The sequence below is a fragment of the Stegostoma tigrinum genome, chromosome 14, assembly GCF_030684315.1.
Source record: "Stegostoma tigrinum isolate sSteTig4 chromosome 14, sSteTig4.hap1, whole genome shotgun sequence".
In the NCBI taxonomy this organism is placed as follows: Eukaryota; Metazoa; Chordata; class Chondrichthyes; order Orectolobiformes; family Stegostomatidae; genus Stegostoma; species Stegostoma tigrinum.
This window is the reverse complement of record NC_081367.1, coordinates 31,612,862-32,070,109: the sequence shown is the minus strand read 5'-3', so window position 1 is coordinate 32,070,109 and position 457,248 is coordinate 31,612,862. Positions and strand designations below refer to the sequence as shown.

Sequence of the window (457,248 nt, the reverse complement as noted above, 5' to 3'; positions counted from 1 at the left end):
TACATGCATTGAGTTGATGAAGTCAACCACGTTATGTTATGATGCTCTCGACAAGATGTTAATATAGTCCATGTCTTCTATACCTGGGCACTGTTGGCAAAGTCTGCTGTTCAGGCTGCAGCACTGAATATGTTATAGAAACAAGATGAAACAATATAATCTGGCTTCTTCACCAGTAACAGTCTTAATACTTCTGAGGTTTGAGAGATCTCACACAGGTCTGAGTGGAAGGAGCCAGTTGCATAAAAGTTTAGAGCAGATGTCACCAGGCTAGTTTGGCTAGCTCACCTTCAGGTTACACATCCAGCTCCCGGAGTTCACACTGTTTTATGATGGCATCCTGGAATATCCTTAGTCTGTGACAGCAATGTGCCTTGCTTTTCGTGTGGAAGTAGCATCTTGTACCTCTGCATCCTGATAGAGCCTGCAACAGCCTACATGTGGAGCTGCTCAGCAGTCACCAGAGACTGCTGCTGGTCCTGGCCTTGCTGGCACATTTGTTCCAATTCAGTTTCTCTCTGACTTCACTGCACCAAGGCAAGAGTGACATTAACCTCTTCTGTGGTTTGATCTATTGGTGACAGATCCTATGAATCTGTATCAGGGTTATTAGGTACAGAACAGTTCCTTAGCAGCGTGAGCACTTTGCATTTGCACGACACATAAACAACCTTATAGTCGTCCGTACTGTGGGACATGAAGGACTCCAATGAAATGCCTCAACGCGGACCATTTCTATAGTGGATCATATTCTGATGTATGCAGCACAAGTCATGCTATGCAAATACAGTAGACTATAAATGAGGCATGATTATTGATATTTTCTTTCCCAACACTACCGTTCCCTACATCACCAGAAAGGCATCGTTATATCTAACAGTGTGTTGGCAAATACTTACAGTTCATAGTGAGAAGTGCACTTGTGCAGGCCATGAGACTTTGGATTGTATTAATGAACTGTAGTCAGGACTGAGACTTTTAAATTTGTTAATTAATTATCATAAATTAAAATTAAAATGTTAATTTTTAAAAATTCGTTTGTGGGATATGGACGTCACTGGCTGTCCAGCATTTATTGCCTATCCCTAGTTGCCCTTGAGAAGGTGGTGGTGAGCTGCCTTCATAAACTGCTGCAGCCCACCTGCTGTGGGCTGACCCACAACACTATTAGGGAGGGAATTCCAGGATTTTGACCTAGTGACAGTGACGGAATGGCGATATACTTCCAAGTCAGGGTAGTGTGTGGTTTGGAGGGAAACTTGAAGGTGATGTTGTTCCCATATACCTGCTGCCTTTGTTCTTCAAAGTGATTGTGGGTTTGGAAGATGCTGTCTGAAAATCTTTGGTGAATTTCTGTACTGCATCTTGTAGGTAGTGGCAGCAATGTGCACTAATTGGTGGTGGAGGGAGTGGGTGCTTGTGGATATAGTGCCAATCAAGCAGACTGCTTTGTCCTGGATGGTGTCAAACTTCTTGAGTGTTGTTGGAGCTGCACTCATCCAGGCAAGTGAGGAGTATTCCATCACACTCTTGACTTGTGCCTTGTAGATGGTGGGCAGGCTCTGGGGAGTCAGGAGGTGAGTTACTCACCACAGAATTCCTAGCTTCTAGCCTGCTCTTATAGCCAATGTTTTTATGTGGTGAGTCCAGGTGAGTTTCTAGTCAATGAATCCCCCAAGATGTTGATAGATAGGGGATTCAGTGATGGTAACATAATGAATGCCAAGGGGCGGTGATCAGGATGTCTTTTGTTCATAATGGTTATAGCCTGCATTTGTGTGGTGCAAATGTCACTTACCACTCATCAGCCCGAACCTGGACATTGTCCAGATCTTGATGCATTTAAGCGTGGACTGCTTCAGTGTCTGAGGAGTCATGAACGGTGCTGAACATTGTGCAATCATCAGCAAACATCCCCACTTCTGACCTCATGATGGAGGCAAGGTCATTGGTGAAGCAGCTGAAGCTGGTTGGGCTGGGGACACTACCCTGAAGAACTCCTTCAGAGATGTCCTGGAGCTGAGATGATTGACCTCCAACAACCACAACCATCTTTCTACGTGTCAGTTAAGACTCCAACCACTCGAGAGGTTGCCTCCCTACACCCATTGTTTCCAGTTTTGCTAGGGCTCCTTAACGCCACTCTCAGTAAAATGCAGCCTTGATGTCAAGTGCTGTCATTCTCACCTCACCTCTGGAATTCAGCTCTTTTGCCCATGTTTGAACCAAGGCTGTAATGAGGTCAGGAGCTGAGTAGTCCTGGTAGAACTGAAACTGGCCATCGTTGAGCAGGTTATTGCTGAGTACGTGCTGCTTGATAGCACTGTTGATGATACCTTCCATCACTTCACTGATGATCAAGACTGATGGGGTGAAAATTGTCTGGGTTGGATTTGGTCTGTTTTTTTTGTGTACAGAATGTACTTGGGAAATCTTCCACATTGTTGGGTAGATGCTATGTTATACCTATACTGGAATACCTTGGCTAGCAGAGTGGGAATTTCTGGACCACAAGTCAGAGCCAATAGCCTTTGCAGTATCCAGTGTCTCTGTCTGTTTCTTGATATCACATGGAGTGAATCGATTTGGCCGAAGACTGATATCTCTCACCTCACCTCTGGAAATGGTCCGCGTTGAGGCATTTCATTGGAGTCCTTCATGTCCCACAGTACGGACGACTATAAGGTTGTTTATGTGTCGTGCAAATGCAAAGTGCTCACGCTGCTAAGGAACTGTTCTGTACCTAATAACCCTGATACAGATTCATAGGATCTGTCACCAATAGATCAAACCACAGAAGAGGTTAATGAGTAATGACCAATGTTATGGTTAAAATTGTTTGAAGTAGAAGTGGGATTAGGCCATTTGGCCCCTCAAGCCTACACTACCATTCAACAAGACCATGACTGTTCTGCCCCAGGCCTTAAATCCTCTTTCCTGCCAGTTTTTCAGCATAGCCATTAACTCCCTGATATTTCAAAAGTTTATCTACTTCCTTTTCAAATATTTTCAGTGATCTAGCTCCACAACTCTCTGCAGTAGAGAATTCCAATCTTTTACTACCCTCTGAGAGAAGAAATTCATTCACATCTCAGTTTTAAATAAGTATTATCTTATTCTACCGTTGTGTCTCCCAGTTCAAGATCCACCTGCTGGTGGAAATATCTTCTCAACATTTACCTTGTCAAGCCCCCTCAGAATCTTCTATGTTTCAATAAGATCACCCCTCATTCTTAACCCATTTAACTTTTCTTGATAAGTCAACTCTTTCAGCCAGTAATAAATCTAGTGAATCTCTTCTGACCAGCCTTCAATGCCAACACATCCTTTTTTAAATATGGGGACCAAAACTCTACAGGTTACTCCATGTCAATGCCACCAACAGTCTGTGTAGTTGTAACAATACTTCCTTGTTTTAAACTCCAAATCCCTCGCAAGAAATAGCAACATATTATTTTCCTCTTAATTACTTGTCACACCTATATCCTAGCCTTTTAAGTTTCGTGCATGAAAACACTGTGCACTATATTTTTGGGTCTCCCCCATTCAAATAGTAGTTTGTCTTTTGATTCTTCCTGCCAAGTTGCATGACTTCACTCTGTGATAAGGATTTGGATCCCAGATATTTAGTCACTCTGTGCATTTCACATGCAGGACTTCGTGATTATAGATATCTTTGACCTGTACTGTTTAATTACCCTTAAAGAGCCTGACATCACTCTCAAGTAAAGCCAGAAAGACAGAACTATTATCTTCATTCACTCTGGATATGTCATTTTTAATTTATACTGCCTTTTTGCGATTTGGGTGAGGATGCAAGGCCACACAGCTGATATTTAACAAAATGAGTCACATGCCAGCTTGTCAATCTAGGTGAGCCCCTCCCCTGAAATAATTCCATAGAAGCCAGTATCCCATCACCAAGTCAACCTTTACACACAGACAGTGCTTGATTCTGATCCAGCACCATCAGAGCCAGTTTTCAGGGTGAGCAGAACCCTTGGCACTCCTGTTTATATCTGTCACCCAGGGTGCCCTGAATGGACCAGATTAACAGCCAGAATCAGGGAACTTATATATTCTATGAGGTCTACCTGGCTAACCTCATTACAATTACTATGCTCCCTGAGTCCCCAGTTCAGCCCTTCTCAGATCATAATCCTTTCCTTCTCAGAGATCCTGTTGACCTAATCTGTTCTGAGTTTCCATATGTTCCCACTCACCTCTTTCATATAAGTCTTTATCTCCCAACATTACCCTCTGAGCCCCAGGCTTTCAAGTTAGTTATGCCAACATTGATGTTAGAGTGGTGACAAAGCAATATTGTCTCTCAACCTTTGAGATGGTTCCGTCATAAGTATCATCCTCTCTATCCCAGCATATCGCCTCCAATCACCACAATTGACTTTCCAACTTCCTTACCACAGAGATGACCCCTTATAACCTCAACCCCCCACCACCACCTGCATTCAGTGAAGAGACACCAAGGGCAGACAATGGTGTACCCTGTGACTTGCTGAATGGTGAGTGACCAGAGCCCTGACTGACTTCTGTGCAGCTCCATACCTGAGTTTACTTTAATCCCCATGGTTGTACTGTACCTGCTGCACTCACCATGGCCCACTCCCTAAACCCCAACTGCTCCAAGAGGCTGCTTGTGTCCACACCCCTGGGACACTGCCCTTGACTGTTGTGAGCCCCTTGACTGATGACAGACTCCTTGAATTGACAAAGAGCTACTCCCCTTTTACTTTATGAGACACCCATTTGTCCAAAGCACATGTAGTGTCTTTGTCACCTAAGCTTTGGCACATGGTGTAGGTTTAACATTGATATCGCACAATGTCAAACAGCAACATGTCCAATCTCTTGACTAGTTGCTGCTGGCAACCATGGCATCTGTCAGGCTTTGTGCCTGTGCTAAAAGTCAAGGAAAGACAATAGTATCATGAACCAGTAGGTTCTGAATGAGGCAGCAAAGTACAAAAAGGTAGGCAACGCAGAGACGTTGCAAGCATCTAAGTTGGTATGAAGTCAGAAAGCAATACACAGGCAACTGAAGCCTGCTGAAGAGCACTCTGCTATGAGGCCTGAGATACAAATTGGCTTGGCAGCAGCATTACAGTGAAACGTGTTATGGACCCTAAAGTGAAGCATTAAAGTGAATGAAAAGTGAGTTAAAGTGAATTAAGTAAATACTAAAGTATTATAAGTATATGATGATGTGGGGAGGCCGGTGCGTGTTGAATGCTAATCGTGAATGGGAGTTCAGGCAGTTGCTGGAGCATGCCCTGAGATGTTGGCCAACATGGAGGCCTGGACAAGCAAGTGGAGACGTGCATCTGGCAAGTACATACTCAGACTTGCATGTTGGGGAATGTCACTGTCTAGTTTTTGTCTCTGTTGTGTGAGAAAACAGCAAATTGAGGTATAAATGAACGTATAAATGAAATGAGAATAGGTAATAATAAGACAAACGTGATCATTTAGGTATCTCAGCTCTAACTAGTGAGATTCCAAATTCACTGTTCAAACTTTGGGTTGAAAATTGGAATTCTTGATTCTTGACATTGAACTTCTTGTTTTATCAATCTCAGCATATTTTCCCAGTGGACTCACCATTACCTACATTGTTCACGGACTGGGAGAACTCTGCCCATTCTCTCAATAGACCCTAATAACTATCAGTGCCAGCTTTAGGGAGGCAACAGCAAAGTGTGGCCTTGCTTTTCGTGATTCTAATGTTGCAGCTTTTGCAAAGTCATCGACCTGAAACGATAACTCTGTTTCTCTCTGCACTGCTTCTGTCTAAAGTGCTGATTATTTCAAGGATTGTTTCTTGCTCCTGTTTCTCAATTTGCTTAAATGCCTGTACAGTATAACACATAAAGTTTTATCACGGAGGTGTCCCTTTAATTAGTTGAGCTGAAATACATGGATATGGGTTCTTATGCCCACTCCCACTAAATGGTTTGAAAGCCAGGAAATCAGGTGCAAATGCAAAGGCAGGTTTAAAAAAAAGCTGCTGACAAGTCAACAGCTGAAATTCCTAGTTCCTCATTCTGTATCAGCTCTCCAACACATTGGAAACTTGAAATCCAGCCCATTGGTTTCATTTGAAATTTTTCTGCCCAACTGCTCTATTTAACTTGACTCTATTTTTACTTTTATTTGTGTAACGCTAAGCAGTGGGTCAGTTGGTAGCACTTAAAATCAGAAGGTTGTGGACTCAAATCTGGCTCCAGAGACTGTGGTCCAAAAATCTCAGTTGAAACTCCAAGTCAGGACTGAGACAGTGCTGCACTGATATAAACAATATTCTCCTTAAAAACTCATCACCATGAGCAATGTTTGTTACACTTTGCAGACCCTTTATGATAACCACATGAATACACATGTGCGTACCTTAAAGGGACCACTTCTTGTGGGTAGTCAGTTTGTTACCTGGCTATATGTTTTAACTGCACCTTTACAGCTTAGAGGGAATGTTGTTTGTAGGCCCTGTCTTTATAGATCTGGTGTTAAACTGAGTCTCTCTCTGCCATCTCAGCTCAACCGGTCAATATCACATTGCTTCAAAAACTACCTCATTGCTTGTAACATGTTTTAGGAGTTCCTGAAGTCACAAAATGCAAGAGATAAAAACAAGTATTTGCTTTGAGCAAGTTTCACACCCAAACCGTTACCTTATTCCTTGGTTTCAGATACATGGTCTCCTGCACATTTTTTAGTGCACAATGATATTAATGCATGACCAGTTGATTTAACTTTGTGAAAATGTCTTGAAGTACATGGCTGTGTTGCAGTTGTTTGAAATGAGGTTAAAATTAAAACTACTTATTTTTGTAAACTGATAAGTGTCACCAGACAGAATCATAGGCCTGGATTTTACAATAGCCTAATGACTGTTCCTGCAATATTGCTGGAAGTTGCACATGGACCTATCAGCTTACCCACTCTCTACCCACTTAGAGCCCTAGCCACCTGGCATTCTTCTTTCCTGGTATCCTATTCCTATCCACCTGGAACTTTTTCCACCTGGCATTCAATATGCTACCGAACTGGCATGCTACCGACCTTCCCCAGCCACACTGATATCCTATCGATTTGGACCCTTTCCAGTAGGTACCCTACTTAGCTGGTGCTCTACTCCATACCCATTTGGCAACTTATCTACTTGGCACCCTTCCCTGCTTTACTTGGTATCCTTCTCTCCTAGCATCCTGATCTTACACTTTCCTCATGTACTTAGTTTTCCACAGGAGCTGTCAAAGTGGCTATAAATCACAGAAATAGGAAAACTAGCTGCTATGAAAAAGAAGTGGTTTACCATCCCCTGACTGCTCTGCGTTATGAAGTAACCATCAAAATGGAAACACACCACAATGTTTCTGGAGGAGTCCTGGTCAGAATCTCCTGTCAGAAATGCAGTGTTCTTATTTTATGTAGAAGAAAACGTGAATGGTATGGCAATCTGTTGGAGTTTGCCACTTCTTCGAAAGTCTGGCCCATAGAATGATTTCAGTGCCTACGGAGGCCATTCAGCCATTGTTTCCATACTTGCAGACTGGAAGAATAACTCATCTAGTTGCTGTTTAGGACTACTAGTTTAGCAATGACAGATTATTTGTTTAATTTGTTTTCATTCATGGGTTATGGGTATCAGTTGGTAAGCCAGCATTTATTTTCCATCCCAAACTGGCCTTGAGAAGATGATTTTGAGATACCTTCTTGAATTGCTGAAGCTCTTGGGGTGCAGGGACACCCACAAAGTTATTAGGGAGGGAGTCCCAGGGTTTTAATCTAGCAACAGTAAATTCATGGTGATATTGTAACAAGTCGGGTTGGTGGGCTGAAAGGCATTCTTGCATGTGGTGATACTACCATGCATCAGTTGCCCATGTCCAAGACTTAGGTGGTTGAGGTCGCAGGTTTAGAACATGCTATCAAAGGAGCCTGGGCGGATTGCTTCAAAGGTATCTAGTAGATTGTACTCACTACTGATACAGTGCATTGATGATGGAAAAGGTGAATATTGAAGATGATAAGTAAGATGTGAAACAAGCAGGTAGTTTTGGCTTGGATTGTATTGAGCTTCTTGAATGTTGTCGAGTTGTACTCATCTAGGCCAGGGAGAAGTATTCCATCACAATGACTTGTGTCTTGTAAATGGGGAGACAAGACGTGAGCTGAATTCCTAAACTGTGACCTACTCTTGTGGCCTCTATTTATTTGGCTGGTCCAATTCTGTTTCTCATCAATGATAACATATAGCAAGATGATAGTGGAGAATTCAGTGATGGTAATTTCATTGATTGTTAAGAGGTGATGGTTTTTTTTTGTATGGTATGAATGTTATTCACCAGTTATCAGCCCTAAAGCTGGATATTAGAATAGTTCTGTGTGAAATAAAAATCCCATGGAAAATGAAAACTATCACATTTACAAATAAATACTTCTATTTTAGAAGTTAAATTATGCTTTTACAAATTACACATTTTGTTCGCTCAAATTCTGTTTTATGGACAGAACCTGATTAAGAATAAATTAAAATGTAGACCCTATGGTTTAATCTCAACACCAGTATTTGGAAACCATAGTATTAAATTATTTATCGTTCCTTAAATCATTTTCCAATTTCCCAATTATTAATCATATGCTGTCCAAAATCCAGCAAGTAAGTAATTTTAGATTACCTCTTGCTACCACTGCTACTTATAAGATATCAGATAAATCATGTTTAGGCATTTATGACCTACATTTTGGAAAGTGAAATTGTTAAAATCAATAGGTTATATTAGATTCAAGAATAAAAACTGTATAGCCAATATTAAAATATTAATGATGTAAAAATAACAGACTTGCCATTTGATCTCTAAGCTGCTTTAAACTCCTAATGTAATTAATTGATCCAGTGAAGATATCACATGGAAGGAAATGCCTTGCTAAATTGTAGAACACGAGACTCAAATTTTCCAGTTTGAAACGTAATAAATGTTGTTAAGAACAATGATGAAATAAAAATTTTAACATGCATTTTTTAAATATAAACTGGTGTAAGTCGCTGATCATAGTACATGGAGTGTGATTTTTGGCCACAACAAAAGATTGTAGGCTGACTTTTACAGTACTGTGGAACTGAAGAAATTTTTAACAATTTAGGCTTTTCCACATTTCTTTGGGAAATGGTTCCTTACATAAATGATATGCTATCAATGATATGAAATTTGCTGAGAAGCAGATAAAATACATTTAATAGTGGCATCTGTTCTATTTTTGAGTTAAAACAACTTTCAAGTACTAAAAATAGAAGTCCTTTTGTTTCCTATAAATGACTAAAATTGCTAAATTTTGCTGCCTATGTAAGTTTAATTCTTTTGTATGACAGGTGTTGCTGGGATTCAGTTCTGTTTAATCCACAAAATTTTCAGAATATGCTTGACTCATATTGATTCATTTCCAGAAACTAAAATACTCTTGCACAAGTGTTTTTTTCAAACACTCCTGGTGAATGTTTTTTTTGCCTTTCAGCATTATCCTACTTTAAAGATGTGGTTTCATTAAGTCTGACATGATCTTTAAATTGAATTAATGATTACAGTACCATTGCAGGTGGTTAAAGCAACAGTCTTTCAGAATGGATTACAATGTAATTTGACACCAAAATATCTAGGCTGGTTTGTTACCGGTAAACAACAATGTGACCCTGTGACAACAGCCTGTACTTGTGGGTGATCATATCAACACAGCAATTTGCACTGAACAATTTGGTCCAAAATATCAATTTCACATTTCCAGTAACTGCACAAAAAAGACATACAATGTGAAGATATGGGATACTGACATCGCTGTAACATAATACAAACTATTTTTGTAATGTACATTCATTGTAAGCATTCCATGTGAAACAATTGTAATCTCAGCTGATAAAATGAGTGGTATACTTCCTTTGAAACAATCATGAAAGTTATTTAAACATGTTGCAGATGTGGGTATTGGTTAAATGGATTTACGATTTCCTGCAACTGCAAACATTTTAAACTTCTTTAGTTTAAGACATATCTTAATTATTCACCATTTAAAATGCTGCTCATGATTCAAGATTGATACATTATCAATATTTTTGAAAGCTGTCAAAAATGTGTTTTAATGTTAGAGAAGGGATTAAATTGAATATTTCAAACTGACCTGTAAGAAAGGTACAAAACAATTTAGCAGCTTTTAAAGTAACATGAAGAATTAAATCTGGTCACACCCCTTGCACAAATCAGTGTCAATATGCAGCATAACAAAGTGTGAAGCTGGATGAACACTGCAGGCCAAGCAGCATCTTAGGAGCACAAAAGCTGATGTTTCGGGCCTCGACCATTCATCAGAGAGGGAGATGGGGAGAAAATCTCCCCTCCCCCAACTGCATCCCAAAACCAGCCTAGCTCGTCCCCGCCTCCCTAACCTGTTCTTCCTCTCACCTACTCCCACCTCCCACCTCAAGCCGCACCTTCATTTCCTACCTACTAACCTCATCCCGCCCCCTTGACCTGTCCGTCCACCCTGGACTGGCCTAATCTCCACCCTACCTCCCCACCCACCCATACTGTCCTCTCCACCTATCTTCTCCTCTATCTATCTTCAGTCCACCTCCCCCTCTCTCCCTGATAACAAAGTGTGAAGCTGGATGAACACAGCAGGCCAAGCAGCATCTCAGGAGCACAAAAGCTGACATTTCGGGCCTAGACCCTTCATCAGAGAGGGGGATGGGGAGAGGGTTCTAAAATAAATAGGGAGAGGGGGGAAGCAGACCGAAGATGGAGAGAAAAGAAGATAGGTGGAGAGGAGAGTATAGGTGGGGAGGTAGGGAGGGGATAGGTCAGTCCAGGGAGGACAGACAGGTCAAGGAGGTGGGATGAGGTTAGTAGGTAGGAAATGGAGGTGCGGCTTGAGTTGGGAGGAGGGGATAGGTGAGAGGAAGAACAGTTTAGGGAGGTGGGACAAGCTGGGCTGGTTTTGGGATGCAGTGGGGGAAGGGGAGATTTTGAAGCTTGTGAAGTCCACATTGATACCATTGGGCTGCGGGGTTCCCAAGCGGAATATGAGTTGCTGCTCCTGCAACCTTCGGGTGGCATCATTGTGGCACTGCAGGAGGCCCATGATGGACATGTCGTCTAAGGAATGGGAGGGGGAGTTAAAATGGTTCGCGACTGGGAGGTGCAGTTGTTTATTGCGAACCGAGCGGAGCTGTTCTGCAAAGCGGTCCCCAAGCCTCCGCTTGGTTTCCCCAATGTGGAGGAAGCCACAACAAGTACAGTGAATACAGTATACCACATTGGCAGATGTGCAGGTGAACATCTGCTTAATATGGAAAATCATCTTGGGGCCTGGGGTGGTGGTGAGGAAGGAGGTATGGGGGCAAGTGTAGCGCTTCCTGCGGTTGCAGGGGAAGGTGCCGGGTGTGGTGGGGTTGGAGGGGAGTGTGGAGCAGACAAGGGAGTCATGGGGAGAGTCGTCCCTCTGGAAGGCAGACAAGGGTGGGGATGGAAAAATGTCTTGGGCGATGGGGTCTGATTGTAGATGGCGGAAGTTTCAGAGGATGATGCGTTGTATCCGGAGGTTGGTGGGGTGGTATGTGAGAACGAGGGGAATCCTCTTAGGGCGGTTGTGGCAGGGGCGGGGTGCGAGGGATGTGTTGCGGGAAATGCGGGAGACGGGGTCAAGGGCGTTCTCGACCACTGCGGGGGGAAAGTTGCGGTCCTTGAAGAACGTGGGCATCTGTTTCTAGCTGGTTATCTGAGATGGAGACTGAGAGGTCCAGGAAGGTGTGGGATGTGTTGAAGCTGGCCCAGGTGAACTTGAGGTTGGGGTGGAAGGTGTTGGTGAAGTGGACGAACTGTTCAAGCTCCTCTGGGGAGCAAGAGGCGGCGCCGATACAGTCATCAAAGTAACGGAGGAAGAGGTGGGGTTTGGGGCCTGTGTAGGTGCGGAAGAGGGACTGTTCCACGTAATCGACAAAGAGGCAGGCATAGCTTGGGCCCATGCGGGTGCCCATGGCCACCCCCTTTGTCTGTAGGAAGTGGGAGGAAGTGAAAGAGAAGTTGTTGAGGGTGAGGATGAGTTCAGCTAGGCGGATGAGGCTACCTAGAATACACCTCCTCCCACCCACCCTCCTGAGAACCTATACAGGGGAACCCTTAAAGATTAAGAGTACAGCTTCAGTTCCAATCTTGCACAAGCAGCAGCTAGTTCAGTTAGCATGGATTGCAGTAAAAGGGATAGCTCCAGCAGAGTTGCTAATAGGGTGAAGGCTCCACATCAGATTATATCTGATCTTCCTGGATCTGAGGTGGACGGTGAAATGGCATCAGAAACACCAATGCTGGGCACAAGACTTTGCTAAATGAGAGTGAGAGTTTACTTCAGAGGATGAAGTTTGATATAGGAACCACTGGAATGGCCCTGCATGAGTAAGAAGCATGGTTGATGCGAGGTCAAGTCCAATGATGTATGAAGTTTGGATAGGTACGATGGTCCCAAACAAGTGCATGGACCATATGAAAGCTGCAAACTCACAAACAGTGCAAGATTAACACATGCCCAGCTCCTTGACTGCCTTTCCAACCGTTTTGGAACCCTTGGTTCTCTCTCCCCATCAAGCATTGAAGATACCTCAGGATCTGTGATTGACACAGCGGATGTCACTGTCACAACACCTTTGCCACCTGAAGTGGAGAATGAATTTCTTTCAAGATGCTCCGGGGCAAGAGGTGAGCTGATGTGGGTTACACACTGCCCATACCAGAGGCAGAGTTGGAGAAACCTGTCCTGGTGCTAAAATGCCCCAGGAGGAGCCTCAAAAGTAGAACTGGCTAATATCCTCAGATTCAGCGGAGGACGGATGTTGTGATTGTAATTAGATCAGCCAGGTGGACTTGCATAGAATATAGTTTCCTGACTGGGATTGTTCATCAGGTCTAATCAGGGAGCCCTGGCTGACAGGCATAAACAGGAATGTCAGACATCTTGTTTACTCTGAGAGCTGGTTCTGAGGGAGCTGGATCAGTGTCAAGGACTTTCCACGTGTAAATAAACGGTGATTTGGTGATGGGAGGCCAACCTCTGCAGAGTTATTTCACTGAGATCTCACATCTGCTGAATACCAGTAGTTGCCTGTCACCAGTTTTTATCCAAATTATTTGATTCATGCATTGAGTTGAAACATTATCAGTTTTAATCTAACATAAACTCAATAATCAGGCTTTGATTTCCGCGATCCACAGAACAAACTGCATTTACTGCTATGTTGCAAGGTTCTGGTATTTATAAATATTTATCTTTACAAAGGCCCTGCACTGGGCAACGTGTACTGTTGATTTATTCCCTGATGTAGAGAGAGTTAGGGTCAGTAAATAAAAGGGTCATGACAGAGTGTTCGTGATTTCTGTATTATTGAATGGAGACAACCTGTATTAATTTAAATAACTTGATTATAATATCCCTACATATTAATTTGTTGTGAAATTGAACTACTTTTTTTAATGTTCTTGACTTGTTAGTTATTCTGCATGTTGAAAATTTTGAAGAGGTGGACATAGATGCACTTATGAAAGACACTGATATATAGTTGCATTTACAAAGGTTATCATTGTTTCACCTGGACAATGCTATTATGCATTTACATTTGGACCAATCTGGGAACATTCCCTACCATGAAGCTAAAACTACTAAAAGGAGTGACGAATTCTACCAAACCCGAAAGAACAGTTTAATTTGGACCCAATCGTGCAACAATAATCTAGCTCTTTAAGGCTTCTTTAACATCATGTGATCATTGGCTTCTTAAATTCTCCATGAGAAGAGAGATACTCTGTCCCTATCATATTACTAATGCACATTCTCTCATGGGATTCATACATTAATCTAGTTTTCAATTGTTCAATTACTGTATACTGCAAAACATCTGTTTTGATTGTAGACAAGAATTCTCATATTCTGTTTCTCTCAATTAACAATTCTCTTTTTCATTAATCCCAGCTCCTCTTACACCTGGCCGTTGTAAATCACCATATTAATTACCTTGTTGCTGATCTGTGCAAAATAATCTTAGTCTGGAATGTTGCAGTGACATTAAGCAACTAATTTCCTTGTTTTGGAAAAGTGCTTCATGATTCTAGCTAAATGTAAAACATACTGCCAAATCCCTTGTACTGTAAGACTGCATTCACCTAACTTTGGGATAATTCTCACTCGATCCTACTTGCCTTTTCTCCTGCTAAGCTGTTGGTGAGTTTGTTCTGTCATCTGAATCTTTCCCTGAAATGAACTTTAGGTTCACTGTATATAATCCATTCTTCATATTCTAGTCATAGAAATTTACAAGATTTACAGAAAGCTATTCAACCCAACACACTTGTGCCAGCTCTCTGATGTCTCAGCCACCTTCCATTTCATTTATCCTTTTGCCTAAAGTATTTATCAGACTTCTTTTTGGGATTCTGCTTTCACTTTGGTTTGGGTGGGGACCTGACAACATCATAACATTCTCTGTATTTAGGAAATCATAATGTTTGCTCTTTCAATGATGATTGTAAGTTTAAGTCATTGAAATTACCAACTTATCAACTTGGAAATAGTTTTTTTTCAGAAAAAATTATTTCTAACAATTCAAGAAGATTTTCTTTAGAAGGAAGAAATTAAAAAGAGATCCAGTTCTTCTAGCTTTTCTTAATTAAAGGCCCTCATGTCTGGTATCATTTAGTGAATCTCTTCTGCGTTCTTTCTCTAGACATAACATCTTTCCTGAATTACGCTACCAAAACTAAATGCAATATTTTAACTGATCTACCTAATGACTTTAAGATAACAAAGTGTGGGGCCGGATGAACACAGCAGGCCAAGCATCATCTTAGGAGGACAAAAGCTGACATTTCGGGACTAGACCCTTCATCAGAAAAGGGGGATAGGGAGAGGATTCTGAAATAAATAGGGAGAGAGGGGAGGCAGACTGAAGATGGATAGAGGAGAAGATAGGTGGAGAGTATGGGTCGGGAGGTAGGGAGGAGATAGGCCAGTATGGGGAGGATGGACATGTCAAGGGGGTGGGATGAGGTTAGTATAGGTAGGAAATGGAGGTGCAGCTTGAGGCGGGAAATGCGGGTGGCACGGTTGAGGGTATTCTTGACCACTGCGGGGTGTTGGTGGGGGGGGGGTGGAGTTGCAGTCCTTGAAGAATGAGGACATCTGGGATGTGTGGGAGTGGAATGCCTCATCCTGGGAGCAGATGCAGCAGAGGCGAAAGAATAGGGGATGGAATTTTTGCAGGAAGGTGGGTGGGAGGAGGTGTATTCCCAGTAACTGTGGGAGTCGGTGGGCTTGAAATGGATATCGGTTTGTAGGTGGTTGCCTGAGATGGAGACAGAAAAGTCCAGGAAGGTAAGGGATGTGTTGGTGATGGTTCAGGTGAACTGAAGGTTGGGGTGGAAGGTGTTGGTGAAATGGATGAACTGTTCGAGCTCTTCTTGGGAGCATGAGGCGGCGCCGATACAGTCATCAATGTAACGGAGGAAGAGGTGGTGTTTAGGGCCAGTGTAGGTGCGAAAGAGGAACTGTTCCACATAGCCTACAAAGAGGCAGGCATAGCTTGGGCCCATGTGGGTACCCATGCCACCCCCTTTGTCTTTAGGAAGTGGGAGGAATCGAAACAGAAGTTGTTGAGGGTGAGGACGAGTTCGGCTAGGCGGATGAGGGTGTCAGTGGAGAGGGACTGGTTGGGTCAGCGGGACAGGAAGAAGCGAGGGCCTTTAGGCCATCTGCATGGGGAATGCAGGTGTATAGGGACCGGACATCCATGGTGAAAATGAGGTGTTGGGGACCGGGGAATTGGAAGTTCTGAAGGAGGTGGAGGGCGTGGGTGGTGTCACGGACATAGTTAGGGAGTTCGTGGACCAAGCGGGAGAAAATGGAGTCCAGATAGGCGGAGATGAGTTCGGTGGGGCAGGAGCAGGCGCAAACAATGGGTCGACCAGGGCAGGCGGGTTTGTGGATTGGGAAGGAGGTAGAAGCAGGCGGTGCGGGGTTGGGATACAAGGAGGTTGGAAGCTGTGGGTGGGAGGTCACCTGAGATGATGAGGTTGTGGAGATGATGTTTTGGTGGTCGGGGGTGGGGTCATGATCAAGGGGGCGGTAGGAGGGGGTGTCAGAAAGTTGGTGTCTGGCCTCAGCAATGTAAAGGTCAGCGTGCCATACTACCACTGCGCCTCCCTTGTCTGCAGGTTTGATGGTGAGGTTGGGATTGGAGTGGAGGGCTGCCCGTTCTGCAGGGGAGAGGTTGGAGTGGGTGAGAGGGGTGGAGATATTGAAGCGGTTGATGTCTTGGCGGCAGGTGGAGATGAAGAGGTCGAGGGAGGGTAGGAGGCCTTTTGCTATGTACTTCATGTCCAATATATAAAACATAGGACAGTTTCATCAGCTTTTACCCTGTTTTTAAAGATTTGTGTTTCTGAATCTTTAAGTTTGCCTTCTGTTGTTCAACTCCTTTTATGTTGTACCATTATTTGCACTTTATTTGTTCTTCCCCACCTCCAAAATATATCACTTTACATTTATCTGCAGTAAATTTATTCTTAAGTGTCTTTCCAATCTCATCTTCCCTCCAAGAATTTTGTTTACAATGCTCTTGCCAATTAATCTTGTCTCAAATTTTGTGTTGTTTGTAAATTCTCAGATCTCCCATTTCAGACCTTTTATTCCTCCACAGTCTGAAGTTACTAGGAGCGTCCCGCCTTCTTGACTTTATCCCTTATCTGAGGCATGGTGACCATCAGGTTAAACCACCACCAGTTGACTTTCTCTTAGGAGAGAGAAAACCTATGGGGTCCTGGGACTATGGTGGCTTTACTTTATATGCCATGAGTTACTATGGCAGGTAACCTTTTTTCTGAGTGGTGATTTGCTTATTGTGAATGGAAGAGAAACTGGAATTGATGGCCATCCTGTTTTCAAAGATGCCATTGATCTTGCTTTCAGTGTGTGCCCACAGCAGTCATTCCTTCCCTCCATCATTGATACTTGGGATTAGATAAAAGATACCAATTGCTTAACTTCCTTTGAACCATCCAGAAAATGTAAAATATGGTCAAAAATACAGCTGAAATGTAAGGTAATATTGCAGCTGATAAAGTAGTTTCACTTGCATTTGTTGCTCGTGTTCAATATTTTATAATTAAAAAGCCCTGCAAAATAGATTAGTTTGTAATAGAGTACGGTGGACATATAGTGATTATTTGGGATGAAATTTACAGTAAAAGTCAGATTAAACTCATTCATTCGACTAGTTGGTAAATTTAAGTAGGTAAAGTTTAATGTGGCCGCAGGAATAGTGAGAAATTATTTCAGCAATTTCTAAGACCTGTGAAGATTGTGCATGATTAATCCAAGCAACCCTTGTGTGGAAGTATCAAAAGTTGGAAATACAGTGTTAAAACAAATAAGGTTCATCATCAAATCAACGTTTCCACGCATTGGTGATAAATCCTTCCATGTGCAAAAATGGCATTTTCTTTCTGAGCTTCAGTCAAATATTGAGTTTTCCATTCTGGATATTTACTTATTGCAGCATCACATCCTGGGCATTCAGAAATGTTGATACATGAAATTTCCAACAAGGTTGAAGGAACCACCACAAGAACTTGGCACCAGCGCTCTTTCAACTTCTCAACCTTGCAATGTGGCACATAATAGGGAGGAGAGTTTCCGAATTGAGCTTTGGCCTGTCCCTTTTTATCGGCCCTTTCTACGTTTACACATATATCTTTGCTGGCTTCCTTCCTGTTACTATCATTTACTCCGAAATACTGGAGCTTTCATCGTATTTCCGTTAACGCGAAATAAATTTTATCCTTTTCCAGGAAAGACACATCGAGCGAAATTTTAACACCACTTTCCCCATCAACAGTTTGACCTGGTTTGTTCGGGATAAAACAGCTCCTCAATTGCAAGATGTTGCAACACTATCCTCATGATAGGTCGCAGAATGCTTCACTCCATGCAGATAGTGCCAGACCTACTTAAAAGTATTTCCAAGCATCTTCCATTTTTGTTAGCATAGGATTGAGTCCCTTCGTTCTGCGTTGCTTAGAGTAGGAATGAAAATTCTGAAATCTACGACATTGCCGACACGAATTCTGTCCATCGAAACGATTGATGGAACAAGTGGGGTTCGTCACCTTCGCAATCTTTAGGAACTTTTAGAAAGTAGTCTCAATGAGTAATCCAGGAGGTGGGGGGGGGGTGGTTGCTTTCTTTTTGAGCACATGTGGGACCACTTTCAAGTCCGGTATGAAATATAACCTGTTTATGAAAACTTCTAACGTTTCTGGATTTGTTTTGGATCCAACTTTTATCACAACGCTTCAGTGTGAGATGGTCACTTGGTGTTAACCATTTACCCAGGAGAGGGTTCCGATCCGAGAATCCTCCAATAAATAACGGCGAGGGTGGGAATGCTACCAATCGGTATGGGAGTGGGTGGGATTTCCTGTCTGATGTGAGGCTGTAGCGGAGTGGAGGTGACACGTAAGACGGGAGATTGGGGAAAAGGCCTGGAAGTTTTAGTTGCTGTGAGGTTAAAACACAAACAGTACTTTATTGTTGTAAAGCTGTCTTTCAGCACACGGCTTGCTGCACCCTGGCAGACTACAAAGCGGCCCGCCGTCTCTGCCTGGTCCTAAAATTAGATCGGATACTTTTCTTTGAAAGATATTGAACTTTGCAACTTGTAACCTGGAAAGGATTGTGAGCGAGAAAAAAAGCAGTTGAAGTTGCAGACACGCCGCTGTTCCAGCGAATGCTGCAAGCCTGATGTGCTCCTGTTCCATTAAAATCAAACATTGAATCGGAAAGGGGGGGAGCCCCCGAATTTTTCGCTTTGGAGCCGTCAAGTAGGCGTCTAGCTGAAAAAGGGGGGAATATGGGAAACAGTATGTGTTCCAGGCGACAGAAAAAGATTTTTCAAACTTTGTTCTTTCTTACAATAGTTTTTGGGTTTCTTTACGGTTTGTTGTTATATTACGAGATGCATAATCAGTTAAAGAAGGCGGAAACTCTGGCGTCGAAGTACCAGCAACACCAGGAGGCTTTATCTGCACAGTTGCAAGGTACAGTGTTAAAAACTCCGGAATCTTTCTGTCTGTTAATGTCAGCGTCCGACCAGACCTTTCGAGATTTTCTTTGTTACTTAATCGTGGCCGCTTTAGCTCAGGTTAATGCATATTAAATTCCAAGCTATAGCGTCTATGAATCCTAAAAGAACTCCTGTATTTTCAAAAAGAATTTTAAAAAAATGCTGTGCAATCTGTGTTAACGCATTTGTTAGGGTTTGTGTGGAAGACCCCAGACTGGATCACTCAGATTCCGAAGACAGTTTGCTGTAATTTTAATGTACTGCACGGGGAAGCCACGGCGGAGTGACCCTGCACCTACTATTTTAATTAACGCTGCATATTGGAGCAGAAACTGTAAAGGAGGGGGCACACAGCTTGAGTTCCGAAAGAGTAAACATTTGGTAGCGGTGAAAGGCGTGCCTCAGCGGAGGGGTGGAGATTGTACATTTTATTTCCCAGCTGTGATCCTGATTGTAAATAGAGCCAGGTGTAAGGAGGTGACATGACCGGCAGTGGACTGAATCGTAGGAACTGTTCTCACTGTTTCTGTACTCTGTCACAAAGTTGGTTCAGTTTTCGGATCTTTGAGCTCACTGTTTTGAAAATGATGGGGGCTCATGGAGTTACAGTCCCTCTCCGATTGAGCCATTCCGATAAATGAAGCACCGATGTAGTTCACAGTCCTTTCCTGAGTTTCATTTTCGGCTGAGACCACTTCTTTGCTCAGCCGCCTCACTGTACCATTTCCCACTGTACCATCGCGAACCGTTTCTGGAGTGCTGCAGACTTTTCACGTCTAGGTAACATGAGTTCCCAGGAGTTCCGCCTTCAAAGGGGCTCTGTAACTCGCGATTACCTACCTACTCCCGCCGAACCGCGAGGCCCTCAATCGGGAGGCTGTTTCTCACTGGCTCCGATTGGTATTAAATATACCTTTAATTTTTTAAGCCACGTGATTTATAACATCAGTTCATGCTGGACATTTCCAAATTTAGTTTCTGGTAAGAAGCTTCATGCTTCTTGTTTGCTTCTACACCCATTTGGAGAAAAAGGTGTAGTCCTCTTGATAATGAACCGTAATATTCTGTTAGGACTATGTTGGTTCACCTTATTGTCTCGCTTTCACTTCTGGTTTTCCAAACTATGAAACACACAGTATTTTTCTAATCTGTGACCGGGTTTACCTCTTCAGCCAGTGTATTAAACCCATGAAAGCAGTTACATAAAGTGGAGAGCATCACTTAATTTGAAAATAGCTTAGATGAGCTAACAGCCCAGCAGTGTAGGACCTGTACTGATACTCGAAAGACATAAGTTTAAATTCCATCACACATATTTGGAATTAGATTTAGTTCTTAAGAAAATACAATTAAAATACTATCAGTTACAATGAAACTCTAGGATTGTCATAGAAGGCAACTGGTTCATTGTTAGGGAAAGGAGCATGATGTTCTCAGCTGGTCTGGCCTAATCGTGACTTCAGTTGCACACAAATGTGGTTGACTCTTAACTGTCCACTGAATTAGCTTTTTAGTTGCAGCAAACCAGAACACCAAAAGACTTAAGTTTGAGGTCATTACTTTTAGGTTTGTCTGTAGGGTCTTGACAATGTAGGTAATATAACTTTTTCGTTTTGATAATGAGCGTTGGAGCTATTGCGTTTCAAATCCCCGATATTTCTTTGAGGGTATGGTGACGTTTCATATTTTTGTAGGTCTCAATGATAACAGATTATTAGTGTTTTAAAAACAACAGATAAAAAGATTCTGGTTTTCACCAACAATTTACAAAACAATTTGCTTATTTTTTTATTCAGCTCATAAACATTTTACAAGCTTTGATATATTGTATCTTTTGATCTCAAAAATGGAACGCTTTCACCTATAAAAACGGCACCTCACAGTATGATGCCATTGTCTTTTGCTCGTTCAAAAAGTGAAAAACATCCGGTGACTGATTTTTACAATTTAATGAAAATTAGTGATCGGCCATTGGATATTCAGTGCAGCTCTATTACAGTGGCAAATTGAAACAGTATCAATTTATCTGAGAGAATATAACTGATAACAACTAAATAATATAACAAAAACTTTGATTTTTTTTATAAGTAGTTTGTAGATGATATTGTTGCCTTTAATGAACATAGATCACAGAATAGCACTTTGAACTGATCATAATGTTAAACAAACGCCTTCACTGATTTGATGTGTGTTTTGCAAATTTGGACTGTGCAGGCCCTGTGCGTGCTACTCATAACTGAACAAACACTCACCTGCATCTACAACAATGCTATTTAAAAGGCTGATCAAAAACTTAGAAACAAGATGATTTTGAATTCATCAAAATTTGCAGAAATAATATTGAATGACTTTGGAAATATTGTAGTGAGTTGCTCATTTCACAGTGAAGGTTGCTGCATCTGGCTATGGAGAGTAGAAGAGTAAGTGAAGCTTTGATGCTGGCCTTCATAAGCTACATCATCGCTGAGTAAGCACTACATGCAGTTGGTTTTCACTACTAGTGTTAAGGCTGGGCTGCATGCAATGTTAAATTGAAGTTTGACAGGAGGAACAAAGGCTAACTGGCAGGCTGTTAATGCAGCAGACATCTCGGTGTGAAATGCTCATCAGCGATTGCCTACATGTTGCCCCATCAAAATCCTCATCTGAGAACTTAGAATTCATCTGAAAACTTGTTCTTTGTGGATCTTTTAAAGGGACAATCCTTTCTCCTGATCGTGTAGCATTCCATTTCTTTTCAGTGTTTCAATATATGCAGATCCTTAACTATACCACTCTCCAAGCTTTGCACATTGACAGCATCTGCTCTGTTTCCTTCTAGTGTTTGAACACAGTGCTGCTGCTTCATTGGATGCTCTTGCTTCTCTTCAGGCTGGTATTCATTTCTAGGCTGTAGTACATGAGTAGCAGAAAGGCAGAAGGGAGGATTTGGGTGAGTGAGTGGAAGTGGAATGGAAAGCAAGAGACCCATGGACACACCATCTAGAGTTTGCACTTAATGTCAAATTGAATGATGTAGGAGAGCTCAAATTTGAGAAGGATCATAGCCAGATGCATCTCTCATCCTAAATGTTCTTGCTTGCTCTAGATATACCACTTTCTACCAATGAGATCCTATGGATGTAGAGCATCATATCCTCCGCTGAATTTAGCCAATCTGTACTTCCTTATGTTCACTTCTTCTCCTTGTGGCTATTGGCCATCTTGCTCTCCCAGAAAGCGGAAGAATATCAGTGATTGTGTTGCTCTATGCTTCTGTGAAGTGACTGTCCACCTGAACAGCTGCAGGTTTGTGGAAGCAGTTTGAAGCTGGCATCTTGGAAATTTCGTGAAGGTGAGGTGAAGTATCTGACTACTAGACCTGAGGCCTGAGTGGTAAAGAGTACTGATGAGTGATTACTGGAGAAGGGTTTGATGCTGCAGTGCAAAGGCAGTGCCGTGTGAAGAAACATTCACTGACCTTGATCACCTATGGACGATATTGAAAGTGTTGCAGTACTATTGGCAGACCCTTGGGGTAAGACGCCATGAATTGACTTCTTTGGCGACTGGCAGCTTTCCTGTGGAGAGTATTCCTTGTGGAAGTCAGAAATATAACCTGTCTCTTTGTTGGCCTTTAGGACTATTGCCTTCCTTAGCTTTTGGTCCATCTGGCATGCTTTACTTTCCACTCAGTTCCAGCTGAGTGGCATAGCAGCAGCTTTCTTCTAATGAGTGGAGCTCATTCTCAAGACAGGCACACTACCTTTGAGGGGTGCAGGCATGCTGGGATGTTTGTTAGTCTTAGTGCTGGGACAGCAGCACAGATCACATTTGCTTGAATGTCACAACAATACAAAAGACAAGGCAGCAACAGGTTTGTATATTATCTGCTTCTGTGGGGCCAGGCATGAGATTTGCTCCCCAAAATAGAAACAAATTAATTTCTAGTTGAAAATGCCTTGGACAGATAATCCCTGTGAATGAAGTCTGAGACAGCAAGCAAATTTAAATGCCTTCACTGACCATCCTTGTAATATATGGCAGATCCTCATTGTCACTTAATATAGCCTGTAAAATTGTTCCGAAAGAGTTCCTTTACCAGTGATTAATACAACATCCTCTCTGGTCTAAACAGTTGGAGAATTTTGATTTGTTAATTCCTTTTAAAAAAAATTGTTATAATTTAGATACTTTGCTGTACGATTAAATATTACTCTGTCAGAAAACTTTGCATGTCTCCTTACACCTACATCTGATTGATTTAACATATACTGTAGATTGTTTGCATTCTGCCAATTTTTAAAATAACTGTTAAATTGCAGTTGCTTTTACATACTCATCATGCTGCCACAGCAGACATATTGGCTTGACGAAAGGGCAAATATATTTCAACTAAAGGGCTAAGATATTGGAATGTGAAAACCTGTGTTTAGTTTGGACAAAGTTCGTTTACTAATTAGCCTCAAACAAGTAACTTGTGGTTTTTGGGAGATGGAAGCAAAGCATCTCATTATATTGCCAGTTAAAATATTGTGTTTATGTCTGTCCTTTTGTGGACAAATAACTGTGACAACAGAGTGCAAAATAAACAACATGTTAAACATCTGAGTTTGTACCAAATAAGTGATACTCTGTGAATTGTGAATCACTGTAAACTCTTGCCTGATTAATGCTGCTCCATCGGTTTCCTCCCACAGTCCAAAGATGTGCTGGTGAAGTGAATCAGCCATGCTAAATTGCCCGTAGTGTTCAGGGGTGTGTAGGTTATAGGGGGATGGGTTTGGGTGGGATGCTCCCAAGGGCGGTGTGGACTTGATGGGCCAAAGGGCCTGTTTCCACACTGTAGGGAATCTAATCTAATCTAATCTTCATGGTCTCTCAAACAACAGCTTGCTGCCAGTCTTCCAGGGAGTCTAAAGACAGTATTCAGTTTGACGTTACTTCCAAGATAAACTTACTGCAGAAAGATATAAATGAAATCTAAAACTGTCAGAAGCCTTTTAAAGATGAGATTTATGTTTCTGCAGTGCCACTGAACCTCTCCATCCCAGAATAGAGCAGTTGAAATAGTGAGGTTTCATTCGGGCAGCTAGTAAATTGTTTGTGAAGATCTTTAAAATATTAATTTTAATTTGGAACAAAAACAAAGTTGCTGGATAAGCTCAGCAGATTTGGCAGCATCTGTGGAAGAGAAAAAAAGAGTTAACGTTTTGGTCCAGTGACCCTTCCTCAGAACTGATGGTGGCTGGGAAAATGTTAGTTCATATAGGTTTATATCAGGTTTCTCCTCCACAGATGCTGCCAGACCTGCTGAGCTTTTCCAGCAACTTTGTTTTTGTTCCAAATTAAAATTTAATGTTTTAAAGACCTTCGGTTCTTATTAATTTTAATTTTCTTTTTTATGTTTCTGGGTTTTGTTGCCCTCTCTTAATCCAATCATTCATTCTTTCTTACTCTGTACCAATTTGCCTTTAATTCGTCTTACTTCTTTCTCAGTCATTTTCAGTGTTTCCTTCTCAATTCTTGTTGGTTCCATCCTTCACCAGGTGTCCATTGCTCTCAGCACACCATTGAGCACACCATTATCGGTTCTTACCTCCAGCTAATTATGGCTGTAAGACTTTGGAGCTTAAAAATGGGGAAAATAAAACAAATAGGCCACATGGTCAGGCTCCGCTATCAGCAAATTCTGGACAATGTTCCTCCAGCAGTTAGGCAATGATGTCACATTACTGTTTTGCCAAATCCCCCTCTCTGCAGTGTGTGGAAGTAAAGTTTTTGCAGGAGCTGAATTTGGGTAAATATTCATTCTAGAAATACTTTCACTTGCCACAAAGTGGTGCATATAATTTAATTTTAAATTATGGTATTGAGGGTCCTCTACTGTAGCAATGAGTGCACTTGGAGTTAGGTTAGTGCTTTGTTCTATTAATCTTTTTGTTGAGGTTTTTCACATTGAACTGTTAGTAAAACTGGCAGGGTTTGTGTAACAGTTCAAAGCCTACCTACTGTAGCCTGTAGCATCTACTGCTTAAACAATGCCTGTGTAAATACTTGCAATGACCAAAAATGAGAGAGGTTTCCTCCACCATAATTGCAGTCTGGGAAGCTCTGGACCACTGAGCATGAACTGACATTTAGCAATTCTAAAATGTAAATGACAGAAAGTTAAGGTTTCAAAGTTTGACTGGTGAAGTAATTTTGACCAGGAATTGCTAACGTATTCCAATGGTTCAGTTAACTGTTTACTACAGACGTACCACTGGTGTTAAGACACATTGCGCATGTTTAGACTGCACAAACCAGATTCAGATGATAAAATAATATTTTATAGTCGTGTCCCAGAGGCTTGGTACAGGCTAAGGTCTTCAAGTATGACAGTAATTGGAGCATTCTAAAATTTAAGGGATAATTCAATAAATGTATTTGCTTATGTTGATGAGCAAATGTGTAAAAGGTAATTTTGGTTAGGCAGGATGGTGGAGTAATCAGATCAGCCATGATCTTAATGAATGGCAAATGGCCATCATGTTTGTATCTTCCTATGTAATGCGGTTGGGAAATACATACTTGTTTTTTTGTTTAAAAAAATTGTGTTTAATTGTAGACATTTGAAATTTCAATTACTGAGGAAAATTTTGGATACAAAAAAAAACCAAGAAAGCATTTTGAATGACTTGTGAGGACTTGGTAGTCATATGAGTCAGTTACTTCCAGAAAATCTATACCATGTCTATGGTATAGACATCCTTCTGAGAAGAATAACATGTTTAACACAGAGAACAATACATGCTCAACTGCTGACTTCTGTTATAGCTCCTTAAAAGAGAGAAGCAACAAAGAAAATTTAAAAATAAACTTGTATTATACTCCCTCCTCACCTTTTTTAGAAAAAAACTGAACACTGAAATACAGGGTATTACGTGTAGGTATTTTCCCAGATAACATATGATTTTTGGTATTGAGCCTAGACTCAGCATTTGTCCACTTACCGTAGATGCCAACCAAGATGAGAGACTCTTCCTGTTTTACCTCATTTTTTGTGGCTGATCATAGAATGTAAGAAACTCCTTTATTCATTAATAGGATGAGGGCTGTGCAAGCTAGGCAGCATTTATTGCCCATCCCTAATTGCCCATAGGACAGTTGAGAGTCAACCACATTGCGGTGGGCCTGGAGTCACATGTAAGTCAGACCAGTTGGCAGTTTCCTTCCTCAAAGGACATTAGTGAACCAGATGGGTTTTTTCCTGACAATTGGCAATGGATTCATGGTCATCATCAGATTCTTAAATTCCAGATATGTTGTTGATTTCAAATCCTGCAGTGATGGGATTTGAACCCAGGTACCCAGAATGTTATCTGTGTCTCTCAGTTAACAATCTAGTGATAATACCACTGGGCCATTTACTCCACTGGATGGGATTATTTCCCTGGGTTGGATCATTTTCTTATTACGCCTATAAATTTTCACCAACGATTCAATATCTCAGCCTAACTTTGACTAACAAAAATAATGTCTTGTCACTGTTTTCGTGCAGATTATCACTGCTTTTCATGAAGCTCCTCTAACAAGCTGTCTTTATCCTTACTGGAATAATAACTCTTGAGTCCCTGAGAGACTGCCTTGATCAACACACATTTCATTTTCGTATGTGAAATAATTTTGCAGCTGCTCATCAGCACAATGTTTAATCCAGTCATTCATTACATAACTGAACCCTCACTAAGCATTGCATTCTTTTTCTTCACTAGTTTTACTGAGCAGACACTGGTGTGTCACTTTTGTATGTAAAGTAACTCACAGGCACTTATAGTGGGTGGAATAAGTTAGTCGTGCTGTGAATGTGTACATTGGTATAGTCTGCTGATTTATATTAAGTGTTGTGCTGATGGGCCATCGATATCAAAGCCCACCCCTGAAGCTTGCTGCCACATGGGATAGTATTTCCTTCTTTGAAACAAATATGATTGTAAATGCTTGGTTGTCAGCTAACAAAGTAAGAACCCTACTTTACAAATGCTTGTGGAACTTAGTAGTATAACTTGTGACCATTAATGACTTTATCTCAAAATGTGAACAGTTTTGCTGTGACCACTTTGAAGTACATGAAGCATATGATACAGACCTCTATACATCATCTTGCATTATATGACATAACATCACACCTAATCCCTGTCACGAGGTAGTGCTCACTAAAACCACTTGTTTCACAAAGATCACGATGGATCAAACAGCATCAATAGTCATTACATTAAACATTTCGTCAAATACTTTCTGACACTCCTCAGACCTATTCCATCTTTGAACAGTTGAAACTGTGGACAGATGTATTAGCTAAGTCAGGATGATCTAAAAACAGAACGTGACGGTCCCTGTGGATATTTCTAAGTTCTTCTTTGTTCACCGGTCTCTTTTGTTTTAAATTCCTCTCATTCTTCTCTTACACCCTTCTCCTACTTTCGCCATCTGTTTGGTGGATCAGGTATATTCTATTCAATACCACAAAAGAAAATTTTTTTAGCTTTGATGCCATGCTGTTGAAGTCAATCTATATCTTTGTCAAAACTTAATCTGTCTTCTCCATCTTATTGCTGAGTAGAATGTCACCAAACAAACCTTTCGTCCCATTTAGTGCCTGATTCATGATGGTTTGGAACATTGTGGGAACAGTGGACACCCCAAATAGTACCCTTTCTTACGAGTTAAATCCTTGGTATACAAGGAGTAAGCAAGTTCTTTAAGGGAGTCCCTTGTTCTGGGTAATTATTTCTAACTGCAAACGAGCATGTGAAAAATCTGTTTCACCATGCGTTTCACTATTGGCTAAATTAGAAAATGGATCATAGAGCTGTACAGCACGGAAACAGAGCCTTTGGTCCAACTTGTCCATGCTGACCAGATAGCCTAAATTAATTTAGTCCTATTTGCCAGCATTTGGCCCAGATCTCTCTCAACCCTTCCTATTCATATACTATCCAGATGCCTCTTAAATGTTGTGATTGTACCAGCCTCCACCAATTCCTGTGGCAGCTCGTTCCACACATTCACCAGTCTGTGTGAAAATGTTGCACCTTAGGTCCCTTTTAAGTCCTTCCGCTCACGCCTTAAATGTATGGCCTCCAGTTTTCAACTCCCCTGCGCTGGGGGAAAGATTTTGACGACTCACCCTGCCCATGCCCCTTATGATTTTATAAACTTCTAGAGGGTTACCCTTCTGAGGCTGCAGAGAAAACAACCGCAGCCTACTGAGTCTCTCCCTATACCTCAAACCCTTCAACCATGGCAACATCTTTGTAAGTCATTTCTGAACTCCTTCAAATTTAACAACATCTTTCCTATAGCAGGACGACCAGAAGTGATTGCAGTATTTCAAAAGTAGCCTAACCAATGTCTTGCACAGCCACAACATAACCTTCCAACTCCTATATGCAATACACTGACCAATAAAGGTAGGCGTACCAAATGCCTTCTTCACTATCCTGTCTACCTGCGACTCCACTTCCAAGGAACTATGAACCTGCACTCTAAGATCTCTTTGTCTGGCAGCACTCCCAGGTCCATACCAGTGAGGAAAAGGCCTGCCCAGATTCGCCTTTCCAAAATGTAGCACCTCATGTTTATCTAAATTTATCTCCATTCGCCCATCTGATTGAGGTCCCTGATTGTACTCTGAGGTAACCTACTTCGCTATCCACTGCACTGTCTGTTTAGGTATCATCTGCAAATTTATTAACCATTCCTCCTGGATTCGCATCCAGATCATTTATATAAATGACGAAAAGCAGTGGACCCAGCACCAATCCTTGCAGGACACCGCTGATTATTGTTTTCCAGTAAGCAATGGTTAAGTATCATCTTCAATCCCCTATTTGTTTATTATCTTGAAAGTCTAACACCATTTTGCTTTATGAATGGCAGTTGTTGGTGTGATCTGTTTGTTGTTCTGCACCTTCTGAATTGCTCTTTGTCTTCCTAATTCATCCAGTTCTTGGGATTATTGTTTCTAACTGTGCATAAGACAGTGACCCAGTTTTACGAGATGCTGGCCACACTTTGTCCTTTATCTTGACTTCAGTCTTGTGATTTTGTAATTTGGTTGTCTTTGCACAAAAGACCACTTTGTGCTCATGTTGGAAAATTGTTTTTGGAATTGAACCAAGTCATTTTCAATCTAGTTTTATGACAGCAAATGTCACTGACGGATTTCTTGGAGTCTCCTTCAAAGATAGTAGATGCTGCTGCAGCTAATTGATGATTAAATTAAGTTATAAATCTCTTAACTTTTAACAAGGGCATTGGAATTATATCTTTAGCCCATTACTCTCATTTCCAATGTGCTATCTTTCTTGCTGTTTGAACATAACTTTTGATCTTACAGCACGATAACATCAGCTTCTGTTTCCACATCTGCCATTTGTGCAATTGAGGATTTCCAGTCGTGATTGACCAGAGTGTGAACCAGGTATGTAGCTGTGACCTGGGACTTTAGCATGACAGTATCTTCTCCTCCTGTGTGCTATCTGGGTTTGACCGACTTTCTCATAGGCATGATACTTTGACTTACAAGGGGAACATTCCAGTTATTGGTTGCTACCATGGCAACGGTAATTTCTAATTTTTTTTAGGCTTAGACGGTAGCAGCTGCGGCTTGGATTTGCTGAAATCCTTGCAATTTTCACCCGTCCCTTTCTGACGTGTAAATGGTTTGGGTATAGTTATAAGACTCCTTCCATGTCAGCTTTTGCCTTTATTCAAAAGTTTTGTCTTACACCTTGACTGTTCTTTAGGCTTCTATGAAAGTGTCTTAAAGTTGCTTCTAAGTTTGCATCATACTCAGTTTGGTGAGAGTCCCTTCTAATTTAAGAATGTAATCTTCAACAGTTTCACTTAGTAAATATTCTATTTGGCAGAACGTAACACTGTGCAATTTCATTGTTAGTCATTCGGTAAAGAGTGCAGAATTTTATTAATTACAGCATATTCTGCGATACTGTGGTCTTGTGGACAGTGTTGTTTTAACATCACATCAAAAGCATCTTGCCTAATCGTGGTGAGGAAATGATTTACTTTGTCTTCGCCTACTTTATTCAATATGAACTAAATGTTTAACTTTCTTTCCTCATTACATCAGTCCTATTTGTCCTCAAATATGTCTTCAGTGCTATTTTTTAATAATTTATTTTATTATGCAACGAGTTAGCAATGTACACATTGAACTACCCAAAAGTCAACTTGGTATGGATCTGGAGGAACTCAGCAGGTCAGGCAGCATCAGAGGAGCAGGAAAATTGACATTTCGGATCGGACCCTTTTTTTTAAGCTGGGGAGGGGAAAGGGAGCTGGGAAATGAATAGAGGGAAGCGGGGTGGGGCTGGACAAAGGTAGGTGGGATGGTGATAGCTGGATGCAGGTAGTGGGTATTGAGCATTGGTCAGTGGGAAGGGTGGAGCACATAGGTGGGAGAGAAGATGGACAGGTTGTGTCAGGTCAAGGAGGAGGGAGGGCTAGCTGTCGCATGAGGCTAGGGGTGGCGAAATTTTAAAACTGGTGAATTCCATGTTTAGGCTCCTGAGGCGGAATATGAGGTGCTGCTCCTCCAGTTTGTGTGTGGTGTCATTGTGGCACTGGAGGAGCCCCAGGATGGATCGGTCATCAAGGGAGTGGGAGGGGGAGGTAATATGGCTGGCGACTGGAAGGTGTTGTCATTTATCGAGTGCAGAATGCAGATGCTTCACGAAACAATCCCAGAGTCTCTGCTTGGTCTCACTGATGTGGAGGAGACCACGTCAATGGATACAGTAGAAGAGGTTGGAAGTTGTATAGGTAAGACCCTATTGGATATGAAAAGTATGTTTTGGGCATTGGATGGAGGTGTAGGGGCAGGTGTAGCACTACTTGCGGTTGCAGGGAAAAATGCCGGGTGTGGTAGGGCTGGTGGGGAGTGTGGAGCAGACAAGGGAGTCACGGAGAGAGCGGTCCTGCAAAAGTTAGACAGGAAATATCTCTGTAGTGGTGGGTCGGATTGTAGGTGGCAGAGGCTGATACACTGGATGCAGTGCTTGGTAGGGTGGTTTGTGAGGACCAGAGGAACTAAGTCTTTATTTTTGTTGGGGGAGAAGGTTTGGGGGCAGGAAATGCAAGAGATGTCGTTAAGACCATTTTTTGATCACTGGAGGGGGAGTTGCAGTCATTGAAATACCGTCACCTCAACCTCCGCACCCAGCGTATCATCCTCCACCACTTCTGTCACCTACAATATATGAACATATGAATTAGGATCAAAGATAGGCTGCCCAACCCCTCAAACTTGCTCCACCATTCAAACGAATCATAGCCGATCTCAACACCATATCGTACCTACCCTTCTTCATCTCATCTAACATGGTACCACTAGCTGAAGTAGCAGCACTGGCAGATTAATCAAGTTAATTTTCTGTGGTAAATGCGCCTATGCACTGAATGTAAGAAATATTTAACACTGCAGTATGTAAGATATTTCCCTTCGAATTCCAGACCGTCCTTCCCCACCATCCTACAAAATCAAGTTTTATTGGCAACCGATCCGCCTTAGATATTCAAGATGAGTGACGTTAACAAAATGACGTTGTGAGGATTGTTCGTTGCTTATACATCATTAACAATCACACTCAAGACTGGGCTATTTTTAACTTAAACCTCTTGCAAATGTCAATGAATGCAGTTTTCTGACAAAGCACAGTCAAATCATTTTACAGACTTGTGATTTATAGAAGCTGCTTGTCTTTATGTACCATTGGCTGCGGATCACAGCTGTTACCATCTTCTGCCAACAACCTACAAGAAGGAACTTGTGCTTCTACAGCACCGTCCATATTCTCAGAACGTCTCAAATACTTTTAAGGCTAATGAAGCACTTTTGTAATGTTGTCATGGTAACATTTTAGGCAACTACAGCAGTCTGTTTACAAGGTCGCATAAACCACAATGAGATAAATGACCTGATAAATTTTTATTAGTTGTGTTATTTCAGGATTAATGTTACCCGGAAAGACTCATACATTCTTTGCATTCTGCTGTAGGCTAGTTTTTAGATCAATATGAGACTTTGAGATAACACATTTGAAGATATCAACTGAACGGTTACACTTTAGTAGTGCTGCACTTCCTTTGCACTGCCCTGAAGTTTTAGCCTGGTTTGTGCACTTGGATCTTCAAAGTGGGTTTTAAACCTAGACCTTTTTTGATTTTGAGGAAGAGTCTTCGCAGTGAGTCAGAGCTGATACGTTTTAACGCAAATTTATATCAATGTAATTACATACTTGGAAGAGCTCAAAAACTGAAGTAGTTTGTGTTCGTATGCTGCAAGACCAGGACCACATCCAGGCTTCTATTAACAAGTGGCAAGTTACATTCTCACCACACAAACTGATGACCATCTGCGACAAGAGACAATCTTACATATCAGTCAGTGATATTCAGTGGCATTTCCATCCACATCTTGGGGTTGCCATTGACCTAAACATAACTAGACCAGCTATATTGTATAATATATTGTACCATAAATATTGTACCTACAAAAGGCAGGCAGAACCTCAGAATACAGTGATGACTAGCTCACTTCCTGACTTCTCAAAGTCTGTCCACTATCAATAAAGAACAACTGAGATGTTTGATGGAAATGTGACCACCAGCCTAAATGAGTGAAACTTCAACAACTATGAAGAAGCTTGACACCATCCAGGACATAGCCTGCTTGATTAGAACCTTATTTAGCACCAGAGCAAAGTGGTAGCACTGTGGCAATTCATTGGAGGCCTTTCAGAAATGCCCTGTAAGCACCTGATTTCCACCATCATAAAGGGTGAGGGTTGTAGATGTGTGGGAACTCCACCACCCGCAAGTTCCCCTTCAATAAACTCACCATCTGACTCAAGTATATTATGTTACTTCAGGGTCGCTGGGTCAAAATCATGGAACTCCTTACCTCCCATCGTTGTGGGTGTACCACATTATGTAGACTGCAGCAACTCATGAAGGCAGTTCTCCAACATCAACTCAAGGGCAGCGAGTATGGGTAATCAGTGCTGGTCCAGACAGCCATGCGCATATGCCATGAGTGAATGAATAATAATAATAAAAAAAGGTTTGTTTAATCTCTCATTGCAGCTTAACTTTTGACATTAGGAATGAAGTGTGAGGAGGTGGTTTTGGTTGCAGTTGGTGGTGAGTTTTGAGAATGATGCATCACTTAAGAGAGGGGTGTTTCCCTTTGCATTGGGAGACTAATTAGAGCCAGTTAACTGGCAAGGTAGGGCACGGCTGTGGTGGATGAACAGTTTCTCCAAGTGAAAACTGATATGGTCCTGAAGGCAACCTCCTGGCAGTAGGCTGAGGGACTCTGTATTTGTATTCTCACAGACTCTTCTGCCGTTGGCTCCCAGCTATGTCCTATGGAATGGGTCTCCTCCAATATGATAGCCTGGCTATGGTGGCCACAAATAATTTTAAGTAATGTGCAGTTTCTCAGAGTGTACTTTCCTCTCATGATATCACTGCCTTCTCCTGCCTGCCACCCATCACTGCCAATGCCTCCCATTGGCCCAGCATGTGCTCCTCCCACCCACTATCCTTTTATTGGATGTTGCTCCCAAAGTCAACCTATTAGCTTTCCTCCTCTGTTAGGAAGTTGTATGTGGCCATGTTTCACCATCAGGGACAAATCACACATATGGTCCCAAATTCTGGAAATCTTCAGAAGCAGGAAACATCTGCCCCAGGTACCATTTGTGAAAATCTATGCAGCGATCCATTGGTGTCCTTCCTGAGTTTGCATCACACAGCTTTACTCAGCCTTTTGCTACATCAGTGTTTTGCTAAGGGATTTGGCATTAAACCATATAGAGGGTGTGAACTTGGTATGTTTACTTAGTAGACATCCACTGAACATGTCAAATAATATTACAGCTGCTTCATTCACATTAAGTAAATTTTTGATGCATGACAAATCTTAAACACAGTAAATAACCTCTCTGACAGTGAATTAATTTGCTGTCAATTTTCAAAATTGAAAATTTACTGAAAATTCACAAGTATGAATCCTGTTCTTCAGATTTTAAAAAAATTGTTGGAAATTTTAAAGAACGAGTACTTTGTTATTTTTGGCAAGAATGCTGTGATTTAAGAAGTATGCTGTAGTGTAACGTACTTATAAAGACTGAATGCAGTATAAATGTGATAGAATAAGACAGAAAAGTGCTGGGCATCCTGAAATATTGAGTTGGATGTTACTTTTCTGGCTCAGTGTCAGTTGCGTTAAGTTTGATGGAGGATTTTTTTTGCTGTGAGGCCTAGTGAGATGTCTCACTGTACTTAACAAATTCATCTTCCTAACTGCCTACCCTGTCAGTATGGGGCAGCTCCTAGCTTATGCTAGCCTCATTTTGTCTTGTGCAGCTCCTAGACAACTAGCCACTGCAGGGATGCCCCAGAAATGACTGGCATCCCCTGTGCAGATGCCATCTTTAACATGTTGCTGTATACCCAGTTGAGCACTGTTAGTTTGAAGCTGTGCTGCTAAGTTTCTGTCATTTGGGTTGCATACGGCAGCTATGGGGAAATTGATACCTTACTTTGTGTGTAGGGACCTGGAGGTCCTGCTGGATGGGATGGTGCAGAAGAGTCATGTCCTCTATTCCCAGGGCAGCGGAGGAGGCTACCGCACCAGACCATGCCAGCCTGGCCTAAGGTTCCCACCTAGATCAAAGCAGTCTCACCAATCTGGAGAAATGCACACCAGTGGAAGAACTTATGCTTCCAGCATAAGTGCCACCATCTTCTTTCTGATACTGCACACTCACTATATATTTACTGTACTAACCCCCCACCAGGACTGAAGCTCTAACACTCTCATTATTGCCTGTAGTATGTTCCTTCACTTGCATTCACCTCATCCCATGACACCAATAACTCTGCATTCCCGCTGTGCTGCCTACTCAGTTGTTCAGTAACATCTCTCCGTTTGCGCCAAAAGTAATTGTTGTGCCACCCTTAATTTTTGCCCTTCTTACTTTACAGAAGTAAGACAGCCCAAGGTAGAGCAGAAGGACTAAAGTTAGATGGTAGGCTGCTTCTCATTCAACTTCTCATCTTTAATGTGGAGAAGATGTTGACAATAAAACAACTGAGCACCAAAACAATGGAGTTTCTGAAATGTCTTCATGATGGTTTCTAGAGCATCATGTTGAAGCGCCTAGTATAGGATGTTTGATTTTGATTTTGATTTTATTGTCACGTGTACCAAAATTATCATTAAAATCAATAAAGGAGAGTTGATGGCTGTAGTATATTTGGATTTACAGAAGGCATTTGATAAGGTCCTCTGCAGGAAGCTGGTCAACAAAACGGTTAGCGTTTAGTATATAAGTTACTGTCATGGATTGACTAACAAACAGAGAGTAGGAATAAATAGGTCATTTTCACATTGGCTAACTTTGGGGTACCACAGGGTCAGTACTTACCCCCAACTGTTCACACTATATACTAATGATTTGGAGTTGGTGACCAATTATATTATATCCAAATTTGTGGATGATACAAACAATATACTGGAATTTGTGTTGTGAGGAAGATATAAAACATTTTCAGGAGGATTTGGACAGGTTTAGTGATTGGACAAGAACATGGCAAATAATGTTTAAAGTAGAAAAATGTGAGGCTATCCACTTTGGCAGGAAGAACAGATGTGCAGAGTAATTTTGAATAGTGAGAAGTTGGAAAGTGTCAGTATACAAAGGAACTTTTGTTCTGTCGGTAAGTTACTGAAGGTTCAAATGCAGGTGCAGCATGCTACCAGGAATACTCATGGAATGTTAGCCTTTTTCGAAAAAAGACTTTGAATACAGGTGTAGTGAAATCTTTTAATTGTGTAGGAGCTTGGTTAGGCCAAATCTTGAATACTGTGTGTAATTATGGTTTCCTTATCATGGCATTATTACAGTAGAGAGATTGCAATGAACGTTCACCAGACTCATTCCCAGGATAATGGGACTGTCCTATAAAGAGAGAGTAGGCTAACTGGGGCTGTATTCTCTACCACATCAAAGAATAAGAGCAGATCTTACAAAATACTTGTATTGATCGACAGGATAACTGAAGGGTTTTCCCCTGGCTGGGGAGTCTTGAACCAGGGAGCACAATTTAGAACTGAGATCAGGAGATCTTTGGAATTCTCTTCTTCAGAGGGCTGTGGAAGAGGGCGACAAATGTTTAATATCATTAACGCTATAGGTTTGGCGATAGTGTAGGAAAATGTCATTTAAGCGTTCAATCAGCCTTGCTTGTGTTAGAAGAGGTGCCTCGAGTGAGCATAAGTTCCTTTGTTCAGCTGTGGTTTTGCTGTTTGTATTGAGTATCGATGGCTATAAGTGGTGAAGTGCAGGCCTGTGCCCATATCCAGCAGATACTTATACTGCTTGACCTCGGAATCTGTGGCAGTCACCCAATTTGTGTTCCTGAGCGTACTGTATGTGAACTAGAAATTTACAATGATGGTTCTTAGAGGCTGGCTCATGTCAGAAGCCAAAATTTGAATGTGGAGTGTGTGTAGCCTGTACAATGGAACATACCCTGAGATGTTGGCCCCTGGTGTCCAATATAGAACAGAGACCATGGTACTGTAAAGCACAGGAATGGGCCCTTCAGCCCAGATTTTATGCTGAACCTGATGCCAGGTTGAACCCTTCTGCCTGCCATTAGTCCATATCTCTTCATTCATTGCATTTTCACATGATTATCTAAAACTGCCTTGAATGCGCCTATTATAAATGCCTCCGCTACTACCCCTGTCAGTGCACTCAAGATTCCTACCATTCTCTGTGTAAAAACCTTGTCCTTCACATCTCCTTGGAAGTCTTCCCCCAACCTTAAATGCACACGCCCCAGTTTCAAACATTTCAACTCTGGGAAAATGATTCTGTCAACCATATCTGTGCATCTCATGATTTTATAGACTTCTATCAAGTCTCCCCTCAGCCTCTGCTATTAAAGTGAAAAAAAACCTGAGTTCTTCTGACAGATAGTAGGAACTGCAGAGGCTGGAGAATCCAAGATAACAAAGTGTGGAGCCGGATGAACACAGCAGGCTAAGCAGCATCAGAGGAGTAGGAAAGCTGACGTTTCAGGCCTAGACCCTTCATTAGAATTGGGGGAGGGCAAGAGGATTCTGAAATAAATAAGGAGACAGAGGGAGGTGGATAGAAGATGGATAAAGGAGAAGATAGATGGAGAGGAGACAGACAAGTCAAAGAGGCGGGGATGGATCCAGTAAAGGTGACTGGCATGTTAATAATACATTCACAGTCGTTGTAGTGGAAAAGTAGTACAGCAATGGACATTCTTTCTCGGTTGCTGAGACATGATCTTCCTCTGCCTCCATAGGCCCAGTCTTGATTCCTTGCGAACAAGGGTCAAGATCCTGTCTTCTTAGTGGGCAAGAAACCAAATGTCATATCCACTTCCACCCATCCTGGTGCTTTTGTCTCTATTATTAGCCATTTTCTCCTGCAATGAGAGAAGGACATAGATTGTGTGAGATGAAAGTGGGTGGTACAGCTTTTTGTGTTGATGTAGGTCAGGGAAAGTTGGTGAAGTGTCCTGAGTGAGTGAGTAGGCAGCACAGAGGCATGCAAGTCTAGCAGGGTTCTGGGGAGAGAACATGCTGCATGCAATAATAAGAGTGTTAGATTATGGGTCTTGGTTGAACATGGGAGGTGGTTGTAGGACAGAGAGTGTGAGGTAATGAAAAGATAGTGGTGCTTACCTGACAGCACGGAGAAAGTCATTGACATTCTTGTGGCATTGCTGGGCATCATTGATATGGGTGGCAACCCCAGGCCAGGCCAGCAGGATCTGTTGTCATGACCTCCATTGCCTGTCCTGGGAGAATAGGCCAGCCCTCCTCTGGACTACCCTATCCACCAGGATGTCCAGATCCCGACCTGCAGAGTAGGGCACTAATTTCACTTGTCTGCCATGTTTTTAGGTTAATTTTTCAAACTGCATGGCAGTTTTGGTTTGCTCGCATTTGAGCAGTTGCATGACAGACATTTAAACATGTTGCCAGCACCAGGGCTGCTAGAACGTCCCACCACTAGTAGGTACATCGACAAATTGGATTAGTGTCGGACCGGCAGGGTCCCATAGGAGTGTGGAATCTCAGTATTGAAGTGGGTTTGGTATGATAGTGCGAGAAAACTCACTTGGCCTCACAGACAGAAACCCTCTATGTGGTTCAACAAAAATGAAACTTAAGACGATGTCCGTTAAGATTAAAATGATCACCATTAGAAAGACTAATATCAACATTGGATCAGACTCTGCAGCAAATACTTAGAAATCATGGGACACTTCATGTGAAATATTCATAGTTAGGTTTTAAATTATTTATTTCAACATTGAAATCTGATTGCTTAAGAACTTGTTCAAGATTTCTTTTATTACGTAGGATGGCCAAGTTTGATTGAAGAGACATTGTGCTGCTGGTGACTGGATTAGAGAATCAATCTTTTTACGGTTATAATCTTCACAGTAACAAATATCCTTCATATATTTACTTTATATTTTGGATGTTAGCCAGTCTTTTGCAGCTTTTTTTATATAACATGCTAGGTTAATACATCACCTGAGCAAACAATTAAATGAATATTGATGTATTTGGGTACATGTCAAGTAGAGGGGGATGATTAGTCAGCATCTTTTTGTTTGGTAGACAATCAGTTGATGTATGTACGGCTGCAAGGTGCTATTAGTGCGAAACCTGCACGTAAAACCCTTTTAAATATAAGCAATTAATGTATCATTGCAAAATTCGAGTGGAGGATGATCATTGAGATGGATGCATAGTTATGGGACATTGGCTTTGAGAATAATTTTTATAACCTGGTTATTTCGTTGCAGAGACTCTGAGAAGATGGTTTTATTATGACTGATGCCTTTGTACGTAATAGCACCCCAAAGATTGATGGTGAGGATTGATTAGTAATCCTGATTCAGCTTCTATGTGGTAAATTCACTTACATAAATCATGCAGTGAAGAGCAGTGGATGCAGGTGCGGGAAATATGCCATACTCAATGGGCTTGAACTTAATCATTATGGTGATCTTCTCCAAAGGTTATTTAATCCGGGCTGGGTGACCTGCTGCATTGATTACAGCAATTTAGAGAAACGATGCTATGCTAATGCATGTAAGTATGTTGTATAAATTTATTGTCATAGAAGATCTAAAGCAAGTGCAATTAATGCAGATTGCCTCTGAGGGAGATTACTTTGCTGATAGATATTACTGTGTACCCCTACAAATATTTTATAGACTAATGAGGTGGAAGGCCAGAAAAATTTCTGTCACAGTGAAAGTCAAAAGGAGATCCTGTTTGTCATTTGTAGCAAATTATGATAATGTCATTTTAATGCTGTAGATAATAGACCAAAATGACTGTAGAATACCAAGTATTGTAAGCTCTAGTCCATAAGTTGGACTTAACAAAAGTTTAAATTAAGAAGTAGCAAAATATAGTACATTAGGTGCTAATACATTATTATAGTAAACTAAATTGTTTGCAAAGTAGTAATATGTGACTTCACTAATTATACTGATAATTCTGAATGTGGATCAGATTCTGTGATGTAAGTATTCAATACTTCTTTTTCAACCTCAACGAGTCTTCGCATGTTCAGCCTCATATGGTCTTGTAAGAAACCACATTTTAATTTTGGAGCTATAAACTGAAGTGGAAGTTAGACTGCTATAAATGAAGTATCAGTTCTGATGAAGAATCACTGGACTTGTAACATTAACTCTGTTTTCTTCCCGCAAATGCTGCCAGTCGTGCTGAGTTTTGCAAATAATTTATGTTTTTGTTTCAGGACTCAGCTTGAGTTAGGATATGAGCAGCAGAGTTTTGAGTGAGCTGTAGTTCACAGAGGGTGGAAGGTGGGTGACCAGTCAAAAAAATTCAGAATCATCTACCCTGAGGTTATAAGTGCAGGGATGGATGGTTTCAGTGGCAGGTTGGCTGAGGCAGTGACTAAGAATAGTGATATTCAAGGTATGCAAATAGGTGGTCTTGCTGATGGAGAGATTATGTGATAGGTTAATAGTCAGACAAGATGCTAAGGCTGTGAGCAGTCTCGTTCAGCTTCAATCAGCAAAATTAATGAAGAAAATGTTTGCATTGAAATATCACCTCAGGTTTATTCCAAAACTCTCTGCAGATGATTGCTCAGCAACGTAAACACAATTTGAACTCAGTAATTTACCACATACAGCAGCCAAGATTGATGTTTGGATGTGTTGCTTTAGTTAGTTAAGCAGCAAGTATGGGTCTGACACTGTGAGAATGCAAGTGATTTTTGAACGCTGTCGTTTTTCTACATTTACCTGAGAGAGAAAGGGACTGCAGTTTAATGTCATGTCCCGAAGTTGGCACCCAACATTGAAGCATCCCTCATCCTGGACTGAAATGTCAGCTGTTTTGTTCGTACATTTTGTGGAGTGGATCTTGACCTACAATCTCCTGCCTCACAGACACGAGCACTGCTAAGTAACCAAGACTGGCGCATCTTGGGTACAGGTAGCAGCAGAGTAGGACACTCCAGCCAGAGCTCGTCTGCTGTGTCTGGTTTTCTTCTTTGATTCACAGTCTCTGGCGAACGAGAAATCCTGCCCTCCGCTGGCACAGTGCCCTTCCAGCATAGCTTGGCGAAATCCTGGTGTTGGTGTGGCGACCGCCCGTAGGGGCCTCCCTTTGTTGGTGTGGCGACCGCCCGTAGGGGCCTCCCTTTGTTGGTGTGGCGACCTCCCGTAGGGGCCTTCTGGTGTTGGTATGGCAACCTCCCGTAGGGGCCTCCTGGTGTTGGTGTGGCGACCTCCCGTAGGGGCCTCTTGGTGTTGGTGTGGCGACCTCCCGTAGGGGCCTCCTGGTGTTGGTGTGGCACCCTCCCGTAGGGGCCTCCCGGTGTTGGTGTGGTGACCTCTCATAGGGGCCTCCCAGTGTTGGTGTGGCAACCTCTCGTAGGGGCCTCCCGGTGTTGGTGTGGCGACCTCTCATAGGGGCCTCCTGGTGTTTGATGTGGCGACCTCCCGTAGGAGCCTCCCAGTGTGGGTGTGGCGACCTCCCGGTGTGGGTGTGGTGACCTCCCGGTGTCGGTGTGGTGACCTCCCGTAGGGGCCTACCGGTGTCGGTGTGGTGACCTCCCGTAGGGGCCTCCCGGTGTCGGTGTGGTGACCTCCTGGTGTTGGTGTGGCGACCTCCCATAGGGGCCTCCCGGTGATAGTGTGGTGACCTCCCGTAGGGGCCTCCCGGTGTTGGTGTGGCGACCTCCTGGTGTTGGTGTGGTGACCTCCCGGTATCGGTGTGGCGACCTCCCATAGGGGCCTCCTGGTGTCGTGTGGTGACCTCCTGAAGGGGCCTCCAACTGTTGGTGTGGCGACCTCCTGTAAGGGCCTCCTTGTGTAGGTGTGGCAACCTCCCGGTGTTGGTGTGGTGACCTCCCGTAGGGGCCTCCTTGTGTTGGTGTGGCGGCCTCCTGGTGTTGGTGTGGCGACCTCCCATAGGGGCCTCCTGGTGTCAGTGTGGCAACCTGTGATATTTATTTCAAGCCTACCGACTCTCTCAACTACCTAGACTACACCTCCTCACCCATTTTCCTGCAGGAATGCCATCCCCTATTCCTAATTCCTCCGCCTCTGCCGTGTCTGTTCCCAAGATGGGGTGTTTCACTCCCAAACATCTCAGATGCCCTCTTATCTCAAGGACCACAACTTCTCCCCTTCAGTGGTCAAAAATGCTTTCGATTGGATCTCTTGCATTTCCTGCACTTCTACCCTCACACCCCTTCCCCTAACAAAAACAAAGACAGAATCCCCCTTGTCTTCACATATCACCCCACTAACGTCTGGATTCAACATATCGTTCACTGTCACTTCCACCACCTACAATCCGACCCCACAACCAAAGAGATAGTTTCCTGTCCACCCAACTGCCTTTTTTAGGGACCACTGTCTCCATGACTCCCTCATCTGCTCCACACTTCCCACTAGCCCCGCCACCCTCAGCAACTTTCCCAGCAACTGCAGGAAGTGCTACACGTGTCCCTACACCTGCCCTCTCACCCCCATCCCAGGCATCAAATAAATCTTTCACATCAGATAGAGGCTCACCTGCACATCTGCCAATGTTGTCTGTTGTATCTGTTGCTCCCGATGTGGGCTCCAATACATCAGTGAGACCAAGCAGAAATTCAGAGACTGCTTTGGGGAGCACCTGCGCTCAGTTCGCGACAAACAACAAAACCTTCCAGTCGCGAATCATTTCATATCCTCCTCCCACTCCATCCTGGGTCCCCTCCAGTGTCACAGTGATGCCATCCGGAAACCGGAAGGAGCAGCATCTCCTATTCCGCCTCGGGAGCCTATAGGCCAATGGCCTAAATGTGGATTTTACCAGTTTCAAAATCTCCCGTCCTCATCCCATTCCCAACCGTCCCTCTCACTCCCGCCTCCATGACCTGTCACAACCTGTCCATCGTCTCTCCCACCTGTCTGCTCCTCCCACCTCACTGACAAATCCCCATCTCTCCCTACCTGCACTCACCCATCACCATCCCACCTACCTTCCCCAGCCACACCCCTCCTCTCTATCTATTCCTGAGCTCAGTTCCCCCTCTCCCATTTTTGAAGAAGGGCCCCAAACCAAAACATCAACTTTCCTGCTCCTCTGATGCTGTTTGGCTTGCATGCGTTCCTCCAGTTCCGCACTGTATTATCTATAGGTTACCGCATGATGTACAGTCTCCTTCCCAAGTTTTATATTCTCATCCTTTGCCTTTGTTTAAAGTATGATGCTGTGAAAGTGCAGCTGTAGTATAGTGAGCGATCCAATTTAGTACTTTCAGGATTTTCCCTGTTTTGGCAGTTTGCACGAGGAAGCAAAACAGTGGAGAGCCCATCAAGTTCCTTCCTCAGGGAGGATAATCTATTTATTTTTTCTCACTTTGTTTGAATATGTTTAACAAGCAAGCAATTGACGTGATATTTTGAAATTAGAGGGAGTCAATGTGGAAACATACTGAAATATGTATCAAGCATTTGCAGTGAATACAATACAGTTTCAACTGAGGATGAAATTTCCTTGATATTCAGCACCTCACCATTTCTAAGTTAACAGTTGGAATTCTGTGTCCACTTACTCTGCTAATGAGGCAAACATTCAATAGTCTTATGACCTGGATTTTGGAGGCACGAAATTTATAAAGTGCAAAATAACAAAAGTTCAGGCTTTTGTTACGGCAAGTAAACAGAATGCGTTCTATTTGTGGTGCTGGGCTCAGTGGAGGGGATTCAGTATAAATCATCAAGCGTGGCTTGTTAACACGACTACTGGCTGAGCTGGCCTGGTCCTGAAGGACATTTCTTCCAGACTGGGCATGCAGCAGGTGGGGCAACAAACAGCTACTTAATCTTGTCCTTACTAACTTGTCTATTGTAGATGTACCTGTTCTTGATGGCATTAGTAAAATAACTAATTTCACTAATGGTACTCCTGAGCCCTCACATCAGTCACTATGAAGTTATACCTCTGGCCCAGTTTGGTATGGAGACTTTGAAAAGTCAGTGTCATGCCTCAGTAAGGAACATTTATCAAAATGTTGCCTTATCAAAGTGCACATTTTACACGCAAAGGGTACGTGCTTGACTCCAGTAAGGAGTGCTACCCTAGGACTTACAGTCACGGCCATTTCGTTGAGGTGCTTACAGTGTGTTCACCATGTAAGCCATTGGCCACTTGCTGTAGGTATTACGTTGACATTGAACAGTGCCATTCAATGACATGTCCACATCCCTTTGACTGTTCAGTGGTCTGAACTGTGACGTGCTGCCTTCTGTGCTAGAAAGTGATGAAAGTCACAGAGGCTGGCAGCCTCCTAGTATGATCTGAATGAGTGAGTACTAAGAAATAAAGTGAAGACCAATAGGAAAAATCTAGAAGATGCAAAGTGACCTGACAGAAGCGTGTGAGTTGCTTGTGTCACTCCACTCCAAAGTCAAGTGTCGAACAACTGAATCAGTATGGAGTCGGACCTAGAGCAGAATTGATGACGAGGTGAGGCTGCTGGTTTGCCAGTGCTGACTTGTGTGGATGAAAGGTGGAGGAGAATGGTGGCCATGGGCCATGCAGGGATATTCAATGAAGATAGATTAGGGTAAAGGTTGGCAGCTAGCAGGTAACTGCTGTGAGTTCCATGTTTGGAATTTGCTCTGTCAATTTCTCAGGGACAGAGAGGAGAATTGGAAGTTGTTTGTAGGGAATTAAGTTAATAATGAGATTCAAATGTATGGAAATAAGGAAGTTGCTGTTTAATAGTGAGTTTCTGAAACTACACCTAAACTTTAAGGGAAAAATGGGTAATATTTTCGTCAACACTGAGATTCCGATTTTTGTTGTTGCTGTGATTTCCTAATTTTTCTCGCCATGTCCTGACCACTTAAGGGAGTAGAAAATTCTGCCCTTTGATTTATTCAAACACTCCCATGTATGGTTCAAAAGATTGCTTGATTTTATGAGTTGTAATTGCTTTTTGTTAACCCCTCCATGCGGTTGATTTAATATTGGTATTAAGCTGCTGTGGCAGTTCATTAGTTTTATTCAGAAATTGTTGCACCTGCTACAAATGCATTCTGGGAAGAAAAACAGATACTTGCTAAAATAACTGAGCATCAATTGAAATTTGTGTTGCTTTTGACTCTTTTAAAGTAGCCTTTGTTAATAAATCATTAGTCACTTCAACAGTAAATGCAGGGAGTAGATTTCCTGCAATTCTGTACACTTGTAATATATGTAGTTGCTAACAGTGAAATAAACAAACAGAGTTAAGTTAAATTAACTTCCCTTTAAAGTGAATAAATGGGCAGTTAAATTTGTCAGTTTTCTAATATTGCATTTGCAAAGGAAAGTAACATTAAAAATGTTTAATCATTGCTAAATCATAATTTATGCTTATTTTCACCTTTTGCCTATGCCATTATTTGTTCGAGAAGGAAATCTTATGGTCAACAGTAATGCCTGAAAATTAAATAAGAAATGAACTGACTTTCAACTGTGTTTTGTTGCAGTTGTTTATGAACATAGATCAAGACTAGAAAAATCACTACAGAAAGAAAGAAATGAACATAAAAAAGCAAAAGAAGGTAAGGAAATATTGACTGACCTATCTCCTCACTAACTACCCCCCCTGCACCCACCTTTACTGGCTCCAACCCTGCCTCTTTGACCTGTCTGTCTCCTCTCCACCTATGTTCTCCTTAATCATTTTCTATCCACCTCCCCCTCGCTCCCTATTTATTTCAGAATCCCCTTCCCCTCCCCCATTTCTGAAGAAAGGTCTAGGCCCAAAACATCAGCTTTCCTGCTCCTCTGATGCTGCTTGGCCTACTGTGTGCATCTAGCTCTACATCTTGTTATCTCAGATTCTCCAGCATCTCCAGTTCCTACTATCTCGAGGAAATATTCAATTTCACTGTAATAAGTGTGTTCATTCTTTTTCACTTATTTACTTACCCTGCACACACAAGTGCTCTTGTGAGCAAGTTCTTTTTTTATGGTGCAGTCTTGTAAGCTTGCAACATTCTTGCTCTGACCATGGCTTTTTGTGCATCCCTCCTCCTTTAAACTTATCGTTGGTGGCAAAGAAGTGTTTAGGTTTCTCTTTTTTAAGCTGTTTAATGTAGAAATTTCTTTTTATAGTAGTGAAAAGGAGGAAATCATTCCAGCTGCTGACTGTACAAAGAGCCTGATATTTAGATTCATTGCAGTGTATAAGGGGTAGTCATTCCTATAATATGTTTTTACCATCAACCAAGGCAATTTCTTACACAATTATAAAAGTCTTAAGTTCCGTCGTCACTGTCAGAGGGCAAGAAACAGGCACTGGATTTTAGAATTCTGTCTTAAAATACAATACGAAGTTAACATGTAACAGAAATTAATTCCAGATAGGTGTGATATTTATTTATTGTAGAGGACAGGAATTAGTATGGGAATCTTCTTATCAATGGATTGTTCATAATGACCACAACTAGCTATCTAATGATTTAGACCATGGTGATAGCAGAATAGGAGAAGCAAGCTTGAAAGTAAGAATGCATCAGATCTGCAAAGTTAGAACAGCATGGAAAAGATTAAGAAGATTTGAGGTTATCAGAGTGGTTCTAACTTTTTTTTGCATAGTATTGCTCCTGTAGGGACAACAAACTATCCTGAAAGGGATAATTGCAGCAAAGCCTGGAGATTGGCAAATAATCTGAGAGCGCTGTTGCAGATTGAACTGATTTGGCATATACTGCTCAGTTCTCCACTTAGTTCTGTAATTATCACAGTTTTCTTTTTGGACAGTTATTACTGAACTGTTATTTGTCAGTCATGCTTTGTTTTCATTGTTAACTGCGCATACAGTTTCGTACATTGGAATTGGATTCTTGATTTTTGTTTGGAATTAAAGAATAGTTGGATTATATATTTGATTGTGTGTTGTATATGTGTGTAGTGTATGTATTTACTGTGTTTTTAGGTTACCCCTGAACTGCAGTTATGGATGTGTCCATCAGACAAAGCTCAGTGGTTTCAGCCAATACAGGCAGCATTCTATAAACATTGGTGCCTAACAAAGTGTTCAATTTGTGAAGTGTTCAAACCAGTTTCTGGTGAAAATGCTCAAAATCCTGATGTAACAGATTTGTTTGAGATTCCAATACAGGAAAAAAGATGATTTTCAACCATTCAACCCCCAACAGGCTATTTTGTTTCTGTTTGGACTCCCTGAAGGTTACCGTTAAATACAGCACCCTCCACGTAATCAACAACCTGCTTTTGAGAGTCATTTAAAGTGCTGTCTTTTGGGAATGCAATAGTGGTGTTGATACTTTATTTTAATACATCAGTTTAATTGCAGAAACGTTTGAAATTCATTGCAATTGCAACCTCTCCAATGACTGTCAGCATGAATTCCAAGTGTATCACAATGCTAGATTTTTATTAATAATTTGACATAAAGTTTCAAACTAATAATTTCATGCCATTCTTATTGGTACTAAAATAAACCCTTGTTTGGCTAGGAAAGCGTGTTTAATGTCTAATTGTCTTTCTTTTGAACATTTCCTTGCAGTTGTCTCTTGTGGGGTGACTGTGATATTCAGGCCCACCGTGACTTTTGGACAAATCTTTCTTCAAATTATTCTTTAAGAAAAAAGCTGAAATATCCTGCAGCAGGAATTAAGTAATCGTAATGAAACAACATCCTAAGAAAATTAAATACTGTAATAAAGCAGCAAAACAACTATATTGCATGTATTGAAAACTTGAGCACTGTCTAACCTGTGTAATGTGAGGTAAGTAATTCGTTGAAATGCTTGAAGCATTATTGCTTGCTTCCTGCTGACAGTACATTAATTCACAACATTCTTGATGACATGCAAGGTAGAGTAACTACATCAGCAATCACACATAATTCGATGCCACGACAATAGTAGGGCTGGTTCCTCCACTGAATGTAGTCATTGTCTCTCCTCATTTTCATTGGCAGTAATATTTTCCCACAGGCCATCAGCAGTTCTTGTCTTCTGAATCTTATATTGTTTTGGCAAAGTGCCAGTTTTGTTGAGTTTCATGAAAGGCTTCTCACCATGATGCCTCCTGAGATCTTTTTCATATTTTATCAAACTCGACTCATTAACATCCAACTTTGTTTCTACTAAGCTTCTATCACGCAATTATATTCCCAATTCTACCACTCACCATTGCTGGGATATCCCAGGATGGATTGGCATCCCTCTCCATAAAAGCTACTCGTGCACCTAAATAGCAATATTAATCCATTGCTTCCTTGTTCAGTTCCTGATATTTGCCCACGACATGAGAGAAAAGGGAAAATTGGTGCCCTGCTTTTGAGCCAGGAACCTGAAGGTCCTGCTGGATGGGGTGGTGCAGTGGCAGTAGAGGCTCCAGTGCCAGGCCGTGCCAGCCTGATCCATGGTTGCTATCCTGGTCAGTGGAGTTGCAGCTATCTGGAGGAGTGCATGGCAATATAGGAAGAAGGTCAATGACCTTCTTCACTTTGGCAGCATAGGTTCCACCATCTTCCCACCAGTACCGTATCACATTGTCTGTATCTGCTGCTGGACACACCTTCCGTCAAGGCTTGTCCTCTACCATTATCAATATTCCTTGCAACAACTTAGGTCAATCGCTGTCACAAACACCAATGTAGAGATCCTTTGGACCAAGCAGCGAGCTGAATTCGACAAGTACCAGTTAGGTTTTCACGTTGGTAGGTCTTAGCATCATGTTTGGCCACGGCAGGTGGTACCATAAGGAGCTGCATATCAATGAGGTGAGATGTGCAGTTATTAATGTCGCGAACGCCTGTAATTCCCCTTAATAGGCGACTCATCGCTGCCTAATGAGTGTCTCACCTCAATGCCTGGAAGTTTGTTAAAAGGTGCAGTGATTGTGTTGATATTGTGATTGGACTAGCTAGACTTCTCAATATTCTGTCACATTCCTCAGTGTAGTTTCAAGACAAATGGTTATGGAAGCATGGAGTTCATGCCTTCAAACAGGTTTTCTGCTTCAGTGTTGTCTGTCAAGTGCTTCAGTGGACTGTTGACAGTTGGATTCAGCTGCTCCCTCTGCTGCAGTGATACATTTGTCCTGCAGAAAGCAGTCAGCAATAGATTAGACTTTCAGCACCATTCATACAGAATGGCTCATTTGGATTGTCATCAGATGAAAATGTCAGTGCCAGCTTCGTGGGCAGCAGTTGCTTTTTACACGAAGCATTTCCTGTTGTAAAGCTGTTTCCAAGTTAAAATGACATCAGCATCTTTTGGCTGATTCATAGATGTGATGGTTGCCAGGTATAAAAATGACCTTCATCACTTTTAGGCACAGATACTCTGAGGCCCACAGGGGAGGTGATGGCTAGTAGTATTATCAGTGGACGGTTAATCCAGAGACCCAGATAATGTTCTGGGGACCTGGGTTCGAATCCCACCATGGCAGATCTGAATTCAATAAATATCTGGAATTAACAATCTAACAATGACCATAAATCCATTGTCGATTGTCAGAAGAAATCCATCTGGTTCATTGACATCCTTTAGGGAAGGAAACTGCCATCCTTACCTGGTCCGACCTACATGTGACACCAGACCCACAGCAATGTGGTTGACTGTTAACTACCCTCTGGGCAATTAGGAATGGGCAATAAATGCTGCCTAACCAGCAATGCCCTCATTCCATGAATGAAAAAAGAAAACAAAATCCACTATGAAGATGAACTTAGATGGACACACTTCGTTCACTGTGAAGGCATTGCTCCTGAAAAGCCATTCTAGTAATTTTGCTACTTTGTTTTTTTTTCCCGTCCGAGCATTTCTTGTCGATGGAAGTTAACATATTGCTTGCAATGCCTGATGAAATGGGCAGTTTAATTAACATTACAGGCTTCTGGATTTGAGTTAAAATTTCAGGAATTTTGTTATGTTGCCAGTGGTCAACAGTATCTCTAAAGAAGTCATTTGCCTGTCATGTGTGGACCTGAACTTGATTGCGTGACTGTTTTTGAAATGGTGAATATATGATTTAAAACTGGTCTTTGCCAATGTGAGCTTGAATGACTCATAAAGAAGGGGGTGAAATTGCTTCGTGTTGTGCCATTTTTCAGGGCATCGACTGAGCACAGAGTATCAATTTACTAACAGGATGGCCTATGCTAGTCTGCAAAGGTGACATTCTGTTAAATTTTCTTTTTATGTCTGCCATTTGGAATTCTTTACGAGGCATATCATGCACCCACTCCAACCCACACCCAACAAGTGATGGGGAGATGAAACCCTAAGTAGGTATAAATGTCGTTGGGCCTTTCTGCCTTGGACTCGATCAGTTTGAGCTGGAAAGAGCCAAAATCCCGCCTGTCTGAGTAAATGGCCCCAGGCTACCTACCTTGCTGCACTGTCGGGCATTAAATTCCTTTGCGTTGGTGTGCGATTTTCAGTTGTTGGCTATCTGTCCAGAAATCAAGCAGCCTATATCTGAAATGAGAATGAGTGAGGCGCCCAACCTGACTGAAGCAACCTGTTTGAATTCTAAAAGTGAGAGCCTTATTCTAGTTACAGAGTCAGTACTACAATGTACACATAGAATATGTATTATGCAAGTGCCACATAAGTGCCAGTTGATGACCATCTCCAAAAATGAACAAACCACGTTCAAAGCAGAAGTCAGGAATGGACTATTTTCCATTTTATTGGATGAGTGCAGCTCCAAAAAGATTCAAGAAGCCTGACATTATTTAGGATAAAGCAACCCCTTAGATTGCTTCATCTTCTCAAGGGCAGTTTAGAATCAGCAATAAACACTGACTGTGCCAGCAATGCCCACATCAATGGAAGAATAAAGAAAAATGAATGAGTCCTAAGGCTGTAAGACATACAATCGTATGTATGCATATTTTTGAGGCAAGTTAGAAACATAGAATATAGAAGCAGGATTAGGCCATTCAACCCTTTGCGCCTAGTCTTTCTTTCAATATGGTCATGGCTGATCATCCAACTCAGTATCCTGCTCTCGCTTTCTTCACAACTCCTGTGGTCCTCTTATCCCTAAGAGTTACATCTGCATCTTTCTTGCAAGTCTTTCACATTTTGCTCTTAAGAGTATCCTTTGGCAGAGAATTCCACAGGCTCACCACTCTCTTAGTGAAATTTTTTTTCCCAACTCTGTCCTAAACTGCCTACTCCTTATCCTTACACTGTAATCCTGGTTCTGGACTCACTGGCCATCAAGAACATCATTCCTGGTGTTTACCATGTCTAATCCTTTTTAGAATTATAATGGGCGCCTGCCAGATTCTCCCCTTATTCTTCTTAACTCTCGTGAATATAGTTTTCATCAATCCAGTCCCCCCTCATATTTCAGCGCTGCCATCCCAGGGATTACTCTGGTAAACCTTTGCTGTACACCCTTGATGGCCAGAACACCCATCTTCCGATACGGAGACCAAATCTGCACATAATATTCCAGGTAGGGTCTTGTCAATGCTCTGTACAGTTACAGCAAGCCATCCCTGGTTTTGTAGTCAAATCCTTTGGCTGTGAAGGTCAACACACTATTTTTCTTAATTACCACCTATGGCATCTGTGTTCTTTGAATGACAGGTGCACAAAGACCCTGAGGACTTGTTGCAACTCTCCCTTTCCCAATCTATTCCCTTTCAGGTTATAATCTTCCCACCTGTATATGTCACACACAGCCTTACCTTTGTCCACAAATACTGCATCTTATCTATCATGTCCAAATTGTACTGAAGATTCTCTTCATCCTTCTTACAACTACCACACAGCTTTGTGTCAACTGCAAACCTGGAGATATGACACACAGTTTTCTTACTTAAATCCTCAACATATGTTTGAATAGCTGGGGTCCAAGAACAGATCTCTGTAGTACTCCACTAGTCGATAACTGCCAGTTAGAAAAGATCCATTTATTCCTACTCTTTGTTTTGTGTGTGCTAACTAGTTCTTGAGCAATTCCAGTATGTGACCTCCAGTTCCATCTGCTATAATTTTCCGTGTTCATCCCTTACATGGGACCAAATTGAAAGCTTTCTGGAAATTCAAGGAAACTATACCTACTGCCTCACCCCTCTTAATCCAAGCATCTAATTACATCCTCAAAAAATTCTTGCTGATCTGTCAAGCCTTTTGTAAATGTCTGCTCTGTCCTATCTTGTCACTATATTTCAAGTGCTCTGCTATTACTTCTCTCATATGTAATTTAGCATTTTTCTCACTACCAATGTCTATAATTCGCTGTTTTCTCTCTGTCTACCCTCTTACATGGTAGGGTTATGTCAGCTATGCTCCAATACATATGAACTGCTTCAGAATCTGTATGGTTTTGGAAGATGACCACTATGCATCTACTGTTTCTAGGGCCAGTTCCTGAACCACTCTGGGGTGAAGGTTACCAGGCCCTGGGGATTTATCTGCCTTTGATCCTGTTAATTTCTCCAGTACCATTTCTCCACTAATAATTTTTTTTAATTCCCCCTTCCCATTCCACGTATTTTGGGCATGTTATTTCTGTCCCCCTTTGTGAAGACAGAACTAAAGTATGTTTTGATTGGTTTGCCATCACTTTGTTCCCCATTATAAATTCCCCTGTTTCTGATTTTAGGGGACATATATTTGTACTGATTTTTATCTTCATGTTCCTGTGGCAGCTTTTACTATCGGTTTGTATGTTTCTGTAAGCTTACACTTAATCCCTATTCTTTCCATCTTAATCAGTCTCTTTGTCTTCCTTTCTAGGAATCTAAACTGTTCCCAATCCTCCAGTCTGTTGTTTATTTCCTTGGATTTAACACTGTCCCTAATTTCCCTTGTTGGCCATGGTCTGCCCTTGTTTCTTGTTTTCTGCTGGACTTTGCTTTTTGTCCATGCATTGTTTGAATGTTTACTATTGCCTACCTACCATCATCTCTTTAACTAATGATCTCCAATTTATCATTGCCAGCTTGTGCCTCATAACATCATAATTTCCTTCACTTAAATTCAGGACCCTCGTCTCAGAAGCAACTACGTCACTCTCCACCACATTCCCTACCACACTGAGGACTCTTACAGTTCTGAACCTTGCTTTTTATTACTTATTCTGGAATCTTTCATGAATGCCTCCATTTTGAACCATCCCTTGCTTTGCTGTTCTCCAGCAATGCTCATCTTTCCCAGGTTAGCACTGCTGTTGAGCCCTCTGATTAACCCTTCCATGTCTTTATGCTACTCACCATCTCTAAACTGGACATAAAGATGGAGGAGGCTTACTAAATGGCATCCTTTCTTCAGCTTGCACAGACAAGCCAACCATTGGTATTGGCTGGAAAAGGACCTGGGACTGATCCCCACTTTGATATACTTCATAAGATTTGGAAGGGAGGCAATGGCAGAGTATTAGGAGGCAGAGAGTGGTTGTAGATGGTAAGTATTCTGCCTGGAGGTCAGTGCTGAGTGGTGTCCCGCAGGGCTCTGTTCTTGGGCTTCTGCTCTTTGTAGATTTTATAAATGACTTGGATGAGGAGGTTGAGGGGTGGGTTAGTATGTTTGCTGATGACACAAAGGTTGGAGGTGCCGTTGATAGTATCGAGGGCTATTGCAGGCTTCAGCGAGACGTTGACAGAATGCAGAGCTGGGCTGAGAAATGGCAGATGGAGTTCAACCTGGATAAATGCGAAGTAATGCATTTTGGAAGGTTGAACTTACATGCTGAATATAGGATTAAAGGCAGGATTCTCAGCAGTGTGGAGGAACAGCGGGTCTTGGTGTTCAAGTGCTAGCTCCCTCAAAGTTGCCACCCAGTGGATAAGGTTGTGAAGAAAGCATATGGTGTTTTGGCTTTCATTAACAGGGGGATCGAGTTTAAGAGCCGTGAGGTTATGCTGCAGCTCTACAAAACCCTGGTGCGACCACACTTGGAATATTGTGTCCAGTTCTGGTCGCCCTATTATAAGAAAGATGTGGAGGCTTTGGAGAGTGTGCAAAGGAGGTTTACCAGGATGCTGCCTGGACTGGAGGGCTTGTCTTACGAGGAGAGGTTGACTGAGCTCGGACTTTTTTCTCTGGACAGAAGGAGGAAGAGAGGTGACCTGATTGAGGTGTACAAGGTAATGAGAGGCATGGATAGAGTCGATAGCCAGAGACTTTTCCCCAGGGCAGGATTGACTGCCATGAGGGGTCATAGTTTTAAGGTGTTAGGAGGAAGGTATAGAGGAGACGTCAGAGGGAGGTTCTTCACCCAGAGAGTTGTGAGCGCATGGAATAGTTTACCAGTGGTAGTCGTGGAAGCGGAGTCATTAGTGACATTTAAGCGACTGCTGGACATGCACATGGACAGCAGTGAATTGAGGGGAATGTAGGTTAGGTTAGGTTATTTTATTTTTGGATTAGGATTATTCCACGCTACAACATCGTGGGCCGAAGGGCCTGTATTGTGCTGTACTTTTCTATGTTCTATGTTCTATTAGTGTTACTGGATCTGTAATCCAGAGGCCTAGGCTAAAACATTTTGAACGCAGGTTAGCATTCCATCATGGCAGCTATGGAATTTAACTTCAGTTAGTAAATCTAGAATGTGGCTCACTAATAGTGAATATGAAAGTGATCATTGATTGTCATAAAAGCACATGTAGTTCACCAATGACCTTTAGATAAGGAAATCTGCCATTCCTTGATCTGAGCAACATTGGACCGCAAGTCCAGAGTAATGTGATTGACTGTTAACTGCTGTTTGAAACAGCATAGCAAACCACTCAGTTCAACGGCAGTTAAGGATGAGTAGCAAATGATGTCCTTGCCAATGACACCCACATACCGAGAAAGCATAAGACAAACTCTGGCCTTTGTCCTTTTTAAGCAGGAGTATCTCTTCCAGTTTACGTAAATTATTTGAATGACCAAAACTTCTGTAGCAAAAAATTATTCATATTGAATAACATTCATTACAGCATTGCAAATAATATAGCATTTCACTGTGTTTGCCGGTAGAATAAATTCATTCTCTGATTCACAGTTCTTTAAAAATTTGGCACTGAACCAGACAAATTCTTCTCCCAATTTGTAACTTTCATTCTGTTGGCTGATGTGGCTGATGATGCAGCGAATGGTTTGACTTACAATCTTCTGCCAGTTCTTCTTGTCCTCAAATTGGTCGATTTGAGTTGCCAGTAGTATCTATCATACTCCTTCTAGAAATGGACTGTTGGCAGCGAATGCACTGAGCTCACATAAATGAAGTTATTCTATCATATTGATGTGAACATTTTTGAAATATTTCAGTGAATTCCCATTGTTTCAAGTTGGTGTAGTACTCAGAAAGCATCATTTTGCATAGAAACTGATGAAACATTTTCAGCCAGATCTTTTCTGAGAAATACCTCTTTATAAGCCTCCTTATGTTCTCTTCACGACTTGCTTTTTGACCTACCTTTGTGACATTGGCAAATTTAGGGATTGAAGATATGTTTGCTAACTTTGCTGATGACAAAGTAGGAAAGTAAGTTATGAAGAGAACATGAGGTTGCAAAAAGATGTAAATAAGTTAAACTGAATCAGCAAAGATCTGCAAATGCAATAGAATGTGGGAAAATTTAAAAATGTCCCATTTGAAGAATGCAGATTTAAGCATAATATCTAAAAAGTGAACGATTGAAGAGCTGTGAGACGCAGAGGGATCTTGATATCCTAGTCTATGAATCACCAAAAGTTAGTAAATATAAAGAACAGTACAGCACAGGCACAGACCTTTTGGTCCACCAAGCTTATGCCAACACGTGACACCTTTCTAAGCCAAAAGCCTTTCACCTCTACGTGGTCTGTATCTCTCTATTCTCTGCCCATTCATGTATCTTTCAAGATGCCTCTTAAATACTGGTCTTGTAGCTGTTTCGACCATCTCCTCTGGCTGTACATTCAAGGCGCTTACACCCTCTGTGTAAAAAAACACTTGCCTGTCGCATCTCTTTTGAACTTACCTTCTTTTATCTTAAACCTATGTCCTCTATTAATTGTGCTCCTGAGATGCTGCTGGGCCTGCTGTGTTCATCCAGCCTCACATTTTATTATCCTCTATTAATTGACATTTCTACTCTGGGGAAAAAGACTCCGACTATCCATTCTACTCATTCTTCTCACTTGTAAATAATTATCAGGTCGCCCCTCCGCCTTGCTGCGTTCAAATGTGAACAAATCGAGTTGATCCAATCTCTCCTCATAGCTGATACCCTTCAACACAGGCAACATCCTGGTAAACCATTTCTGTACCCTCTCCATAGCCTCCATAACTTTCTGGTGGTGTGGTGACCAGAACTGTACTCAATATTTCAAATGTGGCCTAACTAAAGTTCTATACAGCTGCAACACGACTTGCCAATTCTTACATCTGTGCCTTGACCAATGAAGGAAAGCTTGCCATTTGCCTTCTTAACCATCTCACCCACCTATGATGCCACTTTCAGGGAACTGTGTTCTATACTTATTGGCAAAGCAATAGTCTAGTGGTATTATCGTTGGACTGTTAATCCAGCGACCTAGGTAATGTCCTGCGGACCTGGGTTCAAATCCTGCCACGGCAGATGGTGGAACTTGAATTCGATTAAAATATGGAATTAAATGTCTACTGATGACCATAAGTCCATTGTGATTCTTGGAAAAACCCATCTGTTTCACTCATGTCCTTTAGGGAAGGAAACTGCCACCCTTCCCTAGTCTGGCTTACATGTGACTCCAGATCCTCAGCAATGTGGTTGAATCTTAACTGTCCTCTGGGCAATTAGAGATGGGCAGTAAATGATGCTACTTGGCCTGCTGCATTCATCCAGCTCTACACCTTGTTATCTTAGACTCCAGCATTGGCAGTTCCTACTATCCCTTCTGCACTATGTGACTATATCATTGCAATCTAGGTATAGTACCTGTGTCTGAATCTGTGTTCACTGAACTCATGAACTTAGCAACTTGTGCAGTTCACGACACTGTTTATGTCCGAAAAGATGGTATTGCCGTGGGATCCCATTTAGAACATAGAACATAGTACATAGAACAGTACAGCACAGAACAGGCCCTTCGGCCCACAATGTTGTGCCGACCATTGATCCTCATGTATGCACCCTCAAATTTCTGTGACCATATGCATGCCCAGCAGTCTCTTAAATGACCCCAATGACCTTGCTTCCTCAACTGCTGCTGGCAATGCATTCCATGCTCTCTCAACTCTCTGTGTAAAGAACCCGCCTCTGACATCCCCTCTATACTTTCCACCAACCAGCTTAAAACTATGACCCCTCGTGCTAGCCATTTCTGCCCTGGGAAATAGTCTCTGGCTATCAACTCTATCTATGCCTCTCATTATCTTGTATACCTCAATTAGGTCCCCTCTCCTCCTCCTTTTCTCCAATGAAAAGAGACCAAGCTCAGTCAAGCTCTCTTCGTAAGGTAAGCCCTCCAGTCCAGGCAGCATCCTGGTAAACCTCCCCTGAACCCTCTCCAAAGCATCCACATCTTTCCTATAATACGGCGACCAGAACTGGATGCAGTATTCCAAGTGCGGTCTAACCAAAGCTTTATAGAGCTGCAACAAGATCTCACGACTCTTAAACTCAATCCCCCTGTTAATGAAAGCCAAAACACCATATGCTTTCTTAACAACCCTGTCCACTTGGGTGGCCATTTTAAGGGATCTATGTATCTGCACACCAAGATCCCTCTGTTCCTCCACACTGCCAAGAATCCTATCCTTAATCCTGTACTCGGCTTTCAAATTCGACCTTCCAAAATGCATCACCTCGCATTTATCCAGGTTGAACTCCATCTGCCACCTCTCAGCCCATCTCTGCATCCTGACAATGTCCCGCTGCAGCCTACAACAGCCCTCTATACTGTCAACGACACCTCCGACCTTTGTGTCGTCTGCAAACTTGCTGACCTATCCTTCAATCCCCTCATCCAAGTCATTAATAAAAATTACAAACAGTAGAGGCCCAAGGACAGATCCCTGTGGAACCCCACTCACCACTGACTTCCAGGCAGAATATTTTCCTTCTGCTACCACTCGCTGTCTTCTGTTGGCCAGCCAATTCTGTATTCAGACAGCTAAGTTCCCCTGTATCCCATTCCTCCTGACCTTCTGAATGAGCCTACCATGGGGAACCTTATCAAATGCCTTGCTGAAGTCCATATACACCACATCCACAGCTCGACCCTCATCAACTTTTCTAGTCACATCCTCAAAAAACTCGATAAGGTTTGTGAGGCATGACCTACCCCTCACAAAGCCGTGTTGACTGTATTTGATCAAGCCATGCTCCTCCAGATGGTCATAAATCTTATCCCTCAGAATCCTTTCTAACACCTTGCAGACGACAGACGTGAGACTTACTGGTCTGTAATTGCCGGGGATTTCCCTATTTCCTTTCTTGAAGAGAGGAATTACATTTGCCTCTCTCCAGTCCTCAGGTACGACTCCAGTAGAGAGCGAGGATGCAAAGATATTCACAAGCGGCGAAGCAATTTCATTTCTCGCTTCCCATAGCAGCCGAGGACAAATCTGGTCCGGGCCTGGCGACTTGTCAATCTTAATGTTTGACAAAATTTTCAGCACATCAGCTTCCTCTATCTCTATCCATTCCAGCATGCACACCTGCTCTTCAAAGGTTTCATTCACTACAAAGTTCATTTCTTTCGTAAAGACAGAAGCAAAAAACTCATTAAGGGCTTCCCCTACCTCCTCAGACTCCACACACAAGTTCCCTATGCTATCCCTGATCGGCCCTACTCTTTCTTTGACCATTCTCTTATTCCTCACATAAGTGTAAAATGCCTTTGTGTTTTCCCTGATTCCTTCTGCCAAGCCTTTCTCGTGCCCCCTCCTGGCTCTCCTCAGACCTTTTTTGAGCTCCTTCCTTGCCTGCGAGTAATCCTCTCTAGCTGAACTTGACCCTAGCTTCCTCCACCTTATGTAAGCTACCTTCTTCCTTTTCACAAGAAGCTCCACCGCTCTCGTCATCCAAGGTTCCTTTATCTTACCCCTTCTTGCCTGTCTCAGAGGGACATATTTAGGCCCAGCTCTTTATTGGTTATAATGAGAAGAGCATCTTTGACCACAAACTTCCTGTAGCTTGCATACTTTTGATATGTAGATGACATGTTTGCAATATTTCAGTCTGCAGCCACATCAAATAATATTTTTATACAGCTTAATAAACTTCGTCCTGCACTCAAATTTGTCATTAAAATTGAGCAACCTAACAAGCTCCCCTTCCTTGCCATGTTAATTGAGAAATGGGTAAATGGCTCTTTAGCTAGCACTGATAGAAAGCCTTCATTCTCTGGTCATTGCACACATTGGGATTCCTACGTCCCATGTGTTACATGATTGTAGGCAACCTCATGAATAGGGCCCTAACCGTTCACTCACCCTGTAAGTTTGATGCTGAGATAGGGCATATCAAAACTATCCTGTATGATTATATATATTCTGATTGAATCATCAACATTTTTTTGCCCTGTTGGTATGGAGGTTCCTTACCTTTACTGAATCAGGACTTCAATGAAGAAGCAAATCTTTCACCCATTATTCTGGTTAGTTTGTGATGATTTACTCATGCCAATGGTTGGAATGTTTCTGTTTCAATTCAATCTGAACATTCATTATCCTTTTCTTGCTTCCATTTAGATTACTTGGTTTATAAGTTAGAAGCACAGGAAGCCATAAACAAAGAAAAAGTGAGTAATTTGTTGTTAAGGACTGCCAACCTGTTGTTTTTAAGGGTTCTTTTTGTTGGACCAAAGGGCATGTGCTGTGAACGCTTGATGAACAGTTCAGTGGGTATCTTTAGCTATGGTTAATTGCATAACTTTTCTTGTTATCACTTAAACAATTTTACAGTCTTAATGATGTTTATTTTGTTGAACTAAGGAGAAGTGTATTAGATTGTATTTTGCCAAGGGTGAGGTATATTTGTTTTTACTAATTTTGACAATGAACATGAGAGAATGATAGATAGTAAAAGTATCTACAATCCAGCTAGCTTGTCCTCCACAACTGTGAAGCTTTGCACACACAATATATTCACTCTTGGACCCCACTAAAATCCATAAAATCTCTTGAAAGAGATTGAGAAAAATATTTAAAATCCAAGGCAATTGTGTTAGTGGTAGAGAATTTTAGTGAGGGCTACATTGTGGTGGTTTTAATGTGGCCCTTTATCAAATGCCATTTGAAAACCCTAGTACACCATATCTGCTGGGTCCCATTTATTTAGCTTTCTTGTACCTCAAAGAACTGCAATAAATTAGTGAAATTAGATTTCCCCTTACAAAATCATGTTGAGCCTGCCTGATCTTATTATGATTTTCTACATATCCTGCTATTTTCTTAACGATGGAATGTAGCAATTTCCCTCTAACATATGTTAGACTCATTAGCCTGTATTTCCTACTTGAAGCCTCCCTCCCTTCTTGAATAAAGTTTTTATAATTGCTACTTTTCAATCCACTAAAGCTCTTCTAGAACTTAAAGAATTTTGGAAGATTATAAACAATGCCTGTATGCATCCACTTTTTCTTGACCCTAGGGTGGACACTATCTTGTCTTGCTACTTGAAGCATTGCAGTTAATAGTAATGACGGTGCTTGCTTTAATTTCCTACCTTGTTCACTTTTTGGTTTTCACAAAACTTTTTAAAGAAGTTCCCTAGGCCTTCTACAGTGGAGACAGACACAAAATAATTGTTTAACACCTCCACCACGTCCTTGTTTCCACTCTCGATTCTTGCCATCAACATTTTCTAGATATTTATATTTTTTAAAGCTCTTTTTTCATACATCATAAACCATCTGTCATCCAAACCAGTTTGGCACTGACAAAGATTGTAATCCTCAGTCCTCCTTAACCTATTCAGTTCAGTAGGTTCATCTACATAAATACAGTCTACTACCCTCATTATTTTAAACTCATTCAAGCCAACCCTTATTTTGTGAATCCTAAAATTGTATAGAAGTGGATTTTGAACTTATCTGGGGAAGTAAAGTGTCTTAAACTCGGAATTAAACTTATGGCTTTCAGTCTTATGATGCCTATCGACTTTCCTGAAAAATGATTTCCTGAAAAAGAGTAATACCCAAAACGTTGACTGCTCCTTTCCTCCAGACACTGCCTGGCTTGCTGTGTTTTTTCCAATCTCCTGTTTATCTACCTCGGATTGCAGCATCTGCAGTTTTTTTGGTCTCTAACCCAGTTCAAAGATGTGCAGTTTAGGTTGATTGGCTGTGCTAAATTTCCCGTAGTGTCTTGGGATGTGCAGGCTAGGTGGATTAGCCAAGGGAGATGCGTAGTAACAGGGATAAGGTACAGGGAGGGGTGGAGGGGGTGTTCTGGGTGGGATGATCTTTGGAGACTTTGGTGTGGACTTGATGGACTGCATGACCTGCTTCCACACTAAAGATTTTCTGATTCTATGATTGTTCATTTACATAAATACATTCTACTTCCCTCATTATTTTAAAGTCATTCAAGCCATCCTTTAGCTTTTGAATCTCAAAGTTGTACAGAAGTAGGATTTTGAATTTATCTAGGTAAGTGTTTTAATCTGGGAATTAAATTTATGGCTTTCAGTCCTTTGATGCCTATTGATGTTCCCAAGTTGTTCTTCCCTCTCCCTTTCACTGTGTTGTGTTAGATCCATTGTCGTCACTGTTTGTGGCTAACAAATCAAAAATAACACCAATTGATCTCTTAACATGATGTACCTGAAGCATGTTGAGCAGTGAGTGAGAATGTTAAATTCTTTACTAGTGGAATTATCTGAATTAACTGGATTATGATATAAATGTGTTCAAAAAATCCCTGACATTCATAAGTGTTGTAAATTTACTGAATTAGGTGCTTCATGTTCCAATCTACATTTCATTTTCAACCTGCCTCTATAACTTGTTACAGATTGCCTCTTCACATCAGTGCAGCAAATCATTTTACTTAGATTTAGTTTCTTACTTGCACTGGATTCCAATGATCCAAAGTAATTTACACCACTCTTGTCATTGTTCAATGTGAGAATGTACCACTATATCAATAAATATGTGCATTTGACACTCACTAAAAATAAACCTAGTTTTGACTTTTACTTGCTATGTCTCTTTGATTTTATTATTTTGTTCAGTTTTGATAGTAATCTCATCAATAATATTTGTATTAAAATGCCAACAGCATGCCAATGTAGGTTTCTCAGTTTTAATTTCTGTTTTACAGCAAGATTCCAGTAACCGATACAGTGCACTTAGTATACAGCACAAAATGATGAAGGTAGGTGCATTGATACTTGATATCAAACATTGGTTACAATATCTTTGACCAAAGATTGCCAAATTATTTTACTTCTGCCAGTGAAAGGTTATGATATCACAGTATATTATGCCTATGTTCACCGTAAATTTGCTGCCCTAAATGTGCAGTGTTACATTTTATGCACAGATTTTAAGAGTGCCTTTTATATCCTTTTGTAGTTTCACTGCAGACTTAAATTAACTATTCAAAATTACAAGTTGGGACCTTCTGAATTATTATTCTAGATAAGCTTTAATTATAGCTATTATTGTGAATAACTACTTTATACGTTCAACATCATAAAAACAGTAGATGTCATGATTAAAGTTAATTATGGAAAAGTAGGATTTTTGTCATGAAAGGAAAGACCCTTTTGTAATAAAAAAAATCAAAATAATTCAGACGTTGGAGGTCCTAAATCAAATCAGAAAATATTGCCAATGCATGCTGTTTCTGAGCTGCACAGCAAACATGGACAGAGGTGTAGAGCCCAAGTCAGTTACCTTGAAGTAATTCACCACATATGGTCAACATTACACTGAAATATATCATCTTTCCAGATTTTGAGAATGATATTTAACATACTGCGTGCCCAGATTTATGTAAAACCAAAATATTGCACATGCTGTAAATCTGGGCATAAAAATAGAAAATGCTGGAGAAACTCAGCAGGTGCAGTAGCAACTCTAGAGAGGTAAGCAGAGTTAACATTTCAGGTTTTATGGTGTCTGAAGAAGAGGGCATTCACTCTGAGCTCACTGTTTGAATTCAGTTCTTCTGTCCATGTTGGGACCAAAGCTGTCATGAAATCAGGAGCTAAATAGACTTGGCAGAACCCAAACTGAGTATCAGTGAGAAGGTTATTCCTTTGAAAGTACTGCTTAATAGCTCTGTTGAAGACCCTTCCATCATTTTGCTGATTGTCAAGAGTAGCTGATAGGATAGTAATGGCTGGGTTAGATTGGTTCTGGGCAATTTTTTCTGCATTGTTAAGTAGGTGCCAGTATTTTAGCTGTACTGGAGCAGTTTGACTTGGGGCATAGCTTATTCTTGAGTGCAAAAGTGTAATGCTGTTGTCTTCATTATTACATCAGGTGCTATGTGGGTGAAATAGATACAATCAGGTTATAATCTTTCTCATTTAAATCTGAACATAATTTTTCCTGCTTTTATCAAAGTGATATGGCTTCACAATCAATAGAAAAAAATGGTTTGATATTCACAATGAATCAATTTAAAATGTGCTTTTCCGTTCAGTTACTGAAAATTACTTGTGCTTGAATTAACCTTTACAGTAAAGTAATCGTTGTCTCAGGTCTGAAGAAGTTGAAAGAGAAACGGTTCATCTGATCTTTTAAGAGTGGTACCTGTATTCAGCTCATTTAAAATTCACGTGATTTTACAGAAAAGTTGAGCCTTAAGCAGGTGCCATTTTCATAGTAATGTTAGATGAAAGATTTGCACTCTGCTTCTTAAATAGAAATAATTTCTGCATGTTATGCGCTTTTGTTATTTTGGTTTAATTAGATACATGTAACTGGGTTCATAGACCCTTAAGGAGATTTTGTTTCTACAACGGAATTACATTATGATTATATGCACTGCATTAATGTTTTGATGTCATGTCCACCAACCTCAGTTCAGAAAGCAAAATAATGATATCACTTATATTGATGCTGCTGTTTTCATTCCAGTTTCCTGCTGTAGGACAAGAGGTATTCCTTTCTTGCAGGAAGTTGGATGATGTGATTCTAACTTATCAATTTCTGGCAGAAATCTGAAAGACATATAATTGAAATTAACGAGGGTGCTTTTTTGCCAGCATCTCCCTTGTATCCTGCTGTGTTCACTATGAGCCTGTTCTTCTGAACAGGCCAGAAAGAAACCCCTGCTGAAGTTAGTAGGAAACTTAGTTAAATCGTGCAACTCAGTGCTTGAATAAACCATCAGACCCCCCACAGTGATTTTAACTATGACTCAATCAGACAAGCTGTTTTAAGTTTCCTGTGTCTGAGAAGTGGATCCAGAATTAGAACCTGCTGTTTAAGGTAAGTTTTATTCTTAATTGGGTAAGGAGGAAGAGAACTGCTGCTCAGGGCTCTGTAGTGAAAGTTGAGCTGAGCTTCATCAAGTTCACACCCGCAAAGCATATCTGAGAATGTTTTTGTTGGTATAGACATTCTGTGCCCTGAAATTCTGCTCCTGCTAGTGATAGTCTCTGCTTTCCAATAGCTTCAGGCAGATTGCTGACCACAGTGTAATTGACCTGGAGTCGTGCTGTGGAGATTGTAGTGGAGTGCCTCACTTTCTGTTTATGTTCACCTGAATCCCAGGCAAGTCACAAAGATCCCAGAGGAACTGACTGGGAATGGTAGATAGAATCAAGCATTTTTTTTTCTCCTCATGTTATTCTTAACAACTACAGGTGGAACTTACCTGGTCTGAATGATATGGAGAGTGGCAAGTCAGTTGGTAAAATGCAGTGAGATCAGAAATTGATAGTCTCAATGTCAAGAATAATAGTTTTGCACCTAAGGTTTCAATGACCAGATCAGAATCTTGCTTGTGAGCAGTGCAAGGCCTACTTGCATTGAGATCGCGTTGTTACAGTTACATTGTTACATACAGTTTGCTGTTTGCCCATTCACTGGAGTGAAACCACACAGTGACAAATTGTGACGCGAAGCTTAAATCAGGTACCTGGCAACAGCAGCTCACTACTTGGTTCTTCAAACGTCTACTCTGACCAGCGTTCTGACATCTCAGAGCACCTATATCCCGATCCACAGAGGTTGGCTTCAGACAGAGACCAACCTCACAACCACATCGTGTAACATCTCAGATGCACCTATGATATGTTTCGGTACGTCAGTACTGTTCTTCGGAGCTCAGTGACATTTTTCAACGCAATGCTGTTGCCAGGCCACTTTGTTCAGCAGGACAGGCACCCAGCTTGTGCATCAGCCCAGGAAACATTTCAGGCTCTTCACTCGCTCTCTGAGCAGTCACTCACTTTGTCTGATTGGATGCTTACAGCATCTCTGCCTCGCCTTTTTGTACATTGCCACCTGTTTCAGAATTTACAACCTGATGATACTTCTGTCTTGCCTTATCTTGTAAGGTAGACACAAAACTGGGCAGTCTGTCGAGTTAAGACAGCAGACTTGTTGCTGTATTGTACTATGTTACATCAATGTCCAGTGTACAGCATGTGCCATTAGCTTATGTGGCAAACTCACTGCATGTGCTTCAACCAAATAGCCATGTCTGAATGTATACAGAGAGTCATCCTCAGTTGAGCCTAGGGGGCCTGTTGTCAGCCTGGGATTCCCGGAATAGTGATTTAAGGGCAGCATCAATCTCATTTCAAGGGTTTGGAAAAAATCAGTTTGGTACTTAGGACGATCAGGGTCAAGCGTATCCTTACTGCCTGGGGATTGGGCCACTGTTTGTCCAGCAGGCCAGCTTCACCCAGTATAGGGATTGGTCAGTTGAGGAGTTGCACAGCGCTCAGTCAGTGTGTTGTAAGTCATCAGTTGGGGTTGTCTTTCTACATTGGTCAGGTGGTGGTCAGCCCAGCGCGTCTGTTCACAGAAACTCAAAGAGGGAAGTCAGGGTGGTGTGGTGGATGTTCTCAGGGACCATTGCTGTGGTGTGCAAGTTGGACAAGTCAGTTGTAGTGATTGGAGACAGCATGCTGGGATGCAGCCAAGACAATAATTTTGAAGAAGGCAACTCACTATATAAGAGTGGACAAAGTCAGAAAACACACAACACCAGGTTACAGCCCAACAGGTTTATTTGAAGACACAAACTTTGGGAGCCTCACTCCTCCTTCAGGTGTTGGTGAGAGAGATGGTATCAGACACAGAATTTATAAATAAAAGATCAAAGGGTCACACCACTGATGAGGATATATTAAACAAACCTAAGAAGCTGTTAAATCTTTAATCATTTAGAAGGTTTTAATTGACTAATACAAATACTTATATCACTAAATTCCTTTCAAGTTACTGCCCTGCGAGAACTAAAGGTTTTATCAGTGTAAAGAAGAGGTGATATTTTAGGTGAGAAAATGCATGCTAGGTGTGAGGCTTTGTTTAGGATCTGTTTGTGTTTCAGTTTGGCGTCAGACTGGTTGTATTTCTAAAGTAGGAATTTATAAAATGCCACATTGAATGACGGTCTATAAATTTTGTGCTTTTGAACAAAATAGAATGTATCTGCAAATACAAATTCACCCTGTAGATCTGTGTGACAGTGTGTGTTACTATATAGTGCAGTGGAATCACCTGTAGTGTGACAGGAACCCATGATTCTGGATGAATAGACTCTGCACAACAACCATTAAACAGGGATGTTCCCTCCCAGTGGGGAAAAACTTCAGTGGTCAAGGACATTCGACCTTGGAACTTAGGGTAAATATCCTCCAAGGCAGACTTTGGGATACACAACAGTGGAGAGTCGCTGAGCAGAGACTGATAGACAAGTTTGTTGCCCATGAGGGTGACCTGGACTGAGATCTTGAGGTTATATTGCAATACAGGTGACCCCCCCCCCCCCCCCCCCCGCCACACACACACACACACACACACACACACACACACACACACACACACACACACACACACACACCTCGTTCCACCCACCTCAAACACGTATCCACTCCCCCCACCCCGACCCGACTCTGTCTCTTTTACACGCTCTCATTTTATTTTGTTTCTGAGAGAGCAGGCTCTACTTGTGAGTGATGCCAGGCCCTTTAAGCGCCAATAGCATTATTAACAGATGCCCACACAGTACAGGTTAAAGCCATCGGTTATAACAGAATTCCAGAAAAGAATGTGATCAGAGATAATGGGAACTGCAAATGCTGGAGAATCCAAGATAACAAAGTGTGAAGCTGGATGAACACAGCAGGCCAAGCAGCATCTCAGGAGCACAAAGGCTGACGTTTCGGGCCTATACCCTTCATCAGAGAGTGGAGGACAGACAGGTCAAGGAGGCGGGATGAGGTTAGTAGGTAGAAAATGGAGGTGTGGCTTGAGGTGGGAGGAAGAACAGGTTACAGAGGCGGGACAACCTGGGCTGGTTTTGGGATGCAGTGGGGGAAGGGGAGCTTTTGAAGCTTGTGAAGTCCACATTGATACCATTGGGCTACAGGGTTCCCAAGCGGAATATGAGTTGCTGTTCCTGCAACCTTCGGGTGGCGTCATTGTGGCACTGCAGGAGGCCCATGATGGACACGTTATCTGAGGAATGGGAGGGGGAGTTAAAATGGTTTGCGACTGGGAGGTGCAGTTGTTTATTGCGAACTGAGCGGAGGTGTTCTGCAAAGCGGTCTCCAAGCCTCCGCTTGGTTTCCCCAATGTAGAGGAAGCCACACCAGGTACAGTGGATACAGTATATCACATTGGCAGATGTGCAGGTGAACATCTGCTTAATGTGGAACGTCATCTTGAGGCCTGGGATGGGGGTGAGGGAGGAGGTGTGGGGGCAAGTGAAGCATTTCCTGTGGTTGCAGGGGAAAGTGCTGAGTGCGGAGCGGACAAGGGAGTCACGGAGAGAGTGGTCTCTCCTGAAGGCAGACAGGGGTGGGGGTGGAAAAATGTCTTGGGTGGTGGGGTCGGATTGTAGATGGCGGAAGTGTCAGAGGATGATGCGTTGTATCCGGAGGTTGATGGGGTGGTATGTGAGAATGAGGGGCATCCTCTTAGGGCGGTTGTGGCGGGGGCGGGGTGTGAGGGATGTGTTGCAGGAAATGCGGGCGACGCGGCCAAGGGCGTTCTTGACCACTGTGGGGGGAAAGTTGCAGTCCTTGAAGAATGTGGACATCTGGGATATGCGGGAGTGGAATGCCTTATCCTGGGAGCAGATGCGGCGGAGGCGGAGGAATTGGGAATAGAGGATGGAATTTTTGCAGGAGGGTGGTGGGAGGAGGTGTATTCTAGGTAGCTGTGGGAGTCGGTGGGCTTGAAATGGACATCAGTTTCTAGCTGGTTACCTGAGTTGGATACTGAGAGGTCCAGGAAGGTGACAGATATGTTGGAGATGGCGCAGGTGAACTTGAGGTTGTGGTGGAATGTGTTGGTGAAGTGGATGAACTGTTCGAGCTCCTCTTGGGAGCAAGAGGCGGCGCCGATACAGTCATCAATGTAACGGAGGAAGAGGTGGGGTTTGGGGCCTGTGTAGGTGTGGAAGAGGGACTGTTCCACGTAACTGACAAAGAGGCAGGCATAGCTTGGGCCCATGCTGGTACCCATGGCCACCCCGTTTGTCTGTAGGAAGTGGGAGGAAGTGAAAGAGATGAAGGGTCTAGGCCTGAAACGACAGCCTTTGTGCTCCTGAGATGCTGCTTGGCCTGCTGTGTTCATCCAGCTTCACACTTTGTTATACAGAAAAGAATGTCATGCATTGACCAACTACATCAACTAATACTCCTGATCACAAGCAAGCTTTATCTGATTGATCATTAAAAACTAATGTAACTAAAAGTTGTGAAGAACAAATAGTGTCAGGTGAGCTGTAAGGATTCACTCAAGTTCCACAATTTGCAAACACATTCCACGGTCTTACAGTCTGCATTCTCCCAGGACCTGCTCAGCTCTCATCATTCTTAGAAAAGGCAAATATTACGGGTGAGGGGAGAAGGTCACGTATGCCCAATGACATTTACAATCTGCTGCAGTACGTGAGGCAAATGACTTGAGTAGCATACATTTGGATCAGGTCTGTGGCATAAATGATCCTTATGGAGGCATCCAGTTGCCCTTCATGTCAGGGTACTCCATGTTCCAGTGTTTTGAGGATGATATTTATATATAATTTGTGTGTGCTGTGACTGCTGAATGATCACATTACTTAGGAGCTGTGTTGTTTCTGATATAGCCCACATAGGCCCTTTGGAGTTGATCCCGTTGGATCCAGTTAGAGAAGCTGTGGTCTCTGTGACCGCTGCACTGAATGGATGAGGAACACATGTACCTGGAGGCCCAAGGCAAGTGTCAACCTCTCGCAGTTGTGGAGAAGACTCCGAGTGCAGAGTTTCCAGCAAAAGGTGCCCCCATGATGCAGCAAAGGTGCAGCAAGCCCTCAGACGTCAGTCTTCCATGCAATGCCATGCTGATGAAAGAGTGGCATTGATGCTATCCTTTGTTTAGAGATTGCTGTCAGCTCCCCGTGTGATGATGTTCAGATTATCGACCACACAACAATTTCTTCCACTGCAGATGGCCTTGAGATATCTCCTCAACGTGATGTTTCCATGTGGATGTTTTCTGGGGGTTCATTGTAGCGCAGAACAAATGGAGAATCCACGACAGCCTTGGTTGATCTGTTGCAGACAGCTGAAGGACGCAACAAGATGATGTGATGCATGATGAGCGTTAGTGAGAGCTTGAGCATTGCATCAAGGAGGAAACAAGCACATTTTTCAGAAGGAACAGTATCTTCAGCATCCAACAGCACAACACAGTCAGCCAAAGTAACCCAGGCAAGACAATCAAATGTGAGGCTGGATGAACACAGCAGGCCCAGCAGCATCTCAGGAGCACAAAAGCTGACGTTTCGGGCCTAGACCCTTCATCAGAGAGGGGAATGGGGGGAGGGAACTGGAATAAATAGGGAGAGAGGGGGAGGCGGACCGAAGATGGAGAGAAAAGAAGATAGGTGGAGAGAGTATAGGTGGGGAGGTAGAAGGGGATAGGTCAGTCCAGGGAAGACGGACAGGTCAAGGAGGTGGGATGAGGTTAGTAGGTAGGAGATGGAGGTGCGGCTTGGGGTGGGAGGAAGGGATGGGTGAGAGGAAGAACAGTTTAGGGAAGCAGAGATAGGTTGGACTGGTTTTGGGATGCAGCGGGTGGAGGGTAAGAGCTGGGTTGGTTGTGTGGTGCAGTGGGGGGAGGGGACGAACTGGGCTGGTTTTGGGATGCGGTGGGGAGAAGGGGAGATTTTGAAGCTGGTGAAGTCCACATTGATACCATTAGGCTGCAGGGTTCCCAAGCGGAATATGAGTTGCTGTTCCTGCAACCTTTGGGTGGCATCATTGTGGCACTGCAGGAGGCCCATGATTGACATGTCATCTAAAGAATGGGAGGGGGAGTGGAAATGGTTTGCGACTGGGAGGTGCAGTTGTTTATTGCGAACCGAGCGGAGGTCTTCTGCAAAGCGGTCCCCAAGCCTCCGCTTGGTTTCCCCAATGTAGAGGAAGCCACACCGTATACAGTGAATGCAGTATACCACATTGGCAGATGTGCAGGTGAACCTCTGCTTAATATGGAAAGTCATCTTGGGGCCTGCGATAGGGGTGAGGGAGGAGGTGTGGGGGCAAGTGTAGCATTTCCTGCGGTTGCACGGGAAGGTGCCGGGTGTGGTGGGGTTGGAGGGCAGTGTGGAGCGAACAAGGGAGTCATGGAGAGAGTGGTCTCTCCGGAAAGCAGACAAGGGTGGGGATGGAAAAATGTCTTGGGTGGTGGGGTCGGATTGTAGATGGCGGAAGTGTTGGAGGATGATGCATTGTATCCGGAATTTGGCGGGGTGGCGTGTGAGAACGAGGGGAATCCTCTTTTGGCGGTTGAGGCGGGGGCGGGGTGTGAGGGATGTGTTGCGGGAAATGCGGGAGACGCAGTCAAGTGCGTTCTCAACCACTGTGGGGGGAAAGTTGCGGTCCTTGAAAAACTTGGAGATCTGGGATGTCCCAAAACCAGCCCAGTTCGTCCCCTCCCCCCACTGCACCACACAACCAGCCCAGCTCTTACCCTCCACCCACTGCATCCCAAAACCAGTCCAACCTGTCTCTGCTTCCCTAACCTGTTCTTCCTCTCAACCATCCCTTCCTCCCACCCCGAGCTGCACCTCCATCTCCTACCTACTAACCTCATCCCACCTCCTTGACCTGTCCGTCTTCCCTGGACTGACCTATCCCCTTCTACCTCCCCACCTATACTCTCCTCTCCACCTATCTTCTTTTCTCTCCATCTTCGGTCCGCCTCCCCCTCTCTCCCTATTTATTCCAGAACCCTCACCCCATCCCCCTCTCTGATGAAGGGTCTAGGCCCGAAACGTCAGCTTTTGTGCTCCTGAGAAGCTGCTGGGCCTGCTGTGTTCATCCAGCCTCACATTTTATTGTCTTGGATTCTCCAGCATCTGCAGTTCCCATTATCACTAACCCAGGCAAGATTTCCTTGTAAATCTTGTTAAATGAAACTGAGTAGCTCGAGGTCATCTGTCATGGACTGTAAATGTTTTGGTGCTGAGCACCAGTGGCCACAGTGATGGATTGTAGATTGCTGTGACTGTCTGGCAGACAATAGTGCCAATCTGTCCTTGGGGGCAGGCCAAATCCAGCATTGTACAGATGGCTTGGTGGACTCTTCCACCCTTTGGTCCATTTTGTCAAGCAATCCTCTTCTGCCTGTGGATGAGTTTGTGTTTAGTTTCCAGCAGTGCTTAATGTGCTGGCAGCCTGAGGCTTGCTTCCTTGGACAGGATATGGGAGACAGCCTTGCCAGTTCTTCCTCTAATGGAGATGTGACCTCTTCCTCAAAGGTGGTGAAGGAAATGTTGGCCAGAGAGGCAGCTGTCTTTGGCACAGAGGCTATGTGGGTAGACTATGGGACAGAGAGTCTAATGAAATAATAAAATAAAAAATGATTTGAATTCTGGGCATGATGGAGCAGCATGGCACATGACAATAAATATTATTTGTTTGTCTGGACAGAGAGGTCTCAACATCACCACCTGAGCGGTCATAGTCCTCTAAGGCAAAGATTTTCTCTTTACAGAGGGTGAGCAGGCAAATGTCGGGCACTCCACCACCAAATTTGTCTCTTTTCAGGCTTAACGTTGGTCTTTTTCTCCTGCAATAAGACAAAGGGAGGGCTTGAGTGAGATTAAAGTGGCAGAGTACAAGCAGCGGTTGGTGAATCTTTGGAATTCTTTCCTGCAGAAGGATATGGAAACTAAGACATTGACTAAGTTCAAGGTAGAGATTGATATGTTTCTAGATCCAAAGTCATCAAGGTAACTTTGAAACTGAGAGTGACATTGAGGCAAATAATTAGCTACGATCTAGAAGGCTGGGGTTGAATAGTCTATTCCTATTCCTCTGTTTCTAACACCAGGGCTTGATTTATTATTTTAAGCTGTGTGTTCTACCTGCTAAAGCCTACAGTAGTTCAATTTTAAAGTTCTCACCCTTGATTTTAAATCCTTCTGTGCCTTTTCCCACACTAGTTGTGTAATACTCACCCAGCTCAACAGCCCTCCGAGTTAGTTGTGCACACCTAATTCTGGCCACTTGAGTAGCCCCAATTATAATTCTCCTTCCAAGGGCAGTTCTGGTTTTAGTTGTGAGCCCCTATGCTTAGGAAGTATCTCTCTACACCTCTCTGCCTTTTGCCCTCTCTTTCCTCCTTTCAGACACTCCTTGGAACCTACATCTTTGACCAAGCTTCTACTCATCTACCATATCTCTTGTGTGTACTGGATTTTGTTTTATAATGCTCCTGTGAAGTGCTTTGGGACATTTTACTTTGCTGAAGCTGCTTTTGATTGTTGTTGATTAACATTTTTGCTTGAACAAGCCAGTTTCAAATGTTTATTTCATAAGCAGTTTGTTTAAATAAGATCACTTATTTTTATAGATTCTGTGTGCACCTCTGTTAAATTAACACTCTGTTCATACTATCAATTGAAACAAAATAAAAATATAATTTTGTGGTATTTTATGTTTGGCTTTATAATCACATGTGGCCAGGATATCAAATTGTACACGTTTTCATAGCGGGGCTTGAACCCAACCTATTCTGATGTATTGGCAAGTTTACCACCCCTGGCCTGAGGCTAATACTAGAAATAGTTATAAAATTTTAGTTCTGTGTTTTTACATGTTATAATGGGAATAGCCTGCAGTCAGATTAAAATTTTGGCAGATTGATATGAAGTAATAGGACAGATTATTAAAAACAACTGATGTACAGTCTCCTGATACTTACTTAGAACAATTAACAGTCAAATTTTCATTGGGAGATTGTAGTTAAAAAAATTTATGTGGATATAAAACAACAAATTAAAAACCTTTACCATTGTAAAAATAAGAGTCAATGCAAGTATCATAGAATCATTCAAAACAGAAGAGGCCTTTCAGTCCATCAAATCTGCACTGACAATGACTACTGTCAATCTGCACTAGTCCTACTTTCCAGCAGTTCGCCCACAAAGCCTTGAATCTTATGAGATAACATATGGTAAAGAAAATCTTCTCATGTATTCATTACCAAACACTGACTTTTCCTCCTTGCAGTTTATTTACACAAAATATTTAAATTCCAGTGCCTGCTTTTCAGCCAATGCTGAACTATTTTTACAGATCCTGTCTTCAGGTTTTCTCCTATTTACTCAAAGCACTAATTTATCTGCATGACATACGCCTTGCCATATGCCAAAATATCTCATGCATGACTGCATTAGTGTAGAACTTGGCAAAAGGCATTGGTGAAATTGTTCGAGGAGTTATATTACAACAGTTGCAATAGCTACAAACCATACTGTATCAAAGAATACAGAGAGGAAGTTCCTGAGCTTTGTAGTGAAATGTAGGAAAGAAAAGAAACATGACATTTATATGAACTTTGTAAAACATACAGGAGTATCTTATTGTTAACAATAGAAGAGGGACCATATGTGATCTTCTTGAGAGTGGAAGTTGGCAGATAGTTGTTATAGCTCAATGCTAGTTACAGTGTCAGCTAGTACTTTGACTCCACCCGAAGTGGAAAAGCTAAAATCCCCCAAAAGAAGACACGCAGCCTTTCCTGAATCTCTGGCACATAATATGTACAAGATCCAGCCCCAAACTGCTGTTTATTAGTCAAAACACACACCAATATAAACACCCAGGTTACCAGTGAACAGATTAATAGATAACAGGAAAGGGGAAAGCAGTTTGTGCAATTAGTTTAGTTACCAACTGCAAAATCATTAACATGTCTGTCCCGTCTTCTTTTTACCCAGAAAACTTCAACAAATCATACACAATTAGAAAAGCAGTTTGAACACTTTGAACTTTCAATTTGAGTTGGGGCATTAATTGAATGAAATCAGATTGGCTGTCTGATCTATTATCCCATTGAAGTGTACCAGTAGAGGCTAATTTGCCAATTTTGGAAGGTCCCACATTGTTGTGGGCTAGGCAAATTCAAGTGCATCTCCATTTTAGCAGCCATGGGAATTACCTTGGGCATCCAAAACCATAGGCACCTCCCTCTTGGTCCCTGTATGAAAACGTTAGTATTTCCTAGACCATTGCTTGCCTGACTTATAACAAATTCTGGGAGTAATCATAGGAAAATTACTACATTTGGACAACTGGAATTGAGCAGAAAACATCATGGATTAAACTGTAAATTGGACGCAGCATGTGTCTAAAACATATCTTTGCAGAATAAGTAGCTTTAATGAGGTACATGCAGCTTTACAGATGTTATTTGTTGCATTTCTCTAGATGAGAAACTCTTAGATGAAAACCAGTTTACTAGCTTGTAAGTTTAAAATACCTGAACAGATTTAACACGATTACAAAAGTATAATTGAGGAAGAAAACAGAGTTAACATTTCAGGTCCAGAGCGTTCTGTGGAAAGGTCACCAGACCTGAAACGTTTACTCTGTTTTTTCCTTCACAGATGCTCCAGACCTTCTGAGCTTTTCCAGCAACTTTGATTTTGTTCTTGATTTACAGCATCTGCAGTTCTTTCATTTTTTATAATTGAGGAAGTGCTGAAGCAATACAGATCAGAGACATATTCTTGAATAATATCCGTTTGAAAAGGGATAAACTCATTTGAACAATAAGTAAAATAAGCACAATTGTGCAGCTGGCCCAGTTACAGTCATGGTTTCTCTTAGTAACTAAGAGGACTGCCTCGTTACATAGATTGTTCACTAATACAGTGAACAATCCATGTAACTGTTATGAGTAGTGAGAGTACACTGATGTAAGAGGACAGCAACTTGAACTAAAGATAACCAGAGGTTTTCCCAACAGATTGGTTATTGTATGTAGTGATTTAACAATGTCAGCCAGGTGGACTTCATAGAATATTAATTCCCTGATTGGGGATGATAAACTGGTCCAATCAGGGAGCCCTGCTGACAGGTATAAACAGGACGGTCAGAAACTCTGTTCACTCTTGAGCCTGGCTTTGAGGAACCTTGATTAGTGTCAGGGACTTTCCGCGTGTAAGTAAAGGGTGATTTGTTGACAGGATACCGGCCTGTCTGGAATTATTTTATTGTATGTTACTGTGAATGTGTCAGGTTTGAGTTTACTAGGATTTATGTGATAATAAAAGGCTGGGGAAAAGAAAAAGTCACCTACTTTTATGTTTCCTAATAAAGTATTAAGGCTGATGAGGATTGATTCTCAAGCCTATTAAATTAGTAAGACACAAGGCATTAGCTACATTCTTACAGATCACTCTTTTGGTATGTTATGGGTATCTCTCATTTCATCACAGACCTTCATGGTAATGCCAAACAGCAACTGAACCAATAAAATGGTAACCATTCATATAGTGACCTTGCTTTGTAAGCAAATTGCAGAGGTTTTGCTTTTTGCTAGGTGATCCCAGAAATGGCAGAGACTTAGCGCACCAGACTTCTGCCATTTTCCAGTGAATGTTATGACTGGAGACTGACAGAAACTTTATAGATTTTCCAGGATACTGTGCTTGTCTTTCTCAACTCAGCCTGTGATTTCTGTGTGCAGAGTCAACATGAAGATCTGCGAAAACAATATACTGACCTACATGAGGAACATCTAAGACTTGGAGAGGACCACAACAGAGCAATGAGTGAGCATAACCGGCGATACCTGAGCCTTCAACAAGCTAAGGAACAGGAGATTTCTAAACTGAAGGGTAATAAGAATTCAGTTACAGTGGAGAGCACTTTGCCTTCACAGCCTGAGCAACCAACTGGTGGAGAGGAATTGTTTGACTCATTTTAGAAGATGTCAATTTTCATTCCAATAGTGGCCAAATGCTGTGCTCCATTTGATTTCTGTCCATGCAGTGACAATGCTAATTTGCATTTAGAACTGTTTACAGAATTGTTTAATTCTCCTTTCTTAGTTTTTGAATACAGATTTCATTGAAAAGAAATCAGATTTGCAATGAAACTGTTGTTTACTTGTGCTTTCTTCCCTCCACTACTTCTAGCCCCTTTCTTTCTGGTTCCATCAAAATGTTCATTCATCATTTAATCTTCAATTCTAAAGAATGGTACTGTCTTCAACATTAATCTTGTCCCACTTTGCAGATGCTGACTCAACTAACAGACCTTTCTAAAGTATTCTGTTACTGTTTCAGACTTCTAGATTTCTCAGATTTTTCATTCAATTGTGTTCCTTTAACAGGTTTGCTGATAGCCTGTAAGGGTACCCAATTTTGTGCATGTTTTGCTGTACCGTGGCCTTGTAAACGCTCTACTCAGTTTTTTACACACTTTTAGTTGACTGATAAATTATTTACTAGAGGCTCAGATTTTAATGATTATAATGAAATGTTAGGTATGTTGTTACTGTGCATGGTTTTGGCTTAATCACAACTGCTGAAAATCCAATTTGAATCGCATTACGAGGTCCTTTGGAGCTCATATTATTGATTTGAAAATGTCAGTGCAATATTGAATCTCCAGGATTCAAATCTTTGTTCTTCTATATTTTATGTATATTACTGAATCTTGCACTTGAGTAGTTTTCAACTAGTGTCAATTGTTAAATGATCAGATTAAGACACAAATTATAGATGATACTACTAATTCCAAAGGTGTTACATATTTTGAACTGCATTACTCCTTACTTGGACCATTTGACAACCTTAATTATTTGATCTGGAGAATAAAATTTTGAAACATCATGAGAGCTGAATTGGACAGTTCTGAAAAAGGCTGTGATGCGTGATTAGTCAGTATTTAACATACTCACATGATTAGTCAGGATCTTTAAAAATCACATTCCACCAACTGAAATACTACTCAGGTCACTAGAAGACCATCACTCACCTTCCAACTATCTATTTTAATAGGGACAGTTGCCCAATATTCATGTACTTCACTGCACCCTCACACAGCGCTAGTGCAAGCTTCACGCCCTTATCTCAGATTGTACATAAACTGCCAGCTATTAATCAAGATGGCCACATAACCAAGAGGCTTACACAACATTCACTGCTGTACATTTCTGTCTTGGGATAATCATCTTACTCCTAGTCAAGGAGACAATATTGGCCATTATTAAGGCACCCAATGCTGAGGCAGTGATGAAGACCTTAATCTTCCTTCTCACGTGCACTTCCCTCAGATCTACAAGCTGTAGATGGCATATGCATCTCCTACTTTTCCTCATTCCCTGCACTACAGCCTTATCTTTGGAGATAATGGGAACTGCAGATGCTGGAGAATCCAGGATAATAAAATGTGAGGCTGGATGAACACAGCAGGCCAAGCAGCACCTCAGGAGCACAAAAGCTGACATTTCGGGCCTAGACCCTTCATCAGAGAGGGGGATGGGGTGAGGGTTCTGGAATAAATAGGGAGAGAGGGGGAGGCGGACTGAAGATGGAGAGAAAAGAAGATAGGTGGAGAGAGTATAGGTGGGGAGGTAGGGAGGGGATAGGTCAGTCCAGGGAAGACGGACAGGTCAAGGAGGTGGGATGAGGTTAGTAGGTAGAAGATGGGGGTGCAGGCCCACCGACTCCCACAGCTACCTAGAATACACCTCCTCCCACCCACCCTCCTGCAAAAATTCCATCCCCTATTCCCAATTCCTCCGCCTCCGCCGCATCTGCTCCCACGATAAGACATTCCACTCCTGCACATCCCAGATGCCCAAGTTCGTCAAGGACCGCAACTTTCCCCCCACAGTGATCGAGAACGCCCTTGACCGCGTCTCCCGCATTTCCCGCAACACATCCCTCACACCCCGCCCCCGCCACAACCACCCCAAGAGGATCCCCCTTGTTCTCACACACCACCCCACCAACCTCCGGATACAACGCATCATCCTCCAACACTTCCGCCATCTACAATTCGACCCCACCACCCAAGACATTTTTCCATCCCCACTCCTGTCTGCTTTCCGGGGAGACCACTCTCCCCGTGACTCCCTTGTTCGCTCCACACTGCCCTCCAACCCCACCACACCCGACACCTTCCCCTGCAACCGCAGGAAATGCTACACTTGCCCCCACACCTCCTCCCTCACCCCCATCTCAGGCCCCAAGATCACATTCCACATTAAGCAGAGGTTCACCTGCACATCTGCCAATGTGGTATACTGCATCCACTGTACCCGGTGCGGCTTCCTCTACAATGGGAAACCAAGCGGAGGCTTGGGGACCGCTTTGCAGAACACCTCCGCTCGGTTCGCAACAAACAACTGCACCTCCCAGTCGCAAACCATTTCCACTCCCCCTCCCATTCTTTAGATGACATGTCCATCATGGGCCTCCTGCACTGCCACAATGGTGCCACCCGAAGGTTGCAGGAACAGCAACTCATATTCCGCTTGGGAACCCTGCAGACTAATGGTATCGATGTGGACTTCTCGAGCTTCAAAATCTCCCCTTCCCCCACCGCAGGTATCTGTGTAAAACTTGGAGCCTGTCCTTTCCAGCATTTTAAATAATGTCAAAATCAATTAGCACATTCGTGGACCCAGTTGTCTACTGACTGATGTTATAGCACAATCAACAGCCAACCAGTATCTGACTACAGCAGTGAAAGCTCAGACTGCTGTTCTGAAAGCTTATGTAGATCACAGTGTATAAAGGGAGTTGCAGAATGTCACATGGTACAGTAATATTTCTGGAACAGATGGCAAGGATTGCAAAGACATCTAACCTTGACTGCATGGTGTATTAATCTGCTGCCCTCTTGTGTGGAGAAAGCACTTGCCCTTTTACCCCTGCAATCTCACCCATGCCCTTGCTGCTGCCTGACAGCCACTTTGCTCTGAGTAGTCCCCTCGATGAGATGTTGCAGCCTGCAGCCAGGGTTCCTGGATTCCCTCAGTGCTGCTCAAGATCTTCAAGGTTATCTGCAGTATCCTGTATTGAGAGTCAGCAGTCTTTTTGCCAGCTACTCTGTAGCTATTGAAATTCCACTCTAGGAACAGTAGGGCAGGCAAAGCACACATCGAAGAAGAGTGCAGAATTAATTTGTTGACTTCCTTAAAAACAATATGTCATGAATTAATGAATAAATTTGATTATTTAATTTCTGAAAAGATTTTTGTAGTTTTTGGTGTTCCAAGCAGGAATTCACCTTGTGTTTCCATTTAAGGGAGCTGCCAGTTTATACAAAAGCCTTGAAATCAACAAGAAGTATTTCATCACCTGACACACCACTCCCTCTGGATCTTTGCAACCTCAAGAAATTATGGAAAATGCAGGATAAAAGAAAAAACATAAAAAATTCTAACGCTGTAAAAACTGGCTGAAATTAACCAATAACTGATCTGAAAGTAGGGAAAATCTCTTCATATATTGCAAGTTTAGGGAAGCTAATTGAGGCAGTTGGCAGGAGCAGCTCAAACACCACTTGTCTGATGTCAGTTCAACATTGTATGGTGATTAATGTTATGACATTATGATTGTCCTGCTTTACATAATTCAAAGTTCATACCAGTTCCCTCATCTCTACAGCACTTAGTGCTGTTGGCTTAGGGGAGATCCATGCGTGTTTATATCCCACAGAAAAACAAAAATGCAACTAAAATTTCATCTCCAAAATGCTTAACAAAACAGATGTTAATCTCAACTTTATTATATCTTTAAAGTTCATTTAATAGCATGGAGCTACGACTTAACCTTACTCATCTGTGTTTGTAGACAATATTTACAATCTACTTGAAGAGAACAAAAAATTGAGGAAGGCTCATCAGGATGTCCATGTTCAACTCCAGGATGTGAGGGTAAAGACAAGTTTGTACTAATCAGCATCACTTTTATGATATTTGTTGTTTTTGAAATGATGTAGACAGGAACAGAAATGATTAGTACAGAGGATTGTCATAATCAATTTTTGAATTGTCTTGTGCAAAACTAAATTTGGTGAGTATGCAGTTGTTTACATTTGGTGTATAAATGCTAAGGAAGAGTTGCAAAGTGCTCTGTCCACAAAAACAGAATTTTTGGAGTTTGAGGGATCAGATTGTCCAGTGAATAAACACCATCATATCTGAAACTTGAGTGTGAATGCAGCTTTGACCAGGTCTCTCTGCATGAATTGAATTTGAGCAGTTTTAGCCAAGTCTGTTTCTCCACAAGCTCATAACACAAATGTACATTTACTTTGTGACTAAACAGCCAATTTCCCCTTTTATAAGTTTAATTTGGTGTGATTTTTCTTCATCTCCCCAGCAGATGGGAACAAGGTAAAATGGTTCAGTGAGAATGTTGGCGTAGCTTGCACTGCAATATTCCTACCAGTATCTGTTGTCAGTATTCAGGGGCAGCTGCCAAACAGGCTTTGGTGGGGGTGCGGTTGGTGAAGTTTATACCTGAACAGCTCATGCAAATCTGGTTGATATAATGAGAATAGCATCTGATGCTAGTTTGAAAAGCAATGGGCAGGGCATGCAGCCCCTTGCAACACATGCAATCTGTCCATTAGCACTTTTGTAAAAAATTTAACCCATGGGATGTGGGTGTTATTGGTTAGATGGCAGTTTATTTTCCATTCCTAGTTAGCCTTGAGAAGGTGCTGGTGAGCTGTTTTCTTGAACCGCTGCGGTCCATTTGCTGTAGATAGATGCTCTGGATATTGGGGGAGGGAGTGCCAGGATTTTGACACTGGAACAGTGAAGGAACAGAAATCCATATGGCAAGTCAGCATGGGGTGAGTAACTTAGAGGGGACATCAATTCTTGATAACTTGACAACTTATTAATGTTTTGTTTATTAGTCAATGTAACCAGAACTGTAGTATCTTTCTTTTTTTCTCAGCAATTGCACAAGAACTTACTGCTGCAACATGATCAGTTACAAGTGACTCTAGAAGACCACAAGAACTCACTATCAGCTGCACAGGTGAGAATGTGTAATGAAATATTATAGTTTTGGATGGAAGAAAAAGGAGGAGGCAGTGACGTAATAGTACTGTCACTAGACTATTAATCCAGAGTCACAGTTGATGTTCTGAGCACCTGCGTTCATGGTGGATGTTGAAATTTGAATTCAATAAAATTATAGAATAAAGAGCCTAATGATGATCCTGAAACAGTCGTTGATTTTTGGGGAAAAAACACATTTGTTTTGTCCATGTCCTTCAGGCAAGGAAACTGCCTTTCTTACCTGGTCTGGTCAGCATGTCAGTCCAGAGCAACAGCAATATGACTGACTCTTAATTGCCCTATGGACAAGTTAGGATAGGGCGATAAATGCTGGCCAAAGATGTCCACATTCTGTGAGTGAAAAAAATTGGACAAAAAAACCTCTAAACTTTGCAACTGAAAGCGTGATTTCTGTTTAATCTCAGTGCACATATTTTGCATTCTGGACAATGGTATTTTGCAAAAAGCAACCTTCACATTAACTTCCCTACAATACGAGCTATCGAAAATTACTTGCATTGAATGCCTTATGATCTAAAGACATTTTTAAACTGTTGGGTCTGTTGGATGTTCTTTTGTTTGCAGTTGCTTCTGCAAATTCATACATGCTGTTGAAGAATGAGTGTGACTTTGCCACGCCTTATTTGATATCGCGTATTCTCATATAGGGGTTACTACTAACGTGTAGCTTAATGTTTTATGCATTGATCAGGTTATTTCTGTTTTTTGTTTCAACGTTTCTTTCTCAGAGCAGATTGGACTATGTATAGTTAGATCATTACTCCAGGCCAGAGTGGAAATGATTAAATAAATCCCCCTGTTGAATAGACCAACAGCTTAATCTGTAACTGTTTGACTATTACATTAAACAAGTACAGGAATAGAAGTCTGGGAAATGGCTCAAATCATGGGGACAGCACTTTCAGATAGTACAGTTGTCCTTGAACTGGGACTATTTCACCAGAGATGAATCCTTTTGTTCAGATACCCATAGGTCATGTGGTTAACACAGTTGCTGCCTCATAACCCCAGCAAATGTCTCTTTTCTTTTTTTGCTGATCAATTTTTATTTCTGTAATTATGGTAAGTGCTGTAGCCAGCTGTCCGAATGAATGGGGAGTATTGAAGACAATTAAAGGAATGCCCATTGTGTGATTGATAGAAAATGGAAAGATATTTGTAGGAAGGAGAACCATAAAATCAGTAACACTGCTTTTCATGACCATTTCTTCAGCAGCATGGAAGAATTCTGTTTAGGACTGTTGGCTCAGCTGCTCCGCACTCAGTTCCACAGCATCCAGTGGAGGCAGTAAGAAAGTATATCCACTGACTTCAATAGCCATGGGCTGTGGCAGGCCATGGAAATCCAAGCTTGTGCTAATGATCTCTATCTGGTGCCTTTCTGAAGGACAGTGCAGCCTGTTCTTTACTGTACTCTTCCACTCAAAGCTCCCATGCTGTGGTCAGAGTTTGCAAACATTCACTGTCTGTGTTTCTAGGAGTGTTTGTTTTACAAAATGACTGATATGCATTGAGACTGCACAGACATTACGCGTTGAATAACTTCCTTTGGGACAGGACTGCATGAATGTACTTTGACATAATGTATATTCTGTAGATAACCCTTCAACTTCTCTTGAATTTGTTGCCCGTGACCTACGTTGAGATTTTTGGTTTAAATTACAGGCTCAGGTGGAAGAATATAAACAACTAAGAGAAACCTTAAACAAAATGCCGAGCCTAAGGCAAACTGAACAAAAGCCACCTTCTAATGTGGAGAAACGTCAGCAAGATGTCGCTGAGCCCTTGCAATATCACAACAAGCTGGGAGCACGAGACCAGATCTCATATAGAAGTGAAGGTAACCAGCATAATGAGGTATGTCAAAGTGTAGCTGAAATGGAGAGCAAATTGAGTTATGTTTTGTTGAATGAAGTAACAAGGTCTCGAATTGAGCCATTGATTTATAACCCTTGTAAATGGTACCTTCAGCAGCAGGTGGCAGTGGTGACGGAGGACACTGAGCAGGGGAGTTTGAGCAGTTGTGCTGGGACCGCCTGAGCCAGGTGTTAACGGTGAGGTGGGAAGCTGGAAGCAGTTGAATGGACCCTATCTGAAAAATGGGTGATTTCAGGCCAAGGAAGGTTCATGGGAGGATAGTACGGACAAAGAATTCTTCAACCCAATGTAAACCCAGGCACCGTTCCATGTAAATATTGTAAAAACAACCTTGTTTATCCTTAATTTCTCATAATGTTTATAATCACCTGATGCTTCATGGTCCTTGGGCCATCTGTGTTTTCAAATCTCCTGAAGCATCCTGATGAAAAGTTAGGACAAAAATAGTCAACATTAAAAGCACACAACGACCTTTCAGCATTAGAAAAAAAATTCCTATTTTAGGCATAATCCCTTCCTATGTAATTCAGAAAGGTTTAATCTCTGAAAATTAAACTATGTTTATCCAAATGATAGGTTCATTGTGTATTCCTAGCCTCTTCCTATCTTTGAGCCAGTGGTCAGATTATATAGCTGCATCTTTGATCAGTCATATAATATGAACAGTATTTCAAAAATGGCAGAAATAATTGAATGCTCACATTATGTGGTAAAATTTTCTGGGTCTTCTGCATTTTCTTTTAAAATTAGTTTTGTGTTGAGCAACGAATTCAAATCTGAGGCTTCTTTAGTATTTATGGGGATAATTTCCTGTCATAGATTTCTGGAAAGATGCTAAATAAATCCAAAAATATTATTCTGGTCAGTATTTCTAGTGAAATTGTAACCTACGAATAGCAAACATATAAAATCTTCCTGCATACATTAATACATATCCTACACCTAAAGCGTAGAAAACCATGCCCAATTGTTTCTAATCTAAACCGTAATTATGGAAGAAATTAGATTTATATTGCATCTTTCACAAGTTCAACACTTCTCAAACACTTCATGGTCAGCAAAGTATATTTGATGTGATTCATTATATCATTTTGGAAAACAATGGGAAGAGACACTGCCATTACTCCAGCTCTTACCAACCAAGACAAGGATCGCTCAACCAACCTGAAATATGTTCTTTGTGGCTCAGAATCACATTACAAAGATGCCTAATATTGGATAAAATGAATCTGATTGCCAAAAGAATGGCTTGATTAAAAAGCAAAATACAGTGGTGCAGCAGGATTGATTTTTCTTTATGTCATTAAGTTTGAGAGATATTTTTGGGCTGATAAACTGGTATGAACTCCGTGTGTCATGCCAGTGTGTTTGCAGCTGATGACAACTGCTTAAAGGATTATATTCCTTTTGGAATAACGTAATCAAGTACAAAGCAATCATTGGAACAACTGCATCCCAAATGTCTTTTTAAAAGCACAACCTTAATATTGAATAGTTGTTTTTTAGGTTTTAAAGAAGTGAATATCTGTGAATAGGCCAATGAGCAGATTCAAAGCTCTAAATAAAATTATACATTTCTGCTTATTTCAGAATAATGATGTACAGCTGCATGCTAAACTCTTGGTAGGGGAGAAGGATGCCACTAAAATAAGAGAAGATAATGAAGAAGTAGAAGAGAGGCAGTACGCTCAGCATGAAAACTGGCAAAGGAATAATCATCCGGCACACTCAGATTTGCATAAACAAGAGTATGAATCACGGGAGCACCATCATGAATGGGAACAGGAGGAAAAAGAAGATCCGACAGAGGACCACACAGAGCTCCATAGGCAACATCTTGAGGAAGAAGAAACTGAACATCATCTGATTCATGATCAGGACAATGAAAATTACCACGCAGAGGAACAGGATCCAGCTGAAGGCAACCCTACCGAGGTAATGCATTAAACCCTGTTAACTACTTGCTTATAAAACTGCAAAGATTGGCTTCAGTTCTATCCTTCACCAGCTAGCTTTCCGGAAGACAACAATACATATATAAGTGATATAATTCACGCAGTCTAGTCTTTGTCATTTGTTGATGTCTACTGTTATATTTTGTTAAATCATTTAATTTGCATAACCTGTAGAAAAGGATTTTTGCAGCAGGTAGGTGAGTGCAGTTGAAGCCCAAGATTAGCCAGGCTCATATTGAGGCTTCGTGGTCTCGTGCTGTCTTTTCTTGTGTCACTTGGAGGGAAATTTGCTGATGGTGGTATTCTTTGCATCTGCTGCCCTTATCCTTCTTGGTGCTAGAGGTCACAGAGTTGGAAGGTGTTGCTTTAGGAGATTTGATGAGTTTTTGTATGTTGCATATAGTATACAATGCTGTCAATATGAGCCAGTCGTGGAGAAATCAATTCTTAAAATGGCAGATGAAATGCCAGTCAAGGGAATTGCCCTGTTGTGATGGCATTGAGCTGTTTGATTATTATTTGCGGTGCCCACCTCCAGGTAAGTGGAGAGTATTCCATCACACTCCTGACTTCCACCTTTAGGTGATGGTCAGACACTAGGGAGGCAGATAGGTGAGTTCCTTGCTGCAAAATTTCCGTTCTCTGATCTGCTTTTGCAGCCACAGTATATAGCTGGTCCCATTTAGGTTTCTGGCCAATGGTAATCCCAGGATAGTAATACCACTGATTGCCAAGATAGGTGGTTAGCGTTGCTTTTGTTGATGATCATAACCTGGCGTTTGAGTGGCAGAAATGAGATGTTCTACCGATCAATCAAGCCTGAATGTTGTCCAGGTCTTGCTGGATATGGACATGGTGTGCTTCAGTATCTGAGGGAATGTGAATGATGCTTAATATTACACAAATATCAGTTAACATCCTCGCAGGTGTCCTTATAGTGGAATCAAGGCCATTGATGAAGCTACCAATGTTGGTTCGGTCTGGGACACTACCTTGAGAACTCCAGTTGTAATGTCTTGGCAATTTAGAATTAGAATCAGAATTATGTTTTATTTTCACATGTACTCAAGTACAGGGATAGAGGAGTACAGTGAAAAGTGTGCAAAGATACCTCGGTACAAAATGTTGGGTTTAAAATGGAAAATAAAGCAACCAGCTTCTATTTTGCTAGATATAACTCTAAACAGTGGAGGGCTCGTCTCGTTCACCCCCCCCACCCCCAAATCTCGTTGAATCCAGTTTCGCTAGGGCTGTTCGATTTCACGCACAAGTCAGCTTCTGTTCTGATGTCAAAGATGGCCCGTCTGACCTCAGTCATCCATCAGATTATAATAAGTCTCCTGTTTGTAGGCAGACTTTACCATGACAAAGCATAAATTAATGGATTTCACTGCGTAATCACAAAAAGTTTAAACACTCACAGTAAACATGACTCCATGTTTCTTTCTTCTGGATTGACCAAACCCATTTGCATTAAAGCCAATTTAACTGTATATAACATTGATTATATATTCACTTTAACATCTTTTTAATTTTTAGGTATCCAGGTATGTAAATGATGCATATATCTGTAATAAATAGATGCACCATCATTTTCTTGAAAGGTTGTATTATTTAAGATGTTTTACAGGGCAATTCAGTACTTTAGTATCACTGTGTATCACTGCATTGCACACAAGTGGCAGAGGAGGGCAGCAGAGTCGTAATAAATTGTCTTCTCAATGGTGTGAGACGCTGTTCTCATAAATGAGTGGAAGTACTATCCTTATTCCCTTTCCACTTCTATTTAATTTTGTGAAGCAGACGCCTCTAAATTAGTGCTCATTCTGCACCACGTACGACACATGATGTGTGGTTTGCAGGCTGTCTATTCAATAACATTGCCTTGTAAAGATTGACAATATGTCAAGTGAGATAGTTTAACTTTCCAGACTGCCCTGTTTAAAAATGACCATTGCAGAAGATTTACGTTATGCCATCACTTGGTTGACATTTTGCAGTAAAATCATTTTGAAGGGCTGCAATCATTATTATGGATGCTAGCACAGCAGGACTTTCTTTGCAATACTATACCTAACGATGGGGTGATTACTACATCAATCTACTACTGTTATTTGTTAAGGAAAAGGTAACAGCAGGGGACACTGCTTTTCAAATTGAACGATGACATACATTAAATTTCCTGATCAGAAGGGTCTTGTTTTGACGTGTTCACAAAGGTTTGCTGCCTCTTAGAATGCACAACTCTTAGCCTCGGCACACCAGTGCAGGACTACCTTCTTAACCCTTAGAATGGAATTTGAGCCCACAACACTCTGTTGGAGTTGAGATTGCTGTAAATTAATTGTCACAGATATGTACATTCTTAACTATGGCTCAGAATGAGCCATAATGTACAGAGTAGAGGAAAACTTCTAATTAAGTAATGCCAGTTTGTAATTAAAGATTTGTAGAGAGTACTCTATAGTTTACTGTCCTGAAATATGCTTTAAGATCTAAGTGTTAATTTTCATCACAACATAAGGATATGTCTTCCAGTACGTGCAGTGTGGAACACTGGTATATACTTTAAGTTATATATATATACAGACATAGGACACTGTTCTTTGCAGTCAGAACAAATGTACACGTGCATTTTGCCTGTTTCAGCTCAACAAAATAGATGGCAGGTAATCATTAATCCATTACTCAGAGAAAAGCCTTGCCCTATCAGCGCCATCTGCCTTGTTTAAATGTTTTTAAAAAGCTTGTCATTTAACTGTCAATCATCATTAATTGGTCCGTTCTCCAGGGCAACACCTCTATCAATCAGAGTCTATTGCCAACCAACCCGCACGCTTTTCCCATGCAGCATACATTTTGCTTTTCCTTAAATTGGTATTCTTGCAAATTGTCCAGATGAGTGCATGATGTTAAAAAACAACCAACTGTTTTCTTTTTCAGCAATACTCCTGTACTATCAAATAAGTATTTGGATAGATGTCAAATCACAATGTATGAATTAACAGCAAATCAAAGACAAATTCATTTTTCCTGTGTTTCACAATGACCACAAAAGTTTTTATATTTACCTGATGACATAACAGTATCACAAATAATATATTGACATCATTTACTAATCTTTTTAGGCTGTTGTTTTATTTTTACAATTTTTTAGGGATGTGGGTCTGAAATCCTTTTGAAGCTGCTTTACATCTTTCTTGAAACACACATTCTAACTTAGCTTTGCATTATCCTTAAACTTGAAAATATTGCATTTGGTCCCCTACTCCAAATCAATGATACATATTGTGAACAGCTGGGACTCAAGTACTGATCTTTGTACTGTCCCCACTAGTAACAGTTGGCTAACATGAGAATCTTTTTTATTCATTTCTGGGATGTAGGCACCACTGGCTGGCCAGCATTTACTGCCCGTCCCCAGTTTCCCTTGAGAAAGTTGTGGTGAGCTGCCTTCTTGAACCGCTGCAGTCCACCGGCTGTGAGCTGACCCACAATGCTATTAGGGAGGGAATTCCAGCATTTTGACCTGGCAACAGTTGATTTGCCTAATGCCAAATATATGTGCATAGATTTATTTAGAGCATACATTTTTAGAACCTCATGAATCTGATTTGGATTGCTTTACTATGTGTTTTTAATAATATGTTATTTTGGAATAGATCAAAATGAAGCACAAGTCTCCTTATGAGGAACAGTTGGAACAACAACGTCTAGCAGAGTTACGGGCAGAGGAATCACGCAAACTAAAAGAAAGACAAGATGCACTGCACGAACACAGACTGAGGGAATACATGGATCGACAGGAACGCCTCCAGCAAGAAGCAGAACGGAAAGAAGAATTGTTGCGAGAAGAACAATTAAGGTGAACTTTTTTCTTTTGGTAAGGTATTTCTGTTTCTTGTGTCTTTATTCTTATAGAGTGCAATATTTAGTTTTTTTTTACTCATTTATGGGATGTGGGGTATAGCTGGCTGGCCAGCATTTCTTGCCCATCCCTAGTTGCCCTTGACAAGGTGGTGGTGGTGAGCTGCCTTCTTGAACCTTTGCAGTCCACAGGCTGTGCATTGATCCACAATGCCCTTGTGAGAGAATTACAAGATTTTGACCCAGAGACAGTGAAGAGACTGCAATATGTATTTGCTGGTCAGGATAGTGAGTGGCTTGGAAGGGAGCTTGCAGTGGTGATGTTCCCAGGTATCTGCTGCCCTTGTCATTCTATGTGGAAGTGGTTATGGATTTGGAAGGTGCTGTCTGAGGATGTTTGGTGAATTTCTGCAGTGCATTCTACACATTGCTGCTACTGAGCCTCAGTGGTGGAGGGAGTGGATGCTTGTAGATGTGGTGCCAGTCAAAAGAACTTCTTTGCCCTGGATGGTGTCAAGCTTCTTGAGTGTTGTTGGAGGTGCACTCATCCAGGCAAGTGGGGAGTATTCCATTACACTCCAGACTTGTGCCTTGTAGATGATGGACAGGCTTTGGGGAGTCAGGAAGTGAGTTACTCATTGCAGTATTCCTAGCCTCTGACCTGCCCTTGGAGCCACCGTGTTGAGGACTCTGAGGGCAACTCCTTCCTGACTGTATATCACTGTGCTACCACCTCTCCTGCTTTTGGAACAGAACATATCCAGAGATGGTGATAGTGGTGTCTTGGACATTTAGTGCCTCTTTATTTCAGGCTCCATTTAAGTAGCTGATAGGGGTTCAGTGCCATTTTGGAATGAAAGTCAGTGATGGCTTTTCTAGCTGCTGAATGAGGCAAAGGGAGAGGCTTAATCAGGTCATTAAACTCCTGTATGAGACTGGTACCATTCAAACAGCATTGCATGCTACTGAGCTTTGGGATTTCCTTTCTCTGTGCACTTTGTTAACACTCTCACAAATAAACCATCCGGTGTGATTTTCTATGTTAGAATGTGGGCTCATTGTCCATAATATACTGGAGCTTTATGTTCACTAATAGTATCTGAAGAGCCAAGTTTCTTATCCAACATTTTCAAAAGCTGCTACTATTTTAAAAATTATGCAATTTAAACCATCCTGTAATTGATATAATATTGCTTTTCAATTATTATGCTCATTCCACCTGTCTTCTGGTCATACGTTTAGGTTTTTCCTTAGAATTAAAATGATTGGGTTGTTCACACTGCACTGTGAATGTGCACTTTACTTACTCCAGATTTTTTTACATCACAGGAAACAGTCAGTTTTTAATAACGAAGATGCTGTTGAAGGTGATGATGAACAAGATGTGCATGAAGAGGAGGAAGAGGGTAAGATTGGGTCCGGAGGTGGAGGCGTTCAAAAACTAGAGGGCATTGGGTTAAAGTGAGAGGGTAAAGATTTCAAAAGGACCTAAGGGGCAAATTTTTCATGCAGAGGATGGTGCATGTACGGAATGAGCCACCAGAGAAAGTGTTGAAGACTGGTACAATTACAACATTTAAAAGGCATCTGGATGGGTTTATGAATAGGAAGGGTTTAGAAGGATATGGGAAAAGTGCTGGCAAATGGGACTAGGTTAATTTAGGACATCGGCATGGACGAGTTGGACCGAAGGGTCTGTTTCTGTGCTGTACGTCTATATGACCTTATTACAACGTTTTGCAAATTTACATTATCAAATGCCTCATAAATAGACATACAGGGCATTCTGCTATAATGCGATAGTGTTGTAGAAAATTGTGCTGTGTAAGTAATTGGGCGTATGGGAAAAGCAGGGTTAGGGGTAGGCCACCAAAAAAGCATAGCACACTGGATAGCCCTACTGCCAACAGCAGTTCCTACAGGTTGGTCTGACTGTAACAGCAGCTTTGCAGCAGTTTGAAATCAATGATGGCGAGGCTGAGCTCGAACATCCACCACCCCCCCACAGCCCGCTGTGTCATGACCTGGTACTTCGGGTATGGCTTTCCTTACCGTGGGCCATTTGCTCCTTCAGAATATCCTTCACTAGGGTTTCAAATGAAGCAACCAGTTCCTCTGGAATATTAAACAAGTATCAACGCCCAGCCAGATGAGGATAGCTGATGGTCGAAGGCGAGAGAGGGTTACTAAGAAAATTACAAAACTTTAGAGTTTGGCAGCTGTGAATAGGGCAAGTATGTTGGAGCAATGAAAATCAGGTATGCCACAGGCTGGAATTGAAGGAACAGAGATCTATCAGAGCGAGTGTGGAATTGTTTGATCTTAAGAAATCAAGACGAGTAATACTGTACAGGATTTGCTAACAAGAATGAGAATTTTACATTTAAAGGTTATGGAGCAAAGATCGGTAAATGGAATTCAGGTGTGCCTCAATCATAACCTCCTTTAGCTTGGATGGAGGGCTAATCAAAAAGGGTGAAAGGCAGCACCGACAGGAGAGCCACGATGAGCCGCATGATGCTGGCCTGAGCGCCAGTAGACAACAGTAAACTGTAGGCAGTGTCACCCTTTGATCATTATCATTGCCTGTTCCGTGTCCTCCTTCTGGCTAGCTCCTGATCATAAATACACTGTAGGTATCATTAGCAAAGGCCTCGTCACTGCAAGATGTCTTCTCAGTAGAATCATGTTATAGCTAATGCGAGTTCACATTTTAGAAATAGTGTTTCCCTATTCGTCAATAGTGTTACAGCCAATTCGTGTTGCTGGAACATGCACAGTAGCAGAAGCCCCAGTAATGCCCAAGTAGTGATGAATAAAGATTGATATTCTAAATGTTTCTAAAAAAAAGCCAGCGAGTCATGTCACCTATAATTTTGCTGGAGCCACAACTGAAGTGTAATTACGATGCAAAATGAGAATTCCATTTTTTTTGGAAAGCATTGGGCATGGTTGTTGTGCATTATTCATATCTCAGTCATCTAGGGGAGTATCCGATGCATCGCATCGGTTTGGCTATCCAAAAATGAAATATTAATTATACTGCATACCAAAGCTAATCAACAACAGTCTTAAATAAACAGATATATATCTGTCTGCATGTATTGTCTGTTTTTCTCTGGAACTATCCTTTTCTAAGACTTTGCATGATATGCAAACAAAAATGCCCAAAGATTCCTCCTGATTTCACTTTGCCAAATAAAAATGTGATTAGATTCATCAACATTGTGTCTATACTTTATGAGATAACATGGTGTAGAGCTGGATGAACATAGCAGGCCACGCAGCATCAGAGGAGCAGGAAAACTGATGTTTCGGGTCTGGACCCTTTGTCAGAAAATCCTGCTCCTCTGATGCTGCTTGGCCTGCCGTGTTCATCCAGCTCTACACCTTTCCAGCATCGGCAGTTCCTGCTATCTCTGAATCTATATTTTTATTGTTGCTTTTTATGTGCCAGTCTAAAGTATTACTATTTCTGTTATTAAATTTATTTTTATTGTAATCTCAAATCTATGCAGGAATCACACAAAACAAAATGTGCAAAATAATATTTCTTATTTAGTAAAATGATCAAGCATTACAGAGAGAGGCAGGAGAATGGGGTTGAGAAACATGCCAGATATGATCAAATGATCTGAGCAGACTCGATAGTCTGAATAGCCTAATTCTGTTCCTGCACCTTATGGTCCTATGGTCTAAAAGTGTTACATTCCAGAGTGATGCATGTTCAACTTGCAACCAGATCTGCATGATCTACTGCAATAATTGGCCAAAGCTCCTTTGACAGTGCATTTTGTAATTTTGGTAACGTTTAAAGGAACAAAGGCAGTTGGAGCATCGAAACTTCACCATTTCTCAGTCGCGCACAATTTGGCTGGCGTACATTAGAAACTGAAACTGCTGATGCTGCAAATCAGGAACAAAAATAAAGGAAAGTTGAGGAAGGGTCAGTGGACCCAAAATGTTAACTCCGATTTCTTTTCACAGATGTTGAGCTTTTCCAGCAATTTCTTGTTTAGTTGCTGCACACAAATTACTCTTATCTTCATGAAAATGCAGTCAAAAACTTAGCTTTGTACCTAACAGCATCAAACAGACTTCTGCAGTTGTAGAAGGTGGCTCACTACTATCTTGTCAGCATAGTTATTAATGGGCATTAGAACCTGGCCTTATTGACAGAGCACACTTCCTGTGAATGGTAAGTGGAAGTGCACTGTGTTTCTCCAGTCATCCACTAGTTCTATATCTGGTAATATCATGAACAGTACACTCTAGATCTTTTTTGGAGGTATCGCTCGTCATTTATCAACAAGAGGATGGTTAAAAGTAAATTACAATGAAGTACAGCGTGTGGGCCAACTGGAGGACATTGTATAATTTATATAAATCCTCATAATACAAATGGAATATTAGTGAAAAGGCAAAGCCAAATTCTTTGTTACCATTCTTGGTGTTTTTTCAAACCTTTATTCAAACAAGCCATTATCAAAGACAAATGTATCACACATGTATGTTACTGTAGCTTAACGTGACAGTTATTAAATATTGACAGTAGTCCTTCCAAATGGGGTTTCAGCACGATCCATGTTTAGATTATTACTAGGTGAAACTGCATTGAGTAGCAAGATTTTTCATAATTTTACGTCTTATTTGAAGATGAGAACAATCCACAAGAGGAAGCTGAAGACGAGGACCCAGAAATAGAAAACGAGGAACAGCACACAGAACATGAGAATATCAATGAGCAGGTGAAGATTATTATGATTAACAGTGACTGATTTTAAGCAGTTTGCATGAGTAAACTCAATAACAAAATAATGCAGTTCAAATCTTACAGTTTAAATCTCTGCAGTTGAACTGACTGTAGCATTTATATGTCCTTTCAGTAAGGTCAGATCAATGACCTATAGCTAAGTTCAGAATCTTCACATATAAGGATGTTTGTTCAAAAAGAAGTGATATATTTCTATAATGTTAATCTACCATAATTTTACCTGTACTGTTTATTATAGGAATACAGAAATTTACTGTGATCGTTTAAATAAAAAATAGGACTCGGAATCAATTAGATTTTCTATTCTGACTTCCACATGGAGTTCATCCTGGCTGTATCATCTTGCATTTTTATGTTGACTTTAATATACACTCAGGTTACTCATAGCTGATTAAATGCTGTGCATGAGGAAATTGAGGGGAAATGACTGACTGCAAGAAAATAGAGAGAGGTAACTAACAGAAGAATTTGGAGAGAGAATTCAAATAATTTGACTAACACAGCTAAACTTTATTCATGAGTGGTGCAAGAAAGGAATGAGGCTGGCGGGCAAATTGAGTTTAGAGGCAGCAAAGCAGTGCTTTTCATTTTCATTAAGGTTAGGGCAGAAAGAAGTTAATGTTGTGAAGAAATAAGTAAGTGTTCTTTCTGATGGATCTGATACTGGTGTTGAAGCTGAGTTGAGGTTTGAACTGGATACTGAATTTGGGCATCACCTGGTGTAGTTTGAGGAAACAGCAATAAAGACTGAGAAAGTCAAAGACCATGAAGTGAACAATATAGCCTTATCTTTAGTGATAACGGGAACTGCAGATGCTGGAGAATCCAAGATAACTAAGTGTGGAGCTGGATGAACAGAGCAGGCCAAGCAGCATCTCAGGAGCACAAAAGCTGCCGTTTTGCGCCAAGACCCTTCATCAGAAAGGGGGATGGGGTGAGGGAACTGGAATAAATGGGGAGAGGGGGAGGCGGACCGAAGATGGAGAGAAAAGAAGATAGGTGGAGAGGAGAGTATACGTGAGGAGATAGGGAGGGGATAGGTCAGTCCAGGGAAGATGGACAGGTCAAGGAGGCGGGATGAGGTGGTAGATAGAAAATTGAGGTGCAGCTTGAGGTGGGAGGAAGGGATGGGTGAGAGAAACCTATGTCCATTTCAAGTACACCGACTCCCACAGCTACCTAGAATACACTTCCTCCCACCCACCCTCCTGCAAAAATTCCATCCCCTATTCCCAATTCCTCCGCCTCCGCCGCTTCTGCTCCCAGGATGAGGCATTCCACTCCCGCACATCCCAGATGTCCACGTTCTTCAAGGATCGCAACTTTCCCCCTGCAGTGGTCGAGAACACCCTTGACCACGTCTCCCGCATTTCCTGCAACACATCCCTCACACCCCGCCCCCACCACAACCGCCCCCAGAGGATCCCCCTCGTTTTCACATACCACCACACCAACCTCCGGATACAACGTATCATCCTGGGACACTTCCGCCATCTACAATCCGACTCCACCACCCAAGACATTTTTCCATCCCCACCCTTGTCTGCCTTCCAGAGAAACCACTCTCTCTGCGACTCCCTTATCCGTTCCACACTCCCCTCCAACCCCACCACACCTGGCACCTTCCCCTGAAACCGCAGGAAGTGCTACACTTGCCCCCACACCTCCTCCCTCACCCCTATCCCAGGCCCAAGATGACCTTCCGTATCAAGCAGATGTTCACCTGCACATCTGCCAATGTGGCATATTGTATCCATTGCACCCGGTGTGGCTACCTCTACATTGGGGAAACCAAGCGGAGGCTTGGGGACTGCTTTGTAGAACACCTCTGCCCGGTTCGCAACAAACAACTGCACCTCCCAGTCGCAAACCATTTCAACTCCCCCTCCCATTCCTCAGACCACATGTCCATCATGCTCCTCCTGCAGTGCCACAATGATGCCACCTGAAGGTTGCAGGAACAGCAACTCATATTCCGCTTGGGAACCCTGCAGCCCAATGGTATCAATGTGGACTTCACAAGCTTCAAAATCTCCCCTTCCCCCACCACATCCCAAAACCAACCCAGTTCTTCCCCTCCCCCCACTGCATCACAAAATCAGCCCAACTCGTCCCCTCCCCCCACTGCATCCCAAAACCAGCCCAGCCTTTCTCCGCTTCCCTAGCCTGTTCTTCTTCCCATCCATCCCTTCCTCCCACCTCAAGCCACACCTCCATTTCCTACCTACCACCTTATCCAGCCTCCTTGACCTGTCCGTCTTCCCTGAACTGACCTATCCCCTCCCTACCTCCTCACCTATACTCTCCTCTCTACCTATCTTGTTTTCTCTCCATCTTCGGTCCGCCTCCCCCTTTCTCCCTATTTATTCCAGTTCCCTCTCCCCATCCCCCTCTCTGATGAAGGGTCTCGGCCCGAAACGTCAGCTTTTGTGCTCCTGAGATGCTGCTTGGCCTGCTGTGTTCATCCAGCTCCACACTTTGTTTTCTTGTAGCCTTATCTTTAGCTTAGTTAAATCGTAGGTAGGCCTTTGATTATTAAAAGGAAAACATAAAACTTAACCAACTTAATTTATCAAGTCTCTAATATCTGTATGTTTATTTTATCAAAAATATTAATACTTTGGCACTGTTTTCTTTTTGTTTTAATTCTTAGCTGCAAAACAGCGGATGGCATCTTCTGCTCCCAGATATGGTGAACTTTGTCAGTGTGAAGGGCATGTTAGGTGATGGCATAGCCAGAGTTCACTGCCTTCTCGTCTTCAGCAAACATAAATCCATGTATGACCTTCCATAACCACTGGCATTTGAAGCCTTTAGCTAGCCCATTAAGGTCCTAAACCTGTTATGGCTGGGATTGACCTTGGCTAAAGTTTCCTGGGCGAACACTAGGTTCAGGTTTGCTGCTACTTTGTGGGCAGTTTTTTATCTCAGCAGTGTGGGACTGTTGATAAAAGACCATCAGCGCCTGTCAAGAGACTGGATATGAGTCAAAGAGTGCTGCCTTTGCCTCCAAAGCCCCTGCCCCCAACAAACCCAACCTACAAATTACGGCAGAGATAGTAGGAACTGCCGATGCTGGAGAATCTGAGATAACAAGGTGTAGAGCTGGACCAACACAGCAGGCCAAGCAGCACCAGAGCAGTAGGAAAGCTGACGTTTTGGGCCGAGACCCTTCTTCAGAAATGGGGGAGGGAAAGGGGATTCTGGAATAAATAGGGAAAGAGGGGGAGGTGGATAGAAGATGGATAAAGGAGAAGATAGGTGGTGGAGAGGAGACAGACAGGTTAAAGAGGCAGGAATGGATCCAGTAAAGATGAGTAGGTGGGGAGTTAGAGAGGGGAAGGTCAGTCCAGGGAGGACGGACAGGTCGAGGCAAGATGAGGCTGGTGGGTAGGAGATGGGGTTGGGGCCTGAGGTGGGGGGAGTGGATGGGTGGGCAGGAAGAACAGGCTAGGGAGGTGCGGCCGAGCTGGACTGGTTTTGGAATGGGGTAGGGGGAGGTGAGATTTTGAAGCTTGTTAAATCCGCATTGATACCATTGGGCTGCAGGGTTCCCAAGCGGAATATGAGGTGCTGTTCCTGCAACCTTTGGGTGGCATCGTTGTGGCACTGCAGTAGGCCCAGGATGGACATCTCGTCCAAGGAGTGGGAGGGCGAGTTGAAATGGTTTGCGACTGGTTGCAGTCGTTTGTCGCGAACCAAGCGTAGGTGTTCCACAAAGCGGTCTCCAAGCCTCCGCTTGGTTTCCCTGATGTAGAGGAGGCCACAATGGGAACAGCGGATGCAGTATACCACATTGGCAGATGTGCAGGTGTACATCTGTTTGATGTGGGAGGTTTTCTCGGGCCCTGGGATGGGCGTGAGGGAGGGAGGTGTTGGGGTAGGTGTAGCACTTTGTGTGGTTGCAGGGAGAAGTGCCGGTTGTGGTGCGGCTGGTGGGGAGTCTGGAGCGGACGAGGGAGTCCCGGACAGAGTGGTCCATCCGGAAAGCAAATAAAGGTGCAGAGGGAAAAATGTCTTTGGTCGTAGGGTCAGATTACGGTCTTCCCCAATCCTCAGACTCAATTGGGTGTACTACTTGTAGCTGCCACAGCCTGTTCCATGGCACTGCTAAGTACACCAGGTATGAGTGTCTGATAGTTTTAAAAATATGAACTTCCTATTGTGTGATAATGTCTTTACGAAAGAGCTAAGCTCCAAAAACATTTGATTTGAACGCGTCACGAAAAATGATGAATGCTGCCGCAGCAAATAATGCAATTTGGCAGAGGTTTGTTCATGTAGTGTCAGAGATAATGGGAACTGCAGATGCTGGAGAATCCAAGATAATAAAATGTGAGTCTGGATGAACACAGCAGGCCAAGCAGCATCTCAGGAGCACAAAAGCTGACATTTCGGGCCTGGACCCTTCATCAGAGAGGGTGAAGGGTCCAGGCCCGAAATGTCAGCTTTTGTGCTCCTGAGATGCTGCTTGGCCTGCTGTGTTCATCCAGCCTCACATTTTATTATCTTACGTTTGTTCATGTAGTGTTGCTATATAGTCAGTGCAGAATGTCTTGCCTGACCCCAGGAATCAAGGTAAATCTGTCTGTGTCAACAGAACTGATTCTGTGTGAACGATTTCTTCTCAAGTGTTTTGAATGTTGCTGAACTACTCGTACCCTACTTTTCCTTCAAATTCAGTTGGGATATTTCGGGCAAGATTTTCACCCTAATTTGAAAGGAGAAGCGAGGGAGGCAAGCTGTTAATTTTGCATGACCAACCAGCAGATGATCTCTTGGCACCACCCCATTGAGCCACACCACCTTGCAAACTGCAAGTCGCTGTTAGCAAATGGAGTCATAGTTCAGAAACCATCTGGAGAATAATATTTTCTCGCTAGTTGGGGAGGAGGCCACAGCATGTCGGAAACCGTTTGGAACGGTTTCCCTGCAAAACTGACTGCTGTGGAGATTCTTAGTTTAAATATTTAAAGCTGTTGAAAGGGCATTTCAAGATGCACATTCAAGGCCCACTCCTGGGGTGTGTAATAACATCTCTGAACTGGTTGATCAGAAAATGTCCAGAATTCTAATTAGTACATTTAAATGGTACTTTGTTGATTTCAAACCATTTTGGATGTCCTGAAAAAAATGCTAAACCAAGAGGTAAATGCAAAATTGTTCTTTTCTCAAAATATAATCATGAGCCAATAATTAGTTTATTGTCAAAATTTATATTATTTTCCATGTATTTGTAAGAGGGAAATGTTTGTGAAGATGAATAGTTTTGATGGCATTTAATAGAAACTATTGTTCCAAATTAGCTAAGTAATTGAAGAATTCTTAAGGGTGGGCTGAGGAGGGGACCATCTCTGCTGACTGTCTGTCTCTGTTCTCTGGTTATGTTTGTGCCAGGGTGTCCTTAGACAGGGAACATGAGATGTCCATCAATGCCCTCGATACCTTTAGAGAGATGTAGGCACCCTGGGCACTACAGTTCTTTATCTCCTCCTGCAACTCCATTTTGATTTAGACCCTTCTGTCTCTTCCTACATTCCCCTCATGTTTGATGGCTTGTGTTGCCCATAATGGGCTTTGCTTGTAGATATGACTGGCTCCGTGAATGGTTACTGGCAGTAGTTAGTAGTTTACAAAGAAAAACTTAAGGGATGAGCTTTTATTGAAGAGTGGTTGTGTTCCTACCTCTGAGTCAGGAGGCCTGGGCTCAAGACACACCTGTTCCGGTAGTACTTAAAAGTAACTCCGAACAGGTTGATTAGAAAATATCCCACCATCCTGAAGAGGTCAGAAGTGAGATGACACCAGGTATAGCCCAACAGTTTATTTGAAATCACAAGTTTTCAGAGGATTGCCCCTTTGCCAGGTGAAGTGAGAGAGAAGCACACCGGCACAGAATTTATAGGCAAAGTGATCAATGGGCAGAGAGATCAAAAGATCATCCAAGTGGGTCCACTCACCCCATTTGTGTGATCTTTTGATCTCTGTGCCCATAAATGCTGTGTCTTTGTTCCTCTTTATCACTTCAACTGACCAAGAGGCTATACCCTCCAAAAGTTTGTGATTTCAGAGAAACCTGTTGGACTATAACCTGCTGTCATCTGATATCTGACCTTGTCCACCCCAGTCCAATACTGACACCTTGACATCATCTTCAATAGGTGTGTAGAAACATCTCTGAGCAGCTTGTTTAAAAGAATACTTAAGTCCTCTTCTTCTGTGTGGATAACTCTCTCTCTTTGCCATGTCCCATGTCCCATTCCCAAGTTAAGAGGGTACTGTTTCAACTGTGTTAATGTAGATCTGCCAACCTTGCTGTGAAATCAACAAGTACGTTTGTGAAAGCAGCCTAAAAAGGCGTGTTTTCATCTCCATTTCTCACCCTCACTCTATTCCCTTTAAAGTGACACTTCTCCTATAGTACCGACCTTCAACAGCAAGCGAGGAATGCGGCTTTTGTGAAGCCACTTTTTATTTCTGTGGCACCATGAAATCTCCATAAAGACTGAGTCACTGGAATTTTATTGTTGTGTCATCCCAATGTTAGTTTATGCTTGTAAAGCTGAAGTTAGTTGCAGTCAACAAAATTCATGCTGATTTAGCTTGTAAAGGTAGCAGAGATTAAATTCAATCCATGAATGAATCAAAGTATATTTTCTGGGAGAAAATGTTTTCTATAGTTAATGGGATGTTACTTTGAAATAATGTATTCAGGTATCTTGCATGTTTTATGGATATTTGAACATATGATTTCATTCTATTCGATTGCAACATTTTAGTTTCAATATCAGTGTCAATCTTCCTGCTCGATTTGCTTCTTGTGTGGTACTTTCTTCCAAATTGTTTGTTTTGTGGAATGTATAGATATAATCTCTATATGTTGATATTTTCAGGTTGGTGGAAATCCTGATCAACAGGAGGATAACCTAGATGAGCAATACCAGGATGAGGGAGAGGAAGAGGTGAGGAGATACAAGATAGTAAGGTGTTGGAATGGTGCCATAGTTTTATCCATATATTGAAATATAATCAGCACCAATGTTGCCTTCAGTAATTGCTTTTTTTCTTGAAAAACTTTGAGGCATAATGAAGGTGTTCATTTCTAAAAGGTGCATTGAGAATGTCCGTAATGGACATAGGAACATGAAATTTACTTGTTTATATTTAAATGCAGGCATTCATTGATCTGAAATTATCAGGTCAGTCAGGAACTGTGAATCAAGGAAGGTGTGTGAAGTAATTGTTATGAGGCCCATTTCTAACACTTTGCAGCTCTGACTAAAGGCTTTTCAATCTGAAACATTGATCCCCCCCACCTTCTTTACAACACAAATTCTGCCTGAGTTGAATGTTTTCAGCATTTTCTACTTTCATTCTCAGATTTCCAACGCCAGCAGTGATTGCTTTCAAAGTAAACGGTTTCATCTTCTTGAATAATGGACACAGGCATTTCATGTAAAATTGTATAGCATGACTTAACTCTTCTTATAATTCTTGTAGAGCATGGGTTAACTCAGCTGAGTAGTATGTTTATAGTCTGGTGAAATAAACTGTTGGCATGATTACCATAAAAGGATTATGTTCTTGTGAGATATAAATGTTCGATTATATTATCTGAGTTCTTATTGATCTTGAGCTTGCTTCAGCCATCTGTCTGTTTAGGCAGCAAAAGCATTGTTGGAACATGATTGAATGCTAAAGATACAGGTAGAAACTAATATCATATTTATGGGAACATTATTGTTCCTGTATTTCTGCATGTAAGAAATGGGGGATCTTGTTTGCAGAAGTTAGAAATCTAACATAAATAATGAAATTTTTTCCAAAAACATTCAAATATTGGCCACTTGGGGGATAATAGTTTCATATATTTGGGGTGCAACTGAGCATTGTGCCCTCCATTGCACCCTGCCCAGTAGTAGCTGTGTAATCCTTTGTATTAAAATTGCATTAAAATACCAGAGCAACTGGGACTGCAGGAAGAGAGTGGGACTATTTGTGAAGGAATCGGGCCATGCATGGATGGAGTACTCTACCTATGTCTGTAATTTTGCATGAAAACCTGTGGAATAAGTTTGTTTCATTTGAGTAGAATTTCCCTCAAGATATCCATTAGAAAACCCAAGATCCATAGCTAAATGGAGGGAAAAGTTTTTGGTTTTCTCAAATTCACTGAGATTTTTACAATCCAAAAGCAGAATAACTTGCAACTAGTTACCGTCTTTAATATTATCAATCCTGCTTGAAGTTTACATTAAGCAGTGCCTGTGTTTTTGTTACAATATCAGATGGCAACTTAATAAAAGATCAGCGGTGACGTGGTATTGCTGGTATCCATATCCATAGTGTATCAACATCATATCAGAGCAGGTAAAAGGAATTAGAACAGCAGTTTAAAAAGTTCCATTCTTAATATAGGAAACCCTGCTATTAATAATAATTAGTACTGCTTGCCTTTACATGTGATTGCATTATATCATCAATCCTAACACACATTCATTATCTGATCACCATTTAAACATTTATTTCTGTAACCTGTATTATTGAGAAACAGTGCATAACATACTGCTGTGCAATGCACTATTCTTTTCCTTAATCAGTTCTTATATTACAGTAGCTTTTCTGACACTAAGTATCACTTCACAACTTTATTTCAGCTACCTTCTCTTCTTGTTTCTTTCTTTTTGAATATGAATATCCACAATTTTCCATTTCATTCCTTTATTGTCTTTAATTTGCCTGTTTTGAAATGCACAGGCCATGTTCCAAACAGGACCAGCTATCTCAGTTAATTAGTGGGTGGTGCTTCATAATGCTGAGGACTTAGTTCAATCCCTGTGTCAACTGAGATACTTGCTGTGGTCTCTTCTACTTGCTGCCATTGTCATACCATGACAATGTTAAGCCAAGATTAACAATCCTCAAAAAACAAAGGCACCATACAAAGAAAGAGAGAGATGAGTTGTAACAGTAATGACTGGGTTCTACTTAGCAGTGCTGATCCTAAGTTCACCATCGGTTGAAGCCCACTTAATTAGGATGGGATTAGTCAGCACCCACCACCAAAGACCCCATCCCATGCTGCTGAAGATTGCATTGCTTGATACTTCCAGGAAACAGAATTTCTTCATCCAAATCCTCATTAGTTCCTGTCTTAGGGGAGGAGCAATAGTTTGAAGGGGGGGCAGTGCTGATCTGAAACTTTTCTTAATGCTTCCGATTTATTGGAAGCAAAGTTCATTCCTAGTCCATTGATATTCTGTTGCAATCTGACACTCTGACAAACTGATGCATCTCATCTTGCTTCAGTGTAAGTGTACATGAGAAGGGATGACCAGAGTCTCTGACTCTTAACGGCAAGAGGTGTGTCAAAAACAATTGGCCGTCTCATTCTCATTCATCCACCGATTCAAGATGAAGTATCTGATATACTTCTTTCTCAAAGCAGTCTTACAGTTTCCTGGATTTATGAACTTCCATGGGCTCCTGTTTTAATTTTTCCCTTTGAAATCAGTAATTAGTCCTGGCAACCTGTATCATACTGGAATCGAGACAGTAATTGTGTGGAAGTGCTCATATTGCCTGCAGCTGGCCATCGTAAATCAACAGCACGTTGTAGATAATGCTGTCAGTTTTGTCAGTATTTCCTTGCTCTGTGAGCTACAACAGATGATGGAATGAGCAGCCAATGGTTGCATTGCCTTTGTATGAAAAGTCCTTTAAAGATACCTTTGTCATTGAGACTACAAGTTATTCTGATCCTCATGTTGGTTTTTCAAACCTTTTATGTCTTTCTTATTCAGCCACTACCATTTTAAATGTTTCTGTTCAAACCCTCGACTTCGTAGCATACATAAGTTACCTTCTCAATTTTCCATCTGTCCCTTCATTCTTAGTTTCTGCATGTAATTGAAAGTGAATATCCCACCCTTTCCCATTTCAAAAATCCCTTTGTGTTCTAAATTTTGCATTCTTCAAATTTATACATTGCCTAAATGTATTAGATTTTTGGTTTGCCTCTTTTTTGATGTTGTTTTCCTCAAAGTCATGTTTAATTCAGTTTTAAAGTTCCTTAACTTTTTATGTCAGTGTATTTAGCTGCATCATTTGTATTGATATTCATAAAAGGAGAAATGAAACACTAAAACGAGTTTTGATTTTGGTGACGTTAGTTAATTTCATCATCACCTTTCGCAAAATCAGTTGTTAACTAGAATTAGTTATAAAGTCTGCATTCATTCCATGTAAAGTATTTTTCACTTTTCCAAGTTTCATAAAACTTCTGTCTCAGTTATGATTTTCTCTAGTCATGCTTCATTGCCAAGCAAAAAATAGATTCTAAAATGTTCTCAGATACTGCTTCTGTGAATCCAAAGTTTACTGTCTTCCTACCTCATAATGGCACATTATTCTGTCAACTTGTCGAGTCACTGCTGCACATATTTAAATATAGGAGTCGTGTTGACTTTTTACGCAAAGTGAAAAGGATGATGATGATTCAACCACAGCTGTTCTGAATTCTAGTTCTGTTAATTTCCAAGGGGATGAAAATAGAAAGAGATACATTAAGGGGTCTATTCTTGTCGTGAACATGGAAAAAGCTTTTTTCAAATGAGTGTAGTACTGTTCTTGGTCCACATATAAAACTATAGCTGGCCCTGATTTTACAGGTTGTTAAGGAGTTCTGTTGTCCATAATTACGAGAACAATACTGAACTATATATTTTTAAATGCTTTGAATTCTGCAGATACATTACCACTTTGCAAAACACTACTCTATTCAGCTGTCATGTTTTATTTATGGATCTAATATTTTGCCGTTCAGTTATGTTTTGCTATTACTGCCATACTTTTGTCATTCCTTCACAGCTGTCGCAACTGTTTTGGCATAAGCATTCACAGTTGGGCAGCATCACTTGACAGGAGGAAAAGGTGAGATAAGATTTACTTTTCATGCATCTGAACCTGTGCATAATTAAAGCTGGTTGCAAATAGTGCACTTACTGTTTTACATCCATCTGCCTGTAATGGTAGCCAAGGTATTCTAAAATCACATAAAGCCAAAAATCAGCAAATTAATTTTACACTATATAATTACTAACTTCACCTATTTTTCTAAGTTCTGATGCCTTTTAAAAAATATCTTGTCCTACATTTAATATTTTATGTTGACACAAAACAGTCCAAGTCTCCTTGAAAGAAACTGAACTAACATTCATTCATGTCAGACTCAAAAATCTAAGGTCTTTTTGTGAGAAGCCCTTTATCAAGTAATAGTATCTCACTGGTGGCCAATTTTTCAATTTCAAAGCTTTTCATTTGTTGCTGTAATTTCTTTTAAGCCTGGATGTAACCTCATCTGACATTTAGTTTGTTGCAAAATGTTTTCATTTTGTCTATCCTCAAAACACTAATGTCCAAGATAATTTTAGAGCTATTTGCTGTTTTTGTGATTAAGCATTTGAACACTACCCAAAAGTTGATGAGAAGAAAGATTCCAGTGATTTCCTTTTCTTACAATTTGGTTCCAATCCTCCCTACATTTTAACATTTATTCAACACATCAGTCATTTTTCACTGCTTTCAAAAGACTAATAGCATTTGTCTCCTTGAAATTTGAAGATTTCTTAACAAGAGCTGCTTACTACCTCACTAGTCTACCTCAGTGACGATCAAAGATTGGTACAAGGCATGTTTGTCAAAGGTGTTTCTATATGTAATGATTGAGCGTTCAGTAATTTACAGTTAATGTGGTGAAACTTGCTGCATTTGCTTTTCAGTTAATCAGTTTGCACAAGGTAAAATATATAGGGAAAGAGTTCCCAATTGTACTCAATCAAATTTTCTGCTATCATTTGTTGCTGATTTTAAGGTATGATGGCCAAACCCAGCAGGCACGAAGGGGCGGTAGAGGCAGAAACTCTGACCAAATGTATAAAGTTCTTTGATGTCTATTTCAAGAACTATGACCTACAGAGCTGTAGACCAATGTGCTGGGTTAAGGATGAGTATCTAGGACATAATGGGCCAAGTCATGTCCCAAATTTTCTTTGGTTTTCTGCGTGTAAATTCTAGTGAGGGAGGTGGGAACCTTCCTTCAACTTTAACTTTGGATGGATGGGAAGTAGGGTGCGTTTCATGGCTGGACGTAACAGATCTAAGAGAATTTTAACTCCTAGACCTTATTACAATTGGATAAATATTTTCCCATCCAATTTTGTTTTTTACATATGACAAACTGACCAACTTCCAAAGTACTTCAGGTTAGTCTGGTTTATCGAAAGTAGTCATCCATGTTGGAAAGCAAGGTTGCATTGCCTTTCAAAAGAATTGGCTGTAGAGTCATGTGGGGAGAAAAGAACTTCAAGTTAGCTATTTAACACTTCTCTTGAGGTCCTGCTGAAAGAAGCCAGGGGGAGGGGTGAAAATTCCTTCTTACTAATGTCAGGAGAAGTGGAAACCAGGTTTACAGGCACAGAGAGACAGGGCAGAATTTTCACATCCGGAATTATCAACCCAGGTCCTGGATGCATTACAGGAAGCCCATTGGTGACCTTAACAGTAGGAAAGGTAAGTAGAACTCTTAATTTCTCCACCTTATACAGCAGAATAGCAGTCCTGTTTCCTGTTTCAATACTCTTAGCATGCATGCCCTTCAATCACATTGTTCACAACATAGCACAAAGGAACATTATACCAATTCTCATGCTCATTCCCAAAATCACTCAGTTCATCACTTTCATTTCGCAATGGCCACTAGCTGTATTCTTTAGTCTTTCCAGAAGCATTTCTTTTTCTCATGACTGATCCTCAAATACACTTACCATTCAACATTTCTCCACATCTTAATCCCCTCTTGTTTTCCTTGCCAGTCAGCATCTGCACAACAAGGAAAAGCTCCATATATCTACTGTCCCCTTGGTAGATAATATTCACCACCTCTCACCCCTCTGTCTCTCAGATCAAGGCAGTGCACAGATTAGAGAAGAGAAGACATGAGCTTTGGGGCACAGATAACATCATGAGCCTGATTGCAAGTAGAAAAATAACAGCCTCTCCGGTACAAGCAAGACATTTTGAGTACACAATTCTTCTCTGTAGAGGATCTATGACTTTTATTTGTACCTCTTATTGAACCTCCACTATTACATAGAGCATGAACTGTGCAACATGTACATGTCACAAAATCTACATTGATAGAGCACATATCTATAGAATATCTAATGTAGAAATTTAATTTGGAAATTCAGTGCCGTGAGGGAAATATTCTATTATTTTAAAAGGGAGGTGTCAGAGATGGAGCGAGAGACAGCAAGAATTGAGATCTAGAGGCATTAAAGAGGAGAGCAGGAAGGGTCGATTGGGTGTTAAATTTTCTTTTCTCTAAATTAGAGCTGTAGATTAATCCAGGACTGGGGAGATAAGAATATCACTCCCCAGTGTGGGCAAAAGCAGGGTCTGCAGGGAGGAGAGGCAAATTACCCACAGCACCGTGTAATGCAGTGGGCATTAAAATTGGAAAAGTGAAAAGGAATGTTGTAAGAAGAAATAGTGCAGTGCGGTAGATAGATATGGTTGTCTACAGTTGAAAGCTTTGGTCCCAAACATTGGTCTTTCCCTGGTTTTGGGTTTGAGAACATCACCTTTGGATCAGAAATGAACTTGGAGGGGTAGGGGATCAATCCAGATGCCATGCTCCATGTGGATATCAACAATATATGTAGGTCTAAGAGTTTCTGATAAGTAAGTATGAAGAAATAACGGTAGTTAGAGAAATAGAGGGTTCTCGCAGAATGAATGCAGCATTTGTAACAAGATAGTTGAACCATTGGCCAAAATAAGCCATTTCAGTGACTTAGGGTGGAATTGTTCCAGACACAAAACTGTGTTGGCATTGGTGTGAAAATTGGAAGAATTACATGAGGTGACATTGAGGAGCCTTTCCAACCAATTGTTACTTAGCAAAATGTGTCACTTGCTAGTGAACAGGGAGGGGCCTATTTGTATTTAGCTTGCTTTAATAGCTTCATTATTGTCCATTCTCATTTTTAAAAGGGTAGGAAGAAAGGCAAAGGAGGTTGGGTAACACTCATAATAAAATAGGAGATAAAAGATGACTACAGAAATGAAGCTGTGGGAAAGTTGTAGTTTTTTAAATTCCCTTTTCCTGAGATCAGTGAAGGCTGCATTATTAAATATAAGGTTGAATTTAATCAGAGGTTTGCTCTTCAAAGGCGTGAGAATATGGGCGCAGGCAGGAAAGTGGACTTGAGGCCGTGATGAGATCAGCTATGATCTTTTTAAATGGCAGAGCAGATCTGAGGAGCCAAATAGACTATTCCTGCTCCTTTTTCTTGCGCTACTATGGTCTTACTTCACAATCGTACAGCATAACTACATCATGCTGCATTTTGATGGCTGTCATATACTACTGCCCAGCCTTTAAGTGCTAAACTGAGTTGTATATCCTTTGTCTTTCCTTGAGGTTCCTTTCAAAGGTTTCACCCTGCAGAAGAAGACATTTCAGAAGAAGAGTAACCTGAGAAGCCACCCTCTTATGCTTCATTACGCCGAAGCAACAGCACAGAGTCACAGTACTGTTACAGTGCAGAAGGGGGCCATTCAGCTCATTTGTCTGCATTGGTCCTCTCAGCAATCTTTTTCCCCACATTGTTTCTATTTTAAAGGATACCAATATCCTCTTCAATGTCTCAGTTGAACCTGCCTTAACTTTTTATCCTGGAAGTGCACTCCAGATCGAAGCTACTTGCTGTGTGAGAATGTTCTTCTCACAACATATTTGCACCTGGATTGGCTGAGTAAGGAAAGGAGGTGTTGTATGTGGTGAATTACACACTCCTAGTGGACAGCAGCTGGTATTGACAGCAATGAAAGCCAAGAGACAGCTCACCAGAAGAAGAGGTCTCCTCGTCCTGCTGAGGAGAACAGAGATGCTTTATTGAGGAGACCAGCTCTGAGAAGTGTTTGCTTCAGCTCTGAGAAGTGTTTGCTTCACGAAAGCATTTATATCAACTGTCAGAAGATATGCTATAGAGATTCACCATTACAATTAAAATTTCAGTAAAGTCTTTTGTCAGAATATGTGGTGTCATCCCTCAAAGCATCACCATTCAGCAGTCTTCCTTGGAAAGTTTGACCACTTTCTGGGGTTCGACAGCCAAGCCCTCATTATGGAAATCTATGGTCACAGACGTTAGTAGAAACTTAATAGCTGCAATGCAGATTCTGACTTCTAATCTCAACAGTCTTGGAGAGATAAACATTTGCTTTCCAGAAGCAGACTTGCAGTTTTAAGAGGGTGGTGGATTAAATAAATTGGGGATTTCGAAGCACCAAATCATGTACTGCAGTCTAGTCTTGCACAAATTAATGGAAGTGATAAGTCCGAAACCATTTAAGGTAACAGCAATTTCCACTGTATGACTGAGTTAACATCAGGGCCGATAAGGAACCTGGCAGACAGTTGGTAAGCTTTGACCGTTTACCACAAGAACAACATAATCTGTCTGCTCTGTGGTATTTTCACTCTCCGTGACAGAACAGTTTATTGTTGCAGTCATATTTCTCCGTCCAATATAGGCATCGTCTGCATTGCAAACCAAATAACAAATGAGTGTTACGTTGCTCTTGTTACTCAGTTATTGCATTGTCTTTCCTATGGATTTATCAACAGAAATGTGTCACAGCAACCGCTTAACCTTAATAACTTAGTTTATGGGGAGGTGACTGTGTGGTGGTATTGCCACAGGATTTGTAATCCAAAGCCCCAGGCTAATGTTCTGGGAAATAATCACAGAATTTCAAATAAAAATCAAAAGTGCGAGCAAAACCCAGCAGGTCTGGCAGTATCTGTACGAAGAGAAATAGAATTAATGTTTCAAGTCTAATATAAGTCTACTTTGAAACCCCACATACCTGCTGAGCTTCTCCAACACTTTCGGTTTCTACTTGTTAGTGTTCTGGGGACATGTCCTTTGGATGGCAGATGGTAAAATTTGAATTCAGTATAAAAAAACCTGAATGTAAAACCTGAACTAAAGAACAATATAACCATTGTCGATTATCAGAAGATCTGCTTTGCTAATATCCTTTACAATATTAACCATTGTTATCTGGTCTCACCTATGTGTGACTCCAGACGCACAGCAATGTGGTAATGCTTAACTGCCCTCTGAACAGTTAGGGATAGGCAGTGGGTGCAGTCAAGCCCACCACCTGAGAATGAAAAACAAAATACTTGTGTCTCTTCCATCATCAGGCACAATCAATGTACTCTCAAAACCGCGCAGTAACTCTGAAGTTCCTGAGCAGGCTGTGCACAAGACTTCTCCTTTAAGTTGCCAAGCATTTATGGCCAAGCAAGAGGATTTACCAAACTATGTTAAAACAATTGACTATACGCACCAAAAAGAAATTATAGGCTGTGTTGGGTGTAATCTGGGGCCAAAGCTTGCTGAAGCATCTGAAACTAAACTGATTCTAAAGGTTTCAGCTTGATGAGGCCACTGCCAGTCGCTGAGTACAGCTGCCTTTGTCATCTGGAGTGCACTGTGTGGTGTCTCTCTGCAATTTCTGCCTATCGACATTGTACCATACAGACAGAGAAGCATAGAGCGTTGAAGCTGCAATCCGCAGAAAATAAAATAGTCTTGATTTTTTTTGGCCTGCTTATTATAAAATAGGTTGGAGCCAAACTGAAATATTTCATGCACACAACTGACTAAATTAGTAGGTGATATAAAGATTAATTCTGCAAACTAACACACCTATTGTGATACTGTGCTTGGTCATAGCATTGGTCATTGGGTCACGACTGCATTGTTGAAACCATGTCATTGTCCAAGATTGGCTGGTAATGTGGAATCATCTGAGTAATGCTATCTTTCAACTTAGCCTGTGAGTAAAGGAAGTACATAACCACTGTCGAAGTGTTTGAATGCGCATCTACTTGTTTTCCATCTGTAAAAAAAACAAATGATATAAAATTTACAGGGATTAAATATAATCGAGCAGTTTCGCTTTGAAATGACCAAAGCTGTCAATAGAGGTTCCTTTATAATATCATACCTGTAGGATACCTTTTAAAATCAACACATTCTTTTTAGTGAGCTTACTTTTATATGGGCAAACATGGCAGTAGGACATAATGATTTGATTTGCGATAGGAAACAAATGTGTTTACACTTTATGGAATTGTTAAGGCTAAGAAATTTATTTGGGTATATTTAAGGACTTGTTTCAAATTGATACAGCGTGGCTGCTAACCTAAACTGTGCATAATTTGGTGGTTTTTGGTCATCTGATCCTCAATCGTCATATTACATCAGTATTGATATGAAGTATCTTACCAAAGTCCATTTCAGTCAAGGAAGATCTCGGTTGGGATTAAATACTTAGAGATTAGAGTGGTTTAGCTTCATCAGACATAGAACATTTGTTAGTTGTAAATTTGTCGTAATAGCAGATTTTTTAAGACAACTGATCATGGTATGTGGGCATTAATGGTTCGACTAGTATTTATTGTCCATCCATGACCACTCTAGACAAGATGGTGATGAACTGTTTTCTTGACCTGAAGATTAGGGACACCCGAAATGCAGTTATAAAGGTAGTTCCAAGGTATTGACCCAGCAACAGTAAAAGGACAGTAGTACAGCTGCATGTCAAGATGATGTGTGACTTGGAGAGGAGATTGAAAGTGTTGGTGTCCCCATATATCTGTTGCTCTTGATCTTTCAGTTGGTGGAGGTCAGAGTTTGAAAGGTGCTAATGAAGGAGCCTTAGTGAGTTACTGCAGTGCAGTTTGTACGTGTTGTTGCTGCTACTTTGCATCATTTGTGAAGAGGATGACTGTTGTAGGTGGCAGCTGACTGTAATTCAAATGGGCTACTTTGTTCTGGATGGTGTAATGTGCTTTGAACATTGTTGGACTTGCATCCATTCAGGCAAGTGGCAAGTTTTCCATCACACTCCTGATTTATGCCTTGTAGATCATGAACTGGGGAAACACGAGGTGAATCACTTGCCACAGAATTTGTAGCCTCTGACCCCTTCTCTTGTAGCCATAGTATTTATATGGCTAGTTCAATTCAGATTCTGGTCAATGGTAATTCCTAGGATGTTAATAGTGAGGTTTTCAACTATAGCGATACTGTTGAAAGCAAGTGGTTAGATTCTCTCTTGTTGGAGATGCTCCTTGCCCGGTACTTGTGTAGCTCAAATGCTACATGCCACTCATCAGCCCAAGCCTGAATGTTCCTCAGCTCTTGCTGCTTTTGAACATGGACTTTTTCTGTATCTGAGGAGTCACAAATTGTGCAGGGCATTATGCAACCATGTGTGAACAACCCCAGTTCTGATCCTATCATGCAGGGAAGGTCATTGATGAAGCAGCTGAAAATAGTTGGCCCTATGAGGCTATCCCAAGGAGCTCCTGCTGAGATATTCTAGGATTAAAATGATTGACCTCTTACTACCATTGTCATCATCTTTCATGCTCTATTTGATGCCAATAAAATTTTGCCTTTTGATTTCCATTGATTCCAATTTTTCTAGAGCTTCTTGATGCCATCTTCATTCGAAGGCTACCTTGATGTTAAATGCAGCTACTCTCACCTCACCTCTGGAGCTCAGTTCTATTGTTGAAGTTTGGATCAAGCTATAATAAGGTGAAGAACGAGAGTACTAGTATAAAGAAGTCTTGCTGCAGTTGTGTAGTGCTTTGGTGAGTGCACATTGTGTACAGTTTCAGCGTTGTATTTAGGGAAGGATCTACTTGAAGGCTGTGTATTGAAGCTTCACTCAACTCACCCTAGGATGAAAGTATTGTCCAATGATGCAAAGTGCTGTATTGTCTGGATTTAGTAGAATGAGAGGTGATCTCATTGACAGGTGCAGGATCATGAAGTGGTTTGACAGGGTTGATTTAAAGTCAGTATTCCCCCTCGCTGGGGAATCTGGAATAAAACAGCAGCATATCACCATGGCACCAGATAAGGGAATGATCTTATGAAAGACTAAAATGAGAAGAAAGTTCTTCACTCAAATGGCTGTAGATTTTTGGAGTCGTCTGACCCAGAAGTTTGTAGATATGCCATCATTGAATATATTTAAGACTGAGATAGACACATTTTTGGTCTCAGCAAATTGAGAGGGATAAGGTGTGCGCAGGAAAGCAGAATTGAAGCCTGATATCAACCATAACCAAATTGAGTGGCAAAGCAGACTTGAATAAAAGCAAAATACTGGAAATCTGAATGTTTCGAGTCTGGTAGAATCTCTTCCAAACTGAAGAAGTCATACCAGACTTAAAATGTTAATTCTATTTCTGTCCCAACAGATGCCGAAAGACCTGTCGAATTTCTCCAGCATATTCTATGAGTGTTTGTGATAGAGCAGGCACAGAGGGCTCTGTGGTCTGCTCTGGCTCCTATTTCTTATATCTTAATTTTCTTTCTCAAGAATTAGAAGTCCCTTTCTCCAAATCAGTGTTAGCAGTATTGTTCATTAACCATTACATTGGTTAATCAGGGGAAAGATACATATTATCTTTATCTTGGAAATGGTAAGGTCGGTAACTTTCATTTTAGATCAGGGAATTGTTCTGACATGATAGGATAATACAACTCTTGTTCTAATTGTTTTAGAGGATGCTTCTGGTGCTTGTTGCGCCTCCAGAGGGAGCTTGCATATTGTGTGTGTTTCAGTTGTTTAGGTAGGAGCCAGGAGGAACATCCCTGCCCCTGTTAGCTCCACAGTCAAGTTCAGTTACCGTACTTCCCTGGTGATTCCTTTCGTGGGTGTTGTAGAATCCTGACTGGGGCAGGTCTGAAACCTCCGTTTAGAAATCAGACATAAAATGTAAGAAGAGACCTACTTAAGGAACGAATACCCATGCAAACATGACAGCAACTAAAACACTGCAAATATATCATATAGCAGCCATTTCTCCCCCAGATTGACACTATAGCTCAGACACAGTTCACACAGAGGCCCAATTTCAACCCACCCTTGGTTGTTCCCTTCCTTATTTTTAACAAGTTATCTTCAGGCCATTAGCAATTCTGAGTTTTGGGAAATTGCTCAAATTAAAAAAAAACCCTTAAGCTTAGCCATTGCATTTCAGATAAATATGGGTCCGTTAGTTCAATATTTGACAATGAACGTGTTACATGAAAACCCCAGTGGTTGTTTATATGCCTTACATGATCTGCTTTATTTTTTATTCCAAATTGATTGACATGTAATCTGTTTACGTCAAGTACAGGGAGATAACAGCACCTTGATTTATATACGATAGTTCACATCTGTTATGAGGTATCTTAGCGTTTTACAATACAGAGAAAATGGATTTGGTAGACCAAGGAAAGGGGATGAGTAATTAATTTAAAAATTCTGTAATCAACCTGTTCAAGAATGCTCTTACACACCACTCGAGCAGGTTGAGATTTCAATCATGCATCTTGACTCAGAGGTAGGGACATTACCACTGCACCAAGAGACTGCTTATTGTACAATAAATCCAGGGCACCTAAATCATTAGGAGTGTTTGCCAAAAATTAAAAATAGTTTTAAATGTTACCATATTTGGTAAACATGTAGAAGTTATGCACTTCAGACTGAAGGGAAAACATTCATGTTTCATTCTGAAGATATTTTATTAGGAAACCAGAGTTTTGAAAGATGACAATATTGTCATTTCTCATGGTTATGTTTAGTTTTATGTGTCAGCTGGGTATATGTGTTGAAAGGAGAGTTAAGATTTTCACTTGTGTGTCTGCATTAAACATCCTGTCAAATTGTATTGTGTATTTTTTAAAAAAAAGTTTTCTTATTGGCTTATGATCTTTTCTATTTTGTAGGTCGATGAGAAAGAAGGGGATGCTAACAAGCAAGAAGAAGAGACAGCTGACGAAGCTAATCAGGAGGGAGAGAAAGAAGATGAAAATTATGAAGAGGAGGAAGATGATGGAGATGACCCTGCTGCAAGGACAAATCGCCGGGCAGAGATGTGACTTTCTTGCAGTTAACTTTATAATGATTTTGTTTCATTATCTAAGTTGATTTATTTGATCCACAATATTCTAAAGGAACTTTCACATAAAGACATATAGTACATTTTTCAGGTTAATTTAAAATTGGACATATTTAAAATAATGTATTAAAACCCTTCAAAGACATCTGCTTCCTGATTGAACTTATTATAAATTACAAACAATGTGAAAGAGTCCACAGAAGTTCATAGAACATTTTTTTGAGTTGTAAAATGTTCTGTCATGTTTGTTAGAGGCAGTTTGTAACTCTTTTGAAAATAATTTTTTCGATGCAAAATCAATTATAACTTAAACAATTCTTGAACATGTCTGAACTTCATCAAAACCTATTTTCTAATGAGTGATATTTATCATTATGATTAGATGTTAATTTGTAAACATAACTAATCATGTAATAAGCACTGCTGTAATGCACTGCACACAGTGGGTAGCTTGTGACTTGGAGGAATATTGTAAAATGAGATGAGAGCAGTCACCTACATTTTACACCCCTCCTGATTTTGGTTTCCATTAACTCAAATCACCCATTTTATACTTTTGCTCAAAGTCAAAAATCTATCTGACCGTGCTTATTGAAGTTAAATCAGAGCATTTAGCTTTGTTCTCAGCTTCATAACAAAATGTACTTCATAAAGAACTATTCTTCATGCAGTAGTTAGTAATTTATCCAGTGTTACCAAACCCAACTTCATTATGTTATTAAGTAATATTCTGTTCAAAGGATATTGAGCATTTTTTTTCTGTGTAATAGGAGATTCAATACAGAAATAATCCATTTATGCTCAAGGATTTACTGTTTCTATTTTGGTCTTTTTGTTTTCTGGAAGAAAATTATATTTAAAACTGCTTTAAAACTTATTGCTTTGAAATGACAATCAAAGAAGTTTAAAAAAAAGTTTAAAAAAAACCCATGAAGAGAGAAACTGAAAAGAATTTTTAGTTTGGTTATTCTATATAGGTCCTTAACTTTCATCTTGTTTCTGAGCAAGTAAATTGGTGCAATTTAAATGTAATACTTCATTTGGGAGTTTGTAAGTTATGAGAATAAATGAGTATATGAAGAACCATATTGTACCTGATCCATGAAGCGCATCAACCTGCACATTTAGTATGGTGCTGATATTTTAATAGTTGAAATGCATAAAAATTTAAAGCTTGAAAATTAAATACATAAGTCTTTCAGGCTTCTTTAATATCAAGGTGGCAGAAAGTTCCATAAAAGCAAAAGGTTGGATTTTTCTATAGGATTGCTAATTATGTGGTGCATATGATCAACTAATACTTGTTCAAATAAGCAAACAAGCATTGACTTTTGATATCAAATTTACATGTACAATGGAATAGTTATGAGTACATTGTATTAATACATCTACAAGGCATTAGACCTAACATTCACATGTTTATTCTTTATATGAACCTCCTCTCATTTCCATCTATCCTAGTCAATAATAGTTCTATTCTTTTCTCTGACCTGTGGTTATCTAGTTTCTCATAGATACATCAATGCAATTCGCTTCAACTACAACCTATGGTTGTGACTAACCCCTGTTTTAGTCCCTGTCTATGTAATGAAGTTCCTCTGAATTCATGCTGGATTTATTATCTATCTTCAATCTATGTTTTCCATTTCTGGTTGACCCCACGGTGGAGACATCTATAAGTCTACTCGGTAAAATGAAAGGCCTCCAACAGGCCTCGGGTTTCCATTTTCTAAAGAAAGAATCTCCAACCTTTTCAACCTTTTCTTGCTGGAATAAGCTGTCTATTCTTGTGTCTCCCAGTAATTTGTCTTATTGCATTTGCTCCAGTGCCTTTTAGTTTCCATATAATAGTGAGACATGAACAGTTCAGACTACCTTGTGTAATCTAACCAAGATTCTATGGAAGCTGAACAAACTCATGTGCTTTTAGTTCTAGTCTGCCAGAAAAAAAATCCAGGTGCTTATTTACTAATTTATGGCCCTGTAGAACAATACCATTACATATAGTGATTGAAGTATCTGCACCCCAAAACTCTTTACTATTCTACCCCATTGGACATTTACTTGTGAAAGAGTATATAATCTCTTTATTCTTCCTGTAACAAAAAAACTCACCTTACATTTAGCTATATTGAAGTACAGTTGCCAATTGCAAACTCATTCTAGGAAATTATTAGTGCCTTCCTGTATTTTGTTGTTGTCCCCCTTTGAATTTATTACACACCCCAATTCAATATCTTCCATTTTTAAATTAGGTTTCTAATTTTTAAGCGTAGAGTAGTTCATTACAAATGTTGAATATTAGGGTCCCTTAACTGGTCCTCATGAAAATACCACTTTCCACTTTTTGCTAGTCTGAATAATCACGTTGAACCCCTTTACCTGCTTTGTTACCAGCATGTTATCCATTCTGATACTTTCAGCTTTATTTGTGAGTCAACAAAATGGTATGTTGTTGAAGGCCTTGTCTTCCTTTTCTGTTACTTTTTTCAAGTAATTCTATGAAGTTGGTACTGTATGTTCATACCGTAGGAATTCCAGGGTCTTGCATTTTAAGTTTCTAGATGCTTTTCTAGGCTTTCTTTGAGTAAGGACTCCATCATCTTTCCTACGAATGAGTTAAGCTAAAATAGTCCTTTGGACATGTTTTATTGCCTTTTCAAACAAACAAAATGGATTTAAATCAATTTTAAATTAAAATGATAATTACATATTATCAATTTTCTTGGAGTAACAAAAGAGAACTTTTTTTGAGATGTTAATTTACTTTAAGAACACAACAGAGCAGTTATTGTTCTGTTGTAATATGCAGGAAGATTAAAATTTCTGACTGGTATTCACAGTTGTTTGGTTGGCTACATTATTTTTATATTGCTTGAACACTTTTTAAATAATCGTAATACCAGCTTTTTAATATGTTACCAAAGTGTCTAATGATTTATAAAAGCAAAATTTTCTACTAAATGCAATCATATATTACATTCATGTGTTGCTTTTAATGCTTTTTATAATGGGGTCTCAGGTGACTATGCAATTACTTTGGAGAATAGGTTTTGCCAGTATTTGTTGTCAGCAATTTTCATGTAGACAAGTATATCATGAGAGCTTTTATTCACTATTAGTGTAAAGTGTATATTATGTAAATACTAATGCTGATCAACAAAAGACCATATCGTAAAATACTATGATTTCTAAAGGATGTTAAGTGATTATGTGAAAATATTGGCCATTAATAAAATGTGTGATTGTTCAATGCTTTGTATTATGTATATTTTGTTGTTGATGCATAATATCATGAATTTTCATTCTTTTGTGGGTTATGTTTTCTGAAATGATCTTAGACACAACCGTTGGAACAACAGGTATTTTTGGAAGGTGAATGTAAAAGAAATTTCTTTTTTCACATTATGGATATCCACACATTGAGTCACTTCCGTTGCTCAGACTGGGTCATGAAATCTCAGCTTATTGCTGTGCGAGTTCAGACTGTTGCCATTATATCCCAGAATGTCCGATCTCAGAGGGGCTTTCAAGGTGTCGCGCGTTCCTTAATTGGCTCTGTACTCTGTGCACAGATAGAAAAATTGACCAAGTGTCCTACATTCCCTGCTAAAGTAAACACCCAGTTAACATCTGTGAAAATTAATTAAGAACTATTGCTTTTAGTTAATGCAAAGGGGAGGCAATGGCCTGCTTGTATTATTGCTGGACTATTCATCCAGAGACCCAGATTGCATTCTGGGGACCTGGGTTTGAATCCTGATGCAACAGATGTTAGAATTTGAATTCAGTAAATATCTGGAATTAAGAATCTAATGATGACCATGAATCAATTGTCAGGAAAGAAACGCATCTGGTTCAATAATGTCCTTTAGGGAAAGAAACTGCCATCTTTACCTGGTCTGGCCTACGCGTGACTCTCAACTGTCGTCTGGGCATTTAGGGATGAACAATAAATGGTGCCTAGCCAGCGATACCCTTATCCTGTAAATGAATAAAAAAAACATTAGCAGTAACATTTTGTTTCAGTGTGTGATCAAATGTAAAGTTTGTGGGAGTGCAGCTATCTGATGTTCCGTTCTGTTTTTATGTGCAATTCACTTCTACCTCTAGTGAAATTAATTTAAATGCCAGGGAAATATCATGACACAGTGGTTAAACTGGTGTTTCCTGTTAGTGACTGAAACGTTTCCCTAACACACAGAAACCATGGCAAGAAATTAGCCTGTGTGTTGTCAAAACAATTTGTCGCAGTTAGTCTGTCCTCTAAGAACTGGTGTCAATGCCACATTGTGCTGTGAGACCTTTCGTCGAAATGAGCAATAAGAGAGTGTAAGGTAAGGAGGTAAACTTGTTTTTAGCCATAAACGGATAAAATTGTAGTTAGTACTATAACAGTAGCTGTTACTAGAAATGATCTTCCAGACTTTGCCATAGCTGGTGAATGATATTATGTGTAAATATTGGCATAAAGACTGCTTATATTCAGAAAATAAAAATTAAATGTAAATGTTAAGACATACAATTAACTTAAAAGAGTGAAAATATAATTTAAATGTATGCCTAAGTGTTGGGAGAAAAAATAAGGAGAAACAAATGGTACAATTTTAAATGTTATTCAGTAACAGTGAGACCTGGAGATTCTTGACTTTATAAGTGGAGGCAGAGAGTACAAAGACGAATAAGTTACACTAAAGAGATAATAGGAGCTGCAGATGCTGGAGAATCGGAGATAACAAGGTATAGAGCTAGATGATGAACACAGCAGTCTAAGGAGCATCATAGGAGCAAGAAGGTTGTGTTTCGGGTCGAAAAGTTCTCGACCCGAAACGCAGCCTTCCTGCTCCTCTCACGCTGCTTGGCATGCTGTGTTCATGCAGCTCTACACTGTGTTATCTAAATTATACTAAACCTCTATAAATCAATGTTTAGGTGTTACCTAGATTATTATACCTGATTTTTGGCATGACAGTTCAGAAATTTTTTATAAGAACTACTCTTTGGAAGGATGTTAAGGCAATGGTGGGAATTCAGAGGAGACCTACCAGCGTGATAGCACAAATAAAGGACTTTGATTACATGGAAAACATAAAGAAGCTTGTATTGTTCTTTTTAAAGCATAGAAGGTTAAGGAAGGGAAATTTGATTGAGGAGCTCAAAATTATGAGGGATATTGTTACAGTAAATAAGGAGAAACTGTTTCCACTACAGGACCGTTGGTAACCAGAGGACAGAGCCTTATGTTAATTGATAAATGAATTAGAAAAGAGACATTTTAGGCAGCAGGTTTAAATGATTAGGAGAAGTAGATGAATTAAACAGTCAGCAGTAATTCCCAAAAGAGAGTTGGGTTTTTGCTGGAAAAAGGCAGATTTAAAGGGCTAGATGAAAGTGCAAGGAGTGAGACTGATATTTGGGATCTGGAATATTCTATCTGAAAAGTGAAATCCTCAGTGTTGACTTCAGATCCCGTGAAGTCTCATAGCATCGTGTGGAACATGCACCACAAAAACGTCTGCTTATTGCTGCTCTCCCACTGTAATTGGTGACCTGTTCTTCCAGATTAAACACTAGCATAGACCTGATGGGCAGAATGACCTCCTGTGCTATGATAGCTATGACTATAATTTTTTTTAAAAAGTTGAATGTAGCAGTAGCTGCTTGGACTGTTGGTGGGATTTCAGTGTCCATCACAAGTAAGGGCTGAGTAGCTCCACTTTGACCAAACTGTTCAAATCTGAAGTAACCAACAAGAAGGAGAATCTTACTTGGCCTCGCCCTTGCCAAACCACTTGCCACAAATTAATCTGCTCAAGATAGTATTAGTAGGAATAATCACTACACAGTGGAGACAAAGTCCCATCTTCACACAGGTTACCATCCAATATATGGTGTGGCACTAGATGCATGGTACATTGGATAGATATTGGTAAGATCAAGCAGCTCAGAAGTAGGCATCCATGTGGTAGCCATCAGCAACTGCACAGTTGTATTCTGCGTATCCCTCATTGTACTGTTAACATCACATTTGGCGATCAACCCAAGTTCAATGAGGAGTGTAAGACAGCATGCCAGAAACGGTATAAGTATTGTGATGGGGCGTGGAAGGGTGAAACAGCTCCCCTGTTTTGTAAAACTTTTTGGCTGCATTGAAGATTTTAATTTTTTTTAGTGTTAATACCACACTTCAATTAAAACATAGTACTGGTTTATATTAAGGTGGCAATTACAAGATTTTTTTGAATGACGGATGGAGGAATTGTTTTACTAAACCCCAAGGTGAATAGTAAAATACAGCGTCAAACACACAGAAGCACAGTTTCAGAGTTTAAAAAGTCAAGTGCATGTTTAAAAAAGGGAGAATCAAGAATGTGTAATTTAAAGACTCAGTCCTCAGGTTCTTTAAGGATTAGTTCTAAACCAGATTAATTAAAGCCTTGTACCCTCAGCAGTCTTAAGATTTATAGATATCCATTACTACTCAATGTTTCTTCAACTTGCATTACAACCAGATGCTGTTTTCCCAGAGACTGAGAGAAATATGAGTGAGAAAATGAGATCTCCAGTTCTGTGTGACAGATTAACATCCCCACCTCTCTCTTTCCCTAAAAGCTGTTGCCTGAAGTACAGATAATTTGTGTATTCCTATTTTGAGCCTTTTTTTGTTCTTTTTCCAAACTGGCTAACCTGCAGTTGACTTACATCAGAATGTACAAAGCTTCCAGAAAGGTCGATATTAAACGGGAGGTACAGACCTGAATGACTGCTTTCAATCTTGGTCACATGTTAATTTCTGTTCAGGCCGAATCTTGTTTATTGATGGCTGAATGAATTGGCTGAACTTGTGCTTGTGATCTCTGGCCATTTAAAATCTGTGTTTTTCTTTTTTAAAACGACATTCCACAGTAATAAAGATGATGGGAATTGATTGTTCCTTTACCCTATTATCATAACACCACTCCATGCATGAAACAAATATGAATAATGTTTCTCCTTTTATTTGTGGGTGAGCATTCTGTCATAAGATTGATATGAAATTTGGGATGACAAGAACGCAGATTCTACATCCTTTCTTTCTCCTACCCTAGCTTCAAAACTTGTTTTAGGAAAGGCGGTCAGGCTTATTTCCTCAATTGGGCCTTTTTGAATCTTAAACTTTCACCATTCAGTTCTATAATCTATTTGCCAGATTCAGACATTTTTACAGATTTGATTTCCATGATGTCAGTGGGCCAAGGTCTGATGTCTGCTTCCTGTAAGGAATTTAGACTTGAATCCTGCATTTGGGGTGGCATGGTGGCTTAGTGGTTAGCACAGTGCCAGGGATCCGGGTTCGATTCCAGTCTTGGGCAACTGTGTGGCGTTTGCACATTCTCCCTGTGTCTGCATGGGATTGCTCCGGTTTCCTCCCACAGCCCAAAGATGTGCAGGCTAGGTGGATAGGCCATGCTAAATTGCCTGTAGTGTTCAGGGACGTGTGGGCTATAGGGGGATGGGTCTGGGTGGGATGCTCCAAGGGGGCAGTGTGGACTTGTGCGGAAGGGCCTGTTTCCACACTGTAGGGAATTAATTACATTCTCATTGAATTTCACATTATTCCAAATGAATCAGTTGAGGTTTGGAACTTTATTTTTTACCTTGCATGTCTAGTGGGTAACTGTTTTTAGCTCACTGGGATATCCCTGCTCATATTTACATGGGGTTTGGAACAGGAATAAGGCCTTTAGCTTGTCAAGCCTGCTTCACCATTTAAGCTGATCATGCTGACCAAAAACTTCAATATCCTTTACCCATGATCTCATAACCCTTTATGCCGTTGATATTCAGAAAAATATAAATCTTTACTTTAAATGTTTAAAGAGTAGCTTCCATAGCCCTCTGTAGGTGAGTATTCCAAATATTCACAACCCTCTAAGTAAACAAAAAATCCCATCTCAGTCTTAAATATCATTCCCCTTTCAACGTTGTCCCTGGTTCTAGTTTCCTCAGCTATGGGAAACATCTTTATTGCATCTATTCTTGTATGTCCCTCAAGGTACTTTGTTTGTTTCAATGTAATCGCCGCTCACTCTTCAATGCTAGAGAATAAAGGTGTAGCTGCCCTAACAGATCTTTGTAGGACAGTCCCACCATCCTGGGGCTATCTTTGATGCACTCCCTCTTATACAGTAATATCTTTTCTGAGGTAAGGGAACCAAATGTGCACATAATACTCGAGGTGTGGTCTAACAAAACTTCTGTACAATAGAGGTTAACATTCCGTTAAACTACCCAATAGTTTGCATCACCCGCATATTAGCCTTAAGTGATTTATTGACCAGGACACCGAAGCCCTTCAGACATCTATGTTTTCTCACCTCTTGTCATTTAAGAAATATGCTGCACATCTATTCATTCTACCAAAGTGAATAACTTCACATTTCCCTGCCCCCCTCCATATTACAGCAGTCTTGTTCTTGCCCGATCATTAAAATTGCTGAAATTCTCCTGAAGCTGCTTTACATCTTTCTTGCAACACACATTTTAACAGCTTTGCATTATAGATTTGAAAATATTGCATTTGGTCTCCACCTCCAAATCATTGATATATGTTATGGACAGCTAGGTCTCAAGTACTGATCTTTGTACTGTTCCCACTAATAACAGTTGGCTAACATGAGAATCTTTTTTATTCATTTCTGGGATGTGGGTGCCACTGGCTGGCCAACATTTACTGCCCGTCCCTAGGTGCTCTTGAGAAGGTGGTGGTGAGCTGCCTTCTTGAACCGCTGCAAACCACCTACCGTGGGTAGACCCATAATGCCCTTGGGGAGGGAATGCTAGGATTTTGATCAAACAACAGTGAAGGAATGGCGATGAATTTCTAAGTTAGGGTGGTGAGTGGCTTGGGGGAGGTGTTCCTGTATATCTGCTGCCGTTGTCCTGCTAGATGGAAGTATTTGTTGATTTGGAATGTGCTGTGTGAGGATCTTTGGTGAATTTCTGTGGTGCACCCAGTAGATAGTACACACTTCTGCTAATGACGGTCATTGGTGGAGGGATGCATACATGTGAGTGTAATGCCAATCGAGTGGACTGCTTTGACCTGGATATTCTCAAGCTTCTCTATGTTTTTGGGGCTGCACTTATCCAGGCCAGTGGTGACTTGTGCCTTGTAGATGGTAGACAGGCATTGAGGAGTCAGGAGGTGAGATACTTGCCGCAGTATTCCAAGCTTCTGACCTGCTCTTGTAGCCACTGTGTTTATGTGCTGAATCCAGTTGAGTTTCAGGTCAATGATAACTCCCAGGATGTTGATAGATGGGGGATTCAGTGATGGTAACACCATTGTATGCCAAGGGGCGGTGGTTAGAATGTCTCTTGTTCATGATGATCATAGTCTGACATTTATGTGGTGCAAATGTTACTTGCCACTTATCAGCCCAAGCCTGGATATTGTCCAGATGTTGTTGAATTTGAACATGGACTGCTTCAGTATCTGAGGAGTCATGAACGGTGCTGAACATTGTGCAATTATCACTGAACACCTGCACTTCTCATCTAATGATGGAGGGAAGACCATTGATGAAGCAGCTGAAGATGTTTGGACCGAGGATACTACCCTTAAGAACTCATGCAGAGATGTCCTGGAGCTGAGATGATGACCTCCAACAACCAGAACCATCTTCCTATGCATCAAGTATGACCCCAACCACCGGAGAGTATGCCCTCCAATACCCATTGATTCCAGTTTTGCTAGGGCTCCACGATGCCACACGCAGTCAAATGCAGCCTTGATGTCAAGGGTTTCACTCTCACCTCACCTCTAGAATTCAGCTGTTTTGCCCATGTTTAAACTGAGGCTGTGATGAGGTCAGGAGCTGAGTGGCCCTGGCAAAACCCAAACTGGGCATCAGTGAGCAGGTTATCACTGAGAAGGTGCTGCTTGATAGAACTGTTGATGACATCATCCATCAATTTAATGATGATCGAGAGTATACTGATGGGGCATTAAATGGCCCCTTTATTCCTACTCTCCTGTATCAGACAGTGGCTAATTTTTAATGTGCACCAACATATTACCTCCTAACCCATGTGTTGTAATTTCATCAATGTCCTGTGGGGGATCTTATCAAATGCCTTCTGAAAATTCCAATATATTACATGCATCCCACTTCCCTTTATTACTTTTGTTAGTAATGTCTAATTTCTGTATAACTGATGTAAGGCTATCTGGTCAGTAGTTCCTTGCATTCTCTCTCACTCCTTTCTTAGATTGTGCGGAGCATTTGCAAACTTGCAGTCTTCAGGAATCCGTCCAGAATCTATAGAAACTTTGAAGATAACTACCAAGCTACCTCTTTCAACGCAGGGATATAAATGATCACTAAGGCTTTGGAGTAGATCTGTAGCTCAGGTTGTGGGTGTTGAGTACACTGAAAAGCCACACACACAGACCAAGTATTGAACTTCAATAGTAACCATCCCAGCACACACAAACGAAGCTGTGTGCGAACACTATGTAAAAGGGTATCAACACACTGCAGCAACATGGAACTATGGCAAGAGGAAGAATACCTCTTCCAAGTTTTCAAGGATAATGGATATCCAAAGAACTGGGTCAGGAGATGCCTACAGGAACAGCATCAGAAAGATTCTACACGCCCCGACACACTCACACTACCCTACATCAGGAACACATCAGAACTCACCACAAGACTCCTACGACTGCTGGGCATCAGAGTGGCACACAAGCCCACATCAACCCTAGAACAAGTGCTCACCCGAACTAAAGACCCACTCCCCTCCATGGACAGGACCGATGTCATCTACAAGATCCCCTGCAGAGACTGTGAGAAACACTACATCGGACAAACAGGAAGGAAATTGACAGCACGAGTACATGAACAACAACTGGCTACAAAAAGACATGACCAATACTCACTCATCTCAATCCACATGGACAAGGAGAACCATGACTTTGACTGGGACAACACCAAAATCCTGGGATAAGCTAAGCAGAGACAGGCACGGGAATTCCTGGAAGCATGGCATTCCACAAAGCAGGCTATTAATAAACACATTGAACTCGACCCCATATATATTCCACTACAGAGGAAACCCAGAAGTGAGGCAATCCATCGCAACTGACCCCAGAGTTTAAAAACCAGACGGGAAAACACACCAATGCTTCATCATAGGCTGCACTGAGGATGTTACCAAGCACGGTAACGAAACGTCTGCCGAACAACATACCAGCTCTGTGAGCCAACCAACTTCAATATACATGATCAGGCACCAGGGACTCATCAACTTTAATTTCTCAAGTGCAACCTTTTTACTGATGCTAATTTCTTTCAACTCCTCATTCTCACTAGTCACTTGGACCTCTAACTCTGGGTGAGTTATTATACCTTCCACAGTGAAAACATATATAAATGTTTTTTTTTCTGCTATTTTTCTACTCACCATTAAAATTCTTCTGACTCTGCCTGATACACGCCCACATTCATTTTAGCCAAATATTTTCTTTTTTATATACTTCTAGAAGCTTTTACAATCTACTTTTATGTTTTTACTAAATTGTATTCACATTATATTCTGCACTTCATTGTCAGTTTCTTGGCCTTACTTTGTATTCTAAAAACCTCCCAATTCCCAGAATAACTACTATTTCTGGTAACATTATAAGCTTTTCTGTTTAATCTTGTATAATCCTTAACTTCCTTTCTCAGCCACAGTTAACTCATTTTTTTTGAATAAATGTAAGTTTGCTGAAAGCCATGGACAAGTTCTTCAAAGGCTAACCATTGACTCCAGTCTTGCCCTGTACTAAATTTCCCCTGTCCAACATAGCCAGTTTGTGCCTCATGCCTTTACAATTTCCCTTATTCAAATTTAGCAACATTGCTTCAGATTTAAGCATCTCACTATCAAACTTAATGTAAAATTCTATCATATTGTGGTCACTAATGCCTAAACGTTCTTCCACAACAATATTATTAATTACCCCTTTTTCATTAAAGCATCTAAAGACTAAGATCTAAATCAGCCAGCCCTCTATTTGGCTTCTCAACATACTGTTCTAGAAAATTATCCTTTCCCAGAAACTTGTTTTCCACAGCTTTATATTGCTCAATTGATTTATCCAAGTTATACACAATTTTACGTCACCTGTGGTAATTGTATTGTTCATGCTACATGCTTCTGCCATCTCTGGCTTAATACCTCGTCCCTTACTACCCCAACTGTTTGCTGTCCTATAAGTAACTCAAAACAAAATTTGCTACCTCTTGCTGTTCCTTAGCTCCTCACAAATTCCAGGCATTGTTCTTCTAATCTGTGATTCTCCCTTCTGATGTATTGATCCCATCCCTTATTATCAGTTCAACTGCACTTGCTTTTCCTTCTTGTCTGCCCTTCCTAAATGTTGAGTATCCTTGAATATTGTATATATTAGTGGATATACTGGTGGTCAGTCTTCAAGGTCCTCTAGACTCTGGAACAGTTTGTAAGTATTGCAAGTTATCTAATGTACACCTCACTATTAAAAAAGGAGGTAGACAGAAAACATGGAATTGTTGATAGAGTAGCCTGACGTAGGTAGTGGGGCATATGCTACAGACTGTTGTAAAAGATTTAATAACAGAGCATTTAGGAAACATTGACAAGTTCCAAGAGTCAGCATGAAACTTTTCAGGTTGTAACTAAAAGTATTGATTAGGAGGGACCAGTGGATGTGATTGTCTTGGATTCCAGAAGAGTTTAAGTAAGCTCCTACATAAGACATCAGCATGTAACATTAAAGCACACAGGATTAGAGGTCACGTACTGAAGTGGGTAGAGAACTGGTTGACAGACAGGAATCAAAGACCAGGAATAAATAGGTCATTTTTGGAGTGGTAGGCATTAAACACTAAAATATTGCAGCAATCAGTGCTTGGACCCCAGCTATTCACAATACAGGTAGTTTTCCTATAACATGATAGTTGCATTCTTGCGTGACTGCACGCTTTAGGAAATCACCATAGAAAATTGTGTTATAGGAAAATCGCTATAGAAAATAACTATAGCTGTACAGCAGAAAGTTCGTGTTATCCAACAGGATCTACTGTTCATCAATTGAGATACAGCCAATTCGTGTAAACAAAACATGCATTATAACAGAACATTCTGTACCTATTAACTATAGATGACAAAACTAAATATCTCTCGATTGGAAACAACACATGGAAAAGTGAGCTGTGAGGGGGATGCAGAAGCTTATGTATGATTTGGATAAACGGAGTGAGTGGGCAAACATAGACCTTGTCAGTAGGAAATGCTAATCTCCCTCTTTCGTGATGAAACAGTTAGTAATAAGGAACTCCTGACTACCCTGGTTAACAATTATACTTGAGCAGACACTGACCAGCTTATTTACAGATAGTTTCATAAACTAGCTAAACCTGTGGTAAAATGATTAGACTAGCCATCTTCAGTCAGTGATTTCCTTTTTGAAAAAACTATTTTAGTCCACTTAAGATCCAAGGTATTAAAAATCAGAAAATGGAAATCAAAAAATGATAACTCGATTTTTATCACTATCATAGCACAAGGTATATGTAAAAATTCAGTCTGCAGTTACAGTGCAGAACTACTCACTAAACAGTGGGTACAGCATACAATAGACAGTACAGAGCCTAAGTACTGATAGAAATGCTATTATCCAAAAAATTCCAGATGTTAAGAACAGGACTGATTAAAATGTCTTAAGGAACTTAAATTTGCTGTTTGGAAGATCTCAATTAAAGCTCTCAAAATTAAAGATGAACTTATTCCAAACCACTTGGATAATATCATGTTAGAATTAAGACTTTAGGAGTATGGACATTAACCATTCTTATTATAGGAGCTCTACCTTTTAAGGCAACATAATTAATTTTTCGTAAACTCTGAATTGTAATTTAAGGTATCCACTGACTTTCTTCATTTCTAATTCTATGCAACTTTCAAGATGAACTTTGAGCAGTTAATTTCTAAAGCTGCCGTCCTGTTGTAATCACTTTTCTTGAATAATCATACTTAAAAAACAAACATTCTCCATTCACAATTTCAATAAAATTTGAATAAAGATATAGAAGTTGTTAATTCTTCACTGCTTTTAACCTGAAAACTCTTAAGTTAGAATTAATAAATAGACAAAATACCATGCAAAATCAAATAGATTAATCTTCTGTACACAGAAGGAGGAGTTCAATTTAGAAACAAAATTGACTATTCTGGTGAAGATGATCATATTTTTCTGCACTGAAATGAAAACCTTAAGTTTAAGCATATTATAGAAAAATATTTATCATATGTTGAAAATTTGGGAGACCTCAGGTATACAGAATAAGGACAAGCAAACTTTTCTTTTTCTGTTGTCAAAGCAAATGCTTACATTTGTGTTTTCATTTTTTAAAGGATTTCGCTGTGGCCTTGATCTGTCCAAATTATCTGACAAAGTCCACATGCATGTCAAAATGGATATGAATGACACAACAAGGTAATTATGTAAATAATTATCACTTATCAAAAGTTAAGTTTCTTTTAAATAATATTGCAGTTCCCTGGTAAACACAAAAGAAGTACTGAGTAAGATATGGGATAGAGAAGATAATTTTGCGAGGTTAACTGTGAGCATGCAGTATTCTGTAAAAAAAAAGCATATTTTAATAATTTGTTATTGTAGAAATGTTGTGAAAATGGCTTCCCTAACCCCAGTACAAAAAGCCAAAAGTCCTAAATTGGCTTTGCCTGTGTGAGCAGTGCTGCAGGCTGAAAGCATTTGTGTGCTACTAATATAATGGGAAGTCATTGGTGGTGTTGGTCAGTATTTCCAGCTGATTTTGATGCATCTTTCTGAAAATGGACCACTCAGGTTCAGTGAATAGTCTGCTAATAACTCCAAAGTGAGCCTGTATTCAATTGTACAAAGGATCTCCATTGATGTGTTTTAAAGACTCACTAAAATACTTTGCTGCTGTGTCACTTGTAATTTACTTTACTTCCTTTGGCAGAAAAGTTGGTGTAAGGACTGTGTTTTCCACTTGAAAGTCTGTTGGTGAGTTTTCAATCCATTTGGGGAGGCCAGAGAATTTAGCCGCCCAAGTTGAAAAATCAGTGCAGGCGCTGTGCAAACAGCATCTGTCTGTAACAGGATCAACAAATTGGAAAACTGAAGTAAAGGAAACCTCTACATAGAGGGCGGAAGAGGAGAACATGCCACAGAAGGCCCTATTCATCATGAGTTTCTGTCCTTGGATCAATGCCAGTTCAACAGGAAGGTATCACAAAACTCTGCCATCTGCCTCCGGTCACAACTTACGGCAGAGTGAAATGGCACTGTCAGTGATCAACAAGATCATGTAGGCTTAAACATGCTACAACTGTTCTCCCTAGGCAGTAGCTGGAGACATAGCCAACTTTTCAAGTATCCCATCATTTGATACAATAAGGAGGTGATAGAGTTCCTATCTGCTAAAAAAAAATAGTTACTTTATGCTCTCTTTCAAGAGAGAGAAGATTGTATATATGTATATATATGTGGCATGTGGCTTTGTCAGGATTTGAGAGTTTTCTTGTGGTGTGTGATTCCATCAACATAGGGCATGTGGTGGCATGAGACCCCAAGGTCAACAGACAAGAGGTATACAAGCCACGAGGGCTCTAATTGCATCAACTTGCAGTTTTTGTGCAACCAAGCTTAGTGCATGCAGTTTGCTAATCCCACGATCTTCAGCCCATCCAAGAAGAACAAGAGGCTGCTGGGAATCACAGCTCCCCAATGAACATGTGGCTGCTTAATCATCCCAAACCTGTACCATCCCTTCCAAACACCACGACCCCACTGCTATCGTCAAGGACACACAAGCATCATGGGCATGTACTGAAGGTCCCAGAACTACAGGAAGGATTGTGGAACAGAGCATCACTGTGCCCAAGTGACATTTTCACTGACTGAGGTACTTGGGATCTTAGGAAAACGTATGTATTTATGGACTAGAACGAACTGGTATATGGGCCTGTTTCACTTTTACTGAGTTGAAAGGGATTTATCGTGTGACTTTTTGGAAACAAAACATTAAAATGTCAAAGAGAAGATGGTTTACTCAATGTTTACAAAATATCAAATCATTGCAGAATGAGTAACAAAAACAGACATTGCTGAAAAAGCTCAATAGGTCTGTCAGCATCTGTGAAGAAAAATCCTTTTGGGTCCAGTGACCCTTCCTCTGAGCTTTTCTAGGAACTTTGGTTTTAGTTTCTGATTTACAGCATCTGCAGTTCTTTCGTTTTTTTTTAGTTTAGATCAGATTCCCTACAGTGTGGAAACAGGCCCTTTGACCCAACAATTCCGCACGGCCACTTGAAACATCCCACCCAGACCCATTCCTTATACCCCATACACCCCTGAACATTACAGGCAATTTAGCATGGCTGATCCACCTAGCCTGCACATCTTTGGGCTGTGGGAGGAAACCGGAGCACCCGGAGGAAACCCACCCTGTCACGGGGAGAATGTGCAAACTGCACACAGCCAGTCACCCGAGGCTGGAATCGAACCCGGGTCCCTGGCGCTGTGAGGCTGCAGTGCGAACCACTGAGCAACCTTGCCGCCCTTTTTGTAGAATGAGTGTCCAGCAGAGTCTCCATAAAGAAGTTAGAGATGGTTTATGACTTAATTGTTGGATAAATTGACTTAGAAAAACTCTTAGAACTCTGCTGAAGCAGCAGGCTCCAAACTAAAGATGTTTTCTCAGTGCACACCTAGGTGTAGCAGTTCTGGGGGACCTTGCGAGGAAAGGCTGTGCTGTCTATCTCTCAGACCATAAGAGGAAAATCTTTAAAGCAAATCCAACTAAAATACTCTTTCTATCTCAGTGAAGTAGTTTGTAAAAGACTTGATAAAAGTTAAATTATCAGGACTCCTCACTATTTTCCATATGAATGTGAAATTGGGTTTGAAGATCTTCTATCATTCTGCAACTGTCAGCAACAGATCTGGTCAACAGGTAATCAAAGGAACTGTGAGAAATCAACCCATTATATCTCCTGCATTTGATCCCTGGCTTCGAGAATGTTAGTCCTTTCATTGCCTTTTCTTTTCAAAACAAGATGTCCACAGAGCTGTAACATCTTGTCCCCTCTGTATGAATGTGATTATGGGGTAATTAAGGGTATATAATTTAATTCTGCCTCGTAGCTTAGTTAGTGATCTGTTTTGCTAGTCACTTAAAGAATAAATTCATTTCTAATAATTGTATTTGAATTTATTGAAGAAATCTGGCGAAGGTCTCTTTTGTTCCAGTTAACAGTAATAAAGAGAAAAGATTTGATCCTATTAATGACTAAATAAAATGTTTAAACTTTTAATATGGCTCATGAAGTAGTTGGCCTTACCAGCACACTCCTCCCATCACAGTTGAAACAGAAAGAAACTGCCTATTCACTGTTTCTAATTTTGTATTGGCCTGCTCCACGTTGTATGAAATGCCTGCTGTCACATTGGAGCTGGTTTCCTTGCTGGTCCTTGTAAGTGACAAGGGGCTGTCTGGTAGGCCTTCCAAATCATTAAGTAGTATGGTGCATATCTTTAGTGGTGTTATCCTGTAAATTGTCCGATCAAAGTCCTTGGCTGGGTCTCATAGTGAAATCCATTTCTGACATCACCCTAGTTGGCCTGGCCAGTTACAGTCCACTCATATCCAGTAACTCATCATGTGCATGACGACGATGAAGAAGAAGTAGTGAAATACATAAGGCAATAACATTACCATCCTCTTGCGTGCTTTCAGCCATGCTGAATATTATAGTGTCTGTCACAGCCAGGCCCATCTTGCATACCACCAGATCTTCCATTAGGCTTGGGATGAGATGGTTTTGTTTTGCCCTCATTTATCGTGGTCAAAGGGAGATTGCAGAATATTGGTATTATGTTGCTGTATTTAGTTTGATATTCCTAACTTAGCTGAATGGCTGGAGGCTATGAGAGGTAGGTGCAAGGTTGTCATTAGTAGAATATGTGCATTGGTGAATGTTAGACATGATGGAAGTGGTCTCGCGTTGGAAGGTCCTATTTAGGGAGCCTTGGTGAGTTTCTGCAGTGCATCTTATAGATGGTACACACTGCTGCTACTGGGAACCAAAAAACAGAAGTTGCTGGAAAAGCTGAGCAGGTCTGGTAGCATCTGTGAAGAAAAAAATCAGAATTAACGTTTCAGGTCTAGTGACCCTTCCTCAGAACTGCTACTGGGGATCGGTGGTGGAGGAAGTGGATGTTTGTGGATGTGGTGCCAATCAAGTGGGCTGCTTTGCCCTGAATGCTGAGAAGCCTGTTGTGTGTTATCAGAACCATCTGGGCAAGCGGGGAGTATTCTGTCACACTCATGACTTACATGAAAGTCAGAATTGGTATCTGGTAACTATAGCTCACAACTTGCTTCTCTGCGCATTCATGTGATGGTAGTGTCTATAAAATCCTTGCACGCCCCATAGGCACATTCCTCTTCCACTCTTCATCCCTGCGACTGGGCATTGCCAAACCACCAGCTTTACCATATCATCATTCCTACTTTCTGACCAACTTACGCATCACATTTTGCAGATCCAAAATAAAGTGAAATATTAAATAGTGTCCAACAGGCATTAGTGGCAGTCGTATCAAACATAAACTTGAACCTGAGTTTAACCATTCTTGCTCAGAAAGATCCTGTGAATGGATCAGAACATTAGGTGAGTTGGAAATCAAGCACCCAATCTAAACCTGCCCCATTGTTGTTGGATTAGCTTAAAATTAGAAGCTACGACACATCAGTTGGAGGGATTTGAAGAAGGTGTCCACCTTCAAGGATGTGGAAGGTAAGCAAGGAGGATTGTCATCAATTATCACTTGTTATTTCCAATGATTTACACTTTACTCTGCCAAGGAATAACAAAGGCATGAGCCTTATTTTATGACTTTGGATTCATGGGCCATTGAGGATATTGAACTTCCTTACAAGTGTGGACTGGTGAGTTAATAAATTAAATCAATGCACAAGCTAGTGTAGATGAACTGGCAAATTCTGCCACCAGACCATGGTTTAAAAGTCACCACAGTCTTACCAAACTGTAGGGCTGCTCTCTCATTAGTGAGTGATGACAGGTAGTGGTTTAACCTGAGGGTCACCAGACGTTGGGTGAGTGTAGAGGTTGAGAAGGAGGGGAATTAAACCCATGCTGTTGGTATCACTTTGCATGAGCAAACCAACCATCCAGCCCACTGAGCTAAACCAACTCCCAACCAGGTTGTCTTGGTCTTCAAATATCTATTGACCTTTTTCAATAGAGATAAGAATCAGAAATATTTAAGGTCTTCACATCCACCATCTGCCATTTTATATCATCATTTAAAATCAAAGGCATAACCCCTGAATAATTTTAAGTCTCCAAGATGAATTCATTTTTATTAAGCAGAAAAACATCAAAATGTGGCCAGTATCCAGCTGTACTACAGCGATTACCATTTGACAGATGGTGGACAAACTTTGGTAGTTGCTCTGTTAGTGCAAATATAATGAATGTACCTTCAATTTGGCAACCAGTTCAAACATTCAGAGCAAACTAAGTCTGAACCTTAATATCTAAGAATTATCAATGAATTTTGATAAATGTATTAGCAGAGCGTTAGATATGTTGAGGTTTCTCCGGCTAAAGTAACTTTTAAATCCAGTGGAAAGCATGAATTTTTCTTGAGCTATTTGAGTCACCTCACTGGTAATGAGTTTTAGAGGTGTTTAAATGTTTGTTTCTCTTTGAATAAATGTAAACATGATTTTTATTTTCTTCACAGACATGGCAGTGAGTTTTTTAAGGCAGCTCATACAAACGACACCATCAGTATGAAAGCCTTATTGACCAGTGAAGATTTTGACCCTTATGTTCGAGGTATATCCTTAAGAATTAGAAGTTTAATTTATCTTGACTAAGTAGCTTTTATTTAGCCCTTCTTCTCCTCGGACTTACTAGACAAGAAGCTGATGAGGTATCCACGTGTAAACGTTTGCCAGTGACATTTTTTTGCTGCCACTGAATAGATACATCAGCCCAGTCCAGATTAACAGATCCATGCATGGTCATTCAGTTATGTCCTATATAAATTCATCTAGGTAATGTAGTTTGAAGTCTCAATTCAGATTGCAATCTCACTTTATGGAGCATCATAGGAAATCTTTTTCATCACTTTGTCCCTCGGGTTTGACGGGTCAGCTGCTGACTTCTCTTCCTTACGTTTCTTTGCAGCAATCACCAATTGTGGATTTAAGCTAGCCTAACAGGGGGGTGGGAATCAATGCCAAGGCGAATAGACTGAAAGGGAACGAGAGAATAGAGCCAGTAAGACTCAAAGGAAGAGCAGGCAGGGTGTGGTTGCTAATTAAAGCGAGTCTGGTGGACTGAAGTGCATCTGTTTCGATGTAAGAAGTGTAACAGGGAAAGCAGATGAATTTAGAGCTTGGATTAGTACTTGGAACCATGATATTGTTGCTATTACAGAGACTTGGTTGAGGGAGGAACAGGATCAGCAGCTTAATGTTCCAGGATTCAGATGTTTCAGATGGGATAGAAGGGAATATAAAAGGGGTGGGGGAGTTGCACTACTTGTTATGGAGGATATCACAGCTGTACTATGGGAGGACACCTTGGATGGCTCATACAGCGAGGCAGTATGGGTAGAGCTCAGGAACAGGAAGGGTGCAATCACAACATTTGAGGTTTACTACGGGCCTCAATAACCAGCGGGAGGTAAAAGAACAGATATGTAGGCAGATTTTGGCAAGATGCAGAAGTAACAGGGTTGTTGTTATGGGTGATTTTAACTTCCCATATATTGATTGGGATTCACTTCGTGCTTGGGGCTCGGATGGGGCAGAGTTTGTAAGGACCATCCAGGAGGGCTTCTTGAAACAATATTTAGATAGTCCAACTCAGAAAGGGGCCATACTGGACCGAGTATTGGGAAATCAGCCTGGCCAGGTGGTTGATGACTCAGGAGGAGAGCAACTCAGGAACAGTGATCACAATTCAGTAAGCTTTAAGGTACTGATGGATAAAGATAGGTGTAGATGTCAGGTGAAGGTGCTAAACTGGGGGAAGGCTAATTACAACAATATTAGGCAGGAACTGAGGACTGTAGATTGGAGGCAGATGTTTGAGAGCAAAACAACATATGGTATGTGGGAGGGTTTTAATTCTAAGTTGCTGGGAACTCAGGACTGGCATGTTCCTTTAAGGATGAAGGATAAGTATGGCAAGTTTGGGGAACCTTGGATAACAAGATATTGTGGGTCTAATCAAAAAGAAAAAGGAAGCATTTATCAAGGCTAGGAGGCTGGGAACACTCAAGGCAAGGGTGGAATATAACGAAAGTCGAAAGAAACTTAAGCAAGGAGTCAGGAGGATTAAAAGGGGTCATATAAAGCCATTGGTAAACAGGATTAAGGAAAGCCCCAAGGCTTTATTATTTTGGGCCATGTTGAGATCGAAAGGGAGGAGGTATTTGGGGTCTTGAAAAACATTAAGGTAGACAAGTCCCCAGGGCCTGTTGGGCTATACCCCAGAATACTGAGAGAGGCAAGAGAGGAAATTGTTGGAGCCTCGAGGGACATCTTTGTATCTTCACTGGCTACAGGGGACGTCCCAGAGGATTGGAGAATAAAAACATAATAAGAACTAGGAGCAGGAGTAGGCCATCTGGCCCCACCATTTAATAAGATCATGGCTGATCTTTTTGAGACTCAGCTCCACTTACCTGCTCACTCACCATAACCCTTAATTCCTTTACTGTTCAAAAAAATTATCTAGCCTTGCCTTAAAAACATTCAGTGAGGTAGCTTCACTGCTTCACTGCTTCACTGGGCAGGGAATTCCACAGATTCACAACCCTTTGGGCGTAGAAGTTCCTCCTGACCTCAGTCCTACATCTGCTTCCCTTTATTTTGAGGCGATGCCCTCTCGTCCTAGTTTTAGTTGCTGGTGGAAACAACCTCCCTGCCTCCACCTTGTCTATTCCCTTCATAATCATGTATGTTTCTATAAGATCTCCCTTCATTCTTCTGAATTCTAATGATATAATCCCAAACTACTCAGTCTCTCCTCATAATCCAACCCTCTCAACTCTGGAATCAACCGAGTGAATCTTCTCTGCACCCCATCCAGTGCTAGTATATCTCTTCTCAAGTAAGGAGACCAAAACTGCTCATAGTACTCCAGGTGTGGCCTCACCAGGACCCTATACAGCTGCAGCATAACCTCCCTGTCTTTAAACTCCATCCCTCTAGCAATGGCAGACAAAGTTCCATTTGCCTTTTTAATTACCTGCTGTACCTGCAATCCCACCTTCAGCGATTCATGCACAAGGACACCCAAGTTCCTCTGCACAGCAGCGTGCTGCAATTTTTTACCATTTTAAACATACTCCATTTTGCTGTTATTCCTACCAAAATGGATGACTTCACACTTATCAACATAGTACTCCATCTGCCAGACCTTTGCCCACTCACTCAGACTATCTATATCCCTCTGCAGACTTTCAGAGTCTTCTGCACACTTTGACCTACCACTCACCTTACTATCATCTGCAAATTTGACACACCTCAACTAGCCCCCAACTTTAAATCATCCATGTAAATTGTAAACAATTGAGGTCCCAACACTAAATCCTGAGGCACACCACTAGCCACTGACCGCCAACCAGAAAAACACCCATTTACCCCTACTTTTTGCTTTCTACTGGTCAACCAATTCTCAATACCTAACCTGTAATACAGTGCAACTTTATCTTATGTAGCAACCTGTGGTGTGGCACCTTGTCAAATGCTTTCTGGAAATCCAGATACACCACATGCACAGGTTCACCATTGTCCGCCATGCAAGTAATGTCCCCAAAGAATTCCATCAAATTAGTTAGACATGACCTACCCTTCGTGAACCCATTCTGGGTGTTCCCTATGGGACAATTTATAACCAATGTTGTTCCTTTGTTTAGGAAGGATTGCAGAGATAATCCAGCTAATTACAGGCCAGTGAGCCTTACGTCAGTGGTAAGGAAAATATTGGAGACGATTCTTTGTGCCAGGATTTATTCCCACCTGGAAATCAATGGGCATATTAACGAGAGGCAACATGATTTTGTGAAGAGAAGGTCATGTCTCACTAACTTGGTTGAGTTTTTTGAGGAAGTGATGAAGATGATCGATGAGAGTAGAGCATGGACTTCATTGTCTACATGGACTTCAGTAAGGCCTTTGAGAAGGTCCCTCACGGTAGGCTGATACAGAAGGTATAGTCGCACAGGATCAGAGCTTACAAGATGGATAAAATCTGGATCAGTCATAGAAGACACAGGGTAGCAATGGAAGGGCACATTTCTCAATGGAGGGCTATGACTAGTGGCGTTCCTCAGGAGTCATTGTTGGGACCTTTGTTGTTTGTAATATATATCAATGATTTGAAGAAGAATGTAACTGGTCCGCTTAGTTACTTTGCTGATGATGCAAAGGTTGGTGGGATTGTGGATTGTGTTGAGTTCCATCAAAGGATACAGCTGGATATGGATCAGTTGGTGACTTGGGCACAGAGATAGCAGGTGGAGTTTAATCCAGAAAAATGTGAGGCATTGCATTTTGGAAGGTCTAATTCAGATGGAATCTATACTGTAATTGTCAGAACCCTTAACAATGTTGACAGGCAGAGGGAGCTGGGTGTACATGTACACAGGTCACTGAAAGTGGCAACGCAGGTGGAGAAGGTAGTCAACAAGGCGTATGGCATGCTTGCCTTCATTGGCCTGCGCGTTGAGTTTAAAAATTGGCAGGTAATGTTGCAGCTTTATAGAACTCTAGTTAGGCCACATTTGGAATATTGTGTTCAATTTTGGTCACCATGCTACCAGAAGGATATTGTGGCTTTGGAGAGGGTACAGAAAAGATTTACCAGGATGTTGCCTGGTATGGTGGGCATTAGCTAAGAGGAGAGGTTGGAGAAACTTGGGTTATTCTCACGGGAACAACGGAGGCTGAGGGGTGACCTGATAGATGTCTACAACATTATGAAGGACATGGACAGAGTGGACATTCAGAAGCTTTTTCCCAGGGTTTAAGAGGCAGTTACCAGGGGCTGTGGGTTTAAGGTGCAAGGGGCAATGTTTAAAGGTGATGTATGAAGTAGGTTTTTTACACAGAGGCTGTTGGGTACCTGGAACTCGCTGCTGGGGGAGGTAGTGGAAGCAGATACTATAGTGACTTTTAAAGGGCGTCTTGACAAATATATGAATAGGGTGGGAATAGAGGGATATAGTCCCTGGAAGGGTAGGAGGTTTTAATTGTGATGGGCAGCATGTCAGTGCAGGCTCATAGGACCAAATGGCCTGCTCCTGTACTGGAAATTTCTTTGTTCTTTGTAATGAAAGTGTGACCTCTTTCAGAAGGATAATTGGATTTGTAACTTCACACTGCAATTACATAATATATTTCAGCAGGTCTAGCAGCACCTGTGAAGAAAAAATCTGAGTTCACGTTTTGGGTCCGGTGACCCTTCCTCAGAACAGGACCTGAAATGTTAACTGATTTTTCTTCACAGATGCTGCCAGACCTGCTGAGCTTATCCAGGAACTTCTGTTTTTGTTCCTGATTTACAGCATCTGCAGTTCTTTGTTATTTTACACAATATATTTCGTCTTCAGCATAGAAACTCCATTAATCTGAGATATGTACTTCAAGAATAAGAAAAAATGAAAGATAAACTTCTCATTAATCTAACTTAAACCATGAAGTGGCCAATATCTAAATCAGTGACATTATAAAAGGAAAAAAATCCATGAATGGTGTATATACATTGACAATACCATTTTTGGATGTGGAATCAATTCACCTTGACTAATGCATCATAATGAGTATAGAGAACCATACCCCAGTGCAATTTGTTCTGTTTAGATCAACACAGATCTCACCAACTAGAATACAGCAGTTGGGATATCTGTTGGCATTGACTGAGATTTTCAGGTTAGGCTCAGCAGAGCTCCATTGTAGTGCTCTACCTTCTCTAAGGATAATTACGAAGGGCAGCATTTAAAACTACTTCGGTTCTGCCTATATTTTCTCTGAGGCATAACATAGTCTACAAAACTGCTAGCCATTTTCTGTTGACTTATCAAGCAAGTGCAAACATTCAAACATTTGCTTATTTGTTCAGAAAGCTAATGTTTTCACCCCAACCCCCTTGATAAATAATTTGCTTCTCTACAGGAAAGACTCTAAAATTCGCCTGATATCCAATAGCATGACTGTCACTGATACAGCCACAACCCAATTCCTGGGGTTCAACACTGACTAGAAACCTACTCAGTCAGCCACATTAATGCCACAGTTACTGGAGAAATACAGACACCGGGTATTCTGCAGGAAGTCACTCACCTCGATGGAATATTCCTCACTGAAACGAGCGTAGCTCTTATAGCTTATATAATTATAAATAATTATTTATCAAGGGGGGGGGGTGAAAACATTAGCTTTCTGAACAAATAAGCAAACGTTTGAATGTTTGCACTTGTTTGATAAGTCAACAGAAAATGGCTGGTAGTTTTGTAGACTATGTTATACCTCAGAGAAAATATAGGCAGAACTGAAGTAGTTTTAAATGCTGCCCTTTGTAATTATCCTTAGAGCAGAAGATGGAGCACTACAATGTAGCTCTGCTGAACCTAATCTGAAAATCTCAGTCAATGCCAACAGATATCCCAACTGCTGTATTCTAGTTGGTGAGATCTGTGTTGATCTAAACAGAACAAATTGCACTGGGGTATGGCTCTCTATACTCATTATGATGCATTAGTATAATATACTCAGGCGGCTTGACACCATCTAGGACAAATCAACCTGCTTGCTTATCACCAATCTAAAATCTTAAATACCCATGGTGTCTACCTGTGGTACACTTTAGCTACACTGGTAACAAGACACTGTGCACTATAGTGAACTTGCTGGGTCTTCTTTAAAGCACCTTCCAAAACCACAAAGTTCATCAAGTAGAAGGACAAGACCAGCTGATGTAGGGAACACCTTCACCTCCAAGTTCCTCTCCAATTAACACACTACCCACTTGGATATGTATTGATATTACTTGATCATCACTTGGTCAGAATACAGGAACAAAATATTCATTGCCCCTTCACTGCATTGCCACAGTACCAGAAGAATGCTTGTCACCAGTTTCTTAAGGGAATAAGAGACAGGTCATAAGATATGCTGCGATAACAAAGGGCAGATCTGGATGAACACAGCAGGCCAAGCAGCATCAAAGGAGCAGGAAGGCTGACATTTTGGGCCTAGACCCTTCTTCACTGAAGACGTATCTAGGCCCGAAACATCAGCCTTCCTGCACCTCTCATGCTGCCTGGCCTGCTGTGCTCATCCAGCTGTGCACCTTTCGGGTCTAGACCCTTCATCAGAAAAGGGGGAGGGGGAGAGGGTTCTGAAATAAATAGGGAGAGAGGAGGAGGCGGATTGAAAATGGACAGAGGAGAAGATAGGTGGTTAGGAGACAGACAAGTTAAAGAGGCAGGGATGGAGCCAGTAAAGGTGAGTGTAGGTGGGGAGGTAGGGAGGGGATAGGTCAGCCCTTTTCTGATGAAGGGTCTAGGCCTGAAACGTCAGCTTTTGTTCTGCTAAGATGCTGCTTGGCCTGCTGTGTTCATCCAGCTCTACACTTTGTTATCTCGGATTTTCCAGCATCTGCAGTTCCCATTATCTCTGCACCTTGTTATCTCACATTCTCCAGCATCTGCAGTTCCTGTTATGTCTGAAATAATATGTGCTGACCCTGTTAGAAAAACACAGCCCACAAATTAATTTTATTAATAAAAAGCCTCCATTGCTGACCACAACGATGCAAATTTATTTCACTGCTGATTCCCCAAAGCCTAAGAGATCTTCAAGTGCTTCTGTATATTTCTTCAGAATTAATAAAGTTTTTAATTCAGAAAGCTTTCTGTTAAATGGATATAGACAGACTGTTTTCCATGGCTGATGTATCAGTAATAAGAGATAATCAATTTGAAACTGACACTAAGGAGGAAAGAGATTAGAAAAAAAATCTTTACACCAAAAAGAGAGTTGCTAGAACACAGATTTATTTATGACATGGAGGAGTAAAGGTGAAAACTATTGTATTTTTTAAATGAAAAGAATTTAAATGCTTGATGGAATGCAAGTTGTGTGGAGAATGTAGAACAGTGGAATAGTTATGGACTACACAAGCTAAAAGCTGGCACGGATAGTGTGGGCTGAATTATATTTTATGTGAACGTCTTTGGCTCTAATTTTTTATGATATTCTTCAGTGCATTTGTTTGGAAACTAATGTTTAAAACTACTGTTTAAAGGGAATTTAGAAGAAACAATACTGCATTCAGCTTTGTTTAATGGCAGTAAGGAAATTGTACAATTAATTCTGGATCGTATCCCATCGCTAATCAATGAACCCATGACATCTGACATGTACAAAGGTAAAAAATGTTGATTTTAATATTTATCAGCATTAAGTGTAAGGAGCACAGAAGTGTTAATTTCCTAATTCAAAAGTCTGAAACAAAGTTTGTTTATTGTTATGGGATTATTAAATATGCAAGTAAGCATTGACATTATGCAATCACCTTTATGCAGAAATTGTTATCTGCCAATAAGCACTTTAGGATTGTGTGGTTTGAGTGTTATTGTAATGCATTTAAGGTATTATTATATAGTTGCCCAAATTAGAATGCTTGAAAGACCAAACAAGAGTTAGTGGTAATGTGTAAATTTCTAACTCCAACTATTTTAGGCATAATAACAATTGGGATCAATGGGAAATACTAGCCTCGTCATTGCAATCTGAGGCCTAAATTCTGAACAAAAACATAATTTGAATAACAGGTTTGGTAATAATTACTTAGAATCAACTAGGAACTAAACCAAGGCTTGATGAGCTGAGGAAGAGAAGGGTGCACAGAGTGATGTTACAGATTTAGGGAATCCCATCCAACACTGTTCTGAAATAATTGATGGATAATCAAAAAGATAACATTAGCAGTAAGCAATTAGTGGTGCATGATGAGAATCTGAACCAGCTTGCTAAATGAGATCATCCTTGAAATACCACGCAAAATAGAGGTTAGAAAATTTTCATGCAACATAAGGCCCAGATGCTTTAATATTCTGTACAGAGCCTTTCTTATTATGTTTGTATGAATGAACTATTTCTGGCATAATTTTTCAATTTTCCTTCATCCTATAGGTGAGACCCCCATGCACATTGCTGTTCTGAAACAAGATGTGGAGATGGTTAAGGAGCTGTTGAACCGAGGTGCTGATGTAATAAATGCACGTGCAACCGGTTCCTGCTTTGTACCTGGAGAGGAATGTCAGTGTTACTACGGTAAATTCTCCTTTATTTTCTTAGAGCAAAGATGAGACAAATGATTGAAGTATTAGAGTAGATTTCTAGAGACAGTGGAATTTTTTGCAACTGTAACCTAACCATCGGCTTATTAGTGAGTATAATGTTTCAGTGTATCACCTATAATTTTTTATTGTTCATTCTTGTTCAAAGTTGTTTGAGAATGACATCTGCATAATTCATACTAGTAAATTCTCCTAACCAGTTTAGGATTGATAAATAAACGGACAGCCATCTTCAATAACATTAGCTTTATGTAAGAATATAATCAACAGTGAATGCTTTTATTCGTAATAATAACATATGGATGCCTTATGTTGTCAAGAATGATGTCTGTTGTACATCTTAAACCAATGTTATCACTTTTGGTTGGAAGCAATCTAAGGTACTTTAACAGAAGAGTGAACATGTAAGTCATAGAATCATTGAATAGTCACAACATAATAGGAGGCCATTGAGTCTGTTTTGTTCATACTGCCTCTTTGTAAGAGCAACACCTCACGCACTGTTCATTTGCTGTTTCCCAGCAATGTTTTCTTTTCCCATACAAGTGCTTACCCATTCCCAATTTGAAAGCCCCATCATATTTGCCCCAACATACATTCTATATCTTAACTGCACACTGCACAAACAGGTTTCCCATCATGTCACCATTTATTCTTTTCTCAGTCACCTTAAATTCATACCCAGAACATCAAGATATATCAAGAAAGCACTCATCATGTTAAAGACCCTGGTTTACTTACCTTCAGTCCAAAATTTGTGTGATCTATATTTTAGTCAATTAAATTAACAGTTGGTAATTTGGAAGTACAAAACAGAATTGCTGAAAGAAAAGAAAGAATACCAAAGTAAGAGGAAAACAACATTTATGAGAGGAAAGCTGACTATTTGGCAAGTGGACTCAAATTTGTAGAAACATTGCCATGTAGAAGTACCAATTAATGACAACTGACAGTTAACTGCCAAGTTTTTAAATTTTAAAGCAAACAAGTTATCACTGATTGGTCAAGACATTGCCCTGGGAAATGAAAAGGAGATTGGCTGTCACCTATTTTGAAACAAGCAGAGTATGTGTACATCTTTTTCTCTTCTAGGACACACAAGTGAACTGTACTGTGAGCTTGACTGACAAGCCTAAATTGATGGTCAGTGTAATTCTTTGCATACTCAGGATTATTTGGCAAATTTTTTCTAGTTGTGAACCACAGCTAATGTTGGATGCTGTGGTGTAGGTTTTGCAAGATCCTGGGTATGAACAGTACCTTGCTTTTGTGAACAGTCAAAGGGTTTTTCCCATTTGATATGATTCACTTGTCTTGGGATATTTAGGCTACATTCCTATCATTAGTTGAGTACTGAACTATCATACTACCTATTTATGTAAAAGGGAGTTGCATGATATACAGTGATTAGGATAATTGATCTGATCAGGGTAATTAGCATCCCTAGGATGGCTTTGATCCATTTTATTTCAACACTAAGTGAAAAAATAATTCAGGTAATATTTGCAAACTTGCTGATAAAGGCAATCTTATAACATGTGGAACTGTGGTGATAGCCACTAACAGGCCTATTTCTGACATTAAGAATCAAACGCCATGGGAGTGGACTCCAAACAAAATGCATTAATTAGGGCCTGCCACTTCTCCATGACATTGTTGATATACTGGTTTGAAGTCACTACATATCATTAATTGGCAACATTCCTATTAGATAATATACGGGTGTACTAACTTGTGTTAAATGAGTACTGCATAGAAATGTTGTTGATTTGGCATGCTTCAGTGACTTGTATCTAGGAACATCCACAAGAATAACAGAACAATAGTGGAAACAATTCTGCAGGCAATTTTGAATTGATGAAAAGAAATTTAACCACTTTTTTTTTGCCTGCAGGTGAATATTTGTTGTCATTTGCAGCGTGTATTGGCAATGAAGAAATTGTCAGAACTCTTATAAAGCATAGTGCACCCTTAGATGCACAGGATTCCTTAGGTAAATATTTCACCATTCGCAAACTGTTTGTGAACCACTTCTTAATGTGTAATTATCATTCACAACTTGTATTTTTCCTCACAACATATCTGTAACTCTGTGAGTTACCATTGCAAAAAAAACACACTTAATGTCTTCTTGCTTGCTTAAAACCATTTATGAGCACTTCATAAAAACAAAAACCTTGCATAAGTTGTTTCAAATAAAAGTTTATAAGTCTTTCACAATAGTGTTAGAAAAATTCCATTTGGTGAATATCAACCTCTTACTACCTCTGGAATCATTGAAGGTTCCTCCACAAAAATGTCATTTTGGAATAGTTATGTACCACAATGTAAAGCTCACTCACATGTTAAAAAACAACACTCTAAAAACAGAATGACTTTAGAAAAGATGACATTTTACCAGAAGCTAATCTCTATTCAGTCTTCATTGTCAGACTGGTAAAAGGATCAAGAACCAAAAGACACAGATTGAAAGGAATTTGCTAAAGAAGCAAATTTGAGTAGTTAGGATATAGAATGCACAGCTTGGAAGTGTGTTGGAGGTTGGTTCAACTGATGCATTCAAGAGGATATTGGATGCTAAGCTGGATAGTAATAATGTGCAGAGGTATAGCGATAAAGCAGGAAATTGAATGTAGATATTGATGTTGATTTGAAGAGACACAATGGGCTGAATGGTTTCCTTTTGCTCTGTAACACTTCTGTGATTCTGTGAAGTTAAACAGACCTTGACTATAACTAAGGCTTCCTGCTGTGCCATTGAAAACTTCAATGGGGAGCTCTCCGAACTGAAGTTTCTGTTCTCTGGTGGTAACCTTTGAGGAGTGGGGGACTTATTTGAGTGGATTCGTGGTGTATCTGAATCCCACTTCTTTCTGTTACATTATCTAGCACATTGTTTAATGGAGTCACACGCTCATAGCACTCCAAGTGGAATGATACCAGAAGATTGGGCAATTGATTAAAGACTGATCTTTTACATCTGCAATCTGCATTCAAATCCACTCCTAACTGACATGTGAGGCTTACCCAGCTGACCGTAAGGAAATGCACTGGAGTCATCCCAGTCCATTTCTTAGTAGATATGGGTATCTTTGCTGCTGAAAGCCAGCACTATTTGCCTGTATGTGTTAACACAATAGGCAACAGATTTATACAGGGAAAATTGCAAAAAGTGCTACTTGGCACTTGTATACTTTGAGTATACTTGTATGATTGTTAGAGCTTTATTTACTTTTTTTGTTCATTTGTAGATATTTTTGGGCCAGCATGTATTGCCCGTCCTTAGTTACCTGTGAGAAGGTATTGTGAACTGCATTCTTGAACTGTTGCAGTCTGTGTGGTGTGGATTGTCCCACAATGCCTTTGGCAGGGGGCGGGGGGGAGGGGGGGAATGCCAGGATTTTGACCAGTGACAGTGAAACAATGATGAAATATTTCCAAGTCAGGATGGCAGTGGCTTAGAGGGAACCATGCAGGTGGTGTGGTTCCCATATATCTGTTTCCCTTGGCTTTTTAAAAGGTAGTGATTTTGAAAGTTGCTGTCTGGGAAATGGTGAATTTTCTTAGTGCATCTGTAGATAGTATACACTGTTGCTACTGAGTGTAACTGGTGGAGGGAGAGAATATCAATGGACATGATGCCAATCAAACAGGCTGCTTTGCCCTGGATGGTGATAAGCTTCTTGAATGTTGTTGGAGCTGTACCCAGCCGGGCCAGTAGGGAGCATTACATCGCATTCCTGAATTGTGCCTTTTAAATGGTGGACAGGTTTTGGGGAGTCAGCATTCCTCGCTCTTGAACTGCTCTTGTAGGTAGAAGCTTGAAACAGAACTTAAAGTCATAGAGTCATGCAGCATGCACACAGACCCTTCGGTCCAACTAGACCATGCTGACTACATTCCCAAACTAAACCAGTCCCACTTGCCTGAATTTGGCCCATATCCCTTCAAACCTTTCCTCTTCCTGTACTTACTCAAATGTATTTTAAACATTGTAACTGTACCTGCATCCACCTCTTCCTCTGGCAGTTCAATCCAATCTCTATGTAAAAAAAAAGTTGCCCCCCAATCCTTATTAAAACTTTCTCTGTGACCATAAAAATATGCCTCCTAGTTTAAACCCTGCCCCTATTTTGAACTCTACCACCTTGGGAAAGACCCTTGCTTTTCACCTTATCCATGCCCCTCATGATTTTATAATCCTCTGTAAGGTCACCCCTCAACCTCCTACACTCCAGTGAAAAACATCTAGCCTCTCCAGCCTATTTTTATACCTCAATCCTCCATTTCTGACAACATTCCCTTGTGAGATTATTTTGTATCTCTCAAAAATGTACAGATTTAAAATGTTTGCCTTGTTAGTAATCCTATTCTTTCCTCAATCCTATTGAAATTATAATTATGACTTTGCTACGCTTTCCTCTCTCTTTCTATGGAGCTGCAAATATTCCACTACAACTCAATAAATTGGAATGAAGAGTGATCATAATGTCTTATAGTCTTATCCTCTTTTGATCTGTCAGAAATGGAAATTCGAAAATAGAAGCAGGATGAGGCTCCTCAAACCTGCCGCAATGGTGAATAAAATCATGGCCGTATTTCCAACTCATCCGTATTTTTCCTCACTACCTGACCTGTTTTCTTTAGGTTTTGTGATTTATCATTGTCTTCCACTTTTGGGGAAAAAATCCTCTGCCCAGACAGCAATTGAACACACATTACATGGCATTATTCCCAATCATACATTTGTCAACTTAGCTAACCGGCCCATTACAATTCTTTTAATGAGGAAATTTCTCCTCATTCGTAGCCCTCTTATGCTGAGGTAATGAACCCTAATTGTAGATTCCCTGGAAATGAGTAAATTCCTCTCAACAACCGCTCTGTCAAGCTGTCAAAAATTGTAATGAGATCACATTTCACTTCTCCAAACTATGGGGAATGTCAGCCTGTTATATTCATTCTTTCCTTACCAGACAACCATTTCATCCCAGGAGTTTCTTTGAAAAAACTTAATGCTTTTTAAAGTTAAGTTTGGCATCATTCATGACAATATATTTATTTGATCTTTGTTCTTAATGGTATTCTAAACTACAAGTTTTGCTCTGCACCTAAATTTCTCAGTTGGTAATTATTTGAAGTAATTAGGTAATGAAAGCAAAAGTGACATGAGATAAAACTCTTCCATTCAGTGAGTTGTTAAGGCCTGGAATGCACAGTGTAGAAATGTGCTGGAGGCAAGCTCAGTTGAAACATTGAAAAGTTACATAGGTTACTTTCTGATAATGAATGATGTGCAGGATCACAGGGATCAAGTAAAGGAATGACACTGTATGAATTGCTTATTTGGAGGCCCAGTGTAGACATGATGGGTTTTAACAGTTCTATGATTCTATAAAAGCAAAATCTCAACCATTAAATATCATGATTTAAATTTACATGTATGTAAAATGTCATTTGTAGCAATAACCATGAACCTTCTTTGTAAAACTGAAAGGGTCAGAATTCAAATATTTCTGCTTGTGCACACATCCATTTCTAAAGCGAAAATCTAGCTACAATCCTATGTAGGAATAATTACATCTGGTTAAACCATATTCAAGTTAACCTGTATTAACTATATTAGAGATAATGGGAACTGCAGATGCTGGAGACTCCAAGATAATAAAATGTGAGGCTGGATGAACACAGCAGGCCAAGCAGCATCTCAGGAGCACAAAAGCTGACGTCAGCTTTTGTGCTCCTGAGATGCTGCTTGGCCTGCTGTGTTCATCCAGCCTCACATTTTATTAACTATATTAGGATAGCTTTGGGTTTTCAGTTTGACTGAAGTGGTCACTAATCATAGATATGTTCATATACACTCACATACTTCAAATTATACCCAAGATGTTTTGAAAATGGAGGAGCCCACAAGGCGTAAATGTTTGCTTCTCAGTTTCCCTTTAGAAAACAAATTACCTATGTATAATTAGAAATTAGAATTCTCTTGCACAGGTAATACGGTACTTCATGTGTTGGTTACACACTCAGACAAAAAACAGAAATATTCCATGTATGATCTCATCACATCGCTTGTGTCTGAGAAACAACAGCCAAGTCTTGAGAACATTGTGAACAATGATGGCTACACTCCATTAAAGCTTGCAGCAGCTGAGGGAGATTTGGAGGTAAGCACATTGTGACTTTGAAATGAAATATGAAGCTGTTGTTTGTTAAAGTGTGCAAGTGGAAGGACATTATTTTTTAGGGAGTCAATTTATTCAAAGTACAAGTCATCTCAATGGATATTGGGGCTTCTTGTGAAGGTGGCTTAGTTCATAATGCATTTCTCTGTAAATTTTCTAATATCCACATTGCTTTTAAGATTTGCCTAATTTAAATGTGCTTTATCAGTAAATAGTCTATCTGTAGCTGCATTATTCAGGACATTTTGCCCAAAAATGTTTAGAATAATTGTCTGCATTACCAGATTTTTTTCAATTTTTTGATCAATAATATTAATTATGTTATTCTCCAATCAATCACTTGGGAGATTTTCAAGACCAGTTGTTCCGCACATTTAAAAGATGTTTAACGAACTTTGGTTGAAATCATACTAGTTCAAATCTTTACTTAAAAATTGTATCAAATTTAATTAACCACATCTTTTAATACATTCATTTAACTTTATTTTGTAGATGTTCAACTTTTTGGTGCAAAAACAAAAGAAAATATACTGGACAATGGGGACAATTTCTTACTGCGTCTATGATCTCACCAACATTGATACATGGGGTGACCAAAAATCAGTTCTCGATATCATAACAACAACCAGGAACAGAGAGGTAACCATAAGGAATGAGCCAGCCTTTTCCCATTGTAATTCCCTTCGGTGGCTTTGGAAGGTTGCTTGCTGCTCCACGCGGAGAGTGTTACAATCCCTCGCCAGGAGTGATTATCAAGGGGATCAAGGGTTATGGGTAGAAAGTGGGAGAATGGGGTTGAGAAACTTATCAGCCATGATTGAATGGCAGAGCAATTCGATGGGCTGAATGGCCTAATTTCTGCTCCTTTGTGTAATGGTCTAATTATACTACTCATTTTGCATGGGATTGCTTTATATTATCTTTGGCTATAACTTGTTCACTAAAACTCTAAACAAAAATCTTAATGTATATGGGCTTAGTGTAGATTGTGGCCTTATGTAATGTCCCTCCAATGCAAATCTCTATTCCCCACCTCAGCTAATTTAACTTTGGTTGATTTCCTAAAAATATTTTCATCATAGAGTTCATATGTAGAGTTTTATTGTGTGTTTATTTTTGATGCTCTGGCTGCCATGTCCAAAATGACATGAAAATCACCTGCACATAATGCTGGTAGGTCCACACCAAATGTCATCTTTGGTGAATGTTTCATGGGATGCTGGGTAGAAGCCAGCACAAGGCAAATCTTAATATCAGTCAGTGTCATGTCAATTAGGCTTTGAAGGTGACATTTTTAACCTTAATGTTGTAGCTGATTCCTTGTTTCAGTCCTGCATATCTGAACATGCATTATGTAGCAGGAAGAACAAACCCTTGCCATCTCCATCCAGCACCACCATCAGAGCTATTGACAGGATCAGCAACAATTTGCAGTCTGGTTCCAAGTAGATTCGGAGTTAAAATAAAGCGTAAGGATATTTGTGATGTTCCCTAAAGTTTGTGAAGTCCATAGGAAGTGGTTTGGCATGTTGCTGCAAACCTTGGTTCCCACTTCAAGGGTTCTGCTCATACCACTTGTGCCCAGTTATTGATGTGGTAATCTCTATTCCTGCAGCAGTATCCACCCAGGAACTTCAAGGAACATTTTTCCCATGTTAGCTTCAATGAGGAATAATTTGTGCATTGTCTCCATTTCACTTGAAGATGCCCATTGAAATCTGCCACCTATTGAAGGCAGACCAGCAACCTCTGAGCCCAGTGAGGACCATCCAGCTGAGTTTTGTAAAGATGACCATATCCGTGAACTTCTTTGTGTCAGGCTGTTTTTAGGCTAGAGCAGACAACATCTCCAAGATTTTGAAGTTTGATAAACACCGATATACATGGAGGTTGCTGATGTTCTTCAATTATAAAAGAAGGAATACATTGCATTCCAGAAAAGCAGTTGGAGAAAGAATGTAGCTTTTACCAGGATACCAGGTTTCCCCACATTTTAAGGTTCCATTGACTGTACAAATATTGTTTTACACATACCATAGTTAAGTGTACTACAATGAGGAAGATGACACAGTATCCAACTGGGATAACAAGGCATAGAGCTGGATGAACACAGCAGGCCAAGCAGCATCAGAGGAGCAGGAAAGAAAATCTTCTGCTGAAGTGTCCAGACCCGAAACGTCATTGGCCTGCTGTGTTCATTCAGCTCTACACCTTGTTATTTCAGATTCTCCAGCATTGGCAGTTCCTGCTATCTCACAATATCCAGCTGGTGTGTGTTCAGATTAACAATCATGCAAATTAATACACAGTACTATTATTCTGCAGTAGTTCACTATACCATCAACATTTGGGCCACTACAAAAATCTGTAGAGTGTCTAATATTCACCAAGTTTAAGACACTGGTATACATCCCACACACAGGTGGGTAAAACACACATGACCAGAGCCATGATGTCATGCAGAAAATCATTGAGCTGACTAGTGTGATGGTTAAGTCATGGAAGCTGAGACATCCACATCATTAGATGCTACATTATGGATGGATCTGTGTCTTGTGTTTATTGTTTTATTTCTGAAAAAGGGTCCAGACTGCCACATCAGCCTTCCTGCTCCTCTGATGCTGCTTGGCCTGCTCTGTTCAGCCAGCTTTACGCCTTGTTATCTCTATGTTTTGTGATGTTTATTGATGACTCGGCAACCCAGTTCATACTTGAAATGATAAGCTGCAAATTGCAAAAACCATGTGAAATATTCGTGCTGGACATCATGTTCCTTGACAATGAGGCCTGACAATGCACCAAATATTTCAGTGGCTTTGGTCATTACTATGAATTTATTAAGTATTTTACGATACTGCATTCAGATGCTTGAAGGTAAACATAGAACATAGAACAATACAGCGCAGAACTGGCCCTCCGTCCCTCGATGTTGCGCCGACCTGTGAGCTAATCCAAGCCCCTCCCCCTACACTATCCCATCATCATCTAACAAACTGCTGGTATTGACCACATTTGTTATTTTCTCCCACCAACTTCACAGTATCTTTTCAAAGGGCATGCTGACCCACAGTGGATTAGGAACATCTCTGTCTCTCCCAACCACTCCCGTGCCAATGTTTTTAGTGCTATGTCAGTTAAGTTAGGGTTTACTTTCTCCTATGTTGTCCCACTCATCTTTCCCAGATCAAGCACAGTTATGGAATGACTGCTTTTAATATCTGGCCCATTCAAATTTATCTTCATAAAATCCCTCAGTGTGGAAACAAGACCTTCAGCCCAACTAGTCCACACCAACCCTCAGAGCATCCCACCCAGGCCCATTCCCCCTATAAACCACCGCATCTATACATCCTTGAACATTGCAGGCAATTTAGCATTGCCAATCCACCTAGCCTGCACACATTTGGACTCTGGGAGGAAAAGAGAGGACCCAGAGGAAACCCACACAGACATGGGGAAAATATGTAAACTCCACACAGACAGTCGCCCAAAGGTGGTATTGAACCTGGGCCCCTGGCACTGTGAGGCAGCATTGCTAACCACTGAGCCACCCGGCCACCTTCCCTTTGGGAGGTGTAAACTGGCATTAAGTAATGCTGCTACCATGAATTTATGTCAGTCCCATGCAAATTTGGATCCCATGCTGAGGTTTGGAGTCAGTCAAAAGAATGTTTGGAATTGCCTGTATATTACACCCATGTTCATGGGCAGATAGTACTTGCTGCATTGGAAGTACTGGGCACACGTTAATCACATATGACCGTTCTCACAACACAACCACCCAAAGAGGATCCCCCTCGTTCTCACACGCCGCCCCACCAACCTCCGGATACAACGCATCATCCTCCGACACTTCCACCATCCAAGACATTTTTCCATCCCCACCCTTGTCTGCTTTCCAGAGAGACCACTCTCTCCGTGACTCCCTTGTTTGCTCCACACTGCCCCCCATCCCCACCACACCCGGCACCTTCCCCTGCAACCGCAGGAAATGCTACACTTGCCCCCACACCTCCTCCCTCACCCCCTATCCCAGGTTCACCTGAACATCTGCCAATGTGGTATACTGTATCCATTGTACCCGGTGTGGCTTCCTCTACATTGGGGAAACCAAGCGGAGGCTTGGGGACCACTTTGCAGAACACCTCCGCTCAGTTCGCAATAAAAAACTGCACCTCCTAGTCGCAAACTATTTCAACTCCCCCTCCCATTCTTTAGATGACATGTCCATCATGGGCCTCCTGCAGTGCCACAATGATGCCACCCAAAGGTTGCAGGAACAGCAACTCATATTCCGCTTGGGAACCCTGCAGCCCAATGGTATCAATGTGGACTTCACCAGCTTCAAAATCTCCCCTTCCCCCACTGCATCCCAAAACCAACCCAGTTTGTCCCCTCCCCCCACTGCACCACACAACCAGCCCAGCTCTTCCCCTCCACCCACTGCATCCCAAAATCAGTCCAGCCTGTCTCTGCGTCCCTAACCTGTTCTTCCTGTCACCCATCCCTTCCTCCCACCCCAAGCCGCACCTCCATCTCCTACCTACTAACCTCATCCCACCTCCTTGACCTGTCCATCTTCCCTGGACTGACCTATCCCCTCCCTACCTCCCCACCTATACTCTCCTCTCCACCTATCTTCTTTTCTCTCCATCTTCGGTCCGCCTCCCCCTCTCTCCCTATTTATTCCAGAACCCTCACCCCATCCCCCTCTCTGAAGAAGGGTCTAGGCCCGAAACGTCAGCTTTTGTGCTCCTGAGATGCTGCTTGGCCTGCTGTGTTCATCCAGCTTCACACTTTATTATCCTGGATTCTCCAGCATCTGCAGTTCCCATTATCACTGACAATTCCCTACCTGTTTTCCACCAATTATTGACTTCGGAAGTTATGTTCATTTCTTGATACATAATGACTTGTGACAGTTCAGAAGTGGTTTTGCTTCTCATTCTTTGTGCTCTGGGAACTTTTTTACGAGAATTAAAAGAAAAAGTCACCTCTGGAATGCGTTGGGAGGCATTCAACTCAATCCAATGCTGATAATGAAACATTTATTTGCTTTCTAATATTTATCCTGAAAGAAAAGTACATAATAACTACAAAATGAAGTCCAAAAACGTGCCACAGCAGATGAAAAATATGTTTAAATCTCCAATTATTTTGATTACACGCTTATCATATAATTGCTTTTGGCCACAAATCATGACTTTAAGTTATGTCACTGACAGGAAAACTCAAAATGCTTTCGCTACTGTAATCTTTGGAAACTAAATATTTGTGTGAAAAATACATAAACATTTTAGCAGCTATAATGAAGGCAGCAGAGACCTCAAGTTCCTTTCATCAGCATTAGTGAGAAGAAAATTGATGGAACATATATTCTACATGTTTTTTTTTCTGAAAGTTTCTGCACTGCCAGTTATGTTGTAGGATTTTGTCTGTTACGTGAACCTGACTGCATAATTGACAAGCAATGGCTGTCCAAATGGCTACCCTGGTCTGTTACACTATCTTTAATGTAAACTATCATTTATGAATAATCATGATAGGCTTTTGGTGCTTTCTGAAATTTTTTACTTTGGTATTCTCTGGAGAAATTATGAGATGGGAATTAAGTTGTTTTCTTTGTAGGTTCATAAACTCATTGATGCTAAACCAGTGAAGGAATTATTGCATCAGAAGTGGATTTCATTTGCATACAAATATTTTTTAATGTGGATGTTTTCCTATAGTATGTACATCACAATATTCACCATCTCAAGCCTGTACCGACCCTTGAAGCCAGTTCCACCTGGCCAATTTGGTGACTACATAGTTAAAACACAAAAGACTCTAGCAGTAAGTATAATATAGTACAAAAATTACAGTTCTATAATTGTGAAGAAAGTATTTCAACGTTTATGTATCAAATACTATAATGAATCACTTTTATTCTATGTAGAAGACTTGAATAGTTACTGTATTAACTACAAATTGTGGAAATGTCCATATCTAGTTTGAAAACGTCTGAATGAGACACTCCATTTTCAGCTGGACATATTCATGTTTTATACAATTCCTAATGGACTTTAAGATCAGATAAGGGGAATTATCACATAATGAATTTAACTCCAAGCAAATTATTTGAATTCGTTAATAGACACTAAGAGTTGTAGGTAGAAGTAGTCAACTGAAAAAGTAGATTGGTGGAATACGATGTTCAATTATCCTGTGATGCATTCACATAGTTTTATAAGATAGTGACAGTCAGAGTTATTAAAAGTGTTGCATTATGAATTAATGATAGGATGTTGGTGCTAATAAACAAATATGACCCAAATTCAAACCAATGGTCATCCAGGTAAGATAAAATAAAAACAAAATTGAATGTAAAAGCTTATGTGTGCATCAAAGTTATTTGTAAACAATGCGACAAATATTAAACTAATTTTCTTCTCTATTGGCTAAATGTCAATTCTTTCTCTTTGGTTAAAAAGACTCTTTTTATCTTGGCAGTTCGATCATTCTCTTTTCATTGTAAGGAACAGTACAACTACAAAATATTAAACAATATGTAGATGGTGCTAACCAAATGCAAAGAGATTAAGATTATTATCTACTGTTAATACTAAACTGAGAGTAATTAAAGCTGCTGGAATGAAGCAAAGAAGATACAGACATGAATAGATTGAGTTAACTGACAAGATGCAGACACAATTTAAAGCAGAACTGAAATATGCATGAAATTTTTCAATGCAGTTTTGGAAACAAATGTATCCAGCATGTAAATATATAAGTCTTTAAATTTGAATAAGCAGATTAAAACTCTGAAGAAAATTAGTTTTGAGTTGTACATTTTGCAATGAAACTCTGGATGTCCCAATTTCCAAATGGTAAATGCAATCCAATGTCTTTTAAGTAGGACATAATAACTCTGGGAAAAGGGAAATGCAGGTTTAACAGGATGAAAGCCCTGATACAAGCAAAGATTCAAACAAATAGGACTGTATTCTCGCAGGTAGTGATTGATGCCAAATCAATTTTTGCTTTAAATAGTTCAGTTATTTCTGAAAGAGTCATGAGACCGAAGTAAGAAAATGGGAGGGGATGTGCCTAATGTTGTGAGAGCAAGAAAAGTCTGATTACCTCCAGATTAGCTCAGTTTTCTCGAGAGAAGTCTTAACAGTGTCACATAAAGGTGCAAGAGCTAAGTAGTTAAATATTGAGTTCACTACCTTGATTGTATTTCTAAATAGCATTCTTATACAATACTTTTACATAAAGCCACAGCACTGTAGCTCCATTGCTGATTTACCAATGAACGATTGGTCAGTAAGTGGGAATTTGTATGCACAAGTATGTTGTTATTTGTAATGGATATGTTCACTCAGTGTTTTTATAGATCCTGTTTGTCATGTCCAGTAGTTGTTCATTGATTTTGTATATCATACTATTAAAAATAATTATTTACATAAACTGCAATAATTTATTTAACAAAATAAACATTTTTAGGAATCTTACCAAACAAAGGAAGACTACTTGAGACTCCTGGGTGAGCTAATAACTATCGTAGGAGCATTGGTAATACTCATCAGTGAGGTAAGTTGAGAAGCATTATGTAACTCAGTTACAAACCTAAAGTAAGAACTCGTCCATTTGTTGAAAAACGTACATACTGTATAATGTAACTTTTATTTTTGTTTCAGATCCTGTATTTATATAAGATAGGTCCAAAAAATTACTTTGGGAATACATCAATTGGAGGACCTTTTCCACTATTACTGTAAGCATGTAACCATTCATTTTCACCCTCTTCTTTGTAACAATCTATTACAATGTATGTCAAAAAATAATAATTGCTGACTGCACGGATGAACACAAGTGTGAGACATACTGAGCATACAAATTATGAGCTTTATGCTTATGTTTGGAGACCATTTAGGAAATTGGTAAAATCTAGACTTTTACATAGTGCATATGGAATTAAATCTCTCTGATGACTTACAATAAAAAAAATGTGTTCACATGTTCTTTATTTCTGACTGGAACCTAATAACTACTTAGTACAGCACGCTGATAAATGCTTTGAGGTATTGCAGAGAAAACGACAAAAATATTTCCAACTGTGGTAGCTTGAGCTATGAAGAAGGCATAAAAAATTACCACAACTTAAAATTGCTTAATGGATACTGACAGAGTTACGTGAACAACAACATAAATAATAGATGGCCTTTAGTAAATTCAATCCTACTTTGCAATAAGGTAGGATAATATCAGCGGACCTGAGGACAAACTAGCGAAAAGGAAATCATTCTAAGATATTAGAGCGAATGTCTTCATTTAAAAGATAGTAAATGTTCGGCATAGTGCATTAGGTAACATTAAGACCGTAAGACCATAACACATAGGAGAAAAAATTAGGCGGTTTGGCCCATCGAGTCTGCTCCACCATTCAATCATGGCTGATAAGTTCCTCAGCCCCATTCTCCTGCTGTGTCCCCGTAACCCTGGATCCCCTTGATAATCAAGAACTTATCTATCTCAATCTTAAATATACTCACTGACCTGGCCTCCACAGCCTTCTGTGTCAGTAAATTCAATAAATTCACTACTCTCTGGCTGTAGAAGTTTCTGCTTATCTCAGTTCTAAAAGGTCTTCCCTTTACTCTAAGGCTGTGTCCTCGGGTCGTAGACTCTCCTACCAATGGAGGCAAGTTCCAACATCCATTTTGTTCAGACCATTCATGATTCTAAAAGTTTCAATTAGATCTCTCCTCATCCTTCTAACCTCCAATGAGTATAGATCCAGAGTCCTCAAACGTGCCTCATATATTAAGCTTTCTATTCCTGGGACCATTCTTGTGAATCTCGTCCGAACCCACTCCATAGCTAGTACACCCTTCCTGAGATATGGGGCCCAAAACTGCATACAATACTCTAAATGTGGCCTGACCACAGCCTCATAAAGCCTCAGTAGTACCTCCCTGCTTTTATATTCAAGTCATTTTAAAATGAATGCCAACATTTCACTTGCCTTCCTGACTACTGACTCAACCTGTAAGTTTACCTTCAGAGAATCCTGGACTAGAACTCCTAAGCTTCTTTGCACTTCAGACTTCTGAATTTTCTCCCCATTTAGAAAATAGTCCACATTTTTATTCTTCTTACCAAAGTGAAGTCCTCACACTTTGCCATGTTGTACTCCATCTGCCACTTCTTTGCCCACTCTCCTAACCTGTCCAAATCCTTCTGCAGCCTCACCACCTCCTCAATACTACCTGACCCTCCACCTATCTTTGTATCATCTGCAAACTTAGCCAGAATGCCCACAGTTCCTTCATCTAGATCATTAATGTACAAAGTGAAAATTTGTGGTCCCAACATTGAACCTTGCAGAACACCACTTGTCACTGGCTGCCATCCTGAGAAAGACCCCTTTATCCTCATTCTCTGCTTTCTGCCAGACAGCCAATCATCTATCCATGCTAGCACCTTGCCTCTAACACCATGGGCCCTTATCTTACTCAGCAGCCTCATGTGCGGCACCTTATCAAAGGCCTTCTTGAAGTCCAGGTAGATAACATCCATTGGCTGTTCTTAGTCCACCCTGCTCATTACTTCCTCAAAGAATTCTAACAGATTTGTCAGGCATGACCTCCCCTCGATGAAACGATGCTGATTTTGCCCTATTTTACTATACATTTCCAAATATTCAGAAATCTCGTCTTTACAATGGACTCAGATCTTACCCATGACTGAAGTTAGGCTAATTGGCCTTTAATTTTCTACCTTTTGTCTTACTCCCTTTTTAAACAGGAGTGTCACATTAGCGATATTCCAGTTGTCTGTGACCCTCCGTGACTGTAGCTTATTCCTGAAAGATCACCACTAACGCTTCCATTATCTCTTCAGCTATCTCGTTTAGAACTCTGGGGTGTAGTCCATCTAGCCCAGGTGATTCCACCACCTTCAGGCCAATCAGTTTTACTGGCACTTTTTCTCTTGTGATAGCCTCTATACTCAGCTCTGCTCCCAGACTCTCTCAATTTTTCAGGATTCCACTCATGTCTTTCACCGTGAAGACTGACACAAAGTAATTATTCAGTTCCTCAGCCATTTCCTTGTTCCTCACTACCATCTCTCCACTGTCATTTTCCAGTGGTCTAATATCCACTTTTGCTTCTCTTGTGCCCTTTATATACCTAAAGAAGCTTAATATACCTAAAGAAATTGTGGGAAACTAACTTGGACTTTAGAATTCAAAGGCTGAAAATATCAAGTACAAGTGCATTTTTGGGCCAAATGACTTTTTCTCGTTCTTTACTTTCATTATCTTCATGCAATTTAAACATGTAGCGTGTATTTGTGTTTAGCTTTTTTTGTGTATATATTGCTTGAGCCCTCTGTAAAAGTGGTGGATGACAGCCCTGGAAATTTGGATATCTTTGGCGCCAAGATAGTGCACGGTGGCTCAGTGGTTTGCATTGCTGCCTCACAGCACCAGGGACCCTTGGGTGACTGCCTTTTTGGAGTTTGCACATTCTCCCTATGTCTGTATGGGTTTCCTCCAGGTGCTCTGGTTTCCTCCCACAGTCCAAAGATGTACAGGCTAGGTGGATTGGCCATGCTAAATCACCCATAGTGTTCAGGGTTGTGCAGATTAGGTGGGCTATGGGGGAATGGGTCTGGGTGAGAACCTCTGAGGGTTGGTGTGGACTTGTTGGGCCAAGAGGCCTGTTTCCACACTGTAGAGATTCTATTCTATTCGGTAAGTAAGCAGCCATGTTCCCATTACTCTGTCCTAACAAATCCTTTGATTCTAACTTTGCAAGTGCATCACAATTTGTCCCAGTAGTGTGTTTTTATACTTTAGACAGTAACTCCACTGATTTGACATATATTTCCAATATGATCGAGGAAAAAAAATGGTAAATTTTGATTGCTGGCTCACAAGCTTAGGCTTACTCAAAGCAATTCAAAACCAATGAAATACAGGCAGGTATCAATTATTTGTAATTTTATGGAATGTACACATTTCAAATTACAACTAATTTGAGATTTCCTGTAATTCAAATGTCATAAATGGCTTGAAACCCAGAAACAGCTAAACATCTTGTTAACCTAGTATACCGCTCAAGTCTGACCTTACATGTAGATTTAATCAATCATAAAATAGTGAAAGTTGAATTGTTAACAGAGTAAAATAATTTTGCAGACTACTGCATGACTGATCAAGTTTTATTTGAATCCCATGTAGGTAGTCGGCAATTGGACGTTATATAAATTTGAATAGCAAGAAGAACTTGCATTTATATAGCAGCTTTCATAGCTACAACAAATCTCAAAGAATGTCACAGTTGGTTAATTATTTTAGAGGTGTAGAGTTGAGTTTAAAGTGGCATGTCATTGGCAGTTGATCCACTTAATTGTGAAAGAGGCCACTCATCAGCCTCTCAGCATGATTAAGCGCATGGCGAGTTGACATTTTGGCTCATTATTAAGCCATTATCCCCGAGCGCACCAAAATGTGGTGGTGACTCATGATTTATATGACAGTGCCACAACTTTCCTCAATGTCCAGAAGAGGAGAGGTCCATCTTACATGACTCAGCTAGCGCCCGGTTGGGGTACCTGGGGGAGCATGTGGGTGCTGAAAGCCTTGCCCCGACCTTACCTCTGAGTTCCCTACATGCTCCCCTGGAACCCTGTCACCCTGTCCTTTTCCACCTTCTAGTCTGTGCCCCTCAGTGATTCTTGGTCTCTCACTGTGTGCAGTATCTGCAGTAGCCACTATTCACTCAGGATCCTGACTAGTTGGGGAAGACTTGGCTGGATAAACACTTATCCCATTATCTCTGGATAAACACTTAATCTGGTCAGAAGCAATGCAGGTTTCCCACTATTCACTAACCAGTGTGTTTAAACCATGTCAATTATGTTAACTTTGTCCCATAGTCTGTGTTACAATGCAGGAAAACAACAACCAATTTACATGGAAGCACCATAAAGAGTAGAGTGAAAAAAATGTTTGGTAATTAGTGAAGCAATTTTATTGTTGTTGATTGATGGGTAAGTGTTGGCCAGGACTTTAGAAAGCACCTCCTCCCCTTTGTCCAATTGAAAGAGCAGTAACAATATTATTTGAATGTCTCACTGAAAAGACAATATCTTTCACAGTGCAGGGCTTCCTTCTGCTGCATTACAGTGATGTTGAATCCACAACACATACTCAGTGAAGTAATGCTAATGAGCCAAGGCAGAATACCTATAATGATTCCATATTGAACAGATATATATGATGTTTCATGCTTTTCCATGATTTATATCTTTTATTGTTTCCATGCTCAAGCATTATAAATTTTGAAAAGATAGGTGGGAAGACTACTGCTAATTTTTGTAAAATTATATCTATATAAAATGATTAAATTACCCACCCAAGTTTGACTTTGTGATTGATCATGATGCATCTTCCCATTGCTCCAGGGTTTGTTACTCCCTGTTAATTGCTGTGGCTGTTATCATGAGAATCCATGCTGATGCTGGAGAAGCAGTTCCAATCTCCTTTGCTTTGATCATTGGGTGGTGCAACACCATCTATTTTGCCAGAGGTTTTAAAACGTTCGGGAAATTTTCTATTATTATACAAAAGGTAAGAAAACAGGCTGAAGCCATTTAATAAAGTCTGTTAGGAGCTATAACCTAATGGGTCAGAGTTTATGGTCAAAGTTATGGTAATGTTAACAGCCCTCACCAATAAGCATATTCAAAGTATACAACAACTTCAGACAAGAGAAGGGAAATTCTTAAAAAGCTTAAACTTTGTCTGAGATATATCATTTTGTTTTAGATTCTCAAAAACAGCCCCTCAAACAGTGTGACATTCCTGCAATTCAGTGATAGCTATGAATTAAATTTGCCTGAAAGTTAGGATTTGTCCATTTTAGTTTAAACAAGTCTTCTATTGTTGTAATAAGTCTTAATTATAGCTGAACAACCTGTCTAGTGTTGTAAATTAATTATTAAAAGTGACTCCCATTCACCATATTTTAATGACAGAAATTTATATTTGCATTTTTTCTCATGCTTGCTTAATCCATTCACTCTTTCTCTTTCATTGCTTTGATCCTTACTTCTTTTGATATTGAATTCACTGTTCTAAGTTATTCTTACTGGTTCAAACTCGACACTGTCTAATACTTAAAGATGCATACAGCTGTCTATAAACAACTTGTGTTTATGTAACAGTTTTCACAATTTCAGTGTATCTAAATATTTCTGAAGTGTGGCCACTATTGTAATATAAGAATCATGGCAGCCAGTTTGTACATGGTTCCTACAAGCAACAATGTGGTAGGAACCAGATAATCTGCTTTTTAATCATTGAGGGACTAATATTGGCTAGGACAGTGCAGAAAGCTGTTTTGCCCTACTTTGAAATAGGGTTACGGGAGTTTAAAGACAGTTTAATAAAAATATATCCAACTGTGGAGATCCTTGAGTTGATCCAAAGGTTAGCATATTAGAGAATGTCACATGCCCTTATTAGCAAATGCTGTAGTTTGGCTTGAGCCCCCAACTGTGTTGTTCTTGAAAGATAACTTGTACGAATGGAAGCAAGCCGACAGCAGTTATTTAGCACCCTATGTTATTCCTGGAAAATAATATTTTCCTTTAATTTATTGTGAAATCCCTTCTCTAAAAAAGAACCACAAGGTTGACTGAAGCAATCATTTTATTTATTTTGTTTTATTTTGTTTACCATTCTGGGAACTTTTCTCATCTGGCATGGGCCACATGTTAGAAACATGATGCTCAACCAAGCAGGAGGTAGGAATCAATTCTTGAAATTCATTGATTTGATTTTATCCAATGGCAATAAAAGCCAATAAAAATCAATAAAAACTCAACTGAAGTTTTTCTTCTGCTAAAAAGCTAAGGACAGAGGCACTTTGCATGATGTGATAGGAACCCTAAAGTGATCATGGTACTGAAATAAATATATGGCAGTCTCTAAAGAAGGAAACAGGGAAGTACCTTCAAAGGAAATTTTCATTTGATCAATTTTCTAAGCCCTCAAAATCATGCTTGACCACCGTTTCTTTGGGGCAAGAGGAGGAATGGTGTGAATCAGAAACACGGAGATAGAAACATGTCCGCCAATTTGAATCAATGCTCACTGGTGGTGAGCAATGTTCCCTTTATCACCAGTAGTAAAATTAATTCCATAAACGTTGTGAATTGTTGCAAATTCAAGCAAAGATCAAATTTTATTTTTATCTGCTAGAAAAGTATTGACAAACTGCACTTAACAAACTTATTGTTGAAACAATATATTTCTAAGAATATGTAGTGAGACCTAAGAGTTCCATTCAAGGCATTGTGTTGGTGCACTTCAATTTTTGTAAATTTGTTTACCTAATACTTTCATTACTGGTGAGAATAGGTAAGTATGCTCTTCTTTGGCGATGAAGAGAATGCATTTAGAGTATCAGTTTACATATGTATCATTTATTCTTGCATTCTTAATTATTTAAATGCACTCAGCCATCTTCGATGCTGAGAGAAACACAGCAATTTTACCCAAGTAACATATTTGTGTACCTTCATTTCCTTACAGCTAATATTTGGAGATTTTATGCATTGGTGCTGTCTGGTGTTTATCTGTATTATTGGATTTACCTTTGGTATGTGTTTCATCTGAATAAATATCCATTTGTAACTTTTTCTAATAAAAATAGTATATCAGCGAGAAAATGTTTTGGTCTAGCTTTATAAGTTAAAGTTTTGCTGCTGGTGAAGAAGTAGTTTAGAATAGGAGAATGAATGCTCCTCTGTACATCAACCTTCTGTATTTAAAAAGAATAGTCATTTTAGTTGCAGATTTAGATGCACATCTCCAATGCTTGCTCATTATAATGCTCTCATAGCCACATTGTGGAGATGGGAGGAGCACTTGCTCTCCTGAACCAATTTTGATAATAAACTATTTTCCATTGTGTATTTTTATGTTCCCACTAATTTTTTTCTTGAATCTTTGCTTGAAATGTTAAAATATACATGATGTGATGTTAGTTACTATCATCAGTACTTTGACTTTAGGTACGTACATGACAAAGTAATCTGAGTCTAGTTTTAATTAATGTTGATCCTCGGTATATCTTACTGCAATCAATACACAGTTCTAAAAGAATAAATAAAATAACTTTTAGGATACTGCAATGCTTGTGGAAGTTTTAATTGATACGCTCCATACTTTTTCAAATGACTTTGGGTTTCATTTCTTTCTTCTAGCATTTTACCTGATGTTTCAGACTCTGAATTTGGCAGATTATCCATATTTTAGGGATTTTTCAATGACATTGCGCACCATATTTGAGCTGATGATGGGATTGATGGATATTCCTCTTCCTTATAACAAGCCCACTCCCAACAACATCTATATTGCCTATGTCATGTTTATGCTGTTTGTATATCTCCTGCTGCTAAATCTGTTGATTGCAATGATGGATGATACATACTGGAGAATTGCACCAGAGACAGAGGAATTATGGAAAATACAGGTAAACTCTGCTTTCTTTTAACGTAGTTTGTTCGCCACAACAATTTAAATGAAGGACAAGCAGATAATGTGATGAGAATGGAGATAATACAATTCATACTGAGACATGGTTCTACCTGCTTCTGGAATATACTACCTTTGCAGTAAATGCTATCATTTTTTGGCTGTATAGGTGATATGATGAAACACATCTCTTCAAGACTGCAGTAACTTGGCACACAAAATCAGAATTATTTAAACAGTAGGAGAAACGCTAGCTCATATTTTCTGCATGGTTAATCAGGAGTATTTTGTCCCCAATCGCTGTGCTAGTATACCTCTAAAAATCTCTACAAAGCGTTTGGATTAACTTGCAGTGCGATGCTTTTTCTTAGTTATTACTTATCAGTTTTCCTTCCCAGATTGCAGCCACCATACTGCTTCTAGAGCAACGAATGCCAGCATTTCTGAAGATTCGCTCAGGAGTTCCAGGAAGATCTTTGGGTTTTGATGATGACAAGTGGTATATTGGGTAGTTAGAAAATTACATTTCAAGATTTTTCATATTCATACCTAAGTCATAAATGTGTTTCCTTTATCTAAACAGTGTGTTTTTATATAGGGTTGAAGAAATTCTTCCTGAGACAGAAGGAGGAGCTGGAATAAGCACACAGAGATATTCACAAAACATAAGATGGGACGTGGTTAGAAGAAATCTTGGAAAAATAATAAACATGAAAGATTCTTCTGAATCTACCATTTTATAGGAAACAACAATAGTGAATTAATGATCTGTTTCTCAAATGAACAATGTTTGATCATAATTGCTAAACCTTTGATGTAAGTTATTTCCCATACACAGGGTAAAAACATTAAAGCCAGTTATTTCCCCTAAAAATATTATATAGCTTCTCAACTATGAATGATCTTAGTGGAGTTATTTTTCACATTTTATAATCCAAATGGTAAGGCCCGTTTTCCTGAGAACATTAAACTTTTAGCAAACTATCTGTTGGAACCATTGGTCCAGAAGACGATGCAGTTGTACCTAAAAGCTATAAGTGACAATTTACTTTGTTTTGCCATTTTACATAGGAAGTGTTCTGAACATCTGAACAAAATAGACATTAGTATCTGGAATCTCCACAGAAATGATCAGATAGCTGTAGAGAAAGCTCTTATTATAATATTAAACAGTCTCTTGAGAAATCTAGGCCAAAATGAGCAAAGGAGATAATTTAAATGAGGAAACTGATTTCAAGCTGGATTTCTGTGGAATCTCTCTGCTCTTCAAAGACAGACAGGATCCAATTTCAGTATGTCAACCCCTATTCCCAATGCCCTCCATTTTTGTCCAAATTGTATAAAGTGGTGGGTTGTTGCAGATTGCAAATTGACACACTGAACTCCCATCCTGGTTGGCTCCACTTAGAGTCCTAGTCCTCCACAGTTTTTGTGGAGTCAGGCGTATTTTCAAGGAGTTCTGAATCATTGAACCTTCAAGATGTTGTGAACCACATTGTGGATATTGTAACTTTTTGCAAGGTAAGTTCAAATGGTCTCACTCATGACACCCCCAATCCCTCTACCAATGTATGTCCGTATGTAGATCCCTGTCTACCTATAAGCCCTTATTCACATGCTCATAACCCTGCATAACTTCTAGACCAAGCAGTGACCAAGACCCCAATCAACAGTGTACATTGTGTGTAAAACCAATTAAACCTGTAGTAACAAGGTCATGTGTGAAAAAAAACCCTAAAAATATCAGTTACTAATTCATTGCTTTCTGGAAATACTGTTTCTACCACTACCTGTAAAGATGCCAATCACTCAGAATTTCAAAGTATGCATTGTGGAAACTGCAAACACTTGACACATGTTGTCTCACATAAATAAACATTGAACAATTGAATAAAAAAAAACTATGAGAGAAATCTACCAATCAAGCAATGATTTTTTTCTATGTAGTGTTGTTTTGCAAAGTTAATAAAAGATGTCTGAACTCTCAGCTAAATCTTACCATGCAGTCCTGTATTTCTCCTGACGAATGCAAGATTCAAAAGCTTTAGCATGCCCATCTTTTCTGAAATATTCAAATATTTTATTCATTCATAGGATGCAGATATTGCTGACAAGGCCATTTATTGCCCTTGAGAAGCTGCTAGTGAACCAAACTTGCAAATCACTATGGTCCATCTGATGTAGGTACATCCATGGTGCTGTTAGGAAAGCAATTCTGGGATCTTCACCAGCTACTGTGGAGGACAGTGATTTGCTCACGTGTTGCAATGGTGTACAGGTTGGAGGGGAACATGCAAGTGATAATGTTCCGATATATCTGCTATGCTTATTCTTCCAGGCAGTAGAGGTCTCAGGTTTTGAAGGTGTTTTTGGGAGAGCCTTGGGTGAATTGCTGAAGGATACTTCATACATGGCACAGTCACTAGAGGCAGAGGACATGAATAGTTAAGATGAAGTATGGGGTGCCCATCAAATTGGCTGCTTTGGCCTAGATAGTGTCAAGCATTTTGAGTACATTTGGAGCTGCGTACATTCAGGACAATGGAGTCTATTTCGTCACACTCTTTATAGATAATAGGCTTTATGAGTATGTTATTGAAAAATTTCTAGACTTTAACCTGCTCTTGTCACCATACTATTTACAAGGCTGGTAAAGTTAAGCCCCAAAAGTTTCATAATAGGTATTCAGAGATAGCAATGCCATTGATTGTTATGTGAGATGGTTAAATTCATTGCTTAGCACTTGTATGGTGTTGATATTACTTGTCACTCATCATATGAAGCCTGAATGTTGCTTAGATCAATTGGCAAAAAAGCAGCTGTTATCCGTTCATACCTGTGTAGCAGAGCAATGTTATTATGAATACCAAGTATCATCCTTTTCTTTTCCAAAAAAAATTGTGCCCTTTTCATTACTATTACAATCAACAAACAAAATGTTAGATAAATATAATTTTAGGGTGGAAATGTTTTTAATATGAATGATTTTAATTATTATTGATCAAAATATGGACATAGTATAATGCGTGACACATCATTTATTCTCTTGTACTGTAGCAAATTTCAGAGCATCTGTTGTCAGCAAGATATGTTTAGGTTTGCTGTGTCAAGTCATGGACTATTTATAGAGCATTAAGGATCAAAATAAAAAACAGAAATGAAATAAATTTTCAGTTGATCTCTTTTTGCTTGCTTATAATCTGCTTTCTTCGACTATATGGATTCCTGATACTGTTTAATCTGACTAGGCATGTCTGATCAAATATATATGAAATTCAATGAAAGTTCCTGGTCCCCATCTCTCTGATTTACCATCAATTCTTTGTCTCTGAATTTGCACTGGGGTGTTGTGAATAGGTACTGACTTCTGACTCCTCTCACAAAGTGGTATTGACTTCAATTCTTTGCGAGTGGAATTTTTTGAATTGCAATCTTGGTTACAACCTTGGCCAGCATCTTCACATCAGTGTGATGCAACCAATTGTAGTTTGCGGTACCAGAAGTATATTTTTCACTTTTTAAACATCAGAATGAACACTCTCAAACTGTGTGTGTGTGTGTGTGTGTGTGTGTGAGTAAACTCAGTGTGTTACTTATATTTTTGCTTCAGGACACTGGTTGATAACTAACTTCAAGCTTCATATAGTATATATAGTCAATAGAATCACACTCAAATCTATAAATTAATACGGAGACTGTGAAGGCCAAGTAAATTAAAAAAAGTAAGAATGAAAATTTTAATCAACATAATACATTTATATTCCCATCTTGATTATAAATATAATTGCATTAACTAGTTCAGTACTTTTGTTCAATTTTTAAAAACAAATTACAGACAAACTGTCATTACATCTTTTTCACTGATGTTTTCATGTTTCCCCTCCTGTCCTTGCACCTTCAGCTCCTCAGTCCTATCCCATGACTAACCTTTCTGTCCTGGCCAAATTCCTTCAACGTCCGTCTCTGAGCTCACTTTATATTTGAATTCCTTCAATTGGATTTCCGTCCAATTGTATTGGAGTCTAAGATGATGAAATTAAATTTTGGTTGGTTGTAAGATATCGGTAATGTATAAACTGCCCATTTTACATGGATTTCAATAGAGAGGAAAGTCAGCAGGATGTATAATGCTGACTAACCCACCAGAATGATATTTCTGTACAATGATGAAAGTTAAATGTTACCTTTCTTAACTCTAGAAATGCCCATTATATTTACAGTTGTTCTGGGTTGCATAATTTTGGTCAACTTCAATTCAGTTTCCTTTGCATGCCATAGGCAGTTTCAGAATCCTCTCTGCATTCAACCACTGTCTTTTCCACAAAGAAACATGTTAGACATAATCCAATACAGGTCAAATTCTATACGGTTAGTGGAAAAATGACTTAAAGTCAACTTATGTTACTAAAAATATGGAGGAATGAAAGGTTAACAATTGGATCCATACTTGATGTTTAACACTTTTCATTGTGCAGTGATAAAAGCCATTTGTCATGGAATATTAATGAAAATTGGTTTCACCATGAATTTATTGGCATATTGTGATGAGGAGTCATAATACATTATTGTTATTGTGGATAAAGATGGATTTAGCCTCCCATTGTATGAAGTTGTTTGAAAGGTCATAAAGTCACTTTGGACAGTGAGTTCAAAAAGCATTATGAAGAAATGGTTTAATTTAAGATAAATAATTAGCGAGCCATCTGGAGAGTTAACTGCTAGATATTTGCTTGCATGTGTTTTATAACTAGAAAGAGCTTGTGGGGACAGAATTAATTTCACAGAAATAGAAAAGGTCAATAATAGTAGAGATGCTGTTAGTTGCACCCACTAATCAGTCAAAGCTAACAAGTCTTGAGTTGATTAGGAGTCTGTGAAAGGAAGGGTCCAGAACCATTAGGTTGTGGAGGTGTGAGATAGAAAATTTAAAAAAAATCCTTTATAGCTGATGAAGATGTGTTTAAGGAACCCACAATAATCAGTAATAAACAAAGTCAGCAGCTAGTTTTAAGGCTGTTTGGGTGAGACATTAACTGAAGAAAATAGTGTCGAGTGAAAACATAGAATTTGCTGAAAGGAGGCCAATTACAACTGTGCCAACAAAACAGTCTTTAATGTGGAGATTGGAATGGCTCTTCATTGACATTTAAGTACACACAAGGATATTTATGTCTTCTCTGATATTTGTTGTGAGATTATTCCAATAGTTCTTGTATCATGTAACATTGTTTTTATTGGTAACAAACTTATATTCTTTCATTGAAAGTGCATTACCATATTCTTGTGACTTATATTCAGTATCAGATCTCCATAGTAAACAAAGAAGAAAAATTCAACTTATAATCTATCAAGGCAAATTTCAATCTAGGACCTTAAAAGACAATTTAGAAGAACCCGAGGTAATCAGGAAGAATGGTTCTGTGAAGGGCAATTTGTGTTTAACCAATTTATTAGACTTTTTTGAATGAGTAACAAATGCTGTGGCTAAAGGAAATCAAGTAGACTAACTGGAATTTGATTTCCAAAAGGCATTTGATAAGATAGTTCATCAGAAGTTATTGAAGAAAATAATAGTTCATGGTGTAGCAGGTAATATATTAACATGGATAGAAGATTGGCTGGCTGACAGGAAACAGAGAAAAGGCATTAGAGATAATGGGAACTGCAGATGCTGGAGATTCCAAGATAATAAAATGTGAGGCTGGATGAACACAGCAGGCCAAGCAGCATCTCAGGAGCACAAAAGCTGACGTTTCGGGCCTAGACCCTTCATCAGAGAGGGGGATGGGGGGAGGGAACTGGAATAAATAGGGAGAGAGGGGGAGGCGGACCGAAGATGGAGAGTAAAGAAGATAGGTGGAGAGGGTGTAGGTGGGGAGGTAGGGAGGGGATAGGTCAGTCCAGGGAAGACGGACAGGTCAAGGAGGTGGGATGAGGTTAGTAGGTAGCTGGGGGTGCGGCTTGGGGTGGGAGGAAGGGATGGGTGAGAGGAAGAACCGGTTAGGGAGGCAGAGACAGGTTGGACTGGTTTTGGGATGCAGTGGGTGGGGGGGAAGAGCTGGGCTGGTTGTGTGGTGCAGTGGGGGGAGGGGATGAACTGGGCTGGTTGAGGGATGCAGTGGGGGAAGGGGAGATTTTGAAACTGGTGAAGTCCACATTGATACCATATGGCTGCAGGGTTCCCAGGCGGAATATGAGTTGCTGTTCCTGCAACCTTCGGGTGGCATCATTGTGGCAGTGCAGGAGGCCCATGATGGACATGTCATCAAGAGAATGGGAGGGGGAGTGGAAATGGTTTGCGACTGGGAGGTGCAGTTGTTTGTTGCGAACTGAGCGGAGGTGTTCTGCAAAGCGGTCCCCAAGCCTCCGCTTGGTTTCCCCAGTGTAGAGAAAGCCGCACCGGGTACAGTGGATGCAGTATACCACATTGGCAGATGTGCAGGTGAACCTCTGCTTAATGTGGAATGTCATCTTGGGGCCTGGGATGGGGGTGAGGGAGGAGGTGTGGGGACAAGTGTAGCATTTCCTGCGGTTGCAGGGGAAGGTGCCGGGTGTGGTGGGGTTGGAGGGCAGTGTGGAGCGAACAAGGGAGTCACGGAGAGAGTGGTCTCTCCGGAAAGCAGACAGGGGTGGGGGCATTAGTCTGATTTGTCAGAATGTGGCAAGCGGAGTTCTGCAGGAATCTCTGCTGGGACCTCAAATTTTACAATATTCATCAACACACAATACAGAAGTCACAAAAATAGGTAGGAAAGTTTGTTAAGAAGAGTTTGTAGATAGATAGGTTGAATGAGTAGTCAAAACCTTGGCAGATGGAGCATTCACTTTGGTACAAAGAATGAAAAAACATTGTATTACATAAATGGAGGACAACTGCAGAAATCTGTGATGCAGAATGACCGAGGTGTTTTGAAGCATGAGTCACAAAAAGTTAGTTCATAGACATTACATGTTATCAGAAAGACTAATGGGATGCTATTCTTTATTATGAAAATTGAACATAACAATAAGGATTTTATACTTTACTTGTACATGGTATTAGTGAGATCACAACTCAAAAACAGTGTGCAGTTAGGTCATCTTATTTAAGGAAGGAGATAAATGTGTTGGAGACTGTTCAGAAGAGATTACTACCCAGAATGAGCAGGTTTTCTAATGACAATAGGTTTGGCAAACTAATGTTTCCATTGGAATGTAGCAAAGCGATACACTTAGTTGAATAATATAAAATTTTGCATGGTCTTGACAAGGTGATGTGGAAAGGATCTGTCCTTTTCTAGGTGAGCCCAGAACTAGATGACATTTTTAAAATTAGGATTTGATCTTTTAGGACAGAGATGAAGATAATTTTTGTTTCTCTCAGAGTTGTGCAACTTTGGAACTTTCTTCCTCAGAATGCAGTGAAAGCAGGGTCACTGAATGTTCTTGAGTCAGGGATGGATTGATCCTTTTTACGCAAGAGAAGATTATTGGGGTAAACAAGAGTACAGAATTCAGAGCACAAATAGATCGGCCATTATCTTATTGCATGGCGAAGCCAGTTCAAGGGGTCAAATGGTACACTTCAGCTCCTAGTTCATATGTTTGTATCTGCTTGACAAGTGCCACCATCAGCTGGGATCATAACAATATGTATTGGTCTTAAATGCAATAGCAAAGTAGCATTACTCAATTTCTATTGCTTTTATAATAATTAATCAGAGGAGGAAGTTCAAAACTCACAATAATGTGGGCAATTTATGTGGGCAGAAAATGGGCTGATTTAATTGTGTATTAATGCAATACTGGTATGATTACATGAAAAATAAAGACATCCTGCCAATAAATGTTTCTAAAAATGCTTGGAATCAGGTTGAAAGACATCCATAAGGTTAAGTGGGCTTCACAATTCACTTTGAATTGCTGTCAAGGCTGGTGCTATATTATTCCCACCCATAGTTCGCCAAAGAATGTAATGTTGGAATTTTCATTTATTTCAACCCAATTTGAAAATCTTAAATGAATTTGAAATGACATTACATTGTTAGTCGAGACCTCTGGATGACTATTCCAATAACATATCCATTACTATCCTCTGTTTAATAAACCCACATGCTTAATCAATGCAGAATGCAATTAAATTAGCCAGTAAATCGTGTGAACTGCACACCCTTAAGGCAACAAAACTAGTCAGAAGAAGTCATGATTGGATTGAATGTTCTGGGTAGATTGCACCTCAGGTCCTGTGTGCAAATTTGATCACCTAGATAATTCCACAGTAGTGTCAAATGACTCGGAATCTTTTGAGAAACAATTTGACACTGAATTGGAGGGACTTTAGATTCTTTCTGTGTGATGAATTAAGAAGCTTGGAACGGTTGCAACGATTTTGTAATCTGTGACAGTTATTTCTTCAAACACAAACTTTGGACAAAGTCATATTTGAAATTAAATTGGATTTATTTATTACACATAACTGTAAAGTATTATTCTGTGAACATATTTATATACCAGCAATGTAATGCATCAGCATTTTTTAAACAAGTTAAAACATTTTTAGAATCGTTAAATGAAAAAGTGACATATTTAATAAGTAAGTTTCATCCAAAAATATTCACACTCATTATTTCTCAGTTATTTAGTCATAATTAATAAAGAATTTAGATGTCTAGTAAAGGCAGATCTTCGTTAATTGTTATGAAATTGTGCATGATCTCGAGTTTACAGGACAGTCCACTGGTGCACAGTCAGCTGGCAACTTAGGAATTCCATCTAATATCTTCAGGTTTGGCAATAAACAGAACACTCTGGAAATAATGAAATATTCATTCTTAAGCATTTCAAATAAACTTAATTTTTTTCCCCTCAATGCATAACTTCATCATTTTAATCTGTCAGTTGGAAAACACCATTTGATTTTGTAAATATTACGTGGGATCTTGTAAGAGTTAATTGGTTGTCATTGATGAAATGGAAAAAGAGGGAGTATAAAATGATTAGTTTAATTTCAGTTCAGGCCTGAGAAACTGACTCTAGCATGCAAGTGCTCACTCAGTTGCAAGTCTATTACAAAATAGGTCTCCAAATGGGTGTTAAGCTTTCTAGTTGTGTGTACAAATGACCTCACTCTCATTAAACAGAGCATTAAGAAAATGACAACCATCATACTTCTCAAATATTTGATCATGTGCAATCTCTGAAAAAAAAGATAAATCATTAACATATCTTGGGCCCTAAAATAATATCTAACCAAGTTCCAAATGAGTTAGTTGTGTTTCTGTTCTGCTGAAACCTGAACTGGAATAATATTATGGCACAATTTGTGTCAATATCAAAATTAAAATGCTTGATGCAGTTCCCAGTCAACTCAATATAGGCTGGCCCCTAGTATTTTATCATGAGCAGCTGGGGAACCTCATTATATGAGGGCAGGGACTAGCAGGCCACTGCGGAATTTAAAATGGGGAAGCCACTTCAAGGTGCTAACTCAGGTAGAGGTATTTTCTAATAAAACTGTTCTGTTATTATCCACCTCTGGAGTAGGTAGGGCTTGATCTCAGTCCTCTTGGCTCTTCCTTTGTACAAAGTACACCACTAATTTGATATAGAGATTTCCAACAGCCTGCCTTTTCACCCTTACTCCTGGCTTAGAGGATTGCAGCCCCTGGCCAATCAAACTGGCTTTTCTGAATTATTAACACACTAACACGCAATAATTTGATAAGTGGGCAATTAACCCTGCTTTCTCAGATGCTTAATAAATTCCTAAATTCAGTTTGTAGCTGACTCAACTGCTTCTAGTAATGATGAGGCTCCTGGGGGAAGAAATTTACCACAAAACAGTGCAAAATCTGAAAGCAGCAAAGTTGTCTGTGACCCAAAGTAGGTGTTTAATTTGGAAAATATTAAGCAAACAATGAGCTCACAAGACTGCATAAGAAGTCATTTCTGATTGCAATTTCTGATGAAGCATGTAACATTTAGCTAAGAATCAAGGACTTTACCCATTGTTGCAGAATCTCTCTCTCCACTGTTCCTCAGGTCCTGGAATTCACACTCAATGATCTCAGCCACTAAAACTTACTTCAAAAAATGACATGTCCTGCAATGCCATCACTGTACGGTCAGACCCCAGGCCACCTCCCCAAACTGGGGATCCCAGACCACCATCCCCAAAGATGATAATGCAGTTTCACAGTGATTCTGCTTGATATAACACATGAACTGCAAAATTAGATAGTGCTATAGAAACCAAAGTTCTGGTGTCTTTGGCTGCTTTTGGGTTGGTTCATGTGACCCACCCCCATGTGAGGAAGGAGGTCTTATTTGAGCATTCCATGCATGCCTGAAAATATCCAAATTGATATAATTTTGACATCAAAATGCCATCTGGATGACTATTCCAATAACATATCCATTACTATTCTCTGTTTAATGAAGCCACATGCTTAATCAATGCAGAATGCAATTAAATTAGCCAGTAAATTGTGTGAACTGCACACCCTTAAGGCAACAAAACTAGTCAGAAGAAGTCATGAATGGATTGAATGTTCTGGGTAGATTGCACCTCAGGTCCTGTGTGCAAATTTGATCACCTAGATAATTCTACAGTAGTGTCAAATGACTTGGAATCTTGGAATAATTTTGACATCAAAATGCCATACCATCTAATTTGATGCACAATTTACAAACTTGGACAATGCAGGCCCACTCAATGTACCCTTTTGTCACTCACGAAAGACTAAGCATTACCTGCAAGGTAGGTCCATCACCAAGGTGACTTATAAACAACAGACATAACTGCTGGTAAGATTATTTTGAATAACCATTTCTTGCATTTCATAGATTGTACTTGCGGGTACTGTGTTGAGTTGCTGGATTTGACAGAGAGTATGGCAGGAACATTATCATCATTGGCAACATGATCAGTGATATCAAATGGCATGTTACAGCCAAAGCTTAGATTTGGAAAACCCTCCCATAAAACTCAGGAGATGCAGCTCTCTATGTCCTCCAGTATACTGCTTCTGGTAGTTTAGGATGACCTTGACCTTGAAGTGAAATTGCACAGTGTCTGTGTTTGGTTTGCAATCTTTCTCTGCATTGCCTCCCACAGTTGAAAAGCTGCATTTATGTGGAAGTGTGTCTGGAAATTATGCGTAGGTCCTGAGTGCCAGGGGCCACGAATGATGTGGAAGGAGGACTGATAGAGTATCTGTGATTCTGCACTGCTTGATTTTCTGCAATTGATGATAGCTATGTTTTCCATGTTATACTAAAGGAGAACATTACTGGTATTCAATCATACTTATCCATTTGCTAACGATGCTTATGATGCATGAAATACTTGTGCACAATGTGTTCGGATATTTTGATATAATAAATGATGCATAGACTGTATTAACATAGTACATCCCAATGACCCATGCTGTCTTTGGATGATCAATGCATTCCCAGAACTTTTTCTCAATGAATTACACCATGCGCTGCTCATGTTAAAAGGCAAACACTTGTTCTTAAATTGTTACCATATGTCGCTTTCTTTTCCCGAACGTTCATTATCAGGTACCATTAAATATGACACTATGAATTATCAGTGAAGGTTGACATGCTACTTTGTAATGAATCATTAATGAAGAGAATTCATATTATTCTGATCAGAGTGAAACCATGAAAAATGATTGCTTGACACAAGAAAAAAGTCATTTTAATTTGTGAAAATTGTCAAAATTGCATTCAAATTGCAGAACTTCCTCTAAACATCCTCTCAGCTCCTCCTAGTGGCTTATCAAAGACACTACTACTGCATCAAGACAAAATTCTTGTAGAAAGATTATCCAGAAAGTGGTGTTATGACTCAGATAACAGTTCAATTATCTGATTGCCAAAGCACCGGAAACAAAATAACAAGAAATCATTTCCATTAGGGACTTCACACCTGATGCGTGCAAACCATAAGATGAATATGTTCAAACTGAAATTCGGAAAACTTAGGTCTCATAGTTCTCCAAAGCTGTTCCCAGAATGCCACAACAATGTTTTCTGGAAGTGCTACAGAAAATCCACCTCTGTTTGAAAAGGAGATTTCTCCCACACTTTCTCAAAAAACAACCATGGTTGAGGAGGAACAATTCCACGGACATTCCAATCTTACACGAGAATGCATTATATATTGGTGGTGTGTAGATATCAATATCAAAATGCAAGCAAGCTTTGAGTTTTCTTACAAAGATGCAGAAATCCCTAATGGTGAGAAAATGGGCAGTGCAGATGGTTGTGTAACTTGCGTTTGCAATCTGACCATTGTTCTCTAAAGGTATTGACCATAAAGTGATATCTGGTTTATACAGTAATGGTTAATACTGAGGACTACCAATAACGCTACCCATTGTGATAATTTCATATGAACTTACAGGAAGAATGACTTTGGATCTCGAAGAATTGAGGCACAACATCCGGTCTTCTTCTATGTCTCTCTAACATATAATTAACCATAATTTGTCAAAACAAAAGACTCTTCTAGACCAGGAAGTGGTTCTTCTCTACCACACATGACTCAGTATCTCCTCTGCTTTCCTTACACCTAAAGAGGATGGTAGCAGCAACATTCACCATGAGCAGCAGCTCATTCAGTGCAGTGATCTGCCACATCATGCAACATACTATGCAGTATTTCGGATTTGATTTAACTGTTCATGCAACACATAGTTGGCAGTGCTGTGAGATCTTCATCTCAAATAAGGTCACCTGCTCATAGACCGCAGCAACAAAAGTTACAGAAGTAATCCTCATAGCAATTCTCAACAAGGAAGAATACTCCAGGGAATGGCAAAAGTATTTCACAGCTGGTAAAAGATGTGCTGCTATAGGAGGATTAACAACTTTTCGGAGAAGGAGAATTAATAAATCTGAAGAGGGTCCTGTGGTGACAGCAGTCCTGCATTGGAATCAACAGTGAGGCAACAGACAGTAGAGATTCCATCAGTAAAGTTTAAAATCCCTGCTGGTCAGGGTAGGCTTTAAAGAAAATGCAGCAATCCAGACTACAAAGCGAGAAGTAAAAACAATTACATGAATGAGCATGGCTGTCATAGCAAGCACACATCACAAGGCACTTTGGTATGAACAAGGCAGAGGAGTGGGTGGTCAATCATTCTCTAATCCCATTACTCCATTGGTCACAACATACATTTAATTGATTTAACCAGTTCTTAGTACAGCCAATCGTATGTTTTCCCTGTAGTAGACTTAAAATAAAATGATCCAATACCCAGGTTCCCTTATTGAATTAGTTAACATACATGGGTTGCAATATGAAAGCAGACATGCTTACACTTCTAAATAACCCAAAACAAACATACAAATAACACATCAGGTTAGGTTGAGGTGGGGTTGTTTTGGAGTGGTTGGTGGTGAGAAACAGATTTTTCACTTTCTGTGGAGAGATTCAATTCATAAACACAAAATATTTTGCCTTCAAGAGCCAGAAATATGAGGTTTCAGGCTTTTATATTGCTACCAGTCAATTATCTGCCAACAAAGGTCATGTTTTGTTAGGCTGGGGACCTTTGCAGTTGCAGTCAATCAGGAAATAACAATGAACACATTCACCGGCTTCTCATATGGGAGTAGGTGGACCTGAGCTCCAGATAGCACACTGAATCCACGAGGATTTTGCTGGAAACAAAACAGTTAAAATACAAAGCTTCTTTTCTTCAAAGCTGGTCGTTACCAACTACTCAAACAATATCCAAAGTAGGCACTTCCATCTGACAGTAATAAATCCTGAAAGAGCATTCAGTAAGTAAGCAATTATCACAAGGCAGGTGATTACCAAGTAATGCAATGTCCTTTCATTTACCACTTAATAAAAAAATTATCCACAATACTTCACACTCAATTCCAAAAATTTATTAAATATGAAGTCTTCATCTCAGGAAAAGGCAACAGAAATGATATTAACTGAAGGTTGCAAATCCAGGGATACTGCAATGCCAATAATTAAGTGATAACATAGGGTAGATTAAAACCAAAGCAGAATTGGCTTAAACAGGAAAGGAAAGGTTGGAAGACTTTATTCAGGTCTTGGAATAGTTGGGAGATCCTTCGGAAGATCCACAGTAAAGGTAAGAGCCATTTGGCTAAACTATGGGGGTTAGGAATCATTCAATAAAACCATTATTAGAATAGATGTTACTTATTATAGTTGTGAACAGTAGTTTTAATACAGTATAGTCACAAGAAAAGGCAGGAAGGAGTCCTCTACCCCTGAAATGCATTTTAACCAATCAAGGGTGGAAGTAATTCATTTTAGTCATAAAAGGCAGGTATGTTCTAGTTTAGACAAGAGAAAATGACAACGTCTATTTTACATGCAAAATACAGGAACCCCTTCAGTATAGCAGCAGAATTGTAATTACTCTGAAACAAAAGTCTTTTGAACAAGCAAAACACACAACTGCATTAGGAAGACATTGCACCGGACAAATACCAGGAAGATGTACCTTCAAAGGCAGCCAACATAGAAATAGATATCTTGGAGAAAGAGAGGCTCTGAGGTACAGAATAGGTTTCAAATTGGACCTAAATCATAAACTGTAAAAGTGGATACATTATTGGACCCAGCTGATGTTGTAGCCTGCCAAAGGGTGGAAGAAGCATCAGACTGTCTTAAAAGTACTGAAAGCCTTTGGCAATTATGTCAACCGCAGACCTAATAGAATCTTTGAAAGAGCAAGATTTAATCAGAGTTCAGCATGTAGATGAATCCATAGAAGATTTTATTAGCGATAGCTACAGGTTAGTGGAAAAATGTGACTATATTGACTTCAAGTCTGAATTCATGTGAGTAAGAATTGCTGTAGAGTTGCTGATGTCATTCAGAGTTTTATTACAGTCCAAAAGAGATTTGATTATATAGAGTAAGCCATTTAAATGCTGAGTTAAACTCGGGTCCTAAAGGAACACAGATCAATTCTAAGAAGAGAAGATCAACCTTGGCATAGGTGATCAGCAGAGTCTATTCAATTCCTAAGGCACAAAACCACAAATGATGCATATGAAAAATCAATAAAGCGAGTAGGACAGGCACTAGACAGCAAACGTCCTTTTCAACGTTGTGGAACCTCACAGGCATAGATATTGTCCAGCTATTAAAACTGAATGCTTTAGCTGCCACATAATAAAGTCACAGTTAAAGAAAACAGTGCAAGCTTAGGACACAGTTTCAGGAAAAATAAACCAAGAAATCAAACTTAAAAAGAGGTTATAATGTAGAAGAACAGTCGTCAGAAGAATAAAAGGCTAAAACCATAGAATCTCTACATTATGGAAGTATGCCATTTGACCCATTAAGTCCACATCAGCACTCCAAAGACCATCCCACTCAGATTCCCCAACCACTCCCAACCCTGTAACCCTGCATTCCCATGGGTAATCCATCTGGCCTGCACATCCCTGAACACAATGGAGAAATTAACATGGCCTATCCACTTAGCCTGTACATCTACGGACTGTTGGAGGAAACTAGAGCACCTAAAGGGAACCAATGCAGACACAGAGAGAATGTGCAAATTCCACACAGACAGTCGCCCAAGTGTGGAATCGAACCCCGCTGCTGTGAGGCAGCGGTGCTAATCACTGAACAATTGTGCCACCCCACAAAATGTTCCTGGGAAAAATAGGTGTTCCAGACTTCACGTTTAGGTAAGCTGACATTCATGTCAATGGTCATCACATAATTTTTATGTTAGACAATGGGTCAAATGTCACAATATTATCATTTAGGTTAAAGAAACATTGTACAGCTAATAGCATTGCAACCATGTGGTCTAGAAGGTATAACTCTCAAGGTGAATGGTATGCTACAAAAAACTTTCTCATATAGGGGATACTAAATTGTAGAAAACCTACACTTAGTTCTCAATCAAGAATTCTCATTCCGGAGTCGGAATACATGCCTTAACTTCAATCTTAATCAAATTGTGGAAGAGGTCAAACAGTAAAAGTTGTTTAAGAGTTTATTTAAAATGTAATGAAACCTGCATACTGAACGCAGCACTACTCTGAAGAAAGGCTCTAAATCCTTATATAACAGCATACCCAGGAAGATTCTACCTGTCTTAACAAAGCAAGTTCAGAAACAACTTCCAGAAATAACAAGGATAGGCATCATTTCCCTAGTCACAAATCCAAACTAACGGTAGCTGAGCATTATTACTGTTTCTAAGATTAATTGCGCTATTGGAATTTTTGTTGACTTTACACAGCTCAACAAGATGATGATGAGAGAATCCATCCTATGTATATGGTTGAAAACAATTTACTTAAACTATCCAAACCCTGAATTTTCACAAAACGACATGCAAATCGTGGATTCCACAGATGCCACTGGATGAGCAATCGAGATTGCTTACTGTATTCTTAACTCCATTTGGGAAACTTAGTTGAACAGATTACCATTCAAGATTGTCTTATTTCAGAGATTTATCAATAGACTTTGTAAAATATTTTTTAAAGATCTTTATGGTGCCATACGTCATATGGATGACATATTGATACATGGAGATGCAGTTGAACAGCATGATCTGAGAGCGCATGTTGTCTTAAATAGCTTCTAAAACAAAAGAAACTGCATTATAATCATGAACCAAAATTCTACATGGTGTTTCTGAACACTTCAAATTCAACACGTTTTCTGCTTTCTTTTTAACTTGCTTCATGTGATGTGTAGATTTGGAAGACAATTATTGGCAATAATTTGTAATATTTCCCCAAACTTTGACAATTATTGTGTTAGAGGTTTCTGCACAATCATAATTTAAAAATGACCCTCACATTTAAACAAAGAGTGATTGAATATTTAGAATTAAGATTTTTGAAGAAAAATTAAATTGCATGTACTTGGGTCTGTACTTATCCTGAAATTGACAAGGGTTCCTTTTCAAAGTTAGTGATTCTATTGGTGTTTCTCTTAGTTTGCTGAGTCCTCTTAATGTCACTATGTTGTTTTCAGTTACTGATAAATGTTGAATTTGGGGAATTTTCGGCAGTTGTTCAAAAGACGTTAAATGATTCTTATTGAGATTAAGTTCTTTACATCTGCAGAAACAGAATAAACATATCATTTTCAGTTTGAATCTGAAAGACTGCCAAACTGTCTGTAAATTTGAGTAATCAAGGCAATAGTAGCTTAAATTTCTCAATGACAAAAGATTGAGGTAAATGCAGAAATAGAAAAATTGTAAGTTCAAGGCACTAAGGTTAGGGCAATTAAATCGTTTGCTCTTTTTTAACTGAAACCAGAATGGATAGCTTTTCAGTAAAGAACATTAGCACATGACACAGAAGTGAAACAAAGAGGTTTGTGAAGAAGGTTTATCCCGAACGTAGACAAAGCAATTGGAAGATATTTGAAATAATTCTGATAGAAGCTCCTGTGGTTAACAATGCATGCAATTTCTACAGGATTGAGGATGACTGTTGAGATGCCAGTAATATTCAAAATGTCTTAAAGGCAAAGCTAGTGATTGAAGTAATTTAAATCAGAGGCCTGTACAAATTTATCCAGGCCAAGCCCAGGATAAATGTAACCATCCCTCACCAGAAGTAAATCACCACTGATAAATATCTAAAAGTGTAAGTATGTTATGTAAAATTGCATTTTGGTTATCACTGCTAACTAGGCAGTTCCAAACAATCATGGAATTGTCAGTGGACAGAACACAATCGTGCTGCATGTTCACCCAGGGAAGCACTAAGTATTGCATCAATAGTGTGCAATTGGAGATATCTAGCATGTGATTCCATGCATTTGGAAACGGAGATGGTGGATTTCATCAAGTCAAGAAGCAGACACCCTCAGGACTTCTTTGACCTTTCTGCCCCATACATAAAATGACTAAAGGTTAACAGCAGGGCAAAATAAAAAGGGAGCCAGAAACAGAAAAAAAAATTCATATAATAGCAACACGTAGAACAGGTAACAAAAATCCTCAGATATTTCCACATAAGTACTGGAGCTATGAAAGAGGAGATGTTTAAACCTGAATAAATGGACCAGCTATGGGTTAGTAATTAAATAAAGTATTCCCTACCTTGGCAACCTGACAGAACTAAGGTCTATCAGAAAATTGTCCATCAGCTGCAGCTTTTCCACTCGAATCAATCTGTGAAGAATCTTATAAAAATTTTTCAACTGATAGGAATCACCAAGACCTTGGTATGATAGGTTTACTTCCTGCACATTGAAAATGAACATTCTTGTACATTTTTGGCAAAAGGTGCACATGTTTATCACAAGCTAAAAGAACTTGGAACACTCTTAATTTTTACTTATAATTCATAAGGTTATAAAGTGATCCTGGTCAATATGGAATAAGCTCACATGAGATAGGGCCCTAGAATTATTAACATTCAGTACAGCAAAACACAGGCCTGGATTTTCGTCTCCTAGATAAGGAATGGTTAGACAGGTAATTTCCCAGCTCCAAAAGTCTAGCCCAGAGAAAAAAGAGGAACAAAAACAAAATTGCTGGAAAAGCTCAGCAATTTTGGCAGCACCTTTGGAGGAGAAAACAGAGTTAACGTTTCGGGTCTGCTGACGCTCCCTCAGAACCGGAGAAATAGAGGCCTGGAACTTTGGGATTCGCATTCCAAGGTAGCAGGATTCCCAGGGAGTTGGGTCAGATGACCCCAGAAGGGAGTAAAAAGCTGCCAGGAATGGATGTGTCTGTCTGTCTCTGTACATTGGAACTGTATGAAGTATTAATGTAAAGGAATAAAACCAAAGATAGCCCTTTGGTCACACCATTAACAACCTCCTTCCCCCAACATATATGCCAAATTTCCCCATGTCAACTTATATAAACCCATACTCACTATCCAGACTCTGTACGCCCTCACACCCTTCAAGCCAACATTTACCGTTTTCCCTTACCCCATAAGCCTACTACCCATCATGGCAGCCTTTATTCTTTACCCATGACCCTTTATAATTCCTATGCCAACTTAGTGCTAATTCATTTTCACCACCAACCACCCTTTGCCCTTTACCTAGGATGTACATTCGCCTAGTATCCACCAGGAGAGACCTCAGGACCCATACAAAGATGTAATGGCATAAATTTCTATTGAATAACGTTCCCAATGCATTTTTGATTTCGCTAAATTAAAAACACATTCTCATTCTTAAAACACATATATGGCACTTAACGTCCTTTCATCTGAATAAGCCGTACGCAGCATACATTTCATTCAAGTGTAATAAACATTGTAATTCAAAGCGCCACATCAAAGATTCCAAAATTATTTGTAGCTGTCAATAAGTTTGAAACTGAAACTAAAATGGAAGGTACCTCACTACAACAATGGGTCCTTGTGAAATCAGTCATACTGCAGTAATCCAATAGTGAAAATCCTCAAACCAAAGCCAACAGACAGATTGAACTAGAAAGTATTTTTTTAAAAACTCAGTCGGCTTTGTTTTCAATGTGGCAGTGTTGACAGGTCCATTTGACAGGTTGACTATTCTTACATAGCATTGACAGCTATTTGACTGTCTTACACCAGATCAAAGGGTTTTAATACCTCTCCGCCATGGTACCAGCACTATCCAATAAATCCACAAGGTTCTGACCTGCTGTTACCTAATCTAAATTGTTCACTCTGACATGGCAAAAATCTGGGCCATAGCAATTATCTCAGAAAGTGAATGAAAGTGACTGAAAGTGTTGTACTATTGCTATTGTATTTTCAAAATTTGTAGGTACCAGTTTGGCTTTTGTTTGGAACTAACCAGAATCAAACAATATATAAGCAGAAACTCTTGTATCTCAAATAATTATACAACATGGAAGACCATTTGGACCACTATCCCTGTGCTGGTGTTTTGAAAGTTACTATCTCTCACATTCTAATTCAGTTTCATAACCATTGTGTAATAATGGTAAAGCTCTTGTTTTACCTGTAATGATGTTGAGAGTATGTTTGGACTAGGGAGAAAGGGCATTCAGGTTGGGTCATCTGGGGGTCAGGCCAGGAATTAGCAGAGCGGGGAGAATCAGGTCATATCTGGCAGCAGAAAATCAGGTCAGGATGAGCCAGGACTGGTGGCAGGGGTGATCTGGTTAAGACCGGTCTGGCCCAACAAAGATACAAAGGGGGTTGGGTGCTGTGATGTCAGGTCAGGTTCTGGGGGAGGCAGGTGGTCTGGGAGCTAGATGCAATTGGAATTGTGTGAGGTAAATATGGAACCTGTTGAACAGTTATTCAGCAGTTAGAACATTTTTTTTTGGTCTGTCTTTTCTTTAGTACTTGTTTTACTTAAGTTAATTGGGACCCTCCAAAGTTTCTGATGCTTTTCCATAAACAAAAAAAATCTTGGTCTTACTAGGCAGTTCTCCCAGTTTTCCAGCAATCTTTGATCCTGTGTGTCTTGGCTTTGGCTTTCCTTCCTCTCAGGTGAAGTTCTTCTGTCTTGCAAAGACAGATGCTGTTGTGGAGGGCCTTTCAACACACAAATTTCATTGAATTGACATGTTTTGTTAATTATTTTTATAGGCTAGCCTTTAAATTGTCCTATGTTTATTCACTATATTTTTCTTTATAATTGGTAAAGTTTTGTTGTATTTTCCAAAATTATTCATTTCAGTAATTTATAGGGGAATTGTGGACTGACATATCTTAGGATAAGTACAATGACTTGGGATCCTCAAAAGATCCCAGTCATCACCAGTTGAATAATATTCTCCTTTTGTATTCTTCATAGCAGAATAACCAACCTCACATTTTTAGACATTATACCCAATTTGACAATTTTTTTCCTCCTCTATTAATCCACTTATCTTTGTGTATTCTCTTCATATCTCACTCAAAACTTTTCTTAACTAACATTCTATCTCAACAATATTGATCTTCCTTCCTTTATTTCATGCTCCTCTGAAATATCAAATATCCTTAAATATTCAGATTCCAACCATTAACCACATCTCTGTAACAGCCATTATATCATACACATTTATTTATATTTGCACTATTAATTCTCCCATCTTGTTATTTGAAATAATGCAATATTCATAAAGAGCTTTTAATTCTTCTCTTTTTACTGTTGTTCCTCCTCTGATCTCATCTGCTGGAGTTCTCTCACATTTGTATGCTCTGAGCCTTCTTGTCACACTCTGGTTATGATCTACGTTTTTGCACGTGTGCTTAAATTTCCTGAACAATGAATCATGAAGAATGTTTAGAAGTGAAATTGGTCTTTGTTATCCATGCAAAATGAACAATCATTTTGTGGTCCATTTCATATCTCATTGATTATCTTTTCCACATATTCACTTTAATTGAAAGGAAATCTGATGAATTGTAAACCAGGCTGTCACTCCCCTATCACCTATTTTGTGTCACCACTGAACATCAGATTCTCACATTGCATATTTTAATGCAGGAGTTATTATTTCCAGTCAAGCAAAGTATCGTCATCAGATCTAAAATATGCCATGATCTTATACAGTGACCAAAAATGTGCAAAAACTTTTCAGGATGTGCTCAACCTATTGTAATTTGATAATCATGTAATTAACTAAAGTTGTTGGGGGTTCAATTTGGAGCATGCATATTTGAACATATCTCAGGCACATTGTTTTTTTTCTGCAGACAGAAATGGTGAGATTTGAAGATGTCGGACTTAGAACTTCATCATATTATAGGTGATGTTAAGCCGGAAGGAGATGTTCCAATTTGGGTTGCTGCTAGAGTGGGGAGGGGGGGGGGCGTGGGAAATAGAAAGTTATCATTGACACTGGTGTCCAATAGGACAGATCAGAGCCTGAAAGGAATAAACAAGGAATTGGATTTGGATCAGTGCATGTAATTTCTGTTTGACGTGTCAGAGAGGACTAGGGGGCCTAGATCGTTGGCCCAAGCTGGAAGGATTCTGAGAAGGATTCAGTGGTGATTGTGAAGTCAGTTGTAATAAGTTTTTACATTTTATTAAAGATCAGCTTAGGACTAGTTTTTTTCCTGAGCCAAACGAACATTGGAGTAAATGCCTGATTCAGACGTGGTGAGCAAATCACTTCCAGTTTGTGCTCACACTTCCTAGTCACCATTTGGGCTGTTAGGAAGCTGCATAGTGCCATAAAAATGGCTGCTACATAGCCCAATGCAAGCCCATTGTCAATCTATGTATTTTATTAAAGTAATTTATGGATTTTATATGGCCAAACCCGCAGAAACTCTTGTGCCTCTTGAAACCTGACTAATGTAATACAATTTGTTCTTTTTATTATCTTTAGGACTTGATTTTTTACAATGGTATTACCTGTTCTGATTCTTGGACAATGAAGTTGAGCACCTTTGATGTTATTTCCTTCCAACTCATGCCAAGTTCTGAACTTGAATTTATTAGATGGTAGCTTAGAAAAGAATGGCAAACAAATTTAGAGATTTACATTGTATTGCATTTGAACATTAATCAACTAGTCATGGAACCTTTGTAATTTGGTATGAAAATCTAAAGAATTAAAAGATTTCAAAAAAAAATATTCACAATTAAATTAAAATGGCGTAGTGCTTTAACTCAAAGTTTCTCATAGGTATAATTTTTCGGAGAGAAAATTGTCTTAAGATTGTAACTGAAATGGTAATGATGATATACTTCAAAATATCTGCATTACACTGAGATTAGAATCTCAAGGATTAAACCGTTGCTTGACACTTCTTCAAACAACTCTTGTAAATTAGTGAATCATGGTTTCCTTTTCACAAAATCAAGTTGACTCTGCCTGATTGCCTTAAGACTTTTTCACTGTCATGAAATAATCTCCTTAAAATATTCAAGCATTTTCTCTACGCCAGATATTATGCTAATTGGGTTGCAGCTTCTTGATCTCCGTCTCCTTCTTATATCAAATAGAGAAATAGCCATCTCTATTTTTCAGCTTGATGGGGCCTTTACAGAATCTATAGAAATTTGGAAAAATAAAACCAATATCTCAACAGCTATTTTGTTTTTAGCTTCCAAAGATAAAGTCCATTAAGACCAAGGGGATTGTTGGATTTTACTTCTAAATTTTCCTCAGTACTCTTTCTCTGGTGTTTGTAATTGTTCTATTCTCCTTAAGTTCCTTTTACATTCTGCTTCACAATTATTTCTGGGGTGTTATTTCTGTCCTGTAGAATGAAGTCACACTGCAAAATTGAACTTTTCCTAGTTGCCCATGAGCTTTTAAATCAATTTCTAGTTTCTTCCAGGAGGAAGATGCTAGTAGGTGGGAAGTATTTGGAACCATGGTATTTAGAACATAGAACATAGAACAGTACAGCACAGAACAGGCCCTTCAGCCCACAATGTTGTGCCGACCATTGATCCTCATGTATGCACCCTCAAATTTCTGTGACCATATACATGTCCAGCAGTCTCTTAAATGACCCCAATGACCTTGCTTCCACTACTGCTGCTGGCAACGCATTCCATGCTCTCGCAACTCTCTGCGTAAAGAACCTGCCTAAATATACCTAAACAGGACAGAATTCTTTCTGTCTTTTTCTTATGTTTGAGCACAACACTGCACTTTCTGAAAAGTCATCTGATGTGGTGAAACAAATTATGAAAAATGTTTCAGATGCTGGCAGAACAAGTATTAATTTTTTCCTTTAAAACTTGAGCTAAATGCCATTTAGTCATTGCAGAACATACCCATTTTGATTTCCAGTGATTTCAGTACACATAAAAAGCAGGAAGGTTTTACAGCAATACAGCAACCTGCTTTACTCGTTTATCACTTGGTTATGAAAGTGGCACTCTGATACATGCCACAAGCTGGAAAATATTTTGTTTACCTTATATCTCCTATCTTCCTTTCATTGCAAATTCTTCTGTCCCCTATTTTGATGATCCTAACTGATTATTTTACACGGTCTTCTACTTGCTGTACACTCACTTTGTTGAAATTGAAATTATTGCACCTTTCCCAGCTCTGATTTAATCCTTCCTGTGACAGGGAGGATACTAACTGTCTCAATAATCTTGTTATTTCCATTGTATATACATATAACACACAAAGATAAATCATGCTTCTAGATTATTTCTGGAGGTGCATGGGTACATGGTCAACAATCTGTATCTGATAGGTCATCATTGAGATCAGTGCTAGAGCCACAACTACTTAGTTCCATATTGATAACTTGGATGAAGAGACAATGTGTATTGTAGCAAAATTTTAAATCTTTACCCTCTCACCTTAAACCTGTGCCCTCTAGTTTTGGAGTCTCTTACCTGGTGAAAAAACCTTGGCTATTCACCTTAAACCTGTGCCCTCTAGTTTTGGAGTCTCTTACCTGGCGAAAAAACCTTGGCTATTCACCCTATCCATGCCCCTCAAGATTTTATAAACCTCTATAAGGCCATCCCTCAGCCTCCAACACACCAGAGAAAATAGCCCAAGCCTATTCAGCCTCTTCCTATTGCTCAAACCCTCCGACCCTGGTAATATCCTCGTCAATCTTTTCTGAACCCCTTCGAGCTTCACTACCAGGAGAACAGAATTGCACACATTATTCCAGTCCTGGCCTAACCAATGTCCTGTACAGCCACACCATGAGATCCCAATTCCTATACTCAATGCACTGACCAATAAAGGCAAGTGTATCAAACACCTTCCTCACTGTAACGCCTACTTGGGACTTCACTTTCCAGGAACTATGAACTTGCACTCCAAGGTCTATTTGTTCAGCAACACTCCCCAGGATTTTACCATTTAGTAATGAACCGGGCCCTGATTTGCCTTACCAAAATGCAGCACTTCACATTTATCTAGATTAAACTCCATCTGTCACTCCTCAGCCGAACGGGTGATCTGATAAAGGTTGTATTCTGAGGTAATTTTGGTGATAGCGATCACAATTCTGTTATTTTGGTGATTGTGATCACAATTCTGTTATGTTTACTTTAGTGATGGAAAGTGATAAGTGTATACCACTGGGCAAGAGTTATAGCTGGGGAAAAGGCAATTACGATGAGATTAGACAAGATTTATGGAGCATAGGATGGGGAAGGAAACTGCAGGGGATGGGCACATTAGAAATGTGGAGCTTATTCAAGGAAAAGCTCCTATGTGTCCTAGATAAGTATGTACCTGTCAGGCAGGGAGGAAGCTGTAGAGTGCGGGAGCCATGGCTTATGAAAGAAGTGAAACCTCTGGTCAAGAGGAAAAAGAAGGCTTATGTTAGGATGAGATGTGAAGGCTCGGCTAGGGCACTGGAGGGTTACAAGGTAGCCAGTAAAGACCTAAAGAGAGAGCTCAGAAGAGCCAGGAGGAGACACGTGAATTTGTTGGTGGATAGGATCAGGGTAAACACTAAGGTTTTCTATAGGTATTTAAGGAATAAAAGAATGATGAGAGTAAGATTAGGGCCAATCAAGGATAGTAGTGGGAAACTGTGTGCGGAGTCAGAGGAGATAGGGGAAGCACTAAATGAATATTTTTCGACAGTATTCACTCTAGAAAACGACAATGTTGTCAAGGAGAATACTGAGATACAGGCTACTAGACTGGGTGGGATTGAGGTTCACAAGGAAGAGGTATTAGAAATCCTACAGAGTGTGAAGATAGCTAAGTCCCCTGGGACGGATGGGATTTATCCTAGGATCCTCTGGGAAGCCAGGGAGGAGATTGCCGAGCCTTTGGCATTGATCTTTAACTCGTCATTGTCTACAGGAATAGGGCCAGACGACTGGAGGATAGCAAATGTGGTTCCCCTGTCCAAGATGGGGAGTAGAGACTACCCTGGTAATTACAGACCAGTGAGTCTTACCTCAATTGTTGGTAAAGTGCTGGAAAAGGCTCATAAGAGATAGGATTTATAATCATCTAGAAAAGAATAATTTGATTAGGGATAGTCAGCATGGTTTTGTGAAGGGTAGGTCGTGCCTCACAAACCTCATTGAGTTCTTTGAGAAGGTGAGCAAACAGGTAGATTAGAGTAAACCGGTTGATGTGGTGTATATGGATTTCAGCAAGGCGTTCGATAAGGTTCCCCACAGTAGACTATTGTACAAAATGCGGAGGAATGGGATTGTGGGAGATATAGCAGTTTGGATCAGAAATTGGCTTGCTGAAAGAAGACAGAGGGTGGTAGTTGATGGGAAATGTTCATCCTGGAGACCAGTTACTAGTGGTGTACTGCAAGGTTCGGTGTTGGGTCCACTGCTGTTTGTCATTTTTATAAATGACCTGGATGAGGGCGTAGAAGGATGGGTTAATAAATTTGCAGACGACACTAAGGTTGGTGGAGTTGTGGATAGTGATGAAGGATGCTGTAGGTTACAGAGAGACATAGAAAAGCGGCAGAGCTGGGCTGAGAGGTGGCAAATGGAGTTTAATGCGGACCAGTGTGAGGTGATACACTTTGGTAGGAGTAACCGGAAGGCAAAGTACTGGGCTAATGGAAAGATTCTTGGTAGTGTAGATGAGCAGAGAGATCTCGGTGTCCATGTACACAGATCCTTGCAAGTTACCACCCTGGTTGACAGGGCTGTTAAGAAGGCATACAGTGTTTTAGCTTTTATTAATAGAGGGATCGAGTTCCGGAACCAAGAGGTTATGCTGCAGCTGTACAAAACTCTGGTGCGGCTGCACTTGGAGTACTGCGTACAGTTCTGGTCACCGCATTATAAGAAGGATGTGGAAGCTTTGGAAAGGGTGCAGAGGAGATTTACTAGGATGTTGCCTGGTATGGAGGGAAGGTCTTACGAGGAAAGGCTGAGGGGCTTGAGGCTGTTTTCGTTAGAGAGAAGAAGGTTGAGAGGTGACTTAATTGAGACATATAAAATAATCAGAGGGTTAGATAGGGTGGATAGGGAGAGCCTTTTTCCTAGGATGGTGACGGCGAGCACGAGGGGGCATAGCTTTAAATTGAGGGCTGAGAGGTATCGGACAGATGTCAGAGGTAGTTTCTTTACTCAGGGAGTAGTCAGGGAATGGAACGCTTTGCCAGCAACGATAGTAGATTCGCCAACTTTAAGTATATTTAAGTCGTCATTGGACAAGCATATGGACGTACATGGAATAGTGTAGGTTAGATGGGCTTCAGATTGGTATGACAGGTCGGCACAACATCGCGGGCCGAAGGGCCTGTACTGTGCTGTAATGTTCTATGTTCTATGTAACCTTCTTCACTGTCCAGGACACCATCAATTTTAGTGTCATCTGCAAATTTACTAACCACACCTCCTGTATTCACATCCAAATCATTTATATAGATGACAAAAAGCAATGGCCCCAGCATTGATCTCAGCGGCACTCCACTGGTCACAGGCTTCTGGTCTGAAAAGCATCCCTTCACTACCACCCTCTGTCTCCTACCTTCGAGCCAATTTTGTGTCCAACTGGCTAGTTCTCGTTGCATTGGAACATTGTCAAATGTTAAGGAGGGGGAATGCCCGAACTCCTCTGATATTTAAACCTACACAAACCCCAATCTGTTATTACAGGAGTGGAGGTTCCCTTCTAACAGGTACCCTCAAAACATTCAAAGAAGCTCGCCTTTCCCCTTGTAATATGTTAAATTAATGGTTAAAGGAAAGGAAATCCCTGATCCATTTTTTAAATTATGTGTAACAATTTATGTATTTAAACTTAACAGTGAACAAATTAAAAGACATACTAACAAACTGAATAATTGCGCCCCCCCCCCCCCCCGCCTTATACTAACTACTCCCTAATTAAACCAAATTCTGCTGGAATACTGTTCAAATGAACAAGTTACGCTTAATAAATCCAATTGATAAGAACAAAATAAATTAAAATTTAATCACTCCAAAATCACAGAGACTGTCGTTTGGCACCTCCTGCTTTTTCCAGCCTTTCTCAGGATGACCTTCCTTTACAGATGACTTTCTATGATTGCTTCTGTGAGGGCCTTTAGCTAAACTACCATGGTACACTATAATCAGATGGGCTTTCTCTGAAACTAAAGGGTATTGTCTTATGAAAGTTGACTCTCTCTGCAAATTTTCAAAAACACTTTCTTAAATATCACCGATGATGCAACAAATTCTCACAATGTTATTGGGTTCAGGCTGTCAATGCAATCAGGTTTAAATTTGATAGATTTTTAGTTTCTAAGGGCTTTGTTGATTGACTCAATTTGAACTTGTCATCAAAATGTCAAACAATTCTGAGGCTTTGCCTTTCACCCGCAAGGCCCTTTTGCTACAAATGTTTTTATTTGAAGTACTTTCTGTTATTGCACCCTCCAGTTACTCATATGCCTACATTTTAAAAATTTCTATGCACAGACAAAACACAAATCAGTTGAAGGGACCCCAACACTGCTTTTCCCTACTGTCATTTTTACCAACAAATTATAACTTCCTGCCTTCCAATCTATAAATACTTTGCAACTTCGCAACATAAATGCCTTACTGAAGCCCATATAGACAATGTCCACCACTCTGCCTTCATCAATCCTCTTTGTTAAATCTTCAAAAAAGCCAATCAAGTCAGCGAGACTAGATTTCCCATGCACAAAGCCATGTTGACCATCCTTAATCCTTGCCTTTCTAAATGCATGTAAATCCTGTCCTTCAGACTCTCCTCCAACAACTTGGCCACTACTGATGTCAGGCTCGCTAGTCTATAGTTCCCTGGTTTTTCCTTACCACCTTTCTTAAATAATGGCACCAAATTAGCTACCCTTCGGTCTTCTGGAACCTCCCCCTTGGCCAGAAGAAACCAAGATAAGCTGATATTAAATGTGTTTGAAGTCTGTCTTTTGGGTCAAGAGGAACAAGAGTGCTCCTATAAGTAAGCCTTTGTCTTTATTTAATACCTAGCAGGATTCCCTTCCTTAACCACTCAACTTAACAGATCATAGAATTCTCTATAGTGTGAAAACAGGCCCTTTGGCCCAATAAGTCCACACTGACTCTCTATCATCTCACCCAGACCCATCCGCCTATAACCCACCTAATCTATGCATCCCTAAACACTGTGGGGAATTTAGCATGGCCAATCTACCTGGCCTGCACTTCTTTGGACCGTGGAGGAAACTGGAGCACCCAGACGAAACCCACGCAGACTTGGGGGGAATGTACACACTCCACACAGACAGTCGCCCAAGGGTGGAATTGAACCTTTGTCCTTGGTGCTATGAGACAGCAGTGTTAACCACTGGGCCACTGTGCTGCCCCAAGTAGCAGTGCTGTTCCCTTGGATTTATGGAAGTTGCACCATGATAATGTACAATGATTCCATTTGGGTTTCAGAAAAGTCTTTCTGACAGCATCGTAAATGAGGCCTGAGAATTAGAATTGCCTGTCTCACATCATCATCATAAGTGGGTTCTTACTGGCTCCAGGCCCTGTGCATTGTAATTCATGATGAGCTATAAATGGGGCTCTCGCTGAAATCCTACCCTCATCATTCTCATTACAAGCATAGCTCTTCTTTTTGCTGTCCATTGTTTGAAGCAATATTCAATGTGACCTTATAATACAATTCCTTTTTTAATGTGTTGCTAGTTTCACCTGCAAGTTTTATTATCAAATACAACCTTATTTCCGAAAGCAGATTTTATAATTTCAGTAGGTAGCCTGTTTCCAAAATAAAGTCCAAGTCTTTAACGGAAAATGCCGGAAAGTTTGGTCTGACTTTCATATGCAATATTATAATCACAACTGTACTTTAGTGATAAAATTAATAACCAGAAAATACAGCTGGAATGTCTTAAAGATCCAAATGAAATTCAGAATCAAGATATAAACTTCAGCTGAGAGGGTAACACAAAATCAGGTTTCACAAATGTTAAATTTCCATAGGTTTTTCACAGTGAAATTTGTCATTGGAAGTGTTGGTCAGAATGTTGTGGAGATGAAGTCCCACCTTCGTATTGAGGATCTCTCCATCAATTTGTGTGGCATTACTGATATGCTGAATGGGAAAAATTTTGAACCAATGTCACAACTCCAGATTAGATGCTGTGCCATCAACAGCAGAATTTTACTCAATGGCAATCTTTAATCTGACTCTAGCAATAGCACTAAACTAGAGAATCAACTCTAACCTAGTCACAAAGGCAGGAGGTCATGCCAGCAGCAGCATTAAGCATCAATCTAAAACTTAGATATCAACCTGATGAAGCTACAATGCAGGATTAATTGCATTCCAAGAATCATAAGCAGCAAGTCATTGACAGAGCTAAGCAATTCCACACCTAACATTTCAGATTGAAGCTTTGCAGTCCTAACAAACTGCCAATGAAGTCAATTAAAATAATTCACTGGTAGAGGAGACTTCACAAATATTTCATCCTCAGTGAAAGGGTTGCATAGCATTTCGTTGCAATTGATGAGGTAAAAACATTTTCAGGTAACTTCGCCAGATTTGCTGTGTGGATGATCCATCTCAAACTCCTCTGGGGTTCTCCATCATCACAGATGCCATTCCTCAACCAATTTGATACACTCCACTTGATACCAAGAATGGCTGAAGACACTGGATACTGAAAAGGCTGTGGGCCCTATCACCATTACAGCAATAGTGCAGAAGAATAATGGTCCAGGATTGGCATACCTAAGCCAACCTGTTCTGATGTGGTTACAACACTAGGATCTATGTAGCAATGAGGGAAAAAGCCCAAGTATGTCCTGTCCTCAAAAGTATGCCAAAAGCAAACCAACCAATTACCACCCCATCACCCTAACCTCAGTCACTAGCAAAGTAACATAAGATGTCATTGACAGTGCTATGAAGCAGCACTTACTTAACAACAATCTACGCATTGAAGCTCTATTTGGATTTCTCTATGTTTGCTCTGCTTGTGACGGCAATACAGTCTTGTTTCAAATATGGACAAAAAAGAATTGACTCGAGAGGGGCAGGAAGGTTGACTGTCCTTAACATCAATGCAGTATTGACTGGGTGAGAAGGGGCCCTGGGAAAATTGAAATCAATGAGAATGAAGAAGGAAAACCTCCACTGTTTGGAATTATACCTAGCAAAAGGAAAGTGGTTATTGTAATTGCATCAAACATCTCGATCTAAGTACTACACGTCAGTAGTTCCTCAAGGTAGTGTCCTAAGCCCAACTGTCTTCAGCTGATTCATTGACCTTCCCTCCATCATAAGGTCAGAAGTGGGGATGTTCAATGATGATTGCACAATGTTCAGCATTATTCCAGACTTCCCACACTGAAACAGACAATGTTCAATGCAGCAAGACCTGGGCAACATTTAGGCTTGGGCTGATAAGTAGCAAGTAACATTATACTACACAGATGCTAGACAAAGACATCTCTAGCAGGAGAGGTTCCAATCATTGTTACTTGATTCTCCAACTATTCACATGCTGGTAGCTACCATTGACCAGAAACCAAGCTGGGCCAGCATGTAAATATTGTGGATACAAGGACAGATCAGGGTCTGGGAACTCTGTGGCAGATAATTTTAGGGCGGCACGGTGGCTCAGTGGTTAGCACTGCAGCCTCACAGCACCAGGGACCCGGGTTCGATTCCAGCCTTGGGTAACTGTCTGTGTGAAGTTGCACATTCTCCCCGAGTCTGCGTGGGTTTCCTTCAGGTGCTCCAGTTTCCTCCCACATTTCTAAGGTGTGCAGGCTAGGTGGGTCGGCCATGCTAAATTGCCCGTAGTGTTCAGGGGTTTGTGGGTTATAGGGGGATGGTCTGGGTGGGATGCTCCAAGGGGTAGTGTGGACTTGTTGGGCCAAAGGGCCTATTTCCACTCTTTAGGGAATCTAATCTAATTCATCTCCAGATTCTTCAAAGCGAGTTCACCGTCTACAAGGCACAAATCAAGATGGAAGGTGCAACACTTGCCTGAATGCAGCTCCAACAGCACTCAGGAAGTTTGACACCATCTAGGAAAAAAACACCCCATCCATCACCTTCAACATTCACTCACTCCACCAGCGATGCTTACTGGTAGCAATGTGTACCATTTACAAGGTGCATTGCAACAACGCACCAAGATTCCTTCAACAACAACTTCCAAATTCACATCTTCTACCTCCGTGAAGGTAAAGGGAAGCAAATACAGGGGAGCACACCATTTACAAGTTCCCTTCCAGGAAACATACTACCCTGAGTTGGAACTTTAACACTGTTCCTTATTTGTTGCTTGGCCAAACTCCTGCAAATTCCTTCCTAACAACAGTGTGATTGTTTCATCGTATCTTGTCAAGGGCTTCAATCTTTTGGCAGCTTACCATTGCCTCCTCAAGGTCACTTAGAATGCCCACATTACTTGAATAAATAAAATAAGTTAAGATATCCGGTGAACGAAATACAGCTATTAGAAAAGTCAAATTTAGAACGTATTATTTGCAACGTAGTTTTCGAAAACAGCATTTCTTAACACATGCAGTGTCAATTGTACTTTTTAAATCATGTTGAACAATCATGTCTGTGAACCAAGCTACTTTGGAACAAAAAGGTCTGTTGAATGTCTGTTATCCTAATAAAAACTGCATGTTTCCTTTCCTTAGAAGCCTATACTACCTAAGTAGGTTTAGGGAATTTCTTTGTCATAATTTGGGGAGCATCAGCTTAGAAACCAGAATAGTACACAAAGCGTATTTGCAGTTTGACCAGTTAGAACCAATCCTTCATGTTGGAAACACCATTCCGTATATCCCAACTATGTATGTGGCTGTTACTGAATGGAAATGAGGCATTTTGCTCAAGGAGAAAGGTAAGTTTGGAGAAACTGTTATCTTTCCCATCTTGAATAGTCAGCTTCCATGTGACATTGGCCCAGGTCCAGAAACATCATTAATCCATTCTTTGGTTAAAAAAAGTATAGCTTAAAAACATATCATAAAAAGAAACAATGATGCACAAGAAATGCTAAGAGTCAATGTGGTACATTTTGTTTCTATAAATTGCTTCAGAACATTGTATTCTTCACTCTGTTTCATTACTCTACTGCACCTTGTATGGTATGATCTGCTCATACTACAAGCAAAACCAAACTTGACACTGGACTTAGGTACATGTGACAATAATAAATCAAATCAAAAATGAATGTTCTTTGGGCCAGACTGCAAAATTCAATCTCGCAACTTAAGTTAAATGTATTTTTTGTATGATCACATTTATGTTCAAAAATCATTCATACATATAGATCATGGCTTGGCTGAGAGCCCAGACCTCCAATACACTGTTGAGACAACCACAACCTCAAACTGATTAGTACCTCCATTCTCTTATTGCTGTAATCAATTTCACTCTGTTTATATCCACAAGATTATTGGCTTTCACCTTTAATTGGGCTGCAGTAAATGTCAGTTTTTCTTAAAAAAAAGAAGGTAGAATATTACCAATGAATAATCTTTCTTTGTAAGCTTTTTTTTCATGCTTTACTTGCACTGTGGAAGATTGGCTGGTAAACAGGAAACAAGAAGTGGTCATAAATGGGTCTTTTTCTGCCTGGTAGGATGTAACAAGTGGTGTGCCACAGGGATCAATCCTTACCTGTTTACAATTCATATAAAACTTACTTGGATGAAGAGACAGAAGATATGGTGGCTAAATTAGCTGATGACACAAAGGTGGGTAAGAATGATAATTGTGAAAAGGACATAAAGAAGTTACAAACATATATTGATAGGTTATGTGAATGCACAAAGATCTTCCAAATGAACTATAATGTGGGAAAGTGTAAAGCTTTCTATTTTGGCAGCAAGAATAAAGAAGAAGCGCATTATCTAAATGTTGATTGATTGTAGATCTCCAAGGTGCAGAGGGATCCAGGTGTCCTCATGCGTGAATCACAGAAAACTAGAATGTAGGTACAGCATGTAAAAGCAAATCTACTAGAATGTTATCACTATGAATAAGAAGGTAGGAAGCTTACAGGGTTTCCATTATACAGACTACTGGTGAGACTATACCTGGGAAACTGTGCTGACCATCTTATTTGAGGAAGGATGTAGCTGCATTGGAATCAGACCAGAGAGTGTTTACCAAAGTAATACTTGGAATGTACAAGCTATCTCACAAGGAAAGATTAGACAGGTTAGGCTTATACCTGCTGGAGTTTAAAAGATTAAGAGGAGACTTGTTTGCAACATACAAGGCCCTGAGGGGTCTTGACAGACAATGTCTCCTCTTCTAAGATAATCTAGTACTTAGATCACTGTTTAACATTCAGAAGTTGCCCAGTTAAAAAAAAGATGAGAATAATTGTTTTTTAGTAGTGGTCAAAATCTTTGAGACTCTCTCTGAAAAGGTGGTGGAAGCACAGTCTTTTCAGACTTTTCAATCTTTTCATATTTTCCAAGGCAGAAGTGCATAGCTTCTTATTAAGGGGTGAAAGGTTATCAAGCATAGGCAGAATGTGAATGTGAGGTTACAATCAAGTCAGCCCTGATCTTATTGAATGATGAAATAGGTTTGAGGCTCTTGGTTCATATGTTTATACAGTGTTCATTGCTTCTATACAGTTTATAGTGGGTCAATGAACATGGGAGTGCATAGCTCGACATGGAGGTTATAAGAATATAGGGGAATTGCAAGGTTCATACTATGGGATGGGGATGAGAGGCCATATAGGTTGGGTATAGGGCACAACTTGATATGTGGGATATGAGAAGCCATAAGGATTGTTTGGCAAAACTATAACCTGGCATTGAGTTATGAGGGGAGGGGGTGAGTCATATATCGACAAACTGGGACTTAAGGAAGACCTTTTGAACTTGCATTGCAAAGGGTTTCGTCATCTAGATTATGGTTTCTGACACCTCTGAGATTCTGTGAACCATTATATTTTCTAAAATGAACAGTATAACGTTATGAAAATCACAGAGGGCTAGTGCACGCCTCTTCCTGCAATTGAGCTGGTCAGGATAGCACTACCAGGCGTAGTATAGCTTAAAAACATACTTTGAAAAGAAGCAATGATGCACAAGAAATGCTAAGAGTCAATGAGGTATATTTTATTTCTATAAATTGTTTCAGAACATTATATTCTTCACTGTGTTCCATTACTCTACTGCACTTTATATGGTATGATCTGCCCATACTGCAAGCAAAAACAAACTTTACACTGTACTTAGATACATGTGACAATAACAAATCAAATCAAAAACAAATGTTCTTTGGGCTAGACCCAAATCATCTTGCATCCTTAAAAAGGAAATCCTACAAATCAGAATTTCCAGGAATGGGATCAGGAATCTCAGACTTTTGGCCTTGCTTGACATTTATAAAGGGGTTCCAAGTCATTCCAATTGTCTGAACACCAAAGCTGTTAATTAATGTAGTCTTTCTTGCAGGTAAACATTTTGCTGACCTGTATTGTATAGCCCATTCACCCCAAGGCTTAAGATGTTTGGTAAACACTAAATAGTTCCTTGGTGACTAGTAAAATCAAGAATTATAGAGTCATATGGCACAGAAACAGATCCTTTGGTCTCACAGACCATACTGAGCGTAATCCTAAACTAAACTTTTCTCACCTGCCTGCTGCTGGCTCATATCTCTCCAAACCTTTCCTATTCATATACTTAGCTAAGCGTCTTTTAAACGTTGTAACTGTGCCCATATCCATCACAACCTCAGGACGTTCATTCCACATGTGAACCACCCTCTGTATAAAACATTTGCCCCCGTGTCTTTTTTAAATCTCTCCCCTCTTACTTTAAAAGCATGCCCATTAGTGTTGATACCTCCCAGCCTAGAGAAGACACCTGCCATTAATTTTATCTGTACCCCCCATTATTTTAAAAACTTTCATAAGGTCACCTTTCCATCTCCTACACTCCAATGGAAAAAGTTCCAGCCTATCCAACCTTTCTGTATCATTCAAACCTTACATACTCGGCAACATCCTGACTCATCTCTTCTGAAGATCTTCTTTTTGAAGAGGGGCTGAATAGATTAGGATTATTTACATTAGAAAGACAGAGGTTGAGGCAGAACATGATAGAGGTCTACAAAATCATGAGGGGTATAGACTGGGTGGATAATAAGAAGCTTTTCCCCAGAGTGGGGGACTCAATTACTAGGGGTCATGATTTCAAGGTGAGACGGGAAAAGTTTAAGGGAGATATGCGTGGAAAGTTCTTTACATAGAGGGTGGAGGGTGCCTGGGACTCATTGCCAGTGGAGGTGGTAGAGGCAGGCATGATAGCATCATTTAAGATGTATCTAGACAGATACATGCATGGGCAGGGAGCAGAGGGATACAGATCCTTGGAAAATAGGCGACAGGTTTAGATAGAGGATCTGGATGAGCGCAGGTTTCGAGGGCCGAAGGGCCTGTTTCTGTGCTGTAATTTTCTTTTTTTTTGTTTTTTGCTCTTGAACCCTCTCCAGCATATTAACATCTTTCCTATAGCTTTTTCACCTGTTTCCTTGTCATATATTTGTCAGGACACTAAAAGCCAGTGTTCTTACATCAATATACAATGATATCGCTGAAGTGTTTACAAAGCAATACAGTATTTATCCTCGATCATGTGCTGTTGCCTGAAATGAAGAGGCTGTACAAAGTAACAACACTGGGCTGCTTGAAGTTAATTTCTGAACAACAGTACTTACATTTTGATGAATTGATAGTTCTATGATCTGTAATGCTTTAGTTTGGCCTTCCCAAATTCAAAGAGTCAACTGTGCATTTACACTTAGTTACTTCTTGCCTAACAAAATTGTCATATGGAATATTAAGCAGTTCTGCTTTGGGTTCAAATACAACAAGCCCTGTAGCAAAGGCATTACTCGGTAGTTATATAATTTAGGATGGGCATAGGATGCACCTCATCTGTTTGTTGTTAGCTTTGCCTTAAAAAGCAAAACAATGTTAGTAAAAACTCTCGCTGGATTGAATCACCTAGTATATGCTGCCTTAGCTGACATGAGGAAATTTTTTGTTTCAGAAATTTTGAAAATTTGTAAATTAATTCATAACTTTTATTTGTGTCGGTAGATTCCAAGCCAGTTGGTAACATAGAAACAAGGCACATGCATATCCTTTGTGGAGAGAGTTTATTGGTTTGCTCAGTCTTAATCTTTTCATCCCGTCACCAGTGTCATGGCTGCTCCCTCTATTTATGTGCCCCAATGACAACTAATGTCCATTACCTGTTTCTCTTAATATTAACAGAGGCATTAAAACCATACAATATGACCAACAAGACATTAACTATCTGAACTGAGCAATGCTCCCCTGTGCTTTCATTTCAATATAGCAGAATGACAGATATTAATCTCAAATTAGCTTTTTTTTCTCTTGAAATTCAAAGTGTAAATGTTCAACAAAATTAGCAGTGCAAACTGTTAGCAGAAAAATGATGAGAACAGCTTGTGATGGATCAATCATTCTTAATTATTCTCAATTATTTTAACACTTAGTTAAGGAAGGTTCATTAAGCTTTGCCTTCAGCTAATTGTTTCAATGCTGGCATCATACGTTGGAACATTTGTGCTCATTTGATTTTTCAACAGAAACTGCAACAACCGCAGCACTAGTTACAAACTGCTAAAATCACTAGGTCAAGACATTCAAACAAATCTAACAACTTCAAGACTCAAAATCTCCCCTCCCCAAACCACATCCCAAAACCATTTCAACTCCCCCTCCCATTCCTTAGACAACATCTCCACCCTGGGCCTCCTGCAGTGCCATAATGATGCCACCCGTAGGTTACAGGAACAGCTACTCATATTCCGCGTGGGAACCCTGCAGCCCAGTGGTATCAATGTGGATTTCACCAGCTTCAAAATCTCCCCTTCCCCCACTGCATCCCAAAACCAGCCCAGCTCATCCCCGTCTGCCTAACCTGTTCTTCCTCTCACCTACCCCCTCCTCCCACCTCAAGCTGCACCTCCATTTCCTACCTACCAACTTCATCCCGCCCCCCCCCCCCCCCCCCCCTTGACCTGTCTGTACTCCCGGGACTGATCTATCCCCTCCCTACCTCCCCACCCATACTCTCCTCTCCACCTATCTTCTCCTCTATCCATCTTCGGTCCGCCCCCCCGCCTTTCTCCCTATTTATTTCAGAATCCTCTCCTCATCCCCCTCTCTGATGAAAGGTCTAGGCCCGAAGCGTCAGCTTTTGTGCCCCTAAGATGCTGCTTGGCCTGCTGTGTTCATCCAGCCCCACACTTTGTTTTCTTGGATTCTCCAGCATCTGCAGTTCCCATTATCTCTGATCACATCCCAAAGCCAGCCCAGTTTGTCTCCGCCAGCCTAACCTGCCTGATTTTCTCCCACCTATCCACTCCTACCACCCCCACTACCCCCCAACATCCTACCTACCAGCCTCATCCCTGCCCCCTTGACCTGTCCATCTTCCCTGGACTGATCAACCCCACCCTAACTCCTCACCTACACTCACCTTTACTGGGTCCATGCCCGCCTCTTTGACCAGTCTGTCTCCTCTTGACATTATCTGTTCCTTTATCCATCTTACATTCACCTCCCCTTCTATCTCTATTTATTTCAGAATTCCCTTCCCCTCCTCCATTTCTGAAGAAGAGTCCCAAAACACCAGCTTTCCTGCTCCTCTGATGCTGCTTGGCCTGCTGTGTTCATCCAGCTCTACACCTTGTTATCTAACAAGTTCCTTTTATGTTTACAATTTAGCAATGCTAATTGGATAAAAATGCAAATTTCTTCTACTTCAAACAACAAAGTTCTTACATTACAAGTAAACCTTGCAAAACATTACTAATCTTGCCTAAAGAATAGCTCCTAGGTCAGCATTATTATTCTGTATAAAAGCCAAAAGGGTGAAATGGAAGATGACAAAATTAGATTTGAAAAAAATTGGCATAAAATAGGCAGAGATACTCAAAAATTCAGAATTTATAGGAACTTTGAAAAGAAAAGCTGCAGTAGAATGGAAGCAAGTACAGCTACAATGTTTAAAAGACATTTAGATAAGAGTATGAATAAAACTGTTTGGAGGGATATGGGCCAAATGCAGGCAGGTGGGACTAGTTTAGTTTGGGGTTATGGTTGTCAATGAACTAGTTTGACTGAAGGGGGTGTTTCCATGCTGTATGAATATATGACTCTATAAGATGTGTTTCACTGGCTGTTAGTACTAAAACCGAACCTACTGGATTGAGATCTGACTTATGATGGTCCATTACAAGCAAGAAGTAAATGTGGAATCCAATTTAAAAAACTGAAATGAAGAATATGAAACTGTAATTTCAAGTCGGTGAAAATGGGAACTAATGTTTTGAGAGAGAGGACTAGTACATGTATATAAGCTCTTTAATAGTAAAATACATTTATGCGTTTTAAATGCATGCTAAAAGAAATTTCAATCAAAGTTTTCTTTTGGTTTTTGAGTCTGAGAGGCATTATGAACGATAGATTTGAACTGCTTTTTGTTGGTTGCTTAAAGGAAGGCATTTGCATATGAGCATTTATGTGTGAACGTACAAATACATACATGGATGCCACCAATATGAGAGTAGATGCACAGCTTGCCTCAGTGCAGTTCGGGGTGTTTCCTCAGAAGATTGAGAACAGAATCTAGTCCTTCAGTGTGCTTAAGATGCTCACAGTTGTAGACCAGTGTGGAAAAAAGGATTGGAAACCTGCATGTAAGTCACTGGCTCAGCTCATTATGAATTTAGTGTTCACCGTGTGTTTAACCCATCATGCACGCCTCTAGTGCTCTCAGAGTACCATGAAACAAGTACTTGTAGTACTGATACATTTTGCCATAGAATCAAGCTCTCCTTATCAGCAAAGTCAGACAATTTTTATGCAGACTGTGCACTGCGTACCAGAATTTGATTGCCTAATTTGGAATCCTAGAAATCTTTGAACTCTGCTTGAGCAAAGGACACTTTACAGAAAGTAGCCACTTATTTTCTGTCACAATAATGAGGCTTTAGATATAGCCTTTATCCCTAAAGAGCAGGCCAACAAAGGACAACCTATGCTTAATGCTCATCCTCTTCACATTGCATAAATGACTATATTTCTGAAACCATGACATCATTCCCTTAGCTTACGTAACAACACCTCATGAGGCTCAGAGTTTCATATCAGACCATGTTGACCTTTGCTTGTCCTGGAACAAGGCCTTCTTCATAGATCATATAATGCCTACAGTGTAGGGGAAGGCCATTTGGCCCAACAAGTCTGCACTGACCCTCAGAGTATCCCCCCCAGCCCAATCTCACATAACCCACCTAATCTACACATCCCTGAACATTATGGGCAATTTAGCATGGCCAATCCACCTAGCCTGCACATCTTTGAACTGTGGGATGAAACTAGAGCACCTAGAGGAAACCCATGAGGAAGCGTGCAGAATGTGCAAATTCCACATAGACAACCACCTGAGGGTGGAATCGAAGTCAGGTCCCTGGTACTGTGAGGCAGCAGTGCTAACCACTGAGTCACCACTCCTCCTTGTGGACCACATGGGTTGATGTATTTTTTCTCCTAATTCTCACTGCAAAACCACTCAACAAATCTTACTTTTTACTCTTGGCCTTTCCGTTGTTGATCAAATAAACAGGAAGAAGGAACAGTATATCTACATGAGAAGGCAACTACTCACAGGAGACAAGATAACAAAATGTGAGGCTGGATGAACACAGCAGGCCAAGCAGCATCTCAGGAGCACAAAAGCTGACATTTCGGGCCTAGACCCTTCATCAGAAACATTAGCTTTTGTGCTCCTGAGATGCTGCTTGGCCTGCTGTGTTCATCCAGCTTCACACTTTGTTATCTTGGGTTCTCCAGCATCTGCAGTTCCCATTATTTCTGATACTCACAGGAGACAATATTCCTGAATCATGGTTTTGTTTTGAACTTTCTTTGCTTCGGCAGGTGACTGGCAGTGAAATGCATGGTTCGGTCACGATTAACCACGGTGAAGATTGCGTTTTAGGTAAGCTGCCAGAGCTTATATTGACACCTGAAGAACTTGAAATACAATAACAGTTTGTTAAAGGCTTATAGTTGATAATTACTTTCAACGTATTTGATTCTACTTACGTACCTGACAAAATTCAGAATTATTTAATTCACCTTGCGAAGAACTGTATTCTAAAGATAATCAGGCTATAATAGGTGTGATTTTAACCCTGTGTAAATGGATGGATTTTGAATGATGAAACATTAAGCTGTCTCACCCATTCCGATCAATGTTAAGAGAAGTCATGGCACTATAATCTTGACAAAAGTATCCAAAGGGTCTTTGAATTGTGAAATGCCATATTTTGTAAACCCACACAACAAAAGGTTGACAATTTAGCATGAACTGTACTAAATCTAACTTCCTGGATTTCATTGGTCACCTCTGTTCAGGACTGTGCAACTCTGCACCATAAGACCCAATTGAAGTGATGCTGTTTTGTAATTCAAGCACGAATGATCTCTGTTAAAATTGCTCTGTATTTCTGAGTCCTCCTGGAATGCAAAAGAAGTATTGTGTCTGCTTTGCTCAATTATCATGCATCTTCTTCAACTTCTCTTTCCCAGCCTCTCCATTCCCATCTCTGGTCTATGTGAAGAGCTCATGGATTTCATTATCATTCAACTAGTCCTGCTGTATCCCACCCATTTCCCTTGTTCGCTAGGCTAAACCTTTCCTGTGGATTTTCCCTGCCCAAGCTCTTTTTTAAATTTCTCTTCCCTCATCTGTTCTCAGCTTATGTTGTCCAGAAGACGCATTCTATGCTCACTCATTTTAATTCCCTGTCAACTCCCATCATAGTATAATAAAATGTGAGGCTGGATGAACACAGCAGGCCAAGCAGCATCTCAGGAGCACAAAAGCTGATGTTTCGGGCCTAGACCCTTCATCAGAGAGGGGGATGGGGTGAGGGTTCTGGAATAAATAGGGAGAGAGGGGGAGGCGGACCGAAGATGGAGAGAAAAGAAGATAGGTGGAGAGAGTATAGGTGGGAGGTAGGGAGGGGATAGGTGAGTCCAGGGAAGACAGACAGGTCAAGGGGGTGGGATGAGGTTAGTAGGTAGATGGGGGTGTGGCTTGGGGTGGGAGGAAGGGATGGGTGAGAGGAAGAACAGGTTAGGGAGGCAGAGACAGGTTGGACTGGTTTTGGGATGCAGTGGGTGGAGGGGAAGAATTGGGCTGGTTGTGTGGTGCAGTTGGGGGAGGGGACGAACTGGGCTGGTTTAGGGATGCGGTGGGGGAAGGGGAGATTTTGAAACAGTTTCAAAATCTCCCCTTCCCCCACCGCATCCCTAAACCAGCCCAGTTCGTCCCCTCCCCCCACTGCACCACACAACCAGCCCAATTCTTCCCCTCCACCCACTGCATCCCAAAACCAGTCCAACCTGTCTCTGCCTCCCTAACCTGTTCTTCCTCTCACCCATCCCTTCCTCCCACCCCAAGCCACACCCCCATCTACCTACTAACCTCATCCCACCCCCTTGACCTGTCCGTCTTCCCTGGACTGACCTATCCCCTCCCTACCTCCCACCTATACTCTCTCCACCTATCTTCTTTTCTCTCCATCTTCGGTCCGCCTCCCCCTCTCTCCCTATTTATTCCAGAACCCTCACCCCATCCCCCTCTCTGATGAAGGGTCTAGGCCCGAAACGTCAGCTTTTGTGCTCCTGAGATGCTGCTTGGCCTGCTGTGTTCATCCAGCCTCACATTTTATTATCTTGGATTCTCCAGCATCTGCAGTTCCCATTATCCCATCATAGTATGCTTGGTAACCAACATTGTACACATTTCATTTTCAACTGGCACTATTATTTTCAAATTTCTGCCATTGTTTCCCTCCTGAATTAAAACCATGCTCGATGCCTCTCTGTCTGGTTGCGAAGTACCACCCCATTTTCAACCTCCTTTTTTTTCCGCAAAACTTCATCAACATGTTGGTCTCCAAATGTCACGCTGAAAACAGGTTTCCACAGCACTGAAATAAGCCCTAAGTAGAGTCATAAGTAATACCATATTTTAGTCTAGTCATGATGATACACTACACTTTTTTTTCTTGTCCACCTTGATCTCTCTCCATCCTGCTCTACTGCTTTTCTTTTTAACCTATATTAACCCCTCCATTGTCTCTGCTCTCTCTTCCTGGGGAGACTCAAATTCCTCCAATTGAAAAGACTGATTGTCTTTGATTGAACACTCCGTCCACAAATCTCATTCCATCACCACTGATTCCACTCGCTAGTCACTGGCTTAGCCTGAAACAAGATGATTTCAAAAAATGGCCATCATACAACTGTGCATCATTGAGAACAAAATTAACGCAGTAATGGGAAAATTGTAGGTTTGGTCTATGCACATAATCTAAAATGATATTCCTGATACCCCCAAGGCAGTGGTTTGTGCACTGTAGGTTAGAAGTTTTTTTTTAAGATAAGGTTACAACTAATCCCCAATTTTGCTCTTAAGGCAGCCTTAGTAACCGGATACATGAGCAGATGTAATTGAGCCATGAAGTAGACATACTTCTTTAATGAGAAACAGGATCACATTTGTGTAACATAATACTATTATATACATATCTTACAAGCTGTATACAAGTTGGTATTTCCACAAACTTACAACTTACAATTATTTCAACTAACAAATTAAGCACAATGTTAATTTTTACTTTTGACAGCTTTATGTAAAAGATATTTTTGTCTAACCCAATGTGGTCTGGCTGCAAGTTGTCTGTTAAACAGACTATTTTATAGGTCTTACCTTTCTGACATGTTGTGTCTATCTTACAGTCTGCTTGTTGGCAGCATGAGCTTCAGTGCATTGAGTAAAGTCTTTAAATTGATCTGAATCCATGAGAAAGACAAAGGACTCGAGAACTGGCCAAACTGGTCTGTTACCTGGTAACATCCCAAAGCTAAAGTGACAGACACATGAGATAAGGATCAGGATGCGAATTAGGTTGCATGTCAGATGAAGGTGGGATTAAAAAAAAACTGCTAATGAAGAAAACCAATATTTATAACAATAGACAGCAAAGGAGAGCGTCAGTTTAAATGTATGCAAGCTTTCAGTGTTGTAAAAAAACTCATGTGCATGATATTCGAGATAAATAAGTGTTCCTATAGTTCAATTAATGGATATCGATGCCAAGTCTGAAGGATTTATGTTCCCCAGAATGATAAATTCACATTCAGAGTAGGGCGGCATAGGTGATTGTGTATCATGCACAAGAACCATTATAAATTTGAACAACTATAGTAGAAAATGCCTTTTAAAAGTTGCTGTTACAGACAAATCAACATCTTATATATTGATTGTGATTGTATTTGATTAAAAATATCAATTTTCTTAAGTTTTCCAAATGTAATTCCAAGAAATTTTAAGCTATAATGTTGATGATTCAAAGCTGCATTTTAAACTTTCAGTTCAATTTTGGGACAATTTACAAATGTTGTTCCATCATTTTGTTTCGCTGGTGAGATATGGACTTCATTGACAAGGTTAACATTTATTGCCTACCTGAAATGGCCCTGCAGAAAGCAACAGTGGACTGCCTTCTTGAACTGTTGCAGCCTATTTTGTTCACATCGTGATGGTGATTGGGGATTATCAGAATTTTGACCCAGTGAAGAGGGAGGAATGGCCAGAGATAATGGGAATGGCAGATGCTGGAAAATCTGAGATGACAAAGTGTGGAGCTGGATGAACACAGCAGGCCAAGCAGCGTCTCAGGATGAATGGCCATATGGTTCCAGATCAGAATGAGATGTGACTTGGGGCTAAACTTGGTAATGGTTGAATGCCCATGTGCCTGCTGAATTTGTTGTTCTAGGTGGCAGGAGTCACGTGTCTGAAAGATGCCATTGAAGGAGGTTTGGCAAGCTACTGCAGTGCATCTGCAGATGGTGACTTTCTTGCTACTGTCAGTCAATGGTGGAGGGAAACTGGCAACCAATCAAAATGGCTGCATTGTCTTGGATGCTTGAGAATTGTTGGAGCTGTATCATTTAAGCAGGTAAATGGTATTCCATCACACTCCTCTCCCTTGTAAATGGTGGATAGCCTATAGGCAGTCAGGAGGTGAATTACTCACCACAAAATACGGACAGGCTCCTGTAGACGCAGTACAGTATTTATGTGACTAGTCCAGCTATGAACAATCTCTGGTCAATGAAACTGACCATTAAAAATAAATTTGGTACAGGGATGAGAATACCAGATAACAAGGTGTAGAGCTGGATGAACACAACAGCCAAGCAGCATCTTAGGAGCAGGAAAGTTGATGTTTTGGGCCTAGGGCCTTCATCTGATGTGAGGGAGGGCAATGGGGTTTAGAAATAAATAGGGAGAGAAGGGGAGTTGGATCGAAGATGGATAGAGGAGAAGATAGGTGGACAGGAGACAGACAAGCCAGAGAGGCAGGGATGGAGCCAGTAAAGGTGAGTGTAGGTGGGGAGGTAGGGAGGAAATAGGTCAGCCCAGGTGGGATGGATAGGTCAAGGAGGCGGGACGAGGTTAGTGGGCAGGAAATGGGGCTGTGGCTTGAGGTGGGAGGAAGGGATAAGTGAGAGGAAGAACAGGTTAGGGAGGTGGGGGTGAGCTGGGCTGGTTTTAGGATGTGGTAGGGGGAGGGGAGATTATGAAATCCACATTGATACCATTGGGCTGCAGAGTTCGCAAGCAGAATATGAGTTGTGACCTTCGGGTGGCATCATTGTGGCACTGCAGGAGACTCAGGATGGACATGTCATCTGAGGAATGGGAGGGGCAGTTGAAATGGTTTGCAACTGGGAAGTGCAGTTGTTTATTGCGTACTGAGCGTAGGTGTTCTGCAAAGTGGTCCCCAAGCCTCCGCTTGGTTTCCCCAATGTAGAGGAGGCCACAACAGGAACAGCGGATACTGTACACCACATTAGCAGATGTGCAGGTGAACATCTGCTTGATGTGGAAAGTCTTCTTTGGGCCTGGGATGGGGATGAGGGAATAGGTATGGGGGGAGGTGTAGCAGTTCCTGTGGTTGCTGGGAAAGGTGCCGGGTGAGGTGGGGCTGGAGGGGAGTGTGGAGCAGACAAGGGAGTCATGGAGAGAGTGGTCCCTCCGGAAAGCAGACAAGGGTGGGGAGGGAAAAATGTCTTTGGTGGTGGGGTCGGATTGCAGATGGCGGACGTGTTGGAGGATGATGCGAAAATATGTTTAAGATGTCAGGTGCAGAGGTAGGAGGACTAGAAAGCTTGCTTCTCCGGGATTTATGATCGTGTTTTAAGATTAGAAGTAAAAATGATCACATAAAACATCCTCCAGCGTTCATCCTCCATCACCCTCTTCAACACCTCACATTCTCCATCCCTAACCATTTCAACATCTGCCACCCAATGCCTTTTAACTCCCCTCATATCTGCCAATCTATTCCCAGTATCCACCCATCATCTTCCTTAGAGTCTCCATGCAAAGCTATTCCTGTGCGCTTAACCCCATGGTTGTAATCAACCTCCATGCCAACCGAAGCCATGTGCATGACCTATATATCCCACACCCTCTATGCTCCTTTACTCTCTTCCAACCATTTATAGCCCTTTGAAAACCTAGTGCCAACTCATGCTAAACCATGTCAAACACTCATCTACCTTCGCACTTTCACATATAATGCCATCTCTCCTAGTATTCATCATGACTAGCCCTCAGGACTGTTGCTGTTGAGAAAAGGTATTCTATTGAGTAAATTAAGTCTCCTACTTATTTCACTGCCTCGTCTTATTCCTGTATGTGCCAAACCCTGTGTAAGTGCTGCACCCCAGCATTCCTCTGACACTACTTGTGTTGACCCTCTCTGTGAGTGCCTTGCCATCAGGCAAAAACTACTGTGAAGAGTTAAGTAATTTCTTGGGCCAAACATCACTGCCAATAAGGAGGTGGCCTGGGTGCTTCCATAAATGTTAGCTCATCTAACATATTCCACAAATGCTGAGTTTTTGTTGAGACAGATGCCATTAAGTTTATTAAACTAACGACTTAGAGTGAAATGATACTTCAGACTTACAAAGTAGTCAGGATTTTGTACTTACTGACTATTACACGACATAAATAACTAACTGATTAAACATGCAACACTGACTCCATTGCCCTGATCAGGGAATGACCAAAAGCAAGGATCCTTGTACTGGAGCATCATATATCTCTAGCCATTTAAACCCTAATGAGAAAAATGAAGTTTTCTCTCCCGGATGTTGAGAATCAGATTTGTTCTACTCTCACTGCATTTTCCAAAATTTATCACCATCACCCATGCTGTTCAAAAGTTGTGAAAATTTCACCTGTAGTATCTTTTCACAATCCCATGTGTTCAGACCTTAATGTTTTGTTCTGGTTGAAGTTGGGATGACTGTCTGTACACTCATCGATCATGATCGTGTACCACTTTCTCCTTTCTTTTCAACATAGCAGCACGCACATACTGTTGGTGCTGTGGAAGGAAAGAACAGGGTAGATCAGTCTCATTACTGAAGATGGTAAACCATAGCCTTGAGGCGTGCCCATAGATTGACTATAGCTACCTGAAGTTCTTGGCAAATCGCTTTTTGTTTGATTACCTTGAATTTTAATATATGAACAGTGCACTTTGTGAGACTGTTCACTTGAATGCTCCTCAAACAAAAGGTCTCCTGGCTCAATTAATGAGCATCCAGTTTCAGGCACTTCTTAATAAAGACCAACTGCTCTTCCTTTGGAGATTTTGTTGAAACTGTGGTTAGGTGCAAATTTTAGTTAGCCGCCACCCATAAACAACAAACAAAGTTATATTTTCTTTCCCAACAAACTGACCCTCCGAAGAATAGCCAGACCAGACCCACCTCCTACTCTGCCCCTGTAACCCTGTATTTCCAATGGCTAACCCACCTAGTGTGCATATCTCTGCAATTTAGCATGGAAAACCCATCTAACCTGCACATCTTTGGAGTGTGGGAGTAAACTAGAGCACCCAGAGAAAACCCACTCAGACACTGGAGAAAGTGTAAACTCCATACCCTTGGGTGACTGTCTGTGTGGAGTTGCTGTCGGAATCCTTAACATTGACTTGTGACCCCAGCCAAAATGAAACCAAGATGTATCACCCACTCAGTACATTTCAACGAAGAGAGTTGCAAATGCTTCAGAAGTTATATTTGCTGGTGTGCTCTTCCTCTAGTTAGTTATTCAATAGTCCACTGCTAGTTATGACAGGATGTGGCAGGATTGTATAGTTGTGATCTGATCTATTATTGTGTGATCACTTAAACTTTCTACAAAAACCCACTTCCAATGCTTAGCATTCATATAGTCCTGTGTTGTACATTCACTGAGTTTCATTGCATTTTTTGAATGTCTGTTGATGTTCCTGGCAGCCCCCAACTCTCCTCATTGAAGTGGGGTTAGCCCCATGACTTGATGCTAACGCCAGCTTGAGGGAAACACTATTCCATGAGGCTACAGATTGGGTTCAAATACAGGGCTAAATTGAGTTCAGTAGCTTCTGTTGATGGCCTACAGCTTTTCATGGATGACAGGTTTGAGCTACCAAATCTGTGGTACGGAGGTAGCATCAGACAACAAAGGTTCTCATTCGGTTTACCTTAACACATGCGTGGGGCCAAGCATTCTTCATGAGAAGAAACTGCTTAAGCACAATAAAAAGGAGTTCAATTCAAATGACTGTTGAACTCGCCAGCCTTGACGTGTTTCCAAGTTAGCATGGACTTAAAGTGAATATTTTTTGGATTTTTTTTTTAGTTATTCCCCTCATCTAAATCTTAGATTTTAAGATGAATATATTTCTTGATGAAGGATGCACTTCCTCTGTCAGTTCAGTTGATGAAACATCTGTACCCAAAGAATAAAAAGCAAGAACTGCTGAGAGACTCTCAGATGATAGTTACCTGGCTTTGGGATTTTCTTGAACAGGAGGTGTTGCTTGCCCTTTTTCTGAACGTCACATCTGCAGAGAGATGTTGGCCAACACTTAGATGGTACCAGGTAAGTTAAGACACCCTTTAAAGATGAAACGTCTGGCTGTGTGAACAAACACATTCAGTATTTCAAGATCTTGAGAGAGCAAAACAAAGTCGAACCAAAATCTGATGGAATGTGCACAGGTATCAAATAAAGCTCAAGAGTCCAGTGACTTGATGGCTGAGTTTGTAGCAAATCAAAGAAGCCTCATACTATTGCCGAAGCTTTAATGTACTTACATGTGAAAAAAAATCGGAGGTGTGTCGGCAGGAGCTGAAGGTGCAAAGTCACCAATAAAATTCCACTCTTTGATAATACAGTCAAATAGCAAACGACAGCATGATATGAGAAAACCCTGAGAACTAATATCAAGGAAGTGTTGCGAGTGAAGTTGGCTACTAGTGAGAAGTTACATTTGCTGATTGACAAGTCCACAAATATAAGGGCAGTGTTCCGTTTGTTGATAGGATAGTGTATTTTTGCCAGTAATCCTTTTGATCTTGCTTTAGCACTGTGTCACAAACCTCTTTAGCAAGGCTGTAGCCATTATAAATGCAAGTAAATGTATCATCTATGAGCAATCAATTCAACTGAAAAAAAGTGTGTGTCATGGATTTTTTTTTGCTTCATTGAAATGTGCCTTGATACTGAAAAGTTTGGGAACCACTGTTATAAAACAGTGACTTCATTTGAAGACAAGACTTCATCTCTGCAAAGATTTTACTGTGATCATGCCTACCATCAAATCACATCCAGAAGTATCTATATCAAAATATTTGGTGAAGATGAGGTCAACCGGATCTCTCCCTCCTTTGACTCTCTCACCACCGGCAGGTCTAGTCCAGCAGAGATGTCTTTCATGATTCAGTCAATAATGGGACTACCAAATCAGCCTTGATAATGGACATTGATTTCCTCCACATCCAGTCTACATTTTGTGTCTTTATTAACCTCAATGCTTCTTCCAAGTTGTGTTCAACAGAGAAGACTCCTGATAATCAGCTGAGAGAGGGCAGTAGCTGGTAATCAGCAGTAGGTTTTTCCTGACAATGTTTGACCTGATGCTTGATCAAGGATCTTGATAATTCCCTTGGGCCATTCCCTCACTAATGTGTAGAAATATTACCGTGCTAACATTTTTGAGGAGTTGTTCTTCTGACATACCCAAGGATAGTACAGGAGGAGTTTGGAATTACTCTGTGAATGGGACTATGTCAGGCTGTTGCTTGACCAGATCACCCAGAACTTACGGAATTATTGACATGTACTTTTCAGGGTTATCTGAGCTGGGTGTGCCTTTGTCAGGTGTGGTCCTAGGTCGGTGCTGGAAGGGCCATCCAATTCTATTCCTTTCCAGTTTAACTCTAATGGCTTGATAGAATTGAGTGGCCCACTTGGATTGATTTCAGAGGACAGTTGAAAACTAAGAGGCCAAATTTAATGAAGGTGATTCTTCCTTATTCTTAATTGGAAGCTCAATATCTTTAGTCATCCATTGTTCCCAGTTGTTACCAGTCTTACCCTTCACATTAACAGGAACATAATGTCTCTGAACTCTCAACTTTATAGCTTTAAATTGAGGGGTGAAAGATATAGGACAGATGTCAGAGGTGGTTTCTTAACTCAGAGAGTAGTAAGGGAATGGAACGCTTTGCCTGCAACGGTAGTAGATTCGCCAACTTTAGGTACATTTAAGTCGTCATTGGATAAGCATATGGACGTACATGGAATAGTGTAGGTTAGATGGGCTTCAGATCGGTATGACAGGTTGGCACAACATCGAGGGCCGAAGGGCCTGTACTGTGCTGTAATGTCCTATGTTCTATGTTCCATGTTCTTGTTATCACACTTTTGAAAGCCTCCCACTTTTCAGTCATCCCTTTACGTGCAAGTAGTCTAATCCAATCAACTTTTGACAATTCTTGTCTCATACCATTAAAATTTGTCTTACTTCAATTAAGAACTTTAAATTTTATGGAAGGCTTATCCTTTTCCATAACTATTTTAAAGGCCTAACCTGAAGAAGTTACCCTCCTCCCTCCGGACCAACCTCAGGGGATCTCTCTCCCACTACAACTCTCTTGTTGCAACCTATCTTCTCCTCTATCCATCCTCGGTCCGCCTCCCCCCTCTCGGTATTTATTTCAGAAATCCTCACCCCATCCCCCTTTTCTGATGAAGGGTCTGGGCCCGAAACTTCAGCTTTTATGCTCCTGCAATGCTGCTTGGCCTGCTGTGTTCATCCAGCTCCACACTTTGTTATCCATTTCTTGGATTAACTTTAATAAACATTCTAATATTTTCAAATGTTCTTCAGTTAGAATTTGATAAACCAGATGCTGTACATCAGAAATTATAGAATCATTGAATAGTTATAGCGCAGAAGGAGGCCATATGGCATGTTGCATCAATGCTAGCCCTCTTAGCACACTCCTCTGCATTTACCTATAACACCTCTTTTTTTCCTTCAATTTTCTGATGAAAGACACAATTCAATCTGCCTTCACATATTCAAGCAATGCATTCCAAGTCCAAACAAATCACTACATAATAATATTTTTGTCATATTGTTACTGTTCCTTTAGTTAATCATCTTAGTTGGTGTCCTCTGCTTCTTGATCTTCAACCAGCAAGAAAAGCCTCTCTCTATCTATTCTGTCAAATGTCTCTATCAAAACGCCTCTTAATCTTTTCTTCTCCAGTGAGAAAATCCTGAGCTTTTCCTGTCAATCCATGTAATGGAAATTTCTGGAATATGAACATTTTCAGTACTGTCTCCAACATCTTCATTTGTCCAATGATTTGCTCAGAAATGGGCACAATGTACCAAATGAATTCAAACTAATGTTTCATGAAGATTTATCATACCTTCCTTGCTTTTGTACTCTATGTCTCTATTTGGCAGTTAAACCCATCTTAATACCAACATAATTTTACCAACTAATGCATATTTTAAAAAGAAATCTAGCTGAATAAAATTATCAATGAGAAAGAGTTTTCTCATTCAATTATTTCTATCTTTTCATGTGACATGGGCATCGTTGGCAAGATTATTATTTGCTACCCATCTCTAGTTGCCCTAGTGAAGATGGTGCCAAGTCATCTTATTGAATTGTTGCAAGCAAACTGGTGCAGGCCCACCCATTGCACTGTTAGTGAGTGAGATCCTGAATCTAGACCAGTGACAATGAGGAATGGTGATATTGTTCCATGTGAGGATTTTGTACAATTTAGTAACACAACATTATGCAAATACTTTATTTAAAATCTGTTTTTAAAGAGACATAGCATTTGGTTGCTGACCTAATTTTGAAAGTCACCAAATTCTATCACATTTCCTCTGAATCATGATATGTTTTTGATCAAGATGTTCATTGGAAGTAAACTGAATAATTAGAAATCTATTCAAGCATTCCTGCTGGAGATCATTCCTTCTGTTTATTGTTGGTTACTGAAATAATAAAATTGTCTTCCAAAATACAATGAAAACATGTCAAGAAGTTGACCTGTGTATTTCCAAAACAATTAGCCAGATAAAGTCACTCCTTTAAGGTTGTTTCTGTAGTCAATAACACACTGCACTGGAAGATTTTATACACGCATGATCAAGAAGAGAATCTAAGGTAAGGATATTCAATCTGCTAGTACGCACTAAGACAATCTTCTTCAAATTGATAAGCATGAGCTCTTCAGAAGAAAGAAAAATTCTAAGTTTGATAGTTCTGAGGAAGTTGTTTATTAAAGCTTGCGAAATTCTTGTTAAAAGTTCTATAAACATTTTAAGATAATGTTCAAGATTTAGACATATGACTTAAAATGTGGTTCCTAAGCCAGAATATTATTTTCAAGTTAATTTGACAGTAAGCAATTCTTGGGAAGAAAATAGCAACATATTGACATATTATAATTCAGATATTGGTTTTTAATTGTGGCAAGGTTAGAAAAATAAATAGCTTAAGTAAAATTGGAATAATTTGGAACTTTATTGCCGTGTCATTAGTCAGAAATGCAATGATGATTAAGCTCAGAATGTCAAGTTGTAGCAATGGAAAACTCTATAATTTTCAGAGATTCAAACAGAGGCAGATATTGATAAATTGGTGTTCATCATTGTAATAATATTGGATTCAAGGGAACATTTTTCTATATTAAACTAATGAGCACATTTGAATTGTTATACCACTTTATTCTGATAACAATATTTCAACCCTTAATGCATTGTTGAGTATAATACCACTCTTTAAATTTAAATAGCTTCATGCATGTGATGTTTATAAGGATAAAGCAAGTAACTCCTAGTAATCTTAATTGAATAAAATAGTAAAGGACAGTCTGTTGAAATGGTGTGCAGATGGAACTAATGCAAGTTAAATCAACGGGTGATGCACAATAGTTGCGTATGATTATTTTTAGATGGTATTAATTATTTTATAAATAAAATTATAGGAATGTTATATTTAATTTATTATTAAAGGAATTTTTGAGGATATCCAATTTGCAAAAATTTCACAAGCTTACAATTTCACAAATTTCACTGAAACATTAAAAAAGTTATGGGGAATTTGTTTAAAAATATTGTTCTTGAAGCAATGTTTATCAAATATAATCCCCTCTCTTTTTAAAGGAATTATTCAGGAGTTAAGCTGCTAAAAGTAAATTAAAGAGTCCACATGTATATCACAGTGAACGTGAACGATACGGCAAGGTAAGAAACAAAGAACACCTAAAAGACAAATATGTAACAATGTTGAGGTATAATATAATCTGCAAAAGCTTTAGTTTGAATGTTGGAGAGCAGATTATAGGCGAAGAGTATCTGAGTCAAAGAAGTTAGGAGATTACAATGAAACACCCAGTAAATGAAATAGTATTGATTTAGAGAATTTGAATATCCCCTACTTATATTTTTGGTTATTCAATTCACATATGAAAAACTAATTTAAAATTAAATGGCCATGGATTATTTTTTAAATAATCCGACTGGTTTTCTAAATCTGAGCATCCATCAAGGGCCTTGTTCACTACCTGAAACAAGTCATTTTGTTTTGCAGGAACAATTATGTTGAATATTGGAGACCTTACTTTTTTTGTGGTGGTGGTGGTGGTGGTGGGGGGGGGGGGAGAACAAAAGAACAGCAGTATTAAGTGATACACCTGAGAATGGAGTCAATTGTAAATCTTTAACCAAATTTGAGCAAAATAAAGTTCTGCTTCTTGGTTCCAATTTTGATATCACTTTTTATTGTTAGTTTTGGTCAGCTGGTCATGTTCCACCTGCTCCAAAGGCATGCAATACCATCTCTGAACAGATGATTAGAAAATATCTACACCACAACTCCAAAATTTAAAAATCCTGGTGCTTGATTCTTGAAACAACTTGCATATCAAAGAGAAAATGGATCATTTTTATAACTACTTAAGATTATTTGATATCAAATGCATCTGAAATAGATTTGAAATAACCTTAAAAGTTTTCTTCTTTGAATAATTAAGAGAAAAATGTGCTTTTTCAGGCATGGAAGTGAGTTTTTTAAAGCAGCTCACATAAATGACACTGTCAGTATGAAGTCCTTATTGACAAGTAAAGATTTTGATCCTGCCATTCGAGGTATGTTTAATGTATCTTAATTAATTCTAGTCATAACTATTACTATCTGTAATTTAATTTTTCTTCCCAGTTTTAATTGTCCTGCATATCACCAGGTCGGAATGAAATTTCCTCTGCTAAAATCAATTGATAATTGAATGATAGCTTCAGTATGAAAAACATTCAGATTAACTTGCCCTTATTTTCCATCTGGCTTCTTGACTTGTTTCTGATTTGAACCTTTCAGTCAACCCCCGGCTGAAATCATGGACATTACATCATGGAGACTGAGGTTTTCAAGCCTCTGTTAATTCGCTGTATCCATTAATCAGCTCTACTCTTCTTTAGAAGCAATTTATTGATATCTAATGTTCTACAAATACTTCTTTAGTAGTAACAGCTAACACAAACTCTTTAATCTGTGAAAGTCAGGTTAGGATATTAGTAGTCATTTATTGATAACAACCTAGTAATATAATATTTAGAAACCAAAATATTAGGCATGGTATATCTTGGCTAAAATCGCAAATTGCAATTTACAAACATATCGCAATTATTCAGTGTTGATCCACCCCGGTAGCTCAACAATATATTCATACTGTCAGGAGCTCTAAGTGCAAATTCATGATTTACAAAACATTTCTCACGAATAAGAGATTGCAAATAATAAGTACCATAAAACTATAAGACACAAAAGCACTTGGCCCTAAAGTCTGCTCTGGCATTCAGGAAGATCACAGCTAATCCAAGATATAATTTATAATAATAAGATCATTCATAAGCATGGCAAGAATTAGGTTATCATTTTAAGTATCTTAATACTAAGCATTTTGAATTCCTGAAACTATGATTTCAAAGTCAAAGATTTTTAAAAATAATTCTTATTTTAATTCTAAGCTGACCTTTTTAAAAATCCTTATTGTTTTCCCTTTCCTACCCATTTTCTGGAAGATACTGACGCATATGACTTAATGAATACCAACAACATTTTCAAGCAGCAATCAACCAAGCCGTCCCGTAATTGTTTTGGCTGAGACATAAAGCATCACATTGTCATAAAATTGTCATCAGCTGCACATAAAACTACATGTGCAGTTTACTGCAGAGCTCGCTATAGAAAGCAGAATCATTTGCAATCCTCCCCTTTATTGTCCTTCAGCTACCTCACATGAGAGTCCGGAACTACCCTCTCTGCCTCTATCATTTAATTCACCTTTCAGATGATCCTTAACACCTACCTTGATCCTCATCTGTCCTTTAAAGAGGAATTTTCTCAGCTCCTGAATGACATTGGCAAGTGATGAGTCGGTTTGGAAACAAATGTTGAGATTGAAGAAACAAGATTCTCAACTTCAAAGAAAAAGATCAGATTTACCACCCAAGGTATTAACAGTGAGCAGCGAGGGTTCTATTTATATGCACTAACATCTCAATGTCGCCTAATCTGAACTCATTTAGTCGCAGTTTGCTATTTTTCCAGGCAGAGAAAATAAACTAGGTAGTGACAGTTCCTGACATGGAAATCTGAGTGAGTACCTGGTGACCCTAGCTTGCCACTTGCTCCTCTAGGTATCCACCTTGGCTGGCAGTCCTAACATCTTAAAGGGGACCAACTGCCTGATCCTGCATCCACAGAGGTTGGCATCACCAAAGCATCAGGCTCACCACACCTTTGACTCGCTTGTATTGCACTTCAGTATTGCACTTAGAGTCCACAGACACCTTTCATTGCAATGCTTCTTCCAGGTCTCTTTGAACACAGAGACAGACAACCATCATGCATTGGAGCAGTTTGAATCTCGGAAAACTTCGGTTACAGTTTTAGCATGCATTCACTTTGCGCATTCTTGTGTGGTCCGAACACCACTACCATGCCTTGCATTTTAATGCATTGCTGCATCATTCAGAAAAAGTCTCATGATATTTCTGTCTTGCCTTTTAGCACAGAAACAAAGCCAAATAACTTCTCGTAGTTGCCAGCAGTAATCAGTCAATGCGGTGAACATGTTGCTGTATGTAATCATGCTATGTCAATGACACATTTAAAGTGTGTGCCATCAGCCCATGACATGTATTTCCACTAAATGGCTGTGTCTGGAAGTGCCATGAGATTAGGTCCTGGTCAAATCAAGGAAGATTGTATTCAGTCAGGGATTGTTGCCACAGTCAGTCAATGGCATCATCCAGCGGCAACGAAGTGAAATAAATAACATGTAAAAAGAGAAATTAATTTCCCAGTGACTGTTGGACTGAATCAAATGATTGGACTTCACATTTTAATTTTCTTATTATAGCAAACGGATTAAATTCAATGTTAATTAAACATATGGTTAACTAATACAGAAAACAATTAAAAAGATGATTACCCTGAAAATTAATTAACACAGCTGGAAACCTCACTAAATTTGTACATTGTGCCAAGCTCTCAGTACATATGTAACTTTAAAGATGAAGGTCCCAAGCTCCACCCAGCTTCCAAAAATCCCCTCTTCCTGTCAAACCAGGATGAGTCTTTCAGTGTCCTTATAAAGTTCATTCATTAAATCCCCTAAGTATCATGGAACTGACCTCCAGCAACAAGGAACCTTGTCATCCCTGAGTTTCATCCCCTCAAACAAGGAATCTATTCTCACCAGCAATCTCTTTCATGGATAACACAAGAACAATCTTTCCATCTATTTGGTACAATAACAACCATTTCTTTCCCTCTCTTCTCTGACTGTCTACCTGAGTTGAGAGTTTGTATATAGCTAGACCACCTGCCCCTCTTTTGAGTCAAGGTGTGAAAATCGGCTTTAAATACTTACTAATTTTTTATTGTTTTGACCTGGATCACTGACTCTGCAGGATGAATTTCATAAGACACTGCAATCCCCACACTCCATTCCCCTATTCAAGGGTTTTCTATTTTAAGTTGAATGAAAAGAAACAATCCAATATATACCCATTTGTAAAGTTTCACATTTGTCACACTACTAAACCATTAATCTTATTATAATCTCATTAATGTTATTATAAGAAGAGGCTTAGCAAGAACTTATGTGAAATTAATCTTGACTCAATTCTTGTGAATTTACCCTCAAACATAGATTTTATGTTTAAAATAAATTTATTGGTCACTTGTTTCACATAAATTATAGAAAAAAAGCTCAGTTAGTGTCAGTAATGCCAAGGAGTTTACTTAAATTTATGGTGTCATGCTGCTATTGTTATTAAAACTGTGGGTTAGATTTTGTTGGAACAGCAATGGTCCTGATGATGGGCCAGAAAGATTTGGACAATCCTTCCTCAGCTGTTTAGAGAAGCCCCAACACAATCTTATGACAATCCGGTTGCTAATAAAGGACAGAGTCTTATAGGCTGCTTAGGAGTTGAAACCCTGCCTCTGGGAATGTTGATCAGTGTGCAGACTGGCTGGCTGAATAATGATACCAATTTTCAGAATAGTAGGCATAGTAATAACAAACATTTGTTGTTATATGTTTATATGATATGTTTATCTGTTCAAACTACAAAATATTATTTGTAAAATAACATCACAAGTGTTTTTATATTTCATTTTGTGCTCTAAACTGAAACTCAAAAATATTATTTAAAGGGAATTTGGAAGAAACAATCCTGCATACTGCCTTGTTAAATGGCAATAAGGAAATTGCGGAGTTTATTCTGGATATGATGCCATCTCTGATCAATGAACCAATGACATCTGATATGTACAGAGGTAAAAAATAATAATAGTGTTCTTGTTGCTCATAGAGTCAGCTCTTACTATGGTAAAAAAACTGTGCAAATGCAATTTGTTAGTTTAGAACTTTAATCTCATAGTCATTGAAAGAAGATTTTACTCGATATGTATTTACCAAAATCAACATGTTTGAAAGACAAAATAACTGCCCATTTTGATCTATTTAACTAATTTTTATGTTTGTCAATATTAACTAACAGATGCTCAATGTATTCCTCTGAAAATAGATTTTCTGTAATTAAAAAGCATGGTCTTATACATTAATATTGACTGTTTCTGAACCTAATTCATGGTAAAATATATGCACCTGAGGTAAAAATGTCGGAGATGCAACCCTGAACTGTGCAAATGATTAAACATTGGCCAACATGTGGATCAAAACAAGTAATGACTAGTGGGATGAAAGTCTGCTCTGCCTCTCGCAGTGTTTGTGTGATGTGTTTGGACTGTCACAATTTCCACCCAGGACTTAATTCCACCAGAGGTGGGGAGGTGGCAGAGTCTGGGTATACCATCACCGAGTGCCCTTCCTGCTACCAGTCAGAACAGGATATTCAACTCAAAGAAGCAATTACATTCCAGTGTGCTGCTTGATGACATGGTTCATGGAAGAGTTTGCTTTTGCGACTATGTAAAGTAATTTTAAATTAACTCAGTGTAACTGAATCTGTAACATAACTAGCACATTTTGAGCACAATTTTGCAGTCAAATCTGAAATTCTGCTTCTTAATCTACTGTGCAAGGCACAAGACTACCACATTGCTGACTAGCTATGCAGAGATAAAATTTTTACTTAATAATCACAAAGTCATCTTTCCTTTGTCAGATTATAACATATTTAAGATCAGTAACATAATCTGAACATTCTTTCCTGACTTGGCTTTCATGCTCAGCCGATTGAGGAATCTTGGTCATCTGGAATTGAATAGTTTCATTTCAGTTAGCCAATGTCAACAGCAGACATTCTCAAGCTGAAATAAACTTTCTGTCAAAATGAGAAAAGAACCAGGATTACTGACATCTTAAGTGTGATGCTTTTTTTTAATCCAGTTTGGAGAAAACAGCTGTCTTTAGTGCCATTTTCATTTCTTTTTCTATTCATACTTTAGGTGAGACCCCCATGCACATTGCTGTTTTGAAACAAGATGTGGAAATGGTTAAGGAGCTGTTGAAGCGAGGAGCTGATGTGATGAATGCTCGTGCAACCGGTTCCTGCTTTGTCCCTGGAGAGGAATGTCAGTGTTACTATGGTAATGTTTCATTTATTCTCCACAGTAAAATTGTTCAAGTTTCCATTAAATTGACACATTGAGCAGGGTCTAAGGACATGCGAGCTTTATACCTACTGACTATTTGTCAAGTTTATTAATACACACAATGTGTTGCTGATATGGAAGTTGTCAATTATGTATAAGGTACTGATTCTAAATGAGTTAATATTAATGTTACGTTGTCTGTACATGATGTCAAACACAGCATGGATGAACACAAGGAATTCTGTCCAAATTTTGGAGAGCATAGTTGTAGCCGTGCCAGTTCCTCAGGTCCATCTAATTATGTCTGAGTTGTATTAGTTGCTATCATGCAAGAACCTTTCTTGTTACCTAAGGACAGTGCCCCTTGTATAGACACTAATTGGTGGAGTATCCTCAACCACTAGTCATTAGATTAGCTAAAGACAAAACAAAGACAAAGAAAGTTTGGTGGCAACAAATGATCTCAAACAACCCTAGCACAGTACCATATGTTGGCAGAGGTGGCATATACCAAGGTAAATGCCCAAGGTACTATCTGGGAACATACCACCTGAGTATTAGGAGTTTGCCTTATTGGGGAGAACTGAGACAGCAGGACATATGGCGCAGATACAGAAATATAACCATTACTTTTGTAATGCATTGTTAGAAGTGCTTGTATAAAGGAATGCTGCACAGGATATTTCTCCTATATGACATTGAAGACATCATCCAAAAATCTAGCTACATTATGCATTTACCATCCTTCTTACTTTTGTTCCTCTCTTTCTATTTGTTTATTCACTTCACTCTATGCCTGCACTCAAACACAATAAAATGTGAAGTAGCATTTTTATATGTAAACAATACCTGAAGCATGTTGGAGCCAGAAGTGAAATTCATATTCCTTTTCTATTTCTATAGCTGTCAAATATGAAGCAAACTCTCATAGCATTAGGCATCACTCGTTCCTCAACAAAAAGTAACAGACCTGGAGTATTCTATCCTAGGGATTTATATACTGATTTTCAGAAATAAGTATCAGGGCAACCACAGGGTGTGGCTAAACAGAGGTGGGGGACAAAACCCACTCACTGGAGGGTCAGATCAATTTTGTGATTTTGACATTCTTCTAGGAGAATGGTAGATGTCACCCCTGACCAAATATAAGGGATTCACTTGGCCTACTGAAGGCATCTAGTAGTAAGGAGAATGTAGGTATGTATGAATGGTGGTTAAATGATATGGATATTCAGCAAAGTCAAAATAACTGGGGAATTGTCAATTAGATTTGCATTGGAATGGTTGCCATCCATCTTTCTGGTCCCTTTGCTGTCCAAACGATCAGTTGAATAATTATTTAATTACCAGAGAATTGAGTGGATTGGTCCACTTTGAAAAGTTTTGTGCTGATAACACAATTGTTCATTTTGTTACAGATGTAGTAAGATTTGCAGAAACTAGAGTCAGAGATAACACAATGTGGATCTGGAGGAGCACAGCAGACGAGGCAGCAGCAGAGGAACAGGACAGCTAACACTTCGGGTCAGGACGCTTTTCCAGAAAAAGGGTCTTCTGAAGAAGGGTTCCAACCTGAAACATCAGCATTCCTGTTCCTCTGATGCTGCCTGTTGTACTGTGTTTCTCCAGCTCCACACTGTTCATTTTGGTACAATGTTATATTTTAATATATTTTTATAATTGTTCACTCATTTACCTCTAACCTATTTACAATTTGGAACTATTCAGAACAATTTTTGTCAAAGTGTTCAAATGACATTGAACAACTGTTACAAATAACCTAGAAAAAAATGACTAAGTTACTTCTTTTTACCTATAAACAAGCTATCATCCAACAGTAAGGTTTGCTGAAGTAACAAAATGTTTATGGATTAGGTGGGATCCTAGAAATTGTGTTATGTCTGTAAAAAGATAAATAATACAAAGAGCCAACTAAGAGTAATGTTCAATAATATACAGGAAGTAACACAAACTACTCTGAACTAGAATACAATGTGTCATAATTTTGTATATTGTGAGAACATTCACCATTAGTTAGGTTTTGGATTTATCGTCCGGCAAGTTAAAAATAGAAATAGGAGCAGTAAAGACCTTATGGTCCATTGAGTCTGCTCTGCAATTGAGTATGATAAAGGCTGATCCCAGTCTTCACCTCCACTTTCCTGCTTATTCTCAAATCCTCTATTCTCTGAGAGCTCCAAAACTTGTCTACCCTTACCTTAAATGTATCCAATCATGATATACCCAAAGGAGGATTGCTAGACATTACTAGTAACGGCTTGTTCATTTGAAAATGTCCCATTTATTGCTACTTTCTGCTACCTGTCTAATAATCAGTTCTCTACCCATACTGTTATATCATCTCAAAATCTATCAGACTGCTACCTTATATATTAACATTGCAATTCCTGAAAGTGTGCACTGGTGCCAAAAGCCTGCATTTTCCCATTGCAGTCTGGCAACAGGAAGTTCTGACTTTATTTTAGATTAAACCTGTCTTCACTAGGAACTTGACTGAGACCTTGACTTTCCCGGCATGTAGACATTTTCTTGCTTCGTGAAAGATCATGAGGATACAAATGGAAATAGGTTCAGACACCCATTGTAACCATCACCAAGGCAGCTGATGTCCTAAGACAGTGTGTGTGGGAAATAGCACAGGGAGGATGGTAGCCTGGCATCGATGAGGAAAGGGAAAGGAGGTCCAATGTTAGCATGAGGAGGCAACCTTGTCATAGAACAAAGCACTACACTCTTCAGTGCCATCTTCTGCTTACATACCTCCTTAATAAAGTTGACCTGTCCCAAGACCTGCTTCATCACTACACTCAAGAACATGGCAGAGGTTCGACGTAGAGCAAGGGCACCAGACCCTGGGATGTCACGATCATTTTGTTTTAGTTGGTCGGTATTCTTTTCTGAACTAACAACATAGGAAAAACATGGCCCAGGGTATCTGGGTTTTGGGTGAACATGACAAATAATGGTATATCTCGCTGAAAAATCAGACTGTAAAATTGTGAAATTGACAATGGAGGGACTAAAAAAAGATTGTGAATACAATGGGTAAATTCAATGAGAAAGTAAGTACAGAAAGAGAAATGAGAAAAGGGAATGCAAGATTGCACCAAAAGAGAGTCATAGAGTCATATAGCATGGAAACAGACCCTTCGGTCCAACCAGTCCATGCCAACCGTGTTACCAAATTAAATTATTTACACCTGCCTGCACATGGCCCATATCCCTCCAAACATTTCTTATTCATGTATTCTGAAAAAATCAAAGGAAGAAAAAGTCAAATGTAAAGCTTACTCTCCACCTATCTTCTCCTCTATCCACCTTTGATCCGCCTCCCCCTCTCTCCCTATTTATTCCAGAACCCTCTCCCCATCCCCCTTTTCTGATGAAGGGTCTAGGCCAGAAACGTCAGCTTTTGTGCTCTTAAGATGTTGCTTGGCCTGCTGTGTTCATCCAGCTCCACACTTTGTTATCTCGGATTCTTCAGCATCTGCAGTTCCCATTATCTCTCTCAAATGTACAGCTTCCCATTTTTAAAATCTGCAACAATTGATACTCAAAAGAATGAGATTTCGTACTTTTAGTTTTTTTGTGTCTTATTGGTGACTAGAAGTATTTCATACAAATTACATTGTTGAAAGAGTATTTAGAGTTAAGTAGACAAAATTTCATTTTCTGTGGAGAGTTTAGTTTTTATATAATACACAAAGTAATTTCACAAAGTTCAATTAATTTCAATGGCAGGGTGATGCTTTTGCAAAGCTAAGAAAGATGAGCACAACTATTGGATATTCATATTTAACATGTACATATGTCTGTTGCCTGAAATTGCTGTAGAATTTGTGCATTAGCTACAGCAAATTCTGCCTAAATAAATACATGACAACAATTTATTTTAAAAATAGTGATAAAACAGAAATGGCTTTCTCACCTTTCAAACAATGACTGGTTTATCAAGAAAATAGTACTGAGTCTGAACAGCTCCAATGTCAAGGATTATTATAGAAGATAGAATTGCACTACTGTTCCCTAGCAATGACTGAAAACAATAAAGAACTCTATTGCTGCTCGTTAGGAAGAAAGTAGAGCTACAATAAAAGTAATTAATCCCTAGGGAATCAGAGCCTGACTGTGTAAATCCAAAATGGACAAAATAATATCAGAAAGGACACAGACTACAGTTGATACAATATCCCAGTAATTTATACCCACTTAAGGAAACAGGAGGTAGCCTATATTTATTGTGGGAGTGTATTTCCACAGCAGTTCACTTGCTCAACAATCATAACTTTGGTATTAATTATTTTGAGTACTCAGGGGATTTTCTTTGAAGATATAATGGCTGAATGGCAGAATTTCTGCAGAAAATCCCTACATATTTTGGAAATTTGTATATGTAGGATTAAATTGGGAATTCATTATATTGTGTACGTATTGTGTAATCTACTGTGTCCTTAAAATATACAAGAGATAACCAATTATATTAACTGAGCAAATTGTCTTGCTTGTCACTTTGATTCCTGATTCATATTTCTCTTTGAAATTCTGATCTGATTATGGCCTTGTCTGATGGATTTCACAGCAATAGTGCACTATGTTGCCTAAGTATCGACGTGCAACATTCAAACAATGTCAAGTGGGGAATAATTCTTCCTTTCACATATTTTTAATTTTCGTACCTTAACAGTAATCTGCTCAAACTGTCTTTCACACTGGTCATCAATGGTGATTGTAAACTGATGAACTGATATAGTTTATAGCTTTGATTTGATGTTACTGTGGATAGCCTATTTTTGACCATATTGTTTTACCCGCAGGTGAATACTTGTTGTCATTTGCAGCATGCATTGGCAATGAAGAGATTGTCCGAACTCTTATTAAGCACTGTGCTCCATTAGAGGCACAGGATTCCTTAGGTAAGTGTTCTGTAATTATTTCAAGAATTGTGCCTAAATAACCCTAAGGAATGTATATTTTACCGAGTCATATGGCATGGATACGGAATTTGGTCCAACATGTCCTGCTGACTACACATCCCAATCTGACCTACTCCCATTTGCCAGCATTTGGCCCTTATCCCTCCAAATCCTTCCTATTCATGTACCCATCCAGATGCCTCTTAAATGTTGTATTTGTACCCACCTCCACCACTTCTTCTGGCAGCTTATTCTGTACATGCACCACCCCCGGGTGAAAAGGTTACGCCTCAGGTGCTTTTTAATATTTTTTTCCCTCTCACCTTAAACCTATGCCCTCTAGTTTTGAACTCCCCCACCCTGGGGAAAAGAAAAACCTTTGCTATTCACCTTATACATGCCCTCATGATTGTGTAAACCTCTACATGGTCACCCTTCAGCCTCCAAACCTTCAAGAATAAAAGCCCCAGCCTATTCCCTATAGCTCACAACCTCTTGTAATGCTTTTCTGCACCCTCTTAAGTTTAACAACATGTTTCCCAACACAGGGAGACCAGAATTGTATGCAGTACTCTAAAAGTAGCCTACTTTGTTATCTTGGATTCTCCAGCATCTGCAGTTCCCATTATCACTAACCAATGTCCTGTTCAGTTGCAACATGACATCCCAATTTCTACACTCGGTGTTCTGGTCAATGAAGGCAAGCATGCCAAAAGCCTTCTTCACCACCATGTCTACCTGTGACACTAGGTTCAAGGAGCTACACACCTGTACCCCTAGAGCCCTATAATTCGCTGTACAGGTCCTGCCCTGGTTTACCTTACCAAAAAAGCAACATCTCACATTTATTTAAATCAAACCCCATCTGCCACTCCTCAGCCAATTGGTCCATCTGATCAAGGTCCCATTGTATTCTGAACGTAGAACATAGAACAGTACAGCACAGAACAGGCCCTTCAGCCCACGATGTTGTGCCGACCATTGATCCTCATGTATGCACCCTCAAAATTCTGTGATCATATGCATGTCCAGCAGTCTCTTAAATGTCCCCAATGACCTTGCTTCCACAACTGCTGCTGGCAATGCATTCCATGCTCTCACAACTCTCTGTGTAAAGAACCCGCCTCTGACATCCCCTCTATACTTTCCTCCAACCAGCTGAAAACAATGACCCCTCGTGTTAGCCATTTCTGCCCTGGGAAATAGTCTCTGGCTATCAACTCTATCTATGCCTCTTATTATCTTGTATACCTCAATTAGGTCCCCTCTCCTCCTCCTTTTCTCCAATGAAAAAAGTCCGAGCTCAGTCAACCTGGCTTCATAAGATAAGCCCTTCAGTCCAGGCAGCATCCTGGTAAACCTCCTCTGAACCCTCTCCAAAGCATCCACATCTTTCCTATAATAGGGCGACCAGAACTGGACACAGTATTCCAAGTGTGGTCTAACCAAAGTTTTATAGAGCTGCAACAAGATCTCACGACTCTTAAACTCAATCCCCCTGCTAATGAAAGCCAAAACACCATATACTTTCTTAACAACCTTGTCCACTTGGGTGGCCATTTTAAGGGATCTATGTATCTGCACACCAAGATCCCTCTGTTCCTCCACACTGCCAAGAATCCTATCCTTAATCCTGTACTCAGCTTTCAAACTCGACCTTCCAAAATGCATCACCTCGCATTTATCCAGGTTGAACTCCATCTACCACCTCTCAGCCCATCTCTGCATCCTGTCAATGTCCCGCTGCAGTCTACAACAGCCCTCTATACTGTCAATGATACCTCCAACCTTCATGTCGTCTGCAAACTTGCTGACCCATCCTTCAATCCCCTCATCCAAGTCATTAATAAAAATTACAAACAGTAGAGGCCCAAGAACAGAGCCCTGTGGAACACCACTCACCACTGACTTACAGGCAGAATATTTTCCTTCTACTACCACTCGCTGTCTTCTGTTGGCCAGCCAATTCTGTATCCAGACAGCTAAGTTCCCCTGTATCCCATTCCTCCAGACCTTCTGAATGAGCCTACCATGGGGAACCTTATCAAATGTCTTGCTGAAGTCCATATACACCACATCCACAGCTCGAACCTCATCAACCTTTCTAGTGACATCCTCAAAGAACTTGATAAGGTTTGTGAGGCATGACCTGCCCCTCACAAAGCCGTGTTGACTGCATTTAATCAAGCCATGCTCTTCCAGATGGTCATAAATCCTATCCCTAAGAATCCTTTCTAACACCTTGCAGACGACAGACGTGAGACTTACTGGTCTGTAATTGCCGGGGATTTCCCTATTTCCTTTCTCGAAGAGAGGAATTACATTTTCCTCTCTCCAGTCCCAGGTACAACTCCAGTAGAGAGCGAGGATGCAAAGATCTTCGCAAGTGGCGAAGCAATTGCATTTCTCGTTTCCCAAAGCAGCCGAGGACAAACCTGGTCCGGGCCTGGCGACTTGTCAATCTTAATGTTTGACAAAATTTTCAGCACATCAGCTTCCTCTATCTCTATCCATTCCAGCATGCACACTTGCTCTTCAAAGGTTTCATTCACTACAAAGTTCATTTCTTTCGTAAAGACAGAAGCAAAAAACTCAGTTAGGGCTTCCCCTACCTCCTCAGACTCCACACACAAGTTCCCTATGCTATCCCTGATCGGCCCTACTCTTTCTTTGCCCATTCTCTTATTCCACACATAAGTGTAAAATGCCTTTGTGTTATCCCTAATCCGTTCTGCCAAGCCTTTCTCGTGCCCCCTCCTGGCTCTCCTCAGACCATTTTTGAGCCCATCCTCGCCTGTCTGTAATCCTCTAGAGCTGAGCTTGACCCTAGCTTCCTCCACCTTATGTAAGCTACCTTCTTCCTTTTGACGAGAAGCTCCACTGCTCTCGTCATCCAAGGTTCCTTTATCTTACCCCTTCTTGCCTGTCTCAGAGGGATATATTTATTCATCACTCGCATCAACTGTTCCTTAAACAGTCTCCACATGTCTATAGTGCCTTTACCATGGAACAATTGCTCCCAGTCCATGCTTCCTAACTCATGTCTAATCGCGTCATAGTTTCCTCTTCCCCAATTTTGCCTAATCCTCTACTTCTCCATAGCTATGTAGAATGTGAGGCAGTTATGGTCACTATCAGCAAAATGCTCTCCCACCACAAGATCTGATACCTGCCCCGGCTCGTTTCTGAGCACCAAGTCTAGAATGCCTCTCCCCTCGTCGGCCTGTCAACGTACTGAGTTAGGAAACCCTCCTGAACACACCTTACAAAAACAGCTCCATTCAAATCTTCTGCTCAAAGGAGGTTCCAATCAATATTGGGAAAGTTAAAGTCACCCATTACAACAACCCTACTATGTCCACATTTTTCCAAAGTCTGCCGACCTATGCTTTCTTCAATCTCCCTGCTGCTAATGGGGGGCCTGTAGTAAACCCCTAACGAGGTGACTACTCCCTTGCTGTTCCTAATTTCCACCCATACTGACTCGGTAGGCAGATCTTCCATGACAACGGAAGCTTCTGAGATAGCCTTCTTCACTGTCCACTACTACACCTATTTGCTGTCATCTTCAAACTTACTAAACATACCTCCAAATTATTTATATAAAAGATGAAAGCAGTGGACACAGTACTGATCCATGTGGCACATTCCCAGTCACAAGAAGCATCCCTCTACCACCGCCCAATGTCTCCTACATTCGAGCCAAATTTGTATCTGATTGGTTAGCCCCCTGCCCTGATCCCATGGGATCCAACCTTACTAACCAATCTACCATGCAGAACCTTGTCGAACACATTGCTGAAGACCATATAGCCAATGTCTATCACTCTGCCTTGTGTCACAGCTTCAAAAAACTCAATCAAGTTAGTGAGACACAATTTCTCACATCAAAGCCATGTTGACTATCCCTAATCAGTCCTTGCCTTTCCAAATGCATATAAACCCTATCCCTCAGAATGTCCTTCAACAACTTACCCATCACTGACGTAAGGCTCACCAGTTTATTGCTCCCTGGCTTTTCCTTATAGCCTTTGCTTACCTTTGATTATACACAGTTAGAAAAGTCCATTTCTTTCACCATTTGATGATTTGGACTGAATTTGATTGGGTGCCGCTCAGCCGAGAACTGAAATTTGTAACCTGTATTGTAATTATCCTTGAAATGTTTCACCTCCAGCTTCATAAGGTTAATAGCCTCTGTGTTTAGCTAGACTTTATCTATGCCTTTGTCATTTCTGGACTCAATTTCATCAGAGCACCTTTTGTCAGGTTCATAATTTTAAATTTCCATTCCTCATCAATTCAGTCACAGCGTTGATCTCCATTTCTTGTCTTTCACAAAGTTCTCACTGAACTATATCATGTCCTTAACTCTTATCTTCAAATTTATCTGCAGCAGTGCTGTGCCAATAGTTCTGAAACTATCGGCAAACATCTTTTTGTGTATACTTGCTTCAGATCTACATTACTCCTCCTCTACTCATTAATTGGTTATTAGATCTCTCAACCTTTGTTAAGTGCAACCACTGGAACTTTATTAAGGAAGTACTCATTCTACAGGCAGCAAGGTTAGACAAAGCTACTTCCTGCCTAAAGTAACTGATGATGTCATCATTACATCATGTGTCCAGTACTTAAAGTAACAATCCATCATATTTACCAAATACACAACATCTTTACTCTCTGAAACTTTGTATCTAAAACATTAGGTGTCTCTCTGTCTTCCTCATAAACTTCGAACCTCAATCTCTTTGTCAAAGCTTTTACTGTCATTGTCTACACCTGAAATGTGTTGTATAGTGCCTTTCTGCTCTGTGCAATGCCTTCGGACATTTTTCTTGCTTTCAAGATTTACACCTTCTTTCTACTTTCAAAATATAAAGTTAAATTGCCCTTAGCCCTTCATTGACTTGTTTGATTGTTTGCAACAAGTTTGAATTTTCTTGGATATCATTTTGTATGCAAACTGTTTCCACACTCTGATGAATGCTAAAAACAAAAGCTTTCAGTAACCATTATGATTTGTATTTTCTGTTGTGTAGGTCTGTAAAGAAAAGAAAATGCTCCAGTGCTGATTGGGAGTTATAATTTTCATATGTTTACTGTGCAATCCTAAATAAGATAGAGAAATATTTCACTGTGTCAATAAAACATATCAGCAAAATCAATCCAGTCATGAACAAACAGAAATTGCTGGGAAAACTCAGCAGGTCTTCAGGCATTCTGAAGAAGAGTCACTGAATCCAAAATGTTAACTCTGCTTTCTTTCCACAGATGTGGAGTTTCTTTCCATTTTTTGCCCCATCAGTTTCTAGTTTTATTTCTGCTTTCCAGCATCTGCAGTTCTTTAGCTTTTTGTTTTCCCTAGAAATGAAGACATTTGTATGTATTTGTGACCGATGGGTAGTAGAATGCCTATCATGGTGAATGTTTACTTGGTGCAAAATTACTGAACAGCTTCAGACAACTTTTTCGGAGGCACAGTCCTCTAAAGGTTTTATTGATAAATCCTTGGAAATTATGCCTAAGGAGGTAACTAAACTTGGAGCAAGTGAAATCTTTCCAATCATTTTCGATTAAGTTACATAAGTGTCCTTAATATGATACCGAAAGCATAAAAGATTTGATAATAGACAAGAGTGGCTAGTTTTTACTAAATACAATGACAACAAAAGATTCCTCTAAAGCACAAACACTCAAAAGGAAAGCTAAATCAACTGCAGTTAATAAAAGCTAAAGATTGCACAAAATTAAAAGAAGTGGCTGATGAGGATGCCAGCAAAAGAAGTAAGCCTGTTGTTGAGGAGCAATTTAAAATATAACAATAGACCCCCCAAAAAACTGTTTAAGAAAGGGAAAGGAGAATAAAAATGCAAAATATCGAGGAATATAAAGATGGATGACAAAAGCTTCTTTATGTAAGGGGCAAAAGTGTATCTATTACAGGTAGGGACAAGAGAGTCTGTGGAGACAGGGTATTGATGGAAATTCTAAACAGTTAGTTGGTATCTATCCTCATAGACAATCTTGCAGAAGCATTAGGAAACCAAGCCAATTACAAAACTGAGATACTAAAAGAAATTGGTTATAAAAAGTAAGAGATTAACTGGTTTGAAGATTGATAAACTATGAGACAAGACACAGTTTATCCTCGGGTATTGAGGAGTTGGCTAGTATGATAATGGATACATGATGGCTATCTTTCAAAATTCTATAGATTTGGGAAAGCTTCCAGCACACCAGAAAGTGGCAAATGTAACCTAACTATTTAAGAAGTGCGGAAGGGGAATACGAATTATAGACATATCAATTTGACATCAGTAGAAGAGAAAAATTTAGAACCCATTATAATGGATATGAAAACTGGTCATACAGAAAATAATGGCAATACTGGGCAGACTCCAATATATTTATAAAAAGGAATTCATCCTTGCGAACTTATTGGAGATTTGTGAGGTTATTGTTTGTAGCATTGATAAAGATGACAAGCGGATCCGATGGATTTGGATTCTTGGATGGCTTTGGATTAGATCTCACACAGGAGGCCAGGAAATAAGTTAGAGCATCTGAAACAGGGGGAATAGATAAACTAACCTTAGTCTTATTAGCCCATAGGACAACTCTCTCATTAGAGGGAGATGACTGGTAATGGTTAAACCTGAGGATCACCACATTTCAAGCAAGCAGAGATATTGAGAAGGAAAGTCCTTCATGGTAACATCAGCTGGTTTGAGAATTGAAACCATCCTGCTGGCATTACACTGCTTTGCAAACCAGCTGTCCAGCCAACTGAGCTACATGGCCATTGGGGAAACATATTAGTATAAATTGAGATAACAATGTGTAGACCAGGATGAACACAGCAGGCCAAGCAGCATCAGAGGAGCAGGAAAGCTGATGTTTCGGGTTTGGATCCTTCTTCAGAAAATGCATTCCCCTTATATTCCCCTTATATTCCCATTCCCCATTTTCTGAAGAAAGGCCCAGACCCAAAACATCAGCTTTCCTGCTCCTGTGATGCTGCTTGGCCTGCTGTGTTCATCCAGCTCTACACCTTGTTATCTTAGATTCTCCAGCATCGGCAGTTCCTAATATCTCAGTACAAATTGAGAGTTGGTTAACAGACATGAAGCAAAGAGTAGGACTAACCTGATCATTCTAAAGATTGCAGCCATTCATATTGGTATCCTACAAGTCCAGCTCTAGATCTACAACATTCACAACTTATGTAAATAGGGATATTTGCAATATTTCCAATGATGATACTGAAGAGGCTGGGAATGTAACTTGTAAGGGGAATGCAAAGAGGTTCAAGTAAACTTTGACAGGCCTACATGAGTAAACTCAAACATAGCAGATGGAAAATAATGTGCATATGAATGAAACTAATCATCCTGAGAGGAAAGAATAGAAAGGCAGAATGTTTCTTAAGTGGTGAGAAGTTGGGAAATATTGGGGTCCAAACGAACCTTGATGCTTTTGTTCACGAGTCACCAAACATTAAGCGTGCAGGTACAGCAAACAATTATGAAGACAGTTACAGAGAACCTTGGTGAGATCTCATCTAGAGTATTGTATACACTTTCGGTCCCTCTATCCAAGGAGGAATGTATGTCCCAGAGAGAGAATGTAACACAGATTAATCCTTGGGCTGGCAGGGTTTTGTCATGAGGCCAGATTGAGAAAACTGGTTCTGTACTCGCTAGAATTCTGAATAATGATAGACCATTTAAGACAGAAAAGAGGCAGTATTTCTTCACACAGAGAGTGGTGTGTTTTTGGAATTCTATACTCCAGAGGGCTGTGGAAGCTCAGTTATTGACCATGTTCAGTGCATAAATCAGTAGGTTCCTGGAGATTAATGACTTGAAGGGGTTTGGAGGTCATGCAGGAAAATGGCATTGAGGAGGTGTTCAGCCAGGATCTAATCAATCATCAGAGCAAACTCAACTCTCTAAATGGCCTACCCCCATTCCATTGAGTTAACAATGTCAGTGTTGGTCATGCTGCTAATATCCCTATCTACCAGCCCACTTGAATCACTCTCTCAGTTAAAAACTACCTTCTCCAGCTACATATTTTTAAATGTGAAAACAACAGAAAATAGATCATGGTCATACTTGAGAAACTCCACGAAACTTCAGTTCCATATGAAATTCTCCTGAAATTAACATTGATTTCAACAATTTCAGGTAGTAATTCCTTCTTTTTTTCAGACAACAAGCAGCAGGCACTAATGCTGATTTTTCTGTTGCTATTTACAATTCTTGAAGCTTATCTGTTGTGATTTTGTTTCCTTCCCACTCTCTTTACCTTACACCATCAACATTTCTTGTGTTTCACTACTCCTGCCTTATCCCCATCACAGTACTTTCCCCTTTGATCTTTTATGGCTCCTCCGTTCCTCTGTCTCCGCACTTGTTTAAAAGCTATTGCATCTCTAATTTATTTCAGATAACAAGGTGCAGAGCTGGATGAACACAGCAGGCCAAGCAGCATCAAAGGAGCAGGAAGGCTGACGTCTTTGGCCTGGACCCTTCTTCAGAAGACCCTTCTTCATTTCTGGAGAAAGGCCTAGCCCCAAAACATCAGCTTTCCTGCTCCTCTGATGCTGCTTGGCCTGCTGTGTTCATCCAGCTCTACACCTTGCTATCTCAGATTGTCCAGCATCTGCAGTTCCTACTATCTCTAATTTATTTCAGTTGTTAAAAAAGGTCATTGACCTATTTTCAATATCTGCTGTGTTTATTTCAGAGTAATAGTGTTGCCATATCATTTCCCCAAAATATGCTCTTTTTAACTTTTTATTTTGAATTTGAATTAAACTTAGCACTATTTTCACAAGTACTCACAGGAGTACAGTGAAAGGTTTTCAAGCTGCTATTTCTGGTACCTAGGTATAGATTCTTGAGTATAATTGCTTAGGGAACAAAAAGGAAAGTAAATAAATAAAAAGTCCAGCATTACACATCTTCAAAAATACAAAATCATTGTCATAAGTTAGAAAAATAAAGAAATAAAAAGTTCAGAGTAACAGCCCTTCCGCGATAGTACATCAAAAATAAGAAATTAAAGAAAAAAAGAGAAATTAAGACAAAGCCCATTTAAGTCAATTTCACAGTTCTGGGCTCAACGAATAGGCTCCCATCCTGTTGGAATCCCAGACCGGAACTCCATAGATTCCGCCACAGGGATGCCCAAACCGAAGCCAATGGAAACATCCACCGAAAATGAACCCCCGGACCTGGACCTGCCCTGTCTTTAAAGCTGCTGTTGAAGCAGTCTAGTCAAAAAACTCACCAGGATGCAGCCACAAAGAACAGCCACTGGGTTGTCCATGTCATCATAGTTAGTATCGCCTAAAACCTGCACAGAAAATAATAACCATGACATTACCAAGATAATAAAGTGTGAAGCTAGATGAACACAGCAGGCCAAGCAGCATCTCAGGAGCACAAAAGCTGACGTTTCGGGCCTAGACCCTTCATCAGAGAGGGGGGTGGGGTGCGGGTTCTGGAATAAATAGGGAGAGAGGGGGAGGCGGACCGAAGATGGAGAGAAAAGAAGATAGGTGGAGAGAGTATAGGTGGGGAGGTAGGGAGGGGATAGATCAGCCCAGGGAAGATGGACAGGTCAAGGAGGTGGGATGAGGTTAGTAGGTAGATGGGGGTGCGGCTTGGGGTGGGAGGAAGGGATGGGTGAGAGGAAGAACAGGTTAGGGAGGCAGAGACAGGTTGGACTGGTTTTGGGATGCAGTGGGTGGGGGGGAAGAGCTGGGCTGGTTGTGTGGTGCAATGGGGGGAGGGGACGAACTGGGCTGGTTTAGGGATGCAGTTGGGGAAGGGGAGATTTTGAAACTGGTGAAGTCCACATTGATACAATTAGGCTGCAGGGTTCCCAGGCGGAATATGAGTTGCTGTTCCTGGGCGGAATATGAGTTGCTGTTCCTGCGGAACCATGACATTACCAATTTTTTTTCTGCATTAGCTGTGATAATGTAAGGCATCGCTGTGCTAATCAAAAGAAATCATAAGTAAGGACTAATTCTAATACCGTACATGCAAATCAACCATGAATTTATCTAATTCAGTTATGTTTAAGATCAGTTCGATTGGCGAACTCACTCTAAGCACAGGAATGCATGCTCATGTATAAGGTGCACATTCATACTGCATGGTTCATGTAGTCAGTGAGCCATCAGAATCACCCTTTGGCAATTGAAATTATTCTCTTGTGAATGTTTATGTACATTTTCTTGATTCAGAAGACAAGCTGCTATGATTGTGATTAATAATTCGCACCATTTTCTGCAGGTAATACAGTACTTCATGTGTTAGTTCTACAACCAGAAAAAGAGCAAGCATATTCCATGTATGATCTCATTACTTCACTTGTATCTGAGAAACATCACCAGTTTGTTGAAAACATTGTGAACAATGATGGCTACACTCCATTGAAACTCGCAGCAGCTGAGGGTGACTTTGTAGTAAGTAAGCTACTTTCCTGCAATAGTATGAATCCATTGACTAAGCTTGGTATGGAAATAAAGGTAAGAGTTAAAAGTCCTTCTCCTTCTTCCCATATACTGGCTTCGTCAAGGATCCATTGACAGTAATCAGTCAGAAATTTTGAGTTTTAGTCACATTTCAGGAATTTGAGTGCAAAATCAAGGATGATATGGCAGTAGTTGTAACTGGGATATCTCTCAGCATCTGGATGAGACATTAAACTCAGACAGTACTTTCCCTCTCAGGTGGATGTTAAAATTTTTGTGACATTATTTCAAAGAGCCGAACATTATCTACTCCTTGTCAAGTTACCTTTAAGGGACCATGTTGTGCACAAATTGGCTGCTGCATTTTCTGCATTATAAGTGTTGATAATTATGCACCATAGTCCCAATTCTTGGGACTGCAAAAGGGACACTTCTTTGGACAGCTGTAAGAAGAGGCTCATGAGCAGTCTCCAAGTCACTGCTTCAGAAATTCAGGACAAAAGGTGTCCTAGCTATAAACAACCAGGGATGGAGGACATCTGGTCTAACCATGGAATGACCCCATCAAATCCAAGATAGTCCCTGACCGTATTACATAATCTCTAATCAAAGTATCAATAAGGTTGAAAGATTAGTTTGAATATAAAACTTCTATTTTTGAACAAAGTTTTTAAAATCTTTACAAGATCATGGAGGTTAAGTAGAACTGTGCAACCCGTCGTGGACTGCTATTGACTATTATGCGCAGTTCTGGTCACCATTTTACTTGAGGAGTATGATTACACGAGAGAGACAATTAATGGGAATATTACCAGACTTGAAGAATGTTAGCAGTAAGAGAAGTTCGGGTAGGCTGGGGTTGTTTCCTTTGGAATACAGTGGGCTTTCAATGAGATTTAGAAGGGCAATATACAATTATTATTGAGTTATCATGAAAGGAAGAAAGATTCCCCTTAAGAAAGAGACCACTAACCAGGGAAACAAAAAAGATACTATTAGGAAAACATTTTTCTTCAAAGGGTTATGGAGATCTTGAACTCACTAGCAAAAGGCTAGCAGTGAAGAAAACTTCTCATTGCATTTTATAAACATTTGGATATCCAATGTGATGTTGTTATCCTCTGGGCTTTTGACCAAGATTTGGGGACTGGGCTTATGCCTCTTTTTCAGTCAACACAGGCAGAATGAATTGAATTAGACACCTATTGTATTGTTTATAATTTACCCTGTTAAAAAAACCCTGCCGTTTCTGAATTTCATTAATATCTGGATTACATTAATTCCTGTATTTTCCAAGAACTTCCATTATTAATCTGACTTGCCATCCTGGGGTGAGAGGCTGTTGTTTTGATTTTCAACTGGAGCAGGCTGAAATATAATCCAGCCCATCAAAACGATTCAGGCCTCTTGCTGGTACTAATGAACTGGCAATACAAATCTAAGGTGTTATTAATGTGATTGCTCTGTTCGTTGATCACTTGATATACACTAAAATTGAAAATTGGCACCAGAATATCTGACTCACGGGTTGACCTCTTAACCTGCCATTTCTCTGTTTCAGTTATGTCTGTTACATGGGGCTGCATTTGTAGACTCTAATGGGACTGGGCATTGAGGTGGGTGGCTGCATAATTTCTCACCACTGGTAACATCCCACCTTCCTGGCTCCGCGCAACCCTTTTTCCCCTAAAGTTAGAATAGGGAAGGCGACAGTGTCCATAAGTTGTTGATAGCTAACTGAGCCTATTGAAACCCCAAAGGTAGCAGGAAAGACCACTGCTCTGTGGAGGTGGCCTCTCAGCAGAAGTCTGGATCTTAGTGCTCCAGACATACTTGGAGTCCCACCGCACTTACCTAGGTTGAGAAACAGCACTGAGATGCTGTGTATAGAGGACCCCTCTTTGGGTGGCGAGATCGATGCAAAGATTTTTTTAAACATCAGATTTCAAATATTTTATGAGGTAGCACCCTTCACATACCTGTCAAATATTCTTCTTCTGCTTTCAAGCTGAAGTGCATCCTTTTGGCATTCCAATTTTGAGAGCGTATTCATTCCTTGTATGGTGACCCAAGCCCCGGCCACTAATTGACCAGTTTGGGGAAAATCAGAAGTTATTACCTGTTTCCCACACAGTGCAGGTTTCTGACTCACTACTGAAGTGAATAGCAGGACCCTGAAAACTCCAGGGAAATCTATGCTCGTGATTTCTCGCTTTCTGTTCATTTTCACTTTCTCTCTCTCAGCTTGTGATCTTCAGTATGCTTTCCTGCCTGCTCTTTTTATCTTGCTTTTCGTTTGTCTCCTTTCAGCCATTGATACTGCCCCCTTTATAATTTTCTCCCGTGATGACTTATGATGTCCCGTGGTGCACATCAGCCCAGTATGTATTAGTGAAATCCACCCATCCCGCACTGCTGTCTCCAACAATATTCATAAGTCCCGTCATTGTTTGAGTTCAAAGACAGGTACAGCTCTTGCTGTCTGGGCCTAGCATTAAAATAAAGAAACAGTTAGCTTTAACTACAGTTATAAATTCTGATGAGAGCTCTCAAATTATTTTAGACAGTGGGTCTTTCACTGTAACAAAATAAACAGAAAGTACAAAAAATGAAGACTTTATTAAATTAAAATAGTCAACTAGGAAGAAAAGACATAATTTGTACTTCTAGGGTATATTTTGTAGTCTGAAGATGTCCTAATAAAGTACTACAGTTTTGAAATGCATTCACTGCTGCATTGATGGGTCAGCACATTGTGCGTTGCAATGACGTAAAGAATCAGTTATTCTGTTTTAATGACATTGATCCAGAGATAAATCTTGGCCAGAACAGTGTTCTTTTCTCAATGGCACCATGAAGACAGCCACAACCGTGATCTCAGGTTCATGTCATGCTACATGTGACCCCACTACATTGTTCTGTATCTGTAAAATCTTTCTCACTGTTCTGTTTTGACACCATCACCTTGATAAATTGTTATGATCTATCTTAATTACTTTGTACAGTTTTGGATTACTTATTACGTTGGTTAGACACTTGGCAAAGCGACTCTTATACCTATCATATTATTCCAGTCATTTAGTTTGTCTCCAGCTCTACCTTTTTAAAATTTTTTGTAATTATCTCTCTGCCTCACTTAATCAGATTATAGATCATGCCTTCGCTTGTTATTCAGCTGTTGACACTTTACTCACACCATCTAACATTCTTGGTGACTTATTATTCGACACTCCACTCATACCAGTTGTGTGATCTTTTGATCTCTCTGCCTAATAATTCTTTGTCCATGTAGTCTTCGCTCTCACTTCGCCTGACAAAGGAGCAGTGCTCCGAAAGCTTGTGATTTCAAATAAACTTGTTGGACTGTAACCTGGTGTCATGTGAATTCTGACTTTGTCCACCCCAGACCAACACTTGCACCTCCACACCAAATTTAGAGATACGTTTCAATGAATATGCAAATCAGCTTCTGAGGTATGATCTATTGGAACTGTGACCTTAATATCATCAATGGGAGAGACTCTGCTAGAAGGATTGAACCAGAGGAGCTTAGGGCAGAGTTATCTGTTTTATCATCACAATGTATACAATGCTGATAGATACTGTTTGAGATCTGTCTTGTGATGATCTGAACAGACAAAATCACTCCAAAACACCAAGGTACACCCATACTGGAGTACAGAAAGGGTCTCATTTTAAGCATCTTACCCTATAGGCTGCACCTGTGGTGAGGAGGCATGGGGTTTTAGCTGAAGTAGTGTGCTTAAGTCTCTGAACTGGGGGTTTTAAAAAGTAAAAATGTTAGTACTTTGCCCTTTGAGACAGACAGATGGTCACTTCTATTGAAGATTGGACATTTTTGTATTTAACATTTTTCCAAAATCTCACACATCGTGAAGTAAATAATTTTAACAACACTAGTTTCTATACTCATGGAGACAATCAGATAGTGCTGTAGTAAGAACTAACAACCTCAGATTGATTTTACATGTCTCCCTTTTCCCTCCAGGGAAGTGGGATTTCTCCTAGCTTTTATGTTAACATGGACCAAAATGCTAAATGTAATTCAAACTCAGCTTTGTAATCACAATGAGGAGAAAATTGGGATATTCATAGCAATTTTCAATGGATTGACTACAATACAATTAAATTTGAAAATATCAAATTATCTTTAAATATGTATTTACATTTTTCTAATTCATTCATTGCTTTTCTTTCTGTAGATGTTCAACTATTTGGTGCAAAAACAAAAGAAAATATACTGGACAATGGGGACAATTTCTTACTGCGTTTATGATCTCACCAACATTGATACATGGGGTGACCAAAAATCAGTTCTGGATATCATAACAACAAGCAGGAATAGTGAGGTAACCATAAGGAATGAACCTATTTGTACTTTGTTGTGATTGTCCATTATGCAATACCTCTCCATGAGAAGGCTCTACTTATTTCATTAGATCAAATTCTCTATTGTGAAAAGCTACATTTACATTTTCAATGAGATTGGAATTTAGTAAACATTGTGACCTTGATGTTAACAACTCCCACTTTGAACTCTACGCTCAGCAGCTCATTTAATAATGTTAGCCTGAAGTGAGAATTACAACTTCAAAGCCACAAACCTCAAAATCTCTGACTAATTTCTTAATTATCTTAACTTCCAATCGTGAAGCTAAATGAACTAGTTTCAATACACATAATAAAGTCTGACATTTTATACCTCTCCTTTACATTTATTATGAAAAGCTCACTGCTCCTTAGTGCTGTATTTTAAATGTAAACAATGAGCTACAGAGAGAGATAGTAGGAACTGCTGATGCTGGAGTCTGAGATAGCTGGATGAACACAGCAGGCCACGCAGCACCAGAGGAGCAGAAAAGCTGATGGAGACTATTAAAATGATCCAATAATCAATATCAAAAGAGTATATTTTCTTCACAGTGCTTAACAATAAAACTTATTTTAAAACAAAACTAAACTAAAATAATTTTAAACATCTTATGGATGATATAAAATATCGCATGCTTCGACAGGAGATTTCACAATTTCTGCTGAAGGATTTTTTTTACTCTTCATTCATGGGATATGGGTGCTGCTGGCCGTGCCAGTATTTTTGCCCATCCCTATTAGCCCTTGAGAAGGTGATCGTGAGCAATTTTCTTGAACCGCTACAGTCCATTTTGTACAGGTAGACCCACAATGCCATTAGGAAGGGAGTTCCAAGATTTTGACCCAGTGACATTGGAAGAATGATAATATATTTCCATGTCAGGTTACTGCATGACTTGAATGGAAACTTGCATGTGGTGTTGTTCCAATATATAAGCTGCCCTGGTCTTTCTAGTTAGTAGTGATCGTGGATTTGGAAGGTGATGAATAAGAAGCCTTGGGGATTTCTGTAAAGACTATTTAAATCTTTAAACTGGCACCTTTCCATCTGTGTTCATGTTTGGAAGTCTTACATTATGGGGTTCAAGAAATGGTCATGCAGATATCAAATGTCTGCAATATCTATAAAGTACTCCAGGCCAAAACATGTAGTTACTGCTATCACCTCATATCTATAAATAAGATTTTGTAGATCTACGTATTGTTCATCCCAACTTTGATGTTCTGATTTTCTTTTAAAGTATTTCATCCATTTCACTTTTTTCATGCTTTTTAAAACCTGTTGTGAACAGATTTTCTCAAGGTTCAGTATTTCTGACCTGTTAATGGCAGACATTATGATCTATGGTGAAAATGAAGGAAGTAAACAGTGATCAAAAATTGAATAGACATTAATTGATCTTGTTTTTGTAGGTTCGCAAACTCGTTGATGCTAAACCGGTGAAGGAGTTATTACATCAAAAGTGGAATTCTTTCGGGTACAAGTATTTCCTGATATGGATGTTCTCCTATATCATGTACATTATTATATTCACTGTTTCTAGTCTTTATCGGCCCTTGAAGCCAATTCCACCAGGATTATCTGACAACCTCACCATTAGGACACAGAAGACTCTGGCAGTAAGTGTACACATTTCCTGAAAGGGAAATTCTCAGTTATTTATGTTAGTAGTTTTTAAAACCAATTCCTCTGGGGTTTCTAATACCTTACTATTCAGAAGCATTACATTTTAGTGCTGAGGTAATGAAATATTACAGACTCCAATAAATAAATAACAGTTCGCATTTGAGCAGGGCCATCTAAAGAATGTAAAGAAGTGGGCTAAGGGGTGGTAACAAATCAGGTGGTAAATCAGACATTACAAATAATTCATCCCAATGTTCCTTGTAAGTTTCAGCGTCAAACAGAAGCACAAAGGTCCCTGTATAAGCCACACAATTGCCAGTCCTTTTAAGTTAACGATAATGCACCTTGAATCTTATGCTCCAGAGTATAACATTATTTATGTAACATATAATACTGTGCAGTGCAACACTATTTACATTATCTCAACTCTTGCAATGCAAGAAGACAGGGCTTGTCAATTTAGGTGCTTTCCCTCTCTTCAACCATTGGCCCACCAAAGCTAGGCAACGTGAGGGGTGGGGTGGCTACAAGCAGGAATAGGAGAAAGCTCCTTGGTTCCCCAAACCTGCTTATCATTCAATGAGATCATGGTTGATCTGATACTCCACAACCCTCTCCAACCCAACAACTTTTCACTCCCATTCATATCAATAATCTATCTGCATCTGCATTAAAAAATATTCAAAGACTCTGCTTTCAACATCTTTTGCAGAAGAGTTTTAAAGACTCACAGTCCTCTATGAGATAAAAAAAAATTCTCATCTCTGTGAAAAATGGATAACCCTTAATTTGTAAACGAGAATTCCTAGTTCTCAGATCTTCCACAAGAATATTTTCTCCCCCTTCGTCCAGGAACTCCCTACCTATGTCTGTGACACCACCCACGCCCTCCACCTCCTCCAAAAGTTCCAATTCCCCGGTTCCCAACACCTCATCTTTATCATGGACGTACAGCCCCTATATACCTGCATTCCCCATATAGATGACCTAAAGGCCCTCCACTTCTTCCAGACCCGCAGGCCCAACCAGTCCCCCTCCACTGACACCCTCATCCGCTTAGCAGAACTCGTCCTCACCCTCAACAACTTCTCTTTCAATTCCTCCCACTTCTTACAGACAAACGGGATGGCCATGGGTACCCACACGGGCCCAAGCTGTGCCTGCCTCTTTGTAGGTTACATGGAACAATCCCTCTTCAGCACTTACACTGGCACTAATCTCCACCTCTTCCTCCATTACATTGATGACTGTTTTGGCGCAGCCTCATGCTCCCACAAGGAGCTTGAACAGTTCATCCACTTCACCAACACTTCCCACCCCAACCTTAAGTTCACCTGGACCATCTCTAATACCTCCCTCACCTTGCTGGACCTCTCTGTCTCCAACTATGGCAACCATCCAGAAACCAATATCCATTTCAAGACCACCAACTCCCACAGCTACCTAGCATACACCTCCTTCCTCTCACCTTCCTGAAAAAATGCTATCCCCTATTCCCAATTCCTTCACCTCCGCTGCATCTGCTCTCAGGATGAAGCATTCCACTCCCGTATATCTCAGATGTCCTAGTTTTTCAAGGACCACAACATTCCCCCCTGCAGTGGTCGAGAACGCCCTCGACCTTGTCTCCCGCATTTCCCGCAACTCATCCCTCACACCCCTCCCCACAATAACAACCAAAACAGAATCCCCCTTGTCTTCACATACCATCCCACAAACCCCGGGATACAATGTATCATCCTCCGATACTTTCACCATCTGCAATCCAACCCTACCACCAAAAACAGTTTTCCCTCCAAACCCTTATCTGCTTTCCGGAGGGAGCACTCTCTCCGTGACTCCCTTGTCTGCTCCACACTCCCCTCCAGCCCCACCTCACCTGGCACTTTTTCCTGCAACCTACACCTCCACCCTCACACCCATCCCAGGCCCCAAGAAGACTTTCGACATCAAGCAGATGTTCACCTGCACATCTGCCAATGTGGTATACTGCATCCACTGTTCCTGTTGTGGCCTCCTCCACATCGGGGAAACCAAGCAGAGGCTTGGGGACTGCTTTGCAGAACACCTAAGCTGGGTTCACACTAAACAACTGCACCTCCCAGTCGCTAACCATTTCAACTCCCCCCTCTCATTCTGCAGTTGACATGTCCATCCTGGGCTTCCTGCAGTGCCACAATGATGCCGCCCAAAGGTTGCAGGAACAGCACCTCCTATGTCGCTTGGGAACTCTCAGCCCAATGGTATCTATGTGGACTGCGCAGGTTCAAAATCTCCCCTCCCCCTACCGCAGCCCAAAACCAGCCCCACCTCCCTAACCTGTCCTTCCTCCTACCCTTCCCCTCCTCCCACCTCCAGCCCCAACCCCCACTCCTATCTACTAACCTCATCCTACCCCCTTGACTTGTCCGTCCTCCCTGGACTGACCTATCTCTTCCCTACCTCCCCATCTATACTCACCTTTACTGGCTCCATTCCCGCCTCTTTGACCGGTCTGTCTCCTCTCCACCTATTTTCTCCTTTATCCATCTTCTACCCACCTCCCCCTCTCTCCCTAGTTATTTCAGAACCCCCTTCCTCTCCCCCATTTCTGATGATGGGTCTAGGCCCGAAACATCAGGTTTCCTGCTCCTCTGATGCTGCTTGGCCTGCTTGTTATCTCTAACCTTCACATATCTACCTCGTTAAGACCCTCAGGATTTTCGGTGTTTCAATCAAGGTACCTCTTGCTCTTCTAAACTCCAGTGGGTACTGGCCTGTCCAATCGTTCCTCACAAGACAAACTGCACATTTCAGTTCCTTCACAGTTAGTCTAGGAAATCCGAAGCGCTTCCAACATGTTTACGTAATTCCTCAAGATGGGAGACAAATACTGTACACAGTACTGCAGATGTGGTCTCACCAATGCCCTACACAACTGAAGCATGAGTGAAGCATTATTGTGCAGCCACAGAAATTGCAAACTTCACCAATAAGGATGAAAGCTTTGGTCCAGCCTGAAATCTAAGTGAAAAACTGAACCCTGAACTTTAAATGGACTCATCATATTCAGGTGCTGCATAAGGGCCCCCACCAAAACTTGCGTTTTCTTCCACAGAGAGTTCACTTATTGCTGTAAAGATCTCATCTAGATTTCCTAGCTCCACTCTCAAACACCTGTTTCGTCATGAACCTTAGACCAGAAAAATGGGCCATGGTTGGGATCTGAACCTTCACCCCATTAGCATGGGGTAAGAAGCATCCAGATTTAAATATTCCAATTGTTACTTGATTAGACATTTTTACAAGCCTGTAAGGCCAAGTATAATTCTTGTTCAACTGTTAAACATTGTTGGCAAGCTGACTGCATTGCAATCAATGGACTCAAGTTAATCATATATTGCAATCCCTTCAGCTATTTTTGGCCTTTACATGTGAACTAAAATTAACTAATTTTAGGAATAAGAATGGTACAGAGTACACAGCTATACTTTTGGATTTATTAACAATTACATTTCAAAACTCACTTTAGGAATCCTATCAAACAAAGGAAGACTATTTGAGACTTGTGGGTGAACTGATAACCATCATAGGAGCTTTGGTAATACTTATAAGTGAGGTAAGTCACAATATTTTATTCTGTACACGTTAAGGCTAAATGGTACGCTGTACAATTTACTTGGAGAACTGCAACTGATGAAATAAATTATCTGACTATCCACTCTTGCCATCTATGTGGCAAAAATAAATTTAAAGAAGATAAATCAGTCGAAATCTTGAGATGATATTTAATTTTCAATACTGAGACTGTTATCCAAGTCAGAAAATGATGCAATTTACTGAAGAGCTAATGCAGCTGTTGTTGTCATGATATGTAAGATCAGAGTCATGATATATAAGATCAGATGTAGTATTCTTCTTCAAAGGTTTGTGGGAACAAAGTTTAAGTTGCCCACGAATCAGATTTATTAAATATTAGTGAGGAAGCAACTTGGAATTCTATTGGACAATGCAATAAAATGGCAGGAAGTTGATTTACAATGTGAATCCTTTCATAAGTTCCCAGACTCAAAACTGTGTTAAAGGTGGTTAACAAACATTAATCTGAATACAGGCAGAGTGTTGGATTCTAGGAATCCAGTGCTAAACATAATATGACCGGAATTTATTCTGTTAGCTGCAGAGTAACTGAAGGTGTATTGCACCTAACATTATATGTTCCTATAGCAAAATATACTGACTGAATGATTTTTATTTTATCAGAGAATTCCTACAGCGTGGGTACAGGCCCTTCCATTTCAACAAGTCCACACTGACCCTTGGAGCATCCCACCCATACCCATCCCCCTTAACTCTCCTGCGGTGCACATCCCGAAACACTGTGGGCAATTTAGCATGGTCAATCCACCTAACCTGCACATTTTTGGCCTGTGGAGGAAACCCACACAGACACCGGGAGAATGTGCAAATTTCACACTGTAACCTGTGGGTGGAATTGATCCTGGGTCCCTGGCGCTGTGAAGCAGCAGTGCTAACCACTGAGCTGCTCCTAAAAACTTGACTCTGGTGGGACTTAAAACCAGGACCTTTGAACAGCACTGTCAACACACACATAGAAGTCCAACATGATCTCCATTGCACCACACCACTTTAAAGGTGAAATGCTCTCTGTAGAATTCCTACAGTCTGGAAACAAGCCATTTGGCCCAACCTGATCCTCTGAAGAACGTTGTCAATCCATCTATCCTGCACATCTTTAGACTGTGGGAGGAAATTGGAGCATCTGGCAGAAACCCAGGCTGACACAGGGAGAATATGTACACTCCACACAGACAGTCACCCAAGGGTGGAATTAAACCCTCATCTTTAGCATTGTGAGGTAGCAGTGCTGACCACTGAGCTACCCTCTGGCTGCTTATTTCACATCAAAACAGAACTTTAGAAGCTGAGGTCATCACAAGAAACCAATAGCGAAAATGATCTTTGAATTTTACATTTCAAAAAGTGCTGTCCAAATCCACTACAGATATCACATTGTCATTATTTGTGAAAGTTGCCATTATTTGCAACAATCATGTGACCTTATCTTTTCATGCTAAACAGTGGACATTTGCAGTATTTCTGCAGCCAATTTACTCAACTCAAGAATATTATAGACAGCATTATGTAGATTGTCATTCAAAAAAGCTATTTCATTCCCTTTCTCAAGGATAAGTGCTGATGATACGACAGACAAATATGCCTTAATAGACTGGTAAGATTCTGAAAGCCTAAGGAATCATCACTAACAGATTTGATTGCAAGATCTGTATTGTCATGCACACTGATTACAAAGGATTCCACTCTCTCATTGGTCACCACCTTTATGATTAGCAACATGATCTCATAATGTTTGTAAGCCTTTTCTTTCCTAAAAGCAACCATGATGTGCTAAGTTTAAGACTGTCTGACATCTCCGCATTCTTTCACAAAACTAGGTCCTGTTAAAACTCTTTCAAAATCGAACTTACCCTCCACACTGTTAGCTGACGGCAGTTGTGCACACTGTCTAGAAAGCTGAGCACTTTTATAATAGATCCCATGTATCCACAGTCATTATACCAAATTAGGACAGAATGATCATGGAATACCGTGAAATACTTTGAAGGTTAATTAGTATTCCTGATGAAAGAGAACCTTTAGGGAATGGTGACAATAGTATGACAGCCCCTTTCATTGAATTTGAAAAAGGTGTACTTCAACCCGAAAATGGATTTTTTAAGCTAAGCAAGGTACATTATGAAGATACAAGGAAGAATTGGCATGGTGGGTTGTAAAAATACATTGAGAGGTTTGATGATGAATACGCTACAGTTAGTACATAGAGCACAGAACAGTACAGCATAGTAACAGACACATTGGCCCATCATGTCTTTGCCAGTTATGATGTCATTCTAAACTAACCCCATCTGCCTGCATATGATCCATACCTGCTCCTCTCTGTCTGAGTGTGTTTCTGTCTAAATGCCCCTTATGTGTTGCTTTTGTGTCTGGTTCTACTAGCTCTCCTGGCAGCGAATTCCAGCCACATATCACCTTCTGCTTAAACAAAAACTTGCCTCGCACAACTCATTTAAACTTTCTCCCTCTGTCAGATTGCCCCTCAGCCTTCAATCTAGTGAAAAAAATCCAAGTTTGTCCAACCTCTGCTTATAACTAACACACTCTAAATTCAGACAAGACCCTAATACCCTTTTGCACCCTTTCAAAAGCCTCAACATCTTTCCCTATAGTATAGCGACTAAAACTGCACACAATACTTCAAATGTGACCGAACTAAAATTTTATGCAGCTGCAATATGACCTGCCAACTTTTATACTCAGTGCCCTGACTAACAAAAGCAAGCATGTTGTATGCCTTCTTTACCACCTTATCGACTTGTCTTGCCACTTTCTGGGAGCTATGGATTTGATCTCTCTAGATCTCACTGTATATTAAAAAAAGTTTTAGGAAACTGAAATCAGACATGACTTAGAGGAATATAAAGCTAGCAGAAAAGAACATAAACAAAGAATTAAGAGGGCTAAAGCAGGTCATGAAATATCCTTGGCAAGTAGGATTAAGGGGAATCCCAAGGCATTTTGTGTGCTTATTAGGAGCAAAAGGATAACTGGGGAAAGAGTAGGTCCACTCTTATCCACAGGAAAAAGAAGATGATTTATGCATGGAGCCAGAGGAAGTGGGTGAAGCCCTTAATAAGTACTTCACATCAGTATTCACTAAGGGGAAGGACGTGGATGATGGTAAGATGAGGGAGGGGTACATTGATATTTTAGGGCATGTCAATATTAAGAAGGAAGGGGTGTTTGGTGTCTTGGAAAACATTAAGGCCATTAAGTCCCAGCGTCTGATGGGATCAATCCCAGGATACTGAGGGAGGTAAGGGAGGATATTGCTGGGGCCTTGACAGAAATCTTTGTATCCTCTTTAACCAAAGGTGAGGTCCCAGAGGACTGGAGAATAGTCAATGTAATTCCTTTGTTTAAAAAGGGCAAAAGGGATAATCCAGAAAATTATAGGCCAGTATGCCTTACATCAGTGTATGGAAATTATTGAAGAAGATTCTTAGGGAGATGACTTCTTCACATTTGGAATAAAAAGAAAAGACTTATTTAGGATAGTCTGTTTGGCTATGTGTGGGGGAGGTCTTGTCTCACAAATATGATTGTCACTTCCTCAAACAAACTCAAAGTTGATTGTTGTGGGAAGAGCAGTGAATGTTGAATGCATGGGCTTTACAAGGTTCCTCTGGTAAGCTGATCCAGAAGATGAAGTCACATGGGATCTACAAGGAGTTGATAAGTTGGATCTAAAACTGGCTTACTCATAGGAGACAGGGTTGATGTGGAGAGGTGGTTTTCTCGCTGGAGGTCAGTGACCAGTATTGTTCCACATGGATCAGTGCTGTGACCTTGATATTCGTGTTATATATAACTGATTTGGATGAAAATGTAGGTGGTCTGTTCAGTAAATTTGGAGGCAACACAAAAATTGGTGGAGTTGTGAATGTGAGGAAGGTTGTCAAAGGACATAACAGGATATAGATCAGTTGGAAAGTTGGTCAGAGAAATGGAAGATTGAGTTTAATCCGGACAAGTGTGAGATTATGTATTTTGGGAAGTCAAATGCTAGTATTTAAAGATATCTGCCTGGCTTTCAAAACAATATACATTTCATTTGGACAAGAGTGCCCGACGGAATAAGTGAGAGAGCTATGGCTAGCAAGGAAAGTTAATTTAGTATATTAGATCTAAGTAGGAGGGTTATAAATTTGCCAAATGAATTGTAAGTCTAGTGATTGAAATAATTTTGCAATTCAGCAAAGGAGTCTCAAGGGAGAGAGTAACCTGAATGTGTAAAATAGCAAGAAATATAGAAAAGAATTGTAAATTCTTCCATTGAGATATAAAAAGGAAAAGATTAGCAAAGACAAAGCTGAATCAATTACTGAATCAGGAGAATCTATAATGGGAATAGAGGAAAGGCAGAAAAGCTAAATTAGTGCCTGTGTCTGTCTTTACAGACTAAAACGTAAGGATTCTCCCTAAAAGAATGAAATTCCATTAACTAGTGAGGCTGTGGATCTGAAAACAATCGATATTTGTAAACAAAATAGTAGTGATGGAAAAGCTAATGGGATTAAAAGTTGACAAATCGTAGGGACCCAATGATCTTTACCCTAGAGCATTGAAACAGATAGGCTAAGTGACAGTGGATGTGCTTTACTTGGATTTTTAAAAGGCTTTTGCTAAAGTCTCACACAGCAGGTTAATAGCAAAAATGAAAAGGGACATCATCACTCGTAGGATAGTGAATTTTGGAGTTCCACAACCCGGAGGGCTACAGAAACTCGGTCACTAAGTAAACTCAAGAAAAATTGATAGATTTCTAGTTCTTAATAACATGAAGGAACATGGGATTAGCACATGAAAAAATGCATTGAGGTCCTTATATTTTGCTCTGTAAAGACAGACACAGGCACTAATTTAGCTTTTCTGCCTTTCCTTTATTCCCATTATAGATTCTTCTGATTCAGTAATTGGCTCAGCTTTGTCTTAGCTAATAGTAGTAGTCTCCAGGGGCTGAATGGAGATTACATCTTCTTCCATGTTCCTATGCATCTGTGAGGAGTAAAATGGAACTGATATATTTCTACAGCTTTAGTGAATCAGTTTTGTAAAATCTATTTAAGTTGGTTAATGTAAACAGTAAGGTGGCCTTGCCATCGTCCCACCAGATTAAAAGGCTGCTTCCTCATTAGACAGAGCTGACTGAGGGTGGTTTGACTGAGGGTCCCATGCCTCAGGCAAGGGGTGAGGTTGAGAAGGAGAGTTCTTCACTCTAACCACAACTGGTGTAGGAATTGAGCCCATGCTGTTGCAACAGTTCAAAACAAACCAGTCATCTAAGATAATGGACCCCACTGGGGCTGATCAAGATTATGTGTCAATGAGAGTTAGCAAGACAAATTAAAGTAATACAATTGCAAGCTGAAATACCCATGGAGTTGATTCATTTTCCAGACGAGCTATACCTTTCCTATTCAGTTGCTCATGATGGATTCAATACTAAGTATTTATTTTCATTTCCAGATTCCTTACCTGTACAGGATTGGCCCAAGAAATTATTTAGGCAATACATCTATAGGAGGGCCATTTCCATTGCTGTTGTAAGTATAGTCTTTTACTTTTGCCTTTTTGTTTTCTAAGTGAACCTAGACAGCTTATTGGAATTTAGTTAGAGAATGTGTTTGGCAGTAAAGTTGGTCCAATGCCTTGTAAATGCCTCAATTAAACCTACCTCCGCTACTCTACCAGGCAATGAAGCTTCTAAATTTCTTTTGGTTTTGGTAGACCTGTGCAGCTGCAGTAGTATACTCCCTTATAACCAGAGCTTTGGAAAGCCCATCTGCACAGATGACAGACTTCACCACCTTTCACACAGATGCAGACTCCTAGGAGCAGACAGCAACAGATTTCACCACAATAGCCAACTTTCCTCAGGTACAAGGAGTAATCAATTGCACACATCTGACTGTTAGGATATTCCTTACAGCCATAGAGATTGATAAATTAGAAAGCATTCCATTCTACCAACATTTAGCTCTTACGTGACAACAGGATGATGTTCCTCAAAGTGTGCACTCAATTCACAAGCAGTTAGCACGTTGCAATTATCCTGTAAGAGTTGTACCTACCTCAGTTATTCCAAGCCATTGCCCGGGTACATGCTTACTATGTGGTGATAAGGTTTATCCTTTACGGGGATGGCTCCTTATAACTCTGATAGCCTCTGCTGCCCCAATTGTTTTACAATGTGAGCTACTTTCAGATGTGGGTCATCACTGAACAGGAATTGGGTAAGCTTTCATAAAGCCTGGAGGAATTAATTAGTGGGGAGCAGCTATTGATATGCCACAATTGCAAGAGTTCTAGCTTGGGATATTGCTCTTTGTATATACTCTGTGGAGATCAGTACTTTTGTTATCAGCAGACTGGTCCAGGTTACTGGGTGTGACTTATACAGAATCTCACACTTTCATGTATGCACTCCTGCTGTTGCCATGTGTGGCTTTCCAATCAGCTTAGCTAATCACTCCAGGGAAGAATTCATACACTTGAACTAGAACCCAGGGACACAGCCCCAGAATAAGGAGAAGACAGAGATGAGGAAGATTTTCTTCACTCAAAAGTCAGTGTATCTTTGAATTCTCTGTCCAGAGAACTGTGAAAGCTCAATCATTGTATATAATAGACAAAACCAATCAGTTTCTAGAATAAGGGTCTCGACCCGAAATGTCAAGCTTTCCTGCTCCTCTGATGCTGCTTGGCCTGCTGTGTTCATCCAGCTCCACACTTTGTTATCTCATACCGTACTATCTCAGTTTCTAGAAAAAATGGCACCAAGCGATTTGGGGATGGCATATGTAACTGGTATGGAGATCAACAGTTACAAATGGCCTACTGCTGCTCCTGTGACACAGGGTATGAAATGCCAGGTAGCTTAGAATGTCAGGACAATTGGCACGTTTGTTTTGCAACTTCACAGAAAACCTCGGATTTAGAGATCTAATGATTGAAGGCCACATGCAGACAGTAAACCTTACTCTACACAATTTGTCACAATTACATAAGACACTTGAGTACAAGTACCTACATTAGGTCAGTGCTGTGTGCAGTAGTCTCCTGATCAATGGAATTAGGCAGCAAGAAATTTGCAGTTTATATTGAATGAGTTCATACTCGGTCGACTTTACCATTGTTGAAAACCAATTGGTCATCATATACTATCAGAGAAAAGTTTGCTGTTCATATCAAAAGGGTCAGAGCTGACTTACCAGTGCAGTGTCAGCTGGATTCTCATTCATCCCACCTTCAAGCGGTCGCATCAGAAGTGGTGGGATTCACATCAGAGCTTTCCCAGTTCCAGTATCTCATCCCATTTCTAGCTGCCATTGAGTTTGTTTGCAGTACCTTCAGAGCTGGCAGTACCATCTCTATCTTAACCCACCTTCTGAGCAGGAATAAAAACTGGTCAGTTGGGAACTCTGAAACAGCAATGGGATTGTGAATCGGGTAAAATACTGCATCCCATGCTCATTCCGATGCAAAACTTCGGCCATAGTTTTGTATCTTGGGCATTTTCAGCTTTTAAACATGACTGTTTTCAAACAATGAAGCGTATCTTGTCTTATGGAATTCCGTGAGGACAGTATATTACCTTTCTAATGTGGGTCACCACGCCAAAACACAGCCCTTATTTTGCAAGATACAGACATTCAGAGTGTAAATTTATACTTATTGAGAGTATATGGTACAAAACCCAATTGAATGTACAAATATATAAAATTATTAAACTACTGTTTTTCAAAAAGCTTCAAATTTTATAAGTCATGAGTTTTCCATTTTTCTAGGGTTTGTTACTCTCTATTGATTGCTGTGGCAGTTATCATGAGAATCCTTGGTAATGTTGAAGAAGCTGTTCCAATTTCTTTGGCTCTGATCATTGGTTGGTGCAACACCATCTATTTTGCGAGAGGTTTTAAAATGCTCGGACAGTTTTCCATTATGATTCAAAAGGTAGGAAAGCAATTTAAAATTATTTATCCAGGATGGAAACATTTTAGCACATATTGAAAACAGTTATATTGTCCCTGATAACCAACAAGTTATATCTCACTGTTTCCCCTGACGGATCTTCCTGAACATTTCACTCCCACCACATTTTCAATTGGATCTCGCTCCCACCAGAGCTGTTATTATCAAACTCAAATATGTTTCTATGAGCCCAGTGAGCTGTGGCATTTTGTTTTTGCTTTCTCAATTACCACTCACAGTTTGAGGAGCTTGAATAGTAAGTATAATTTCCAAAACATTTTAAGTAGCAATACCTTGCAATTATATACTATCTTCAACACAGAAAACAATGCCTAAGTGTAGATCGGTAAGTACAGATATAATGAGTGAGTGGTACTTGCCGTGAGTTAGAATGTAGTTTTGGACGAACTGATGTCTCTGGAGGGTGGAATATGGGAGATCAGACAGGGGAGTATTGGAATAGTTGAACTGGAAGTGACAAAGGTTTGGATGAAGATTTCAGCAGCAGCTAGTATGTGGCAATGCCACAAATTGGTAAATGTTTCAGAAGAGCAAATGAGTAGACTTTGAGATGGACAGGATTTAGGTTGAAAGCTGAACTCAGGATTAAATAGAATGTGGAGTGTGTGAACAATGTCTTCACCCTGAGACCATGGCCAGAAAGGGGATGGAAGTAGCAGCATGCAAACAGTTTGTGGTGGTGGTCTTAATGTTCTCAGTGTTTAATCAGGGGACATTTGTTCCATTCAGAAGTGCATTTCAGACAACTAGGGGAATAAAGAGGCAGTGAAGGAGTTAATGTAAAGAGTGGAGATGCAGATGTCATATGTGTGGAATCTGATCCAAATGTCTTAAGATAATGTCATCAGGGGCAACTATAGATAAGGAATAGGATATGAGCCAAAAATTCATGTTATCAGTTTTGTTAGCAGAGTTTCAATTATGAGAAAGACCACCACTTCCTTTGTGGAGCTGACTAATCAGATGAGATCCGATAGAATGGTCTCATTCTCTGCACAAAGCCTTGGCACATATTTAACTGAATTGTTCCAAGCTGTTAGGCATTGTACACAAGCTCTCGGGCAGTATATCCATGAATGTACTAATTCCTGATAACTTCACATCTGCCTTTTGCAGTGTCCTGGCTTCTTGATGTCAGCATCCAAATCTTATGCAACTGAGTTGGCAGCTGATGTTGCTCTTCCCTCTGCTTACCCTAACTCCTACACATTTTTATTTAATTATACACCATGAGTGTGAACACTCATCAATTAACTTAACTTTCAGAGTACATTTATTGCTGAACTATTATCTGATATTTGATCTGATCAGATCAAGTGACAGTAAACTTTCAGGAAGACTGGCTATCTGTTCCTCAATTGGTAGAGGCCTCTGCAAATTTCTTCACATTTTCATTTTAAGTAGAAGGGAAAGACCAGTGATAAAGAAGAAAGTTGAATAGTTGGTGAAAATATTTACAGCTTTTATGTGGAATGTGTGGGTTGAGAAACAGCAAGCAGAGAAAAAGAATAAAGTATGACAAAACCCTGGACAACATTTCGTTCAATGTTGCTATTTGTCTTGAAAAATATAAGTAAAAATTCAACTAATTTCTAGGATATATTTTTCAAAATTCTGTTTAGGGTTTTCATTACTCAGTCACCACTTAAATATAAATCGCTGTTAAAGTGATGCGACTTCCTAAATACGTCGTTTATGGATTTTTATTTCCTTACAGATAATTTTTGGTGATTTTATGCAATGGTGCTGTCTGGTATTAATCTGCATCACTGGATTTACATCTGGTATGTGTTCATTTTAATAAAAAGTATTTTAGGTTATTAGAATAAGTAAAACAGGAAGCTTTAAACCCAATATCTGTGCGATGTAACAAAAAGAAATAAGTCTCTTTACCCCTATATCAATCTTCTGCAGCGTGATTTCATTCAAAAGGGCCCCAGGGAATAAAGAATGAATGTGATATGTCAATGCAGAATGATGAATTCCTGTGCATGAAATTAGTTATCAGAATTGGAAAAGGTAAATGTATGATCATATTCCCTGTAATGAAAACATTATGAATACTTTTTAGTTCCATCAGAAGTTATAATATGGACGTGTTTATATTCCATTGTCAATGAACACATTTCCACTATAATAGGCCTCAGCTACTGCGTATAAATTTTCCCTTCCTTTACATCCAATAGAACATTTCAAAATTTATTATGCTACACCATTCACTGGTGACATTTCAATTGAAAACAAAGCTCACAAAGTGTTGTCTTTTGTCTTTATTCTACAGCCTTTTATGTCATGTTTCAGACTCTAGATTTGAGAAATTATCCATATTTCCGGGATTTTCCAATGACAATGTACACCACGGTTGAGCTAATGATGGGCTTAATTGACCTTCCTGTTCCATATGATAAGCCAACTCCCAGTATCCTATACGTTGGATATGTTCTATACATGATTTTTGTGTATCTTCTACTGTTAAATTTGTTGATTGCGATGATGGATGACACATATTGGAGAATTGCATATGAAAGAGAGGAACTTTGGAAAGTGCAGGTAAGCTATGTTTTATGAATGCAGTTAATGAAATTTATAATTAGCAGCTGTGTAGGAAGTAATCAAATTCATCAGCCTATTTCTAATAATACAGAGATGGGTGTAAAGGGCGGTATTTGAATCAGTAGTCTACAGAGGCTAGTTGACGAATTCTGCAAGTTAAATATAAGTGCCATGATATCTAATTTACCTGAGAAAGTATGCAATATAGTTAATCAATTTTGATAAAATTTCAATCAATATGAAGAACGTCCTGCCAGAACTTAGAATAGATTTTTTCCATCTTCTCCCATGAGGGAATTCCTCATCTGCAACTAATGTCTTTTGAAATTGCTAAGTTCTATGCCTGATTTACAGTTATACAGCTACCGAGGTGAGATAGGTTGTCATTTTGCAGAGAAAATAAGCATGTCTGGAATTGTCCAGTCTGGTATAAGTACAAATTTTTCTTTTGCATTATTTACCTACTTTGCAATATCACATTTGTTCCTCATACCTCAATATTTGTGATCAATTTGTTCAGAAATGTTATGGCACATCTTTGGAGCAAGTGGGACTTGATCTCTGGCCTCTTAGTTAAGGACACTACCACAGGACCATAAAAGCCCTGAGTACGAATTTACTTATTATCCTGCTAAATAAAGAATATTGTTCAGCACTCATATATAAAATGACCACAATTATCTGATAAATAGTGCAGTGCTAACAGACAAAATTGTGATGTATTCTTAATCAATTCTCTTCCAACGCACTGTATGTTATAGTGCTAGTTTGTCACAATCAGGAAGCTGGTGTGTTTAATCGTTAATGTGTACCAATACAGATGATCACAGCTAGAATGGAAGCGGGGTATTCTACTATTGGATTTAGCTTATGGTTCCAAGGTCTAACAAATCATCTATTTTGCCATCACCTAAACCTTGTTACAATATGCCTGTGCATTTAAAATGTGGACCCCACCCATAATTGAAAAATCAGTTGAGTTACACAACTGTGTTTGTAAAGGAGGAAAAAAAATCCTGTTTTCACCATTTTAGGTAATACAGTTCACTGGGTACATGTTATTATCGTTTATAAGCTATGCTGCCATTCTAAGAATGCAGAAAACTTTAACCAAATATTTTCCATTTATAATCATATACGAATGTGTTCCTGGTTTTAATTCCCACTGTCGATATATACTGGTACAGGTTTTGTAGCTGGCATGAAACAAAAAACATAGGCTCTCCACTGCATTGGTACTTATCCTCAGACTTTCCACATACTTTGGCAGCACTGGGACTTACAATTATTCAAAAGGCTGAATGCAATGATGCCTTCCACTGAGAAGTCAGAACCTTAACAAGCAACTATTTTTTCCCTTAACAAATCAGATTGAACAATCCTTACGAAGACACGTTGGGGTGAAATTTTACCCTGAAACCAATGGTTGGGGTCAGATGAGATTTTGAAATTCTAAAAATCTCAAATATTATCTATCCTGCCTCAAATCAGCTTGGTTCCAGTTTTAACTGAGGCAGGAAAATGAATGGGCGACCAACTCCCTGAAGGCAGGTGAGCTATTTCAGAGACCTGCAGTTCTCAGATTTGAGCTATTTTATAAGTTTAACCTTGGCTGCTCAGGTTTCTCTGCCTTCAAAAAGAAACAGTAGCTGAAGGGAAGTGAATGCAGCTTCATGAAGAAGGTGAGTTCCCTTACTGCATTTAATGTGTTTAATAGGAGGCAAAACTACTTTCCAGAAAATTGCCTTCTTCCTTTGGATCCCCCCTCCCAAACAGGTATTCACTGTTCCTCGTTTCAGAAGTTCCAAACTATCTACCTGATTCTACAGCCTGAATGTCCCCACCTTGTCTGAAAGCCAAATTGTTGATCAGGCTGACTTCTTGGTCAGGATCCTACAAGTAAAACAAAAACATGCTATGGAGTCAGAAGTCCAAAACTGCAGGTTGCCTAAAACTCTGAATGCCCTCCCAGTTTATCAAATCCCAGTCAGGATCAAAGTTTAAAAAGTCCAAATCAGGAAGTGTAAATTAGAATATTGCACATAATATAATGTCACCTACAAGAAGTGAATTAGAGGTGAAGAAAGAGATAATTCAGACAGAAAGATTAAGCAAAAATAATTATTTCAACGCTTAATTTTTATCATTTCTACCTTAAACAATGATCTAAATCCAAAATATTGAGTATTCATTCTTCTGAAAGTTAATTTTCAGTATCAAAGAAGTTGTTTGGCAGATATTAAGATACATTGGAATGCAGCCGCTCTAATGTTATCTGGCCCCACATTTATGGGCTTTGAATGAGTAAATTCTATAGCTTCTAATACCATTTTTAAAAATTCATTATCTTTCAACAAAATGGTGTTGCAGTAAAGCTTTTGTCGGAGTGGGATAATTCAGCCAGAAATTTCCTGAATCCACTGTTCAGTTGGACATGTTTGGATGGTAGCAGTTACTGTGCAAATTCCACTTTGATAATATTGCATTTTGATAGATTCAGTTATTTCTGTCATGTAATTAGGAATCTACTACCTTTGAGTTGATATGGAGATGGATTACTGGGGAATGATGTGAATGTTGGTGAGGATTATGAGGGGAAAGACAAGGATTTGTAATCACTTTCTCCAATTTTTAAGATTTGCTTTTGATTCGAAACTAAAGTGGTATTAATAGGAACAGTCCATGGATGAGAAATTAAATTGCTAAGTCATCTTCTTCAGATTGCAGCCACCATTCTGCTTCTAGAGCGACGAGTGCCAGTATTTCTGAGAATCCGCTCAGGAGTTCCAGGAAGATCTCTGGGCTTTGATGATGACAAGTGGTATATTGGGTAATCCAAAAGTGGCATTTCAGCATTTTACATATTTATGTTTTATTTCAAACGCAAATTTCACTTATTTAATATAAATTTTCTTTTATTACAGGGTTGAAGAAATTCTTACTGAGACAGTAGGAACGAAAGTTCAAGTCCCAGCACTACATGCGCAGAAGTACTCTCACCATCTAGGTTGGGATGCAATTCGAAAAAATCTTGCAAAAATCATAAGCATGAGAGATTCTTCTGAGTCTACCTCTTTTTAAGGAGTGTTTTCTTCATAATGATCGCCATTCAGACATCCAAAATATATTTTTCTCAGTTTTGTTACTTGTACTGTGCAATACTGATCAAATGATTATAACACAAAAATCATACACTATTGTGAGTGGTTAGACTAGTACTTGACACGCTAATTTTAAATTCTTCTTTCAATCACTTAACAGAGTTAATTTTATTTAAATTCCTTTGTTGAAGTAGAAGAAAGAGGACTTTATGCTTCAAACATGCTAAACCATTCATAAAATTGTCCAATAAAATAGTAGTTTTCAGATTATAGCTGACTGCTTCTTCTTAAGTCAGTTTTAGTGTGTTTTAATGAATAACTTGTGAATGTTTTGCATTCCACTGAGTGGTTGAAGTGTTATTTCAAAATGATTATTACTTCGATCTGTGTTTCTATAATCAGAAATTATTTTTGAACACAAACATCGGTAGGGATTGTCGTAATCACCCATTCTAACTACAGTGGGACGACCTGAGAAACACAAAGACTTAATTTTACACCAGACAAATTTTCTAAAAGAAGGGAAAAGGATCTGTTAATACAAAAGCATGGAGGATACATCATAGAGGAGAGGTACGTTTGGAATCATACATGTGAGGGTCGTGGAGGGGTGCTTTTGGGGCCAGAGATCTAATTTTTCCATTCATTTGTTGGCCTAACTGTTCAAAAATAGATCAAGAGTATAGATGGCAGAGAAATTGCTGCTATAAACAGAAGTTTAAATCACTGTGAATTCTAAATGAGCTCACATCCGTTATGGACCCCTTTAAAATATTTTAAGAAGGTAGCCTGGACCCTAACGTTTTCTTATTTTAAAGCTGGATACAAAGTGAGTGTTTCAGGTGTGTCACAACTGATCAAACCACTCAGTTTTAAGCAAAATAAAATTTATTTAGACACTACAGTTGAAACATGAACAAAAGAATGTTGAATTTAGAGTAACTTAACTATTGGGAAACCGAACTGACCCGATACAGCAACTTAACCAATTAACTGTTCGAATATCGTAACATCCCATAAACACAACCCTTGGTAGAAAGGTAAAGTCAAACACAGATTTCTGTGATAATAAAATGTGAGGCTGGATGAACACAGCAGGCCAAGCAGCATCTCAGGAGCACAAAAGCTGACGTTTCAGGCCTAGACCCTTCATCAGAGAGGATTTATTATCTTGGAATTCTCCAGCATCTGCAGTTCCCATTATCACAGATTTCTGTGGGCAGGAGGGAACAACATCCAGAGAGAGATTTCAGAGAAAGTCACAGGAACCCTTTACTGAAGCTTCCAACACTTCTGGTACTCAAAACGTTTTGTAACAGCTACAGATTAAAAAATCCTAGAAAAATCCTGACATGAGAGAACTGGCCAGTCCCCTTCCATTGTTAAATAGTTACTCCCTCGACTCTTCAACACCTCTGCCTTTACAACCTGTCTTCAAAAAAAGCCCAGGTAAAAATAACCTTTTTTAAAGTGACCGCATTTTCACACATCTTAGTGGGATTTTCCCCCCCAGTTTCAGATTTGTGAGAAGCTATTAAGTTTCATCTGTCCTAGCACTGATTTGAAGCCATGCTGCAGTCCACTAAAATAATTATTTGTCTTCTCTTAGAGTTTTAGTAAAAGAGACAATAAGGCAGATCCATCCTCATTGACATTTGATTTGTATGATAGGGAATTTCCCATGATTTGCCCTGCATGTTGTTAGTGATGGTTGAACAACCAAAGGTGAATTGTTTCTTAGTTCTCAAAACCAAATGTAAAATCAAAATTAGCTAGCCACTTTATTCAAGACAAAACCACTAGGGACTACTTTTGACATTGTATGACAGTGTAAAATGGGTGGCAGTACGAATTCAATAGCAGTATAAAGTGGGGTAGCAAATTGGCAGCCATTTAATCAGGAAAGATGTGAAAGGGCTGAGAATATAACTGTTCTACACTTCTCACAATGGGCGGAGCCTGACAATGTGGTATTTCCAAGATTAGATTTAGTCTAATTCTTTTTTGATATGTATATTAGGCAATCTTCCACATTAACAAGTGAATGCTCACTCCATTGTTCTATGGTTTGCCTTATTCAAAGAAACTGTGGTAATTACAGCATGTGCTTCTAAAATCAACAGTTGTGTTATTTTTTACTGTTAACAGTAAGCCATTTGTTTTTGCTACTTTTATAAATGTTAATGTTATAAAGTAAGAGATGTTTGTTCAGGCAAAAAATGTGCAATTAAAATTTGGTATTCTTAAATAGAATGTGGGAATGAGTGTACTTGTATCATGGAATAAAGTTTAACATTGCAAGATTTTTAATTTCATCTGTTTTTAATTTAAATCCTTCAACTCTAACCTTCCTTGGTAGCATATTATTCTGTCAAATATATTTTCTAGAAATTTCAAATGTTGAATGTACTTATGACAGGTGAGCTCATCAAAATAAAAGATGTTGGAATATTTTCCATTTTGAGAACACTGTGTTGTAAAGATTCACAGGCCAAATACAGCACAGTTTGATGCAAGTGACATTCCTTTCACTTTTTCCCAATGAGTAACCTAAGAAGAATACACTGTATCACACCTAACCAATCAAAATCATTTTTGATTTCAATAAACCCACAATTCAATAGAGCTAAAATTCAGCCATTTGGCCTGTCGAGTCTGCTCTGCCATTCAATCATGACTAAAAAGTTTCACAATCACATTCTCCCACTTTCTCCCTGTAACCCTTGAATCCCCTTGACAATCAGGAACCTGTCTATGTCCATCTTAAATGTGCTCAATGACCTGGCCTCCACAGCCTTCTGTGGCAATGAATTCCATAGATTCACCACTCTCTGGCTGAAGAAATTTCTCCCCATCTCCATTTTAAAGGTCATCTCTTTACTCTAAGGTTGTTACCTCGGGTCCTCATCTCTCCTGCTAATGGAAACATCTTCCCAACCTCCACTCTGTCTAGGCTGTTCAGTATTCTGAAAATTTCAATTAGATCCCCCCCTCATCCTTCTAAACTCCATTGAGTATAGACCCAGAGTCCTCAAATGTTTCTCATTTGTTAAGCCTTTCATTCCTGGGATCATTCTCATTAATTTCTTCTTGACTTGCTCCAGGGCCAGTACATTGATTCTAGCGGAACTTTCTGTGGTTTTTCTGTGAATGATATGAAGTTAAGTGCCGATTATTAAGTGTCAATTCATGTTAAATCAGATGGGGATGAATACCCACTAGAAATAGGATTGAAACCAAACAAGTTTCTTTGAGGTGAAATTTCTATAGTTAACCGGTGGGTTTCTACTCCATCATTTCAGCTAGATTAGATGTCATAAATTAAGAGGCAGTCTATTAACCCCATCTATTCCATTGGAACATTGGTTTCCTCCTTACTTGAAGATCTCAAAAGAAAGCTGGGTGAGCTATGAGGCAGTTTTAAACATGTTTCAGTCTGGTTTGGACAGGTTATGAGAGTGGAAAAATTCATAACAGATAAAATGTGTGTGGAGCTGGATGAACACTTGGCCTGCTGTGTTCATCCAGCTCCACACTTTGTTATCTTGATTCTCCAGCATCTGCAGTTCCCATTATCACAGATAAAATATAATGTGGTTTAATGTGGATATATGTGAATAAAAGTGAGAGACCTACGATAACAGTACAGCTGCCTTTGAGATCCTAACCTGCTCTGTCTTCCCCCCCCCCCAAGTCCTTCTAATACCATCAGTCTGGATGTCACTTAATGCAGTCTTTAGCATCATATTATTGTCCAAGATGTTGGAAACACCGTTAAACTCCTTAAGAGCTCTCTACACCAGGACTAACTCGAACATTTCTTATAACCGTTCTACACTTTTAAACCTAACTTCTAAATCTGTAAAAGCTATTGATTATGTTCTTCTAATGGACTCTCTAACCTCAAGTAATGCTGATCCCGCTAACTTTGACTTCACCTAGTGCATGCCTTGTGCAATGTAACGGCATGCCTAAGTCTTTTTGATCTGTACATCCTTGCTTACTATCATCTGCCTGTACTGCTCATTAACAAAGCTTTTCACTGTACTTCGGTACATGTGATAATAAACAAATCAATCAATGAATCAAACTCTTTCAGAACAATTACTTTATGCAACATCTCCCCCAAGGTGTTACTCCCATGAGTAATGTTTCTACGCTCATGTCTGTAATTACACTGACCACTACTGCATCTCTCCCTCAAGTATCTGAAAGATTGAAAATTCAGGTGATCTGAAGGTTTCACAATTATAGAACATAGAACATAGAACAGTACAGCACAGAACAGGCCCTTCAGCCCATGATGTTGTGCCGACCATTGATACTCATGTAAGCACCCTCAAATTTCTGAGACCATATGCATGTCCAGCAGTCTCTTAAATGTCCCCAATGACCTTGCTTCCACAACTGCTGCTGGCAACGCATTCCATGCTCTCACAACTCTCTGTGTAAAGAACCCTCCTCTGACATCCCCTCTATACTTTCCTCCAACCAGCTTAAAACTATGACCCCTCATGTTAGCCATTTCTGCCCTGGGAAATAGTCTCTGGCTATCAACTCTATCTATGCCTCTCATTATCTTGTATACCTCAATTAGGTCCCCTCTCCTCCTCCTTTTCTCCAATGAAAAAAGTCCGAGCTCAGTCAACCTCTCTTCATAAGATAAGCCCTCCAGTCCAGGCAGCGTCTTGGTAAACCTCCTCTGAACCCTCTCCAAAGCATCCACATCTTTCCTATAATACGGCGACCAGAACTGGACGCAGTATTCCAAGTGCAGTCTAACCAAAGTTTTATAGAGCTGCAACAAGATCTCATGACTCTTAAACTCAATCCCCCTGCTAATGAAAGCCAAAACACCATATGCTTTCTTGACAACCCTGTCCACTTGGGTGGCCATTTTAAGGGATCTATGTATCTGCACACCAAGTTCCCTCTGTTCCTCCACACTGCCAAGAATCCTATCCTTAATCCTGTACTCAGCTTTCAAATTCGACCTTCCAAAATGCCTCACCTCACATTTATCCAGGTTGAACTCCATCTGCCACCTCTCAGCCCATCTCTGCATCCTGTCAATGTCCCGCTGCAGTCTACAACAGCCCTCTATACTGTCAATGATACCTCCAACCTTCGTGTCGTCTGCAAACTTGCTGACCCATCCTTCAATCCCCTCATCCAAGTCATTATTAAAAATTACAAACAGTAGAAGCCCAAGGACAGAGCCCTGTGGAACACCACTCACCACTGACTTACAGGCAGAATATTTTCCTTCTACTACCACTCACTGTCTTCTGTTGGCCAGCCAATTCTGTATCCAGACAGCTAAGTTCCCCTGTATCCCATTCCTCCTGACCTTCTGAATGAGCCTACCATGGGGAACCTTATCAAATGCCTTGCTGAAGTCCATATACACCACATCCACAGCTTGACCCTCATCAACTTTTCTAGTCACATCCTCAAAGAACTTGATAAGGTTTGTGAGGCATGACCTGTCCCTCACAAAGCCGTGTTGACTGCATTTAATCAAGCCATGGTCTTCCAGATAGTCTTTCAGGATGTTCTCTGTTTGGTGTGAGGACTACTGGTTCTGTTTTTGACTACTTGCAGTCTGTAAGTCATTGTAGTCGAGATGTTCCCGTTTGAGTTCAATGATCCCAATCAATTATTGATGGCTGACTGATCTGCAGTGAGAAAAGGTTCCTACAGTTGTTTTGTACAACTCCTTCAGCTCTATCAACAATACATGGTTGCTGCTGGTCTACCAATTTCAAATGACCATAACCTATCCTGCTAAGGTCCCATATCCAGATCTGTTGCCCTGGCTTAAGTATATCAACCATTGTACATAGAAATATCCATTATGGTGGATAGTTTGCTGCACATTGTATTGCTTACTGGAGGGTTTCCTGTCCTTTTGTGGCCAAAATAGTGGTTACCCTTCCAAAGATAAAATGGAAGCTTCACATTTTTCATGAGAAAAAATGATAATTTCCTGTCTTTTTTGGCCTAATAAATAATTCCCATAATTTTCTCTGACTTTACCAAAGAAATTCTTTTGCCTACAGCATTAAAGATGAATTGCACCGTGTAACACCTTTCTTTGGGCAATTCATTCTATCCATGGTGCTTCTAACTACATGCATTGTCTCACATTTTAATCAAGACCTCCTCTGATAGCTTCACTGCCTGATTTCTGGTTCTGCAGTCTTACTAAATCCTTCCCATCTTAGTAATAGCCTCAGTAGGAGATCTCCCACTCTGAAGCATTGCTTTCATTCTGGCTTTCCAATATTCCCAATACTGTAATCTTGGATTAAATTACTTCTATGTCCCTTGATTTTCCTTACTGCGGCTGTGCCTTACTCATTATTGCAGAAATGTTCACTTTGAGCTGTTAAATATTCATCTTTCTTTCTCATCTTTGCAGCCTGTAATTGTCTTTATTTATTCCAGTTTTCACTTTGAAACCATTGCTGTCCATTCACTCTCTGTTGCTGATCTCTAATAGGAAGTGCTCCTACATTTCATAGTGCATGATGCAATCTGTAACTACCAGCTGTGATTAGTGTACCAGCTCAATGTGGCTTTTAGCTCAACCTTCCTGCTGTGCTTGTCTTCCACGTTGGAAATGCTTTGTTCTTCCCCTCAGTGCAGATTCTCTCCTGTAGAGTCTTGCCACAGTTTGACTATTCCAGGTATTTTGTGCAACTGATTGTCCAAGTCATCCTGAAAGCTGTAATTGGAAATTTCTTCTCGTTTCAGTGGAATCTGTTCTTTACAGCTAAATCAATTTCCAATCCCCATCACCATATTGTATAAGCACAAGATGCCTACCACTGCCAACATGCAGTGGAATAAACTGTTGCTATTAATTCCTTTTCTGAATTGAAAAAGCAGATGAATTTGGTATAAAATGATAGATAAAAACAACTAAAAATTCTAACAGGCAGAGAATTCTGTCTAAAACATGATGTTGCATTATAGCAATCAAATACAAGTTAATTAACGAGAAACACTGTAACCTGGACTATTGGGAGATCTAGGATAACAGAACTGTCCTCTTCAGGATTCTGAGATGTTCTATCTTCTCTCATCCAAATCTTTATGATATCATCAGATCGTGCAGCACTTCATGTAGTCTTCAATATTAACCCTTTCAGAACCATTGCCTTATACAACATTGTCCTCTCTTGCAATCTGCTATGTATAGTTCTGTCATTTCAAGCTTGTTGCTGTTCATTCACAATTATGAAATCTCACATTACTATATGGTGGCAATGACAATCAGACCCACCAAACTGGAGGCAGGGAACAAGAGTCTGAATTGAAGACCAATGATAATAAACCATGTGGCCAGCTCAGTAATCCAAATCCAGAGGTTGGAAAATATCCGAAGTGAAGCTTGGTGGAGGTAGGGACCACCAGCTGTACATGTTAGGATGTGCCTAAATTTAGAACTGCACATAGGGAAACCTGGGTCAATACAGTGTGGAGTTGGAGGAACACAGCAAGTCAGGCAGCATCAGAGAAGCACGTTAGTTGACGTTTCGGGTTTACACCTTTCATCAGGACTGTGGAGGGGGAAGGGGTCTACCTAAAATTCTACTTGCAAGGAACTATGAACATGCAATCCAAGTTCCCCTTGCTCAGCAACACTCCCCAGGACCTTGGCATTAAGTGTATATGTCCTGCCCTGATTTTCTTTTCCAAAATGCAGCACCTCACATTTATCTAAATTAAACTTCATCTGCAACTCCTCAGCCCGTTGGCCCATCTGATCAAGGTCCCCTTGTACACTGAGGTAACCTTCTTTGCTGTGCACTGTACCTCCAATTTTGGTGTTAGCTGCAAACTTACTGACCATACATCCTACGTTCACATCCAAATCATTTATGTAAATGACAAAAGGCGATGAACTCAGCATCGATCCTTGCGGTACACTGTTGGTCACATGCTTTTAGAGTGAAAAGCAATCTTCTGCCACCACACTCTGTCTTCTAGCTACGAAGTGATTTTTATTGTGCAATGATTGAAGGAAATTGCAGACAAACTAAGTTACATAGATACCTGAGACGCGTGTTGTTCCTTTTAAATGCTTGTCATGATTGAGGCCAGGAATCTTCAGGCCATCTTTCACTAAATTCTGGGGCTCAGGAATTACAAGAATTTGAGTAAGAAACAAACCAAATGCTAGATTCAGTGAAAAAGAGATTGTAGACACAGTTTATATGATTCTGAATTATTATGATTCTTTATCAAGTGAGGCTGCTAGTATAGCTTGAGACACCCTTCATTTAGCAGCCACTGAAGAAAGTTCAGCCTTAACTTCGAAATAGGCTGGGGCAAGTCTTCTAACTCTCTCAAAATGGAAACTTGAAACAGTAGGAAAAGAAGTCAATGCCGTCCATAGAGGACTTTACAGATAATAGTTTGCTCATTCCAAACAGAATTACTCAGAAGGAAAGGAAGCCAGCACACAAGTCACTAATTTACTCAACACTGAAACTTTGGATCTTCCTGTACTTTTGGATCCAAGGACGTTATCCCTGTCAACTCAATTATCTGTTTTTAGGACAATCTACATATAACATACCTAAATGTTGTAGACACTTTCTATGCTCCAGATCAATACATTATTCAGAGTGTGAGGAGAAGGCAGACTTTCCAATGATGAGTGTGAGTTAGTGTGATTGTAGTGAGTGAGTTGGTGCTTCTCCAAACCCTGGTTAAAATTACATGTTTTGTTGAACAGTATCAATGTGAAACCTATTGTCATCTGTTCACATTTTGTATTCTAATGCAAGTCCTTTTTATGTTAAATAAAATTATTTGTTTTTGGTATTGGTAAAGCTAAATGCTCCAGTATTATTTGTAAGAAAAGCTAAATAAAACCCTATAAAACCTGCAAATAATGCTATTGATTATTCATTTATCAGTAAAAGCAAATTATTGCAGATGCTGGAAATCTGAAATAAAAGTAGAAAGTACTGGAGTAACTCAACTGGTTTGGCAGCATTTATGGAGAAAGAATCAGACAAATGTTTTGAATCTTCAGAACGGAAAAGTAACCTTCCAAAGAGGAATCATAGCGGACTCAAAATGTTAACTCTGTTTCTCTTTCCACTGACCTACTGAGTATCGCCAGCATTTTCTGCTTTTATTTATTGAATTGATAATATGACAGTCATTGAATATTATACATTTGAAACTTGTACAATTTTGACTCTTATCAGTTACAACAAATAATGAAATAAAAAAATTACATTCAATAATCATTCTACACTGTTTTAAAAATGTATTCATGGTATGTGAACTTGCCTGGTAATTTCAAATTTGTTTCCTATCTCTAATTGTCCATGAGCAAATGGTGGTCTTCTTGAATGCCAGCAATCCATAGGCACAGTGTTATTAAAGGGAGTGTTGCAGGTTTTTGACCCAATAATAGTAGAAGGGATAATAAAATGTGAGGCTGGATGAACACAGCAGGCCCAGCAGCATCTCAGGAGCACAAAAGCTGACGTTTCGGGCCTAGACCCTTCATCAGAGAGGGGGATGGGGTGAGGGTTCTGGAATAAACAGGGAGAGATGGGGAGGTGGACCGAAGATGGAGAGAAAATAAGATAGGTGGAGAGGAGAGTATAGGTGGGGAGGTAGGGAGGGGATAGGTCAGTCCAGGGAAGACGGACAGGTCAAGGAGGTGGGATGAGGTTAGTAGGTAGGAGATGGAGGTGCGGCTTGGGGTGGGAGGAAGGGATGGGTGAGAGGAAGAACAGGTTAGGGAGGCAGAGACAGGCTGGACTGGTTTTGGGATGCAGTGGGTGGAGGGGAAGAGCTGAGCTGGTTGTGTGGCGCACTGGGGAGAGGGGACGAACTGGGCTGGTTTTGGGATGCAGTGGGGGAAGGGGAGATTTTGAAACTGGTGAAGTCCACATTGATACCATTGGGCTGCAGGGTTCCCAAGCGGAATATGAGTTGCCACAATGATGCCACCCGAAGGTTGCAGGAACAGCAACTCTACTGTCAAAGGTGCCTTTTAATTGAGCCGCTGAACTGAAGCAGAAGAACAGTAGCCAGAAGTACTAAAAGGAAAAATACAAAGAAAAGCAAATGAAGGTAAAATTCCCATATAAGCATACATGATCTAACTTCTGAAAAACACTGCGTTGAGAAAATACACCACACAATTATAAACACTGTGACTGGTCTTTTCAACAAGTAATCATCAGTTTGATTTTTGTATCAAGATGGCAGTGGAGTAGCAACATGTGGGGTCCTTAGCCCAGGAGCCCATGGCTTGTCTATTCCATCCACTTTCTTTTCTTTTCTTTCTGTGCTCTTTTTTAATATTTGCATTTATTGTAGCATTTTACCCTCATTTAATGACGTTTGCAAAAGATGGTTTCTCCTGGCCCAGGTCCAGTGATGAGATAGCTTCAAGTAGGCCAGAACAATGGTGTAGGCCTGGCATTTGGCATCTCCTGGTACGGCAGTTTCATCCAGAAAAGACAATCTCACAGTGTGGCGCTCTCCCGGTGTGGTGGTCTTGTTCGGACAGTGCTGGTGACATTCTCACAATGCAGCAGTTTTGTCCAGGTGGTGTGGTCTTGACCTGGAGGTCTCACCCTGTCATGGAGGTCTTCTTCGGTGACTTCTGCGTATTCCAGCAAACCGGCATGAAGGTCTAATCCCGGTGCGGAGGTTTTATCTTGGCATAGAGGTCTCATTCTTACTTTGGAGGTGACGTCCATGTCTTCCAACAGCCCAGTGTGGAGGTCTAGTTCCGACTTGGAGATCTTGCTTTGATGTGGTAGGTGGCCTTGGCCTGGCCCTGCATGACAGTTTCAGCCAAATTTTCCAGCTTACCCCAAACCCAGGCGCCCATTAATTGAGCTGTGATGAACTTCTACTTTCTTTTTCTTCTTATTTAAGAATTCTTTCATTAATTTAGGTCTCATGGTATGGCGACTAAGAAAAAAATTTCACTGTATATTTGAAAACAAACGTGACACTAAATCCCTGTTCTATTCTAAACTGTTTCATCTTTGAATACTTTGAAATATGTTGATTTTTAGTCTGCAATGCTAATGCTTGAGCACCGTTCTCACTGGGAGTGTAAGGTCATGAAATATACCCTTTTCTATTCACTTCATGTGAGAAAACACCTTGAAAAAGCAGTATAATTGGTCACTTTTATAATATTTCCCATGGATATTAGGGTGCAGCAGCATAAAGATCTGAGGTTTGTAGAGTTTGAAAACATCACCTGGGTCCAGTGGTGTTTGACTGCATTTATATACTCCACATAATGTCATCCTTTAATTAGAACACAGAACATAGAACTTTACAGCACAGTACAGGCCCTTCGGCCCTCGATGTTGTGCTGACCTATCATACCGATCTCAAGCCCATCTAACCTACACTATTCCATGTACGTCCATATGCTTATCCAATGATGACTTAAATGTACCTAAAGTTGGCAAATCTACTACCGTTGCAGGCAAAGCGTTCCATTCCCTTACTACTCTCTGAGTAAAGAAACTACCTCTGACATCTGTCCTATATCTTTCACCCCTCAAGTTAAAGCTATGCCCCCTTGTGCTCGCCATCACCATCCTAGGAAAAAGGCTCTCCCTATCCACCCTATCTAACCCTCTGATTATTTTATATGTTTCAATTAAGTCACCTCTCAACCTTCTTCTCTCTAACGAAAACAGCCTCAAGTCCCTCAGCCTTTCCTCGTAAGACCTTCCCTCCATACCAGGCAACATCCTAGTAAATCTCCTCTGCACCCTTTCCAAAGCTTCCACATCCTTCTTATAATGCGGTGACCAGAACTGTACACAATACTCCAAGTGCGGCCGCACCAGAGTTTTGTACAGCTTCACCATAACCTCTTGGTTCTGGAACTCGATCCCTCTATTAATAAAAGCTAAAACACTGTATGCCTTCTTAACAGCCCTGTCAACCTGGGTGGCAACTTTCAAGGGTCTGTGTACATGGACACCGAGATCTCTCTGCTCATCTACACTGCTAAGAATCTTTCCATTAGCCCCGTACTTTGCCTTCCGGTTACACCTACCAAAGTGCATCACCTCACACTTGTCTGCGTTAAACTCCATTTGCCACCTCTAAGCCCAGCTCTGCAGCTTATCTATGTCTCTCTGCAACCTACAGCATCCTTCATCACTATCCACAACTCCACCAACCTTAGTGTCGTCTGCAAATTTACTAGCCCATCCTGCTACGCCCTCATCCAGGTCATTTATAAAAATGACAAACAGCAGTGGACCCAACACCGGCCCTTGCGGTACACCACTAGTAACTGGTCTCCAGGATGAACATTTCCCATCAACTATTGCCCTCTGTCTTCTTTCAGCAAGCCAATTTCTGATCGAAACTTCTATATCTCCCACAATTCCATTCCTCCACATTTTGTACAATAGCCTACTGTGGGGAACCTTATCGAATGCCTTGCTGAAATCCATATACACCACATCAACCGGTTTACTCTCATCTGCCTGTTTGATCACCTTCTCAAAGAACTCAATAAGGTTTGTAAGGCATGACCTTCCCTTCACAAAACCATGCTGATTATCCCTAATCAATTTATTCTTTTCTAGATGATTATAAATCCTATCCCTTATAACCTTTTCCAACACTTTACCAACAGGTCAGTACTGATCATGGTTTTTTAAGCTGCTCTGAGACAAGCACGTATTCCCTACATGTGACTCATGATTTCTCTCAGTATTTTATATTTAGTATCTTAATCATGTTCTAGTCAGATCTCTATTATAAATGGATCCCTGTTCGATCAGTCACTGGGATTATCAAGCAATCAATCTGATTGCTGCACAGTCTGTACAGGCTCCTGTAATTCAGCCTGCAAAGACAGCCTGATATGACTGGTTTGTTGCATGCTAGAGATCTCTACTTTGTACTGGAAACAACACACTGCATAAACATCTTCAACATAATGGAAGAAATGCAATGAAGCTAAAGATTATGAAAACAAAGTGGGGGGTGGGTTTCAATACTTGCTTCCATTTAGAGGCCTTCATTAACTACTCATGCATGAGCAGTTCAGCTGAAGAATCCTTGCCACTTCCATTAACAGACATGTCCAAAATCTCTCAGTCCTTTCACTCTCAAAGCATGTTATTTTTCCTATTTATTCATGCAATGTGAGCATCTCAGGTAAGGACAGCATTTGTTTCTTATCCTAATTGCCTGGAGTGCAGTTAAAAGTCAACCACATTGCTGTGGGTCTCGACTCACATGTAGGCAGACTAGGACAGGGTGGCAGTTCTCCTTCACTAAAGGACATTGTGAACCGAATGAGTTTTTAGGACAATCAGCAGAATTGAACTGTGTCTGTTTGAAAACAAACATTGATTCATGACAACTAACAATGCAGGAATTTTATCTGTCAACTCATTTCCCATTAAAAGGGAAATCACCTCTTTCCTACTGATGATTTGGTCTTTCAGCACTCTACCCTTCAACTGATTGCAGTCACTCCACGTCCTGCTCCAGAATATGGTTGTTTGTAGTCCCACTAGTGAAAGATGCACTCCCCCTTTAAGATGCTGAAGAACATCTTTATGTATCACCAGCACTGTCAGGTTTTTTCATTCTTCGAATCAGTTGACAAACAATCAGCAACTGACCAATCCCAATTAATTTCATTTATTACCAAAACAGCATGATCCAATACCAATCACACTGGGGGTGAGCAGGTCACATGTCCAACCCACCACCTATCCATGTAATATTACTAATGAAACTCCCCACATGTTTGTGGGCTAGGCATTCAACTATTGCGTCACTTGTCAATCTTTTGAATGTAATAGCTAACATTAGCAGCCTTTCTTCTATCATGACAAAATCCCAATATTTCTTCCCAACCACAAAATAATTAGCCTTTATTGCAATTTTTGCTAGATAGCAATCTTAGCTCCAGAGATTTTTGTGAGTCCTGCATTTAGTCATTGTTTTTAAATTCCTTTGCATTATTCATTTAATTTATGCATTAATTTAATTCAGAACAGAATTCATACTGAATTTTGATCGCTAAAACAATCATTTTGGACAGAAATAAATGCTTCAACAGAACAGTTATGATAAATACTGCACAACCTCTTATATTTGTGTCATAATAGAAAATCAGGAGAATAAAACACTGCAGTATTTACAGCATTATCTGTTGATAGTGAAAATTAGACCAGACAGATATTTCTGTGGGTGTAGTGACTCGAGTTCCTGCCTTCTGTTAACTGCTTTCTATTGCTTTCTGTGGAGAATAAGCTGCTGACTTACCTTCACCTTTTTAATTTTATTTAAAATATTCTGTGGTCTGTAGATTTGTTGTAGATTATTCATGCTAGTGGCTCTGAATTTTATTTTATCTTTTTCAAGATTTCTTAATTTAAGTTAGTTGAGATTTATTTGTTATCTTAAATTTAATTATGCTGAAAAGGCAATACATTTTATGAACAAATTTCTGCAAATTGGTGTGGAAGAGATACTTATTGCCCTGTTCCAAAATTCAGGAAAAAAGAGTGCAAGTCCATCATTGCTCTAGCACTTTTGGGGATTTCCCTATTAGCAGACCTGAGCCTGTTCCTACAACCGTAGGATAACTAATGGAAACTTTTTCTGAACCATCCACCTAATATAAATGTTGTAATTTTGAAAGACCATCTGTGCAGAGGCTTCTTAAAAAAAGTCCTTGAGATTCCAATGGGCTAGACAGTAAGGATCTAATAGCAAAAATCAAAAGGATCTCAAGGTCACTGTTGTTTATATTTGCTGCATGCAAGACCTGCTGAGACTGGTTTCATCTCCCTCTTGACTTACTACCATGCCCTTATTTTGTTGATACAAGAATCTTAGTGTTGTGACAGTTCCAAATTAAATCCCATTCATTGTGCTAGGTGGCAGTCTACTCCATAAATAGTACGCATTAGAGACAATATATAATTACATTCATTCTTGGTTTCTTTTTAAATTATGTTTCTTTCTCGAATGGGTTCATCTAGGCGCCAAAATGTATTACTGCCAGATGGTTGTTAATATTTGGGATGATTTGGCGAGGAAGTTGTGCAGCAAAATAGTTCAAATCTCAGTTAACTTTGACAAATGTCTTGTTGAGAAACTGATGCGCTTGAGTCTGGAATAAATTAAAGAATTGGGGTTACCAAATCCCACACGATCTGATGACTCAGTATAATCTTGCAGTGTGTTAGAAGAAAGGAGAGCATAGGCCCATGCTCGGGAACAGATGAGTATCTCTAAATGTTTCTATGACTTGTGTCGTCATGTTGTAAAGGTAAGGGTCCACCCTTTAAAATCAGATTCAGAGAGCTCCATTAACAGCAGCACTTCTCCCCCTAATTTTTCATGACAAGGAAATAAAGTGGTAATTTTATCATTCATTCTCACAACTTAGTCCAATAAAAATCTCAATGTTTCGCCCAAAATCTGAAACATCCTGCCTTTTACATTAGTGCCAGTCATTACATCTAAAATTTTATCAAAACTGTGGCTCTGCATTTTGTTGGATTTCTTTTTCCCACTGCTCCACCAGAAATGCATACAGTAGTGGAAAAGTTTTCTTACAGGTGTGAACAGGATTTCCATTAGATTTCCAGAGTTGCAGAAGCACAATATCCAAAGAAGTTCAGTCTTTTATCTTTCACTTTTTTGACAAAGACATGAACACATTGGGAATTTTTCAGACTAACAGCGGTGGTGATTCCTGCTCCCAACTGCACAATTGACACAGTCAGAGACGTAGCTCAGAAATATTCACAATACGGAATTTAGCATGGCATCAAACAAGCACTCATTTTAGTCACTGAAACTGATATGATCTCTTGTGCAAATTTACTCAATTATGCATAGAGTACATCAATGAGAATAACGATTGAACTACAGTCAGATGGGAGCCAAGTAATGTAAACGGGAATTGGTCAAATAGAACTCAGATAATAGTGTTAGTATTAAAAATAGAATCCAGGTTTCGAAAAGCATGAGGAGAGATGATGAGTGGACGCTTCCATTATGAGAAATAAGGACATGTATGTGATAAAAAACAGAATTTAAAAAAATGTTTTTGTGATGAGGATATTGCTGGTTAGGTCAACATTTTTTCCCCATCCCTAGTTGCCCTGGAGAGGTATTGGTGAGTTCAAGACTTTGGTAGAACTACATGGCTGGCTAAGACATTTGAGAAGCCAGTCCAAAATCAACCAAAATGCTGTGGTTCTGGGCTCACAACTAGAGATCTGAGAACATAGAACATTACAGCACAGTACAGGCCCTTTGGCCCTCGATGTGCCGACCTGTCAGACCAATCTGAAGCCCATCTAACCTACACTATTCCAGGTACATGTATTACTGCCAGATGGTTGTTAATATTGCTTGTGAAGGATGACAGATTTCCTCCTCTAAAGGACTTTAGTGAACCAGATGGGTTTTTAATGGAAATCTTCCTGATTTTTATTAAATTCAAATTTCACTATTTGCCATGGTGGGATTCAGACAAGTGTCCCTCATACATTAGCCCTGGTCTTTGGATTACTACACTGGTACTGTGCCAAAGCCTCCATTTTTTTTTCATTTTAACAAAATTTGCTGTCATAGTTTAACTTTTGAGCTAAAGCAACTAATTTGCAGCCCCAGCAAATTTCTCACATTCGTGCACAATTCTATTACTTTCTGTCTGCAATAGATTGTTGTACTGAAGGTGGGAAATGCCTGTGCAAGCTTTGTCACTCTGATAATTCTCATGCACATCCAAAAGTTGATCTCAAGTAAAGCAATGGATTCAAGTACTGTTCTAGGAGGGCAACATGAGAAAACTATCTCTGTTAAAGAAGAATTTAAACAATCAAATCATTCCATATATTATCATTGTTATATTAAATGTAGATAAATCCAATTTTTAACATCTTTTTCTTTCATATTTATGTCAACAGCATGCATAAATCATGTATTAAAAAAATTCTAAAATTAAGTAGTCAATCCACTTTTAACAAACATTTCAAATTATACTGGGGGATGCATATCCCAAGGCCCCAGGGTTGATCGTAACACCACCTTCCTGTTTGAAAACAGGCAAATTGGCATTTAAAATTTAGAAGGTCACTTAGCTGTTCATGATCCAATCCAGTCTTGAAATTGCCAGTTACAAGTGTCTGCAGGTAGTTGACGTGCTCAGTTAAAAGTTGGCAGGAGCCTCATGGACTTATGCAAATTGGAATCCTTTTATGTCCAAAAGAACTGATTGTAATTTAATTGGGGTCTGACTGGGGACACCAAAACTGAGACGGTCTGTAATATTTCACAACATAAGAGTCCTCTAAGGTAAGCATCACCACCTACCACTCCTTCCCAACTCCGAGACCCTTTTGAGATGCTTTCCCAAACGCAAACCCTTCGCAGAAGCTTCCTATCACTTAACTTCCAACCTGCAGGCAAGGGCCAGCTAATTCTTATCTGAACTTTTTATGTAAGAAAATCATATAAAGGAATGATTTCTGGCTGACAATGACCCCAAAAAAGTTGCACTGACAGCCATAAAGGAATGCTTTGACCAGTCATCTTTGACAGGACCTTAAGAGTTAAAAGGTATTTGCAATACTATGAAGGGTCAGAGGCAGACTACAATGATGCTTCAGCTTTGGTTAGGCACACCAGCCAAAACCGCGACAAAAGATATGTTCAATATCTCTAGTGATGGAAACACAAGACTAGCACATAATAGATCTCCCCCTCCCGGCCACCCCTGGTCTGAGCCCCTACTCACGTAATGATCTTGGAAATCACAGATGGTGGGCCCCTTCTTTTCAAGGACATCTGAAATAAGGCTAAGACCAACTACACTGGTCTCTCAGCTAATTTCTGGCCTTCTGTATTTTCATTGTAGTGATGGCTGGAGATCGTTGGAATAGTCATAAACCTTTGGCTCCGAGGTATTCAAGGGAGGGGTTAAAGAAAAATAGTTACTTGTATTTTAAGTTTGTAATAGTTTTTCAAATATTATAATGTTGAAACCTGTGTTGTTTATTTTGAATGATTTGAAATATTTTTATCTTGAATCAATCATCTGGTATTACTGCAGTAAATGTGATGGAAAGATACTTTACTTTGGTGTGGCAGTCAGGGTGGAATGAAACCATGGTAAACATCAGAAACTACAATCCTAACCCTGTATTACTCATAAACATTGACAAATAAAATGTAATAGTACATATTCACTAGTTTTAAACAATGCTGAAAATCTATGCCCCACTCTTAAGGCAATATGATTTGTACTGGAGCACTTTGTTCTATTCAATAACTCCAGTATGAAAGCACGGCTACTATTGTAATATATGGAAAATATTACCGTTCAAATGACTTTTTCCATTGAAGACTCACAGTCTTTATTTTGGAAACAGACCATCTGCTGAAGTTTAAAATTTGCTTTCAGAAACAAAGTTGTATTTGGTGATGATACATATGTACGAAACCAGCAACATGAGAAGGGAAATAGGTAAATAAGGTCACAGTGAAATATTCTTCAAAACTATTACAGCAGAATTTTATTAATTAGGGAAAGTACCCCATGTTTAGGAAAAGTGTCCACTTCTACCTCGCCCCAAGGCCAGCCAATAAAAGTGACTGTGAATTTATCATGCCTATAGATGCATCACTTAGCCTATGGTCCTGGATCAGAATGAACATAGATAGGATATGGCACAGTCCACTTAGCACATTCAAAATGGTCACTCCAGGTACTCTGCCTGTGACTAACAAGCACTGTATTTTTAAAAAATTAGTAGACTTTTGAGAAATGATAGAAGGCTAATGCATGATGATAAAATCCTAAATATCAGAGTACGATAGACCATAAGAAATAGGAACAAGAAGAGACTGTTCAGTCCCTCAAAGCCTGCTTTGCCTTTCAATAGAATCATGGCGAACCCCACCATCCTCACATCCACCTTCCTGCTTTTCCCCTGTAATGCTTGATTTAACATGATAATGTTAATGTATTTGTATTGCAAAGGTCTGAACAATTGAATTAATTATGAAATCATACAATCCTGCAGAACAGAAGGGGTTCATTTTGACCCACTGTGCTTATGCCAGATTTTTGAAACAGCTACTGATTTAGTTCTGTTCCCTTACCATTTATCCATTACACTTTTATTTTCCTCTAAAATATGTGTACAATTACATTTTGAAAGTTATTGTTGAATCTGCTACCACACCTTTTCAAGCAGCATCTTCCAGATCACATAATAAACTCATCATAAAATTTGTTATTCCACTGCACCATAAGGTATTGAAGAGGAAGATAATAGATCTGTTTAAAAAAAAGTACTGTGCTCTCGGAGATAATGGGAACTGCAGATGCTGGAGAATCCGAGATAACAAAGTGTGGAACTGGATGAACACAGCAGGCCAAGCAGCATCTCAGGAGCACAAAAGCTGGTGTTTCGGGCCTAGACCCTTCATCAGAAAAAGAACTGTGCTCTCTCTGTTTGTTTCTGCCACTCACTTTTGTACCCTCTAGTTGTCGATCGCCCTGTCACTGAATGATTTTCCTCCTTATCTATTCCATCAAAACTGCAATGGGCAGTTCTATCAAATCACATTGTAATCTTCACTGCTTTAAAGACAGCAATCAAAACTTCCTTAATCTCTCCCCATAATTGAAAGCCCTCATCCTTGCACCAATAAATTTAATCTGCATTCTCTCTAAGATATTAATATCTTTTCAAACTGGTGCCCAGAATTGGATGTAATCTGCCAGCTAAAGTCTAACCATTGATTCTAATGTGTTAGTTTAGAAATATAGAAACATAGAAAGTAGGAGAGAAGTAGGCCATTCAACCTTTAAAGCTTCCTCCACTATTCAACATACTCAGTACTATGCTCTTGTTTATCCCCCATATCCTTTGATCCGTTCAACAGACACCTCATCTCTTGTTACTGACAATGCCTTCCCTCCCCACAACTCACCCTCATATTAATTACCTGTAGTTTGAGTTGCTTCATGTTCCTGCGATCCCAGGGGTATCTTTCTGGGTAGCCCTGTGACCACCCTAGTGTCATAGCTAAGCACAGATTTTACAGTTTCTGATTGGCTGTCAGAACCTAATTGACAAGCCTTCTCCTCCTGTGCTCTTGGTTCCAGGGGAAGAACCATCTCTGGTCTTGTCGCCACTGATTTGGGTGTAGTTTTTAGGCTTCTGGGAAGGTGGCAATTTGTGTCTCTTACCAGCTCTCCACCCTGCAGGCAAGACATCTAATGCCTCAGTAAGATTCCGCCCTAGTACTTGAGCACATACAACAGGCAATGAGGGTGTCCTACACTCTTGGAGGTGCTGCCTTTTGAATGAGATGTTCAATGGAGTCTTTCCTTCTTCAGTTGGTGTAAAGGTTCCTATAGCATACGTCTGACACATCACCGACATCCTGGCCAATATTTATCCATCAATCACTTCACAAAATAAAATCTGTTCATTATCACAGCGGCATTTGTAAAAGTTTGTTGGGTGTAATTGACTGACATTACACATGAGAACAGTGACGATAGTTCAAAAGTAGTTCTTTAACAGTAAAATACTTCAGGACATCAAGTGGTCACGAATGATCCTGCACAAGTGTATGTTTATTTTTTTTTGATGACCCTCTAATGTAGCATCATTTCATTTATACGGCCTCTATGCATTCTTTCGTCCAAAATAAATCACTTTGCATTTCTCTGCATTAATTTTCAACTGCCATATATTTCTTCGTATTTCACTGTCTGTCTTGTTGAAAGCCACTGCTATCCTTCACATTATTGACCACACTTCAAAACTTGTATTGGTTGCAGTTTTGAAATGCTGATTCTTACGACCACGTCCAGGTTACTAATTTGCATTTAAGAAATCATTGCTCCTAGTACTAACACGGGGGGTAATATCATAATATACTTACCTACAGTCTGAACTGGTATTTTCTCTGTCTGTGAATGTTGATAGATATTGTATCTGCACTCTCATTGCCCCTCGAATCATATTGTTTTTCATTTTCCTAACAAGTCTGTCATGTGGCCTTTTATCAAATGCCCTTTGAAAGCTCTTATACACAATGTGCTCGCTCCCTCTCTTCATTGTACTGAATCTTCATTGTGTGAGGATTGCTAATCATGATGTTATGTTATTAAAGACACAGGCCCCAAAACCTACCTGTCAGCCAGTACAGGTACTGAACCTACACTGTTAGCATTACCATATGCACACTCTAATCAAAAGAGTTGATCATTGCCTTCACTCCAACAACTGCCTCCACAATACCAATGTTTACAAATCCCACCATGGCTGCCTGGCAATTAGTATTCAGTTTGAGCTTTCAGTTTTAATATTCAGTAGCATAAAAATCAGTGGCCAGGAAGCTACCAGATTGTCTTAACATCCTAACTTGGTGGTTAACATTGATTCAGGCAATTGGTTATTCTTGACCAGGGCTAATCTAGATGTGTGCTAGTTCCACATTAATGTAGATGACTCTCAGCTGCTCTCTAAAATAGCCTAGCCAGCATTCAGTTAAACCAAACTGCTGTACTAGCTCAAGAAAGTCGACTGTCACTTTTTCAGGTCAACTGCCTGTTATTGTGGAGGTTACTATTAGTGGAAGTTGAGTGCACCATTTTGTTAAGAAAAGTTGCTGGGGGTTCTTCAAGGTAATTGTTAAGTCATATTTTCACTAAAAAAAATCACTTTAATTTAGAACAAGGTCCAAGAGTCACTTCTTTCTTCAAAGCCACTCCATCATCATGTGATCACGTACTGCAGTACTGACTGAGCTTTCGATTTGCATGTTCAAGCGTTAACCCTTTACTTAACAAATTAGGGCTGAGAAATAAATACCAACTCTACAAAAAAATGCCAACCTCTTGAGAACGAATTTAAAAAAAAATGACATGCATAACATTTACAATTGTGTCTGGAAATCCTGATGAAACAGATGCCAGTTTCGGTTCGCAGAAAATCCTATTTCATGTAACACCATTTCAGCCAATAGCCATAGTCAATAAATGAAAGTCAATACAAGTGAAAACTAGAAATGAGATGGTAAAAAATACGTTAACGAACTAACAAGAGACTAAGAGAGACAAGAGTTATGAAATTTCAAACCATAGCATTGCAGGAGGTGCTGCGATATAAGCCAGGGACTACAGAAGTGGATAATATAGTGTGAAGCTGGATGAACACAGCAGGCCAAGCAGCATCTCAGGAGCACAAAAGCTGACGTTTTGGGCCTAGACCCTTCTCCAGAATCTGCAGTTCCCATTATCTCTGACAGAATTTTAACCGTGGAAGTGTATTTTGTTACTCTGTCAGCCATTTTTAAAAATTGCATGACACCCCACTCAGCTTGTTGTGGTGAAACTATAATTTTGCAAGCCATTAAGCTGCGTGAGTCCAGGAAACCAAGATCTTATTTTAGTATATGCAAGGTAGATAAAAAAAATCTGTCTCAGAAACATAGTTTTCAGAACACATTTATAATTCTCAACCTCATGTAACCCGCTGCTATCTCACATTCAGCTTTGGGTCAGCAAGTTGCCATGCCCTTGTCTAAATTCTCAATTTACCGTACCTCAATGCTCTGTGTAATAATTAATACTATGTTTAAACAGGTTGTTTTGATGACACTGCGCATAACTACATGAACAACTTCAAGGCTTTCATGGATTTTAATTTTAACACCCCTTATCTGTATTTCAATCCTTCCAACTGGAACCCTTGTCAGGTATCAATAGCTCCAAGGATCCTACTGGAAATTGGTGTGCTTTGCATCATCTGGTTTGCTGTTCTGTTACAGCTTCACTGAAGACCCAATGACCTAAGACAGGCCCAGAAGCATCAACTCCTTTGATAGTAAAATCTTCATAAATGTTTTCAAATTTTATATTCTCTGGCCTTGGTAATGGTGGATATCAGGGTGTAACCTTTCAATGTTAACATTATCATCTGCACTGCCTTGAATATCATCAGGCTTTGCTACAAAGATTGATCAACAGGACAGTAATGAATGCAACAGTTGCTGCCACCCTCCCTACCTCCCACTGTTATATTGCATTCTTGGCATCTTGGGTCATTTACCAATCAAGTTTTCCTGCACTTTAGCCTGATCTCAGCTTGGTTCAATTGCAACCCAACTTTCATGGCTGATTGACAACTTTGTTCGATGAACCTTTTGGTGATGGCTAGTGCTCTTTCCACGACATTCCTCCCTGGAAAGTGTCAATATTTAATAAATAATTCCACCTTAGGCTGTATATGTAAACAGTGAAGGTGCTGCTCTAAGGTGAAAGTCCCCCATAGCGAAACAGTCACAGAAAGTGTAGTAGTTGTCATACTCCGGACAGGAGCCTCAACCGGTCGGTGAAAAAGCTTCACTGAATTATTACATTACGTCATCAATTCCTGAGTTACACTGAAACTCACCCGTAACACTTCTGCCATAATGGCATTGGGCAGTGCTCATAAGAAACCTTTACAACAGTCCTAACTTCCTGAAAATACTGGAGCTTTCTCACTGACTGGTTGAAGTCCCACTATAGAATGTGACAACAACCACACCTTCTGCAACTGTCAGTTGTATTAACAATGACCTGGGACAACAGTTTTAATTCTTCTGTTATGCCCTGCCACTGAACATGTTCGGTTGTGGGGCCATACTCAGATGGGCCTCCAGGGGTAGGTGTGCCCTATCTATCTTTCCTGGCGACCATCTTGATTACCACCAGATGTGATGATGAGTGAAGCCCATTCAGTTACTGTCATAGAGTCATTGAGTAATACAGTATGGAAGCAGGCCCCTCGGCCCTAACTGGGTCATGTTGACCATGGTGCCCACTCAGATAGTTCCAATTGCCCACATTTGGTCCATATCCCTCAAAACCCTTTCTATCCATGTACCTATCCAAAAGTTATTTAAATGTTGCTATTGTATTTGCTTCAACCACTTTCTCTGCAGCCCATTCCATATACGACTCTCTGCGTTAAGAAGTTGCACCTCTGATTCTTCTTAAATTTATCCCCTTACCTTAAACGTATGCCCTCTCGTTTACAATTCTTGGGGAAAAGGCTGTATGCATTCATCCTATCTGTGCCTCTCATGATTTTATACATGTCAACAAGGTCAACTCTCATTCACCTATGTTCCAAGGAATGAAATCCTGTCTTGGCCACACTCTCCCTATAACTCAGGCATTAGTAGTCCTGTCAACATCATTGTAAATCTTCTTTGCACACTTTCTAATTTAGTTATGTCTTTCCTATAACCAAAGCTGTACACAGTACTCCAAGTGTGGCCTCACTAATGACTAATACAACTGTAACATCCCAACTCCTATGCTCAATGCCTTGCCAGATGAAGGCCAGCATGGTAAATGCCTTCTTCACCACCCTGTCCACAAATGGCGCCACTTTTAAAGAATTATGTACTTGTAGTCCTAGGTCCCACTGCACCCTTTAGGACTGTATCATTTCCTGTATAAGTCCTACCTTGGTTGGACTTTCCAAAGTTCTCCTTGTCTGGGACCTGACCGTGGTTATACTGCATATTTCCTCCTCCTTCCCTCCAACAACACTTTCTCTCATGGCCCTGCTTCCCACAATTACTACACTTAGTCCATCCTTGTTTATTCTGTCTGCAGACTCTTACATGATGCCCCATCGTACCAACGCTGACCAGACTTGATGCTTTCATTCAGTGCTGCTGCATTTCCATTGAGGCTGCAGTAGTCTTTGGGGTTTGACTTGTTCAACATCTACTGCACATGCCCATTGTGCGATGGCTCCATAATCAGTACCAGGTGTTGGATATTTTGGTAGTTCTGACTGAGTCTTTTGATATTTTCAGCTGTACCAGATTATTCCAGGTGGGTTTCTGTGGTCTGGAAAATTCTTTGTGTAAAAAGACTCCACAGTGGTGTTATCCAAAGTGCTCGAAGAGAAACAGATTTGTTGACCTAGAACATAGAACATGGAACTGTGAAGCATAGGAAGAGACCTTTCGGTCCACGATGTTGTGCCAACCATGATGCCAAATTAAACTAATCCTTTCTGCCTGCCCTTGACCCTAATCCCTCCATTCCTTGCATATTCATGTTCTTCTAAAAGCCCCTTAAACGCCCCTATCATATCTGCCTCTACCACCACCCTTGGCAGTGTGTCCAAGGCTCCTACCACTCTGTGTAAAAAATATGCCCCTCACTTCTCCTTTGAACTTTTGCCCTCTCACCTTAAATGCCCCCTAATGTTAGATATTTCAACTCTGGGAAAAAGATTCTGACCGTCGACCCAATCAATATATCTCATAATTTTATAGACTTCTATCGAGTCTCCCCTCAGCACCCACCGCTCCAGAGAGAACAACCTGACATTTTCTAGCCTCTCCTTAAAGCTCATACCCTGCACATTAAAAAGATATGACTGCTATAATGGCTTCAGCTGTAGTGTGTCTGTGTTTGCGACACCACAGGGAGATGGAACAGATGATGTGAAGATGAGGAATGGTGCTCTTTGCCAGATTGGAGCCAGATTTCTCCACTCTCTTTTCCATGACAACAAGCCAATTGACTGGCCAGCAAGTACACTCAGCATCTCAGTGTGCATAGCCATCAGCCTTCTCCTGCTTGACATCGTATCAGCATCCTTATTTGAGATTCACGTAGCAGAACTTATCTACATCTGGCCTGCTGCTGAGCTCACCAATGAAACATCCTTTATCTACGGCCAGGATGAAGCCCAAATATGTCTGACTGATCACTACATACAGATCCCTACTTCACACTACCCTCTCCGTGCACTGCCTGTGTCTGAGCTGGTGGCTTGCGTGCTCTGTTGTTATCTCTCTCTTCCTTGTCAACATGCTGTGAGTGGGAAGACAGCAATTCTTGGATCTGAAAGCGGGAGCTCAGAATGCGGAAGATTGTCGCAATGAAAGCTGGGTGTGGTGGGCGGTAAATTTTCATAGTTACACCATCTGAGCTTGTGCATGTCGGATGGCAAAATCATCATGAAGCTGGAGTTGGAAAGGGGAAGACGGCACAAACAAGCTACCATCCACAATTCCAGCAATAACAGATATCACATACTCTGTAAGAACATGCCGCATGATGTAGCTTCCTAAGAAAGTTCCAGAATAGTTTCTTGAGCTTAGTTATTGGATTTCAGCTAGTGCAATATTTTGGGGAATTTCAATTGATTTTAGTATGTTCACCTTTGGAAAGGCAGTCACCAACGTTCTTAATTCTGATCACCATGTAATTCTTGCTAGACAGTTTAGGTGGTATGAACATGATCAAACTTAACTATAAATCCTTCAATAATCAAACTCAGCTATAAGTCCTTCAATGATCAATTCTCCATAGTTTGGTTCACATCATGAGTAGCAAACTACTATGGGATATCAGGTACGCACTAACTTACAAAACAAATTATAATTGAGCCCGCTTGATAATTAAACTTGAAGTATATTCTTGTAGTGACCTCCAATAGCATGGACTACTTTACAGCTCAACTACATGTTAAGATACAATATGGGAAATATACCAGTATCACATGCTTAATCAGAAGTTTTGAGTAGGAATCACTGCAGCAAAGGAGGGAGAAATATATCTTCATCATGTTCAATAATATATTGGATGGGCTGGTGGAAATTGGCTAAAATAAGTGCTTGGTGCCCTCTGGCACTGACAGAACAAGAGGCAGCTATCTATACAAACAACAAAAAAAAATTGTTTCAAAGACAGTCGATTCGCTATTTTTCTTTCTACTGCTGTTCAAACTACGTGAGGACATAGAAGGGATAATTTTGTCTATTCCCAGTTAGCAAGAAAAAAATGAAGAAAGACTGAGGAGCTGAATTTTTTTGTTGACTGACAATTTTAAAGCCATTGGTCCTGGCAGTGGATGATCTTCCCACCAGATTCCAGGAACAGCCTCAACAATAAATGTAAACTTGGGTTAACATAGATACAAGTCCAATAAAGTTGTAAGTTTGACTCAGTTGCATTGGATGGCTTTTCCAGATAAAATGGTCAAGACACCTTTAAGTCCACCAAAGGTTTGTTGTAGATTTTCTTTGCTAGAGTCAAGTACTTACCTTTACTCTCTGCAAGGATAATCCTGCATTCTGCTTGCCCAGTTTTCATTTGACACCCACGCCCTTCCTAACCTACCTCCATCACTCTCAGATCTTGCTGCCAGCAGCCTTCTACTGATATTGGAGGCTGCCCTTTGAACTGTCTGAACTTCATCCACCACCCCAACCCTTTCTGCAAAAAATGACAGAGAGTCCGACCAAAATAATTCTCAAGGTCAAGTGGTTAAAATTAGCTGAGCCTCCAACTCAAACTCTTGAGTGGGAATGTCATCCATTCCCATTGGTTTCAGACTAAGAGTTAAAAATTGTTCAAAAGCAAAATAAAATAGTTGGTGAAGTCAGTGTTGATTTTCATTTGTGTTGAAAAAAGGAAAGCAAAGAAACCGTAGCTTCAGTTTTCGTAATTTGTTTTAGGGTCTTGGTAATTTGATTGGATAACATTCACAAACAGCAACTGAACAAGTGCTCTGAAAGATAAGGTCAGTTCAAACTGAAATGCACAACATTACTTAGTATGATTACAAAAGCTAATGAACCCTCTAACCAAGTGAGTGAGTGTGAAGTAAATGTGTAAGTGCAGTGTTGACCAGTGTCATCTGTACAACCTGTTACCTAAGAACAACTTGAATTTCTTCTTGAACAGATAAATTGGATCAGATTTTGATGGCATTAAAGAAATTTCAAATGAGATATATGTGGCAAATTTTAGAAGCTACATGACAATTACTGGTTAGCATTTATAATCCTTCAGTTGACCGTTTAGAACTACTGATTCCAATGTTAGTCTGGTCAATGCCCTAAAGTAGACTCTCACTAAATGATATCTCATTCAAAATCCTGCTGCTGGTTCCTACTTCTGCCTTGAGTTCCATTCACTCTATCCTTATCATAGATCATGACGCAAAATATAGCAACCGAGAACTGAGTTATGAACATGAAAAGCAGAATAACTAAAAAGGAACTTCAAATAAATTCTTTGAATAGTCGATTATAAAGAAATAGAACCTTTAAACCTTGTTTCTAGGGGTGTTGCTGGAACATTAAACTCTGGAGTCATGGTTACGTGAATGTACAAAGAATGCTAATTTTTTTAATAACTCAAAGAAATCTTTATAGATTTAGGTACACATTTCTTGTATTAATATGATGCCTGAAAAGCAGCCCTGACATGTCTTCCAGTAATAAAACAAAAACTAAGGGTTGGATCTTACACTTTTTTCAGCAAATTTTGAATTGTGTTCAGGTTTTTGGAGAGATTGTCATTGTGGGGCCTAGCAAATTCACAGAACAACATACCACTTAGTAGATACCCAAAGAAAGATATCATTTCTTACACGTACACTATCTTTAAAATTATGTTGTGTTGCCAGATGAGCACGGGTAATCCAAAACTGCCCTGGTCAGTCAAGGATGGAGTGTGAACATGTTGGAGAAGAGGAAGATAGCACTATGATTCTCCAAAAAGGTCCTGAAGGGCCAGGCAGATGACGTGGCCCAGTGGAGGCCCTCTTCCTGGAGGACCTACATTGGAACTCTCAGCACCAGATACTGCCAAGCCATTCTGGAGGACAACACTTGGATCAGATGTATCTCCAAGATGCAGAGGAACAGCCAGAAATGCAGAAACAAGATCAATGAACTTGTTCACTCTGCCAGGATAGTTTCATTCTTCTCTCTTTTCACTCCTTGCATCACTGCCATTGCACCCATCTCCCACCAAGCTGCATGTACTGCCAATCTCATTTTCGTACGCAACATTCTCTATCACTTGTTCTCTACTCCACCTCCTGCCAAAACTTCCCACACCATTAACCTCACATGTGTTCTGTGCTGACTCCTCAACATTCAGTATCTCTCACTGTCTTTCCACCTTATGTACCAGTACTAACATCGAGGACACCCATTGTCATCTCACTCATTCCCCACCATTCTCTCAATACAGGAGAAGATAGCCCATAACAGGACAGAGGGAGCTCACTTGAATGGGGTTCATGTTCTTCTCCTCGACAAGAAGAACATCCTGACCCTTATAGATCACCAGGGCTGCTCCTGCAGGAATGTTGAAAATCTATGTCCTGTCACCTGAGTAAGTATCACAGCATTCTCCAGCACTTCTCACATTAAGACCCCTGTCAATCTTAACCATTGCACACCACATTTAATCACTAGCCATGATGCCTTCTCTCTCTTTTATCTTAGCTGAATATTTGGAAAGCAAGAACAGGATTTGAAAGAATCAGTATGAATTTACGAAAGGGAAATTACACTGGACATAACTATTGGAATTCCTCAAAGATACAAGACAATTAATAAGTGGAAGTGATTTATTTAGTTTTGGAAAGTTTTCATAAATGGGTATTTTTCTAAATGGTAGGCAGCAACTGGCAGGGATCATTGCTAGGACCCAAGCTGTTTACAATATGTATTAATGATTTGGTTGTGGGAATTAAAAGTAATATCTTCAAATTTGAGGAATACACAGAGCTGGGTGAGAGGGCAATCTATGAGGAAGATGCAGAGATGTTTCAGTGTAATTTGGACAAGTTACAAGAGGGCAAATGCATGGCATATGCAATATAATGTGAGATTATCCATTTTGGGAGCAAAACCAGAAAATCCACATTCCTATCCCTCAATTTACTGCCAATAAGACCTGGGTGTCCTCATACACCAGTCGCTGAAGGCAAGCATGCAGGTGCAGCAGGCAGTAAAGAAGGCAAAGGTTCATTGTGAGAGAATTTGAATACAAGAGCAAGGATGTCTTGTTCCAATTGGACACAACCTGTGATGAGACCACATTAGGAACACTGTGTGCAGCTTTGGTCTCTTTATGTGAAAAAGGACATTGTTGCTATGGATGGAGTGCAGCAAAGGTTTAGCAGACAAGTTCCTGAGATGGCAGAGCTGACGTATGAGGAGAGATTGAACCAGTTAGAATTATATTTGCTGGAGTTCAGAAGAATGAGGTGGACCTCTCGTAGAAATCATAGAAATTTGACTGTCATCAGCTAATTTGGATATTTGACTTTTTATGCCATTATCGAAGTTGTTAATGAATATTATGAATAACTAAGGCCCCGACATAAGTTCCTGTGGGGCATCACTAGTCACATCTTCAACTTTGAGAACTTATCCATTATTCCCACCCTCTGTGTCACTCAACCAATTTATTATACATTTCAGTAATTTTCTCCAAATTCTATGGGCTTCCACCTTAGTTAACAGCCTCGTGTGCGACTTTATGAAAAGATTTCTGGCAGGCGTATAAATGGCATCCATCCACTTACATCTGTCCCTCGCCTTTGTCATCACTTCAAAAAGATCTCTAAGATTTGTCGGGCATGACTTACCCTTCATGATCTAAGCTGACTCGCACTTACTAACTGATTATAGATCTAATCATTTCTTCAGCAGGGATGCTAAACTGACTGGTCTATAATTCCTCAGTTTCCCTTTGTTGCCTTTCTTAAAGAGTGGAGTGACATGGGCAAATTTCCAATCCAGAGGTATAACTCCTGAAACCAGCGAACTCTAACAAATTACGATCAGGGCATCACCAACGTGTTCTCTTACCTTCCATGGATGGACATAATCATATCACAGGGATTTGTTACTCTTTAGTTACACTAATTTCCCATTTATTGATTATTTACTTCAGCTAATTTTATTTAGAACCTGCCCCTGATCTTCTGATAATTTCTTTTGGGCTTTTGGCAATCTATCCTCTTTTTCTGATGTGAATACTGTGAGCAAAATAATCATTCAGCATTCCTGCCATTTTCCCATGACCATTGACAAAAATCCCACTCTCAGCCTTCACTGGGCTAAGGGTAACCTTAACCAAGCACTCTTCCTTTATAGAACTGTAAAATCTCTTGTTGTCTTTTATGTCCCTTGTAAATTTCCTTTCATAATCCTTTTAAGCCACCTTGTGGCCCTTTGTTGATTTTTGTATTTATTCCATTCTGTATGATCTGTGCTGTGCTTAGCATTTTCATAAACCTTTTCTTTTAATTTTATGTTGTCCATTACCTCCTTAGATGCCATTCGCTGTTTTTTCTTGTGAGGTGGGGCACTTCCGTCTTATGGGTACAAATTGCTTCTCAACAGTGTTGAATGTTTTTATGAATATTCTCCACTATTCTTTAGTTGTTTTACCTATTAGCAGAGCTTCCCAGTTGACTGAGGACAGCCTCTGCCTCATCCCATTAAAGTCTGCCAAAGTTAAATCTTACATATGCAACATGAAAAGCTGATCATGTTATGAGCACTATTTGACAAACGCTCACAAGTAAGTCACCAATTAAATCAGGCTCATTGTTCATTACTAGATCCAATATTGCTTGTCTCCTTATCACATCCATAAAATATTGCATGAGGAAACGATCCCAGATTCACTCTAGAAATTCACAATATTACTGTCAGGTGCTTATCTATCTCTCTCAATTTATGTTAAGATTAAAGTCCCCCATTGATACTATTCCGGCTTTGCTGCATTGTTGCCTAATTTCAGCATTTATGCAATCTAGCTCTTGTGTGTTGCTAACGGATGGTTTAAATATGACATCTGTTGTGATTTTCGTTGCTTTCCAGTTCCTCAGTTCCACCTACAAGGTGCTTTCCCCTCATTATATCCTCCATCGCCACAGAAGTGATTCTGTTTCTCATCAGTAAGGTTGCTCCACCCCCTACCATCATACTGCTGCTGATGACCGAGTGAATCTCATAGATGCCCAGTTTGTTTAACAAGATCTGAAGTTTGTGGCATCGAACACGATGGTAATGCCACACAACACAAAGGAAGGCATTTTCATTGTGGTGGTAGGTAGCAATCAGCAGAAGGTTTCCATATCCATATTTGATCTTGTGCATTACACTTCCTAGTGCCTTGAGTCAGTGTTGAGGGCTCCCAGGGCAATTCCTTCCTGTATTTGATTTACATACTTTTTGATTTATTTATTGTCATGTGTATTTTGCTACAAAGTACGGTGAAAAGTGTTGTGTCATGTCACCACTTGCAGGTGCCATCTTAAAACACTGAAAAATAAACTATAACATAGAATATAAAGGCATAAAAATGAATAAATAAAGAAAGTGTTCAACTTTACAGTCCTCCTTGCCAATGCTCCGTCGTGGGCCATAGGCCTGCTCGTCAGGCATAGTGGGATAGGACATGCTCAGAGATGCTGATGTCTGGGATATTGACAATAAGGTATGATTCTGTGTATAAGCTTGTTGCTTGATTGGTCTGTGAGTCCTCTTGTAGGGTAACTTTAAGAAATGCCAGAAAGTGGCAACATTAGACCACCCGCATGTATGTAAACTATAAATGGCATAGTGGTGAGTTTAGCACTAACCCTCAATCTAACAGCTGAAATAATGGCATATTCATTATTTAGAGCAATGGAGAATGGTTTAGTACCTTATTAGAAAAAACATATAAAAATGGTTTTCTTGAGGTGTAATGTCCCTTTCAAGCTCTTAAGATGGTTGGCAGTTTCCTTGCTATGTGATGGATGAATTTGGTCTGCTGCAAATCATTGCATTACAGATTATAAATGATCAAGGAATAAAATATTTTTCGACTTTTTTATTACTTGAGACAACATAAAATTAACTGAACAGGCTAACTTTGAATATGGAACTAAGTGAAAAGTTTTGGATTTACATGAAACTGAAGATCACAAGTCTTTGCAAACAGCAAAAAATGATATAACAATGTGCTGACAGTCCTCTGAAAACCTGATCTTGAAATGTTTTTGAGATAAATAAACAGCAACTTATGACTGATTGAAACAGCTAAGATTGATTAGAAAAAGGGTAAAGTTTGGATTATTAAGAAAGGTGTTTATTACGTCCTTTTTGAAATTCATTCATGGGATGAGGGCATCACTGGCTAGGCAGCATTTATTGCCCAGAGGGTAGTTAAGAATCAACCACATTGGTCTAGAGTCACATCATCAGACTAGATAAGGATGGCAGTTTCCATCTCTAAAGGGCTTTACTGAACCATATTGGCTTTTATGAGAATCGACAATGGATTCCTGGTTATCATTAGATTCAACTCTATATTTTTATTGAATTCAAATTTCACCATCTGCCATTGCTGAATTCAAACCCAGGTCACCTCCCCTAAAGTAAGGAGCAGAGAATACTTTACATTTGCTTCGCTATGGGTCATCACTGTGGGAAAACAGGGTCTTTCATGCTCACGTTAAATGGGCTCCTGAAAAATGGGTCTCTATTTCCCACATTGGGTGGAGCTCTGATAGCCTAATGTCCTAATATAGGACCCAAACCTGTAATAGGTTGAGTATGGTCACTGGACAATGACTTTTGCAAGAATAGCCAATCAATGAGAGAGGGTGGTCTTACCATCCACTTAAGAATGGCTACTTGGGCAGGCTATTTGGACCACGTCATTTAACTAATCACATGTAAACCCCAGAGATGGCTTCTCTGCCAGCTGGAAAATCTCGTCTGTGAGCAAATAGGGCCATCCTTCTTGAGAATAGTTTTGGGGCTTGATGTTGCCCATAAAAGGCACGCCTGATGGTGGCATGAAATGCCAGCCGGTTCACTTCGAGTCCCACTCTGACTGGTCATTGAAAATCTTGCACAGGGTATGAAAATATTTAAATTGAAATTCCCTGGTGCAAAGTGCTAGCAATCAAATTCCCGAGTTGCTTAGTCCATGTAACAACAGAAAAGTTTAAATCCAATCTTGTGACAATAAATCATGCAACTAGCAGGCCACTTAGATTCTTGCAAAGTCTAAGCAGCCATGGAATGAAAACTTGCTTATATGTAGTTAAATCATTATTTTGGAAGTGAAACAACAATGGTTTATTTCTTTTTTTTTCCCTTGTCCTGTGTTTCCACCTCTACCATGATGCTTTGGTATCCCGTGACAATTTGTCACCTATCAGTTTCCACTTTCACCTCTTCACGATGGGCGTCCTGTGCATTTATACCTGCATCAGGGTGGTCAGAGGCTCATAGTGTCTTCACTGAATGGATGCCAAACAATACCCAACTGACCTCCACCCTCCTCCAGCTGGTGAACTTGTTCTTACAATTTCTCCCTCAACTCCACTTCTTCCAAATAAAGTATGTTATAGGAACTTGTATGAGCCTCTACAATGCCTAATCATACCTTGGGGAGATGGCATAGATATATGTCATTAAACTCATATTCCAGAGGCTTTTGTGGGCATAGGTTCAAACCTCACTACAACAACAAATGAAATTTAAATTTAATCAATAAATCTGGAATATAAAACCTGTCACACTAACTTTGACCAAAAGGACTCATCTGCTTCACTACTATCTTTGGGGAAGGAAATCTTCTATCCTTATCTTGTCTGCCCACATGTGAAAATAGATCCGAAGAAATGGAGCTGGCTTTTAGCTGCCCTCTGAAATTGTCTGTCAAGACACTTGGTTCAAGGGCAATTGGCAACAAATATAAGCCTTGCAAGCAATGCCCTCATCCCATGAAATAACAAGAGACTTGGGACACTTCATCACCTCTGAGTCCAATACATTGAGTTAATGCCACTTCTTGCTCTTAGTTTAAAATGGAAAAAAATCATTAATATCCATCTTTTCATCATTTGCCTTCTTATGACCTTGTTCCTTTCCTCAAATGTTCTACTTTAATTTCTGCAGAGGCACAAGAGGGCATCAGTTTCAGAATAAAGGAGTGCCAATTTAAGACAAATGAGGAAGAATTTCTTCTTTCAGAGGGTTGACAGTCTTTGGAACTCTTTGCCACATACAGCTGTGGGAGCAGAGTTCTTGTATATATTTCAGCCTGAGATAGGTAGATTCATGATCAGTAGGAGGATTATGGGTTTTGGGGAAAATGCTGGAAATTGGAGGTGAGGAATGTCAGATCAGCCATGTTCCTACCGAATGGGGCAGCAGGCTCAAGGGGTCAAATGGCCTACCATTGTTCCTCTTTCCTATTAACCATTGTCTGCTAATGGCTGCCGCAGCTGGCTTGATTACATTTTCTCACAACTTGGCTTCTGTAAGGAACCATTCTGCCCTCCCAGTTTCTCAGTCTCTGTCACCCGATCTGATGAAGCAGTCTTCCCTATCATTGCTTCCTATATGTTCCTGTTCCCCACTCGGGATTCTCCATTGCAATGTTTAATGGGATCCTAGATTGGATCCATCCCATTTCCTGCACTTTTATTCTCAGCCTTGCTTAGTCTTGTTCCCAGAGCCACAGTCAGTTTCAGTTCAGCTGCTTCAATCAACTTAACCATCATCACTAGATCAGAAGTGATTATGCTCATTGATGTTTGCACAATATTCAGCACCACTGATGACTCTACTGATGCTGAAGCAGTCGTGTCCATTTTTATAGCAAGACATGGATAATATCCAGAATTGGGCTAATATGTGCAAAGTTATATCCACACCTGACAAGTGCCAGGCAAATTACCATTGCAAACAAGAAAGAATCTAATTATTATCCCTTGCCATTCAACGGCAATATGCTCACTGAATTCTTCACTATCAGATTCTAGAGGCTGGCGTTGATCAGAAACTGAACTGTACCATTCGTATAAATATTGTAGCAACAAGAGCAAATGAGAGGCTAGGAATTTTGTGGTATGTAACTCACCTCCTGACTCACAAATGTGTACTGGCTACTTATGAGGCAAAGGTCAGGAGTGTGATTGAATACTCCCCACTTGCCTGGATGGGTGCAGCTCCAACAATGCTCAAGAGGATTGACCCCATTAGGGACAAAAGCAGTTTGCTTGATTAGCATCCTATCTACCACCTTCAACAATTACTTACATCAGTAACTCAGCAAGGCTCCTTTGATGGAACCTTTCAAAGCATAAAATAGCCTGCCATGTAGAAGGACAAAGGCAATAAATGCATGGGAGCGTCACACCTTGCAAGTTCCTCTCTAAATTGCACATCACGCTGACTCAGAAATATATCACCATTCCTTCACTGTCATTGTTATAAAATCCTGGAACTCCATCCTTGAAGCACTGACAGTACACCTAGACCCCAATGACTGTAGCAATTCTTGAAGGCAGTTCACCACCACCTTCTCCAGGGCAATAAGGGATGGGCAATAAATGCTTGCCGAGCCAACAACCCCATATGTCAAAAACTAATACCAATTAACGTGTCATCTCGTTACACTCCACCAGTTTCCACATTGAAAGGGCAATCCTCTGCCATTTCCAAATGTCCAGCGTGATGTCAGCACTAAACACATCTTCCTCTCCCCTTCGCTACAATGAAGGGCTGAGAGAATGGATTTTTAGCCACTGTGCCTTGTTGAGGAAATTGAGAGAGCAGTGTGAGGGTACATTGAAGCCAGGGCACAAGGGATCTGACAGAGTAACTTATTTACTCCATGCTGCCATGAATTATTACGTATTAGCCATGGTGTGTGTTATAATACATCAGAGCCGGCAGGTAGAAACCTGACGTCAGACACGCAGTGTATAATACTACCTCTGGGACTCAGTGGCTCATGGAGCTGTGATGGAAGAGGAGAGATCTGAGTGATTATGGCAATGGGACTCTGGATCTTTAGGTATTTCCAGATTTCACTGAGAAACCTTAGGGATGGCGTTGCAGAGAATACGCGATAATGAATATTAAAACAAACTGATTAAGATGGCTGCATTCAGAAAAGCGATTGACTGTTTCCTCGGTAGATTGAAAAACCCTGTTTCATCCACTCAGTCAACATCCAAGGACAGCACATCTGACAAAGTTGGATTGGGAGGCCGGCAGAAAAATTTCAATAATGTGTTCGAAGTGAAAAATAGAGGGTAAGTGCGAGGTGGAGTGGAAGATTGAATGAGTAAAAGAACTTGCTTTGAAATGAATGCACTTTTACCGAAGTAACGCTATCATGGCCATTTGATTTCAATGATATTTTGAGAATATTTAAACACTACAAAATGACTTGCCCCGGGCAGTTATGTGATTTATTACGTTAGTTTGATTTTTTTTCCAGTTCGTTCTTTCTCTTGACATTTTTTCCCCACTTTCGCTATAACAATGAATGTCATATTTTACAAACAAATCCTCTCGGGGACAAATTGCTGTACTGTTGAAGTATAACGTAATATTTCTGTTAGACTGAGTGTAGTATTAACAGTGTTACTTAAATTATGCAAATTATTGACATTTTGTATGTAAGGATTGGCAAGGATCATCTCGTGTTGTATCTCTAATTTTCCATTAACTGTTGCATGGTAAAATATGGAATACAAGAATTAGAAATCTGACACAGTGGACAGAAAAGACAGTAATTTGATATTTTTGTAGGGTGTGTAAAAGACCACGCATCCTTATGACTGTAAACACAAGCAGAAACTTTGTACGGTTTGCTATTTGTCACACCTTTGTCCCTTAAGGAACAATTTGTATCTTTAGTTCTATCATAAAACGGTGGTCCAGCTAATCTCACCTCTAATTCATAATTTGAAATCAAATATTTACAATAAGACTTGCCGTTTGTGGGGAAAATTGTCAGGAGAGTTAGTTACTGATCATGTAAAGTGACAATTCAAAGTGATTTTATTTAAGGATTGGGATCCCTTGACAGTAATTTCTGTTAGATACTGTACTCCATTCACAGATTGAATGCCAGGAAAATAATCTGATCCAGGGCCTGTACATTATTTTTGTTCAGTAATAAACTGGTAAGTAGAAAACTACTAAAAACTAGTCACCACTCTTTAGTTTTCCCACTCCAGTGGTTTCTCCAGGTGCTTGAGGTTTGTTTAGTCTGTTGCCTCTATTCATCTCTGCATGGTACTTCTCAAATGGATTAGTAGAGATGATATTTCATCAAGTGAAGATTTGCAAAAACATTTATATGGCCAGTTTAAATAGTGAAGCACCTGATATGCAATTGGACATGGTGGTAAACTGCTTGGAAGAGGATTTTTCTCTTAAATGTGATACAGGAGGAATGAATGAAAAGTTACTTTGGACATTAGAAAATGCATGCTTAGATCAATGGTATCTGGATTTACCTTCAACATAAAAGCCTAGGTGGTATTGTCATACATCTCGTAACTTCTTTTGTAGTAATTGCATTTCAAATCCTTACACATTGTGTGATATAAATTAAGTTAGATGAATTTTAAAACTTTCACTCCTTGTGTTACAAAGAATACACAATTACAAAATTCAGATTGTTGTGCAAATTAATTAGTAGATTGGATAAGTGGAAGTCATCACTTAATGCATTATATTTGCTTTGTGCTTAAATCAGTTGCATGACTGACTAGTCACTGTGGTATGAAATGTACAAGGAACTTAAAATTAAAAATTGCCAAAGTATGCATCAGGAGATAAAGATGTTTGCACATTATACTTCATATTTATTTTGGCTACATTGAATGGTGGTTTTGAGATAATATCACCATGTGACTAGAACAGAAAGGTGCATGAAACCCATCAGGAGGCCCACAAAATACAGAAATGCCATACCTTCAGTGTGGCTTTTTTGGTGAAATTATGTCAATCCCACTTTATAACGAAGACTGCTATTACATGCCTAAATGTGTCTCAGTCTGAGAATGAAATCTCCTCCAGTAAAAGGCTCTTTTTCGAGTAATCAGCTGTTATAATAGTATCAGCAAACTGAAGAACTTATCTGGAGTCAAATGAGTAGAACCCACAGAGTTAGAGCCGTTTTCATCTATGGGGTGCTGAAAACTCATCTCTATTCATTCAATTTTACATCACATTTTGATCTTTCAGAAATTATCATTCGTTGGCATGTCCATCAATGTGCCATCATCTTAAATATGCATAGATATTAGGATGCAGTGACCAGATTTTTAGTCACATAAAATTTATTTGGATGGAAAAACAAATCATACTGATTTAACTAATTAGTTGGGATCAAATGGTTCCTCAGGCATGATTCCAAAAGCTCAAGCACCAACAACGTTAAATTGTAGTGTAAATGTTTAATTATGCTGAGCCTGACCTTAATTCAGCAGAATAAGCAATTTGACTTGAGCTGGGTTTGAAATCCTGGTCTTGAAACCATGCTTGCTTTACAGCAAATATGTCATTCCACATATATTCCCCAATGTGATATGAGGCCTAATCTTTCCCAGAAGCCAGTGACCATTAAACTGATTTCACTCCTGGGAAAATATTGATCCATCATCCACCAGCTTAACAGTATGCTTTGTAACATTACAGTTAGGGTCTAATTTTACTCAAAACAGAGCTAGGTTTCAGAGTTAGTTTCAATGTAGATAGCTAAATGGGGATCTTCTGGTGAGGCTCCAGTTGTCCAACATAACTGGTAAAAGAATCTTGAAAATCCTGAATAAATGACATAAACGCATTTTGGTTTATTTTTTAAGGATTTTTGTATTTGCTGAAATTACAGGGTGCAGTTGGGAAGTCAGGCTATGTAAATTAACCCCCTATTTTCCTTATTCTGGATGGTTACGTGATTTCTCCAGGTATCAAAACAATTCTTTTTCTTTTAACCAATCTGCAAAAAGGTCATTAAACTCAGGCTACAATAAGCACGCACATGCATTGAACTAGGGCTGTGAAACGGCCCCATTGCTATTTGGATGGGATGTGTACCGTGTAATGCAGGCATTTGTGCAAATTCATGTGTGAATGCTCCCATAGGGAGGGAATCAGGCTGAGTGAGCTTCTTGCCCATCTGATGGAAATGATCCAAGGACTCACCAACTTTCACGGTAGGCCTTCATTTTCATTACCTCACACACTTGATTAGATATAAAAAAGGGATAAAAATTTGGTAGCTAATCCAGTCAAGTTCAGGAAGAATGCAAAGATAGATAAAGATGGAATGGGTGATTTGGGGAAAGGGATACAGTTTTTGCTCACCTTGGATCCATAAAGGCTATTAATGATTTATTTTCCTCTTTTTCTACACAACTTGTGGTTTAAGGATCACTATGTCAGCAATTCAAAACGAAGTAGCAGTTACCCATTAGAATTTCAGATTGGCTGACTCTTCAATTTATGTCATGGAGTGAGCTTGTAAGTCTTTTGCATATTTTCAGCAGGAAACTGAGCTACCGACTTCAAAGCCCCAACTAAAGTATTCAAAATTAAGTCAGCAGGAGGGCAAACTTTTATATTTTTGGCTTTATTTCATATTATCCTAAACTCATTCGGGAATTTAAATTAGACCACTGAACTGTTGGACAGGAGAAGCAACTCTCAGATGAAGTACACTTTTATAGTTGTCATATTGGTGTGCTTGTTCAGTACTCTCGTAATAAAATGTCCCCTGTGGTCCAGTGATTTTCATCTTAATCAATGATCTCCTGGATATCATCAAATGTTGTGCACCAGCCCAACTAATTGTGCAACTGAATCTATTTAATAGGATTTAGTCAGGAAAAAGAAACAATTGACACGTCACTTTCAGTATACTAAAAATCAAAATAATAACTGAATTATGAGACATTGACAATCAAATCTAGACTTTCATATTTTGTAAACTTAACGTCAATTTAGCAATGGATTAGTGTTACTCAATTTTCTGGATTGTGGAAAAGGAAACCTTCCTGGCCAGTAGACAGTTCAAAACTCATCAGGTTAGTGGATTGTACCCACGTAGTCAATGCATCCTGAGCATTTCTACTCGAGCAATATGCTTGTTGCCAAATCATTAACCATAAGTAGGAAGTGATGAAAAAAATCTGACCTTTCCCAAAAGACTGTCTTCAAGTGAGTCAATATTTTACCATAACAGCAGAATGCAGAATTGAGTGACCTAGTTTTGCGAAGTATATGTTGTATCATTGTAATTTGCCAAGTCTTAGATTGCTTATTACAAGTGGCTTGAAACTAATTCAAGATTAGTTTTGTTGTAATCTAGATATAACCTGGCAAGTGTTATATAATCTTATAGCACAACAGCTAGCCATTAAGCTCCTACCAGTTCTTACAAACTGCTCTCCAAACTCAGTCCGATATTGATGCTCTTTCTGTAATTTTAATTTCCTTTATTCCTTCCTGGGATATTTGTTATCTATCCCTAACTGCCCTCGAAATGAGTATTTTTATGCCATTTCAGTGTCAGTTGCTGTGGGTGTGATGTTACATGTAAACCAGACTGTGTAAAGACAACAGATTTCCTCCCCTAAGGGAAAATATGTTTCAATCATCACAATGATCAATGTTATTAGTAATATTGCTTTCTATTCCAGTTTTATGAACTGAGTTTAAATTCCACATGATGCCATGGTGGGATTTGAACATTACACTAGATCTTTAGATTGGTGGTCCAGTGATCGTACCAGTATGCTACCATTGCTAATGCAGCAACCAAGTCATCTCAATCAGTGGATCACCAGCATTAGAATGCCAATAAGTGGAATATTACACATGTTTACTTAAATATTCTGTGCCTAACTGGAGAAGACAGAGAATTATACATGTGTATCATTTAACTTGGTGCTTGGAGGAGGATTTTGAAAAGGTGAATTTTCTATGGTTAGATTTGGAAGAAAGACAGACTTCCATTTGTAACGTTCCTTTCATTACATCATGGAATCTCACTGTACTTTTAAAACATTGAAGTATACTTTTTAGAAGCGTTATTATTTGATGATACAAAATCAAAAGTAGCAATGCGAATGTGAAATTCTTCGTATTCTTGAAAGTAAGGCAAATTCTGTGAAAAAAACTTAAATAAAAAGCTAAAATAAAAGTAAAACTAAGAAAGAGAAGTGGAATTTCTTCAAAAGCACTTCAAGGATAGGAAGAAGTGAATCTTGAGTAAACATGGAAGAATGTCAAGATTTAAAGCATAGTGGTTGAACAAGAAGTTTGGCACGTGTTGTCTGTTAAGATAAAATTAATTTAAAAAGATATTAAAAGACTAAAACAAAATCATTTTTGATTAATAAATTCAAGCAAGTTTTGCCAGAAACAACAGAACAATAGACACCAAGAAACAGTCCATATTCAAATGCACTAAGATCTAGACAATATCTAGGCTTTGAGATAACAAAGTGTAGAGCTGGATGAAAACAGCAGGCTAAGCAGCATATTAGGAGCACATGCTGCTTGGCCTGCTGTGTTCATCCAGCTCCACACTTTGTTATCTCGGATTCTTCAGCATCTGCAGTTCCCATTATCTCCAATATCTAGGCTTTGGCTGACAAATGGTAAGTAATATTCATGCCACAAAAATGCCAGGCAGTGATCTTGTACAAAAAGATGATCTAACCATTATCCCTTGACGTTCAATGGTGTTACTGTTCACTGAATCCCCCACTATCATCATCCTGGAGGTTACCCTTGACCAGTAATACGACTGGACTTGCCACATAAACATAGTGGCTACAAGAGCAGATCAGAGGCAAGGAATACTGAGGCGGGTAACTCACTGTCGAACTCCCTAAAACCTGCCCACCATCTACAAGGCACAAATCAGGTGTGTGATTGAAGAATCTCCACTTGCTTGGATGGGTGCAGCTGCAACAACATTCAAGAAGCTTGGCACCACGCAGGGCAAAGCAGGTTACTTTATAGGCACCTCATCCACAAGTATCCACTGAATCCACCACCAACGCTCAGTAGTAGCAGTGTGTACTATCAACAAGATGCATTGCAGAAATTCACCAAAGATCCTTAAACAGCATCTTCCAAAACCATGACTATTTTAATCTAGAAGAACAAGAGCAGCACATAAATGGAAACGCCACTACCTGTAAGTTCCCCTTCAAGCCATTCGCCATCCTGACTTGGAAATATGTGGCTGTTCCTTTAGTGTTGCTGGGTCAAGATCCTGAAATCCCTTCCCTGTGTGAATTGTGGGTCAACCTACAACACGTGGACTGCAGCGGTTCAAGAAGGCAGATTCTCAAGGGCAACTAGGGTAGGAAATAATGTTACCCATCCAGTGATGACCATGTCCCACGAATGTTTTATAATAATAATTTTACCCTGTATCAAAGCTCCATGTGGAGGACACCAGAGTTTAATATTATTGGCCATTCTAAGGTGACTGCATGTTTTGAGAGGGTTGACTTTACATAATTCGCAGAGAATTTGGCGAGTTGGCCTGGCCAATCTGACCAGATAAGCAACCTACTACTGAGGATAAAGAATTTACATTCTATCACATAACTTTACTCTATTTGAATTGTAATCTCCCACTAATTAGAAGAATAAATCATGGGAAGCAAGAAATGAGCAGTGATAAATCAGCTCAGAACAGAGGAAATTCTATATATTTGCAGGATTTAAGTTACAGGAAAACAGAGACAAGCATCTCATAGAAATGAAGGAGATAAAGACATCCATAAAAGTAGCCAAGAGATCTATAGAAAATAAAATTACATGCAATTATGACAGTATTAGAAAATATTTTTTCAAGTCTGAGTCAGAAAAATTCAAAGTTCTTCTGGGCCCATAAAGAATATTGCCATCTGGATTCAGACTAATACCTAGGCTATCTTAGAGATGCTAAAAAGTTGAGAAAGATTTTCAATGAGTGTTAATCTCATGCACGTTGCCACTCTGCAGTGTCTTTGCAAAAGAAGGGAGCTCCACATTTCTGACAGGAGGTTCCACTTATCACTAAGTGGAAGGCAAACCTTTATATAGCTATCAGCTGTTGTAATCTACCAGGTAAGTGGGAAGCCAGCTGGGAAAGGGGTAGGGTGCTGAGATAGGGTGCCAGATGTGTAGAGGTTAAGTGTGCCAGCTAGGGAGGATTAGGATGCTGGGGTAGAACCCCAGATGAATAGGGATGAGGATGCCAGGAATGTAAGAAGCCAGTTGTGTATGATATTGGCTGGATAGGGAGCCAGGTAAGGAGGAGGCAAGTGGAACGGCGGTATGCCAGGTGGGTAGTTTGTCAATGTGCAAGATGGCGGGGTAACGATGTAGAGATATTATGAACTGCAGATGCTGGAGATTCTGAGATAACAAGGTGTAGAGCTGGATAAATACAGCAGGCCAAGCAGCATCAGAGGAGCAGGAAAGCTGACGTTTTGGGCCTAGACCTTTCTTTTGTTTAAAGTAGGTTAGGATGGGTGGGAGAAATTAGCTTGGGCCGGGGTCTTGCCAGAGGCGAGTAGGGTGGGTTGGAGTGACAGAGATTTGAGGGAAGACTGGGGAACTGGGGGCTCTGGTGGGTGGAGTGGAAGAAATGGGTCCGGTGGAGTGGAGGGAGACAGAGGTTTGTCCAGCAGGGGTGAGGATGGTTCATTCCGGGCTCTTGGGGATGTAAGGGGTCTGGGGAATTGTAACTAGGAGGGTAAGTATGGGGTCAGTTTAATACTTACTCAGGATTTAATAGTCTAACTATTTTACTTCATTGCATTGAAATCCTCCAGACTTTATAATTTAAAATGAGATTTTTGGAGTGTTTTAAGCATAGATGAATTGCTTAGTGGAATCTTTAGTTTCCTGGGAAATTCCTTTAGAGTATGCTACAATGAGAATTCTGCAGGGACCCAATGCGCAACTCCCACCTAAACTGGAATAATAGCTGTCTGACAAGTGAAAAATTCAGGCAAGGCTTCTGATACTAGCCCTGCTGAACCCCACTGGGATCAGACTTCCAGTCTCAGAAATATCCCTCTTTTTTTGTCCTCCATTTCCTGCCTCAGTCAGTTTTGGATCCAATGTGCCACTTTACCTTGGATCCCATGAGCTCTTACTATCTTGACTAGTCTGCCATGAGTGACCCTTTGTTAGAAGCCTTGAAAAGTTTATGCAGACCACACGAAATGACTTAATCAATTATCCTGGTTACCTCCTGAAAGCAACTGATCAAATCTGCTAAACATAAATTTCTATTAGTCTATCAAGCTGACTACCCCAGATCAATCTGTATCTCTCCAAGTGCAAACATATTCTGTCTCTCAGAATTCTTTCCAATAACTTTCTCACCATTCAGGCTAGACTGACTGGCCTGTAATTTCCTGGTCTACTCCTTCCTCCTTTTCTTTTAAATAATGGGATGAGATTAGCAATCCTCCAGTCGTCTATCATCTCATTTGATACACTGGAATAGGAATCAGCACCAATCCTGCAACCAAGAAATATGGTTAATGAATATGTTTCGGCTTAGAGGCAATGGTACTGTTCCCTTGGATCAGTTTTGTTCCCATGGATCAGTTTTAGAACTACTATTATACTACTATTTATTGTCTTTTTTAATGTATGAGAAGAATGTTAGAGGTGCAGTCAGTAAATTTGAAGAAGTCTGTGCCAAGGCAAAATAGTAGGGAACTACAATCAAATATAGAATGTTTTAATGTGCTGGGTGTGGAGTGGGCCACGCAGTTGGGGAAACGGCTTTTTAACTGAATTAAATTTCATGTATGTATTTAGGGTGAATGGAAAACACATCAATTGCAGAGAGAAATACTGAGCTTGGTTGAGGAAGCAAATGATCCAACTTTAATAATACACAGACCTCTGAAGCTTTATAACCAATCTCAAGAATTTGAACTAAATACAATAGGGTAGTGAGTTGTACTAATAGAAGCCTTCAGTTCAAAATAAACAAAGGATATCAGTTTCTCCACTGTACAAGTTATTGGTCGGACTGATTCTGTGACTGCAGTTGGGATATCATATTTAGTTTGGGGCTCTTCACATATGTGAGATATCGTGGTTTAGGAGAGGTTTAAGGATCATTCTGAGAGTAAATATTTTGGCTACTTGGATGAAACTCTTTAAATGCTTCTATTCATGTTAAAGTGATATGAACTTGTTAGTGTCCAAATAGAGACCAGGAAAGTAGACAAGATGCTGGGTGATTCTTTTCCTAGAGAGCAGTGAGCCTCGAGAATATATTGTTAGCTGTTGTGATGAGGGCTGAAATTTAATGTCTTCTAGAGGGAGTTTCACCAGTTCTTGACTCGGACAGAATTTGTAATTTGTAATAGGCAATTACCTGTATGGATAATAATTGTTGCATGGTGGATTGCATTCTAAAATCTTTTACTATTATTAGCCCTGTTTTAAATTGTAATTGGCGCCCTTTTTAGGAGATAGTTATAGGGGAGTTTGGAAGCAGGAAACAATGAAAGAACAAAGTATTGAGTCATGATGTTGCAGTCATCATGGGGTTTGGAGGCATAATTTAACAGCTTCTCTTTCATTGCCCGTCAATTTTATATATTTGTAAGCTATGTAATATGAAGACCCCAAAGTACTGTCTATTTAACAAATGAGTTTTGAAATGCAATAGCTCTAGGCTAACACGCAGCTAACTTTATACATTACATGTTATTTTAATTACTTCCTTTAAAGAAAAGCTTCAGGAGATTTGGGTCCTAAAAGCTGATGCTCAATGAATGGCAACTACTTTTTATGGACATTAACAACAGAGGTACAACTTATCTATTATTTGTGTTTTGCCTTTCTATTCATATTGGGAAAATAGGTGCTGTTTATTTCCTAACTCATTTTTTATTTAACCTATTTTTCTAATCAACCTGCTCAGACACTTATTACTTACCTCTGGAGCAGGTAGGTGTTGAACCTGGACCAGAGCCACTGCCGCTACACCATAGGAGGGATCCCTTCCTTGCTCATTTCAATCATCTGCAGACATTAGGCACTACAATTTTCCCCTAATTGATACTTTGATCTGAATACATATTGTTGATTCCTCATCCAGAAAGAATAAGTTAGAAACCAGATGACTCTAGGTTACAGTCCAAAAGGTTTATTTGAAATCACCAGCTTTTGTAGCACTGCTCCTTCATCAGTTGGTGAAGAAGCTGTGCTCTGAAAGCTTATGATTTCAAATAAACCTGTTGGATATAACTTGGAGTTGTGTGACTTCTGACCTTGTCCACCCCAGTCCAACACTGTCACCTCCAGATCAGAGAGAATAGGAAGATATTCTGCCATTTATACCCATTTTGTATTCATTTGCATTTACATACTTAGGCCTCCTGAGTGTCCCGTGTGGCAGCTGGAAACACGTACTGATCACAAGTTCAATGTGTGCTAGCTGCCAAACAGCTGAAGCAGGTGTTAGGTCCTCGCAGATAGAAATAAGTAATCAAACTCTTATGTAAATCTCTGCTGCTGTGGCTGTTTCTCCTGAAGCAGCTGGCACTGGTTGTATTGGGGAAAACTAGAGCAATTTGTGGCCTTGATGGTTGTCGTCACAGGTGGTCCTGAAAATGATTGCCTGATTGGCTACTACCAGCAAAGTAAGAATTTAAAATATACTTAATTGACTATGAAACCAACAGGAGTTGGTGAGTCAGAGGGAGAAACATTTCTTCTTTGCCACTTAGAACATAGAAACATAGAACATAGAACAGTACAGCATAGTACAGGCCCTTCAGCCCATGACATTGTGCTGAACTTTTACCCCAATACTAAGGTCTATCTAATCTCCACCCCTACCTTATACTTTCATCCATATGCCTGTCTAATTGCCACTTAAATGCCCCTAATGAGGCCGACTCCACTACGCTCTCCAGAAATGCATTCCACACCCCGACCATTCTCTGAGTCAAGAACCTACCTCTGATGCCTCCACTATATCTACCTCCACTCACTTTAAAACTATGTCCCCTCATAGTAGCTACCTCCACCCAAGGAAAAAGGCTCTGGTTGTCTACTCTATCTATACCTCAGATCATTTTGTACACCTCTATCAAGTCAATTCTCATCCTTCATCGTTCTAAAGAGAAAAGCCCTAGCTCTCTCAACCTTTCCACGTAAGACCTTCCCTCCATTCCAGGCAATATCCTGGTAAATCTCCTCTGTACCTTTTCCAATGCTTCCACATCTTTCCTGTAATGAGGCAACCAGAACTGGACACAATGCTCCAGATGTGGCCGAACCAGGCTTTTGTATAGCTGGAACACAACTTCATGACTCTTAAACTCAATCTTTGTATTAATGAAAGCTAACACACCGTACACCTTCTTAACAGCTCTATCCACCTGAGTGGCAGCTTTCAGGGAACTGTAGACATGAACCTCAAGATCCCTCCGCTCCTCCACACAGCCAAGAATCTTTTCCATTAACCCTGTATTCTTCTTTCAAGCTTGTCCTTCCAAAATGAATCATCTCATTCTTTTCAGGGTTAAACTTTATCTGCCACCTCTCAGCCCAGTTCTGCATCCTATCAATGTCCCTTTGTAACCTAGAATGGCCCTCCTCACTATCCTTCGTATCATCCTGTGAATTTACTAATCCACCCTTCCACTCCTTCATTCAAATCATTTTCAAAAATCACAAGTAGTAGAGGACCCAGAACAGATCCTTGAGCTACACCACTTGTAACTGAGCACCATGTGGAATATTTTCCGTCCACTACCACCCTTTGTCTCCTAAGCATCGGCCATTTCTGAATCCAATCTGCCACATTTCCCCCTATCCCATGCCTCCTTACCTTCTGCATGAACGTACCATGGGGAACCTTATCAAATGCTTTACTTAAATCCATGTATACTACATCCACTGCTCCACCTTCATCCACGTTTGGTCACCTCCTTAAAGAGTTCAATCAGGTTTGTGAGGCAGGATCTACCCCTCACAAATCCATGATGACTATCATGAATCAAACTGTGCCTTTCCAAGTGATCATAAATCCTATCTCTCAGAGCCCTTTCCAATAATTTGCCCACCACTGACGTAAGACTAACTGGCCTGTAATTTCCGGGGCTATCCTTATTCCCTTTCTTGAACAAGGGAATGACATTTACCTCTCTCTAATCTTCCGGCACTACACCCATGGACAGTGAGAACGAAAAGATTATTGTCAAATGCCCTGCAATCCCATTGCAATTCCCTTGCTTCCCATAGAATGGATAAATCCCATCAGGCGTGGGGGACTTATTTATCTTCAACTTCTCAAAATTCCTAGTACATCTTCCTTACTAACAGTGACCTCCTCTAGCCTACTAGCCTGTTTCACACTGTCCTCATCTACAACTAGGTCCCTCTCAGTTCTGTATACCGAAGAAAAGTACTCATTAAGGACGTGTCCTATCTCTTTAGTCTCTGTGCACAAATTCCCTTTACAATCCTTGATCGGCCTTACCCTTTCTCTGGTCATTCTCTTATTCCTCATGTACGTGTAAAAAGCCATGGAGTTTTCCTTGATCCAATCTGCCAAGGTTTTCTCATGCCCCCTTATAGATCTCCAAAGCCCGTTCTTCAGTTCCTTCCTGGCTAACTTGTGTCCCTATAGAGCCTTTTCCGTTCATTGTTTCCTAAGCCTTACATACGCCTCCTTCTTCCTCTTAACCAGTTGTTCGAACCTCTCTTGAGAACCAAGGTTCCCTCACTCGACTCCATCTTCCCTGCCTGCTAGGGACAAAAATATCGAGCACACACAGTATGCGTTCCTTAAACAATCTCCACAGTTGAATAGTGCTCTTCCCTGACAGCATCTGCTCCCATTTTATGTTATTCAGTTCTTGCCTAACAAAATTATAAAATTCGCTTCCTCTGGTTATAAACCTTAAACTGCTGTATGTACCTATTCTTTTCCATGACTGTTGTAAAAGTAAAAGAGTTATCATCGCTACTGCCAAAATGCTCTCCTACCGACAGGTCGAACACTCGGCCTGGTTCATTGTCAAGCACCAAATCCAAAGTGGTCTTGCCTCATGCTGGTCTATCTACATACTGTGATAATAAAATATGAGGCTGGATGAACACAGGAGGCCCAGCAGCATCTCAGGAGCACAAAAGCTGACGTTTCGGGCCTAGACCCTTCATCAGAGAGGGGGATGGGGTGAGGGTCCTGGAATAAATAGGGAGAGAGGGGGAGGCGGACTGAAGATGGAGAGAAAAGAAGATAGGTGGAGAGGAGAGTATAGGTGGGGAGGTAGGGAGGGGATAGGTCAGTCCAGGGAAGACGGACAGGTCAAGGAGGTGGGATGAGGTTAGTAGGTAGGAGATGGAGGTGCGGCTTGGGGTGGGAGGAAGGGATGGGTGAGAGGAAGAACAGGTTAGGGAGGCAGAGATAGGCTGGACTGGTTTTGGGATGCAGTGGGTGGAGGGGAAGAGCTGGGCTGGTTGTGTGGTGCAGTGGGGGGAGGGGACGAACTGGGCTGGTTTTGGGATGCGGTGGGGGAAGGGGAGATTTTGAAGCTGGTGAAGTCCACATTGATACCATTGGGCTGCAGGGTTCCCAAGCGGAATATGAGTTGCTGTTCCTGCTTTCGGGTGGCATCATTGTGGCACTGCAGGAGGCCCATGATGGACATGTCATCTAAAGAATGGGAGGGGGAGTGGAAATGGTTTGCGACTGGGAGGTGCAGTTGTTTATTGTGAACCGAGCGGAGGTGTTCTGCAAAGCAGTCCCCTAGCCTCTGCTTGGTTTCCCCAATATAGAGGAAGCCACACCGGGTACAATGGATACAGTATACCACACTGGCAGATGTGCAGGTGAACCTCTGCTTAATATGGAAAGTCATCTTGTGGCCTGGGATAGGGGTGAGGGAGGAGGTGTGGGGGCAAGTGTAGCATTTCCTGCGGTTGCAGAGGAAGGTGCCGGGTGTAGTGGGGTTGGAGGGCAGTGTGGAGGGAACAAGGAAGTCACGGAGAGGGTGGTCTCTCCGGAAAGCAGACTAGGGTGGGGATGGAAAAATGTCTTGGGTGGTGGGGTCGGATTGTAGATGGCGGAAGTGTCGGAGGATGATGCGTTGTATCCGGAGGTTGGTGGGGTGGTGTGTGAGAACGAGGGGGATCCTCTGGGTGGTTGTGGCGGGGGCAGGGTGTGCGGGACACGCGGTCAAGGGCGTCCTCGACCTCCGTGGGGGGAAAGTTGTGGTCTTTGAAGAACTTGGACATCTGGGATGTGCAGGAGTGGAATGCCTCATCGTGGGAGCAGATGCGGCGGAGGTGGAGGAATTGGGAATAGGGGATGGAATTTTTGCAGGAGGGTGGGTGGGAGGAGGTGTATTCTCGGTAGCTGTGGGAGTTGGTGGGCTTGAAATGGACATCAGTTACAAGCTGGTTGCCTGAGATGGAGACTGCGAGGTCCAGGAAGGTGAGGGATGTGCTGGAGATGGCCCAGGTGAACTGAAGGTTGTGGTGGAAGGTGTTGGTGAAGTGGATGAACTGTTCGAGCTCCTCTGGGGAGCAAGAGGTGGCGCTGATACAATCATCAATGTAACGGAGGAAGACTGCATCCCAAAACCAGTCCAGCGTGTCTCTGCCTCCCTAACCTGTTCTTCCTCTCACCCATCCCTTCCTCCCACCCCAAGCCGCACCTCCATCTCCTACCTACTAACTTCATCTCACCTCCTTGACCTGTCTGTCTTCCCTGGACTGACCTATCCCCTCCCTACCTCCCCACCTATACTCTCCTCTCCACCTATCTTCTTTTCTCTCCATCTTCCCCTCTCTCCCTATTTATTCCAGGACCCTCACCTCATCCGCCTCTCTGATGAAGGGTCTAGACCTGAAACGTCAGCTTTTGTGCTCCTGAGATGCTGCTGGGCCTGCTGTGTTCATCCAGCCTCACATTTTATTATCTTGGATTCTCCAGCATCTGCAGTTCCCATTATCACTATCTACATGCTGTGTCAGGAATCCTTCCTGAACACACTGGACAAAATCCACTCCATTTAAATGATTACAACTAAAATGTTTCCAGTCAATATTTGGAACGTTGAAGTCACCCATGACTACAACCCTGTGACTTCTGCACTTTTCCAGTATCTGCTTCCCAATCCACTCCTCCACTTCTCTGTAACTATTCGGGGGTCTGTAAAAAACCCCAACAAAGTGACTGCTCCTTTCTTGTTCTGGACCTCAACCCAAACCGACTCTGTAGACATATCATTCTCGAACTGCCTTTCGGTAGCTGCTATACTAGCCCTGACTAGCAATGCCACTCCCCCGCCTCTTTTTCCACCTCCCTATTTATTTTAAAGCATCTAAATACTGGAACATCCAACAACAATTCCTGTCCCTGAGTTACCCAAGTTTCCGTAATGGCCACAACATCGTAGTTCCAAGTATTGACTCATGCTCTAAGTTCATCCGCCTTGTTTCTGATACTTCTAGCATTGAAGTATACACACATCAAACCATCTCGTTGTCCACAATTATGCTCCATTGACTGCATTTTTTCATAAACAACTTCACTCCCTGTTTTGTCTGCTGGAAGGCTGAATACCTCATCCTCTGATTTACAAATCTCGTTCCCCACCCCCTGCCAATCTGGTTTAACCCATCCCGTATAACTCGAGCAAACTTCCCTCCCAGGATATTTGTGCCCTTTCGGTTCAGGTGCAATCCGTCCTTACTGTACAGGTCCCACCTTCCCCAGAATGTGCTCCAGTTATCTACATAATGGAAGCTCTGGCTCCTACATCAGCCCTGTAGCCACGTGTTTAGCTGCTTTCTCTCCCTGTTTCTTACCTCGTTATCACGTGGCATTGGTAGTCATCCAGAGATAACTACTTTGCTTGTTTTGGACTTCAGCTTCCAACCTAACTCCCTGTACTAGTTTTTCACATTCTCTGCCCTTTTTCTACCAATGTCATTGGTACCGATGTGTACCATGACTGCTGGTTGCTCTCCCTCCTCTTTAAGGATCTTGAAGTCACGATCTGAGGCATCAAGGGCACTGGCACCCAGGAGGCAACATACCATCTGTTCATCTCATTCACATCCACCTGTCCATCTGTGCCTCTTACTGTTGAATCCCCCACTACAATTGCTCTCCTCTTCTCTCCCCTTCCCTTCTGTGCCACAGGGCCAGGCTCAGTGCCAGAGACCTGTCCGCTATGGCCTTGCCTGGTAGGTCATCCCCCCCAACAGTATCCGAAACGGTATACATATTATTGAGGGGAACAGCCACAGGGGATCCCTGCACTGTCTGCCTATTCCCTTTCCCCTTCCTGGCAGTCACCCAGCTACCTTCTTCCTGTACCTTGGGTGTGACCACCTCCCTGTACCTCCTCCCTATCACCCCCTCAGCCTCCCGAATGATCCGGAGTTCATCCAGCTCCAGATCCAGTTCCCAAACATGGTTTTTGAGGAGCTGGATTTGGATGCACTTCTCACAGGTGAAGTCAGAGGGGACACCAACAGTGACCCTGACCTTCCACACCCTGCAAGAGGAGCATGCAACTGCCCTAGCTCCCATTCCCTCTGCTCGAGATTTCCAGAAGAATAACAAAAAGCCTTCCTTTACCGACCCTCCATACAATCTTTTTTTTCTGGTTAGAGGAGGAGGATGGGTGGGAGACACTGCAAGTGTAGTGTTTTGGGTTTAACGAATGCCTGAATATATTAGTTCCTTCTGGCTCGCGTTCTCTCCACACACCCACTGCTGAAAACAAGAGGGCCACTGCTGCACAAGGAAGAAAACAGCCTTACCTTCCCGTCAGCAGTATAGCTCGTGCTGCTGCCGCTAAAAACAAGAAAACACTTAAGTTTGTTCTTCGCTTCCTTATGGTTCTTATTATTCATAAATGGTATCGGTAAGATGCTTTATGCTGACCAGCTGAGTAGAATTGCTGTTGCCTGGTTCCATCCCTATTTGTCAAGTTGCAGCTGGATAATCACGTGAAATAGCTTCTCTTCCAACTGTCTGCATTCTTACTCCTGCAATCACATGAGTTGTATTTTTGGGTCCTTCAATTTCTTATCTGTATGTTTCATCTCTTTCCCTTCCAAACTCACAAACACTGCCACCCAAAAGCACAGTTTTCCTCCAAGCTACTCACCACCCTGACTCGGAAATATATCACCGTTCCTTCACTGTCTCTAGGTGAAAATCTTGGAACTTCCTTCATAACAACATCATGGGTCTAACTACTACCAAAAGGAGGCAGTTCATCCCTATCTTCATAACAGCAGCTAAGGATAGACAGTAAATGCTGGCTCAACTAGCAATCCCTCGATTCCATGAGTGAATATTTAAAATCTGAAAAATTAATACTGAGTTTTACACATTCTGATGACAACCAGCACTGCTCACCTCACCATCTATACTCTAGAGCAATTCCACCTTGGATTTGTCATGCTTCTTGTCCAGTTGTGGATGATAGAAATTTCCTACAATTAAATATTTGGAAGACCATAGCCACTCAGTAGAACTAACCAAACTCAACAGATTGGATGAACACAGCAGGCCAAGCAGCATCAGAGGAGCAGGGGAAGGCTGATGTTTTGGGCCTCGACCCTTCTTCATGAATGGGGGAGGGGAAGGGGGTTCTGAAACCAGAAGTGGAGAGGGGAGGCAGATAGATGATGGATAGAGGAGAAGATAGGCGGAGAGGAGATAGACAAGTCAAAGAGGTGAGGATGGAGCCAGTAAAGGTGAGTGTAGGTGGGAAGGTAGGTAGGAGATGGGTCTGTCCAGGGAGGACAGACAGGTCAAGGGGGCAGGATGAGGTTAGTGGGTAGGAAATGGGGGTGCAGCTTGAGGTGTGAGAAGGGGATAGGTGGGAGGAGGGGATAGGTGGGAGGAAGGACAGGTTGGGGAGGCGGGGATGAGCTGGCCTGGCTTTGGGATATGCGAGGGGGAGGGGAGATTTTGAAGCTTGTGAAGTTGAGGTGGGAGGAGGGAATAAGTGGGAGGAAGGACAGGTTAGGGAGGTGGGGATGAGCTGGGCTGGTTTTGGGATGTGGTGGGGGAGGGTGGATTTTGAAGCTTGTGATGTCCACATTGATACCATTGGGCTGCAGGGTTCCCAAGTGGAATATGAGTTGCTGTTCCTGCAACCTTCGTTGTGGCATCATTGTGGCACTGCAGGAGACCTAGGATGGACATGTTGTCTGCGGAGTGGCAGGAGGAGTTGAAATGGTTTGCGACTGGGAGGTGCAGTTGTTTGTTGAGAACCGAGTGTAGGTGTTCTGTAAAGTTAACCCCAAGCCTCCATTTGGTTTCCCTGATGTAGAGGAGGCCACACCGGGTACAGCAGATGCAGTATACCACATTGGCAGATGTGCAGGTGAACATCTGCTTGATGTGGAAAGTCTTTTTGGGGCCTGGGATGGGGTGAGGGAGGAGGTGCAGGTGTAGGTGTAGCACTTGCTTCGGTTGCAGGAGAAAGTGCTGGGTGTGGTGGGGTTGGAGGGGTGTGTGGAGCGGACAAGGGAGACACAGAGTGGACATCACAAGCTTCAAAATCCACCCCCCCCCCACCACATCCCAAAACCAGCCCAGCTCATCCCCGCCTCCCTAACCTGTCTTTCCTCCCACTTATTCCCTCCTCCCACCTCAACTTCACAAGCTTCAAAATCTCCCTTCCCGCTAGCGCATCCCAAATCACCCCTCCCCCTAGTGCAGACAAGGGTGGGAGGGAAAGATGTCTTTGGTGATGGGGTTGGGTTGCAGATGGCGGAAGAGTCAGAGGATGATGCATTGGATCCGGAGGTTGGTGGGGTGGTATGTGAAGACGAGCGGGATTCTGTTTTGGTTGTTATTGCGGGGAGGGGGTGTGAGAGATGAGTTACAGGAAATGCGGGAGACATGGTCGAGGGCATTCTCAACCAGTGAGGTGGGGGGAGTTGTGGTCCTTGGAAAACAAGGACATCTGAGATGTATGGGAGTGGAACGCCTCATCCTGGGAGCAGATGTGGCGGAGGTGAAGGAATTGGGGATAGGTCAACTTCTCCAGCATCTGCAGCTCCTACTCTATCTGAAACTCAACAGAGGTTGGTTCTCATGTTTGGTGTCCAGTAGGAAAGTCACAAAATTTGACAGTTCATCCCCAGAACAGTTAAGTGGTTGTTTTTGATTAATATGGACACAGTGGGCTGAAGGGGCTTTTTCTGTACTGTAGATCTTTGTGACACTGACTAAAATATAGTGGATGATGAGAATCTGATCTAAGGACAGGAATGTTTTAATTACTCAGCAGCCTGCCAGCATCTTTAAGAGATACAAATGCCGTTAATATTTCGAGATGGGTATGGCTCTTTAGGACTTATTTCATGACCCATCGGCAACTTACTAGGGTCAGTGAGATGGGTGCACACATGGAGAGTTTCTTCAGTACTCTGACAAGTTGAACAAGCTCATACCCACACACAATGACATTCCACAATCATGTTGTAGACATGAGCATTGAGAGACTTCTCTCAGAGTTTCTTTTTAACTGCTCGACAAGTACCTGCAACTATTTGAAAGGCACTTCACGTCTCTAGCATTTTATTCCATTTCACCTGCATTTCCCCATTGCTATCCACCACAACAGTACATGAGCAGCTTATGCAGCTCTGTCTTCCTTTATGGCTGAGGGTCATGAGCAGACACCACTCCACTATCAATGGTGGTGGCAGAAGCAGCACCAGTAACCATCTTCTCAACTCCACACTCCTCTGTTGTGATGATTGGAAGACACTGAGAACAGCTGGAAGGTGGCGAGACTCCCACATGCAGGATTTACAACTAGAGGATCAACATATTTAAGCACCAATGCATTAGGAGCATCAGGCTGTCATAACTGGTTATGGGTGAGACCTGTAGCGTTTTGGATCTCTTTCCCAGTGGAGAAGGCTTTCTTGTTTCTCCAGTGCCTCCTAAGGTGCCTGACACTGAAGGGTCACCCTGTTGTTTCTCTTGCCCAACCTCACCTTGCCCCCTGGGTCTCTGCCTTTTGCCATTTGGTGTGCTTTCTTATGCAATAATTAAACCAGAGAAGTATGTGTGTGTTTCAGTTTACTTGAGTGAAGTTGAGGAAGGGTCACCATTTGTGAAGAATAACTGTAAGGCATGAATACACGAGGATAATAAACTGAGAGTGAGTCTGAGTATTGGCTGCTCCATTGGAGGTGTTGGGTCATTGGAGAGAGGGGAAATGATTGGAACTAGAAGGAGTACTGGCCTAAGTATCTGCTTAAAACAGTCGGAGGAGAAGCAGAATATGGGGCTGAATGCCTACAAGTGCTACTTGGCTATTGTGCCTTTATTGAGTGTGGGGGTTCCCTAGAACCTGTTGGTACATTGTCTTCAGGACAGTGACAATGCTGACTTCATTGACCACTGCTATTCTCATCTGCTTAGTTAAAGATACACAAAAATCGTAAGTACAACCAACTCACTGGCCCCTGCCACCCACAAGAGGATTCCTGCGCCTCCCAAATCCCGACTCTGTCCCTGCCCCTCCCCCACCATGCACCCGCCGCCATTGACCATGAGGACACGGCCGGAGACCCCACCGATGACGTCACATCCGCCTCCGCTGGCCACAGAACTTCCGGAACCGCTGCAGCAGTCACCACCTCCACGTCCAGGTACAACGCCCCACACACCACCCTCACCGCAGCTGCTGCCGCCCTCCCCACTCCTCCCACCACCGACGGAACCCCGCCCACGGTCGACGCCGACGGAACCCCGCCCACGGCCGACACCGGCGAAACCCCGCCCTCGGCCGACGCCGGCGAAACCCCGCCCACGGCCGACGCTGGCGAAACCCCGCCCACGGCCGACGGAACCCCACCCATGGCCGACGACCTCATCGCTCCGCCCACAACCTCCACAGCCAGCAACCCCAGAGGAGACAGCCACACTCAGCCCTGCCGCATCTTCACCATCCCCCCCAGACCTCCCACTGACTGAGGACGAACGGTCAGTCCTTAGCAAGGGGCTCACCTTTGTCCCCCTACAACCACACATCAACCAATACCAGTCACGGTTGGACATAGAGCAGTTTTTCCGCCGTCTTCTTCTTTACTCTCCATCTTCGGTCCGCCTCCTCCTCTCTCCCTATTTATTCCAGCTCCCTCTCCCCATCCCCCTCTCTGATGAAGGGTCTAGGCCCGAAACGTCAGCTTTTGTGCTCCTGAGATGCTGCTTGGCCTGCTGTGTTCATCCAGCCTCACATTTTATTATCTTAGTTAAAGATACTGCTCTTTTCCGCCAGTGCTTGGGGTGAGCGCCCCTCACTGCAGCCCCTCAGATCTCTCAGCAGGTCATTCAGGAAAAGGTTAGAGGCAACCTAACTGAGTCTTCTGTCCTCCCCTAGGGTTACTGCCACCTAAAAATCTATGTATTGGTGAGAGATTGCAGCAACTGCTGATGCTGGAGTCTGAGACAACAAGGTGTGGAGCTGGATGAACACAGAGCTCAGGCAGCATCAGAGGAGCAAGAAAGCAGACATTTCGGGTGTGGACCCTTCTTCAGAAAATCTGAATTTCTGAAGGAGGGTCCAGACCTGAAGCATCAGCTTTCCTGCCCCTAAGATGCTGCCTGGCCTGCTGTGTTTATCCAGCTCCATACCTGTGTATTGGTGAGGCTTTGCTACCAGTGGTATGGTCCCATCAAATTAAAGATGTTTTATAACATGGTACTCCCTAAGTGACTGGGAAACCTGGATGTTGGATGACAATTAGCTTATTCTGGAAAAGACCAATGGCAGAACCCTACTTTCTAATCCACTCCAACCATACAATGCCCTATGATACCTTCAGTAATGTAATTCTGGGCCCCGGGCATTCCTGATTTCCTTTACAATTCATGTTTGGCGGCCATTCTTTCAACTGCCAATTTGCTACATGCTCCTCCTTAAACCTTTTTGTCTCTCATTTCATCCAATTGAAGTTTCTCCATAAAAACCATCTCTTTGAATAAGCCATTTGTCCAAATAAGCCTTTATGTAGCCTGTCATCAAATTTCCTGTTAATGCTGCTATGAAGTGCCTGGAAAGTTTTTGTTGACAATAAAGATGCTTTACATATACAGGTCATTGTCAATGGTACGGAATTTGCTGATGGGACCAAACTTTGTTCCTTCTTTCTCAGCTTGTTCAGCAATGTTGCTATTGTTGCTCATCATACCAGGATATATGACTTATTGGACTTAATGAAAAACATGGGTAGCTGATATGTTCATATAAAACATCATTCTTATTGGCCTAAACCAAACCGAGCAATCTCAGCAGTTGAGACAATTCGCTTCCTGATTACCACTTCCTTCTGCCTTTTCATTCACATCTGTACATTCACACCGCAGAACATTTCAGTCAGTGGCTTCTTCACCAAAAAGCTGAAAAATGCAATGTGAATTAATCAGTGAAGAAACAAGTAGAAACTCATACAAAAAGAGCAGATGACATACCTAAGATGGAAATGGAGAAGGAAGCAAAAGCAGAGAGAGGCAAAAAGGGAGAGAAGAGGGAGTGTTGGAAATAGGAGTACAGAGACATTAACAAAAGAAACTTTGTGAAGGGGGCACAGAGAGACCAAATGGAAAAGGAGAGCAGTAGGCAGTGGAACTGTTGTGATTGGAAAGGAATGAATGCAACAGTGGAATGTTATGACAGTGGAAAGAAGAAAGATAAATAATTTACATCCCACACTGATATGTTTGAAGGTGGGGCTTCAGAAAATGCAATGTGAGGCTTGTCCATCACCTTCCCTTGCATACCGAATCTGAATTGCATTGGTGGAGGTGTTGAGGTGTTGAGAAACCTGCTCATCCTTTGGCCATGCCAAGCAAACTTTCTGGGTGAGTTGATGTCTGTCTGTCTGTCTCTCTCTCTCTCTCTCTATTGGTCTCCCTCTCTTTTGGCCTCTGTGGGACTTCTGTGTTGTTCTGTCACCTTTCGGCCACAGAGTGCTGCAGGGACCCCAAGTCCCTTTTACATGAAGTTTGAAAGTGACATTGTTCATTCGGAAACTAGGATCTTAACTCTGAACAAAGTAAACTTTATTGGGGTATATTAAGAAAGTACATTATTAGATTTGATGGTAGATAAACAATGGCGAGTACTTCAAGAACTGTGGCAAGTTACACATTCCTCAAAGGCAGGAACACCCAGAAAAGAAACAGAATCAACCATGATTGACTGAAAAAAAATGTTAAAGATTGCTTTCGAACAAATGAAATGGCTTATAAGATTGCCAGCAATAGTGATAAACCTGAGGATTGGGAGCAATTTAGGACCCAGCGACGAAGAGCCAGAAAAGTGTTAAGGCAGGCGAAAAGAGAATATGAAATGCAGCTACTGAGAATCGTCATGATGGATAGTAAAAACCTATCAATATGTAAAAGGAAACACTTTAACAAGGATAAATATGGCCCTATTACAGGAGTATTCAGGAGACTTACTTTCTTTGATATTGTATGGACGTGAATGTCTGGCGTTTGTTTCCCATCCTTAGTTGAACTGTCCTTCAACCCACTTCAGAGATTGCTATGAGTCAATCATCAAAAGTAGGAAAGAGGAGGTTAAGATGGCAGATTTCCTTAACTGAAAGGTCAATCATCAACCAATTTATTTTTTCCAACGATCATTACATGGTCACTGTTAGACTAAATTTTAATTCCAGATTTTTTTGAATTCAAGTTTCATTATTTTCCATTGGGAGGATTTGAATCCATATCATCAGATATGGAGGTTCTGGATTGGTTGTCTGCTGACATTATCATTACACCACTGCCTCTCCCAAATTTACAGGGAAGCTAAACAATTACTTTTTATTTGTCTTCACAGACAAAAAGGCAAAAATTCTCTCAGAAATATTAGGCAACAAACAGACTTGTATAAAGAGCTCAATGAAATTAGAATTAGTAAGGAGGTAGTATACAGAAAGATTAATGGGATTGAAGGTTATTAATCTCCTTGACTTTAGAATCATCGAATATATGGAAGCAGGCCATTCAGCCCATTGAGTCCACACCAACCATTTGAAGAGCACCCCACTCAGACCCATCCACCCACCCTGTCCCTGGATTTCCCATGGCTCATACACTTAGCCTGCACATTATGAGCAATTTGGTATGGCCAGTCCACCTAACCTGCATGTCTTTGGATTGTGGGAGGAAACTGACCCAGACTTGGAGAGAATGTGCAGACTTCTGACAGACAGTCGCAGGAGGCTGGAATTGAGCCTAGGCCCCTGGTGCTGTGAGGCAGTAGTATTAACCACTGAGTGACTGTGCCACCCCAGGTGAACTTCATCCCATGGTGTTGAAGTGGCTAGAAGAGGTCATGGATGTTTTAGTGGTTATCTATCAAGATTCCAGATTGTGGAAAGCTTCCTACTGACTAGGAGGTAGTAATATCATCCTATAATTTAAGACGGGAGGAAGGGGCAAGATGAAGAACTACAGATTTGTTAGCTTGGTGACTATTGTAGGGAAATGTTAGAATCTATTATAAAGGTTTTGGCAACTAATCATTTTAGAACAGAATGGCAAAATTGGGCAGAGAGGGTAATTGCATTCAACTAGTGTTTGGAGCTACTTAAGGATGTAACTGACAACATACACAAAGGAGAACTAGTGGATATCGTGTGTGTGGATTTTCAGAAAGCTTTTAGCATGGGAAGTTGGTAGATAAAATCAGAGCATATGGGATTGGGGAAAACTGGTTAACAGATATGCAGGAAAGAGTAGGAATAAATAGATCATTCTCAGAATGGCTGTAATGGGGTATCACAAGGGAGAGAACTAGGTCCACAACTGCTCATAATCTATGTAGATAACTTGGATAGGGATCAATTGTAATATTTCCAAATTTGCAAGAAAGACGCAAGCAGGCTTCAAGAGGACTTGGACAAGCTATCTGAATGGGCAAACACATGGCAGATGGAATTTAATGTAAGTCTGAAGTTATTAACTTTAGTAGAAAAGACAGAAACATAGAACACTTTAAGGCTTTGGAGTAGGCCTGTAGCTCGGATTGTGGGTGTTGAGGTTGGTTGGCTCACTGAGCTGGTATGTTGTTCGGCAGATGTTTCGTTACCGTGCTTGGTAACATCTTCACTGCAGCCTCTGATGAAGCGTTGGTGTCTTTTCCCGCCTGGTTTTTAAACTCTGGGGTCAGTTGCGATGGATTGCCTCACTTCTGGGTTTCCTCCGTGGTGGAATGTATATGGGGTCGAGTTCAGTGTGTTTATTATTAGCATGCTTCGTGGAGGCCATGCTTCCAGGAATTCTTGTGCTTGTCTCTGCCCAGCCTGTCCCAGGATCTTGGTGTTGTCCCAGTCGAATTGTGGCTCTCCTTGTCCATGTGGATTGAGATGAGTGAGTATTGGTCGTGTCTTTTTATAGCCAGTTGGTGTTCATGTACTTTTCTAGTTAGTTTCCTCCCTGTTTGTCCGATGTAGGGTTTCTCGCAGTGTCTGCGACAATAAACACATTGAACTCACCCCCATATACATTCCACTATAGAGGAAACCCAGAAGTGAGGCAATCCATCACAATGGACACCAGAGTTTAAAAACCAGGCGGAAAACACACAGACACTTCATTAGAGGCTGCACTGAGGATGTTACCAAGCTCAGTAACAAAATGTCTGTGGAACAACAAACCAGCTCGGCGAGCCAACCAACCTCAACATAGAACACTTCTCAAATAGTGAGACGTTAAGAGCTGTGGTTGTCTAAAGAAATCTGGGTGTCCTTGTCCTGTGCTACTAGAAGCCAACATACAGGTGCAGTACAAACCAAAAGAACTGCGGATGCTGTAAATCAGGAACAAAAACAAAATCAGGAACAAAAACAGCTCTGAGGAAGGGTCACCGGACCCGAACGTTAACTCTGTTTTCTCCTCCACAGATGCTGCCAGACCTGCTGAGCTTTTCCAGCAACTTTGTTTTTGATACAGGTGCAGTAACAAGGAGAAAGGCAAATGGTATATTGGCAATCATTTCAAGGGAATTTGAGCACAGAAGTAAAAATGACTTGGTGCATTTGTAAGGTATTTTGGTGAAACTTCACCTGAATATTGAGCACAATTTCGGTGTCTTTATCTAAGGAAGATATACTTGGCATAGAGAGAGTGCAATGGCGGCTCACTTGATTAATGCCTGGGTTGGCAGGATTGTCATATGAGGAAAGATTAAGGAAATTGTGTATGTATTCTCTACAGTTTTGAAAAATGAGAGGCAGATTAGCGACCAAAAGATGGATTTACACATGGAGGCAGGGGTAGAGATGAGTTGTTAAGTGAACACTTTGTACATGTCTTCATAAAAGAGGATGCTGCCCAAGCTTTGGTACAGAGGAAGAGGGGGATGTGGGTGCTACCAGGCACAGTCATTGAGGCTTTGGGTAGTGGCATAAGGAGATGTATGGGGAGAAACCCACTGGGATATTGCTATTGTAAAAGGCAGTGAGCAGTAACCATTCCTAGATTGTATTTGGGAGAGTTTCTGACAGTAATATGTGTTCAGTCCAACAAGGAAGGATTCATTTATTGAACCTGGTCCTTGGAAGTTAGGTAGGCCAATTAGATCAAGTGTCAGTGAGGGAATATTTAGTAGACAGTGATCATTGAATCATAAAGTTCAGGAAGGTGATAGAGAATGACACACAACAATCAAGAGTAAGAAAATTCAATTGGCTGAGAACTGACTTTAATGGAGCAGGAATAAAGCTGAGAATGGTTGATAGGAATAAGAGTTTGTTAGGAAAGTCAGTGACTGAACAGGGCTACATTCATTAAGCATATGGTTTGGGTACAGTTGAGGTATATTCCCTTGAATAGAAAAAGTAGGACAAACAAATCCAGAAATCCCTGAATGATAAAGCAAGTAGAAATTAAGGTTGGAAAGAAAATGTGTTCTTATGAAGGTGTAAAGCAGAAACATAAATGAGGATCAGTGTGAACATCAATGGTTTAGAAAACAGTGGAAGAAACAAAGTTAACGTGAAGAGAAATTCCAAAATTGTTTTTAGGCAGTAAGAGAATGGTTAAGAGATGAGAAGGGTAAGTCAGTGACCAAAAGGTGGATTTACACATGGAGGAAAGGGTAGAGATGAGTCGTTAAATGAACAATTGGTACGTGTCTTTATAAAAGAGGGTGCTGCCCAGGCCTTAGAACAGAGGAGGAAACTCTGTCAGTAGAAGGGTTTAATAAAGTAGTCTTGGACAGATTGTTGGCACTTAAAAGATGGCCAGGCATTGGGACCAGATGAGAAGCATCCAAGAATATTGAAGAAAGTGAGAGTAGAAATTGTGGAGGCACTAGCCACAATCTTTTAGTCTCCCCTGGACTTGGCAGATGAGTCAGAAGACTAGAGAACTGCAAACGATATGGAATTGTTCCAGAAATGTTGTAAAGATAATCTAAACAATTACTGACCATTCAGCTTAGCTTCAGTGGTGGGGAATCTTCTAGAAACAATTCTTCATGATAGAATTAGTAATCACTTGGTAAAAGGCAGGTCACTTAGGAAGAGTCAACACAGAAATCTAAAAGGGAAAATTTATTCAATTAACATGCCGGTGTTTTTTTGACAAGGTAACAGAGAAGCTGAATGAGGGTAACACTATTGATGTGTTGCCATGGAGTTTCAGAAGATGTTTAGTATGGTACTACACAACAGACTTGAGGAAAGTTTTAGGTTAAATAAGTAGCAACATGGAAAATTAGCTGAGTGACAGGAACCAAAGGCTAATAGTCAATTGATATTTTTCGGATTTGAGGAAACTTGTATAGTTCCTCAGGGGTCAGCAGTGGACCGCTAGCTTTTCCTAATATGTATTAATTGTCTGGATCTTGGTGTGCAGGGACAATTGCAAAGTTTGCAGATAACATGAAACATGGAAGATTTGTAAACTGTGAGGAGGACAGTGTGGAACTTTAAAAGGTTACAGACAAGTTGGAGGAGTGAAAGGATAGGTGGCAAATGTTTTGCAATGCAGAGAAGAGTGTGGTGATGCACTTTGGCTGGAAGAACATTGAAACACAATCTAAATTAGCTGTACAATTCTGAGAAGGGGTGCAGGAGCAGAGGGACCTGGGATTACATGTGCACAGGTAATTAAAGATGGCAGGACCTGTGGAGAAATCCATTAATGAGGCATAAGCATTCTCAGCTTTATCGATAGCAGCAGAGAGTACAAGAGCAGTGATGTGATATTAAACTATACAAGACATGTTACAACTCAATTAAAGTATTTGGTTTGACTGTGGATGCCACATTATCCAGAAGGTGTGAATGCATTGGAAAGAGTGCAGAAGCAAGTGACATGAAAGGTTCCAAGTATGAGAAGCTTCACAAAGATACAGATCAAAGAAATTTGAACTATTCTCCTTGGAGAGAAGGAGGCTGGGTGGAGATATGGCAGTGGTTTTAAAAATCATGAGTAATCTGGACTGAGTGGATGAGTAGAAGTTGTTTTCACTCATAAAAGAAAGAAGAATGAGAGAGCATAAATTTTAAATGATGGAAATGAAGTGCAGGTGATGTGAAGAAAGACTTTTTCACAGAGCAAGTTGTTAAGGTATGAAGTATGCTGCCTGGAAATGTGATGGAAGCACTCAAGAGGGTATTGCCTGGTTATTTGATAGAAACAATGTGAAGGGATATAGGGAAAAGGCAAGGGATTGGCACTAGGAAATAGAATTGATGCAGACATGATGGGCCAAATGTACTCCTGTGTTCTAACAATTCTGTGATTCCCTTTGCAGGCCATATGCAAGTTCTGTTTGCTCTCTGTTTCTTCATTTGCAGACTATCTGAGACAGGTAGTCTGCAATAACAAAGGACATATGCTTCTGTGTTTATTTTCAGACATTAAACCTGGTATGTGCATTTCAGTACTTCTGATGTGGGTTCTGTATTCCCAACTCCCTACTTTGTTTCTATCAACCACATAAGCTTGCTGTTTGATAGAATTATTGGCAGACCACATGACTCTATTAATTACTTCATTTCACCTTCAATTACATGGAATGTTTAATATATTAACCTCTTATGAGACCTCAAATTTAAAACATATAACAATTCCTTGGTTGGTATTCTGATTGTTCTTTAATCCCGATTTGTAATTTTCTTAGATGTCCACATTTAAAGTAATCTATATGGTTAATTATAATCATTGACTAAACCATAAGATGATGGTGGATTTCTTTGTGCTATATGTAAGAAGTTTAAAGTCTGTGATGCACAGATGTGTATTTTTTATGCAAGTAGGACTCACAGAAGTTATACATTTATAGAATCCCAATGGTCCAGAAAGAGATCTCTGCACTGACCCCCTCAAAGAACATCCTACCCAAACCCCGGCCCCCACTCTATCCTTATAACCTCACATTTCCCATGGCTAATCCACCTAGCCTGCACATCCCTGGATGCTATGGGGCAAATTAGCATGGCCAATCCACCTAACCTGTTCATCTTTGGATTGTTGGAGGAAACGGGAGTATCTGGTGGAAACCTACACAGACACATGCAGAACATGGAAACTCCACACAGACAGTCACCCGAGGCTGGGATTATATCCATGTCTCTGGTGCTGTAAGGCAGCAGTGCTAACCATTGAGCCACCATGCTGCCTGTGGTTGGAATGTGACACACTGCCATTCACTTAATTGTATTGTGGGCATATATATTCTTTTATCCCATATGACTTGTGATGATCATCTCATTAATTGAATCTCTCATAAGAGACATGTGTACAACTAACACGTGAGAGTTGCAACTAGTTGGGAATGTGCAGGGGCAGAGAGGAAACAATAGTTGACCTTGATACATGTGGTATTCCTCAAATTGTTGACTTACAGGACTCGATATAATTGAGAGTGGAAGTAAAATTGATACAAAATTTTCATTTTCCTCTGTTTACTGTGGTCATTAGTCTAATACAAGAGTAAAATAGAATAGATGTTAGAAATATTTTGCAGGTCTGGTAGTATTTATGAATAAAGAAACAAAGTTAATGTTTGAGATGATAACTTTTTGTTAGACTAAGAAAAGCTCAAGATATTGTAGGTTGTAAACAAATAAGGAGGCAGGGAAAGGAACTGGAGACAGAAAGAGAAAGTTTTTGATAAGGTGGTAGGACTGTAGGATGAATGACAAGGATGAATGTTGCAAGTACAAAACCAAAGAATCCATGTAGAGGAGATGTAAATAGAAGCAGCAGATTTATTATCAAAAGCTGCCATGTGAAGGGCAAAGTTGGAATGTTTATGATCTGTAAATAGTGACCACGTGCCTAGAAGATGGAACTCACACTTGTGGACAGAATGGAAGTGCTCTGCAAATGTTTATCCATCTGCCTTTGATATCCTCAGTTGGGTGCATCATGAGCAGCCGGCTTTGTATATAATACTAAGAGAAGTGACAGTAAATAACTATTTCACATGGATGCTGTGTTTGGGAACTGTAAGAAGGGTACAGTAAAACTGTAGTGTTTTATATCTTGTGTTTGCATGAGATGTTGTCTTGGGATAAATAATGGGTGATTGAAGAGTGGACTGCACTATTGCGGACAGAATGTTTTTTCTGAAAGGCTTAATATGATATTTCATCATGATATCAACCTGGAGTTATTGTAAATGACAGAGAATATCCTGTTTAATGTGAAGTTGACATTTTCCATATTGCTAAGCTGTTCCAGCACATGAACAACACCGGTGTCTACCCAACAATGTGGAAAATTGCCAAACGTATGTCCTGTCCATAAAAAGCAGAGCAAATCAAATGTAGTCAATTACAGCCCCATCAGTCTACTCTATCATGTGTAAAGTAATGAAAGACATCATTAACAGTGCTCTTAAACAGTACCTTCTCAGCAATAACGTGCTCACTGATGCCCAGTTTGTGTGCTGCCAGCATCATTCGGCTCCTGACCTTATTACAACCTTGGTTAAACATGGACAAAAGAGCTGATTTCCAGAAGTGAAGTGAGATGACATCAAAGCAACATTTGACCGAGTGTGGCAACAAGGAGCCCTGGCTAAACTGGAACTAACGGTTATCAAGGAGCAAACTCAGTATTGGCTGGAGTCTTCCAAGATAATAAAATATGAGGCTGGATGAACACAGCAGGCCAAGCAGCATCTCAGGAGCACAAAAGTTGACGTTTCGGGCCTAGACCCTTCATCAGAGAGGGGGATGGGGTGAGGGCTCTGGAATAAATAGGGAGAGAGGGGGAGGCGGACCGAAGATGGAGAGTAAAGAAGATGGGTGGAGAGAGTATAGGTGGGGAGGTAGGGAGGGGATAGGTCAGTCCAGGGAAGACGGACAGGTCAAGGAGGTGGGATGAGGTTAGTAGGTAGGTGGGGGTGCGGCTTGGGGTGGGAGGAAGGGATGGGTGAGAGGAAGAACAGGTTAGGGAGGCAGAGACAGGTTGAACTGGTTTTGGGATGCAGTGGGTGGAGGGGAAGAGCTGGGCTGGTTGTGTGGTGCAGTGGGGAGAGGGGACGAACTGGGCTGGTTTAGGGATGCAGTGGGGGAAGGGGAGATTTTGAAACTGGTGAAGTCCACATTGATACCATATGGCTGCAGGGTTCCCAGGCGGAATATGAGTTGCTGTTCCTGCAACCTTCGGGTGGCATCATTGTGGCAGTGCAGGAGGCCCATGATGGACATGTCATCTAAAGAACGGGAGGGGGAGTGGAAATGGTTTGCGACTGGGAGGTGCAGTTGTTTGTTGCGAACTGAGCGGAGGTGTTCTGCAAAGCGGTCTCCAAGCCTCCGCTTGGTTTCCCCAATGTAGAGGTAGCCACACCGGGTACAATGGATGCAGTATACCACATTGGCAGATGTGCAGGTGAACCTCTGCTTAATGTGGAATGTCATCTTGGGGCCTGGGATAGGGGTGAGGGAGGAGGTGTGGGGGCAAGTGTAGCATTTCCTGCGGTTGCAGGGGAAGGTGCCGGGTGTGGTGGGGTTGGAGGGCAGTGTGGAGCGGACAAGGGAGTCACGGAGAGAGTGGTCTCTCCGGAAAGCAGACAGGGGTGGGGATGGAAAAATGTCTTGGGTGGTGGGGTCGGATTGTAGATGACGGAAGTGTCGGAGGATGATGCGTTGTATCCGGAGGTTGGTAGGGTGGTGTGTGAGAACGAGGGGGATCCTCTTTGGGCGGTTGTGGCGGGGGCGGGGTGTGAGGGATGTGTTGCGGGAAATACGGGTGACGCTGGAGTCTGACTGGGCACATAGGTAGATGTTGTGGTTGTTTGATGTCAGTCACATTAGCTCCAGGACATCTCTGCAGAAGTTCTTCAGGGTAGTGCTCCAGGTTCAACCGTCTTCAGCTGCTTCACCTTTCCTCCATCATAAGGTCAGAAGTAGGGATGTTGGCTGATGATTGCCCAATATTCAGCACCACTCATGACTCCTCAGATGCTGAAGCAGCCCTTGTTCAAGTGTAACAAGACCTGGACAATATCCACCTTGGGCTGACTAGTGGCAAGTAGCATTTGCAAAACATGAATGCCAGGCTATGACCATCTCCAATAAGAGATTTATCTAAATTTAACTACTGCCTTGATATTCAATGATGTTATGAGCTCTGAATTCCCCCATTATCAACATTCCAGGGGTTGTCATTGACCAGAATCTCTTCTGCACTTGCCACATAAACACAGTGGCTATAAGAGCAGGCCAGAAACTAGGAAAACAGTGGTGAGTAACTGACCTCTTGTCTCCCCGAAGCCTGTCCACCATCTACAAGACACAAGTTACGAATGAGATGGAATACTGTTCATTTTCTCGGATGTGTGCACTTCTAAGGACACTCAAGAAGCTCGACACCATCAGGACGAAGCAGTCTGCTTGATTAGCGTTACCTGCACAAGTGTCCACTCCCTCACCACTGACACTCAGTGTGTGTACTGTCTCCAAGACTCACTGTAGAAGTTCACCAAAGGTCCTTGGACAGCACCTTCCAAACCCATCTGGAAGGACAAGGGCAGCAGATACATGGAAACACAACCACCTGCAGATTCCCCTGCAAGCCACTTAGTGTCCTGACTTGGCAATACGTTGCTGTTCCTTCACTGTCATTGGGCCAAAATCCTAAAAGCATTGTGGGTTAACCCATTAGCAGGGCTCGAAAAGGCACCTCACCATCATCTTCTCAAGGGCAACTAGGGATGGGCAATAAATGCTGGCCTGCCAGTGATGCCCATGTCCCATGAGTGAATAAAAAAGACCTCATCATTTCATTGTCTAACATCCACACTCTCCTTCCAGGTGAAACAACAATTTTACTTGATGTTCGTTCAGCTTATAGATAGTATCCCATATTTGCTGCTCACAATGCTATCTCCTTGAGTTGAGAGACCAAACATGAATTTGGTGATCACTTTGTGAATCACCCATGTTCATTCCATAATTATTCGCCTCAGTTTCTAACTGCCAATGATTTTAATTCTTTGTTCTATCCCGTATTCTGACGCATCTGTCTTTATCCCCATGTATGATCACAATTACTTTTTCCTTTACACTCTCATCCCTACCAAATAGTACTAAATATTGCATAATTATCAACAAGCATTCCAACTTCTGAGCTTGTGATGGTAGGAGAATTATTGTTAAAGCATCTGAAGATGGTTGGGCCTAGGACACTACCCTGAGGAATTTTTGCAGTAGCGTCCTGAGTCTGAGGTTGATGTTCAATAATCTCAGCAGTCTTCTGTTGTGCTAGGAATGATTCCAATCAGAAGAAAGCTTTCCCTCAGATTCCCGTTGTTTTCAGATTTGCTAGTGCTTCTTGATACCATACTCACTCAAATGCTGCCTTCATATCAATGTTAATAACACTCGCCTTATCTCTGTAGTTCTGCTCTTTTTAAACGTTTTCACCAAAGCTTTAATGAGATCAGGAGCAGAGTAACCCTGGCAGAACCTAAATTGTCATCATTATGGCACAGAGCAGGAGCTGCTCGATATCACTGTTGACAACATCTTCTACCACTTTGTTGATGATTGAAAGTAGACTGATAGCACGTTAATTGACAAGTTAGATTTGTCTTGTTGCTTTGTTTGCAGGACATCGCTGGGCGATTTTCCAAATTGTTAGGTAGAACCTTGTATTGCACCTGCACTGGAACAGCTTGGCTGAGGGTGTGGTTGGATCTGGACCTCAAGCCTTCAGTAATTTTCTAGAATATCATCAGAAAATAATTGTTGTCTTTAGATGTTTCTGAATATCATGCTGAGAAATCCAGTTGGCTGATGACTGGCATCTGTGATTTTGGAAACCTCAGAATGAGGTTGAGGTCACCTGCTTGTTCCTTGTGATGAAAGATTGTTGCAATTGCTTCAGCCTCTCTTTTTTATTGATGTACTGGGCTCTGCCATCATTGAGGGTGGGGATATTTGTGGACCCTCATCTACATGTTAGTTTAATTGCCATTACCACTGAAGACTTTAAAAGGCAGGCTTGTAGAGCTTAGATCTGAATCCATTGGTAGTAGGATCTCCAAGTTTTTCAGTCACAAACTGCTACTGCTGTTTAGCATTCAGATAGCTCTATTTTGTAGCTTAACCAGGTTGACACCTCATCTTTAGATATCCTTGGTACTTCTCCTGGCGTGCCCTACAGTGCTCTTTGTTGAACTGAGTTTGATCACCTGGCTTGTTGATAATGCTAGGGAAGGAGATATGCCAGACCATGAGTTTACAGATTGTACGTAAATAATATTTGGTACCGCTGATGGCTCACTGTTTCTCTTGGATGCTTAGTTTTGAATGGTAATGCCACACACATGATAGACAGTATCTCTAATTTAAAGATAGTACTTTATCTCCTCAAAGAATGTGCCAAGGTCACTCCTATCAACAAACACTGCCATGGAGAGAAGCATTTGTGATTGGCAGATTGGTGAAGACCATGTTAATTACAAATATTTCCCCCTCTTGTTGGTTCCTTCACCACCTGCATGGTGACAACTGCATCCTTTAAGAATCTGCCAGCTCAATCATTAACGATGCAACAGATCTAATTTTGATCTTGGATATTTGAATTCCCCCATCTAGAGAACATTCTTTGTCTTTGCTACCCTCCATGCTTGCTCTAATTAGTGTTCTACAAGTTGGAATATTAATTCATTGGCTGAGGGGGAATGATAGACTGTAGTCAACAGAAGGTTTTTTTGCCCATGTTTGCTCTAATTGATACAAGCTTCCAAATTAGTGAGAAGGATTTTGTGTGTTTGAAAGAGTTCAGTTTCCTTTTTTTAGGTGCCTTGGTCAATGCTGGTTTTCGTTTGGTTTCATTCCTTTTCTTACACTTTGTACCAGTCAGACGCAATTAAACGGCCCATAGCCCTTCAAGAGTCAACCAGATTCCAGACTCGTAGCAAAAACATATGTAGGCCAGACCAAATATGAATGACAGATTTCATTCCTTGAAAGGCATTCATGAGCGAGTTGAGTTTTTATGACAATGCATAATGATTTTCACAGTTATCATTAAAACTAATTTATTAATTGAATTTGAGTTTTAACATTGCTACATTCCGTGTCTCCAAAGCACTGGCCTGGGACTCTACATAGCTAGCCCAGTGACATTATCCCAATACCACCACCTGCATGAGCAGCTTTTCCTTATCTCAACAATGCAGTGCATTGTAATGCCTCAATGGAAATTTGGATAATTGTGACTGTGGAGCCAGCGGTGCTCAGTAATAATTGAGTATTGGCAAAGCAGGGGAGGTGATGGCCTATTGGTATTATTGCTAGACTGTTAATCCGGAGACCCAGAAATTGTTCCGGGGACCCAGGCTTGAATCCCACCATGGCAGATGGTGGAATTTGAATTCAATAAATATCTGGAATTAACAGTCTAATGATGACCATGAATTGATGGTCAGAAAAACACACCTGGTTCACTATTGTCCTTTAGGGAAAGAAACCGCCATCCTCACCTCATCTGGCCTACATGTGACTCCAGACTCTCAGCGATGTGGTTGACTCTTAACTGCCCTCTGGACAATTAGGGACAGGTAATAAATGCCCTCATCCCATGGATGAATAAAGGAAAAAAAACCTCCTCACATAAATAAGATTTTTACTTAGATAACAAGGTGTGGAACTGGATTAACACAGCAGGCCAAGCAGCATCAGAGGAGCAGGAAAACTGATGTTTCGGGGTGAGACCCTTCTTCAGAAATCCTGAATTTTCTTTCCTGCTTTCCTGCTCCTCTGATGCTGCTTGGCCTGCTGTGTCCATCCAGCTCTAAACCTTGTTATCTCAGATTCTCCAGCATCGGCAGTTCCTAATATCTCTGTAAAGATTTTTACTTACCTGTGTTTGGTGCAGGTGCCTAGCTCCTCACTTGGTGTATATGACACTGTGCTTTTTGTGTTTGTGACTAATACTGCTGGGTGGGGCATCTCTGAATTTGTTGACCATGGAAAGGTACATTTCTTTCCTAAACCGGAGTGGCTACCATATTCTTTCAGGAATAAGTTATATGCATATTTCTTGATGAATATATATATCTATTTATATACATACAGACCGTGAAATTCTGAGTTACTGGTAGGGCTTTGGTCTTTGCTATTTCTTTGTGCAGACAGGTTTTGCAGCCCCAATTCATCAAGGTATAGCTTGGAATGGGGCTATGGTACCAATGTGTGCAGTTCCGTATGCCCATTAAAATTCATTGTGTGCTTTCAGTGACAAATTTTAAAAGTTCAGGTAAAGCTCAATCTACAGCTAGGCAAAATGGGGAAAAAACCCTCCAAATCTTATTTGCTGAAGCAGAAGAACTCCTTACGGGGAGAAAGTGTGGTTTGTGTGATAGTATTTTGTTTTTAATCATTTATGTGTTTTTTTTTGCATTGCGATGGATTACGGTTGGAGAGATCTCCATTTTTTCAAAATTTCTAGTCCATTTCTTGCTTTGCCAATACTCAATTAATACTGAACATTGCTGGTTCTGAAGTCACACTTATCAAAATTTCCTTTGAGGCATTACAATGCACTATGTGGTTGAGATGAAGAAAAGCTGCCCATGCAAGGTAGAAATGAGATGGCTGTTCAAGCATTTTGGTGACTTGCCTGTTTATCCCAGGATATATACCTGTGCACATGAGAGGAGTCTTTACCTTTACAGCCTCCAGTTCAGAACATTGCCTTCCATAAACTTGCTTCATCTGTTGTATGGGAATTAACAAATGTAATTTGCATTGGGTTAGAAATGTAGGTTACTGTAGAGGAAGCTTTTATGTTACTGCATTCTTTCAAACCACTCCTGGAAACATATACTACATTCTTCATACTGGCCTGTAAGAAAAGGGTAAACACTATTTCTAAGGGCAATTCTTATTGAATGAAGCAAGTGTGAAATTCAAAAGACATACAGCCTTCAACGGATAACCAGATTCTCTCAAGTGTAAAAATAATGCATGGTACTACTGTTACTTTAAGATTATTCATAATCTCATGATATTCATAAAGAGAAAGTACTTTGAGGTTCAGCTGTTTATTTTTCAATTCATTTGTGTGATGGGGGTGTAACTGGCTAGGTTAGTATTTGTTACACATTATTAATTGCCCTTAAGAAGTTGATGTTAAGCTGTCTTCTTCACTGTTCCAGTCTATGTGGTGCGTTTATAACCACAATGCTGTTGGGAAGGGAGTTTCAGGATGTTGACTACACAGCAGTGAAGGATTAATATTGCTGTATAGTTCCAGGTCAGCCTGCTATGTGGCTTGGAAAGAAACTTGCAATTTGTAGTTTCCTAATATGTCCCCTCGCCTGTCCTTCTAGACAGTAGAGGCTGTGGGTTTCAGAGGTACTATTGAAGGAGCGTTGCTGAGGTGCTGAGTTGCATCTTGTTGATGGTACACACTGCTTCTCCTGTATACCAGTGGTGGAGGGAATGAATTGTTATGGTGCTACGCAGGGTGCCACATGGATGGGCTGCATTGTCCTAGATGGTGTGAACTTCTTGACGGTTGTAAAAGCTGCAACATCCAGGAGAGCAGAGAGTATTCCATTACACTGTTGACTTGTGCCTTGTAGATGGTGGTCAAGCTTTGGGGAATCTGTTTCCAATCCCTGACATATTCTTGTAGCCACAATATTTATATATCTGATCCAGTTGAACTTCTGGCTAATGGTAACCCCACGATATGGATAATGGGGAATTCTGTGATGGTACTGCCTATTGAATGTCAAAGGGAGATGGTTATATTCTCTTGTTTGTGATGGTTTTGCTGGTAGGTTTGTGGTAAAAATGTAGCTTGCCATTTATCAGCTCAAGCCTGAATATTAACAGGTCTTGCTGCTCATGGGCTTGAACTGTTTCGATATCCGAGAAAGCGCAGATATTGCGGCACACGATGCAATCATTGGTCTAACATCCCCACTTCTGAGCTGAAATTAAAAGGTAGATCTTTGATGAAGCAGCTAAAAATGGTTGTGCCAAGGACACTACCCTGAAAAATTCCTGCAGTGATGTCCTAGGATTGAGGAGATTGACCTTCCACGATCACATCAATCTTTCTTTGATCTGGTAATGACTTCACTGGTGGAGAGTGTGCACCCTGATTCCCATTAACTTCAGGTTTACTATGGCTCATTCATGCCACATACACTGAATACCTCCTTGATGTCAAGTGGTGTTAATCCCACCTCCCCTGTTATGTTCAGCCCTCATATCCATGGCTGGTCAAAGGTATAATTAGATCAGGGATGAAGTGGCCCTGGTGAAACCTAAATTAAGCCTTAGTGAGCAAGATATTATTGATTTATTGTTAACAATCTCTCCCAGCACTTTAATAGATAATAAAATGTGAGGCTGGATGAACACAGCAGGCCAAGCAGCATCTCAGGAGCACAAAAGCTGACGTTTCGGGCCTGGATCCTTCATCAGAGAGCCCTCTCTGATGAAGGGTCCAGGCCCGAAACGTCAGCTTTTGTGCTACTGAGATGCTGCTTGGCCTGCTGTGTTCATCCAGCCTCACATTTTATTATCTTGGAATTCTCCAGCATCTGCAGTTCCCATTATCCCTCTCTCTCCCAGCACTTTGTTGATGTTCGAGAACAGATTGTGAGTGCTTTAATGACCAGGTCAATTTGTTCTAATTATCAGAGCATAACTCGGCAATTTTCCACATTGCTGGATGAATATCAGTGTTGTAGTATTACAGGAGAATCTTGTCCAGGGATGGGTCCTCCAAATTCGAGCTAGAATGCTGTTGAGGACCATAGACTTTGTAGTGTCCATTGTCTTTAGGCATTTCTTGGATTTATGAGCCAAAGACTGGTATCCCTGATGCTGGGAACTCAGGTGGAAGTCAAGATGGATCACCCACTGAGAACATCTGTTTGAAGATGATTGCAAATGCTTCAGCATCATCTTCCTGATGTACTGGGCTCCCCCATCATTGAGGTTGGGCACATTTGTCATGTCTGAGCATCAAAGACAGTCTGAATGTCATGTAGCCCATTGCAGCAGGAACCATCATGACTGTGCTCGTTTGATTGCTGAGAAGGCCACGCATCAGTCTTATGTTGTGGGAAAACCTCCCTCAATTACATCAGAGGAGGGATCGAGTTGTTGCAGGATTCACAACTACAAGGGGTGGGATGTGAATTGGGCTCATTACTGAGCCAAATAATCTCCAGTATCCCTGAGCTCCCTCCATTTAGTGGTTGTTCAGGGATTAAATGAATGCACAATAAAAACCAAAAGAATTGTGGATGCTGTAAATCAGGAATGAAAACAAAGTTGCTGGAAAAGCTCAGCAGGTCTGGCAGCATCTGTGAAGGAGAAAACAGAGTTAATGTTTCAGGTCTGGTGACTCTTCCTCAAAACTCATTAAATGAAAGCAATATGAATATATGAACACATGGAATAGGAGTAGAAGTAGACTGTTCAGACCCTTGAGCCTACTTCAACATTCAAAATGATTGTGTCTGATCAGTTTGTGTTTCAAATTGCACATTCACATCCACCCTCAACAGCCGTTAATTCCCTTGCCTAACATCACTGTACCCACTGCAACTCAGGTAATTCCTTACCATTTCTCAGACCAGTGGATCAGACTTTTGTCAGCCCAATAAAATCCTACCATTATAACACATGCACCAACCATTACACAGGAAGCAGGGAATGATGCTGCCTAATGTTATACGTTCTAAGAAGAGGGCTATTCTTTGCATTCATGAATGGAGATGCCAACATGAGATGCCCTAACAGCCGATCCAGATATATCAATATCCATGTTTGCTGTTTCTTAGTTGCCTCCAAGACAAGAATAACATTGTAACTTATGGTTATTGAAATAGTATATGCAGAAAGAAAGTGGCTGTATACAATCAAACAAATTTTTAATCTCAATATATGTCCAAGAATCAAAGTTGGTCAAAGACTTACTAAAACCCATGAGGGAAACTCAAATATCAGCCTCTTTAACCATCATCAAATTTTCCAGGTCCCTGATCTATTCCTCCTCTTGTATTGGCAACCTTTGTTGTTTGCGTCTTACTTCGGGTGTTATCCTTGTTTGTCCATTGAACATAACTTTTTGCACTCAGAGTTTCGTTTATTACAATATGGCTCTTTACCACAACATTCCAATAACTTGAGGAGCTAGCTTTCAGACACCTTGTCGTCTTCTCCAACAAGATGTGTAGGTTAAGTGGATTAGCCATGGTCAACGTGAGGTTACAGGAAAAGGATGGGAGGGGAGGGTGCTCTTCAGAGAGTTGGTGCAGACTCGATGGGCCAAATGGCCTCTTTCTGCACTGTAGGGATTCTATGATTCTCTTTCAGGATTTTAGGTTTTAAATTGGAAATACAGTTGAAAGTCATGAAATATTATTTGCTGATTCTGACAAGCATAGCGCCAATATAACCCATTCATTCCGTATGCTTCAGAAGTGCCAATCTATTTTCTTTTGTGACAGCTAGAGTTAGTAAGATGATAAAACAAGGATTTGAAATCAACTTTAAATTTTAAAATCTTAAGCCCTTTATTCAGTTTTCTCCTGTTCCTGTGTCAAAATTAAGACACAATACTTAAAGAAAATAAATAAACTTACATGAGAAGAAGGTGGCCCCATAAAGGCCCTAAGGACTGTGACAGTAAAAGGTGGGTAGAAATGAATACTGACAGAGCTGGGCATGTATACTGTCCAGAGATTTGACGGCAAGCCTGCCATGACCATCCTACACTGTCCTCAAACTCAGTAGCAGTAGACAGTAGAGACTGGGAAGAAGGTAAATGGGGCAGTTCTTCCGAGGCCAAATAGGAAAGCCCTGGCAATGGGAGAAATGGGTTAATATTTAGGTCAGAGGGTGATTTTCATCTGTATGGGGCCAGTGCCTCCATCAAGTCTTTGCATTGAATATGAGTTGTCCAAATAGAAGGGATTCTGCCACTTACCTTTCTGAAATTGGACCCCAAGATATTCCCATGTGATTTTCCCTTACCCACTTCTGGTTGAATACCACCAGTAACCTGGCCTGTAAGTGAGCAGTTAAAGGTAATAAATTGCTCCTGGATGGGAAAGCTGTTCTTGTTGAGGTTTCTGCCCACCCGTTCTCTTAACCTATTACTTTAGTCGTGCTAGTATCACAGATAACATTCCGGTTTCATAACATGTACCCTGACTATATCCCCATGTTAGGGGAGAATACAATTCTGCCCACCTGTTAATAGTGAATCTCACTGTTTAAATGCAGCAACAGAAAGATCAACAGCATGTAAAGTTTATGCAGAAATAGAAAGGTGTTTGGTGTACTCTGCAACAACCCAAACAAAGAACATGTATTTATTGCAAATATTACATTAAACTTGTCACCTTGGAAGTGTGATTAATAACATTTCAAATGGATGCATTATCATTATGAAACCACATATCTTTTTTTTTATTTTCTTGTTATTTTGTCAGTAATTATTATAAAAGGCTCATGAAGATGTTGCTATTTAGATGAATGTTACATTGGTAAATGATTTCACATCGAATTTTAGCTTGATTTATTTTATAATACAAATCACACTTAGAAATGAACAAACCAAAAATACAAAACTTGCTTTCATTTTTGTAAAAGGTATTAAACTTTGCAGATCCAGACCCTGTTGTTGAGTTATCACAGACTTGAGTATAGTTTATGAGCAGTACAGTTTTATTCTCATGACATACGAGAAAGTTTATTGCTCATGACTGCCTGAGAGTTTGGAGCTGATGCTGCTTGCAACACAGTGAGAAGATGTCTTTGTTGAAGAATAGAAGTTATTTCACATTTTTTGCCACTCCTTGGGAATGTAGACCAGTGAGTACATATAGTTTCATATATCCATTACACTGCCCAAAGGATATGTATGTTTTCTCAGATACTGATGTGGCATGACCTTTAGTTTTCCTGTGGCAGTCGCTGCTTGAACAATCAATGAGGTGCCGAATTTCTTGCACATTTTTTTTCTGTGATAGACCCCTAAAACTCATTCCACATTAAATCATTTTAAATGCAAAAGAGAGAGAGAGTATTCTAACAATAACATTTTCTGACATTTTCTAACATTTTCTGGTCCAGTAGGTTGGTATTGAGGTGCACTGTAAGGAGCAAAGTTGGGGAAGAGTCGGAGAGGTGTGATAATGGAATTCCAAGTTTAGGTGACTGACAGCTTGCACAGAGGCTGAACAATTAAATTTGAAGATGCTGAAGAGATCAGAATTGGAGGAACACTGAGGTCATGAAGGGTTAGAGGGTGGAGGAAGTTACAGAGATGGAGAGGGTTGAGTTCATGCTGGGATATAAAAAACAATTATGAGAAGTTCGTAATTGAATTGTAACTGTGTTATTTAACTATAGAGCAATGTAGCTAATTGGGAGTGGAAGACATTAAAGGGAACCTTGAGAATTAGGATGAAGGCAACAGAGTCTTAAAATATCTCAAGTTATGGAGGCAAGAAAGTCATGGAAGTTCAGTAATGAATGTTTTGGAATAAACATATTGATAACGGTTTTGGTAGAAGATTGGCTGAGACAAATTAGCATGGCTGCTTTCTAACAGCTGAAAGTAAAGTCTTAACTATCTTAATTTACTGCATCTTTCAAACTTTAGTGTTTGCTAAAACATATTGAAACTGATTCTCATTCCTGTAACATTTCCTTTTGATGTCTTAACTGTTTCTCGTTTAATCGTTGTGCACAATGTGAACTGGATTTTCCTCTCTGTCAAATTTGGTGCCAAGAAGGGTCAGAGCAGGCCTGCTACCTTGACTGTGCTATGACACTGACTCATTTTCCTGGGTTGAGAATGCTACAGTCTGCAGTTTTTTCTCCAATCAGGATTCCTGTAGGCAAGGACTCTTCTACTATCAAAGGAAGCAAATGTGTGCTGCACTGGAACATTTGCGTTAGATGTTTAGATTGACAAAAGTGCCCCAACAATTCATTTATTTAACATCTTGAACAAGCTGAGGCATTAGGAAAGGTAAGGTTTCAAAGTCAGTAGACTCCACAATTGGACTCCATTCTTTCAAAGAGTGTTTTGAGGGTATGAGGGTATTCTGTCACTGTTCAAGGTTATTTCTCTACCACCCATGTGATCCCTGAGGTTGGTGGTAATGATGGTGAAAGGGAGGCAAATTAGACTGTATATAGCTACAAATTAACATCAAATTATAACTCCTGTAACATGAATTATTTGCAGCATTTAGCTACGATGAAAAGTTCAATGTTTCTGGAACTTTGTTAATTGAAGACCAGCATGCTGCCTTATCTTGGACACTGATCATTGATAGCATTTTGATGTAACAGTAAAAGGGAACTCAGATTCTCAAGTTCAAGAAAAGTTCTGAATCTCTGTTTTACGGGCCTGTACAAGTTGAAATTAAGATGTCAAATTGGTGCCTATGTTACTGTGAATTTACTTTAGGATGGGATATTTTCTTGTTGAGAGTGATTGATTGTTTTCTTGAATTATTAGTTGCTTTCAATGAAATAATATTTACTGCTTTGCTTGCATTTAATCATCAAGAAGGTGATACTAATCTATATTGTGACTTGGATCTTAATTATACATATGCCTACATACAAAAATGTGTGGATTTTTAATAACCACTTTGGCACTATGTTAACTTGAATTTTAGAATTAAATAATTTCTGTATGTATGGTTAAGACTTATTTATGTATTCTAAGAAAAGACATTCCATCAAAGCTTTTTATCTTTTACATATCAGGAATATTCGCAAGAATGTCAGTTTAAGAGGAAAACAAATAACAGGAAATAAGAGGAAAAATTTATACTGTGTGAGAGGAGAATGCTGATTGGTTGGCAATTGGACTCAGCTTGGAAGAGGCATTGCCATAGCTATTACACTCACTAATGCCGATTGATGGACAACTGCCAGGCTTTTTCAACTATTGGCTCAATTGGTTCATTTCTCAGGGTTGGTTCATTTTGTTTTGGATAATGACCTGACTAATCAGAGTCAACCTGTCTGGTTTTAAATTTAAACAAAACCCACCAGTTAATTTGATATTCTCTATGAATTGTCCTGATGAGTGCAACATGAAAAGCTCTGACAAAATCCTTCTGCAGGAATAGTTAAAACCTGTGCCATCAAATACTTAAATTCTGTACTGGTAAGTTACCATGTGCTTGTCTATATTTTTAAATCAAACAGAGGTTCATCATAGATTAAAGACATTAAGAAAATAGTTCACTCTAGCCTGTAAAGAACAATGCTACGGTGCTCAAATGTACTGTGGCATGGGTGGTAGGATAAAGATTGCACTCAATGATTTATTTTTATGACAAGTGCCTGACCTTCAATGTAATATTGAGTAGAGGGGATTAAAAACTAGCTATTTTCTCCATTGGAGGGTGAACAAAATAGGCAAACAAATTTTCCTTTGACACCTTATACTTCTTTGCTGCAAAGCAAATTAATACTGATAGGGCTCAAGGGCAAACTTTGTTTCTAAATTTTGTTTTGACGGGTGTTCTGTGAGATTTGTGAGCGAATAGGATAGGAGAAAAATGCATTTACAATTGAGCTGAGTGGGAATAATGAATGTTACGTATATTTGCCACTGCATTCATAAAACTATTAAGCTTTCAACTTAACCTGAAAAGTCATATTATCTTGAAATGGTGTTTTTTTCTTCTCAAACTATTGTATGCTTTTTATTAAATCTCTGCTCTCATTTTGCTTCATTCTTTTCAATATCTTACATCCGTTAAACATGTTTAATAGGAAGCCCAATGAACAAAATCTTTTTATTAAATGACACCCCCCTCATTTTACTCTGATTCTTAAAATTAGGAATTTTTCTGTTCATTAACATAGTGCCGTTAACTAGTTCATTTATCAGTTTCATCTGACTCTGTAAATCGTAAACAAATTCCTTATAGTCCATTGGTACCTTTTTACAGAGACTATACTGGGGGGGCTTTATTAGATTCGATGGGTAATAGGGATGAGTCTGGGTGGGATGCTCTGAGGGTCAGTGTGGACTTGTTGGGCCAAAGGGTCTGTTTCCACACTGTACGGATTCTATGATACTGACATCTTTTCTGGCCTTTGCTGAAATCAAGCCATGGTAAGCTTTTATAGCACTTCAGGGAAATTATCTTCACCAGAATAAAAGGTCATTTTTTTTCTCTCTGAGATTTTGTTCTGGTCAAATCCTTAACTGGTGAACAATGCATTCTTTTAAGACAAAAATCCATTCCAACTTGTCTTATTGTGATTGAATTTTTAAAAAAATGCAGGGTGTTTCCAAATGACATTGTAATTATGGTTCGATTGGCTATCATGAAAAAGTCAGCATTTATTTAAAAGAATTAGCACTTTATCTACTGGAATTATACAGTAAAATGAATGGATTACTAAACAAGATTCATTCTAATTTTGAGATGTAATTTGTCAATGTTCCACTTGTGTAATTAATAAAGAAAAAGGGATTGAGAAATAACATGATCTAGGATTTTTAAATGCTGAGATGAGTAGATGATGTAAAGACTTGCATTTGACTATTTGTGAATACAGAACTAGAGGGCTTGTGAATCAGCTTACCTTAGGTAATACAAGTTATTAAGTAGTTCTATCTCAATAGTCTTAAGTTAACTCCAGAAAAGAAGTCGTTAATATTGTATCTATTATTGGCAATAAAACTAAATTGGGTAAAATTCTTCTTTTAGAATGGTGCAAAGGTTGTATGTTGAATGGAAGCATGTAGTTCGTGGATCAGACCAAAGATGACAACAGATCAAATATGAATAAAATAGGATGAAATTTAGATATTATTGAAATCTTCTCAATATGATTCTTGAAGCAGAGGTGGAAAAATCTTGTTGAATCATTTTTTAGGAGAAAATCTGATAAAATCAATGACAATGAATTATCTCTGGTTTGTAGAAGGATAGGGCTTGGGGGGTCTAAGGACGTTTGTCACTTTAATCGTAGTAATTGAGGTATATGATGTATTTATATTTTAAATTGACATTAAAATTCAATTTAAACTTTTAACTGATGGATTACAAAAAGAAATGATTTCACTTTGCAGAACAGAAAGTCCTTTATTCAAAGCTGCAAGACAAAATGATGTTGAAACCTTGAAGAATTTAATACAGGAAAAAAATGTAGACCCTTATGAGAGAGGTAAGTAAAATGTAGCAGCAGGTAGCAATATATTGCATAAAATACTGCATGCCTCAAAACTGGCAAACATTTTTCACTCTAGCAGAAAATCTGTCAAGGGGCGAAATGACATCATTATCCTGACTGATTTGGTATTCTATTCAGGTTTTTATAACTACCCTGAGTTAACATTGTGTGTGTAAAAGCCTGATATTGATCTGGTACTCTCCGCAAAATACTTCTGCAAATTCTGATCTGTCTCAATGGTCCTTTCAGTTTAGGATTGAGACAGAATGATAGAATCACTGCACAATAATGGAAAACGCTCAAACATTTAAGTGGGTCATGGTTACAATTTCCAGTATCTTTAAAGACACAGGAGAGAATGTCTGCTCTGCATTTCCATATAAGTGTGTGTATGCACTGAGATAGAGGAGACCCTGGAATCCAATCATGGCCATTGATAACTTGCAGTTTTAAAATTGACACACTGCAAGCAAGATATTTGACCCAAGCATCTACCTCCCAGCCCTCTACAAGCGCGCACATGAATGTAACCACATAAGAACAAATCACTAAGACTCAGTATACTAGACCCATTGCAGATCTTGAAATACTAATTTCAAACATATGTACAACAGCATCACTTTATAATTTAGAATAAGAATTGCTTATATGTTCTATTTCCTCATTCATTCACCACATTTGGTAGAACAAAGGAAAAGTGAAGGGATAGCAAAAAGGAAAAAAGTGCAGTTACAGCAAAAGTCTGTTTCTGGTCATAGATAATGGGAACTGCAGATGCTGGAGAATCCAAGATAACAAAGTGTGAAGCTGGATGAACACAGCAGGCCAAGCAGCATCTTAGGAGCATAAAAGCTGACATTTCGGGCCTAGACCCTTCATCAGAAAAGGGGGATGGGGAGAGGATTCCGAAATGAATAGGGAGAGAGGGGGAGGCGGACTGAAGATGGATAGAGGAGAAGATAGGTGGAGAGGAGAGTATGGGTGGGGAGGTAGGGAGGGGATAGGTCAGTCCAGGGAGGACGGACAGGTCAAGGGGGTGGGATGAGGTTAGTAGGTAGGAAATGGAAGTGCAGCTTGAGGTGGGAGGAGGGGATGGGTGAGAGGAAGAACAGGGTAAGGCAGGTGGAGACGAGCTGAGCTGGTTTTGGGATGCAGTGGGGGGAGGGGAGATTTATGGTCTGGGGCATCACAAACCATAGCCACTGAGTGCAACCTTTTCCATCCAGAAAGCATTTGCGGCCTTTTGCCCAGAAACGCGGGAAAGACTATTGAATTAATTCATTTTCTAAAATTCAAAATTTGGGGTCACTGGAATGTAGATGTAAATTTGTGCATAATTGCTCAATGGATCTGACTACTAACAAGATGAGACAAATGGCAGTTTCAAAGATAGAATGAAACAGTGACAAAAAATGACAAATTTAATCAAGTTTCACTCATGCTGGCAAGAGAGTGCCGAATAATTGTAATAGTCATTTTGTTCACAAGACAAAATTTGCCTGTGGAATTATTGATTGGATAGGAATATAATTCTCCTTTCAAGTGAGTAAATTTTCCAGCCTCTTCTGTTCCACTTTTAATATGTGTTGAAGCCATGTTGATCTCCTTGTGATGGTTTTGAATTGCTTATCTCATTTGATTTTATCTGATTTGCTGTTTGTTGTTCTTGTGATGTTAATTGCATAAGTTATTTGGACTGACTTTAAGAAGAGGAGAACATAGCTTGTCCACAACACAGCCCCAATGTTAAGAGTTAGTATTAGTCAGAATACATCATGGATATATTAGTCAGAAAACAGTCTGCAAATTTAACAGAATAAAACTGTCCGGAGTAAAAAAAATGTGGTAGTAAGTCTGTATTTGTTGAAATTGTATTTGCATTCTTGAACTAAGGTGAGAGTTTCATTCCAGGAATGTACACTACAGTCAAGTTGAACAAGTTTTCAGGCGTTATACAGAAGAGATTGCACAGAATTATTTACAACAGTGTGTGGTAGATAGCAACATTAAAAAACATCAACTGGAGAAAATTAACTGCAGAAAGTTAATGGATGCATTAGGCTCATTCAAAGTATTGAATGGAAGCGAGAAGCTTCATGTTTTTAGAACATCAAAGAAATTCTAATTTACTTACTGATGTGTGTGGATTTGCAAGTCAGTATTTTATTCTTATTTGCAAGTGCAAAGTGAGTCTAAAAAACTGTAAGACTGTTGTGAGAAGAAGTGAAAGGTCTTCCACAGCATGTAAAATGTAACTTAACTGAGAAAAGTTTCAATGCAGTTCTATTTAAAGCATTGCAAATATACTCAACCACATGATCAAATTATTTGTGACTGAATTGTTCTTGGCCTATGAGATAGAAAACTCACAAAAAATCCTAAACTCAAATCTAACTTAACATTTCAGAAAGTAATATATCATATAGGATAAGAGAAACTATTAAACATAATACGGAATTAGAAACCATCCAGATAGAAAATCAAATAAAGAGCAAATCTCGGCAGCCATCAAGTATTCCAGGTAAAATATATCAACAAGTGGAGGGAAAGAAAAGCTTGCTGATACACCAAATGTTTGTAACACGTGTGAATTTTTAAAATACATATGTGTCCAAGGACAAGATGCTTCCAACCAATGCATAAAACAAAAAAATCACAAATCGTTCATGCAAGCCAGTGTAGTTTTATATCACAGAGTAGCATAAAACAGAACCTTCTGGATATTTCAGAGATAGCAAGAACTGCAGCTGCTGGTGTCAGAGATAACAGTGTGGAGCTGGAGCAACACAGCAGGCCAGGCAGTGTCAGAGAATCAGGAAAGCTGATGTTTTGGGTGGGAACTTTTCTTCAGAGAAAGAAAACATTTTCTTTTCCTGAAGAAGGGTCCTGACCCAAATAGTCAGCTTTCTTGTCCCTCTGAATATCTTCACTGGCTTTGAAAAGGAGTGGACGTCATGGTCAGACCATAGAAATATTTATAGTTGCTTTGTCACAGTAGGGATTGACCAAAGCCTTCAATTTTTAAACATTCCATGAAGTTCTGTACCAAATGTTGTTGAAAAGATACTTCAGTAAAAGGTGGTTTAGTAGAGGAAGAATTCTATAATTTGAAAATTCCAAAAAAAGTCCAGTTCACTATATGTTCCCTTGAAATGATGAAAAGATGATAAGAAGAAAAACTCTGAACAACTTTTCCAGAATACCAGATCAAAGGGAAGCCTGTTTCCATTACTGTCCTCTTGCCTACCTGTATTTCAGTCATACTGAGCAAGGAAGAAGGCATTACCAAGATGGAATTGAAAGATGTGATTTCTCAGGTGGAAACTCCCATTGACTTGTAATGTTACTTAAATTTCTTATTACTTCGTATTCTGAGAAACAAGTGACCAAGTATGAATTTGAGTTTTGAATGAGCTAAATATTATGAGAAATATGCACCAGCATCAACAAACCAGACATCATCACAATTGGGAGAAGCAGAAATGGTTTGAATTGGGATGCTAATTCAAAAATTTGGCAAATACCAATTTCAAGACTGGCAACTACATTACCGATATTCATCACGTTGGATAGTTCACCTTAATGGCATTACTGTTGAAGATGTCCAAAACATCATCTTGTTTTTGGATGCAAATGTTAGAAATCATAGAATCTCTACAGTGTGGAAACAGGCCCTTTGGCCCAACAAGTCCACACTGAACCTCAGAGCATCCCACCCAGACCCATTCCCCTGTAACCCACCTAATCTACACAGCCCTGAACACAATGGGCAATTTACCTGGCCTGTGCATCTTTGTGGGAGGAAACTGGAGCACCTGGAGGAAACCCATGCAGACACGGGGAGAACATGCAAACTCCACACAGACAGTTTCCTGAGGGTGGAATTGAACTGGGGTTACTGGCGCTGTGAGGCTGCAGTGCTAACCACTCAACCATAGTACTGCCCCAGTGTTGGAAGGCACCCTTTAAGAAATGAAATCCTGCAATATAAAGAGATTTAATCAGAACATAACAAATTCATGTTGGATCTTTAATATTTCCAACATAAGAGGGTTGTGAAAAATGACAATAAATTCTTAGGACTTGAGACTAATTTGTCAATGCAAGGTTTTTGAGAAGCAATGCCCTATCAGTTATTGTTTTCGAGCATCAGTCATTGTTGTGATAAGTAGTGTAGGAAATTTTATACCCTATCTGACAGCAGACAAAATTACTCAATCGTCCTGCATTTAAAAAATTGTGAATTGAATGAGTGCTGAACAGCAGATATTTCACAACTTAAAAAGTAAATGCTGGCTACGTTCACAAACATTTCACCATGTCAACTCAGCTGCTTAGTGCTACACAAATTCCAGGAATAACGTTGATGCTAGAGGATTATGATCCATTGTGGAAATATGTTGCAACAGCATTCAAATGATTCATTATAATAAGAAAGGTTTATCACATTAGCGTTCTAAAAAATGCATTGCTAGTGAAAATTTGCAGATTTTACCTGCGCTTTATGAAATTCTTATGTCTAACTTGGACCCAGTAATATCTATTACTATAATAGTTCTACGTTTGGAAATAGGCAAGGGCTTTCAGAATTCATAGAAAGATGTGAATGTGAAAGATGTTTATTTTATCACCATTATCTGAACCTTATCTCTATCCACGCAAAATAACAAGTCAGTTGCATCCCTACACGACACTGCTGTATATATGTTATAGTCTAGTTAGGTGGTGGAATGCTTTTTTTAAAATGTAGGCCAAGTTTGGGATTTCAGATACCTACAAAGAGAATAAAGCTAAAATATCCCAGTTTTATATAAACCAAAACAAGAATGACTACACAAAGTTAAAACAGTGAAATAGTCCACTAGATATATATTGCAGATTATTTCACCGTTTTATATATTGCATATATATAGAAAATATACAATTTATACTCTATAACATTCAGAATTAACAGGAAGTAAATAAGTGTGACAAACCGTGGATCAACAACTCACAGAGCAAATTAAAAAGCAAATGTAGCCAAGACAGATCCTATGAATTTCGCAGCAGCCCCAAGCTGTTAGTGACATGTGGGCCATCAATTCTCATGAAAACTTTCAGTCTGCACTTTCAAAGACTGAGCTTTGGAACTCATCCAGAGGTACTCTGTCAAGGACTGTCTCAATGACTGCTCATGACCTTGTAGTTCTCCTTCAATACCTGGGACTATGTTCCCCTGATTCTGGAGAATGCACTTGAACACTTATTCTCGTGAAAATTTCTTGACTTTTTCTTGTCCAACAGCTAATTTCACTAAGCTAACATTGCTATTGGATTTCTCCCAGCTCCAATCTTGCTCTGGTGCACTTAGCAAATGCTACACATGAGCTTTCTTCTTCCCCCCTCTCAGCTGTGCTGTACTATTAATAGTTCACAGACATTTTCTGAGCACTTCGAACTGAGCCCTAACTGCAACATCTAGATACACCTATTGGCTCCCAGGACTTTTGAGTCTTGAATGCTTGGAGCGTGCTATAGGTGTACTTGTTTTACGCCAGAAACTCTTCCATGTAAGTACCAGACTAACAAGCAGCCCAAAGTTTTCTGCTTCCATGGCCTCACCTCAAAATAGCTTACTAGAACTGATGGCTCAGTAACCCTTAAACTACTGTTGACTGACCCTAGAAACAAAAACAGAAATTACTGGAGAAACACAGCAGGTCTGGCAGCATCTGTGGAGAGAGAAATAGAGTTAATGTTTGGAGTCCTAAGATACTCCGTACAGAACATTTGACATTTGGTTCGCTAGGGGTGACTTGCTGTTATATTCATAACAAGCCCTGCCCTGGGTCTTAGGTGGGTTTGAATGCAGTAAGCTTTGCAACACCATGTTCCCTGAATGTTCCAGCTAACCTTCTCTCCATAGTTGTCAGCCTAGAACACACCCAGCACAAATATGTATATTTTTAAAAAATCATCACTTTTTGTTTCATGAAAGAAAGAAGGCTTCACCATGATGGTTCCTTTTCTAATAGCTTTGAAAATATAACAAATTTATCATCATAAATTTATAACAGATCACTTATTACAAACTGTAGAGAGAATCCTTCATTTACACACTTGTGTATATTCTATGAACAAAGCTATTAAAGCTCACTCAGAAAAGAAAATTTGTATAAACATCATAGCATTTACATAATTCAGGGCAGATTAATTTTCATTATGCCCTTCCTTTATCTCTGCAAAGAATAATTCAGTTAAGTCCACAGCCCAATTGGCATTGGCATTCATTTCAATAGTTTTAGGCTCAATTCCATATTTAAGTTCATTTTCTGAACCCAAACATGGTATATTCTAATTTCAAGACAAAAAGGTCACATAATTTCCTTGTGTGCCAACAGCTCATCTAATTTCAGATCAAAATCTGTTTCGTTTCTTGAGCATGTTAAACGAATGTTTTTCAAGCAGAGATGTGCTGTACTTATGCCAGATTTGAGCTTTTTGAAATCTTTCATTTTATTCTGGTCATATTCTAAACATGTTTCATTTAATTCCTTGTGTGATGTCATCGCTACCTTGGTTCTGAAACTTTAATTTTCCTTTTCAGCATATTTAGACTGCAATGTAATTCATGAGCTACATCTTCTGATCATCTTTGTCTTTTTTTTCTTAACTGTGCTCCTCTGCTGTTGGAGACACGTTTTCAGTGGGTCCTTTAAGTTTTGCTACAGAAACCATGCATATTTGATTGGCAACTAGCTTCAAAATGATCTGAATCAATACAGATTTTGCAGCTACACTGTATTGATTCACTGCAGATAAAGATGCACCAAGAAAGTCCTGCTTTGTTCGCTCATCACCTATATTACCCAAGGGATATTCCACAGCCTTCACCATTCATTTTCTTCCCTTTGAATCTTCAAAGGTGGCACTCACAATTTTACTTCTTTCACTATTTCCTTCAAATGTGTGCTGTTCTATCACTTATTTTCCGTTTCATGTTCAAGTTTGTGGTATTTTTCATTCAACGAGTCAAATGCTGTGGCCAGTTTAGTTGTGTTTGTTTCAATCATCTATGGAACTCTTATGTAAGCTTAAACTTCACATGGGCATTCCTTTCATTTTGTAACTTTTCTTCCATGCTTCCTGATTTTACCTTAATATTTGCCTTTGCTCATTTTAAAATCTGAACCAATTTTTTCATGTTATTTTTATTGTATTGGAGCTTACAGTTTTCATTGTTCTTTTCACGATGAAGTTCTAGTTGTTCATCAGTTGTCATTCACCAGTCTTTTTTTAGTTCTATATTCGACTAACTGTTCTGAATCTTTAGTGATTCCTCTTTCTGTCCAAGGTGTTTTCACGATACTTCGTAAAGATTTTTGATATTTAGAAGTTCTTCAAGCTTTAACTGAAGATCTATCTTTGCTGAATTTGCTTCTATAAGTTTATCATTTAGATGTTTCAACTCTTTAGAACATAGAACAGTACAGCGCAGAACAGGCCCTTCAGCCCACGATGTTGTGCCAACCGTTGATCCCCTTTGCTCAGATATTTTACTTTTTGTGGTGAATGCTCAAATATTGCCACCCAGTTCAAGCTTTTCATTGGCAAAGGCCTCTTAAGTCTCTCTACATTGATCAGTTTTCCCTTCAATTGCTCATCATTGGCAATAATCAAACTTGTCATGTTTGGTCATAACAACTATTAGGAGTTTAACTAGATCAGCAAAATAAAAGCTACACTATGGCCATTGCTAAGTGTTTGCCAAATCATTGCCCCAGATAAAACAATCCCTTCAAGAGGTGAATAAGGAATAGCACCCACCATAACAACTGCCTTTGCTAAGTTACTCCATAATTTAACTTTGTACAAGGGACTGGTCCATAAATTCCATGCATATACCTATTACAGTAAATTCTCATTTAAAGTCTCCCCACTGCATATTGTTTCACTTTAACATGTTTGACACAATAATGTCATTGTATTCATTTAACATTAACTGTCTATTCCAACTTTAGTATTATTTACAATGGATTTCTCCTTCTTTTGATTCACATATGATTCTCCAATAGCAATTTTACCCTGGCCTTTGGTCCCCCCCAACCCCCACCCAGCCCATCACTATTGCCCTGGCTCCTAATAATGCTTCCGTCCAGATTCATCACTGCTCAAAGCCTAGGCTGTTCCCTCAGCCATGCTGCCTGCAATTTCCTTTTTTTCTGAGCATTGCACCCTGGCCTTCTCTCCTCCCAGACTGCGCATCCCCCTTTGCCCCAAGGCTTGGCCTCTTACCCTCCATTGTTACCTTAGACATTGGAGTTGTTCTCGTGGCAGCTGACTACATTCCAAACTGAACTGACAGTTCTACTCCCTGTTTGGCTGCTAGCCCCATTTCTAAACTCACACTGACACCCCATGCTCCTTCTAAAGGGGGGCATTGGTCAGTGCAGCTCATTCCCAGGATTTCACAAGATACCTGCACCAACCAACTTCTGCTATTAGATGGAGTCTTGTCAATCTGAAATTGCAGAACTGTATGGCAAGGGTATTTTCTTTACTATTATAGACATATTCCTTTAAGATTTATTTATGTATTTTATTTGACAAGCTACTTTACTTATTAATGCTGCATATGCATGGTAAAGTGTTTCAACTTGTGCATTGCTTTCTCCAAATTAGAAATGTCTGAAGGAACCTAACTCTGGTTTTAATATTGATTCCTATAGGATCCTATGATTCACTTAAAGTTGTTTCATTTACATTTGGGATTCCCAGGAGCTTACCATAATACCTTTTTGTACTAATGCACTATCTGAATTACCCTGGTGTGTCTCAAAATAATAACTTGTTCCATTGTACAAGTAAGGGAAAACTTCTCCTTTTGGAGATAAAACTTAATCATTTTAATAATATTAAAGGAAGGATACCCTTGACTGTTCTGAATTGCATTCCCAATTTTAGTAGTTTCGGTTAGAGTTTCTTTTACTATTATACTTTGAACAATCAGTGCAAATGTACTCTATCCTGTTACAGTGATAACACAGACTTTTGGGGATTACTCCCACTTTCAGAACCTTCCACTCTGGTCAGACGAAGAGATCATTTTCCATTCCCAGCTTTCTCCTCCTGCCCTGGCTGTTTTACTTTCTTTCAGCCATTCAACTTTTACCCTTCTCTGTTGAAGAGTGTGTTGGAAAAAGGGCTTCTTTTAGGGTGTAAACTCATAATTGCCAACAATCTTAGCTGCTTTATCTAGCTTTTGAAATCCTTCAGATCTCCACATATGTGCTTGTAGAGGTAGAGTATGACTTTAAAGACACTCTTCAAATAGAAATACCAGCATGAGGTTTTTGCACATGGGATCTACTTTATGTATCCACATCCCACACTCAAAGGTAAAGTGTTTTATCCTTTCAAAGTCTGCTTACAGTGCTCGAGGAGAACTTGAAATTTATCCCTATAAGCTTCAGTGAACAAATTATAAGCGCTGAGGTTAGTATTCAATGCCATCACATGATCTGCGGATTTCTCCTGAGAAAACGTAGTGTATAAACTTCATGAGCTTTACTGTTTGTCTGCTTCACCTTATCAGCACCCAGCCTTCTGTGGGTGATTTAATTGTTTTTGCAATTTTTTTCAAATGAAGTGAAAATGCCTCTGCGTTGTCATCTTCACATTTTGAGACTACATGGGGTAAATTTAAACAGCTCCATACTTGGCCCTGACTTGGGGGCAGATGTGTTCTTGATATCTTCAGGGGCATGTTCTCCTCTTATTTCAAGCTTTTTAAATTGTAATTCTCATATTCTCTCTTCCATCTTGCTCATCATTTTCTTCTATTTTCCTTTTCTCTTCCCTCACTCACTAATTTTTCTTTAGTGACTCTTTTACTTTTTGAAAAACATTATCTGTTGAAGTGAAACTGAATGGGTTGTAGCTAAAGCTTGACGTTTGTATAGATATCACCTAATCAGTTGCTGCTTCCCTACCCTTATAGTAGTGACGCTGGGACTTGAATGATGATGCCACACTTAGAGATGTATTCATCATTACTGCTTATCCAATGGATCACCATGAAAACAAGCTGCTGTTGCCAGCAACCAATAATTTATCTTTATCTTCGCAATCCCTAGGAACACACAGTCATGGGATTTCATGTACCTGTACCTTGGAATCATGATAATTCAATTGTTAGTTATATCTGAATATGAATAAAAGAACCTGCAATATTTTTGAGATATTGATGTGATTATAGAGCAGCAAGAGATCATAAGAAAGGAATGAGCATTGCCTGAACTAAAGCAGCAGCAACATTTTTGGAAATGAGACACTGGGGAACATTTTGAAAGGGAATATGGAAAGAGTTTAGATTTGAGACTGATGCTAAATTTTCATCTGGGGCTGGGAAAAAAAAAAACAACCTGTACACGTTCACAGCTTTAAAACTGCACATCCGATACATTTCTAACTTCACACACTATTTTATTTTCAAACTGGAGCCCAGTTTATAGTCCATTTTGATGAAGCAAGTGAGCACTGTGGACCTTCAAGTTCATTAGAAGGCTTGTCACTGTTTTCCATCACGGTATCCCAGTTAATTCCACCAATACCTCCCTCTTCACATTCTACAACCCCACCTACATCTCAAGCCTCCTCAGATCATCCACACCACCTCCTACCACCACTATCACCCCCTACCACCACTATTATCCCCTCCCTAAATATCCTCGACAGTCACTCACCTGGTATGCACTATATACACATTCCATGCAATATTACTGAAAAATGTTTTAAATTCCTTAAAGTAAATAAATCTTATTTAATCTATGGATGTCTCCATACTCCTGATACTGAGACGAAGGGAAGTCATTCTTCCAAACGATAAACAGAATACTCAAAATGCTATTGGGTTGGAATAAACCAAAACCACAACAAGATCTCACAATATTTTAGAATGGTCATTTATTCTCAAAGGAGTGAGATACTTACTTTTCTGAAAACCACATTATCCTTTGAAACTCTGCAAAGCATTGGTAATGGCCACAGCTGCCCAAATGATAAACTTATTTCCAGGAAGACAAGGTCACAAGTTGCTAATTTATATTTGAAACAGAATGTCTATCAATCAACTTTGTAAGGAAAAAGGAGCTTATTTCATTGGTATATATTTCAAGTATCAAAACCATTTTTAAAAAAATCAACAAGAGATATTTATATCACAGTGGAAAATATGACAGCATAAGTTGGCAGCCACTTCATAACATGAGAAAGCACTATATTGCATTATAATGCAAAAGAAAACATACAAAAGGCTGAACAATGTAAGGGGCAACTTAAGTTTAAAGGCCAGATTTCTACGACGGACCATTACAGTAAAATACATTTACGTTGCAATGCATCGTTAGGGAGAAGAAGGTTGAGAGGTGACTTAATCGAGAGGGTTAGATAGGGTGGATAGGGAGAGCCTTTTTCCTAGGATGGTGACGGTGAGCACGAAGGGGCATAGCTTTAAATTGAGGGGTGAAAGATATAGGACAGCTATCAGAGGTAGTTTCTTTACTCAGAGTAGTAAGGGAATGGAACGCTTTGCCTGCAACGGTAGTAGATTCGCCAACTTTAAGTACATTTAAATCGTCATTGGACAAGCATATGGACGTACATGGAATAGTGTAGGTTAGATGGGCTTCGGATTGGTTTGGCAGGTCGCCACAACATCGAGGGCCGAAGGGCCTGTACTGTGCTGTAATGTTCTATGTTCTATGTTCTATGCATCGCCTAACAATGACATTCTAAGGTATGAAAACACTAGGCTTTCTGAATATTCTAGACTCCTCAGTAGACTTCACATTTAGTTTATATACTGTCGCATCCAGCATGTGTTTAACAGCCTTCCAAAATTGCATGCCATCAGGTTAAAAGCAAATGTGGGATGAAATCCAATTTTCATCCCCCATTTCAAATGGGCGACCTAACTTTAGCAGGGATAGGTGTGCCTTTTCACTAAAGGAATTTCTGCAAAAAAGAACAGAGGGGAATGGTGTCAGGCCAGGAATATGGAGGAAGGACTGATTTCCTCCAAAAAAATGTAAATGTCGCCGTTCAAACACTGAAATGCAGCTGCACATCCTGATAAAAATTTGGCCCCAAGGAGGGAAAGAAAGCAAGTTAGTGAAATGGGAGGAGAGGATTTAGTTGGAGTCCTACTTAAGCAAAAAGAAAATGTAATGGGCTATAAAGCCATAAGAAGTAAAAGTATTGTTATTGAATGAAAATAGAATACAGGAAAAATGTGAAAATGAGTAGCAATGCGTAATCATGTAGTCAGAATTGTGTGATATGTTTAAAAGGCTTCAAAACAAATTTGTCATATTAGAATCAATCATAAAACAAAATAAAGAAAAAAAATCTAATAACCATACTATTCATAATATTTTCAGGAGAGATAGAAAGGTCAAAGGGGGATTTGATACTTTAAGATGTTATGATCTGATCCAATAGCATGATGTAGCAGCTATTAGAGAGACATGGCTTCAGGAAGATATAGATTGGCACCTGAATATTGTAAGGCATATGATGTTTAGGGAGAACAGGAAGCTAGAAAAAGATGGAGGATGACCTTTAATTAAATGTGTAAGCACAACAGAGAGCGATGACCTAAATCTAGGAAATGATAATGTGGAAGGAATTCATGTGAAAATGAAAAATGATAATGGCAAGAAATCACCTTGTGGGAGTTATTTTCAGACTGATCACAGTAATCACATGGCAGGAGCACAAAATAAGGAATGATAGGGGCCAGTCAGAAAGGTACTGAAATATATCTTACTTTAATCTACAAATAGATTAGAAAAATCAGATCTGTAAAAGTAGCCCATATGAGGAATTCATAAAATATTTCTGGATATTTAATAATCATTTAAGTATTAATAATAATACTAATAGCAACAGTAAAAGACTAGTGAAGGATCGTGTGGGACCTATCAGAAGCAAGCAGGATAAGCTGCTGTCTAAACTAAAGGGTATGGTAGAGTTACTAAATGAGTACTTTGCTTCTAGATTTACCAAATTAAAAAATGATGACAATGGCTTACTTGAAAATGTAGGCATTGAGCAATTGAGCAACATATAGATAAAGAGGAGTTGCAAAAAATGCTGGTAACACTCAGGTAGAGAAGTTGCCAGGCCCAGGCAGGATGCTCTGATGGATGAAACCCTTTAAAATCTTGGAAAATATCTGGGAGAAGCTTCTGCCAAACTGCATGCAAACAGTCCTTACTAACATCACTCCAGGCCTCCACAATAATATCAGTTGCATTCTTGATGTTAAAGCTCTTCCAAAATTGAAGAACACTGCCCTTCTCATTCCGCTCAGTAGCTGCAATCAGCTACTTAAATGTGCACTTTAATTAATAAGCTTAAAAAGCTGCTATTGCAACCTGGCCAATGGTTTGATGGAGAAAGGTTGGGTTTGGGGGTAGAAATAGCATTTTAATGTTTTCAGAAAGCTCACCAATGGTGGGAGGACGAGTTGCTGCATTATCTGGGATGAGGGAAATGTTGAAATCCAATTTTTCTTTCCTGCAATAATTTCTAAAGTCATCTTCCAAAACATCAACAATAAGGTCAGAAAAAATGTGCCCCGTTTGGTTGACCTTATGTGATGCCGGTGTGGCATCATATGATGTGATCATGTGATGCCGGTGTGGTGACGTTTTAGGCACTAACATTGTGCATGCTCAGGGCGGAGCCTGTGAAACGATCATGTCATTTCAACACATACTGCTTCATGCACTGATGGAATCGCATTATAGCCAACACATGTTCGCATTTTAGAAATGGTCTTTCCCTATTTGCCAGGTGCATTATAGCCATTTGCATTGCTGGAACATGCATTATAGCAACTGACTGTAGATTCAATGGTACAACTTTGAGGGAAGTGCAGGAGCAGAGGCACCATGAGATTTTCACTTGCATGGTTCTCTGAAGATGACCAGGCAAGTCAAAAAGATTGTTAAGAAGGCTTATAGGATCCTTGGGTTTATAAATAGAGGCATGGAGTAGAAAAGAAAGGAAGTGATGCTGCACCTCTACAAATCTTTGGTCAGACCACATGTGGAGTATTGTGTTCAGCTCTGGGCACTTCATTCAAGAAAGGATGTTAAAGCCCTGGAGAGAGGGCAAAGTAGATTGACTGGAATGAGGGATTTGAGATACAAGGAAAGATTAGCGTAATTGGGTTTGTAATCATCAGAGCAGAGGAGAAGAAGAAATGACCTTATTAAAGAGTTTAAAATCATGAATTATTTTAAGATTAATAAGGATATTCTATTTCCACTGGCTGTTGTGTCAGTAACTAGGGGTCACAACTACAAGATTATCAGCGTGACAGCTGAGAGTAAGATGAGGAGGAAATTCTTTACTCTGAGTACTGTTAGAATTTTGAATTTGCTGCCAATTCCAAATAAGGTTTCAAAACAGACCTGGATATATATTTCAAAGTGATGAGTCAAGGCTATGGAGGTATGGCTGGAGAATGGGGCTAGGTTGGAGCTGGTAAAGGCAGGGTGTACTGTACCCATCATGTACTGTAAAATTCCATGGTTCTGTGATTCACTGTGGAGTTTCTTAGAACAGCATATTCTAGAGTATGAGAGAAATCTAGCTAGAAATATAAAAGCAGATGGTAAGAGCTTCTATAGATCTTAACAAAAGACAAGGGTTAACAACATGAGTGTAGATCAAAAGAAAGTAAGTCTGAGGAGTTAATAATGAAAAGTACAGAGATAGGAATTGAATTGAACAGGTTTTTTTCAACGGCCTACACAGTGAAGTCATCACTATAGAGGAAGTAAGTAGAATCACAGAAATATCTGTCAATCAGGAGAAACTCTGGAAAATTACAAAGTACTGAGCATATTGTTGGAGCTATGTAATGATAAGTCTCTGGTCCTGGTGGACTTTATTTGAAGATCTTAATCAACATGGCTAGTCGTTGATGGGTAGCTTTTCATTTTCTAATATTCCATAGATTCTGTGGGGAGGTTGCATTGGACTGGACAATCACAGGTGCAATTCCTCTATTCAAAAATAGTGTGAGTAAAAAGCAGATAGCATCAGGACTGTTAGCTTAGTATATATCATGGTGAAGATGTTAGAAACTATTCATAGTATGGTTTAGCTGGAAACTTATAAATCTTTAAGGTAATCTGGCATGTGGCTCAGCAGAAGAGAAATCATGTTCAACCAGTTTATTATAGGTCTTTGTCGATGTAATCTATAATGAATGAAGGGAGACTGCTGGATGTTCTATACTTCAAATTCTGGAAGGCATTTGACAAGATGCCAGATCAAGAAAAGTAAAAGCTCCAAGTGTAGGGGATAATCTATTTGGAAGGGTGGAAGATTGCCTAGATAAAGCACAGAAATGGGTCATTTTTTTAGTTGGCAAGAACAAACGAGTGATGTGTCACGGGTCAGTGTTGGTGCTTCCAATGCTTTTCAATTTAAATAAATGACTTCGATGAATGGACCAAAGGTATGGGTGTAAAATGTGCTGGTGACAAAAAGGTGGGTAGGAAAATAAATTGTGAATTTGATTTAAGGAAGCTGCCGATGAATACAGATAAGGCATTGGACAAGTTAATAGAATGTTATTGCTTACTGCAAGGGGAGTTGAATACAAAAGGAAGGACATTATGCATACTTCACTCAGGATGTCAGTGAAACCTCATCGGGAGTACTGTGTACAGTATTAATCTATGTTTTAAGTAAAGATGCCAATGTAGTTTAGAGAAGGTATACTAAACTGACACTTTGAAAGGGTATCTTAAGGAAGATTGGACACACTAGGCTTGTATCCACTGGAGTTTAGAAGAGCAAAAGCAATTTAATTGAAGCAAATTAGATCTTGAGGAGTCTTGAGAAATTGATGTGGATAGGAATATGGAATTCTCTGCCGCAGAAAGTGGTTGAAGAAAGGATTAAATATAAATCTTGAGACTAGAGGGATTAAAGAGAATGAGGAGAAAGCAGAAACAATGGCTATGAGAGATAATGGGAACTGCAGATGCTGGAGATTCCAAGATAATAAAATGTGAGGCTGGATGAACACAGCAGGCCAAGCAGCATCTCAGGAGCACAAAAGCTGACGTTTCGGGCCTAGACCCTTCATCAGAGAGGGGGATGGGGGGAGGGAACTGGAATAAATAGGGAGAGAGGGGGAGGCGGACCGAAGATGGAGAGTGAAGAAGATAGGTGGAGAGGGTGTAGGTGGGGAGGTAGGGAGGGGATAGGTCAGTCCAGGGAAGACGGACAGGTCAAGGAGGTGGGATGAGGTTAGTAGGTAGGTGGGGGTGCGGCTTGGGGTGGGAGGAAGGGATGGGTGAGAGGAAGAACCGGTTAGGGAGGCAGAGACAGGTTGGACTGGTTTTGGGATGCAGTGGGTGGGGGGGAAGAGCTGGGCTGGTTGTGTGGTGCAGTAGGGGGAGGGGATGAACTGGGCTGGTTTAGGGATGCAGTGGGGGAAGGGGAGATTTTGAAACTGGTGAAGTCCACATTGATACCATATGGCTGCAGGGTTCCCAGGCGGAATATGAGTTGCTGTTCCTGCAACCTTCGGGTGGCATCATTGTGGCAGTGCAGGAGGCCCATGATGGACATGTCATCAAGAGAATGGGAGGGGGAGTGGAAATGGTTTGCGACTGGGAGGTGCAGTTGTTTGTTGCGAACTGAGCGGAGGTGTTCTGCAAAGCGGTCCCCAAGTCTCCGCTTGGTTTCCCCAATGTAGAGGAAGCCGCACCGGGTACAGTGGATGCAGTATACTGCATCCACTGTACCCGGTGCGGCTTCCTCTACATTGGGGAAACCAAGCGGAGACTTGGGGACCGCTTTGCAGAACACCTCCGCTCAGTTCGCAACAAACAACTGCACCTCCCAGTCGCAAACCATTTCCACTCCCCCTCCCATTCTCTTGATGACATGTCCATCATGGGCCTCCTGCACTGCCACAATGATGCCACCCGAAGGTTGCAGGAACAGCAACTCATATTCCGCCTGGGAACCCTGCAGCCATATGGTATCAATGTGGACTTCACCAGTTTCAAAATCTCCCCTTCCCCCACTGCATCCCTAAACCAGCCCAGTTCATCCCCTCCCCCTACTGCACCACACAACCAGCCCAGCTCTTCCCCCCCACCCACTGCATCCCAAAACCAGTCCAACCTGTCTCTGCCTCCCTAACCGGTTCTTCCTCTCACCCATCCCTTCCTCCCACCCCAAGCCGCACCCCCACCTACCTACTAACCTCATCCCACCTCCTTGACCTGTCCGTCTTCCCTGGACTGACCTATCCCCTCCCTACCTCCCCACCTACACCCTCTCCACCTATCTTCTTCACTCTCCATCTTCGGTCCGCCTCCCCCTCTCTCCCTATTTATTCCAGTTCCCTCCCCCCATCCCCCTCTCTGATGAAGGGTCTAGGCCCGAAACATCAGCTTTTGTGCTCCTGAGATGCTGCTTGGCCTGCTGTGTTCATCCAGCCTCACATTTTATTAACAATGGCTATGAGTTGGATGATCAGCCATGATTGTATTGAATGGTGGAATGGGTTCAAAGAGCTGACTGGCCTATTTCTGTTCCTATTTCCTGTGTTTCTGGGATGTTTCGTCTGGTGGGAGAATCTAGAACAAAAGGCCACAGTTTAAAACTAAGGAGTCACCCATTTAAGACAGATGAAAAGCATTTCTTATTGAATGTTGAGAGTCTTTGGAACTCTATGCCTCAGAAGACGTAGAAGCAGGTTCTTTGAATATTTATAAGGCAGAGCTAGGTCGATTCCTGACAGGCAATGGGATCAAAGTTCATCACTATTCAGTAAGAATGTGGAGCAAACACTTCAGCCATGATCTCATTGAATGGCAGAGCAGGCTCAAGTGGGCTCTTATTGCTCTTAATTTGGATCTTTGTTCATTGTCCCTCTGGATGACATTGAGAAATTAAAAGGGAAATCCTGCAACTTCTGCCATTGCTGACAATTATAGTCCACTAGATAGTTTAATTTCCGCTGAGGGATGACTTTACAGGCAATTTACACTTGGTTAAGAAATACAGAGCAATAATATGTGAGCTTAACTAGCCAGAGGAAAATAGGCATGGTTACAGTGAGGAAGGTTTTTTAAAATGTACCCATGGCTTCTTCACAGATCAGTGTACTTCCAGCCGAACAAGCTATGTAATTTATATCCTGAAATATAGTATTGAAAACAACTAATGAGAAATACAGGGGAAAGAATTAAAGAGGCTAGGTAAGGCAAATGAAGATTAAAAGGAAATGTTTTTTGAACTGGAATATATTTGGTCCTATGACAGAAACAGAAGATCTCCCAAATTAACTAGAGAAAAACTTTAGCAAACTGACAGATTACAGCAGCAGGAAGTTTTCAAAAATGAGATAGAACACACTATAAGTATGTCTCCAGGAGGTGAAACAGGAGTGCGTTTTGGAATATAACAAATGTAGGGAAGGGAAGAGGAATGTTGAAAAGTTTTTTTTAAAAAAGAGGAAGATTAATAGATAATATGGATGATCCGAAGGAAATATCTTATTAGGAGATAAAATGTAAAGAAATGAAAGAGGGTAGGACACCATGGAAAATATGACTTTGTATTGATTTTTACAGTTAATGTTTCACAATACGCCAGCTTTTTGAGGAAGTGATAGATTAGCAAGACAAATGAAACAGAGTTAGTGAGAATGGATTTTCAAAATATAGCTAGTGGATCATAAGATGCTTGTTATAAAATATCGGTGTATGTTATTTGATGAAACCTCATGGAATAATTAGAAAGTTGGTTGAAAGATAAGGAAGAAGGGTTTGGAGTTAAGTTGCTGTTGCCTATAATTGAAGGAAAGTTGAAAATAAACTTGGATGTGAAGAAGGCAATCTCGACATTTGGTGACATTGCAAAGGTGGAGATTTTGGCATTAAGTAAGGTGGATTAGTGGGATGGAATGACAGATAAAATTTAATGAGTATAAAGCACTGTCATATATCTCATGGGAGGCAAAAACATAGAATGGAGATTAGACTAAATACAATGATATTATATGCATGGCCAGACTGATCTAAAGGTTCCGGTATATTTTTCTCTGAAAATACAAATACAGAGAAATAAACCCATAGTCAAGGGCAATATAGTTTGAGTGATTAAGGTGGCAATTATTGCAACTTGTGAAGTATTTACACTGTTCAAAACAACAACTCCTGAAACAAAAGAAGATACCAAGTTCTGGTGAGAGAGAAAGACACTGATATTTGTTTTTGATCAGTGTTATTAAAAGTGATCGCAGATGCAATGGATTGAATGCCCTCCTGCCGTACTGTAAACTTTGATGATTTAAACACTACATTATTCATACCTATGCAGACCTGACAGAATGTCAGGAATATACCAATGACACAATTGACCTTTACTCATTAGTAGTTTTACATAATTATATGCAGTGGAGGAACCTTGTGAATCTGTTTTTGTTCCTGGTATTTACAGAGGAAAGGACTAACAAAATAAGTAGTTTAAAGGATACAATTATTCAGGCAATAGGAAAACAAAATTAGACTTTTTCAAAGATTATGCTAGCTATCTTTCCTGTTTTACGCTATGATGAATGTATACCTATGCTTTTAAATCTTAACTTGTTATGTTATAGGTGCTGTTGGAGAAACCGTGTTGCATGTTGCAGCATTATATAACAGTAAGGAAGCTGCAATTATATTGCTCAATGCCTTTCCGTTCTTAATTGATGAACCAATTGACTGCGAAATGTACAAGGGTAAGCGGCTTAATCTTTGATTAAAATATCAAAAACATGTATCGATATTTCAGAATGTCATTTGTATTTAATTCAGCTTCAAATACTTTTCCTTAATGGAAGCTCACTGAGTCATCTACTGTATGGTAAGCATATTGTATCAATGTTGTCAAAGGAGATAAGCCAAATGTACACAAAATTTTAGTGATAATGGTCTTAGGAGGAAATTCTTTCTTGTCATTTTCACACAGAAAGGTCATTCTCTTTCTTCTTCCTCTGTCCTTGCCAAGCACTCTAACTTCCTGTGGAGCTGGATGAACACAGCAGGTCAAGCAGCATCTCAGGAGCACAAAAGCTGACGTTTTGGGCCTAGACCCTTCTTCAGAAATGGGAGAGGGGAAGAGGGTTCTGAAATAAATAGTGAGGGGGGGGAGGCGGATCGAAGGTGGATAGAGGAGAAGATAAGTAGAGAGGAGACAGACAAGTTAACGATGCAGGGATGGAGCCAGTAAATGTGAGTGTAGGTGGGGAGGTAAGGAGGGGATAGGTCCGTCCAGGGAGGACGGACAGGTCAAGGGGGAGGGATGAGCTTAGTGGGTAGGAAATGGGAGTGTCGCGTGAGGTGGGAGGAGGGGATAAGTGAGAGGAAGAACAGGTTAGGGAGGCGGGGACGAGCTGGGCTGGTTTTGGGATGCGGTGGGGGTTTGGTGATTTTGAACCTTTAGGTCAGTCCCTATACACCTGCATTCCCCATGTAGATGGCCTAAAGGCCCTCCGCTGCTCCTTGTCCCGCAGGCCTGACCAGTCCCCCTCCAATGACACCCTCATCTGCTTAGCCGAACTTGTCGTCGCCCTCAACAACTTCTCTTTCAATTCCTCCTACTTTCTACAGACAAAGGGGTTGGCCATGGGCCACCTGCCTTTTTGTAGGTTATGTGGAATAATCCCTCTTCCGCACCTACACTGGCCCTAAACCCCACCTCTTCCTCCGTTACATTGATGACTGTATTGACGCTGCCTCATGCTCCCATGAGGAGCTCGAACAGTTCATCCACTTCACCAACAGCTTCCACCCCAACCTTAAGTTCACCTGGACCATCACTAACACCTCCCTCACCTTCCTGGACCTCTCAGTCTCCATCTCAGGCAACCAGCGAGAAACTGATGTCCATTTCAAGCCCACCGACTCCCACAGCTAGAATACACATCCTCCCACCCACCTTCCTGAAAAAATGCCATTCCCTATTCCCAATTCCTTTGCCTCTGCTGTATCTGCTCTCAGGATGAGGCATTCCACTCCCACCCATCTCAGATGTCCTCGTTTTTCAAGGACCGCAATTTTCCCCCCACAGTGGCTGAGGAACGCCCTCGACTGTGTCTCCCGCATTTCCTGCAACTAATTCCTCACACCCTGCCCCCTCAATAACTGCCAAAAGAGAATCCCCCTCGTCCTCACATACCACTCCACCAACTTCTGGATCCATCGCATCATCCTCCCACACTTCCGCCATCTGCAATCCGACCCCACCACCAAAGGCATTTTTCCCTCTTTACCCTTGTCTGCTTTCCGGAGGGACCACTCGCTCCATGACTCCCTTGTCCGTTCCACAGTCCCCTCCAGCCTCCACACCCGGCACTTTCCCCTGAAACCGCAGGAAGTGCTACACCTGCCCCCACACTTCCTCCCTCACTACCTTCCCAGGCCCCAGGAAGACTTACCACATCAAGCAGATGTTCACCTGCACATCTGCTATTGTGGTATACTGCATCCACTGTACCCGTTGTGGCTTCCTCTACATCGGGGAAACCAAGCGGAGGCTTGGGGACCGCTTTGCAGAACACCTCCGCTCGGTTCGCAACAAACAACTGCACCTCCCAGTCGCGAACCATTTCAACTCCCCCTCCTATTCCTCAGACAACATGTCCATTCTGGACCTCCTGCAGTGCCACAATGATGCCACCCAAAGTTTGCAGGAACAGCAATTCATATTCCGCTTGGGAACCCTGCGGGCCAATGGTATCAATGTGGACTTCACAAGCTTCAAAATCTCCCCTCCCCCTCCCCAAAACCAGCCCAGCTTTTCCCTGCGTCCCTAACCTGTCCTTCCTCCTATCTTTTCCCTCCTCCCACCTCGAGCCCCACCCCCATCTCCTACGGCATTCGGACAGCCTGATGCTAATTACCTGTGATATTCAGTTGGTTTGTGACTGCGTTTCCTATTCTTCTCATCTGTGTATTTGACTTTACCAGTCAATCCATTGTTACTGATGTTTTTATCTGAGCCCCCTTAGCATTTGATTCTTCCCTTCTTCCTGGATGATCACACAATCTCTACTGCTATGAGTATTTGATGTCCTGTTTGACCTTCAGTTAAACGTCAGATGCCATATCTAAATAATTGGTATCGCAATTGCTGTAGACTTGAACAGTTAACTTCCCTAATCTCCTCCTTATTGAGCTTTCAACAGCCCCGTCCAGAACCAAGACCCACCATCACAACCACTACAACACGATAGCCTCCAACATAACCAGAATGCTACCATTATTGCCCTGTCAAACATAATGTCCTATTCATCTATCATTTCGATCATATTCTGATGTAAACTCCTTGTCAAATTCATCGTCTTCGTCTCTGAATTCCTCCACGGCTTTGAGCCTCCCTGCATATGTTGTGTATCCTTCCATTTATCCAGCGTTCATCATTTCTGATTAACCATGTCTTTTCCTATCTTATTGATTTATCAGCTGTGTCATGACCCTGCACCACTCCCTTTGCAATTCCATTATTTGATTTCATTCATCCTCACGTTCAAAACTCCTTCCAGCTTTCTTCTTCAAATTTGCTTCAGCCATCTTCTATACTTTCCTCCATTTCTTGCTTGGATCCTAAACCGTGAAATGCTTTGAGACATTTTGCTATATTAAAGTAACATTATTTTTTGTTAGTAATTAGGAAGTGAATGAATTCTTACATAAACTTCAAGAACACTAAGATGAAGTGTAGCACAGCTATCAGGAGGGCAAAATTTTCTAAACTTTGTGCCTGAGTATCAAAGATGAGTGGAATATCAGGATGATACTTCAGATTCTGATGGTGATAATCCTTGTGACATTTCTGACTCAGGCTGCCACTTACAACTGAGGTGGCTTTATATTGTGCAACCAATACTATCAGGAACTGGGTTGCCTTATTCAATTCGTTTTATGAAGACCCTAATAAAGTTTAATAACCAGTACTCTATCTGTTGGAATTAAGTTTAACCCTTGAGAAATGCACTGAGAAGTGTCATTTTATCACCCACGTGTCGTCAGAAATTATGTCATGATAGGGTGACCTTAGATAAAAAAATTGTTCATGAGTAGGATGATTATAAAATAAGAGCCCATGTTAAGGCAAAACTTGAATAAAAGTTTAGTATTTCTTTGGGTGTTTCTCTGGAGATGTTTGTACATTCAGTAAATAAAGGAGTTTTCAAGACATTTTATTGGGCTGTATATATTTACTTTAACATCTGAATTATGAATAATGAGTTATGAGTAATTGAAATCATTAATAACTTAAAATCAAGCTGATGTGTGAATTTTAACAAGCTTTTATCTGTGCCACAAAGACTTCCTATTTTGCATGACTATTTCAAATTTGTGCCACAGTGAACTCACAGAAATATTTATTGATAATAGGATTGTCTATTACATTGTCTAACCCATCTCTTGACCTGTTTTCATAGGCTGTTGAAAATTCAGCTCATAATACTAGCTCAAATAACTTTCTAGAGCAGAAAGACATTTTCATTATTTAATTGTTCCTTTGCAAATTACTAATTCATGCAGTGAAAATGACAGATCAAATCATTCAGCACGGAAACAGACCCTTCGGTCAAACTCATCCATGCTGACCAAGTTTCCCAAATTAAGTAGCTCCATTTGCCTGCAGTTGACCCATATTTCTGTAAACCTTTCCTACTCGTGTATCTATCCAAATGTATTTTAACTGTTGCAACTGTACCTGCTTCTCCACTTCCTCTGGCAGCTTGTTCCATAAACAAACCACCCTCTGTGTGGAAAAAGTTGCCCCTCAGGTCCCTTTTAAATCTTTCTTTTAAATCTTTTGCCTGCCACCTTAAAATTATGCCCTCTAGCTTTGAACTCCCCTACCACGGGGAAAATACAAGTGGTATTCACCCTATCTGTGCCCCTCATGATTTTATAGACCTCTATGAAGCCACCTGTCAACCTCCTCATGCTCCAGTGAAAAAAGACTCAGCCTATCCAGCTTCTCCTTGATATCTCAAAACCTCGAGTCCTGGATAAATCCTTGTAAATCGTTTCTGCACCCTTTTCCAATTTAATAATATCCATCTAAAGCAGGGCAATCAAAACTGTAGACTCTATACAAAGGCCTCACCAACGTTCTGTACAACTCAATGACATGGCCTCCACAGCCCTTTACGAGTTCCATAGGTTTCATCATCCTCTTGCTGAATAAATTTCTCCTCATCTCAGTTTTAAAGGATCATCCCTTCACTCTGAGGCTGGTCCCTTGAATCTTAGCCCCATTGATATTTACATCCACTTTTCTAGTTGTGTGAGTGTGCCTGTTATATTTTTGCAGCCTGCATCGTGTCTGAAACTTGAGAAGGGAGTGCTGTAGTAATGATGCAGGACATGGCTGAAAGGAAAACAGACAGAACTGTCACCCAGTGAGACAAAGAAAGATTTAATGGGTTAAGCAATTTATAAACTGTTCAAAACGTTACGTCTTCAGGGAGGTAAACCGTCTCAAAGCTGAGGGAGGATGTGGTGGTTAGAGTGTCGAAACTTAGGAATCAGATTTCAGGGAAGTACAGTAAGGATTAGGGGATGGGGCAGAAAACAGTAAGAGGTTGGGTAGTGGACTGTCAAATTTTGATGTCCCATGGTAGTTGGTCAGGTTTTTACTATTTCATTGGATATGGATATCACTGCCTAGGTCAGCATTTATTACCCATCTCTAATTGTATTAGTTCAAAATCAACCATATTCTGTGGGGCTGGGGTCATGTGTGGGCATCCTTCCTTATATACAGGCCCCAAAACTGCTCACTATAATCTGACCAGAGCCTTAAGCAGCCTCAGCGTTACATCTCTGCAGTCGCACATCTCTAGCTCTCCAAAAACTGAAAGAAAGCACACTGCACATGTTACTATTTGGCAATATGTAGTTTGCAATAACTGGAATAACTTGTCTATCTTCAGGTGAAACAGCTCTGCATATTGCAGTGGTGAATCAGAATATTGACCTCATTAAGGAGCTGCTGGCTCTAAATGCAGATATCAAACATTCTCGTGCTGTAGGAACTTTTTTCACTCCAGGAAAAGATTGTCGATGCTATTATGGTACGGTAAGATTTCTTAACTGTACATTTACAATAAAACAGTGTTCAAAAATGAGTTAGCTGCTTTGGGTCACACGTTATCACTCTTCATTGATGCTCTAGTGTTCCAGATTTGATTTCAATTACAGTGAGGTTATTGGGTGCTACAAGTAATCTCAATATCTCCAGTTTAAGGGAGGCAGCAGAACACCAGGAGTCTAATTGTTGTGCATTGATTTCTGTTAGAAATAAAAGAAATGAAAACACGATCAAGCTTGGCTATTTTATCCCTCACAGTCGGAAAACCAGCTGATTGTGACACGTCAACGTCAGAACTGAATAGTTGTAACACCAGTGTGAGATTAAAGGAATGCTGGTGTTTATAACAATGTGTATCAATATGTAATGTAACTGTACTGCTTTCAGGACAGGAGGAAAGAAAATTGTGAGTGAGGGAGAAAAACAAAAAGTTGTCTTTCCATCTTAGTTCATGTGATGGGTCATCATCCTTTTTTCATGGAAATTATTTGCTTCAGTCCTTTAATGTTGGCTGTGTGTGATAATATGAAAGCGATGATATAAACTTCTCCATATTTTTGACTTTGATGAAAATAATGAATGAGATGTAAAGAAAAGGTTGCTTATTTGAAATCAATCACTTTTGAAATGTTTGTTCATAAATTGTTTTGTCCTCTCTGTCCTTGAGCTACAGTTGATTATGTGGGATAGTGTTCTAAGACTGTAAGGAAGGGAGTTCCATGATTTTGTGCCAAGTTTCAGATAGCGATTGTGGGTAACTTAGAGGCACAGTCAAATCTGGACCAGTGTCTCAGGTAAAGTGTCTTATGTAGAAATACTTACTGTTGTTCCTATTGTGGAGATTATATATTAGAAAAAATAAAGTCAAGGATGAGATGGACCATTGGAACTCAACTTCGTAGTATAATAATTTTCTCAGTGCAGCTTCTAATGAGTTTTGACTAAACCTGATGGTCTTATTTCTATGAAATTGTTCTATTGTTCTGTTTATTGAGGAGAAAACATTTTTTCAAAAGTTTTTAGAGATCTGCATTTAAGTAACCTTAATTTATGTTCAAATATCACATTGACTGGTTCAACCTGAAATATTGCTCTGGATTACAATACCTGTAAAATGCAATCTATAAACTCGATGCATTCCTGCTTGAATCATGAACTTCGTTCTTGTTTTACATATTTGTAAAGAAACTTTAAGTCCACTGCAGGTCTTGTGATAGCCTTTTTTTCCCCTTTTTTTCATAACCTCTTCCAACCATTTTTAGATGGTGTTGGGTACATTTAAATGGAAACAAAAACAGGTTGTTTAATTCACAGAGTAGCCTTTATATGTACCATAACTAACAAGCAATGGAATGACAATGAAACCTGTCTTTATTCTGAACTTAAGAATCTTAGAATGAAATGGGGCAGAAGAGAATCATTGGCCTAACAAGCTGTGCCTGAACTTTGAAACAGTTATACAAAAGAGTCCTAGTCCCCTATTCTTTCTTCACAGGCCAGCGTCATTTTTTTCCTTTACAATGTTTATCTAATTTATTTTTGAAATGTATTATTTGATCTGCTTCCTTTAACTCCACAGACTGCATTTTACAGCACAAGACAATTTGTTGAATAAAATACCCTTATCTTCCATCTAGTTCATTTACTAATTACCTTATTTTCTTTTCATTTGGTTAACAATAGTTTCTCCTCATTTACTTTATCAACACATCTAACTTGTATTTTACAAAGGTTAGGCATAACTTTTGTTTTTGTACTCCATGCCTCTGTTTATAAAACCAAGCATTCTGAATGCTTCTTTAGATTGTGCCACCACTTTTAAAGACTAATGTTTCACTGTCCCTACAGCCCCTCATATTAACATATCTGTTACCTCCTTTACTGCGACATTAACAGCATCCTCTTCTGCACTATTGGAAGATGCAGAGCACTGATTTAGTACTTTCACTTTCACAACAAGGCCTTTTCTGGCTCATAACTAGTCTTCCCTTCTTTTGATTGTCTTTTTGCTATTTATGTGTTCACATAAGATTTTGGGTTCCATTTTATATTCCCTGCTAATCTGGTGCTATTCTCTCTTTTTCCCTCAGGTTCTTCCGCAGTTCTCCTTTGTAATTTTTCTATTCAGCTTTGTTCTCTACTGAGCCATGAACAAACAGCTACCAATAGCATCCTTTTCCTGTTTGATTTTAATCTCCACATCTTTAGTTATCCAACAAGCTCCTGTATTGAATGTCCTTCTTAGATTTGTGAGAATGAGCTTAATCCTTCTTAATATTTTGTAAACAGTTCCCCACATTGTAGAAGAGGAAGTGTTGGAAGTCTTAGAAAACATATCGATGGATAAATCTCCAGGAACTGATCAAGTGCATCGCAGAGCATTGTGGGAAGTTAGAGAAGAAATTGCAAGGCCACTAGCTGAAATATTTGTATCATCTATAACCATGGGAACTGGAGGATGGCTAATATTGTGCCTTTATTTAAGAAAGGCTATAAGGAGAAGCCTGGGAGTTGTAGACCTATGAGCCTGACATTGGTGGTGGGTAAGTTGTTGGAGGTGATTCTGAAAGATAAGATTTACATGCATTTGGACAGGCAAGGACTGATCAGGGATGGTCAGTATGATTTTGTGTGAGGAAAATCATGTCTTACAAACTTGATTGACTTTTTTGAGGAAGTAACCAAAAAAGTGATAAGGGCAGATGTTGTTTACATGGAGATAGAAAGGACTGCAGATGCTGGAAGTCAGAGTTTATAAAATATAGAGCTGGAGGGGCACAGCAGGTCAGACAGCTTCTGAGGAGCAGGAGAGTCGATGTTTCGGGCCTAGACCTTTCAACAAGAGACAGGGGTCTTGATGAAGGGTCCAGAACAGAAATGTCAACTTTCCAGCACCTCAGATGCTGCCTGACCTGTTGTTTATATGGGCTTTAGGAAAGCCTTTGACAAAGTTCTGCATGATAGATTAACTAATAAAGTTCGATTACACAAGATTCAGGATGAGCTTGCCAATTGGATACAAAATTGGTTTTATGGTAGGAGACAGGCTGGTAGCAGAGGGTTGTTTTTTAGACTGGAAGCCTCTGACCAGCAGTGTTCTATAAAAACCAGTGGGTCCACTTTTGTTAGTCATTTATATAAATGATTTGGATGAGAACATAAGAACATAGGAGACATGGTTAGTAAGTTTGCAGATGACACCAAAATTGGTGGAATAGTAGACAGTGAAGAATAATATTTAAGATATATAAACAGATCTTGATCAATTGAGTCAATGGACTGAGGAGTGGCAGATGGAGTTCAATTTGGATAAATGAGAGGTATTGCATTTTGGTAAAACAAACAAGAGCAGGAATTATACAGTTGATGGTAGGACTTTGGGTTGTGTTGTAGAACAGAGAGACCTAATGGTTCAGGTACACAGTTCTTTGGAATTTGAGTCACAGGTAGACAGGGTGATTAAGAATATGTTTAGCACATATGCTTTTATTGCACAGTCCTTTGAGTACAGGAATTGGGATGTCATGTTGAGGTTGTACATGACATTGGTGAGATCTCTTCTGGAGAATCGTGTGTGGTTCTGGTTGCCTTGCTGTAGGAAGGATATTATTAAATTGGACAGGGTTCAGAGGGTTTACTTGGGGAGGTGATGGCCTAGTTGTATTGTCACTGGACTATTAATCACGAGACCCAGGTAGTGTTCTGGGGACAAAGGGCTGAATCCTGCCACAGCAGATGGCAGAAATTGAATCTAATAAATGTCTGCAATTAGGGGTCAAATGATGACCATGAATCCATTGCCCATTGTCAGAAAAAAACATCTGGTTCACTAACACTGATTAGGAAGGGCAATCTGCTGTCCCTATCTAGTCTGGCTTACATGTGACTCAAGACCCACAGCAATGTGGTTGACACTTAACTGCCCTCTGGGGTAATTAGGGATGGGCAATAAATGCTGGCCTGGCTAGTAATGCCCACTTCCCACAAATGAATGAATATTAAAGAAAAGATTTACCAGGATGTTGCCATGAATAGAAGGTTTGAGTTATAAAAATAGGCTGGATATGTTGGGCCTTTTTTTACTGGAGCATATGAGGTTGAAGGATGACCTTACAGAGGCTTATAGAATCATGAGGACATAGATAAGGTGAATAGCAAGGGTCTTTTCCCTCGAGTGAGCGAATTTAGAACTAGTGGGCAATTTATTAAGGTGAGAGGAGAAAAATTATAAAATGACATGAGTGGCAATCTTTTTGCACAGGGGGTGGTTTGTGTGTGGAATGACCTTCCAGAGGAATTGGTGGATTGAGGTACAGTTACAATATTTAAAAGGCATTTGTATAAGTCCATAAATAGGAAAGGTTGGAGGGATATAGGCCAAATGCAGGTAGTTGGGGCTATTAGGTTTGAACTTAGATAATTTGGAAATACTGTTATCCATATGGTTCCCAAATGAAACATATTCCAGGTGACAACTTCATTCCCAGAACTAGATCTAGGACTGCTCCCTTCCTCATTGGGCTGAATACAAACTGAACAAGAAACATACATATTTCAACAACTATCTTTCGTCTGTAAAGATGACATTCCAATTGTCATTAATTTTCTTCCATCTTTCCATGATCAGCCTACAAATTTGCTGATCTGTTTCCTCTGCACAGTTTGGTAGCTCATAGTAAACACCCAGCAGCTTAATAGTTCCTTTAATGTTTCTCAATTCCAATTCTGTCTTTAAACCCTCAAGTACATCATTCCTTTCTAGTGATGTAAAAGTATCTTAAATCAAATCTGTCATTACCCACCAACTCTTTATTTCTCCTTTTCCATCTTTCCAGGATACATTGATCACAGTGCCCATTTCTTCTCTTTGTCGGAGACAAATCTGGCTTTCATTCACTTGTGTCTTCTTGCTCCTACATTCACTAGCAAGTAGAGGCTAGTGCATTTGAGATCCGGCTTTTTAATTTCCTTTATAGCTCCTGAAATACTACAGGATCTCAACATTGGTTGACTGTTTCATTGATTCTTACATGGACCATAACATCTGGATGTCCTCTTCCTTTTGCAAAGTGGATCACCAATTCAGATGCATGATACAATGAGTCAGAGTTAATGTTTCTTCTTCAGATAAAAGATGATTACACCATCAAAAGCATGCGTAACTAACAATTATCACATGGTGTGGTGTGTGTGTTCTGCAATGTCCCACATGTCAGCTCCTCAGAAATTTATTAAAATGTGATTACTCAACTGCTACACAATTCATACAATGTTTCTTTACATCAGCCCCCTTTTCAGTTCAAATTTGTCTTGGCTTTTTAATGTTATGTTTTAACAATTGAATGAGAAGCACCTTGAGTTAGTGGAAACTCCTTCTGATCAACAGAGCAAGTTTTCAGTGAATAGTGGCATTGTGTTCGCTCTAACCAACTCCGTTGTCAAATTCTCTAAGCTTTGAAAGAGTAAAGAATGCATTTGTGGTACAAACAAAATTAGTTTATATGAACACACAGAAAACAGGTTATTCACCTGGTTTCGGAACCGGTTACATCATGGTGTGTATACATTTCAGAGCAATTGCATGGTGGAGTCCACAATGGCAACAAACAGCTTCAGTCGTGCTCATATAACCTGTCTTTAAATTTGTCTTTGTTATAATCCCACCTTATGCTATGTTTAACAGATCCTTCTGAGAAACAACAAAGTCCACACATATATATGATTTGTATCAGTATTTTTGTTCTTTTTGAATTCTCATTCTAAAATGAGCAGAGTGAAGAATAATAATCTGAGGAGTTTTTCTCTAAAACAGGAGGTCTTTGAAAAATCACTTCCATTCTTACTTAAAAAATGTAACTAGTACTTTTTATTTTCTTTTTATATGTCAGGGGAATATGCTTTATCCTTTGCAGCATGCATAGGAAATGAACAAATAGTTAAAATGATTGTGGCACACGGGGCACCTTTAAATGCACAAGATAAACAAGGTAGGATCTTTATTTATATATCATTTAATTCTTTTTCAAGTTGTTTTTCTGTTTTATGCCATTCATTATTTCTGCATACAGTGTTACAATGAAACTTTTTTTTTCATAAATGCAATTGCAAACTTTCCTAGCACAACAGAAATAACAGAGAAAAAGTGAGGCTTACGGCAAATACACAATGATCAAAACAGCAGAAGCTCCAGAGTACAAAATGTGCAATGGGAAACTTAAGAAGAAAATTAAGAGAGCGATGAGGGTGAATGAAAGAGTATTGGCAGATAAAGAAAAGGAAATCCTCAATTATTTTACAAGTACGTTAGAGGTAAAAGGATAACTAAGGAAAGCAGAGTGCCATTTTAGGTCCACAGTGAGTAATTTTTGTATGAAGCGAGAGGAGCTAGGTAGGTTTCAAAAAATATACTTTGTGTCAGTGTTCATTGGTGCGAGGGATAATGTGGATATAGAAATCAGGGAGCAGGCCCCTGTGATATATATGAAGAAATTAGCATAACGAGGGAAAGAGAGAGGGGTGTTGCATATTCTGAGTGGGCTGTAGCTTAAAATATATAAATCTCCAGGGCTGGAATGAAATGTATCCCAGGTTGTTGAGTAAGGCAAGAGATGACATAGCAGGAATACTGGCAATAATTGTCAATTCATCTGTGGCCACAGGAGAGGTGCCAGAGAACTGAGGACTGGCAATGTAGTATCGTTACTCAAAGAGGGATCAAGGGATAAATCAGACTACTACAGGCCAATCAGTCTATCCTCAGTAGTAGAGAAACTATTGGAGGCAATTCTGAGGAACAGAATTAATCTGCATGTGTACAAGAAGGGATTAATCAAGAACAGTCACAGTGGTTTTGTTAAGGGGTGGTCATGTCTGTCCAACTTCATTGAAGTTTTCAAAGATGTAGCCAAGTGTGGAGATGAGGCAGTGCATTTGACATAGTCTACTTGGATTTCAGCAAGGGGAACTGCTAGCGAAGCTAACAGCCTGTGGGACCCAAGGAAATTTGATTAATTGGATCCAGAATTATCTTAATGACAGGAAATAGAGAGTGATGGTCGAGGAGTGTTTTGTAGCTGGAAGTCTCTATTCAGTGGGGTTATACTGTCCTTGCAGTTTGTGGTGTATTTAAACAGTTTATATTTGAATGTCAGGGGGTTCATCAGTAATTTTGTTGATGACACGAAAATTGATGGGTTGGTAACTAGTAAGGAGGATAGCCTTAGATTTCAGGAAGATATAGACAGGTTGGTCAGATGGGCTGATCAGTGGCAAATAAAATTCAATCTGGATAGGTGTGAGGTGCTGCTGTTGGGCAGGACAGACAAGGCAAGGATGAATACATGATGAATGGTAGGACTGTGAAAAGCACATAGGATCAGAAGGACCTTGGTGTGCACATTTACTGGTCTCTTCAAGGTAGTGGACGCTTAGATAAAATGCTGAAAAAGGTATAGAATTTAAGGAGAATAATGTTATGCTGCAACTGTATAAAACATTAGTTAGGCTGTAGTCAGAGTACTATGTGCATTTCTGCAATCCATGTTATAGGAGGGATGTGATTGCACTAGAGAAGGTGCAGAGGAGATTTACTGGATGTTGACTGGGCTGTAGAGTTTTAGTCAAGAAGAGAGACTGGAGTTTTTTTTTGGTGCAGTGGAGACTAAGGAGGGACAAGATTAAGATGTATAAAATGACCAGGGGAATAGATCTAAGATAAGGGACAGGAGATTTAGAGGGGATAAAGTCATAGAATCCCTAGAGTACAGAAGGAGGCCATTTAGCCCATCAGATCTGCACCAACTCTCTGAAGACCAGACCCAGAACCCGAACCCCAACCCTATTCTCATAACCCCCCATTTCAGATCCCCCAATGCCCACCCTATCCCATAACCCACAATTTACTGTAGCTAATCCACCTAGCCCACACATCCTTGGACAGTATGGACAATATATCATGGCTAAGCTACCTAACCTGCATGAGTTTAGACTGTGGGAGGAAAATCAGAGCACCCATAGGAAACCCACACAGACAGGGGGATAACATGCAAACTCCACACAGACAGTTACCCAAGGCTGGAACTGAACTCAGGTCCCTGCCACTGTGAATTAGCAGTGTTAACCACTGCACCACTGTGCTGTCCATTGTGAGAAAGGGATATGAGGAAAGATTTTTTAAATTCAGATAATGGTGGGAATCTGGAACTCCCTGCCTGTAAGGGTGGTAGAGGTAGAAACCCTCATCACATTTTAGAAGTATTTAGATGTACACTTGCAATGCTAAGACATACAAGACCAAATGCTGGAAAATGGGTTTAGGATAGCTAGGTGTTTGTTTTTGACTAGTACTGACCCAATGGGCCAAAGGGCCTCTTTCTGTGCTGTGGCTATATGACTCTAAATAGTATAAGTTTGCTCTTGAATTTCATTTTAAAAGAACACTCATCCCTCCTTTCTCTGAATGAAGAAAATTACAAATAGTATTTGTTATTTTAAAACATACCAAAATGCATTTATTTAATTTCACCCTCCCGAGAAGACCATAGAGCAGGCTTTGAGGTGTTGGTGACTAGAATCCCAAGTTACTGCTCCAACTTCCATGCTGAAAAGTGTTACCATCTAGTTTCTATCCAATGGGTAATAGAATAGCAAACTGCATGTCAGTGAGGCAAAATGCCTTCATATTGAGGATGTTCATGCATGCTAAGGCATATAAATAGGCCTCTTGCCACTCCATAAGCAAGAATACCTCACCATTCAACATATGGTTGGAAAATGAGACTTTCTGCAATCTCATAAGAGTGTTTCTTAACCATGTACCAGAATCAGCTCATTACCACTTATGTGGTCTTCACCTGAGTCTTCGTCATGGTATATTAATTATGTAATATGCAATTAAAGCAAATAGTATTACCTTCTGACTATCATATTTAAAATGAGGTATGGAAGTTTAGTCACCTTGTTCATCCTTCAAAGTGAGAGTAGGTTGATCATCATTGGGGTATTTGGTTGGATTTCAGTACTGCAAATCCTCCTTCAAATAGATCAGAATTGGGTTGAGTTTTGGATGAGTTGCCGGCTCGGGGTTTTCTCTCTGCCTCTGATATTTGTTTGCTTTCAAAGGAGGCTGTACTGTTTTTAATTTGGTTGCGCTAGGCGCTGATCCTGGGTGAGATTGTTCCAGGACTGAAGTCGATATCTCAATACCTAGCTGAAGCCTTCAGAGTGCCCTTGTGGTGTTTGCATTGACTGCCATGAGTGTGCACCCCAGACTCAAGCTCTCCTTAGCAGATTCACTTTGGTAAGTGAATGTAAGACTTTCTGGCTTCATGACCAGCTCAGTTCAATTGTAACTGTTTCAATGTGGTGTGTATATTTGGCACACCAGTTGGAATGAGCACATAGGCATCTGGTATTTTGTACTGCAGTCTGATCTTAAGAAGCTTCCAAAAGCAACTCAGTTATAGAGTCATGGAGTTATAGAGTGTTAAGAGTCATACAGCACAGAAACAGACCCTTCGGTCCAACTCATCCATGCCAACCATTTTCCCAAACTAAATTAATCCCACTTGCCTGCATTTGGTGCAGATCTCTCCAGACCTTTCCTATTCATGTAGCTATCCAAATGTATTTTAAATGTTGTAACTGTACCTGCGTCAACTACTTCCTCTGGTAGTTCATTCCACATGTGAACTATCTCCATGTGAAAAAGTGGCCCCTCAGGTCCCTTGTAAATTTCTCTCGTCTCACCTTAAAAACATGTCCCCTAATTTTGAACTTACCCACCCTGCCTGACTCCAATGCTACAGGGGAAAATGTCCCAGCTTACCTTTATAACTTGAATCGTCCAGGATGATGCTGGTATACAAAGTTCCATATACAATGTTCTTGATATGCACTTTTTGCAATACTTGAACTGTAATTATAAGCTTCTAATCTGGGTTAGAACATTTTAACATTTCATTTGAAGGCGTATTTTATATTGCTAAAGATTGATAATTACATGGATAAACTTCAAAATGGCAGGTATCATGATCCTATTCAGTTAAAACTGCTGTATTTTACATGTTTGTAAATTATTGACACCTTGGTTAGTACCTGAAAATTTGTGGCCTGATGGCTTAACACCGTGCTACACTTAAATCTGCAAGCTATCATGAAAGTATATTGATCTATATAGAAGAACATAAGGACAGAATAAAATGGGCATAAATATGCAGCTGAACTGAAACTGTCAGAAACTGAAAGAAACAAAATTTGGTCACTATAGAACTGACACAAAATTACAGGACTATGTTGTTCCTTTAATTGAGTGTATCTTCCCAGAATGTTACGTTTCTTTTAGATTAGATTCCCTACAGTCTGGAAACAGCCCCTTTGGCCCAACAAGTCCACACCGCCCTTTGGACCATCCCACCCAGACCCATCCCCCTATAACTCACACACCCCTGAACACTACGGGCAATTTAGCATGGCCGAACCACCTAACCTGCACATCCGTGGACTGTGTAAGGAACCCAGAGCACCCGGAGGAAACCCATGCAGACACGGGGAGAATGTGCAAACTCCACACAGACAATTACCTGAGGCTGGAATCGAACCTGGGTCCCCGGCGCTGTGAGGCTGCATTGCTAACCACTGAGCCACCATGCCTGCCAGGTTTGGTTATTCTGGAGAAAACCATAACTTTAAAACCAGGATATCCAAAGATGACAAACCAAGATGTGAACTACTTAAAGGTAGTAAAATATTCAGTCCATTAAACCCTCTTCTTACACCTAAATGTCATTAAAAAACAACTGACATTTGTTACAAAAAATCCCAACCACAGAATTCTGATCTTCTCTCTGCTCCATAATATTGCTTTCCCAGTTCCAGGTCTACAATGGATACGAAACTCTCCACACCAGTTGGTAAGTGTGCCTAAAATTGTCAGTAAATGAACAAAATAATTTGAAAACTTATTTCATAAGTCATAATTGTTGAAGTAAGCATAATACAAGATTGAAGACCAGTATGTGGTCATTAAAAGAACATGATCCTAACAGTGAAATACTGTTATGTTCCGTACAGTATTGGGCCTGAATGCATACAAACTGTTTCTGCAATATTGAACCTGTAGATGTGCATGGTGTTTTCAATATATGTTTTAATGCTGTGTTTCTAAATTTGTTTAACATTCTATTTTATAGGTAACACAGTTTTCCACATGCTTGTGTTGCATCCAAATAAGAGCATGGCTTGCAGAATGTACAATTTTATTTCATCACTTATATCCAAGGAAAAGATTGAGTACTTGGAGAATATCACCAACAAAGATGGACTCACTCCCATGAAACTGTCTGCATTTGAAGGAGATGTAGCAGTAAGATAACACAGCTCTACTTCATTTAATTCCAGACGGTGATAGTTTTTTGACAGAATGTTTAGAGTAATTATAGGTGCCATAAACTGTAAGCTTTTGTCACAGTTTTTATACAGAAGGTATTGGAAAAATAATAGGCCTTATAATTTGGTTTGGCAACTAGTCCTCATAAAGCTTCATAGCAGGTGGAAACTATTTTGTAAATGGGAATAGTTCGGTAACATGGAAAAATACAAATAATACTCCAATACATCTATTCTGTCTTGTACAATACAGGCCACACTATGTTACCAGTTTGGATTTTTTTTCTCTGTGTCAGAGTTAAGGAAAACACCTTATTTTGTGTTTATAAACATCAATCATTTGTGTAAAATTATTTTTCTTCAACTTCATACGTAAAGCAAAAGATCGTCCAGATGGTGCCCAAATTTTGACTTGTTCTATACTCAACAAGTTTGTATTTAGTTTTAGTTGGTGAATTGCATATTCCATGCATGATTAGTTAACTTAGCATCAAATGGACTTTTATGAAACTCTATATTTGATAGATAACAGAATCCCTCAGTTTTCTCTAAGAACATCAGATACAACACTGTTTGGACTAATTGAGAAAGGCAGAAACATTGTGCATTTTATGTGATAATGTAATACTTTACTGCTAAAGTGGATCTGCATCTTTTTAAGGCAACAAAACCAAGTTTCTGTTGAGCAAACAGAATGCAAGAACATAGGAACAGGAGTGGGCCATTCAGCCCCTTGTTCTACAGTTCAATCAGATCATGTTTGATCTGTGTGTGAACTCCATTGATCCACCTTTGTTCCATATCCCTTGATACCCTTAGTTAACAAAAACAAATCTTATCAATCTAAATCTTGAAAATTTCAATTGACTCAGAATCCACAGCCTTTTGGAGGAGCAAGTTCCAGATTTCCACTACCCTTTGCGTGAAAACATGCTTCCTCATTTCACTTCTGAATGGACTAGCTCTATGTTTAAGATTGAGTCCTTTTGTTCTGGATTTGGACGCAAACCACCTGATTGAAGTCTGAAAATTGAGCCGGAGTTGCTGCCAGCAAGGTAGGTTGCGGATGGGGTAAAATTGCAATTGTGGAGGGAGGGGTCCAAGGTGTCAGTAGGCCAGATATTGTTTATGGGACCCACAGGACAACTGGCACTGACAACAATAAGTCAAGATGTAACTATAACCTATATTTTCACTTTCATCACCCATGGAGCCATTAACTGTGCAAGGTCCGATCCATTTACGAAGCTCAGAATCAGTCTTATTCAGAACTGTCGACCTCTAGGTATTGTCGCCGGGATAATCATGGTCATTTCAAAACCTGCTGGGCAATGGGATCTGCAACATCTAACAAAGAACATAGAACCGTACAGCACAGTACAGGCCCTTCGGCCAACGATGATGTGCCGACCTATTATCCTACTCTTAAAATCAAAAGTACTCTGCATACCCTTCGTTTTACTATCATCCATGTGCCTATCCAAGAGGTGCTTAAATGTCTCTAATGTATCTGACTCTTCTACTACCGCTGGCAGTGCATTCCATGCACCCACCATTTTTTGTGTAAAGAACCTACCTCTGACATCTCCCGCATACATTCCCCCAATTACCTCAAAATTATGCCCCCTTGTGATAGTCATTTCCACCCTGGGAAAAAGCCTCTGGCAATCCACTCTATTTATGCCTCTCATCATCTTGTACACCTATATCAAGTCACCTTTCACCATTCTTCGCTCCAATGAAAAAAGCCCTCACTCCCTCAACCTTTCCTCATAAGACCTGATGCCAGTCCAGGCAGCATCCTCGTAAATCTCCTCAGCAACCTCTCTAAAGCTTCCTCATCCTTCCTAAAATGAGGCAACCAGAACTGAACACAATATTCCAAGTGCTCCAAGAAGTATTCCAAGAAGGAATCTTGTCACAAAATAGATTGTTAACTTTCTTTTAAAATATTTCTTCATTGTTGAATTCTGCTAATTTTCTGCTGTTACCTTTTAAGTTGAAACAAAGAAAGTCAATGCTTGCTGGTGTATAGGTTATGTTATAAAATAGGAAGTAGCTCCTGCCACTAGATCGTGCCATAAGTAAATAACACTGCTAACTCTATACTAGTTATCAGGCAATTCTACAACTCAGTTGGCTGCCAATTGTTAACCTTCCCACATCACATGAAGAACACCCCTTTAATCACTCCTCGCAATACTTCATATAATAGATGCACAACGCAGTTGGAAAGAGATAGTTGGGAATGAAAGATTTGCAATGAACATTTCTGAGTTTAGAACACTGAACTCAAATCTGTTCAACATATGGAAAATCTGAGAAAGTTTGCATGTTTATACTTTGTTTTGAAGAGGACTGTAAATGCTGACTTAAGTTTTGTTCCGGCAAATGTATTACTGTGCAATCCAAATAACATTTCTTTCTTTAAAAAAAAATGAATTCATTCAACAAATCCTCCTATTGGTTTATGGCAGATTTGGATAACTGCCGTGGAAAATTACTTAGTGATGCATATCCCCTTGCCTTTATCTCTGATTTCCAACGCTCACCCACTTTTGTGGATGGTAGAGAGATCGTAGGAATTGCCGATGTTGGGGAATCTGAGATAACCAGGTGTAGAGCTGAATGAACATAGCAGGCCAAGCAGCATCAGAGGAGCAGGAAAGCTGACGTTTGGGTTGAGACCCTTCATCCTACCCTGGTTGGTAGGCTTGGTACTTTGGCTATTGTGAGTGTTTGAATGCCAATAAGGAAACCATAAAAATGTCATTTTCCCAGGCGGCTGTTGTAATGAAATGTACAATTTAAAAGCTGCCTGATTGGTGTTGGTGTCCAGTGATTTAAGAACACGAGCAAGGAAGGGTAGCAACAAAGGCGCAGGGCTAAGTTATCCAGCCTACAATGGAGTTTATTGGAAATGAGCCTGAAGCAAGCCTTCTGTGTATGTGTATTATGAAACATGTGGAGTACAATGCTACATGTACATTTTACGTCACTATTGTTGTCTTTCTCCATTTCCCGTCTTAACTTCTAAGGTCAGCTATTGTGTGTCTCCATCCATCTAAACAGGAGAGATGTTAAAGAATGACAAATGGAAGTGTAATCTAATGGACAAAGAAATTTTGTACAGTAGGAAAGGGTAACCAGATTGCCAGTATAAGCAAGGCAGTGCCGGAGACAGTTTGTAGAAAAACAGAGGGTGGTTGTTGATGTGGGAGCTAGGGAAGAGAAAGTCATATTATTCAAAATAATTGAGATCGGATCTCAAAAGCCTATGTAAGGAAATTTAGGTATAGCGACGCTGGAAGTAATCCTGAGATATGATGTACTTGTCATATACCTGGAGAAAAGCCCTGTTATTGGCATTTGTGGTGAATAGGAGGGTAGTAGGTTTGTAATGTACATGGAATAGGTGGGGTGAGTGCATGGAACAGAGACAGGGTGGTGTTACAGCAGATTTTAATTCTGTCCATTGTTTAGTGTATTAGAAAGACTGTTCCTCAATGGTGATTCTAGAAAATCTATAATATCTAAAATAGGTAATGATTTTCTCCATTTGCATGGCCACTGGAGGGTTTTTTGTCTTGGGTGAAATATAAATTTTAAAATGTGTTAGACCCAAATATGGTAGTCTCCTGCAACTCCAACCTTCCCTAGCTCAAGCCCATCATTTTCGTCATGCACACATTAGGCTCACTGATCTTTGGATATGTAATGACTTGCTACCTAAAAATTAACCGGCCTTCAACCACCAGAAAAAAACACGAGTGCTAAGAACCATCAGAGTAAACCAAAAAGTCTTCAAATTGCAGAAAGAAGACATATTTTTTTGAAACCTTACTGTCTTGTACTTATCAGGACGAATTAATTCAGAGATTTAAAATTTAAACAAAATTGGTAGTTAACTGTCAGTCATTATCTATCTGATGCATTCTCCCTGGAAATGTCTCTACAAATCAAAGTCAACTTTTCAAACAATCAGCACTCTCTTCTCATTAAATGTTGTTTTCCATTCATATTCAAATGTGTTGTCAACAATTGTGATGAATGTGTTGAAAATCATTGATAGATTGTGCCTATTTTCAGCAATACTGACGATCTATAGTATCAAACTAATTTAAAAAGCTTTTATTTGAAAGGACCCTCATAGAAGTTGTGTAATCTTGCATGGGCAGCAATGCCTTGATCACATTAGGCTGCAAACAGATGCCAAATATGCGCAGGCAACATGGATGTTCGCAAGTAAAAAATGTTGAACAAAGGTTGGAAAAGAAAATGATCATGTATTGCCCTTAAAAATACCTGCACAAAGATTAATTGGATCATAAACAAAATCAAACCTCACTGCATTGTATGGCCTGTGCATACATAATTGTGTCATGTCTATAAAAACAGAAACTCAAACAAGAAATTGGATGCAATGAATTTAAATAAATAGACTTTTTATCCAACAGTATAAATACGTTTCAAGAGTACAAAAATAGCTTACAGATAGGATTAGTTGGAGTATTGTGGAATATATCATTTAATGCAATATTTCTATTAGAAACTTGCTTTCAACAAAAATTTCTTTAATGGCATAGAAGTTTGGACAAAGTTGATTTTCTTTGTTTTATGAAAGGTGTATTGTTGATTCATTGCATTTGTATCTTTTTGTTAAAACTTAAATGATATTTTATAGGTATATTACATAAGTTTGATAAACATGTTCAATAACTCATTAGTTCTGATTTCTTGCTTCTTTCTATGAAGTCTTAGCTAATCAGTTGCAAGAAATTTGAATCTGAACAGCAGTGATGCTGATGTGTGATGAATAGAGGTGCAACCTGATGAACAGCAGAAAGTTAGATGCAATATATATCGCTGAATCTTTTGTCAGTGTTCAATTGGTTAGATGGATATTCTCCTTTTTGAAGGAAACACTATTGTAATTACTCAAAATAGTTTCAAAAATCTCTGGGATTACTCCACAGCTGTAAATACTGAATTGCATGTACCAATCTTCTTAAGACCCTACCAAACTGCCAGATGTGTGTCACCTAGTTAAAAGAAAAATAAGAAACTATGAATACATCTTGTACAGCAAGTAGTAGCAATGCAAGCCAGAAAATTAGACCCTGCCCAACAGTTATTAGCAGTATTATCCCACTAAGATTTCCCCTCATTGGCTTCCTTTTTAAGAGGGCTGATCTACAGATCATAGAGTCACTGCCTTTGTTGGCTTCCTCCTTTTTAAAGTGCCGTTGTTTTTGAACTTTCCTTGCCCCAAAGTTCCAAAACAATACAACAGATTATAAGATAGCAATTACTGCTCCTAGAATTGGAAGAAATCAGCTCCAAGATTGAAAATACCTCGAGAAACGAGCAGCTCTTACAGCCACGGTTTTTCCCACCCTCCACCTTGGATTAACCAGAATCCTTTTCTGGGTATTGAGTTGCAGGTATTGTAGCCTGGAAGCTGAATGACACCTATGAGCTTCAGTGTAACACCCTTAGTTAATTTCATGTGTAAACTAGCATAGGCAGGCTGGGGAAGAGAAAGTTCCTAGCATAAATAAACCCTCCCTGGTTTAACTGGTTTATTTGTGGTGCCCACTGGTTTGATCTCAAAGTCAATCTGTCAGAAATTGGCAGATCAGGTCCAGATCTAGATTTATTTTCAGTTCTGAGTGCAAAATATCCAGCAGACAAGCTAGAAATGCCTTGAAGGATGCAGATTTTTAAAACTAATATATTTTGTGTTTAAGATGATGATGGTCTCTCTTTAAAGTTTCAAAATCTAATTGTGGTTAAGTGAACAGAACCTAATCAATTAATGTTTAATTGCTTTTTAAAATGAGATTGTTAACATTATTTCTTGATTCCCAGGCTATTAATGTTTTGACTCTGCTGTTAATAAGGTATTTCATATTTGTGAAGTATTTGCCAGTACATTTCAGAATTCTAGAATTTTCTCCTTTAAAGTTTATTCAAACAAATTATTTGTATGTGAGCCAATATATTGGAAGAAATGTATTTGTCTAAGTTAACAGAGACTAGTGTATATGTTTCCTGTACCAATGAGATGGGAACTGTGTGTACATGTACTAATTTATAAATTACAGGTTCGCCTTGTTATAGTCCGGTTCGAAGGAGAGAAAGTGAACATTTGCTGCAATGGTTTATTTTCGGTGTAAATCATCATTGTTGTAGGGACATACCGAAAAATTTGGGCCACGATCTGTACTCCTGATGTTCCTGGTGTGTGCAGTGCCCGATAAATTTGAGTTGTTGGACCCTAATTGTAATTGATTTAACAAATAGGTGGAACTTGTGCAACTCATGTTTCAGAGTTAATCCAGATCTTATTCCGGATATTACAGATACCTTTCTGGCTATTACCAAAATACCATAGGCATTCACCAGCCTGTGCTCAGTTCCCTTTACTTTGCCCCCACCTATACCCCCCTACCCACCCCCCTCCCCCAAAACTATTTCTGGGCGTCTTAGCGTCAGAACCAGTAAAATTTGCCCAGGGACCCAACTGCCAAGCTACATCAGATTTGAGGCTGGATCACTCAACTCATTTTGTAGTGGAATCCCGACAGATTGAATTGCATCCTCGTAAGTTTTCAAATGCTGAGTTATGCTTACAGAATTTAGTAAGTACACCTTGGAGTCAGAATGATGTTCACTTCAGTGTTACAGATTGACTTCAGTGTGTGAGACGACTGCTGTAGAGAGAGAGAGCAAGTTGAAGTTTCAAGTTGATGGCTTTTGATCAGAAGTACTCCTGAAAGGTTATCAACATGAAACATTAATTATGCTTCTCTCTCTTCAGAGATGTTACCACTCTGGTGAGTGTTTCCTGCATCTTCTGTTCTTCTTTCAAATTTCCAGCATCTGCAGTGTTTAAATTTTGTTTTATTGTAGATTGTATTTATGAATTAAGTTCTTCACAACAAATCTTTTGATCCCCTTCATTGTACTCTCAACTTCCTGCTTGTACATGTGTGTAATAGCAATCTGTCTGTTACAGAAGAGAAGCTTATGTTGAACAGTTGACTGAATTTTAAAGATGCTGCTGAGTTCCAGATTTCTGTATCTTGACACTTTTGTTTAGACAAATTGAGTTATTCAGGGGAGCAATGGATGATTACTTGGATAAAAATATCACACAACTGTATGGGGAGAAAGTAAGAGATTGACAAGAGGTAATGATGCTCATTTGAGGAGCTGGTTGGTACAAGCACAGTGAGCTGAAAGCCCTCCTTCTGCACCATAGAATTCTGTGATTAAATTCAATTGAACATCAAGATTACTTTAGAACCCTAGTTTATGCTTCAGGAGTCTGAGTTTACTCACTTGGACTGGTAGAAATAGGCTGTCCATGCATTTAAAATGGCCTCCAAATGCTGCTACTTTAAATGGAGCCATGTCCAGCTGGATTCAAGCTGGTTTAGCCAGTAGCCACACTAATCCTTGCAAATTAGGCATCCATGTTGTCAATGGCGCCCCATAGGCATATTAATCACTGGCTTAAGCAGGACACAACAAGCAAAATCTGGCCCACACCCTAAGACTGGGCAAAAAAGAAGCAGAGTCTCTAAAACAAAAGCTTAAAACTGTCCTTTTTTTGCATGGGACCCCTACAGTGTGGAAGTTGGCCCTTTGGTGCAATAAATCCACACTGACCCTCAGGGCATCCCACCCAGACCCATCCTCCTTTAACCTACCTAATCTACACATCCCTGAACACCATGGGAAATTTAGCATGGCCAGTCCACCTAGCCTGCACTGTTTGGGTGGGGGGGGGGGGCGCGGTGTAACTGGAGCACCCAGAAAAAAAACCACACAGACACAGGGAGAACGTGCAACTTCCACACAGACACAGGGAGAATGTGCAACTTCCACACAGACACAGGGAGAATGTGCAATTTCCATACAGACACAGGGAGAATGTGCAACTTCCACACAGACACAGGGAGAATGTGCAACTTCCACACAGACACAGGGAGAATGTGCAATTTCCACACAGACACAGGGAGAATGTGCAATTTCCATACAGACACAGGGAGAATGTGCAATTTCCACACAGACACAGGGAGAATGTGCAACTTCCACACAGACACAGGGAGAATGTGCAACTTCCACACAGACACAGGGAGAATGTGCAATTTCCATACAGACACAGGGAGAATGTGCAACTTCCATACAGACACAGGGAGAATGTGCAACTTCCACACAGACACAGGGAGAATGTGCAACTTCCACACAGACACAGGGAGAATGTGCAACTTCCACACAGACACAGGGAGAATGTGCAACTTCCACACAGACACAGGGAGAATGTGCAATTTCCACACAGACAGTCGCCCGAGGGTGGAATTGAACCCAGGTTTCAGGTGCTGTGAGGCAGCAGTGCTAACCACTGAGCCACTGTGCCACCTCTTAGTAGGTATAGGAAGAATTGAAATGTCAGGTCTTTTGCTGCTGTAAGCATAACCTCTTTTCAATCATGAGAATTCAGTAAATACTCAAAAAAACTTAGCATCAAATTAAAGCATATGGGATCTTTAATGCTTACCCCATTCTTTTATCTACTCAAATCACACTTCTGGTTAAAATTGACATTTTTGTTAGATTTGGTCATAAGTTTCAAGTGACGAACTATTAATAATAGGGTACAAAACAAAATGTTAATATGTCAGTTGATGTCAATTTGAATTGGTAATTCGTTCCAAGTTGAATAATTAGTTTATTTTCTTTTTAAAAGATTTTGTGCATTAGAACTGTAGCATATTTTGATATTTACCTGACTCAAGATACATTTTGTGTGCTTTTGTTGCAGATGTTCAGTCATTTCATGAAGAAGAGAAAACAGATCTATTGGGCCTTTGGACCTGTATCGTCTACCTTGTATGATCTGACAGGAATTGATACATGGGGTGATGAACTCTCTGTCCTTGACATCTTATGCTCTAGCAAGAAGAAGGAGGTCAGTTACTTTGAAATACTAACTTTCTGGTAGAAATAGCAATATATTTAATATAACTAAATAGACAGAATTGTCATCAAGCGAATCAACCAGATAACAATGTGCTTATCGTGAGAAAAAATGATATAATGCGTAACCAGCAATTAATTAGAATAGAGGATGATGCAAACTGAGCAGCCCCAGAAACAGGGGAAATAAAATGAGATGGACAGTTTCTTCTTGATAATACGGAAACTTTATGTCATGATATACAACAACAATTGATGGTTTATGGTTTGAATGTTAACACTGATACAACAGTTAAGTATGCGGACTATAAGAATACAACCATACAGAGGAATTACGAAGTAAATGAAAACAAAACATGACTCCAGGGAACAGGAGACACAGATCTCTCTAACTTCTGAATGCACGTTATGACTTTCAGGAATAAATTATAAGATCTGAAGGTCCACACTGAGGCAGAAAACCATGAGGGCTAATGTCCACGCTTTAGGTCTGGAAACACTTAGTTCTTAAGGAGAGGAAGAAAGGTTGAATACTCACTATCATAAAAAAGTTGCTTGGAGCAGTGCTGATGAATTGCAGGGTTTGCTCTGAGAGTGTGTGGAGTTCTTTGTCCAGAACACAGGAGTGATATTACCAGGCTTCACACCTAGTTTTCATTTTACAAGGGATGCTTGTAAATAATTTCTCTCTGAACTTAGACTAAGTCTCAATTCAATTTCCTGGACTTCATAACAGAGAACTTGAAACTATAAATCAGAGTACAGTCTGATAATTTAAAGCAATACAGATTGTTTTTTAAAAGAAATCATTTACAAACCCAGGAGCATAGTGTCCATTACATGTAAAGAAACAGGAAATATGAGTTTTAATAAGAAGCAATTGGTTTCATTAGCAAGCAGCTTGATAGACCAGAATTCAAACTTCTGGCAACAGGCAAAAGAATCAGCAGGGAAATTACAAGGAATGTTTTTACAGAGCAAGTTGTTATGATCTGAAATGATGTTGGAAGCAGATTCACCAGTAATTTTAATCAGGCAATTGAATAAAATGCATTGATATATAAACATATGTATAAATATATAAGAAAAACATGTTGACAGTGAGAGAGGATTGGCATGGATTTATGCAGCATATATTAAAAGATATTATTTAATAATTTACTTAAGCTGTTCAAATACAATGCAGACCTGCTGAGGGTATTGTCCAGAAATTCCAGATAAGGTATCTGGACAGTGAATTTTCACCTCACACTTCAATCTGCCATTGAGCTATTGGAGGGAGATTTTGGCCTCTGGTGGCTTGGGGACATGGAGGATCTGAAGCGGAAGGGAAATCATCAGACCTCTGCACTGAGGCCTGGGTTTGTGATAAACCAGAATAGAAATGGTTCATTTGAGTTTTCACCAATCGCCTTGAGATGCTTTTTGGAATCATACAGAGGTGAATTTAATATTTTAGAAAGAATGCACAAAGCTCCAAACACCTCACCTACAGAAACCTGCTCTGCATGTGGCAGAACTGCAAATTGGATTGGACCTATCAGCCACCTCAGAGATTAATAAACCAGAATGGAATTTTGTCTTCCCAGATCTAAAGCCAGTCTCACATGATGTGGTGGTAAGTGGTGCTATGCTGCTACTTGAGAGTGAACATCAATGGTTTCTCCAGTGTAGTCAATTTGAAAGGTTATGTTCAATGTGTCAGTAAGGGCATAATATGAAAAAGGTTAGTGGCAATCTGAATACTCCTGTCACTGGTGTCCCCTACCACCCTCTAGTCCCTCCATCTCCTGACTTCCATAACAATTTGTGCTTCTAAGGAAACTGTCAACAGAAGCTTCATAATGGTGGGTGCCAGAGACCTGCTTATGTGACTGAATACTTGTTCCACCCTGGTTAGAATAGTTTCTCCAGTCCTGGCTGATGAGAAATGGACTTGTTCAGGTTCCAACACATAGAGCACATTCTTACTGCTCTTTGAAATTAACAGGAATGGTAAGGTTTAACAACCCTCTTTGGTAGCCTGGGCCTTCAGTGTATGAATGCAAATTGTTTACAACAGTGTTGATACATGATTTCCCCCACCAGCTAGCTGGCATTTGCAACATTTCTTCCTCCTTCCTGCATTCGTACACTTTTACGTTTGGTGATTTACATTGGTGAACCACTCCTACAAAGCACATGTGGTGTCAGTCTCTGAGCTGGAGCTTAGTGTTCTACTTTCTGAAGTGACATAGTTGCCTGAACAATGATGAACTTTTAACATGAAGCAGAGATGTGTGGCTAATAAAAACAATGTAGCTTGTCATGCAAGCTTTGCCTGACACATGCTACATGTGAAATCTTTTATATCTACAACATTGTCTTATTTGTTAAAATTAAAAATAATAAATTTGTACCTTGAAAGGCAATTTACTGTGTGATATCCATGTATTTCACATTAATCCATTGCATCCTTCTCTTGTGTAAAATGAAAACCGAAAGGTCTGTGAATGCAGTAAATCAAAGAAAAAATAGAAATTGCTGGAAAAGCTCAGCAGGCCTGGCAGCATCTGTGGAGAGAAATCAGAGTTAACGTTTCAGGTCGAGTTCTGAGGAAGGGTCACTGGACCCAAAATGTTAACTCGGATTCCTCTCCACAGATTCTGCCATACCTGCTGTTCAGTGTAAAATGACATTTTTAAGATCTGAATTGTAAAAATCTAACTGGAACACAGCAGGGCACTAACGATGCAAATTCTCACTTGTTCATTCATGCTGAGTTCCAAACCTTGTATAATAGTAAGTACCACAATTACACTATCATTATGTACCTTTCCACAACATGGAGTTTCTTCCCTCCTCACACATTGCTCTCACTCTTACCAACACCAAATCACCCTTCCTTATCTCCAGCAGACTTGATTTTCAAATGTCCTTCTTGCTAGCCTACTAAGGTCCTTCCTGTACACAAAGCGCTTGAAATTTGTTGTCAAAGTCCTATTTATTCCACCTGCCCTCACTTCAATCCCTGCTGACCAACACTGGCTTCCCATTCTCAGGGTGTTAATTTTAATAGTGTTCTCATCGTGTATGCGTTCAGCTGCTTAGCTCCATTTGGGGTTCTGTGACCTAATGATTGGCATTCCAGCCCTTGCCAAACTCCTATATTCAGTACTTATTTTTCTGCTCTGTGAAATATATGGGCATGTTTTCTACATTCTACGTCCTATGTAAAAGCAAAAATGTTATTGCATATTTTGATGTTTCAGGTGTTCAATATGAAACTACAAATGATCCTTGTAAAATTGCAAGTGGTAACAGCAACATTATTTTTATCCTTATAGGCTCGGAAATTATTAAAGATTACTCCAGTGAAAGAAGTGCTTCATCATAAGTGGACTAATTATGGCTTCAAGTATTTCTTGCTGTGGACTGCACTTTACTTTTTATACACGATCATTTTTACAGTTTGCTGTGTGTACCGTCCTCTTACACCAGCAGGACCTGATGGGGACAACATCACTATCATGGTTCCAAAACCACTCAGTGTAAGCACAAATATTAGGATTCCTGTGTAAATGACAGTTTTTCAACTTCCACTATTAATAAAATTAAACAGCCAGATACAGTTGATACAGAAAGTACAAATGTAATGGATTGGATTATCAAAGTTAAATATCATACAGTTCAGAAATTGGAGATTCCAGAGCAAATAAAAATTTAAAATGTTACAGTTGAATTCTTTGAAGATCTTGTAAAATTTAGATGGCAAGGTGGTTAATTTCACAAAATTGTGCTTGTAACAGTTTTTTCTGCAGACACACTTTTATGAGATTATTGCTAGATATTTCATTCAGAGAATGGAAGCCACTGTGTAAAGGAAGGATACAGGATTCCTCAAGGATTGCATAGAAAAACAGGAAATAGATGGAGCAAGCTCCTAAAATAACTTATATAGATATTACTCATGTCAGGTTCCCAACTGATGTATTCCATTTTCTGTGTTTTCTTTTCTAAATGCATCCATCCAGGCAAAAACATTTCTCCAGTGTTGCTGTTCTGGAATCAGTTAGAGGTTATGCCAAACAAACACACCACTCCACATTTTGTCCTTTTGTATTTCCTTTTTTATTGTCTTTCTATGTCTTGAGGTAGATTTTGATTGTGCAAAGAGGAAAATAAATGTTGACATCCTGGTCACCTATTTTACATTTCTTCTGAAATAAAGATCAAGAAAGATATAAAAGGGGCTCCTGATTTACAATCGCCAATTTAATTCACCAGATCCATATATAATTTTGCTTCTTGGTGCTACTTTTCTTTGCTCGTTTTGTTTTTTTTTATTTTTCACAGATTTTCTTATTTGCTGTTTTTGTGCTGGAATTTGCTTTCCTCTCTTGTTTATAGTATTCCATTCTTCATTATTATTTTGTATCCCTCTGTCTAAACTATGTCGACTATGTTTCACTGCAGTCAGCGATTTGGCTGTGCCTCTTCAGCTGAAAAGACTGACTAGAATTCTGCTGTAGTTGCCTATGATTCTTGCATTGTTCACCTAGGAATGATGATGGACATGCAGCAAATAATCCATTTTGGACGGGAGTCTTCATATTTAACACAGTTGCTGGTGGCTGAAGTTAATCCTTGAGGGGCAGGCACAAGCTGTATGTCAAGTTTCCAAATATCATTGTGAGATGGTACTTGGATCAATTGCCAAGGTAATGGACAGTGTGGTGGTACACAACAACCCACGGGTCTCACCTTTCACCCCTTTTGTCAGCTATTGACTCCCAAGTTTGATAGTTAATATTTCGGCCCTTTGTGTTGTATATGCAAGAATCCTTGAAGTGGAGATTTGGGCGTCCCACTGGTCAGCTGAATCAGGCTATCTCACTATAGCAAGATCTTAGGTATAAGATTTATCTCTCCCAATCTGTGGACATGCCGAACTCAACAAAGCCTCCTGTGTTTGAGTGCTAACAAATTTGGGAGTTCTACCTTTGACATAACTGTCACATTTACGATTTTGTCCTTCAGATTAACAGCAAAGGCGAAAATCCTTCAGTTTCTTTCTTTGACAGTTGTGGATATTTTGTGTTCCACAGCTTGATAACAAGGTGCTGAGAACACAGGTCTTATAAACAAGCAAATAATAAAGTGCGAAGCTGGATGAACACAGCAGGCCAAGCAGCATCTCAGGAGCACAAAAGCTGACGTTTCGGGCCTAGACCCTTCATCAGAGGCTCCTTTTGTGCTCCTGAGATGCTGCTTGGCCTGCTGTGTTCATCCAGCTTCACACTTTATTATCTTGGATTCTCCAGCATCTGCAGTTCCCGTTATCACTCTTATAAACAAGCAGCTCTGTCCCAAGGATCAGTTTGATGTTATTCCATGTGCGTTTCATGAGTCAATCAAAGGTAGTAGTTGCTTTTTGTCAGTATGTCAAGTTCTGTATCAAGGGAAAGTTGTCTGGCATTGTGGCAGTGAGATAGCAGAATTTGGTAATCTCCTCCAGCATTGCATTATTTTGTGTAATCCAAGGTGAAAATGCACCATGTATAATTATATTAAACATTGCACGTAGATCATTGTAACATTGCATTTTTGAAAATCTCAGTGAACTTTTAACTTTTATTTTATTTTATTAACCTACTTTCCTAATCAGCCTATTCCGAGAAATTATTATACTCCTCTGGAACAGGTAACACTTGAACCTGGGCCTCCCACTGCAGAGGTAGGGACACTGCAACTAAGCTGCAGCTGTTATAGTGTATTCTAAACTTGTAGCTCCAATTTGAAACCTCTTCTGTTACTTTTTTTCTTCATGGGATGTCCATGTCCCAAGTAAAGTCAGCATTTCTTGTTCAACTTAATTGCCCATGAGAAGGTAGTGATGAGCTGCCTTCTTGAATATAACTCAGCGGATTACAAGGCAATTTTATGGACAGCTAATTCTCACAACCTAAAGCCAAATACTGGAAAGCTGGAAATTAGAAGTACAAACAGAAAATGCTAGAGATACTCAAAAAGGTTAGACAGCATCTGTGGACTGAGAAACAGAGTAACATTTCAAGTTTGGTTAACCTACATGTTTAAAGAAGAACTTCTCCGGATTCTGACAGGTGTTTTTCCCATCTGCTCAGAATAACCAGTTATAATTGATGACTGCGGGAGGGGAGCAGTATGTTGAAGGTTAAGACTTTCCAATGGGTTATACCGCTCACCCTTCCATGCCTGATCATCTTGTTCTCTGCTTTGTTCGGGTGCTGCAATGAATCCACTATCTGCAGTTAATTTTTCCTGAAATGTTATCCTGTACTTTAAAACTATCCTGTCCTTTTTCATTATGAGATTCTCAGCATTGACTGCTAATACCAGCTGTCAAGCGTAAAATACACTGAATTGTCTATTAGTCACTATTATTGCTAATCTTTCCTCAATAAGCTCACTAATTTTCGTTGACCTCGATTGCGTGGGTTTCCTCCGGGTGCTCTGGTTTCCTCCCATTGTCCAAAGATGTGCAGATAGGTGGATTGGCCATGCTAAATTGCCCATCGTGTGAAGGGGTATGTGGGTTATAGGGGAATGGGAATGGGTTTGGGTGGGATGCTTCAAGGGGCGGTGTGGACTAGTTGGGCCGAAGGGCCTGTTTCCACACCGTAGGGAATCTAATCTAATCTACTCACTTCCCTATCACCCACAGCAAGCTGTTTATTAATGATCTTAACAGACAAAAATGGCCTCTCTCCTTTTTTTTGATAATGTAATTAACAGATTTCAAATGGAGAAAGTAGATGAGATGGGATTAAACAGTTAGGAATTCACAAATCTAACTCCAGCTTTATACCAGCAACCTTTTATTCAATATTAACCAAAACTATCAAAGATCAAGAACTTAACCTCCCACCCTTGCATTCCCACCACCATTATTGTCAAGCACTATAGAAACAAATTTATGGGAAAAGTCTATGGTGTCACCATTTTTTGATCTCACATGTAGAATTCTCTGAATTTAAAGTGTTACTTTTAATTATCTGTTCCTCTGCTTTTGGTTTCCATCTTTATTAATTGCATGAAACTCCTGGGCTAGAAGAGATGAAAATGGAATAAGGACAGCTCTTCCTTTGAATATTACTGGACTAAATAAACTATGAACAATTATTACCCATGAAGCATTAAAGATTCTAATTCTGACTGTGGTCTCTTCTTATTGCAGGAAGCTTATGCTTCTGCTGAAGACTTTGCTCGATTAGCAGGGGAAATTCTGACTGTTGTGGGTGCTGTTCTGATCCTAGTTACTGAGGTATGTAAATCACCATGCTGGCTTAAAGACATACATTGATGATTATCCTCACACTTCATTGTTTTGTGTGTAAATTCTCTGATATACCTATTATGGAATTGTCACTGACTTTTGTTCGGACTGGGAACATGCTGGCTAGGATTCAGTGCCTTTTTCATATGATTAGATCACAAGATTTCGGGTTGGGAAAATTACATTAAATGCAGGACTGCATGCAGGTGGCTGTCTCCCTTTCTAGTTGTAGACAACCACCGGGAAGTCATGAGGGTTATTTCTGGGATGTTGAGACCAATAAGCCTCAAGTGGCTTTCTGTGAGACCATCATATTGAATCTCCTGATGGCCACAGAATATATGTTAGTTGTCAGACAGGAGTGTTCTTTCAGGGTAATGAAGCACCACCCTTAGGGTAGGAACTTATACAAAACTCCATACCCTGCCTGAAATCCATGGGCCTCACTGTAACACGCTGGACGAGCCATAAAAAATACAATGGCAGTAAGAACAGGTCGGAGGCTAGGAATCCCACAATGAGTAAATCACCTCCTAAATCTCCAAAGCCTGTCTTGTCTGCTATCTACAAACCGTAAGTCATGAGTGTGATCGAATACTCCCCACTTGCCTCGATGAGTGCAGCTCCAGCATCACTCAGGAAGCTTGTCACCATCCAGGACCATGCACCCTGCTATTAATTGCACCACATCCATAACCATCCACTCCTTCCACCACCAAAACCCAGTGGCAGCAGTATGTACCATCTACAAGATGCACTGCAGAAATTTACAACAGTTTCATAAGCAGTAGCTTCTAAACCCAGGACCACTACCAACTAGAAGGACAGGGATTTAAGATACATGGGAACGCCACCACCTACTGGCTGCCTTCCAAGCCACTCACCAATCTGACTTGAAATAATATTGCTGTTTGTCCAGTGTTGCTGGGTGAAAATCCTGGAACTCCCTCTCCAACATCATTGTATGTCTACCTATACCAAATAAACTGCAGCAGTTCAAGAAGCCAGGTCACCGCTACTGTTTCTTGGATAACTTGAGATGGTGCGAAAATGATGCTCAGCCAGCAACTCCCACATATCATGAATAATTTTTAAAAAAATATTCTATACCTTCAAAACTGACGATAGCCTTACCTCTTGATGGCACACTTCTGGTTTAATTGCAACATCACCAACCACAATCAGTTAACTGAGCTGATTGGTGCAGTCCCAAATTTCAACGTTCTGTGGAAATTCTGGGTAGGCCTCAACTGCTTAAGCACAGGCCATGTGAAAGGAACAACTCAAATTGTGACTGTGGTCATCCACCTCAGACCATTGTCTATATACCGAACCCCAGCTACTCAGCCCATTACTGTTGGAATTAGAATGCTTGCATTGCATCAGCTGAAGCTTTTGAATGGATTGCTAACAACAATTTCAAATTCTGACTGCTTCACAGAGTGTACAATGACTACTGCTGTATGCCCTCATTTGCCTTCTCTCCCCCAAAAATTAAGAGCTGCAAAATTTAGTTATGTAGCAACCTTACTTGTGGTATAATAGTTAACACTTTGGATTCATACGTTTCTGGTAAGAGTTGCACTGAATAACATCCTGGTCAGAGTGTTAACATGGCCACACGATGTCCACCCCCAATGTATGCAGAGTAGACAGACAGTGATGACAATCAATGCATAATACTAATTTTATGCCAACATTGCCATTTTGGAGCTCAGCATTCCAACTGAAAATTTCCCTTAATCTTGCACAGCTAAATATAGGGTCAGTAGCATGAAGATATTCAATATGATCATGGCTGATTCTCCATCTCAATGCTATATTCTAGCTCTCTTATTGTCTGGAAGTTTATCTATTTCTTTCTGAGATGTATTCAGTGACTTGGCATCCATAGGCATCTGGGGTGGAGAACTCTAATTGTTCACCACTTTCTAACTGCAGGAATCTCTACTCATCTCAGTCCTAAATGGCCTGTCCTGAATTCTGCAACCATGGCCGTTTGCTTCAAAAGTGCCTGACAGGGAAAACATCATCCGTGCATCAAGCTCTGTCAGAATTTAATATATTTCACTGAGACTTCCCCTCATTCTTCTAAACCCCATTGAATACAGATCTAGTTGACTCAATCTTTCTACAGATGACAATCCTGTTTTTCCAGGAATTAGTGTGGTGAACTTCACTGTACTCCCTCTCTGGTAAATATACCTGTTAGGTAAGGAGACCGAAACTGGATTCCAGATATGGTGTCACGAAGACCTTGGACTGTTGCAGTGAGACTTTCTTGCTCCTAAACTCAAATCCTTTTGCGATTAAGGTCAATGTATCCTTTGCCTTCCTAACTACGTGCCTTCTTTCAATTACTAGTGAGCATGGACACCCATAGCCCTTGCTTAATCAACTTATCCCTAATCTATCATTATTTAACTAATGTTACCATGCATTTACATACTCAGCCTATCTAAATTATCTTGAAGCTTCTTTAAATTCTATGCATAACTCAACATCCCACCTAGTTTTGTGTCATCAGCAAACATAGAAATATTACATTTGATTCTCTCATCCAAATTATTGGTGCATATTGTGAATGGCTGGAGTTTAAGCACTGACTGCTTCAGTACCCCACTAGTCAATGCCTTTCAATCAAACTTCACGACTCTCGTCCCTACTCTCTCCCTGTCTGCTAACCAATTCTCAGATCATATCAGCATATTACCCCTAATCCTATGTGTTTTAAGTTTGCACACTGACCCCTTTTGTTGGAGCTTATCAAAAAATTTCTGAAAATCCCAAGATATCTCATCCTCTAGCTTTCTGTCATTTGTTCTACCAGTTATATTGTCATTAAAATTCTAGTAGGTGTTTCAGACTGAATGAGTGATATGCCTCATGCTGAGGGACTTTGTCATGACTTCAAGGATTCTACTCAGACGACATGCTCTCAGACATGGGGATTGTATCCTGGTGAAGCTGCCAGTCTTACATTACTGCAGCTGTCTGAATGGGCATGGCAGCCTTGAACATCCACTCCCCATCTTTAATAGGATGGACAGGGTGGCAGTGGCCAATTAAGAGGCTGCCTGCATAAAGGTGGTGCTGGTGGACACACTGGCATCATGGGCAGTTTCAGGATCCTATTATGACCTCGATGTCAAGGCCCTGATTACCCTTGGAAAATCAACTCTGTTAACTCTGTTTCTCTTTCCACAGTTGCATCAAGACCTGCTGAATTCTTGCACCATTGCCAGTTAAATAATTTATTTACATTTTACTTGCCCGTTATTTAGGATATAACGAAATGACCCAGTCCCAGAGATGGTGAATCTTGAGATGGGATGGTAACTTAATGATGTGGGGGCAGCTTCTCAGAACTTTGTCACTGTCCCATCCCCACCTGAGTTTACTTCCAGATAGGAAGGTCCAAGCTCCAGTTTCCTGTCCCGGCCCCACTAAACGCCCCTAAAAAGTCATTTAATGATCAATTCACTTGTTTGTGCATGATTGAGAAACTGGACTAGGCCGGTGGGAGTGGATGCTGAGAAACTCCATCCTCTCATTTTAGTCCCTCGTTCCACTTCCCTCAATCCCAGATCCCTGTTTCCAGTCACAAAGTACTTACCAGAGAATTCATTATTCATTTTGAAGTAGTATCATGAAAGCTTTCATTAACAGGCAAAGATGATACCAGCTTAGATCTCAACGACAGCATTGCAGTGTGCTTAAGGGTATATTCAAATTCACAGCACTGAGGAAAAATACCAAAGCTAAGTTCCTGCTTCTGAGAAAAGTTCAGCCCTTTAACCAAAAGAAAACAGAGATTATGGTAATTATAACCATATTTTTGTAAAGTATATATGATTTCTCTCTTTTAATTTTGAACTCCATTTTGGGTATTACAAAATTTGTCGGTGCAAACACTTGAATAGTTTTTTTTCTCTCCTTTCAATTTGCTTGTTTTGGTGTTGGCTCCTCTTTAATCACAGTTTCTTCTGAATGGTCATTAGTACTTAGGAATTCTTTCTGTCATATTTGGCCACTTTCATTCACTTTATTTCTTACGTTAATGACCAGTCAGTTCTGATTTGCTACCATTTTCCTTTGAGCTGATCAGCAAATATGGTAACAAAACTGACAAACAGGATTTGTGCACTTCATATTGGACGTCCAATAGATTTTGGATAGATGGATGTGTAGACTTTCGGGAAAACTAACCTAAAATTGATTAGTTCACTTCCTTAGAAGTAAGGTGTTTTTTTTTCCATCCAAGAATAATTCATCTCTTTTATTTGATCTGCATTGTTTTTAAAACAGTTATCTACATAAAAGTAGTTCACAAAATTTATCAAGATATGTCACCTCATTATCTTTCCAGATTCCACGACTGATTCACATAGGGCCAGCAAAATATTTTGGGAACACTGTAACTGGAGGTCCTTTTCACATTACAATGTAAGACATTTAAATTGAATGTTTATTCATATCTGTTCTGATTCAGTTTGCAATGTTTTGATTGCATTGTGATTACTTTGCTATTACAATAATTTATATTATAATTCAACAGTAATAGTTTAAGAATTTTATACAAGAGAACAGTACTAAATCTGAGAATACTTGCTTTGTGCTAATCAAAGTCTGTGCTAATTTAGTTAAGATTTTCCTATCCACAGTACCTTCCTCCAAGTAACAAAGTGATTGCAAAGTTCCATTTTCATTGTGTTATCTTAAAATGGAGCCAGACCTGTGTAGATAAAATTAAGTGGAATCTGTTATTGTTTATTAAGTTGAATTTTAAAAAAATTGATTTGCTTAAACAAAAAAAATTGCTCTTTGAAAAAAGTCTTAATATGTATTAGTTGAGTTGAAACTAAATAAATTCTATAGTTGTCAATTCCATCTGAGCAACAAAATGAACATGGGGGAATTTTAATTTAGTAATAATTGAAATTAATAATGTTTGTAGCATATGTAGAGAATAGTCCATTTGTTTGCCATTTTAAAATATTTTGGAGGGAAAACAGAAGATTTTCCCCTTTGAGAAAGGTCCAGATACTCCCATTGAAGTGAGAAGCGTAAGTCCAGAGAATTTGCCGACATCATTATCTCTTTCCCAACAATGCTTGATTATGCTATTTTCACAGTAGGGTTAGTTGAAGTCAGGCCTACTATATCCAGAAGCAAATTTGACACAGAATGGATGCTGAGGCAAGGAGTTTCCATTCACTAGGGCATTGGCTCAGTTTATGGATGAGAGTGAGGACCTTGATTCTTACTTCCTGCCCATAATCCCAGCTCTTGTCACCTGCTGTCCCTGTATACCTGACCCCTTTCCTACTCAAACACCATGCCCATGTAACCAGTATCCACTAGATGCAGAACTCAGAAACAACAATGGGAAGACTTTGGAAATTTTTAAAATAAATAAAATAATTTTTAAAAATCATTATCCTATTTAAAATCATGAAATTATCAATATAATCTGTAATTCAAAATCAAATTGCAGGCTCATAGAACAGTTAACGTAAATAAATTTCAGTCTCTTTCACAGCTGTGGCAACAATCCATCTAGCTGAATCAGTGAAGTTTGGGCTTCAATCAAGCATTGATAATGAGATTCCATTGCACACTGTGTCATTAAAATCTTCAAGGACATTCAAAGAACTCAGCCATTTGTTCAAACCTTGAAGCATGGCTGAAGATGTCTGATCTCTTATTCAAAGAGAAAAAGAATCATGGTGTAACAATTGACATCGTCTAATCTGAATTTCAATACTGTTCTGTACAGCCAAATACTTGCCATTTTCGCCAAACTAGTCAATTTAATGATAAATTTCCGTTTTAATATCAAATAATATTCAATAAAGTCATTGCCTTAAAGGCACATTTAAATGATTAGTGTTTAATTATGATGTGTGAAGCTGACAATAACCTTTAAACCTGCTGTCAAACTATTGACTCCAGGACAGAAATATGTATGGTCCATGAGATCTCTGAGCTAGTGTGAACCACATTCCTTTCAAAAGCTAGCCTGACTGCATGAAAGTTGTGGGGTGCCTGCAATACGTACATTGCTGATAATTTGGGACAGCTGGATGTGTGCACATGACCTGCATCTTTTTCCCACAACATTAAAAATTTCTGGTGATGTAATTAGACACCGGGATCCTGGATGTGAGTACATCTCCCTTTCTCAGAGCCCACCCGAAGGGGATTGACCCTGTGTTGCATCAGGAACATATAGCCCAAAGTATTTTTCAGGGATACTGAGTTTCTTTCTCATGCTGGAGGAAGGGAAAGGTAAATTTCTATGGGCTAAGGTGAATTAGAATGACTGAATTATTCATGTTCTTACCTTTGTTGAACTGCACAGTGTAATACTGAAGAGGTGCTGCATTATTGGAGGGATCACTTATTTAATTGCTTAGGAATCAACTTCTCAATTGATTACTCGCAGGATTCAGGTAACCATTAAAGATCCCTTCAAAGAAATGAAAGTGTTCTAGTCAACATTATTCCATTGATAAAAAACACCAAAAATGCCCCCGAATGAAGTGGTATGTGACAATGACTGGGGGAGGGGCTCATCATGTTGAACGGCTGCCACACATTCCTACAGGATGGCTCAGAACTTAGAGCTTTCTTGAATCTGTTGCAAGTTCAGGATTTAGTGAATTTAGCAACAAAAATCCTGAAATTGCAGTCTATTGTTCATTATTCTGCTACAGAATGCACTGTGCAAGGGTAAGCAGTCAGCTCCAACCAAAAAAAAAGGAGTGTAAAGGAAATTTGATAGAGGATAGGAAGAAATTGATCCAGATACTGCAAGAGACTTGTAAACCTCTTCTGCTCCCACAAATTGTGTGTATGTGAGATATGAGAGGCTTTATAATGATCAAATTGCAGAATAGTAATAAAATGGAAGTTTTAAAATCTGCAATTGTAATAGGCCATCAAGCATTATATTCACTAATATATAATACTATGATGGTACGATGTTCATTGCTGATAGAGAATATATGTAATATGCTTGCTACATAATGTTTTGAAGGGTGGTATTGCCTTTTACAGAAAGGAGGTTATAATAATACAATCATAATTATGCCAATGTATTTTGTGCTTAGCTGAATTCCAGAAGAAAAAAAAATTCTCATTGTTTGTTCTGTCAACAAAGTCTCCTGAAATTTCTCAGTTAGACTGTACACAATTTCTGTTTACCAAATAAAACCATGTGAAAAGAAAGATGAGGGGAGATTTTCTGCTCTGATATGGCCAGCAGCTCATTTGTGCACAGGCCTTTGGGAATATGGAAGGTTTGATGCAGAGAGAATATGTGCCAGGAGTGCAGATTCAATGAGAGATCAAAGCTGGGCTCTCAGATATTTGTTACTGGGTGCAGTTGCTCATTAATATTCTGAGTAGGATACAGGTTTGAACACACGATGTTTTTGTAATGGCTACACACACAGTGTGCTGTCCTTGTTGTGTGACTTTTGAGGACAGATGAGCTTCCAAACCCCAGCCTTTTTAACATACTTTCTTTTTGGCGTTTTGCAAATAGGCACAATTTTGCTTGCTTTTTGTCTCCACTTGCCCAGCATTTAAGGGAATTGGTCTCTGAATGGGAAAAATAGATGTTGAATGGGATGGCCATTGTTGTGGTCATTTCTTGGAAAACTGAGCAGCAAAGAGAAATACACAAATTTGAAGAAAGTCTGCTTGTGTCTGATGTCATTTGCAGAGATACACCTGGCAAAATTTAATGATATCCATTGGAGCCGGCAGAGGCAGTCCAGAAAAGCCATGCAAGAGATCACCATCTGTTTCTAAGTGGTGTGAAAACTGCCTGCATTCAGTGACTGGCAGGAAGGAACTGGTGCAGAATACCTGCAAAATACCGTGTGCGAAGGCAACCACGTTAATCAATGAGCCATTTCAAACCTGATCATAGTGGCTGCATCTTTCTTATTCTTCAGGTCTACCCCAAATGGCCTTGCTGGCTGAGCCCTCGAAGATGCCCTCTGTCAGTACAGCTGTGACTTTCTCCTTAATCATTAATGCAACTCCCTCACACCTTTTACCTCCCTCTGTATCACTCCTGAAACATCTAAACCCTGGAATAGTGAACTGCTAGTCCTGCCCTTCTCTCAACCAAGTTTCTCTCATGGCTACCACATCTTGGTTCCACATACTAATCCAGGCCCTAAGATTATCAGCTTTACCTGTTATACTCCTTACATTAAAGCAAATATACTTCAGACCACCACTTCAGTGTTTGTTAACCTGCCCTGCCTGTTCTTCCTATTAGTCTTACTTGACTTAATGTTGACCTTTTCCGCAAACACTCCATATACTGACCTACTACTCTGTTTCCCACACTGCTCCACACCAGTTTAAAACCTTCCCTGTGGCATTAGTAAACCTCCTTACAAGGATATTAATACCCCTCCAGCTTAGGTGCAAACTTTAATGTCGATGTTGCTCACAAGGCCAGCATTTATTACCCATTCCTAGTTGCCCAGTGGACAGTTAGGATTCCACTACGTTGCTGTGGGTCTGAAATCAAATACAGACCAGACTAGGTGAGGACAGCAGGTTTCCCTCCTTTAAGGAGCATTATGAACCAGTTGGGCTGTTTTTTAAAGTACAACAATCAACAGTGGTTGCCATTAGGCTAATTTTATTACTCCAGGTTTTTACTGAATTCAGATTTCAGTATTTGCCATGGTTGGATTTGAACGCACATCCCAGAAGATGAACCTAGGGTTCTAGTCAAGCCCAGTGACATTACCACTTTGCCATTTTCTCCTCACAATAAAGGGATATGATGTCCTTGAAAGGAAAGACTTTGTATTGTAAATTGTGAGGTGAAGACTGTATCTCCCTGAATTTAAAATTGCATGACATACAGTGAAAGATTTATGTTTATGATGGCAATAAGAGAGTGTTCACTGAAATGTATTTGTGGGATATTTTATCTCCAGTATATGTAACAACTAGGTAGACTTTCCATATGAAATTCCATTAAAACATGTTTGGTGTATCTTTTTACATATCCTATATGTAATGTTCACAGAGCTGAGGCTGTTCATCATCTATACTAAGAATGTATTGTCTTCCAGGGAGAGTCATTTTGAGAAAAAGCAGGGCAGCCACTTCATATAGCTCCAAATTATATTTTTTTAGCCAACAAACCAGGAAATCTGGTGTTGTACACTCTATCGCTTATGCAAATAACTTTTTTGCTGCCTACCTGTTGATTCTCAGTTTACTCAATTAATACTTAACATCATCTCTTCCCTACCTTAACTTTGAAAAGTTTGATAAATTTAGAATTGCTGCTGAATTTTCTGTAACTTCCATCAGGCTTTTCTACGGTCTTTCCAAACCCAATGCACAGGCCAGGCCCTTAAGTGAGCAGATCATGGAAATTTAAGTTGATGCAGTCAATTCACTGCACTGCTACCTAACCTGACTTAATACCTCTGGTTTAAAAAAAATGCTGAAAATAGTAAAATTTACCTTCAAGTGTCAACAAATTCAGAACATTGGACTGTTTCTCTATCTCCCGCAACCTAAAAACCTCTTTTCTAATTTTGTTTTTAGGATTGTTTATGCTTGCTTTGTTCTAATCACCATGATACTAAGAGTTTTGAACCATGAATGGGAAACCGTTATAATGGCCTATGCTCTGATAAGTGCCTGGTGTAATGTCCTTTACTTTGCACGTGGATTCAAGTTGCTTGGTCCCCTCTGTATCATGATACAAAAGGTTGGTAGCTTATTTTCTTAATATGTCATTCAACCAAAAAATCATCTTGAAGATTCTAATTATAAGCATGGTGTCCCTTTTTAAGGGTCCTGTGTTTCTTTTTGTTTGAAGATTGCATGAATATTCGTGTGGTTGATCATCTGTCACTCCAGAAGGAAACACTGACTTACTCATTTACAAGTTAGTTTTTTGGCTTTGACATTTGTTATCTGTGCCCAATTTTCTTATCATTTTTTCAGCAATTTAGTGATTTCATAATTCACACTGTACACCAATCTTATTAGGGGTGATGGGGTTTGGGGGCAGGGGAAGCTTAGTGTAAGGCCAAAAACTAATGTTTTCATTTAAACATTTTTATACAATGTTCCTACTTTCATCTTTGTTCCTCTTCCTCCTTAAAGTAATGGTGCATGAAGGAAATGTGTATTCTAAAACAAAAGCTAGGGCTCCGTTAGGCACTAGTCTCAGCAAAGACTCACCTGATAGAATGAAAAATTCTCTCTGTTGGGCCTAAGGTGAATTTAACTGATTTCATCTAGTTTTTGGACCCAAACTCAAGTTGTGGAGTCTGTCGTTAACAATCCTGCAGAACATTAGGGACAGTCGGTAGGTTTAACAATGCATGATATTTTAAATGCAAAAGGCAAATAGTTGATATAAATAAAATGGAATCAAAATCTATGGTAAGATCAGTCTTTCCTTAAACAAAAAAAATGGAGTTGATTTTCTCAGAGCTTCTTTGCAGTATAATTGATTTCACTTTTGTACTACTTACTGTAACCATCTCAGTGTTATCATAATCCAATTGTCTGTTGTGTAGCTAATAAATTATTTTCCCTTTTCTCTTTGTTAGATGATTTTTGGTGATCTCATGAGGTTTTGTTACGTTCTGATAATTGTCATAATAGGATTTGGTGCAGGTAGGTAAAGCATGCAGTGTTACAAATAGAACACTGCAAATTGTAATTCAAAGAAAATGCTGGGAATATACAGCAGGCTCATCAATGTTTATAACATGAAATGTTACAGTAACATTTTGGAAGCCAATCCTTCATTAAAAGAGAACTAGAAATCATGCCTATCAAAATAAACCCAGAGTGTAGGGAGAGAAATCTTGGATTGAACAGATTTTGTTGTAATGCTGAAAACTAATGTAGGCAGAATGATCATTTTCGTAACAGAAGGAAAAGACAGAGAACAAAAAGTGAGAAAATAATTAATTTGTTGGCTATCTGATGGATAAAAAACATGAACTGAAACTGTGTCCACTTTATTTCCCGTCCAATCTGGAACTTATTCCCTGTAAGTTATTTTTACAATTCATGTCACTATGTTTGGCCCCTCCCAGATTGTCAGGATTAGCTATACAATTCATTTCTCCATTTTTTTGTCTAAATAAGTGCTTGGGTATTTGTGGGAGGAAAATTTACTGCCCACAGTACAGTGCACAGGCAGGCATGAACTACTGCTTTCACAGGGAGACTGTGGGAAAAGATTACACCCAATAACCTAGGACTTGTAACAACAGAAAACAAGAGACCTTGTAGCCCTGATCCCATCCCATCACATGCCCTACACTCAGCCGCCGCCTCCCCCCCTCCCACCCCACCAAAGCCATTCAAACCCCTATGCCAACCTAAGGGCTGTGTGACCTTGGAACTCAGAAGGCTTTTCAGATAGGGTCATTGACTGTTTTTAAGACAGATGGAAAAGATTTTTGCCAGGTAGGGAAATCCAGTGTTATTGGGGGTAGATGGGATGGCTGAATTCAAAACACCATCAGATCAGCCATAACATTTTGAATAGGCTTGAGGGCTTGAATCGTCTGCTGCTGAATGTTGACATGGTAACAAAAATTAGTTTTTAAGGCAGCAACACTGTAAAATGGTAGTATGACTTCTATGAACCTTCAACTCGCTTCCATTTACTTCCCAGAGAAAATGGTGCGTGCTAGGTTTGAGGAAGGTGACCTCTGGTAATAGGTTTTTGGTATCATTCTGGATCAGTTGGAGACATTTTATGCACACATATAAATTCAAACCCAAGTTTGAAGTAGATCAGACAAAACAGTGTGGAACAGAAAACAGTGTGTAACAATTGGAAATGGTTTAATCTAGGTAAGTGTGGCTCCAAGTCAAGAATAATGGCAGTAAAGATGGTAGTAATTGCGTGCCTGACACAATTTGCCTTCCATATCCAGTGGGTGGTGAAACCACCTGAATGCAGTTGCCTGAAGTCTCCTTCAACTGTCATCTTTCTTTTAGTTTCCTTGCACAGAAGGAAGAGGATGAGATTTTCTGGCAAACATCAAAGTAACTTTCAGTCAGAAACGTTCTGATCATTGGGTCAAGTTAGTACCTGCTACAAAAGTGCAAATGAAGAAAACCCTTCCCTTAACCTGGCAAGTCCAGATGCAAAGCTTCCCAATGGGCATGTCACAACACTCAATGACGGATTCATAGATTTTCTGCTCTGCTGTGTATTTCTAGCATTTTCTGTTTTTACTTCATTGATTTTGGTGTTATTATAATATCTTAATGATTTGATTATCTTTAAACATCACAGGTTTCGATGTTCACTTTCAAGCCTTGGATCCAAATACTTATTTGTACTTCAGGGATTTTACCATCACTATTTTCACATTGTTTCAGCTGATGATGGGTCTCACTGAACTTCCAGGTCCACCTGACATCAAGATCCCTGACATTATCATTGTCCTTTATATGGTGTACATGTGTTTTGGCTTTGTTCTTCTCCTGAATCTTTTCATTGCTTTAATGGGTGATACTCATTATCGAGTCGTCAGTGAACGAAAGTCACTATGGAAAGCTCAGGTAGTGAATACTTTAATCATCTTTGTAAATGATTTTATTTTTCTGTTAGTTTTTATCAATGTTTGTAATAATATCTGTTGGGAATACGTGCAACTACATTTAGGATTACTGTCAGGAAATTCTTTGTTTCAAAATGAATGATCAATGTATGGAATAGACTTCAAGCAAGGGGGAAACAATCTGTTGCCTTTTAAGAAAGAATTGAATGCTGCAGTTGGTGAAGTAAAAGCTGGATCTACTGAATGTATGCTCACCCTAATTATTATATGAGCTTATGAATCCAATTACCTAAAAAAATGACAATACATTTAAAATCAGTGTTACTAGTTTCGTGTAAATTACCATCAGGACTTCATCAAACCGCCCTATAACGACAGAATTACAACCACACACATGTGAAATGAATACATTGCCTCTCCAGGCAAGGTTTTTTCAGATGGTGAGATATTATCTCTACCCTTGCCGTGCCTCCGAAGAACCAATTGAAGAACATCAGCTTCAAAGAGATTAAATTTACATAACATGGTATGGTGGACACAGTCTTGTTTGATGTGTGAATCAAAGGTTACTGGGAGCAAATGAGAATGTGGAATTGAAAAACAAAAAGATGAGACACTATCTTAATGAATAGTAGAACAAGTTCAAGGGGATGAATGACCTACTTTTTTTATAGTCATTCATGGGATGAGGATATTGCTGGCTAGCAGCATTTATTGCCCATCCCTTATTGCCCAGAGAGTGGTTAAAAGTCAACTGCATTGCTGTGGGTCTGGGGTTACATGTTAGCCAGACCAGGTAAGGATGGCAGTTTCCTTCCCTAAAGGACATTACTGAACTAAGATAACAAAGTGTGGAGCTGGATGAACCCAGCAGGTCAAGCAGCATCTTAGCAGCACAAAAGCTGATGTTTCGGGCCTAGACCCTCCATCAGAAAAGCTAGTTATATTTTCCCCTGACAATCAGCATTGGTTTCATGGTCATCATGAAACTCGTAATTCCAGATTTTTATGAACTCATTCTGCTTTGGCGAGATTTGAATCCAGGTTCCCAGATCATTTCTTGGGTCTTTGGATCAACAGCCCAGCAATACTACCACTAGGCCATCACCTCCCCTCATCTGCTCCTACACCATATCTTCACTTGGATGAAAACCCTGTTGGCCAAACAGACTGGTTGGCAATTCTATTGTTCCACCAACCCCTGTGGCAGCAATAGCCAGGACACCATCCAGGGCTAAGCAACCTACTCAATTGATACCTTATCCTCACCTTCAACATTCATTCCCTTCACCACCAATACACAATGGCAGCAATGTATACCATCTACAAGATGCATTACACTAACTTGCCAAAACACCTTGGATAGCACCTTCCAACCTTTCAACCCCAACTGCCTAGAAAGACAAGGGCAGCAGATGCATGGGCACATCACCACATACTAGTTACCCTCAAAGTGATACAGATCCTGAGTTGGAATTTTATTGCCATTCCTACTTTTGCACTAGGTCAAAATATTTGAATATGCTTATTAACAGCACAGTGGATAACCCTATATCCTGGGATTGCAGTGGTTACAGAAGGTAGCTCACCACCACTTTCTCAGGGGTACTTAACAAATGGGTAATAAACATTGGACTAGAGAGTGATATGTACTTCCCAAGAATGAATTTAATGAATGAATGTGAGGGTAGGCAGGGCAACCTAGGCATTGCCTCCCAAGTAATATTTTAGGCAATTCAGAGGCAGGTTGGAAGGCCACCCAGGAAAGATTATGGATCCCTGAAAATTGACAGGAGGTGTAAATTTGGCTCTGTATTCAATGACATTTTCTGATACTTCAAGTGAAATAATGGCTGGACCCAATGCATTAATATCTTACTTCTTTAAAGTTTCCTAGCTGTCATACAAATAATGTGATTCTGTTAATACTGATATTGCCGCTTCAGTTCCAAATTCTCGCAACAACTCTGCACAAATATATATACATTAGGTTCATTGTTGCCTGACTGCTGAGAAGTGTGGAGCAAAAGCCAAGCCATTCATGAAAAGATTTGAAACAACTGCCTGCAGCATCTCTCTGACATATTGTTCCCTCAAATCAGACATTCAGGGCACTAATTACCATACCAATTATTACTCCATTTGTGCTGCCTGCTACATGCAATGATTTGTGCATGGATCCATGCTATTAATGTCTGGTTCAATGTCTATTAAATGGGTAGGAGAATTCTAGATGCAGAGATGCAAAAAATTACTAAACAACTTGGTGAAGGTCAGGAAGAATGAGCAGCAAGGTTTTCTGTGATGCTGCTCTGGACATACTGGAGCAAGTAGTAGAGAGGGTTAAGACATCCTTTTTCATCCATTAAATAGGAAACTCTTCAGATTTCAACTGAGGGGGAGCTAGATAGAGATTGTAGAAGCTTTGCCCAAGAAAAAGCCTGCAATGCAGCAAAAAAAGTGTTAAATTGAATTGCTAAGGTGGAATCTGATAAAATATTAACTGATCTGCCCAGCGTCACTCCCTGTCTTACTAAATGACAAAACTTGAGACACTGCATCCTCCTGTCCCTAACCCCACACACAATTTTACTCTATCTTGTATTCACTGCACCATACCTCACTGAGCATCATTTTCCTTATGCTGGATTTTTACACCCTACTGGAGGAGAGTACAGTTGGTACTCGAATTTGCATTGCAGCCAGTGTGCCTACCTCACCCCTGAGTCACTTCCCTGGAGGCAGTATGGCGGGGCAGCAGGTAGCTAATTTAGCCTGTTAATAGCTGTTCTGGAGTCTTCCAGGAAGCCTACTGGTCTTCAAAGTTGGAGGCAGCTTAACTGAAAGCAGGTCAGTCTGCAGCAGGGTTCTGGTGACTGAACGTCCACAGGAATCTTTAACTTTAAGGTTGAAAAGAAGGTACTTCCTTCTTGGGGCGCCAACTCTCACAGTTGAACCGTACCCTGTTGCTTCTGAGCTGGATGGTCTCCTATTACTTCTCTAGCTTCATGGATCCACCTGCCATCTATATTAGAGGGCAAGCTTACTCTTTGGCCATTAATATGACAATTTGGAGAAACTCACAGCTGAATTATTCTATGGTAATCTGATTCCCCCCCATTTAGCCATGATAACAGGTTTTAAATCCAGTGGAGAAAATTAATACTCTTACTATTATTGCTACCTACACTTACCTATTACAGCACACATGTATACAAGAACACACACAAATGGCCAGCAATTCCACTGTGGCAGCTGTATCCTCAAACACCTCACAGGCATCTTACTAGCTCCCTCTCCCTTCCACATGGAGGTCATGCACAATTCAAGGCAACAAGTTGTCTCCAACATGGGAATAGCCAATTTGCACACCACTTTCCTACTGGAAGAGAGCAATCTGGTCATGGAAGCAGCACACCAGAGTTCATGGCCACTGGTGACACAGGAGGAGATACCATGTGTGATTTATTTATACCTAATCATTTTCATCAACTTCTCCATCACAAATGCATGCTGCTGGAAAAACTACAGATGATTTCAGCAAACCCTCTTTCTCTTATCTTCTCTCGCACCACAAGAAATCCTAGACCCTTCCTTTCATTTTAAATGCTGAGATTATCACCATGCCTCAGCCAACAGAGGACGGTGTTCCTATAAACATGCTCAATCATTTTATCCGTCTTACTCAGGCACCAGTTCTGATATTTACACAATTTATTACAGATTTTAGTGGCTCTGTTTGAGAAGAAATCTGAAGGTGAAGAATTTCTGTGCATTAGTGCAGAGAATTTGAGCACTGATACCACTTGTCAAACAACAGCCCTAAACATTTCACTTGGCTTCTGAGTCTGTTTGTCCACTGTTAGATGAGATGGATGGCCTGATAGCTATTATCACTTCCTCCAGACCTATAATGACAATTGACAGCTGATACCCAACAAAACACCCAATATGGCATCTCCTTTGTCTTTAATTGCCAACAGGACAACAGTCCACATATTTCTCAAGATAAATAGGCTGGACCTGTGTCACCTACATAATGAGAGGTTCCAATTCCAGCTGAATATACACATGTTCTGTTAATGTTTTAGACGGAGAAAAACCTCCATGTTTTCCAGATTCATGAAAGCAATAGACAGAAATCTTGCTGCCTGGTTGCAGAATGTTCTTAGATACTGATCACAGAGTTTTCGTGAAGATATGTTGATCATTTGAACCTACTTTTAGTGTGAGGCCAGGATCTCACAGCTCTAATAACTGGGAATAAACTTCTGTAAGGCTCCTGTCCTCATCCACCAGGAAACTGTTGACCATTTCATTGCATTTAATACTTCTGACCATTCCTCCTGCACATTGCTTTTTGGATTACACAAGAATTGAAACACATAAGAGTATTTTGATTTGTTGAGAGAGATAATGGAAACTGCAGATGCTGGAGAATCCGAGATAACAAAATGTAGAGCTGGATGAACACAGCAGGCCAAGCAGCATCTTAGGAGCACAAAAGCTGACATTTCGGGCCTAGACTCTTCATCAGAAAAGGGGGAGGGGGATCTGAAACAAATAGGGAGAGAGGGGGAGGCGGATCGAAGATGGATGGAAGATAAGATAGGTGGAGAGGAGACAGACAAGTTAAAGAGGCGGGGATGGAGCCAGTAGGGGTGAGTGTAGGTAAGGAGGTAGGGAGGGGATAAGTCAGCCCGCAGAGGACGGACAGGTCAAGGGGGCGGAATGAGGTTAGTAGGAAGGAAATGGGGGTGCGGCTTGAGGTGGGAGAAGGAGATAAGTGAGAGGAAAAACAGGTTAGCGAGGTTGCCCTGAGCTTGGCTGGTTTTGTGATGCAGAATGGGGAGAGGAGATTTTGAAGCTTATGAAATCCACAGTGATATCATTGGGCTGCAGGGTTGATGCTTGTTTCAAGGCAGGCGCAATGTTGTGGTTGATTGGATTATTATTAAAATTATTTGGATTCTGTTTCTCCTTTATAATCAGAGTTTAAATTCAAACTAATGCAATTACTAATAAGATTAATATTTTTCAGATTGCTGCAACAACTCTTCTACTTGAGCGGAGACTACCAGCTTGGCTCTGGCCCAGAGCAGGAATACCAGGAGATCTGTTGGGTCTAAACGTAGATAAGTGGTATTTAAGGTAAAAATGTACAGCTGTGAGAAGAAATGTTTTCCAGATATTTGCTGCTTGTAAAGAACTATTCATTAAAATTACTTAAAATTTGAAATAAATATGTTAGCCATCGCATGTAAGGGTATGCTTTTGGAAGCTCTCATTTTGCTTTGTTATCATTTCTCTGTCCAATGTTTAACAAGTTGACATATTAAAACCAGTGCCGATTAATCATGAATGTGCCTCCTTAATAGTGAGTACTTTTCCTACAGTTAAACAGCAATAAAATGCAGTCGTGTCAGTAGGTGTAACTTATTTGATATCTCGAGGTATTTAAACAAAGAGTTTCTTTTTAACAAAATAGTGCAGGTCTTTGTTATATTTTTGCAAAGATATTTCAAAATTTATAATGTGTCATTTTGACCCAAACTATTTTATAATACTAAGAAAAACCAAATTATTATCGGAAGTTAAATAACATGGCATTTTATCGTTTATTCAACTACATTACTTTAAAGTTTATTTTTCTTGCTATTCTTGCATAAGGGAACTTCTAGGTAATGAGACAATACCCAGAAACAAATTGTATCAGTGATAATGGGAACTGCAGATGCTGGAGAATCCAAGATAACAAAGTGTGCTCCTGAGATGCTGCTTGGCCTGCTGTGTTCATCCAGCTCCACACTTTGTTATCCCAGAAATAAATCATAGTTTACAGCTCTGAGTGAAAAACTATCACAGTGCAGATGTGGAGGGCAGCTCAGTTATGTTTATAGAGGCAGTAGTGGTTTGTGACTTATGGCAAATGAAGTTTTCTTGTTATCTTCTAGTAGGGTTTGGTGGGGATACTTGAGACCAAATAGAACTAACAAACAGGGAATGGTTATGTTTTAATTAAGGGATAGTTGGGTGAGAATGGGGTGTGTAAGTATGGAGAACAAGTCATCAGTACGTTAGAGCTTTATGATATGTAAGTTGGAATGAAACTGTGACTAGAAAAATATACATTCATGGATTCTAACTGACCTTTAAACTCCAGTGTCTGTCAATTGTGGCTGTAGATACTCAGTTATTTGCAATTAAATTTAGCTCCAATACCTGAAATGCTCTCATTTAACCTACCCAGTGTCATCTTTCAATTTCCAATTATTTTTTGAGCTCATGATTTGATGTTTCCATTCATTCCTTCCACGTTTTCATATACTTCTATATTTCATATATTCCTTCCACATTCTAAAATCTTTCCTAAGGATGTCATTGAGTCAAGTAATTATGGAAAAGATTAATACTGTTTCAGATTGTTTGCTTACTTTACATGTGGAATTTGTTGTAGAATTTTAATTTACTCGGTACTATTCTGAAAAGTATTAATCAATGACAAGCTTTCTAATCATCATGATAACTAGTTACAGAGTTGTAGAGTCATCAAAATGTACAGCACATAAACAGACCCTTCAGTCCAACTCGTCCATGCTGACCAAATAGCCCAAATTAATGCAGTGCCACTTGCCAGCATTTGGCCCATATCCTTCCAAACCCTTCCTATTCATGTACCCATCCAGATGCCTTTTCAATGTTGTAATTGTACCAGCCTCCACCACTTCCTATGTCAGCTCATTCCACACACATACCCCCTCTGCTTGAAGAAGTTGCCCCTTAGGTCCCTTTTAAATCTTGCCCCTTTCACCTTAAACCTATGCCCTCTAGTTTTGGACTCCTCTACCCTGAGGAAAAGGCCTTATCTATTCGCACTATCCATGCCCCTCATGATTTTATAAACCTCAGTAATGTCACCCATTCAGCCTCTGACACCCCAGAGAAAATAGTTCTGGCCTCTTCAGCCTCTCGCTATAGTTCAAACCCTCCAAAACTGGCAATATCCTTGTAAATCTTTTCGAAACACCCCTCTTACAACAAGAGACCAGAATTGAATGTAGTATTCCAAAAGTGGCTTAACCAAAGTCCTGGACAGCTGCAACATGACATTCCAACTCCAAAACTCAGTGCACTGACCAATAAAGGCAAGCACACCAAACTCCTTTTTTACTGCCCTATCTAACTGCATTAATTCTCAAGGCTAGCATTATAGTGCTTCAGTCTTGCCATTAATTTTCAGACATTTCACTGTTTAACCGAAAAATAATCTATAGTGTTGGAATCAGAGTTTAATCATAAACTGTATGACGATATTTGTTTTACTCTCACCTGCATTGTTTTTGATATCTTAGTCCAATTTAAAATAATCTGGAATAATTATATCTTTTGAATTTCTAACCAAGGGACAGTAGGAAGGAGAATCAGACAGGATATGCATATGTAACCAATCCAGGTGTCCACCTTTCCCAAAATATCAAAGTTATATCAAAATACCAAGGTGCCTATGTAAAAGCAGACATATTGTGTGAGATTACAAGTCAGCCACAACACAATAGTCTGGCAAAGTGTTCTAACCACAATCAGTCTGGTTGGAATAAAGTCCATAATATTTGTGTTTCCTTTAGACAACCAGAGTAAGTGCAGCCCAGAACTCCAGTGGAGCAAGCAGTGTGAAATTTAGAAGATTGCTGAAGAAACCTCAGGCACAAACTCAAAGAGGAACCAGTATAAAAACACACTGCTGGGCCTCTTCCTGATGGTTTTTTACTCTTTCCTGGACAAACAGAAACACAGTAGCTTCAAATCCTTTTTTTCCGCTGCCTTCGCCTCCACGCTTACTTCTTTAACCGGGAGCCTAACCCTTCCTCCACTGACCCCTTCACCTGCCTCCGACACAAGTCCTCCTCCTGGACACCACCCCCAGGCCTCCTACCCTCCCTCGACCTCTTCATTTCCAACTGCCGTCGAGACATTAACCGCCTCAACCTCTCCACCCCTCTCACCCACTCCAACCTCTCCGCCGCAGAACGGGCAGCCCTCCGCTCCCTCCACTCCAACCCCAACCTCACCATCAAACCCGCAGACAAGGGAGGCGCAGTGGTAGTATGACGCATTGACCTCTACACCACTGAAGCCAAACGCCAACTCTCCAACACCTCCTCCTACCGCCCCCTTGATCATGACCCCACCCCCGAGCACCAAACCATCATCTCCAGTACCATCCATGACCTCATCACCTCAGGTGACCTCCCACCCACAGCCTCCAACCTTATTGTTCCCCAACCCCGCACGGCCCGTTTCTATTTCCTTCCCAAAATCCACAAACTTCCCTGTCCTGGTCGACCCATTGTCTCAGCCTGCTCCTGCCCCACTGAACTCATCTCCACCTATCTGGACTCCATTTTCTCCCCTTTGGTCCAGGAACTCCCTACCTACATCCGTGACACCACCCATGCCCTCCACCTCCTCCAGAACTTCCAATTCCCTGGCCACCAACACCTCATTTTCACCATGGACGTCCGGTTCCTATACACTGTATTCTTCATGCAGATGGCCTCAAGGCCCTCCGCTTCTTCCTGTCCCCGCAGGCCCGACCAGTCCCCCTCCACTGACACCCTTATCCGCCTAGCCGAACTTGTCCTCACCCTCAACAACTTCTCTTTCGATTCCTCCCACTTCCTACAGACAAAGGGGGTGGCCATGGGTACCCGCAGGAGCCCAAGCTATGCCTGCCTCTTTGTAGGTTACGTGGAACAGTCCCTCTTCCGCACCTACACAAGCCCCAAACCCCACCTCTTCCTCCGTTACATTGATGATTGTATCAGCGCCGTCTCTTGCTCCCCAGAGAAGCCCGAACAGTTCATCCACTTCACAAACACCTTCCACCCCAACCTTAAGTTCACCTGGGCCATCTCCAACACATCCCTCACCTTCCTGGACCTCTCAGTCTCCATCTCAGGTAACCAGCTAGAAACTGATGTCCATTTCAAGCCCACTGACTCCCACAGCTACCTAGAACACACCTCCTCCCACACACCCTCCTGCAAAAATTCCATCCCCTATTCCCAATTCCTCGCCTTGCCGCATCTGCGCCCAGGATGAGGCATTCCACTCCCGCACATCCCAGATGTCCACGTGCTTCAAGGACCGCAACTTTCCCCTGCAGTGGTCGAGAACGCCCTTGACCGTGTCTCCCGCATTTCCCGCAACACATCCCTCACACCGCCCCAAGAGGATCACCCTCGTTCTCACACACCACTCCACCAACCTCCGGATACAACGCATTATCCTCCGACACTTCCACCAACTACAATCCGACCCCACCACCCAAAACATTTTTCCATCCCCACCCTTGTCTGCCTTCCGGAGAGACCACTCTCTCCGTGACTCCCTTGTTCGCTCCACAATCCCCTCCAACCCCACCACACCCGGCACCTTCCCCTGCAACCGCAGGAAGTGCTACACTTGCCCCCACACCTCCTCCTTCACCCCCATCCCAGGCCTCAAGATGACTTTCCACATTAAGCAGATGTTCACCTGCACATCTGCCAATGTGGTATACTGTAACCAGTGTACCCGGGTGTGGCTTCCTCTCTATTGGGGAAACCAAGCGGAGGCTTGGGGACCGCTTTGCAGAACACCTCCACTCGGTTCACAATAAACAACTGCACCTCCCAGTCACGAACCATTTTAACTCCCCCTCCCATTCCTCAGACGACATGTCCATCATGGGCCTCCTGCAGTGCCACAATGATGCCACCCGAAGGTTGCAGGAACAGCAACTCATATTCCGCTTGGGAACCCTGCAGCCCAATGGTATCAATGTGGACTTCACCAGCTTCAAAATCTCCCCTTCCCCCACCGCATTCCAAAACCAGCCCAGTTCATCCCCTCCCCCCACTGCATCCCAAAACCAGCCCAGCCTGTCTCCGCCTCCCTAACCTCATCCCGCCTCCTTGACCTGTCCGTCTTCCCTGGACTGACCTATCCCCTCCCTACCTCCCCACCTATACTCTCCTCTCCACCTATCTTCTTTTCTCTCCATCTTCGGTCCGCCTCCCCCTCTCTCCCTATTTATTCCAGAACCCTCACCCCATCCCCCTCTCTGATGAAGGGTCTAGGCCTGAAACGTCAGCTTTTGTGCTCCTGAGATGCTGCTTGGCCTGTGTTCATCCAACTTCACACTTTGTTATCTTAGCTTCAAATCCAGCCAGTTTGTAGACTGTTCTCTTCAGCAGCCTGAGTGTTTCAATAGTTGTAATTGCTGCAGAATGAAAATATGCCCCAACTCCTTAAACCTGCTTCACCTGAAAGCTACAATTAGTTTTGATCCTCCATCTGCAATGGCAAGCAAGTTTGATTACTAAGATATAACATGTTTATGCTGCAACAAATTGAGTGGAGATGAAGGTTAGAACAATGATCTTGAGCTAAGATCTGTACTTTGGTGGAGCAGGCGTGTTTCTAGTCCAAAGTTTATATCAGTCATGGTAACCATGTTAGTGGTAACACACTGCTTCAAAGTCAGGAAGTTGTATGTTCAAGTCTTACTTCAGAGGCTTGAACACAATAATTTAGGCTCATACCCCAGTGTGCTATGGAAGGAATGCTGCACTGACTGTTTCCCAGATGATCTAATAGGTGCACAATCTGCAATCATGTTGGATGTAAAGTATCTCATGATGCTATTTCACAAAACAGCAGAAGACTTATCCATGGTGCACTGGCCGAAACGCATCCTTTAATCAACATCACTAAGAGCAAATTATTTATTAACCATTGCATTGGTGTTTTGGGGAGCTTGCTGCATGTAAATTAGCTGTTGTGTTCCCCACATTTGAGCTGTGATGAAATCCAGTCAACCTATTTATGATGTCCTGAACTAATGATATATAAGAGCAAGTCTGCCCTTTATCTAATGTCCCATTCAGAGGCTGAGAGCTAAGAACAGCCTTACAGTTTAGCTGAGTGAATGGTAGTGTTTTGCAGGGTTTTTGGATCAGTTCTGTTCACCATGTATATAAGGGATCTGTGGGCTTTGAGTGAATAAGAATGAGTGAATTTACAGAAAATACCAAAATGGTATCATGCCTTTTAGAAAAATCAAAGGATATTGCAAAGGTATTTAAATAAAATGGAAGTAAATGTGTATAAAAAGTGAAAGATGGAATCCAATATCAACATAAATGTGAAGTGATGCATTTTGATAAACCTGACAGTGGTAATGACACTCTGAATGGAAGTAGATGCAGCAGTTTGGGAGAGGGACTTCCAAGTGAAGGCTTACAGAATGTTAACATCATTACAAAAAAGCTGGCAGACTTTTGTTTTATTGCAAGGTTCACAATTTAAAAGTATGGAATATAATGATGAGCTTTATGAAAGCATAATAAATCCTTAGTTAAAATATTGTGTCTTATTTTGGACTTTGAGAAGGATTCCTTGGAGGGTAAAATACAGATTCATTATAAAACTGTCCAAAATGAGTATGTATAAGCATAAAACACCTTCCATTAGAAATGTGCCATTGCAGATGTAATGGAAGTGTTTATAATTATAAATTTATGTGATCCAGTAATTGGCATAAGATTGTTCTTAGCAATTGCCAGGTCACAGATGCAAGGTTAAGGACTGAAGCTTGACTCCCAAGTTAGGAACACAAAGTAGGATAAGTTTCTGACTCTACAAACACAACACATAGAACATAGAACAATACAGCACAGAACAGGCCCTTTGGCCCTCGATGTTGCGCCAGCCTGTGAACTAATCTAAGCCCATCCCCCTACACTATCCCATCATCATCCATATGCTTATCCAGGACAGGAGAAGGTGCTCTGGATTCTCATTATGTGAGGTGGAAGTGGTGGGTTTGCTGGTAGGTACGGTGGGTGTTAGTAGAAGGCGGATGGTGATGGATGGCAGGGTGGTGTCCACCACTGCCAAGGAGAATACCAAGTCAGCAGAGGGGCTGTTGGCTACAGAGGCAGATTGTAGGAAAAGACATCTTGGCAATTTATCCCGGGGACAAACCCTTTGTCGTTATACCCTGAATGCATCAGAACGCATGCTGAGATGAACTACTTAAAAGTTTTAATTGTCTATTGAGGAATTTACCAGTTAAAATTACACTCATTGTAAAAATTATTTCACTTCAATTAATGTATTTGCACTACTTAATCCTCAATAAAAACAAACACTTGAATTCATTTCCCCACTTTAAAGCCTTTAAAAGCACTTGGTGATTATCACACAGTGAGCAGACATGCACTCTAGATAAAGAAAGGTTGTGTCATAGTGGTGCAGTAGAAGTCATTTAATGATACCCCTGAAGTTAGGTCAACAGACAGGGTGAAACAGCAAACAAATTGTTTTTATACACTGCAAAAGGCTCTTTCAAAACATTAAGTGCCAGGATATTGAAATGCCATGACAGCTTGACAGTTCCTTTGATAAACTGACAGTTAGCTTGTTAGATTGGCAGATGCTTTTACAACTTGACAGTTCCAATGGGTTTATTCGTGTTGTACACACACTCATGCCTTCCCTTAAAAATGGTGGGTTTGGGAGTGACACTTCAACATTCATGTCTTTGGTGCCAATTTGTCCATGTTGGGAATCCTCTTCATTGTGGTAAAATGTTGCCTTAAATATTTGATTTAGGACAGAGGACAGGTGAAATGGAGTTTTCAAGCTGTGGAATTTAATTTGAGTTGATGTCTAAGGCAGGATTACCTTAAATGTATAAGATTAGGCAAGAAAGGATGTGAGAATGGTATGGCTAAATGTGAGTTAAACCATTTGCTAATGTGAAGGATAACTTAGCTCAGTGACAAAAGTCACATGACACCAAGTTATAGGCCAACAAGCTTATTTGAAATCACAAGTTTTTAAAGCATAATCCCTTCATCAGGTGAAGTGAGAGAGAAGCACACAGAACACAGAATTTGTGGGCAGAGAGATTAAGAGCAGAGAGATGAAAATTTCATACAATGGTGTGAGTGGAGTGTTGACTAATATGTCTCTACTGGTGATCAAAAGTGTCAAAAGATATGACTCAACAGTGTCAACAGCTGAATAACAAGCAAAGGGATGACCTATAATCTGATTAAATGAGGCAGAGAGATAATTACAAAAAATTTAAAGTAAGACAGTTCTGGAGACAAACCTGAAGACTGGAATAACATGTTAGGCATAAGAGTCCCAAGGGTCTAACTAAAGTAATGAGGAATTAAAAACTGTACAAATTATTAATGTAGCAATATCATGATGATGAAGGGGCTACACTCTGAAAGCTTGCGATTTCAAATAAACCTGTTGGCACATAGCCTGATGCCTAACTTTGTCCACCCCAGTCCAACATTGGCACCTCCGCATCATGGCTATCTCCATGAATCTGTTGGCCTGCTTTTGTGTGGCAGCATGCATATAATACTTTGTGGAATCATATCAAGTCTTCTAAATTTAGTGTTGGCAGACAGCAATATTCAGCACTGAACATGATTCACATGGCTCTTAAATAGTTGTCGATTTTAGAAAATGGTAGTGAAGAAAATGAGGCCAGAGCAACATTGTTGCTACTGTAAATACAAACTTTCAGCATGTTATTACTTTCTGACCAGAGAACAAGCTACAAGTGACGTAAGTATTGCTTGGATGTTGAGAAATAAAGAACCCCTGCTGGTAACAGAATGATGATTGAGAGATATGACTAGAAAGTGAATGTGATGAAGGAGGCAAGAGATCGAGAAAAGGACAGAGAGACAATTAGAACAACAGAGAAAGAGGAAATGAATGATAAATCAGAACTAAACGTTAATGGATATAAAGAGAGAGAAAAAAATCAAGTGAAACAGCATCAACAAGAGAGCGAAGAAAGAAAGGTTAGATGAAATGAGAGATGGATAGATGAAAGGAGAGTGAAAAGTGAATGTGAGGGAAGTGGAGTAAGGCAATATTTTGGGAGATTCTGAGAAACAAGCAGAGAGCGAAAAGGAGAGGAAGACGGTAAGAAAGAAAGGGGTAATGAGAACATGTGTTGAGTTATCCTGAAGCAGTTGGAAACTATTCACTTATTAACCATAGTGTTGTTTTTAACATAATGATTTGACAGTATAGTTTTCACTGTTTTTGCTGCAGGCAGGAATCTCTCAAGTTTCCAGTGTTATCAACAAGGTGAAAGAGTAATTATTAGTCCGTTACATGAAAGCATAAAACAAAAAGTGCTACAGCAGAAAATGAGACCATGCAGCCCATTGTGTCTATGCCAGCAAAATGACTAGCTATCCATTCCAGTTCCTCTTTGCAGTCCCACTCTGTAAACCCTTACAACTAGCAGTGCTTCCCTGATTCAAGATTTGGCAGTAATACTGTTATTACTTGTGAGGGCATGTTTACACAAAGCCTGTAGAATCTCGTTTTTGAAAGCCTCCCACTGACGTTCATTCACAACAACCTGTCCACCTTTGTCAGATCATCTCTCAATTTTGTAAAGCCTACCTTTCTACAACTTAAAACTTTTACTTCTGTTCTAACATTGTTCCTTCCCACAATAATGTTAAATATGACTTTAGTACAATCATTACCCAAAATAATGATTGACTTCTACTGCGTCCACCTGCCTAGCCTCATTGCCCAAGACTAATTCTAGAATTGCTCCCTCACTCACTATGCTTGTTGCATGCTGGTTTAAAAAAAATTCTTCTGAATATGGCTCAAGAATGTCTGCCCTCTGTGTCCTTCACAATGATAATTGGCTAGGTGATGTTCCTAACTATTATTGTCCTATTGTTTTTGCACTCAGAAATTTGCTTTTTTTTCATTTGAGCTCAACCCTTATTTCCTAGACTGTCACCCATATGTTGAACTAGGCAGCAAAAGAATCTGAGATTTACAAGGTATTTGTTGCAAATTTATAATTTATGACAAATATCAGTTTCCGCCTTTCTCTTCTGGATTCTTTCCCTTTTCAGAAGCCAAACTCTATTGAGAAAGAGCTCCACTTTACTTAAATAAAAGAAACAAATGACAAAAACTGCCCCTAAAACAATACCCAGAACAAAAAAAACACGAAAGGGAGAAACTAAGAGAGTACAAAATCTGAATGATGTTGGGAGGAGGAAATGAATCACCCCCGTTCATGCAGCACTCATCAATTCCAGAAAGCTTCAAGGGTTGGCAAGCAAGATAGACTCTGTACTACCTGCATGATTCTCTTGGACTGTCTGATTGGTACCCATTCCATTGTTTGTACATTTCTAACTTGTGCTGTAGACCCTAACATGTTCTCCACGTAGTCCTCTGCTTCACAAATGTATAACAGTGACTCCAGCTGCCGCTGAAATTCTGAAACCTGGAGCTCCAGCAGCTAGTGACCCTTCCTATAAATCTGCTCATCTGGGACAAATAATGTGTCCAAGACTTCACACAAAGCACAGTTTAAACCACATGGCCTAGCTAATCTGCGATCCCGTAATTTTAAAACTTTTTAATAATATGAAGGGTTGGACAACCTATTCATACCCACCGATCAGCTTCTTTTCCTGTACCGTGGTAAGAGCCAACTACACTAAGGCTATAAACTATGGAGAAAGAAAGGAGCACCTCTTCACTCCTCACCAAACTCACACATTACAGTTTCTGGTATATTTAAAGAAAGTGCACATTTCGCTGTAAATTTGAGTTAAAACCATTGGACCATAACCATCTGAAAACACTCCCTTTCACGTCTTAAACTGGCAGACTTTAAAATACAAAAGGAAAACCTGACAACTCAGGGCCCAATCATTTAGGATTTAGATGAGGAGAGATTCTTTCATTCAAAAGATTGCAAATCTCTAGAATTTTCCATTCTAAGGAGTTTACAATATGCCATAATTGAATATATTTAAGCGTACGATAGATACTTTAGACTGTCAAAGAATCAAGGGATATGGGGATAAATCACATAAATGGGCAGGAAAGTGAAGTTGAATCTGAAGATCAGCCATAAACATGATAAATGCTGGAGCAAACTTGACATGCTGTACAAAGTTTGTAAAATTGTAAGGGACATGGTTAGGGTGAATAGCCAAGGGCTTTTCCCCAGGGTAACGGAGTCCAAAACTAGAGTTTATGGTAAGAGGGGAAAGATTTAAAAGGGACCTAAAGGGCAACATTTTCATGCAGAGGGTAGTGCATGTATAGAGTGAGAAGTGATGGAGGCAGGTACAAAATAAAACATTTGGAAGGTACCTGGATGTGTACATGGATAGGAAGGGTTTAGAGGGATATGGGCCAAATCCTGGCAAATAGGACTAGATTAATTTGGGATATCTGGTAGATGTGGGCGATTTGGACAAAAGGGTTTGTTTTCAAGCTGTACAGGTCTTTGACTCTGACACTATGACTTATCGGAAGTAACATTGAACGATTTATTACCCATTCCTCGAGTATCATACTTGTCTTAAAAAAGTAAGTTTCTCAACTAGATCTTAAGTAATTAGTATTTGCAGTGAATGAAAAATGCTACTTGAGATATAAGCGTTCTAATAAATCTGCTAAAGCCTTTTCACATATTCTGAATTGTTGAATTCCAAAATTGACATGTGGACAGGATTGAAAAATTATGGCTAATAAAGTTGCATTATGTATTTCTCTTTCATAACTTATACCTTAATGTGGATTACTCAATTTTATTTCAAAGAGTCGAAGAAAGAAGTGACTACCAAAAGGCAAGGAAGAGGTCTGAAAATGAGGAGAAAGAAAATGTAACCCATCCGAGGAAAAACAGAAGCGCCTACCGTTGGAAACTCATCCATAAAAACATTTCAAAAAGTCTTAAAAAGAATGACGAAGCATGTGATATGACTACTTTGTAAATTTTGATCAATGTAACACTACAGGTATTGGTTTTCAGGACTACATAATTACTTTCAGAACATAATGAAACCAGGCAAGACCAATGGCCTGTTAGACAATGGGCAGTTCTTCCTCAGGTGTAATCACTTGCATTCAAAAAGATATTTAAAATTTTAGTGAAGCTGAATTTCAACAGATCCATTAAAATGCTAAATGTTTTTGAATGTGATTTAACCAATGCTATAACTTAGACAACCAAGATGGATATTGTTAGATATTATATTGTTTGTACATTAAGATTGGATAGCCGCTTTAATAGATACCCAGAATCAATATTCACAAATGTAACTAGAAAATCTATTGTCATTTGCAAAGTATAGTATTGCAAAGTGGAACCTAATATTAAGTGACTGCAGTAGAAATATTTCAAAGAAATAAGACTACAATAATACAAAGAGTCAGATTTTAAATTAGACCACGGGGGCCTTTGTGCACTTATAAATTATGGCAGTTTTGTTGTAACAGTTTTTAGATCACATCTTAAAACTAGGATGATAAAACAGCTTTCAGTATGAAGTTACTATCACACAGTTTCTAAATGATCTGTGAAATGTAATACAGGATGTTACTGAACACAGAACAAGAATGAAAGTTTTTTATATATAAAATGTAAGTAAATAGAAAACTATAATCTTATACAGTATTTAACATAAGGTACAAATGCTACTGTATTTGAAGGGGTAACACTGCTGCTGACTGTATTGTAACACTATGTACCAAAATAAACCTCAAACAAGATTTTACCAAAAGAATTGAGAAATATACAGTGACTCTGTATTACTAACTTGCAGAAAGTCCAAACAGAAAATGTACCTACAATTTGAAAGCTGCAGAGTAAAATGTTATGTTCAACGATTCAGATGTTTGAATACAGTAAGCATTGACACAATTCAAGAATAAGACAGTTATTATACATCTGCTTCATTCTAAGTGCTAAAATGTTCTTCAATCTGATTAAACCTACAGTATGACTTGCACAACTGAGCAATGGGAATTGGGAGTAATTCAGGTAGGCTATGACCATTCTAAGTATATTGAAATTCTATGGCTGCTTTTCTGAACAGTGCTTTCTTTGCCAAGTTCAGGCGTATAAAGCGTGGCAAATTTTGATGCAAATCACACTTAAAAAATAGGCAATTCAAATTAGTTTGCTTCCCTCATCCAATGACACTTTGGTCACTTTAGTTGTCAAAGAATGGATTCTAATTTTGTAGCTCATGAAAATAAATGCCTGTGGAATTGCTCCATAAAGTTGCAACTGGTTTGTGAGCTTAAAATATATCTAATAGGCTCAGAGCTCTTCTGATACAGAGTAAAGGCTACACCATGTTTCAAATCCAGTCCTTAAAATAGCACACTCCACTATGCAATGTAACTTTTTCCCATTACATTCCACAATTACCATTAGATTGTGAATTGACTGTGTCAGATTAAGTTAAATTGGGGGCTATTTTTAAATGTCCCAGTTAATTAGCAGCTGCAGAGGCTACATCAAATAATACCATCCAAGAATCTTCAGTGGGAAGATTTTAATCGCATCAATCTGGGTTGGATTTCACCCAGGTCTCAGAGATTAAAAATTATGCAGCACCCAGTTGCACCAGATTTAGCTTTTCTTCATCATTTTCCAGCTTATATATATTTTGAGGCCTCCCTCAGGTGTCACCTTTCAATGCTGAAGAATATAGTTAATCCCACACTAGCCTTAGAGCTCAATCCCTCAGCAGCATGGATCTGCATACTCTGTACTGCTTTTGCATTACTTGACATTACCATTTCTGCAGGGCAATGTAGAATGCTGTATCCAGAAAGGACAAGCATCTGTGCAGTCCACATCACACCTCCGGCTGCCATACTTCAGATTCAGTAAAACTAGATGGTTCATCCAGCTTCATACCCTATGTCATTCTATTGACAATCTGTCTATTTTCTTGGATATGTGAGAGCTGATGTTCTTTCCCCAAACATTGCAGAATAGAGACAGTGAAGTACAGATCCAAGAGTATTGGATTTCCTGTCTAAGTCTGTTACTGTGATGTGGATGCATCCTACCTTCTGGCAGTATCTAGGGATAGTAAAATGATGGTGGGGTTGAGAGAGATACAAGGATTTTGCAGCTTTTTGCAGGTCTCTGGAAACAGAACCTTCTGGCTGCCTAGGTAGGAATGAAAATGAACTAAAGTACACTTGACAGATGCTGCCCCTAATCCCTCCTGTCATCTAGGGGTCTGGAAGCAATTCATAAATATGCCTTGATAGACTGTCAATCCTACGTGCATAAATGACAGTCAGCCTGGGAGTTAAGGATGCCTTCTTCAACCATTCACAAAACTGCAGTCGCAATCCCATTATCTGTGTATCTCCAACACACTCCTCAAATGTTAGAAATTCAAAGCAATGTAAAAGAAGCAGAGACATAATAAAATGATCTCCATGCCTTTAAACATTTCCACCTGGGATATAACTGTTCTCAGTGGCCTTGGATTCATGCATTTTTTTCAGCATTTAATTATATCTCTCCATCTGTATAGTTTTTAAACTTCTTTACTGGATCATCACTCCATTTTTTTATTTGACGTATTAACCAACAGGACAAATCATCACCTCCTTTGTTAGAAATCTGTCCCACATCCTTCTGTTTCTGTGTATGTTTAAATTTCTTCTCTTGAATGGAGAATAACTCATGTAAAAACAGATTCAAGATGAATAAATGTTAGAAATCTTAGCCATGTTGTTAAGTTGTTAATCAGGCTGCCACATAGTCAAATGAGAAACTATTTTCCACAATGTAATTTGCCACAAGGACATGCGTTAGAAGTTTGTAAAAAATACACTTTGTGAACCTTACTGCCATTAACAAACAGCTGCTGGGTACAAGTCTAATAACTATTCATTTCCTTACTATTAGTAGTATTAGCTGCATATAGGCTAATTCAAGGGGAATGATTATCCCAAGCATTGGGATATCTATTAAAGGACAACCATGGTAAATGTACTTGACAATTACAATGCTGTTTTGAATAGTGATTATCATCATAATCTGGAGACATAAAAAACCGAAGTCTGGCATTTATTACAATGCTGTCCATTTAAAGCAAGTCCTAACTACCAACAACTGATGTGTATCACATCAAACATCACCAAAGTCAATCCCAGTGCATTGTATGCATGTAGGCTTCTTCATCACACTGGACAAACATTTACTTGCTAACATCATCACATTTCTGACAAGTGATCCAAAGCCTTTACATATGCTATTTCATGATTTCAACAAAATGCAACACAACAAGGCCATAACAACATGATGTTTCTTAGCACCTTTCAGATAGTAATATATTTTGAGGCGCTTTAAAAACATTTTCAATCAAAATTTCACACCAGGTTTGAAAAGGAAATGGTGACCAAAAGTTTAGTCAAAGGCCACAGTCAAAGCTTCAGCAAATTTATAACATACTACACAGTAAAACTTGCATTCTACCTGACAAGGGACGGTGCAGTGGTTAGCACCTGCCTGACAGTACCAGGGACATAGGTTCAATGCTAGCCTTGGGTGAGAGTCTGTGTGAAGTTTGTGCATTCACTGTGTGTATGCATGGGTACAGTTGGGTGCTCTGGTTTCCTCCCACAGTCCAAGGATGTGTGGATTGACCATGGGTTACAGGGTTAGGGTAGGGGAATGGGTCTGGGTGGGATGCTCTTCAGAGGGTTGGTGTGGATTTGTTGAGCTGAATGGCCTGTTCCCACACTGATGGGATTCTATATATTTTTAAAAATGCATCTCTAAATTGGTATTTTGAGTTGTTCCTATAAAGGAAAATAGCCTTATAGAAATATAATAGAAAATAACCATAGGGAGCCATTGTCAGCAAGATCTATATTCACAACAGCATGAACAAGAGTTTCACTGTGCACGGGTTAATTCCAGATATAAAATCCAATAATTTTATATTTTACATAAAAGGAGGTAATACACTCCGTAGGATCCAGAGGTATTAGCATGATCTTTAACTCTCTGAATTTCTCACTCTGTCTGGTCAACATTAAGTAAGTTCATAATTTGTCTACAGAGCATAGAAAAATACTTGAAAATAATCTTCAAAACACTGGCACAGACCAAGTGTTATTTCTTAGCTGTAACAATAGTAGAAAATACATTGTAACCAGGAAGACAGGCACCAATTTTTGCCTTGCATTTACAATTATGATTACACATATAATAACACAAGTTGAATACTCGGTATTTATTTAAGGATAAAATGTTCTTTTTGACATATTTCTTTCCACATGATGATTGCTTATCAGATGAGATCCTAGAAATTTTATTTAATTTTGTACACTCAGTGCAACTTCACATTTATTTTTATAGCCACTCTGTATGAAAAGCCAATTGAATGTAGTCCGTGAGCGAGCATGTATCTGTCTAGATGCATCTTAAATGACGCTACCATGCCCGTCTCTACAACCTCCACTGGCAATGCGTTCCAGGCACCCACCACCCTCTGCATAAAGAACTTTTCACGCACATCTCCCTTAAACTTTTCCTCTCTCACCTTGAAATCATGGAGGTACAAATATGTAGACAGATTGTGGAAAGATGTAGGAGCAACAGGATAGTGGTGATGGGAGATTTTAGTTTTCCCAACAATGACTGGGATTCACTTAGTGTTAGGCGTTTAGATGGAGCAGAATTTATAAGGAGCATCCAGGAGGGTTTTATAGAGCAGCATGTAAATAGTCCAACTCGGAAAGGGGCCATCCTGGACGTGGTGTTGAGGAATGAACCCGGCCAGGTGGTTGAAGCTTCAGTAGGGGATTACTTTAGGAATAGTGATCACAATTCCATAAGTTTTAGAATACTCATGGACAAAGACAACAGTGGTCCTAAAGGAAGAGTGCGAAATTGGGGGAAAGCTAACGATAGCAAAGTTCGGCAGGAGCTGGGGAATGTGGATTGGGAGAAGCTGTCAGAGGGTAAATTCACATTTGATATGTGGGAGGTTTTTAAAGAAAAGTTAATTAGGGTGTAGGACAGACATGCCCCTGTGAAAATGAGGGATAGAAAGGACAAGATTAGGGAACCATAGATGACAGGTAAAATCATGAGACTAGCAAAGAGGAAAGAGGAAGCATACATAAGGTCGAGGTGACTGAAAACAGACAAAGCTTTGGAAGAATATCAGGAAAGTAGGGCCAATCTGAAATGAGAAATTAAGAGGGCTAAAAGGGGTCATGAAATATCTTTAGCAAACAGGGTTAAGGAAAATCCCAAAGCCTTTTACTTGAACATAAGGAGCAAGAGCGTAGCTCGAGAAAAGGTTGGCCCACTCACGGACAAAGGAGGAAGGTTATGCATGGAGTCGAGAAAAAGAGTGAGATTCTTAATGAGTACTTTGCCCGGTATTCACCGAGGAGAGAAAACATGGCAGATGTTGAGGTTAAGAATAGATGTTTGATTACTCTCGGTCAAGTCAGCATAAGGAGAGGGGATGTTTTGTATATTCTAAAAGGCATTAGGGTGGACAAGTTGCCAGGTCCAGATGGGATCCATCCCAAGTTACTGAGGGAAGCAAGAGAGCAAAGAGCTGGGGCCTTAACAGATATCTTTGCAGCATGCTTGAGCATGGGCGAGGTCCCAGAGGACTGGAGAATTGCTAATGTTGTTCCCTTGTGTAAGAAGGGTAGCAAGGATAATCCAGGTAATTGTAAACCGGTCAGCCTGACATCAGTGGTGGGGAAGCTGTTGGAGAAGATACTGAGGGATAGGATCTATTTATATTTGGAAGAAAATGGGCTTATTAGTGATAGGCAGCATGGTTTTGTGCAAGGAAGGTCATGCCTTACCAACTTGATAGAATTCTTTGAAGAAGTGACAAAGTTGATAGATGAGGGAAGGGCTGTAGATGTCATATACATGGACTTCACTAAGGCGTTCGATTAGGTTCCCCATGGGAGGCTGATGGAGAAAGTGAAGTCGCATGGGGCCCAGGGTGTTCTAGCTAGATGGCTAGAGAACTGACTGGGCAACAGGAGACAGAGTGTTGTAGCGGAAGAGAGTTTCTCAAAATGGAGAACTGTGACCAGTGGTGTTCCACAGGGATCTATGTTGGGACCACTGTTGTTTGTGATATATGTAAATGACTTGAAGGAAGGGATAGATGCTCTGATTAGCAAGTTTGCAGATGACACTAAGATTGGTGGAGTGAGCAGATAGTGAAGGGGACTGTCGGAGAATGCAGCAGAATATAGATAGATTGGAGAGTTCGGCGGAGAAATGGCACATGGAGTTCAATCCAGGCAAATGCGAAGTGATGCATTTTGGAAGATCCAATTCAAGAGCGAACTGTATGGTAAATGGAAAAGCCCTGGAGAAAATTAATGCACAGAGAGCTCTGGGTATTCAGGTCCATTGTACCCTGAAGGTGGCAACGCAGGTCAAAATTGTGGTCAAGAAGATATGCTTTCATTCATCGGACAGAGTATTGAGTACAAGAGTTGGCACGTCATGTTACAGTTGTATAGGACTTTGGTTCGACCACATTTAGAGTACTGCGTAGAGTTCTGGTCGCCACATTACCAAAAGGATGTGGATGCTTTGCAGAGGGTGCAGAGGAGGTTCACCAGGATGTTGCCTGGTATGGAGGGCACTAGCTATGAAAAGAGGTTCGGTAAATTAGGATTATTTATATTAGAATGACGGAGATTGACGGGGAACCTGACTGAGGTCAACAAAATCATGAGGGGTATAGACAAAGTGGATAGCAAGAAGCTCTTTTCCCAGAGTGGTGGGCTTAATTATGAGGGGTCATGATTTCAAGGTGAGAGAGGAAAAGTTTAAGGGAGATGTGCGTGAAAAGTTCTTTATGCAGAGGGTGGTGGGTGCCTGGAACGCATTGCCAGTGGAGGTTGTAGAGACGGGCATGGTAGCGTCATTTAAGATGCATCTAGACAGATACATGAATGGGTAGGGAGCAGAAGAATACAGATCCTTGGAAAATAGGCGACAGGTTTAGATTGAGGATCTGAATCAGCGCAGGCTTAGAGGGCTGAAGGGCATGATCCTGTGCTGTAATTTTCTTTGATCTTTGTTCTAATAGCTACAAAATGGTTCATTTTCAGTCCTGGCTTCTGGTCGCATTTCAATTAGAATTGCCAACACACCCAGATTGACTGGGAATTATCTGGGCATTGGTATAGCAGCCTGGAAGAGAAATACAGCATGGCCCCACTATCTATCTTTGCAATTCCTGCCTTCACCAGCCACCTGCTTATCATGTTAAAAAGCAGTCTTAAATTTCCTCAGTAGATCCCACCCTATCACCGTAACACTTATCTGAAATGCAGTTTGCTGCACTTTTGGTGAAAGTAATGTACATGAAACAATAAAATTCCTCATTCTGTTTTCTGAAAATTTCAAAGTTCTGTCTTTCTGCCAGCAGTATGCGACTGTCAGGTGAACATAAACAGTCAATTACACAGTGAGGTGATAGAAGTCTAAGGAACCCTCTTGGTAAGTGTTCTTTCACATTGCAGAATTGCTAACAGCAACTTGCATTTACACGGCATGTTTAACGTAGAAAAACACTCCCAAGGCACGTCAAAGGAATGCTGTTAAACAAAATTGAGCCACATAAGAAGAAATTTAAAAAGTGGAAGAACAGCTCTAACAAAAAGGTAGGTTTTAAGGAACAGCTGAAAAGTGGAGTGAGACACAGAGTAGTTTAAGGATGGAAGTCCTGAATCAGAACCCTGAAATTAGGGTTGCTCAAGATACCACAGATTTGGAAGGGCATAGATAGTCAGCAGTGTTATGGTGTGTAGGAATAGTTGAATAGTCTTAAATAATGCTGAACTGATGTAACCTTCTGCAATTCTTTGTTCATTTACAGTCTATGAATATTTTTAATATAGTGAGGTAATACAAAAATGTCAGCAATATAGGAATAAAGCTACTTTCATGATTATTAAATCATGAGGTTTGTCATTCCAAAGTGGCAATATCATTTAATCCCTCCTGCCTACCACATGACCACAGACGTCTGCCACTGCCTCTCTCCCTGCCACAGCACCAGCTTAAAGTCAGTCTAACATTTTCCACTTCAGGTCGAAGTTCGTCATTTGGAGCATGAACTCTTCCTGTCTTCATGGGAGTCATCTAACTTGCAACTGAATATTTCCAAAATTCTTATCTTTTTGCTTTTGTTTCAAATTGCCAGCATCCAGGGTATTTAGCTGAACAATGGAGATTATCTCTTTGGTGGGATCTATAGATTGGTCAGCAATTGTGATTTTCTATTTAGCAATAATTATGGCTTTTAGCTCAAACGGATTATCCAGAAATACGGGGATTTATACTGTTCGGCAGGCAAGAGAATTGCACTTAGTTACACCTCTAATATCTGACTTCCGACCTGTTCTCCCGATCACTTCCGTCTCCCCACTGTCCCCAACCACCTCATCGACCTCCATGCTATCTGCAACTTTACAGCATTGCTTCCCAAACATTCTCCCACTGTGACCCCATTTTCACTTTGAAACTTGTTATGATGCCTCACTGAGAAATGTGAAACTGAGGGAGCAGGATGGGATGGACACTGTGAGTAGAGACGCTTGTAGAGAAGGAGAAAGCTGTTAGAATTTGGTTATAGTTCCTTGGTAGCCAATGCTGCCTCAGAGCTTGTGACTCCAAGGTATCAGTTCCCGCCTCACAGGGGTCCCAATTTAGTGGCACCCTGTCATATAGTCACATTTGTTTTCATGACCACAGCCTGGCACCTCCTCACAACTGATTCCACCCCATCAGGTGACTGGGAAATTTCTTTTGAGAAGGAACGCCAACAGTTTCCCGCCAGCTTAGGACAGCTGGCAACAACAAACATGAACAGAAAATGCTGGAAACAAAATGCAAATCAGCTGCCATTTGCAAAAAAAAAGACAACCACCATAGTCAGCATTAGCTGGCTATCTTCACAACATGGAGATGTCACACATAAACAGCTTATAAGGACCAAATAGCAGGGGAAACTACCTATATGTATAAAGACAAAGAACGAGCTGTTCAGCTGTTCAGATGGAAATCAGGAGGTGGTTGTTTTTCAGAACTGGTAATTTTGCTACAATAATGCCATGATGGGGGAAAACCAGGAAATAAAAGATGTAAGCGCATTTCAGAAACAGGTTTGTAACATTGGATTGCAGTGGGGTAGGGGATGGAAGCATGATAACTTTGCAAAGGGGAGTAGGCAGAAATAGGCTAGGATTTTAGTAGAAGTCAAAGACAAATCTAGACATCACACCAGACTTCAGGGACTGAGTTTTTAATAGGGTGGGGTCTGGACTAAAACTAGGTGGATGTACAATTTGGTGCTGATATTGGATCTATGCTGCTTGCCCATGACAGCCTCAACACAGACCTACTACAATGCTGTGACTCATGTACTGACTGGGATTTTCATCAAGTCCAGGTCATTGTAATGGGTTCAGGGTGGGAAAGGAGGGCGTGGCAGATCAAATGAGGAACAACTCCCTGCCCCATTTAGACCCAAAGTGGGTGGCCACTGACCTTGCTCTGGTGTTAGATCTCCTCCAAGATCATAGCAAACGGCTCACTTCCCCTAGTCCCTCACTTTCTGTGCCCTCACATTGGCAGCTCCCACTCTGGCCTTGTGGGGTTGCCTATTTCCAAGATTGAAGGCTGGTCATCACCCAGAGCCCAAGGATGGCTTATTGCTCTGTAGCTGAAGCTTCCCCAAACAGAGAGAGTGTGTTAAACTAGTCCACATTTCCTCAATTCACAACCCCTAGTTGAAAATTAAGGTTCTGGTGTTTTAAATCATAATACTTGTCATGTAATGACAATATCATGAGTCCAAACAAGCAGAATTAACATAACTAGTAACCATCAACTAACATCAGCTATAACCCTTTGACTTCCAAAGCTACCTTGCCTACACTTGCTGATGCCCCTCATAGTCAAAGGCATTCATTCCACTTCTTCATTTCCACTGTTTCTGTTGCATCTGTTTTGTTTTTATCAAGTGAGGATTCCACACCATCGCCAGCCAGCCCCCACTGCATTGTTGACTGTTTCTGCAACATTTCCCACAGTTCTGCTGCTATCTCTTCCTCTTTGCCCCAGAACCATGATCAGGTTTTCCATGTCCTCACCTTTCATCCCATGAACATACATATTTAATGGGACAGTTTCTGGCATTTCCTGCACCTCCAGCATGATCCCCCACCAAATACATCTGCCTCTTCCCTCCCCTTTCATCTTTGTTCACTCCTCTGTTACTTCCAACAATCCTTTGCCTTCCCATCTTTCTATGCAAATGTAAGAGATATAATTCTTGATTTTTACCTCCTCATTTGGAAAGACACAAAACACTCCTTCCAGGCGAAGCAGAGACGTATTTGTACTACTTTCAATATAGTTTACTCTGTACTCAATGCACTCTCCACTCTACTGGGGAGACAAAACACAGAGTGATTTGCAGAACACCTCTGTCCTGTCTGTAAACATGATCCCAAACTTCAAGGGGCCTTTTGTTTTCATTTTGCATTTAGCATTCATATTGATGTTTTCCTCTTCAGATGACCACATTTTTCAGGGACACTTTGAAGGTGTCCTCTATACATTCCCTCCTCCCTCTTAGAAAATGCTTGCTGTGACAAAGTTTGGAGAAGAGAGATTTTTCTATGAGTCTTGTGTGACACATGCAGAAGGGGTGTTCCAACCAATGCAGCTGATTAACCATAAACATTGCCTTAATGCTGGAGATCTGGTCCTAAAAGTGGTCACTAATATTTGAGCATCTACCATGCCACTGAATTTGCAGGAATTTGCCGAAGCATCACTGATGAAATTTCTGCAAGGATTTGAAGTGTCTGTTGTACATTATCCAGTGCTCTGATGCATGCATAAATATGGCAGCAGAAGAGTGCTGCTCTGCAGACTATGAGATTGGTTTTGGGTTTGAAGTCTTTGTCATCCAACAGTTATTCCATTAGAAGTCAAACGCAGTGTTGGCACACTAGAGGCAACATTGAATTTCATCATTAACAGCCGGCCTCACAAAAGGAAGCAGCCAAAATTTGAGAATTTTCCATATTGACCACTGGCCTGTTGCAGATCTTGATAATTTTGAATCAATGTTGTGTGGAGGGAGCATAGCGATAGAAGATCTTTGTCTTCCAGATCTTCAGCCTAAGGCCCATTCTTTCATGACACTCCATGGATACATTGTTGCTAGTTAAGAGTTCAGCCGTGGTGCACACACAAAAGCAACATCTGCATACTGAAGCTCAATGATGGAAGTTAGACAGTAAGGCATGGGAGCAGAAGTAGGCCATTCAGCCCAATGAGTCTGCTCCAACATTCGACAAGATCATGGCTATTCTGATACTCAACTCCTTTCTTGCCTTTTCCCTTGATTTCCTTATTGCATAGAAACCTGTCTGTTTTAGTCCTGAATACAGTTAATGACCCAGGCTGAACAGCCCTCTATGGTAATGATTTTCATAGATTCACTACACTGTCAAGGAAGAGATTCCTCCATCATTTTCTGCTATGGGAAACCCCTTAATCTCAGATTATGTTCTCTGGTCCTAAACCATCCCACAAGAGGAAGCAACTTTGCTGCTTCTACTGCCTCAAGTCCCTTAAGAATTTTGTATGTTTGAATGAGGATTGCTCATATCCTTCTTTATTCCAATCAATATGTTCCAAACATATTCAGACATTCCTCATAAGTTAGCCAGGATGGTGTGGTCTAACGATCTAGAAACAGTGTAGGATTAAGTCATTGTTCTGTAGCATAACTGTACTGTGGTGAGGATCTTCACAAGTTTGGAGTGGAGTATTGCAGTGAAAGGGATGGAAAAGAACATCAGTACAATGTCATGGCTCTGCTTGACTCCAATTTGAATTTTTTTTGGGCCTAAGGTGGATTGATGGTGAGCGTCACCATTTGTATGTCATCATGCAGCCAGTGGAAGATGGTTGACAGAGTCAAGAGCCTTTCTGAGGTCAAAGAAAGCTGTATGTTTGGTTGACTCTTAATTCTGCATTTTTCCTGGACTTGTTTTGCTGTTCAAGGCAATGTTTCATGAAGCTTCTGTGAGGTCATTGTTGGTGTGCTGGAATCAGTCTTCATGTCACTGCTGGAGAGATACCCACAGGATCTGAAAAGTGGGAATTTTTTTTGGAGGCTTCGTACAAGGACAGTGGTAATCTCCTCAAGCTATGCCCAATGGAAAAACGCTACTGGTTCCACGAACCTTTACACTCATTCAGCTGATACACAACATGCCAAGCAGATACACAGGAAAAACTATCTCTACTGTTTGTGTGCAGTGATGTTTTGGAATAGAACTGGTGTACACTAGTCAATTAAAGAAAATGTTACCATTTCACCCCTACACTGTAGTTATGCTGAAAGCAACAGAGAAACCTCTGGATCATTTAATATTAAGATCAGGAAGCTTAAAAGGCTCCTGAAGAAAAGTTGGCTATTAAATCACTGAAAAGTAGTTACTCCTGGCACTGAACTTAGGAACTTGAAAAGGGTGACCTTCCTGCTTGATGACATGTCATTGGATCATCTATGGGAATTGTTGTGGGAATGGTTCTTAAGAGATTAAAGATCATGATGTCAGACAGTCTATGTGTGGTGGCAAGGAAATCTACGTTAACTTTCAGAGGGAGCTTATGGATCTGTATTACTACGAATTTAAATAGCCACATCATTGTTTATAAAGATAAGGCTGCGAACACAATTTCCCTGGGCTTTCCCTCATGTGCAAGCAGAGGTGCAACATACTGTTCAACTGTCTAATTCTCAAAGTTAAGGGCTTTTCCAACTCAATTTAGACTTCTTCCAGAAGCAATTTCAGCAACTATGCTCAACATCTTGAAACCTAAAAATGTTTAAGCGCAATGCCCCTTACTTCCTTTCTCTATTTCTCTCCTTTACACTCATTAGCTGCAGAAGCTAATATTTTATTTTGGTGCATTCTGGCACATTCCAACAAAGGTTACTGTTCTGTCTACACAAGTTAATACATGTAGCATATTTCACACTTGATTGTTTGCCAGGGAGTCAGCACTTCATAGTCCCTTCTGTTATTTACTATTGCCAGAATACGTACGTGCAAAAATAAACCTACATTTCTTCCAAAGTAGATGTATTAAGCTATTTCTACAGATGATATAGAGAACATGAATGAACAAAGGCAATTGTAGGGTGATTGTGGTAGTATTGGGATTGGGGTCGGTGGGGGTGCAACTGAAAATCTTAGATAAATTGCCAATTCACATCCGGTCGAGCTGCAAGCTGTAGAGTTTTAGGACTCATGGAATCTGTATGGAAAGTAAGTATGTGATCTCAACAGCATTGTCATTTCCTTCTATAAAAAAATTGAGCTAAAACCTCACATAGTTTAGCAGTGACTCAAAGAGTTGTTTACTGGGTCAGGTGTGATTGTACTTGACACACGTATGCAGTTTTCCACCCCTGCTCAATAAAACTTCCAAGGGAATGTGTGGTAACTGCAGAGATAGTGGCAGAAGAACTCTGTTATAAGATTTCAATCTACAGTATCAATTAAGCTAGGGCTCTATTCTGGAAAAGAATTTTGTGTGCAAGCTTCAGCCATGTAGATGTGTACAGAAAATAATTATACAGGGATTTATTATGTTGTGGTTGGTTGGCTCGCTGAGCTGGTTTGTTGCTTTTCCGCAGATGTTTCTTTGCCCAGCTCGGTAACATCATCAGTGCAGCCTCCGATGAAGCGCTGTTGTGTATTCCCGCCTGTTAATTGAACTCTGGAGTCCACTGAGCTGGGTTACGTCACTTCTGGTTTTCCTTCGCAGACACCTTTGTCATCATTAAACGGACCAAACTGGAGGAGACACACAAACTAATAAACAACGCACTCACTGGAATCAGATTCGTCAGAGAAGAAGAATGAACAGCTCCCATTCCTGGACGTCCTGGTAGAGCACAGGACAAATGGGGAATTCCTAACAAAAGGAAAGCCACATTCACTGACCAAGTACTGAATTTCAACAGCAACCACCCTAATACACACAAACGAAGCTGGCTTGAAAGGGAACTTGCAGGTGGTGGGTGTTCTCACATACTTGATGTCCTTTTCCATCTAGTTGGCACTGTTCATGGTTTGGAAGCTGCTTTTGAATGGTCCTTGGTGAGTTGCTGAAGTGCATCTTGCAATTGGTAGCACACTGTTGGCTCTTTATTAACACTAGGTAGGAAGTACTGTTATTTAAATATGGTAGATAGCTCTGTGCTACTTGACTGTAAACAATACCAACAGCTGAACAACTGCTTAAAACTGACTACTTAGAACTAACTAGCTCCTCCCAGCAAGTTATTTGTGTATTGGGAAACAGAGCTATTCCTAAACTTCTGAGTTAATCCTTTTAGGCCAACAATCCCCTAAGCCATTACCTCATGTTTAACTCATCATATTTGTTTAAACAAGCATATCTCAATTTTACCGTTTTCTCCTCTGTCAAATCTCAAGTTTTACAATTTAATTTAAACTGGAATTGAATGAGTTGGTAGTCATTTGCTTGAGGATGATGTACTCAAATGTTGATTTTCATCATTCTGTTCTGCTGGCAGATCTTTCAATTCTTGAGTGTCTTCCACTTAAGATCAATGATTGTGATGGTAGGTTATTGTCCTAACTGGACAACCTTTCATTTCCTCAAAATATGTGATGGAGGACAGTGGATTTGTTGAATGAAATAATTGCTTTTTTGTCATAGAGTAGATTTCAGTGGAAGTTCTCACTATGACATGGATTCTTTCAGTCAGTGTCATCATTTTATTTGGTTCCATCATTGTCAGCGGCACTATGGTTGTGCAGTATTACCAGTCTCTGTTCTGAATAGTTGCATTGTCTGGACCAATTGTATTAAAGAGTTCACTAATGGCTTCAGATGTAGGTTCGACAGTGGTGTCCTGAAATTCTTGAAGATTTTTCCATTGGTTAGTACAAGTAAATGTGTTTAAGCGGAGAGAAAATTGGTAGTTTCTTTTACATTAGTTTTTCATTTAGACACCAAAAGAAACAGTATCTTCTTTAACTTTTTGTCTGTTATTAATGTTGTGTGCCAATGGTCTTATAGAATAAAAGAGTAATATATGGAGCTTCTAGTGACACAAAAAAGTTTGTCACGCCAAAAGCCTGAATGACATTGTAAATTTACAATCAGCATAATTCGTAGCACACTTTAGACTGCATTTGATAAATAATTACATCATGTTAACACATCTAATATTGGACTCTGCCTTTTGAGTTTTGCGAATTTAGGTGGGTTGGGTACAGTCTGTACATTGCCTGTTGCAAACAACTGAAGGGATATGCTGTTTGATACAATTCATCAGAGTTTGGGACATATGGCCTACGTGCCTAGAATCACACTGATACTGAAACTCATGTAGCTCATTACTCATTTGTGTGATAGACAGAACATCTTTTTGGCTTGAAGCCAGCTGTTACCAGCAATTTTTTTTTGTTATTTATTCATGTTGTGGGATGTGAGCATCGCTAGCTGGCCAACATTTCTTGCCCATCCCTAGTTGCCCTTGAGAAGGTGGTGGTGGGTGAGCTCCCTTCTTGAACTGCTGCAGTCCACCTGCTGTGGATTGACCCACAATGCAGGGGTGGGCGGTGGGAGATTCCAGGATTTTGACCCAACAACAGCAAAGGAATGGCAATATAGTTCCAAGTCAGGGTGGTAAGTGGCTTGGAGGAGAACTTGAAGGTGGTGGTGTTCGCTGCTGTTGTCCTTCTAGATGGAAGTAGCCATGGGTTTGGAAGGTACTTTCTGAGGATCTTTGGTGATTTTCTGCAGTGTATCTTGTAGATGGTACACACTGCTGCCACTCAGCGATGGTGGTGGAGGGATTGGATTTAAATTGATTTTGTGTAAATCAAGCAGGGTACTTTCTTCATGAGATAGTAGGAACGGCCGATGCTGGAGAATCGGAGATAACACAGTGTGAAGCTGGATGAATCAGAGGAGCAGGAAAGTTGACGTTTCGGGTCGAACATTTCTAAAAAAGGGTCTCGACCCAAAACATCAACTTTCCTGCTCCTCTGATGCTGCTGGCCTGCTGTGTTCATCCACCTCCACATGGTGTTACCTACTTTGTTCTGGATGCTGTCAAGCTTCTTGAGTGTTGTTGAGGCTACACATATCCAGGCCAGTGATGAGTATTTCATCACATTCCTGACTTGTGCCTCTAGGCGGTGCATGGACTTTGTGGGATCAGGAAATGAGTTGCTCGCCACAGTATTCCTAGCCTCTGCCCTGCTCTTGTAGCCACTGTGTTTAAGTGATAAATCCAATTGAGCTTCTGATTAGTGATAACTCCCAGGATGTTGATAGTGAGGGATTCAGTGATGGTAACACCATTAAATATCAAGGGGTGGTGGTTAGATGGTCTCTCAGTGGTAATGGTCACATCCTGGCATTTTTGTGATGTGAACGTTAGTTACCAAGCCTGGATAGTTTCCTGAAATACTATACATGAGCTACATGAATAGTATCTGTAGCAGCACAAAGCAGCTATCTTTCCCTGGTGCTCAAACTTCTGAGAAACCTTACTCTTTCAGGGTTAACTGAGTAGATTGAGGCATCTTATGTACAGTGAGAAATCACTAAGTCAGGGTAGCCATTATCCAACAGGGTGGTTAATGTGCCCTATTTCAGCATCAAGCTTTCATGATGAACAAATGGCTCATACTCTATTTACCAGGTTGCTGATAAGAGGTCCTGTGGAACTGTGGGAATCCCAAAACATATTCACTGGTGAAGGTAGGCTTATGCAATCAGAGGTAGACAGAACCAGCTGATTTCTCAAGCAGGATGTCCAGGAAAAGGAGCTCATGTCATGTAACTGCACTATTTCAAAGCATATTTGACCACAGAATCAAGCTTATAATGATGATTTTTAATGATAAAACATAAAATAAATTATACTTATATGTACATGTTTCCAGTCCAGAATTTTACCTAAAAGTACTTTCATCTTTCGTCTATGGCAATGAACTTATTTCTGGACCGAGAAGTGACTCCTCCCCCCCATTATGACTTGGTACCTTCAATAAAACACTTTTTCATCCTTTCCAGCATTTTAATAGTTTTTTTTTTCTCCTCATACCGGTTCAAAATTTAAATGCTGACTGTTTCTAAAGCTAGTCCAGCTGATTGTTGCTGTTCACTGAAACTGTTGCAGGAGGTGAACTGAATCTGCTTCTATTTTTAAGTTGCTGAGTTCTTAATGGAAAGAAAAGGGTGCCTTTAGTTATTTTCTTCTCTTCTCTTTGTGTGGTTAGTTAATAATTTCTAGAAGAATGTTAACTAGTGACAGAAAAACCACATACAATCTTTGGCAGAAAAACCATGTCCTTGAGTTACATATTACATAAATGAGATAACAAGCTACATCAGCTCAATAGTGCTAAACTACATTAACTCTAAGTAAGAGAAATTGTTAAGACATTGTAGTTAGGTCTATGCTAATTGACTCTAGACTGTAGAATTAACTACTGAATTACTAGAACTGACTAACTAGATCCTCACAGAGACAGTTACTTGTATATTTCAGCGGGTGCAGGTATTCCAAAGCATCCAAGTTAATCCTTTCAGTCCAAATGCCTTATACACTAATTTAGCTTAGGTTTATATAAACATGTCACCCATTTCTGCTCTCGGCCTGCTGTGTGTTCCACTGAAGCTTCAGAATAGTATGAGTTTGGCACCTTTACTTCTGATTAGTCACATTAAAGGTCTTCTGGAGTCTACATGAATTTCTGACCATGAACTCTTTCCCATTTTGATTCTGTCTTTTTTAAAAATCAAGATTTAGACTAACAGGTTTGATTTTTGTGCAGTCGATAACTGATCATCCCAATGCTTAATCTGATCACCAATTTGCATCCTTCAGTCTTTGTATTGAACGACCACATTGTGTAAACTTAGAAACATGAATCATAAATATAATGTAGAGCTCAACTGACATCCATACTATCTTCATTGTTAACTGTTATACATTCTGGAATATGTAATAAAAATGGATGTCAAAAGGTTAATTAACTAAGGGCCATCCTTAGCAAACTCCCCAAAAGTTAAAGCAGCAGTGGCATTTACATTATGCAACAGACACATGTAGAAGAATATAGAATTCCCAGAGTGTGGAAACAGGCCATTCAGTCCACACCAACCCTTTGAAAAGCAACCCATCCAGACCCATTTCCCCTGCCCTATCCTTGCGTTTCCCACGGTGATGACACCCAATCTACACATCCCTGAACACAATTGGCCATTCTAAATAACCCATCCACCTAGCTAACACTTCTCTGGACTGCAGGAGGAAATCAGAGCACCCAGCGGAAATTCACGCAGACGCGGGGAGAATGTGCAAACTCCAGACAGACAGCTACCTGAGGCTGGAATTGAACCTGGGTCTGTGGTGTTGTGAGGTAGTAGTGCTAACCCTGCCACCAGAGCCACCCCCACAGAAGCTGCAGTGAAAAGGAAAAATATGTATTAGTGGAAAGTTAGCAACAAGAAGAAATGACAGACTGTTATAGGTAGTAGACAATTCACTTGATGGCAGGGGAGAAGAACACAACAGAGCAAACTAAACCAGGCTGAAGAGTGGACAATGGTGACAACAAGTGAGACTTGTTCATTTGTGCAGAACAAATTCTTTATGTATAGGAAAAAGAGAGATGTTTTGATAATTTGTCTTATTTTTGGCATAAATGCACATGGTCAACAGTTAGGACATTGATTTAACCTCATTCCATAATACTAGAAATCACCACGATAGAATATATGACTTTAAAAGAATACTTCAGTCTTTAAAGTTTTAAAAAGCTGCGATTGGATGTCCATTTGTTCTTGAGCCTGGGAGATGTCCCAACCAGCCTATCAAGTGTCTGTGTGGCAGAAAATCTGCAGGCCTTCTTAAAAAGAGGGTATAGGAAGTTTCACAGGTTTTCCAGCCAAAGACATTCCTTGCCTTCACAAAGTTCTGACATCTCCTTCTCTAAAGTATGCAAATCCAGCCCCTTAATCCTCCCGGTTATATATTGAGAGTTACCAGCTCTTCAGTACCGACTAGCACGATTCAGGAGGTAGTAACTTCTGCCAGTACGATACCCATCCAGTGTCTCAGATGGAGACAGGGCCCGGACACAGGCGAGTGATCATGTCAAGGCAGTCAGCACAAAGGGGTACACCCTACCTCCTGACGCCAGGTCCCGTGATCAGGCAATGAATTCCTATGATGAGACACACCCACCCTCAGAGTGCATACCTAAAAGTGACAAACAAAAACAAAACTGCTCGATAAGCTCAGTAGGTCCAAGAAGGGTCACCAGACCAAAAACATTAAATCTCATTCTCTTCACAGACGCTGCCAGACCTGCTGAGCTTTTCCAGCAACTGCTGTTTTTGTTTAGGATTTACAGCATCCACAGTTCTTTTGGTTTTTATTTAGTAAAAACGACTAGCCTCGCTTGTTTCGCACCTTGCCACAGATGAACATCGCAAGTGGGCATTCATTGTCATGAATTCATCAGGGCAGAGACAGTACTTTTCTGCCCAGCGTGCTACCCCTGCCAACAAACCAGCCATGTGGGATGTCTCAAAATTCTGCAAATGGATTTAGGTGTGATTTGATTGATGTTTGTAAGACAAAAATGGTACTGGGCTATGTGCACACTGAAAAATTATTTCAATTAGATTGGGAAGAATGAAGGGTTGTGTACTTAAATTATGCAAGGAAAGAAGCTAGCTACCAGTCAGTTCTTTTCTCAAGACACTATTCATGGATCAAATTGTCAGGTAATCTAATGAATGCTTCAATAGATATCCCTTCAAGATAGCTGGACTTGTTCCCAATGGGGACAGAATTTCGTCACGAGAGATCAATACAATATTTTAAGTTATCGACAATGAGACCTTCCAGAACATGAGCATAGTTAGGAACAAGAGTAGGCTATTTGGCTCTCCTGCTGGTTAATAAGATAATGACTGATCTGATTATCTGACTGGAACTTCATTTTCCAAACTACCCCCAAAAATATTTCATCCTCTTGCTTACCAAGGATCTATCCACTTTTACCTTGAAATTATTCTTTGAATATTTTTAATCATATAGGAAAATCAGAGGGGAAATTACGAGATTTATTTTCTCTATTTGGGCAAGATTTTTGGACTGGTTTCACTCTTTGTCAGAAAACATGGAATCATGCAAGCAAAGAATCTCTTGACTTTATACACAAGGCTGTACGGAACAGATTAAATGGACTACTTTGTCTTTTCCTACATCATACTTGTGTACATTTATACTTAGTGGAGTTCATGATGGAGCTGAACACTTGGTTGTGTGAGCTGAAGGATGTGAAAGGCAGACTTAACAGATAGAACAAATCCTTATCACATTGGCCCTCTCCGATTTTCGAAAAACGTTAGGGCGACCAAATCATGCTTCAGAAAGAATGGACAAATTTGGCTCAGCAGGTAGCCAAGCAGTTTTTGGTTTCCCTGATAAAGGTGACCATTCTGTAAATAGTGCAAATACTAAATGGCACTAGAGTAAGTGTATGTAATTCGGCATCACTAGAAACATATTTGTATCTATGAACAATGGTATGGGAAGAACTGAATGAAATGACTGCGTCTACACGTTTCAAAGAGAAAGTGGATAGAGAACAGTCAGAACAATGAGAAAAATTTAATGTGGGTGTCATAGTAGGTAGTGGTCTCCCCCAGGAAACCAAGATGATGGAGGTAGTTAATGCTGAAATAGTGAAAAATAATTTTCCAGATGCAAAAGCTAGTGGAATGAAAGATAATAACAAAAGATCATTGACCTAAGCAGAAGCAAGGAGGTAAAAAAGAATGTGCCACAGGAAGTGCGCCAATTTGTTGAAGACCTTAATAATCAGAGGAGTGAGGTATGCTTAGCAAAGCATGAAAAAGGTCTATCCATAGGCCAGATGAGCAGTCAAGGTTCCTGGAAAAGAAGTTACAGCTTCTCCCAAAACTGGAATCCCTGTTCATAATAGCTCCAGGCTGCAACATGCATGCAAAAATAGGTTACAACAGAAAATGGTGGGTTAGTTGGCTTAGCTGAACAGCTGATGTGCCTCAGATTATGTCAACAACACAGGATCAAAACCCTGTTGGATTTTCAACCTGCCTGTGGTGAAGCTCATGGCATGGTTGGTTGGACCTGCTTCAGGCAAAAAACAAAGATGAAGAGGTAGTTAGTGTTGTTGACCATATCTTAGAACAATCAGCATCCCAAAACAGGAGAAGGCTCTCAATACTTTATGTTTGTTTAAAAAGCATCCCCTTCAATCTGTAATTATATCTGTACTATTTGGTACTGCATGTTGTCTATCTTTAAAGATTTGCATTTGGCCAGCATTTTCAATAACTTGCTATGTTACTTTTCAGCCACATTAGACCCAGTAGATATATGTACGCATTTTAAAAATACCCAAGATCCAACCCTTAAGACAAATGAGGCTATTCTAAACAGAATTAGAAGACGGCTACTGCACAGGAGGCCATTTTGCATTTTGCACCTGTGCATTTTCCCTGCAAGAATAATTTATCTAATCCCACTCTTTCCCATAATCCTGAAGTTTTTCTTCCCCCATCCTCTCATCAGGTGAGTGTTTACCCAATTCTCTTTAAAAAGAGATGAATAAATGTCCCTTTGTCACTCTCAGTCGGTGCATTTTAAATCTTCCAATTTGTCTCCTCTGGTTCTTGATCCTTGTGTTAATGCTGACATTTTAAATCATTCTTACCTCCTATGAGAACATATGAATTATCTTGGAGCAACAATTCCAATTGGGACTTCTATCCATCAGTGGTTTTTCTCCATCAACCCTTTCGAGATCCCCAGGAGTTTGAAAACATCTAACAACCCTCATCCCACCCTCCCTGTCTCTGAGGAGAGCAACCCAGCTTCTCCAATCCAAAAAAGTAACTGGAATCCCTAACCCCCAGAATATTTATTGCGAATCTGTGCACTGCCTCTGAAGCCTTCACATCCTTTCTCATGTATGATGTAATAATACAGTTGAGGCTGAGCTAATGCTTTAGCAAAGATTCATTATAATCTCCTTGCTTTTGTACTCTATGTTTCTATCTATACATCTTAGGGTTGTATGTGCCTTTTTAACACTTTCTCAACCTGCCCTGCCAGCTTCAAATGATTTATATTTTTATATAAAATGACTTGGATGAAGTGACAGAAGGTACCATTTCTACATTTACTAATCAGACAAAGAAAGATCAGAAAGTAAGTCGTGAAAAGGACATAAACATCCTACAAAGGAATGCAGATAGGTTGTGAATGGGCAAATAAATAAACATTATCTAAATTATGAGTGATTGCAAAAAAAAGCTGAGAATGTAGAGGATCTGTGCATGGCCAGGGAAAGTTAGTATATATGTACAATGAGTATTTAAGCAAGCTCAGGATGTTATCGTTTATCGCAAGGGAAATCAAAAATAAAAAGAGGGTTGTTATGCCTCATTACGTACAGGATATTGGTGAAACCACAAGGTTTAGATATATTGGAAGCTGTATGAAGGAGGTTTCCTAGATATATGGAATGGGCTAGATGTATTTTGGAGGAAAGATTGGATAGGCCAGGTTTGTAACTGAGATAACATGGTGTGAAGCTGGATGAACAGAGCAGGCCAAGCTGCATCAGAGGAGGAAAGTTTGACGTTTTGGGTCGAGACCCTTCTTCAGGAAAAAAAAACTTTCCTGCTCCTCTGATGCTGCTTGGCCTGTTCTGTTCATCCCTGCTTCACGCCGTGTTATCTCAGATTCTCCACCATCGGCAGTTCCTAATATCTCTGTACAGGTTTGTAACTGCTGCATTTGAAAAAGGTAAGAGGTAGTCTGATTGAAATGTATGAGATTCTGAGGGGTCTTGACAGCGTGGATATGGAGAGGATGCTTCCCCTTGTAGGCAAATCTAGAAAAGAGGACACAGTTTAAAAAATAAAGTGATTGCCTATTTAAAACAGCGACGAGAGAAGGAGGTGTATACTTGGTCAGGAGTCAGGGCAGGTGACCAGGGAAGAGATTGCCCAATTCCTGAGGCAGACTGGGCCAGATGTTTGCTTGGATACTCTGGAACTTTTCAACATTTGAAAATAAAGATTAAAACAGTAAACTTCCCTTCCGTACTCACTCCTTCAGACCTTATGCTCCATCTGAACCAACCTATGTCCCTATAACCATCCCCAGGCCCCTCAATGACCCCACGCTGATCAACCCATGCACCAGGATGACCTTTGGCATCCAATGCCAATCAACTCATTTTCCTGGTCCCTTATACTCTAGTTGGCCCAAATCAAGTTCACGACCCTTCATAGCCCTTAAACCATGCTAATTAAGATTCCACTACCCCCCACAACTCTCTGCCCTTTCCTCTATATGCCAATCACCCACTCTCCAACATAAGCATTAATCAGGAAGCATCCTGACAGAAGATATTTAAGTCACTATTGAAGAAAAAAAAACGAAGCTCTCATTAACACAAAGCATCCATTACATTAAGCAAATTCTTTACATCAATAAAATGTGTCACTCAAATGCCTTACATCAACAAACATTTCCATTCAATAAGAAGTTACAGCTGTCCAGCAATACTCAATAGGGATCCCATTATTAAAATGATTAGTTTGGGAAACCAGTCATGCAGCACAAATTCTTCAATGATTTTTAAAGAAGTAGGTACGCTCAACTACATACCTTTTTTAAAAAATGCCGTCTTTTTTGGGGACTTTCTTGCCAGTTTTTCAAGTTCTGATGAGGTTACATATTTTTTTTAGGAACAAGATTGTTTTTACAGTCTTAAAGGGCATCTTACCTCCATTAAACTGCCCTTAGGCCAGATTCAAAAGGGTACATCATGTAAAGAAGTTTAATAAAACTTACAGCCAGTCCTTCTCCGTGCCCCTCCCTCCCACCTTATACTCCCCATGCCCTATCAATATTCCCCACCCCTTATCCATCCCTCAAAGCCTTTCATATAGTAATGCAAACTCGGTGCCTAAATGTACCCAAAAATTTACCAATTCTGAAGAAGTCATTACCAGACATGAAATATTAACTGTTTCTCTCCACAGATGCTGCCAAACGTGCCAAGTTTCTCCAGTATTCACTGTGTTTGTTTCAAATTTCCAGCATCTACAGTCTTTTGGTTAATTCACCAAACCTCCCTCGACAGCAGGTTCCAAACCTGTGACCTCTGCCATCTAGAAGAACAAAGATAGCCGATACATGATGATATCAATAATGACCTGCAAGTTCCTCTCTAGGTCACCCACTGTCCTGATTTGGAACCATATGGTTTTTTCCTTAAAACATCCTTCCTATAAATGCCGTGGCTGTCCCTACATCCTAACTACTACAGTAATTCATGGCAGATCACCACCAGTTTCTCAGGGGCAATAAATGACAGCCCAACCACTGACACTCCTACCCCATGAATGAACTTTAAAAGCTCCACAAATACCAAAGTTGGATGACAGATAAAAAGTTCAATTATTTAAATTTCTATATTGAAAAATACACTCCACTGAGAAAAGCACTCTTGTTCATACATTTATTCAGTTTTCTAGACACTTCCAGAGATCTCAACAAGTTGTTTAGATCTGAAGGAGCTTTTATTCAGATTAAAATATGCTTAAATGCTCTGTACACAATCTTCCCCACAAGTAACAGTCCCATATCCACAGCTGCCATCCCCACGTCTGACAGGATCCATGTCTCATACCCCTCCTCAAGGTAGCCTGGGACCACATGGACAGAGTACCCTCTAAAATCAAACAGAATGCAGAGAGAACAATCACACTCTTACCTGGTCTAAATCGCCTTACTCTAGATTCCAGACACCAGAGACTCTAAATTTCTGCTTCAGAAGACACAGCTGGTCATTTAAAAAGTCTGCCCTAAAACCTGTCCCTGTAAAAATTAGATGCATACTTGGGGGTGAAACTTCTAATACCTGACAGCATATTTTCCACAGATGCACTCCATCCTGGCAAAAAAAAAAATCAGGACCCAAATCATGAGTTACAAAAACAGATTGCAAATATTGTGTGAAATCAGTGTTGGAAGGTTGAATTGAGATATTGATACTATGCTGTTCTTGTCCTGTTCTAGTGAAATGTCCAAATCAGTTGATGACAGGCTGTCTGAAGTGGCTTTTCCCCATGTATTGGGAACCTGAATGCAAGCTGTGATGCTGGCTTTCAGATTGTCTTTGTAAGTATGTTTGGGATCTCCAGTGCAATAGATTCCCATGTTCAGCTGGCTGTAGTGCACGGTCTTTGGAGCCCATGAATCCTGTGTGTGAATCACATGACTGACCCAGCAAAGTCGAGCTTACGAGCATGCTTTCAATGCCAGATACCCAGCACTTTGCAAGAACCTCGTGTCAGCATTCTGTTTAGACCATCTGATGTTGTAAACAGTCAGTGAGAGAATGGAATGCTTCTATCTGGAAGCTTTGTGAAATGCTGATACATTATCCAAGTCACGTATCCATAAAAACATGATACGAAAGCAAATGGCTGGTAGACTTTGATCATGCTAGGTGATGGCTGATTTATTCAGCCAGTGCTGTGCTATTGATGTGGATACTCTGAAGATAGCAATATGTTTAAACTGAATGGAAAAGTGTATTGTTGATAGTAACGGATAGAAGATTTCATCTTCTTAAGACTTCTGTGGATAGGGCAGAGTGGTCCAGAAACAAATTTACACACTTCAGACTACATGCAATGTAAGTGCAGTCATCCATGAACAAGAGTTTACTTACCATCAGTTCAATAACCTTTTAGCAAGCTTTGAGCATTTAGAAGTTTAAAATTTTTCTGTATGTGCTGATATCTCCAGGACTTCCAGTTACAAATAAAAAGCTAAACAGTAAACCCCAAATTACCACCTGCATCCAATAGGAAGCTTGGATTACAGGGTTTTAGAAATATGGTGGACTTCTTAGGAACATATGGGTTCTTGGAGAATTAGCACTTTTCAGTAAAAGCTTGAAGAATTAAGCTTGAAGTTTTGAGGTGCATATTTGTGTTTGCACCTCGCTGAACCTAAAATTCATTATAACTGGTTATAAAGGATACCAGCTAAATGTACATGTGCACCAATTATTACCAAGCACTAGCTTTCCCTGGGCCAGATTTGGAAGATAATTTACATCATTCTGGGTTATTTTCCTCCAGGTTTTCTGTAGCTAATTCATCACAAAAACAGATGACATAATTTTGCACAATGTTTAATGATGAAACTAGATGCACTTCAGATGAGCCAGTACCAGTAAGGGAGGGTGGGGGGCGTGGGAGGTCTGTTAAAGGGCTTACACACAAAGCTGTTATAAATATTTTCTTCCCCCTTTACAGAAGTTGAAACAGACTAGAATACGCTTTTCATTGGATTTTGCATCTAACTTCTAACATTCATAGGTTTGTTTCCTTATCGCCAGAACAGGAAAATCACTGCAGATGGTTTTTAACGATTAAATGCAACTCAAGTTCCACTTTCTGAAAACATTTACACACGAACAAACATTCTTTAAACACCTAGATAAACTACCATACATGGAATAGCTTTGCACATCATACAAGTTGAACCATACCTGGGTTTTCTCCGGGTGCTCCGGTTTCCTCCCACAGTCCAAAGATGAGCAGGTTAGGTGGATTGGACATGCTAAATTGCCCAAAGGGATGTGTAGATTAGGGGGGTTATAGGGGCATGAGTCTGGGTGGGATGCTCCGAGGTTCGGTGTGGACTTGTTGGGCCGAAGGGCCTGTTTCCACACTGTAGGTATTCTCTCTGATTCTCTCTGAAAATACTGTAGCCACCTATTTAACCATGTATGAGCCAGAAGTGCTTGCAGAACCTTTGAAACCAAAGTACTTAAATACACCTTATTGGCACAATGATTTTTATAAGCTGGAAAAAAAAAATCAGCATGTTCTGCCCACTTTCTCGCCATTCTGTCTATCCAATCACTGATATCTGTCCAATGGTTGCGATAATTTCAGCACCAGCACTCAGAGAGCAAAACCACCTTACACATGTCAGACATTGTTGTCATTTCCAAATCAGCACTACTGTTGTGTAGCCACAATTTCGAAGCTATAAAGGATTGGAATGGAAGTGCTTAACAAGGGTGCCAAAATAAAAGAGAAATGCTTAGGAGAATTAGGAAACTTGGCCTTTCAAGCCTTTTCTGGTATTCAATAAGATTTTTATCCACACAATAAGCCTTGACACCCCAGCCTAATAAAATCTACATGATTTCATGTTAAAAATTATCAATGAACATACCTTCACTGCATACTAAAGCAGAGAGTACTCCTCATCAGCATCTCAAAAGAGTGACACCAAACTTTAAAACAGTGTCCCCTAGTTCTGGACTCGCTACAACAGGAGACATCCTTTCCATGTCCATTTGTCAGGAGTATTCAGGATCCGATACACTTCAATCAGTTCACCCCTCGCTTTCCTAAACTCTAGTGGAAACAAGTCCAACATGTCCAATTACCTAATAACCAACCCACCCATTCCAGGTATCAATCTAGTAAAACCACTCTGACCAACCTCCAATGCAGTTATATCCTTCCTTGGATAAGGAGACTAAAACTGCTCACAGTATTTGAGATGCGGGGCATAAGTGAAACATATAAAAGGACAGGTTTTTTTAAAATCCACAGCACATTACTCCTCAAGTATCACTGTAATAAAACAGCATGGCAATCAGAAACCCATATTTTAGCACAGCACTTTTGTATAGCAACCAATGTCAGATGAAATTATAAAGTTGTAAAATTGAGAGTTGTAACTTAGAAAAGTGGGTATAGACTTCAGCATCACATGATTTACAGAGTCGTTGGAAACTGCTGTTAGAGAATGGGCACATGGCTATTGCACACGCAATTACCATTTGGCTCATTTCATTTACACAAGAATATTCAAATGACATTTTTCTCATATTTTTATATCTTTAAACAATAAAAATTTGTAAGCCACACCGTCACACAGGAACAGGACTTTTTCACATGGCTGGGTTTTCCACCCTGCCATCCTAAGCATCAGCAAGGAATGCACCCTCTGCCAACAGGGACACTCCTGCAGCCATTTAGGTAAAAACAGAGCTTCTGCTTCTTGTTTGAGTGCAAGCCCTGCCTGATCTACTAATCTG

General features: G+C 40.3%; 5 protein-coding genes across 11 annotated transcripts; 4 read left to right on the top strand and 1 right to left on the bottom strand.

The window, feature by feature from the left end:
* Nucleotides 1–18,541: 18,541 nt before the first annotated feature.
* golim4a (golgi integral membrane protein 4a) lies at nucleotides 18,542–118,035 on the top strand. 4 transcript variants are annotated; one of them, XM_048542000.2, is made up of 15 exons: nucleotides 18,542–19,145; nucleotides 45,305–45,379; nucleotides 59,472–59,521; nucleotides 62,046–62,099; nucleotides 75,887–76,037; nucleotides 80,010–80,092; nucleotides 81,126–81,209; nucleotides 82,919–83,110; nucleotides 84,722–85,066; nucleotides 88,749–88,951; nucleotides 90,283–90,359; nucleotides 93,610–93,701; nucleotides 100,621–100,689; nucleotides 104,597–104,659; nucleotides 114,610–114,722. In XM_048542000.2, exons 1-14 carry the CDS (start codon nucleotides 18,959–18,961, stop codon nucleotides 104,645–104,647), a joined length of 1,713 nt encoding a protein of 570 aa, XP_048397957.1. In that variant the 5' UTR covers nucleotides 18,542–18,958; the 3' UTR covers nucleotides 104,648–104,659; nucleotides 114,610–114,722. The 4 variants fall into 4 exon arrangements, with proteins under 4 accessions (XP_048397957.1, XP_048397956.1, XP_059507058.1 ...); XM_048542001.2 differs by lacking the exons at nucleotides 18,542–19,145; nucleotides 104,597–104,659 and adding exons at nucleotides 29,390–29,618; nucleotides 47,353–47,575 and having other exon boundaries at nucleotides 114,610–118,035; XM_048541999.2 differs by lacking the exon at nucleotides 104,597–104,659 and having other exon boundaries at nucleotides 114,610–118,035.
* Nucleotides 118,036–119,033: 998 nt separating this feature from the next.
* Nucleotides 119,034–168,105, top strand: LOC125457861 (transient receptor potential cation channel subfamily V member 6-like). 3 transcript variants are annotated; one of them, XM_059650890.1, is made up of 17 exons: nucleotides 119,034–119,119; nucleotides 129,207–129,288; nucleotides 134,617–134,711; nucleotides 137,809–137,863; nucleotides 142,200–142,322; nucleotides 143,090–143,230; nucleotides 145,151–145,249; nucleotides 149,254–149,426; nucleotides 149,937–150,083; nucleotides 155,073–155,279; nucleotides 156,933–157,019; nucleotides 157,127–157,203; nucleotides 161,904–162,069; nucleotides 164,038–164,104; nucleotides 164,712–164,980; nucleotides 165,381–165,490; nucleotides 165,581–168,105. In XM_059650890.1, exons 5-17 carry the CDS (start codon nucleotides 142,301–142,303, stop codon nucleotides 165,723–165,725), a joined length of 1,710 nt encoding a protein of 569 aa, XP_059506873.1. In that variant the 5' UTR covers nucleotides 119,034–119,119; nucleotides 129,207–129,288; nucleotides 134,617–134,711; nucleotides 137,809–137,863; nucleotides 142,200–142,300; the 3' UTR covers nucleotides 165,726–168,105. The 3 variants fall into 3 exon arrangements, with proteins under 3 accessions (XP_059506873.1, XP_048398511.1, XP_048398512.1); XM_048542554.2 differs by lacking the exon at nucleotides 137,809–137,863; XM_048542555.2 differs by lacking the exons at nucleotides 137,809–137,863; nucleotides 155,073–155,279.
* On the bottom strand, nucleotides 167,749–208,692 carry LOC125457735 (uncharacterized). The gene is made up of 7 exons (XM_048542319.2): nucleotides 208,634–208,692; nucleotides 205,734–205,884; nucleotides 187,283–187,376; nucleotides 185,351–185,466; nucleotides 183,057–183,199; nucleotides 181,864–182,061; nucleotides 167,749–167,818 (listed from the first exon to the last, which is right to left on the bottom strand). Exons 1-7 carry the CDS (start codon nucleotides 208,642–208,644, stop codon nucleotides 167,749–167,751), a joined length of 783 nt encoding a protein of 260 aa, XP_048398276.1. The 5' UTR covers nucleotides 208,645–208,692.
* Nucleotides 208,693–217,392: 8,700 nt separating this feature from the next.
* Nucleotides 217,393–263,281, top strand: LOC125457873 (transient receptor potential cation channel subfamily V member 6-like). The gene is made up of 16 exons (XM_048542592.2): nucleotides 217,393–217,479; nucleotides 218,481–218,561; nucleotides 219,370–219,464; nucleotides 223,042–223,164; nucleotides 224,299–224,439; nucleotides 229,281–229,379; nucleotides 239,693–239,865; nucleotides 244,098–244,244; nucleotides 245,680–245,886; nucleotides 249,405–249,491; nucleotides 255,005–255,081; nucleotides 257,326–257,491; nucleotides 259,248–259,314; nucleotides 259,812–260,080; nucleotides 262,804–262,913; nucleotides 263,008–263,281. The coding sequence occupies exons 2-16, from the start codon at nucleotides 218,527–218,529 to the stop codon at nucleotides 263,162–263,164; spliced, it is 1,953 nt and encodes a 650-aa protein (XP_048398549.1). The 5' UTR covers nucleotides 217,393–217,479; nucleotides 218,481–218,526; the 3' UTR covers nucleotides 263,165–263,281.
* A 36,574-nt stretch (nucleotides 263,282–299,855) lies between these two features.
* LOC125457826 (transient receptor potential cation channel subfamily V member 6-like) lies at nucleotides 299,856–429,681 on the top strand. 2 transcript variants are annotated; one of them, XM_048542467.2, is made up of 15 exons: nucleotides 299,856–300,161; nucleotides 346,499–346,593; nucleotides 366,287–366,409; nucleotides 371,624–371,764; nucleotides 377,670–377,768; nucleotides 382,971–383,143; nucleotides 392,000–392,146; nucleotides 395,481–395,684; nucleotides 399,353–399,439; nucleotides 403,821–403,897; nucleotides 409,049–409,214; nucleotides 410,068–410,134; nucleotides 411,780–412,048; nucleotides 417,089–417,198; nucleotides 428,729–429,681. In XM_048542467.2, the coding sequence occupies exons 1-15, from the start codon at nucleotides 300,004–300,006 to the stop codon at nucleotides 428,901–428,903; spliced, it is 2,091 nt and encodes a 696-aa protein (XP_048398424.1). In that variant the 5' UTR covers nucleotides 299,856–300,003; the 3' UTR covers nucleotides 428,904–429,681. The 2 variants fall into 2 exon arrangements, with proteins under 2 accessions (XP_048398424.1, XP_048398425.1); XM_048542468.2 differs by lacking the exon at nucleotides 346,499–346,593 and having other exon boundaries at nucleotides 300,048–300,161.
* Nucleotides 429,682–457,248: the final 27,567 nt, after the last annotated feature.

Coding starts and splice junctions, on each gene's coding strand:
- LOC125457861 (XM_048542554.2), top strand. CDS start 129,254: ATGCATGTCAAAATGGATATGAATGACACAACAAG. Junction 145,250..149,253: donor AGATGCACAGGATTCCTTAG/GTAAATATTTCA, acceptor TCTCTTGCACAG/GTAATACGGTACTTCATGTG. Junction 157,020..157,126: donor TGGTAATACTCATCAGTGAG/GTAAGTTGAGAA, acceptor TTTTTGTTTCAG/ATCCTGTATTTATATAAGAT.
- LOC125457826 (XM_048542467.2), top strand. CDS start 300,004: ATGGCTGCATTCAGAAAAGCGATTGACTGTTTCCTCGGTAGATTGAAA. Junction 300,162..346,498: donor TTCGAAGTGAAAAATAGAGG/GTAAGTGCGAGG, acceptor TTCACTTTGCAG/AACAGAAAGTCCTTTATTCA. Junction 403,898..409,048: donor GGTCCTTTTCACATTACAAT/GTAAGACATTTA, acceptor TTTTGTTTTTAG/GATTGTTTATGCTTGCTTTG.
- LOC125457735 (XM_048542319.2), bottom strand. Junction 183,200..185,350: donor AAAACTGGGAGAACTGCCTA/GTAAGACCAAGA, acceptor TTCAATGTGCAG/GAAGTAAACCTATCATACCA. Junction 167,819..181,863: donor CAGGATAAGTACAGACCCAA/GTACATGCAATT, acceptor TCTGCTACACAG/GTATGAACGGATAACAGCTG.
- golim4a (XM_048541999.2), top strand. CDS start 18,959: ATGGGAAACAGTATGTGTTCCAGGCGACAGAAAAAGATTTTTCAAACT. Junction 45,380..59,471: donor ACATAAAAAAGCAAAAGAAG/GTAAGGAAATAT, acceptor GCTTCCATTTAG/ATTACTTGGTTTATAAGTTA. Junction 85,067..88,748: donor CTGAAGGCAACCCTACCGAG/GTAATGCATTAA, acceptor ATTTTGGAATAG/ATCAAAATGAAGCACAAGTC.
- LOC125457873 (XM_048542592.2), top strand. CDS start 218,527: ATGTATATCACAGTGAACGTGAACGATACGGCAAG. Junction 219,465..223,041: donor TTTTGATCCTGCCATTCGAG/GTATGTTTAATG, acceptor TATTATTTAAAG/GGAATTTGGAAGAAACAATC. Junction 244,245..245,679: donor CAACAAGCAGGAATAGTGAG/GTAACCATAAGG, acceptor TTGTTTTTGTAG/GTTCGCAAACTCGTTGATGC.